This window comes from Microtus pennsylvanicus, chromosome 17 (assembly GCF_037038515.1).
Source record: "Microtus pennsylvanicus isolate mMicPen1 chromosome 17, mMicPen1.hap1, whole genome shotgun sequence".
In the NCBI taxonomy this organism is placed as follows: Eukaryota; Metazoa; Chordata; class Mammalia; order Rodentia; family Cricetidae; genus Microtus; species Microtus pennsylvanicus.
Window position 1 is genome coordinate 19,090,161 of NC_134595.1, and position 576,716 is coordinate 19,666,876.

A 576,716-nucleotide genomic window follows, 5' to 3' on the forward strand; every position below is an offset into this window, starting at 1 on the left:
GAGGCAGCTTCAGATCGGGAAGGTTTTCTGATGTAGTCACCGGGGAGGTGCCACCAGCTCCTGCCGTGCTCCCTCTCTCTTTCTCTTTTTTTTTTTCTCCCGGTTGCAAACTGATTGATGAATCTCTACAAGTTGCTGGGTTTGGGGCCGGACCGGTCGGAGTCACAGGGACACTTTTGAGAGCTCACCCCGGGGCTCTTGGCACGCGGTGTGGGGGGCTCAGGCTCGCTCCCGGAAGGCGATCGGAGACTGACATCAGCTCATCCCGGACTCGGAGGGCTCTGTTGGAAAGTGATTGTTTCCCCTCCCGCTTTCCAGCATAGCAGTTGGGTTGGCGTCGCCCTGCAGGTCTGGGCATCCCAGCCCCGCCTGGCTGGTTCACAACCTCTGCTCTTCATTCACGGCTGCACCCACAGCCGGCCAAGAAAAGCAAGCCGGAGAAATTCCCGACTCAGCCAGCGCCCGGGGGTGCCATCTCTCTTTGCCTCTGCGGTCGGACTCCTCTGGGGACCTGCTGGAAGACGGGGAGAGCCAAACTTTTCTTTGAGGTTTTTCGAGGCAAGCCCGCTCTTCCTCTCTTCGCCTGAGCAGCTGCGGCTTTAGGCTCTTCCAGGACGCCGACGGAGCCGGGCTTGCGGATCCGGATCCCCACCCTTCTCTGCGCACCTCCGGGTACCGCAGTACCTAAGACTCCAGCGAGCCTTGCGGGGGTCGCCGGGCCAAGACAGAGAGGGAAGCTCCGGGCAGCGTCCAGACTCCTGGGGCCACAAGCGTGAAGAACCCCCCCTCCAGCCTGCCCCCCCCCGCGCCGCCCTCGTCCACACAGCGCCCTCCTCCCGCAGTTTCTCTCCGGCCGCCAAAGTAACTTGGAGCAAAGCGGGGCGCACAGCGAGGGCCCAGGGCAGCAGAGGAACCCTGCGTAGACCGCGGCGCCGACGCTGAGCCGGGCCCGGCGGGCCGGTGTATGTCTCCCCGAGGCCGCGGCGCTCAACTCCTGGTGACTGTGCAGCGTGCGCCGCCGCCTGCCCTGACCCGCGCTGCCGCCGCCCGGCCCCGCACGCACCTCCCTCTCCCGGGGTGACCGGCCTGCAGCCGCCGCCCGAGACACAGCTCTGCACCCCTTCCCCCTCCCTCGCCGCCGCCACCGCACACACGCACGCGTCTCTCCGTCTTGTGATTCTTCTCCCCTCCCGAGCCCTTCAGGGGGGGTGCGAGTTTGTCCCCCCCTCCCGCCGCAACCCACTGCCTTCTTTTCTTCTTGCCCTCCTCCTCCTCCCGCGCTCGCCGCGCTTCTCTCGCCCCATCATTTTATTTATTCATATTTATTTGGCGTCCGGTCTGGTCTCTTCTTTCTACCCCTCTTCCTCCCTCCCTCTGGATCCCCGCTCTCTCCCCGGAGTGGCGCGTCGGGGGCTCCGCCGCTGGCCAGGCGTGATGTTGCACGTGGAGATGTTGACGCTGCTGTTTCTGGTGCTCTGGATGTGTGTGTTCAGCCAGGACCCGGGTTCCAAAGTCGTCGCCGACCGCTACGCTGTCTACTGGAACAGCAGCAACCCCAGGTAAGGTGGCCGGGGTAGGGGCGCCGAGCGCTCGGGCTCCGCGGGCCTGGGCCGGGAGCGGGGAGCAGCGGTGGCCGGGAGCGGCGCGCACCAGCCGCAGGCAGCGCGCGCCCTAGGAGCCTGCCTGCGTCGCCTGTCGCTGCTGGCTGCTGGCTGCCGGGCGCCGGCGGGAAGCGCTCGCTCCGCGCCTCTCTTTGTTAAGCTACGGCCGCCCGCAGGACCGGCTGGCTGCTGCTTGGAATCTCCTGGGCTGCGCGGAGCCGCTGCCTCCGAGGGGGTGCGGGGAAAGGCACGAAAATGGGCGGGAGCCGGGGACCAGCGACTTCGCTTGCAAGCCGGGGAGACTGGCTTGCACCTCCGGACCTCGGCTTAGGGCATGGGTCTGGGCAAAGCTCTGGGTGCGTATCGGCGAGAGTTTGCTCCTGGAGCCTGGGGGTACAAGACTGGGCCCGGGGAACCAGCTAAACATCTAAGTGGGTTTTTTTGGTTTGTTTGTTTCTAATTTAAACATAATTCCTTCTTTTCCCCCTGTGCGCGCCCAGAGCGCACGGTTAGGGGAAGCGAAGTGGGGGGGGGGGGTCGTGTGTTGATGGAAAGCGGAAGCTTTAGGTTTTAATGTTCTTTTTAACTGAGAGAAAACTGTTCGGTGACACCCCCCCCCAAACCGAGTCGGTCTAAGGCCCAGCGCGCTTGGCGGTGGAAAGGATTCTCATAGCTCGGGCACCCTCCTTTCCCCCAGTGGGCTTAAGGTGCCAGAAAGTTTGATCGAATGCCGGGTTACGTCACGAGTGCAGAGCGAGCTGCCGGAGTTGGCGAGCCGGAAGGTGGGAGCCCTCGCCCCAGGGCCTGGCGCTGCGCAGCTGGAGGGACGCGCGGTTACCTGGAACTGAGTGTCTGCGACCCCGAAGCCCGCGGGCTACGCGGGAGGCTGGAGGCGGGTTCCGGGGACTGCCCCAGCGCACGTGCTGGGCCCCAGCCAGCCGCAGCCACCCTGCGTTTCTGGACCCTGGAGAGGGGAGGAGGGTCGTCTCCAGCACCAGGCAGACCCTTTCGGGTCCGGAGCATTTCCAGACCGTACTTTCTCCCGAATCTGGACCAGCAATCGGGCCCGCTGGGCCCACTTCGCTCAGCTTCCTCCTGTGGGCTGGTGCTGGTGTTGTCCTGGGAGGGAAGCAGTATCGCTTGTACCTAGGATCATAGGTTTTTCTCTGAGCCGAAGTGGAAGTTGCGAGAAAAGAGGCGGGAGGCCGAGGGCTGAGCCTGTGGTTGTGGCGCATCTACTGCTCTGGACTAGGGGGCCGGCGGACATCTCCAATCCAGTTTCCCACCAGCCCTTTCTAGCGCCTCCAGCTTGCCCTCCGTGTGAATTCGCGAGGATTCGCAGCTTGACTGGGGTCAGCTGGGATGAAGAGCCGATTTCTCCAGGAACGCTCTAAGGGTTGCCCAGCCTAGGGAGAATCTGCCCCGCCCTGTTCCTTCAGCCCAGTCACACCCAGGTAGCCTGAAGTCCTAAGTGCCTGCCTAGCACAAGTGGAGACATCCCTGAAAGTTTGCGTTTTTAATCAAAAGGGTGTTATGGGGGTGGGAGTTAGAATGGGAAACTATTTCCTCTTTGACACGCCACTAACTACTATTAGGAAAAGAGAAAGAGACGACTGTGCTGAAGAATCTGCCTTTTATTAAAGCCGACAAGACAGATAGAGCAAGCTTTCCAGTTACGATGGTGTTAAAAGCAAGTCTAGAGTCTAATTACGTTGCTTGGCGTAGTCCTCTCTGGACTTTATTGGGAAGCGTGTATGGAACAACAGCTTGTATTTTTAAACTTAAGTGCTTTATCCAGTGGGGTCAGTTGTTTGAATTTGAGACAGTTGGCTCTTGTTTGTCACTTAAAAACTCAGTGAGATCTTTTTGCCCTGGTATTCATTCATTACAAAGGTGGGTATTCCAGTTTGCCCCGGATTTTAGCAGAAGGAAGCATCAAAATGTCTGATCTGCCACCCCCACACCTGTCAAGTTAGGCTCAGTAAGTTGCAGGACATTTTATCTCAGTTTTAGTCTTTTGATACCGTTGTTTAGTTTGAGATTAGCAAATTGATTTTTGTCATAGGTCATGTTTTTTTTTTAAATAAATCTGGCCTGCCTAAAGAAAACTCTTTCTCTCAGGATACCACGGTGGCTTTGAACCTGCTCTAAGTAAGAATCTGTAGACTTTTTTTTTTTTAAATACCAGGAGTAGATCTTAAACTAGCCTGCTAATTTGAACACTGCGGAAAATGTCTCCCTATTTGATTATTAGCAATTTGATGACATTCCAAAAAAGAGTAAGGGACCTTTCTCAGATCCAACGGAGGCATTTATTGTGGTATGTGGTTAAAATTAAAACTTACTTTAAGGATAGGTAGTTGTAGGTAGTTTTAATTCAGCTTTATTGAGTGAAATGTACTTTTTATACGTTAGGAAAAGTCAGTTTGCTGTAACCCAAGGGGGCAAATGAAAAACAAGTAATTTCAAAGTAAAAACCAATTCTTTGTCCCAGGGATAGAAAACATGTCATAGAATCTGTATGGATTTATTCAGTATTACAAATTGAATGTTGTGTATTTCCTTTTCATATACATTATGATTTTGTAAAGTAAGCTAGCTCCGACTTTTGGTCTTCTCTAGATGAGTCAAGATTTTGCTGGATCAGTAAAGCAATAAACAGACTTCAGCCTTTGGAAAAATAAGTAGACTATATTACTTGAAATTTAAATTCTATTTTAACTTAAAAGTTCAGTGAGCCCATTAAACTGATAAGAATGAATAGTTTCTGAAGACAAAGTAAATATATTTTAACTTCTGTTAGATTCTGCTTGAAACTGTGTTTATTTAGGTTGAAATAAAATTAAATATATCTTGGTCATAAGCATTAGGCAGCTCACTCTGTAACATTACTTGAAGTAACTTCTGAGGCACATAGAATTCTGTCTACCTTATGGAGTATCTTTCCTGACTTTGCGTTGATTCTAGGAAAATATAAATTCATGTCCTGTCAGCATAGATCTACAGCTAGAGCTCCTCTCCGTGCTGGTCACTCCTGGGAAATGGATGTTCAGCTTTTCAACTTTGCTAACTTTTTAGTTGCCAGTATTTATTAGGCAGTGAACCCAATTGATTTTATGCATTAAATTGGCACAAATCTGTGCAATAGCAACTGAGAAATATCAGTCTGAATAGAAGTACTATATCACGTTTGCCTAACTGCATCCTTCACGTTTCTCAGTTGTGAAGCCTTGCTGGAGTTTTACCTAAGAGTGTAGACAATCCTCTTTACTATGAAACTGCATTCTAGCTGGGCTGTAAGGGAGTGATTTGCCCAATGAAAATCTCACTCAAAGAGGGTATACCTATTTGCTTTAACTTCAAACCGTAGAAAGATTTTAAGGAACTTTTGAAGATCACTTACAATAATAAAACTTTATTTGCATCGCCCCCCTTGGTAGCTATGCTTATACAAATAGACACGACTTAATATTAAGAACACGTCCATTAACCTGAAGATTGCTGTAAACAGGTCAAAGCTCGCAACAACTATTCTTTTAAACGCCGTGGTATAGTGAACGTTGCTCTTTAGTTTCTCTATTTGCCAAAGTGATGCTGGAGTCATTAAATATGTCTTCTGATCTGTATTGTAGGTAAGGGAGTTAAAAAAAAAAAGACAGTTGCAAATATAGCGGATGCAGCTCTCCTCAATCTGTGTTTTGCTTCTGCTAAGGTATGAACATTATTAGTTTTAAGAGTTTATTAAGCGTGTTAGGTTTCACTAAGCACAATCTAGTTTTCTTTTCTTTTTCCTTTGCATTCTTTCATTTCTGTAGGAACTAGAAGCTTGTCACCTACGAGCAGTAGCTCACTTGCGTTGTTTGGTTGTGTTTTCATCTGGAGTTCTGAAAGTGATCGGAGTTGTGGGCTAGCAGCCCTGATTGTTTCTGAAGGTGAGGGACCCATGCACACAGCGAAGGAGGGAGAAGTGCTAATATTTTTCTAAGAGTATTCCCTTGGGTATTTGTCTTTCCAAATTCAATGGTTCATTTTAAAAACATCCGAGCCATCGTCAGCTTGGTCATGTATGCCAGAACCCTGGCACTGTGCTTTTTTTCATTGACAAGGAAATGAAATCATCACCGTTTAAATCTAGGCACGAGAAGGGAAGGGAGAGGGCAGAGTCATCTTTGTTTCCAGTGGGGTCTGTGATTGAATCTGTAAAGGATTTCTTTATTTCTGGAAGTTTCACATGTTTAAAGTGATGTCTTTATATGTTCAAAACACATTAAAAAATGGCATCATACGAAATCAAACTCTGAGTTCCAGTGCCATGTAATGTTATCATTTTTATTAACTGTATTGGGATAAGTTTATCATTTTGATATTTATATCAGAGTTACGTAAGTACTCTACATTAGATGGGTATCTCATGTCCTTATGTATGTCCATTTATAGATCTGCGGTCTACACCACCCTCCCTTCCTCTCTCCTTCAGAGACAGACATTTGCAGAAGTCCTCGTCTTAGTTTTTGGCCTGCCTTTCCTGGAGTTTAACAGAGCAAGATTAGCCGCTGAGTTTATTATTCCCCAGCCATGATGCGCATTATTTTACAGTCATAGGAAAGCATATCCTGTCTGCTTCTAAGGTGACTGACATACCAGTGCTGCGTGAGGCTGCTATCCGGGCTCATTCAGCCTTTTCAGTATGAAACCAGTATCAAGAAACTGAGTAGTCCAAGCTCTCATAGCCAGCTGTTAGGAGTTCCCTTCTTCCGTGGTGTGACCAGAGAGGTATTAGCCAGGTTTATTCTGTGCCTGATACACAATAGCGTTGGAGCTCTCTGCCTGTGACAACAGGGGCAGGTTTAGATGGAACACTTCGCTTTTGGGAGCAGATTCTCTTCCTGAGTTTTCTGCTGTTTAATCTTGCAAAGTGCCTCTCTGAACAGGCATTTCATGACCTGGCTTCCTGTTGGACAGGGACAGATAAAAATGGTACTTCCCTTCTCTCCTGTTGCTGTGAGAGGAGCATCCTACCAGCCTCACCCTGGGCCAAGAAAGTGAATGCATACAATTAGTCCTTCAGGAGTCCTGGGCTTTGCTAGTGTAGGAAAAGAAGATGCCAAAATAATTTATCCGAGAGAGAGAGGGAGGGAGGTTGGAGGGAGAGAGGAACAAAATGTAAGAATATGTTTTAAAAAACAATTTTATGTATATAGTAGTATTTGGTGCATTGTATTGTCTATTTTTCAAAGTAAGCCATTTGCTTAATTTTTGAAAAAGACTCCATTCCTTGTCTGACTGCTTTGAAAAAGCTCCTTCGTTAGAAGGGTTTTAAAAGGTATGGTCTCTTCAGGAATGAGCCACTCTGTTGGGTCAGTCCATGGTATTGATTTTTTCCTCACAAGTAGAATATAAACTATTAAAATAATAGCATAACTACAATATCCATAGTGAAAAGGAAGCTTGTGTTCCCCTAAGCACATGAGGAAGGCAGTCCTTGCCCCTTGCCTGGGACAACTCACTCAGACGAGCCTTCTACACAGAGGGGAAAAATTGTATTTTGATCAGTTGTGACAAATAACACCTTCATATTCAGGCATAAAAACTTCAAAGAGGAGTATGAGGAATGAGTTATTAATGCTCACTTTTAATAATTTGTCTTACCATAGTGGTCTTGGCCAAGCGTCAATAAATTATTGTCTCTTTGAAGGGGCTGATTTATACTCTTCCATTTATATGTTGGTCTGCTTTTCAACCCATGTCCTGAGATGTTTTGTAGCAAAGTTTCTTGTGATTAATGTGAACTTCCAGTGTTTCTGAATAGGAGATCACTCACCACTAGGAAGTCCGCTTTTTTTCCCCCCTCTTAAATTTGTTTGCATTTTTACGTTTTCAAAATGTAGTCAGTCACGAGCAAGTCGGCACCATGACACTGAACCACTTGGTTTAAAAGTAAACATTAGTAACGTAAACTCTCTGTGCAAAAATGACTATACATACTTCTTGGTGAAGAGAAATCCATGTATTTTGGTCTTCTTGATGGTCCGTAGTCCTTACTGCATTCCCTAAAGGAGTATTGCTGAGCTTCTGAAGTCCATGCAGCATTTGCCCATAGACGATTTACATGGATACAAACTCCTGATTTTTGAGCTTTCTGAATCTAGTTTTCCAACAGTGACCCATATGTTTCAACAAACATTGCTCTAAGATATTGAAAACTCCTCCTGAAGTACCTAGCTGCTGAGCAACTGCAGCACACTCGTGAGGGCTCACTCAGCCTTCATTCAGGTGAATTCTATCATTTTCAATAAGGAAAACTAACCCTTTGTCATCTTTAGAAACATCCTTCACGCAACTGACAGTTGACAGGTTGAAGAAAATGTTACTGTCAGGTCTTATTTTCCACCCAAGGGAGGAATAAAAATAGGTTTATAGGATTTTTTTTTTAAAAAAATCTACTTAAAAGTTATTTCAAGATGGAGGGAAATATTTTTAATTTTTATATGGAAGTCATCAAATTAATCTGCCCTTACTTCAGGGAAGGTCGGCGAATGCATCTCTAGGAGAGATTCTGAACAGTTGGGTTCCTATGCTTTAACTCTACGAGGACAAATGCAGTTGAACCGCTTGTGTGTTTTTTATATAGGATTCTTAGAGATGCGAGCTGATACTATTCCTATTGTGGTTTAGCCAATGGCCTGATTTTCATGACTGGGGATCATGATTTGGTGTGAAACGGAAGTGAGAACTTACCCATCCGTGATGCCCCAGGATCGCCACGCACATGCGTGTAGGCCTTGGACAGTCGTGCTAAGTGCACACAAAGATTGGGCCGTTTTGAGAAGTGGCTTTGTTATTAATACCTTCAAAGATCTGTACCGTGTAACCATTGTGTTCCCAGGTAGAAGTGTTTATGAATAAGACGAAAGTCCTGTTTCTGCATTTAGAAAAGCTGGGTTTGGCTTCCAGCATTTTTCTTTTCTTCCCCCCTCTCAAAGCAGCCATCTTGTTTTAAGTCCGATTTCATTTTTCTCATGAAGATCGTCTGGAAATGAATATGGATGCAGAAGCGGGCTAAACCACCAAGTAAGCATTTTGGTGGGACTCTGTGTTAAAGCACTAGCTTCATTTACAAAATCACGAAAATGCTGTCTTCCTGTGTTGAGTTGACAAAAGGGTGTTTTAAGTAGTGTTGATGTGCTTAGCCGAGGTGTGTCGTATTTTAATGTTAAATGCTAGGCTATACCATATTTCCATATGTGCTTTTCTCTCGAAGCTTACGATTCACTGCTAATTTCAAGACAATATGTCGGCACCCCCACCCTCTCTACTGATTTTTTTTTTGCTGACCCAATTAAGTAGTTCTTCCTATTGTCTGACATCAGTGCCCCCCGCCCCCCAAGCAGGAACATATATAATTGATGATCATTACCAGGTATCTTTATGCAGTAAGAGGCAGGGGTAGAAATGAGGATGCTTCCTAAATTAAAGCATTTGTATGCTTTAAGAAGCATTAGGTGATGTCAGAGCCCAGGTGCCCATGAAATACAGCCTCTCTCTCTCTCTCTCTCTCTCTCTCTCTCTCTCTCTCTCTCTCTCTCTCTTAAAACACACTCTTTTGAGGGTATTAAAAGAGAATTATTTTAGAGGCAAGCACATTTGTTACTGAAACTTGTGAGATCATATGGGCTGAGTCTGTTCTGCTTTCTACCACGTTCTGTATTTCTGGGTACAGTTGGAAGAACATGTGGCCTAGTAAACTTTACCAAAAGTTTACCCTACACTTCTTGCTGCTGCATCTGTTTGATGATGTCTGGGAACATCATTATCTTGTATTTTGGTAAAAGCAAGGCTTCCTGAAGATTAATTTCTAAAGTAGCCCATCTCTGTCTGTCTCGTTTAAACTGGGCCCTCTGTCTGCTTCAGATCACTAGAGTTCAGAAGAGGCGCTTGCGTGGTTCTAGACGCAGGGTGAAGTGGGCAAATAAGCCTCATGCTTAAAGAACAGATAAACATCTATGGTTAAAGTCAAGATCTGAGTTGGCAGAGATTTTTTTTTTAAACCAGAAAGCTTCTCTCTGCTCCATCATCTCCTTTCCTTTGACAGGCTGGTGGAGAAGATTAAAATAGCTGAGCGTTCAAAGTGACCTTTTAGCTTTAAATGAACTAACAAATACCTTTGTTTTTAATGCTGTTTCCGAGCTGTCAGAGTTTCCATTTTAAGTTCTACTAGTGACTTATTTATATAGGTTAAAAACTGTAATTAACAATTAGCTCTTGCCTCTTACTATGAGAACACGCACGATGAAAGCGTTTTCCTGTAGGAAATGTGGTCTTGTGGTTTGAGTAAAATTAAGTTATGGTTTTAGTGAAGTCATTAATTGTTACCCAGGTTTTGATGATGGGGGAAAGACATGATAGATGTTGTTTCTGAGATGTCAGTGGGATAACTGTTTTGTTGCATTTTTTTATTTTATATTTTTTTTGGAGCTTAATATATAGGAGACTTAACCTACTGAAGAACGTTTTTATAGTGTTTAAGTTAACGGGGACAAGTGAGACTGGAAAGAAAGGTTAAGGCAACTCTCAATATGGGGAAATTGTCTTTTGTATTTAACAATTAGGTTAAACAAAGTGTGAGCAAATGGACCCCGGCCCCCTTCTATTGTTTCAGGGCAAGAAGATTCAGACAGATGTGGGAATGTGGAAGCAGTGACCTCTGACTCCCACAGCATGGCCACTGTCTTGGCACATAAGTGTCCTGAGCCACCATCGTAGCAGGGGACCGGTTTGAAGTGACTGACACTTTGAGATGGAGCCCCCACGGCCGATGCTGTGGTTCTTTGCAGCCTTGCAGGGCTTCACCAGGCTTCCCAGCTTCGGAAGAGCCTCGCCTGCACCCTTTAGGAGAAACGCTTCTCGGGCTCACAGCTCTGCTGTCTTCTGGATGTGGTCTCTGTCAGTGCGGTTGCTACAAATCTTTGCTTCCAGATAAGTTTACTCCTCCAGTTGGAATAAGGCAGGATAAGGCTCAGAGGTACCTTTTTGCTGGGACAAAGCACTTGCCTGCTTTATTTAGCAAATACTTTTTTTTAAGATAGCTGAAAGAAACGCTTTGTTAAAGGCCTTTTCTTTTCGTTCCAGGTCTGCAATCTTGCCAGTAACCTTTGGGTTCAGGCAGACCATTACTGTTTTAGATACTGTGGCATTCCGTGTTTTCTTCATATATTTGTTTACTGTTACTGCCTCAATAAACTTTTATGCCTATTTCTGTAGTTTTTTTGGCAGGGGCTCCATTTATTAGCATTTAGTGACCCAGCACTAAAAAGGGGTGCAGTTCAAATAGTCGTGCTTCTGACAGGGTTTTGTGTCAAACGAGGGAAAATAATAGGGAAATGAAAGCTGCCAAAACGTGTCTCCCAGTTACTAATTAATCAGACGAGAAAGGACCTCGGTGGCAGATCTCATGTCCACCCTGGCAGCAACTTGGGGACGCTTCCTTTTAAATACTGTATAAAAGAAATTGAAGTAAGTGTTAGGAAATGTAGCACCCAGATAGAAGATGCAAATGTATATATATATATTTTAATTCTGTGAAAAACGAGACAAAAACCATAACTTAATACTGAACCTCTGTATTCTTCCCAGCTGTTATCGAAAACATAAAGCTATTCTAAAGAGTATTTCCCTTATTAATAAGCAATGCCTTTATTCTTATTAATATTTTAGTGTAAGCGTTATACTATTCTTGGTTTTAGTTCTGGTGTAACACTTATACATGTTTTATTGTCCAGAGACTTGGGTGTTAATTTTGGAGCTTTCCCCCTCATTTTATGCCCGTCATCAATATTTGGAGATTCTTCTACTTGGGGAAAGAAACTCCCTTCCCTCACAAATTCAAATGTGTTTGTAGGCAGACTTTACTTTTTTTCTAGCCGTGGTTCCTCTATGGTTGCTGGGCCCACAATTAAATGTCTGTTATTAATGTATTTTTTTCCATAGCATTTACAACACAAAAAGGACAAGGTCTTCTGTTGAACTATAGCTGTCAGGGGAACAATGAGAACTAATTACACACTCAGCTATCACCACTGTTGACTGTCCTCTTGGGAAGACAACAACATGGGGTGTGTTGTGTGTGTGTGTGTGTGTGTGTGTGTGTGTGTGAGAGAGAGAGAGAGAGAGAGAGAGAGAGAGAGAGAGAGAGAGAGAGAGAGAGAGAGAGAGAGAGAGAAGTTCATATGTCTACACATAGGGTCAGACATACCTTCTGGTTCATTTGTAATCTATATGTTTTCTGAATCTAAATGAACCATTGGCAACAAAATGTACATCAGCTATCCAGCTCAGCTAATTAGGTTTAAGAACAACAGTTCTTTGATGGAGAACCCCCACACTTTAGTGCCTCTTCTTCATAATATAGATGGAATCAGTCAATTTATGCCTCTGAGTATCTCATTAATTTAGATATTATTTGGGCATGGTCTTGTAATCAATGCACACATGTTGTTAATTATCTAATTCTTCCTTACAATTATTTCTTGAAAATTGATAGTTCCTTACCTAAATGTTTGTGTCGCTTTCAGGACGGTCAGTTTATTCTACAGAGTTCTTTGGTGCTGTGTCACTGTCCTGGTCACTGTTTTGATGTATTTAAGAAAGGAAACAAAACAAGAAATAGTGCTTTTTTTTTTTTCAACCGTCAACAGCTTCGGTATGTTTGCTCACAAGCCCTTGAGTTATTAAGTAGCAGGGTGTTTCTGAACCAGTTCTGGGTTGCGGTCACTTCACACTCCGCTTGTGTGGAGGATCCTGCCTAGAGTCACTGTGTCTTCTAGAAATGCTTTACACGAACACTTTTCATTCTTTGGATGAATTGTCTGTGTTTGAAGAGAATGCGTTTCTTGTGTCTCATACCAGATCCAAATGGGGGAATTCAGGAATTTTGTATTGATTCAAACATATTTCAAAAAAAAAGAGTTCACATTAAAGGAACGTTGTCGGTATTAGTAATAATATCTTCTATTAGTAATAATATATTCATGTGTTAGATACTTAGAAGTTATGATTGATAAAATATTTATTGAGTGAGACCATGTGGAAAACACCGAGAGGCATAGCGAAGACTCAGAGAGAAGGCAGGCGGTGTCTGTGCCCGTAAGGAATTCAAGAGTTTGGTTCAGAGTTAAGAATTTTGTGGCTCTAAATGACAGGACAGAGTAGGAAATAAGAAGAAAAAAGAAGAAATCTTCGCATCATTTCACTTGGTAGGAGCCTGTAAAGTGTCTCCTGTGGACCAGTTTTGGTTCTCAGAGCTGGCAATAGAGTATTGTAGACAACAAGCCAGCCTCCAGGAAACATATATTCAGTGCTTTCTAGGTCCCTTTATCTTACCCCTAGGGTGCACTTGGAGGCCTTGGGGAATCTTGCTGAAAGGTAGATTTTAATTTAGTAGACTTAGGTAGAGACCCAGTCTCTCACATTTCTGACAAGGTACCAGGGGAGAGTGTCATGTCCAGTGATGCAGAGACCTTGGACTGGGAACTAATTGGGCTTGGGTGTCCCCTGAATATTCAGTGGGAGAAGTTGATTCTCTCTGGCTAAGGACTCCGGGTGGTGTTTGCCTGGGCCTCCTATGGAACCGTCTCTGTGGTTTCTAAAATGGCTTCCTATTTGCATGAGTGAAATTATTCGCCATTTAAAAGGCCTGAAAGGCCCAGCAGTCTTCATTTCTAGCCGTTTCCGCCAAATTGCAGACATATAAAATAAAATCGTACATTGAGGTTTATGCTTCATTGAAAATGTACCATTAACAAGGTGAAGGCTGGGGATTTGGTTGTAAGTCCGCTCTGGAGACAAATCCTGCTGCCGTGGAAATGTTGTCTTGGCCCAAGAAGTTTGACGAGAACCTTGCTATGAATTTTTAGGGAATTTACATGCAAACCTTCCCCGAAGGCACTGTAAATTGAAGTTTCGGGATGACACCTCAAAACCAGACTTTTAACACTTTCTAATTTAACTCCATGCGGTCAAATGAGCCCAGAATGTTTATTTTATATTTGCACAGAAGATGCATATTAACAGTTTTTCTGTTCCCACTGGCTGAGTGTCCTGTGTGTGGCTTTCGGGAACCTACACTTCCGGCAGAGCTTTACCTACTGGGGGAAGATCCTTCCTGTTCTAAATTTCTATGATGCCAGTGTCCTTAGCGCGAAGCTGTTCCTACAGAGTCTATAGATAGGTTTCTGTGTCCTGTCGTGCCGAAGGCCTCAGTTTCTTCTGTCGCCAAGAGTGTGTGATGATTTCATCAACAGAGAGCCACAGGGCTGGCTAGACTTTGGACACTCCGCCTTCCTTTGTTTATCGTTTCTGTCCTTATTCTGTCACGGTGAATCCAGTACCACTGACCTAAGTGAATCCTACATCTCTGAAAGCATCATTCAGTAGACTTGATGCTGATGTGGAGAGAAAGATAAAACCTGCTGACTCTCAGGTCCTTAGGAAGGAAAACCAAGACAATGGTGAGCATTCTACTTAGCTGTCCCTTTATTTTCAAAAATTATTATAATTATAATAACTATTTTTATTGTTGTTGTTGTTGTAGAGATGGTCTTGCTTTGCAGCTCTGCCTAGCCTAGAATTCGCTGTGTAGATCAGGCTGGTCTCGAACTCACAGAGACCAGCCTGCCTCTGCCTCCCGAGTGCTGGGATAAAGGAGCGCATCTCCTGGCTTGCTCTTATTTTATAACAGTGTTTGCCAACACTTTTTGTGGTTAATTATAAAGCAGAAGCAAACATCCCCCTTGTTAAATTCTTGATATAATGAATTTAATTAAAATTCTGGGCAGCAGTTGGTAAGAACAATGAACATTATTAAGAATAGTAATTCAGTATAGGGTTGTTTGTTCATTTGTACGCGTGGGTGTGTGCTTCCCCTGACATAAAGGAGGATGCTTCTCAATAGGAACGTTGAGGGGCCCTCTCCCTGTTTCTACAGTTTACAATTCACTTAGATTAAAGAATTTTTCAGGCGCTTCTTCCACTGTGTGTGAGCAGAAGGGGCTCTTAGAAGGGAAGCGTGCTATGTACTTAGAAGACTTTAAATTTAGGAATCGGCTGTATTGACTGATTAAAGTGAACTTATTTGAATATCTCCAAGGGAATGTCTTCATTCAACATAGGATCATGGACCTATGACGTATGGTCAAGGGTGGGCTTAGAGTAAAGTAGACGATGGTCAGTAATTCTAACTAGTGTTTGGTCATCCCCCCCTTTACATTTTTTCTTTTTAAATTTTTGGGGGCAGGGTTTCTCTACTTAACGCCCCTGCCTATCCTCGAACTTGCTCTGTAGACCAGGCTGGCCTCAAACTCACAGAGATCCGTCCTCCCCTGCCTTCCGAGGGCTGGGATTAAAGGCGTGCGCCACTAAGACCTGACTTTGCACCCCCATTTTTACAAAACAGTAGATAAATATAGTGAATATTGAAAAATGTATCTTACGGTTATTAAAGGTACTTTTTTTGTCAGATTAATAGATTGTAATTGAGTTTTTAGGCAACCCCTGATATATATGTCAACTGTTTTGGTAACATTAAGGGGGGAAAAAAAGCATTAAATTCAACTATTTTTTAAATTTGAGTTTTGTAATCACAAATGTTTAGGGTAAAACTTTTTTTTGGAGCATTATGGAGGCACAAGGCTTAGCGCACAAGGTATTTGAAAACATAGTGAGGGGCTGGAGAGATGGCTCAGTGGTTAAGAGCATTTTCTGCTCTTACAGTGGACCGGGCTCAGTTCCCAGCACTCACATGGCAGCTCACAGCCATCCTAAGTCCAGGTCCAGAGATCTGATGCCCTCTTCTGACCTCTGTGGGTGCCGAGCACTCACGTGGTTCACATACCACATGCAAGAAACAACTCTCACACATCAAATAAATAAGAAAGAAAGCCAAAATCATATCAAACTGAATTTGCCAATCATCTTTTAGCTTTTTTTTTTTTGTTAAATTTTAGATCTAGTTAAATTTTATTGCTGGTTGAATTAGAAGGTCCCTTCATTAGTGTCACGTGTGAACCTGAGTTTTTCCCATCCTAATAAATAAATAAATAAGTGCAATAAAAATAATGTCTTCCTTCTGTGAAAATTTAAAGGGAAATGTATAGAGGAGACCCTAAAGTTGCTATAGAACTGTTTGATAAGGTGCGTAGAAGACATTAGCACTGGTGCACAGCTTCCATGACCTTAACCAGGCAGGAGCCCAGGCTCTCCTGAACCTGCGTTCCTCTTTTTCGCACTTAGACTGGAGCGTAGACTCACTCAGACGCCTGCTTCCCAGGCCAGGGAACGGAAGGGTCAGAGTTCAAGGGGGCACGTTTACGTCATACAGGTGACTCTCACTCTATAAAACCCAACATGTCCTTATAGATTGCAGATGAACATGTTCTTCAAGTGGGGAGGGTGGCTCAGGCCTGTCGACCCAGCACTTGGGAGTTCAAAACCAGCCTGTGCTCTATAGTAACACTCTGTCTCAACACAGGCAAGCATTACAAAACAAAAACTGCAAAGGAGAAACTCGGTTCTCAGAAATAAAATCTTCCTTTCAAAGCATCTTGGGAGAGTTAACGTTTTAAAAGACGAATTTATCAGTGTGTGCTGTGGTATCTGGGAGCTATGAATTTTGCACTTGCATTGCGTTTTTTTTTTTTATCTAGTTTTTGTTTGGAAGAAGGTCTCATTACAATTTATCGTTTGATTCCCACTAAAGGAGAAATGTGAGGAAGTGGTACTTAGGGCATGTCTGCAAGACCTTTCTCGGAGATGAGTTCTGGATCTCTTTTTTCAATTTGGTCATTTATTTTGATGTCCTGTTTTCTCTTGGTTTGTTTGTCTATATTGTGTTCACTGCTTTGGTCTTCATAGGTGTAATGAGATATCTCTTTCTCAAAGGAGAAATTAATGAATACCGACACCCTCCTGGAGAATGCTTGTATTTCCAATGAGGAGCTTGCTGAAACAAATCAATTTCTGTCTAAGGCTGTTCTTGCAGGCAAGCAGGCTGGCCCTGATATCTTGGAGTTTTCTGAATCTATGCCCCACTGCTCTGGGCTCTGGCAGTGAGTCTCTTGATGCCTGTCTGCTTCAGAAGTCTTGCTCCTGATGGCCTTAGAGCTTACTCCGTATTAATTATGCAGTCATTAATGGGAGGAGCACAGACAGATCATAGCATCCAGCTGAATTTGTCAAGGAGCACATACTTCTTTCAGTGAAACCCGAGTTACATCACTGCCAAAGGACGGCTTCCTTGGAGAGCTGTCTGGGAATTATTCGAAGCAGATTTTACTTTGTATGTTTATAGTTAGGTGAATAGCAAATGAGCTCACCATTTGTTCTGAAATAGCATTCCTGTCCTTACGTCATTATTTGAGAACATCCTTTTACTCTTAATTATCCCCCCCCCAAAAGAGAGAAACATACTACAGAAGGGAAATGGCCAGTGATTCATATGTGCAACACCCAGACACTTAGTGCTGCTTGGCCAGCGCTAATAGGCCCATTGAGCTCTTCGTTGGGAGCACGGAGGTTGTGTGAGTGAGCCATGCTAACATGGCGGAACAGACTTCCCTTAGAAGCACAGCGCTTTAATATTTAAAATTGTATGTCCAGGGGACCATTGGGCTTACTTATATTTGCTCTTTTAGCATCACATACCAAAGCTTTAGCTTCTTAAACTGGAAGTTAAAGTTTGCCATGAAAACCGGCTTTCCACAACTTTCAGTTTTGTGTAATTTTCCTTATTCTGTGGCGTGACTGCAGTGGCCTCCATCCGAAGCTTCTCCCCTCCCCCCAAAAGATTTATTTATTTTTATTCATGTGTATGTGTGCATGTCTGTGTGTTTATATGCACACATAAGTGTGAATCACCACAAAGGCCAGAAGAGGGTGTCAGAACCCCTGAAGCTGGAGGTACAGGTGGGTTTTAGCTGTCTAAGGTAGATGCTGGGAACTGGAGTTTGGACCCCATTCCTCTTATCTGCTGAGCCATCTCTCTACCCCTCCCCACCCAAGCTTATGTTCTTTGTAAAAGAATAGTAAAGAAGTTTGACTGATTGACAGGCATTGGGTTACTAAAAAATAATTTCTTAAATTCTGGCGTATCGGTTTTATAAAGTACCAGCCTGAAAAGTACTTGAACTTCCTCAGCAGTTCCTTTCCCTGAGAGTGTGTTATCGATCCAATCGAGTGTAACAATTGCTTTCCATGTTGAAACAGTTGGGTTGGATTACATTTTCATTGTTTGCTTGCATTTTACTAATACAGGAAATGGTGTAAAGACTGGAGCCAGGGCAGCTCATGACTTGAGTGAACTGTAACAGGATAGGCAATTCTGTTGCATGCTCTGTTCACACATTTTGGAGGGAAGAAAGGTTTGAATGACTTGCTTTGTATTTGCCAAAGCTAAATTGTGTCACAGTGTTTACATGTTTAGCATTTGGAAGATGATGACGTGCCCCTTTAATAAAAAAAAATGTCATAAATGATAACATTGGCCAGTTGCAGGTCCTCTTGTTTTTATCATTGAACTGTTTGGACTCGTCTCTGTCTTTATAGAAGTTTTATGAACTGAGGGCAGGATATGTGATTCGGTTATAAAAATAACACAGTTTGCTTACTGATTTGGGTAGAATGGTAAGCATTGCAATTAGCTAGACCAGACAATTCTGAAAATTTTTAATCGAAATCTGTAATAATCTCATAGTTTTTAGTAAGACTTCCCAACCTCTTATGGGTTAATACTGTGAGAATTGACTCTGTTTCAAAATTTAAAAAGCATGAAATCAGCTGAGCAATTGACTGTATTTTCAGTTAGATAGTTTTGCTTTTACTAAGTAGAGTTTCCTCACATTGTCTCAACGCCGTTGGCGACAGAAGAGTATGGTGACATTAGTGTCCTGTGTGCTGTTCCTCAGCAAGCCCCCTCAAACTGTGGGAAGGGAGCACACACTCCAGCTACTCCCGTTAGCATCCCGATCAACCTGCTCAATCTGTTGCCAAGACAGACGGCACAGTCATGTCCCACGGCATACTCTTCATCCATGGGGTGTGGTAATCACGACTTCGCTTCAGGACACACTGGAATTGACAGCATGTAGGAGACCTGGATCAAAAGCAAGTTACGGAGGGTAGATTAAGGGCACCAGGGTCCTGCAGTGCCATTCTGGGCAGCAGGGGCAAACATTGGCAAACACCGGCAAGCTCCAGGTCTCTAGGATCAGAGATAGATATACAGAGGTTGCATTAAGTGGATTTGCTGTGCAGCCTGATTTGGAGTTTTAAGACGGCAGTAATCAGTGTTTGGAAGACGATTGGTTTTTCTTGTTATAAATTGCTAATTAGTATTGATAGTCTAACCTGTTGTGTAGAAAATCCTCCCTTATTTTCTGAGAAAAGTGGCTTGGACAGTAATCTATTTACTCATCTCTACTCCTCTCTTGCCTCTTGTTAAAATAAAAATCTCGAAACCTCTAGGGACTCCCCACTGTTGAGTTCTGCTTGGAAGGAGCTTTAGAACAGTGGCTTCACAGTGAAGTAAATATTGACTGGGGCCTGGCCTGAGCCCTGTTCAAAGCCTCCCATTGTTCCGGCTTACTCAGCACTCCAGCGCAGCCTGGAGTATGCATGTGTCAGGGAGAGAAGAAAGGCCGTGGAGGGTAATGAACAGACCCACAACTGAACTCGCAAATGCACCACACAGCGGAAAGAGGAGCTGGCCACAAAGCCGGCCGGGGCTTGTGCGGGGTTGCAGAGAATTGAGGGGCCTGAAGTGCAGAAACACTGGTCATCTTGTCTGCGGCAGAGAAGTTCAGCAGACACGAAGCTGCTTGTTTGGGTGGGTCCAGCTGGTCTCTAGCGCAGCCTCCTTGGGGGTGATGCTGCCTTTTCCGGGACAGTACGGGTAGCTTTTGGGGGAACTCGAAAGAGAAATGGATAACTCTGAATTCCAGAGGCACAGTTCTCCCTTCCTGATGCCTGGGCCGAGGCCCTGTCAATCTTCCTGCCTTCAGCTGTCATGTTGGATTACACACCCTCCTGGGCCTCCTAAGGGCCACAGCATCCCTAAGGTATCAGATGGGTGGGGGAGAGCCATATGCTCAGAAATGGAAGTTCTGAAGTTATGGAGAGTTGTTCTTACGAGAAATTTGAACTTTTTCTCCAGACATCCTTTAGCTAGAGTGCAGATTCTCTTGGAAAGTGTATTCCTGTGAGTAAATGCTGACTAAGATTTTTTTTAATCTTTTATTCAAGAACTCAAACCAACAGCTGGCTGACTTATATTTTAGTGAAAACCATCCCAATTCTTTTACTAACCGGAAAAGTAAACATGATTAGAAAAAGGATCCTCATGTGTCTTAACTATGAAATAATTTTTAATAAATACACAGGGAAAACCAACGACATGTTTGGAGGTTTTTATCACCACTGATATTTAGGGTCACTGTAAAAGCCCAGTCTTCTGGGATGTTCGATGTGAACACACCCGTGCTGAAGGCCACATGCAGGCAAATACCAGGATGATTAGAATATTCATTAATTGCTAAGACAATCACCAAACTGTTCTGCTCCGCTCGCATGTTAGGACAAATAATGTCACACCAGAGCATGGAATGCCGTGCACACTAGGAGAGACCACATCTGTCCCGGGGCGCTGGGAAGCCCTTCCTGGAAGGGAAATCATTTAGTCTAGATTCTGAATAGACGGGCATGGTTTTCATAGTCACGACGGAAACACTAGAGGAATAGCCCAAGGACCATCAGCAATGGGAACAAAGTTTGTAGACTGGCCTTGTAGGTGGAGGTGGAGGTAGAAGGAGAGCCTTGTATTCTGGGAAGTTACCTGAGACGTGTGTGGAAGAGGTGCGTTAGCTGGGTTGTGGGCTATGAATGTGAGGCTTTGCTTTTGCTTAGGTTGGAGAAAAGAGGTGTTTTGATGTTTGGTTTTGTTTGTAGACCAGTTTTAGGTTCACAGCACAACTGAACAGATTGAAATACCTCATAGACCCTGTCTCCTCATGAGTGAGCATTTGTAGTGTGAAGGGGGCAGGCTACTGCAGTTTATTTTCTTTCAGCATAAGCAGGCACTGGTAAACATTGAAGATCTTCAAGCTAGACTTGACTTGTAAGTGGTCAGGTGGGAATGGTAAGAACCAGCAGCTTCTGTGTTTCCGTGTGAAACCTGGGATGGGTTTCATGTATTAGAATACGATTTATTCCTGGCATGGCTTAAGCTGCTGTTTTCACACTCATTTTCTGTTATAATAATAACAACAACAACAAAAACTTCATTGTTGCCCCCAAATCACCAGTGGGAAGTTCATGTATAAAACAGATCAAACATTACCAAACAGACCCCAGGCTGTACTTCAGGGCTTTAGGGTCTGTGATCTGTACACCCCTGTTTCCAGGCTGAGAACATTTTTGGATTTCAATTTAGATCCTCTGAGTTACAGGACAGGCTTGGTGTTCCCTCTGGGTAACGAGGAGTATGGGGTGGAAGAGATCACTTCTGCTTGTATGGCCAAGGCAGTGCTGGGGTCTCCTATAGGAACGAGGGAGCCGCACCCGCCCATTGCTGCTTACTGTATACCGTGCCCAGTGCCTCGGGACCTCACACTTGTTAGCATGTATTTGGTCCTGATGAGAGGTCTGGTGAGAGTGCCATTAGAATGATTTTTGCTTTACAGATGAGCAAACTGGGTTTTGCATATTTTCAACTAGCCCCAAGGCCTCTCAGCTGTAAGTGGCCCTTAACCACTCAGCTGGGCTGTGTAGAGCGACATACTTAGTTTAATAGAACTTAGTGAAATGTTGAAGCATGACCTTGGGGCAAGATTTCTGAGGACTGACGGTGTCAAATGATAGGGAATCTATGCTAATATGAAGGGAGGATTAGCAACGCACACTTTCAGTCCCGCTTATTGAGTGTTTAATGGACTGAAGTAGCAAGCAAAACTGTCGCACCGGTCGGCACATAATTAGTTCACAGCGCTGCTGTTTTGTGGACTTGATCTTTGGAGCGGTAAGGTTGTTTTATATGTGCAGAGATAGCCCCTGTGCATAGTCTGGAAGGAGCCGGCCCACCTCTGGTTCGTGAATAAATGTTCTGAAGTCAAGCATCATGCAATCAGGGCATTTTCCTAAATATTTAATCTAAGGTCCTGCACTCAGGGCCAGTTTGGGTAAACACGATCATCTAGAGTGATTTCATTTTATTTTCTTGGCAAAACAGGGTTCTCTGTGTATCCTAGGCTGTTCTGAAACTAACTTTGTAAACCAGGCTGGCCTCGAACCCACAGAGATTCTCCTGCCTCTGCCTCCCTAGTGGATTTAAACTTTTAATATATTTTACTTACCCTGTAGTACACAAATGTCAAGCATGAAATACTAGTTTGGGGGAGGAGTCGGAAGGAGAAAACACAAGAGGGAAATGATATAATCATATTATAAATTTTTCAGAGAAACAAATAGGGAGTAGACTGTGTTTGCTTGAATTGACTTTATTCCTGTGGCCTAGATTCTTTCTCCATCCACCTCTTTCATTCCCTTCATGTCTTTCCTTCAGTGTTTCTGCCCTGTAGCCTTGAAGCCAGTGAATTATTCCTGACTAGTCATCAGGATACGTCCCTGCTAGGCTGGGCATGACTCAGGCTCCCCCCTAGCCTCCGGAAGTACCTGGCAGCGGAGTAAAGGGGTTGCTATTTCTTTATCCCCTCTACATCTTCTTTGCCAGCTCTGTTAGCCTAATGTCTGGAGACATCAGGGGCTGGCTTGAAGCTGCAGTCACACCCTCTCCTGCCTTAGTTGCTGATATGAATAATTTAAAAGTATTTGTCATGCAATAGTTAATGTACACTTTGGGTGCCGTCGTGGGTTCTGTTCTAGGTTATGGGATTCTTGAGGTCAGAGATTGCGGTTTGCATACAAAACCACTGTACACCGGGCTGGCGTGTGATGCCAAGAGTTTATGGTGGGTTCTGGTGGAGTTCTGTGCTTCTTCACTGGGTGTTTTCTGAGACCCGGAAAAAATTAACCTTTCCATGTTTCAGTTTCCTGTCTACAAAGAGAAATAATCATATTCTCACCCAGTGGAATTATTTCCACAATTAAATGATGTGTTTTTACATGTAAGGCCTATAATGTTCTTTTATATACTATGTAGGCCATCCATATTGGCTATTCATAAGTAGAGTTAAATAAATTTTTATATTTTAATTTTTTTCTTGTACAGAATACCTAGCAGTGATAGAACCCCACTATACAGCTCCATGTCGGTTAGCAGCTGGTTTTGACCGGCTCTCAGCTTTCATGGATGTACAGTGGGGAGGAGATGTCGTTTGAAACATCAGCATGACTCACTGAGAAAGCGAATGAGTGTGATATGTCTTCAGTGAAATCCAGGGACTGTCACTATTATGATTCAGTCACTTAGAGAGCTAATCACCGGCTTGTCACATACAACTTCCATTGCCTGCACATCGCTTTATCCTGGTTGCTAACATAGCTGCGTGTTCTGAGACCCTAACTGAGGTCAGGTGCCAGTTATAAGGAGGTGCTGATTTGGACCCTTTGAAAGAGGAGGTGGTGTCTTTTCCAAAACTGGCAAGGCTTGGAGTCAGGCTGGGTGCTTTTTTTCTTTTTATTTGCTCTTCTTTCCCTCCCTCCTTTTCTCCCTCCCTCCCTCCCTCTTTCCCTTTCTCTCTTTCTTTCCCCAGCTAGGTGTTTAACCTCATGCAAATCCCCACATACCCTGGAACTCGCCTTTTCATTTTTTGCAAGATGATTGAATCGGTTGGTGTTTCAGGTGACAACATCTGATTCATTAGATCTGGAATGTGTCAGAGCCCTGACACTGTTAATTGCTTGACTTTGGGTAAGTCATTTAACCCAGGTCAAGTTGAGGCTCCTCATCTGTGAAGAGAGGAGATTGTCCTCTGCCTGGTCGCGTTTGACTTGCTGAATCTATTCGCCATTGAGATCGACTTGGTTGAAACCTATAATTCACACCGCCCCCCTTTTGTCAGTGCAAGGAGATTCATTCATATATACCCACAACAAGTGTGAACTTTTGAAGTGGGCAAACATATTTTTGTTTAATTTTCAAATATGACACTAAATAGATCATCAAAGTATTTTTTTCCCGTTTTCTTTCCAGACATGTCTTTTAAAGGATTTGCACATGGGAAAGCTAAGCTAAAATTGCAGTCAGCGAGTAGTGACAGTAATGGATCACACGTATCCAACCACAAAAGACACTAGCTGCCCACTCCCGGGTTGATGAGTCAAATCTGCAAATCCTCCCACATGGGGGAATCTCAACCGAGCTGTGTCTGAGTAAACTCCAAGTTTAGATGATAAAAATTAAGGATCGTTAAAAAAAAAAAAGACCTTATGTGCTTCAAGAGAAGAAAATAAGAACCTAGAATAAGATAAAATGTTCACTTACAGGTCCATGCAGTGAGGCACAAGAACTGGCTTTCGCTTGTTTCCTCCCCACTTGCCTTTGGGAGGTGGTAAGAGGCAAAGCAAGGAAGCCCTCTATAAACAATCGCCTAAATATGTCAAATGCCGGAATTCCGTACAAGAGCGCCTGGTGGCGGCCCCTCTCGGAGGTGTCTAGACACAATTCCACAGCCTTATTTCTAATCCCAATTTCCTGTGAGCTCTCTCTCCTCATTATGCACATTTCTTTTCCAAATGCCGTTACCAAAGAGCACAGACAGCACCATGGTCAACAATATGAAGTGGACCTTTCAAAAAAATTGTTTTAATAGCCCACGGGAACTTGAGCAGACGAGATGCTCTGAATCTCTTAAGTTCCAAGAGGTCAGTGCGCTATGCAAGAATGAACGAACGGCTTCAGTCCTAAAATGAGTTACGTTTTAAAGTGAGTTGTTTAGTGTTCTTGCGTCAGTGTGCCAGGAAATGTAGAGGAGATGTATAAATAGCATCGGCTAATCACTACCCGGTTCACCTGTTCTGTGTTCTTCCTTGCATTGGATTGTCCTGTTTACCAAGTCATTTACTTGGAGATTCCTGGCCCACTTTAGGGTCTATTTTCTCTGCAATTTCTAGTCAAATTACTCCTAATCCCCTGCATGGGTAGGCTGCACTGGATTCACATCATCTCCTGTGTCACCGTGGGTTTGGTCACAGAGCTGGAAGACGTGTCCTTGTAGAGGTCCTGTCCTCATGCAAGTAGATTGATTTGTGAGTAGCAGCCATTACCGCCAGTAAAACGTGTGCTTTCCTGTGTTTCTGCAATCTGTTGTCTGTGAGCTTGGTGGTTCTTTTTCCTGGCTACTCAAGTCAAAAGAAGGGACAGTATTGAATTTAAGCATCTAAGCTTAGCTTATAGAGAATTGTTTTCCTCAGAAACCTATAAATCTGTAATGTTGGTTATTTTGGTTAGCAGAGTGAGTATTAATATAGATTTCACTAATATTTATTCTCAGTTACCAGGTAATTATTTTCACTGGAGACATTTTAAGAACAAGAGCTTTTAATAACAGTGCTAATTATGGGAGTATGATTTTAAGATACATTTTATAAATATTTAATTAATCTTGATCTGTTACAGATGGTTATACCCATGATGCATTTAAGAGGAGGATGAAAATGGATGTAATGTGTTTCCTTCCACCAAAAAAAAAAAAAGAAAGAAAGAAAAGGAAAGGAAATAAATTTGTGTCTGGTTTCTAAGTTTAAGAGAAATGTGTTGATGATATTAGGCAAGATGTAAAAGAAATTATTATATTTGAAGACATGTAAGCACATGCCATTTTACATTGCATTAGTATCTGTGGGTACCAAGAAAAATACCATAAAGATGATACAGTTGAAAAAGCAAGGCAGATAATTTGTAATATAGGAGTCTTATGGACATCACAACTATTTTTTATATTTTACTTAAGCAATATTATTAGTTGCTTACAATGTGTTAATCAGTCAAAAAGTTCAGATTCTAATGGAGTTTAAAATCTGAATAGAATAATTATTATGTTATACTATTTCTAGAGGACCTGGGAGAATGGGTCATGAGAGTTTATACATTACACAGAAACCTACTTAATGATTAAAGATTTTTCAATAGTATATATATTATACACACACACACACGCATATATGTTTCTTATTTCTTTGGAATCAGTGTACACCATTTTAAGAATTACTATCCCCGACAGTGCCAGTACCTAGGTGGCAGTGCCCTCCACCGCCAGCTTCAATTTTGGGAGCACTTTAACATTCTTTGGATCTACGCACAGTATGATTGGATGTGTGTGCTACTTCCTGTCTGTGTCGGACAAGGAGAGCCCTGAGCTCAGGCAGATCGGTGCAGTGAAGAGCTAGTAATTACTGAATCGGTGTCCTTCCCTTGCTCCATCCACATCTCCTCTCCCCTCATGAAAGGTGTCACCTGAGGATGCCTCCGCTTCCCTCAGGCTCAAGGTCAAGACCCTTCACTCTTTGTGTCCATGGTAGTTAGCTGGTGGGCACTGTAGAGTTTTCAGATTCTGAAAAGGATTATGCTTTTACACCTACGGTGTGTTTTAGAATTCGTTTCAAATTTGTTTATGTTTTATATTCAAGATATACATCCGGGCTGGGAACCACACACATGGTGAGATGGTTGTGACCGTGGAGGAAATTCATGTCCACGCTCTCTTGAGTATACAGTGAAATAGTCTTAACTGTGTTCTCATGATGTCCATTAGACCTTCAGGCTTACTTCATCTTGTACCACTCCCTCCTGCATCCTACGACCTACCTGGTAATATCACATATGAAGTCCTGGGATTTGTTTAGATTCTGCTTACTCCTCCCGTTGAAAAGGAGCTGTACGTTAGTGAGCCCAATTTTATAATTTGCTCATGAAGAAGATAACTAGCTAGGATTAGTTCCCTCAGGATTGTAAATAGACCTGTTTCTTTTGTTTTTTTTCTCTGCTGCTTGGGCTGGGCAGAGCTCTTCCATATTTGAAAAGATGGATTGATAATGGCAAAATGGGCCACCCAAGGAATGTGAAGTCAGTGCATTTGATTTCCTGATGGTGCTGAATTCTCCATATTTGTGTGGAACAAAGAGTAATATATTGGTCAGGGTTGAGACTGAGATTTTGCGGTGGTGTTTTTTTTTTTTTTTTTTTTTTTTTTTAGTAAATCCAGATTGTCTGTATAAAATGCCTTCTACTGAAGAGGGCAGGTGATCTTCTCTAAGACTATAAGTCTTAGAATATCTATGAGATTTAAATTTTACCTCCCAAATTCTTTGAATCAGATATTTGATCTGGTATCGTAGGGTAAATTTGGTCATGGAATCAGACTTCCTATAAAACCCAATTCAATACAGTGTGGGCAGATTGGTTAAAACGGCACGAAAGCCACTGCTGTATACAAATAAAGACTTGACAGATACAAATTCGGAAGGGTTATTAACATACCCACAGTGAATGCCACTTAGAGGACTTTTCAGCAAAACATCATGAAGTACAAATTTAATTCAGTCATCTGGGAGAAAAGACTTTCGGTAGAATTCAGATGAACTGTTCAGTGTCCTGCATGTTTAACCGTGCTGGGAAATGTTCTACACCCTCAATAGATATGTTCATCTTTAGTTCACGTTTTTCACATGCTAGATATCATATGCATTTTCTTTCATAAGTGAATTCAGCTTATGCCTGAACTCCTGAAAACCCTTGCTTATCACGGCATTCTGTAATTGACACTGGTTTTTTTTTTCATCTTCGGGAGAAAACCACAATCATTTAAAGTTTGTCAAGGAAATTATTAACTCTTATTTAGTCTTCTGACGTGTGCCAGGTACTTATTGGGCGATTCACGGCAGTGTTTCTGGATGGCACAGTGAAGAGTTGTTCAGGAAAGGAAGAAGCCTAGTGTTTTGTTTATGTGTGAGATTTCTTTGAATAAAATTGCCTTTTCTCCAATGACTCTTTTATTCCTGTAGTCTGTGCATTGTTACTAATTGGAGCGATTTGAGCAAATAACTTTTTTTTTTTTTGAAGTGAAGTAAAATGTTCTCACTGTCTTGTCTCTGGATGTTTTTCTTTCTCCCCTTTTAATTTTTAAGTGAGCAGTGCTCCCCCCCCCCGGCCCCCCAGCCCGGAAGGTTACTAGAAAGAAGCAAGTAGCAGTGTGGTGTTGTGAGGCCAGCAGAGCAAGGTGACTGTCTCTAATGGAGGATGACAGCAATGGGCTTAAGAAGTGACCCCCCTATTGTCTCCAGGACAAAACCCTTCCGCTTGCATCTTCCAGCCTGGAACCCTGCTTCTAAAGGATCCATCAGCAAACTGCCACATTTTTATTAATCAGCTTAACTTAATGGGATGAAAAGACCTTTGGAAAGGGTATAGAAGGGGGGGAGAGGGAGAGACAGAGAAGGAGAGAGAGGGAGAGGAAGAGAGAGAGAGAGAGAGAAAAAGAGAGCAGAGTTGCTTTAATTCTTTTCCAGGAATAACACAGTTTTTCTTCGCTGATTTTCCAGGGAAGATATTTGGTTGCTCGCAGGTAGCCCGGCTGACTAATCTTCCTAATTTTTATACACTTGGAGCCTTCCCCTAACCTTGTGTTGCCTTCAGCTATAAAGAAGAATTAATGGGAGTTGAAGGGAGAAATACTTCTTGAAAGGAGGCAGGAAAGCTTAAGCTGATAAAACACAACTCTGTCTGTCTTGATGGGGGCTCTGTTTGGATAACTTGCCCTTGTCCAAATTCTTCTCTCCACGGCCCTTCCTGCCCCACTGCACCCCCCCCCCCCACATCCCTCCTTCTTCATAAACGGTAGCAGCTGGAGATCTTTTAGTAGCATTCAGGGATTACTTCCCTTTGGGGTTTTAATAAGCCCTGATGCCTCCGACACTGCAAAGGCGTTTCTGGAGACAATCGCACTGGGGGAGGGGTGTGGGGGGAAGAACCATGGCCCTTTGAGGGCCCAGATGAATGGGCTCAGGCAGCACCCCGGGATACCTTCTGGAAGGCAGAACCCTGAAACAGGAGTCCATGGGCTCAAAGATGAGTCAGAAAAGAAAAGACCTCAGTTTTGAGGTGAATTTCTGTTGCAGTCCGGAGGGAGTGCTCCCTGCAGTCTGGAGAGGGTGCTCCCTGCTGCTTCTTAAGCACACGTGGTTCATCCTCACTTAAATGACACTGGGAATTGCCACTAATCCTGTGCCTATCTGTGCCTCACTGCAATGAGAGCTCTTACACAGTGGTTACCCCTGCATTGCAGGGTGTCGGATGACCTCTTGTTGGAGCTAGTGAGTTTTCTATAAGAGTCTAATCCTGTTGGCTATGGGTCATATGGGTTTTATATAAGTTTTATATAAGGGTCTGATCCTATGTGCTGAGGGTCCTATGGGTTAAAAGAACTATGGCATTGTTTCCTCACTTTTTAAAAGTTTATTTCTGTTGGACATTTATTTAAAATGACAAAAATGCCACTTAGGTAGAGAAAAATTATAACGCTATGAAATCATGTATAAAATAATTATCCTACATGAGGAGAAAAATAGGAAATGGAAACAGACAAACTCCATTATGTTGAAGCATTCAGTTCACCTGGGTCGGTGTCTTGTTAGCCAGTGTGGAGTGCACAGGGTGGCAGTTCCTCTCATCCCGGGCAGAAGCGATAGTCATGTTGTGGTTTTTGTTTGTTTCATCATTGCTTACAGATGGTTAATGTTATTTTTGAAATCACTAAATATGTAAATACTACAACATTCCTGTAAAGGGCACAGATGTTTTAAAAGACGGCAATTATGTATATATACCTCAGAAGATAAACTTGGCAATGAAATTTTGAAAGAATCTCCTAGGAGCACTTTTATATTACTTGGTACTTTGTCCCAATGTGTAACTTCCAAAGTTTAGTTTAAGGAGTCAGGAAAACTATATGAAGACAGCAGCACCATATTGTTTGTGTGTGTGTGTGTGTTTACAATCTTTTAGGTAAGATTTTATTTGTTTATTTTTTTCTCAGATGGAAATATAAAAGATGACATTTTAGCAGAGAAAGCGCATGTGTGTGTCTCTCATGAAATTCTTGGTTTAAAATGTTTCTGGAAGGCATCCTAGGAAACCCCAGTGTTCACAGTAGCTTCCCTGTACGGCCATGGCCGCTGCTCATATACTTTCCATTTTGCAAATGTGTTTTTCTTTCCTTATCTTTCCATAAGATCTGCTTCCTGCCCTTCAGGAGAGCCAAAGTGCCTATATTTCAGAGAATCTTTGAACTGTCTAGTTCGATGGCATTTCTCCTGGCTGTGGAAGTCTGTGGATATCACGTGGAGTTCACAGAGGGAATCCTTGAGTTCAAGGCCGTCAGAACGCTCCACCTCTTGTCAAGGGAAAAAAGCACGTTATGATGTGTCACCTGATGATTTGATGCATGTATGAAACATGAAGGGGTTACATCAAACTAGATGAAACTCTACACACACACGTGTGCGTGTACTAAGACCCTTAAGATTTATACCCAGCAATATCTGATTGCTGCTGTACAATGCGGCGTTAAAATGTCAAGTGCAGGCCCAGTGATGTCCAGCACATCCTTGAAACATGTTCCTCCTATTTAGTTCAAGTTTTATGTTCTTAACAAATGGGTAAATTATTTCATTAGCAGATTTCTGAACACGTGATCCAAAATGGGTTATGATTTTCTTAATTGCTGAGTGATGGTTGTCAAAGGTGCTTTTTGCAGTACCATCTGCCCGGTCTCTGCTTGATACAGCTTGTGGTTTCTAGATAGTGTCCTTCCCTGACAGGGTTTTGCTAGAAGACAATAGTGAGGGCCATCGGATGGCGCAGAGGCCCAGTGTGGAGCTGGAGTATCAGGAACAGCTGCTCTTCGTCTGGGTGGACAGTCATTGATTTTTAAGTACTTGGGCCTCCTGATGGCATAAAAACCCATTTGTGCCTCTTTAGATTAAGGTTAATTTTTGTGGTAGTGAGTGCAGATGCATTGAACAGATGCTGCCCACGTACTGCGGCCTTTCTACACACTTATACTAAAAAAATGAAATTTCGTTAAAATTCAGATGCGTTATTAGGTCACACAAAAAAGGGGGGATCCTTAGAATGCATGGCATCAAATAAAACCTCGTCTTGGTAAACCTGGGGAGCTGAGGCATTTAAAGTGGACTGCCAGTCACTGAGGGTCCTCACATTCTGCCACGCCGTTAGGTAATACATTTCTGATGCCACAATAATGTGAGCACAGTGTTCATTCATTTCCTCAACAGAGTGAGGATGTGTTTCCAAAGCATCTAGAGTTTTAGCACTCACATATGCATACACACATGGATACATAGATACTCTGTATCAGCAAGTTGCTTAATTCAAACTTGTAAGAGAACAGAGAGGTGTGGCTTGCTACCAGAGTGCCCACTAGTCCCCAAATCTTCTGTGGGGAAAGAGACACCCAGGATGCGCAGAGGGTGTGACTGGCCCAGTGTATGGCCGCCTTCTCCTCCGTGTGGCGGTTTCCTGTGTGGCTGGGAAATCATTTGTCTTGCAAAGCTGGGATGTTGGGAGATAGTCTGCTCACCCCCAGGTAATGTTTCATTATCCTTTTCCCAGTCGACAGGGCTGGCTGCCTCCATGTCTTCCTCTGGTGAAGCCGAGTGATGGCTCTGTGTGTTCTCTCCTTTCTTGTCACAGGCCACTTTCGGTCAAGAGTCTCCCCTCAGGCCTTATTAAAGTAACTATCACATAAACTGTACTTCCAAATCAGGAAGACTGAAGACAGCCCTCCGTATCACTAAGCCACGTCGCCGTACCGTTGCTGCGAACTTGTTTGGGCTGTAGAAGTACTGCCACACTGTAGGAACGTATGCACGTAATTCCACAGCTCATGTTGGGACGTTTCCCCCTTGAGCTTCTTTTATGCTTGGCTATTAATTAATTAGCCAAATCTAGCAATTCTCTCTTCTCACTTAATGTACTCTGTTTCATACTGTTGGAAGCAGACTGCGTTACTGGAAATTCCTCGTTGATGACATCATACATGTGCATCAGGATTAGCCTCTGCCCACTGAACTAACCTATACTTTCCATCCAGATGCATGGTGCTGATTACAGGGAATTACAGCTGGATAGCGTCTGTTAGCAAATGTGTCTGGGAAGTGGAGGGTCAGGGAAAGGATGTCTCTGAGCCTCTCAGTATTTTTACTGTAGAAGTAAGAACTGAGAAGCCTGGATGGAGAAATCTAGTTGTATGTGGGGGCATATCGTAACCTCTTATTTTAAGATTCTAGCCTGCGATTCCTCATTGCTATTTCGTTTTTGATAACCTTCGTGACATATAAGCAACTTCAGTATTTCTTTGTAAAGCTTTTCTCATTCTGGTTCTCACTTAAGGCATAGTATGGAGTTGAACAGTTTAGTCTTAACTAGTTTTTGTTACACTGTCGAATTGCTTTATAAGTTTCATTACACTGTTGGTAGTGGATATTCCAGTTAATTAATTAATTTTGGTTTTTTCTTTTTTTCAAGGCAGGTTTCTTTGTGTAGCCTTGACTGTCCTGGAATTCTCTCTGTAGACCGGGCTGCCCTCAAACTCAGAGATCCGCCTGCCTCTGCCTGCAGAGTGCCGGGATTAAAGGCATGCGCCACCAACCACCAAACAGGCAGAGGAAATTCTTTTCAAGATCTCACTTAGATATTATTTTGATATACACTTCTTTGATTTTAAGTGCAATGAGGAGCTTCTTGTTTGTTCGCTGACTGTGAAGGTACTAATAATGGATAAATCTCACTCTTAAGATCCTCTGCCATTGAAGTGAAACTGTTCGTGGCTCCCATACTGCCGAGTGAAGATTGTACAGAGCAGTTAGCCAGGTGACCCGTGCGCACAAGCAGATCTAAGAGGAGACAAAATGGTGTCGCTCTTGCTAGAAGCCCCATGTGCTTGTGAAGTCACTATTTGTGTAATGCCCTAGAGTGTAGGCTCTGTTACTGACTTCATTTTGCTGATGAGGAAGCAAGGCATTGAGTTTAGGTGTGTCTCTGCATCATTAGAAGGCGGCAGGATTGGGATTTAAAAACTCCTGGCAGCCGGCTTCACAATCTATACCATTGGCTGTCACGCCTCGCTGCCCCTGCCACCAAGGCTATCAAAGCAGACTTATTAATAAGGATTACATTATTAAGTTTACCACGTGAACATTGTTTTTCATTGGCTCTCCTCTACCATCTTCAAAGTAATAGTATAGTCAGGAAAATATGAATTCTGACACCATTTTAATCAATACCACAAGGGTCGTTTTCTGTGTTTGTGACGCTTGGGACAGAGCAAATTGGCAAAAGCTCAGATTAATGTTGTTGGTTAGATGAAAGACCCTTGAGTGGGTGGCGAGGGAGGAAATGGAAAGGGGAAACAATTATATTTTAATTTAAAAAAAACAGAGAAATATTGTGTAGTAATAAGTGCATTCAGGATGCTTCTTTACTATCCGCTGCACGCATCTCTTCCCCTTCTTTTGCTGACTTTTCAGCCTTTATTTTTAATAATGCACATACATATATTGCGTGTGCTTGTATTACCCAGCATCACGCAAGTGTGCAGTTTGTGGCCAGACCGTGCCATTTGCCATGAACATCGCTTCACATCTTTTGCGTGGTTGTCGTACTTAGAATCTCTTTGCAGTTTTCTGTATATTGACTAGTTGCCTTGAGCATTTTCCCCTGAGTTAAGATTTCGTGTCTTTCTACTGAAGCCTTGGGGTCACCCCCACCTCTGAGGTCTGCCCATTCTTACTCTTCGTCCCCCTGAGACCCGCAGTCCTACACCCCACGCGTGGGTGAGCTTGTGAGATAGAGTACTGTGTTTGATAAAAATCTCTTTTGTGAACTGAAAAGCAGAGACCATTAAAAGTGGTTTCACAGCCTGGAGAGATGCCTCAATGGTTAAGAGCACTGGCTGCTCTTCCAGAGGACCTGGGTTCAAGTCCCAGCACCCACCTGGCAGTTCACAACTGTCTGTCTGTCAGTCCAGTTCCAGGGAATCTGATGCCCTCACACAGACCTACATGCAGGCAAAGCATCAATGCACATAACATTTATTAATCTTTTGTTTTTAAAGGTGGTTTTCCATTTAAAGGTATTGACTAGAAACCTAAAAATTATAACTTATTAGTTTAAGTTTTAAAACTGAGGTTTCCCCCAGTTTAAACTGATTCCATGCATGCATACAATGTGTGAACGACATATGTGTGAGTACATAAATAATTGCATTTAATTTGTTTTTGCTGTTTTTCTTTTTTTAATGAGCAACGAAGCTTCTATATGTAATTTTGGTTCGGGAGCTTACGTTTGGACCGTGCGCAGTGAGAGAGCACCTCAGGCACGGCCCTCTGCTTTTGGTAATGTGCCTTTTTTTTTCATCTTCTGTTAGCATTCTCCTGCAAATTAAGAGTGAGGATTGTGGTTTTCTTGACAGATGCTGGAGGCAGGCTGGAGGCCTAGGTCCGCTTATCATAGTATATTTTATAGATGGGAAGAATTTATTTTAGCCAAAGCCCTTTTGGGGGGGCAGATTAAATATTGGAGTGCATATGGCCATAATCTTATTTTTTCCTCAGACTTTTGATTCTCCTTAAAATTCTTTAGAGATTGTAGTTTTTGGTTACAGTTTATCAAAAGGAAAGTGACCAATAATGAACCTATTTACTGCCATTGGCTTGGCAGATGAAATTCAAGCTTCTCACACACAATTTAGGGGAAGAATCTTTGCTTAGTTCAGCATTTAGACATTTGTCCTGGTCATTATTGGCTTGAGTAAAATAAAATAAACGAAAAGCAGGCAAATTTTAGAAAGATTTATAGCAGGATGTTCTTATAAAACCAGAAAGTTTAAAATCTGCTTGATTTAAACCAGAAATGCTTGCTTTGCTCTCAAATATTTATAAAGCGCTAAATACTTTTTGTGCCCTTTTCTGATGGCTCACGGATTATTGCTCTGGCTCCCCCTGCCACTCCCCTGACACAACCCCCCCCCATCCTTCACAGCTGGTTACTGTGGGGCTAAGTTGCTGGTTTTATGCTTCCTGAGATTTAGCTCCATGGAGGAAGTGCTGTTGTTTGAGATGCAGGACTGTTACCATCCACTCTCACCAGCCTGATCTCCTCTTTCTGAGAAAAATTGAGTAGGATACTCTAAGTCACTTTGGATGTAATAAATAACATAATAGGATATGTCAACCCTTCGGTAACAAATATTTTAAAGTAAGGAGATTAATCAAATCAACCCTTTATTTAAATGTGATTTTCTATTTTGCTTATAGCTTGAGGGTGTCTAGAAGGAACTTTATATGTCATTTGGTTAAAACTTGGCGTAGTTTTCTGACATTTTCCACTGTTTTCGATTATTAATCTGTAAGCAACGAGAAAAAGCATTTTCTTGTATCAAATTTGAACAGGTTTTGTGCTTTCGGCTTCCATAAAATATTAAGTTCTATTTGCCATCTTTGCAGACAAGCTAGGCAAAAAACCTTTTGTATGCACCTGTTTGGATAGGGAGAATTTTGGGGTTATGTCATTTTGGTGCAAGTAATTTCTTATTTTCTTTGATTTAACAGTAGCGCTGAACTGCAATGTCTTGAGGGAGTCTGAGGAGTCATAGGTGTGTGGAAAATATACATACATACACATGCATGCCTTCATACCCCCACACACGTGAAACATGTTTTCATGGTAGTATTACTGCCAGCATTAGTCAAGAATTGTAGGTTGCTTTTGCCAAACTATGATACAGCATCATTTATAGCATGCAGAATATCCAACATGATAGCTTCAGTGACTCATTTAAACCAAAAAAAAAATCATAAAAAGTGTTAGACGAGAATAGTATTTTAAACATTGATTCTTTTAATATTTCCAACCAGTGTCCCTTAGGTTTAATTTTCCCAAGAAGTTTCATTTGCTCAAATTTGGGCGCACTAGCATGACCTTGCTGCACGTGGACTCTCTCTTAAGACCATCCATCGTGTGGGTGGACGCTTTTCCTAACCTGGAGTTTGCTGTCAAGTGTGTCTGCACAGGGCTCGATTGATACATCTCCATTTCTTAATGAGGACTTTGGTCTTAAATGTAGTGAACCTTCTCACTGTGCGGCTGTTACCTAAGGCTCAGAATCTATCATAATTACCATGTCTCTTAAACACCCATCATTAAGGAGCGCACAGAACGCTTGCCTTAAAAGGATAGTTTCATGGAGATTGCTTCTTGGGTATGTGTCAGCACAAAATGAAATCCCTGGGGTTAAGGAAGAAGGAGCACTCACACGCTGAGGAGTGCTGAAAAATCTCCACATTCAAATACAGCCAACCGAAAGGCAGTTAAATGGGTTGCATGTTGGTACAACCACAGAGGCAGCCGGCTCGGTGCCCTGCTGAACTTTGGGGGGTGATTTCTTTCTTTGGTGGTATGTTCCCACTGAGAAGCAGGAACCCATTACGAGAGAAGTAGCTCATCTTGCCCAGACATGGATACGCATCTAACTCTGGGCTAAAAAGTTTAAGGGAGTTGGCTGAAAGCAAATATATATACAACAAAATGAAAGCAGTCATACATTAAAATAAAAACCCTACATCATGATTTATTGACTTTGGCTATATCAATTTGCTAAATCGCATGGATGTGATTTAGGAAGACTCCTGTTTTAAGAAGCTCCGCTCCCCTTTAATTTGACATGACTAAACCTGAAGCCTTCTGGAAACCACAGTTCCAAAATGGTTTTTCCCCTGGAGTTTTCATCCATTTGCAGTTAGAAAAGTAATATTAGCTCTCACTGAGACTAAAGATTAATTTAGGAGTATTTCTAGGTAATGAGAGCCTCATTGCAGAAGGAAAGTGAGTATCATTTGGCAGGGTTTAAGCGCGGTCCTTCTGGATTTCATGGTTGGAGGTCCATGTTGATGTTCCTGCAAGCTTCTGCTGCCTCCATTTCCGTGGCTCCCTTGTTCGCTCCTTTGTAAACTACAACTCTTCTGTTGCATTACAGCTTCACAAGAAATAGAATTGAGGACATTTTCTAGATTTTTTTTCTTCATCTGGAATGCTTTTTTGTTTCAGGCTTGGGTGTGGGCTGCTAGAGACCCGATTTAAAATTTACTTCCCTGGTGTAGGGAAGCAATGTCCCAAAGGCCTCCATGTTGGGCTGTTTTCGAGCCTCGTTGGATCCTTACATGGAGGATCTCTGTTGTCTTTGCAATCCTTGCAAGGCCATTTTCTCTCCATTGTAAATTTTCAAGCCACGATTTAAAAATTGGGACGCTCAAGAGACCTGAAGAGTTTCCCAATTGCAGTTGCCTGGTAGTGTGTGCGGCCCTGTTTAAGTGGGAACTGACCTGTGTCCCCTGTGTGTAATCCCCTCACGGTTTCTGTTTATATTTTATTCTTAGATGAATGTGTATACGGTGTAGCAAAGGGCTCCTGAACTGGTCATTTCTTAAAACTTTAATAACCTTGCATGGAAACGGTCTTCCTCTATCAGTTTTTACTGGAAGTTATAAAATGGTACCCAGGGCTAACATTCTTGGGCTGAATTTAGAACGAGTGCATGAGCTGTTTGGATGAGAGGCCTTTCTGAACCACACAGTTTGGGAACAACTCAGTTCACGTGACTTGTGCCCTTTTACACTGGGTGGATGAGTGGGGGAGTTTCAGGGTGACTGCTGTCTACACCCCCCAGGCTCCGCGTTCTGGGACATTTGGACCTTCTGGGTGCATCACTTTCTCCTGGCCTCCTATCACGGGTTAAAAGAATATGGCACGCAGGTGTTTAAATTATTCATCCTCATAATCGGCCTTTATGTTCCAGTGCCTGGCCAGACCTCTGTTATTCTAGTGCATAATTGATGGTGTTCAGAAGTGGAAAAGTTAGAAAAGCAGAAGTAATGTGCCACAGCGGGGCAGCGAGGTGGTGGGGCTCTCCCGGCAGGGCCTGGGGACCCGGACCACAGCTAGCGGGGCTGTCAGGACCTGGACCACAGCTAGCAAGCAGGGCTGTGGGAACCCGGATCACAGCTAGGGGGACTCTCAGGACCTGGACCACAGAACCCGGATCACAGCTAGCGGGGATGTCAGGACCTGGACCACAGCTAGCGGGGTTGTAGGGGTCCTGATCACAGCTAGCAGGGCTGTGGGGGACCCAGACCACAGCTTGAGGGCTGTGGGGACCCGGACCACATCTAGTGGGCAGAGGACACCTCATTCCAGGTCTACAGCTTTTTTTTTTTTGTCTATTGTCAGGATTTTTCTCCCTATTGCTTACGTGTCCATGCATAAAGGACAGGAAAATCGGACAGGAGGGTCAGTACATCAGATCTCTTGCAGCCAGAGTTCTTGTCTTATCCCGACTCCCAGTAGAACTGGTTTTTTGTAGTTTTTGGAGGAGCAGTTCATTCCAGAAAAGGACCCTGAATCTTGGTTTGAGGATAATGAAAGCAAGAAGAAAAATTGAAAAGCCAGAGCACATTTTACAAAATAAACTTAATGTAAACCACGGAAGGACTTTGTTTTTATACCTCCGTGTGCCATTTCTTGGAGAGCAAGACACGAAAAATATTCGGCTATGCACATAAAAGTAGACGTGTATCGACAATGAGTTTAGAGAAGATTAAATGCATAGAAAGAAGAATTACTGAATTATGAAGTGATTTCTAAAATGTAATCTTGGCCAAGTTATTTTGAAAGAATAATTTTAACCTAATTTAAATAAAATATTCTGGGCACATGAGAAGATTAGGAAAATATTTTTCAAAGACTAGCTCCCACAACCATAACAGACATCTGCGATGGGTAAAAAGTTATTATTTCCATCCGTGGAGGGTGTTTATTTAGAAAACACCCTATCGGTTTGCTGTTGCAGGCTTGCTAAGGAAAGGGCAAAGGATGGGAGAGAGCCGTCCATCTTGGCATGACAGTTAGTGAGGCTTGGGGTTTGTTGTGGTTTTAAACGTTGAAGGGAAAGCTGGTGGAAGACTTGGTTGAATCATCTTCTTGAACTTGAGTAATAAAGACGATGGGAGGACAAGGAGGGAGAAAGGGATGCTGGAGTGGAGGATAAACAAGCAGGGAGGTGGAGAGAGGGTGTCAAAAGGAGAGAGAGAAGGAGAGTTGACGGGGCAGGGGTTGGAAGTTTAGTGTCGAGAATGCTGAAGGAGCTGGTATTTGCCAGCTTGTTCAAGTTTTCCCTGCTGGGATTTTGCCCAACTGTTATAGTTCTTTTTGTATTATGCCTTTTTAAAAAAACAATCTTTCCTTACACAGAAGGATATAATATACGAAGAAGTGAAGTGAGCCCGTAAAGGGAAGTGGTAGAGGCTGGAAAAATGGTGGAGAAAAAGTGAGAGAAGGAAGAGATGGGAAAGGCAGGGAAACAGGGAGGTGGAAGTAAAGATGGAGAAATGAGAGCTGGGTGGTTCTTCCTCACTGCTGTGGGCATGGCTCTGTCCCTGCTGCTGCAAGGCTCTGCGGTGTGGCTGACCGCACGCCTCTGTCCAAGGAGTTACCAGAGAGATGTAGGGGTCCACTGTTCCTTTTCCCTTGGTCGGACTGTCTGCTTTGCTGAAGAGCCAGTGCTCGTCCTGGTAAGCACCAGAGAACAGAAGCAGAGAGACCCTAAAGAAACTTCAACAAGACTCAACTGTTCAAGTCCACAGTTTGTGTCGTGAAAACAGATCGCAACTAAAACCTTAATAAACTTTTGGTGACTTGGCCCATCTCCATTTTCTTGCTATAAGGAAATTAAGATGCAATGCTGATTATAATGTTTTTTAAAAAGTGGCCAAATATTTTGGCTGTACAGATAATTGAAGAGAGTTTAAACAAACTCTCTTATATTTTATTAGGAATTTCTCTGTGTGTAGCTCTCCATATTTATGTCTTCACACATGAAATGTTTTGATAGCAATTATTTATGTTACATCCATCTGTAATCTAAAAGAAGAATTATTATTGTTTGGTGTCTAGAAAAGTCAGTTGCCATGTGGGTATCCATAAATTTAAATGCATTCAGTTTGCTTTGGGAGATTTTAACATGTGTATTAAAGATAGTTCTGAGACTACATACATGAACTAAAATGTGTGAGCATACATATTATTATACATCCTATATACATGTATGTGAAAAAAAGATAAGGCAAAGTATATTTAATAGAATTTATTTTTCAGGACAGATTTAAGTTCAAGTGAAATTGAACCAACATGGAGATTACCCATATGCCTCTTATCCCAAAGAAAACAAAATATAATTGTTGCATATGATAAACCTGCAGTGAGAACAATATTATCACCCAAAGTTCATAGTTCTTCTTAGGGTTTACTCTCTGTGTTCTGCCAGCTATGGACTTGGAAAGCTATGCATTAGTATGTATCGGCAATTATTACATCCTGCAAATTAATTATCTTCTCTAAGTCACCATGCATATTAATTCCACATATATATACACAGATAATGTACCACATGACTTTTTAGTCAGTGACAGACGTCACCTACCACAGTAGTCATGTAGCATATTATTTAGTGAGGTTCCATCTGTCTTATTCCAGGAAAATACACCCTTATGTTCTCCCAGTGACAAGACCATCTAATGATTAATTTGTCAAACATATTCTTGTTGTTGAATGAGTCATAATTGTATATAAAAATGACATAGCTGAATGCATTTAAAATATACTTTTCTTCATGACTTATTACTTTAGATAAAGAATATTCAGAGTTATTAGTCACTTGTTAGTATTTAAGGTAACATTAAGTAGAATACTAGCTGTGATTTTGGTGGAATATTGATAGACACAAAAATCTTGGTTTTATTAAAATGACAGCGTGTACACATGGAAAATTTCAGACCATACACAACCTCCAAAAATTCCAAAACTTTTATAAACATACCCTTCCTATCATATTTCCTTAGGGTGCGTAGAAACTATGTGTTTTATTTATATGCAAACACTGAAATAGTTATACAAAACAGTTTACCCATTTTTTTAAGTCTTTTTTTCTTAAGTTAACATTTTTCCTTTATTTTACATACCGACCACAGTTTCCACTCCCTCCTATCCACCGGTTCCCTCCCCTGACTCCCATCTACTGCCTTTCCAAGTACCCACTCCTCTTCTGTCTCCATTCAGAAAGAGCAGGTCTCCCTTGGGCTGGGATGTAGCATGGCACATCGAGTTGACATAGGACCAAGCTCTTCCCCCCCCGTAAAAAGTCTGGGCAAGGTAATGCAGCATAAGAAACAGATTTCCAAACGCCAGCTAAAGGCCAAGGATAGGTCCTAATCCCACTGCTTGGAGCCTTACAAAGAGACTAAGCTACACAACCATCACACACGTGCAGAGGGTCTCGGTAGATCCCATTCAACCTCCTTAGCTCAGGTCCACTGTTTCTGTGGGTTCCTCATCTTGACTGTGACAAGTGCCCTGGCTTCCAGCCCCTCCTGCCTTTCTTCAAGAGGACTCACAGAGCCTGGCCCAGTGCTTGACTATGGATCTCTGCATATACTTCCATCCGTTACTGGATAAAGGCTCTGTGATGAGTTTGTTCATTTTTTAAAATATTTATTTATTTATTATGTATACAGTGTTCTACCTGTAGGCTTGCCAGGATCCCTGATCACATTATAGATGGTTGCTGGGAATTGAACTCAGGACCTCTGGAGGAGCAACCAGTGCTCTTAACCTCTGAGCCATCTCTCCAGACTGAGTTTGTTCATTCTTTATATGCATCGTTGGTGCATGATTTTTGTCTTAGCATTGTAATACTAGTAAGTGATGTCATTATCTTTACTTAATCTTAAAAATGCTGCCTTCCTTGGTCTGAAAGGTGACATTCTCTTTTCGCAGGACTCAAATGACTGAGTGAGCGGCTGTTTGAATGGGACTCACATGTGACTTATTTTAGTATAATATTTTCTCATTGTGCTTTTGTTATCAGGGGTCATTACTCATTGCCTATATAGTATTTAGTGTTTATCAGAGGTTCTCTGGGTAAAATGTGGTGTGCTGTTTTAGTCCCAAATTGTAACATGAACAGGGCCTGCGTGTTGTAGTGGGTTTCTGTCCCACCCGGTACCCCACAACTATTTAGCCGCAAGGAAAATCACACATAGGTCTCTATAAGTTATAAAGCTGATTGGCCCATTCGCTCTAGCCTCTCACTGGCTAACTTTCACATCTTGATTAACCCATTTTTCTGATCTATGTTAGCCATGTGGCTCAGTATCTTTTTTCAGTGGGGCAGATCACATCCTGCTGCTTCGGTGATCTGGGCAGGATTGGGAGGAATCTACTTCCTCCTTCCCAGAATTCTCCTGTTCTCATTACATCATTTCTATTTCCTGTCTGGTTTTCCCACCTATATGTCCTGCCTGGCCAATCAGCATTTATTTATAACATGATTGACAGATTACAGACAATTCTCCCACAACAAATAGCTGAGTTGCCTTCCTGTACCGTGAATAGCTTGTAGTCTTAAGAAAGAAACAAGAAATGCTTATATGTTCCATATGCTCAGTGACAAATTTTCATAATGAATGGACTGGGGAAAATGAAGGAAGAGGGAGATGTTCAGTTCATGCAAAACATTTACTCTAGGTGTCTTGTGTTTTGGGTTTCATTTTATATGCTAATAACATTTTTGAGTATGTCTAACGTGAACTTTCTAAAGTGCTACAATGTGCATAACTTAATGGGCCTATTACTTCATTTTTTTTTAAAGTTAAAATTTCTCTAGGCGCTGACAATACACTGCATTCGGTTCCAGTGAGACTTAGGCATCGCGACTGAACTGGCTTACTTTAGAATTTAGAACCTACGTTCCAGAATCAATTATCTGCCGATCACTGGCTTTATACTTGTGCCCTCATGCTTCAGCTTCTTATATCATCACATCCGCCTGGGAACTAGGAATGCTGAATACCAACTGCCCCCCCCCCGCGCCCCCTGTCATTCACAGGTAGCGTTAGTAAGTGCGTGTTCTATGCATAGAGTAATTAGTTCCATGCATGGCATATGTAAGCCTTCACTCTTGTTTGAGTGATGGGTTATGAAAGTAATGTCTGGATCATGCCAGGGCTTTCTAAAAATGAATTCTCATGGAGCTCTTACCTATCTTAAAACTAAATATTGTACCTCGCTGATGCTGAAAGCAAATGCGTTTCCTACTTGACAGTGAGGAGTGCAAAAGAGAAGGACTTACTTTCCTGGAGTGTAAACAAACCTTTGGAAGTGTGTAAACACCACCTCACATTTCCATTGGAGATTTGTCACCTTGTAAAACACCTGGCTCAGAAAAGAAACATCACAATTAAAGGTATATCCATGTGTTCCCAGTTGAGAATTGAGGCCTCATGACGCGAAAGCAGTGGCTGAATGCTCTTTCCCTGCTAATGGATCCTTATCCTTAGTAGGACCCCCCCCCCCCCATTGGTCTGGAGTCTTAGAAATGGCCGGGCGCTACTGAGTGAGGCTTGGATAGCATTTTGCTCAATGACAATGTAAGCCCAGACAAAGGCTAAACACTCCCTCAGTGACAGTCCAACATTTATTATTCCGCTTGTGTGAAGAAAATGAAAGTCGTACCACTGCTGTTGTAAAGTGTGGCAAGCTCATCACCTCACTCGGGTCCTCTAGTATTGCTCGGTGGTAATAGTTTTATATTAACCTCACCAAAGTTAACAGAAAAAAAAAACATAAAACCCAGAAAACAACTCACTAATGCTATGTCAAGAAGACTGGACATTTAAAAAATGTTTTTTTTCTTAGATTATAATATAACTACCTCATCTCTCCCTTCCCTTTCCTCCCTCCAAACCCCCCTATGTACCCTGTGTTGCTCTTGTGCAAATTCATGGCCTCATTTCTTTAACTGTTGTTCTATGTATGAGCATATATATATATATATATATATATATATATATATATATATATTCCTAAATATATAAGAGAAACAAGGGTTATACTGATAGATTGTACATTTTTTAAAGACAGAAAAAAAGCAGCAGTTAATGAAGTTACAGTGTTTATTGCAGCATATAAAATCTGTTATTAGCCATGAGAATGTTCTTATCACCACATATTGCAAATAAGGACAGCTTGGGAGTTAGTGCCCTAGCTTTGAATGGGGGTGGGGGGGTAGGAGAATGTCTCTGGATACTTTCTTATTTCTTTCTCTCTTACCCCCATCCCCACCCCTAGTCTCTGCCAACTATATTTGTGAAGAAAAAGCTACGTGTTTTTCTTCCAACTTAAAAATTCAGAACCCAATCCAAATCTCACTAAATTGAAAATGCTGCTGAGGCATAGGCTGAGCTTCGCAAATGTGTTTCTGAAGTTGGCCTTTCTGAAGTCACAGGAGAGAAGTTTCACGAGCACAGAGTAGCCGCTAGTCTGTGTTCCTCAGTGTGTCTGCATTAGCAGATTCATGGTATGTTTACGTGTGCTCTTCGATTTCCAGGATAAGGACCTGGGAGTTTTAACTTCTGGTTCTCCTTTCACCAAAGCTATTCGTTTACCTATGGTGACATATTTAACTGGATGGGGGCTTCTGTTTCATTCCATAACTTAGCTGGCATCAATATCGAGTTAAATAGCCCTGCTAACGAGTTACTAAGCTCCTACTTTAGCCAAAGACCATTCTCAGTGGGCCTGAAAAGACATTTGGGTCGTGTGACTTACCAGCTGTCTTAAAGCAGCAGAGAACTTCGCTGTCTGTACCGTGCCTGAAACCGCATCAGGGGCTTTTTACTGAACCTGTTTCTGACCTCCTATATTGTAATTTAAGAAAACTAACTTGGTTGCATACAACTGAATTGTGCACTTCATTAAAACTTGAAAATCATGGTACGACGATGAATATGTCGGAGTTATAATCAATAAGACTAATTTAATTTAGGGGTAGCTGAGGAGAGAGACAAAAATGAAGTGCTGTAGTTTGAATTATGGAAAGTGTCACATTTAATTTCACAATTGGTTCTGGTGTGTTTGGGGATTTAGAATAATTTTATACCTTAACATTCAATCTTTATTTTACAATGAAAAAGCTAATTTCAGATGACTGTCCAACCTGCCTCTTCTGGCTATGATAGAATATTAGCTTCAGAATAATCTACTAATTCTTACTTAACACCAATTAATAAGGAATTAGAATTATCATTTTAAAGTGAATAAATCGCTTCATATTATAATATGTTATGAAGTGTATATCAGTTGTCATTAGTGATAGGAAAAAATAATAAAGACACTCATGCTGGTGATAGGTTTATTTCTTTTTTTTTTTTTGCTTCTGCTTTGCACATATGTTGAAAGAGAGTGATTAATTGTGGATTTAATAATCTTTCCAACTTTTTGGTGGTTGCTGAAAACAGACTTGCCCATGAGAGAATTGGATTTCACCTGTTCAGAAGTACAGAAAGGCCAGCTACCTAAACTAATTTCAGACAATTGATCCCCACAGTGGACTGCTCAGGGACAACGATAAGAAACCATCCTACTTGGGGTTTCTGCTGCAGTGAAGAGACACCATGTCCACGGCATCACTTATAAAGGAAAACATTAAACTGGAGCTGACTTGCAGTTCAGAGGTTTATTCTGTTATCATCATGATGGGAAGCATGGTGACATGCAGGCAGACATAGTGCTGGACAGAGGAAGAGAGAGTGCTATCTATGTCTTGATATGCAGACAACAGGAAGTGGTCTGTCTCACTGGGCATGGCTTGAGCATATAGGAGACCTCAAAGCCCGCCTCCATAGTGACCCACTTCCTTTAGCAAGACCACCCCTAATTCAACAAGGCCACACCTCATAATAGTGCCATACCCCTTGGGGGCCATTTTCTTTCAAACCATCACAGAACGCTTCCATGTTTAATGGAGCTGAGTAGGATTTTTATTTTATCTCATTTTTTATAATTGAAAATATTGTTTTATGCATATGGATGTTTTACCTGCACGTGTGTTTGTTCATCATATGCCTGCAGTGACCTTGGAGGCCAGAAGAGGGCATTGGATTCCCCTGAAGCTGAGAGTTACAGACAGTTGTGAGCTGCTGTGTGGGTGCTGGGAATTAAATAGGGGTCCTTTCAAAGAGCAGTCAGTGCTCTTAACCACTGAGTCATCTCTCTAACCCCTGAATGGGATTTAAAAATATTAGTTGGTACAGCAGATTAGGAGGTTTTTATGTTTCTGTTTTGTTTTGTTTTTTTGCTGACTTTTTCTTCTCTTATCCAATAAATCAGCCATAGTAGATGTAGATGAACATACGTAGATGCTCCCTTTTGACTCGTGTAGGAATTAGTGTTATATATTCCAGATTTTTGAAAAAAGAAAAACAAGTAGGGCAAATAATATGGCTCAGTGTATAAAGGAGCTCGTTGCGAAGCACTGTGACCTGAGTTCCATCCATGTAATCTACACGATGGAAGGAGAGAACCAATTCTCATCATGTTGTACGCAGGCTTCCCTATACATGCCGTGGCATTCGTACACCCATATGCATAACACACATACACACACACACAAATAAATAAATGTAATTTTAAAAAGTCACACAAATTTGTGGACATAAATTGACATCACTGAGATTAATTTTGGACTCTTTGGTTGGAGCTATACCAAACAGTTAGCCAGTTGCATGCTTACTTGCAAAAGATAATCTTTCTGAAAAATCATGCTTGACGTTAAATAACCCTCAAAAAAATTTAAAGTCAGCACCACCTTGCGCCCAGCAGACACCTGCTTTGCAGGAGTTGTTGCACATGTTCTTCCTGAGTAAGAACACTGCAGTGGATTAGCTGAAGGCCCTGGGACTTGGCCTTCATTTCCAACATGGCTGCCCTCTTGAGGTCATGTTAATCCCATGACTTCACTTTTATTTCTGAGAACCTATGGCTGCTGCAGACACCCACTACCAAGTTGCTGAAGTTTATGGAGAGGATATTTTTAGTTGCAGAACCAGTAAAAGTGAAGTGCAGAATTTGGCAAAGGAATGTAGACACACCTGTGTTGGTCCAGAGGGAGAGAGCGGAGGGGGGACAAAAAACCAAACCAAAACAATGTTTAAAGCAAGTCCTAAGCCAAATAAGTGATCTGCTTCATGTGAAAGTTACGTTGTCAGCATAATTGCTATGTGTAGTATATTGAGAGTTAAAAGTTTTATATTCTGTTAAGCTTCAGTTACAGTGGAAGAATGGAAACCACGGATGTCACGGGCTGTTTCTGGCCAAGCTACTGGGTTGTTTGGGGGAATGGACATGAAGGCTGTCTCCTATGTGGAGAAAGTCCAACTTTGACCACTCGCTTTTGTCGCTGGAACTCGGTCACGCGTGCTTTGCGGGAACTTGAGCATCCCCTCTTCTACTCTACCATTTATTGGCTTCCTGATTTGACTGGTTAAAGTGGCATGTATACCAAACAGCCAGTTGCATGCTTACTTGCAAAAGACTGTAAAGACTAGTCCTGTGGAAGGAAGTCTTGCTTCTGACCCTTGCATATCGGGAACAAAAGGCATTCCATCTGAGGATGTGAGCTGGCTGAAGTCTTAGGCCCCACCTGGGTGTTGAGAGGAAAATTCCACAAATTTTGGGTTTATTTTCCTGAGTGATTCTTGGAATTTTATATATATATAAAACAAGCTCTCCCCTCTCTTTAAGAATGTTTTTAGATGTAATAAGACAAAATTACTAACAATAAATTATGTAACCGTGGCTGTTCACAGGCTGCCCACCGCTGCCGCTTCGCCGTGCCTCATGGAGAGTTATGCTTAATGTCACCTAATGAGTCCTTAGAACTGGTGTGCTCTCAGACACTTTGATGGGCTGTTAAATTCACGAATGTTCTACGGCTATAAATCATCACTAAACAGTGGGAAAGAAAGAGGAGTTTTTCTGTGCTCCCCCGTTGATTTATTTCAGCTTCGGAACTAGGGAGCTGGAGCTAGGTGAGGCACTGGCACCCTGCACACGCTTTTTTCCTGTGTCCATCTGAGCTTGCTCCCTTTCTTGATCCAGAGCAGAGAAAACGTCGCACGAAAGCGGGTGCACACTCTATAAAGTTAGCTCCTCAAGATGGCCAAGACAAAGTGACTCATTTTTTCTTAGGCCCGTTGTTGGGAGAGCAGACCCTAGGACCTAAAAGGTTAAGCTGACTGGAGGCTACCCAGAGCAGCCAACCTTAGGCGTTAGCAGTGAGCTCTTCTGTTTCGCTGCTTTTCTGCTCATTAGCGCCTTCAGGGTGGTGCCTACCTAAATGAAAGCCTTAAGACCCAGCAGTCGCCAGCAGAGCTACTTTGGTTCCCTGTAATTCTGGGTTTGAAAACAAACTGGGATATTTCAGCTCCATTAATGGAGTTCAGTCTACCTCAGTTTTCCAAGACGTAACAGCAGAACCATAACATGGACATAACACTTGGTTAGAAGGACTGGATTAGAGAATGAAGGCAGTGATTTGCGAAGATCTCACCCACCAGGGTGGTATAGTGGGAACAGTCAACTAGTGGTAAGGCTTATTATTGTTTTAACATAGTTGTATCATCCTAAGGAGATTCTTGATAGACAAAGACCCTTAGTAAGAGTTGGGAATCTGTGACTTATCCTTCCACCATATTACTTTTGTCACTTAGATCTATCTTACAGTTAATTACTTAATAACACACAGCACACACGTATTGGAGGGCACGTGGAGGCCACAGACAACTTGCACGGGGGTCCGTTTTCTCCATTCTAAGATGTGAACTTTAGGGGTTGAACTCAGATTGTGAGTCTTGGTGGTCGGCACCTTTACCCACCGAGCCATCCCGCTGGCCTCCTTATGGGCCTCCTTATATAAGTAATTATTATTTTGATGAGAGAGGGTATCACCAAAGAGTTCAGGCTCATTTTCGAACTTGCATTCGAACCTGGAGTACTTGGGAAGTTAAGGCATGAGGTTGCAAGATCGAGACCAGCCTTGAACATGTGATGAGTCCCCTCCCCCCAATAAAGGTACTAAAGAATATAGTGGAACGATAGTTGTGAGTTTAAGTTAATGACTTTTCTAGCTTCATACTTTTATTTATCTGGGAAGATTCTAATGCTTCCACCCAGAGACAAATATGTTGACCCCAGCAGTGGAGGATAGTTGAGGAAGAGGCATGAATGTGTTTTAAAAAGCTTCCCACGTGGTTCTCTGCAGGCAAAGGCCTCAGCAAGGCTACCCTGCCATTCCTGAGATGTGACCTTTGTCCTCATGGGTCATGATGCATGCCAAGGCTCCGGGCATACTTACCTTCTCACAGCAAAATGGAAAAGGGAAGGGAAGGATTATGTTCTTCCATAGTCGGTCCGTGTACTGATTTCTGCTTCTGTCATGTTGGTTAACACTCAATTTCCTGGCTGTAAGGGGTGGTAGGGTATAAAAGTGGAACTTTCTCCACCCCTCCCCCTACTTGTTTTTTTTTTATCTTACCACATATTCAGTGGAAAAATGGGGAGAATTAGGAGCTAGAGAGATGGCGCAGTTGGTAAAAGTGTTTGCTCATCTTTCGGGGGGGAGCACAGTTTTGGTTCTGACGAAGCAGTATACTGGGTGGTGCACAACTACCTACAATTTCAGCTTGGGAATCTAATGTCCTCTTCTGGCCTCCGTGGGTACCCCCACACGTCTGACATACACTAACACTCACACCCCAACGCGTACACAGGGTTGTTTTTAATTAGGGAAGACATATAAAGATGCATGAGTGATTGTGAAATTCAAATGTCACATCAAGAAAAGGTATAGGAGGGAGCATTGGCTTTTAGCTAAATGCCTTTGTCTCCAAGCATTTCTCTTCATAAAACCCAAACTCATCGAAAGCCAAACTCAAGTCAACTTGTCTTTTTTTCCATGTTGACATCAACTCAAAACAACTGCGGTCTTATTTGCAGTGACCTCCTCACGCTTCCTTTTTATTCTGTGTTATTTTATCGGTTATAATTTAATGATGCTCAATGCTCATTCAATTCCTATAACAAACCAATAAATAATATTATCCCCTTCTTATGCAGAGCGGAAAGCAGCTCCTTCGAGGTCAGCAAGGTCAGAAAGGCACAGCTTGGAGGTGACTCAGCATTGCTCAGCCAACACATTCCGGATGTGTCTCTGCCCTGTGCCCTCCCACGCATAATCGCTTACTGCGTTTTGCTGTGTTGGTCTTCGTGGCCGCCATAGTTTTGGTTGAGGAAAATCTCTTAAGAAAGTCCGAACCCTCATCTTCCTTTTGCCCTGGAATGAGTGTGCTTCCTTAGGGTGAGTGAACCCTGTGAGTGTTGGTCTACACTGCTTCTAGGCCAGGAACCTCTGTTGCTCCTGCAGAGGTGGCAAGCAGCCCCTGGTGGCCAGCCCTAAACCATCTGACATCTGCTGCTTGTCTCTGCCCTCAGTCCTCATCGGATCCATCTTGATTTCTTTTTAAGTTGCCTTCTGCCCGACCTTCTGACCCCGTTACCTTTGAATCCCAAGAATCTGACCGCATCTTCTGCTTGCTTCAAATTCTCCGACGGCTCCTTATTTTATAGAAGACATGTTACCGGCTCACATTCCTTTTCCTATTAATTGCCCCAACCCTTCATTCCTTATGAGGCATATCAAATTGTGTTTGTTTCCCTGGGGAGGTTCTGTGCGTCCTCAAACTCTTTAAACAAGGGGATCCACATATGGAATGCTCTCACCCCTTGTCAGTTAAATAGCTCCTGGCCATTCCTTGGTTCTCAGGCTACGTGGTTACTCCTTCTTCCACATGGCTAAAATTACGCCCAGGAAACTATTCAACTGAGCATTAGAAATTATAACTATTTGCCTTTCTTTCTCCTTCAGTTAATATTAGGGACATTCTAGTGCCATCTTTCTCTACTGTGTTTCCTTAACCAAGCATGATACGGGCACAAGTTCATGCCCAGTAAATAGTCACTGAAGAGTACATATCCGGAAGTGATTATCTCTTGGAATAAGGGTCTCTTGTAGGGTTGCCTTATATTATGTTATATTTGCCCAATATAGTGGAAAAATGGCTTTTCTCCTTTGTGAAAGAAAAAGAATAGGAAGCCATGCCGAAATAGAGAGCCAATGTTAAGTCACAACAATTATTTTTTAAAATGAAACCTCTTAATTGATTTAGTACTTGTACCATCTGGGAGACTGGATGTATACACTTAGGCAGTAAAAAAAAAAGCATGTTTTTTTAACTTTTAGTGTATAATATTCATAAATATGCAAATGCATAATTAATTTGCAGTAAGTAATTTAGAGTATTTGGTAATTTACGGCACCAATATTGACTGATTACTCCTGAATCAGTGGTGAAAGTAAACAAAGCGTGGCCAGTACAATTAGGAGTTGCCCGAATGGGGCTCTGGCTTTTGCTTTTGTAGAAAATGAGAGATGCCAAGTGCTAACAAAGATTTTATCACTATTCTTTATCATCGCGGATTTGTGCAACTTCACTTATAAATGTGACCGAGATGAAGGTTGACGGCGCCGGTGGTGGGAGAGCACTTGGGGGCCCTGTGTCTGAACTGGGCAGGCTGCGGGCTCTCTGAGGAGGCTCTGCTTGTCAGTCTGCAGGGCCCATGCCGAGACCCCACCGCCATTTGGTGCCCTCGGGCTGATTTCTTTTGGAGATCTATTTACGAAGGGAGAATTGGAGGAGTCAGAGTTTTCTAGCCAGAGGTAGAAATGGAGATCTTGGCTCTCTGGGTGCTTCCTGGAGAACTGATTGAGCTGTTACTTCTGTGGGATAGCACTGCCTGAGTGTACTGGGAAGGGGAAGGACGGGCGGTGGGGGGGGGGGGGTAAGGGAAGGAAATGGAGGGGGAGTTTGTGTTGCATAAAATCTGGAAAGGAGCCTAATATAGATTCTATAGATTAGGGTTTGTCTTCTTGTGTTTTCATTTGCCTCGTGTTACAGAGAAAATCATTTAGAAGGGCTGACAGGGACACACAAGTCCCATCTTCACCTACGTTTTAAGTTTCTCAGCAATGCTATATGATGCTGTCCGTCCAGTCACTCATTTGACACACACTTATTAGAGTATCTGCGGGCTCTATGCTCATCGGAAATGTGAAAGGCTTGAGACCCAAGACATCTTTGGAGCACAGGTAGCGTGGTTTTCATAAGCGGAGATGCACCACCCTCTTGGACCTTTTCCTAGTTGTGTTTTACTGCTGAAGCCGCCAGGCATTTCGAACGTCTTTGTCAGAGGCCTGGTGGCTCCTCATACGTTTCCTCTTGGTTGCGTGTAGTTTCCCTCCAAAATTGAAGACAAAAGCGGATACCTGTCCCCCTCCCTCCCTCCCTCCCTCCACTTTCCCAGCTCGGTCTAACTTGTCTTCTGAAACTTCAGTCGGCTGAACCTGTCAGGGAAACTGCCTACCCCGATGTCGCCAAACCTGGCGCTTCTGAAGGCGGTGCCAAGTGTACTTCTGACACATTCCACCTGATGTAAGCGGGAGCCTCTTTCCTTGTGATCTGTCAGTGTCCTGGCCTGGGGAATATAGCTGTCTACCCCGGGGACAGAAGTGCCATCACCCTGCCAAGGGCTGTCACTTAGTGTTGGGGTCGATGGAAAGAACCAGCACGCGAGAGTCACAAGTCCATTTAATGAATTTTGTTTAAAAGGAATCGCGCGCGCGCGCACATGCGCGCACGCGTTCCCTTCCCAGCCTGAAGTCTCCCGGATGCCTGAAGAATTTATGATTGAATTAGCGCCAGAAGCCTCATGTTTTCTTGCTGTGGCTTCACGTGTTCACAAGAAGTAGAAGAGGGTGACTGATCAGGACAGAGTATGGCTTCTTTGAGTTGCATATTTATATATTGCATATTATGCACATAAAGATGGCAGCCCGGGGACGGGTTTGTCACATAATAGCAAGGCTGCAGAGCTTTAAACAAGAGACTGAAATATCGGAGAGAGTGTGCTGGAGGAAGATATGTTTTTTTTTCCCTTTTCTTCTTGAAACCCACAGCTTTTCGTCTAAATATTTCATAGGTTGACCTACTTTAGATGGATACTTTTCTGTAAGGCAAAATAAAAGATAAATAAATACAAATTAAGCTATATTTTCCTTTCCTATCTGCTGGATGGTTTGGGCCTCTCAGATGGGCTCTGTTTAGAGGCTGCGTGACATGTCTCGGTCTACCACAGAAGGGAAGGAACACTGGGGAATGGCTCTTGATGCTTCCTCTTCACCTGGAATAAACACGTGCAGTCTTGGGGTAGACGTCCCAACAGTCTGTCTTTTTGGTCTCTCCCAACTCTTAATGCCAGGTCTAAAGCTGTTGTAACAGCCAAGCCAGCTACAAGCATTGGGGGGCCCTGCTCCTTCCGTGGGAAGTCAACTGTCCCATAGCCACTGGCAAGAGACAAACCTGGTGTGGCTTTTTTCCGTATCTGCCAGCTTCTAGTGCAGTTATTCCTTTATGATAATAGTTCTCAGAATTGACGGTTGAAGGGGTAGTGAGTGTCATTCGGCTCCATTTCCTCCTAGGTCCCGGGAAAGCATGCTACAGTGAGTGTGTGTGCGCCTGTGTCCCTATGTCCTATGTGTCCCTATGTGAATCACGGTGAATGTTCTCTGGGTCAAAGTCAAAGAGACCCAGCATAAAAGAGCCTTTGACCTGGGTTCTTGGTGCTCCTTCCATGGATGTAGTAGAGGTGCGCCAGGGTTTCTGATGCAGGATTCCCCAGTGTGTCCTGTGTAGTTAGGTCGTGTCATCACGTTAGGTGGATGGAATCTGATTCTCTAATTGGCAGTTGAAGGAAAATGAAAATGTTAAGTATGATTATTTTCAAATGTGGTGAAAGGTGTCCGAAGTAATATTTAGATATATTTTTTTAAATGTCACGTTTTGTTGAATAAATGTCCTTAGTGGCATTTTCTTAGCATATAGCTTGTAGTGAATATAATTGAAGTCTTTATTGATGTAACTTAACTTTCAAAGTGAGACTACAGGTCAGATATTCTTTAATTGGCAAGATATCTTCCATTACCAGTTGAGATAGTCTTTGATTCCTTTAAAGAACACATACACACATACATGGATGTATGTGTGCACATACACACACATGCACACACATGTGCATGCTTGCACACACGCGAATGTGTGCACTCTCACACACATACACAGAAGCATTTTAGAAACATATATGAAAATCTATATGGCCTTAGCTGTTTCTCACATGCAGTTTATTCAACCTTGGAATTTATCTGCAGAAAAAATTCACTTCCCAGGCTGCTCTCTGCTACCTGCTTTGTATGAACTATGCCAGTGTTGTCAGTGTGTGCTGCCATAGTGGAGTGTAAACTGAGTTTACCTGGGAAGGCAAGCCAGCTCACCCCAATCACATTAGACTCTAAAACAAAAATATTTAGCATTTTTTGCCAATCTTCTTTTCTTTGGAATAACCTTATCCATTTCTCTATACTGTTGACCCTGAATGACATATATGCTATGATATTATTTGTATTCTGGTTAACAATAAAGCCCCCACACCACATAATACAGTTCATTCACGTTCTCCATATTTTATTAGTGACATTAAATCCTTTTGGCTTGGTTGAAATGTTACACTGGAGAGGTTGATTGAAGTCGGGTTTCAATATAATACTTTATGAAATCTACACATAGTTTTTTTTTTCCTAATTACTTCTTACCCTAAGCTTAATTGAAAACCTAGACCATGGGGCGAAGTGTAATTTGAAGACCCGAAGAAGAAACTCATTCTTTGCTGTTTGGAAACTCACCTGATTTGTGCTTTCCCCCATGTTCTTCTGCCTTTTGTATTTTATGTAAATAAGATAAAATCTATCCAGCTCTCGCCCCATTTCGTGCAAAAACACCACTTTTGCCACAGGGAAGACAAGGTGGACGAGACCCTGCCCCCTCTGTTGATTAACTCTCTGATGGTATCTCCGGTGGACTGAGCTTCTGATCCCAGAGAAGAGGGTGATTAGTCAGATTTCCAGAGAAGGCAGGTTTACAGCGGGCAGGAGGGGTTTTGTTTTTTTTTTTTCTGTTTGTTTTTTGGGTCTGCTCTCTGGAAACCCGAGAGGAAAGGATGTATATAATGGGATGAGATGCTGCTGTACTTGTGCGTGTCGTCAGAGATCTAATCTTTTTGAATTCATTGCTTGTGAGTTATTATTTCTAATCATACGCTTGATTGACTCCCGCTAAATGACTGTCTGACTGCAGAGGCAGGGGTGGTAAATCCAAAACTCTAAGTGCGCATTTTAACTGAAAATAGGGATCATCACGGAATGCCTTCTCAATCAGTGGTACCTGACAACCCCCCCCCCATGTATTTTTAAATAGAAATTCTCTCATCCTCAGGTAAGAACAGAGCATCACAGAGCATGATTGAGCTCCAAGAGAGAAGATTGAAACCCTGGAGGGGATATCAAAATGATAAAACCCGAGGCTCCCACGGTGCCACAATGAGTGTAGTTAATATGCTCGTTTAGTCTGACAAGCCAGTCAGGTACCCCTTAAAACTCCAATTTAAGAATACCTTGTCACTTTGAAGATTTTGCACAGAAAAGGGTGGAGGAAATAAGAGGGCAGCAGCAATATTTTTTTAGAAGCAGGACATGGCAATTCTCTCTATGCTTTTTGCATGAAAATCTATTCAGTACCTGTTGTCTCTCGGGCAGGCACTTTCCAGGAAAAACATGATGGTTCCTAAGTAGTCTGAAATAAGGTAGAGGAAAATCCCTTGTCAAAAGGGCTGAGCTGATATGTGATTTTTATGGCATCATTTTTAAAAGAAAGTTGTTAAGGAGTTTGAACATTTAGATATATTGTTATGTTATAACTTCCTAATAAAATCTGCTTGTTATTTTTTTTTTTGGATTTTTGTTTTTCCTGCTTTAATACCACATAAATATTCAAAAGTTCCTTTTGGAATTTTTGGGAGAGATGAGTGTTTTTACACAGCCCTGAGCCTTACAAGGAAATTTATGTGACTATGTCTGTGTTAGGGAAACAACCATTGACTTAGAGAGAACCTTATCTAGAGGCAGCGTCAGGTACTCAAAGATGGCGCGCGCGCCCGTGTGTGTGTGTGTGTGTGTGTGTGTGTGTGTGTGTGTGTGCGTGCACGTGTATTTATTGCTTTTCAAATAGGCAGAATTTTAAGTGGACACATGATACTTATCTGATTATCTCCACTTGGGAGAAATCCATAGGCAAGCAAGTGTTTTTTCTCACTCACCTAGGCTTTTTTTTTTTCAATTGAAACGTTTAAGTGTTAATTTAAAAATATTGCTAGTTTTGCATTTAGTAATACTACTGTATATACAATTTGAGATCTTTTCAAGTCCTGTTTAACTTTGTCAGGCCACTGGAAATTTAAACACTGTCAAAAGTATTAAGTATTTGGTGTGCTGCGGTTTGAAAATAGAATATTAATTTTTATCTCACCAAGTGTCTTTCTTGAAGACCCATTTCATTCTGCCTCATGCCTGCAGAAGAGAATGATGTTGCTGGGAACCAGTTGTAGCAAGAAGCATTATCGACAGAATTAGTGCAGCCGTGTTATTGTAGGGGGCGTGGACTATGCGTATAAACTCTGCAGGGTTTGAGAGTTGGGCATTAATCTTTTTATGAAGGTCACCGGATGGTGCTTAGGGACAGGTGCTATGACAACCCCGAGTTCTCCCAAGACCACGAGGTTGATAAACGGCTGTTAGGATTGCTGCAGGGTAGTGATTTTCATGTCAGTTTAATTATCCTTATGTTTTACAAGCCTGCCAATCAGGATGCCCAGAAATCTCATGGAATTGCAGCCTCTGAAAACTTCTGAGTCTTCTCTGATTTGGGTTTATTTGATAATCATTTTTACGATGACCTTAGCTGAGATGAAGAGCGTTAGGACTACAAGGCCTGCCTTAGTGTCAGGAAATTTAATCAGGAGTCTATCATCCAGTGAGAAAAATGCCTCCCATTCTCCTTCCATTTATTTCAAATTGCTTAGTGATTCAGGCATCTCTTACTGGAGCCATTACTTTGATTTTTTTTTTTAACTTAGCAATGTAACTCTTGAAATACGTTATGTAAATGATCTCCTTCAAGGTGCGCTGTGTTTAAAAAGGTATCAATCGGTGGAAAATTGTTTTTAATTTACTCCATTCCAGACACGTGACCTATCAGAAAGAAATGGATGGAGAACAGAACTCCACACAGCCAGGGCCATCCATGTCCTCACACACGTCAGCAGATGTCTGGCGCTGTTGTCTCCCCCTCTCCACACACTTGCAACATCTTGAAGGTTATGTTCGCTGTAATCTGGCGGTAGTCATTACATTGGCCACATTACAATTAATAACTTGCACGCCATTTCTTTATCCCCAGAGGCATGAAAATAAAAAGAGACTTATATATGATATTAAAAATACTTCCAGCAATTTTCCAGGCTCGTTACTTTTATAAAACACTTGAGATTTTATTTTTATTAGTGTAAGACACTTGGAAATGACTAACTAGCAAATGAACCTAGTGACATAATTCAAGTTTATGCTGCTTGGTTAATAAAACGAATAAACTCACAGTGTTTTCCAAGGTTTTTTGTCATCATTTTTATTATTATTATTATTTATTATTATTATTTTTATCATGAAAGGAAATTGTCAAAGTCATCCTTCAAGATGTCCAGGGGATTATCTTTTGTTTGGGTAGCATTATTACTGTTTGTAGATGACTAAGCAAATTTTGCAGGCTTTTCCAAATTACAAAGTCTTCAAGAAAACTTCTTTTTGAAACTGTTTTATTTTTTATTTTGCTTCCAAGCTTTTGTGTCTGGAAAGTTATTTCCTTTACGTTCCACTCATCGAAGAGGATTCTGGGATCTTGGTGCAGATTCTGTTGTCTGGTAAACACGAAATGTTTTCTCATCGTGGCTCTGCTCTGTTCTTGGCAGTTCATTAAGTCAAGGTTCGTGTGATAACCCAGGGACTGACTGGAACAAAACTCTGCAGCCCAGACTTTGTGAAAGGCTGCTACCTGCCTTCTTCTCCTTGCCCATGTACAGTGCTAAGGTTCTCTAGTCTTGTCGTCCTCCATAAGCAAGCAGCATGCTCTCCCCTGAACCTTTTGTGGACTAATTCTGTATGGGCTTGGACAATCACCAGTTAGACATGGGGTCCAATCAAGGGAGGTATTTTGGAATCACGTTTTAATCTTTTTGATGATATTCTAATTTATATTTTTTATAAAAGAGTATGTTTGCTCACCACTATTTTTCTTGTACAGGTTATTGGTGATTGCCCATTTTAATAACAACTAGGCTTTTCTGGTTGCAAGAGTTCAAGGTCCATGGACAGATGACCTTGACTGACATTCTTCAATGTCATGCACTTTTCTGATTCTGTAGACTTGTATTATGCCACCCTAATATGAGTCATTATAAAAGACATAGAATAATATAATCAACCATGCATATATGTGATATGGAAAGTTTACCACCAAAGAAACATCAAAACGAATAAGGTAAATTTAAGCATAGTATAAAACGTCACAACGGTTTTCGTACACATGCTTGTGTCTAATGTCCAGAAGCAAATGCGTAGACATTGCCTTTCAGTTGTTAATACTGGAGAATTATGGAGTGCATCTTACAATTCATTGTTGATTTTTGAGTAGAGCGGATCCATTTGAAGGGTATGCATTAATCGCTGGCAAACTCCCACGGTTTAGTACGTCACCGTTAATGTCAGAATTGCTGCGTAGCTGGGGACAGAAGCAGTTACTCATTTGGTTTCTTAATACGAAATCCAGTAAAGACGATGATTCGAAGTCACTGCTCTATGTACGTTTATTCCTTCATCGCCACAAAAGTGCTCTTTGGTACTAATCAACTCAAGGACTTGGGGTTGGGCTCCATTAGACTAGCTAATTAGATTCCCATCCGATGCTGGAAACGCTGTCAGAGCCCTGGTCTGCTCTCCCACCAACACTTATGGTTGATACTAATCCGAAGGTCAGTGTGCATACAGCAGTTCACACATGTGTTTATCCTCCCTCCTTCCCCCTAAACAAGCAAACTCAGATTCTATGCCCTGCCAAAAAATATGTGCAATTAGAAACTAGAATTCTTAAAGGTTAAAAAAAAAAGTCTAAGGAAGAATGAACCTTCTAGAAATTTCTGTTCATGAAATAGACTAAAGAAAGCTCGATGGTACCTCTCACCAGTGGTTTTCAACCTTCCTAACGCTGCAACCCTTTAAAACAGTTTCTCTGTTGTGGTAACGCCTGACCATAAGATTATTTTAATTGCTACTTCATAACTGTGATTTTGTTACTGTTAGGAACCATATTGTAACTCTGTGTTTTCTGATGGTCTTAGGTGATCACTGGGAAGGTCGTTTGAATCCAAAGGGTTACCCGCAGGTTGGGAATCACTGACCCTGACATCCCAGACATAACCAGTTTCCTTTTATTATAACAAAGACCAAACTAAGTCAAGGCCTGAACATACTGTTTTATTTCCTCGCGTGTTGTAATAAGATTGGCGGGCTGGGCTGTGTCCTGCCACCCGGCTAGCTTTACCCGAAATAATTGCATGGAAACTGTATTCTTTTAAACACTGCCTGGCCCATTAATTCCAGCCTCTTATTGGCTAGCTCTTACATATTGATGTAACCCATTTCTAATAATCTGTGTAGGGCACAAGGTGGCTTACCAGGGAAGATTTTAACCTGCGTCTGCCTCAGGTGGGAGAATCATGGCGACTCCCTGACTCAGCTTTTTTTTCTCCCAGCTTTCTGTTCTGTTTACTCCACCCACCTAAGGGTTGGCCTATCAAATGGGCCTAGGCAGTTTCTTTATTAATTAACCAATGAAAGCAACAGATTAGAAAGAAATCACTCCCACATCATTCACGCATGTACTTTTTATGAGCATGGGTCTTTATAAGTCATACATTATTTTCCATAAAGAGAGCACACACTGATACTGCATTTGGTTCAGTGTGCATCAAACAGCTAGTAATTTTCATTTGTACTTACCTCTTGCATTTAAGCTATTTTAATCATTCACTTCTGTGGTATGTTTTGCTGTTTGTTTGTTGTTTGTTTTCTGTAGTCTTTCTTAAGCTGTAGTGTTTTCAGTAGGGTCTTTATGTCATGATTTTCTTCCCCTGGACTCTGGCCTCATCTGCCTGGCGGAGCGATAGAGCTGTGTTGCTAGGCAGAGTTCCTCCAGGCAGCTCATGCTGGGCTTCATATCTGTCATTGCCCCACTTTTCTGTTTCTGTGAGGATGGAAATGATTTGAGACAGAATATCATTGGGAATAGGCTCCCAGCTAAGTACCCAGGTCTCGCGATTCTCCATTGAGCCATCAGGAGCGTCTCCGAACAGCGCCCGTGGTATTCTTGGCACGCTAGGCTCAGCGGGAATAACACTGAAATAGCAAGGATCGAAACCTACATTGCTAGGAAATTCTCTGCTTGCTGTATGACCTGTTTTGTCTTCCAGTTTTGAATGTGTACAGTGCCACTATGGGAGGCTTGGGGCTGCCATGGCGATGCCAGGGAGAAGCTAGGAGATGCGAATGAGATTAGCCGGTGACACAACTGGATCGTTAAAATCATGGAATTGTATCAGAAACTAGGGACGTTGACACTTGAAGCATCAACAAAGAAATCAGAAGTAATTCTAGTTTTTTTTTTTTTTAGTTACAAAATTAAAGGCAAACATTTTTAAAATGCGACAGTTTCTGTGACAATTCAATGGCAGCCGGCCGATGCCAGGAAAGGGATGGAGTGGCCCCAAGGAGTCTGTTCGCACAAAGATGAGGCGTCCTGTGGGGTCTTCGTAATGGACAGAAACGACAGATCCTTTTCATTTTTACGTAACGTGTTCGGCTACATACAAGAATTAGCAGGATCTCGCAAGTGGGATGCTATGTGTTCATTAGGCTTTTCAAAATGTCTGCCGGGCTGTGGACCTCATAAAGAGAGGCGGGCGCAGAGCGGGAGCCTGGCCTGCCCAGCGTGTCTGTAAATGCCCCTCTCATGATATGCCTGAAAACCCTCGATATTACAATAACGCTAATAAAAATGGAAAACTCTGAATTCTCTATAGATGCATAAAGACGTGTAATTTCTCTGTGGCCTGAATAACTCTTTGAATTGCTGCCCTGGCCCTTTGAAAAGAGGCGGATCTACTACACTGCTTTGTATGCCTTTGAACATATTGCTATCTGACTATTTTAAGAACAGAAATAATAGACGAGAATTGAACTCAGGGTGCCACTTTAAAGGGCAGGTGGGATTCCCTTCCACACCTTTCCCCGGTTTCCCCCCCTTCCCATCCTACTGAACACTGCTATCTAACCGTGCTTCTTCAGTGAGAGGTGATCTTGTTGATGAATAAAATTAAACGATAATACACTTTTTCACCTCTTCAGGCGCCTCTACCTTTTGGTTTTGTCCCTTTGAGAATGGTAAATTGGATTTGTTATCGCGACCTTTCAAGAGGCCACCATTCAGTCGTCTTATTTGAGTTGGCGGCAGGCGAGGCCAAGGGTGGTTTGAAGAGTTTGTAGGCAAGGCTGAAGGACTGTGTGTTTGGAATATTTCGGCCTTGGACAGCAGGGGAAGTGAGTACATCACGGGTACATTTGGAGAGAGATAATTCCAACAGTGACCTCTCTGGCAAATGCGCTTGACGGAGTGGCTACCAGGCGAGGCGCCTGAGCCGCAGCCCCCACTCCCAGACGGGATTGGGGATGATTTAGCGTCCCGTCTCTGTGTGAACCAGCTTCGGGGGCGCTTGCTGTGTTTAAGCCCTCTTGTGCTTAGGAATTATTTATTTCTTTTGATGTGGATCTTCTGCTACTCCTGGCACTAATGTCAAGAACCAGAGGAGGAGGATGAATGAAGGCCAAGTCCCGGGAAGACAGGAAGGTGGCCAGGGCTGGTGTGACAGACAGCTAGTCTCTACGACCCAGTTCGGAGATAATTTTAACCATGGCAGAGTTTGTTTCTTGCTGAAGCGGATGGAAATGACTGATAGTAAATTTTCATCGCTGTTGCTTCTTTGGGGTTGGATGCTGGTGTAAATCCTATACCCAGTCTGCAGGAGAGCAGCCGAGAGTGCGTTTTATCGGAGCTGTGGAGAGGATAGCCCTTTAATTACATTGCCTGCGTTCAGTTTCTGTACTTATCTGCTGCTTGATTGTTTAATACTTTTTATGGAAGGTATTGTAGCTACAGATAGATACGCACGGGGTATAAAAATGCATGTTTCACGGGGAGAAATGCGACCCTCAGAAATGGACGCCTGAAGAGAGGGCGCAGCAGATTTGTGGTGCATCCATTTAATATACATATTACAATCAGGAGTTAAAATTAGAAGCTACCCGTTCTGAATAAATTGTTCCACTGACTGAGAATTTATGAAGTTGTAGAAACAGATCATTGTGAATAAGCTGACTCCGGGAGCCAGCTTGGGGACATCGTTTCACCAGGGTGGATGAAGGCTATGGGCACAGCATCAAGGTGCTACTGCTCAGTGGGGGTGAGCCCAGCTGTGGCATTGATCCAGTATCTTGTGCAGCGGTGAGTCACAACAATCATGGCGTATACAGCCATGTGCGCCAATTCCCTGCTCCGAGGTGTCTTTGCCCTGGGAAGCTGTGAATCTTCTGCTCATGGCCTCCCCACATTGTGACGTGAAGGGAGCAAAAGGAACGTTTTGCAAAGAGCATATTCAGCTGAAGTAGGCCTTCAGAAGTGTCCTGCCTGCACCAAACATAACGTTCGAAAGCATGCCCGCGTGATCCAGGGGGAAGCCTAGGGGTTTTAGTCTCTTCCTATGATAGATAAGGCTTAACCCTTTGAACGGTGTATGATTCAGGTCTCAGAACCAGAATCGGGCCTCTGTGTCTTGATCAAGTCTCTTTATATAGTTGCCTATGACAATATGACATGAATTGCCAAGTGGCTTTCGAAAATGCAGAGCTGTCTGGGGACCAAGAAGCAAAAATTCTCAGAGGCAAGCAAGGCACCTAGCAGCTAAATCCATCGTTGAATTTTTGAAACCCTCGCCGCAGGGGAAGTTGCATGATTATTTAAATACTGCTTCTGCTTCAAAATGAACCGTGGAAGCAGCGATATAGCATCGCCAGACCTCCTTAGAGAGCACGTTGGGCTCTATTTGTCTTGACGTTGCTGAACGTCGCTTTCCTTCTCGGTGATGAATTTTAAAAATTCTCTGAAATTTCCGAGCAGATGGAGAGAGTAGACGGCTTGGACGACCAGGCGCTGGCAGCGTCTCTGCATTTTGTTGTGAAGGTTGCAGCTTTGAGAAGGAAGAGGGTAGGAGGGAACTTGGAGCCATATGAGGAGCGTCGTTGGTCTAGGTCTTTTTGTAGGCATGGGCAACACGAAATAGCCCTTTGACATTTAGGATTTATGGTTTTTTATTTCATGAAATCGAAGCCCCCTCAAACACACCCACACATGCCTCTTCCCACCCCATGTCACCTGCAGAATAGACTTTTTTTTGAGAGCTGGAGGAAGAAGAAGCTGAGGCACAGGAGGAAGAGGAGTGGAATGAACTTGTAGGGGAAAAATTCAAGTTCAGCTACCAGATGTCATCAGTGTCATGGTGATTTAAAATGGAGCAACAGATTGTTTCTATTGTCTGTAACACAGGTTAGTAAAATTGAAACAGTTGGGAAAAAATGATTAGTTTTGAAAGTTTGTACATTCAGTAGTTGGAAAGTAAACTAGGCAGCGTTGTCCTAAATGATGTTTGTAAGGTATGGATTAGCTGGGCTTAGGCTCAACCGAAGATGTTTGGGGATGGAGAAGAAACGAACAGAACTCTCTGCAGAAGGCAGAGGAACCACTCTCTGGCTGCTTTCTCGAAGTGTGTGTGATGAGCTTCCTGCTGGAGAAGGGGAGAAAGCTCACACACCCCTCTCAGCTTTTAACCCGATAGGTTATTAGTCATATTGGTGTGGTTAGAAGGGCTTTTCTTTTGTATTTTAGGATATAAATTTCATATTGGCTTTCATGGAATTGGGAAACTTAAAACATTGCTCATGTGATGATGGTACTAACTCTTATCATTATATTAGACCTTTCATTTAAAAAAAAAACTTGGAGAAAGACTGGAAAGAAAAACAACCTATGTAAGATAGAAAGTGTACTCATGAAAGAAGGGATAAAAAAATTCCTGATTAAGAAACTGACAATGGAGAAGAAAGCACTGCTATTTATAGCATCGACAGACTTTGGAAAAAGCCTCCCATCTATGACATATATATTTAGAGGGGGTGAGATAGATGGTGTGCTCCAGGAGGGTCAGAGAATGTCATCTGCTGTGCAGAGTGTACTTGGTGGCTGTGGCATTACTCAGTAGGCTCAAGAGACAATGGTTATCATCTTGATTTTTACGGAAGAGTATTTGGAGATGTTGTGTAACTTGCCAAAAGTATCTACCAAGGATGTGGTTCGGGTGGGAATTCTACCACACCGAATTAGTATCCCTGTGCATGCGCGCACGTGTATCTGTGCATGCATGCGTGTTAGTTGGCATGTGCATCTGATTGGGCAGCAGAGTAGGAGCCTGGACTTCACAGCAGCAGAAAGCCGAGCAAGTGGATGGATAGATGGTTGAGTGACAGGGAAGGAGGAAGGCGTTGTTTCTGAATTAAGTGGATTCATTGACTTGTGACCTGGGAAGGAAAGAGCCGTTCCAAGAGTGAAGGCCAGTGCTACCCTGTGCTTTACTCCGCTTTAGAAACTCGGGTGCAAGCAGCTCACGAGTGAGGGAGAGTTCTGATGTTCCTCGTGTGATGGGTTGATTATACCTGAGTTTGAGAAGGAATTTCTTAAAATTCAAGCGAAGATGTGCTGTATTAGAGACCTGCAGCCGCTGTTCTCCTGAGCATGTGGAGTTGCTTGGTTCCTGGTGTATGGGTCGTGGCAGGGCTGGTGCAGTCTGGCGCTGCATGGACTTGCAGCACGTCGCCTGTGTTGAGTTCAACCTGCAAGTCCCGTCTTCTCTCGTCTGTTTCTGATCACCGTCTCACCTTGAAGGGCCCTGAGTGATACTGTATAGGAAGCTGGAGTTTTATTAAAATGGGAGTGCTCTTCTGTCCTTTAGAGAGCTGTTTTATTCTGTGCCAAGAGCAATAGAAACACTTCCCTTCCCCCTGCTTCCTCTCAGTGCCCCATACTGGCTTTACAAGGAGGGAAGAAAGCCCCTTATTGAGGACAATATTGAAGGGAAGAGAGGTCAGGGCAGGCAGGCAAAGGGAAACCCTTGTCAGAACAATACATTCTCTGTGTTATTTAAAATAGTGTGTGACTTTAATTCTCAGCTGAAGCCCAAAGCCCAGCCTCCTGAAATATGTATAGAACAGCAGAACCACATTTGAACCCAAGAAAGGACGAAGGTGCTGGCAGTGAGCCACACTGAAGCCTTGGGATGAGAGTTTGAAGGTGGAGTTCGGGGGGGCGGTGGAGGGCAGAGGTCGCCGAGGCAACAGGATGTACCATTTGCAGCTGGTAGGTCGGCTTTACACCCCCCCCCCCCCCCCCAGTTAGCTTGAGTTTACTGCTGCTGTAGGCTTCTCTCGGTTATCATGACTACTATCTGCTAACAGTGCAATTTTCTGTTGTTATTAGTGTATGTAGATGAAAAAGGCTTAAGAAAACTATCAAATAAAGGTTTACAGCCATTTACCTCATTCTGCTGACTGGTAACTGTCTCCAGCATGCTGAGTTATGGTCTCTGCCTGACGTCCATTCAGAGCTCATGCACGGTGTCTTACGTGTGCTTTGCTTCCTAACACCCCTAAGAGGCCTTGGGGGGGAAGGGGAGGATAGGAATACCGAAATCACATCCCAGCAGCTGCCTCTCGTTAGCTCTGCGCCCCCCCCTCCCCAGCTTTCAAACCGTACAGGGGCGCCTAATGTGTCCCACATGCTCTCGTCCCAGTGCCTCTGCGGTTCCTTCCCTTGTTGCCCTATGGGATGGACAGCAAATAGGAAGACTTAACTGGCTTGACTCGTTGAGGGCACTATCGTTAGGGTGCCGGTGTGCAACAGGTTATGGGCGGGAAAGAGTCAGATGGTTGCTTGTAGCCTGAGCGGGACTAATAGCCACATCTTAGATTACCATTAGACTTGTCAAGGTATCCTCCATTTAAGTCATGAAAATGGCGCACCAACGAGACTATAAGCCCCTGATGGACCACCATGCTTTGGTGGGTGAATGGTTTTTCCTGAGGGTTCATATCCCACAGTCTAGGGGGTTACACCAGCTCTTTTCACTTACGTTCTGCCTCTGCTTTAACCATCCGGGGCATGGCAAACGTAACAGTCCCGAGACGGGTCCCACCATGGATTCAGCAGATGGGAGTGGTAACAGCTACTGTTACTTTCATTTTTTTAAGCTCAGATGTTTTCTTGCTCCCCATGTCATCATCTTCCTCCCTGTGTTATTTATTAATTTGTTTGTTCATTTTGATAACATCAAGGCCAAAGAGGGCTCATAGGGCAGACACGAGACTAAATTACATTAGTTTCTTTTGCAGAAAGCGGAGCACTGTTTCGCCAAACTCTTTGTTTCTTAGGGTTGCTGAGAAGTAGGATGTGAAATCCACAGACATCTTCATTTTGTGACTTTTAAAATATGGAACTGGTCCAATTTAAGCAAAAAAAAAATCGGGACTGGGATTAGTGAGAAGGAACAGCTCTACGGATATGTAGCTCTCAATTTATCACTCAAGAGCTAAGATTGTCTGAATTTCATTGCATATACGTGCAGTATCATTGGTCCGCATCCCCTAAGATTCGAGAAGTGTCTGCCCTTCACCTTGAGAAAGGAATAGCTGAATGAGTCCCCATGAAATCACCTTGCCCTGCCGAGCCCGCTTTAGAAGTGATAGTCTTTGTGAAGTGACGATTCAGCCTCTCGCAGCAACCTGCTTTGAAAGGTCACTGTCTCTCACAAAGTAGATTAGCTAGCTCTGTTCTATGGGCAGGAACCGCTCCTCAGCTCCGTAAAACCCAGCACAGCAAGGAAATTTCTGCTGTCGTCTTGGCTTGCTCTTGTAAAAGAAATTTCATGCCTACCAGTTTTTGCTTCCTAACATAAGTCACAGTTCCTCATGGGTAGGGAGGGTTAGAGCAATGCATCCTGCATTTCTCTGCTCTTAATAATCGCGGTTTACCAAACAGGAGAAACCTGCATGGAAAGACTGCTGATGAAGTTGGTGATGTAATCCCTTTCATGTTTTGGGGTACTAGGAAGTAGGTGAGCCACAATGGCGCCTGAGCTGAACTGCTGTTTGGTGGAGTGAATGAGTAACCTTTCATTTGGCGCATGTGTGTTTTGGAAACAGGGTCTGCTCTCCTAAAGTACGGCCCATTAATTTTGGTTATGTGTTAATCTTGCTGTATCAGAATGATTCCCTATTGTTACTTAGAAGGGCCTTGAAATTTGTAGGAAAATGAGAAATATGTTTTATGACATATTCTTGAAGACCTATGATTCATTCTGTGTATTTTATCCGGTCTAAGTAGAGAGAAAGAATAACCTTCCTTCCAGGTGTCAAGGAAGGGGAAATTCTGGTTCGGTCTGCTTAGTCCTTTAAACGACGGAGCAGTTATAAATGCCTTCATTACAAATGGTTCTGAAATGCCACAGTCCTTACAAGACCAGGGCCGCTAGAGTAGGGTGAGTTTTCTCAATGAACCAGGACCCTCATTAAGAACACCAGCGACACAGCTCTTTGGCAAGGCTGGGATGCACTCTGGAGCCTACGAGTCTGTAGGTTTAACTGACTTCTTTTTTATGACTTTCCCCAGATGGCTGGTTCTCCTGCCTCTTGCCAATATTGAGGGTATTTTTTTTTTTAATCCCAAAGCCCAGAGCCTCTAGGCATTGTGTTATTATAATTAGTTCTCCTTCCTTCCTTCCTTCCTTCCTTCCTTCCTTCCTTCCTTCCTTCCTTCCTTCCTTCCTTCCTTCCTTTTTTCCTCCCTCCCTCCCTCCCTCCCTCCCTCCCTCCCTCCCTCCCTCCCTCCCTCCCTTTCTTTCTGTTTCCTTGTGACCATTCCTGTTCTCTGCCAATCTGTGATCTCTGGGAGCTTGCTCTAGGATTACTGGAGCATCTCCCCTTTTTTCTGTGTAGCCTAGAACCTGCCTGAGATTTCTTGTTATTTCTAGATTAGTAACCTGACTTAATCACAAAGTAATGCCTCTTTTATCCTGACCAGCTGGGTTTGGTGAGGACACTTGACTCCACTGCTATACCTTTAAGAAAAGTGCATATACTAACTGATGTTTTCATTTTACCTAAATGTTCTTTTGTTTGGTTCCTGTTATTTGAGGTTTCTAAATGTTGACCAGAAAAAAAAAAAAAGACTACCAATCCTACTTCGTCTTCTCCAGGCAAATAACAGACTCTTATTTCCAGGTTTGATCCACAGTCCAGCGAGATTAATTTCTCTTTCGACACGACTGTTTTGTTGCCAGTGTGTATGCATTGCCAGGCCTCTTTAGGGCCAGTATCATTCCAAACCTTGCCTACGCCCCTTAATAACACTCAGAATTGGGACCACTTAGTAAAAAGCAACGGTTGAGATAACAAAGTGACGTGACTGTCAGTTTTCCACATTTAACTCCTGTTAGGATATGGTGGAGGGCTCCTTATTGAATGTGTTTTTGCTCTGCGTTCTGTAAGTAATGCACGCATTTCCTGAGCAATCATAAATTCCTTTGCCTCCTCTGTGAACTCACATCTCTTTCTCAAGATTAACGAGGGGTTAAATCCGATGTAATGCTCATTACTGGTGTTCAGTAACTTCAGAAAAATTTAAATATGTGCATTAGGGCTAGACGGGGAAAATAGTTGATTCCTGGAAAGCTACAGCTTGCTCTGTGCAAAAGCACAGGATTTGAGAAGACATCTAGTGTTTAGTGACCAGGCTGCCATACACTTTGCTGTCTCGGCCAATCATCCTGCGTAGTCAGGCTCACAGGAGAGTAGGATAGACCCCAGATTATCTCATTCCTACATCAGCGTCACCCAAAACACAAAGAGAAAGCACAATTAACGCATAGCACCCAGGACAGTGTCTGGTGACTACCAAGTGTCACTCCGTTAAGGCGCTTCTCTGACATTGTGTTTTAAATGCCTTTAGTTTGCTTTGCTTTTTAAGTTTTTATGTGGTTTTGAAACTAAGTCGTGCTGTGTGACCCAGGCTGGCCTGGGACATATGATTCTCTTGCCTCAGCCTCTCAAGCGCTGGTGTTATATTAATTAATGTACTAAGTTTGGTTTTTAATTGTTCTGTTTTGTTTTGTTTTTGTTAAGAAGATCATTGTCTTATCCCTAAATTGACTGAATATTTAATATTAGTTTGCTGTCCTACGTCCTAACCTGTTTGCCCTTGTACACTGGTTTATTTACGTTGCTTTTCCACCATAGCTTTCATTTTTTCAGCCTTGAAATTATTGTGCATTTTAAAGCAATTATCAATGAAGACTGAGGAATGAATTACCTTGCCCTTCTTGATGCTCTGCTTTGTGGCTGACACAAATTCTCCAGGCATCTCCACAGTAGCTGCAAGGGCCAAGGTGAAGGGGGAATTTATGAGGAGGTATATGCTCTCTAACTGGTTGGGCCAAAAAATTGTGCAAAGCCAAGTATCCCCTCTTCTCCTTTCTGGGAATATAGTACAAAGGGATCTTTTAAAATATTATCATGTAATATGAATGTACTTACTACGAAACAATCTAAACCTTTTTAGAAGTTACTTTGGAATTCTGTCTGCATCTCTCTAGGGCAAAGAGTTTTCCAAGTTTGTTACATACTAAATATAAAGCCTCCTAGCTCTAATACTTTGCATCTACTTGTTTGAAGGCATTGCTGGCTTGAACTCACTTTTATCGGCTCTCATTAGTCTAGACAAAAGGAGTCTCATTTTTGCTTTTTATTTTTTGCTTTTTATCTTTTTTGAGATTATAATACAATCACATCATTTCCCCCTTTCCTCCCTTCCACTTCTCCCATGTACCCCCTTGCTCTCTCTCAAACTCAAGAGTTTTTGTTACATTTGTAGGTATGTATGTATACTCCTAAATATATAAATATAGCCTCTTCAGTCTGTATGATTTACTTGTATGTTTACGTTTTGGAGACTAAGCATCTGGCATTGGATAACCGATTGGTATGCTCTTCCTTGGGAAGACGATTCTTCTTCCTCAGCCCTTCAGTTGCCTGTGGTTCTTGGTGTATGGTTGTGGCCTCCTGGGCTTTCCCCATCCACTCTAGAATGCTTATTAGTGTCATCTTAACTTAGGTCTTGTGTAAGCAGCCATGTTGTTGAGGCTTCATGCGTGTACCTTCTCTGGCTTTGCTCAGAGACACAGTCTCATGCCATGCTCCTCGACTCTATCTCTTGCAATCTTTCTGCCCCTTCTTCTACAGTGTTCTCTGAGCCATGTGGGGGCATGTTGTAGAGATATCCTTTTTGACTGAGTTGTAGATGTACCCATTCCGCAGCTTTTTATTCTGACTGGCTGTGGTTTTCTGCAATGGTCTCCATCTCCTCCTAGTGAGAACTACACTTCTCTCCAGGCCTAAAGGTGCATCTTTAGAATTAGTTTCTGTAGTTTTTGGAGCCTTTCCCTGTCTTGATCAGAGTAGTCTCTCTTCTCTGGACTCTCGTTGGCTCTTCAAAGGTGGGGGTTAGCATTTCAGAAGGAATACCAGGTGCAAGCATACTTTGTATTTGAGAATTAAAAGGAAAACATTTCTAAATAACCTCACTAATTACCTTCAACTTATGGCTGGCATTGGGACCACAGCAATATATGGTTGTCATCTTCCGTGAATAGTCATCAGTGGCCAGAAGTTCCTCTTCTGGGGTTGTAACTGTCATCGTGAAGCTCATTGATCATCCTCCAAGTGTAATTTATATTCATTTCCCCTAAATGTGTGCCATTCCAGTTGCCCACACTGCAGCTTCGATGCCTCTGTTCTGTCTGTTCACACAGCCCTGTGAGGTCTTACTGTAATTCATCTCTTGTCAACTTGCCATTCGTTTCTCTTTTGTCACCTTCAAACCTTGGCTTACGTCGACTTCCTCTGGGAAGCAGCCTGGGATTAACCCGGGCTGAGCACTGAGCCTTCGTGTTTGACATCAAGACGGCATAAGAGAAACTTTATCCTCCACAATCTTCCGGGCTGCAATGATCATTCTCGAGTCTGGTTTATTCCTGTTCACTGGACTTGGAAGGTCTCACACTAGTTGGGGAAGTCCTCCAAAGGACCTAGTGCCGCGGGCTGTTGCTGCCATGTTCACTTTTGTCCAGGTACCTTCCTAGAGGTCACCTCCCCCTGAGTGTGTGCCAGGCACTTGCTCAAAGGTGTTTCTAGAGACAAGGCTGTCGCTGGTATTTCTATTAGTGTCCTGATAGTAGTGTCCCTGGGATTAAGATTTTACAGAAACATAGCTTAGCAATTATGTTTCCTTCCTCATTAAATCTCTGAAGTTTTGTCACTCACTTCATAAGTATTTTTTTAAGTAAAATATTTAATAAATCTTTCTAGAGTGCAATGGTAGTCATTGCTACGTGCTACCAAAGATTTTATATGGGGTTCTGGTTATCTCCAGTGTATTTCACTTTAGTTGATTAATAGTTAGAGGCTCCAAAAGTCAACATAATATAAAAGGAAACATATCAAGAAGCCTTGTTTCCATCCTGCCTTTATTATTATTACTGCACCATACCCCGAGGGGAACCAACTCTGCCTGCTTCTTGAGTAGTCTACATTTGTGCAAACACATACGTGTAATCGTATTACAGTCCTGGCTCCCTTTCCAAGAGATTATCCATATTCAGAGCATATTACCTCCTATTGTGTCTTGCTTTTTAAAATTGGAGGTCTGCCAGGTGGTGCTGGCCCACACATTTAATCCCAACCCTTGGGAGGCAGAGGCAGGCGGATCTCTGTGAGTTTGAGGTCAACCTGGTCTAAAGAGTGAGTTCTAGGACAGCCAGAGAAAACTTGTCTCAGGGAAAAATGAATGAATGAATGAATGAATGAATAATAAATGAATGGAGATCTTTCCCCATTAGCAGTTGGAGGGCTCTGTCTTTATGCATCCTACTGTGTGGGTGTCTTACAGTTTGTTTAAGTAGTCCTCAGTGGCGGACTCCTGCAGCCTTTGTTGTGTAATGATGTTGTAGTTGGTGACCCTGTGCAGAGATCATTTCAGCTTCATGGCCTCTGGTCTTTATATTCTGTTCCCCCACCCTTCTCTGTGTAGTCCTCTTAGGCCACAAGAAAACCATGTATGCATATTATTATATCCTTAAGATATTCACAGTGACCTTCCGATTAGAGAAACGGTGCCTTGAAGATGCCCCGAGTCTGAACTATCTGTGTTCCCTCGGAGTCACAATCATGAGCTCCTCCTTGGGCAACTTATCTAAGGGACTGAGGTAAAGAAGAGACTGCATAGATTTTAGAGGAAGCACTCCACTGTCAAATATAAATAGTCAAGCTATGTGGAGTTTTACTAGTGAAATATTTTTTAAAATGGACTTATGTTATTGGTTAATTTAAAGAAAAAAATGAAAGTATTATACTGATATTTAAAAGTAGAAAATTTAAGTAAAAATAGTTGAGCATGAAATTCATGTCATAGAATATCGGTTTGGGCCCATAACTATTCTGAACTCTGACCCGAGAGAACCAGGTATATGTTGGCCTACGTGTATTTGTGGGTGCAGGAGTTGCTTTGTGGGGACAGTTGCAACACACAACATTCCAAAGGAAAGCTTGTAAATATTTTTAATAAAAATTTTATTGGCATAGATTTATTATATAGAGAAATGAGTTTAATAAGGGATTTTTGTAAAGTGTGTCATGTCCTTTAATGGTATTCAACCCTATCATCCCCCTCCCTTGTTGTTTTCATTATCTCCCCTAGACAACACTGTTTCTAATTTCATTTCTTATAAAAAGTGTAAAATTTTCAAGTGAATGATTCTATTTTATTTTTGCCTTTCTTTTCTTTTGTAGTTCCTATTGCATCTCATTTTATATAGTGTACTGGCCACTTTGAACCCTGAACCAGCCTACCTTCCTATTTTCCTACCTTCCTTCTTCCTTTCTTGACATGGGGTTTCATGTAATGTAGACTGGCCTTGAACTTCCTATGTGAGGATGCAAATGACCTTAAACAATGACTCTTCCTGCCTCTACCTCCCTAGTGCTAGGATTACAGGCATGCATCGTTATGCCTAGCAAACTGTGGTTTTCCAGAGATTAATGGAGAACTAGTCTTTTCATAGAATTTCATTTATTCTATTCATAGATAAATACAGCTTATTTTTTTTACCCCTCCTTTTTGTGTTTACTTTACATTGTACACACAAATTATTCTGGATAGGTTGCTCAAAATAGTGCCAAACCCAGTAGAGTGATTCGGTGGGGAAAATACATGGCTCATCTGGTTCCTGATTGGTAAAATGAAGATAATATAACATCTTCCCCTGGATGTTACAGAGAGAAGCTTTACGGATGTGAATTGCCTATCGTGGTATTTAATTGTGGTAAAATGCCCAGACAACAGAAGTACTATATGTTCTTTTCAACATAATCTATTACTCTTTGATTTTCTTCTGCATTTGGGGGATGTTTAAGGGTTATTAGAAATGGGTAAATTATTCAGATGATATCTAATGACCCTCTCATACAAAACTAAAAAGGTGACTCTAGACTGGTAGTCTGTGCCTGGGGTTACTCCTGAGTTTTTATGTCTGCTCACTACCTCCCTCCTTTCCTGGCAGTCTATTAGGAATTCTGTAGAGGATACACTTCTATCAGCACGTTATCGGGAGCTGAAGAATTTTCAGTTTTCTGCTCACTCAGTGCTTGTAAAAATTGAATATATATCGCTTCCCCTTTATCATGTTCAAAATCTCTGGTTCACGGTCCGTTGAAATTCATCTTGTATATTCAGAAGGCGTCTCCGGGAAGCCGTGGCAGGACACAAGGCTCAAGTCCACTCACTTCTCCGGGTTTTTGCTGCAATTCCTGTGCGACACTGTTACTTGGAGATATTTTGTTTTAATCTCCCATTCCTTTACTCTAGCCAAGTTTTTTGTTTGTGAAAAGTAATATTTTTTTTCCAAGCTATATTCTGCGCGATACAATATGGCTGAGTTTCAAGATGTTCCCTCAGCTTTTGTATCCAGCCACTAATTCAGTGCTATGAAGAAAATATATAAAAAAAATCCCTACTGATGTTTGTGGTGATGGGTCAGTGCCAGTAGGAGGAAATAATTTTGAGGAAGATGAATCCATTTCCAAGTAATGCTGGCTATGTCAGAGCTAACATTGGAATTGGTGAAGTTGTCTGATAGGAACCAAATCTGACCGAGTGGGCTGTGTGTGCTGTCTTTGCCTCCTCATATAGATCCTATGGTGTGTGTGTGTGTATGTAGAATAGAGTTTTGTTTTGATAGTTAATTTTAGTTACCCCTTTAGAAGAATTAAAATGTATTTTTTTATTGCCCCGATTGGGAATTATTTTATCCCAGCTGGATCTTTGAGGCAACAATTCTAAACCAGCTTAAAAATAACACGATATTTCCTAGAATATTTTCTATGTGCTTGGCAGGCAGTTTAGCTGTGTTGTCTCATTTAATCATTGTTCCGGCGCTGGAGGAAGTGAGTGTTATTAACCCCAATGTACAGGTAAAGAAATAAGCTCGGGGAAGTCGAGTGGCTTGCTCGTGGCCACACAGTTACTGGTGCCAGAGTTGATGCTGAGTCTTGATTTATATACATTTCAACGTTTTATTGAGTTTCTAGTTGGTGCGGAGGTACCAGTGAGAGTTTGCCTTACGACAGTTACTTCAGGTTTCTTTCTCCTCTACGAGTATGACGCCCTCAGCAGTCACAGACAGCAGTGTGCCGGTTAGGAGTCTCTCCTAGTCTGCTGTGGACAAGGGTGGGCAGGAGAATCTTATCAGAACCCGTCAGTCACACATATCTCCTCTTGCTGGGAGACCAAAATTTCCATTTTACGAGTTAAGTCACTTTTAAACATTGTGAGACCCAAGACAGATTTGGGCTCTTTTCCAAATCATTGTAATTAATATTGATAAATTATTATAATTACTTTTGACAAATGGCTGGGGAAAAAATGGAAGACATCTGTTATCACCTTCTACAAGGGAAATGAGCACTCATGCTGACCGCCCCACTAGCTGCAGTGCTCGAGAGAGGGACCCCGTCCAAGTGCCTAGGCATCTTCCGGAAATATGGCAGAAACCTGTGTGGAATATTACTTAGCCGTTGTGTTTGCCGAGGTAACCCAGCCTAAAAGACAGTTACTGATTCCAGCGAGGGCACTGTAATTGCTGGGCCTCCAGTGCGGCGGTGCTGTCGAGTTTCCGTCTTAAGGGATAACAAATTGACAGGATCTGCCAGAGGGAAGCACTGATTGGCCAGCACCAGAGTCCTGCACGCTTGCCAGTGGCCAAAATGATGAGCTCAGTGTTTTGACACAATAAAAATTACTTTCTTCTTCCAACAACGTGTTTGTAAGTAAAATTTTAGCTTTACGACTTTGCCCTTGACTTTTATTTTTCAATCACATTTTGACGAGGAAGAAAGACACACTGTTTTCCCAGGCAGCTTTAAGAAACTAATCGTGTGGGGGTGTTTGAGGTATCACCTTAGGGTGTCTTCTGCTTGCTTCCGTATGTGAATGCGTGTGCTGTCAATTTCTCTTGCTAGGTGTGCGGGACCGTGTTCTGTTAGGTGACAGACACTTGATGGACATATATCCTTTACCTGTTCTAGAAGTTAGCATCTTGAGAGCTAGACAGTCTCACTTGCTGATGTCACACAGATGGTAGAAGTGAGAGTCTGGGGCTGAGCATGCAGATTCTGAGGTTCCTGTTTCTGGTCCCTGGCTGTGGCACCTGTGGGGTGTGGTTGTGACTTCTGCCTTGTGGGAAGGCTACCCAGATGGGAGCCCTTTTCCACATAAGACGTCTGATTTCTGAGAAATTATAAAGCCGAGTTCCTAGTAAATTAATTTTATCTTTCCATCCCCAGCTTCCCCAAAATGAATTATGGCTTCATTTTCTGTAAAGAATATTTATTAAATAATGAATTTTAGCTGGTACATGATGATATATAACAGCTGAGTTCATGTTAATAGCATATTTAAGCTCTATGTGATAGGATAAAGTGATTTTAATTCTTGGGGCTTGGGACAGGCTTGTATCAAACATATCTGTTTCCTAATGAGCCCCCAGTTGTATGCTGAGTGCCGCCTTTATTAAATTGTACAGAGAAATCCCTTTGTAAAGACCGACTGACTTTTTCCTCCTTGTAGGAAGACAGATTAATAATATTTCACTATTAATTAGGTCCCATCTGCTCATCCTGCTTCCCATTCTAAAGGTTATACTTATTACCATATTCACAAACCAACCCAACTGTGTAATCGAAGTTAAAAAAAAGTTTTTTTTTTTTAAAGGTTTAATCTTGGTTTCTGTAGTGTAGTCTTTTGGCTCCTGGAGAGGGGGGAACCACTGATTCCGCTTCCTTCTTTTTCCTTTTTTTTTTTTGATTCCATGTTGTTTCTTTCTGTCATACAGCCATATGCCACAAATTACCCCCAAATCAAACTATCTGATATGAGATACAGTAACGAAAGAAGCGGCACACCCACTTAGCGGCTGCTTTGGCTCAAAGCTTGCTTCAGGATCCAGGTCACAGAAGCGAACCGTGAAGAAATGCAAGGCTCTGGTCCTCTGCATTTGAGGGTAGTGATCTGCTGTCCTCCTCTTCCCTCCCTCCTTCTCTCCTTTCCTCCCTCCCTCCCTCCCTGCCCCCTTTTTCTCCTTATAATTTTTAAGTGGAGTACCTCAGTGTCCACAGCACGACCAGAGAGGACCCCGCTTGCCTGGCCTTTGGGGCATGCCTGCGGAGTGTTCTACAGGAAGATGAGAAAATGTTTGGAAGAGAGCAGGCCCTGACTTGGTAGCTAAAAATATGAAGAAATGAAGTCCATACCACAAATTGAGTCAAGTTTGATGATAGGGGATTACTGGAACATTTTATTAAGTTGGGTTTTGCTTTTAAAAAAAAATTAACTTTTGAAAAAAAAATTGAATCCCCGAGCTTGTGTGTAAGGGCTTGGCTTGCGGATGGCGGTCATGACAGCAACTGGCGCAGCTCTCCAAACCTCTGCAGCCACACCCTTCAGTGACAGGGCTCATTCTTTCCTCCCCTCACCTCTACCTTCTGGTGGCCCGGGCCCTGTCTGTCCCAGGAGCAGACCACTGCACTCAGCTTCCCAGTCTTCCTTCCAAGCTTTACCATCTCATCCATTCGCATTCCTACTTGGAAAGTGAATATGTCCGAGGACCCGGATAAGTCATCTTTCCCGTCCGTCTTTCTTTCCGGGATGTCCTTTTCAGGCCTGTCAGGGGCACTGGTGTTTTCTGTACTGACGAACTAGGTCACATTGATGAGGGAATTACACTCAGGATTCGGGTGTTGTTTCATACAGGAATCGCTCATTTTTTTAGGTTTAGTACTTTGAAAAGCTTATGGTAAAAGAGAACCAGAAGACATGCGCATACCTCCGCGGGTCCTACCCATTTTCTAACCAAAAGAGGAGAAGCATCTCTTCTCTAGAAGGCAGAGTGCAGTGGGAGATTAAACATGGCAGCCAAGGAGACTTTTCAGGTGGGAAAGAGATGACAGCGGACTTGGGAGAAAAATCCAATCTGCCCCGTCCTGGGCAATGTAGGGTAAGTTTGCGGTGATGTGGTGTTGGCGGGAGTCCTGACAGCGACCGTCCGGCCCTTCGCTTTCCAGTTCACACTTTCTTTCTCTCTTAGATCTGTCAGGACCCAAGCTTCAGCAGCATACACCTTAGAATCACCCTGGGCGTGTCTGATGCTAAGTCGCTTTCCCTAGGGTCAGACTGAATTTGAGTCAGGAGGCAGGATCTTTTAAAACTGCAGGTTAAACGTTTCTTAACTGTGGCTGTTTCAGGACCCTTCTGGTCAGCGGGACTCACAAAGTGACATTCTCCACCGTTGTCTAGGCTTTAGCCGCCACAGCAGAGAACTCAGAGTTTGGCCGGAAGTCTCCTTGCCTTCCAGAAAGAGTGCCTTTGTCCTCTTGGCGCACAGTCCTGAGCGCCTTACTGCTGAAGCTCAGTGACTGCGCTGCCTCCCAGAAACTCTCTGGCCTTCTTTTGAGGGTTTGGAGGGATGATTGGCATTGAGGAGTGCACACAATGGCCGAGGATCTGTGTAGTCTCTCCCAACCGTGGGTTCTCTCAGCTGTTCTCAAAGATGGTTTCGAACAGGTGCTAATGTCCATGCACGGACAGCAAAGAACCACACAGACCCTGTGTAAGTAGGGGTGTCGGTGTGAAACATTGAATCTGAGAGATTCTGTCTAATCGGTCCTTCTTCGAGACTACTCAGGAAAATTAGAAGATGGCGTGTGTTCTGTTTGTGTGTTTCTCCTGTCTCCATTGTAGCTTATGGGCTGGACTGTGCCATCAGGGAATGGCTGTGGGCTCCTGGTTTTGACACTCAGGTAGAGGTATTAGGAAGGGTGATGCCTTGTTCACATCCCAAACCCATTTCACCTCCCCAACATGTCCAGTGTCACCACCAAGCTCTTCTCCTTCCATACTTCGATGCTGCCGAGGTCCCACCCCAGCTCCACATTCTCTCCCCTCGTGGGTCTTTCTCTGTGGCTCCTCTAGAGTATGTCTTCTGTCAAGTTCTGGGTACCCCTTTATCTCGTATGAAGTAACCACCAACTTACTGAAGGAAATTGCATTGTTGGTCTGTCTCATTTCCCTTACACAAAGCCATCTTTAATAATCTTTAAAGCAACTTAGATAAGCCGAGTTAATTTATAAGACAAAAAAAGGGGGTAAGGTTTACAGGTTATTTAAAGCAGATAGATCCATGCTATGAACGATCATGTGGCGTTTGGCTCAGATTTCCTTCGAGGATGAGGACTGTCTGCAGGGTCCCCTAGATCTCTGCTCACCTTTGTGTATCACGTGGGTACTGTGGTTTCGTGGAAGTTGAACGCTGGTGTAAACAAATCTTCTAACACCAACTGTGTGTTTAATGTTAGAAGGCCATTTGAAGGGCCGGAAAGATGGCACGACAGAATGACGGCTTGCCCTGCAAGCCTGCATGTGAGTTGGCTGGAATCCACGTAAAAGGTAGAAGGAGAGACCTCACTTCTCCCAGTGGTCCATTCTTTGGCCTCCACACTCTCACTGTGGCGTGTGAGCCCCCTCACAATACAATAAGAGGAATCTTTGGAAATTCATTTCATGTTTCTATGGAGTTGACAATACACTCCACAAGGAACCCCTTTGGGAAATAGATGGGGATATATTTTGGGCTTGTCCGAGATGATTTTTTAATTTTTTTTGATTCTTCATTGATTCATTCATTCAGTTATCTTTTTAAAGCATGTACCACACGTCTGTCTACTTGATCTGTATGGAACTACATCAGGGTCTCACGAAGGTCAATGTCTTTCAAGCAAATTACATACATAAGTAAAGAGTTAGTATGCTCTAGTAAGAATGAAGAGAGAAGGGGGTATTGTCAGACAGAATGTGGAGATCCTACTTCAAGGGTTTCTGTGGGTCAGCTGGATGCCTGGACATGAATATTAATAACAGTGTTCCCAGGTGTGACCATGTTTTTATGAGAAGCAGGCAATCTAAATATTGAGGTCACCTGCACACTGGCTTTTAGATGCCAGCTCGGTTAAATAACAAAATAAAATCTGCACGAGCCTAGAAAAACGTGCGTAGGCTGAAGACTTCGTGGGACACCGATCCTTGTCACTCCTTCCCGCTTTCCATCCGACACCACTCCCTCTCCAACACATGGAAACCATCTAATCAGGGTCGCTTGCTTTAGAGCCTTACTTCGAAATATATCTCAGCACCGAGGATTTCATGTTAAGTGATTAAAAATTATTGAAAGAACAGATGGTAGTAAAATATGTGCAATGATAGCTTCATTTCACACACACACTCCCCTCTTGACCCACCCACACAACTGTTAAGGTTTTTTTTCTTTTTTTTTTTTTGCATTAAGAGCCAAACTGGTTCCAAGCGTCTATGATTATTGGTGTGGACAGTCCTCATAAAAATACAGGTGCATAAACTATCCGAATGATAAACACGTTGTGGCCACATTATTGCTCAGAATAATTTGCAAAGCAGTTGTGGTTTCAGTGAGTCTGATCCAGCCCCGTGGCTCTGACACACGTAAGATTCTTGCCCATCACTTGCCTTTAAGATAAAATCATGTTCATGACTAGAGGCCCTGGCTTACTGACATTTGACAGAGAATTAGAAACTTGCCTCTCCCCGGGTGGAATTCATTTGGAAGCATTTCAAGAATGTCATTCTTCCTAAGGTTTCTATTTGGAGGGCAGTGTTTAGACTATAGGAACGAGATAAGTTACTCAGTATTCTTTAGCATTTTACAAAGCTCTGGGAATCTGCCTTTCTCTACCTGTGTTTAATTTCTTCACTACTTTGATAAGAGGCATGGGCCTGTTGCCTCTCCTGTTGGACAAGTCAGAAACCAGGGTAGAGACATGGTTTGTCTATCCAAGTCAGTCTCCAGTAAGAACCATGGAGAATGAGTGTCTGCATTCCCTGGTTTTATAGAAGTCTTTTGCGGGATGTGTATTTACACAAGACAGGGAACCATAGCTGGCCATTGTGAACAAACAGTAGGCAGGCACACTGAGGGATTCTTGGTCTGGCAGGATTTCAAGAAAGGAGATACTTTGGGATTAAGAACTATAAACAAAAGAAGCAAAACTTAGGTCATTTACGTTGGCTTAGCTAGGAGTAAATCTCCAACACGCAGATGCTGTAGAAGTGATTACTTTTCGGGGAAACCCCCTTACCAGTTGGGGATCCCATCAGTAATCAAGGTGGAAGCTAAACAAAGGATGTCGAAGGAACTTCTTTCCTGGACTTTTTTCCCCAATGGTCATGATAAAGCCAAGAGATGGGCAGATGACGTCATATCCCTTCAGGTTTCCTTGTTGAGCTATAGACCCCTGCACACATGTGTCTGCTGTGCATATCTACTATCCACACATGTCACATATTCTTCTCTGGATATTTTTTTTCCCCAATGGTCATGATAAAGCCAAGAGATTGGCAAATGACGTCACATCCTTTCAGGTCTCGTTGCACTATAGACCTCTGCACACACGTGTCTGCTGTGCATGTCTACTTCCTTCGTGTCACGTATTCACGGTGTCTAAGAGTGTTTATTCTCTTTATCTGTGTGTGTTTATATGCACACTCTGCTTTTCGGGTGTTGAGGGTTATTTACTTTGTTTGCATCTTTCTGTGGCTCTTGATGTTGTCTTTTTTCTATACCTGTTTTGGGTCTCTTAGTTACTTTGTTTTTATGATACAGTGTTTTGATCTTTTATGATGTAAAGAGGTGTGACAATTCAGCTTGGTTCTTTAAGCCGTTTGGAGCTAGTTAGGTCTGTAAACAAGTCAGCTCTATTGTTAGATTAGAGTTTGTGGTTATCTTAATTCAGCTCTCCTGCTTTTCCCTGACAAGCAAAATTCCCTTGGATTTATGCAACAGAATCCATGTGCATTTGTATAATGTCTGAGTTTCTTCTCTTTGCGCCCCCTTTGCAAGTCTTTAGGCTGGATTCACCCTCATCCAGCTGCATTGTGGGTAGAGGATCTCCTTAGCTGTTGGTGATGGCAGGGCCGGGATGGGCTGCAGTCTTCTGGAGAGCAGGCCGAAGGCCCTTGGTACCTTTCAGAGGAGACGAGTGATGTGTACGCTCTCTGCGTTACACTTCAGCCAGAACACCTGTTCCGTGAGAGGAATCAGCTAAATTACTAGACATAATTGATGTTTGTGCAAAACACAGAGCATTTGTTTTTCTCTCCTTGTGGTTAATGCTCAGCTTGATAATTTAAATGAGACCTTTTCCTTTCTTTTCCCATCTCTCTCTATATTCTATTACCCACATTTTTTCCCCTTAGCCTTTTCCCCCCGGGCGCTAACAGTTGCTAAGTGCTTCTTATGGAGGATAATACATTTAGGAAACAATTTTCATTCAAGATGGTAATGCTTCCTGGTCCCCTTATACAGCCGAGGCAGAGAAATGCAGATATGATACAGTTATCTTTCCCGAGTAGAGCCATTGGAAAGTAGATGCACGTAATATATAGTTTTTAATAATCTTTTTGCTGTGGAGCATAAACTGGTCTGTGAGCAGGATGACCTGATGAAACTTACTTCCCTGTAAACATGGCTCGAGCAGAGTCAGCCAATTTCAAGGCAGATTAGTGTCAGTGCAGGGACCGGGATAAATAGGAGGTGAACATCACTGGAAGAAAAGAACCATGAGAAGACTCTCCTAGGACCCGAGAGTACAACGGGGTGACAAGGGTGAGCCTCTCCCGTCAGAGATCCTGAGTACGGGACACTATGCCAAAAGACCTGGTAGCTGCCTGTTGTTTCCCACCCACCCCCCTAAAACTAGAAATCTAGATACTTAAAAAAAAAAATCAGACCATTTAAGCTATATGTAGGGTTTGAACACTCTTCCCGGGAAGTGGTTTGGTGCGTGTGGCTAGCTTCTCGCCAACCCATATTTTTTTAGTGAGTTAGCATGAGGGAGCGGTTGTGGATTTCCAGCTCCATCCTTGCGCATGTTAAATCATGGAGGTCTCGCAACCTATCTGGCTTTCATTACTCACTCTTGTACATGTGGCTTTGTAGCCCAGTTGCTGGCATCTTGGGGGCTTCGGTCATTAGCATGCTGTCCACCTCTCTCTCCTCAGTGTCTCCTGCTGCTGGCATCGTTTTTATAGTGTTACGGAGTGGCAGCTCCAGGGGAGTGAACGGTCATCCTAGCTTAAAATTCTAGATGGCAAAGAAGACGAGAAGGCGGCCTACTGCCGCCTTAGCACGCATTTATTGTGATGCATACAATTTCACGTTTGGTCTTTATAACCTTAAAAACCCTAAATCTAATTTCTGCCCCTTCTCCTCTTTTTCCCCACCAGCATGTAAGTAGGTTAAGAAGTCTTCTGAGAGTCCCGAAATAACTTCCAGGTTTCTTTGGAGGCCAAGAGGCTTCTGCATTTACTACTTTCCCAGTTTTCCATCAGAAGGGGAGGAGGGAAGACAGGAGTGTGTTTACCGGGCTGGCTGTTTTGTGAGTGTTGTCTAAATGGGGTGCAGATAATATCATTCTCTTAAGACACTTAACCGTGTTACCTTGCTTTATTCATTTTTCTGAGATAGAGGTGTAAATGAATGTGATCTCTAATGTGGTTTATTCTTTTAATCTTCATTGACAGGTTGGGAAGTTCCTATGAGAAACAACCAAGTTGATCCTTCTGTGTTTATTTGAGATTTCCCCTCGTTGTATCTGAGAGACAGGTTTCAATGTTTTGATTTCTTGGTCTATAAATGGAAACTTCATTGTGCTCTTCAGTAAGACATTCATATACTTAAAAGATAGTAGCTGTTGAGGATAAATTATCTCTAATGTTTAATCTACATTTTTTTGTTTCTTTCTAAATAAAGATTTCACTTTATGATTTGGTGCATTGCGAGGCTGGAGAGGTGGCTCAGCAATTTTGAGCACAGGCTATTCATACAGAGGACCGGGGTTCATTCCCTAGGACCCACATGGCAGCTCACAAACATCTGGGATTCCAGTTCTTTGGAATCTGATGCCCTGTTCTAACTGCTTCAGACATCAGACACATGTGGTACACAGACGTAGGTGCAGGCAAAACGCTCCCACATATAAAACAAAACAATCTAGAACAATAAAAAATGTTGGTACATTTTGATAAATATGATATTATCAGAGCTATTTTCCCTTTGGCGTACCATACAATTGGAAAACAATGTTTAAACACGCTTAGATTTTAGATGTATACACTGATAGAAAATAATTATTTGAGTTGAGAGCTAATGAAGACACTCATCAAACAAGACCTCAGCCAGGATGCCTGGAGGATCCTAGAGAAGCAGAGCTCATTCTCTCTGGTCCTACAGGTTTACTTCCTGTTCATGGCTGTGTGTCCGCCGCCAACGTCACTCACTCTTTTCCCGGATTTATATGGGGCCATTTTGAGGCTTACTCAATAGTCCTCCTCTGAGCTGCATTTTGTCATCTCTTGTCGAGTCCCTGGGGAAAAGCCCAGCTTACTTCTGGTTTCTAGAATACGAGGTACCTTTTAAAAACCTTTCCTGTGAAAAAATTACTCTGAGTGGTTATTCTCACAATTGCAGTTCTTTCTGTGGCGAGTTTTATTTAGGCAAGCTCTATTCTTAATTGAGCATGATTGAGCAAAACAGAAATACCCACATTGAAGCCATCCCTTGAGTCAAGCAAAGACTTCAGAAACAAAGGAAAACACTGTAAACATAGTATTTCTCTTTTGCAGACCAGGGGCAAGAGAAGTCACTTTTGAAAGATTGCTGCTGCCCTCGTGTTAGGGTGATGGGGATTTTGATGTCAGTCTGATTTTTCTCCCTGACTGATTGGCTCTGCGTGGCAGGGTTCATGTCAGTGGCTTTTCTCACCGTGCTATCCAAAGCACGAAGCATACCAGTGGACTAAACTGTCCTCCCAATGCAAGTTCTTTTCTACCATATAATACCTTCTGCCCATTTATCAGCACCCAGATGTTCTTAATGTAACTTAACTACTAACCACAGTTCTGAGACACTGAGGGCTAATTTCTGCTATGGCAACATGTCAGTTTCTCTCACGGAAAGAAAATTATCTTTTCCATATTTAGTCATCGACTTGATTTTTAAAGGAGTCATGAATTTAATAATCTTCTCTCCTTTCTCCGTTGTTTTTCTATGGCTGCTTGCAGCCGCCGTAGATAATGGGAATAGTACAGGCCTCACTGCTTGATCCATCCCAGGGTTATTATGAAAACGACTCATTCATGTGTACCGTGAGGTCAGAAGTAGGGCGAGTCCTAAGCTTTCTGTTCCTGTGTATGATGATTTTCTGTTTATCACTACCCCAACTCGGCTCTCTGTTCTCTGTTTGGAAGAACTGATCTGTGCAGATCGCCAAACTGATTCCTGCGGTGCCTTGACCTGGCTGCTGTTGCAAGAAGGAATGGGAAGGAATGGAGGGTCTGTGGGATAGCCCTTTTCCTCTTGATGAGATGCAACAGGAATGAGTCATCTCCGGGGACTCCCCGGAGAAGATTCGTTGGCACTCGCATTTTACGGACGACAACTTAAGAGTTTCCATTCGCTATCTCTGATTATAAGCAAGATGCAGGAAATTGTACACACTCCCAATTACAGTGGATAGTGCATAAAACTTATTTTTCCTCCCAGATACCATCTGGCTTTTATCCACACTTCTCAGAGGGATGGCGTAGATTTTCACACCATTTGCAGCCCAGAGGGATTGCCCGTGCGCCTTCGTGATCCTGAGTAGTGCCGTCGTGTCAGAAAGGTCTTGTTCTCATGACCAAGGAATAGTCCCTTTAAAATATGCATTTCTCCCTGGTACTAAGTCTTGCCGCTTTTACGGCCACTGTGACGTTGCTTCCCATCTCTGCAGGTTCTACCTTTGCTTCAGAACTATGGAGTGGGTAGGTCATAGACACTCTTACACCCCTCTTACACTCTTACATCCCTTATATGAGGTCTGTAACAGTCTTACAGCAACACGTCTTGTCTATCCTTCCATTCATTTTTCATAGACGTTTACTGAGTCTCCTCTCACTACCAGGAATGGCCCCAGAGCTAGCAACAGGGAAACATGATAGCAAGTATCTCGTCAAAAATAATTGTTAGTAAATGTGGCCACTTGGGAAGAAAACTAAATCAGAGAAATTAATGATGTCCATTAAAAATTTTTAATGGTTGAGTTGTGCATAAGTGAGGATTAGAAGGTGATAAGAAATCCAGGTAATATTTTAAACAGAAATGTTCATTATTGCGTCTAATTGTTATTTATGCCGAAATAATACATTTAGGGAATCAAATCTCAGAGAATGCAACATCTGGCCACGTGGACGATGCCTCGGCTGTGTTTTCCTGAACGGACTAAATATTGGATCCTCACTTTTATTATGAGAACTCTGAAGAGTGCAGTATAATTTATCATCGGAGAGTTTGGTTCCCTCGTGTTTAGAAGCAACCAATTTAAGCAAATATGGTCTTTGATAGATTCTAGTCCCAATGAAAGTTTCAAGTTGCTTCAGAGAATAATTCCCTCTGCATTTTTGGCTTCCTGCCTGATTGCTTTGTCTCTTAAGCGCAGAGCTCTCTCTTTGTAGGTCTCCTAAAGGGATCCTGATTGGACCATTTGGGAACTGTTTTTCTACTCCCAGAGCATCCTGGACCTTGTTAGTATTCCCCTGGAGTTAATTGACCCTTCGGGACTGTTAGCATGTGAGGTTTCCCCAGGGCGGTACAAGCCCTCACGGACATTGATGCTACCTTGGTCCACAGTGGATCTTCGGTGAAACTACAAGGTCCTTCATCTTTTTTCTGAAGTGTAAACTAAGTGTACCGATCATGGGGCATCACATAACCGACCTATATCTAAATTGCTGTGTCTTCAGGGCTAGTGGCAGAGAGAATGAAAATACTCGTTATCACATGATCAAGCAATGGCCATGATTTGATTCTGGTTGGATGGGAGCTATCTTCCTCTGGGAACCTTCTTATTAGAAATCCCCGATTTCCATGGCTGTCGGGCTTTGGAATACAAACGGGTCCTACTATCACTAGTCCCCTTTTAGCTCTTTTTCTCCCTGCGGCCTCTTTACCCCTGTTTTCCAGGTGGGGTAGGACCCAAGCAAGTGCTTCTCTAGGCTGAACCCAGTTCCTCAGTGTGCCTGCTCTGTTCTTCTAGGCAAGTCGCATTTCCACCAAAACCATCACTTATCAGTAAGGCTTCTGCAAGAGCAAATTATGCCCGCTGTCGTTCCATCGTCTCGACGAGGCCTGACTTGTGGTGAATAGCTAACATCTTCATATTCAGATCGTCACTGTTCTGTTATGATCTTTTATTTTCATAGTTTCCTTTTAAAAATACTTACATCTGAATCAGAATTTTGCCTGCATATTTTATTTCCACTCTATTTTTTGAGTGGCTTTGGATTGCCCTAGTCTAGGTAGGCATTTTCCGTGAAGGTTCTACTTCCTAGAGAGGGTCACCCTTATGATGTATGATTAATTGATACCTTTCCTATCCTTGAATCCTCAGAAAATACTGTTGTGAGTCTCTTGGGTCTTTGTGTACCTAAGTAGTATTGGATTAAAATTCTATACCCTGGTTCTTTATCCTCACCCATATATGTAATGTTAGGCCCATGACCTATTTTGATCTTTAGAGGACATCCTGGTGTTTTCCTATAGGAGAGAATTAAAGTTTTTGATCAGGGAAATTTAGAACTCTTGTTGTTATAACCTTTTGAGCCAGAAAGGAACCCTACTAATTAGATTATAGTTATTTACAACAGTCTCCCCGAAAAGCTAATCTTGTGTTCTTCTTGTGTTGGGAGGGAATGTGTGATTGTTGCTCTTAGGCTGGCCAGTGAGTGGAAGTAAGACAAAAAACGAGGAGTAAGGAGCTGCTCTCATTTATTTTTATCTTTTCAAACAGCGTTTTCATGAAATCCTTAGAAATCGAGCTTAGTTTCACTCTGAATCATTTACTTTTTAAGGACTGGTTGGTTGGAAATAAAAACAACATTTGAAAATTAGCTCAAAAATATCACCTGAACAAGGATGGCTTGTTGCTTTGCTGCACCAGCATCCTACCCTCTGGGACCTGTGTCAGAACCCGGGAAGACATGTCATTTATAGGCCAGAAGACCAGGCGTTTGCGCTTTAATTATTTGTCGAGCCGTTCACCCTTTGTTGTGTTCTGCTTTATACTTGTTCAAATGGCAATCACATCCCCCAGTGAACTTAAGTTCCTAAGCAGATATGGGGAAGGATCCATGAATCCAAATAGCAACTGAGCCTCTCCCCCTACAAAATATCCAAAATGTGTATTGCTCCAAAATGGAAACCGTTTGTGCAGCAACATGGTATCATACACAATGCCTTTCCGCTGCCGGGTACCCTCAGCACACGATGTTTTCGTGTTAATTCACGATGGAAGAAATAGTTGCTCACTAGTAACATATACATTCCGAATCAGGAGTGGTGGGTGGTGGTGTTCGCCAACAACCACACCGGTCCCTGCAAGAACCACCACTTTGCTTTCTAAGAGACTATCTATACAACGTTGATTCATGCACAACGTTATTAAAAATCTTGTATAAAATTATCTTTAGGGCATGAGTGTCCAAAACCGTAAGTGAATTTCCTGCTGAGAGCTAGAAACGTGCATATGCAAATATTTTAAAAGATGAAAAAAAAAACAACCTCAGTGTGAAACACCTAGTTGCAAGCAATTCCTACAGGGGATACTCAACATGTTGCTTAGATACTTGTTAGGGGCCGAGGAGGATGGGCAGCGGACAAAGTGCTTGTCACCACACAAGTGCTAAGGAGCGCAGTTTGGATCCTCTAGCACCCCATCAAGCTGGACAGTAAACTATACACTTGTAATTCCAGTGCCCCCACCTTGAGATGGGACGTGGAGACAGGAGAATCCGTAGAAGTCCCAGGACCAGCTAGTCTTGGGTACACTGTGATCATAAGCAAGGGACCATGCTTCAAACAAGGTGGAAGGCAAGCACTCAAGGTTGCCTCCACATGGGCACCCTGTCATATGTGTGCTTGTAAACTCACATACACATGGACATTCATACGCATGAGCATGCATAAGCATGTATACTACATATGAATGCCACATATGCATATACCAACGCCTATGAGTTCTGTCAATACCTATTGAGTACCTACTGTAAACAAGGCTGCATACTTGGTAGGTACCCTGACATATCAAAAATAGTTAGCACAGCTACACTGATTAAAAGTGAACATGGGCTGACAAGTAATGTATCACCTTTTTGGAGCCACTACCGATTCATCTTTGTAAGGTGTCAGTCAATTTTAATCCACTTACCTTCATTTGTATGTGGTTAATTTGTACACATGAACTTGGCATGTGACTTTAAGCCGCCGTATGGAGATCTACTGTCCAGGAAACATGTACATCAGTCTTTTGTCTCTGTTTTTCCATGTTCTGATAGGATTTGAGGTATCTCTTCTGATCCTCTCCAAAGTCTATGACTTGGGGTAACCCTATAACATATAGTCAGAATCCTACTCTATATATCTAGAACAGATGTTTTGGCTACCGCAGTGACACAGGACTATGGGATCTCAAGAGCTCCAGAGCGGTGAGTTTGTTGAGATGTTCAGGGCTCTGTTTCCTGAGCCTCTTCTCTGTCCTCACTGACACAGGCACGCAGGCAGCTGGGTAAGTACAACTTGAGCCTAATCTCAGGCTGCTGCAGCACATGAAACTTGAATGTGGCAACTGTTACTGTGTGCCGCAGTGAACTGTCTGGGGAATTCCCATCTTTTCGTAGGTCTGGCCGTGGAGCCTCTAGAAGCCCTTGGCCACCACGTCGATGGCTTCAGAACTGTTTTCAAACCCTTGTTGTTGGCACTGATGTCTGATTCCAGCTGGTAGCTTACTCCAGATATTCAAGGTGCCCTAGACTAGTGGAATTTTTCACTGATTGGGGCCCTTACCATCCCCAAGGGCACAACGTGTCTCTGTTTCTCTTTGTTATTCTTTTGTACGTCTCAGGGGTAAAGGGCCATGCTAATGGGAGCTCTCTCAGGATCCTGGCACAGAGGGAACGAAACTTCAGCAGTTGTGGAAAGAGGCGGCTTAAATGATTTCTGTTGCCCCTTCCAGAACTGCGTGTAGAAAACAGTTTAACCTGTGTGCGTTTGTTCCGGGCTGAAGAACGTGATGTTTCTGGAGGTTATTAATGCGTCTTGGCAACTGAGCGAGCTGGGGAGGAGGGAACTAGATCCGCATCGTACAAGTTGGCTGGCAGTGTTGTTTACAGCCTGGATTGCCCAATTGCAGTGATGTCTTGTTACAACTATATATTCTATGTACACCCGTGCATCATAAAATTTTCCTTTTCTATGTCATCTTCTGGTTTTATCTGAATTACAAATTTATAGTAAAAATTTTTCCTCACTGTACCAGCTCAGTGCAGAGATTAGGAATTCCTGAAGGTTGCGTGCTTGCTTGCTTGCTTGCTTGCTTTCTTTCTTTCTTTCTTTCTTTCTTTATTTATTTATATTTTTAGATCACACTAACTTAAGTTCAGAGGCTCCAGCAGGTTGGAGAAGAGCTCGCTGACCAACACAGCCATTGTATGGGTTCAGCTGATAGAGTGGTCCTGCAGGCTGTGTTTGCCTGCCCTTATTATATGTAGCTATTTTTCTTTCTCCCTGTCCCTCTCCTCCCTACCCGTCTCTCTCCATCTTTCTCTTTCTGCCCCTTCCTTTCTTCCTCTTTCTTTTTGCTTTTATTTCTTCTTCTTTTTTTAATGGCAGAGTGTGGGTATTTTGACCTTGATGGCTTTGTCAGTGGTTCAGAGAATTCTTCAACAGGGCGGTGCATACACAGGAACAACAGGTCTGACGAAACAGAAACTCTCTTCTCATGCTCAGGTCTCCTTAATTTTTAAATTCAGGTTTGGGGTTCAGTACTGTCTCCGAATGGGACATTCTTCCCATTGCTCAGTCTCGTTGGAGATTTAACATCTCATATTAAGTTTCTGAATTTGCGATACAGATTGATATGTAAAAGGAGATTGTTACACTGAAATATGTATGCCACTGTGGGTACTTGTCAAGTGACTTTAAAACCAAACGCCTGTCGGCGCCTTCATATATGCGCATGCGCATTCGCCAGCCGCTTTGAGAGCCCAGGAGGTGCTCCAGGCTAGGGTGAGCTGATAAAAGACTCACAGATAAAAACATCTATCACAAATATTCTGCATTGTAGTCAGCCTTCTGCTGCTCCTTTACATAGTTGAAATATTGTAAACAGCTGGGGAGTTTGTTAGCCGCGAAATCCACAGAGGAAAGGTCACAAGTGCAGCTGTGCGGCCAAGGTAGGGCCAGGGGAGGCTGCCGGAAGTGAACCAAGGGTGCAGCCTCGGGCGAAGGAAGCCTTTGCACCACGCAGTGCAGTGTGAACCGAAATGACCGAGTCACACTGCCAGTTTCCAGGGGTTGGTGGATACACGAAGGTGTCACTCACTATGACTTCTAATGTTTTTCTGCCGCGCAGAATACAGTTTATCAAGGATAACTACCCCCTCACACACTCATTCTTACCTTCTGAGAGATAGGCTTGAATAACTAAGAATCTTGAAGCCTCTCTTCTATACCATGTAGGTCTAAAGAGAAGAAACGCTGTAGCCCAAGGTAGCAAACCTGAGTTTGAATACTGGGTCTTCCTCCAGCTGTTTAACCTTGAACACTAGTAATTACTGTAGTAATAGCCACTGTTTTCTCCTATTAGGTGCCAGCTGTTTGTATGTATTTTACTTAATTCTCATACTTTAATTAATAAAACGTATTAAAAATTAAGTACAAAAATACTTAAACGTCATACTTTGTTCAATGTTGTGTAATTGGCTAAGGGGGAAGTCAGAATTGCAACCCAGAAGTGGTTATGTCTAAAGTATATACTCTGCATTGTGTGTTACGGTTATCTAAGCTCTCTCGCCACAGCACCCACATAAATGAAGTGAGGACAGAATTAGTACGTGACATCCAGTGCTCCTGGAAGGGACAGAGCAGCTTTGTTCCTGCAGGGTGTTCAGCAGGCACATAGATCTATAGGTCTGGTCAGGACCGTGGTGTGGTTTGCTTGTACTTTTGTGTATGAGTCCTTTGCTTAAAATACACACACACGCATAAACACACACTCACACACACACACATACATACATACATACACACACATATCCCACACATATTCCCCCACATACACACATGCACACACACTCTCAGACATACATACACATATACACACTCACATACATACACACACATTCATATATTCATAACCATGCTGGAAAGAAAGACAGGCATAATCCAGCCTGGATTTTACTGATGTCGTGTGTGCCCCCCCCCCCCCTGACTTTAGGTTTTAGAAGAAATTGAAAACATTGTATGGGGCCTGGTGAGTGAGGTTTCAGGGCCCCTCATATAAAGTCAGCTCAAATCATTCAAGGCTCATTTTCAACTTCAGAGAAAAGACTTCCTCCAGTGAATCAAGTTGGGTGTTGAGGCCCTCTCTGTGGGCCTAACCTTGTGTTCATCAGACGTCCACGGTGTGAGGTGGTTGCTGGGGATGAGCGAAAATGTTGTCTCCCTTAGTGCTGGCTGGCTGGATGTGTCTGTAAGGATGGCAGCCTCCGTCGTTCCTCTGACTTACCTTGCTTTATCACGTCTCATGGCATTTGGGGACACATATTGCCACTTTAGCCCTCTCATGTTCACCTTGAAGACACATTCTTCCTCGTCTGCTTCCTTCCGATTGGGACAGACAAGGTTTTGTCAGCTCACGGGTGTCTTAAAGCCATGCTGGTGATAGTAATAAACGTTTCTCAACCTTGAGAGTGAAACTCAGGGCTACCTCAGACTTCATGCATTTTTGGCCGGTCTACTGGCATAGCTCGTTTAATTGACTCATAACTAGTCTAATTAGTTGGTGTTCTACCTGGCTGAGATTGCGTGCTTCTCTGGGAACGGCTCTCTTCTCAACCCCTAAGCATTTCGTAGATTCCTGTCAGCTGAATGATGGAATGACTGCTGGCGGCGGACCAGGAAGTTATGTAAAAGGTGCCAATAGGATTGTGTTTAGACTCTGTCCATTAGCAACTCAGCTGTTTGGGGAGAGAGCGGGACTCCCGCCAGAAGTGGAGAATTTGAGAGAAACCTTTTAGAATCTCATCAGGATCCAGGCTGTGTTCTTTGATCAGTTAAGGAAAAAAAAATAGCAATTGTCAGGCATAACCTGAGAATTTGTGGCAATCCTCCGCTCGGGTGTCTGAGCGCCAGCATTCCGATAAAGGTTTGCTCCTGCCTGTGGCTCAGAGACAATGCACTTGCCGATGCAGCCGGTGATATAATTAAACTTTTGACCACATGCATGATTCCTGAGCAAAAAAGTGGCTAAAGCCCTGTGTCTAACGTGATTGAAGGGTGGAATCCAAGGCCGAGGCTCTTCCAGCTAATCTCCCCTTTCAGAGCTCTCTAGAAGCAGGCCTTCTAGGGGTCCACAGTTTACAATAAAACTCTTTTATACTTAAAATGTCATCAAAATACTAAGGCTAGCTCTTCCTGAAACACGAAGGGGTAAGCCTGTCCATTCTTTCCTCTTGACATTTGGTCTAATTCTATCTCAGATAAGTGGGTCTTGGATGTAATCCAGCCAGAATGGGGCACCCTTAAGTTTCTCCGTTTCCACTAGCTTTCTCTATCGGAAAGGGGGCGTATCATTCTTCTGCCTGGGGCCTGCAGGAGGAATACCTGATATTCAGATTTCTTAGAAACTTTGAAATGTTTGTCAACAGCTCCACCGAGAAACTGACTTCATTTGGGAAGGGTAAATCTCCCACTAACCCCAGCCTGCTTTCCCAAGCCAGGTTTGGGTTTTGCATTCACAATAGACTTATTTCAGCACACCCAGGTGGTGGGGCGCCTCAGAAAGCTCCCTCGGGCCTGGAGGAAATTCGCCCTGGCTTTTAAGGTAGTCATTTTGCAGGTGAAAGGGATTCTGATTCGCTTTTCACAATCTGATCTTGCTGCCAGCCCAGGGCGACCATGTGGGGCCAGTGGTCACTGGAAGTTTCCAAACAGGAGAGTGGAAAAGCAGGTATTAAGTCTTTAGACTAAAGTCTCTGACCTCTGACCGAGGCAGGTCAGAACAGGTGTCTTTGTTTGGACTGGAGATAACCCTGGAATGCGGGGCGTGGTGGTGGTGGGGGGGAGGGACCAGTAGCAGTTTGGCTGAAGGTGGGCTGGACAGGATTTTCTCCCATTTCTGTACTCCCTAGCAACAGCAGCTGTTTTCCTGGGGTTTGGAAGGAAGGAGGCTCAGTATTTGGGGAGTTATCTGGATGTTTGCTCATGCCCCTGAGGGAAGGAATTTGGGAGTTAAATGTTTATTAGTCTTTATAAACTGCAACGATATTTTCCTCTCATGAGCCTGCTCCAGATATGCCAGATAGATAGACAGTATAAATTGGTCAAGTCATGATCTCCAGCCTTTATTTACATTGGTCAGTTTTTGGTCAGGAAAGCCCTCGAATGACAATCGGAAGCAAAGTCAACATGGCTTTCGGTGATGGATTTTTTTAAATGTAATTGTTTTCTATTTAGCATGTTTCAAAATTGATTTTATGAACAGGGTTGCAGATTAACCTTTCTGTAACAGGCTGGAAAAATGATTACTTGGAAGCATGGTGCCCCCCTAACAGCAGTCTTTGTAGTAATCAGAGCTAATCTGCTTGTGGGCAGTCGTGTTATTAGCTCATTTCCTTAAGCTGTTTCCGAAACCCTTATCTGATTGCAGTGATGGTCCCAGCTATTGGTTTGGAGAATACTTCCATAACTGAATGTAACTTTTTTTTTTTTGCTAAAAATGAGTATGATACTAAAAACAAAAGCGACATTTCTGTGAGAACACGGTAGTGAGACCATAAGACAAGAAAATATCCGTTCAGAATAACTCAGTTTTGAACAACGCCAACGTGTTTAGAGACTACATGCTTTGCATCGATGAGTTCTGGGCCGTTACCATTAATGGCATCCTTGGGTGAGTGTTTTATATGACCATTAAGTTACTGTTTGTCTGGCGTTTCCCCCTTTAGGAAATGAGGCGGTGTTCAGAAGAGAAATTAAATAAATTTTTTCCCTTTTTTATGGTCTTTGTGGTTTCCACGAAAATTTTTTTTGGGGACCTCAAAAAAAGCCATGGGAAAATGCTAATGTTCTCCTACTTAAGTGATTTTAGAAGCTGATCGGAGGAGGACCTGCTAAGTAGAGGCAAGCGCTTTATAATTTCTTCCTTCCCAATATCTCGGATCATTTCCAGAACTTTCCATTTCTCTGGTGCAGTGTTTATCAGAAGGGTGCAAATTTCTGGAATGCTATTTGTGTCTTTTATTGTGCATGCTGTTTTCAGAGTAGATTATTTTGTAGGTCAACTTGTCAGCAAAGAAGGATAAAAGCAATGTCACGCAAAACTCCCCCACTTTTCTTTTTCATTTTTGAAGAGTTTGATAGGAATATTAAAAGTATAAAAAGTAAGAAGTGTATCTAACCTGTCTGGTACATTGATCATACAAGATTCCGTATTAAGTAGTTTTTATGTGTTTCAAATGGTTCCCAAGAAAGAGGATCTTCAGAGACAACAACTTCCTCCTTCAGATGGATGGCCTGTGTGCTGGCTGCAGAACCATTCACTTACCTGCCTGGCTTTTAAGTGTAGCTGTGAGCTCTTCATAGTTTTACCCGGGTCAGTCTGTTTATAAAATATGCTGTTCTCCCTAATTATTCCTAGATCCCATCCTGCCTGATATGGGAAGGATTTTTTTTTTCTGTATGAAGAACTAGTTTTCATCTCTCAGATCTCTTTGGTTAGCCAGCTGTTCTGGTTAAGCCTTCAGAAGAAAACTAAAGAAAAGTTCAGTTTTGTTATTCCACATTACCCTTGAAGGTTCCATGATGCCAGGAAGGGTTTCTCCATGTTAGCATCGGCAGAGCCGGGCAATTGCCCTCTGCCAGGGCATTGTACCCCGTGATACAGGGTCCCCTTCGGCAGCTTCAGTTGTGATAGGCATAAAACAAATTGCGAGCCATGGTGTGGAGTGAATTTAGCGCGACTGCATTTTTTAATGTATAAGTAGGCTTAGGGTTTTTATCTCCCTTATCTTAAGCCCCCGTCAAGATCAAACTCCAGCAAGCATTCACATCCACAATTGAATCTTGCCAGCCCTTTTCTTTAAGTTAACATTAGTTCAAACTCTCCCTACTGCTTCTGTCAATAGATCTTTTAAAGGCAGGCATTAGAGTTAAGTTTGCCTTCGTCTTTTTCCCCCACATCGCATAACTTCAAGCCCAAGGACTTCTTTTAATAGGCATTAGTTGAGGCCTAGCATCGGGTAGACGTTTGTGAAGGAGACTTGAAGTTTGGAACAGAATTGGTCTTTATAGTTTTTCCATGGGAGGAAAATCTTCTTAGGAGAATAAAGGCTGCCTACTAATCTGCTACCATCTGGAGAATGAAGAAGGCAGAGGTTGTTGGCACCGGGTCACATCCCTTATGTAAACTGTCAAATTCTTTTCATATTAATGGCATATTGAGTCTAATCAGGGGGTATCAGGCCGAGCTTACTATTGATTCTCTCTCGCTCTCCCTTTCTCTCGGTAGGCAAGGTCTCTGAGTATTGTTGCAGTAGGAGAGAGAGAGAGACACGGTGCAAGTGAAAAAGAGGTTTGGTTGGTGCAGGATGTTCCCTGATGCTCCCACAGTGTTTACTGTTTGGTGATGCTTGAAGCCACAAGCAAACTTCTTCAGGATTCTCCCAAACAGCCTTTGAGGTCTGATTTTATTAAAGACAGTTTGACTACTTCACATCAGTAAGAATGGCACTTATCCCACCTTGGAAGCAGCGTGGTCCTGATTCTGGTGTCCTAGGGAATACACGGTACATGTGGGTGTCAAGATAAATGTGTAAACATTGGAGCAACTAAAGTCACCCCAAGTTTCACGAGTTCTCTACTGTCTTGAAGTGCTAACCAATAAAAATCCTCTGCATTAAAAACGTTATGAAAACTTTTGACCTCCTGTAGACGCAGGGCCAGGCCGACTGCAGATGTCTTGATAAGTCGATTCAGAGCAGAGTTATTCCCCAAACTGGTACACATTGATCTGGTTCATCTTAAAATCGCTCAGCTCTCCCCTTTTATATATAAAAATAGACCCACGTTCTCATTCTCACAGCTTTTGGTAGGTAGAGGTTGTCCTCTCTAAGCCGCAGCATGGAAACCTGATCCCGTCGCTCCCAGGGGCGTTTGTCTGCAGTACAAGGTAAAGGAAGCGGCAAATAAAATTTATTCCTGAGTTAAATATTGTCCACACAGGACATGTTGACAAAAACGTGCCTGGCATTCAGCAAGTGTTCTTTGAACAAAATAAATAAATATATAAGTAAACAGAAGAATGGCTATACACTGTTTTATCCAGATGGTTCTTCAGTGGTAGAAGAAACACCAAGAGATGAAACCCAAATTTTTTTTCAGCAAACTGAATTAAATAAAGAGCAAACACAAACTTCCAGTGTATGGAAATTACTTCAAAATTCTCTGAAATGAGAGAATTTTTCCTTGGGTCCTATATTCCGTGGTTTTTTTTTTCTCAGCCCTTGGTTTCACATGTAAACTAGAAAATGAAAACCAGACCCAGTGACCCAAAGGGGATGAAGCGTGTTTGTTTTGCCCTTTCTATTTCTCTACTCACGTCTAGATGCCTTACTTCTCTGTCCCCTGTGTTTGAAGTTGAGAGCTGGGAACAGACGTGAGATTGAGGTCCCAGGGAGAAGCCAAGTTCAGCCTGAGCTGGTGAACTGCCTGAGACTAAGGGCGTAGGACTTGAGCTAAAGACGCTCAAGGATGACATTCTTGTCAGGAGTGCAGGGACCCACCGTGCCTTTACAAACCGGTTTCTTTTTGGTAGCCCCGGAGCATGGCACCGGCTGAGTGTCGTGGCCAGTTTTCCTTAAGTAACTGGCTCCAGTTGACAATTGTGAGTTTACCCACAAGCCCTCGATGGCGAAGTGTTTTCTGCCCATGGCGTTTGGCAGGAATTTTGAGGGGCTATATCGTGGGAGGCAGTGTGATGATATCGTGAAACCTTTGTCTGGTTCTGGAAGAGGTCAGCAGCAAAGAAAACAGGTGGGAAAGATAGCGTATGCAAAGTGTCTGGGTGCCTAGTAGCTCGCACAGAGGGGAAGAAAAAAAGCCATGGGAATGAATGCAAGGCCGATTCTAGGGCTGAGTTTTGTTGGCAACCTTGTTCCACCCTGATGTTTGGATGTGTTTTAAACCCAGGCTGCAGCGTCATGTGCTAGGGACTAAGTAATTACTATTAAGGATGTCACAATAAACTGGAGCCATTAGGAGGATAGTCAAGATTTACTCCTGCAGTCGGGCACCATAGATATGCGAGTAACCGAGGAATGCTTTCTGTGGCTGGGCCCCATAAAATGGCCTCTTGCCTCCCAAGCTTTCAACTTCTCACCTGCAAAGGGCCAATCAGAGTATTCGCACTTTCCAGCCAGCTCGTAATTTATCTGACGGGCAGAGAACCGTGACCTGACGGCCGAAGATTGTGGTTGGGGCGGCGCCCGCACCTTTTGCTCTTTTTGTGTGCTTTGCAAGGGACTCGCCCGCCTCGCTCTGCCGGGTTCTCAGTGCTGTTTGCTTGCTCTGGAGAGAGACCAAGAGGCGGAGTTCAGAGTGGCGGCCAGCAGGGGGCGCCCTTGCCAGATAAGAACAGGGTTTTCCGATGCCAGCACGGCACCCGTCACATGCTCTGCCATCCTGTCCTTTTAAATTAATTTGGCTCAAGATTCGACCCCAGAAACATTTTATTTTGTGCTCCCAGGTCCCTGGCCACACCTGTCTAATAATTCTGCCCGCATCGCATTCCGTTTCTTTTTTGTTGTTAACGGTATTCTCTGCATTGCCTTAGCTGCCATCTGGTCACCTTTTACTTAGAAACTAGAGAGTGGTTTTCTTTCTCTCTTTCTGTATCACGGGTCAAGCTGAAGGGCACAGTCACCTGCAGGGAACAGAACCCAGTGTGTTCACTGAGCATTTTGCTGTTTTACATGACCTCACCATAAAGGAATGTCTCTACGGGGGAAGGAAAAACCTGTTTCGCAAAGCAGCCCATAGCTTTGTTTTCTCTCCTCAGGGTGACAGCCCTTTGGTTCGTGCCAGTGGGTATATACTGGGAAGGTGGGAAATGATCCTGAAAATTCCACGGGTGGGCGATTGTTCATAGCTGGGAGGACAGTGTCTGGTTCCCAGGGTGGCTCAGTACAGTAATACAGACAGTCCAAACCTATGTGATTAGTATATTGGACTCTCTCTCTCTCTCTCTCTCTCTCTCTCTCTCTCTCTCTCTCTCTCTCTCTCTCTCTGCGTGTGGGGGGGGGACTGGTATTCAGCAGAGGTTGGGGTGACTGGAGGAAGCATTTTATTTCTTAAGGCATGGATTCTGTGGACTCGTTGCCTGGACTTTGTTGGGTAAAGTTCTCCCAGTCAGCCATCTGCACAGGAAGGGTTCTCAGTGCGCACCCAGCCTTGTTACCATAAAGTAATGCTTTGTTAGGCAAGCCTTTTCTTGAATGCCCGAACCACTAGGTTCCTGTGCCCTGTGTGCCCTGCTGGATGACAAGCTGCCCTGGTGCTGAAGCCATTCCTGCGCACTGCTTCAGGACGCTGAGCCTTCCTCTGCCCCTCTGCCCTCTGCCACTGGCCTCCTGGTTTTGGTTAGTCCTCAGCCAGCCGTGGGTATTGACTTGTTGCTTACCGTTACAAATAAAAAAGAAACAGAAAGAAAAGAGGTGAACACAGTTAGTGCCTCGGTAACAACGTGAGACCACTGAGCTAGAATCTCTGATAGATTTCCCAAGTCCTTGGACAGTGAGCTTCCTCGGATGTTTTGGCAGCTGCCAGTCACGCAGGGATGTGCGGTTTCCTTGTTTTTGAATCCCCGACGAGCCACTTGGCCGTCTCGGCTGTCTAAAGACACAGCCACAACTCTTCGGTGGTGTTGGTTCTGTTTTGCTCACCTACACACATGGGCCTGGTTAAGCTAGTCATGTGCAAATAAGGCCCCCAAAAGTAATTTTGAAAAATGACGTTTATTTTCTATTCTTAAATCCTAGTGTTAACAGAGACGTTTTAATTGCTGCCCTTCCAACTCTTTTTCATTTTAGAAGTCATCTGGTGTTGAGGTGTTTCCCTGAGCCTCGTTCATGAATTACATTGTGAGTCCATTTGGACACCGACCAGGAACTTGGTCTAATTGCTCACATGCAAGTAAAAGCTTTCTCTGTGTATTAATTAGCTGATACAAGGGATTAAGATGGTTACAGGAGCGACATTGCTGCTTCCCCCTGAATAGTTAGGCCAAGGTGGGTGCCAGGGCTTCATTTGATCCCATTTGCTCAGCACATCCCCTCGAAAAAGGCCCAGAAGCTGAACAGCAAGGCTTCCTGAGGCAGAAGAACACAAGATCATTTGGATTCATGGTTTCTGTTGATGTGAAATGTGGGATATTAATCAAGGCTTAATTATAAGCACTGAGTTCAGAACAAACTAAAGGCCAGTTTAGGGCATCCCTCTTTCTCTAATTATGGACTTTAAGGTACCAGGGCAATTACTAGAAATTAGAGGGTCCTTCAGTTTTGGGACTTCTCAAAATATGGAAACAGTTTTTCTCCCCATTAGGGGCTAGCCCTCTGCTCTGAACTTTTGTTAAACAGATACAACAAGCTTTTAAATATGCCTCAGACACTCCGTCATAATTTGGGGGTTGTGGAAAGAATCCAGATAGTTCTGCTTTACCCTTTCCTCCATTGGATTCTTCTAGTATTTGCATTTTAAATAAAAGTTGACATATTCTTGGTTAGGGTAGAGTTTAATAGTTCACTGCTCTTTATTCGAAGACTGTTTCTTGGAATTTTACGTTCTTTACAAAGAAAAATCTAGGATCTCCTCTATAAATAAATTTACTGTCACACATTTGCTTGAAAAACACTAGTGTGTGGTTGCTTTACAGTGTGTGTTTCTGGGTATAGCTGCATTTCTGTCGTGACCCTGTGTTTTTAGAGGAGCCCTCTGAAGCCACCTGTAAGATTCCCGAGGGGAGGAGAAGAAAAATACAGGAGGGAAGAAGAAAGAAAGAGGTTTACCTCTAATGTAGAACACCCCAAAGCCAGAGTCTGGTCTCCTGCAATCTCCTGTAGCCAAGGTGCAGGTCTGTGATCTAACCTTACCATGCTAATGTCTTTGCTTAGGGAAGAAGTATACAGATCTTGGCAGTGGCTCCATTTCTGCTCATCAAGGACAGGAACATTGGTTCCAGCAACAGTAGTCTTAAGTTCAGGACAGTTGCTTTCTCATTTGCTAGGAGATTTTATGAGAAGATGGGTTTTTCTTAAAGGAAATATGTGATATGAGATTGCTTGTTTGTTTTTCTGCCACCCAGACCCGGATAATAACACAGAACTATATTTATTAGTTACAACACTCTTTGGCCAATAGTTTAGGCATACTTCTAGCTAACTCTTACATCAATCCATTTTTATTAATCTGTGTATCGTATGAGACTGTGGCCTACCGATAAGATTTTGGCTGGTGGTTGGTGTCTTTCTCCTTTGGCAACTACGTGGCATCTCCTTGACTCTGCCTACTTTCTCTCTCTATTTCTTTTCAAATTTTCTGGCTGGCTTTACTCTACTAAGCCATTGGCCAAAACAGCTTCTTTAATAACCAGTGGTAATAAAACCTATTCATAGCATACAGAGGAGAATCCCGCATCAGAAATGGCGTTTCTGTTAAGTTCAGTAGAGTTGGCTTCTGCTTGAGCAGCCGGAGCTGTTCCGTGAGTTTGTGCCCATCTTGGCATTAGGTCGGTGCCTCCCTCCTGCTTTCATAACTCACAATTGCATGCTTTGTGAATGTGTTGTGCATGGAAGCATGTGTGTGAGCATGAGTATGAATGTGTGTGTGTGTGTATCTATATGAGTGTGTGTCCATGTGTGAACATGTGTGTGTGTGATTGTGTTTGAGTGTGTATCTATGTGTGGATGTGTTTGTGTGTTTTTGTGAGTGTCTACGTGTGTGTTTATCCACGTGTATGGATAAATGTGTGTGAGTATGTGTGTTGCTGTGTGTGTGTCTGTATCTATGTGTGGGTGTGTTTCTGTGTGAGTGTTTGCATGTCTGTGAATATCTGTGTGTATGTGTGTATAGATGTGTAAATATGTGTGAGTGTCTGTGTGTCTATATGTGTATGTGTCTATGTGTGGGTATGTTTCTGTGTGTGAGTGCCCACGTGTGAGTGCCTGTATGTGTGTTTCTGTGTGTGAGTGTGTGTGTGCTTAAGCTTAGAGAAAGGACTTAGGTCAGTAGGCTGCAAGGCATCATGATAGAGCTGGCAATTTTTATGATATACTATACTCTTTTGTCCTGGCATGCCCCTTTTAGGGCTTTTTAACACCAGTTCAGAGTGTAGATCCATTACCACTAAATCTAGAAACAGGTGTGTTTGTAAAAATACAGAGGGCTTATACTAATTTTATAAAACTGAAGCGTTATTTTGCACCTAAGACATTATTTATTTATTTACGTTTGTTTATTATTTGTGGTGCTGCAGATATGCCATCTCTTAGCTAGGCTCCTAGGCTGTATGGTCAAAGTTTAACTGCCTCTGAAGTAGCTGATTTTCTCATCACTTCAGCTTTGATCTCAAATAAATTTTCAAGCTTTAGTCATGTTGTGACTGATTCTTTTGCATCTCACGATTCTCCACACGTCCACCATGGCCCATATCTAGCCGTGCTGAGAGGCGTCTATGCATCTGCGGGCCTGACTTCATGGAGCACAGGCACAGGACGGCAGCTAGCTGGCTCCGTGGCTTCCTTCTGTCCTGATGCTCTTTGACCATTATATCACTTAAGCGCTAATACAGCGCTGTTCTAATTGCTCGCTCCTGCCTTTCTCTTGGATTACTTTTTCACAATCTTTACTCCGCCCCATTGCCTCTGTTAATATATATATACACACATATGCATACATGCACACACACATACTGTATGTTGGAGATGCACTTTTATTCCAAATCACACGCCCCCCCCCCCCCGCAATTTCTTAGTGTACTCTAAAAAATGACACACTAATCTCTGTTTTGGGTTCCTCTTTTGTCCCTGGCTATTGATATATTTAAGTTAGGGGCCACTTTGTTCTTATGAAAGCAGAATGTCTCCAATACCTTGTGGGTGACGTCTGCTTTTTCTTGGGAGCTGCAGGAAGTTTGATTTCAGGCATCACAGCCTAAGATCTGAATCTGTGTGTGTAATTTGTTCCAAACTCCCATTTCCCGGGAACCGTAATTTCTCACTTTTCCAGAGTGCAGAGTCAAGTCCCAGAGCCCCTGGAAATGCATACAACAGTTCATCCTTCCCCTTCCCCCTGCTTCTACCAGGAGGGTGAACCCAAGGTCACTGAAGTAAATCAGAAAACCTGGAAACCAAGTTGTTGATTCTTTCCCTGTTCCTTGCAGGCTCCTCCATATATTCTGGAAGAACTCGTACACATTTTTTCCTCCTCTACATTATAAAGATTTATTTCATCTCTAGCTCCACAAAAGGAAGTAGAACTTGGTCTTTGGGGGCTTTGTAAAATACAGAGGACCAGGGACATCATGGGATGACCATAATTCCACTTTTTATTAAAGGACACATGGAACCCAGTGCGACACACAGGACGAGTCTCTCTTATCCTGTTTCTTGAAAATAATTTGTCTACAGTTTTAAGCTCTTTGAAATGTTTTGTAAAAGTTGAAGGACCATTAAATAGACATTTTTTTCCTGGAGTTTAAAAAGTAAATATTAAGTTTTGAAATTCTAATGATGACATGGGGACAGTAAGGAGGTTACTTGGCACTCTCTCTTCTTGCTGTCATTTCTGAGAAGCTTAGCCAGGGTCAGCTGAAGGGATGATCACGAGTCGTGTTTAGAGGCAAATTTGAAAATATTCATCGAGTAGTAGGAAGAGAGAGCGGTATTCTCTTCCCTGATACTTTCGCACTTCCGCAAACAGGCCTGGAATAGATCCAAAGCTTAAAACCCAAATGATACTGCAGACAGTGTTTATCGCCTTCTGCTTCCCCTGTGGTTGATAAAAGTTGAGTGATGGGATTGGAAAGGAGGCCAGGAGACGTTTTTCCGTGTGTGTGTGTGTGTGTGTGTGTGTGTGTTTGTGCTGTCTCCGGCTGCAGTCATTCCAGACACTCGTTTTTGTGAAGAAGTTGACGAGGGACACAGCGGTTAGATGCTTTCCTCCGTGCTTTAGAATATCATGAGCAAAACCACTGGCAGTGATAGCGGCATTTTGTCCTGTTTCAAGCGAGACTCTTATTGTTTTCCTAAGCTCCTTTCAGCAAGCCGGGACCCATCTCCACCAACAGCTTGATTCCCATTTGAACTCTCCTGGCAGAAATGCCCTGTCGATAGAGTCCGAGCCAGTTCATCCCCTTTGTGCGTAGAGAATTAGACACATGAATGCTGCAAATTAATCAAATATGAGGCCATACTAGAAAGCCCTCACACCTAAACATGACTGCGAAGGCTGCTTTGAATAGCAAGGGAAGAGCCTATCAAATAGACGTGAAAAATAGTAGCTTGTGAAGTCCCTGGAGCTGTTGGGGTTGACCAAACCTGCATGCCACCACTTACGGGGGGGAGGGGGGGCAAGAGCACGGAGTGGGAGTAGGGACCACCAGCCTCAAAGGAGGGGGTCTCTTTTCAATGGCTGTCTCCCATTGAGAGAGACTTCTGGGACTATCAATGAGCCCCCTTGCTGAGGCAGGGTTAGAGGTCAAAGTGCAGAGCCTGCTGCCAGCCTTCCCTGGAGGACAATAGTAAAGCCCCTCTGTACACGTGACAAAGGGATCTCCCGAAGCAGCCTTCTCAGACACGGAGTGAAAGAGCAGCTAACTTAAAATTGTGCCACGTCATGTAAACTTGACTTGTCTCCGCCCCTTTCTTTCCCAGAGTTGAAACTTGATGGACTCGGCTCTTTATTTATTTACTTACTTTTGAATTTCCTCTGCCAGTTTATTGATGGACAGAGCCTTTTAATCATTTAGCTCTTGGTTTTAAAAAATGTTATGTGTAATAAAGGAAAAAGTTATCGGGTGATGAACACACCCAGCCCTCTCTGAATCGGAAAAGAAATACATACACACTTCCAAGTAGGCATAAAACACACAACAGACATAGCCCGTTTTCCTGTGCAAATGATAGAAGCATAATTCAGCAATGTACTAATGTAGTTGAATTAAATTTATACGCTTAGGTGTTATTTCCCAGAGAAACATGGAAAAAAATCTGAAGTTTAAGTCCTATGAAAATATCAACAGGAATCACTCAGATACTTATATTGAGATACTCTAAATCTGGGTTTGATATAATATAATTTATTAAACATAAACAGATGAAATAAGAGAAGCCCTAATGTAAACATCAAGCAAAATGAAAACTTGGCATGACTGGATAGCACAGCCATGCAGATTTTCCTGACTCTGTCTTGATAAAATTGAAAGTTACCCATAAAAATACTATCCTGTGCTCTTTCCGTTTGTATTTTTTTTTCTTCCTGGCATGGTTTAAATTTCCAAATGTGTTTATTTTCCTTCCTTTCCGTTTACAATGGCGGGGTGAGGATTCTCTCAGGCTTTGGTTGGTGCCCATGCGTGCTGGTGTAGACTTTCTTCGTGGCTTTCATTTGGAATGATATCATATTGTTGGCCTTGACATTTGCCAGAAAATGCCCAACGTTCTATTCTCAGTCACCAAATCCCTGCAACAGTGACATAAAGCTTTTGCCTCTTGGCCAAGTACTCATGCCGAGAGGTGTGTGGGTTCTTGGGAGGAAGGCTGTGGGGTGGGAAGGGTACTCAGTGCTTGGAGTCTGGATTTATGAAACACTTCCAACTGTTTACATACTTCTGAGATCAGATAATGATCAGTTGGAGAACTTGGATGTGTGTGACTGTGTACTCTTAGCAAGTTAATAATACGAAATCTTAAAAAAAAAGAGTAAAACAGGAGACAAGCGTAGGTGTGAGGGTCTCTCACAGACTGGGCAGAATGCCCTTGAAGATGCCGTTACAAAATACATATTCTAAGGAAGGTCACCATATCAAAAAGACTAACGCAAACTGAGATTAAAATATCCTAGCTGCGGTTTCTACTTTCTCCATTATCTTAGTATTTGGCAAACCTTCACTGGTGCCTGTGGTAGATTTGGGTGGTTTGGGGAGTTCTATGCTGTTTATATGCTGACACTGGAAACAGGACAAACACACTAGGGTCTGATATCAGCGACAGCGAGACCTATTCGAGCATTAGCATCAAACAGTTATCAGATGTTGGGGTCTAGGGACCGAGGAAGTCACGCATGATGGAGGGCCCTGGGAGGATCTCTTAGGCTCGACGGGTGTGAAACGTTAGAATTTTGAAAATGTGGAAGGGAGGAAGGGTCAGGAGACCAAGAGAGAGACACCGGAGTTCAACTTCTGACAGTAATTTGTCAGGCTATTTTGGCGGCAGCATCTTCCATGAAAATGATTTAATGCTGGACACTTGAGTAAGCAGACCCAGCTGCTTCGACTGGGAAGTATTGGGACCTGCGAAGTGTCCCTCTCCCACCAAGCTCAGCTTCCCCGGTCCCGAACCCCAGCCCTGGGCCTGTTCCTTATCTGAAGGGATAGATCTTTCTCTACAGGTTAGTTAGTCTTTAGCATCACCTTCTCGGAGACCCTCTCTCTGGGTGAAGCCTTTTGGATGTAAACTGGGGTCCCTCTGGGGGGGGTTGTATGTATCAGGACAGTAGAGGGGGCCCACAGTTGACTCTAGAGCGGGATAATTCTGAAGTGAGAACTGGGCTTTAGAGCCGGGAGTCTTACAGTCAGAGAGAGAATGGAGAGAGATAACCTTGGTCTGTCCGTGCTAGAAATCCAAGGGTGCCAGCTGGTTTTAAGTCAGCTTGGTGCAAGCTGTAGTTGTCTGAGATGAGGGAACCTCAACTAAGAAGTCGCCTTCATAGGATTAGGATGTGGTCTAGCCTGTAGAACAGTTTTCTTAATTAGTGATTGATGTGGGAGGGCCTAGTCCATTGTGGGTGGGGCTAGCCCTGGGTTGGTGGTCCTGGGTTCTGTAAGAAAGCAGGCTGGACAAGCTACGAGATCAAACCAAAGAGCAGAGCTTCTCCGTGGCCACTGCATCAGATCCTGCCTCCAGGCTGAGACCCAGTTTGAGTTTTTGCTTTGGTTTTCCTCAGTTGCCTTTAATTGTGAGTTTTCCTCACAGTTATATTAAAACTAACTAAGGCAACAGAGGGCTATGGGTATCAACCATGAAGGCTTCCAGAGAAGGAGGGAAAGTCATGTTGAGGGCTTGGGAGAGAGTATCTGACCATGAGAAGGGACACAGAAACTTCAGGGTGTGACACTCAGGTTCTCAGGCAAGAGACAGAGGAAGCCTGATTCTTGGAAAAGCCAAGCTTGACTTTGGCTGGGATGGGGTGTGGCCTGTTAATCTAGAACTATTCAAAATTAGCAAGGGCAGGGGCAGTGCTTCATTAGAGGTCTGATCAGTAAAGAGAAAGAACTGTTCATTGAACTTTGCTCTTTCAAAAGGAGCTCAAATCTGTTTTCTCAGAGTTGGGTATGGCTTTAAGAAAACATTGGCATCTGCCGCGTGCCGTCATCTGGAGGTTCGCAAAGCCAGCAGCTGATTATGGAGTTAACCCCACTTGCTTTCATGTTGGTTTGTAAACCCACGGAAAACTAGGCTGGTCCCCTCGCGCTTTACAACATAAACAGTCAGCTCCGTAATTTAATGCTGGTTCTTCCAATATAAATATTACATTATGAGTATAATTTCCCATTATTACCACAAGAAATTATCTGGATGCTAAGAATAATTCGGCTTTATAAGGTCATCCACCAATATATTCTTTTTAAGCCCCAATGTAAAAAAAATAGAAAACGCAGCGTTCCTTCCAGCTTTATTCCTTGCCCTAGATGAAGAGTTCTGTGATGGTACAGTGGGTGTTCCAAAAATGTAACCTATGATGGTTAGCTGAGGTCACCATAGTCTGCTAACCTTGTCACAGATTGCGGAAAGGCTGACGTTGACAAGTAACGTAGATGTCCATCGTCTGTCTGATTCCCATCGCCCATCTGGCTCCTCGGAGCTTCAAGTCTAGTTCTTGGGTACCACAAGCATAGGGCCCAGCGACAACACACCTTCACCTGGATCCGAATCTTATTGCACTTGAAAGTTTGCTAGAAGGCCAGGTGATGGTGGCGCACGCCTTTAATCCCAGCACTCGGGAGGCAGAGGTAGGCGGATCTCTGTGAGTTCGAGACCAGCCTGGTCTACAGAGCCAGTTCCAGGACAGGCTCCAAAGCCACAGAGAAACCCTGTCTCGAAAAACCAAAAAAAAAAAAAAAAGAAAGAAAGTTTGCTAGAGGGTCAGGTGTGGTGATGCACGCCTTTAGTCTCAGCACCTATGAGGCAGAAGCAGGAGGGTCTCTGAGTTTGATGCCAGCCTTGCCTACAAAGTGGGTTTCAGGACAGCCATGACTACGCAGAGAAACTGTCTGGAAAGACAAAAACCTAAAAATAATTGTGCTAGAGAAATATTATCTGTGTGAACAATAGCAACTTCCAGATATCACACACATGGGGGAGGGGGCTTTAGAAAATGTAACTTCTAAACTAACTTTGTCTAAAGGCAGGATGCAGGTGGGAAGACAGGAAGAACTAGGTAGAATGATAAATGAAAATATAAAAGGGGGGCTTTCTTTCATTTGGTAAATTATCCATAATTTATTAGAGCTTGTGCACATTGTGGCAATCTTTTTGGCTCTGTCAGTAATGAATTGCTACATCATTAATTTTGTCAAGGGATCAAGAAACATGACTGAGATGAAAGAAAAAAAAATCTGAATGAATATGGCTGGGCCTGAGTTGCTGATGTGGTTAATGTAGATCAGGGGCACGGAAGTTCCTTGATGTGGGAACCCTTTCCTTGTGAGTGGCTTGCCCACAGCTGGCAGGGATATTGAAGATACATTTCCTAAGGCGGGGTAGGCTGTGTAGCTGTCCTTGACTGGGTAGACGAAGTCCTGCTTGGAGTTACGTGGGTTTCCCTGTGACATCTTCCTGCTTGCATGGCCTATGTTTTCATCCTATGAACCCGATAAGGTACTGGTATCTAACCCAGGTATTCACCTACTTATGAGTAAGTGCATCACTTGAAATAGAGATAAAAAAATGCTTAAAAAAACCCTTTAGATGGCAACATTTAAGGCAGCACTTGGTAGACGGCCCAAGAACTTCTGTTTGAGCACTAAATTTAACTTTTAGTTTCCCGGTGGCTGTAGAAAGAGAAACCCGATTATTCAAATAGTTTTTTTTTTCATGAAAGGAACCACCCAGGGTGGAGAATGTGGTCATGAGCTATTTGTCACGTGACTCACGATGTGGTGCCACTCAGGGCTTCAGTCTTTAGTTGAGATTGTAGGTTATATTTTATTGACTTTTTAATAACCCTCTGAAGACCAGATTCGCATCTTTGAACCCTAACTTGAAGAAGGCGGTTGAGCAGGAGCTGTTGGTTGTGTTATGGATATCCAGGGGTGCTTAATTGGATTATCTGCCTTGAACACTGGGATCCTGAAGCACCAACAGGAATCATAGCTCTGATTTGGAGACCGGCTTCCCTGCGGCACATCCACAATTCTCAAAGAGGAAGTTTATTGACAGTTAAGACCCTATAGATTTTTCCCAAGGAAGTTATTCTGTTAGTTAAAAGAAATGTCATATGCTCTTTCTTTAGAACACTGATATAAAGGTAGTGTTCACGTTGTAGAATCACAGACCCAGCTGGGATCCCAGGGAGACTACTGATGGTGTAGTCTAAGCATGTAGCTATCGTGGTGAAGGGTGTGTGTGCATGCAGTATTAGACTGAGAGGCTGGGAGAAAAGCAAGAAGAGTCTGTACCACCCTCTTGACAGCTGAAGAGTCTGCTATTTGGGGAAATTAAGTCACTTGCCCATGTCACCCAACTCAGCAATACCATGTATGAGAGTAGAAAACAAAAGAGAGAATGGATTGACATCTGTCTGTGGCCAGCCAAAAGATGAGCTCCCTCCAACTTAGGTGGGAAATGACCCCAGAAGCTGAAAGAAAGTAGGACAGACAGACAGATGTCACTAAAGGAGTCCATTTCGCTAATCAAACAGGACAACAGAGTATGTCACCAATGCTTCTGCACGCAGCTGGATCTGTCTGTTGTTCATGAGTAAGACTGTGCTCACAACGCATGGAATGGTTAATCTCCTTTAGAATCACCTAGACACATGTCTCTGAGCATGTCTATGAGGGTATTTCTACAGAGGTGTAATTCAGGAGACCCACCCTGAATGTGGATGGCACTGTCCCATGGGTTAGCATCCCAGGCCGAGTAAAATGGGGGAATGGAGGAAGGCGGCTGAGTACCAGCTTCCTGACTGTGGGTGCTCATGACCATCTGCCTCGCTTTCTCCCTGCTGCAGCTGGAGCCATTCTGCCTGCCATAGCTTCCCCACCTTGATGGTCTGCCCCTAGTTATGAGCTCACACGAACTCCTCTTTCCCTCCGTGGCTTCTGTTAGGTATCCTACGCCAGAAAGGAGAAAGGTGGCTAACGTGGTGCTTGAGCAGAGGCAGCCGATTCCTCTGGCCCCTCACCCTCAGTGTTTGAAAAGCTTTAACTGGGCCATTCTGTTTGATAATATAGCCAATATTTTTTTTTATAAAAATTGAAAATCTTCATAGGCTGTGGATATTTACATAAATATATAAAATTGAAGCTGAAAGCAATTCATTCTTCGGTTTGTCATTGTGAAAGCAATCTTAAAAAATAAATTCTCAGCCTAAGAGGCATGAATTGTCAGTGTTCGAGCCTTTGAGAAAACAGAATAAATCTAGTTTTAACGTAACTACTCTAATACTCTTAGAATACCAGAGTGTTTTACAGTAACAGGCTTGAGATAGGATCCGATATGAAGATATTATCTTCTCGGCTGGCTTCTTCCTTCAGTCAATTTCAGAGCCCATATTATGCAAAGCAATATGTATATACCCAGTCCTTTCTTCAAAGGATATTTATGTTCTTAGTTTTGGAGTAGGAAAGCATTCAGCCAGAAGGATTTGTGTGTGTGTGTGTGTGTGTGTGTGTGTGTGTGTGTGTGTGTGTGTGTGTGGTTTTTGTTTGTTTTGTTTGTTTTCAGATAAACCCCTGAGAGGATAATTGGTCTTCTGGGAGTGTCTGTCTGTCTTTGCAGAGGGGGACATTTCTGTTCCCTTTAAGGAACTACACACCTAACTCCAGGTTAACTACGCACCTGACTCCAGGTTAACTACGCACCTGACTCCAGGTTAACTACGCACCTAACTCCAGGTTAACTACGTACCTAACTCCAGGTTACTACACACCTAACTCCAGGTTAACTACGCACATAACTCCAGGTTACTACACACCTGACTCCAGGTTGGGCATGAAAAAAGTCTCCCTTTACAGGCGACTTCCAAAGAGCTCTAAGGTCAAATTTTCCTTCAGTTAGAGTCTAAATATTCTTTGGATTGCACTTCTTACTTTAAGTTTTATATATGAAATGAAATGAACTTAAGTAGGTGTAATCACATTTTTGGTAAAAATGTAAAGTTAGCATTCTGCTGTGAATTATACGGGAGGAGAAGAAAATTAGGAAGGAACTCTTGGGAAGTCATCTGTATAAACATCATTACTATCGAGGAACTCATTTATTCCCACTTCTTGTCAGTAAACACTTAGTACTCATGTGGGTCCTCTACAAACTATCCTATGTCCCAAAAGTGTTACAAATAAGTAAGGTATAAGCAAGAAATACATATTTGGGGTGGGGTGTTTTGGTTGGTTTTCGTTTTTAGTGAGGCAGACATTTGTGAAAGAGGTAAACGGTAGAAGAAGAGTCCCAATGCATGATCAGAAAATACAGTCTCAGGCAGCCAAAAGTACAGTGAAGAACGGCTATGGAGGAAAGGGGACCAGGTTGGGCTGCAGGTGGCCAGTGCAGAAACACCGTGTCACTGGGGTTAAAGGAAGGGGCACTGCGGTTATGGCATTCGGCTCCTGCCAAGGTCATTGAAATCCTCCTGCTTGCCAGACCCTTTCTGTGTGGAGTCCCCCCAACACCAGTGTGTCTCCTACAACGCTTAAGATTCTGCTGTCTAACTGCCCGTCCTAGCTGGGTAAACTCCCTTCATTTCTGGCTCCATTGTTTTCCTTAAACATGAAAGTAGCAAACCACATTTAAGAAAGGAAAAATACAAAGGCAGCCCTAGACAAGGCACTGTGCCTCTGTCCCTTTCAAATTCAGATGGGGTCTTTTTGCAACATAAATATTCCCCTTTTGGAAAGTGAGCGCACGGCAGGAAAAATGATCTGGTTAAACGTATATGGCTTTTATTGTTACATAATTACTAAGTCAGTCTAAATTGGATGGTTCTTATTAATAAAAGGATAAGAAAGTCAGTCAAGACATAATTAGGTCACAGCATTTGACCTTCCCTTTTGCCTTTATCTGCCAAAGCTTTGGCCTTAATATGGACAAAGAGTAATTTAAGTCTCTTTCTATTCCTACCCTTTTTCCTCAGAACTGCTTCAAATCTAAACCTCTAATAAAGAAAGGGATAATAAAATAGCAAGGAAAGTATAATGGAAATTATATTGACTCTCAAGAAGTTTTGGAAGAGAAATATATTCTCCCCCGCCCCCACCCCCCCAGTTTTATAATAACATAATCATAGTGTGATTTCTACTTTGCTAGACTAGGGACTATTTTGGAAATCTTTAATGAATATAATCAGGTAGTAAGCATTTAAAAATTACTATTTCTTGAAAGCCAGGAAATTATTGTTCAGTGTAATGTGAAAAAGGAAAGGGGGTGGGGGAGCTGCCAGCTGCATTCTCAACAGCCTAATCTGTGTGGCACCCTGGAATTGGGGATGGAGCTCCAGACGTGTTCTGGGCTCTGTGGAAAGCCCGAGCGAGTCATTTAAGATCTTTGCGGTTCAGATTTCTGTTTATTTCCAGATAACAATAATAACAAATATTTATGTTGGCTGCGAGCCAGCCACTCTCCCAAGTCCTTTATGTTTAGCCAGCGGATCCTCCCACCACAGTATAGGATAGACTCTACCATAGGATCGAAGGTTGGCTTTTACCTTTGCTTGACTGGTGGGAAAGGTAATTTGAACCTACTGTTTGAATCCAGGACCCATGCCGCTGACCGCCATGCTTGACTCAGTCATTGTGAGAAGTTAAATAAAATTAGATTATCCAGTCGTAAAAGCAATTCTCGATACAGAAGTGACAAAACTTTGTGCGTGTGAACAGTTTGTCTTCAAAGAAACTCTGCAAAAGGTCATTGATCACTGTGGTCGTTGAACAAAATCTCTCTCAGTTTGCTAAAAAGGAAGAAGCTCTTTTTTACATCCCATTGTACAGACAGCTCCACGCTCGGAGGAAAATCCGGCAGAATGTAGGAGAACGCCCCTTAACCGAGACTAAACGCCCTTCTAATGACGTCAGCTGACAAATTTCATTATTTAGACATTACAGAGCAAGAACAGCTTTGATACACAAAGGTAGCACATGATCCTTTATATGCAAAATCCAGGCAGGAAGCGGATGAGGTGAAAGTAGAAGAGAATTTTTTGAGCAAAAGGAAAGAAGAGGAGGGAGAAGAGAGTAAGGGAAGTTAATTGAGAGGTGGATAGAACCAAATGTTATATACATTTGTGAAAATGTCACCATGAAGTTCATTATTTTTAATTAATAATACTAATAAAATAATAGGAAGATACCTTTTATTGTTTTGCCTGAGGTTCTCCCACCTATGATTTTCCATCTACCTGAGCTCAGGCTCTGGGACAGCCTAGTCTTGAGGTTCCCCAGCATGCTGGGATAGATGCCTCCTGCCTGCTGGGATACCTCCTATCTGACCTGTGTCTTTCTCCCTTCAATTCCTTCTCATTGAACTAATAATAACTGAGCTCTTACCATGTGCTGCTAGTCATTGTGCTGGGTGTTATCTGAGCACCTGCCATGTGCCCTTTATTGTGCTGGAGACTGGCGCGAAGATGGGACTCATCACAGACATGGCTGCTCTTGCAGAGCTCACAGCTACGTTGGGACATGGATGTAAGGAAATGAACTTCACAAAAGGACTCAAAATATAGGTGTGCCAAGATTAATACAGAATATTCAGGGGACATATAGAGAGATTTAGGGCCTGAACTTTGAGAGCTTGGCTCAGATGTTATTTAATTCTTACCATGGTCTAACGTTATTGAGCCTAGTTCTCACACGGTGGATACTGTAGGGCCCATGAAGTGTGCTAGGCGTAGCCAGTCATGGTGACACACATTTGTTGTCCCAAGACTTGGGAGTCTAAGGTAGGAGAATCAGGAATTCCCAGTCATCCTCAGCCAGGTAGCAAGTTCAGGGCCATACTAAACTTCGTCTCTAGGAGGGAAACTGTGGATCTGGGGAGATGGCTCAATAGGTAGAGGGCCGAGAAGAGCCCCAAGGAGATAAGGTGCCATGCCTGATAGGGCTAGCCAGCCTTGGTGGAGCTATGGGATTCCTTACAAATGCAAGCCAGGATGCATGTGGACCAGAGAGAGGCAGCTCTCTGACCCGGAAGGCAGCTGTTGGTGTAAGGGATTAGGAAGTAAATATGCTGTGTGGAGAAGGGAGGCGTAGGAGCAGAGAGTAAGGGCAGCTTGCCTTCAGTGCCTGATCCTCTTGCCTTATCCCTGCCTTGATTACCCAGAGGATCATCTTTAAGCCAGATAGAAGGCACCGGGAGGTTTGTGGTATACTCCAGGAGAAGCTTTTTGTACTTGGTCAAGTTCCCAAATGGAGGACGAGAAAGAAGTGGGGGCGAACGCTCCTCTTCCTATATGACTTAAATGGAACTTTGCACTCCGTTTTTCTCATACAAAGTTGTTTTTCATTAAACTTAGCTCGAGACGAAATGAATAGCCACGGCGAAGTCAGATTAGCTGTTTAAACTCCTATTATAGAAGAATGTGTGTATCGTACATTTAACTCGAAGGCTTTATCCATTCTTTGCGTTCCTTTCTTCTGTCACGGGGTAATTAAACTCGGGTTGTGGTCAGCGCTTACGGTGGCATAGCGTGTAATACTCAGTGTTAGCGGACCTGTGAGAAATCAGGAAATAAAGGGGTAGACATCTCTTTAAGTTAATGCCTTTTAAGTCTTATTTGTTGTCCAGTAATATATATAATAAAATTATATGTGATATATATATAATATAATTACATGTGATATATATATAATAAAATTATATGTGATAAATATATATATATATATAGATACATATAATAAAATGACCGTTCTCCTTCAATAATACATAAAGCAACGTATAAAAATGGACCTGGAAATATTAAAAAAATGCTGAACACTGGCGGCTGCACAAATAGGATTACAGAGCTGCACACCGACGACCAAACAGATTAATAGGTGATGTCTATCTGGCTATCTCAAGGTTTTGAAGGTGTACCAGAGCAAGATAATAAAATTGCCTGTCAGGTAATCTGATTTGAGAATTCCAGTCATCTGTGAACTGGTGTGTGGGCTAATAAGCCAGGCGTTTTCCAAGACTTGCTATTTTTAAAGCTCAGCTCTCCACATCCGTCTCCGTGGGATCTGTTAAACAATGTTGCCCCGTGTGGAGCAAGAGGTGAGGGACCCCCGCAAGTGCCCAGGTTCCAGGGCATCGCCAAGCCACCGTTCCTGATGGAGCTAAACATTTCTCAGTTGTTCAGAGAGCAGCTGGAGGTACGCGCAGCTGCCAGGCCAACAGCATGCTGACCTCTAGACCTGGCTCGGAGAAGATGCTGCCGCAGTGTCTGGGAGCATATGCTCCTCCGAAGGCATGCACAGTGGGCATGTGAGGCTTGGCTCTGGCGTTTCTTAGCACTTGAACCGTGACGAAAAGCTGAGATTCAGTTTTCCTATCGGCAAATGTGTAATTAATTATAGTGCCTAACTCGTAGGCCCGTTGATGTGGTTAAGGTTGACCACATAGCATTTGGCACATAGTAATTTGTAGGCATAACCACAGGATTAAATAGAGACCCTCTTCATCTTCTTAATATTTCTCTTTCCCTGTCAATTACTGTCTTCACATTCTTCTGTCCCTGAAATCTCATCATGGGTCCCTTCTTTTTGACTTAATGTTTCTATGAGCATAAGTAGACAATTGTGAATATGTAGATAATTGTTAGCATGTTTTGTTTTATTAGAAACTTTGCATGTATTATGCAAATATTAATTGTTCCTGTATCCGTGGCATAGAAAAAAATGACCATCAGTAACACCTCCTTTATTTTGTGCACAAGACTGGATTGGAACATTGGGATGGGAGGACTTTTAAGAAAAAGATCCTTAAAGCCTTAATCAGTTTTCTTTCTACAGTGAAGTTGTGCGCTTTTAATACACATCTGTTTATACTCTGGAGCAATTAATTCCCCACTCCTTCTAATTTGCTAAACCTGAAATATTTTATGGGAAACAATGTACCTTTAAATGAACTGCTATTATCACTACCATTCTAATTAGAATGATGGCAAATAGTAGGGTAATCAGCCAGCTTTCTGAACATCAATTGCCGTTTCTCTGTTGACGAAAAAAAACCTTGAAAAAAAGTTCTACATAGAGTATTAAGCGCAAAAGTATTTGACTTTTTGAAAGGAATTATTTCATAGCTCTTCATAATTTTCCTTTATAAAGAATAATAGTAGACATATGCACATTCCAGGTCAAAAAGTAGTTTTTTTTTTAAAAAAGTCCTGCGCAGACAGAAAAGAGGATGAACGGTGGGAGGATGGTCGTCGCGGAAACCCTGTCCACTGACTTCGGACAAATGACACCTGGAGATGGTCATCACTCATTCAGACAAAATTTCAATATTCAGTGTGCTTCGGTTATGAAAGGAAATCATAAAGGAAATTATCCTTTTCTCTTCACTTCTTCATTTGAAAAAATGACCACTTTTGACAAATTCCAATGGAAATGGAAAGCAGCCCAAGCGCTGGGTAAGAGAATCTACTGAGAGAACTCATTTCATCTAAAGTATCCTTCTGATCTGATCACAGGGATGGCTTGCAATGTTGTGTCAGCCTACAGAGGCATCAGTTTTATATCTATCCGGTGACTTCTGTCGAACTCCTGTTGGATACACTGTTGCCAATAGCAATGGCCACAGAGAAACGTAGTGTCTTTTTAGAGAGGGCACACCTGTTAGACCGTGTTGGTCTGTTCAAGAGTGAGGTCTCCTGATGCTGACAGAAACAGGAAATGGAGAGATGGGGTCTCCCTTTTAGAGATAGGAATATAGTGGGGAGGCTTATCTTCCTTAGCGTTCCGTGGCTTGACCCGGAGCAGAGCATTCTCTCCAAGCTAGGGAAACAGAACCAGCGAGATGAGACAGTAGCGGAGAGGATGAGGTCTTCTTTCCTGTCTTCTAACGTCACCCTGTATTATATTCCTTCTTCCCGGGTCTGTGCAAGGCTGCTCAGAGCAGGCCTTTAGTACTCGTCCAGTTAGTGTGGCTGCAGCCTGTCTGTGATTTAATAAGGTCCCTCAGGAAACTCAAGCAAATACCTTAAGTTCTGGGGTATTCTGTTGAATTAGAGCACTGGCCTTCTTCTCCTCTCCCCAGTACCCTTTCCCTGTATATTTATGTTACTGTGTGTTAGGATTTAACCTCTGGGAGCAAATTTGTATCTCAATCTAATTCCTTAGAGAAGACTGCCACAGTAAAACAACAACTTGCATTTATTTGTTTTTTTTGGCAATGTGTAAAACTGCTCGCACAAGTAATGCATGTTGTCTCCATATTGTATAGGTTATAGAAATCATTCCGAGTCATTCAGTGACCCAGAGCTGGACCCAGGGATTCCTTTGCAGGGCTTAGCTAGTCTTTACCATGTCACTGTTCCATATGTGGCTGGAGACAGTATCTGGTCCATGTGAGAACAGCAAAACATTCTTGTGTAGATTTAAAAACACAAATAAAACCTTCAGACACTGATAGGGTGTAACCTGTTCCTACAAGCAGGCTGTGTTTGGTAATGTAGAAATTATAGTCACTTAAGTGGCAGCCCCAGTTACATGGGTAATTGTCCCTTACTCTAGGCTGTGTCAACTACTTACTGCTTATGGAGGGGTCATTGAGAAAGAGTAACAGAGACGTGAAGCCTGGAGTCATAGCTGAGTCGGTCTTTCCCAGCCCCCTTCTCTCCTGTCTCGGTTCCTTCCCTGTTAAATGGGATGATGGGCTAGCGCTTCTCTCAAGAATGCAAGGATCAAATGAGTTGACCCACGCAGAGACCAGTGTTGAGCATAAAATCAGCTCTCAGTTAATGCTAGCGGGTGGTGTTCCTCTACGCTGAGTCACGGTATGCTTTGTCACTCGTTGTCCTTACCTTTGCTGTTCTCCTTTCCCATAAAGCGAGTGTCTGGAAGGCTCTTCTACATTCCCTGCTTTCTGCAGAGAGAATAAGAACAGTGTCGTGTTATGCCCCATTGTGGGCTATAGTGGCCAGGATTGCAGAACTCTGTTAAAGCCAGAGCTTTAAGGGGAAAAAAAAATCATTTATACATATATATGAAAACATTTTGAAAGATTCCAGTCTGTATAAAAAATGAATTGAAGGAATAATTGTCATAAAAGTCCCCTTTTAGCTGAAAGTGTGGGCCATTAGCAGTGAGTAGTGGGCTTTTCAACTTCGTAAAATTTAACAGCCTTCTCCCTTTTAAAACCTGTGTGCATCTTGCTTGTTTTATGTAAGTGCAGAGAGATATGGCATGCGTTTTTTTTTTCTTGGCTAATTACCAAGAAGTATTAATATTGGTGGGGCACCTTTATTTCAAAGTCATAACAATTTCGGTCAATTTTGACTGTTACTCAGAAAAGGAAGCAAAGAATTTTGTTATGGCAGTCAAGTGTATTTGGGGTTATTGTTGGGTTCATAGTAATAGTACCCCGAGATATGTCAGGAGTGCTGTTTTAGGAAATGAGATTATTGCTTCCTCAAGCTTGATTGTATATAAAAAAGACATCGTCTTGTAAAAATGTATGTCCAACAATGACAACAGTGAAGTATACGGTACTGTGAATGTTCTGTCCCCTTGTGTGTGAGCTGTGCAGTTGTACATAGACACAGAAGGGCTCGGGGCCATCTCCACATCTGGAGTAAGCTCCAGGACATCTTCCCTTGACTGGGCCGCTGGTCACGGCTAAACTCGGAGGAACACTGGTCCTGCCGCCATCATCCAAAAGACGTCATCACAAGCTTGACTGACGGCTTCCTATAGACGAGGAGGCTGGGTGGGTTCATGCGCTGAACATCTGGGCCTAAACAAAGGACTGATTCAATAGTTACTCAGCCTCAGCCAGTCTCTTCACCTCTACCAGACACGTCTGCTCACAGCTCAGATCAACTGTGCAGCTCTGCTCTGACCTATTCATAGACTATAGACTATCACATAGCAGGAATACAAAGATTCCCCAGGTTTCGACTTTACTGTTGATCCTCTTCGGAAAAGTGATCTGAAGACATACGCACAACACTCCCTTATTTTCATTTGTTGCCGTTTTAAAAATAACTGTCATTTCAACCATTAGACAAAATTCCAGCGGAAAATAGTTTCATTAATAATAGAACCAGGAAGCTGGGTGATGGTGGTGCGTGCCTTTAATCCCAGCACTCAGGAGGCAGAGACAGAAGGATCTCTGAGTTTGAGGCCAGTTTGGTCTACAGAATAAATTCCAGGACAGCAGGGTTACACAGAGAAACCCGTTTTTGACCTCTCTCTCTCTCTCTCTCTCTCTCTCTCTCTCTCTCTCTCTAACTAACCATGGACTCAGTGGCTCAGTGGGTGAGAGGCACTTACCACCAAGCCTGAGTTCAATCCTAGGGGACCTACTTGGTGGAAGCAAAGAACCAACCCCCGTAAGTGGTCCTCAGTCCTCCACAGATGCACCGTGGTGTGCTTACACATACACAAGAATAAAAATAGTGTAATTTAAAATGTTTTAATTAAAATTAGTAGTATTATATTAATGATACCCAGTTTTCCCATAGAGCTGGGTGTGGAAAGAGAACACTATTTCCAGCATATATCATTTCATAAAACTAGCTTGTTTTCTCTTAGTCCATCTCAATTAGATAATTGCCTTAATTTCAGGCGCTCAATTTGGGTGTATTGTCAGCCCTGCAGGCCCTGTGCTCCTGGGGAGCAGGCTATCTCTCTGAAACCCATTTTCTTTGTTGAGAAATCAAAGTTTCTTTGATTTCGGTGGTTTTTCTTCAAAGTCTCTTCTGAACGAAGTTTATTCTTCCCAGTCATCTTTAGCAAAGATAGCCATCACAGGATTCTATATAGAACTTCCTGGGAACGGAGAGCCTACTCTATAGAGAGAAAGTTACCATTTCTGAGATTAAGTTTCCAGTTTAGAGGATGATGTTTGTTGTTTCAAAACTTTAGGTTACATTTAGGCCCAAAGCACGGAGTTTTAGTTGTGAGTTTTCAGATTTGTTTGCTTGCTCGGTTGAGTTTTGTTTTCAACCGATTTTTTTTGTTTGATTAGTTTTTGATGTTTTAGGCCAAATACCTAGTTGAGGTCCTGTCTGTCTATGAAGCCCTGGCTAGCCTGGAATTCTTTCGGTGGATCAGGCTGTCCTGGAATTTCCTGTCTTCCTCCCTCCTGTCCCGGAGAGCTGGGATATACTACCACACCTAGGTCTAAAGTTTCAGTATCATAAAATTTCTGGGGAAAACAGAAGCACAGTCTCACAATGTCTGCCTTTGTAGACATCCTCAGTGAATGCATATCATCAGAGAGGCAGAAATACCCTTTTTAATGCCTGTCACAAAAGAGTTAAGAGAAATGCACCGTCTACTTAATGCCTTTCTTAGTGCGCCAGAGCTGACGCACCAAAACTGTCTTGCTGAGGATTGGTGCTAATCAGGTGTTTGGTTTTTCCCAGCCTGCATCAGTCTGGTGAGGTAGGCCTACATGTCTTTGAACACTGTGGGGTGTTGCTGTGCCTTTAGGACATACCCTAAACCACTATGCAGGAGAGCACTGTTGCCGGAAGGTTTCCATGGTCCCGTGTGACGTCACAACACTCATGCTGTGGCCCTGGAGGGAGGGTTCTTTCGTAGGGATGAGCGTCTAAGGAGAGCCACACACCTACTGTTGGAGGCCGGGTCTCTCCGGCGCTGTGGAGTTTGTCTCTAATTCTGCCGTCTGTGAGAGAATGCCTGGCTTAGAAGACCTTCCTGTGGGGCCTGGGGGGAGTTATATCTCCTGTTTTTCCTATGGCTTTCTAGTGTTCAGCCAGCCCCAAGGTGCAGTATGTCCATGAGTGTGCACAGTAGAGTGATGGAGCTATAGTGGGGAACACAAGCAACCACTGCTTCTGTGGGCTGGTGAAAACAATCTCCTTGTCGCTGCTAGCTTGTCAGCTTGCACCTTTCTCTGCGAGGCCTTTGCTGCCCCTCGCTTCTATCCATCATCGCAGGGCACACAGAAGATGGAATAGACGTAGTGCCCTATGCCTGCTTAGGCCTTAGCAAATACCAATTCATCACTAACTGGGCCCTACAAGGGACCATTCATTGGCGTGTTAAGACATTACAATTTACCCAGTGTTCCCTGTTATGGAAGGAGTCACATGACTGGATCTCAAAACAAAAAGAATCCCACGATATGTTCCTGGAGTTATTAATAAAAATAACTGCTGGTTGACAGGAAAGGCATATGGTAGATTTAAGATGCATGACCACAGTCCCAGCACTGCATTCTTTTTTAAGTCCCACTTCAGAGCAGGAGGAGAAAGACAGGCTTCAGAGAAACCTCCAACCTGAGAAGCCATTTGATGAGGTGTTTCCGCCTTCCGCGGCTTCCTGTTCCATTGCTTGCCTTTGAGCCCCTTGTAATACAACGGTGACTAAATGTAATCAGAGCAATTGGCTGCCTGAGATCTTTCTTTAATGCACTGCTTCGGACACAGTACATATGCTGCGCAAATAAATACAAAATTAGCGTTCCCGTTGGAAGCGTCGGCTGAGCATGAGTGATTTGTCTTGCTTATGAAAGGTGCATACATTTCCACCCAGGGCTGTTCATCAGTCGGCTCCTGGCTGCTTGTGGATTCCGAGATGGAACGCATCATTTGTCAGTGCCCAAGCAGATGTGCTGGAGACGACCGGATTGATCCGCGAGGATGGGCTGAGCAGCCGAGCCGTGCTAAGAGCGCGGCCCCTACAAATTGTATTATCTTTGGAGGCTGTTGTCTACTAGCTTTTTTCTAGACCGCAGGAAAAGGGAAAGCTGCCTTGGCTACTTTTCACTTCTGTATTAGAAAAAAAAAATAAAAAAACAAAGTGACCACTTTTGGTACAGCTAAATGGAAATGGAAAACAACCCAATCTCTCTGGGTAGTGAAATTACTAAAACCACATTTTTTTCCCCTCCAAAGGTCCACTCTACTCTGTCTCTCTCTTGCTTCTGATTGCAAGTTTATTTGATGTTGGATTTCAATTAGAAACAAAACACTAATGTCAGGGTCGCAGGAGTGCCATTTTCTCTGTTGTCAAATTGAGACAGACAAAATTTTCTCCTGGTTCATAGAAATAATTCCCACTAGGGCATTAGAAGGCAAGAGACAGTGTTTCACTGGGGAAACTAATGGCTTTCTGAGTTAGACTTTGCTTTCAGCCTGTGAAAAGGCCTGTTGAAACCGAGTTGATTGCACAGCTATCAAAGCCCTTCTTTCCAACGAAACTCCTTTGCACTTGTGTCCCGTTGAAAATTACTGTCTGATGCGGGGAGATTGAGAAGTCAAACTCCAGCTACCGAGGACCTTCCATGGGGCTTTCCGACCACGGGTTTTTGACCCTGGCCTGAAGTAATTAACCATCTAGGAGTCTCATCGCTCTCTAAGGGCACCGGGAGAAAGGGCCAGATTGCCATCCCTTAGGTAATGACCGGATGCCAGTGTGGGAGCCGAACAGCTTGCCTCAAAGCAGGTCCGAGGCTGTCCACTAGACCCTCAATGCTCCCGTAGCCTCCGTCTTGCGTCCGTAGCCCTCTATGAATGCTTTTCCTCCAGGTGATTTCTTTGTAATCAACTTGGTAGAAAGACAATTTCATACTCAGAATACCTAAAATATAAATCGTCAGAGAGACTGCATCTGTTTTTGAAAATGTGGCCTCTAGCTCTGGTCACAGCTGGCTTACGGCTGATAGCACTGAACCAACACAGGGCTTTGTGCCCAGCCCTGATTATGTCTTACAGCCAGTGGAGGTTCACCGTGTGACTTTAATTTCCTCAGTTAGCCGAGGTCTAGGCAGGGTTTTAGGACACACGTTCAGAGCCACCGTCAGCTGCCTTTTGGACATTGTCAGTTCTGTTTCTCATCAGTGGCTTTTTAAAAAAAAAAAAAAATGAGTCACGTGGCTCCAAAGACAGCATCGCCTGATGGAGATGAGGCCAGTGGGGACCGCACTAATAGAGAAGATGTTTTATGAAATGAACAGTTAGAGACAGCGGTCATCTTTTGTGCCTGCCTTTTCGTATTATCTGAGAACGTCCTTCCGGTTGGGTTTAGACTGAGCTTATGCGGCCACTCAAATGACTCCGCCTCGTGGTACACATTAGGGTAACATTTAAATAAGACCGTGCTTGCTCTGGTAGCACAGGCCTGTAATCCTACCCATCCAGAATCTAAAGCAGTAAGATCCCAAGTTCAAGGCCTGCTATGACTAGGTTGCGAGTTCACGGCAAGCTTGGGGAAACTTAGTAAGACCCCACTGGAAAAATAAAAAAGATTAGATATCTCAGTAAAAAGAGTACTCTGGGTTCGATGTCAGTATGAAGGGGAGAAAAGAAATGTAAGATGTTACATTTGCTGCTTCCTGGGCCTCTGGTGGCATGAAGGAACAATTGCATGGGACATGGTGAGTGTGCAGTTGGGACAATTCAAGATCACTTGGGACAAGCGGCTATTCTAGACCAGCCTGTCCTGCTTATGTCTGTGTATTGTTCAAGTCAAAGAGGCGCTGGAGATAGTTTCCAGGGATTACAAAGCATCCACGTTGGTTTTTTTTCTAAGTAGTGTTCCTGAGTAACGTGACGTTCAGGGTCATAATTTTTCTCCCAGCAGAGAACCTCTTGAGTAGTATTCCTTCTCATCCGTGAGTAACACCCCAGAGGTCACGAGTCCTTGTTCTACCTGGTGCTCAGGTGTTCAGGGACACCACGTATGCTAGATGACAGCTCTGGGTGTTTTGTGCAGGGCTCTTCAAGATTTGAAGGCTCTGTGGGACTGAGTCCCAGCGTTTACCCAGAGTGCTTTAAGTAGCTGGTGCCATCGCTCCGGTCTTGGGGACTGTCTGTCTCCGGCGTCAGCATCCCTCTCCAGGAGGGAACGCCTTATTGCCCATTTTCTCTGTTTCCTAAATTATCTTAATTGCTTGAGTAAGAGGTATCTATTCTAAAGCTCCCTCCCACCATGGGGGATTCACACACGCAATGAGGTTTAGATTACCCCACTATCAGGAACCCCCACAGACATAATGGCCTTTTCTCCAAGGGCCCCCTGACAGACCTCTCTGAATGCCTTGACTGCCCAGATTCCCAACCACTTGGATGAGACTCCAGCTGACCGCCCCAAAAGTTAGCAGAATGGCACGCGGTAGCTCGGAATCCTCTGATTTGACATTTTAAAATTTCAGAGTCTGTTAAGATGTGTGGGTATTCTTAGTCCCATTTTGAAACATTAAATATTAAAATAGATACAGAATAGTGTCACCGAGATTGATATTTAGGATATCACAAGGTAGAATTGTAATTTACATTTTGGCTTAATGGAGTCTGTTAAAAAAGGGGGGGCGGTTATAGTTTGGAATATTTCCCGCTTTGTGACTCTGTTCTACACCTCCTGGATTTCCTTGCCCCCGGATGATTTTAGGAAATTGTATGTGCTCTGCTTAAAGTTTATTTAATCAGAGCCCATCGGTGGCAATAGTAAGGAAATAGAAAACAGCTAGATGAAAAAGAACAGAGAAAAATAAAACATTTAAATTGCTTGCCCTCGCAACGTGTTCTCTCAAGTGAAGAAAATAACTTCCCCCTCATTTCCATCAAGCCGGGAGAAGAAGGTAGGGGTAGAATAGCATTGTCATATTTGAAAAAAGAAATGATTGACAGTGTCACTTAAATTCAAATGCTTCCTTAAAATAAATATAAAAAGTCCTTTGAAGGAGTTGCTTTGAAAATCCTTCCCTTCCCTTTTTTTTTAACTTGGAGTCCTTAACTTCTCTCCCTTTCTACTTTCTTCTTTGACTGCTGGCAGAGTTTAGCTCCTGCCGCAGTGTGGAGGCTCTCAGAGAGGGCAACATCCTACACACTTGTACAGTTGCTCACAGCCTTGCCCAGGTGCGGTCTGAAGCGTGTGGATTTTTCCACCCTGAGCCCCTTCTTCTTTCTGGGGGTACTGGGCTGCGCTGTTGGGGGGTGTGTCGTAATTGGGTGACCGAGACCGTCATTTTTATTTCAGCTTGTGACTGTCTGCATTCCTCCAGGTATTTTAGCCAGGACCAGGCAAACCTGCGCTGCTGGTGGAGGCGAGGCGAGCCTGTTTACTTCCTCCGTGGTGATTACAAATGCTCCCCGCTATCGCACTGATATTACAGCTGAGATTAGATGCACTTTTCCTAGCCAGGCATTGTGAAAGTAGCCAGACTTTCCTGGTACTGGGTGTTCTGGAATGCCAGGAGACCTGCGTCAGGGTAGCTGATAACCAGGGAAATGGTTTCTCCACCTCCTAGCATACATGAGTCACAGATGGCCCCGTGGAGAAGGCATGGCCCTCTTACCTCCCGTGCCCACTCCCACCCTATCCATAGAGTATCCCACACTGCAGCTATGACAAGCCCAGCATGTGCTCTGTGAGCAGCCTCAGCAAAGCCACCGTTCCTTGCTGCACTTGGAGGTCCAAGGTCACTTTTTGCAGAGGACAGACCTTGAATCTGTCCTTTCCTTTTCCTTCGTCTTTTAGTCTACTAATTTGACCACAGCTGTGCTTCCCCTCTCCGCAGGAGTCCCTCACTGTGTCCACAGGGACCACAGCACACGGAGGAGTGCTCATCAGGGTGGACTTCATGCTCCTTTTGATAATTTCCTTCCGGCACAGCATTGGGGAGCCGAAGCCTCTTGTTTGTTGTTCTCTGAAACTTTAACTTTGTAAACAGCGTTATAATGCTAAGCATTTCGAAAACTAGACAAGACATCGGAAAACATGCTATTCATGCCTATTTTCCACCTTAAACTGGAGCGTATGTTAACTCCGACCCATCCAAAATAACAAGGTTGCGAATCACTAGAACTGAACAAAAAAGTCGGTATTTTCCTTTGAAATTAACATTTCTTGAATAATTTCCATGTTAACTTTTTCTATATAGTCTGCTCAATAATTTGTGTTCAGGCAAATATACTTTCTCTACCCAATACTTAAGATATGTATACAATAACTTAGAAGTCTGACCATATTTGTATAACAGAGAAACTAATTAGGATAGGATAACAAGTAGCCTGTTTCCACAGCTTGTCTGTGAACATTCCTATATGTAATTAACTCAGTGAAGTTTTTTTTGTTTTTCTTTCTTTTTGTAAGACAAGGTTTCTTTTGCTGTCTTAGAACTCACTATGTAGACCAGGCTGGCCTCGAACCTGGAGATCCACCTGTCTCTGCCTCCTAAATGCTGGGCTTAGAGTTGTGTGCTGCCATCTGGCCAGGGAAGTTGCTAAAGCAGAACTCTTGTCTTTCTCCAGCCTCCTGCTGAGTGCCATGTCTTTAGCATCTAAGTACTTAGGAAACCCTACCCCCTCCTTCTTCTTTTTGCGGTTGGTCAAATCTAGATGGAAATGTGTCTGTCTTATCCTGGGATTTGTGTGCACACAAGCACAAAACTTGCCCGACAGACACAGAGCCCCTGCTCTCTGGCTGTGAGATACACTCTCATGTAACTAGGAATTGATAGGAGCTGGAATCTGGCTTATTTTGTATTGCTCACAAATATTGCAGAGGTGTTAGGATTTAATTGCTACTTTTAAAGTTATAGATGTTGATTATATTCTCTTATCTTAAAATGTATCACTTGTAACCTATTTCTTATGTATTGGAGTAAAGTAAGGCCTCACGTGATTGCTGTTAACATTATCTTGCCCTAGCTTTCAATATTTTTCGCATCTATACATGAGAGCTTTGATTTGTTGCTTAGCCTTTCTACAAGCTGTAACCGTCCAACATCTACAATGTTTTTCTTTATACATCATTGGCATTCTTATAAAGTTAATGTTTTAAATATATATTCTATGGACATTGATTATACATGCCTGCCATCCTAGCACTGAGGAGGTAGTGGCAGTGACATGAGAAGTTCAAGGTTATTTCAGCTAAATTGTGACCTTGAAGTCAACCTGGGCTACATGAGACCCTGTTGAAAATTTTTAATATCTATTGAATAATTGCTTTGGTAAAGTTCTTATAGATTTTCATTGCTGAACATTTTAGAACACTGAGGGATTTTTTTTCCCCACCAGCTTTAATAAATTGCAGTAACCAGTCTCTGGCCTTCTATAACTCATTGATTAATGAATGTTTTCATGTGCGAATTACACATATTTCCAGTTTGTTCCTATTCTATTTAACACTGTTTTCATGGAATCGTTGTAAACCTTCGATAAATAATCAATAATTTCAATAATATCATCTTCCTTTCCATGAGATTCCCCCCTTCTAAATATGTGAAAGAATAAATAGCATTGTTTTTATGTGACGCTCCTTTTCAGTCTTCCCAAACTTACATAAACAAGTTTTGTCATGCGTTCTTAGTCTTGTTTTAGACTACACTTTTGAATAGCTATTTTGACCATGCAGTTGCTTCTGGCACACTTATATAAGTTTCTGAAACTTGAGAGCTATATACTTTTTCAGTTTTCTCTGTCTGCTCCTAACTCTAACTCCTCTCTCCTCCCCTCCAGGGTAGATCCCTGTCTCCGTAGGGATCATCTGTCAGGGCATCTCTTTGAGGAGTTAGCAATGCCTTCCCTTTCTCAGAATCCTCCAGAGCAAAGAATCCATGGCTGAGGAAAAGCGAATGGTTTATTGCCTTGATTCCTGGGTAGGGCCCGGTATGAAGAGCCATTGGGTGAGATGCAGCTTCAATAAACCCCTCTTTAGCAATTCCTCTCCCTCCCTCTTCCTTCTCACCAGCCAGGTTTCCTCCAGTGGTGTGATGACTGGTTGGAGTTCAGAGCCAAATGACCCCCCCTCTCGTTTTAAACTTCACTTCTATGTCATGCGCGACATTCATGCTGGTAGTCATTGGTCATAGCTTAAAAACAACGTCAGCAGCCATGCTGCAGGTTAGCCCTTCTCCCAGTGGTCAAAGGAGAAGGGAAGCCCTTGTGCGCAGTGAGTTAGGAGAAGTCGTTCATGTTCCAGTCCCTTCGCAGATGGTAGCCATCTTTCTTTTCAGTGCCATAAACCTGAGCAGTAGGTGGTCTTAAACAGTCTAGGCATAGAAGGTGTGGCTTTTATTCTGCGACTGTGGCCAAAACTACAGACAGAGAAACCAGTGTCTCCCAGGGGGTTTCAAGGACGTGGTGGTGTGGTGTGAGCTTTTTCTTTAATTATCGTGTGTGTGCGCGCGCGCGCATGCACGTGCATTCAGGTACACATATGGAGATCAATAGACAACTTTTGGGTCTCAGTTCTCCCCTTCCATGCAATCTAGGTTGTCCTATTTACACAGCAGGTGTTTTTATCTGGGGAGCTATCTCTGTGGTCTGTGGTATGAACCTTCTTAGGGACATAAATGGGAGTTAAAATCCACTCTTTCATGACTGGAACGGTGTGCATCCTTTGTGTTCTGCTTTGTAGACTCCGAATGTTGCGACCGCGGTTTTGTTCTTAACGTGTGCAGTTGTCAATTGTACCCAGCTAGACATACAGGAGCCGTATCAAAGCAGTGTGGCCTCAACAAAAGAGAAAAGCCGAGCACCTCGAGGGAGCCATTCATTCCTAGAGGTGCACCTTCCTCCGGTCCCCTGTACCTAAGATCCAGCTGTTCTTATGATGTCATTACAAAAGGAGTCTGGATCTCACTGGTGGTAGCGTAGAGTAGCTACCGCTTCCCTGAACCCCTTTCTCCTACTGAACACTCCTAGTGAAATTTACACACTTGATGGTGTAGACACTACACACACTATCGGCTCCGTTACCTGCATACATTTTTACTCATTTTGTCCATCGCTATGCTGTGAACTGGCAGGGACAGTCCCTCCCAACTTCCTGCGCATCTCCATCCCACTTCTGGGATATTCATTGCATAAGCTGCTCACACCATCCGTATGTTCCTCAGTTACATAATATTTAATTGGAGTGCCACATTTGTGGATCCACGCTGAGACTGTAGTCTGAGAGCCTGCACACAGTCTCTTGCCAGAATGGGCACCGTATTGCCTTCCTTAGAAGGGGCTCTCAGAAACGCGTGAGTGATTAGCTAACTTTCCTCTAAGAAAACAAATGAGCGGCTCAGGCTGAGAAAGGGATCCGGGTTATTTCCCTTGTTGAATAAGGTTGGCCCAGTGAGGGTGGTGAACTTTTCTTGGCTTCAGATTGTGTTCTAAATGAAAATTAGAGATGTCTCCTTTATTTTATTGGATTATTTTTAATACAAACTACACATTGACCGTAAGGAGACCCCTTATCTATAGAATTTCTGCAGCCAATCTTCTTGTTTATCTAGCTTTACCTGTCTCTCAAGGCACAGCCAAAGGTCTACCATAGTATCAGCCTTTCCCTACTCTCTAAGCTCCATCTGACCTTCTTTTGCAGTCCTAAAGATAGGAACTCTTATCTGCCTATCACATAGTATTTGCAAATACCAGAGTGGATTCCACACAAATTATTTGTATATACCTAGCCTCCTTTCATAACTCTCTTTTAGCCTTCTTTGAGGTCTCATGACCATAGTTTAATCCTTTTGCATACTGCAAGTAATTAGTATGACATTTGTTCCTGGATTTAGGGTTAAATAAGTTTGGAATTTGGTTCACATGGTTGTTACCTAGTAATTCCTGTTACTCTTAACCTTAGTTTTGTGGTCAGTAAAATGCTCATTGTCTTAATTGGGGTTTCTAGTACTGTGATGAAACAACATGTCCAAAACCAACCTGGGGAGGCAATCTGATAGAGGCATCATCTTCATGGAAGTTTTTTTTTCTGGATAACTCCAGGTTGTGTCGAGTTGACAAAAAATACAGTAAGAAAATACCCAAGACTTTTCATAGAGTTATAATGAAGGTGCATTAAATTGTAGATAAATTACAACTCAAAATACCAATGGAATAATTATTATCATTACTCGATGATGAGCTTTTAAGTATGTGTGTGCATGTGTGTATATGTGTGTTCCTAGCTGGGCACATGCCTGTAATCATATCTCCTGGTAGGTAGAGACAGAAAGATCAGACCTTTGACTCCACAGCAAGTTTGAGGTTAACGTGGGCTATGTGAGACACTGTCTCAGGGCAAACATACTGTTTGCCCTATGACAATGACAGACATTGCTAACTCAATGACAGAGCCCTGTCTAATGTGTGAGACCCTGAGTTCCATCTCCAGCCGTTCGGAGGCCCCAGATCTCTCTCTTCTTCATACTTTCCTTGAGTAACAAGTTCCTTTAGGGGAGATCTGTACTATCTGTATTTCCAAATGGAGAACTGTGCCTTTTACATACAGTTAATGCTAAAAACAAAATTATTATGCATGTGTATGCATACACACTGCCATTGCTCTGAACAGAACAGGTGATAGAACCCAGCGCTTTATGAATGTAAGTAAGTATTTTTCATTGAACTATTGCCCCTAGCCATTTGGTTTTTTTGGGGGTGCGGGGGATGGCATATTGAAAGGGCGATTGGAAAAATATCTCTTGCGTTTCTGTTTCATATATTTTTGTGTGTATGTGTATGCACATGCTTGCACAAACACGCGTGCACACACACACACACACACACGCACACACACATGCCTCGCCATTTAGACCATGCTGGCCTGGAACTCACGGAGATCCAACGTGCCTCTGCTTCCCCAGTGTTGGGATTAAAGTCGTTGTGCTATACAACACCCAGCCTTTTTGTTTTGTTTTGTTTTGTTTTGTTTTGTTTTTGAGACACGGTCTTACATTGTAGTGCAACCGGTCCTCAACTTCATGGCATTCCACCTACTTCAGCCTCCGTGATGCTGAGGTCAAAGGCATGGAGCTCCCACACTCAGTAAGAAATGCTTCCCTACTTAAGAATTTGTACCTATTATGTCTGTTTTCTTTTGACAATAAAGACTTAAGGATCCACCAGAAGTAATACCTGACCAGTGTGTGAGGCATGCTAAGCATGGAATTCATACAATAAAAAGTATTGAATAATTTTTAGAACAGTTTACATGACCACAGACAGCATGAAGATGCAATTGAGCGGCTTGCGGTAGGAAATGAAGGAAAGGATTTGAAAGAAGCTATGATTCTTTATGTCAATATTATTCTACCCTCTTTATCTAGTAGAATCAAATAGGTTGTCTAAAAAAAGAATTCGGATGCCTAGATTTGAGCACAATTACATTAGGATTTCTTCTTTATTGCTGTCAGTGAGATGAGAAGATTATTTGGAGATTTCCATGTGTTACTGGTTAATGTCTTACTGTGCTTAGGTTCTTTCCTGGCAGTGAGACTGTTGAGAAGGTATAACGTGGAAGCCTTGACCAGCTTGCTGGATAGTAATAAAACCTGAGTTTTATTAAAGTTCTCGCGTACCCCGTGTAGGTCATGTGTGGACTCGCTCCAACAATCGCTTCTCCTGTTGAGCTTTGGCCCTTGAGAGACTGCCCTGGGATCAGAAAAGAAAGGACTGGGTGCCTTAGAAGAGGAAGAGGACGAAGTAGGCACTTCCCAGATAGACAAGTAGAGAACACGTTTTGGGCGAGGAATTCTGCGTATTTATAAAACCGTGGTAGCATTTCCCCTTCACCTCACATACACTGACTCTTCCATCTACGTTAATTGAGAGTAATGATGGCAATGATCTTCATAACCAAAGTTAATTGCTAGTAATTTGGGCTCTAAGGACCACAGGAGACAACTGTCGCTAACTAAATGAAGTATTAAATCTCTTCCGTATCACTTTTCGAAATCTATTTTTTTTCTTACAGCTAATGAAATCATTCCTGCTACTATGAGAGGATTTTGTGTTGTGTCCTAAATTTAACAATGTTTTTCATAAGTGGTTTATTTTTCATGTAAGTAATATCTATTTTTCTTTTCAAAAATTTCCACATTTTTATTAATTCTGTCGGTTTTATTTTCCGGTCTTTGAAATGTTTTGTTATATTCTTGCCTCCAGTACTAGCTCATATACACAGATACAAACAGCTAGGGACACTGGTAGAATCTTGTCAGCTGAAATGAAATAAGAAGACCCCCCTGCATGGGATGCTCAGTGTATTCACGATGGCATGGTCAAGTCCATAACGAAAGCCACGGAGCTAGTCTCTAGCTCATGTGTTTACATGTTTTTTTTTTTTTCTGGAGCATCCTGTTTTTTAGGGGGCCACTACCTCCCTCCATTGTAGGAAGGAGCCTTTGAAGTTCTTCAGTATTATTTATCATCTGATATTGCTGGTAAATTACTTTCTTTTTAAACGGCACACTGTGTTGTTGGTTAGCTGGGGGGTCATTAGGCATCCAGTTTCTTTCCTCCTGAATCTCCAAAGAGTCATTGTTCCCCTGGTATCTGTGACATTTATTTTCCCTTTCTAAGTCTGCAGTCCTTTATCTACCTACCTACTACCCACTGCTGCTGAATGCCACCGCCATTACCCACCTCTTTTGGACAATAGGGGCTATTATCCTCTATTTATACCCCAGGTGTGAGAGAAAGCCTAATGAAATAGCTCCTAATACTCCCCCCTCCCAGCTCTTCCGCAGAGAAAAACACATGCAGGAGGGGATAGCATCTTTTTTTTTTCTTCTTCTTCTTCACAAAACGCATAGAAAGTCACTTTGAAAAAAAAAAAGAAAATGACATATTTTCCTTAGTGGCAAGCTTCCATTACGCTTTTATTTATTTATTTATTTCTCATGAAAGACGGCCATGCTTTATAGAATCTGGCTCTCTTTGAAGCTGTACCATGTCCCTTTCTGTCAATTCTCTGTTCCTTTGCATGGTCCTTTGGTTGATCAGTTTCCCTGTGTCCCTCATAGTCATCGGGTTTTGATAAGCTTTCGAGGGAGCTCACACACACTATCCATTTCCCCCCCAATCTACGGCTCCCTTCCTTATCTCTGGTCTTCCAGAAGGAACTTGGGGTTAAGGTTTGGCACTTCTGCTTGGTGTTTTGGCTTAGGCTCTGCAAACCTATCACAAAGCAGGCATAGCACAGATACAAACAGCTAGGGACACTGGTAGAATCTTGTCAGCTGAAATGAAATAAGAAGACCCCCCTGCATGGGATGCTCAGTGTATTCACGATGGCATGGTCAAGTCCATAACGAAAGCCACGGCTAGTATTTAAAAACCAACTCCATTTACATTCCTTATCGTTGCTGGCTCTCCAGCACTAGATAAAGGAGTAATTAATAGCTTTTGCAGTTTGCGTGTGTGGCTTTCTCTAGCTCATGTGTTTACATGGAAACACCCACATACACAGAAGGAGAAGAGGCCTGCAGTAATGCTCCTTCCGTAAGGGAGATAGTATCAGTCCTCTTGTAGCTTATCCATCCTCAAATTCTGTTTACTGTGGAAGTCAAGATCCTGAAGTGTTTGCCGCTCCCAGGTTTAATTGCTTTTATCTGGTGTTATTCATCATAACAGCCTTATCTCTGCAGACAGTTGCGTGGATAATATTTGGAGGTTGGAATTCAAGCCCAGACACACAGTGTCATCCAGCAATTAAATGTTACTCGATAGTTCTGTGTGTAGCTCAGGTGCTGGGGAGCTCCTGCCTCTGGCCGGCAGCCTTTATAGCATCATGAACTAGTTCTCAGGGGAAATCCTGATATGGGAAGCTTTCTGAATAGAGGCAACTAGAAAAAGCCAAGGTAAAGTGCGGTTCAGGCTCGAGTGGCGGTTCCAGCCATTGACCGTTGCCTAATGACTATGCAGTTCGGGTCTGAGAGATGTTTAATTATTTCTGTTATTGCATTTTGGTGAAAGGATGGAGAAGCCGTCTAGCTCCGTGACATGGGTGCTGATGTATGTTGTGGGGAAGTCCATTAAATGCATCAACATTGCTTTCCACATGCCCAATTTAATCCCTCTATGAGAACTACATAAACCATACCCTTTGTAGGAGAATTCTTGATGGGTGTTTAACTGCACGGATCTAATTAGATGCAAAGTAAGACTTTTCCCCCAATGATTAACTGGCAAGATTAGGTAGACCTTCTTTTGTTTTGTTGGGATTGGAACTTTCTTCCTATAATATTCCTTTTTATTGTCTAAAATGAGTTTCTGAAAGCAGAAACGGAGGCAACGTAAGCACTTGATATGGCCAGGGTTATTCTTCTGGGCTTTTTCAGGAGTAGATTAGCTCTTAACTTCCTCTGGTCTGTATGGTAGAGATAGAGAGATGACCCATTCAGCCTTCTATGGAGGGGAGCACTAGAGGCGTCTGCTCATTGCCTGCTTTAATTGCTCAGTTGTGCCTGAAACGTAGATTAACCACCCAACACCTGAAAAAAAGATGCCCCCCCCAGCTTCATATCGAGAGCAGTAAAGACAAGAGACAATAGGGATGACAAATGAGATCTCTAAGTGAGGCCCTGATCAATACAGAGTGCTGTCCATTTGGGTAATGGACATCCCTGTCAGCTCAGCTGTTAAAGAATTCAGCAGAGATGAGTCCCCAAAGGTCTACAGAGTATAGGCATCCGATACAGGAAACATTACCACCTCCCTCCCCAACCCCAATAAATAAAAAGGTGCATCTCAGGAGCCCCGTCTTTAGCTGCAGTAAGCTGTCACGCGTGGAATTTATTGTCCTCTATTTTCAAAATTCTGTTCACAAAGCAGAAAGACAACCCAGAGAGTGGGGGAAAGGCAGCCGTTGGAGCGGGGGGGGGGGGGGCGTCTTTGGTTTTTTAGGTCTTTATGATGATTGGGACACATTAGTAGGTAAGCCTGTATGTGTCCAAGAGGGAAGTCTTGAGATTTAGAACTATGATGTGGTCTTCATTGCTCTTTGAAAAATGTCCTCCCTTCCATCTGGTGATCTTGAGCCAGCAAGTTTGGTGACTAGAAGGGTTGATGAATGGCTTTTGTCCGGCAGCTGTGTGGCATCTGGGGTGGAGGTCACTTGGGGGGGGGCCCACCCTCCTTAGATCAGGGCCATTCCTGCTGCTCATCAATGTCTCGCTCATGGTCTTCCCACTAAATACTTTCAACATGGCCAAGCTCTGCTTCGGCGAAACTTCCGGCTGCTTCTGACCCTTGTTGCACCGTGCAGGTCAGACGGAGTCTTCGTCGTCGTCTGTGGAACCGCTTGCTGCCCATTTAACCCGGCTGATTTCCACAGAGATGGCTGTAACCACTGACAGCCAGACTCCCTGTTGGAATGCGCTCATGTGGGTTTCCGGACAGTTGTGGCGAGGACTGCCGTTCCACTGGGCAGTCAGGTGTGGGCCATTAATTTTCAGTGCTGTTGTTTAACTATTAATGAGGTCGTGGCCCCAGGGCCAGCCTGACTTTACCTATCAGATGTCTCCCATCTCCCAGCAGGCCATTCACCTTTAGTCAGAGCTCCTCACTAATAAGTGTCCCATGCGGCGTTCACACACCGTTGCCTCATCTCTTACCCTCAACCTCGTCCAGATAAGAGATAATTCCTCCTGCCCATCTCCTCCGCCATCCATCTTCAGTAGGGCCCATAAAACAGAGCCCTTCCCATTTTCCATTAACCTCTATGTCCTGAAACATAGAGCCATATATACGTCCTCTTCTTCCTCGGCAAGGGACCTCTACGCACCGTCGTTCTCGGGTTCTCAGAGGGCCTTAAATTATGTAGAGAGGCAGTCAGCACCCCTGTTGACCCAGCCACCTACTTTACCTTCCATTTCTCTCCTATTTACCATTGCACTTGATAACTTGTCGAACTCAGTGAAGTAATTCACAACTGTCAGCATCTTTATTCTATTGCAGCCAGCAGCAGAAATTGTAACCTGGAGGGATATCTAGTAAATCAAGATTTCTGTAGCATAAGCAGAGTAAATGAATTCTGCACGTTACATTATTATTTTTATAATGTCTTTATTAAAATGGAAAAGGATGCCTATTTAGAACAAGTACAGCACACCCAAAGGCGGAGAGATGGGTAGGATTAGAAGACACAGCCCCAGTTTCCGGCCCTGTGGAATCCCTTCCTCATCCTCAGCAGGGTCAGCGGCTGCACCGGGCTGTGATCTCACCCGCAGCCCAGGGTGGGTCGGGCTGTGATCTCACCCGCAGCCCAGGGTGGGTCTCACTGTGGCATCCCCCTCCTGCTCTCTAGGGCATCATGGAGCCTTTGAGGTACTGGAGAGGAGGGATGGAGGGATGGTATTTTCTGCAACAGTCTCTCTTTCAGTTCAACATCTCTTTCTGTGCATTTCTTTTCCTTTCTTTTTTTTTTCCTGCAGCAACCCATCACCCTGTATGTTTCTTCACTTATCAGTGGGTTTTCCAAGTATGGCAGCAATGTGTGGTCTGGCTGTCCAAAATCAAGTAACAAGTCCTTTGATCTGGACTCCTGGGTTACCTGGAGGGAGAGGATGGAGAATGTTGTATTGTCTCCCTGGTTCGCTGTGAGCTTGCAGTTAGCCAGAAGCGTTCAGACTGAGTTGTGTAAACATTAGGTAAGTTCAGAGAGTCAGCCCCCCTTTTGTCTTTTATGCGGTGACTTTTTGATCCTGTGTGAAAACTTAAAAAAAAAAGAAAGCTTTATAAGGAATATTGCGTTGAATTCTAAGTCCATCATTTTACAAGGTGAGTCCTTGGCAAACTGAATTTAAGAGGCCTCCTTATAAAGTGTCATGCATATGATGGAGAAGCACACACACCAGGCAAAAAGAAATGAGGTGTTCTGGTGTCTCCTAGCAGCACAGGAGACATGCAGGTCCCCAGCTTCCTTAACCAGTGCTGCTGTGTGGGTTCCTAGTGTCAAGCAGAATCTCCAATTGCTGTGTTTCTCATCTTTACAGAAAACCCACAGGGTGAGTATAATTGGCCCCGCCCTTACCCCCTCTGGACCCGGTGTGGAAACCAGACTTTGCCCCCCCAGCAGTTGAGTTATCTAAGGCCGTGACGTCAGCAAGTAGCATGAGCAAGGCTCAATCCCAAGTCTGCTACTCACTCTTTCTGCTCTGTCTTGATAGCCATGCTAAAGTTTACATGCTGATTTTTTGGCTTTTTGGGTGAATTCCCAATATTTCCAATATTTATAACAAAACCTTTTCTTTTTCAAGTCACCCTAAGTCAGTGGATTAAGGCCCAAGAGTAAAACACTCTGTGGTAGGGACAGCTTACCTCATATGCTATTCGTAGAAGCCATTTGAACTTTGAACGAAGGTTTGGGTTCTCTTACCTCCCAGGCATATTGTTAAATTGAAATTTGTTGTGGTTATACGGCTGTCTGCGGCCAACGACTCTGAGCGGAACTGACCGGTGTTCCTTGTAAGGGGAGTTTTATGAAGCAACGTGGGCTGGCCAAGTACTCTATTTCCTCTGGTCTGACCGCATTCATGACAGTAGCTGCTTACCCACCTGGTCACCCCGTGACTGCAGTGACGGTCCCCCTCCTGAATTCTGCAGTAGGCATATGGGTGAGCGCAACACAAATCCTTATTATTTTTAAATCACCAAAAAAATTGCAAGTTGATTGTTATTTCATAGTCCAGTAATTTCTCGTGGCTATCACTATTAGCTTGCCAAAGATGAGATGTGATCGGGTTGTTCGCCATGAAATCTAACTCGGCTTAAGATAGAAAATTGCAGTTACTGGGGCTGGAGAGGTGGCTCAGCACACGGTTAAGAGTTCATTCTGCTCTTGCCGAGGACCTGAGTTTAGTTCCCAGCACCCGCCTGTGGCAGCTCACAGCTGTCTGTAACACTCGCTCCAGAGGATCCAACATCCTCTTCTGGCCTCCACAAGTCCCTCTACTCTTGCTGCACACCCCACCATCATGTATACATGACTAAAAATTAGAAAATTTGCAGTGACTCAACATTCTCTTGAACTTAAAATAAGGAAGGCAATGCCCCATATAGACAGTGCCAGAGACTTCTCCATTCCGCTATCTTTGTCCGTAGCACACAGTGGAGTCTGCACCTGTGTTTAGGACGTCTTAAGATAAACTTCCTTGGGGATGGAGAGGTGGCTCAGTGGTTAAGTGTCACCGACTGCTCTTCCAGAAGGCAGGGGTTTAATTCCCAGCATCTACATGACAGCTTACGACTGTCTGGAACTGCAAGATCTGACAGCCTCACACAGACAGACACGTAGGCAAATACACCGATGCACGTGAAATATAAATAATTATTTATATATATTTAATTTATATATAAATATAAATTAAAAACAAGATGAGCTTCCTCCACAGCGGATGTTGAACCAGTGGGCAGAAGTGGTTCTTGCCCATCCCATCACAGGGAAGGAAGAGTGAGGAGAGAGAGGGATTGGGGTGCTCAAACTAGAGAAGCAATCCAAGGAGGCGTGCGCAGAGCAAAAGTGGTCACTTGGCCTTGCAAGATAGTCCCGGGTGTCCTTGGCCTGCTTGGTTCACAGAGAAAGAAAGTAAGCAATTAACCTCCGAGCTCCGTGGGTTTTCCTGGCTCCCACTGATCAAAATCCTATTCAGCTCCAGCGTGTGTGGTCTGGTCACCCCCAGACGTCTTCTGGGAGACCAGAGCCCTAGAGTGCCCCAGTCTAGACAACTCTAGGGCTGTAGGCTCTGCATGCCTGAAAGGCCCCTTGGATGCAGGGTATTTGGCAGTATATCCAGAAGAGCATTGCCTAGTATACAGGTAGTGTCTAGTACAGGCCTTTACAAACCTTAAGTCAGGGGCTTTCATTACCAGGGTCTCTAATTATCAGTGAGCAGAAGGCTTTGTAACATTAGACTACTTTTTGATTGCCCCAACCGTTTGTCTGGCAATATTGGAATAAACAGCTGGTCTGAGTTTATTGTTGAGAAAATGAAAATAAGTTCAACAGATCACCTTGTTTCTTAAAAATATTTTATTTTGGTGAAAGACAGGTCCTCACTATGTTATCCAGGCTAGTCAGAAATTCCTGGGTTCAAGCGGTTCTGCGTCACACACCCAAGTGCCCCATCCACTGTATGAAAAGTCGTAAAAGAAAATGTAAAATTTGCGTCCTTGGTGTTTCTTAAAGCATGCCTTTTAAAAAAGACAATGGCCCGTTGTAAGAAATTAGTTTAGTAAATGGCCCATCGAACACATTTATTTATAACATATGCATAATTAAAGAAAATTTTCACAAAAGAATATTTTCCTTATAAATGTAATACAAGAACTTACTTAATTCCATGTGATATTTTAAAAGCAGTTGTCCAATAAAGTCATGATCTGCAGTTTGAAAAGCACAGACCACTGTTAATCTGCCTGTCACAATATATCACTTGATATAACCCTCTCTGTGTATGTCTATTAATGATATGATTAAAATATTTAAATTTTATTTGCAATACTGTGCTATGATGACATCACTGAGAGAAATTTAACATTTCATTTTAATTTTTTATGCTAGTTGTGGCTAGCAAAACTATTTTAGCCACAGGGAAAAAAAAAGCAAACCAATGGATCTTAAAACAAGTGAGGACGTGAGCGTGTGGAAGTTAGATAGAAGATTCTTTGAGATCATGCCTGTCAGCCTGAGGGCACATGAGACAGAAGTACTTTACCTGGGTGCCAAGACACATTACATTCTCCCGTTCCTATTAAATTCTGGTTTTTGCCCTTACAGAAACAGTACAGTACTGTGAGCCCTTAAGAGATGTTCTGAGTATTTTCCCTGCTGTTGACTTTGATGGCAGTTAAAAGATAAAACAAGGAACTATGTCCTAATCAGGAAGCCCCAAAGTAAAAAAGGCCAAATAATTTCTCCCACCACAAAGGTGTTTTCTCAATTTTTTTCTCAGCAGAAATAAGTGAGAATATGGCATGTTATGGTTAATATAGTTGCTCATTCTGAATTTTAAAAAAATGTAACTATATGTGATCTCAATGGTGAGTTTATTCAAATAATGCAAATAATGCCTGAGTTCAGGCCTTTTCTTGTCATAACTTGTAAAGTTTTCTAATGGCTTTTCACCGTTTTCGTGACCTTATAATTATCGTTATGATATAAGAAAGAATAATCTTTCTTTAGACTCTCATTTTTAGCATAGCACCTTATTATTTAGGAATTGGCCCTTTCCGGTCTCCTCTGGCTAACCCACCACCCCGTTCAGTTAGTTGTTAGAATAAAATAATGTACTTTCTCTTTCAGAAAGAAATCCTGTTTTATTCTGTCCTGTGCTCTTTTCACTCAGGAAGCTTTTTTAATGAGAGAATCTGTAATCATTGAAGCCTGAATATAAAAACATGTCCAGAAAAGGAGAACGTTCACTTCCCTGATGTCGCGCAGCAATCCAAGCTGGTGTGTTCACACCTGGGCACGGCCAGGTTGTTGCATTTTCCTGTGTGTGCGGACTTCCCACGAAAGGACCCGCCCTGGTTCCGGGAAGGACACATGGTTCTGGATAAATACAACTCTGGCTGTGAAGGGAAGAGCTGAGACTAGGGCCAGGCTTCTCCTCCTCTCGGAGATGGAGTCTACTGCTTTGCAAGAAGCAATGTTGTCCCCGTTTTCAAAGTCTAGCATAATCCATGCCCCGTGGCAAACCAGAAGAAAATGACAACTACATTTCTGGGGAGTGGGGTGGATTTTGGTTTGTTGTTTTTTGTTTTTCTCTTCCATTCTTTGGGAATGATCACGGTCAAAGTGTCATGCCTACTTTTAATTGACCTGTGGGTGCAGTTTCTGGCCCTTCTTCTTATCTATCAACAGATCTCTTTCTTTCTGTCTCTCTCCCTCACTCTCTCTTCATGTGCATTGGTGTTTTGCCCGAATGTATGCCTATGTAAGGATGCCAGATCCCCTGGAACTGCAGTTAGAGACAGTTTTGAGCTGCCATGTGGGTGCTGGGATTTGATCCCAGGCAACTAGTGCTCTTAACCACGGAACCATCTCTCCAGCCCCCTTACAGACACTTTTCACAATAGCATAAAATTCATTGCTGTTGTAAGGAGGCTACTTGTTCCTTTTCCAGCAGCCCAGACTCCTGAAATAATCACACAGAAACTATGTTATTTAAATCACTGCTTGGCTTATTAGCTCTAGCTTCTTATTTGCTAACTCTTACATCTTAATTTAACCCATCTCCATTAATTGGTATATCACCACTAGGTTGCTGCCTACCAGCAAAGTTTCAGCATGTCTGTCTTCAGAGGAGGCTCCATGTCTTCTCCTTGACTCCTCCTTTTTTTCTCCCGCATTCAGTTTAGTTCCCTCTCCCCAGTCTACCTCTGTTTTGTCCTGCTCTGCTATAGGCTCAAAGCAGTTTCTTTATTCACCAATGGTAGTCACAGCATACAGAAGGGAATCCCACACATTGCAAACTTAGTAAGAGCTTTTTTTTTCTTTTCCGAGACAGGGTTTTTCTATGGTTTTGGAGCCTGTCCTGGAACTAGCTCTTGTAGACCAGGCTGGTCTCGAACTCACAGAGGTCCTCCTGCCTCTGCCTCCCGAGTGCTGGGATTAAAGGCGTGTGCCACCACCGCCCGGCTCTTAGTAAGAGCTTTGAAGGAAAATGTGGATATAGATTCTATGACCATCAGAACGCTCTCATGTTGTCTCAGATTTAAAAATGGTATTTTTTTTTTTAAAAAAAAAGCTGGTCAGTGGTGGCATTCACCTTGAATCCCATCACTCTGAAGGAAGAGGCAAGTGAATCTCTGTAGGCCAGCCTGTCCTATGTAGTGAGTTCCAGGACAGCCAGAGCCACACAGAGGAAACCCTACCTTGGATAAAAATAAAACAAAATGAAAAACTAATTACAAATGGTATCTATTGCTTAAAGTTAAAATTGGGATATTATTTTAATATAAACATGAATTAAGGGAAGGGAAAAGAAAGCAACATCTAGTGAGTGTATACCATCTCTACTGTGTGTCTATGTGCTATATATTGACTGTCCACAGTGATGGTGTCTCTGCATTCCTGTATGCTAACACATTAATCCTGCAATATCAGTAACCCCTGCAAGTTATGGTATTGTTATTTTTCTTTTTACATTATAAAAGTTTAAAAGCTATTTTCTAGTTTGCTACTAGTTTTTAACCAATTCAATTGTTTACTATAATAGAAATTTGTAGATGGCTCTTATGACTACAAAGCCACTATTTAGAGGGTTTTGAAGGTGCAAAATGACATCACCTTGGGGAAGGTGTGTGATGGAGACAGCAAAACAGGGACCCTTCTGCTCTTTCGGGATCGTCACAGGTACCAAGGAAAATTACTTGCCCTTGGATTTAATATGAGGTCTCACTATACTAACAGTGTTAAAACCCAGTTTGGCACTCAGTTTAACAAATGCTCTGACAAGTTCCTGATGTCTACTGTCATTGGACCTGTATTTACTGAAGTGTTCTGTTCTTTGTTTGCCTGGAGAAAAAGAATCCCAGTGAAGTGAGCAGAAGGTGACGTGTGAGGAGTACATGAGGCAATGCTGATAGTATCAGGTGCCCAAAGCTGCTGTGCGCTTAGTTTTCATTTCTGAAATAAGGTCCAGGGTAACCTGGAACTCACATTCTTCCTGCCCAAGCTTCCTAAGTGCTGGGACAACAGTGCACCATCACCTCCAGCTACTGTGCACTTTCTGCTGCAGGACAGCTGTGCACCACCACCTCCAGCTGCTTGCACTTTCTGCTGTAGGACAGCTGTGCACCACCACCTCCAGCTGCCGTGCACTTTCCGCTGTATTTAGGCCCTTGCCAATTTCCAAGCTCTCTCAGCCGACTGTGACTCACTCACCTTGTACTTGGGCCCTTTTCCTGTAGCCAGGCAGGCAACCGTATTTCTTCATTCTTTCTATTCTTTCCTACCTGTTGAGTAATCGTTCCTACTGGCACCGCTGGCACCAAGAATAGCTTTATATTACCTAAAGTGAGTTTTTGGTTCGCAAATCTGTTCTGCCAGGAACTGAGGTGAGTAACTTCCCGTTAAAGCCTCATTCACGGACACAGCAAGTTAGAATGTGCATAGCTCGGTGCTGTTCCTGTACAGTAAGGGTTGTCGTGAGTGGAGAGGGGTTAAATACTATTATTTTGGTTGATTAACTACATGAATTACAAAGCAGGAGAACTCAGTAGATTGCTTTTAGCATCTAAACCATTAGCATTAAAAAACAAACAAACAGCAGCAGCAGCAACAACAACAACAACAAAAGCTTTTAATTGCTGCTTTGTATCACCTCAAAGATATTTGGAACCCAAGCCCTGACTTTAAAATGATGTGAAATGTAATGATTTGCTATTACAGGGGTGAAAGCAACGGGCAGTAAGAGGAGAGCTATATTGTTCTTATTAATTGCAGATGGTAACCCACAGTTTGTTTCTGCTGCCTCTTGTCGCTCCTTCCCTCCCTATCAGCCAAATGAAAAGCACCCATGCATTGCTCATCTGCATAAGGAAAAGGAGAAAACCCTCATTTGTTATGACAAAGGGATTTATTTCAATAAGGAAAGTGAAGGGATGACGGATAAGTGCACTTAAACCTTAGGAGCCTTGCAGCGAGCTTGTAGAATTGGGTACCGGCTATAATCTTTGTATTCTCGCTTAATGATACAGCCTCTTGGACAGACTGAAGTTGTGCCTGGGACCATAATCCTCTCTTTATGCATCTGTGTTGCTTCCTAGCGGGCAGGAGACTCGTGGCTGATCCTTTCGTTCTCCACCTGCTGGCCCCTTGCGAACAAGAGCTTTTGAATTTGATGCAGCCTTTTGGGTATTGGCACAAAGGGTTCTGCACAGTTGCGAGTGAGCAGTGGGACAACAGATGTCTCGCACAGACCTGAGACTGTTTCCGCTTAAACCAACGGAAGACAAGCATATTGTATCTGGGGCTACTTTTTCAAAAGAGCACACATACCCATTTCCACAGGTCTTTGTGGTTGTGGCGGCTTTCTGATTTGGCATAATATTAGGATAGCTGGCTCCCAGAAGTGTCTGTCTTATGCAACATCTTTCAAAAACAAGGCTATGAACAATGACAAAAATCAGCTGTTGTTGGTTTCTTTTTGCAACAGTAGTCATGGAGTTTAATAGTCTTAATAGTCTTACCTCAGTGTGTTAAAGATCTGTGGTAGTTTGAATGTCACTGTCCAGGAAGCTTAAAAACAGAAGAAGCATTTCAGAGTTCGAAGGATTTTTTTTTGCAGTGGAGGGGGTGATATTTATATAAACTTTACCTTTGAGCCTTGCTAATTCTAAATATCTAATAAGAATATGTGTTATGTTCCTATTTAGAATATTTCAAATTTTGGACTTTCAGATTCAGGGTCCTAAACTTGGTCAGTGGGAATGGAATGGTAAGGGCCCTGGATAGGTGATGATTCTAACTGTATATGTTAAGAGAGCAAATTGTCTTTCCTTTGATCTTCATTTTGGATAGGAGACACAGATAGCCTACAAATAAATGAACAAGCAAAATAAATGGAGATTCTGAAGATTATTGAGAAGACATAAGGCTCATAAAAAGCAGAGGTATGATAGAGCAGTGTTTTAGGGTTTCCATTGTTGTGATGAAGCCCCATGACCAAAGCAACTGGGGAAGAACAGCATTCGTTTCTTCTTCCAGTTCTACAAGTATAGCCCATTGTTGAGGGAAGTCAGGGCGGGAGCTAATGCAGAGGCCATAGAGGAGTGCTCCTTGCTGGCTTGCTCAGCCTGCTTCCTTACAGTAGTCGAGACCACCAATGCAGGAGTGGCATTGCCCACAATGAACTAAGACATTGCACAGGAATCAGCAGTCAAGAAAATGCACTACAGGCTTGACCACAGGTCAGCCTCGCAGGGGCAGTTGCTCAATTGAGGTTCCCCCTTCCTAAATGATTCCACTTGTGTCAAATGGATGTGTAACTAGCTAGCACAACTGAGTCCTCGTCAGCTTCACAGACAAACACACCCTGGCTAAACCATAGCCTTTCCTTTCTTGCTTAGCCCCAAGAGCATATATCAATCTATTACAGTATAAAACATTCTAGCTTTTAAAAGTCCCACAGTATTTAAAAATGCAAACAGTTTAAAAGTTCAGCCTCTTTAAGACACCCAAAGTCTGTTTTAAAGTTCAAGCCTTTCTAAAATATCCAGTCTCCAAAACCACTCTAAAACTCCAGAGTCTCTCAATTGTGGGCTCCTGTAAAAAAATCAAAATAAATAAATACTCTCTTACTCCAAGAGAGAAGAACCAAGGTGTACACATAGTCAGGTCAAAGCCAAACCAAAGTTCAGCAATGTAATGTCTAGGGTCAGATTTCCGAGACTCACAGTCGGCTCCAAAGGTCTGGCCATAGCATATTTGGCTTGTCTCCTAGACTCAAGCAGGCTCCATTCATTCCCAGGGTACCACTGTCTTGAATCATCATCCCTTGATACTGGCTTCTCCAAAATGATGGTTCCTGTGCGAATGGGTTGCACTTTCACCTGAGCAAATGGCCTGCTCTTTTTAGGGACTTCAGACCTGCTCCCCAGTACTCTGCCTCAGATGCTTTCCACGGCCCCTAACTGCCATCAAAATCGGCACCACCCGAGAAATTTACACATTGCCAAGTTCAGCTACCACCATGAGGTACAACCTTCGGCGCCTTTGGAACCCAGCTTCTGTCTGCTTACTCTGAGGAGACTTTTCCAAAGGTTTTATCACAGTAATGCTGAGCTCTTCTTATCAGTGTTAATTTCTCAGATCCGGATAACCAGCATCAATCGTCACAACAAAGAAAGGTTTCACTAACGTGGTCCTGGTTGCTTGTTAAGCACAGCCAATATTTTTTCAGCTCTGGATTCTGAATCCAAAATATCACAGGAACAACCCCAAGAGCATCTTCGAGGGACTCTTAGATTTCTCCTGGAAGAGCCAGAGCCAGAACCCCATTGCTTTCAGCGTTTTTGTCTTCCAAGCTCCCCGCAAACAGCCAACTGAGCTCTAAGCTGAGGGTTTTTCCAGCCCAAAGTTCACATGCTACTGTAAGCCTCCTTCAGACACATGGTCAGGTTTGTCACAGCAATACCCACAACTTGGTGCCAATTCCTGTCTTATAGGCTTCTATTGTTGTGGCAAAACACTATGCCAAACAAAGCTTGGGTAGGACAGGGTTTTGATTTCACAGAGTAATTGATATACAGATACCGCTAGCACGGGGTAGGTTATAGTCCATCATCCAGAGGAGACAGGGCAGGACCTGGTGCAGAGGCCATGCAGAAATGCTGCTTACTTCTTGCTCAGCTTGCTCTCTTATAAAACCCAGGGCCACCTGCCCGGAGGTGGCATTGCCCACACTGAGCTGAGCCCTCCCACATCAATCATTAAATGACCTACAGATTTGTAGGTCTGATCTTATGGAGGCCATTTTCTCAGTTGAGTTTCCTTCCTCCAGCATGTGTCAAATTGAAAGAAACATGCAAAACAAACAAACAAAAACCCCCAAACAACCAAGATCACTGTCCAGCCACAAGCTCAGCTGAACAGAAGCGAGTTCAGGTGGTCGGTAAGGATGACTGGGAGCTACTCCTGTCTGAACTGAAGCCAGACAAACGAGAAAACACTGAGATACAAGTTTTGGTGGCCTGAGTAGCAGTTTGGAGTGACCTATGGGTATTTGAAAGTAATACTCCCATATTCCTTGTATTTTAGAAGAGTGTATGTCACTCTTTTTCCCAAACTGTGCATATTTTGGCATTGCATTCACAAAATATCGTCTCATATGAAACGTGTTTGTACGTTTTCATGTCCGTGTGAGACTAACACCACAGAGTACATTGTTGCACGTTTACCACCTTGGGCAAGAGTGGGGCACGCTGGGCTGGACGGTCCTGGCCATTTCTGCTGCAGGAGGATGGCATCCGTGTTCTGACCAGACAAGGCATGAAGTTTCATACAAGTCTAATTATAAAGGACACAAAAAATATTTTTCCCTTAAGTTTTAAGTAGTATTGCATTCATCAGCTATAGTCTCTGTGAACTAAATTTAAAAGATAAAAATCCTGGAGACTAAGGAAATCTGGTGTTTTGCTCAGCACCATGCGTCTGGCTGTGGTGCAGGATGCTGTAGCCGGGTAACGAGGGACTCCTGACCACCCTGAGCGATCATGACAAAGATACTTCAGTGAAAGCAACAGCAAACATATTGATCCACACTGGTCCCTGTCAATTTCTTCTGCTTCCAATCAGTCTGAATAGGGCACCAAGTGAACAGAAAGGCCCTGTTCTTAAAAACTTCTCAATTTTTCTTTTAAATTTGTTCTTGTACATTAACAGAAAATACCGCGGTAGGTGTTGTGGACTTTCCCACCGCCTAGCAGGGAAACGCTAGACTGACTGAGATTCAGATGCCAATAGCCAGTCTCTATTTTCCACCTCTTACCTTGAGACTAGGAGGGTCTAGTGAAAAGCAGTCAGATGACGACCATAAAACCTACCATGTATGTATGTTAAAGTATTTTCATTTCATACCTGAATCATTTTTAGCGCCTTTGGTATCTTTTAGTAACTGGTTCCTTGAGTTCCCCATCAAAAGGCTTTCCTGTGTGGGGAAGAAGGCCCCACCCCTGTCATGCTCCTGCTGATTCATTACATTTATAAAGCTCCTGGTGATGGGCCAGATGTGGTGTGCAAACACGCTCTCCCTGTCTAGCCAACTCGAGCCTCGGGTACAGTATGCGAGACCCGTTTTTGTTTGAGCGGAGTGACATGGTGATTTATGAAGTGTCAAACCCCCTTGCCTTTGAAGAATTCCGGCCTTCACATCTGTCTTTCCTGTGTTTAATTCAGTTGCCTGGTGACATACTGTCCCCGTAAGCCCCCGAAATGGTTCTGGGGCCTTGTGGCAAAGAACGGAGGGTCGTGCCACCCTTTGAAAGAAAGGAAACAAAGCTATGAATGATAAATCAAGGCAGAAGGGGAAAGTGAGTCACCGGGCTTTGTCTGTGTGGCACCCACTTCATCAGACCTCGAGGAGGCACTGCCGGGCCTGTTCAGAGGGGAGGGGACACAGCCGCTCCATTCCAGTCCAGTCCTGTTCATCTCAGAGGGAAAGCCAATTATAACAATTCTGGCTTTTCCGAAACGTATTTCCTATTTTTAGAGTCAAAACACGAAAATACACTTAAGCAAGGTGATGTTTATTTCAGACTTGAGTTGTCTTTGCAATACCTGCTTCCTGGTTGATTTGCTTTTTGGATAGACGTCTAATTTTATATTCTCTGCGGCATGTGCTTTCTATGAGGGGGCAATCGCTTCACTGGGGGCCCCAGAGAAATGACACCGGTTTCCTGCGTGTTTTATTTTGGGAGAAAGAACACCGTTTCAAGGGCCTCTGTGTATTTTTTCCCCTTAGAACTTTGACACCCTGCATGTCTGTTTATTGTTTCAGCATCATATAGAAATTCAGGGCAAGGCTTTCTACAGGATGAAATGGATTAAGTGACAACAGGTTTTCCAAAAGGATTAAGCTAGGAAAACCCAGTTTGACCTTGTCAAGACAAGATTATTTTTTTTCTTTTGCCCAAAGAAATGATCTTGTGTTTTCAGATAAAGGAGTCATGTAAGGGTAAATATCCCATTTTAGGAAAACCCGGGCTTCAGCCTGCGGCTTTAATTGATGCCGGGAGAAGCACAGTTCGCAGCTGCGCCGTGACTTTGCTCACCAGGGTTTTAAAAGAGCATTTTATTCGTGGTGAACACTTTCCTCAGACAGCAGCCGATCTCACTAATGAGCAGGACTCCCTCGCAGGGACGGCATAAAAAGCTTCTCGTGGCAGTAACCATTGTGCTTCTTCAAGGACAGCATCTTCAGCTGTAGTTCTATCGTGAATCCAATTTCATGACATACGACCGAAATACACTTATTATCCCTGTCACCATATATCCCAAATATCAGTGCATCCAGTGAAACTGGCTGGATGCTCCTCTCAGCATGAGTCATGGGTTCTTGAAGAACAGGACCTTTGGGAGAAATGAACACGGTCCACCTCCCACCACCATGAGAAATACAGAAAGTACTGTTCAGTGAGCTTCTAGGAATTCAAGTTCAACAAAGACATGAAGACATTAAAATTAAGGGGACTTTGTGACTCACAGCCACAGTCTTATCTGCTGTGGTCCTGTGCTGTTTAGTGGAATTTTTTGTTTGTTTACTTTTGCCTGTCGGACGTGCCTAAGGCAAGTAGCATCATCATGTGTTACAGAAACCCGGGGTGGTTTCCCTCGAGTGTCTTGAACTTCGGCAGTTTATAAAGATGCATTTGGGGAGCTGGGGTTGCTGACATGTCACCAACGGAATTGGCTTACAGGAGTGCCTTGTCTTTGGCAGACGCAAAAGCTTGCCCTGGGAATTTTTAGTTTTCTTTCTTGTCTTCTTTTTCTTGGCATGATATCCATCAGCTTCCCAATGAGGACTAATTGACTGGGAATTCCATTTGCAATCCTCGAGCATCCTTCCGCCCACTGCTCCCCCAGGCTTCCCCCGTCACATTGTTCTTCATAGTGGCTGCTCTTCTATTAAGCATGGTCAGGACCTGGAGCTCTCTTCTCAAGAGATGTGTGCGCATTATCAACCCTCCTACCAACACCAAAATCCTGTCAATCACAGTGACCTCCGGGGGCCTCTAGCAAGCCTGGTAAACAAGGGGCCCGATGTCTGCAATGGCTCTGCATTCTTTTTTTTTTTGAGTGAGCTTTCTAATTACTCGGTTGTGTATGCAAACACTGAAGGAGCATTAGACGCATCGAGTGGGCTCTGCTTTTATTAGGAAGCCCTTTTATTTTCTAAATAGAATATGTCAAACATATTCTTTCCTTTTAGACAGTTAACCTTTCATCTCTCCTGTAACAGAAATTCCAGTCTCTGGGGCTTGCTAATTTTGTATTTGAAATATTCTAAAGCAGAAGGGAAAGGCTGTTTACAGTGCCTTCATTAAAAAGCTTTTAATCGTGTTGTGTTGCCGCGTATAGCGTTTGGATCCCCGCTGGTTACACTTCATTGCGTGAGAAAAAATACAGTACTTTTTTTTTTTTTTAAAGACACACCAGTCAACCCAACCCAGGTCTCCTTTGACGGTGACAGTTGAGTAGGCAAAGTTCTCCTGTCGTGTTCGTATGTACTAGAAGATGATGAAAGTACAAGTTCAAAGGCTCCTCAGGAATGTGTTTTTAGGTGACCCTCAACCTTCGTCTTGATGAAGCAATCATTTTCTGTAGGACACGTATTTCTTGTACTTTTTTGTGCTCTTTAAGTTACAGAACAGTACCACTTATAACATAACTTGTTATAGAACACAGTTTACACCTGATGCAGTCTGATCCACACCCGAGGCAGTTCTTCAACAACCTTTTTTTTCTCACACCGTGCCCTATACACAGGTCTGAAATATTTACAGGCTATACCAGGTGATGCTAAAGGGATTGTAATACTAACAAGCATCTTTTAACACTGTTTGGGTATTGAAGGTACGGCTCTCTCACCAATCCTGTGATGTAAGTGCTGGTATTATTTTTATGACGTGGAGCACAGAGGTTGCCTTAAGCGGACTTCCTTGAATGTTGCAGAGCCAGGAGGAGCCTTGGAAATTTGGCTCATGTGGGCCGGCCCACGGTTCTGTATGTTTTCCAAGGTGCCATGCCTGACATACTTGCAATGCTTTCCCAGATCCTCATGACTGAGCAGGAACAGCCAAAGCACAGAGACCACATTCACGCGATGAGTTCTGTACAGTATCGTTTTCCTCTAGTTTTCTCTCCCTGCCTGATGAACTGGAAGATCCCGAAGACACTGCGCATATTTCTCATTCAGTTTCTCTGAACAGCGCTGTGAAGGTGCGATTTACATGCCATAAAATCCATGAGTTAAAATACATAGCGTAAAGAGTTTTGATCCACGTGCAGAGCTACATACGCTTTTCTGCAATCTAATGTTCTGATGCTTCCGCCATAGGAAGGACTTTATGCTCTTTTTTCAGCCATTGTTTTTTTTTTTCATTCTCAGCCCTGAACAACCTGAAATCTCATCTGTGCCTCTATATACTTGACTTCTTTGTACATTTCATAGTAATAGAATCAAACCGTGTTATTATCTTGAATCTGACTTTTTTTTGATAAACGTAATGTTTTTAAAGTTCTGGATATCTATGTAGGGTTTGGTTATTTTACCTGTCTTTGGAAAGTCTTTTTAGGCCTGCCGCTAGAGGAGGGGAGTCCTGGCTTTGCTCACTGAAGGCTGTGGCTTCCAGCTGTCACGCCAGGCTTATGTAGCTCTCCTGGAGTCCTCAGGAGCTTACACGGAGGCATAACCGTCATCACCCCAAGCTTCCCAGATACACACGAAAATGTTCAGAATTGGGTGCTTTCCTTTGTAAGACATCTTGTCATTTTCTAGCTCTGTATGTGGTGTGTCATACACAGTATGGGAAGAGCAAAGACTCTTAAATTTCTGGGAAAAAAAAACAACATAAAATGGCATTTCTCATAATATAGTTAAAATACTTATTTGATGAAGAGACGAGCTGATCAACCGGTTATTTGGAGCACAGTGTAGGGGCTGAATAACTTCCTTTCATCCAAGCCTTTCCTTTTGGCTCTTTAGGGTTAAACCATCTTAATCCCTATATATTGTAGCTGCTTCAAACACAAAACCCTAAATAATCTCCATTTTAATTGTTAGAATAAACAGCATGAAGATTAATTCAACCAGTGGAAGATGCAGTAAGCTAAATGACGAAGTCACCTTTGTTCTTTTCAAAACCATTTCGGAATAATTTTCAGTTATTCTAGCCTGGATTTTTCTATATTTATTTCATTTCAGATTGATAGACAGACAGAGAGACAGATAGACAGAAAGATATATAGTGTATGTAATACATCATTGGTAGATAGATGCAGTTCATCATTCATAGGTAGGTAGGTAGGTAGGTAGGTAGATAGATAGACAGAGAGACAGACAGAGAGATACATAAATAGAGATGGTCCATCGTAGGTAGGTAAGTAGGTAGGTAGGTAGGTAGGTAGGTAGGTAGGTAGAGTGATAGTGTATGTAGTCCATCATTCATAGGTAGATAGGTAGGTTGATAGATAGATAGATAGATAGATAGATAGATAGATAGATAGATAGATAGAATATAGATAGACAGGTAGATATCTGTGGGAGTGTGAGGATGAGTAGGCAGAGGCAATGAGATTAGCAAAGACACAGAGCTTTTGTTTAAGTTCTACTGATTTGATTGGTGGCATCCAGACCTTAGTGCATTATGGAGAACCTGCTACCATGTGGAAAAGTTACTTGCATGTAAGATCAGAAGCTTCCTCTTCAATAGATAATAAATAAATTTCCATTAAAATCGCTACATAGGTCAGGAGCCATCAAGTTCTGAGATGCATTAGGAGTTAGTGTAATTGCTACAGAAGGCAAGGGGAAAGAGCGGAGATGTCGTGGGGCAGCTTTCTGACTCCAGTGGCTGTGGAATGGTCTCTGGTGAAATGATGTACAAAGGGAGACCAACACTGAGGGGAAGGCCATTTCCAAGCACAAGGAGTGGTAGATTTTAATGCATCAAGGCTGGGATGTGTCCTCAGAATGGAGCAAAGCAGTCTGAGAAGCAGGCTAATAGTTCACAAATCCTGGGCCGAAACAGGCGGGTCTCAGGCATCTGGCCTTCTGCTCTGAAACTATCAGAGGGTCCTGAGCACTTTCCTCTTCTTGGGAAGGACAATGGGATTTTGTTTATTTGCTTGACCACAAAAACATCGGGTTACCATTGCCTTGGTGGTTTTCTTCGCGTGGAAAAATGAATCTGTTCTTGTGTGTGTCAGACTCATGGGGTCTCCTGCACATGACTCTCGGGTTATGGAAAAGTCTGAGTTGAAAACAAACGGTTCACAAATGACTCACGTTCCAGGTGCGATGATGTGTTCTCTGCCCCCAAAGAGAAGGGGGGGATCACGTCCCATGAAATAGACACCTTTGCCTTCTCTCTGTGCTCTCCTAGGGGCAGGAAGGCCTGGCTGCTTGTGTTTGGAGTGTTTCTTAAGCTGGAGCTCTGTTGGAGTCCCAAGAGAGGACTCAGGTCTGTATTTAGTCTCAAATTCGGACTGCAAAGGAAGTCTTCACCTGATGGGCGTCCTCATCTCCTGGCTGTTTTTTTAGGTCTGGGAGATCAGAAGACTGGAGATGCTTCGTGAGTTGGTGCCGCTGGGAGAAAAGGGCAGATTGATCTGGGTTTTATGAGGTTGCAAAATACATAGCTAAACCTGGGGACAGGGATGTCATTCCGCATGGCAGATACCGCAGAAAACAGGGATGTGCTTTATTTGGTTGTTTTTATTAAGGCAATATGAGACCTGCTATTTCTGCCCCCACGCCCTGGCTGTTTTTATGGTAGGCACAGATGTTCAGGGAACAAATTCCAACGCCAGCACCTGTGTGCTGCTGACCCAGGCTTACCTTGCGGTATCCTCCGCTCTAACGGTGTCCTGCAGATCAGTTTACAGATGCCACTTACTCCCCTTCCCCTCTGCCTAGCCAGCCCTAGCCAGCTACTGAGTATTGTCCTGGCTCTCCCTGAATTCTCGAGATTAAAATAAAAGCCAACAAGGAGCCTAGTGTCTCTGTTCTGAGCCTGTTTTTAATGGACACGCTGCTTTCTGCTTAGAAAGGACCTCAGGAGCCCATGGGTGTGAGTGTACAGGTTTGCAAGAAATTGGTGCCCACTGCAGTCACTGCGCAGGATACAGGAATGAACAGTTGATTTCAGTAGGGTGTCAGTGTTCTATTTTTAGAGCACCGTGTTTCCAACCAGGGCCGTTCAGGTAGTTCTCATTTTAAATCTCTAACATCTGCCCGGCATACGGCTCCTGACATCTGGCTTCCACTTGTTCTACAAGGGAGCTATTTTCCGAACTTCTTCATTTTTGCAGTGGGACCAGTACCCATTTCTGGCGTGCTCGGAGGATGATTGGGTTGCAGATTTGTGACAGCGTGCTGGAAACAAAACACGCAGAGTCAACAATGCTCATCATACTTCACTATTAATTAAGATCCCAAGTGAGTGTTTCCTAGTAAGTCTCGGCAGGCGTATCTTGCAGTTGAGTTTAACTCTTTCTAACCACACTGTTAAACACCTTCTTTCTTCTATCCCAGCTTAGTACCTCTGGCTGTAGCAGGACTTGGACTCAGTAACTGGGATGGGCCATGGTCTTCTCACAGCTATTGATACAGAGACATTGGACCAAGATGGGGAGCATAAATGACCCTTAACTCCATGTGGGTGAGAACCAAGGCCTGTTCCCTACTCTGCTGCTCCCTTTGAGTCCTGCTAACAATCTCCATAAGAAGGGCAAAGAGCCTCTTCGTAACAGTAGAACTTGCCAATGCATTGGAAGAGCCAAAGCTAGCTCACCTGGAGACTTCTTCACCTAGGAGCTTCATTTTTCCATATCACAATTTTGTGTTTGTGAAGAACTCCACAATTCTTGACACTTTTTTTTCTAAATAAGCACCCCACATTCAGGTAATGCGGTATGAACAATATGGGGCATTAAAGAGATTAAGCGATCTCTAGTGAGACATTGCAGTCGATAAGATTGCATTTTAATTCTGAATGACCTTCTTGGTAATTATTGCATAATGACGCTGTCACCCCAGGGTGGAAGGTCTTGTATTTACTCCAGGAAAAATATCACTGCCTTGCCTTGCTCTGGCAACACCTTTTGTCGTTGCTCTAGGGTCTTGCCTCTTTGTTGGTATTCTCTGGAAGTCTACGTAGGGTTTTCAACTTCTTGGCGTGAGTGAGAGGGTTCGGTTGTGAGCCTTCTGTGAGTGCCTGGGATGAGGATTTTTGCAAGTACTGTAAACTAGGGGGTCAAAAGACAGGATGGGTGTGCACTTAAGGGTATATGAAGAAGAAACTAGTTTTTCCAATCCCCTCGGTCTTAGCTTGAAAATAAGTTGTTTCTACCTACTCCATTGGAGTAATGTACACCCTTCTGAGGAGTGGACTTGGGGCTCTTTAACTACTGAGTGAGAATTGATTGACAGCTCTGACTTCAATGACAGCAGGGACAGAGGGAGTCTCATACAGACTCAGTGGGGTGGGACTTCCCCCGTTGAATGCTGCTTTATGTCCTTTCAGCCAAATGCCATTTGCATCTGCCCACCATTTGAAATCTGCCTTGCCGATCTGCTTCTTACAAAGGGGAGTAAAACAAGCATTGCCACAGTCACAGATAGCATCTTGGCATTTCCTTCGTAGTGGGCTTGAAATGCACCTTTTGAGTGTTTTGTGAGCAAGGTCTTAGGGGAAGTCTGTCTTCTCCAGTGGAAAAGTTTTGCCTTGTGAAGTTTTGCTATGATGTAAGCTCGTGAAAAGTTTGGAATGCTCTGTCAGTGGGACTGTCTCTAAAGGTTCTTTGCCCTTTGAACAGACTGGGCCTGCGCATATCACGTTTATGTGGTCTCGGTCACGTTAGCTTCTTTTCTCTGTTTTGTTTTTATTTGTTCTTGAGATAGCAATTTAATTACATTTCTTAGATTCCTTTTCTCCCTCCAAACCCTCTTATATACTCCTCTTTGCTCTCTAAGTTCATGATCCCGTTCTTCATTGTTATTGAGTGCATATATGTATTTGTAGACATTTTAATTTTTTTAAAGACAATTAACTGACCGGATTTTTATTTATTTATTTATTTTTAATTTTAGGGAGGCATCTTAATGGTGCTGGTGGATAGATCCAGAGCTATCCACCAGACTCTTCAGGGTACTCAGTGTACAGGTTAGCATCTAAATGAAAGGAATTCTGTCCCATTCTGTGAAAATGGTTGTATAATCATGTCTCTGACTCTCCAGCCCACATGGTTGAATTAGGACCTGACAGCATTGTAAATCAAGGAGAGATGTCTGGTCTCCATCAGATCCCAGGAGGACGGCTCTGTTATCCTAGTCTCTGGAGTTTTGGAAGCACTGATTACAGCTTTTTCAGACAGTGTTCAGGCTTGTATCCCAGAGCTGTGTGAGGAAAGGTTGTTCGGTTCTGATCTTTAACAGTTCATGACTCCTTTTGCAAAACAGTGATGCAGTTTGCTCCTTCCCCCACCCGTTCAGGGAAACTGACTAAACACTGACTCCCATTCTAGTGTAAGGCATTTGGGGCGTCCTGACAGCACAGAAATGGGGGTCCTGTCATGTTAAGAACCAGCGGCCCCACCATTTCCATGAATTAGCCAGTCATTCATTGTTTATATTCTGAGTGCCTCTTATGCACCATTCAGCTCATTCAGAATATTCATTGAGCGTCCACTGTGTGCCGAGACTGTTCTGAGTTCTCAGGATGCAGCAGTCAACACTTCATGGGCAAAAATTTCTGCCCCCGTGAAACCCATATTCCTTTGTTTCTCATTTACATTAAAAATCATTAATAACAATTTTATGCGTATGAGTGTGTTCTTAGTGGACACACACTTGACATCTTTGTTCTTTCGTGTGGATTCTTTGAGATTAAAGGAACAAATAGTTGTTTCAGAATCTGAATATCTAAAGAATCTGCTCTTATATTTAAATGGTTATTCAGACAAAATTTCATTGAAAACTAACATGCCATGGTCTAAAACCTGTCTATTTTTAATTAACTGAGAAGAAAAGTCATCCTGTAAATGAATTTATGAGACTAATACTTTGTCCAAATATCCTTTACAAACCTGAAGTTCATTCGTACATGTTAAAACCAGAATGCCTAAAATATCCTTGTAATCGAGGAGACCTAAACATTGGAACAATTATTGCATATACCAAAGAAATAAACAAATGATAAAAGATTGGATGAAATGTTTGAAGGGACTGATAAGCCTAAATCCTAAATGAGGACACACACACACACACACACACACACACACATATATATATATATATATATATATATATATATATATGAAAATACTTGAAACTTTGCAATTAAATGTGGAAAAAAATTTAAGTCGCATTAGTTTCTAGAATGATTTTTCCCATTGTCGTACAAACAAGATTTACTTAGTGTGTGCATGTGTATCACGCTCTTCCTATTTTTAGTACAATACGTTGTACCTGAGAATAGTGTTAGTTTTTAGATTGACTTAATTGGTTTCCATTTGGAGAAGAATCTGTTTAAGCATACAATTACTCTATCTCAAAGGGCAAAAAATGATAGAAAACGCTAGCATTGACCCCAATATTTTTGGAGTTTTGCCTGTGATTTGTGTATCTGAGGTTGCCATAACACAGGTGAGGTCTGCAATTGTTTGTGCGCATATTAAAGAGACCGCTATAATAATACTTTACAGTGAGGGAGTCAGTGGTGGCTTTGTGTGTCTGTTGTACAGACACACGTGTACTAAGTACACAGAAGTGATGCTTTACAGCAGAGGAGTCCGTGATGGCATTGCGCATCCGTACGCACAGGCACGTGGGTGCTAAGTACACGTGGTTGCTCCAGACAGAACTGGTCACTACAGTAACCTCACCATGAGGACCTGCGATGGTCACATGACAACTGTGGTTATGGAGGGTCGATGCTATTCTAACATAAGTACTGGCATGTGTTCGGTTCTATTCCAAAGAGCCTTCCATCTGTAGGACAGTCAGCTCACAGTTCTACAGAGATCAAAGTGACAAACAGCCAGCTTCCTTCAGTGAGAGAAGAGGGAAGACCTGGTTTGCCCCCGAGGTACCCAAGGATGGTGGGATGCCCTTCTGGTGCAGAACTTCCCACATGATTTCCCTTTGAGATAGCATAGTGCCCCGAAGACTCATCTCTTTTCTCTTCAGATCCTTATCTCTGTAATGACTGGATTCCATCTTGTCTTCCTGGACTTGTTTGGCATGTGGTAGTGCGTAGCCTGGTGCCTCTTTATCTCATTGCTGTACCAAAAGTAGAAAGAGGATGTAAACCACATATTTTGAGTTTTATAATACCCATTTAAAACAAAAAACTAAAGGCTATCTATTGGTGAAATTTGTTTTTATATAACTCATCGTTTCCAAAATATCATTTCAATATGAAAACTTTGAAATCAATATGAAAACATTGAGGTGTTTTACATGTTTTCTATCCAATTTTCAAAATCCCACGTGTAATTTACATTTGTTACAGTGTGATAGACTGTGCGCTTCTAAAAATGTTATCTTTTGTCATTTGTTTCTAAAACTTCCACTCACGCATTGCCCGGACAGGTTCTTAAATTGCTACAGGCTGCCAAGGAATGCTCCATTGTCGTGATCAGTATTGTTTTAACCCTTTAAACTTCATATAGATGCTACTAAAGAATCGAGCTTTGGAAAAAACAAGGCAGAAGTTTTTGGTTGCAGGTAGCCACATTTTTGTCCCAAAGAAGGCACGAGGAGTGCGCTGTGCCCTGGCAGCAGCTTCCTACTCAGCCTATTATTGGTATGTTTGAGGCTGCTTAGATGCTGTGGTCCTCACAGTGTTAGCATCTGTAAGATGCTGTATGATTAGATTGTCTTATTGTTTTCTGATCTTACAATCTGTCTTCTAAAACAAATGCATTGTACTTTATTAATGCATATTAATTGCACGAAGTAAAAGTTTCCTCAGGACCTTTTCATATGTGCATAAACTGTATTTCATCACATTGCATGTTCTCTTAGGGTGCTTGTATTGACAGATCATATTGTGGGAAAAATAATAGCTGTTTTTCTGACTTTCATAAAAAACATACTTTTTTATTTCTTTCTTTTTTTTTTTTTTTTTGGTTTTTCGAGACAGGGTTTCTCTGTAGCTTTGGTGCCTGTCCTGGAACTAGCTCTTGTAGACCAGGCTGGTCTCGAACTCACAGAGATCCGCCTGCCTCTGCCTCCCGAGTGCTGGGATTAAAGGCGTGCGCCATCACCGCCCGGCCCATACTTTTTTTTTTTTTTAAAAAAAAAGATGGGTTTCTTCTGTTTTATGTTTCAGTTTTCATGAACCGAGATTCTCCTTCTGGTGCTGCTTTTGTATTCAGTGTGTGGGAACATGAGGCAGGAATACATGTTAAATAACTTTTTGCTTACACCAAAATCCACTGGCTCTAATCCGCTTATTGGAGAAAGTAAAGCATTTCTTTGGAAGTGAGTTCTTCTGCCATTATTTTTCCCTACTGCAGGAGGATTTGGGGTAGATTTAACACCCCGCCACACACACACCCAAATTATTATGCCCTTTTCTTTATTCATTTTTGTCCTTCTTGTAACCCCAAATACTTCTCCCATATCGTACTTCTGACTATGATCGTATCCCCATTCCCAGCATTCTTCGGGTTCAGACAGTAGATTTTAGGCTCCTTTGCTTGCAGTGAAAGCTATGCCCAGCCTGCCACAGCCCAGTCCCCTTTGGGAGCTCTGCTCCAGATCTAATGCCAGGGACCTAACTGCATTGCTTTGCCCACCAAGAGCATCCTTGCTCTGAGCAGAGTCACACTCAGCTCTTCTTTTCCCGCCCCTTATTTAACACTCTGCACTAATTTGACCCTGGTTCTTATTCATCCTCATCAAAGGCAAGCATTTCAATGAACAGAGTTTCATCCCTTTCCATTTCTTCGCTGTTCCAAGGACAGCTAGTCTTACGTTGAGTAACCCTGTGGGATGCTTCCTGTGTGCTGGGTGCCAGGGTGACTCCAGATGTCAAGAGCACAAGTGTGTAGGCAAATGATTGCAACACTCATCAGATATGTGCAAAACCTGGAATAGGAACAAGGTGTTTCGGTAGACCGGAGGGGAAAGTGGGCAGCTCTCCCTGGAGTGCTTCCTGGGACTCTGGCACCTATGCCCAGCATCACTTCAGGCTTTAGGGCCTGCGCTAGGGACCTTCTGAGTGTCTGGAGCCTACACTGTTTCTCGTGTCCCCTGTGCTTGTTCTGCTTGAGGTCAGTGGAGCACATTGCCTGAACACGCAGATGGCCTGGGTTCCCATCCCAGTTCGCCTGGGAAAATTACTTGGTTAATATTTTGGGTTTCTAACCTGGAAAGGTGTATTTATGCTGACGATGTGTGTTATTGGTGTGAGGCGGATAGAGGCAAAAATGGAGAATTTAAACAATTGAAGAGTTTTGAGCAGCCGCCTCGTAGCTGTCAGTCACGGTCCTGTGTGTGTTCATCGTACCAGTCACCTGGCTGTGTGTTTACACCTACAGTCTCCCATCCCAGGAACACAGTTTCTAATATTTGTCAACGCCATGTTACTCTTTTGTGGCTTTGGGCGGTATGAGGAGCACGTGGGTGTGTGTGCTTATACATGCTTGCGAATGCCCATGTGTGTGAATAATATGTGCTGGGTTTATTTTGGGTCTCCAGGGGACATTTTCCAATTCTGAGATCAATGACCTGAAACTCCTGGTCTGCTGTGATTTCCAGCTGTCGGGGTTTCCCAGTCAGCGTGCCCTAGGTAGCGTTGGCAGTTTTTGCATGGCGAATCTGTACACGGTGTACCCGGCAGCTCCACAGGGCTAATGAAATTAGTCTAAGATTAGTAATGTCGGGATGCCACACAACTCCCCTCCATCCTTCCCGCTAGGTCACTGGGTTGTATTTAAAACTGCTTTTCCTGTAATGAACAGTGGTTTTTTTCCTTACGTTTATGAAATACTTGCCCCTTCACACTTTATAAAGTATGAATATTTATTTAACATGTAGCAGGTCCGTCATCTTAAAATTCATAGCATTTTCGTCTTGAACTGTGATTATTGCCAAGACCTTGTTAGGCACTTTCTCTTCGGAGAGCTTGTCCTTTGTTATTGATGTCATGGTCGTTTTCAGAACAGACTGCATTAAAGATACAGGAAAACAAAGGTTACTGTTTTATACATACTCTGGCTTATTGAAGCAATAATTGAATAATAAATACAATAATATTATAGTGCCATAATTTTACTGTTGTTTCTGTGGTAGGTTTTTTTTCTCTTACAACTTTATTTTCGAAGCGCTTTGAAATAGCGAGGGTTGTTCCCAAGGATTAAAATACAGAAGCTAGCAGAATAGTGATAAAAATCCCGACAAATGCATTTTTTTTTATTTATTTATTAAAGATTTCTGCCTCCTCCCCTCCACTGCCTCCCATATCCCTCCCCCTCCCCCAATCAAGTCCCCCTCCCTCATCAGCCCGAAAGAGCAGTCTGGGTTCCCTGCCTTGTGGGAAGTCCAAGGACCTCCCACCTCCTTCCAGGTCTAGTAAGGTGAGCATCCAATCTGCAAATACCCTCGGAGGCTTGGAGTTCAAACAGGGCTTCTGTTGCCACTTCTCACGGACTCTGACCTTGTATCTGGGGAGGGGCAGGAAGGCTGTTTCAATGACTTTACTGATGGGCAAACTGAGTCCTGGTGCAGTGAAAGGGTTTTCCCAATGTGGTGTTGTAGATACGTTTGTCTGCTCTTGCCGTTAGCTTTATTGTTATTATTGTGGGTGTTTATGTGTGTATGCACGATGTGTGCAGGGGAACATCAGTGCCTTACAGCGTGCCTGTGGAGGTCAGAGGACAATCTGTGGCGCTGATTCTCTCCATCCACTTCATGTGAGTTTTAGGCATTGAACGCTGGCCGCCAGACTCCTTAGCACGGCCTTTCTCTGCCGCCTCATCTCACTGACCCCTGACTTGAGTTCTGTCTCTATGCAAGAGGATAAGAGAACCTAGCAGATAAAGTTCCCAATGGAGAGGTCACATACTTGAGTAGAGTCATCTGGTGTCTAATTTTATGAGGTTGCATCACGATGGCTTTTTCCTGAGAGCAGGGGCACATTTTTGCTTTTTTTTTTATTTGCCAGCATCCATTTTACAAAAGTATGAGTTTCCTTTGAAATTTGGCAATTTTTAAAATGATCGTGTTTTAATATATGTCAGCCTTTGTCAGTTTGTGATCTAAACCGCTCCCTCCCACACACCCTTAGACATGCAGAGAAAACGTCAGAAATGTCCCTCCCTTAATCATTTCAGCTTACTGCAAGAAAGACTTTGCACCTTTCTTTTCTGCACAGCAGGGAGTTCTTTAAAACAAAAACCCTCTAGAAGGAGGCAGAAAGCTCCTCCATGCTTCTTGTGCAATTGATGGGTAGGCAGGAGTGCCTGGGAAGGAATCAGGGAGGAAGATCTGTTAAAGACACCAGTTCGGTGCCTGCCATCCTGTCTCAGAAGTTTACATAGCCGTCACTGAATGCTATAAAACATGTACTCAGCACGTTGTCTGATTTCTGAAGATTTCGAAACAAAATAGTATTAGGAAATTCCTTTCAAAGGATTTTCTAAGTGGGTAAGCAATTTTCTATGGTGATAAATAATAATGGTAATTGTAAAAGTAATTTAGAATTTAAATTAATTAATTGTAAAACTAATTTACAATTTAAGTGGCTGTTGATACTCCGGCACACTGAGTTCTTTTACCGTGTGTGTCCCGATTCTATCCCCCATGTTCCTCCTCCCTTTTTCCCTTACCGTTTGTCCCCTTCCTCCTCTGGTCTCCCTTCTGCTTTTATGCCCTGTGTGTGTGAGTGAGTGCGTGTGTGTGTGTGTGTGTGTGTGTGTGTGTGTGCATGTGTATGTGTCTGTAGAGAATTCCAGAAACCACAAATAGGAGGGCATGTGACGTTTGTCTTTCAGTACTTTTTTCCTTTTGCTTTATAGGACAATCTCCATTTGCATCCATTCCCCATCAAATGGCACAATTTCATTCTTCTTTACGGCTGAGTAAAACTTGTGCGTGTGTATGCCGCTTTTTCTTTACCGACTCATCTCTTTGCAGAAACATGGTTTTGTTCCATATTGGCTGTTGGGAAGAGCTCAGTAAATGTGGGCACGAAGGTATCTCTGTTCTCTGTCTACTTAGCGGACTTGGGTATATACCTAGAAGTGGTATGGTTGGGGAGGGTGGGAAGAAGAGAGAACCCTTAAGGCACTGAGAGTGGGAACCAATTCTGGACTGAGGGAATCAGTATGGAAGGCCACATCTCTTTAGCATTTAAATGCTCTACCTATTTGGTCTGGTTTATTTTTATGTCTTCCTCGTGCTGTGATTTGCGTGGGTGGCATAGTTTTACTCTGTAGGTAGTGAAACCACAGCATAGGTTCAGTGACTTACTTTTTAGTTTTATGCTGACATTTTTTTTTCAGGCAGTTTGTGAAACTTTATGTTGCCATTAGTGAAAGCAAATGCACAGCTCCGACCAGTTCTGGGGATGCTTGTTACATCACTGATGCCTGGAGGACTTCCTGAGGGACAGACAGGTCCTTTAGTGAACTTCACATCGCACCTGTAGGACTAGGGCAGCTTCTAGCAGCAGTAAAGTGCGTATGCTGTAACCTGCAGAACATAACTGCTGTACTGAGTGCTGTCTTGTCCACTGTGCAGTTGACAGAGGCAGACGATTTTGCTAGCTGGTAATGATTTTAAGAATCCCAGAAACTCAGATAGCCACGGGAAGTGGTCCTGAGTGGAAATAGCTGAACCCCCCGGTCCGGTGAGGTTCATGGCAGACTTCTCCCCATCTCTGTTCTTTCCCAACACGCAGAGACACATTCTGAGTGCCTCCGTGTTTTAGTTTCCATTATCTACCACCCAAGTTCTCAATTCAATTTCAGACTCGGGCAAAAGCCTGTAATTCTATTTGTTTTGGGTAAATTTAGCAAGCTGCTCCTGATTACACCTTAGCCAGAGACCATCTGTTGACTGGCGGGCCTCTCCGAGGAGTGGTTTCTGTAGGCGATGAATGGAAGAGGCTGAAGCGCCCGTTGCTGTTAGTAAGCAGATGCACCCCATTGGAGATAGGCCTTCCCGCCTTTCAATCTGCCAGCTCTCTGTATTGATGGAGTGTCGTCTGCCTGCGAGTCATTCCATCCTCGGGCAACGAGAAGTGCTCTCCTAAGGGCCATTTATCAAGTGCTTCTCCTGGCATTTGATGGAAAGGAATTTAGAAGTCATAGTTTGATACACTCAGAGCACAGCCGTATCCTCGACCACACGTCCTGAGTATCTATGTCTGTGCCTGTATATCAACCCTTTGCCTGCTTTCCAGCAGCTGTAGTCGTGTGCTCTCAAAGGGCCCCCAGATGAAACAACAGGATACAGCTGTGCTTCCCAATGCAATGCGTAAACCTCCACCGTGTCAGGCTCACAATTCTAGAAAGCACTGTTTCCTCTCCTGAAATGATTGCTGGTTCATTTGCATCAGGTGGGGACGATGAGCTACATAAATTCAGAGTGTTGAGGGATAGTTTTGGTGCTGACTGGGACATGCTGAGGGTTTTTTTTTTTTTTGGCTAAATGATAATGATATTGTTAGTTCATGGCTAAGATGAGTCTGCCCAAACACTGCACCGACAACCGCTTCCTGTGGCAGTGAAGCAGGAGGGGAAATGGAGAAACTAAGCATAAATTAGCCTCATATTGTTTTCTTAGAGAATGGGAGAGGGGAGGGGAGGTGCCAGTGGGTTGCCAGGATGCTTGCCCACTAGAAATAGATGGTGAACTGAGAGGAGCCCTCAGCTGGGGGAGGCCGGTGTTGGGATGAGGAATACCAAGGTTGGTGTGGTTAGCCGACTTCCAGCGGAAATGCCCAGGCTCTGTACGACAGCCCCATCAGACAGGAGATTCCCAGGGGTTTCCATTTGAGGTCGTTGTTGTTGTTATGGAGAGTAGGGAGTTTTTCAGGATTATATGATAGCTACAGTACTTTTCTTTTAAGCAAAAATTTCTTTACTTTTTTTTGTATAGTTCTCTATATTATTATTTTGACTTTATGGACTGTTTGTTCACAGTACTGGGGATGGAGTTCACGGCTTTATGCATGCAAAGTAAGTACTGTACCATTGAGCTAGAGTCCCAACTCTTTGCCCCCTTTAAAAATGACAACAACAAACAAAATAAGAAATACCACACATACAAATGGTTTCATTGTAGCTCAAATTGTATTTGAACTTGCTATAACTATCCAGGCTGGCTTCAAACTCGAGAACGTCTTGTCTCAGTTTCTGATGAATAGGATTACTAGAGGTATATCAGCATATCCAGCTATGGCCTTTCTACTTCAAGGTATGAATTAACTGGGACATTTTCTTGAATCTCTTCCCTGCACATACAAACCCAATCTTGTTTAATTCATTGAAGATTCAGTAGGGTGATAGTAGTTTGAAATACCTGTAACGAATATAGTATATAGTCTGTATCTGTGTTTTTCTGCTTTGTTTCTGATTTTCAAGAAAGGTTTTCTCTGTGTAGCCCTAGTTGTTGACTCACTCTGTAGACCAGGCTGCCCTCAAACCTGGAGGTCTGTCTGTCTCTGCCTCCCGAGTACTGGGATTATGGGTGTGCACCATCTTTTTCTTCATTATTGTATTAAGGTATTTTTAATTTTCAAATATATAGTGAATGGTGACGCCGAGTCAATTTTTTCTTCAGTGCTAATCATCAAATCCAGGGACTTGCACCTGTGAGACAAGTACCCTAAAGGCAGGAGGGTAGGGGTTCAAATCAGCCCTGGATACATAGCAAGTCAGAGACCAGACTGGCCTGAGCCTGTCTCAACAACAAAAACCACTGGACAAGTGGGTGGTGGCGGCGGTATTTACCCCAGTGTGGTGAATGCCTGTCATCACAGCACTTGGGAAGGAAAAGCCAGGAGGACAAGGAGCTCAGAGCCAATTACTCCACAAGTGAACTGCTTCCCCAGCCTCTGACTTTGATGTGGGTCTTACTGCACAGCCCAGACTAGCCTCATGTGGTCCAGCACACCCTCATATTTGCAGTCTTCCCTGCTCATCCTTCCCGGGTACTCGGGTGGCAGGTCTGTGCCACCACAGCTGGCAGAGACACTTTCCAAAGGATTAGCATCCCGAAGCCTGAGCGAGAAGAGTAGTCTTTGGGAATGTCCTTGCTCAGGGGGGGAGTTCGAGTCATTGGTGCTGATGAATGAGAAGCAGATTTCCTTAGTGTTTGCACTTCCGTGTCATCTGGGATTTCACATCATTTATTTAAAACTTCAGATCACCGCCAAACCACATAGTAATTATAACACAAATAGAATAAGAAGCTTAATGTACAAATAAAAGCTGTATTTTATTGATTCTGTGCTTAATACCGTACAGATGGCTGGAGGTATCCTGAAAGGAAAATAGGCGAAAGGCATTTCAGAAGCCATATAGTTGAGTTACGCTGCAGTTAAGGTTAGCCTATATAAAGCCTGTAGAAAGAGTTTTAAGGCACTAGACGGACCAGTTAAGGAGTTGTCTTTATGTTAGTTTACATTGTGTGCTCACCACAGCCTTCCCTGGTCTGCTGTGCTCTCCAAAACAGAAGCATTAAGATGAGGTTATGGGAGGGAGAAACGGCAAGAGCTGGGAACTGTAGCTGCTTTGACTGTGAATCCCCCTGGCCCACAAACCCCTTCCTTCTCATAGGTTCCAGGAGAGATGGTCCTTGCTGAGGCAGTCACAGGCAATCCCTCTTTATTTTATTTTATTTTGTTTAAAGGAATGGTTTCCAGCATCTTGCTACTTGAAGAAACAGAGTAAAGGTGATTTAGGGCAAAGCAAATGCCCCTTTGTCATCCTTGAGCTTATGTGTCCTTGCCTAAAGTGTCTCCTGCTTGAGTCGGGGTGGCACAGCCTCATTTTTCAAAAACACTTTGATAGCACAAATAGGGAAATGAATAAGGCTAATAAGTGTACATTCAAGTAGAGTTATCGAAGGAAAAGAGGTTGGACGGCTCACGTCTACGCGAAATGTCGGATGGGGACAGGCTCGTGTCAACAGGAAGACACGCCTTCTCTCATCCCACTTGATAGCACACAACAGTGTGGCACGGCAGGAAAGATAGATATGAGTTCTCTAGTGCGTATGAATCCTGCAAGGGGATTTGACTTACGTGAACAAAATTATTGGAGGACAAGAAGGGCATTACCATAAAGAGCTGGGGGTAAGGGCACAAAGCTGCAAACATTTTGTGGAAGATAAAGCTTAAACTGTAGGGAAGATTAAATAGGGGGAAAATCAACCTTCATGCCCTACTGATCAGAGTCATTGTTGATATATTTGTGAGTTTTGCTTTATTTCAGATTATAAACACAGTCCCGGAAAATGAATAATTACCCATGATTAACCTATAGATGGAGATTATAGTGGATTGGGTCTCCCAGCCTGAAGGATTGGCGTTGAGAGGCAATGCCCAAGTGTGACATCTGAGATAATTAAATTAAAGAGGGGTAGGGAAGAAGCCATCATGAAGCCGTCGACTCCTCAGTAAGGACTGGCTGGCACTGTGGATTCCTTCTGGAGGCTGCGGGGTAAATTATCCAGTCTAAACTATGACCACGACCTGGGAGCTTTCCCTCAGTGGCCCTCCGCTCAGATATTCAAGTTGGTCTTGCCAGCTTTCTGTCTCCACGGGCCTATTTACCTTTGTAATTTGCACCTGATGCATTTATATTGATAATTTTTTCCCCTCCCTGGAACCCTGAGATCTCATTTATTCACGAGTGCAATAAAGTGGTGGAGTGAAAATCCCTCCCTAAAGCAAAGAGGGGAAGAATTGTTTAGGGAAAATGGCACCGCGCGCGAGCCCAGGCTCTAATTAAAACATCAGAGAAAGGCTGACTCTTACTTAGACAGTGCTAAGGCCTGCATCCCGGTGCACCTGTATTCTAGTCATGGGCATCCTCACTAATGTCGTCTCTCTCTTTCCAGTCCTGCGTGAGTGCGGACTGGAAACAAAACAATAATAGCCCTAGGGTTGCAACTCAGGAATTCTTCAGCCACAGCTTGCAGAACCATTCTTGGTCATGCGGATGTGGAGGAAATTGCTTTGAGTAACAGAAGCACAAACAAGAACTGATAGAATAATAAGCAATTAAGGTAGATTAACAACAGTTGCTGGATTCCAGCTGTTGGCTGGCGGAGTAGGCTCCTTAATTCAAACTCGTTGAGTGGGACCCACTGTTCTTTGAGAACAAAAGGGATAAAAGTTTGTTCCTGCCAGTTAGGAGAGGTAACTTTATTGTTTTATTCTGAAGGGAATTTAAGCATTTGTGTGTGTGTGTCTCTGTGTGTGTGTGTGTGTGGTGTGTGTGTGTCTCTGTGTGTGTGTGTGTGTGGTGTGTGTGTGTGTGTTGACCTATTAAAAAAAAGCTATGCAGAATGTAAAGCAGGTGACTGTCCCTGCTTCCTAGGGAAAGGAGGGACTTCACATTTTCTTTAGTTGTTCTGTACATGTATCTGGATTGCATCCTGGGTCACCAGCTAGGCCACACTAGTATTATATGAGGACATCATATAATTATGGACCACATAGCCCTGGAAAGTATGAACGGATAATTTGCAGGGTCATTGCAAATAGCCTGCCTCCTGCTGATTTACCACAACTCATTTAACTGCCTTCAAACCTGCATCCTCGAAAGACCCTGGTATTGTTGTTGGGAAGTAGAACCTCCTGCAGCAACGGCAAGGGGTCTGACGGATGGAGCTGCCTGTACGGCTGTGGTACTCGGGAGGTGTCTACTCGACTCCTACAGTCACTGTCTGGTAGCTCGTAGGGGAAGCATCATGGGAGCAGTGGTGATACATACCCCACAGCATCACCCTTATGACAGCATTGCCTACCACCTTCGAGCTGCCCCATCAACGCAAGATGACCGATGACTGAGATGTAAGAATTCAGGCTCCCGGCAAGCACGAAATCGGCATGTGATGGAAACTACCTGTTCCTGTAGAATATTGGTGGGATGTGTGTGGGACCAGGACCTAGAGCTTGTAAGGTGAGTTCATTTCACTTGGGTTAGTTTCATTCAGTGCCCCCTCTATCCCAGCAACAAGGACGTAAATGTCCGCCTACAAACCAGGAAGTGTCACTTTGACGATTTCACATACAAGTCCAGTGCCCTCCTCTTTGCACTTGATTGTTGTTGAACCATATGAAGATGAATGGCAAAAGTCAGGCAATAATGAAATATGTCAGAGTATTCTTTAGAACAATACTAATAAGCAAATATAAGGCCTCATGACAAATTGAGGAGAGAGATACCAGGAAGGAGAGGGAAAGCCCTATAATTTAGTGTCATTAAAGGCATTTTCATATTGTGCTGTGTCTCTAACCTTACATAATGGGTCCTGCCAGGGCCCATTCAGCTGGCGTTGAGTGGCAGAGGTTCCCACCATCTCCTGATGCTTCCTTGGGTGGCCCATGAGACACCAATTGCATGGTTTTTTTTTTTTTTTTTTTTTTGTGACTTTGCTCCCTGCCTAAATCCCCATTTATTCAGATTCCATTGCATTTCAAAGCCTCTACGGTTCAAGGAACCTTTTAAATCCTTTGTCCGAGCAAAGTATCATTTTCAGACTGTTATTTTCTCTAATAATATGTGAGGGTCTTGTTACGTTCTAGACATGGTTAGCAAGAGGAGGAATTTTACACGGGGATCCTAACGTGAAATGCCTGCCCCGTTGGAGGCTCTGCCTCTGCCCATCTTTTGAGTTTCTGCTCTCAGCTCAGTGTGAGCTTGTCCTGCAAATGAGTTAGGAGATGTGGGTGGCTTTATTTGTCCTTGGGAGTGCCAACATTCCTGCCATAAAAGGACATTACTATGTTCACACTGATACTTGGCTTGGGACATCATACGAGACTATAGGCCATTGTCCCCCGAATCTCTAACCTGTTTCTGTGCCCAAACTGTGCCAGTAAATGAAATGAAACCAGCTTTGGGAGCTGGTTTCTGCAACTATAGGTTTATCCCTTGGGTCATTGGGAGAGCTACTCAGTAGGAGATTGGTGAGCGTTGCCAAAGAAGCTCAGAAGAGTGTGTTTCCCCAGCCAAATGGGAAATGACCTGCTCCAGGAAGTCAATCACTTGCAGTGTCTCCTTTGCACTGGCCAAAAAACTACTTTATTTCAGCAAGAGGGATTGTGGCCTTGCTTCAGGAGACCTGGCAGCTTTACTGCATTGACAGTTTGCGGTGGATCTGCTGGCTAGATCGCTCCTTCAGTGCCTTCCTCCCTCAAGGCTGGCAAGCACTTGTGGATGCTACAGCTGTTTGTCTGGTCCACACAGGTGCGTAGCAAGCCCCCAGGATAGTATCAACAGATCTCTGGAGCAAGAGCCAGCCTCCTTTCCCCATTTCATTTCTTCCGGTTGGGTTGCAGATCTGGTTTTGTGGAGTAGTAGGGGGGAAAAAAAGTAGAGGTCCCCCAGGCATTCAGACAGGCTGTAATAAGGTGCTTTGTATTCCTCCAGGAGCCAGGCGCCACCCTGAATTATTGACACACAGAGAACCTAAAGCCGAGCCACTAAAATAGGACCTCTGAGGGTGACCCAAACCCTGTGCTTTTATCTGTGACAAAAATCAGCTGCTTAGAGGTGGTGGTTGGGGGCAGGGCAGGGAATAGGAGGAATTGGATTGAGTTTAAAGAGGAAGGTTGAGAATGTGTACCTGGTCAGTGCTTTGCCAGGGCTCTCCTTCTCTTTGACACAAGCCACCTGCTCCCTGCCGGATGCTCCCGGGGTTCACTCTGGGCTAACTTGGCGCAACAATGCAGTCCACACCAGACCTCCTAAAGCCATTTGATTGCAAGAGCTACGGGTATTAGAAGAGGCTGACTTCAAAGGTGACTGGAAATGTGGTTTTGATCCTTTTGGGGGGAAGCAGAAACCAAGCAGTTTCAAGTACCGGACACAAGATTGCCCATATTTAGAGGAGGTGATATATGCGTTATTAAAAATGACTAATATTAAAAGAATAAGAACTCATGGCTGAGTGCAACCTGCATCAGGAGCATAGGGAAAGTCTGTTACCGAGATGAACAAAGTGATCTTTGGTTATCTTAGGAGTTCATAGACAACTATGGTGGAAGGTAGGCTTTGAGTCACACTACCTGCAGTGCCCAGTCTAGCAATGCAGGCCTGTGTATCCACTGTGGACTTTGTATCTATGTATGTTTGCGGCGTATGCGAAATCATGAAGCGAAGAGGGCTGTTCGAATATTAAGCAGTTTGCAGCATGGGACGTGGCTAGAAAGATGCTCAGAGATGGTGCGTGACCCGTGTATGACCCGTGATAGCTGAAGTTGTGAACAGGGTGAGGAGCGATGGGTTGGAGGGCCTCCTAAAGTCTGCCAAGGTGGTCATGGGATCTAATTTGTCTACGGAGGAGGAGGCTTCTTGAAAGTGGAGGTTAATATCCTCCTGCCATTTACCTTGCAAATTCAAATAGGTATAAACCTGTATCTATGCCTTTGGTTTTCCAAGTGTTATTTCCTTGGTTTTTCTCCTTGGAAAAGTCATGGAGGCTTCTGAGCTGGTTAGGCAGCTTTCTTGGCCTAAACAAGGCTGCAGGGTAAGGATGTAATGACTCTTGATCCAGCCCACAAATAGAGACGGGCATGCGCAACACTCTGCAATTACCTCATGGATTCAGTCTGGGGCTTTAATTTTTCTTATCAGTAATTCACTTCAGATAACAGCACTGGAGATAAAGTGGGCCTTAGGGTGGCTTGGTTGGAGGGAGGGAGAACAAAGGTTTTATTGCTCTTTTATCTCTTGTTTACTGAAAAGTATTTGGTTGTAAAAGATAAAGTCAAAACCATTGTGTGGGCTCTGGAAAAGGAACAAATAAAAGTAATTATTGTAGTGGGGCATTAGGCAACAATAAGATATATTACTTCTCTCCCCAGTTGGTGGCTTCAAATCTGGCATTTTATTTTTTTTCCAAACTTTTTTTTTTGTTCCTCCCCTCTTAAAAAATGTATCTTGTGATATGTGCATATCACGAGAATGCACCCTTAGGGTAATTTTCTTTGCGAGGGAAATTGAGGGCCTACACACCTCAGTCTTATTTTGTTCTGAGAGGATCATAAACTGCTGTCTTTCTGTGAATGATGCAATAAAAGCCCATTCCAGAAGCTTCCGGAGTCCCTTTGGAGAGAGTAAGTTGATCACTATAGACAAATGAGATAATACGTGTTTACTTGAAGTGCTGGAGATTCCTCGTGAATACCTTTGGAGAAATGACGTGTTTTTCTTTGAAAATACATTAGTTTTGAAAAGCCTCTCTACCTTTTATAACGATGACAGTACAGATCATTCTGACTGAATAATAATCACAACAGAAGGGTGACATGTGACTCTTGGCCGTGAAGAAGTTCAGATACACTCTTTGGACTGTTTATAGAGAATCAGCCATAAAGATTGGTTCTTTTTTTTCCTTCTTTCTTTCATGGATTCTTTAAGATGTATATAGTGGGGTGTGTGTGTGTGTGTGTGTGTGTGTGTGTGTGTGTGTGTGCATTGTGTATACCTGGGTATAAACTCAAGTTATGGGCCAGTGAAATGGTTCAGTAGGCAAAGTCACTTGCCACCAAACCTGATGATCTGAGCTTGGTCTTTGGAACCCACGTGGTGGACAGAGAGAACTGACTTCTGAGAGCTGTCCTCTGACCTCCGCACCTGCGCTGGCTGAAGGGATCTGGAAAAGGTGTGCCACTAAGGAAACATGCCACATGCCAACAGAGTTAGTGCAGGGGGTTTATGGGGGGGGGAGGCGTGAAAGAGAGGCAGACAGATAGACAGAGAGAATAGGGAAGAGACAGCAAGATGAAGGCAGGCAAAAGAGGCAAAAGAGCAGTGATCTGCGCCTGGTAGACATTCTTAAGGAGCGCACATGGCCACAGGTGATGATGTAACTGTCGCTGACTGCTGCCACCGAGGGTATACTGGCATGTGTGTTTGTGCGCACGCGTTCACTTGTGCGCACACAGACACACATAAATAAATAGATGCAATTGGCCTGGAGGGGTGGCTCAGCCGTTAAAGGCTAGACTCACAACCAAAAATATAAGAGTTCGATTCCCAGCACCCACGGCTGTCCCGCCAGGTAGGAAAAAAAAATAGATGTATTTTTAAACATTCTTTCAAAACTCCCAGGCTATAAAAGACTACAATTGGAAGCCTTCTATCCCTTCTATCCAGTTATCCTGCTCCACTCCAAAGGTGACTTTCACTTATTGACTTAGTGATTACACATACAAAGCCATAAAATATGCCACCCTTCCCTTAAATATCACAAAGAGAGAACCTAATAGGAACTGAATGTGTTTTCTTGAGAAACTATTGGAACTGAGAGGAGTCCTGCTACTTGGGGCATAAACTGTGCCCTGGTTTACCATTTCCCAGAGGTGTAGCCTTATTTTCTAACCATTGCCCTACGGGGCCATTTGAGTAGACCGTGGAAAAGCCAATGTGTCTCCTGTCACCGGTGATGACAAAGCCAAAAGTCCCTGAATATTTTATAGTGGAAACCCGAGAACGTGCGTGCTCTCTAATTCATAACTTTACTTTGTATCAAGATGTGGAGGAAATGAATAACTGCAAAACATGCTGCCAAGCTTCATGTGACCATGGAGCTGGGAACTCCGTTTCCAAATCATCACGTCAAGGAGTTAATGAACTCTCATCGCTTTTCAGATGTGGGGTCAGTAGCATCTCTGCAGGGGACCACGTATGTCAGGGTAGGCAAGGTAACCTGGGGTTAGGGCTTGTGCAACTAGACTTAGTACTCTATCTCTTTCCCACTGAATGGGAATGTGACTCTCTGCGGAAATGTTTTCACGGTGACTGCACACACACAGAATTTGTCCACTCTGTTTTTTTTTCTGTTTTTCAGACATCTTTCTGGTTACTCTCGATCAGACAGAACTTTTTAGAGCCACAGATTTCAACATGTAGTTGATTTCACATGACCTCCCCACCCCTACATCTGATGTCTACGCTTTGCCCCAGAACATCACCACCCTTTCATATCATTTATTTGTAACAAAAAAAGAGAGAAAAGAAAAAAACCACATGTCCACTATAAGAATTATGTAGTACAATTGTCTAGACATCCATGAAAGATTTTGTGGGAAATGCCTAATTGGGCCATACATGGTAAACAATGCCCTGCATGATAAACACTGTCAAGCTCCTGAAATCCTGCAGTTGTTACTGTAGTATGACTTTCCTGTTCTAACAGATGTGTAGAAAGTGAAGGAGAGCCTAGAAGGAATATCTCTGAACAGGGTCTCATAGTAAGGACCTCTTTGATATATTTAATTGAGTCTCAGTCCCACTTTGCTGAGAATATCCCAGTCTTCCACCACCTTCTTGACCGTGTGATTGGGGGATTTAGTGAAAATGGTCAATGTAAAAGATGAAAATAGATTATTTCAGAATAAACTTCAGAAATAATTGTGTCTCATGTAACGGAGCTGATTTATAAATGTAAAAGTAAGTAAATGAATAATTAATAAACCACAAAAATTAACCCCAAAAAGGTATAAAATTACTAGGCGATCAGCCTACTGTTTCTTTTTTTAAAATTTATTCATTTATTAAAGATTTCTGTCTCTTCCCCGCCACCGCCTTCCATTTCCCTCCCCCTTCCCCAGTCAAGTCACCCTCCCTTATCAGCCCAAAGAGCAATCAGGGTTCCCTGCCCTGTGGGAAGACCAAGGAACCCCCACCTCCATCCAGGAGCCTACTGTTTCTAACTGCTTGTATCCGCGTGTATTTCTGGCTGGCTCAACGCTACTGTGTACACCCCAGCATAAACACACTGTGGGTTTCAACGAGGGATTTGTGTCTTAAACATAGTACCACTTCCCCCCAAGACGCTGGCCCTCAGACTTTATTGCAGAGTCAGAGCGAGAAAGCTTCTAATGGGGCTAACTCCAGAAGCCACCACCCTTTAGGTCCATTCCCCACCCAATGCTGCGTGCGATGCAATGGTCTGCTTAGCCTTGTCTCCAGCCTCACAGCCGAAGGAATAGTTTTTATACAGTTAAATTTATTCCAACATTTGTCAGCGCCTGTTATACAAACTCTATGCTTACTGCTGAAGGGGATACAAATGTTATTAAGACGCAACTCCTGTTTTCAGGGAATTTTACAGTCAAAGAGGGAAGAAGATTGGCACAAAAAATAGCTGTCATTCAGGGCAGAAGGTGCTACGAGGCTGAACAAAATTTCCGTCATTTCCTTGCTTCATAGATTATAATGATTCACTGTCACCTTTCGGATCAAATGAAGACTTCTCGGGCTTTATAATTGGACACCACCCTAGCCACTTAAATTTTTGTTTCATACCATTCAGCCAACTTCGACTCCGCTCCTGTCCTCTGCCGAATGCCGACATGCGCACGTCCATCCATGCCTCCTTCCCTCCCATTGCTCATTCATTATTTCGGCAACTTCTAACTGCCTGTCAGACACTCCGCAGGAAGCAAAAGTAAATCAGTCCCCGGCCTGGAGCAGCTCACCATCCAGTGGGAGAAGACAGACAGGAATCCGTTCTTAAGAAGCAGTGTATTGAAATAGAATGTGCAAAGCGCCGAGGGAGGAGAGGGGATGGGGGCCTTGCAGAGGAAGTGAGTCTTGCCAGAAGTTGATTAGGAGATCACCAGGGAGGAGAGGAAGGGGGCGCACTGCAGTTAGAAGCATTGGGTAGCAATCTGTGGGTGAGAGTAGGAACTGGCTCAGTCTGGGTACCGGTGGCAAGAAAGGTCACAATGGGGCTTAGTTCTATGCTAAGGAGTGTGCTCTTTATCTTCGTGTGTGTGTGTGTGTGTGTTTTCTGCTGTTTCCCATAGAGGTGTGACTGACAGGAATCTTAGAACGCCAACAGTGACGTGGTAAAGAAAGTCATGTTAGTTTCAGGAGGTAGAAGATTCTCAGCAAAGAGGGGAAACAGAGTCAGTTTAAATACACTGAGGAGATCCTTGGGTTGAGACCATGTTCAGATAGATTGCTTTGAGACCCTCCCCTCCTTGATGTACACATATTAGTTATGATATCATAGGTTATACTACAGAAGCAACAGGCCCGGGGTTTCCAGGACTTGGCAATATTATGGTAAGCAATAGTCTGCATATAACTGGTGCTAACAGCCGTTTCAGTATATTTCTCAATCTTTTCACCTTGACACAGTCCTCTCTGTAACAAAATACAGAGGAATCACTTTGCTCCAGTGAGTAATGCATTTATAACTCCTCGCAGCTCCTCCCAAGCAAGGGAATGTAGCCACCTCCTATGCCAGGGGAGGAAGGTGGAATTGGCCGAGTTCTAGAAGTCCCCTACATTTTACAGCCCGTCATAATTTTTCTTTTGTAGCTGCAGATTGTGTCCATATTATTCAAATAACCTTTCAGTGTTCGGCTGTGCATTTGATCGGAATCATCATCTAGTCCTTTCTTACGCATGCGCCTTATTCCTCAGAGGTTCAGACGGTCCCTCTCCAGTCCTAACACTCAGGAAAAGGGGGTGTACTGAATAAGTGGGTTTGGAAACATATTGGGTTGGATTTGGCAGAACTGGGATGTGTGTGTATCTTGGGAGTCTGGCCTTGGTGGTCTTTTTCATATGTAAAAACTCAGGAATCGCATGATTTATTTTCCCCTGTGTTGTTGCACATCTATCAGCTGACTGCAATTTTCTTAGAGCTAAGATGGACCAATAGGGATCATACAATAATTTATTATAAAGCCCTTCATGCCGCTTTGCTCGTGAGACCCCCGTTTCTTGTCTAGTCTGAGTGAAAACGCGCATTTATTCTGAACGTGCCATGGCTGTGGCACATTTTGAAGGTGACCCTAAAAGTGTAAGGGCATCTAAGTATGCCTTGCTCATTTCAGTACCAGCTTGTGGGACCGAGTAGACAGCAAACCATTTGCTATTCCTGGTTAAAAATCAGCACATAAAGATGCAGCTTAAAAGGGAAACCCTGAAGACTGGGTTCTTCTGCAGTGGTAGGTTGAGATCCATTGAGAACTTCATCTGAAACAGGGTTTACTTGCCCACAATTAAATATCATCATCATCATCATCATCATTATCATCATCATCATCATTTTCTTCTCCTCCTCATCCTCTACCTCTTCTTCATCCTCCTCCCTCTCCTCATACTTCTCTTTCTTGTCCTCCTCCTCATCATCTTCCTCCTCTTCCTCCTCCCTCTCCTCATACTCCTTTCTTGTTCCCCTCCTCTTCCTTCTCCTCTCCTCCTTCATTTCTTTGACTTCTTCAGTACTAAGCCTGACTTTTAAAATAAAGGCAAGCCAATGAGCGTGAGCCCTGGTTCCAGCCAGTTCCCTATAGTCTAAAAACAGAGCAAAGTGAGTGCCTACAGCTTTTAAACATAATCCATGCGAAGCGGGGATGACAATAATTAATTCTAGTCCGATAAAAAAAGCTAGCAGATCAATTCACTCCTTCTCCAGGTCCTATTCTACCACAGACATTTTTCCGGCCCTGAAAAAAAAAGGAAAAGAAAAAAGAAAGAAAAAGAAAAAGATTCATTGAGTAGTAATGGGGCTAGCTGTTTGTCATCCGGCAAGCTTGAAACACTTACATTATGCTAGCACACCTCAGGGGGTTACTAGCTGGCTTCCACTTCTGCCTGAGAATTCACCTCGGTGGAGTGTGCGCAGTCTGTCTTGCTTTCTTTTTTACACTGATTTGCATTTTAACGTATTTTGCATTCTTCATAGCTAAGAAGGAACTTTTTCTTTTCTTTATTCCCCCTGCCCGCCATTATTTCTACCCCGGGACTGCTGTAAGTGGAAGCTGATCTAAAATTGGGTCATACGGCGCAGACAGAACTGCAGTGTGGAAAAGGAATTTGAATCAAAGGGGGGGAAGAGAACAGGATTAGAAATTTAAACCTCTCTCTTCGATTTTCCTGTCTTTTCTTTGGGTTCTGGTTTGTTTCTTTGTTTCCTGTTTTTAATTCTGCCTCACGTGGGTTCTCCTGAGTTTCCTTATTTTTCTTTCATCTTTCTCATCACTGTCTCTACGCCTTGACATTTTTATTTTATGGAAATATTTCCTTTTGTGTACACACTGCCTTTGAGCTCACAGTGTACACCTGCTTGGAAACATCCCTGATCTCCCAGAATGAAGAGGCAAAGAGAAGTCACGAGACTGTCACAGCAGCTCAGCCCGTTGCTGGTACCTTACTTTGATGTCCCCTGAGATATGGTGGTTTAGAGGAAAATGACCCCTCAATGGGTGTGTCACTATAGGAAGTATGGCTTTGTTGTAATAGGTAAGGCTTTGTTGGAGGAAGTGGGTCACTGTGGGGGCAGGCTTTGAAGTCTCATCCATGCTTAAGCCACACCCAGTGAGACAGACCACTTCCTTTGGCCTTCAAGCTAAGATGTAGGACAGGTGGCTGTTTCCCCATCACCAAGTCTGCCTGCACATAGTCCCATGTCCATCCACCATAGTCCATGACAATGGACTAAACCTCTGAAAATGTTAGCTACCCCAATTATATGTTTTCCTTTGTAAGAGTTGCCGTGGTCATGGTGTCTCTTCACAGTAAGAGAAGCCTTAATGAAGACACCCAGACAGTAGGTCCATCTCATTTCATTTTTTACCCTCAACTCACCGAATTAATTGGCCTGAACTGAGGTGTGGCCTACCTGGGATGCCCAGTGATCTCATTCCAATGCTCTTAAAGTAGGATCTGAGGGGCAAATATCATTGCTATTGTTGGCTTAAATTGTGTTATTGTGCATCCTAAACTCGGAACTCTCAGGAGCCTGTATGATGGCTTTCCCCTCATCTCAGTAACTGCACGCGAAATGTGGTTGCCATGGATCCATTTAAATCTCCCACCGGAGTTCCGATTGCGATCCACTCTGTGATTTGGAAGCAATGTAGAGACTTTCTTTTCCTTCCTTATTGCTGGAACCTGACAGTTTCTTCTGCTGATTCCATTAGCTGAGGAGCAAAGGTTTGGATAGCCAGGGGTCCTCCCTCACTGTGGGAAACCATTCCATAATTCTCTGAAGACTAGCAACCATTAACCTTGGGATGGCAGCGAGGGCTCCTCAGCTTGATAGAGATGCTAAAGGTGCTGTGGCAGGCGCAGCTGTCTTACCTGTTTTGCACTAATTAGGAGTTACTATGAATCTGTTTGACAACTAAGGACAGAGAGAACTTTAAGGTAGATCGCTACCATGGGACTACCAAGTTTCCAAGCAAGCAGATGAAAATTTGTATGGACTCCTGTGTTTTACCAAGACTATAAAATCCCTTGAATAGTGTGGATCCAAAGAGAAGTGAAGTCTGAGGCAGGGTTTCTGCCAGCTGGAAGACACTATCTCTTGGGGACGATGGCCTCGGATTCTTGGTGGTGCGAGTAGTTTTGTGTGTGGCTAACACCTGCGAGGAGAATATAGTTATTCCAAATCCAGCCTTAAGAGGTCTTGGATCTTAGTTTAGTTGGTCTAAAGTTTTACTATATGAGGCCAACAAGACGACTAAGTGGTTTAGATTACATCTTGTTCTTACAGAGAACCGGAGTCAGTTCCCAGCACACATCAAGTGATGCAGAAAGACCTGTAACTCCAGCTCCAGAGAGGCCTAATTCTACTGGCCTCCATGGGGACCAGCTCCCGTGTGCACATCCCATACACATGTACACTCCAGAAAGACCTGACTCCGCCGGCTTCCATGGGTATCAGAACCCGTGTGCATTTCCCATACACATGCACATAGTTAAATAAATAAACAAATATTAACCTTGGTATTTTTGCTATGTCAAAATCTTGTATCTTAGCATTATGATAGTTTAGCCATTACGTGTCCATCCAGAATATAAAAGCAAGATAAAGGATCGTGATGGAATGTTGTATTGTAATATAAGTGTGTTTTCTTTTTTTCCTCGACTTGCCCTCTAATTTCCACATCCCTGTCTTCATTTCCATTCAGTCGGACTCTGTCCTGGGTTCTCTTCAATTGTGCTCCTAGACTGGAGCGGAGATTTATCAGGGCTCTGTTCTGGGGGAACCTAATGCTGTGTGTCAGGCAAGAGTTTCCTATTATTATCCCGAATCTGCACAGGAGACAGCAGCCAGGGTGTGACTTATAGCTAGGATTCAGGAAGATGCGAACAGTTCAGGAAAAAACCCGCGTGGTGTGTAGGATAGCTGGAAAAAAAAAACACTGTAAATATAATTAAGCCAGGTGGATTCCATGACAACAAAGAGGATTAGGGCCTGGGTGGATCTGGTAGACCATTGAGACCTATGCGAAAAGATGTCAATTTACTTCTATCCTTTCTCCCCGGGGAGTTGGGGGACAACAACAACATAGTTTGATGTCTAAATGAAGTAATCTCTGGGAAGAAAAGGGAGATTATATTTGTTAAACTGTATAAAAAAAAATCAGAAGATAATATGGCTTTGTTCACAGTATTCCATAAAGAAGATTAAAAACGAAGAACAAGCTGCTTAAACACTGTCAACTAATTAGTTCTCCGAATTGTTTTCCCGAGGTTCATGAGATATGAAACATTGGCACTAGTGCGTGAAATGCACTCTGCCTCAGTGCTCTCTTCAATTTGTTCTTTTGCTAGTGGCGTGCGTGTGTGTTTGTGCGCGCGTGTACACACACATATCTGTATGTCCATAAGCATATGTCTATATTATATATTAGCCCAAAAAAGGAGTTACAGAGGGAGACCACAGACTGTCGTAAAACTGTGGCTGACATTTTATCATCGTCAGCCTGGCATGAGATGGCCCTCCTTTAATACCTTGTATAAATATCAGCTTCATTTTTCTGCCACCGCAGGCTCCATGGCCCAAATGTTGTCTTGACAAAGCCCAGAGGAAATCCCACTGCTGGTCAGAGCCTCCGGTAGCTACCCGAGCAGCAAGGCCACATCAAGGGATGTAACCTTTATTTGTTTGCCAAACTCTAGGGCTTTCCTGAAAGTAGGCTACGAAGACCCAGAGTGAGGGTGGAAACGTGTGCAGGAGCCACCGTCTACTTCTCATTCCCTAGCTCTACAAGGGGCTTGTTCCCCTTCCTTTCTCCTAAAATGAATATTTTCTGGACAGAGGACTAGTCAAGGATAAATGTTCATTTTGTAAGTGTGTTTTCTTGAATGAAACAATCATAACAATAATAATGCAAAGGTACATTTGTCTAAAACTTGTGCATCTGTTGTTATAAGAGGAGTGGATTTTCTCCTGCTTCGAGCTCTGTAGTAACGAGACCATTTACATTAGTTACTTTTTGCATAGCTGTGACTGAGGACCTAAGGGAGGAATTATTTATTTAGGCTCACGGTTTCAGAAAGTTCGGTTCATAGTTACTTAGCCTTGTGCTCCTAAGCAAATCATTATGAAAGTAAGGGGGACTGTGAAAATGAGAACAGGCCAACCCCCGCCATAACAAAGTCAAGGTGGTTCCCAGGGTGTAGCGTTCAATGTCCGTCTCAGTTCGGCCCCTGTGATAGGTCTCAGCTCACCTTCCCAGTCCGTCCTGACCCGTCTGTATCCATGCTTCTGCTTAGGTCGTGGCCTCTTCTCAGGTGTCTAAGATGCTCTCTTTAGGGACTCAGGCATTGACAGAACTGATACATGGAAGATCTATATATATACATACATACACACATACATACACACATACATAGGACCTCCCTGCTAGGCTCCTTTGTAGGACCAACCCAACCATGAGCGGTTAGCCTTGATTTCCTGAGAGGACTTTTTTATAAGAGTTTTTTTATACAACATTTGTACAAAACAGAGCTTTTTTTTTTATTACTTTGTACCAATAGCTGATAGTATTTCTTGTCTCTGTCATAATCCATTCATGAAGCAAGATACAGTATTTTACAAAAGGTACCCCTGAATTTGAGTTTAAATAGGAACAGTATATGTTGGGTAGATAAAAAAGTTTGAATGGTTCTAGGAACACATTGGCTTATGAGGGGAGAAAACGCCTTCAATTCAAGGGTTAGTGTACATTTCTTTAAACAGTTATACCAAACTTGTAATGTTTGCCCTCATTCTCAACTAGAACTTTATATATGTTAAAAACAGAACACTTTGGACAAGTGTATTATTTTGTGTTTTCCAGTGGCTTTTAAAACTGATAGGAGCAGGCATTTTTCTCTTAGCTGTCACATCCAAAAAAAGTAAGCCAGTGCTGTTTCTAATGTGGCTTTGAGATTTTGCTTTTTTTTTTTTATATAAAAGGTAGTTCAGAGAGTACAAATATGTTTTCAAGAGTTATTTATTTATATTATGTATTTGAGTGCTTTGTCTTCATGTACATCATAAGAGGGAATTGGATCCCATTACACATGGTTGCCAGACCCCGTGTAGCTGCTGGGAACTGAACTCAGGTCCTCTGGAAGAGCAGCCAGTGCTCTTAACCACTGAACTATCTCTCCAGGCCGAGTATAAGTATTTTATGCTGGAAATTTTGTATCCTTTCCCTTGCTTACAAACTATCTAGATATGCCCTCTCTTCCCCTTCCTCTAATAAAGTGTGATAAAAATAAGACTGTTGACTGTGGAGTTGTAGGCAGTGTCTTTATGTGTGAGGAGAAGCAAATTATTCTTCTGCTGCAGGATCCCGCGAAGACATCATGAACCTGAAATGCTTAGCCACATGCCTGCCTCCCATACATGTAAAAGTCAGGAAATATCTTATTATCTCACGTCAATTAGGGTTAGGATAGACAAGGAACACTTAGTTTGTATTTAGATTTGATGGGAGGAATGAATGCCTCGGAAGGAAAGCCCCGGGGATTTCCCTGTTCCAGAAGTGGCACATACAACTCACGAGGAAACGTTTGTGTCTCATGCAACCCCCAAACCCAGAATGACAGTAAATCACTTGTTGGCCTGGATAAGGATAGTTATAATTTAGATTTTTTTTTAATGTGTTTTCATTTATTGAGGTCAGTGCTTTTGTGTCAAACAATTGAAACCTGACACGGAGAATTAAGGCTAGCCAGGGCACTGCTCAGTTATTGCTCTGATCAGAATTTAATTAGAACCAGATGTAGCAGGAAGTGCACCTTTATCGCGCATCACCATTCACTTGCTTGCATATGTACCCTTGGGCTAGAGGTGGTTTTATTAATTATTTCTATTGACAACCGAGACAACATTTTAGCTTCTGAATTGAAAAGCGCCCACCTGCTTTAAAAAAATTGAATAGTTACCCTAAGTATTAAACAGTGGTGCTTACCAAATATGAACAAATCTAAACAGACTAGAGTGGTTCGTCAAGATTAGGTCTCTAGCTTTAACGTTCATCCGTAATGTCATTCTGGAACCCCCAATCACTTGTAAATTATTCTTTTCATCCAAATTAGAATACTTTCTTGAATTTGAGCCTTTTTAATCAATTCGCAACACTGCCCTGTATTCGCCTCTCTCCGGTTTCCTCTGCTTTCCTGATGGAAAGGTTAGCTCTGTTAATTTTATGTTTTTGTTTTTTGTTTTTGTAATAGCCTTAGAGAAGTCTAAAAACTTTCATAAATAAGACGCAAGTTTCATTTTTGAAAGCTGACTAATGAAGTATGAACAGTCTAATGACAACAGTGAGTGCGAGCCTGAAGAAATCCAATCCTTGTACGAAATAATTAGATACTCGGGGACTTCTGTTGGTTCCAGAAGTAAACTCAGGTGACCCTGTCTTATTTATCAAGAGTGATGAGATCCAGCCCGGGTGTTTCTTCCTCTGCCCCTGCCACTTCCCTGCATTTTTTACACGCTGTCTAGAAGTTTGCAACTTTCATGCTATATATTTTTTTCCTATCTGACTTTTATGACTTCCCCCATAAAATGTATTGGTTGTCTGAGCCTCACAAATCCAAAACCACTTAATGGCTGTGGATGCATCCATTATGCTGTACTGGGTGTGTGTGTGTGTGTGTGTGTGTGTGTGTGTGTGTGTGTGTGTGTGCTGTTTTCCTGACATCTGTGTAGAATATCTTCTGAAATTTACAAAACCTTTGTAACTAATCCCACAGGTTGACTTGATTTGGGGCAGTGTTTGTTGCTGCTAATTACACAGCTCGAACCTTGGGGAAATAGGCCCTTTGTTAGCGATGAATTTGAGCAAGCAACTCCACATTCCTGGATAATGCTGAGTGGGTTTCTGCTGAGGTCTTCCGTCTGCACCTCCCATGCCTGCCTCCTCTGCTCCGTAGATGATGGCCGCTGTGCTCGATGCGCATATTAATCGCTAGAGCAGGAGCAGGAGCTGCGAGCTTCTGTGGTAACAGGCGTGTGACACAAACAGCTGTGCAATGAGCCACATGTGGGTTATCCGGTGTGTCATGGCGAGTGGCGTCTCTGTCACAGCATTATGTATCTGTCAGAGGGTTTTTTTTGGGGGAGGGGGGCTAGCCTTTTTTTCTTCCAAGGGCTTTGAAAAGCTACTCCCGTATTTTAGTGGTTATCCACTAAAAAAAAAAAAAATGACCTGAAATCCCCACTGCTTCTAATCAGTTATGCTACCTCTAAATATTATATTCTGATTGATGGCTTGTTAAAGTGGGCTGTAGCACCGGGGGGACTCTCCTTAGAACAGGTATGTGTTTGATTTAGAAGTATACTAGTTTGCATAATTTAGCAAATAAACTACAGTATACTTCAAGCTCTGGGCTTTTGCCCAACTTAAAATTTATCATTTGTGTAGTGTGCCCTGCATTAGTCATATGCAAACCATGCAATGCAAAGGCCACAGTCCAGGTAGAAAGTCAAGAGAACGCCATGGATACACATAGATACACCTGGACACACCTTACACCCGTAGCTTGGCTAGTACTGTTAGGTCCACCCCCAAAGAAAGTAGGATTACCTAGGGAAAGAAAATATTTGAAAAGTCTGTTCCCCAAAAGGCAGTTGATGAACCAAAGATAGTTGAAATAGAATCAGCGTAATTATTAGAGATTCTTCCACGGTTACATTCAACAGAGAGTGTCTTCTAGAGCCGTTCGTAGTAACGCCGGATAGAGAGCCCTTTGACGTGCGTTTTTCTTTCTGCCCTTCCGTGGTCACACATGCAAATATAATCTAGAAAGATAGAGTTGGTCCAATGAATTTTAAGTTCTTAATCTGTTTTAGAAGGGGGAAAAACCTTAAGAGTGTGTGTGTGTGCATGTGTGCATGCACACGCCTGCGTGCCTGCTTGTCTGTCTGTCTGTGTGTTCAGAGAGGCCAAAGGACAGCCTTGGGTGCTCCCCTCAGAGGTTACATTCACCTCCTTTAAGACAGGAGCACTCATTGACCTAGGGCTTCCCAGTTAGACTGGAATGAGTCCAGCACGCCCCTGTCTCCACCTCCCGCATGACACCTGGCTTCACATTTCTGGGTGGGTTCTGGGGATCAAGCTCCAGTCCTCATGCCTACAAGGCAAGAGCTGTTTGAGCTCTCTTCTGCCCATTGGTGTGTGTGTTTGTTTTTAGACTATAAATTCTAATTACATTGTGTCTTATTCTTATTTGTAAACTAAATCATTTCTTGGAATCAGGATACCAGACAAGAAAATCATACATTTCTGTTGCTCAGTATGGCATAGTGCATGTATATGGATGCGTGTTTGAAAATAAGCGTCTTGTAGGTAGATAAACCATAAAGCGTTTCCATGGGGAATTAGAAGCACAGACTCCTGAATCTGAACTTTCTGGGAATTGTACTTGATTCAATGGCAATGAAGTGTTCCCTCTCAAATTCTACTCAGATGTTCTTGTTGAACTGGTCATTTTGTTTACTTTATAGTTAATGAAGCCAGAACTGGGAAAGAGCGGGGATAGAATGGTCTGTCTTGTCTTGAAAACCCAATGAAGCCAGTTGATAGCTCTGTTTATCAGCAAAACCGCGTTGGGCTTGCGCTTCATGAGGGAGCTATGAGAACACAGACTTCTAACGGCTTACATACGTCCGTTCTAAGAATTAAGTGCGCCGCTTTGCACCCCACCGTGCTTCTTCCAACACACTCAAGCCACCCTGGCATCTTCCATCCCGTGTTTTATTGATTTTCCCAACGGTACCATCTCAGAAGGCACCAGGCTGTGAGAAACAGGAGCACGGTTGGGAATTCACTTTTCTAAAAGATTTTGACATCCAACAGTTTTTTTAAGGGCCTGGAGAGTATTGATATTAATTATAAGCATCACAGTGTTCAGAAACCGTTCAGCCTGCGCATTTAACAACTCTAAGGGTATAGATAGTCTCAAGGAGAGTGATTCTGCAGGGTCTCTTTTTGGGGTGACATTTTTGGGTCAGCTCTCCTGAGAAATAGTTAATCAGATTGCAGATGCCCTAGGCACATCTGTGTTAGGATGCACAAGTCTTTTGCTGATGTTGTCCTCGGTCAGCCCTTAAAATGATACTTCAGATTTCATTCTCCTTTTGGCAAGGCTGCAGATTAAAAATGGCCTTTCACCCGCTTTGAAGATGCTGTGCCCCTGATAGCCTTAGAATCCCTTTCCATTATTCTCCCAGGATCCTCGCCAATCGTTGGTGGACCCGTAGTGGCATCTTGCTCCTCTTGAATTTCCCGGGAAGCTGACATTAGGTCTCCCTCCACTCCCCGTCAACATCCTAATGTGGTCCCCCATTCTCAGTTGTCATAGGACATCGCTGAGTGCTGCAAGCCACCTGCTGTTTCACACTTCTCTCTTCGAGGTCAGCGATACCGATAGCCGGGAAGTGTGAAGCATACGAAACGGTTAGCAGCCTCACCACGGCGGAGCGAGGTTGCGCTCGTGCCGGTTTTGTAAAGACCGTAAGTGCTAGTCCACAAAGGAGAATTAATTATTAACACCGAAGAGCGTGTAACTTACAAAGGGAACGTTTGCTCACGGTCTACTATGACACACCTGTTCCACGGTAAGGGTGTTCCAACTGCCACAGGTCATAGCTGGAGGCTGCGTCCCTTAGCCACTGATTAGGTAATCATTTCCTGGTCTAGTAAATATCTTAACCCAAAAGTTTGTTAAACAAGGCACAGTCCACGTGTAGAGGGAAGAAGTACCGTCCGATTGCGCAAACACTGTCTGCCGGGGCAGGGCTGTTCTATTAGATAGGGGTTTTCTGTACATATACTAGCACTTGAATTGTAGGCGCCTGCATAAATAGGAAGCCTCGTCGTTTGTCCTTTCACGTGACGTAGCGTTGAATAGCCATGCTTCCCCCTGTATTTTCACCTCTGGCAAGTCAGCCAGCATCGTTCTGCAGCCCAGCGGACCAATGCCAGAAGTTCATACTCTAATCGTAGACTCAAGCTGAGGCAGCATTCCTGCTATTTGCCAGGACTCGATACCACCTGGACTGACATCTTCACAGTTGGTGCCATCCAGGATGCTAGAGATGGGTGCCTTGCAATGGAGCTGTGCCTCGCTGCCAATGCAGAGGCGCAATACTGCATCACAGCGCCTCCCTATGCGGTCCCAGTAGTGCTTGGACGAGAGCTCAACCAAGGTTTCCCATCCTCGGGGACATTTTTACATATGAAACTGAAATTCATTCTTGTCTGGAATTCTTGAACACTCTATCTTTTTTCTGTTCTGTGTTGATGACTATTTGTTAAACTGAAGGACAATCGGTGAAATATTATTGATTTCATGGAAAATTCTGAGAAGTGACAAACGCTGAGGTTCTTTGTCGGGGCATGCACAGTCCCATGACTAATACAATGTATGCACTAATCGCTAAGTAAGAAAATCAAGTCTGGGCTACAAACTGGGAGGGTAGACAGTGCAGGAAGGAAGTCATTCTTCCACGTAGCAGAAACCATACAGGGAAACACAGAGCCCATGCTGCCCCGGCTTCTTATTTCTCAAGACAAGGTTGAAAGTTCGACTCTATAGGAAGTATCTCACAGGGATTTATGGGAAATCCCTCAAAATGCCTTGCCAAGCTTTCTATTGTCCCTGTGTGGAGATGCTTCTAGGAGAACGAGATTGGCAAGCCCCCACACCTTTCCATACGAGGTGACAGGCTACCGCGAGTCTTTGCTGTTGTACCTCATCTCTGTCCCCAGAGGCACTGGCTTTGGTTCTGCTCCTGTGCCCAGGAAGCTACTGCTGCTGGCTGGCATTAATGACAGCTACCCATCGGCCAGGAGAGTGCCCTGCCATCCTAGAGAGCTTCACTCAATAACTTAGAGGTGATGCCACCTCTGAGACGTACAGCTACCTGATCCATGGCCCCTGGAAGAGACTGTGGTAACCAAGTCTGGCTATTAGAAATTCATTGCTCACCTTATGACAACCTACAATGAAGTCTCTTTCAAGAGAATGTAGGCTCACTTCATCTATGGTGACCACATTGGGCTGTTATGCCAGAAAAATAAAGTGAATATTATCTGGGGAGAAACACAGACAGACAGACAGACAGACAGACAGACAGACACAGACACACACACACATACACACACACACACACACACACACACACACACACACACACACACATGCACGCACAGAAAAGCATTTAATTCCAGCACTGGTTGAGACAGACTAGTCTCTGTGAATTCCTAGCCATCCAAGGCTACAGATGAAATTTTGTCTCAAACAAACAAATATATTGGTTAAGATGACATTATTTGGATTGAACCTACATACATGGACCTGAAGTTGTCTCAGAGGCTACAGGTTTACAATGTTTAATCTAGATCTAAATCATGATGGCTTATTAACTAAGTAGATGTTAATGTCAAATAAAAACTCCATTTGTTTATAAGTTATAATTTTGGATTAGAAACACATCATGGAGCTTGGAAGATTGTGTCTGCTTTGAGACCCATTTCTTCCCTTTCCCTAATTTGAAAGTGTTAGGTTTCCGTCTTAGTTAGGGTAACCATTGCTGTGATGACATACTATGATCAAAAGCAACTTGGGGAGGAAGACATCCATGGAGAGAAGCCAAGGTAGGAACTCCATGTGGGCTAGACCCCCGAGGCAGGAGCTGATGCAGAAGCTACAGAGGGGTACTGATTACTAGCTGCCTTCCCTTCTCCAACCCCCACCCCAGCCCCCACGCATCCACCCAGGCTTGCTCAGCCTGTGCTCTTATAGAACCCAGGACAACCAGCCCAGAAGTGGCACTGGTCACAATGGTCTAGGCCATCCCTATTCATCACTAACTAAGAAAAAGCTTTAGAGGCCTGCCTACAGTCTGATCTTATGAAGGTCTTTTCTCAGATGAGGTCCCCTCCTCTCACATGACTCTGGCTTGTGTCAGGTTGACATAAACGTAGTCAGCCCACCTAGAGTCTCTTCAGATTCTTGTGTTTGGAGAACTGAGTCTATCATGGTCACAATTCCTTGGACTTAACACTGTGAGTCTTCCTAGTTGCTATAGTTAACATTAAGACAAGACAGGGTCGGTAATAACAATCTAGAGAAAAAACTTGGTTGTAGGTGGTGAAGACACCTAACTTTTCCTGCCTTGTGTCTGCATACAAAGCCAAATCAATAAGGAGCTGGCCTTATTGAAGTTCGTCTTCAGTGAACTTCAGACTGTGACCAACAAGGGAGATCTTTTAAAACAAAAGAACAACAACAACAAAAAAAAACAAACAAAAAAACCCAAAAACTCAACTAAGCTCAGTAGAGGTGGAGCGCTAAAGCCCAGGCCTGGAATGCAAAGCGTGAGAGTAGCCTGGTCTTCAAGAGCCAAGCGCGTTGCCTGGTGTGGAGTCTAGGTTCCCAAGGCAAGATTTCAAGCAACATCAGCAGCACAAAGGCTGCCGATTCCAAGACTAGATCTCCATCCGTGGCAGCGTCTTGGAAAGGGGCAGTTATTTGGAGGAAAACTGCTGAAGGGGATCCTTGGACAAACCTGGGAGGTATGGTGCCGATGACTGACGAGTTCAGGCAGGTGTTTGGGGGAGGGGACGGGGTGGGGGGCTCCATTACCGTGTTGAGATTCCTGCAGGGGCTAAGCGTATCAAAGGTTTGTTCAAATATCCTCCAGCCTTTTCATCAAGTCCACATTTGGACATGTGTGTCCCTGGGCACCACAGCTTCGTTTCAACCTTGAGCATTCTCAGATGACTGAGCCGGCTCACGTTGCTGATTACTATCTACTTGTCATCCTAGCTCTCTGAGGTCCCGTGTGAGTTGTACCTTTTTTGGTGCAAATAAGCTGCCAGAGCCAGAGCCTTGTGCTGCAGATGTCCGTAATTAAGTTGATTGAGACTGGTCCACGGGATCCTGTTGCCGTGTCTGACAAGTCTCGCCGGCTCGAAAAGCACTGTCCTATCACCTGATGCATGCAGCTTACTAATGTCCTCTAGGCACGGTTTATTAAAGACCCGAGTCTTCAGGTTCCCGCGCTCTTCATATGGAAGCTGCAGAGTGACGGTCGCTAACAGACGGTCAGGAATGTAGGAGGTGTTCCAAGTTCTTCCCTAAATTCTGAGAAAGGTCAAGAGGACTTTCCTGGGAATTGGTGGTTTTCGTTGTCTGCAATGTTACCTTTTTTTTAAATATTAACATCAGAGTTTGTATAGATTTAGCTAATTGCAAACACAGACTCTTTAAATTAAAAAAAAAAAAGAAAAGAAAATGACCGTATTTCAGAATAGTGCAAGTTTGCCTAGTGTCTGGTTGTTATCAGTGATACTGGTCTCCAAACATTATGAAAACTGAGATTTTTTTATTTCTTCCTTACCCACATCTAAGCTGAGCCTGATATTTCATGATTGTAATCCTATTAGTTATGAGTTGGGATAGATGAAAGGCAGCCTGGGCTACATGAGATCCTGGCACAACACACACACACACACAAATACACATTTACTCTCCAAATTTCCTGGATTAAAAACTGTCTAATTACACTTGCTATCTTATGTTCCTCATTTTGCGCATAGGTCTATATATTTTCTGTGACTATCTACAGCATTTTGTACAGTTTCCAAAACTTTTATATGGCAGCCCAGATTTAAGGCTATTTTGATTCTCTTCGAGAATATCATATCGTGGTTATTTCTAAAACATGCAGGCACAGATGTCATTTATTAAACGTTGAAAGAAACAATAAAAGAAATGTCCAATTATACATAAGAACTACGGTGCTGTGATATCTGCGGCTTCATTATTCTCTCCGTGTAGAGTGCCAACCAGCAGAGAATACCGAATTCTTTAATATTTAAAATTAACTTCAATACCATCTAGTAGACATGCCTGTTCACAAGAACAGTGATGAAATGAAAACAGGAGAAAGACTTTTTTTCTTCCTCCCTTTCTTCCTTCCTTCTTTCCTTTCTCTCTTGCCTTTAACGGAGATCCATTTGTTAACACATTCTGATATTTTCTTCTTTTGATATGGTCACACATCTGTCAGAGTCGAGGTAGCAGGTTTTTATGGGTTACCAGGTACATGAGAACTGACTACAAAATAGATCCATGAAGCGCTTTCCCATAGAGGATGTGCTGTCATGACTTCTCAGAGTCTACACGAACATCTCTGAACTCTGTGCCCTTACCTCCCCTACCCATAACTTACAAGCGTCTTAATCTGATAGAAGACATTGTTCGTAGCCAGTTGTCCAGGCTCGACTTTCCAGTCAGAGCGTTGATATTTCTGTCCTCAACTGACTAGTGTGAATTTGTGGACCTTGTGTTGCAAAATGAAACATGAAGAGGAGCTGGAAATATGGCTCTTGCCAATTACGGAGACTACATGATATAATGAGGATCCTACCATATTTTAAAAAGATCATTTCTCGAATTACACACGTTTAGGTAATTGTGCTTTAATCCCCTCAGTCATACATGATTCGGTAAATGGTTGTGGGTGGATGTGAAGGTGATAAAAGCTTCTCAGGGAAGGGGACAGATTTAGGGGACTGAGCGCAGAGATCCGCAGGTAGGACTGGACACAGCACGTGAGAAGACAAGGGCAGGGTTCTGGGCTGGGGCACCAAAACCGCGAGTACATGAAGAGTCAGGCATGAGTCAGTGCTGGCCCTACAGAATAGGGAGGCACTCGGTTTGATTTTCCTTTGACCAGGCAAAGCCTGAAGAGTTGGGAGGGAATAGAGAGAGATGGGAGGAGGCCAGCTTTGGGGAGAGGAGGCGAACTCACACTGATGACAACAGCATTGCTTCTGATAAGTGGAATGACATCAGTGCAAAATATCAGTCTCTAAACACCTGGCTAAGAGAGGGGGTGAGAGAGAGGAAAAGAGAGAGGGAGAGACAGAGGGGGAGGGGGGAGGGAGGGAGGGTAACAGAGAGAGAAGAGAGAGAGAGAGAGAGAGAGAGAGAGAGAGAGAGAGAGAGAGAGAGAGATGAAAGGGGAGGGAGGGGGAGAGAGGAAGAAAGAGAGAGAGAGAGAGAGAGAGAGAGAGAGAGAGAGAGAGGAAGAAAGAGAGAGAGAGAGATCTTCCTCTCATTTTTTGCTTTTCCATTCTCCATGTAGACAATTCCATCAGAGACTGTTTGGGAATGTATTATTAAAAAGTTTGTTTCCTCCATTATTTGCGCTGTTCATCCTTAACACACAGAAGAAGGGAATGTATGGATTATTGAAGGACTGCTGAAACTGGGGACTGGTGTGGGATTTAGAGGCCAGAATTCCAGTTATGCACCATTAGGAGAAAACACTTCCAATTGACAGATTCTGTCCGCTCCTCTGTTTAGTCCTGCACTTTTAATCAAATAAAAACTGAGATAGGCACTAATGGTTCATTTGCAATTACCCAGTATTTCTGGTCAAGTCCTGATGCTGACATGCGTATGGTAATTGGAGATTAGTCATTTGCTTGGATTCACTTCATCATCCTCAGTAGCCGCGTGGTGACTGGACATCGGCTGTATTTGCTCTAGGTTGGACGCTTAAAATGGCATCTCTGGCTATTTGAAGGACTGTCTGGCCATCCCAAGAGCCGTGAGCTAGTGGTCGCAGGACCCTCGCTGCAACCATTTTGAGGAGTCAGAACAGACCAAAGGTGCATACCTGCCTTGTCCCTGACAGGCGGCTGTTGTCACAACAGAAACAGCTCTTCCAGCAGGAGGTGTGGGTCTGGCTTTCCAAACCCTTCCTAATGAATTGTAGATGGAGAATCTCATTCTCCTGCAACTCTCACTTGAGGATCGGAGTAATTATTTCCTATTGCCCTTTGTGGAATACAGTTATAATTGCATTACTGTTAACGGGCGTCCGCATTAACACTTAATTGTTAATGTCCTCCTCATTTGGAAGAAATCATCACCTCTTCATATTACCTTGCCAGAAAGAGTTGTTAAGCTCAGAGAGAGAGAGTACAATTTCCAAATAGGTGAAGAGGAAATGATATTAGACCTCAGAGGTAGAACTTGAGCCATGACGTCTCTTTCCGGGGTGTGTGTGTGTGTGTGTGTGTGTGTCTGTGTGTGTCTGTGTGTGTGTCTGTGTGTGTGTGTGATCAAAATCTTGAGTACACACCGGGGCAGGCATGAGTCAGGTTTGGCCTTCCAGAATAGGGAGGCACTTGGTTTGATTTTCTTCTGACCAGGCAAAGCCTGAAAAGTTGGGAGGAAATACAGAGAGATGGGAGGAGGCCAGCTTTGGGGAGAGGAGGCGAACTCACATTGATGACAGCAGCATTCCCTTTGATAGGTGGAATGACATCAAAGAAAAATATCACAAATTGCACAGCCATTTCATTTTGAGGTTAAGCCACAATGCACAGACCCTCTGTGGGAGTAACAGGGATTCCTGTAGTGGGGAAAGGGCTCTGGCGCTTGTGGTAGGAAAAGGGCAGGAACTTTTCCTCTTAGCTGGCATCCTGTTGGAGTGCTGAAAGACGCATTAACAGGAGAAGAAAGACACCGCTGTGGTAAGGCCAGCCAGGCTGTGGTGGGCTCATGTAGGCTTCGACTTCAAGATGGCTATTAATTTCTTCCTTTATAATACACTGAACTGCCTGTTATTAACCGCCAAATAATTGCTTGGTCTAACTTTGCAGCAGGAAACGAAAACATTTGGGGAAGTCTTTGTTTACGATGATCGTAATGATGGGGGTAAATAATAAATAATGGCTGAGCGATAGGGAAAAAGGGAGTCAGAATTACCTGCATGCTTCAGTCTCTTAAGGGGAATGCGGTGGTGGTGGTGGGGGGGAGCATTTGTGGCTCTGTTTTCATTTGCATATAAGATGGACTTCTAGGATACTTGTTTAGTAGGAATTTCTTTGAGGGAAGAAAGGATAGATGGGAGTCAGGAGTTTAGGAGCTGGCTGCTAGGATGCTCAGCCTGCACCTTCTCCCAGGCTGCCCCAGCGCGAGGTTGAGTCTAATGCTGGCTCCATCTGTATTTCTTCTCTGTTGAAATTCTTGTTTGAAAAAGTCTGTATATGGGTGCATGTCTCGGCGTGTGTGTGTCTGATGTCGAGGTGGGGAATAGCTAACTCGATGTAGACTAGAGGACAACCTGATGGAGTTGGCTTCTCGTGTCACTTTTCCTGAATTCCGGGCCATCGGGCTTGTTTGTCAAGGAGCTTACTTGTCCCCATATTGAAATTCTTAACAATGTTTGGCAAGCCCTACTCCCCTTTTTATTTTGTGCTGGATCCCGGATCTTCCAAGCTAAGCGCTTCGTCCTGCTAAACCTTCCTGCTGGTGGTAGCAGAGTGTTTAGCTTTCGGCGAGTGTGCTAGCAGACTGAGTCTCAGCCACCCGGTGTGTAATTAACGTCTACACCCTTATCAACATACAGATTGGTCTGTCAGTGTTTCAGGATTGTTCCTCTTGAGAAAGGTCATTTACTTAAGGAGCCATATGCCAAATAACCTGTTTGACCTTTTTTTTTTTTTAAAAAAACTATTCAGTTGGTTATTTCTACATCAAATATAAGCCATCGACAACCATGAGGCTATGAGAAGACTGAGTAATGGTTTGGTTGTGTATGTGTTAGTGTATAGTTCTAAAGAAAAGAGGTGGTGGACCTGGCAGAGGACCCCGAATGCTAAGGTCTGAACACTTGTGGGGGTTCAGGTGCATTCCTAGACCTCCCTGGGAGACTTCGGACACACTTCCAGAGTAGCCTTAGCCTCCGTGAAGAAGGTCCCCTGTCACCACTGCCACAGCGAAAGGGCCTTTAAATGATTCTATAGCTGGGCTTGGTTATGTACTGGCCAGTGAGAGAGAGAGAGACGGTAGATTCGCTCCATGTTGCTTTGTGGCTAATTCCCTTGGCTTCTTTGAACACTCTTCCCAGCTCTTTCTAAAAAGTCCCGTTGTTAAAAGTGATGTTGTCTTTCCTGCCTCAGGGTGGCCATTTTCAAGAAAATAACTGTCACTCTGACCATGTAAGTCTTGCCTATTCAAAACTACAAGTATAATTTCATTTTTATTGGGTGATAACCTTTCTTTGTGACAAAACAAAGACCATCGTGATTTCTCTTCCTTTTTTTTTTAAACAATTGTGATTTGGCGTTTCTTTACACACGTTAAGCCGTGGTTTATGTAATGCTGCTTTTATACAGAAAGTTGTGAGCTTTGCACGCTGTCAATTCTGCAGAGACATGAGTGGTACAGAGCGCTAGGTGAAGCCTGGTCACGGAAAGAGAAGAATATGTAGTTCATGTGAAAGTTTGGGCTCAAATGCCGTCTTCCTGTTGCTGTAATGGAATTCTGAGTTCCCCGAAAAGTCCTAGTACTGATTTTGTATCTGTATTGCCCTGAATGCATCTTTTTGATCCACCTAGTCAAGGGAAGGGAACTTAGATAGTGGGTCCCTGGTCCCTTTTGCTTCTGCCTAGGAAAGACACCATGCCTTGCCCTGCATCTGGACTTGCTGCCACAGTACACTGCCTAGACTATCCCTGCTGAGACGGACTGAATCTTACATTTGGCTTCTGAGTCCCTGAAGCAGAGGGGTAAATAAGCTGCCTGAGATGTCTGTGTGTGAACTTCAGAGTTTCCCTTTCTTGCACATAGCTCTTGTGTCAGAATTTACCTAATTTAATTATTTCAAATGGATACTATTAATTTTTAATTAATATTTCTTTCAGAGAAACTTAAATTTGTTTACTATTACATTTATTTATTTAGGATGTGCATGTGAGTTTGGACGTGCCATGCTATGTATGTGCAGGTCACTTGGAGACTTCCCCAAATCTGGTGATTTTCCCTTTCTCCCTACGAGTCCTGAGAATCAAATTCGGGATGTCAGGCTTGATCCTAAACATCTTTATTCACTGAGCCGTCTCATCAGCTTTCATGGGAACTTTTAAAAGTTTATTTTATTGTGTGTGTACGTGTGTGTTTGCCTGCATGTATGAATGTACACCATATGTGTGTCTAAGGCCTGCAGATGCCGGAAGAGGGCATTGGGTACCCTGGAACTGGCGTTATATATGCTTGTAAATTTCCATGGGGTGTGGATACTGGAAATTGAACCTGGGTACTCTGGAAGAATATCCAGTGCCTTTAAACACCGAGCTACCTCTCCAGCCCTATTTACCAGCAAGTTTTAACTTTCTCTGAATGTTATATTGCCAAGAATAAAAACTTGACAAAATAACCCGCAAGGTTCTGGTTTGATGCCTTCTATCTATATGTCAAAAATAGAAACTAGACAGTGTTGGGGAGGTATGGGAGACACATTAGCATCATGCTGAGGCTGCCTGAAAAAAGACCCATCAAAAAACTATCGTCTGGTGTGATTTAATGGCCACCAATGTTGTATCTATGGCGGGCCTATACCTCTAGAGGAATAGGCCGTTTTCTTCGCGAGCCCTGCCTTGAGGGATGCGATTTGGTAGGTGCTGAGAAAGCCCCTTCACTTGTTACACGCTCAGACTCCACCATTATAATCATTCCTTTAGATTTATATTTCGATTTTGTTCAGTAATTACCTATTTAAATGTAAATTGCTCTGTAACCTTTTAGGAGTCTCCTAAAGATTGCTTTTCCTTCTTATTGGGACTAACTTTCCACCAAAGATCAGAAACTAGACATCCGACCGTGGAAAGGATCAAAGAGGTCCTTAAAGCAAATGTTACACTCTCCTCAGTTGGCTTAAAGAAGTAGGGTCTTCTTCAGGATTTCTTTAAGCCTAGAGTAGCTCCTTCTATCCTTTCTTCACTACCACACATTCTACCACGCTCACATCAAACCTCAACATGTTTGAGCGCACCCCAAGTGCTGAAGGCTCCATTGCTTACTAAAGTCCCCAGAGCGGCACACTCTTGGCCCTTTTAAAATGAACATACCCCTTCTTCTAGCCGCCTGGGGAATGGTGTGAAGCCAGGAAACCAACACCATAGACTATCGCAGAAAACAGGAAAGCAAGGGCCGCAGTGTAAGTTTCTGTAAGCTGATTGCACAAGAACATTCCTTATGCAACCCAGCTGGGAGAGGTAGCATTCCGACTCCCCAGGCTTGGCCCAGTGACACCCTGCCTTGTTCCCGTACACATGAATCACCGCAACAGTCAGACCGGAAGCTCAGAGAGGTGTGGACCCAGAAAAAAATCGGAAGAGAAATTATTTCTTTCCTTTCTAGCCCTGGTCTCCAGCTCTCCTGGAACTATCTTTCTCCCGCCCTAGCTGGCTGTGGAGAGCATGTGGGCAGGAGGATAAAGCGTTATTTCTGCCGAGCATAGCACTGACTCAGCATTTAATACCGGCACCTCTGGCACAGATTACGGCTTAGCACAATTGATGACCGTCCATTGTTTCTACATCCACAGTGAGGCTTCGGTGGCACCGCAGTGGCAAAGAGACACACTGCCACAATGAGAAGTGTGCTGTGGTGCTGGACTTTGGTCCTCTACCCCGGTGCTAGGTGACATGAGGTGGCCTCCTTGCCTCCTAGTGCACCAGGTTAGAGGTGAGGGGGAGGTAAGGGCAGGTGATGAGTCTTCCTTCCCATTGGGGTTGTTGAGTGTTCTTGGTAAAATCAGATGGTTTAGAACCATGGGGCATTGATGGGCCAGACATCATGAAGCTTTAGTGCCTTTCCCTTGTCTTTTTTGTTCTGTTTTATTTCTGTTGATTGAAACAGTTCTCTCTGTAGCCCTGGCTGTCCTGGAACTCGCTCAGTAGACCAAGCTGACCTTGAACTCAGAGATCCTCCTGAGTTCTGGGATTAGAGGCATGTGCCAACACTGCCTGGCATTTTTTCTTCAGTTTTTTAAAAAATTAAAATATAATTACATTTTTGCCTTTCCTCTTCTTCTAATTTTTTCTATGTCCCCTCTTTCCATACCTGTTTGTCAAATTCATGACCTTTTTCATTTTGTGTTGTATATACATATACACATATATAACATATGCATACATATAATATATATGTATATGTTGTACAGTTACATAGTTAGGCACATGCAGGCTTGTGTGTCTGTGACTTGTATTTGATAACCAACAAGGGGATCTCATCCCTAGACAAGTCTATTTATCCTGATCCCAGCATTCCTTCATTGGCTGTAGCTCTTTCTCTAGGGGTGGGGCCCCATGAGATTCCCGACTTCTATATAAGGATGCCTATGGTATTGCCGTTGTCCATGTCTTGTTTTGGCCACCATACAGGTAAAATATCTTGGCAATTCTAGGGGACAGAATCGCATGGCGGATTTCCTGATCTTCTGGCTCTTCCAACCTTCTTTCTTCTCTTGTTCAGTGTTCCCAAACCTTTGTGCAGGAGTTGTGCTGTACCCTTTCTTCCTTGTACACCAGAGTAATACATTCAAAATGAAGAAGAGTTCTTCAAGCAAACTGAAAGGCCCCGAACTGGAGTGAAGGTCTCCACTATCACTCCTTAATACATTTCTCATGCTGTGATAGGTTTGCTTGGAATCGAAACTTTGGTAATTATTGAATTCCCTATTTACTTGATTTTAATAATGTAGGATTATCTTGGGAATTGTCAGAATGTCACGATCACCATCCTGGCTCCCCTGTCAGATTGGCTCATACTCTGTGAGCAAAGCCAAATATTTGTGTGGCGTCCTGAAGAGAAAAGCAGCGAGACACTGGTGTTCTGCCCTGTGGGAGCTGCCCAACACTGCGCTGTCCAAACGAACTCTTCTAGTGGACTACATGAGTTGTGACAGAACAGGGTCCAGGGGACAGGAAGAAATGACACTGCCTGGTCCTCTTAGGTAACCTCCAACCATATCCGTCAGAGGCTTAAATAATAGACTTCACTCTCTCCCACATGAAAAAGAAAAGATGGCCTGGGGAGGGACTCAGTAGGACGTGAAGGTGAAATCTGGATAGTGGAAGTCATAATTTGGGTCACATTTGAAGCTATAAAGCTTTGCTGTCGCTGTTGGTGACCATTGGCCTAAGGAAACGCACTGGTTCGGAAACATCCTCTGAACTGTTTTGCTTTAGAGAGAAAAAATAATAAAACCCCCACACAGAATGGAAAGTTTGGGTCGCAGGTGTAAACCCTTAGGCTCTGTTTCCTCAGTGAGCTCAGTGCTGGTCTCAAGGACAAAGAGAAAGGGAAGGAGTTTCACATTGAAACCAGAGTCGGGATGGCGGTGACCATGGTCCCTGTGAGCATCTGGTGTCAGTGGGGAGAACAGAGCAGCGGCCTTGGAGTCAAAGTGCCTGTCCTTCTGCTATGATAGATTTGCTTCTCCTTTAGAGTTTTCTCTGTGAGGCATTAAGGGTTAGCTGCATGGGGACTGGTAGTTAATTTGAGCCTATGGGCCACTGTCCCCTTGCCTGGGATTCTGTCTGTAACACTCTACTCTGTGAGTTTAGCTGAACTGGCCCCGGCAGCCAGCGCAGGCCTGAGTTACTGGAGTGCACTGTGGGAAGCTGTGGCTGTTTGCCGCCTCCAGTGAGAGATGCAGCTGGGAAGCTGTGCCCAGAATCCTCTGTGGTGCTTTCCTTCTCTGCAAGACTAAGAGATTTGTCCCCCGAGGGAAGACAGACAAGAGTTTAGAAACTGTACCACTGCCAAGACTTGCCAAAACAGCATTTTTGCTCTTTCTAGTTTGTTCTGGGCTGGGGGCAACATGGTCCCTGTGATCCTACCAGAGGATGTGGCAGGGATCCCCAGTTGTGAGAGGTGATGAAACACGCACTCTTGAAGTGGGTCCCTAAACTTTCTTCATAGCTCCTAGATCGCTGGGGCTGAAGCCAAAGCAGCCAGGGCTTCTGAGATTAGGGTATGAGTAGTAGGCCTGACTTGATTTCTTGCCACTTTTTAAAATCCCCGTAATGTTCCCATGATCCTTCTCTGCAATCACCGCTTCTTGTTTAAAGGTTGATATTAAAGTTTCCTGAAAGCTCTTCTGAGCTTTGAAATGGTTTTCTTAATGCTTCCAGCCTCCTCGCCTTGATGTTGTTAAATAAACCTTGATCTCATGTGAGGCACCTGGTACCTCATGGGACAATACAGTTAGATTCACAGACATCGCTTGCTGGATGTGTTTTATGACGTCATGGCAATGCTGACAACTTTAAATCATCTTCACAAGCCAAGTCCATATGTGTACTCATGTAGACCGTCAGGACTGTCACAGTTTGCCAGGGAGTATTTGGGAAGATTCCCTGAAAATGGTTTCATTTTAAAATTCTATTTTTTCTGATAATATAAGAAATAAGATATCATTGAAGAAATTTAGAATTTTAATGATAAAAATCTTTATTTATAGCCGGGCAGTGGTGGCACATAGCTTTAATCCCAGCACTTGGGGGTCAGAGACAGGCAGATCTCTGTGAGTTCGAGGCCAGCCTGGTCTATAGAGTTAGTTTCAGGACAGGCTCCAAAGCTACAGAGAAACCCTGTCTCAAAAAACCAACCAACCAAACAAACAAACAAAAACTCTATTTGTAAATGGCACTACATAGTGTGTGTGTATATAAAAAAAGAGTTTGTATATGCCTCGAAATATAGATAAGTTGTTTTATATATTATTCTACAACTTTTTTAGTTTAGTAATGTATGACATTTATATGATACTTATTTTGCTAAAGAAATGACCAAACTGAAGTATCTCGAAAGTGTTTGGGGCTAGAGAGATGGCTTAGTAGGAAAGAGCACTGACTAGCTAGATTTGATTCCCAGCACCTACATGATGTCTAACAACCATCCACAATTCCAGTTCAAGAGCATCCACACCCTCTTGCGGCCTCTGTGGGCACCAGCCATGCATCTGGTGTGCAAATGTGCATGCAGACAAAGCACTCAGGACATTCATACACATGAAATCAATGCTTGAGAAATATTTTACAGGATACTTTTAGATATATTTTTGGAGCAAAACTTTTTTAGAATTGCAAGCTGTAAAACCTGGGCTGCCTCTGTCTCTTGGTCTGATTCCAGCACACCTCCTGGAGGAGAAAGCAGAGCTCTGGCAAGTGTGTGGCACATTCAGGGGCACACTGGCAGCTGATGACAGGACAGGGGATAGAACCCAGGTCCCCTGCCAACCTGCCAGCTGTGTCTCCTCTCCAGTACACATCTCTATGAAGTATTTCTCTTCACTCCCGTGAATGAACTCCGGGTTCATGAATGTTTTGAGTCTCAGCACAATAATAGCAGAAGTGTAAGCCACTATAAATCTAAAGAATGGGTCTGCCAGTCTCTGGGAAGAAGAGACTAGGACTTGGTTTAACTGAGGCCCCTGAGGTGCTTATTATAGAACTGTGTGGCTACATAGCAGGGTTACTAGGTAACATGTAACAAGCAGCAGCGTCTTCTCTTCTTCCTCCTCCTCTTCCTCCCCTTCCTCTTCTTCTCCTCCTCTTCTTCCTTCCTCCTCGTCCTCCGTTCATTTTGTCAGTCTCTGAGAGCTTTGGGGAGTGGTATTTCCCCTGAACTTGCGATTAAGTTGGGGAAACCCAAGAACCCTGTTGCTCCAGAAGGGCCATCTCCATACATCTTGTATGTAGCCTGGGAACTTTTTTGCACGGGAATCCTCACTATGGGTTCGGTCTCTATTCAGAATGACAAGAGAATTTAGTAACAGCCCAGGGTTTATCCCATTCATTCGCGTGATTTCTCAATAGAAAATAAAAATGGCAGTCCCAAAACTTTTTTTCTTAAAGGTAGGGCCTCATTGTGTAGGCCAGGCTGGCATGGGACTCACTATGTAGACCAGGCTGACCTTAGACTCAGTCTCTGCCTTCCTGAATATAGGGAGTAAATCTGTTCATCGTTATGGACAGCCTCTCCTAAACCACACAAACAAGAGGGTGCTTGCCTGTTTCTCTTTTTCTCCCCATCTTGTCTAGTTTCCTTTTTATTCTTTTATTTGTTTTGGAGACAGTGTCTTTTCATGTAGCCCTAACTGTCCTTGAACTCACAGAGATCTGCCCAGCTCTGCTTTCCAAGTGCTGGGATTAAAGATGTGCACCATGATGCCCAGGTTCCTTTCTTCCTTTCTGATCCTTTCTTCTGCAGATTTCCTCCTGCAAAACCACTCCTCCACACCTCTTCTGAATGCTGCCAGCTCTTTATTCTCTGCTGGGAAGACAAGGGTGTTAGCATGCCAGATTTAGACCAGAGTTTTTGTAATGTGTTTGTGAGTGTGTGTCTGTCTGTCTCTTTGTGTGTGTATCTTGACATTTTAGTGGCCTCAGGGTCTAACCACATTCTCCACAAAAGAAATATTCTGAAGACTTGCAGGAGAGAATTGGTCAAGAGGTTGCCCCGTGCAGGACACATTGGAATTCTGTGCATGTGTAGCCTGAAGCAGAAAAGTGCTGAGCTGCTTTCAAGGCTCTGAAAATATGCACAAGTATTTGGTGACAACGTCAGAATGCTGCTTAGCTGTCTTTGATTCCAAAGATATCCCAAGGGCCGGTGAATAAATTACAGATGCTTTTTAAAAAATATTATTTAATGCTTATATTAAATAATTGATTCTTGACTGTGTGGGCTAATCAAGTTATTGCTACAGTGGCTTAATTTCCTCTGCTCACATTTATGATACTATTTTGTTTAAATGGGTGATGATAGGATCTTTTGTTATTCTGTATAAAGGAAACACTTTTTGACCCACCGGAGCGAGGCTGCAGCCGTAAACTGTTCCTGGTTTCTTTAGCTGAGTAATGGTTATCCCCTCTCTTGCCTAGATTACAACCTGTAGAGTCCTGTTCTCTGTATTTAGTATCTGACATGTGAGACCTCTCTTCAGGAGTGTATTGACTGCATCCCCAAAGATGCTATTTGGAGCTTGCCCTCAGTGACGTCCTAAGTGGTACCTTGAAATCCTAAAAGAACTCAACAGAATAGCATTCTTTGTATTCTTAGTCCGGTTTTCTCTCCACAGGTGACTGTGTAGTGCTTGCTTCAGATGAGAATTACTTATAACTGTAAATTACAATTATGGCCATTTTTTTAACTAAGACTTTTCATTTCTTTCTCTTATCACCATCCTTTAGATTTTTTTAATATAAAAATCTTTTGTTTTTAAATGTAAGGTTTCCTGGAGCCTGAAAATCCAGGAAGAGCTAGTTTCTACCTCTTTTATTGAAATGCGCAGATGGCCAGACTTTGGAATGTCTCCTGCTCTGGGAACCCAGAGGGCTAGGAGGGCAAGTTCAGTAACGCTGGGCTATTGTGCCTGCGGTTGTTGCTGCTCCCTCCGTTTTCACAGCTGCACCTGCCATACTTGCATGACAGATACGGAATGAACGTGGAGGGCGCACTTGTTTTCCACGCAGCATATCCTAGGCTGTTGTTCAGAAGGGGAGGAGGGTAACAGGCTCATTTCCCCCATTTCAACAAGTACATTTCTCTAACTGTCATAGACGCCCATAGGAGCCACGGCTTTCCTTGGGGTCTTTGAAATTGATTAGCATCTCTGATGAGCCTTTAAGTTTTATGATAATGGTGGTATCATTTGTCCCCCCTCCTCCCCTTTCCTTTTTTATTTGAGGTATTGGAAGTAGGTCAGCTGTGTGCCAGTTTCAGCTGGCACATCTTAAATGACGAAGGGTATTTGTTTGTTCAGATCTGTTGCTTTTCCAGAAAGAAAAGAGAAGGAAAAAAAGCGAGCTAATATCTTCTCTAAGAATGAGGCTCTACTCACTCAAGTTTTCAATAAATCAGTTACACTGATATGCTTGCTGTGTGACAGACTGCAACCAAACCTCATTATTCATACATGTCTGTGTGATGTTACCGAATCAATTGGTGCTGTATCCATTTTGCACTCATGGATAGTTCACGGTCCCTTATGAGCAGCAATAGTCAGCAGGCAATAATGGGAGACACGAAGCAGAAATGGATGCGGCCCATAATCCTTTGCTTCGTGGTGCAAGATTCAATTCTGAAATTCATTTTTAGTACCTTCTTTTTTTTAAAAAAATAATAATAATAATTCTCATCTCGTCACCACGAGGGTGGTGTCAACAAAGCTGCAGAGCAGGCACTTTTCAAAGTTCTAGATTTTATTTGGCTTTTAGCCTTCTGGGGGTTGTCAGACAGTCCATACTTACTGAGTGATAGAGCAGGTCATTCCCACATGTAATTCCTCATCGACGATAGGAGTCTCTCTACAATGCAGTAAACTTTTCTCATTGAAAAAAACGTAGCAGCTAGAAAAATTAAAGGTGCACCCAAATGTGTTCCCTTTGGAATGGCCGGCTAGCTCCTAGGCCTGTAGAACTAGGAAATGGTGGTAGTTACATGTGGCTGAACAGGGTGAGGTTTTAGAGATGACAGACAGTGGTGGCCACGAAATTAGCAAGCGCCAGTGAGGTTCTGTCCCCAGGTCTCCTCAATGGGATTCCAGACAGTGCGGTTCACCTAGGAATCACTCCTAACCCACCCTCTTTCGGCGGAGATTCCCTCAACCCGTGCCACGGCAGGACCACTCCGTTCTGCTCACCCTCCCTGTGCTCACTACAAGGGTGGTTTCTTAAAGAAAGTCCCAGCTCCCCTGTCTTCGGTCATGTCACCCACAGTGATCCTGGAGGTGACATCCTCAACTCTGTCCTGGGATTCAGGAACGCAATCTTCTCTTGTGCTGCCATTTTTAAATCTGGGGATCTTTGATGCCCGAGTCCACCTCTGCAAGATGACAGCTTCTCAGCTCTCTGACATCGGTGTGTTACAAATGATCTCCAAGAACATCTCCATGTCACCCTCTGTTTGTAGTCCTGGTTTATTATTGATCCCTAGAACAGTTCTTTTCTTTTTTTGCTGTTTCCAGAGCAATATTTTTTTTTAAAAAAATGTTCCTACTGATATCTTAAAACCTTCTTAATTTCAAAGTAATTGTGAAAGGAGAAACGCTTCTTAGGTCAGACAACAAAGAGTTGCCAGTGTGCATTTATGAAAAAGCATATCTCGTTGTCAACATAAAAAAATCAAGAATTGTACTTAGAGGCCTTTGTAGAGAATCAAATGTAAGAAGAGAATGATCTTGAATGAATTCATTAAAATATCAGCAAAACTCTGAAGTTTACAAAGAAAGACTAAATTATTCCGTTTTCCCCCAGATAGTATAATGGGTGATTAGAATTTCTATTGCATAAAAGATAAGGCTGTGGGGGAAAAATACCTCCTAAAATGCTCACTCTTCCACTGAGGGGGCTCGATCACTTTAAAAAAAAAGTTTTTAAATTGGTTTGTGAAGGGAATTCTAGGCTTAGCTTCTCCTACAATCTGAGCAAATAATTCATGGTTCTGATCCATAATAAGGTTTTCTAGCATTCCTTTCTGCACAACAAAATCATCGGATCCAGTGTTCCCTTGGAGCTGGGATTGCCAGTCTGCTTAGAGAGGCTTTAGTAGTTCACTCCATAGGCGTCTGGCTTCTCCTCACTCTCTTTGTTGCCTTTGCTGTCCACACCCCTGGAATGTCTCTGCTGACTTTATGTCTAAAATCAGAGAAGGCATACTCCTGTGCAAACTTTGACTCTAGCAAGCTTTTTCTGATCTCCAAGGTTCTATGCAGGGTCCCACTTATATACCGCAAAATTAGAAGTTCATGGCTCTGTCCCTACGATGGGACCGAATTCTCTGAGCACCAGAATTAGACCTTGTCGTTACTTCCTTGCTGTACCACATGACGCCCGGCCCACAAAGCTCAGCAAAAAACTTTTGAATAATCAGTCAGCTTATTTACTATGAAGAGCACATGAGACTGCTGAAAACTATTTTTAAAAAGTGTAAAAGATGAGAGAAACAAACATACTAAGAATACCTTACCCTCATGGAGCCTTGTGTTTCCGTGTTAGCTCCCTGCAGCTAACTCTAATAATAAATACAATACCCAAAGCCATGCCCTTCACACAGAGCAGCACGGGACTTGAAGGTCAGAATTGTTGACCAGAACACGTTTCAGAATGTCTTCCCTTCTCAGTTACTTCATCTGCAAAGCGAGAAGAAACAGCCTCAGCTCCATGTCGTTGCACTGAGGGCTGAGGAGGAAGTACAGTGAGAAATGCAAAGGGGACCCGTTCTGACGACTTACATGTGCTATGTCAGACATGTGCTAAGTCACTGTGGTTTATTCCGTTTATTCATTTATATATGTGTGGGGTGGTATTAAGATGAGCATGTGGAGGTCAGGAATCAATCTGTGTGGGTCAGTTTTCTTTTTTTCACTGTATGAACTTGGGGACCGAACTCAGGTCTTCAGGCTTGGTGTCAGGCTCCTTTACCACTGACTGACCCATCCTCCCCCCCCCCACACACACACCCTTTAAGTTTAATTTGTCTTTTCAGAACAATTCCAAATTTCCTTCCTGCTCAAAACACTCTGTAAAGCTAACTGTTTTATAAAGTTAGCTACATAGCTTTTTCAAACTACATTATAAAGCTATAGCTAATAGGTCAGGGAACAGTTCAAGGAGACTCGGTTTTGGTTTGTTTGTTGTGTCTTTGCTGAAGACTGGCTGGTTCCCGCCTCTTTGGGATGCTGTGTTAACTGGCAAATGATGGTTCTTTTGGAGAGGATAACAGATCTATCGCTGATGAACATTCAAGGAGAAAAGAAAATCATAAAAGTCGCGCTTCTTTCAGCAACATTTGGCACATCAAATTCTCAAATCTGAAGCCTATTACAGATGCCAGCAAAGGGGTTCAGCAGTTGACTGGTTCAGCTGGGGCGGTGGGTGTTAGGCTGATGGCGGGGCCTGGCTGCAAACAGAAAGAAAGGACACACATGGGGTGTGACCTGCAGAAGGGACTTTGCTGCCTGGAAATCCAGGAAGCATGAGGCATGGGGTGTAGAAGAGCTGGGTTACGTGGTTACCTGGGGGTGTCCTGAGAATGTACCAGCAACATGTATCCTTATAAGAAATAGACTTACGTTTCTTCCTCTGAATTCTTCCAAGGCCATCTTGGACAAAGGGTGTTTCCCACCAGAAAACTCACTTAAACAGGTGGGGAAGCAGGAAGTTATAAAGAGCTCCCCTAACTCCCCATTCCCACTCCCCACCAGGCAGCAAAGAGACTGGGTGCATCTGCTGGGACCGGTGTGGTTTGCTCTGCTACCATATACCCCCCCCCCCAAACTATTAGTACAGTTGCAGCAACCCTTGATTTCAAAACATCTTTTCTTAAAATAAGATGCTTCTCGGTTCTCCAGAGGCTCAGCAAGATCGGAAAGGATTTTGCTCTTGTGTGCTGGTGGCTACACTTGCCACTTTTTACACCTCTCTTAGAGTTTCATGTTAGGACAAGCCTTCCTGGATTAAGGACAGTGCATGAACAGCTGGCTTCTTCGAGCGCCCGTGCACACTGCCCTTGCGTTACTAAACAATCATTACTTATAACTTTTCCTTTTCTTCGGTGCTTAGCAAGTTTCTGCATGTTCACAGAGAGGAATTCAGAAATGGCTTGGAGCACACTGGGAAAAAAAATCTGCATGGTACCCTCATTCATTTAGGTTAAATTAACTTTAGCTTGATGTGTACAGTACCTACACGACCCCTCCTTAGCCCTCCCTGTCATGGTGTTTTCAATTAAGGCCACCAAGACAGAGGAGGAGTTAATATCTTTGACATTGTATTATGTCAGTCAAAGCTAAAACTATGCTAATCAGACATCAGATAAACATGAACCATTTCCAAAGAGAGGCTGGTGCTTTCTTTGTGCGAAGCATTCAAAACCTGGTGTAGCTGCACCCAGACAGGAAATCTGAGTATTAAAGTTGTCTGAACATATGCTCATACAGACTGGACCAATGTTAGCTTTCCAGAACGTCACATGCCTTGTGAAAAAAAAGAGTAATTCACACTGAGTAAAGTGAAGAGAATTGTCCGTTACCAGCTTGCAGCAACGAGCCCAAATGCCCAAGAAAGAAATACTGGGTGATTTATTACATATCCATGTGATTTCCTTTAGTGATAGGAGAGACATTGAAGACGGATTGAAGTGTTTCCTCTTCCAATCAAACAAATACTGAGATAATTTTCGATTTAAAAAATAGCATCCTTTTTAAAACTTGTGCATTATATATACAGCCTTCTTCAGTTAAAGGTTTTCAAAGAAAACTCTGGGCACATTTGAATACCAAATATCCGTATTTCTATTCCCCGGTGTGGCTGGTTAGTAATTCTGGATCCCATAAAGAATTTCAAAAATGTGCCAGCTTAAGGAGGTCAGAGGTCAAAACACAGAGGTGTTTCATGTGCCTTCACCCCACCCCCATCTTATTGATAGGCTGTTGACATGGGTCTTCTGTGAATTCCAGAGCCCTATTCCTGTCTGCCTGAGCGGAGAAGTGAGCGCTCAGATTTCAGGATGTAAAGTTTTGTTTAATTTCAGTCAATCATTTGTTGATGTCAAGTGTACCAGATGAAACGCATCCCCTGAATGAGCCTTGCGATCTTTGGGTCTGTGCATATAAATCGTCTGGCTGGCCTTGACACCACATCCAACAAGCCCTGCTGACACTGACGGGGACCAGATGTGTAAGGCCGTGGAAAAGACATTAGGTTTTGACACGAACTGACTGACAGTTACATTTGGAGGCACCAGGCGAAGAAGCCTGGAGACTTTGTCCAGTCTGGCAGGTAGATGGAGATCTGTGTGTAATGTTATCAAATGTTTTAAAACATTTCACTGTGGCTAAAAGCGTCTCCATCCCTGGGCCTGAGTGTGAGCTCCTCAGACTCAGGACTGCAGTCGCTTGCTCTGCTCGCTCTAATTTTTAGAACCACATTAGGAAGAAGGTTTAAGAAGCAAAAATCAAACTTACGAGGCATTTACAAAGTTACTCTCACTCCAGCGTGTTGTTTCTTATTCTAGCCTGGCTGTACTGTGTAATGTACCAAACATGACATATATATAAACAAAGAGGAAAGTCTTTAGTGGCATTTGGGGCAGTAGATGTTACCTTTTGCATTTTGAATTCCCCTCCCCCCAAATTTTCACCTTTAAGAACGTAAATGTTCTTGGGACCATAAATCCCAGGTTTAAACATTTTCACAAAGGAGTAGTAAAGGAAAAGATTCTTGGCACAAACTCCTGAGACACAAAAGTCGTTCTAACCTGAAGGCGAAGGGAGCAGGAAGATCCTAAAGCAGGGCCATGGGAATTGAACTTGGCCGGTTTTAATGTAGCACCTTTGATAACTGGATGTTTATTCTGCATTCCAAAAGTGAAGAGAGGATTTTAACATTCTTTCTCTAGTATTTTGATGAGAAGAAAGTAGAAAATGTTGATTCATAAATTATTAGGCAATTTATTGTTCTTGGTGTAAAGTACCTTAAAGCAACTGCTCTGGAAAGAATTAGTTTTGTTTTGTTTTGCTTTTTGGATTTTGTTTTCCCAGTGACAGTGTATAGACACATCTTTACTCCCAGGGAACCTGGCTATCCATATTTGTTTTGCTTTGCATAAATGCAGCCGGAGTAACAGAAGGAAAATGCCCATGCTAATTATGAGGGTAGTTTGCTTTTGTTTCTACTGGTGACATTAATGCTTTAAGATTAGGTTAATGGGGTACCTTGTATCTGTCTGCTCTTCCCCCACCTCCATTGGCACCTTTGCCTGAGGGCTGCTGAGAGCTCATGATTGTAATCAAACCCATCACAGTCAGGGGAGACAGTGGACTAAGTTAGCTGCTGATCTCCCACATGCCCCTTAGCCTCAGATGGCCTTGAGCACTCTTAAATCATATCAACAAGTGTGTCAAGAATATACCTGCCCGGCTCCATCGTTCTGAAGCCAGCAGGATCTGCCTGTCTCCTCTGGAACTACCTGAGTTTGTGCAATCTGGCTCGTTTTAAATTGCAACCACAAGGTATTGATGTTTCCCAAAGTAGGAACTTGGCAAACTCCATGGCGAGTGCCATTTTAAAATCACCTCGTCAATAACTTTGAGGCTCGTGAAATCAGTTACCTATAAATAGCTTTTTATTTGTTTCTGTATGTATGCTCTTCTGGAATTCACTTCCTAGAAATCTCTTTCCACGTAAAATGACATATGTATGGTTCAGGAGAAAGAGTTCATGTGCAACAGGCTCAGATGTCTTAAGTTATACTTAGAATAATGTAAGATAGTACATGTTCAAGTGATATAAAATTTGTTCTGATATGATATTATATTAGTCAAAGACATTGTCTAAGTTACCAAATACCGGCATATTTTTAATGAAGAGAACAATGGCTTTTCTAACCTTTACACTTTTTTTAAAATTTGCTTTATTTCTGTGAGAGTCTTGCCTGTGTGTACATCTGTGTACCACATGTGTGCCTGGTGCCCGGAGGTCAGAAGAGGATGTCCAATGCCCTGGAACTAGAGTTCCAGATGGTCATGAGTCACCATGTGGGTGCTGGGAACTGCATCCAGGTCTTCTGCAAGAGCGGTGGATGTTCTTAATCACTGAGCTAATTTTTCCATATCCAATATATTTCTTTCTCAATATTTTACACTTCTAAAACTTAATTGAGAATATGACTATGCCCCAGAAGTACTATTAAGTATAGATTGTACATCACAATCTCCAATCTAATAATAGATTATCATTTAAAAGTAAGATAAAAGCCGGGCGGTGGTGGCGCACGCCTTTAATCCCATCACTTGGGAGGCAGAGGCAGGCGGATCTCTGTGAGTTTGAGACCAAGCCTGGTCTACAAGAGCTAGTTCCAGGACAGGCTCCAAAACCACAGAGAAACCCAGTCTCGAAAAAGAAAAAAAAATTAAAATAAAATAAAAATAAAAGTAAGATACCTGTAGGGCTGTGGTTGTGCATGCGTTTAATCTCACCACTTGGGAGGCAGAGGCAGGTGTATCACTGAATTTGATGCCAACCTATTTTACAGAACAAGTTCCAAGACAGCCAGGGTTACACGGAGAAACCCTGTCTCAGAAAAATCAAAAGCAGCTGGCAGTATAGCTCAGCTGGTAGATTGCCTGCTCAGCCCCTACAAGCTCTGCTTAGTTTCCTAGCCCTTCATAAACCAGGTGTGATGCCGCCCTGGAATTCCAGCACTTGAGAGGTAGAGGCAGGAAGCCAGAAGTTCAAAGAAAACAAAATATATACAACGAAGTGTATGTATGTATGTTTGTGTGTAAATATTACTCTAGTAAGTGAAGAAAAATGAATATGGTATCACTAGAAGAAAATTATATCAAATTAAGATTTGTTAAATGCTATACAGATTGGGCCTGGATAAATGGCTTAGTGGTTAAGAGCACTGACTACCTTCCAAAGGAACTAGGTTCAATTCCCAGCACCCATACAGCAGCAGCAACTGCCTCTAACTCTAGACCCCCGGGGATCTGGCACACTCTTCTGGCATCCATGGGCACTGCAAGCACATGGTAAACAATTTAAATAATGCCTGGTGGTGGTGGCACAAGCCTTTAATCCCAGCACTCGGGAGGCAGAGACAGGTGGATCTCTGTGAGTTCGAGGCCAGCCTGGTCTAGAAGAGCTAGTTCCAGGACAGGAACCATAAAACTACGGAGACACCCTGTCTTGAAAATAAAAAAAAAATTTAAATAATATACAGATTATGACTTTTATATGATAATAAAAATTCATACAAAACTTTAAAAGGAAAGAAAAACATAAAGGAGTTCTTTCTACTTTTTTGAAGTATTAAGATCTTTTACTGAGATTCATTTTTTTTAAGTTACCACATTGTGTGCTTGTGTGTGTATTTGTGTTTATGATTTTTTGGGGTGTATGCAATGCAATTCATACATTTGACTAAGAACTAGCAGGAATTTCAATCAAACTCCTTAAGTTTAATATGGAAAGATTTTAATTAGTTTTGTGCAATAATTGCACTTTCATTGTGTATTTGATCATCAAATAAAAACAAACGAGTTTTATCAGTGAATATCATGTTAGTAAATCTGATCTTTCTCAAATACGTCCAGGCTTGGGTAGCTTATGTTTTCTTCTTAATTTTATTATCCATTCATTCTTTATATAGAAATACTGATAAATGTAGATTGAGAATATTTTCTGTCTGCCTCTAAAATGACAAAATAATTGAGATTTCCTTTAAGTATTCAAATTTTATTTTTCCATTTTTCAAATTCCAAAAGTGTCTGCTATTTGATTTGTTAAGAAAATACTGTGTCCTAATCTTCGTAGTTTTACCAGTTTATAAGCTGGACGGTCTTGATTTTTTTCCTCTACACATGTACATAGATCATTAATACAAACCAATACGGCTGATTTATCCAGTTGCTCTATGGTCAATTAAACGGGAGTATTATCTTAGCAGGGGTAAGTGGCCAAATTACACCTGTGGAAGAAACGGGTCTCTGAAGCTTGAGTGCGTAGGTGTTACTGTGTACATAGGCGACATTAAGAGTCCTCTAGTGATCGATGGAGTGTATTGACGAGTATCAATGAATAACAAAGTGATGTCAGAAACTTTTAATAGTCTTTAAAAAAAAACAACTCTATTTAACCTTTCCTGTCTTGTTCAGGTGCAGTTTCTAGGAATTAGTGTGGTATCTACACCATGAGGAGAGCTCTCTGACCACCTAAGGGATTGATGTTCAGGGATTAATATCAAGCCCAAGTAGCCCTGTTCCTTGCAGTTCCGTAGAGAGCAGAAATCCCCTAGAAGCCTTAATCTATTTCACATGAATGAATGGAGTAAAATATTACTTCCGAATCACGACATAGAAACATAAATCCCTTGTTCTCATTGGTTTGAGTGGTTTCTGATTTCCATGATATTCTGTTTATAATTTTAGAATTCTAGGAACCCCCATGTTTCTCACAAAGCAGAGTCTGGTTGACGTGACATTTGGTTTGGACATTCGGATGAGCCACGTCTATCTTGTGTCCAGACTTTCACCCTTCGTCTCCCGCTGCTCGCTATCTCATGGTTTTGGTCAATCACAGACAGATTTGTTTAGCCGCAAATGTAGAAATAGTTCATTTGATTGATTGGGCAGCACTTTGAACAGTTAGGCTCCAACAATTGTTCAGTGTGGATTATCATTTATTATCCGCTCAGACACATGAGGAAGGAGACAGGCAAGGGTGGGTTCCAGGGGCCATTTCTCAATCCCAGGCTGTTGCCGGGCGAAGGTCCTTCTGTCGTAAGTCTCTTCTTCGTGCGGAAGTTGAGGCATATAAAGTGTTTCAACTCATTTGGCCACCGTCATCCCTGTTTATCGGCAGAAATAGCTGCTAGCTTAAAAGGACAAGATTTGTGTCACCTTGGGGATCGACAGGGCTGTGTGCCACACAGAACAACAGAGCAGGCTGTGTCCTCGTATTCAGAAACAGAGGTGGAAGATAAAAGTAACAGCCTCCATCTGTTTGACGTATTAGTTTCGGGTACGAATGGGGTCTTAAATTACCCACTCAGTTAAGACGCTTAGTTATATCTTCTGAAAGATTTCGGGAGAGAAATTTTATTTGTCCAGAGAGGGTGATGCGGAGGTTTTTCTCCTGTCATTTTTAGTAGCGCTGAGCAGGTGTAAAATCATTTTCATGGAGTGCACCTTCCTATTTGTACCATTTTGTTGGGGATTTTGAAAACTAGACAGCTCCTCCGGGGCCTTTGATGGTGCATGAGTCGGAACCAGGTGAGAAGGTACTTGATGGAAATTGCTAGATGATGATGTCGTTGACTTTTCTCCTTGCTTTGCTTCCCATCTTCTCTTGGGTGGCATCACCCCTCAGTCTGGCAGGAGGAGACATACGGGGTGCAATAAACTAACTGCGCAGTCTCTTGTAGCTTCTCGCCTTTTGCCATCACCTAAGATGTCCTTGGTTCTGTCACTTTCTGGGCAGAAAGAGGTGAATCGTTTTTCCTTTGTGTAGTTTGTTGCCATGTTTTTGGTTTTTTTTTTCTTTTTGTTTGTTTGAGACAGGGTCTCTACATAACCCTGACTGTCCAGGAACTCACTATGTAGACCAGGCTGGCCTAGACCTCACAGAGATCCGCCTGCCTCTGCCTCCCACGTGTGGGAATTAAAAGCTTGTATTACCATGCCTGGCTTGCTGCCATGTTTGTTTTGATTTGTTTTGTTTTGTCTTACTTTTCCACAGCAGTCATCGGACAATCGTGGTGCTACCTTTGAGAGTGATTTTTTCAGGTGTAATAATCTAATCCAGGGGTTGGGAATTATTATCTCAGTAGCCAACTAAATGTTACCATTTAGTTGTTGAAATAATTCAGTTACCATTTACATATTGACTAACTGTTCTCTACATACCCCATTTATTTTCTGTTTTATGATGATGGTGGTGGTGATGATGATGGTGAGGAGGAGGAGGAGGATGCATGTATGTATGTCTGTGTACCATGTGGGTTCCTGGTGCTCTCAGAAGTGAGAAAATGGTGTTGGATCCCCAGTACTGGGGTTACAGATGGTCATGGGCTGCCATGTGGGTGCTGGCACTCAAACTTAGGTCCTTTGGGAGAGCAGCTACTGGCCTTAACCTCTGAGCCATCTCCATTCCCCAGGAAATATTTAATTTGTGTTTTGCTTGTTATGCTTGCAGGGTTGGAGATAGAAACCGGGGCCAAGAATATTCTAGACAAGCGCTTTATGGTGGAATCACACCCCCAGCCCATGTGTTCCCCATTGAAACGGAAACTGTGATACCGACTTGTTCACTTTCTTATTTAAAACGTGATAAATTAGGAGATTAAGTCGTGTGCTCAAATTCACAGACGATAAAAGGCAAACGGTCTTAAAGCCAGGCTCTTCGTCTCACACTCACTCTTTCGGCATGTGACACGAGAAAGCTCCCAAGTAACGGACAAACCTGGAGGATTATCTTTAACCCTCCTCTGATGTTGTGGCCTCTCTGTAGCCTTTCTCTTGTTCATCTCCTTTTCTTTAATCCCACACATGCCCTGTTTAAGCCAGCTTCATATCTAGGCAATCACAAGAAGTCAGAGAGTTTGTGTTTAATCTAACTCGTAGCTTTCAACAATGCCACATGTCCTGCATAGAATAGGGCCTCTAAAAATAGCCACCAGATAGATGCAGAAGTGAATAGTTTATTGGCGGATGCCTCGGAACAAAATTCCCCAGCTGACGCCTGTGAGGGGTGTCTGTGTGGGGTGTGTGTCTGCCTGTCTGTGTGTCTGTTTGTCAGTCTGTCTGTTTGTCTGTGTGCACGCGCGCCTAGTCTTTTGCAACAGAATCCTAATGATTCCAGGCTTGCTTTCTGTCTGTCTAGGCTGCCTTCTCCAGGGCTAAGAGAGTGATCACTTTAAAATACAAACCCAACCACGTCTGCACCTTCTTAAAAATCTTCCCTGTGTCTTCAGTGCCTGTCAGATGTTGTTGTTTAAGGTGAAGTTTTGGCTCTTCTTGGTAGTTTCACCTGCTCTCAACAAACTCATCGCTTCAGGCCTTTCTGGGTTTGTAGGTCACAATGCCTGGGAAGTCCACCCCTCTGCTTCTTACACTAAATCTGTCTCTGTTCCAAAACTCAGCTTGTCTGAAGTCTTCACAAAGTCTTTCAAAGTGTGTCGTCCTTATCATCTACAAAAAGGCATAGTATTTGGTAGTAGTATCTCTGTGGATGTTTGTCACTTAATTGTTGTGATGGCTTTGTGTGGCAGTCTGTCCTCTGTCCCCCTGGTTGTCCACTCCTATGTCTTAATTCATTTTAGTTTCTCTGCCTTCAGGTACAGTGCCTGAGCCCCAGAATGCTATCAATATACTTGTCTGTAATGAATTGACTAATTAACAGAGACAAGACATAAATACGGTTTTACTATCAGATATATTGTTCTAGCAAAGTGCATTTTAAAGTTTAAATTCAAGCAGGCTTTTATTTTTGGCAGAAAGCTATGAGCTTTCTTTCTGTAGCCTGCCTTAGTAGCATGTAGAAGTGACCCTGTTCTCCTACTGTCCCATCCTGCATTTCTGTCTTCCTCTTCAGGGCCTCTTTCCTGAAACCCCCTCCTCATCAAAATGTCCCCACATAGTCAGTGACCTGTCGGGTTTTCGTCCTGTGTGTGATAGGAGTTAGTGTGTAGGAGAAATGACCACGTGTTGACGCACTGACCAGCTAGTGTGATTTTCCTCCCAGGCAGACACACTCCTTACATAGGTAAGGATAGGTGTTCCTGGTGGAAGGTGATGCTCTCTATGTCCTGGAAATCCTACCATTTAAGCGATACTTCACGTTTTGTTTGTGTGTTTATGTGTGTGACACTTCATAGGACGACTTTGTTGCCTTTTGCAAATACACGAGGAACCCTTCAAATGAATCAGCGTTTTCCCTTTCGTTTAGACACAAAAACTTCTCTCAGAAGTCTCCCTTTCAGCTAGGCATGCTAGTGGACATTGCTAATCTCACCATCTAGGAGGCTGATGGAGAAAGATTTGCTGGTTTGAGGTCTGCCTGGGCTACATAGGAAGACCTTTTCTAAATAAGCAAAGTTACTTTTACTGGTTACATTAGCAAATGTTTTATAATTATACTCTAATCTTTCAAACTAAGTGGCCGGTCATTTGGATATTTTCATTTGTAAACGCCCTTGAGAATCTCAGCATGCTTGCTCACATTCCGTCCCCCCTTCCTCTGTTTCATCCTTCCTTCCACCTTTCCTTCTCTGTCCTTCCTTCCTGAGAGGCCCTTGTTGCCATGCATCCTGAACTGTCCTTGAATTCAAGTTCTTCCTGCCTCATCTGTCAGAGCAATGGGGTTACAGGTATGTGACATAATGCCCAGAGCAAGACTTTTAAATAAAATAAAATAAAATAATTACCTTGCTTGTGGCTGTCAAGAGTACCTTTTAAATTATCTCAGTATTAGAGTTGGGTCTCCTTCACCATTAATATTTTTCGGCGCCTACTATATACCAACTCCTGTACCAAGTGCTTTTAGTTTTCATCAGCACAAAGAAATGCTTAACCTTAAGGAGTGCTGGAGGAGTGAGGCATCATTGTTATCCCCAGACCGGCAGTGGAGAGGTAGTAGAACATATCCGGGTTAGACAGTAGTAGCGGAGCCCAGAGTGGAAGCTGAGCAGGTGGCTGTGAATCCCTTTCTCTCGACCTTTTCTGCTGTCCTGCCTGCCAGAACCAATAGACAGTTGTTCTTTTCATGTTATCAGCGATGTCTGAAAGTTGAAATATCTTTAATCAACTGTGGCTTCCTTGATAACCTCCAGACACTAAAAAACCTAGCATACCATATGCGCTCCGAAAGCCAGGTGCCGCGAGAGGGATTAAAGAGAAAATTCTCTGTCCATACCGATTTCTACTTTTTATTATTGACACCTCCCAGGTGGTTGCAAGGATGCCTGTTAGTGTTCCTGGACATCTTGAGCTGTGTGGCAACCCTCCTTCGAGAACCCTGGGTGGCTGACCTCTCTGCCTGCCAGGTGTCCCTCTGCCCATGTCAGACATCCCTGGCTGAGCACTTCTAGAATGTTCAATAAGCTGAGAAGCCTCCCTTTAGTGGGCTCACGAGCATCTGTGACTTCCCCACCGTGGGATTCCTGCTTCCAGGGCCACCGGGTGCAGGATGAGAGCAGATGCTGGCTTTTCATATCCCCGTTTCCCTTTCAGGGTCTGGATAAACGGGCAGTCAAACTATGAAGTTAACTGCACACGCTGCAAAGTAGACTAAAAACAAATTGGGGGTTAAAAATATTGCATCTTATGATGGCGACTCCTATGTGTTTTGTTTTGTTTTGTTTCGTTTTTTGTTTTTGTTTTTGTTTTTCGAGACAGGGTTTCTCTGTAGCTTTGGTGCTCGTCCCGTTACTAGATCCTGTAGACCAGGCTGGCCTCGAACTCCCAGATATCCGCCTGCGTCTGCCTCCCGAGTGCTGGGATTAAAGGCGTGTGCCACCAATGGCCGGCTTCCTATGTGCTTTTATCCTATGATCAACAACTTAAACTATTTTATATTTTTGTCGTTGTTTTCAAGACTGAAATTAGATTAGTTTGTTTGAACCCATAAACTGGTAGCATTAAGGCTAATTAACACTGAAAATATGTAGGGCTTTATATTTGATATCTCCCAGTGAAGTAATAGATCAAGCATTATTTGAGATGAGTAGCAAATAAATAGCAAACCTTATCTGAAAAAAAAAATCGTTCCTCTGGGGTTAAGCATTTTTTTTCTCCCTAGTTGTCACGGTAGAGGAAATTTGACTTCTACGTTTGAGTGTGTTGCCGAGTAGATTCGGAAAAGGGTGTTTCTGCCCTGCATATAGCAGCTGTGCTTATTGCTTTCGTAATCTGTAATCTCAAATTGTGCTTCTATTTTAATGTCACTGTGCCCGAAGCACGGGATTCTAGTCAGACGTTCAGACATAACTGTTTAAAATTGAAGAGAGAAGTTCTAGCCGTAAGTAGGCTCAATCTTCTCTGAGATTTTTCTTCCTGATCTGATGAAGTGCGACACTTCTTCCAGCCAACCACGATTTCTCCCTGCACTGCCTTGCTTATGCAAACTTCCCAATAGGCTGTAGAGGCGAGCGCATGTAAATAGAAGATCTGTACCAATTTTGTCTGGCTTTGCATTATTGTTAAGTCAGCGAGGATCCTAATGGAGTACAGAGCATGAGACAACAAGAACGAAATCAATAGACACAAAAGGCAGACCAACTTGCATAAATTAGCACTCGAATAGGGAAAGAGAAATGTGTATTCTCGCTCATCTTTCAAGTCATACCCACTATTGAAAAAGGTCTAAGAGAAAGCAGCTGATTTATTTTTCGGCTTTGTTCAAGGGTGCAGAAATGGGAAAAATGCAAGTAAATTGAGCATTGAGGAGAGAGCTCTGAGCTGCTGGCATTAGATCGATGATGTATCAAATACAGTGCGTAGATCTCAGCATGGTATGTCCACATGGACGAATCTATTGTCGGGGTTCCTTATGGAAATATGAATACCCAACAAAGATCTCCAGAGAGCTTGCTCCATGACCGGAATGCATCTTGGAGAAATGAGGCTCTGGTCTTCACATCCGGCTCCTTGCAGCAAGCCATACGTCCCTGCTATGCCCACTGAGGAAACATCGGAGAGGAGTTTTCTGATGTTGAATGCCGAGATTCTAGAACCGGGGCAGTTACTGCAGACCAGCTACTGCCCAACTAGCCAACAATTTCATCAAGCATCACCAGCTCAAGCCATGATTAGTGTGTCGTAACATTGTGCTCTCTCTTTCCCAGTGTTCCCGTTTTACTGTGTATACCTTTTCAGGGTACAGTGCTTTGGGTATGGATGTTCTATGTGCCGGGCACTACAGCTCCCAGTCATAATGTAGCTCATGAACTAAGAACATCCTCTGTCACTTTTGTCTGTCCCTTCCAGGACCTTGTTTCTACATCTAGCTACCCAAAAGGAGTGGAGTACATAAAAGGCTGCCAAGATATCTTCACTGCCTTGGCTAAAAGGTAGAAATGTCAGCCATGGTTTGGCCATCGTACTCGGGCAGCGTCCAGCCCAGGAGAGCAACCTTGTCTTTTGTGTTGTAGGTTGACTCAGTGTAGGGCGATAAGCAACGCGCTAATGGTTTTATGTTGGCATGTCTCCAGAAACCTCACATGCAGACAGAGAGAGCCCTGCTACCCTGGGGAGGATTTGGATGTCCTCCTTCATGATGCTAGAGCCCTCTAGACTGAGCAGCTCTTTTTAAAGATGTGTCTAAAATTCAGGGGCGGGCTGGCTGTTTTTGCCTTTACGTAGGACACTTTCACTCTTAGGGAAGTCTTCCAGAAAGATCTATCTTAGGGAAAATACTATCTGTGTTATTGTAAGAAAAATAATTAATTTGTCAGTATTGTTTTGGTTCCGCTAAATCCAAAAAAGAATAAAGAGAATCATGTCTGCCAATTATCAGAGTTTCTTCTCTATGTTCCTTTGCATATAAAAATAGATCTTTGCTCAGCTCCCTTCCGTTGTGCCTAACTGTAATCAGTACCTCATGGTCTTGTTATATAGCTTTGTCTCATTAGGGCAATGGAAATGGTATTGAACAATAGCAATATAATGCAGGGAAACAGTTTGTAATTCAGTTGGAAATTGCTAATGCAGTAGACAGTCGATAATACAATCAGCTTGACTTTCTTAGGAAAACATGAGCTCAATTTCCTCTGCTGCCCTCACAGATCTTCTCCGAGGGCAGGGCTGTGGGGATGCCCTGAGGCACACGCTGTGGGATGCCCCTGGAAGGGAAAGTCCTTTATGAGTCAAATTTGGACTGCTCCTTAAATTTCTGGGGAGAAGTGCTATTTAAGCCTGAAGTTCTCTCTGGAGAGTTTCAGCGACGATACTAGGTAATTTCCAGTCCTGAAAGCAAACATCTGTATGCCGTGATCCCTCAAAACCCATCCCTTGTTTATCTCATTATCGTCTTGATGGAGAAGCAAGGTTCTAATGTAATTGCTGCTGACTACGAAGTATCAAGGGAACGAAAGCAGGCTCACCTTTGACAGGCTTACACCATGCATGATGTATACACTTGTAATTCCTGTAGGTTAAGAGTAGTCAGCATGAGTAGTGTCTGGGGCACAATGGAGAACAACCTGGGAGACGAGACCGGTTAGGTAGAGGTGAGGGCAGGGAGGAGGACGATGTAATGACATTTCAATTTCAAGAAATTAATAATACAAAATAAAATGATATTTTAAAAATGTGTTTAGGTAGAGTTTTATTGCTTTTGCTGAGATAGCTTAGTTGTGACTGTTGAGTCAAAACTGAGCGTTGGAGGTTGTTTGAGAGGAGCTCACAGTGAATAATAAACATGTAGCCACAAATACGGTGCTAATTATTCCAGTTCAGCTTATGGTTGAAGACTGTTGCATTGCAGTTGACCAGTAAGAAAGCCAGGAATGATGTGACCAGTTTTGCGTCATCTTATAACGTTTCTTGTCCTTAGAGCAGGCAGGGTCTCTTGCTTGTCAGAGAATGATAGTGTTTCATGTTTTCATTTGCTTCTAAACATCCGTCTTCTTTAGAGATATTAATTATATAGTGAAGCCACAACCCTAATCTGAAAAATAAGCAAAGGCAAGTTTAATGTTCTATCAGAAGTTTGCATTACATGAGTTTATTTTTTTTTAGCTCTGATACCAGACATCTTTATTTACACTAAAATAAAACAAAATCATTATCTCCCCCATGTGCATTTTCAGTTCATTTTTTCTAGGAGGTTAGGATAGTTTGTAGGGGCTGGAGAGATGGCTCAACGGTTAAGAGCCCCGACTTCTCTTTCAGAGGACCCAGGTTCAATTCCCAGCACCCACATAGCAGCTCACAACTCTCTGTAGCTTCAAGATCTGACACCCTCACATAGACATTCACACAGTCAAAACACCAGTTTTCATAGAACTAAAATAAATAAATTATATAAAGGAAGGATAGTTTGTAACTCCTTATAATTCCGAATTCTAAGCTGAAGCCTATGACAGTAAATCATGCAGCCTTTCCTTCAACCTTTGGTGTCACCTTTGGACCAGATTGGCCTTGACAATACCAACAGTGGATGCTGTTCTTCGTCCATCTTGTAGACTGTGGTGCCTACCTGGTCAAAGCATGTAGCATGATACTCTTGCTAGTCATGTTTATTAAACCACAGTCACCTTAGCTTTTAGGGACCCCGACCTCTGCCTTTCTGCTGTTGACTGGACTCCCTGTCTTTGGGTAGGTCTTAGGTCTTTCCCCTTGCAAATCTTCTTTCTCAGCTATAGGGTCAGCAAGTTCCCCAAAGTGCGTCTTCTGTTTACCTATACCCTACTTCGCTGAGATAGAGCTGAAAGGTGTATTTGATATTTAATCTGAAGGACAGAAAAAAAAACCACAAGTTCCTTTTAGCACGTAAAATGGGTTATGATTTTAATTAAATATTTGGCATGTATAAAGTAGGAACCAGATGTTGAATTAAAATTTCAACAAATGAAATTGGCCTTTTCTGTAAATAAGCTGAATGATGAGCTGAAGTCACATTTACTCAACAGTGGACACAGATTCTGTGTTGAAGTTCCAGGCTGATTTGGCAGCTCCCACAGGATTCATAAACCCATTTACTGTTCTTTGACCTAGCTCATCAGTGCTGAGTTTGTGACCAGCCACAGCTCACGTTTTGTTTTGTTTTCTCCCTTTGAGAGGACGGAACCCTTTGAATAGCAATAAAATGTTACTGTGTACATGGCGAAACTTTGGGGTCTGTGGTTACGCTGCGGAATGTTGAGGAGAGCCAGTTGTGACCCTCTTCCCTTCGAGCTCACAGAGCTGGCTTGTCACCCAGCATGGAGGGTCCATTATCACCTTATTTCATCATCCTTGTATCTTGAGTCCTTTGAAACCCAGGGCCTACACACATGGCTCGTTCAAACCCTGTAGCTCGCTGTACCAAAACTTGTGAAAGTTCAAGACGCAGGTTGTGTCCACTTGCTTTGAACTGTAGTTTTGAAAGGAGAGGTTATTAACACGGGACTGATGGAGCAAGACATCAACTATTCTCTGTCACCAAGATAAACAAGATTCAAGTAGGTAGAGCTGTTATTGTACATAAGGCTCCCCGAAGTGCCTGGATTTGTTTCTAAGAAATAAATCGTGAACTGTTTATCTCTTTCCTCCTCTTACGTTTCCTTGGGATCAAGCAATCCATTTCTTATTTTAAACGTTGGGTTATTCTTACATATATCTTCCTGTGGTCCAGGCTATAAAAGTAAACAGAGGAGCCAGCTGTATGAATGAATATCCTTTTAATAACTTCAGGGAAGAAGTCATAATAATAGTAAGCAGTGGAAACCCACGCTTATGGGATGACCTGTAGTACTCAGCTTCCCAGGCTCAATCCACGGGCGTCCTGCCAGCATGTGCATTAATGACAGTTTCCTAGGTTCCGATAGTAGAAGTACCGTGTGGTTTGCTGTGCTCCCGAGACACATTTGCTGTGGTGCTTGAAGGGTGCTAGCATTTTCTGGCTTCATTTCCAGGGTCAAGGAGGAGAAAAACGAAGTAGGGACTGTTCTATACCGCCCTCATTTCTTCTGTCTCTCAGTGAAAGCCTTGCTGAAGCCTCGCGGTAGCACAGTTGCCTCGTGACCATACAGTCACTTTTGTAGCGCCGTAAGTTAATTTCAGAAGTAAAACGATCCCTACTTAGGAAAATAGTGTGTCCTGTCTACTCAGAACAACTCAGAGATATTGAGCATCTCCTCATGCAGGATACTGTGGGAGGTGCCAACAGTAGCTTAACGCTACCCTTGTCTCCTTCCCTCTTGTTCCCTTCTTCCCTGGGTATTTTTAGTTATTCTTCATTGCATTTCATCAATTTATTATTCATTATTTTTTATTATTACTGATGGTATTATAACTGATAGTATATAGTCACTGGTAGTATTCTAATTTGAAACCACTCTACTTTCTTCTATACTATTAATTTCATCTTTAAAAAACCCAGTATTAGTCCCCCAGGCTACTGGTACATACTACAATAGACTTGGTATCTTAAGCAACAGATCGGTTTTCCAGAGAGAGGCATCCAATATCAAGATGCAGCAGGGGTTGGTTAGGCTTAGCTGAATGTGACTATGTGGCTATGAACAGCTCGTTTTCATCGTGTCTTCCCATGGCCAACAGAGGGAGTGATCTGCTGTCTCCTGTTAAGCTGATACTAATCCTTCTGGCTAAGGCCTCCTTTAACCGTAATTACCCTCATAAAGCTCCCGTCTCCAAATACATTCATATAGAGCCTAGGCTTTCAACATAAGTCGTCTGGGGCTAGAGATATGTTAAGTGCGTAACACTGCAAGTATGGAAGAATCAAAACGTGTCTCAAACAGAGATGAGATCACGATGCGCACTCTGTAGGTCACCAAACTTTGACCTGGTGCTTGCTCTGTGCTTCTTTATGTGCACAGTGTGCTCTGGTGACGATAGCTTTAGAGGAAGTCCCAAGGTAAAAACAGTGGGAAGCCGGTCTACCTACCAGGCCTCAAGCAGTGGCCTGCATTGACTGGGAGAGATGTGGAAAATGTCACGCATTCTGGCCCTGTAGAGACTAAGGACAGTGACTTAATTCTAGTCTCTATTCACAAGGGTCTGGGTCACGCATTGGTGGTGACTGGCTGATTGCTGAGAAACTTGATTTCCTCTCCTCGCTCCGGGTTCAGCGACAGAGAGACGTGGATGTCGGGCCGTTTGTATTCTCCACGCCTTCTCACTGCAGCAAAACCCTGCCTGCTTTGGTCCTGACCTGAGCAGACGGGAGCCTCCAGACCCGAGGAGCCTCTGGATTGCCAGCGTCTGGTTGCCGGGGACACAGCACAGAACAGAACAGTGGCTGGCAGAGGCTGAAAGGAGTCTTGGGTGTTCCTGCCAGTGTGAGAGGCGGCTGCAGGGTTTTGTGAAGCAGTCTGCTGAACCCTCTCAAATAGAGGCACCCAGTGCTGTTCAGCTGTGTAATTGGGATGGAAATGGGCCAATGAGAGGCAGCAGTTTGTGCTTAACCTTTTGGGAGTCTTGTTCCAGGAGATTTGGGGGGGGGGCAACATTACAAATAATAAGCTTCTCCGCCTGATTTGTAATGAATTAGTAATAAGCGGCCTGGTGCCGTACGAAAGTCGGCGATTATGGCGCGCGGCTTCAGCTAAGAGCGCGGGACCGCATCTTATTTTGATCAGCTGTAGCATAGCAAAGACATGTAATTATCATAATCTAACAATTAGCTTGGCATCACTTTCCAGTGTTTAATTACCCCGATAAATGGTAATTGAATAGAGGACTTAATGACAAGAGAGAAACTTTAATTCTGCCTTAGGTGCTCAAGTTGTCTACTCGGCTCGGCATAATTTTCTAGCATTGCTTGAACAACAGTCTTGACTGTTATTTTCCGCCTTTGCCGCCCGCCATTATTTTCTTTCATGATCTTGACCTTTGTTTATCATCCCGTGAAACTCTTCGGAAATTTGACACAGCGACCCAGAATCCATAAGGTGATCACTTGTTTCCCACTTCTTGGATACATTATTCAGCGAAAATTTCCCTTCTTTGGGTATTCATCAAAGTGCAGGCACTCAGGTGGTTGTCGGGGTCCTGGAAGCTGCGGCAGCTTCAAGGAGAGGGATAGAGAAGATGCCTACAGACTCGTCCCAGTTTCCCCGCATCTACCCGTTTTCTTTGTGTGAATTCGATATTTTTTATGACAGTAGTGAACATCTAGACTCTTGCTACTCTAGATTTCATCTCCTTTCACTTCTTACCCTTTTTTTAATCCAGCTACTCAGAAGGTCCTCCTAAGTGGCCTGTAAACCTAGCTGCCTCTTCTACGCCATGTTTCCTAGCCACAGCACTGCTCTCTGCCTTACAAATCGGAGCTTCCAGTTAGATGACGTTACTGTGGTTATTCTTTGGCACACTTGCTATTTTTCGGCTGATAAGGGTCACATAAGACGTGCATATTTCCTGTCTCCTGGCTTATTGTGTTTTGCTTGTTTATCAGTAAATTAATATAGACTCATTCCACATGGGTCTTCAAAATCCAGTTATTGAAAAGTCAGAGATAAAACTCCGGGGCTTGGAACATAACTTTCAAAAAGTTACCATCAACTCATACAAATATTTCCCTGTTTATATATCAGGTATGTGAGAAATACCGAGTCATTATTCTCCAAAGTCCTCTTCTTGGTTTGGTGAAGAAAGTAGAGGATTTATTATTACTCTTTGTTATTATTACTTTTGAAACTAAGAATGACCTGGACTTCTGCCATTGTCACCTGGAATAAAGTGGCATACTTAGAAGTGAACGATTGGACAGATGGTTCATTGGTTTGGTAGACTCCCATACCCCCTGATCAGATGAGATACTGGCTGTATAACCTACTTGATGATTCTTTTTCTGGGCCTACTCATGATCAGTCTGCATAGATGCAGTAGGGTCTCGACCCCATACACTCAAGGGGCCCTAAAACTCCAGATGCCTTGGAGCCTGTTGCCTAGCTTTGTTGAAAACTCCTGGCCAGCAGACATGGTGAGAAACAGCCCGTTCTGCGTTGTGGAAGTGACCCATGTGAGGACCACACTGATTGCCAGATGTTAATTCTTTATTTTTCTTTCAAAATCCCCTTTCGAAAACGATTTGACATGATCTGTGGTGTGTCGGTCTTGTTAGGGCTCTGCCTTGTAAACAGGCTGACTTGGCCTGCTGACATTGGCTCACTCACACCCCGTGCCCCGGGCTTCATTGGGGGCTTAAAAGCAATTAGACTGTCACCCAAAATACCCAGTTCCTTCCTAGAGAAAAGTCTTGTTTAGGCTCTGCCAATTTAATGCTTTCTTTCCTTTGGAGCTCCTCTGTCAAGCTAATAAAACGAACTCCAAATGAGTTAAAACGTGGGGAGAGAGCATTCCGTGTGCCCTGTGTGTGTGAGGCAGGTACTGCTCACAGGACATACAGTTTGTAAGAAGCCATTAGGACTGGTACACCTAATACTAGGATAGCAACAAGCGAGAGCTGGTCAAGAGCCTTTTCTACTCATTTGGTAGGGATAATTAACACTAGGTAACTGGACTTTGAAGTGGACACACACAGTAGAGAGAAAGATCAAGCCCACAAGTTAGCCTATTCGTCTACTGATGAATTCTGGGTAGTCAGTCAAGATATTAGGTCTTATCACTGTAACCAAGTTCATGAAAGCTGCTGTGCTGCAGGCCTGCACGCCAGTGAACTCTGTTTGGAATTTTCATGAATGGATCAACAGGGCACTTAGATCTGTGGAGTAAGTAGTTCATCAGTATCTCGCCCTTCATCGGCTGGAGAGGTATATGATGTAGCAGAAGTTATTAGCACACGCATTGCATCTACGTAGCATATACTGGACTATGTTTCATCTGCAAAAGATGAAGGAGGATACATCCCTGAAATACTTATGGAAGCAAGTTTTCCCTCCAATTGGCGAGTCTCGCAACTGCAGGAATAGTAGTTGATACTGTTACGCTGCTGAACCTGGAGGAGGTAGACTGGACATCATCGGCTTCAAGTATTTTGGTTGCACCGAAACTACCCATGCCCTACACTCTGAGAGCCCTCTCAATTTGCCAGTGCATTCCAAAAAGCCTCCTGTTTTAGCCCCGGAGAGAGAGAGGAAAAGTTTAAAATCAGCAAAACAAATATTTGTCCAGCCCTTGGTGATACCGCTACCATTTATCTATGCCAAGTTTCACTTGCTGTTTATATTTCATGCTTGAGCCTCTGCAAGGAAACAAAACACAAAAAAGAACATCTTCGGGTTTAGGGTAGGGACCATAAGGCTTGCATTCTGCGCTGAGCGGAAGAGCAGAAGGAGCTGGGGAGAAGCGTGTTACGTAACTGGACGGCTGTCCTGCCCATTGCACAGAAGCACTTTTATAAAGCGAAGCCCACGTCTCTTCCAGGGCCCATTGGGTCCTTTTGGGACAAGTGAGAAATTCTTCCGGCTAACAGACACATCTTATTCTGTAATTAGACTTTAAATCAAAACTAGTGGAATTGAAAGACCATGCTGCCGAGACATATTCATTCTAGATTTAGTTTAAAATTTGAGAAGAACCCTGAGCTGATAAATTTGCTTAATCTTTGATCATAAATCACATTTTTTTTTGCATTTCACTTCCAGAATGTCGTATATTAGGTTGCCCTGTAATTATGGAGGTGACAGCGGAGTCCTACTCAAATAGGAATGTTAAAACAATCACCTCTTGACATATGAAGATGTATTTAAAACGTAGTCATCAACCGTCCGATTGGGGAGAGATAACATTTTTATTGTTGAGTGCTTTAAGACATTACCCGAAGGGGAGTAAAAGTGCCCCGAAGCTCCCTAACTTCTAATGGCATCGTCTCCTTCCAGTGACACCGTGTCTGTATTTATGGAGTGAAGACACTTCGCTCAGGAGTCACTTGATAAAATACCTCCCCATGTATTTCCCTGGAAGCCAGCTCTCTGCTGTGCCAGCAACATATGCTAAAGGCCAATTTAGAATGTTTTAAATATGCACCGTCCCCTTCCTTTCCCAGCTAGGAAGATGAAATGCATTTCGGCGTTAGCAGAGGGGGAAGGAGCGGGAGGAGGAAGGCTACGGGAGAAAATGGCTGGGGGAGGATTGTGCTCCTACTGCACTGGTTGTATCTTTCTGGCGGTTGCCATCTCTAGCTGTCAGAGCCCACGACGCAGGGGCATATGGTCGAGGAGAAGGAAATGTCAGTGTCACGAAAAGCCGTTGCCCGACAAAGGCACCTGGGCGCTCTCTCTTTGCTTTACTAAAGGACAGGGTTGAGGTAAGAACGCCACTGAAAACGAAACCAAGTACTCATTACTAGATGTCTGATTTTCCAGTGATCCAGGGTGGAAAATACAGGAGTCAGGAGGACAGAGATGTATGGGTCAAGCTAACTAATGCTGTCAAATGATAGTTTAGTTTATGTCTCAGGAAGAATTTGTGGGCATGTCATTGAGAACTAAATGAAAAGACAATTGTCATTTCTTTATTTGATTTGGGTTTTGAGATTCAAGTCATGATTCGCTTCCACTGCCCAGGTTAACTAAGGGAAGAGATATTTACAATGGTTGTAAATTGATGATCAAGACGACATTTAGCAATCTGATCGAAAGTCACCAGCCAAATACTGTACTTAGAGGCAGGCTTCCCAGCTCTCGTCCCTACTTCTGTGGTCACATTGCCACAAGTCGCCTTTGGAAATGTGCCTTTCCTTTAACCTGTCAGGTGGCTTCATCGTCTCCAACTTCCCACCAACTCTATGACACACTCTGGCTGTTGGGGATGATTACAGAGGCTTAATTTTTGTGCTGAATTTTATTCTTAGGCAGGTAACATGGACCTTTGGTAATAGAGATGATATTGACCCTCAACCAATCTATTGACAGATTTTTGATAGGTGGGTAAAATATAATTTTGCTGTAAGAGATATATTTTATTGTATGTTGTGAGGAGCATTGATCTGACCAGACATGGATCCCAGTGAGAAACAGGGGCCATCTTTCTACGCATGTGGGATGTTTCTGGCTCCTGAGAGATTTACATTGTGCAGGCAGAGTGGTAACTGCTTACACAGATGAAACCCCTTTACTAAATATGGTGAGCGTTCATGCTTTTACAGGGTGGACCACAGTGATGATTTAGAGACTGGACGAATGATTGCTTCCTTATCTGGTGGCCTGCCAGATATTATAGTTTCTTATTTAATTTATTTAATTATTATATATTAAAGATTCAGTGATCTCAAAGAGGTCACCACTACGGATGCAGTGGATAAAATCAGAGGAAGTGAGAAAGAGAAGACGTTTGCAGGAAAGGCCCTAAGAAGCATGCTAACCTGTAGGGCAGTGCTCGTGTCGTCGCAGCACCTGTAAATATGGCATGCAGAATCTTTTCTAGACGTGCATTTCTTCTTTAGTGTGAGCCCAGGCTTGTGAAAGCTGTTTTCTGATGGAAACAGTCCCTCTATGCGAATGGCTGCTGAGCCTAACAGCACCTTTATTCTGTGAGAGACTAGAACAGTGTGTGTGAGTCAGGAGCTCACACTGCCGTCGAAGGCTCCTTGTCAATGCTGATGTTCACGTGGGCAAGAAGGGAAGAGAAGCAGGCTAGTCCTGTATGGGTGTCACCCTAAAGGAAACTGGTACCCACCGTTCTAAGAGGGTACCATTTAAGAAGAGGAGTTGCTGCAGTGATGGAACTGCCACACTGCGGGGCCATTGTAGTTTCTAAGACAGGATATGCTTCAGAACCAAGTAAGACTTGGGTTCTGATTTTAACCCCACTACCTATGTATAGTGAAAAATTGAGCTGAGAGAATGATATCTTCTCTGGATGTTGTTCCTGATTGGTAACGTAAAACATTATAACTGCTTGATATAGTAGTTTTGAGCATCAGAGTGTATGTATGTCATATATGCAGAACAGACACAGATTCCCAGGACAGCAAATGCTTGTTGTATTAGTAAATGGGAAAGAGATCCGAAACTCCATTGGGAATGAGACTCGTCCCTCTAGGGAATACGAAGCAGACCTGCGGACTTGATGTTAGCAATTTAATCTCTTAGGAAACACAATATGACGAGCATTAGCTCTGAGGTCAGACGGCTTTAGTTTCAGTTCCCCTCGGCCTTTTACTAGCTGTGAACACTGGGCACATCACTTGGGTTAATCTCAGTGTCTTTGTCTTTGAGTAGATAGCACAGTAGTGAATTGTCTGTGGTTCTGTGATGGATATTAAACTGAAATATGAATGTAACACAGTAAGTATTCAATCTTAGTCATGTTCTGTGTGCTATAAAATTAGAATATCTAATCCTGTTTTTTTCTTTTATACCTAAGCACATTGTATAATGCCTTTCAGGGGTTTCACTCAGTCATTGTTTTATTTAGATATTGCTTATTTTTTGACATATGCATTAGTAAACACATGTGTAAATTAAAGACCCGAAACAAGACAGGCCTACAATCCTGTCACTGAAGAGTAGATACAGGAAGGTTTAGGAGTCCAAGGCCACTCTTGGCAACGAGGCAAGTTCAAGTTTAGCCTCTGCTACATAACACCTGTTTCAAAAAACAGACGAGCAAACAAGGATCCGAAACAGAAGTGTAAATTGGCTATGAAAGATTATCATCTTCAGCAGTTGTTAAGAATATGAGTTGTTAGAACAAGCACATATTTAAAATAGGCAACTCAGTAATTTACTTACCTCACATGGAAATCCAGTATCGCTTGGGGGAGACAACTGGTCAACCCAATGGAGGATGGGTTTTCAGTTCCGTAATTTGCACTGTTAGAATTTTAGTGACATTAACAGAGAAAAAATGGAAGAGGTGAACTAAACCCGAGGTGCCAAAGAAACGTGGCAATGTGGCTTTTAATTATAGAACAACAGAATTATAGAATAAGAGAATATCAGAATAAAACCAGGTAATGACAGTTTTTAATTTTCATTTTCAATTTGAGCACTTTCAAATGCTAGTCAAGCTCGCGTGAGTGACACTAGGGAAAGAACCCCCCCCCCCACGTCTCTAAAATCTATAATAATAATATAATAGTTTAAAGTGCATCTGGGCATCACCTTCTGCTGCAGTTCTTGTCTGGCTCTCATCCAAAGCTGTCAGGCTACTCTTGAGTACTGATGATTCATAGCCCGACACCTTTTATCTGAACATTGCAATGTCTTTTCTTTGTACTTTAGCAGCGACGTTGCCTTGATGTTCAGAAATCTCTTAAAAGCAACAGTCTTTCCGTACATCTTGACAAATCAGTTCCTGCCAGTAATGAAGAAGTGGTAAACTCACGATCATTATAAACACAAAGACATAAACACCCGCGGTTCTCTTTGGAAGAAATGCCCGTGTATTTGGAAGGATCCTAGCTGGAATGGAAATGTTCCGATACCTTCCCTTGGTTTTTTTTTTAATATTTATTTATTATGTATACAATATTCTGTCTATGTGTATGTCTGCAGGCCAGAAGAGGGCACCAGACCTCATTACAGGTGGTTGTGAGCCACCATGTGGTTGCCGGGAATTGAACTCAGGACCTTCGGAAGAGCAGGCAATGCTCTTAACCACTGAGCCATCTCTCCAGCCCCCCTTCCCTTGGTTTTTGATTTGGAACGTTTAAACCTCCAGTTGCTCTTTCTATGCTTCCTCCTCTGAGACTTGAGGAGCCATGAGGCGGGGGGGGGACAACCAAGGTGGATACCCATTGTTCTCCCATCATACATGGAAGGGAACCGAGGCTCTGGGTGACTTATGACTTTGACTTATCAGATACAATCCTTAAAGCCAGGTCGGCTTACTAAATGAGTGCTTCTCCCGCTTTCTTTTTGAACAGTGTTGTGTCTCCAACAGGAATCTTTGCCAGAGAGTGTTTAGCATTGAAAATAAGAGTGGTCTGTTTTTCCTAGGCTAACCTTGAGTCCCACGGTGCTGAGGTTCTCATTTATGCTTGGGTCCTCCATTTTAATAACTCAGTGGGAAACTGGAGGGAATGAGGAGGTGCTTAGAGCGAGAAGGAGCCTGGGAACTGTCCCAGAGATAACCAAAGGAACAAGGATTTTCATGTACGGAGAAAGGAGGTTACAGACGCAGCTGACATCTCTAAATGTTTTATGGACTACCTTGTGGAAGAGGAATTAGATGCGCCCTTTGTACCTCCGGGCGGCAGAAGTAGGATCAGTGAGTAGAAATTACACAGAAGCAGATTTATGCTCAATATAGGAGGAAAGTTTCTAACATTTAGAGATGTCCAAAAATGGAATTGACCAGCTCATCATCACTGGGAAGTGTTCATGTGAGACTGGCTGTCCGGCTTGAAGATTATGGGGCTTTATGAGTGTTGTATTTCAGCAGTAACACAGCTTTATAGTGAACCTTTCCAAGGGCTTAGGGAAGAATTTCCCCACTAGCTAAAAACAAAGGCGTTTTTATAAGCTTTCCTACCATGATTTTAGGATGAGAAAGATGTGCCCATATGATTCTTACTTCCCACATCACTGTGGCCTGTGAAATACTTTTCAGTTCATTGGGAAAGATATTAGTTAAGACAGAGAAGCTGTAGTTTTATAGACTTGAACTGAAGCAGACATGTGGTACTTACGGGCTGGTATCGTGTGTGTGTGTGTGTGTGTGTGTGTGTGTGTGTGTGTGTGTGTGGTGTGTGCAGTTGGATTTGTAACTTTTCACATCAGGCTATAACAGCGGTCAGTAAGAACTTTTCATACTACATGTTTTACCTCCAGGATTATTGGCGGCTTCCGTTGTTGATTCCAAGCAGGAGACTTTCCTTGTCTGAATTATCTTCATCTCCTTCTCTTTCCAACAGATTCCAGAGGGGTGACTACCACATTGACGTCTGCATCAATGACTACCTGGATGTTTTCTGCCCTCACTACGAGGACTCTGTCCCAGAAGACAAGACTGAGCGCTATGTCCTCTACATGGTGAACTTTGATGGTTACAGTGCCTGCGACCATACTTCCAAAGGGTTCAAGAGATGGGAATGTAACCGGCCTCACTCTCCAAATGGACCGCTCAAGTTCTCGGAGAAATTCCAGCTCTTCACTCCCTTTTCTCTAGGATTTGAATTCAGGCCAGGCCGAGAGTATTTCTACATCTGTGAGTACATAGCGATTTATTCTGTTGTGGGGCAGCTGCAAAACTCGGGCTCATTTAAAAAAAGAAAAGAAAAAAAAAAACCAAACCACCAAACCTATGTTGTGGAGAATTGCAGAGCTGGACTCTGCATTATAGATGTCTCCTTGTAAATGCACACATCATGGTCCCTAGATACATTAGCTGGGAATTGAGAACCCAAATTAGATTAAAGATACACCGCTTCTTCCCCTATGAAATTGCGTGTCAGCCCGTTCAGTGAACCACTGCTGACTGGTATTTCTTTAAAATGAAAATTGCCAGGACTTTTTTTTTTTTAAAGCTTGGGGAAAGGAAAAAAAAAGATTCCTGAAAAAAGAATTAAAGGAAATAATTAAATTTACATAACTTGGAGTCATTGCATTTCTTATTCAGGTGTCAGCAATATCCTTTCAATCATCCCCATTTTTCGTGGAGAAAGCCACAACGCCTGCAAATGTCAGCAGGCTCACGATAAAATACTTGCTTTGCACCGAGGAGAAGAGACAATTACTAGGAGCAGCTGTGTCTTTAGACAGGCAAGCGTGAAGCAGGATCTAGGAAGAGCTCCCAGGGAACTGCTTTCTCACCTGTGAGCCCTGTGTGACTCTCCTGAGAGAACTCGGAATGTTCTTGGCAGACCTGCCTTCGTCACAGTGCCACGGGCGGCCCTTCCTCTCCGTCACACACAGCGTTCCAACGTTACATGTTTAGGAATCACACCGTTAGAGATTACTCCTAAGTGCTTCTCAGACTTCCCTATGCATGAGACCCCTGGGGGTCTGGTTGTCATACAGATGTTGGCTTTAGACCTGAGATTCTGCACACATCAAGTGCCCAAGTAGTATTCATATTGCTGGCCTACGGGCCACACGTTGAGTAACAGGGTTCTAGCTGATACCAACCGTAGGCCTCTTGGTAGCTGAGCATTTTTTTTTTAGTATCGAATACTTAGAGTCTAGGTGCTGGACTCTGGCCTTTCCCGTGTTCCCTATTGACAGTAGGTCACAGAAGCTTATTTGTCCGTTCATGGTACTCTGAGGTTCATGGTATGTTTATTGAGGAGCTCACATTGGCTCTGAAGTGTCGGGAGGTGCTAGGCGAAGATATTCCCTATTTTTTGTAAAGGGGGAGACTTGTAAAGAGGAAGTGCAGGTAAGAACAGCTGTTGAATACAGATGCAAGGGCCAGTCTGGACTCAGGAGGACTTGAGGCTTACCTGTGTCAGGAATGAAGAAGCGTGATTGCACTCGCTGTGTAGAAATCCACCTGATACCACTCCGAATGCTTGGCATCCCTTTCCCCCATCAGCCTGCCAGACAAACAAGACAGAGAACATTCCTGTTTTTCTGACTCAGTCCTTCCATCCAGATGTCTCCACCCACATGGTTTAGAGCCCCTGAGTTTCCTAGCTCCTCTCCATCTTCAGAAAACAGAATTTCATCGTAAGTCGGATTTCACCGTCGCCACGGCTCTCTCGCTTGTATTGGAATTGAATTTTAAAAAGGAAATTGAACAGTACCAGTTTTATTATTTCGGCACATACTTCTGTTGTTAGTCATGAGAAAACATGTAAAAAAGCCTTGATACTATCTCACATCCAGTGCATAAAATAAGAAAAGGAAGATTGAGTCTCACAGATGCAGGAAACACTGGCACCCGGTGACCCCTCACGGTCTCAGGCAGTGCACTCAGCTTCACGAGTTCTGATTTTCTGAAAGAATCCCATTCAGCAGAGGGAGGAACAGGAAGGAGGAGGTTTTCAGTGATGGGGCAGCATTAATTTCATTAATTCCCCAACTGTAAACTGCTGTATTATAAGGGGAAATTATTACCAGGACTGATGTCTTCTTATTGGCTTCTCAGATTTAAAAACCAACAAAAGCAGAAACTGAAAATAAGGAGACGGCCTCGAGATGGGAAACACACTCACGAGCCAACTAGTTGATTACGTGATTATTAGAAATTATAGAATCCATTGAGGTTCATAAGCAAGACGTTATTCACATATACTGTAGTGCTTGTGACTAGGTTTTTCCTCATTTGTGGTTAAATTCAATATTTCACTAAAAATCATTATGTGTCTTCTATAACATTCATTTAGCGGAGTCATTTAACTGTCAAGGGCTCCCGTCAAAGTAATTGTTCCAAAATGCTTCAAAATATCAAGAGCTTTTTGCTGTTCAGCTGAGTTTAACTTAAATTACTTTTTTTTAATGAAAGGTAAAATAGCACAAAATTAAGCAGCAAAGCGATGTTCATTTACAAGAGGCACAGTGGCCTGGTGGTTCAATTAAATGGAATTTCCAACCATGTTTTCATCCCTCAGAAGTGTCCCTCCCTGTCTGCTCCATAGTGAAAGGCTCTCCTGTCTTTCTCTGCTGAGAACAGGGGCAGGGCTAACATGGACGCCTTAGCACGTTTAATGTGCTCTGCTCATAATTAAAGCACAGGATTCTTTGGGGAGAATTGGCCCTCGGTTGAATTTCCTTTCTCCTACGATGTGGGGAATGAAAAAAAGTGATTGGGAAATGGCTTTTCTTCACACTTGTTACATCCATCTCAGAAAGGAGTTTAATTTCCCGCCAGTAGAAATCAGAGAGTGTTCTTGTGGGGACAAAGGGACCAAGTCTCTTAACACCTCTCTCCTTGCATCCTCAGAACCAGGAAGAGGAAGAAGCCCATAGCCTATGGTCTGTCCTGCTTTAGGTTTGAGCTCAGCTGTGAGGTAGGGGGGCAGAAAGATAGTAACAGATTAGGCAGAAAGGCAAGGCAAGCATTTCATAGCAGGGGTACCTAGATTCAGACAAGAGACACACCAGAGAATTCTCATCAATATCCCGTTCGTCTTCAGGAGGCTTATCTTCTTTCTTAACTTCTTTGCATTACATAAATTAAGAAAGTGTTTTGGTTGACTGTATCTCATGTAGAGCGCCTTCAGGACAAAGTGCCCTTCAGTGTTCTCGCTCCTTTATTCGTCTCAAATGGGGGCTTGTCACTGCCCCCCTTCCCTCGGGACTGCTCCTGAGTCTGACCAACAGTTTTCAAGCCCTTGATAAGAGATTGGCATCCTAAAGTGGCTACAGAAAGATCAGCGGTGTTTCTATCTGTAGTAATAGATTCTCAGAACTGCCAGTCAGTTGGTTAAGGCAATAGGTCATTAGTATAGACTTTATACTGGGTGTGTTCAAATTGATACCCAGAGCCGGAATACATCCTATGACAGTGATGGCTATTAATGTGGCCCTACACATTAGGAGATCACAGCTTGGTGTCCCACTGTCAATACTTTTTATAAGGAAATTGCAATGTTAGAAATAAAAAAATACTTTAAAATTTTTCTCCCAAATATTAACCTATAGAGAACACGTTTAGAACTTTTTCTGCTCCCATAGCTATACCAGAAGCGATCAGAGAAATCACTAAAATAAGGACGTTAAATTATTTCTGTAAGTCCATAGAAATACTGATTTGAGGGCAGCCTTTTGTTGAGGGGGGGGGAATAAAAACAGTGATTGCCTGGCCCGTCGCTTGCTGTAATGAGCTATTTGAACCTGAGTAAGTCATCTGTTATCTTTGGAATTCTACGTCCACCTCTGTACAATAACGTGACCGAAATGAATGAGTTCAGAAATTACCTGAAACTTTAATATCCTCCTGTTATTAGTTTTTATCTGAGGTCCGCACCTCGATAGCATCTGTACAGTGGCCCCACATGGTGCTGAGTAGATTTCAGTGCTAGCAACCAAGGGAGCTTTGAGAGATTTGTGTCGAACCCTGTGTTCTCTGCCATTGTGACAGGCTCCTCTGTGATTCCCCAGCTCCCGGTGCTGCTGCCCCAGCCCTATCTCATCTTTTCTGAACCAGACCAACAAGGTGCTCCATGGTCGCATTTTTCTCCCCCAACCATCTTCCTCTCAGATCCTTCCCTTCCTCCCTGTTGCTGCGCCCTCCCTCCCATCCTGTTCCCTATAGCTAGGCAGCACTCCCCAGTGGTGGGGCTTTGGCACTGTAATGTCTCCCGGCCTCACTGACCATGCCTTACTCTCACTCTTTTCAGAGGTGTGTTGATAAAAACATCTTTATCACAAAGGCCTGAAAAAAATATAAAAACAACACTTTTTTTTAAAAATCATTCTCTACCCTCTGACTGTCCTGTGCTATTATTTTTCCTCAGGCGCTTATCACTCCTGACATTAAATATTTATGATTTATTGTTCATAGCTGTTTCTGCCCTGTGGCATGTATTATACTGTTTGTCGTGGAGAACATGTTCAGTAACTAGGAGCAAACAGTTTTTCTAGAGCACAGACTCTGTTCTAAGTGCAATTCTGAACACTTGGTCGTTAGGATGATACTGCAAGAGAGTGTTCTTTTTTGACTCTCTCTCTCTCTCTCGTGAATGAAGAAATTGAGGCAAAGGTCAAGTAACTTGGAAAAAGGATTTGGGGCATATGCTACGAGAAGAAAGAAAAAGATAAAAATCGAAGTTCTCCTGTACTTCAGAAGGAAGAGGATACTTTTTTTTAAGGTTAGAAAAGGACACAGTGAAGTCCTTGACAGACAAGCGTGAGGGCGTGCGTTAGGATCTTTAGCCCGTACGAATGTTGAATGCTGGGTGTGCTGCTGGCTTGCCCATCTCCTGAGCACACACAGAGCAGTGTGTATGCATCTGCAGCTCTCTGCGGGATGCTTTCCCATCTCCAGAAGACATTACTAGCTCTGTCACTCCAGGCAACTCCCAAAGCCAGAAAAGTTGCATTTTCTAAAACAGAACCCCTAAATTGCTACTTGTATGGTGAAGTGTCCAAATTAGATTATAACCATCTCCGTACCCCCGAATTAGTGAATCTTTAATGGGTTTTGTTGTTGTTGTTTTGTTTGCTTGTTTTTCCGAGACAGGGTTTTCTGTGTAACAGATCTGGCTGTGCTGGAACTCACTTTGTAGACCAGGCTGGCCTTGAACTCAGAGATCTGCCTGCTTTTGCCTTCCAAGTGCTGGGATTAAAGGTGTGTGCCACCCCTGCCAGGCAAATTAGTGAATCTAAATGAATTATTTACTAGATATAAGTATCATTTTCAGAAAATGACAATAAAAGGGCAAAAGATGGTAGCCTTTGCTTCATCTAATGTACTGCTGGGTACATTCTATGCATGGGCACATTTTTCATAAATCCATTGTATATTGCTCCTTGAATGCATGTTAACTGTCAATCTTCCATGTATTTTAGTAGTGCATAGCTTTGTCGTAGGCTGTGAGACGATCCTAATATGCCCTACTCAGTTTATCAACAAAATAATCTAAATTTTGCTAAGAGATGGATCCATATGATCCAGATCTAGAAACTGATTGCACAGTGTGGTTATTAAACAACCTTTTATAGATACGAAAATATTCAGGACAGCAGAAGATTAATGTGAGGGCAAAGCTCCTTCACTTACCATCTGGCTCCGGAAGTTTTCTGTAGGGGAATTATGTGGGGGCTCTGAGTGGCATTTGCTTGCAGAAGTGTTTATAAAATCAGATGAGGGCTCAACAACACAGAGAATCCGCTTAGTCAATACCAACGGAAACTGTATGACGAGGAGAAATAGTGTCAAGCAGCACGTCCGGGAGATCTGCTCCGCAAACAACACCTGAATGAATATGTGTCATAATAATGCACCACCTACAGGGACACCACTAATTTTAAAGAAGGCGGTATTGTATGGCACGCTCTGCAGTAGCTCAATCGCTTGCTTTTAATTCGGTGGAAATACCGTGGCATTGAAGAAGAGAAATGTCTGGACTCTGGCCACTGCAGCCTTGGGTTTGAATCTACCTGGTCTCTTGAAGACTTATTTAGGTGTTTTGTCTATACGCGTGGTCAGAAGACGGCTCTAGGGTCTCTGGAGCTGGAGTTAAGAGACAGCTGTGAGCTGCCCTGTGGCACTGGAAAGTGAGCCCAGGTCCTCTGGGAAAACAATGTTCTTATAACCGCTGGATCATCTCTCCAGTTCCTGTACTAGTCTCCTAGATACTAGGGTGTTGATGGGATGTTGTCTAACCTTACCAAGCTTTCCCTTTCTTCATCAGTAAAATGGGTTTGACTATAGGAGTTCTTCACCACGGTCTTTCTTCTTCCCAAGTCAGGAAATGTGTTGTCTTTTAAAGAATGAACAGCCTGCTAAACAGGTGCGTTCAACCATCCTTACCCGAAACGACTGGTGTCCTTTGGAAATTTAAGGTACCTTGAATAGCCCAAATTGATATTTTAATTCAAGAAAATGCATAAACCATGTAAAGATTACATTTGAAAACTAGTTCCATGAGAAGAATTTTGCCAGAATTATATTCACCCACGGATGTCTTAAATTCTCTGTAAAGTCTGGATTTGCAATGGCTTCCATTGGTAATCTACATTAGGAATTATTATTTTTTCATAAAAGTTTTCACTTCAAGACCTTTATTCTTAATTTCTGAGAATATTCTTGCCTGTATCATAATGACATTTTTTTCCTCTGACTCAAACTTCATGTGAAATTTAATTTTTTTTCTTTTTATTAAAAATTTCCACCTCCTCCCATTTCTCTCCCCCTTTCCCTCCCTCTCCAGTCCAAAGAGCTGTCAGGGTTCCCTGCCCTGTGGGAAGTCCAAGGTCCTCCCCCCTCCATCCAGGTCTAGGAAGGTGAGCATCCAAACAGACTTGGCTCCCACAAAGCCAGTGCATGCAGCAGAATCAAAACCCAGTGTCAATGTCCTTGGCTTCTCAGTCAACCCTCATTGTCAGCCACATTCAGAGAGTCTGGTTTGATCACATGCTCCATCAGTCCCAGTCCAGCTGGCCTTGGTGACCTCCCATTAGATCAGCCCCACCGTCTCAGTGGGTGGGAGCACCCCTCGCTGTCCTGACTTCCTTGCTCATGTTCTCCATCCTTCTGCTCCTCATTTGGACCTTGGGAGCTCAGTCCAGTGCTCCAATGTGGGTCTCTGTCTCTATCTCCATCCATCGCCAAATGAAGGTTCATAGGAATTATTTTTGCTTTTGGAAGTTTCCACCAATCCACTTTTTTTCATGAATTTTCTTATTGCAATAGAAGAATGTCAAAATAGTACAATTATAAAAGCAGAATGCAAAAATGTTTTAATCATACACACTATTTTACTCTTGCATGGGAGGTAACTTATAAATACGGTATATTTTTTAGAATTAACACCTCAATACTTGTTCCTGTGTGTGTGTGTGTGTGTGTGTGTGTGTCTGTGTTTGCATTCATGTGCAAACACACACTTTTCTGTTATTGGTCTTTATTATTATTATTATTACTGAGCCCTTCTTTTGGCATTATTCCCTCCAGTAGCAACTGTTCTGAGATCCTAGGCATTCATAACAGAAATGTTCAGTAGAACTCTCATCAAGGACTAAGTTACCCTTTCAGCTTTATTTTTAAGGTGGTGTCCCAGAAAGTGGTGTTTTGAGGCCTATTTATGTTAACACAGAAAAAGTCAAAGAGGAACAGATTTTGATTATTTCTAAAGAAGAAATAAAACACTAGCTTTAAAAAAAATTTTTTTTAAATAGAATATAAACATTTTTGTCCAGTAGGGCGTTGACATCTTTCAGGGATAGTATTAACCCCCTTTCCGATAATAGTCATTTTTATTCTCTTTGTGTGTTCTAACAGTCTCTTGTGAGCCTACACGGCTGTGCCTTTCCATTTAAAGAATGAGTTTAGAGAATTGTTTCTGGTTCAAGATGTGCCTGGCCGTCTTAGGAAAGCATGAACGGGTTCGAAAGTCCTTAAGTGGAAGTTAAATAAACAACCTGTATGGTGTACGGGGACCTCAGAATATTTTCCCCTGTGTCAATTGTAATTTTCTCTTATGGAAACAGTTGTTTATTGGCCAGGTGTTGATGTCAACTTTCTGAATGAGAGCGTGTGCTGTGGTCTCAGTGCCGCTGGGTCACGCATGCAGGACCCAGCCTGTGGTGGCGTCCCTGTGCACGTCAGGTGGCCTGTTGTCAACCGTGGGTGCAGCACCGAGGCTGGGGTGGTGTCTCTGTGCACGTCAAGTGGCCTGAGAGAAACTGCTAGGATCACAGGATGTTTGTCAGGACGTCATTGTTTTTTTAACCTATTCACAGTATTGCTCTGCCAAGCATTTATCTTTCTCAAAAGAGATGCACGTGTTGTTAAATGAGTGGACGAAAGGAGAAACCTAGACGTTAAAAAGAGTTCGAAATATTAATAGCAGGCCTGTGAAAATGGAAGTCAGAGTGAACCTCACTGCTTCATGGATGTTGGCGTGGAGAGAATTCCGGAAATTTGAAAAGGGACCTGTGACAAGTCTTGAGTAATTGGGACTTGAGGGGAGCTCGCAGGATCAACCACAAGGAGCCGAGACTCCTAAGCAGCCTCCCCATTGTCTGATTATTTCAAAGGCTCTGACATTCAGATAAGAAGTTCACCAACAAAATCATTTCTTATTCGTACTCCCTTCGAGAATGCAGAATTCTGTTTGAGATGGAGAAAGCATGTAGCACTCGGACTTCCTGAGGGATGAGAGGGCATTATGTCACCTTTGCTTCTTCTCCCCATGCTTTGAAAAAACGCTGAAAGAGAAACAAATTAAAGGATTGCGCCTTTTCTCCCCTAAATGTCAAAAGTGGCCACCTCTCCAGAAATAACCCCTGTGATTAATTGCATAATCTCACGAAGAAACAGCCAAGCTCGGCCTTATAAACATGGGATGCATTAAATTGGGTTCAGAGTTAACAGAAAATAGTTGGATGGGCTTCTGTGTTTCATTGTACATGTGGGGCTACATAGAACAGATGCCGGGAGAGATGGAAATAACGTACCGGCGACACTTGGGATAACGGTGTCTAGACTTCGTTGACTTGGGGTTGTCCGCATACTAGTCTTTGTGTCTCCTTTAGTAACTTATGAAGGCAACCGAACTTCAATGGGGTGATGTCTAAGTGGCATTTGTTATAAATTGCCCAAGCATGCACACTTCAGATGCATAGTCGATCTTCAGGGGAGAAAATGAGTACCTTGTAGTATAGAAAATTCCAATCTTTCCACGGGACACACACACACACACACAGTGAAAGTTGACTGAACAGGGCTCATGTGGGACTAACGGGGTTGTGGTCTTCAATCTGAAGAAATGCTGCTTCTGCAGGGTTTCCCCCTAGTCTGTTCTCGCTCTGTTTTAACAGAATGGTCTTGTAACTCTTGGTTTGAAAGTTGTCATACAGCCTCACAGCAGGCTTATATTATCTACAGGGTTCTTTATGGGGAAATATAAATCACCACAAATGAGACTTTTCACAGCCAGATATATGTAGAGATCTGTGTCAGTGCTTTCCTGGCTGCCTAAAAAATATCTCTAGGCTCTGAAGCTTCCTCACTACTCATCCTGTTCCAGACCCTTTTGGGAAGCAATTCTCAAAACTTGAGATTGATGGTCCAGAGGGCTGATAGTGGCTATAAAGTTTTCTATTTTCTCTTTCCTTTAATATTAATGTAGAGAACAAGGCATTATCATTCATTATTTTAGTTCATGAGTATCCTGTGGGCTTGAAATATGGTTCCTGGGGCTGTGGCTCACCTCTGTTTAATAGGGGAAATATGTGGACTTTGGCAACAGGCTGTTTTTCCATTAAATATTTTTATGCAGATTGTATAAAATCCACATTAGGAACAAAATCTTAATAAAAATGCAATATCCAGGCTTAGTTGAAAATTTTAAAATCTTTGCAAAATATTAATTCCTTCTGAGCCCCAAAAGTAAAATATCGTGAATTGGAGAACAGCCAGCCTGTCTATTATTGTTAGAAATTGCAATGATAATATCTTTTCATTTTACATTATTATTTCCACAGATGTACAATATTTCTGACCAGCTTTATCTCCATCACTGTACGCTGAGTTTCAGTCTGCAGTTAGCATCCCCTTAGCATGCAAATCCTTTAAAAACAAATAACATGCTCTCGATGATTTAAAATAAAGAAGGTGCGTTGCTTGAACTCACCTAGCTTTCTATTACCTGAAGAAGCAGGGCTCTAATCCAGATTTGCCTTTCTTGATTCTCTTAGAAATTTTTAAACATTAATTTTCCACTGAGGGCAAATGCTACCAATTCTTACTGGAGTCAGAATGGGTGGGTTGGACAGTTTCAGTGGGTCCCAACCCTTCAGTTTAGAAAGTCTTGCTCTGTTTCAGGTGGAATTTTAAGAAACAGACCTGCAAGAGATGAAGTCAGAGACCCCAAACATGTAGCTTGTGAGAGAATGCGTAAAGGTCTTGCTGGGGAACGGTCGGTTCAGTGGCATCTGAGCCCATGTGGTGGCTGCTGCACTAAATTGAATTAGCATAGTTCATCCTTTCGCTAAAGGTTTGCTGTGCCCTGATGGGCGATCATCCCCCTCGTTGTAACTATAGTGATCTAGCATTTATTGCATGTACTATGTATATTGGTTTCGAGCACTAGGTTCTTTCCCAGCCATTGAATACTCATCTGTGAAGTAGGTAATGCCATTGTCCCCAGTGTTACGTAGGGATGCTCAGAGAGAGAGAGAGAGTAGTAAACGTTAAGTCCTTGCAGCATGCCTCCAGGTCGAAGTTTTATTGGTGCATTTCGTAATGTATAAAAATAGATCATTTGCTGATCGCAAACACAGGGCCTTCCAGTTGCTATGCATGCATGTTATCCCTGAGCTGTTCCCACAGCCTCATAACAAGTATTTCTAAAGAAGTCAAAGTAAGGCAGAGTTTAAACACTGTACAAGATCCCTTGTACTCCAGAGGGCAGTGCCTGTTCTGAAAACAGCTAGAATAAAATCTTTAGGGATATTTACTTTTGCTTTATTATTGAGAGTCACAAAAGGCCTATGTAACAGATATTATGCATCAGATCATTGTGGAATGATTTGTGGGATCAGAATATGATGGTATATTAAGGTGTGTCATTTGCTATAACAATGGCATTTAATGATGTTCAAGACTATTGAAAGTGTGTGTCTCTTCTATGCTCTCAGTCATTTTTCAGAGGTTCAATTTCATTAACAGAATCAATAGTGCAGTTTGGACATTGGTAGATGCATTGTAAAGCCTTGTGACCAGTTGTCTCAGCATTGCAGCTCTTAATATGACCAGCCAGAAATTGCCTACCCGATCCCTGCGGATCATGGGACCTTAGCATTGTTGTGTTTATTATTACCCTGTCATCTGTAACAACCATCGCTCTTACTATTTAAGTCCCACAGTTTATGGGGGCCGTGGAGATGGTTAAGTGCTTATGTAGGAGGAAAAGGACCTGTGTGCAAATACCCAGCACCCTTGAAAAACATGAGCATGGCTGTAAGTGCCTGTAGTTCCAGCCTTGAAGACGGGCCAATCCCCGGTGATCAGCAGCTGTGCAGTCCCGCCAAAATGATGATATTCCTGTTCAGTAAGAGACCCTGCCTCAAAGAAATGAGATGGGGAGCGTTAGAAGATGACATCCAACATCCTCCATTCACCTCTGCATGCACGAACAAAATACCTACACAGTCATGTGCAATGCACACACACACACACACACACACACACTTCTTTTAATCCTCTGCTTCTCCATAATCTTAGAAGTCTTAAAGGATTCTTTATTTTACAAATTTAGAAACATTACATATACATGTATGTGTGTGCATAGATAGATAGATAGATAGATAGATAGATAGATAGATAGATAGGTAGGTAGGTAGGTAGATAGGTAGATAGGTAGATAGATAGATTTTAGAATTCAGACTATATTGGAGATTTGCTATACTTGAAATCCTTTAGCCTGCAGCTTGGGAGTTATCACATAGAAATGATCTTGGCCCTGGTTCACAAAGATGCTTACCTAGAGTTGGAAAGACATCCCAGCCCAAACCGAACAAGCTTCTCCCAACTTCTGACAAAGACGTTAGAACAGCAAGAACCCAGAATGAATACTTGGCATGGTGGCACACACCTCTAATGCCAGCGCTTGGGAGGCAGAAGCAGCAGGGTCTCTAGGATGATGAAGCCAGTCTGCACTGCCCAGTGAGTTCCAGGTCAGCAAGGACTGCATAGCGAGACCCTGTTTCAAAAGAAAAGAAAGGAAAGGGAAAGAAAAACAGGTATCTAAGAGAAACATGATGCTGGGGAGGAAGCCAGGGTTGTTGTTTTGTTTTGTTTTGTTTTGGAGGGGGGAGGAAGGAATTAGCATATAAATACATTGAAATCATTTGTTATATGATAATAGCTACCATATGAACACTTACCCATTACTCGCAGAGTATGCTGTGCCGTCTTATCTATGTCTTTTGACATCTATTGTTTCCAGTTTTCTGACGAGGAAACTGCAATTCACACAGATCAAGGAACTGGCCTTACTTACACTGTTCACGTGTGCAGGAATCCCAATCTGAGCGAATACAGGCTGACTCCAAAGTCCATGCCCTTAGATCTTGTCTGTGAGGGGAAAGTCATGTTTAAAAGCCAATTCCTTCGACAGCCCTGGTGGTTATTAAGAAATTATTCTCCTCTCAGAGATATTAATACCCTTCACTTGGCTTTTCGCACTTCGCTGTTGCCTTCGGGTTCCCTTCAGCTCTGTTGCCATAGCTATACAGTTTCGATTTTTTTGTGTGTGTCGGCTTTTATGATGTTTATGTTAAACGGAATTGCTAAATCAATAGCGTTTGCTGGATTATTAGTTTAATTAAAAAGCAGAATTTCTGACCTTTAGATATGATATGTTTATTCTTGAAGTCCCTTTAAGAAGATTTATTGAAGCTATTTCCTGAAATATTTATATTCAAATGCTACATATCCATGGATTAAACTCAACTTAGGGCTGTCTTTTACGATGCATCTTATCTGTAAAAAAAATCTACCGGGTTGTAAGAAGGTCACTCTCCTCTTGTTTAAGCGGATCGTCTGTGCTTGGTGAGCTGTGTGCTGGTGTGCTGTGTGAGCTGTATCTGAGGCCTGTGTAGTCTACGCTGTGCCGGTGGGCAGCCCTTGTCCCCAGGAGCGCACAGTAAATGGGAGGAATACGTGTTGATAAAGGCAATTAAAGTATTGAAAGTAAGATGCGTGGCAAGGGAAGTCCTGAGCTGACGGGCAAGGTAGGATTCGGTTGTGAGGCTAGCTGCTCTACCCTAGGTTCACTTGACCTACCTGTGGGAAGGAAGGTGTGAGATTTCAGGGTCCTGGAACTCACTTCCACACCATCGGACTCACTCCTTTTTATGGGGTGATGGAACCGTTTGGACTTCCTTCCCAGCTGCTTTTCTTACGCGGGAGGAAAATGGATGTGGATGTGTCTGAAATGAGCACTGGAAGTGGAAAGGCCACGTCTGTGCTGGCTTCGATCCTGAGAAAAGATGAACTTTCTCTTGTGACTGTTAGCGTAACCCAGGGAGGTCTAGTAACACGAAGCGAAGGCAGGCTGAGGTGGACTGCGGTTCTGAGACCTGTCTCATCCCCACTACCCATCAGCCATCTTTCTGCCTTCCATTCAGGTTGTCTCACTTTGATTGGCTGGTGCAAATGAGAGCCAGGGAGCCCTGTGGGTTGTTTTTTTTTTTTTTTTTTTTTTTTGTCTTTTGAGTATATTTTGGTACTATTTATAAAATATGTTGTTATACAATGAATGCCTTTTAGACAGCAATACGCTTCATAAACAAGGACAAAACCTCCAGAAACATGGAAACAAACAAAAAAAAAAAGCAGGAAGAGAGCGGGTGAGAAACGTTCGTTTCAGGCTCACGCCGTGGAAGGAAGAACTCTTCCTGTGGAGAAAGTAAAGGATCGTGACTCAGCCTGACGTTCGTCATACAAGCCCAGGTTGTTGGAAGTGCAGGCAAGAAGTCAGGGCCTATTGTCTGTGACCTTTTGTGCTTGTCAGTTTGTTCTCCCCTGCCTGATGTCAGTTAGAGGCTGACGAAAAAGCAGTGTCTCTAAGTGGAGCAATGATTCGGTTATGATTAAAGGTCAGCGGGGATGTGTATTTAATCACCATCTACCACTCATAAATGGGGCAGGACAGGAGTCATTTCAAAACCTGCATAATATGCTCTGCTTCCCAGAGAGGAAGTCTGTTATCTCAGATTCATTTACAAAAGATTTCACGTGTAGAAAAAGAATTTTTCCGATGGAGAAGCGTGGGTCTACTGTGGACTAGGTTTGTCTAGCGGGGCAATAGATCTCCACCTAGGCCTGAAGGTACCCGCATATACGTGAGATGAAGTGCTAGTTTAATAAATGATATTCTTAATATTGATATCTGAAAGGCAATTAGTTACTTTCTTGGGTCTATCAAAATTAATGGTCACTTCCATGACAAATCTTTATGGGTACTTTAAATTATACATTTGCATATGTCAGAAATAGTTCCTCTCATCAACGAGTTTGAAATACAGTAGGCGTCAGAAATAGCTCACTGCCATTTACTCACAAGTCCATTTTCCTCACAATTTTTACAGTATCAGATGTGACCAAAATGTATTAATTCACTTCAAAAGGCATTAATTCAGTTCGCTGGATTCATTTTTTTTTCTACAGTGGTGAAGATGTAGAAATATCATCCTGCTTGCTCAGGGAGCCATTGTCTGGTTCACATCCAAGTCTGTAGTGGTCAGATGAATGCGTACAAAAATATTTTCAAGGACTAACTAGAAAATTGCTTTGCCGTTGGCAGGGTTTTGTGCACTTATTCTTCTCTCATGGAGTCTGATACCTGAAAACCATTGGAGAAATATTCGTTTTTCCTAAATTGAGAAACTCAGCTGTAATCTTAAATGAAATGGGATAAATTATCTTTCTCACAATTATCCATTAAAGAGAGAATTAGAATTAATATTAATCACAGATGTTTCATCAAGCTTTATTATCCACCAGATTGACTGCCAACGTGCTTTCTGGAAGACATTTTCTCTCCAGCCCCCACCTGCTACTGAGAACAAACTCTTATTATGGGGCCTTAGACAAAGATTAATGGTTTTGGCAATTCGTTCGAGGAAATCCATATTTTACTGGACACTCCACTTCAGTTCAAGGCATCGCTAAAAAGCACGGTTTGTCACCTCCCTGATAAAATTATGCAGTAGAGACATATGGTGTAATAGTTCTTTCTACCATCATCAGAAACAGGCTAGTCAGGAAATCTCCCAAGGTTGGTATCACGTAACCCAAACCGTTTCAACTTCAGCAAGATTTGTGTGAAGAAAAAAATGCCTGTGTTTAGGAGATGCATAAATGCACGCATATCCTTCCAGGGTCTCTTGTTAGCTTGCCATGGTGTTTGTTTTTGATAGTGTCTATTAATTATATAAAATAATAAGTTTTATTGTGACATACTCATGTGTGCATGCAACATACCTTGATCAACTTCTCCTCAACTTCCCTTGCTTATTTCTACTTCTCCTACCTGAATTCGATACTTTCATGAATACTTTCAGAAGTAATTGTCAACTATTTGACCCTTATGATAATTGTGAACATGTCCTGCCGCTCTTTCAGTTTTGCGAAGGGCACTGCAGATCAGGGCTACGTCCGTTAATGACAGTCCTCTGCGTGTGAAAGGCTTTATCAGTCCCAGCAACTCACACAACCTTCCCCTTCCTCTGTAAAGTGTGCTTGCTTCTGTTAACTGGGTCTTACAGGAGGGAGAGGATTAAAGTCTGTGGATCTAGAGCATAGCGTGTCTCACCCAGACATAGTCACGCGCTCTCCTCAGCTGCAGTGTTTCCTCACTCCCGAGTGATCCCACTCAGGATTCAAACCCACGGGAGAATGGAGTTGATTGGCAACTATGCCAGTCCTTTGACAAGAATAAAGAGCACCAGGATTGACGGCCCTAAAAATTCATGCAATAAGGTAGAAGTTTTCAACATGTTTTTTATGGCTTGTATTTTAGCCAGACAAGATAGGCAATGATGCTGATGGGACCGAAACAACCACGGACCAAAGCAAGTGTGTATTTCCACCCATGAACAGTGCTGCAAACCCCATGGAGCGGTTCAGAACCACGCAGAAGATCTGTATAAGTCATCTGAGTGCCTCTGAAGCAGAGTATCAACTCGCCGTCTGGAGTTTGTGTTTGTCACACAGTAATATATAGTAATCTTCTCTCTTTGTTTAATTTTTGAGATAGGGTTTCTCTGTGTGTAGTCTGGCTTCCTTAAAATTCACTCTGTAGACAAGGCTGGCCTCAAGCTCACAGAGATTCTCCTGTCTCTGGCTCCCAAGTGTTGGGATTAAAATCCCGTGCCACCACTGCCTGACTTTCAGTAATATTCTTTACATAGTACTTTTGTGTTTGCCTGATACTTTTACAGGCTTACCTGAGGTCAACAAATTCATGATATTGGCGTGCATTTTTCAGGTAGGATTTCTTTCCCGTTTGATTGCTTTCCTTTCCAACAAGGCTCTGATGTTGCTAAATACTTTGAAATTCTGTTTTCCGTCCCAGGGAAACTTTCTAACCACATCTGAGTATGAAGAACTTAACATTGGTCTTCTCCCTTTCAGGGAATGTCTAGAGGTCTATATCATTTTTAAACAAATATGGCACAGGGCAATTATGACGTTACAAGAGGACAAATGCCAGAGTGGTTGTTTCATTTACAAAAAATGGATTATTGTTAATAGCCCTAGAGCCTTTTGAAAAATTATTTTATTTCTTAAAAGCTAGTTTCCACATATTTCTCAGAGTCACGGTGCTTATTAGAAGCCAAAGGAGTGGATTTAAGTATAGGTAGGAAGCTGGAGGAACATGTCTTTGAAAGTAAGATAAAACTCTTGATAACCAAGAATTGAGTTTAAAAAAAAATATTATAAACTTCTTCCTTAGTAAGATGGTGGTGGCCGTGATGGGTGTTTTGTTTTTGTGGCAGTGTGTGTTGTATTTAGTTGCAGCGGTGTGGTGGCATTGTGTACATGTGTAGTTTCTGTAGTAGGGTGTGGGAGTCGATACCATGTTTTACAATAGCCTCGTGGTGTGTGTTTTGCGGTGATATGATGGCAGTGTGGATGTGTTGTTTTAGTTTGGTGGCACATGTGTGTCATCTTGTGGTGTGGTGGTAATGATGTAGATGTGTTTTGTGGTAGTGATGATGTATGTCATTTATGGTCTGCAATCGTGGTAATTTATGGATTGTTTGGCGATGGTGGCACGGGTGTGTTGTTTTGTGGTATGTGTGTGTTGTTTTATGATAATGTGTGGTGGTGATGTGTCAATGCGTATGTCTTGTTTGGTGGCAGCAGTTTGCCCATGTTGCTTTGTGTGGTGTGATGGTGATGTGTGTGTTGTTTCAGGATTGTGATGGCGGCTGGGATGTGTTGTTCTGTGGTGTGCTATGCCGATGTATGTGTGTTGTGTTCTCTGGGCGGCCATGTGAATTATTCATTGTTGCAGTGGCTGGAGCAATGTCTGTGTTTTGTGGAGGTTGGTGGTGGGTGATGCCTGTCTTGTTGTGCAGGACAGTGTACTTATGGAAGCACTGTGGTGGCAGATGTGTGTGTGTGTTATTTTCTGTTGGCCTGTCCGGCCTTGGCTACCGTCATACGTGTGGAGATACAGTTTATGCTGTGTAGACAGGAGGAGCTGGTAGCCGCTACGAGAAGTTGCAGTTCTGTGACCTCATTAGTTTGTTCATTGGTGCCGTAGGCAGCTCCCACTTCTCATGCCCGCACTTTCTGGTCATAACGTGGAGAGCTGTAATGCGCCTCCCATTGACCTTCAAGACTCCTATCTTAATTGATCCTGGGACCATGTAATCGAGGAGAAGATAAATCATCACCCTGACCTACCCCGGCATCAGAGACAAAGATGCAGCAGCCACAACTTTCATAACTTTCAGCAGTTATTTAAAATAGTAAAATTATATTCCTTTCTATAAAAGGGACATAAAGGTATCACACGCATTGATTTTACATGCTCTGAGGAATACATTCAGTAGACAAAGAGTTCAGCCGAACTCTTTCACAGGTTTCAGCTGAGTTGTTCTTGACAATTTCATTAAGGACTTAATTCCTCATAAGTTGTTATGGAAAAATACTTGGGGGTGGTCACTGTGCTCCAGTGTGGTCCAAGAGAGTTGGATGAACTTTTATCTTTTCATTGCTAAGTGTGTCCCACTCAGAGCTGCTGTTTGATTTCTTTCTCCAGAGCATGCCACACTTTAAATAAAGGTGCTGAGGCGAGACTCTATTGCTGTTTGTGTCCTCTGTGCATGTGTGTGTTTATGTGTGTGTGTATATGTGTATGTTGCATGTGTGCATGTGTATATGTGTTTGTGTGTGTGTGCTTGTGTATGTGTATGTCTGTATGTGCATGTGTATGTGTATGAGTGTGTATGTGCATGTGTATGTGTGTGTGCTTTTTGTGTGCCCATGTGTGTGTGTGTATGTGTATACGTGTATGTTGCATGTGTGCATGTGTGCATGTGTGTATGTATATGTGTTTGTGTGTGTGTGCTTGTGTATGTGTATGTCTGTATGTGCATGTGTATGTGTATGAGTGTGTATGTGCATGTGTATGTGTGTGTGCTTTTTGTGTGCCCATGTGTGTGTGTGTGTGTATGTGTATACGTGTATGTTGCATGTGTGCATGTGTGCATGTGTGTATGTATATGTGTTTGTGTGTGTGTGTTTGTGTATGTGTATGTCTGTATGTGCATGTGTATGTGTATGAGTGTGTATGTGCATGTGTATGTGTGTGTGCTTTTTGTGTGCCCATGTGCATGTGTGTGTGTGTGTACAGCTACACTCTGTGTTGCATGCATGCAGGTACAGGGTGGGGGTCAGTCTCAGGTATTATCCCTCAGGAGCCATTCATTTTGCTCGTTGACACTGGGTTTTTCATTGGCCGGAAACTTACCTAGTCAGCGTGGCTGGCCAGGGAGCCATAGGGATGTTCATAGCTCCTCAGTTAGCATTCAATGCCTCTGCCTGCTGCACACAGAAACCTCTCTGATTGGCTCTGAGAGCTACGTTAATCTATGGATACAGAAATACTGGTTTAGAGAGCACATTGATAATTGCATCCATTTAGCGGAATAATAGTAAGCTGTGAACCTCTGGAGCCTCTGAGCTCCCAACCATGGGTTCTTGGCCAGATTTACAGCCAGGCATATGTTTCCTCCTGTAGAGTGGGCCCCAAAACATTACCCAGGGGCAGTTCTTAACTTTACTGCTGGTTATTTTATTTCCCAGGGTTCACAGCTGGATAAGATTGATGGTGACCTCTCCCCCAGTAGCCCGTAGTGCCTTCTAGTATTATGACAGCAATCCAGCAGGGAGGGATCTTCTCGCTCACCATCAGCTTTGTTCCCCCATGTCCTGTAGCTAAGTGTGTGATGTCGAAGGCAATGGGGTGTTATAGCTTCTGGTGAGAGATCAAGATCAATAGTAGTAGCCTGCATTGTTCATGGTATCTCTAAGATACCGCCAACCCACAACTTGACGGGGGTATCCCATAGCTGGACTGGGCTTTTATTTGACAATCTGTGGCTTCTTATAGGCACATTATCCTACAAATAGCATAACTGCAATTAAACTCTTTTATGGTGTGTGTGTGTGTGTGTGTGTGTGTGTGTGTGTAGCTTATAAAGGTTGCCATATGGCACTTTCTATCCTTAGTGTTGATTGCCCCCCCCATCCTACATCTCTGTCCTACCCTCCCACGAGGCTGAATAGGTGGGTGTACATAACTGGTGTATATGATGCAGTGATGTAAGCCTTGGTTGGTCTCAGGATTCCAAGTGCTCATTGTTTGGATACTGATGATGAAGAAGAAATTGTCCTCGGTCCGTGTCATTCTGTGGTGTATTTTCAGGCCGGAGTCTGCTGCTCAGCACGACTCCAAAGAAAGGCCACGGAGGAAACAGTAAACCCTTCTCAGGCCCAGTTGATGCTCTGCAATCGCATCTTCCATGGCAACACCTTAAACAACTACCAGGTTAGCTGTAGCTTTTCAAAAGGTACTTTATGTAAATGCATTTTTAGCGCAACTTAATTGAATGTGAGCAGTCCCTGCTTTTGATAAACGAGCCACTTTTATATTTATAGCAGACTTAAGAATGTAATTACATTGCATGAACTTCACGTGCTCATTCGGTGATTTTATAAATACATCTCATATATATATATATATATATATATATATATATATATTACAGGCAATATATATGTAGTTCGTTCCTTCTACTCCAAATGTGACTTAAGTATTTATGATAGATCACTGGACAAATAAGCATTTTTTTCTCTGATCTTTCTTTCATTCACTTATTCTTTTTTTTTTCTTCTCTACTTCATTTCACAGACAGTTGGCCAGGTTGTATTTCAAACTGTTTGAATACTACAAAAGAAATACTAATGGACAAAAGTTTTGCTTTAATAGAACTTCTGAACATAGGAAGTAAGGAAAGGGCTGTAAAAGACGAACAAATAAATTTGAAATTGTGTGTGTGTGTGTGTGTGTGTGTGTGTGTGTGTACAGAATAAGGAGAATGGAGAACAGAAAGATTGATATGTGTGAAATACATTACACTTTGTGGTCAAGGAAGGCCTCTCAGTAAGTTAGCATTTGAAGGTGAAACCCAGCAGAAATTCCCATTTCTGTCTGCCAAGAGAATTTTCCAGGCTGTGGTACCAGGAACACAGCAGAGGTCTTGGGGGTTGTGTGCCTGATTTGTCCATGAGGAGGCTCTCAAGACCGGATGGAGCAGTGTGAACAGAGGAACAGAGGAGAGAGCGCTGTGAGTGTGTCTAGTGTGGAAAATACAGACCAGTGTGTGTGAAGGGGAGTGTGAGTCACTGTGGTGCACAGCGCATATTTGGGACTTGATTCTCTTCTGATAGGAGCCAAGAAGGGTTCTTTTCTTCTGGTGGAGTCTCTCTCAACTTTTGTCCACTTGCTCATCTCAGGGCATAGATGATGATGATGATGATGATGATGATGATGATGATGATGATGATGATTACATGGGAACCATGTACTTAAACAATTAAAACAAAGACTGGGAGATGGTACAGAAAAAAAAAATGTAATTGCCACCGAAAAGACATTCATTGATCAAATACCATCATTACAGGCAAACACAACAGAAAAATTGAAGGTTATTTGTGCTGCAGCGTTTGGGCAATCACAGCCTTACTGGACTTAAAGTGGCTTTGTAGTTCTTCTACGTGTTAATCTTCTAGGACATCCGAAAAGACCCCAACTCTCTGTATGTACATAGGTGGGTGTGAGCTCAACAGACCCCTTCCTCATATGGATCTACACAGGTAGGGTTTGGAGAAGAGACAATCCTCCTCTGCCTGTTCTTTTACATCTTAGGCCACGATGTTAGTTTGTGTCTCTTCCTGTCTAAGGCTCTAGATGGGTACCAGGCAAGAGCTACCCAGTCTCAAGGAGAGTGCCCTGACATCGGCGTTAGCAAGGCTAGCGCAGGAATTTCCCTCAGGGGAATAAATATAATAAAAAACACTGCTGATTTCTTCTGTTTCTTTTTAATAGTTTTACTTTATTTTCACTAAACTGGAGTTTGTGTGCGTGCGCATGTGCGTGTGCACGCATGCACACTCACAAAGATGCATAGGTCAAGGTCAGAGGACAACTTGGAGGAGTCTCCTTCTACCACGTGGGTACTAGGGGTTCATTTTAGGTCATCAGACTTGGCAGTAGCAAGAGCTGTTGCCACATACCGAGTCTTGTCGCCACCTCTCTCCTGATTCTTCTGTAACACTGAATTCCTGGGTATCCCCCTCCCCCTGCTCCCTGCAGCATGATGCCTTTGTATATTTGGGGGTTTATCAGTCATGACCTTGTAATATTTAAAGGCTCTTTCATGACAAGCACTGGATTAGGAAATATGTACAGAGCATGTCTCTGTGGACAAAACTGCTGGGCTTTCCCAGTAGGACCTATTATAGACACTTAGGATTACACGGTTCCGCCATGCTTCTCTGTTCCCTTGCCTTTTAAAGAAAGACTTTTCGGAGCTTCTGGGAAGTTATGGGACAACTATGTGAAGAAAGGCAATCATGAAGGAAAGTATGATTTATACTACAAACTGAGGTTGTATAGTTTTGGCATCAAAAGAACTTGGAACTGAATATCCATTCTTCCATATACTTAGCTATGTGTGACATTGGCTAGCGACTTACCCTAAGCCTCGGTTTCCTTGTTTCTCCAATAAGAATAATACCTGCTTCAAACAGATGTGCTGAGGATTAAATTTAATAAACCTGGCGTGGTGCCTAGTGCATGGAAATAGTAGATAAATGATAACTATTGTAAAAATATTATTGGTATTCTGTGTCCTGCAATGTGGTTCCCTCCCACCAAGCTCCAAGTCAATTAAGAAATAATTTCATGTTTCTAATTTGTATGTGGTCCGGTTAAGTGGGGAAAGAGAAACATTATGAAAAAATAATATTCTAGGGTAATTGGTGCCAAAAGAATCTTAAAATAAAAATATAAGTCTTGTCACTAATTCCTTCAAACAATCATTTGTTGCTGTTCCGAGAGAGATTTATTGACTACAGCATTCATTTAGAAAGGGTAAACTAATAAGACGCCGCCATTGGCTGTGATAATAGCAGATCATTACGAGCTTGAACCATGTGGACTTATTTGGCCTCATTTCAGAGTCGTAAATTATTTCAAACTCATTTCATCTCTTGAAAACCCGTGCGATTTAGGTCACAAGTTAGATTGCACGAGTAGCAGGCCCTAAAATCCATCATCTAAAATAAATTCTCTGATTCTGAGCTATTTTAAAATTGAGACACTTCAAACATCTCTCAAGCAGGAATCCCATAAAGCGGTTGCAAGGTTTCTCTCGCCTTTAATTTGCCCTTTCCATTGCTCCTTGATTGTTGTTCCTGATGGGTTGTGTTCCCCCTCCCACGCACTTTTTTTGTTTTTTTAAATAGCTCTGCTCACAGAGAATATATTGCTAAATACTACTGCAAGGAAATGTTTACAGATGCAAATGATTTCTATTTAGGGAGCTCATGATTAAAATGTGAAAGAATACGGCAGTAGGAAGCAATGAGTAACCTTTGAAAAGTCTCATAATTGATTAGGATACATACATGGGTATGTATATATGGATGTTCTAGAGTTGACTCATGAGGGTGTTAGTAATGTGTGGGTTCTGTGTACTACACGGGACCTCACATTGAAACCTGCTGGTATAATTTTACTTCAGTTTAGATGAATTCACTGTTTTATCATTGGGAAACTGAGGAGCATGGGCTAGAGGGCTAGTATCCTAGAATGAACTAGTCATCCATGCGACAGGTGTGCCAGTCTGTCTGTTCCTGCGCATTCATCCTTCTGGTACACAGGATCTAAAGTATTTCCATCTCGCATGGCTGTTTTGAGGATCAAAATATTTTATATTTTGGTGCTCAGGGAGTAGACTGTTAAGAGAGTCAAGAGGAAAACTGTAATCATTGGCAGCCTTTCTTCTTATCTTTTCTTCCTATTTGCAATGAAGATCTGCCCTTGGTTTCTTGTTTTTAAGATTAACCTCCTGAGGTCATTGAAGAGCTCAGAGTTTGCATCTCCTGTCTGTGGAAATGGTGTCTTTAAGTCTTTTGGGTGTAGTAACCACTGCTTCTGCTTCCCTGTGGATGGCTCTGGAGACCTGCCTGGATCAGGCCCTGGCCATCCAGGGGACTAATGAACATGTCATGCGCGCCTGGGGTTCTCCAGTCTCTGGCACAGCTGTGGTGCTTTCCCCCCCTGCTGGGAGACACAGCATGCTGGCCATTTGTTGGCAAGTTCATATTTCACACTGCAGGGAATTGAAATGATTGAGCAGACAGAAGAAGAGTTTTATTAGCAGTAGCCTACGTATCCCCAGACTCTGATTTGGCATAAAACATCTGCTTCATGATCCTGCTTCAAGGCCAGTTCCTTTCCTCCCACAAAGGTTACAACTTGAGGCAAGCTGTGCTTCCACTGGCGGGAGGAAATTTGCCCGGAGACTTGATTTAGTCAGAATCAAAGCATCCTGCCACAGAATTTCTTTTTTCAATTATCTCCGAAGAGGCAGCCAGACTTTCAATGTATCAGTATAATAAATGTAATCAAACGAGCCAGGCCCTCCCTTCCCTGTTGCTTTCAATGGGGGTTGGGGGTGACCATTTGGTTCTGTGTCTACACCCAGAAGCCTATGACCCATATACCAACAGCAGCTCATGATCAGGGTGGCCTTGGATGTCTTTTGGCTCATCAGCATGATAAATACGTGCATGTGCTGGTTTTACCTGCCATGTTTAGGTTGTTCATTGTATGAAGGCAACCCGGCATGATGCTGAACGCAGTTGTGGCTATTTTTCACAGTGAAGACTCATCACGCCGACCCCATCCTGTGGTATAGTCATAATTACTAATTATGCTTACCCACATGATTTTGTTGTGCCTAATCATATTTCTCTCTCTCTCTCTCTCTCTCTCTCTCTCTCTCTCTCTCTCTGTGTGTGTGTGTGTGTGTGTGTGTGTGTGTGTGTGTGTGTGTGTGTGTGTGTGCAAGACAGCCCCTTCCTAGCCTTGCAGACATAGAAAATTAAATCCTGGCATTTTATTATGCTGGAGCAATTAGATGCCATCCTTGTAATGGGAAACATGACATCTTCATCACTCTCCTCTATATTTCCATGTTTTAATGCAGACATTTACCAGAATTGAATACACTCTTCCACTCACACACACACACACATACATACATGACACACACACACACATACACTCCTAATTGAATATCTCCATATCTCCAAGGAGCCCTGTGGGTGAAACCATGCATTCATCTTCTTTAGTTCTTAGGCCACTTTGGTTTAGAGTAAGAACTGTTGCTTTTATGAAGTGCCTTTTTCTATAAAGTCAAAACCTCACAGCAGTGCACAGAAAGCCAATGGTATAAAGGAGCTAAGTAGAGTCTTTAATAGAGAGCGCTGGGTTGTAAGTGTTTTTGTTCCTATGGAGCAGATAGATTTGGCTCCATCTGTTCCATATTCATAACAAAGGAACGCACTTCCAGGAGGGCCGACTTCCCTGGAGCCACCCGGTAATGATCTTTTCACCAGAAAGACAGAATGTGAACTCGGTGACTTGGCCCCACAAAAAAGCAGCTGGCAGGATGGCCCTTCAGAATCCTGATTTCCTTGTAACTCAGGTTGACATAAAATTTCCCAGTACAGAAAGAGGGGAAAAAAATGTACCGATTTCTCATCTCCCTGCAAGATCGTGGAGCGGGGAAGTTCGGAGTGCACACATTTGACCCTTCCTTCCCAAAGCCACGGATTGCAATTAGATAGTGTGGGGAAGGCTGCGCTTGAAGTGTCTGAAGGTATCACAGGGGAGAAGCCTTTCTTCGGTTTTTAAGTTGTTTCTATTCAGACTTTTTAATCTCTTCTAAAACTGGGGTTAATGAAAAGAAATATGACTTATACCACATAAGGAAAAACCCCTGTTGAGCTTTGTAATTAACAATCTTCAAAGCCAATTTCAACTGAGACCCCTTAGATGAAAAAGATAAGTTGACTCGGGAGTTTTCGTCCACAAAACAAAGGAAAAGGAAAAGTCTCCCCCCCTAAATGTCACGGACTACAAGAAATATCCTCTATGCAACACGTGGGGCCAACTTTGACACAGAAATAATTTCTCAAGACATAAACAGCACATTGTTATTAAACAATTGACTTAAAACTTAATAACGCATCATGGTTAGTAGGTAGGATGCTTGCTTTTTAAATGATTTCTTGAAATCTAAAATATAATTACACGTGTTCTATCCTACCCCTCCCATATCCAGCCCCTTTCCCTCCCCCAAATCAGTGCTTCCTTGTCTTTAACCATATAGACATATAACCATATAGACATATAAATTAGTAAACGTATAACTGCACAGAATACTTGCTTTAGGTTAACCTCACAAATAACGGGAAAAAAAAAAGAAAAACATATTGTGAAAGATGCTGATCTTTTTCTCCATTCTGCAAGCTCCGCATACTAAACTCCCTCAAAAGCACACCGTTGACTTACTTAATGTACTAAGATGGGAAAGTTATAATTCCTCCTTATCGACCCATTATTATCCATCTTGCTACCATCTGTGCACTATCTGCTTTCTGAACCAGGACTTCCTGGCAAAACAAGCAGTGAATAAGTCTCTGAAAGTTGGCCACAAGCGATCAAGTGGGAGAAGTTTTGGCCTTGCTGTTGATGAGGTTGCTCCTTGACTGTGTGAGGATGCTATCAAAGTGATAGTAGTGGAGGGTAGAACGCAGCAGATTCATCCAAAGTGTTCAGAACTTTGAACACACGGGTAACTTATTTTTTCTGATTCATTCAGCTTTTACTTCATTTGTTTGCTCATTCCTGCAGAAATAATTTGGGATGTCTGCCTGATGCCAAGTACTGTGTTAGGTTCCAGAAACTTCCTGGTCTGTCATCAAGTGGGCCCTATGTCAGATAAACAGCATTACCAAATTAGTCTCACCTTTTGGAGCTGCCAACTTGCTGGGGAATGAGACAAAAACTAGACAAAAAGGCCATCATGTTGGGATCTATAGCAAGTTGGAGGTGGTCACATAGGAAAATGGAGACAGCTTTCAATTGGCTGGTCATAGAAGGCTTCTATGGAGGGGACAGTACAACCTCTTCAGTATGAACTCTTGGAACATGGGAAAGTAACTTCTATTATTTAAAAAAAAATATTGCATCTTGAGGAAGAGACAGGGATATGCTATGACACATATGTGGAGGTCAGAGGACAGCTTGTGGGATTGGCTTTCCTCTATCATGTGGGTCTCAGGAATTGAACTGAGGTCATTGAACTTGGTAGCAAGAACCTTTATCCACTAAGCCATCTCTTATTCCCCTTCTCTTTCGGTTTGCTTTGCTTTCGAGACTGAGGCCAAGTAGTCCTGGCTCACGTGACACCTAAAACTTGAAGTGGTCACCTGCCTCAGCTGCCAAGGGCTGGAATTATAGACATGTGTTCGTGCCAAACCAGAAAAGTAGCTTTTGCCCATGTAGAGTATTACTTTGGATTCAACATTTGTTTTTCAAAGTTAATAAATTTTGAAAAATAATTCTTCCTAATCTTATTCCAGAGGCAAAACTAACATATGTCTTTTTAATGATTTTATGTTGGAATATATTTCATATGTTCTGTCACCTTTGAAAATATATTCTTCATCCTCTTAAAATGTTTCACCAGTCAGGCTTCACTGTTTTAAACTTAGGATTTCAGTTGGTGTTGTGAGGAGGATGCTTGTTTGTTTCCCTGCCAACCGGCAGCTCAGACCCGAAATAATCACACAGAAACTATATTATTTAAATCACTGCTTGGCCTATTAGCTCTAGCTCTTATTGGCTAGCTTTTATATCTTAATTTAACACATTTCTATTAATCTGTGTATCAGCACATGGCTGTGGCTTACCGGCAAGATTCTGACCAGGCTTCTGTCTCTGGCGGGGCTCCATAGCTTCTTAATACTCTGCCTTCTTTCTCCCAGCATTCAGTTTAGTTTTCCCCGCCTATGTAAGTTCTGCTCTATCAACAGGCCAAGGCAGTTTCTTTACTCACCAATGGTATTCACAGCATACAGAGGGGAATCCCACACCAAGTTGGTCACAAATCTAAATAATTTCCCTATTGTATATGGGTTTTTTTTTGTTGTTGTTTTTGTTTTTTTTTTTTTTGTTTTTTTTTTTTTTTTAGTTTTGAGGCAGGATCCTATGGCCTCAAACTCCTTGTGTAGCTGATAATTACCTTGAATTTCAGATTCTCTGGCTTTAGCCTCTGAACTACTGAGATGATAGGTGTGTACCTAGCCCTTCCATCATATCTTTTAACTTAGAATTACATCTCTAAATTGTGACTCAAATTGGCTGAAGTTTTCACACATTTTTAAAATTTTTGTATTCACACATAGTATTGATTCTGTGATTTCTTAAAAATTCTTTTAAAAAATGCCTATAGCTTAATTCTGGCTAAAGGGTTGCTAGAACCTTCGGTGGAGTTTCTGGGGTTACAGCCTAACGTGATATCTGAGATCCTGTTGATGCTTCTGAGTGAGTGGAGCAGGCTGACTCCTCACTTGGGTCTGCATCCCCCAGAATCACCTTTGCTTTGAACATTTCCTCAAGAAGCGGGTGGTGACCTGGATTCTAGTTTCACCTTACTTTCTATTCCTCTGCTCACTAGAAGGGTGTGCAGCCTCTTTTTACTCAGTCTGTCCTTTAGATTAGATATATCATTGTCTTTAAAGATACCCATGGTCCCTTCACTTATTTCTTGGGAATACACATTTATGGAGCTTAAAATACTACTTATTTGAATTCTATGTATCTCTGTAGTTCACTGACTGTAAATCATAGTTTCAAAGGTCATTCCATAAGAAAGAGCACATAGCGAAGGGAGAGGAGCTTTCCAGAAGAATTTTTTCTTTCATTATTTATTTGGGGAGTGTTTACTATGACCCCCTTTCCCCCCTATTTACTGTTTTGTTTCACAGTCGACTAGCACATTGCTTTGCTGCAGACTGTTTTTTCCTATCCTCTACCCTTGTCCTCAGATCTTTCATAAATACTCTCTATGGACAAAGGAGTAGACTACCACTTCTGACCACCTAGCATGGCCCCTGTTCTTGTGGAACTGCATCTCGACTGTAATAACAGAGAAGAGGTGCAGTAGCCTGTTCTGAGGTAGCACATGTGGGGAAAGAGACGGAAACAGATGTCCTAAGCACCATGAAGAGCACTTTGAGAAGCAAAGGGAAGGCCCTGTGAGTTAGAAAAGCGATTTCTTTGGAGGTAGCATTGTCAGGACCAGCCTTAGTGCGTATTAAAGGAGAAGAAAGGATGGGAGAGATGGAGAAGAAAATCAGGGTTGGGACCGGATCATGGAAGACCATGGCTGCTATGCTGCGGGTCGCTGGATGGGTGCAGACCATGGCTGCTATGCTGCGGGCCGCTGGATGGGTGCAGACCATGGCTGCTATGCTGCGGGCCGCTGGATGGGTGCAGACCATGGCTGCTATGCTGCGGGCCGCTGGATGGGTGCAGCCATCCTTTCTAGAAATGTCTCCATGAACACACAGTCAGAATAACCTAGAACTGAGACCCAAGCTTTGATTTTTCTTACTGTGTCAACTTAAAAAAAATCCAGTAAAGAGTTTTTTGGGTTTTTTTTTTTCTGGTTTGAAATAAACTGTGCAATCTTGGTACCTAAACAACTCCCTCCTTGGTAAAATTTAGCCTGTAAGAGAGAACACTGTTGTCTTCAGTCTCATTAGTAGCCTCTACCAGGTTTTCTTTTTTTGGCCACCAAATATCTCCCAGATCCTGACACACAGAGACTTGTTATTAGTTATGAATGCTTGGCCTACCGTAGGCTCATTTCTGGCTAGCTGTTTTAACTTAAGTCAACCTGTTTCTCTGTATCTACCTTTTGCCTTGGGGCTTTTAACTTTTTGTTCCCTCGGTATGTCTACTTTCACTGCTTCTTGTGTCTGGTTAGAGGCTTCTTGTGTCTGGTTAGAGGCTTCTTGTATCTGGTTAGAGGCTTCTTGTGTCTGGTTAGAGGCTTCTTGTGTCTGGTTAGAGCCTTCTTGTGTCTGGTTAGAGGCTTCTTGTGTCTGGTTAGAGGCTTCTTGTGTCTGGTTAGAGGCTTCTTGTGTCTGGTTAGAGGCTTCTTGTGTCTGGTTAGAGGCTTCTTGTGTCTGGTTAGAGGCTTCTTGTATCTGGTTAGAGGCTTCTTGTGTCTGGTTAGAGGCTTCTTGTATCTGGTTAGAGGCTTCTTGTGTCTGGTTAGAGGCTTCTTGTGTCTGGTTAGAGCCTTCTTGTGTCTGGTTAGAGGCTTCTTGTGTCTGGTTAGAGGCTTCTTGTGTCTGGTTAGAGGCTTCTTGTGTCTGGTTAGAGCCTTCTTGTTTCTGGTTAGAGGCTTCTTGTGTCTGGTTAGAGGCTTCTTGTGTCTGGTTAGAGGCTTCTTGTGTCTGGTTAGAGCCTTCTTGTGTCTGGTTAGAGGCTTCCTGCCCCAGGCATGTCACCCTTTTTCTCCTCGTTTTCTTTCCTCTCCTTTTTGTTCTCCCAAGCCTAGATTTCTCCTCCTATTTATTCTCTCTGCCCACGAGCCTTACCTATTCCTCTTCTGCCTAGCTATTGGACGTTCAGCTCTTTATTAGACCAATCGGGTGCCTTAAGCGGCCAAGGCAAAACAAATGCAACACATATCTGCATAATTAAACACATACCCTTACATCGTTAAACACATGCAGCCTAAAGAAATGAAACACACCTTTACACGCTTAAAGTAGTATTCTACAGCATAAACAAATCTGACACATTTTTATACAGTTAAAGTAATATTCCACAGCATAAAGAAATAAAACACATCTTTACACAATTAAAATAATATTCCCAACAGTACCCTACTGCCTGAGCCAGTGGGTATTCCTTCTTGTATTACCTTCAGTCCCACCAGAAGCAATAGATATGGAGAACATGGCCTACTGGCTAAAAACAAAATAAGCAAAAAATTCACTGATTTGTGCAAATAGGTAATTGCCTAGAGATTACAAAAGAGCACTTAAGACTGGAGTTACAATAGCCTTGGTGAAATCGTGCCACATCTGGTCAGATAAGGACATGCTAAAGTGTCTGCATCCACATCTGGGCAGCTGAGGACATGCTAAAGTGTCTGCATCCACATCTGGGCAGCTGATTACATGCTAAGGTGTCTGCATCCACATCTGGGCAGCTGAGGACATGCTAAAGTATCTGCGTCCACTTCAGGCTGATTTCTTTGGTGCTATTTCTGGCCACAGCCTTTCAAGTACAAAGGAGTCTAAGTGCCAGCCTGGCTGCTCCTCTGAAGAATCCACAGTTCCATCTTTTGTCTCCCAGGCCTCAAATTTAATAGCATACTCACAACCTTAAAATCGACGGGAAGCAAACAGACAAACTCAATGTTCATTTGCTTTTCAAAAACAAGAGGCGCTTTAATGCTGTTTCTCATTCTCTAAGTATCCCCCTGTGATTAGTGCATGCGACACACACACACAGCACACTCATCAATATCACACTTTTCCTACACAAATAAAGAAATACCAGCTATAACTGCAGTAGAATACAATTAGTTAAAATTTAGGCTCTAGAGACTGATGCAGGTAGTTCCCAAAGTTCATGATGCTGAAGCAGGAGGGTCGCCTAATCTCAGGGGCTCAATAGCGGTGAGAACCTGCCTTGAACATGCAAGCACGCATGCAGCAAGCCATTCAGGCTGCGAAGAGCCACACTCTGTCTCTCTGTTACCTCCCCATCTGCCCCTTCCCCGTATTGGTATTCAGAGCTAGAGACCTAGTTCTGAAGAGATGCCTCCATGGTTAAGGCTGTCGGCTGCTTTCCCAGAAGACATGGCTTTGGTTTTCAGCACTCAATCAGGAAACTAGCTTCGGTTTCCAGGGATCTGGTGTTCTCTTCTGGTTGCTGTGGGTGCTATGCTTAAAGGCATAAAAGCTGCAGTACAGAGAGAGAGAGAGAGAGAGAGAGAGAGAGAGAGAGAGAGAGAGAGAGAGAGAGAGAGAAGCATTGGAGAAGAACAAGCACCACCACTAGAGTCCTTAGAAGGCCCCAGTTAGGACCTCACTTTGGGAATTGTCTTGCTGAAGAAGAAAGAAAAGAAATCGGTAGCTGTGAATCTTAGGTGGGATATTATTCTAGATCTGTAAGGATAGGCCACCTGAACTCCCAAGTGAATTAGGAAACCTATACACGCCCTCTCAATGGGTGATAATTAAATCTCTTGAGAAGGGGAGGGTCTCTGGGAAACTGAGGCCTAGACAGATTAAGCAGCTGCCTCAAAGCCACAAAGAAAGGCCAAAATGCATGAATCTGAGAGAAAGCTGAGCATGATTGTGCCTGCATTGACATCCCTAAACCCCGTTTCTCCCTAGGACCTTTAACACAGGTGTCTGGGGTAAGAGGGATGTTACAAGAGGCTCGAAGAAATAGTGACACTGTTCTGAGAATATCCTTTGTTGTAGGAGTCCACTTGCTTGTTTCTGCCAGCTCAGCCCCGAAATAACCACACAGAAACTGTATTAATTAATCACTGCTTGGCCTATTAGCTCTAGCTTCTTATTGACTAGCTCTTACACCTTAATTTAACCCATTCCTATTAATCTGTGTATGAGCACATGGTTGTAGCTTACCAGGAAGGTTCTGTTCAGTGTCTGTCTCTGGCGGGGCTACATGGCTTCTTTCTAACTCTGCCTTCTCTCTCTCTCTCTCTCTCTCTCTCTCTCTCTCTCTCTCTCTCTCTCTCTATATATATATATATATATATATATATATACACATACATACATACATATACATATATATGTGTGTGTATATACATATATATATATATATTTCCCAGTCTGGCTATGTTCTATTAAGCCATTGGCCAAAAGCTTCTTCTTTATTAACCAATAAAAGCAACACATATACAGGATTGCCCACACCAATCTTTGTATTAACTTGATAACTTAATTAGTAATTAATTTTATACTTTATTAGTGCTTCATACTGGATGGATAGATGGGTGGGGAATGGATGGGTGCGTGGGTGGGTGGGTAGGTGGTTGTGTGGATGAATGAAAGGTGGGTAGGTGAATGAATGGATGGATGGGGGGTGAATGAGTGGATGGATGGATGGATGGATGGGTTTGTGGGTTGGTAGATGGATGGGTGGGTGGGTGGATGATAGGTATGCAAGAAATCTACAGGGAAGAAAAAGTATAAATTACTCTTCTTGTGAGTCACAAGATTCTAGGAACTCTGTCTTTTATTTAGGCTTTTTTTTTAATTTTTGTTGCTATTACCTTTATTATGTGCTTCCAGCTGAAGAAAAATTTTCCAAGGGCTCTGCTGCTCATGTTTTTGCTTGCTTATTTTTGTCAAATGATGCCTATCTAGTATAGCAGCCTCACTGAAGTTACCACAAGTAGGAAGGAGAGGAACATCTGCCCTATGAGGCGTGGATCTTCCTTTAAACTCTGAGGCTTGGGTGGGTGCTTCCTGAGACTTGCTGTGACACCAGCTGTGTTCTAAGTGCCGAAGGATGTTCAGTGGCTTCACATGAACAAAACGATCCAACAGCTAATAGTAAGGCTGACAGCTTTATCATGTCTAGATTTTAAAGGTAATTCTATCTAAACGCTATCTTTTCCTTCTGTGCCTAAGTGGAGTAGATTTTCCCATTCACGGAGAGAGGCTGAAGTCTAGAGTCACAGGCTGGGAGTTAGTTAAACTGTTGTAAAAACAATTTTTTTAAAACAAAAATGCTTCTCTTACGGGCCTTTAAAAATACTACTCCAAACTCCAGGTTGTTTTTACTCAGTAAAGACCAAGGCATAGGGGAGAGCTGAGCCCCTCTGTAGCAGAAACAGATCGTCACTGAACTTTGAAGGTTTTGTAGAAGTTTGCTCACAAGTCACATAGCTGTGTACATAAGCATCATTTTGCCTCATTTGTATCCCGGAAATCAGGGGAACAGACTTTGTCTTTGTCACTTAAGTTTTCTAAGAACAGTAATTGATCTACTGAGATGTAGCTGCTGGAATTTTGCACAGGATTTTAGCTGGTCTGTAGTGAGAAGTTAGCCTGAGGGTTAGGAAGCCAGGTCAAGGCCGGGCGCAAGGTGAGCGCAGCCTTCCTTCCGAGCTCTCTTTCTTCTCAGGCTGCCCAGCTGGAATTTATTTTCTCTTCTTCGCCCCAAACTTTACTCTAATTATTCTTTCCCCTGCAGTCCCCTGGTGTTGAAATCAAGTTTTAACTTAGAGAGTGTGTTTTTTCAATCGTTCTTGTTACATTGTGAGAAACACATCCCTTCCCACCTTCTAGTTTGTATAAAAGAAATATTCCCAGTGCTGTATTAAAGAGTCTGATATGTGCGTGGTATTTTCACTTTCTCTCAGGTCTTTAAACTCAATAACCTTCTTTCCAGTGTTTGCATCGGGGCCTTGACCTTGACTTGTCAGTTAAGACTGAGACGCTGCAAATTCAAGAGGCGAAATATGTACGCAAATTAGGCAGCTCCCGAGGTTGCTCTTCAGGTGGGAGCTCCATAAACCAAGTGACTGCAGCAAGGTGGCCTTTGGGTAGGGTATTGCCCCTTGGTAGAACACTGTCCCAACATGCAGAAGGCCCTGGGTTCAAGCCCAGGTCACACCAGTGTCTCTATTAAGTCTGGTCTATAAGAAGCAAAATATATGTATTCTGTCCTAACTGGTAGTTTTTTGTTTTGTTTTGTTGTTTTAATGTGATAATTGAATATATATATTCAATATATATAATATATATTATATATAATGTCAGGTATATATTATATATATAATGTCAGGTAGCTAAGTTGCAAATTATTGCTTTGTTATTCTGAAACCTAACTTGTTTTTTAATTTTTTTTATTTTTGTCTGTGTCAGTGTGTCTGGTAACCATTTTCTGGGACTCCCATATGGCTCTGGTTAGTCTCCCTCATATTCCCACCACTTCTCCTCCCCACCCTTTCCCCACATATACAAAATGGATTTTATTGATTCATTAAATTCTGGGAAACATTTCCAGTACCACTCTGGATTCAAATGGGATTTTTTTTTTCTTCTTTGCGTCGAAGGAATCGTGTGCTTAATTCCGGCTTTACCTGTCTAATCTACATGTGTCTGTGTTCTATGTTGAGCTGTAAGGAAAACCCACAGAGGAAGAACCGTGTCCTGCTGGCGGCTAATAGCCTGTCTCTTCTTTTGACTTGCTGGAATTGAGAACTGCTGCCCATGGCAAACATAACGGAAAAGTACATTTTTAATGCTCTCACCCACGCGTACTCCCTTCAAGAGGAGAAAGTGGCTAGCTGTCTCTAGAAGTAAAATTTCCCAAAGTATCCAGATTGACGCGGATTCGGAAAGGGGGGGGGGGGAGCTGTGGCCTGTGGATTTAAGATTAGAGACGGAATGAGGTTAGCCAGGGGTGGTAAATGATGACGCAGCACTGGACCTGAATATTTGAAAGAAACTAGATCCAAGAGTCCCACCCTTCTCCTGGCCAACCTTTGGGTCTCAGAGAACATTTGCTTTAATTACTCAGGAACGTCTTAGCAGCTCAACTTTCATAATGTTTATATTTAATGGGACGACGCACATTGAAGATCACTAATAGACGTTTTTAGGTAATCGGAAGACTTTGAAGTTGCTTTTTAAGTTTTTTTCACTTGAGGAGTTTTTCGAACTCACTCCTCTACTCTGTTTCCTCCATCTGATGAGAAACACTCTCTCTTTCTGTTACAATTCATTCAAGTTCACATTTTATTTCGAAACTCACTTAGGTTCACCCAGTAATTTGGCATTGAACTGAGGCATGAGGAGGAAAATGAAAAACATTTTTTTTAAAAAAAAAATGCTAGAGTAGAAGCAACTATTTCTTTAACAGACACTCTAGAATCACCTCTCTCCCAGGTTTGTCTAAGTAGTGAACGATCCAGGTCTCCAGTCAGAGCGCAGAATGAGGAGTGAACGGCTCTGTGGAGCAAGGGCATGGCCATCCTTGAGTGGGGGGGTGCTGCTATGCCTTCGTCAGTCAATCAGAACTCAGTCCTGAGAAGCGTGGGGTCACATGGTTTTGTTTATAAAATACATCAGTAAATGCTTGAATGATAGGTTGGCTCAACCTGTCTTATTTTGTCTAAAGCAGCCAAATTAGATGAAAGTTGGGAATCCAGGTTCAGCTCACAAAACCGCAGTGAGTTCGAGGCTCAGCTAAGAAGGCTAAGAAGGACCCTTTTTCTCACCCACTTATGTGAGTGTTAGCAACACTCAGATCCTGGTGTGTTTTCTAAGGATTATCAATTTCCTGACGGGAAGCATCTGTGCTGCATGGGTCTCTCCACTTGGAATCTTACAGTAGGCTCATTGCTTTACGTGCTTTGAAAGAAGGAAGTCAACAAGTCTTGGAACACAATCATGGAGATGACAAGTCCTAACTTTTGTTGTGTTCCGTTCATTGGGAGCAAGAAACTAAACTCAGCCCACACTCAAGGGGATGGGATTGGGATTTTGGAAAAGAAATGGGAGACTGGGGGATTAACGGAAGCCTGCTGGGAACGTTGAGAACGATTGGCAGAAGCTACCCATGTCAAGCATGGTGCTAGTGCACACTTGCTGTGTCTAGATGGGTAGACTGTTAGTGGCCTGAGGCGTGAATAGCACGTTTTCAATGCTAAATATCACATTTATAAGAACTTACTCGGGGGCTAGCAATATGGCCTCTCATAGGTGCCTCATTGACTAAATGTCGAGCCAAGCTTACTTGAGCACCAAGAGACCAAAGGAATGAGGCTTCAGGAATGCTTACACTTGGGGCTTCTGAGATCGTGAATGAAGTAGGGGCCCTCATTGTCATATTAGTGTTATATTCTGAAGTCAAAAGACCAGAGAATCTCAGCTAGTATTTCATTAGGCGTCTCAGTGTTTTGACTGGTACTTTGCAGAAATAGAGCCTATGGATAGGTTCATGAACTAGTGGCTAAGATGGTAGAACGGAAGGATGTGTTTGTTTTAGTGGGTTCCTCTGTCCCGGCTCCCAACTTCCCAGCTCCAAAAAAATGTACATATGACTGTTTATAATTTGTATCTATAAAGTTATAGAGAGACTTTGACTAAAGTAAGGTTAGTGGTGGTTGTTACAAAATAATATTTTTTTTTTCCTGGAATTTGAGGCCTTGGCCTTAGTTAGTTCCCTTCCCGACAGAGTTCTGGCAGAATGGAGGTTTTTCATCTTTCACGTCTACCAATGGCTCTATCTTTTGCTTATTAATGATCCCGAAAGGATTTGATTTCTGCGTTGACTTGTGGGAATATTATACATTTTAATTAATGTCATTTTGTGGTTTTATTGCTCTGCCCTCTGCCACCTGTTTCCTTATGACAAGTAAAACACTATTTACAAATTGCCTCGTCTCTTCCAAGACTACTAATGGCTAACCATCTATAGTTAAAACAGAATTAATGTCTCTACCCTCTCGAAGCCAAGGAGTACAGGTGGCAGAAATCACAAATTTAACATAGAATAAACTGCAATCTTACTTTTTTTAAAAAAAATTTCAATAAGTAAAGGAAGTTTTGGTAATGTGTGGGATATATTTTTATATTATTTTTTTTGGTTTTGTGTTTCCATGCAAAAACATAGGAAGTCAGGTGACTAGGGCCTAGCAAAGGTCACCTCTTAGGTTGGTGTTGTGAGTCACCTTTTGGAAATAACGTCTGCCACACACAGTCCAGCCTCGGTGGGTTCGTACATTCCAGGGTAGGGGCATGAGGATTAGAAATGTTAGGTAAAAGGAACAGAGATAAGAAAGAAGCACAGAGACATAGGATGGTACCGGGAGGGCAACTCGGCAAATACTCGATGTTGAATTCCACCCACATTTCTTTTCCATACACTTTTATACCCCAATACAAAAGTGGGGGAGAAGGCAACACACCGCTTTAACATGATACAAAGAACAACCAGAAGCAGTTCCTTGCTCCAATACTTGAGACATTGAGCCATTGATTCCTGAGCAAAGCATTTGATATTTGGGGCAGTGAACACATCCTACCAAGTATCCTGCAGGCAGTCACTCCCTAAGTCAAACCTCCTATTTCAAAAGAAGGAGCAGAAGTATGCTTGCATTCTCGGACCACTGATCACGGGGTAGCAGATCTACCTCTATGGACCATCTTAATGTCCAAAACACCAAGTAACCACACCCTAGGTCAGGATATCTTGTTTTGTAGCCATACCTGTTGTCAGTTTTGAAAGAGCAAAACTAAGGTAAAATTCTGTGACTTTCAGACAAGGTGGTATAGGCTCACACTTTTGGGTTCCCACAGGTTAGTCGTTCCAGAGAGTTGTGATTATATTCAATGGACTGGGTAGGCCTAGAGATCATGGGGTTGGGCTACTGTAGTTCACACATGAATTTATAAACTATGTCATGTATGAAGATCATTTGTCCATAAATGTCCCAAAGGATTGGAGGAAAATAGTCAATCAGCATCATAAGGGGTCAGTCCTGTCGCTATTGCAGCTTTCTGGGTAGTAGGTGACCGAGTGACGAGGGGGGCCTGTTGAGAATAAGCCTTTTAGTTCCCATCTTACGGAAGTACACTGAGTATCTTTAATTCACTGAAGAACGCTGTTTATACAATAGCTAAGGCTCACGTCTCATTTGTGAGCGGATAAGTTTTCTTATAGGTCAACATTGGCTTTTATTTAGTTTTTCTTAATGTTGGGGGTTAATTTTCCTCAATAAATATCTGAAAAACCTCCATGAAATAAAAAAAAGACTCTCAGAACAGTTACATTTGATATTATTTTGAGCCTGCTCATCTTGAAGCATCATATTGAAATCAAGCATATGACACCCAAGCTCAGGGAGTTTGAGGGACCTTCATCTCCGCTCAGAAGAGTGCTATGTGCCGGTGGCGCATCTCCCACGACCTCATGGTGACTGAGACCCCGTGGGCTTTGTAATGAGCTGGAGTCACTTGTGTGAAGTGTGTTTGTAGTGTGTTCATTTGCTACATATGAGGTCCACAGGAAGGACACCATTTCCGGGATCAAACCACAGAGTGTAAAATATTATGCCCTAAATAACACACTTGTTACTGCTAATGTCAGTAGGGGGAGTCTTCCCAACTTTGATTTAATGAGAGCCTACAGCAAAGCCAGCTGTTCCCATGTCTTAACTGCTTGTTGGGGAGACCAGGAGAGATGCAGAGGGCCAAAAACATCTTTCCTCTGTAGTCTGTCTTCAAATTAAGAGTTTCAACAGGTGTTGAATAGTGGCAGTGGAGAACCTTTAGTGTCTGACGTCCCTTAGCGCTTGAACGTGGAGGTTCTGCAGGAGACCCGCAGGGATCCGTAACTTTGTAAATAAGGAAGTTCATGCAGAAGAACTTCGGAGCTTGACTCCTCTCACCTCATGTGGAGCACTGTTTTTGAGCTCGCCATGAAGAGGAAGAGGAAGATAGACGAGAGGAGGCATGTGCACTGCCGGATGCCTCTTTCTCACTTTCGGCATGACCCAAACTCATTTTAAGCCATGTGCCTTTTGATTGATGTCAGCTGCTTTTCTGAACAAAGAAACCACTTGAAGCAAGTCCGCAGGGAGGAAAGTATGTGGCCCTCATTGCTGCGATTTTTTTGTCATTTCTCGAGAGCGTTGGTAAACGCATGTGGTCTTGGAGGATCCGGCCCCCCTTCAGAATCCTTCTGACACTGCTTTATGAGCGCTACGAGGAGATAATCTGAAAAAAGTAGGCAAAGTCGGAGATCTTATCTGGAAGAGGGGAAGAAAAGTCTCTTCCTCAGATGATTTATAACTGGAAACATGTTGTCGTGTTTTAGCAAACTCACTTTATTAATTCCATCCTTCTCTGCGGAAAATTAAAAGAAGATAGATGTACCCGCTGCAGCCCTGTCCCCTCTCAATAGCAGATTGTGCTTACAATAGCGTGGTGGAGTCGCGGGGCTGGCTTAGTCAGAGAGAAAGCACAGCCAAATTCTGAGTAAAACCTCTAATTGAATTACCTGCCGAGCACTGACAGACAAGCTTTCAGGACAGACAAAGCTCTGCTTTCCCCAGCAGAAGTGGGTCATGTTGAAGTCCGCCTCGTAACTGTCTGTTACTGGTTTCGACAGTGCTCCTTGCTGTGGAGCTTTATTGGGCTCTCTCTAGCGGGGTTGAGAAGGAGTTGTTCCTGGAGCAAGAGAGTTCAGGCATTATCCTCCCGATTTAGAGAAAATTGATAGCAGACCAAGTTAAAGGGAAGTGCCTTTGAAATAGAAGCCCTGAGCATTTTTCTATAGATTACCACATTCCTGCATGATTCTTCCTTTATTGTACTGGAAAGAGAAGATGGGAGCATGGAAGTCACCTCTCTCTAGCATTTGTCTTAGGCTGAAAAGTATTATTTGTTTTAGCTTCGGGACAAGAATTAGAGCATGTCCTGAAAAGAGTATACGTAGACCATTTATTTGCATGTGAAAAACGAAGAATAATGGGTCCTTGTTCTCTCCCCTTTCTCTTGCCCTGTCTCCTTGTCTTCCCCGCAGCCTCTGCAATCCCAGACAATGGAAGAAGGTCCTGCCTAAAGCTCAAAGTCTTCGTGAGACCAACAAGTAAGTTCCTAGAATGAGTCCAGAGGGCCCCTTCACTGCGCATGCTTTATCCTGTGGTCTGGTTCACAGCGGTAAAATTTTATTTTTATTCTTTTTTTTTTTACTGTTGAATCTTGTGTGGTATCTGTTTTGTATATCCACATCCATGTTTTAGTTTCCATCGTATTTTTTCCTCATCATTCTTCATGATGCTTTATTTTTTATTTTGTTTATAAAAGTACACAGCAGTTGCTAACTTGTTGCTTCTTAGACTGTTGTACATGCACAGCAAATGGGAACGCTGTTGGCATGTGGATACGTGCCATTGATTGTAAAACAATCCCTACATTAATAAAAGGAAACAACAGAGAGAAAGAAAAGAAAAGAAATGGGAGTTTGAGGGTGTCTTCACTAACATATTTGGCTGTTATCTCTATTTTTGTTATAGATAGCTGTATGAAAACTATAGGTGTTCATGATCGTGTTTTCGATGTTAACGACAAAGTAGAAAATTCATTAGAACCAGCAGGTTAGTATGCTTAGAGAATCTCTCCTTAACCAGCGCATCTACCTCTGCACGCTTCCGTACTGTTTTTCCTTTCTTCCTCTCTGCATGTGTGCATGCGCCGGTCGTTTCTGCTTTTGCCCATTGCTAGCAGCTTGCTAATATTACTTATCTCCTACCTCATTCCTCCAGTATCTTTGTGTAGTGCATGCTGGATAGAATACAACTTTTCTTTCTTGGACACGGGACTCACTTGATGCAGTATTCTAATATAGAAGCCCTACCAGACTACTAAAACCTCCCTGCCTTTTGCCGCATCCTCAGGGTGTGTCGGTGGATCACGGTGATGAAGGCCAGTTTCCTAACAAGACAGAAAATATTTCTATTGTACATGTTTATGAAACTTTCTCTCTCTTTTTTTTTTTTAAAAATCATATCCAAATCCGTGGATAAAAGTAGTAAAACCACCGCATAAAAACACTGACTCAACATCTTTAGTTCTCTCTAGAAATGTATGGGCATCGATGAAACATCTAAAACATTGTATTTCATTCCGGTATTATCTATCCTGTTATTAATAGCAGTTGGCCTGGACACATCCAGTTGTGCTGTTGCCCCAAACTCACGTACCCGCTGCCACCACAGATACACACAGCTGCTCCTTGAGCCAGCGGCCGTCCTGGAGTACTCAGACAAAATAAGTTTTAAAGATAGGGTTTTTTTTTCCTTCTACTACTGATGCTCATACTCAAACGTCCCCATCAGTGTGAAAAAAAGTAAAGGCTGCAAGAATATTCATGCAAGCACTTTCAATGCAGCCTACCGTAGGTCGTTTAAACTGGGACAAGCCGTCTCTTTGCTTAGACATTTCACCTGGTCGTTGAACGCAACCAGAGGCCCCACTGTGATGTGTAGCAAGCCTCTAAGCACTCTGTGGAAGCTCCCGTCTCGCTTCAGGTCATCCACCTACGTGGTGGATATTCACAGTGCTCTTTATCCATCGCCCATGAGCACCTTAGAGCTAAAGAGAAATAAAGTCATTTCCCCCTCGCAAAGAAATCTGAGCCCCCTCATGTAAACAACAAGGTTTCTGCTTGATTTTATTTATCTAGCTATATTTATTTATTTGTAGTAGGACTTATCGTTCTTACAGTTCTAGGAACCAAAGGGCTTTACAGTCCGCTTCATCCTTGGAGTGTTGTCATAGGGATAACGGCAATTGAGCCTTAGGGAGCGGTACCCTGCGTAAGTGCTGTGCCTCCAGACCGACAACGGCCTTAGTGCTCTAGCTGCCAGGAAGAGTTAGGGGTTTCCCAAGTTCTCCGGTCTTTTCTAAGGCAGCCATCTCACTCAGAGTACAAATGGGAGGTGTATACTAGGAGCTTTCTGAGGCCTTAGTGGCTCCCCAGGGATCAGTTCGCCGCTTTAGAAAGTAGCAAGACCGTGAGTGCTGACGTGGAGGTATTTTAATTGTCTCGAAAAACTGAACGTATTAGCGTGGCTGTTCAAGGTACCAGACTTCAAGCTTGAGGCTATGACTACCATAGGGACAAGTTAAACAGGAGCTTTTTCAAAACCACAGAACCTACATCTTTCTTCCCATGGCCGAGGATGCCAGCCCAGGCCACTCAGCTTGTCAATCTTCATATCCTTAGCTCCCTTTGTTGGGATCATAGAAGAGACTCTTCCCACTACTAGAGGTATAGACGTTCAGAAAAAAAACGTTACTTCCCCTAGCTTCTCTAGTAAGTCATGCGTAGAACGAACCACAGGTTAGGCCTGTTACAAACTTGCTCAGGATGAGAATTTTGATGTGCATTTCCCATGATCTTGTTTTCCAGGCAAAGTCAATCGCCTCTCTAGCGAGGACTAGCACCTCTAGAGACATAAGAGATTTCATGTTTTTGATTTGTTTTGTTTTGTTTTGTTTCCTGATCATGAAGAAGAACACTGAGGACTATTCTGTTACGAGAAAATCACTTTTGGACTCGAATAATGATAAAATGGAAACGCTAAGCTCTCCTACATAGGCATATGTCAGGGTCTCTAAGGGACAAGCTCTTCCTCATACAGAAATTGGAATTCGTAGTGGCCCCAAATCCATGAACATATTACTGATAGAAGTTTGGAAAGTTTAGCAGAGTGTAGTTTAGTATGAGTGTGTGTGTGTGTGTGTGTGTGTGTGTGTGTGTGTGTGTGTGGTGTGTGTGTGTAGAGATTGCTGGCAGGCATCCTCACTAATGTGATAAGAAGGGGTTGAGCCACAGTGCCTGGCGATATGAATGGGGTAAACAGAGTTGAGTGTTTCTCTTCATTTCATAGAGAATTTAGTCCGTCCCACTTGGCGTTCTTCGCCGCTGTGGCAACTGCTGGATTTAACAAGCGTTCTCCTTTGGCCAGCCCTAGATACAGGCTCTGGAGACGCAGGGAGCCTGAATGCATCCTACCGCATGCTCTCAGCCGCGTGTACTAATTCGCCTGTCTGTGGAATGTAATTCGTCTTCTGTTGTTTGCTTGCGCACTCTGCCTGCCAGTTTCCTATCTGTAGGGACCCAGGATGATCTCAGGGCAGACATATGTCACGTTACATGCTCTGAAGTATCGTTAGTGTTCTCAGTTAACCACCGAACCCCCGGTGTGGTGGGATCCTATAACTAAGAGACAGCACTCCATTTGGCTTCTACAGAGGAGCTTTCGCTTCCACCAAGCCGCACTCCACTATTCCAAGTCTTAGTAATCTCTCACATGTAGGTTTAAGTTCCATTCGGGTAGATTTCACTCAGGAGTTACAACTTAGAATTCTGAAATTTCCCCCCAAATTATCTAAATGGTCTCCAGCTTCTCGGTAACTGCCATGGGTGAGGGATATGGGTGGGGGTGATGGTGCATAGAATTTCCCATCAACGACTATTTTAATCAGAGCACGACATGTAGAACCCTGACTCGTGAACAGTATGGTATAGGAACAAAAGCATGCAGTGGACTTTCTCATTTGAGAGAAACAGGAAAACATGACTCTCCCCTGTAAGATAAAGTACCCTCATTAGCACATCTATGGTAGGTGAATACACGGGAGGTTATTAGGACATGTATAGTAGGTGAATACATGGGAAGTTATTAGGACATGTATAGTAGGTGATTACATGGGAAGTTATTAGGACATGTATGGTAGGTGATTACACAGGAAGTTATTAGGACATGTATAGTAGGTGATTACACAGGAAGTTATTAGGACATGTATAGTAGGTGAATACATGGGAAGTTATTAGGACATGTATAGTAGGTGAATACATGGGAAGTTATTAGGACATGTATGGTAGGTGAATACATGAGAAGTTATTAGGACATGTATAGTAGGTGAATACACGGGAGGTTATTAGGACATGTATAGTAGGTGATTACACGGGAGGTTATTAGGACATGTATAGTAGGTGATTACACGGGAGGTTATTAGGACATGTATAGTAGGTGATTACACGGGAAGTTATTAGGACATGTATAGTAGGTGATTACACGGGAAGTTATTAGGACATGTATAGTAGGTGAATACACGGGAGGTTATTAGGACATGTATAGTAGGTGATTACACGGGAGGTTATTAGGACATGTATAGTAGGTGAATACATGGGAAGTTATTAGGACATGTATGGTAGGTAATTACACAGGAGGTTATTAGGACATGTATGGTAGGTGAATACATGGGAAGTTATTAGGACATGTATGGTAGGTAATTACACAGGAAGTTATTAGGACATGTATGGTAGGTGAATACATGGGAAGTTATTAGGACATGTATGGTAGGTAATTACACAGGAAGTTATTAGGACATGTATGGTAGGTAATTACACAGGAGGTTATTAGGACATGTATGGTAGGTAATTACACAGGAAGTTATTAGGACATGTATGGTAGGTGAATACATGGGAAGTTATTAGGACATGTATGGTAGGTGAATACATGGGAAGTTATTAGGACATGTATGGTAGGTAATTACACAGGAAGTTATTAGGACATGTATGGTAGGTGAATACACAGGAGGTTATTAGGACATGTATGGTAGGTGATTACACAGGAAGTTATTAGGACATGTATAGTAGGTGAATACACGGGAAGTTATTAGGACATGTATAGTAGGTGAATACATGGGAAGTTATTAGGACATGTATGGTAGGTGAATACACAGGAGGTTATTAGGACATGTATGGTAGGTGAATACACGGGAAGTTATTAGGACATGTATAGTAGGTGAATACACGGGAAGTTATTAGGACATGTATAGTAGGTGAATACATGGGAAGTTATTAGGACATGTATGGTAGGTGAATACACAGGAGGTTATTAGGACATGTATGGTAGGTGAATACACGGGAAGTTATTAGGACATGTATAGTAGGTGAATACATGGGAAGTTATTAGGACATGTATAGTAGGTGAATACATGGGAAGTTATTAGGACATGTATAGTAGGTGAATACACAGGAGGTTATTAGGACATGTATGGTAGGTGATTACATGGGAGGTTATTAGGACATGTATGGTAGGTGAATACACGGGAAGTTATTAGGACATGTATGGTAGGTAATTACACGGAGGTTATTAGGACATGTATGGTAGGTGAATACACGGGATATTAAAATAACAGACAACACAGCTCACAGAAGGACTAACACCACAGGTTATCTGTGATGCAGCGTTTGAAAGGTGCATCCAAATTTAGGCTTCTCTTAGAAGAACACCGAAGTCTTCCTTCTTGTTAAAGTCAGGTCTTCTGCAAGTTCGTCCCTTGTGCCTTGTACTGAGTGAGCCTGGGCCGGTGGATGACCTTTGCTGAACCTCTGGCAGGAGAGGGAAGCAGGGAAGCTCTGCTCTGCATACTTGCCCCAAGTTCAGCAATGCAGCTTGGGTATCTTTTAACAATAGGTTGTTTCCAAGCTTCACAAGGTGAAAGACTGAGTAATGTGTTATTGAGAAAAGGGTGGAGAAGAACCCCAGTAGGTGATGTAATTTCAGGTGTATAAATATAAGTGATGTTTCAAAATGAGCTGTGGAATCCTCGGGGTTTATGGTTCTTTTATAATTAAGCCTGAAGTGCTCCATTGTTTTGATTGACACCATATTGGTGCTCTTAAGAATGTGATTTGGATTTTAATTTCAGGGCTATTAAGGGCCTTTACTTCTGCCTCCTGTTAACTACAGATTTAATTAATGCATTAGCAAGGCTGAAAAGAGCAAAGAAAAGATGAGAGCCCACGCATACTTGGCTACACTGTGTGCGATTTGCCTCTTCGTTCTTGCTTCCTAACCTTCTCTAGTCTCCTAAGCTGAAAGCAATCTATCCAGGGTTTGCTAAAGTCCGGGCGAGGAGGACAAATTAAACAAAGGACTTCAGGGGCTCCTAGATGAAGACCTGCCGAAATAAGAGTCCACCAGGGCAGAGGACTTAATTCTGAGAAGGCATGTTTCTTAGTTCACATGGGATGTGAATGAGATGAACAGAAACTTCCAAAAAGTGTGAGCCAAAAAAAAAAAAAAAAAGAGTTCCCGTTAGGACAGATAATAGAATGTGTGACTCTTTCCTGTATGGAGAAAAAAAAAAGTATCCTTAATAATGACATGTGTGGTAGGTGACCTTACATGAGGTTAAAATAATGGACAATTAATCTACTAAGAGACACCATGTAGGTCAGTGAGGGCTGTTTGGGACTGTCTTCTGGGGGTCTACATAATTGAGAACAATTACTGGGGTCTCACTTGTTACACTTCTCTCTGATTAACCAGTCAGCGAATCCCGAGGAGCGATGCTTGCGTTCCCATGGGACGTCCCCGTGATGCTGAAATGAAATCTGCTCAGAGGCCAACTGTCAGCCCCAGAAACATGTCCAGAGGTCATCTGGGCTAAAAGCATAAGCTCGGCCAGATGGGAAGAAGGAGATGGGCCACATTAGAGAATAGCATGGCTCATGGGCAGGCCTCCAATCTATCTTTGGGCACTAATTACTGCAAAGTTCCCATTTCGAAGTTAAGCCTGTTAATCATGCAGATCAGGGAGGCGATCCAAAGTCAGAGGCAGCCTCGTAGAACACTTTATAGCTAAATAAAAGAAGCTTAACTCACTTAATCCATTTTATTTAGAGGAAAATTTGCATCCACACTGATAATTTATGTGCCAAGCTTCAGCCTGATAAAAAATAAGAATAGTCAAGTTCAAGTAATTTAATCTGGGAGATGCAGGGCCTGTAATGGAAATAGCACCGTAATTGATTCCTAATTGTAGGCAGCCCAGTGGGCACAGGATTTCTGATGTTTACTGGGTATTATATATAGTTTATTTAAAAATACTGTTGTTTTGGCACTTCATTTTCCACATTTGAAAGTACACGTAGGCACCGAACAACCATTCACCACTAATCCTGTGAAACGCCTAAAACACAGAAAATGAGCAACCCCGTCTGTGTAACCACTAATATGCCCACATAACTCTTTCCCCCTTCCCTCGCAATCCGTGGCTTTCCTCCCCGCAGGACTGCAGACTTAGAGGTCCCTTTCCTACCTCAAGTTCTGTGCAAAGTGCTTCCGACCGATAGCAGCAAATCAAAGTAGCTTATGTAGCAAATATTACACTGTACGCACAGTTTCCCCCCTCGGTTTTAAGAGAGAGTATAAATATTGTGAAGGAAGTCCAATTCTCCCTGCCTCTCCTTTGTTTGCTGTAAATAATGAGCGATTATGCAGACACGCAAGTCAATGGTGGCACAGGGTTCATTACCCTACTTTGCAGAGGGTGGCGAGGTCTGTTAATGGCGGGCTGCTGCGAGAGAGTTATTAAGGATGTGAAATCTCATTGGAATGTGTGCTTTCTCTTTGAACAGATGACACCGTACATGAGTCAGCCGAGCCATCCCGCGGTGAGAACGCGGCACAGACCCCAAGGATACCCAGCCGCCTTTTGGCGATCCTACTGTTCCTCCTGGCGATGCTTTTGACATTATAGCACAGCCTCCTCTCGTCACCTGTCACAGAAAACATCAGGGTCTTGGGACACCAGAGATCCGCCTAACTGCTCATCCCAAGAAGGGACTTGTTATTGGTTTTTTGGCAGATGTCAGATTTTTTTTTTGTTTTGTTTTTGTTTTCTTTCCTTCAGCCTGATTTCTGAGCAACAACCTGGGGTTGTTGGGGGCTAAACGCGTCGCTGCCCTCCTTCACCCCACCCCATCCCCAGCCCTGGTCCTTGACTTCTCTCACCCCTTCCAAATTCAATGGACTCCAGATGAAAATGCCAAATCGTTGTAGCGACACCAGTGGGTTCTCCTCTCGGACTCACCTCTGTAAGCTCAGGGTGTCAACGGTATGCAGACAAGGAAGGAGCGTGGCCAGGCCGAGAGGGTATCTCTCTCCTATCCAGTACTTAATGCCTTCTCATTCAGGACAGTAAGGTGGTTGTGTGGAACGCGATGTTGGTGTGTCAGGTACGGAGGGGCGGAATAAAGAGTAGACATACGATTACACCATACCCTCTAGGAGTGTAGAAATGAGCAGGCTTCTCCAAGGTTCAGATACTAGTTTTTGTTTTTATCAAATAGGACTGTCTCAAAGCGTTCTTGCCAGCAAAACTTGTGCTGTGCCCAAGAAGCTTTTTCTCCCGGAAGGAGTGTTGGATGCAGGGATGGTAATGCAGAAGATGTGTATGTTGAGAAAACGATCTATTGCTGGCGGTGTGAGTGCCTCTAACTTTTTAGTGACTGGGCAGTGCACACCTGATTTTTTTTTCCCTTTGAATACAGATCACCATGGTGCTACAACTTTTCTTTTTCTTTTTAGGAGCTCAAAGAGGCATTTTTATGAATAAAGTGACCTTCCCCGAGGCTGACAAGCCAGGGTTGATGAGTAGAGAGTAGAATAGCTTTGCCTGCCCCTCTGGGGACAACGTGTACAAGGAAAGGAAGTCTGTGGCCCTAGGAGATGCGGTTTGGCTTTGCTGGAGCTCCAGTGTGCTGTGGCCTTTCCCCAACCCCCACCCCGATGCCCACGTTCTGCTCCAAGCTCCGTGTTCACAGGGGACTCAGACACAAACCCCTGACACCAGGAGAGTCAGTCAGCACTACTTGGGAGGGCTTAAAGGGAAATTTGGAATAAAAATTCCAAAGTTTGGAATAAAAATTCAAGTGTTGATTTTTCTCTTCTTTCCCTTTCTGACACAGCCTAAAAGCGTAGGGGGAACACATGTTTATCTGTGGGAGATAAACAAGATGGAGTCCCAAAGACTTTGACAAAATATTTTTTTAAAAATCCACTAGAATAGAAAATACATTATTTAGATATACTTTATGCTGAGAGTGAGTATATATGCTTGTCCTATTTAAACTTGTGAGAAAAGGTGGTAACCCTTGATACATTTAGAAACATGGGGGTGGGGGCGGGTTATCTTGTTTCATAGTAGGGTTGGGGCAGAAGGAGAATGAACACAGGATGACCCTGTTCAAAGAACCTTAGCATAGCCAAGGGGATGGTCCCAGCTGATTATCAGGAAACACAAGTACGGGGTTTCTCCTGGCGGGGTGTCATGAGCTTTCAACCCCAAAGCCTAGCCAGGGAAGAGTGTCAGCCCAGTGGAAAGGTGGTCTAACCTTGTTCTGCCATTGCACGACATCAACAGAAGCCATGCCTTTGTAAACAAGCAAGTCAGTAAATGCAATGATCATGTCATGTGGAAAATTGAAAGCATTCCAGGAAAAGAAGGAATTTTTATATATTCGTTTTTAAGATGTATATGTAAAAAAAAAAGAGTTCACATTCTAGATGAACTTCATGAAATCGGAAATTGCTTAGAATCGTGAGTAGTTTCAAATTAGAAGAACATGTGAGTGGAAGGCAGCTGGGAACATACTGCACCCTAGAGAGTTCACACACGTTGGAATGTGAGCCGGGCTTACCTGGTCCCTTTGGAGTGGAGTCAACTGGAGTCTGCTCTTGCTTGAACCATGTGCGTGGAGTTGCCGGCCTCAAAGATATTGTCTGTCTTCTTCCTCCTACATCTGAGACTTCTCCGGAGTGGGAGAGTCTCATCATAGAAGGCACCCACCATTTCACTGAAGCCACATTTCAAAGCATTGGATTTACCTTTATTTATAGGCTCGACACTCTCAGTAATATCCAGATATATTCTTTTTATTAATAGTTACAGGTTTATGGGTTAGTGGGATTTCAGTAAGGGGACGACGAAGAAATCCCTCCTAAGATGGATCGATAGAACCAAAATAATTCTGCATGTACTACAGTCAAGGGAACAAAGTGATCCTGTAATAATTCCAGTTAGTCCTAACGACGTTAGCAGTTCTAATGTCATTTTAGAAAAGGTGAATTCTGTGCTTCTTCTAGCATTTGTCTCTAACAAATGATGAAATAATTACTCATGGCCCTCTCTGCCATTGTCTTTCATTTTTCACTGTGCAATTAGACCCTTTTACTTCACAGTCATGCCACCGCAGGTTAAGGTATTTTTTTGGTTTTAAAGCAGAACTCTCCACACCAGTAGACAATATGCTTTTCTACGTGTAAGTGACATAATCGTAGCTAATGCCCTTGTGTGGAGTTCTCGAGACAATTGGTGTCAGGCCGTTTTTATCTTGTCCAAAAGCGCTGGTGGCCTTTTGTGGTGTTGTTACAGTCCTCTATGGGCTTAGGATGTCGGTGCATCTTGGTAGTGGGTTTAATTTTAAAAACAATTCAAAAGCATGAAGGGAAGCCCTGGAGTGCCCCTTCAGCCCCAGTTGGTCAAACCCCAGCGACCTTCGCCCCTGGTTGCCAAGGGCTTTGCAACATGAAGCAGGGAATAAAGATCTGGCTGTTTAGTGGATACTGTGTATCCTTTAATAGTCCAGGTAACAGTCCGTGTTAGTTTTAGACTATTGTTTTGTACTGTACTTTCTTGGGTGGCAGAGGAAAGAAAAGTTAAAATGTTAAAAAAAAATTGCGTTCTTTAATTCTGTATTATTAGCAACCTCTGTTGTATATAGTGTTTGATAATAAAGTATTAATTTGATTCTTATGTCTTTTGTAACTGAGAACAACGGTAGACTTTCAGGATACAAAACATGCATTGAGGCTTTTGAAAACATCCAATGTATACATGGCTGAGAAGTCACATGTGACTGGAACACTGCTCCATGCTGGACTCGCGTGGTCATTGCCCACTCAATCTTACAGCTCCATCGTCTTGGGACCAGAAAAAAATACAGGACTGCTTCGATTGATACTTTGTCCTCAGTGCTTTCAAGGTCTGATGTCGGAGCTCTGTGGTCCTTTCCCCCTACCCCAAGCATGTGGTTTGAAAAGGTTTAGAGAACTTAGAAATGGTTCTGTACTTTGGTTTGGTTTTCCGTTTTTCATCCTCCCCCCCTCCTCCCACCCCCAGGAAGTCTTGTCAGTATCTAGTACGGCTCAGACTCAGGATGGTTGCAGACCAGTCCCTATAGGAAGGCTCAGTGGGGTTGTTTCTCTCAGTGTGTCCTGTGTAAGGAAGAGTCGCAGTACCTGTGGGCTTTCAGGGACTCTGTTCTTCTCCTGTGCCTTAGCAACGGCTGCAGCCATTTTTATTAATTTCACAAAATTAGAAAAAAAAATCGTTTTGAACTCCTCCTTTTCTATTCATTGCTTTCAGAGTTGTGGTCACCAGCTCCTCTTTTAAAAACCACCTCCACTGACACCCCCGTTTGCCTGCCCCCTCCGCTTTTTCCTTTTTTTCTTCTGTTGCCTTCCCACCTTCCGTTTCCCACCCCCAGAGCCGTGAATGGGCAGGTCTGTCTCTGGTTTGGCATCACTGACTTTTTCCCATGCCTTTACCCCAGAGCTGCTCGGATGTGAGACAAATCTCCCTACAATGGCCTCACTCCCATTGTTTGTACAGTTTAATAGATGCTGGCATGTTGGAGGTTACCCATGAGTCAGAATCCGTTTTCCATGCTTACCCTTGACACCCCATTGAAGCCACTCATTGTGTGTGCGTCTGGGTGTGACGTCCAGCTCCGTGTGGCCCTGTGCTTGTGCTCCCTGCTTCGCAGTCCTTAGCACTTCTCATGGAGTGCTGTTTGGAAATGCCGACATTATATAAACATAATAGAAAATGTAAAAAAAAAATTAAAACACACACACGCAAACCCATATGATCTGTATTTGTATATACACATGTCCGTACAAGTATACCTAAATAAAAATTAAAGATTTTCGTCATTTTAATTGGATCCCTCCTTCTCCTTCTTTCTTCCTTGAGTGACGCCTTTATTTTAGGGACTAATTGTACGCTACTGAATTTTTTTTTTAAAAAAAATCTTTATGGACAGAGACATAATATGACGACTATAAGAGAAGGTATGGGAAGATCAAAGAATATAGGGTTTTTTAAAAAAACGCACATTTATCTGATGAGAAAATGGTGCAGTTTCGGCCTTGTCTGCATTTGAGCCTTAAAATAGGCAGTATGGCAAGCCTTGCGTTCTTAGCGACGCAGGTACATCAGAAGTATACACATTATATTTTTATTTTACACAAACTTCTCTATCCTACCATTTAATCCAACAGTCATCTTCCACTTCCGGAGAAGCAGTAGAATTAACCCTTTCAGTACAGCCCAAACCTCAATCCCCATTCTCGAGGAAGAATTAACTTACATGGTGTGACCATGGCGAAACACATGGTATCTTTAGGACCCTGTTTCTTTCTCTGAATGTGGTGACATTTTAGAGGTGACTTGTTGCTGTCCTGAGACTCTTTTTGCCCATTGGGCAGTATGGAGCCCATTTTGTATCTGAGTTACACATATTTTTGTCTTTGAGGAAGACATTGATCAAAGGACAACTGCAGCGTCCATCTGTAGAGAGACAACAAACACATGACATATTAGACATCCCATGTGTGTCCTAACTTGGCTTCGATGACCTGATAGTCACATTGTGCTCACCAAGGCTGTCCTACTATAATTGTTCGGCAGGGCATTACACACTAATAATTTACCATAACTTTTTTTCCTACTAATGAAGAATGACGGTTTTATAAAGTGAAAACCAAGACACATTGCTTTTCACCAGATGTACTGGACCACGTTTGTGACATCCTAACCAGAACGGCATTACGTTGTCATTGCCATCTCCACCATCCTTCCTCCGAAGCATCGAGGCCATCATGGCATTGCTCTCAGCCAGTGCTGGCTGTGTGGAATGGGCTTCACAGTCTCTACTTTCAAAGTTTACAATGGGCGACAGGGTGCACATGGAAACCTAGTAATAACCATCTATAGGTGATGGTGTACAAGTCAGGTCTTTACAATGGGCACAAATAAGTAGATGTCTTTTTGTTTTGTTTTTGTTTGTGTCTTTGAGCGAGTGAGAAAAGTTGGGGATTTGAAGACTAGGAAACTCGAGTTATAGAAAATCATGTAAACAATAGTCAAAATGAGATCAGAAGTGTGTGACAAAATTGAAAACTAGGTAAGTGAAAAGCCACTGTAGACTTTAAGAAAGATGAGGTCATGGGGCGGCCTTTCGTGGTTGCCATAAGGCTGCTTATGAACGTGAGAGGATCCAAGACAATGTGAGTGTTACTAAACTAACTTGGAATATGTTGGCCTACAGAAATTGTCATTTATTCCCCGGAGGATATAAGGGCAGCGAAAAATAATGACAATTTCAGATTCCACTTTAATATAAATGATATAGCTGGAACTGAATCCAAGGCTGGACCTACATGAAACAGTCCAGCGTCTTGGTGACGGTAGAGGGTGCACACACAAGGTATACACACAGCCATGATGCATGAGCACACACACGTGATTAAGGGAACGAAGCACAGTATAAAACCTGCAGACGGATGGGCAGTTTGATCATAGCTGCAAGCTTCAGATGAAGAGACAGGTCTCAACAGAGTACTAACCACACTAATGGCAAAGCAAGCTGGAGCAGAGATGATGGCCCATTGAACAGTGTCACAGGAACCAAATGCATTTGGAATTTGTTGTCATCCAAGGTGCCGAAAATAAGAAGTCACAGGGGACATTTCGCATCTAGGTCGCCATGTGTTTTGTGAATAAAGCACACATATGTATTAGAATTCCATATCTCACAGGAACAAATAGTAAATATAGGTGCTATAAAGATTCAAGCCTTTCTGAGAAATTGTTCATTGATCGCAACAGTTTCATGGGAACTGTTTGCAAAACAGCTTCTTAGAGATTCTTCACAAAGCCTAGTTGCGCGTTCAGCTAATAATATCTCAATCCTTTAAGAAAGCACTGCGGAACTGCTCTGGAAAGCGTTATGTTTTCCCCTTGGAAAAGAGATATTCCAAAAATCATAAATAACTCACCAGACCTGTATTCTCTGTCAGTTTTTAGTGTGATACCTTCCATTTTGTTAGGTTGCTCAGTGGCTAAGCTCACATGTGTGCCTAATTGAAGATGGAGCCGTGAATGCTTGCTTGACTCTGGGTGGGGAAGCTATAGCAGTTCTGCCCTCTTCTTAAAATCCATACAGTAAGTTCCAGGACAGGTTCAAAGTTACACAGAGAAATCCTGTCTCAAACTTAGAAAACAAAACAAAAAAACCAACTCACCAAACAAAACAAAAATCAAACAGACAATAAGGAAATGGCTAGTATAGAAGAGGGAAGAGGAGGAGGAGGAGGCAGGGGATTGCATTGCACAGGAAACAGTCAAGGACTTCACCAAGCATTTAGTTAGCATGTATAAGAAATGATTTGTGAAGCCACTCCTGTGAAGAATTCAGTGCCTACCTAGTTACAAACCGGGGGGCTCACTGTGCAGATAGCGTTCCCAGGGAAGCCTTCAGTCTCCTTCCAGTTTCCAAGCAGGGTGCAGTTTTTAACCCTTTCATGGGGGCATTTCTGGACTCAACTTAGGACCAAGGAGAAGAAATGGGAATAGCCTGCCCCAACAGAAGGAACCGTTTGTTATTTCCACCACAGGTTGCTACAGGCTTTTCAATGACCTCCGCACACACTGAGAGGCAAGCATGATTCTGTTGCTTATATAAAATATCCCCTGTTCATTCTAAGTATGGCATGAACTCTACCATTTTACAACCAATTGCAGCCCCGAAGGCCGATGAATAATAGAGATGGAAAGAAAAGAAAAGAGAAAATAATCCTTGCCAGTTTCTCTTCTTGTCAATTGCTAAGGGGTTTTTGGTTTTATTGTTTGTTTTCCTTCGTTTTGTGTTGTTTTGTTTTATTTGAGCACAGTTTGTCTGTATCCTCAATGAGAGAAACCTTCCTGACTATAACCCACATCTTAAGAGCTCTGGGACAAAGACGCCAGTGTCCGAGCTAAAGCAGGGGCATCCGCAGACCTGACGGTTTGGTATAAAAAACACCACCTCAAGGATGCTGTCAATCAATGTTAATCAGAAGAATTCACTCTAGTGGGTGGTTCTCTGAGTCAATAATGTGCTGTGAAATACCCCGGATTTTCAGCATGATTATTCAAGCAAGAACTTCATGTTACTTGGTAACACACGGATGCTTGTCAATCCTGACAAGGACACAAAGGGAGGGACAGGAAAAAAAAATCTGAGAGAGAGATGACAATGGGAAAACAGAACCAAATATTTTTGCCTGCTGTGTTGTTCATAAGTACCAGGTGCTTCCTTACACTGCACGTATGTGGCTTTGAAATGGGGGGTAGCCAGAGCCATTTTCCTTCCTCTGCATCCATGAAAGAACACCTTAAAACGCACAAAAAAGAGCAAGTTTATCCCCACCCCCGCATCCCTGGAAGTGAATGCTATCATCAGTCTTTTTCCGTATGCAAAGCTTGCTTTTTTCCCCTTTTGACCCCTTCCACACCCCTGCCCTGGGAAAGGCCCCGTGATTTGTGAAGCAGAGTGTGACAAGGACCTCCTCTGAAATATGTGCTCTGCTTTCCTAGATCAAGACACATTTTCTCCAGTAGACAGAACAGGACAATCTGTGTCTTTCTTATTTTTTACTAAGGAGAGTGTGCCAGCCCGAAAGCCTACTCCATTTATTTCTCCTGCAGGGAGCCGGCATGTTCCTTCTGGAAGATGCAGGTACTTAAAATAGTAATAGGCTTTGTGGTTTATAGAGAGTATTTCATCCCAAGATCTCAAAGGCATGGAGAATGAAATATAAACCAATGGCTCTTTCCAACAAGCTTGGAAGAATTAACTGGAAAAGGGCGGGCGCGTGGCGGAGGGGGGATTGTCATCTTCCCTCCCTGGAGGAGCAGAGCCCAGCAAGCTGCTTTACCCAGGTAGCACTGGGAAAGAAGGAGGGGCAAGTTCATCAAGGATTTGGACAGGGGCCCCGGTCTGTTCCTCCCCATTCCTAAGAACTAAAAAGCCGGGGCTGAAGGAAAAACAAATGATACGTTTATCCTGTCTTAAAGGAACTTTCCAAAGCCCTGCAATCGGGAGAAAGGGGCTGGGCAGCTTTCCAAATACTTCTTATTTGTGAGTCACTGGTTTTACCACAGACCTTTACTCTTTGGTGTAACTTTCTTCTCTCATTTCTCAAGTCCTCGCATGCCTTTTGGACATAGGCAAATTTATCTCTAAAACTTGGGAAACGTTTAATGAAATCCTAGGTATCTAGACAGAATTCAGGACTCGTGCAGAAATCAATATCCCTGGATGCACAGGTGCTGCATATGAACACTGTAGTGTTTTTACAAAGCCGCAGGCCTCACCCTGCAAACTGTAAATCACATCTGTGCTTCTTCTACTATCTAACACGACATAAGCACTCTGGAAATAGCTCTTGTGCTGTTTAGGGATAACGACAAGTCGGCATGGTTAGGACAGATGCGTTTCCAACCAGCGGTTGGTTGAATCCAATAGGCGCCAAACCCATGGATAGGGAAAAACTAACTCTGATCTGTATTATCTTTGGGGTGTTTGTCCCCACCACCACCCTACCACGCTCCACATAAACACACTCAGACTTTTTTTGTGTGTGTGCATTCTCTAATTTTATGTATTTACAGCAGCTTTTTCCCCCCAAGGTATTGTCTGTTCCAAGCCATGTGGCATTTGTAAGGACACTAAGAATCATGTTAGACATATTTGAAATCAGTCTGATAACATCTACGGCCATAGGGCAGAAATGTGGCAGTTAAAAGAAGCCATGCTGGGGCCCGGCCAGCCAAGCACGACAGTATCCACATATTCGACCACACTGTAGAGACTTCCCAGAGCTCGGCTGCACAGGGAAACCATCTGCCCTGGCAGAAGCATCACTTGGCATTAGGGACCCTGGGTGTCCTTCCTTCAATTATGCTTATTCCCTACCCAGACAGTGACCCAATGTTCCAAGGCCAAGTACAGCCATTATTACAATTAACCTCTTTTGACTGGTGTCACGGGCTCGGCATGAGAGCGCGTGACAGCAACCGAAGGACTAGAGCCCACACCTTCCAGCCTCTAACCAGTTTGGGCATAAAGATTCTTCAGAGATGACCAAAATCCTTCTTGGTTTTGGAATTCCTTAAATTCACTCTCTGGCGGTTTCATTAGTCTGAACTTGGTGCTGGCACAAAGCGCACACATTTGGCCAACTCCTGGTTCTGGTGTCGAGGTTGCCATGCCTTAGAGTGGCCTCCATTCTGTATGGCTGCTGCCCTTCCTTCGTCCCTGTCAGTATTCAACAAAGCAAGTTAATCTCCCTGATAAGTGACAGGTCTGCCCCTTGTAACTGGCATGAGATCAATTTTTTTTTAAACTTGACTTGAGAGATGAAGAGAGTATCAGGAATACAGTACTAGCAAGTGCGTTCATTAGCAAGCAGAGTCAGTTTGAGCTGGGATCCGTATGGCTGCCCTCATCTTAGCCTAGCCCCCCCCACTTCCCCCCCCACACCCCGCCTCTCTCTTCCTTTTATCATCGATCCTGCCCACAAGACTTATTACCTACTCTGCCTACTGGGAACATCAGCTTCCTTTACTAAGCTATTCAAAGCAGACACACATACCATACTTCCCTGGCCCAATTCTGACAGCACCGTGGAGAGGAAAAAGGACGAAGTGTGTTCTCCAGCTATTGACAAACACCCTGCAGAGTGATGGGGGGAAACGGGAGACAGACAAGAAGATAGCAAAGGGAACTGATACAACCACAACTAGTTATAGACACACAGCGGCTAAACAGAATCTCCTAGAAGCAGTGTCCCAGACATAATAAAAAGTAAGGAAAAGACTTGCAGGAAAGAACTGAAGAACTGATATTTTCTTTTCTTCTTCTTCTTCATTTTTTTTCCTTTTTTTGTTGGTTTGTTTTGTTTTTTTTTTTTTGTTTTGTTTTTCTTTTTGTTGATTTTGGTTTTAGTTTTTTGAGACAGGGTTTCTCTGTGTAACAGCCTTGGCTGTCCTGGAACTTGCTCTGTAGACGGGGCTGGCCTCTAACTCACAGAGATCCACCTGCCTCTGCTTCTTGAGTGCTGTGATAAGAGATGTGCACCACCACTCCTGACTAATACACACCTTTATATGGGAGACTTTTCAAAAGGCAAAAAAAAGAGGTTTCAATTGCTGTCGTGTTTTCTAGGTTTCTGTGTGACCTGCTCTGTCTTCCTATAAGGGCCAGACAAGCAGGGACAGGTAAAAGTGGAGCTTCAGTGACGGGTGACAGTTGATGCAGGAGAAGCCTTTGTACGGCACAAACTTGTAGTTGGTGCTACATGTTTGTGCTTCTAGAAGAATCAAGTGTGTGGTTCCAGAATGTCTTGTAGTTTGTAGACAGTTAATTCCCCTGGAAAGTTACACCCGAGAGACTGAAGCAGAGTCATGCAGGGTGCCCATGATTGCTCTGAGGGGAGCAGGGGGTGCCAATCATGCCTGGTTCTACTTCTCATCTCCCTGGTGTCTGTGAGACCTGTCCCAGACCCAGGGGAGAGGAAGGGGTTAGAAGGGAGGAGTCTAGCTTCCCCAAAGCATGATGCTTTGAAAACCAGAAAACAAATATGGCTCCCCAGCAGCTTGTTCTTGTGGAAGCTGTAGGGTTTTTATTCTTTTCTCCCAAGGAAAGCAACCCTAGGACATGAGAGAGACTTGAAGTTTAGCTTTTATATCATATCATATCATATCATATATCATATCATATCATATCATATCATATACTTGATTTCTGACTTTGCTATGACTCTTTAGTTGTTCTTTTGTTTTCTGCTTTTGTTTGTGGTTGTTTTGTGTGTGTTTGTGTGTCTGTGAAGTCTACCTGACTCTGCCTCCCAAATGCTGGGATTAAAGGTATGTGCCACCACACCCAGACCGTTTGTTTTGTTTTTTAATGCACAGAAAAATCTAGAAAGGGGAAAGGTGAAAAGAAACCTATCATGTATGTCTTAGAAGCCAGAACCCTCAAGAATTCCCCTGTTTACAAGGACAGGATATCAAACCATATGTGAACACCAGTCAGCGTTACTTCACCCAAGACCGCCCTCGGGAAGCAGGACCACAAATAACCCATAAGTGATGGAGCACCTACAACTCCTCGCCACTGATGCTAAGCATGGTGGATATGTTAATAGGAGGCTGGCCCCACCCAGGAAAAGCTGCTAGTTATCTCGAATTTGTTCCCATGAACTGGAGAATTTGCCACCCAGGGAAGTACAATGAAGCCGTGGCAAGCTGTGTAATGTGCTCGTCATTTTAACCACGGCTAGCTGACTGGATAGAGAATGGGCACTTGACACACAAGGCAAGCAACAACAGAGGTCAGTGGCCTCTATTGTGCCCTGACAAGGAGAGCAATGCCCCTCTTCTCATGAATGACTACTCGGGACCCTAATGTGTCCCTTTTAAGAGATGATATGGGTCGAATAAGTCAGAAGAGACAGGAAGGAGCGAAACCCGAATGGGCCTGCCTCGCGATCCCAGGCGCATCTCTTCTGGCAAAGCCTTGCTTCGGCTCTCCAGCTCCTTAGAACCATGTCCTTAAATGCAGAGTCACTTTCTCATTGCAGCGGAGGCATTACCGCCAGACCACTGGCTTCTACTTGGAGGATTTCATGAGATTCTGGCTCCATTAACAGCACAGACACCCTTGAAATAAGCCCTCATTACCTGAGTGACACTGAGCGAGTCATAGTTCCTTGCAAGCAAAACACTTTCTTAAGCGAGGATGATGGGCTAAGGAGGTTGGGAAGAAAGTACGGTGGAGGCACAGTGGGAGTAATTAATGCTACGAGAATTTAAGACCTGGTTTCGAATTTTAACATACAACTCACTGAAGAGATGTGCTGCCTTTCAAAGGTCACATATTCACTGACACAATGAATCCTAGAAAACAGCACACTTAATTTTCTGGACAGTACAGATCTTTTCTGTGGGATTGAATATAAAATAAATAGTGGGAAGAGCCCCTTCTTCCCGATGATAATCCATATCAGTTAGCAGAGGGACAACCTAAGAAAGAAAGACTCTAATTAGCGTCTTTGAGACGGCCCAACAAACAATGCGACGGAGGCCGAACACTACCACAAATGAGGCTCAGGAATCGATAGTCGGAAGAACTCGGTCTAATTCTGCAAGACTGGACCACAGAGGGCTTCCCTTAATTGGTCCTCTGCTTGGGAACCTGGCGCGCTCCCTATTAACATGTGACATTTCCTAACGAAGTGATGCACGCCACCAGCCAGTCTGGTCCTCGCCTTGGTGGTAACTTGTTTCTACACTGCGGAAACCCTCAGGGGAAGGAGAACCTGCCGAGCAGTTTCGAATGCTCCCAAAACGTTTCCCGGCGCCTGTTAGCCGTTATGCTGGAAAAAGCAACTCATTCTCGAGCATAAACGCCGTCAGTGGTGGCGTGGGAAAATCCTAAACACGTGCGGGCAAGGGGCAACGTCTATTGGTGGACGTATTTTCTTCTCCAAGTTCATTCCATTTAAACGCCCCTTTTCGGGAGTAAGAACCTTGAAGTTAAAAGGCAGGAGAGAGATTTTAAGATGAAAATTTATGAAACCCAAGTTCTCCTCGCTGGGAGGGGATGGCAGTGAGGAAGTATATTATTCCAATTCTATCTGTCTACAGTGGAAATTTCCTGGGTTTCCTTTTACTTCCACGCAAAGCTTTCTTATCGATGGGAGAGCGCATAGGGTGAGGTGGATATAAAACCTTCCCAGACACGGAAACTGGGATGGCTGCCTGGTATAATAAGTACAAGACAAGGACTACTCTTATCTCCGCTTCAACTTGACGTCAGTAATGGTACAGACCATGAGAAGAAAGATCCCTGCCTCTGTTGGCTTCTGGATAAATCCATTAGCAGCTCAAACTTGCAACCCCCTCTCTCGGAGTACAGAGTTTACTGTTCTCTTCAGCGAAACACAAGAACACAGTCATGACAAAGCCAGAGGATATACGGTTCTTCTTTGTCGGTGAGCGCCTCCCCTGCTTAGCTCTTTTAATTATTATTTATATTTTGCGTTTGTTTTCAGGTTAAAATAAAATACCACAGAGGAGAAAGGCCACCCTACATTTCCTGGGCTCTCGTCTCATTAGCCAGATTCCCTTAAAACCTGGATACTTCAGAGAAGTTTTGCCAAGTGGCTAAATGAAACACACACAATTGCGGAAGGGTTATGAATATTTATGATGGGTTAATGATGGGATTTTTTTTCTTTGCTTCCATGAATAATAAAGATTTTTAACAAGAACAGATAACGAGATGGGGACAAAACAGTGAAGTGGCTCATACTAGCAGGGCTCTAGAGTAGACCCCTCTGAGAAGAGTCAGGGCTGCTTGCCCCTTCCGATCCAACCACAGCTCCAGTGCAAGCTGGGGCATGGGATCTGGGCTGTTCTCTTCCTCTTTTGATAGATGTTTTGAGACAAAATAGGCATTTTGACCACACTTTGTGCCTGAGCCCTTGGTCCCCCTTGGAAGAGAAGGAAGTAGTGTAGTAAAGAGGGCTTCTACTTCTAGCAGCTAAGCGACCTGGGTCTCTAGCGGGATTCTCTGGTGTGCCTTTCCTGTGCCAGCTACGGAAATCCAAAGCACTCTGCAGAGCCTGAAGTGGCTGAGTGAAGAACACCCACTCACTCTGGAATCTGCTGACCTTCTTGAAGGCCAAAAGGCCTTAATTTGGAAAGGGTCTTTATCACGTGTCTCAAAGGTAAGGGTGGCAGCAGCTATGCCCACTAACATCGCCTGCGATTCCCAATGTGAATGCTGGCACGTAGGGGTGCTCAATGTCCTGGATCCTGCCTTCAGCAGCCTCCTCTGGGGGCATGTCACCTCTTGCACACTAACCGTGATGGCTAAGCAAATAAGAACTATTGCAACAGTGATAGATGACGGAGCTCTGGACTGGCTGCCAGCTGTGATTCCAGTGGTTTTCTCATGTAACTTAAACTCTCCCAGCCTCTCAAGGTCAGTTGTTATTCAGTAAACAAGTTACAGAATATCTAATGGGTACCACAAATGGCTCTAAATATTCAGAATGCTTGTGTGTGTGTGTGTGTGTGTGTGTGTGTGTGTGTGTGTGTGTGGTGTGTATGAGAGCACAAGCACACTTGCATACACGCACGCACACGCATTCACCATACACTGGTGACTAAACTCGAGGCCGTGGGAATATTAGGCAGCTACTCTACCATTGAGCTACACTGTTAGTAACAAGAGTCGCAGGTAGAAACAGAACATAAATAACAAAATAAATAAGAAAGTGGTAGCTCACAGAGAAAATGAGGACTAAGAAAACAGTTCTGTGGCCATCGTGTGATGGTCATGCTCTACATGGTAGACTTCACAAGTCTAAAAGTTGCATGAGAGTCAAACAATATTTATAAATCCCTTAAAGTGTGACTTTTATTTAATTGCATGTTGAGTCTCTTCATTACGTAATGATCCTGCCTCACTTTTATCTCCTCGGGGAGTCTGAATTCCCATATATTCTTTAGCATATACATAGATGAGTGCAAATTCTTCATAGACATCTCTAGTCCCAAAGCATAATATCGCCTGGTATTTGATTTACTTTTTGTATCGGAAGATGTATCCCTAGCTTCTTAAATTTATGATCGCAGATTCATAGGAAAACAGTTCTCGTCTGGGAACTCATTTGGAGAATAAATTAGGTGCAGAGGGAAAAATGTCCAAGATAAGAAAGGCCTTATGATTCCTCCACTTGCTTTCCATCTCTGTATTCCTCTCCAGCCTTCTCACACAGTCCCACTTCCCAGCTTGCCAATTTTATTAAAACCCACTGTGCGGGAATTTCCTTTCTCTGCTTTACGAGCTACCAAGACAACCCAGTCAACGTGAGTTTTCACACATTTTCTCTTCCTGTGTTCTGCGTCTCAGTGAAATTTCATTTCCCTGACTCACTGTTAAATGTTTCTCATCTGAAATCACACTCACTCATAATCTCAAGTAAAGTGCAAAAGGAGGAAGTCACAAAGGGAGAAAGATAAACCAACGTCCTTCTCCCCCCAATTACTCAGACATTAAGCAAAAGCTACACGGGAATTGCCTAGTCAACCAAGACTGAGTACCGGCGTCTCTGAAATAGGAGATTAATCTTGGCATGCAGCACACCGCGTTCCACAGTGCGTCTCCCTTAATAGAGCACATACATCTGTCTAGGTATTAAAATCTGAGGAACCAGTGATAGGGTTTTCATGGAGCAAAAAGACTAATTGGAAACTGAATTCCTATGGGATATACCTTGGATTGCCTCCCTAAGGAACTGGAGATGGAGCTGAAGGATGGAGATCTAAAAAGGATGGAAGCCGAAGAGGAGGAGGAGGAGGAGAAAGAGGAGAAGGAGGAGGTACATTCTAATGCCTCTTGTGTAGGAACTCCAATCGTGTGTGTGTGTGTGTGTGTGTGTGTGTGTGTGTGTGTGTGTGTTCTATATAGTATCAATTGCCAGAATGAACTGCACAATGCTTTGATAAGGAGCAAGAATGGGAGCGTGCGTTCTGTGCGTTCTGTGCCGTGTAGTACATGCTCAGCTGGAATTCCTCACATGGCTTGAAGATGTTTGTGTAATGGTTAGACATACATTCATTTTTGAGGACTTAGTTTCTATGACTGGTGAAAGATAATTCAAATATGCATTTGCCACTCACCTATTGCTGTTGAGACTGCAAATGCATATAAGCCACTATGGAAATGACGTGGTGGTTCCTCGGGAAGATGGAAATTGGTCCACCTCCAGACCCAGCCATACCCTAAGGATGCTTAATTCTATTCAGAGACACTTGCTCAGCCACGGTCATTGGTGTTCTAGTCATAATAGCAAAAAACTAGGGGAAAATGTGAATTCAATGGTGTCTTTGGAGGTTCCTTGTCTCTCAATCCTGTATCAGGATGTTTTTTTAAAAAGTTAAAATTTATTTACCACAGGTTTTTACAAATATATTGTAGCTTCTGGGTTTGTGCTTTTATGGAATTCCGAATGTGTGAATGAGCTTGTCTCTGCATTTTTATCTGTTTTGTTTAGTCTTTTCCTTCGGTTTATTTTTGGTTTTATATCCAATTTTTTGTGTATGTTTAATTTTATTATCATACCTCAGATGCCAGCTTGTTTTCTAATGAGAGTCAGAGAAGGTGTGGACCTGGATGGGAGGTAGGGCAGAACTGGGAAGAGCCGAGAGAGAACTGTGATTAGGATATATTATATTAAAAAATCTATTCCCAATGAAAGAGAAAAAATAAACAAAAAGCCATTTATGTCATTTCTGGTCAGAATCCAGGTAGAAGGAGACAATACTTTCTAGGCATTTGTTTCATCTTTAGTTAAATATGCAAAGGAATAAAAGGAAAAAGCATCAAAGGGGGGATGGAAAGGGATATGTAGAATCAAAGGGGGTGTGAAATCGGCTATATGGAAGGGCTAACTTAAGATAGTCACGGTTGGTAGTTATGGTGATTTGAAAAAAAAAATATCCTCCAAAGGGATATTAGGCAGTGTGGCTTTATTGGTGTAGGTGTGGCCTTGTAGCAGGAAGTGTGTCACTGTTGGGTGGGCCTTGAGGTGTCCTTTGTTCAAGCTACACTCAAAGTGGTAGAGAGTTCATTTCCTGTTGCCTACAGACCAAGATGTAAAATTCTAAGTTCCTTCTCCAGCGCCATGTCTGCCTGCACGCCACCATGTCCCACCGTGGTGATAATGGATTAAACCTCTGCCACCCCAATTACATGATTTCCTTGCCATGTTCATGGTGTCTCTTCACAGCAACAGAAACCTTAACTAAGACAGAAATGTATATGAAAATGCCATAGTGAAACCCATTCTTTTGTACGCTAACTTACAAAAAAAAAAATAAGAACAAATCTCAAACCTGTACTCTGTAGAAAAGTTTCTCAACAGGCAGTTAATTCCCAGTGGTGACCTATTGTGACACAGGCAGCGTTAAGATCCTGGGGGACATAGTCGTGATCCAGAAACTCAAGTAGAAAGTTTTTTCAGTATTAAAAGGGAAGCTAATCAAATAAAATAGCACTCCTGGGCCACTGTGGCTATCTAGTGTCACTCTAATTGAGTTGGCACTGAGCGGATGCTCCCCTTTACCCCAGGCATGTGCTTTGCAAGAGGTAGTCCGATGCCTTAGTAAAACGCTGGATGGAATCAACAGGAAGCATATGATATGGGCTCAAAGCGACAGATCGTCCACATTCTCTGAGAAAGTGTCTTCAATGTGCCCAAACTTGCTGACTCTCTGAAGAGTCTCCTGAGGTGCTGGTTTATGTTTGTTTCATGATGTGAACAATGCATGGCTTCCAAGTCATAGAAACAGGAATCTGAACGCTGTCTAGGCTACTTCAGCTCCCCTGGAAGGCGCTAGTAATGGCATCTCACTTATAGGCATTTACGGTGTATGGGAACTATCACATGTCAGGTGCCATGCATGGTGATTGGGCTGTGGTAAATGCTCAGTGAAATTCGTCACCAACAAGAACACTCAAAGTGATACCTAATTACTACAGAACATAGTCACTGCCCCATCTTATGTTTGGCCTTAGGCAGCACTTACGTTCTGTTTCTCTCTTCTGATCTCCTTTCTTCCTCGTTCGGAGATAGATGTGAATTGCCTTCCCCTACTCTCTGAGCTTCTCCCCTGCTCCGTGTGCCTTGTATCTCTCTGAGGAAGAAATGATGAAAATATTCCTGTCTGACAGAATCAGGAAGGCTCAACAGATGGCATACCTGAGACGGCTGCTTTATAAAAAGAAACCCACCAGGATTCCTCCTCCTGCGAGTCTCTCACTTCCTAACAGTCCTCCAGGAGCCCATAGCCACGCTGTAATAGTACATTCAGTTAAAAATCTTTTTAAAATGCTCCCTTTTGGTAATTGCCTCCAGAGCCTTTCCAACATCCTCTGAGAAGACACATTTTTATGTATAAAGGTGCTCTTCATTTGAGAGAGGAAAATTTCTTGAAACCAAAATTGCTGTAGTGAATGAGCTATCTGGGAGGGCAGGTGTTTTTCAGCAAAATGTAATTTGTCAAATATCAGTGGTTTTTTTTATGGGTTTTGGGTATTTTGAAGGGACAATCCTTTGATATTTTACATAAATTTAAAATTCTAGAATTAATTAAAATTTTAAAGTTCTTTCTTTCATTCTTTTTCCTCTATTTATTTATTTATTTAGATTTTTTCGAGACAGGGTTTCTCTGTGCTACTACCCTGGTATCTCTGTGTTACCACCCTGGCTACCCTAGAACTCACTTTCTAAACCAGACTGACCTTGAACTCAGAGAGATCCACCTGCCTCTGTCTCTGGCATGCTGGGATTAAAGGTGTGTGCCACCACTGCCTGGCCAAGTTGTTTCTTTGAAGAACAAATATATCAGATGTTTATATCAACCCTTGTACTTAGTTAAGATAAACATGTCACACAAATGCACACGTGTGCACATGGATGACCTTATGCTTCTGCTGGCAATCCAGGCATGATGACATTTCTCATTTACATAATATATGAAGTAAGAAAAATCTGTGACAAATCTAGAAAATAGAAATGATGACTATGGAATAAATCTTCTTAATTTCATCAACTTGAGATGCGCAGACCAAGTGTCATACGAAAGGACTTATGACTTAATACAAACCTTCTAATTTAAAACCTAGTTAGTAACACTTACAAGCCACATTTAGACGGAATATAGATAAACTGTTTGGTTGGGTATCTCCCTCACCAAAACACCTTGTTAACCACTACTTTTTGGCTGCACAATGAATATCTCTTATAATCTTGGTGATTGCCAGTCTAAACAAGTTGGTGAAGTAGTTTATGAGCTACCAAAAGAAATTAAAGTGATGCTCATTATTATTGTGGTGTTAAACATATTTTAAGTTTTTCTCTCAAAACTGATACTTTAAGCTGATGATTCATGTATGCTACACCCGAAAATTTTGTCACTTCACATGTATGAGTGACCCACACCTGCCTTCCAATGACCCATAAAAGACTAAGAACATCACTTACTAATGGTTTCTATGCTTCTTTACTTTTGAAATATTTATTTTATGTGTATGAGTGTTTACTGGCATCTGTGTATGTGCAAGATGAGCATGCTTGCTGCCCACAGAAGTCAGAAGAAGATGGCAGATCCCTGGAACTTGAACCACCATGTGAGTTCATGAGAACCTGAGTCTTACACAAAACCAAGTTTTCTTATTGTCTCAGTCAAGGGAAGTGGAAAAATATGTAGTTATAATCTCAAAAATAAAGTAAAAAAAGTCAAGAAATATATAAACTTGAAATGAGAAAGAAATAAAGGGAGAGGTGGGGAGGGAGTCCTGGTGACTTAAACTGGGGTGAGCAAAGACCGTGACTGAACCCTGAAGAAAGGAAAAAGCCATGATATCCCACAAGCTACTCACGGGTTTCATGCTTTTGTTTGTTTGTTTGTTTTGTTGTACTGTGGTTTTTCTGTCGTGCTGGACACTGAGCCCAGGATCCCGTTCATGCTAGGCAAGTATTCTACCCTCAGCCCTGAGTATTGTAAAGTCAGATATTTCATCCTTTTCTTCTGGTGGCACATCCACATGCTTTCTGGAAACTTCTGAGACTTATCTCAGACGTCAGCAATCCGCTCTTTACAAGTCCAGTTCATTAGGGTCCCCGGGGAGGGGAAAGAAAGAAATGGAGAAGTAATTAACATGCTTGTTCGCCTTTAAATGCCACGTTATTCACACCGACACACTAAAATATTAAGACTCTTTTCTTGACAACTTCTTTTCGACAATGACAGGAATCTTCTGCCTTTTTCACTTATATGAACTGTAATTTTCTTCTGTGTGTGGGTTTGTCTACATGCACAGGATTTGGTTTCATTTGTTTTCGTCTGTGTGAAATTCAACTGATAATTTAAGTAGGAATAAAAAAACATCTCCGAACATTGGTGTTGGATATGAGATTTTTTTCAACAGCCCTATCTGTATCTTGTTATCTGTGACAATCCGGTGTCTCACTATCGTGAAAATAAGTAGAGAGCAAAAGTATATAGGATGAGTTGGCCATTCTCAGTATAGCTAAGAACAAAGAGGGATTGGCAGTTTGCTTACGGGATTGAATTTTTATTCCATATGTTATCCATATGGCCCTTGAATTGATAGTGTATTTATCTTTTTAAGTCCTGAGAACAGGCTAACACGAATGGCCGTGCTTGTAAGCACATGGAGTAGGTAGGGAACTGAGAGAAATTTGCATTTTAAGAGGCGCAGCACCTTGACTTTCCCTACCCCTTAACTATCCCCCCGAATAGTTTCCGGTGGTGCTGGACATGGAATCCAGCATCTCAACCATATTAGACAAATGTTTTAGTACAGAACTGCGTCCCTAACCCTCCACCTTTTCTTCTCAATGTCAAATGCTCCAAATTTACTGAGGGCAAAGATAATCCTAAATAAAAACGTATTGTCACTATTATGCAAGCAAAAGTTAGCTGGACAACTTCTCAAGAATTATTATAAAAGGGAGAATATCAAATTACATTCCTTTCTGTCTTCAGTCATCCCTGTCTGGATGTGACCAGTATGGCAACAGCCATCTTTGGCTCGGTGGCCAAGCAGAGGACGAGAGCTATGGTTTAAATACAGACAACGCAGCAGAATGAAGGGAAACACGGAGCGCCCCAAATCCAAGGCCCCCCTCACCAGACTTTCTCCATGGGGGAGAAATCAGCCGCCTCAATCTGCTCTTCTATCTTGTCTCTGTTTCTAGTAAATTCAGCTCCTAATGATACCTGGAATAAAACTATTGGCTACGTTTAGGAAGCGGTGTGTCTTGTTCGTCTGCTGCAAGGCCCAGTCCTCTGGGAGAGGTAAAATGTTACCGGGTTTAAGATCGTTTCCTGCAGGCTTTGTAACAGTGGCTAGAGCTTCAGAGTGAAAATAAAGGCGTTTGAAGAGTTGAAAACGAGGAAGGCTTTGTCTTATTCTTATATAATTGATGATCAAGAGACTTTTTATAGGGATGTTTCAGAAGAACCCCGCTACCCCCTCAAAAACATGTGGCTCACAGAAGGAACAAAATGTTTTAAATCAAGAGAAAAGAGCGAGGTCCTGTTCATCTGACACGTTTCCCCCCTTGAATTAATAATCACTTTCCCAAGTTAGGAACGGAAAATAACTGGGCAAGAGGGCTCCACCAGTGGGCTATCTCGGCGCCAGATACTCCCCCGCCCTCCTGTCACGCCCTAAACTTTTACTGTGTTCTCATATCGATCAGTCCTTGCTGATTTTTAGTCAAAGGTATTTCACAAAAATATTTAGTACCGTTCACTCCTTTTTCTCTTTGAAGTTGCAGGCATTATAATTCAGCTATTTCTTGGCTCATAAACTTGGCAAGGTTTTCTGAGGGAAAAAAAAAATTCATCTCATTGGCAGAGAGGTTTCTCATATGCCGGCAGTTTAGCTTATATGAAATCGCTGAGTAATAGGAAGGATAAAAGTAGGATTGTGGGGGCAACAGGAAGCAGACAGCCTCCATAAATGAATCCAAGCCCTGGTTTTTGCTTATCTAGGAAGAGGGAGGTCCCTCTAACGCAGCGTTCAGAGACCTTTCACCAAAACTGTTTATTCAACGCGATTTCTCCTCTGGATGGAAAGTGGTCTTGTCTTCTCCAAGCCTTTCCTTAAGTACCATTTCAAAGGTAATTCTGCGAGGCCACGTGGCACGCGGCCTTCTCTAACCCTTTTCGGAGAGAAACACAGCTGGAGGCTTAGGCCCACTTAGGATGCCTCACACTCAAGAAGCCCTTCATCTCAAAACAAATCTCTTAAAAATATTCCTTGGAGCAAATCTTTGTCGACTGTTCTGCCCGACATCTCATAAAGACTGGGAGAAAAGGAAGCGTTGTGCGCCTCCGAAGAGGGCGCATCTCCATCTCTGTGCTTGAAGCATATGGAAAATATTAATTAGCTAAGTCCTTGGGTACACAATGAAGGAGACATCTGCCCTCGTTTTCTCCGTGCGTAATCCTTTTCCATGCTTACTATAACTAAAGAAAAAAAATCACAGGAAGTAAAAATGGCTCAAATTAAAAACACACTGTTTCACACAGCATCCTGTCCTGCTTAACAGCGCCGTGATTCCATACACTGTAAATAATTAGATAGGGATATTGGAAAATTAGCTCCAATTTGCATAGTAATGCTTTACTATTATAATTTAGTGACTTCACCGGCAGGAATTTAATAACAATTCAGCTTACATTTTTCTGCCTTAATGTATTTTACACAAATAATGTCAGATGGCAAGGTTTATCAGAGGAAGCCAGAAAAGGAGATTGTGTTTTCAAGGTACAATATTCCATGTGATATGGTTGTTCTCGGTTTCTTAAATCAGAAGTTGCTCACTTTCTTTACCGATTCTGGATTTCCTTCCTGTGCAGTAAGAAAAGAAATGTCTGAGACGTTCGATGATCTGGAGTAAAGAGAATATACCCAGTGTACACCCGGAGACATCTGAAACAGCCTATAATACCTTGCGAGCATTTTCTGACACAGTTTTTCCCCTCAGGAAACTATAGAACTTAACCCTAAAAATTTTTTTTTTAAATCATATATCAAGTTTAAAACCAATCATTTTTTAAATCCTAGGATAGAAGAGCAAATTATATTAAAAGGTGGTTTATGGTATTTATCGTCTCAAATGCTAATTCAATGGATATAACCTTTATCATCTTTCGAATTTATAGCATAAGTTCACCTGATGAAAACTAAATTGTCGTATAAGCTCTGCTTTTATCCAAGGCTTTGTGCTCCCGGGGTTCCTGGGTCAATAATGAAATCATTGCCAGTCCAAATCAATGCTTTCCACGAAGAAAATTTCGATGAAAACCGTTAAAAGAACCTGTCTCTTTTTCACAAATAAAACAAGTAGTTATTTTCCTAAAAAAAAAAAATAAGGATGATTAGTACCTGCATGTAAGCATCCTGGTCTGTCAAAGCAGTCAGTGACTACTGAAAAGACTCTCCTGACAATATTGGTTATTGGACATTCAAAAATTTCAGAGGGCTCGTTCTTGATGCTTCAGACATCCTTGGTTGTGGAATATTAGTTTAAGATGTGTTACGTTCCCTTATACTGTGGAATATTTGTTTAATGATGAAAAGAAGTGTTGCATTCTTTTATGTTGCCTTTGTTTAACTCTGTAAAGCCGCGTTACTTTGCCTGCCTAAAACACCCGATTGGCCTAATAAAGAGGTAAACTGCCAATAGCTAGGCAGGAGAGAGATAGGCAGGGCTGCTAGGCAGAGAGAAGAAATAGTAAGAGAAATCTAGAAAAGACCAGAGCAGTGAGAAAAGGAGAAGAAGATGAGGAAGCCAGGGACCACTCACCCAGCCACACAGCCAGCCATGGAGTAAGAAGGAAAGAAAGAAATAAAAATAAAGAAGGTATAAAGTCCAGAGGCAACATGTAGCTTGCTGGAAGCAAGTCAACTAAGGCCAGGATTTCATAAATAAGAACAAGTTTCCATATATTTATCTAGGAGCTGCCTAGTGGGCCCCCAAAGAGAAAAACAAAACAACAACAAACAAAACCAACCACAAGCCTTGAATCTCATTATGAGTGTTCCTTCCATGTGGGCTACTGGCTAAGGAGGGTCTGAGTGACATCCCACTTGCCAGCATGGAGTTGTGTGATCCCAGAAGATAGCGGCTTTTCCAGATTACTCAGGGGTACTGTCTGAGCTTACTCCCGTTCTCTGATGTTTCAGCTTGGGAGCAATGCACCTGGCCTGGTGAAAACACTGGTTCGTAAGAGTCTCTAACACAGCCCCACACAACTAAGTAAGGCCTGTGGAGCATCATCTGGAATAATTTAATTCAAACTAGTAATCCTGCCGTCATTGTAAAGGGGAGGATTACAGAAATCAGTTGCAGCCAAGTTAACACCGGCTCAAGGTACATCTGTATCTTCCCACATTGAGTTATGGATCCATCTGCTCCTGACAAGAGTTGTCGACCTGTATCCAATGACCTTGCTCAATGTGAATAACTGATCACAATAATTAGGTAAAAATCCAATTTCTACCCACTCCTACCTCTTTTTAAGTGACGATGGGTTTTCTGTTATTTTATCCACTTCTCAGGTAAGTACTTCAATGGCACATTTTGATCCCCCAGATAACTAGCCTTTCCTTCAATGTTACTATCTCTGCATTAAGTTAGTACCACTGACCAAACTACTTCATTCATAGAACTTTCTAGAAGACTTACTAATTGGACACCTGTTTAGCTCGAAGACTTTGGCATTTTTAAGACTCTGTATTGCTACGTAAAAAGCTTTATAGCTTATATATTCTGATTTGTTTAAGATACCTGACACATTAATAGAGAGAAAACAAATGACAAAAGAAACATGATTAATATAGATTTCAAACCATGTGAGGGAAAAAGTGGATGTGGTAATAAAAATGTATATACGGCTTAGTAGACAGAATGGCTTTATGTGTATCTTTTACATAAATCTTTCAATCGAGGCCTGGAAAATGGATTTGAATTAATCTTGTGTCAATGGCACGGTTTTTGCCATGAGCTTTGCAGGATGCAAAACTTTCCCTTGAAAGGTGTTTTGCATTAGTCTCCCTGGTTCTCCATACATAAACTGTCAAAAGGCAACTAAAACATACTGTACAGATAGAAAAATGATAGCGTGGACTTAGGTGTGTGTTTTATGAACACAGCGTTGTAAGAAAGACCATGACTAGACTCCTCCAGCGATATCAGCAGAAAGTGGTTGCAGTCATTTTGCATGGACATTACTTAGAATTGTTTCTTGGTAGCAGCCACATCCTATGAAGACAACTGAAAGATATTCTTGGACTGACTTGAGGAAATCAAAACACGCTTTTAGGTCATGCCAAACCCCTCCCCGCTAAAAACGCAACAAAATGAAACAAAAACCATAGGGTGTATCTTCTACTACTGTTATGTTAGAATTGTAAGGACACTTACAAAGCAGGTAGTAGATTAATGTTAGTCACAAAATGAGATCTCCTATGGTCATTAGACAGCTGGGAATGATTCTAAAGACTCAGTAATGTGGGATGTCCTTCTGTATGTGGGTTGCTTTTATTGATTGATGAATAAAGCTGTTTTGGTCAATGGCTTAAGCAGAGTAAAACCAGGTGAAAAATCTGAACAGAGAGAGAGAGAGAGAGAGAGAGAGAGAGAGAGAGAGAGAGAAAATAGGTGGAGTCAGAGATGTCATGTAGCTGCTGAAGGAGAAGAACGCTAAAACCTTACCTACTGGTAGTCCACAGCCTTGTGGCGATACACAGATTAATAGAAATGAATTAATTTAATATGTAAGAGGTAGCTGGAAATACGCCTAAGCCATTGGCCAAATGGTCTTGTAATTAATATAGTTTCTGTGTGATTCAGGTCTGAGTGACCAAAAAACAAAAAAGCAGTCTCTGTTTACAGTTCAGTCCTGGATTTTTTATTTTAAAACCATTTTTTAATGTTAAAAACATGTATACTATCTGTAACATCTGTAACATTTATCATTTAAAATGGTTTGTTAAAAATAATGTAAATAGGTCCTGGAAACATGGCTCAGTGGTTAAAAGAACACTGGCTGCTCTTCCAGAGGTCCTGAGTTCAAGTCCCAGCGACCACATGGTGGCTCACAGCCATCCATAATAAAATCTGATGCCTTCTTCTGGCATGCTGGTGTACATGAGGAACATTGATACATAAAACATAAATAAATAAAAACTTTAAAAATATAAAATAACATAAATATAATTTCTTAGAATATTTGTCTTTACTATAAAGATTTAGACTTGTTCAATGTCAGGTCTATCTGTTATCTAGATTCATCACTAAGGGTAGTGACCACAAGGTAGTGGTAATAATGAACAGAATTCTCCGCCATTATTGTCTGCCCTCTGCTCGGTTCTGTTCAATACTCTTTCTGTCCTTAGCCACTGGTACTTCCTAAATGTCCTGGATTTTATGTTTAAAGAGCCAACAAGAACCATAGCATAATTACTCATTATCATGTGTTTGTCCAGAAGACACATACTAGATGCACACTAGACCAAGCACCCTGCTAGCTGCTGTGATGGAGAAGATTCTGTTCCGTTCATTTAAGTGCCTGCTCTGGGGGAAGATTGTTCCTTAAGACCCTGGTTTAACAAAAGAAGACAACAAACTTGTATGACCTGGTATGTTTTTCAGCACATATTTCTCCCTTCCTAAAAAGATATATATATATATATATATATATATATATATATATATATATATATATGTGTGTGTGTGTGTGTGTGTGTGTGTGTGTGTGTGTGTGTGTGTATGTATAAACAAGAATAAAAATGTTCATCTGAATTGATCACAAATTTGATTATGGCTATCTTGTTCTCACATAAATTATTTCAAATTATTTTTAGAATCTGTTAATTACTAATATATAGAACCACCTTAAAACTGCAAGGGGAAAAAAAAAAACTATGCTTGGACCATAGCTCGGCAGTAGAGTGCTTTCCTAGAGTGTGTAAGGTCTCCAGTTAGATCCCCAGTGCTGCAAACAAAACAAAACAAACCCCTTTAACAAGAGCCTGAGTTCAATCCCTGGAACCAAAGTGAAGACAGAAGGACAGAACCAACTGGCACAAAGTCGTCCTCACTTTCCCACAAGCACCAGGGCACCCACGTCCACGTATCTCCATAAAATTCCATGATATAGATAAAAGAACATAGGGTATTCCATAAACACAGATGTAGGAGTAAGGCTTAAATTCGAGTCACCTAGCACCGAGAGCGTGACTTCATACTCTCTCGGCTAGCCTCCGTGCGAGTAAGTGCTGCGATAAGATGCTAATATTAACCTTGCTTTGAAGAGCTGTCAGATTCTCTTGACTTCACTTGGAATCCAACAGAAAACATCTGAAAAGACTTCCGGCCTTCATGCCACCTCGGAGACCGTGTGCTGGCTGGATCGGGGTGCAGCCTGAACTTCAGAATTCTTCAACGTGTCCGTGGGATTCCACTGTGTAAGGAGTTGCAGCCCCTCATCCCAGATGGTCATCTATGTAGGCTCAGAGGGCTTAGGGCACCTCCTTCAGCAGGACAGAGACCACCAGAACCACCCAGCAATTTGCTAAGCCTTCTGATGCCCAGTTCCATAACCATGATATAATCTCAGCCTCAGGGGGAACACAGGGATCTGTATATTTAACCAGTGTTTGGAGACACTCAGGTATGCACCAGTGGACTCTGACCCTGAGAAATACTGAGAATCTCTAGAGGGCAAATACAGAAGAGGAAAGATTTCAGATGAGAGCGCAAAGGTTATTCGAGGACTGGAAAGAAAAAGAATATGAGGAAATATTAAGATTATTTATTCCCAGGGAGAAGCCAAGGAGGGTTGAAAATATAGTTTTTTAAGAGGCTCCTGCTGGTGTCTCCTAGAGAGGAAGTGTGCTGTATGGTGGCCAGCTGTTCTCTATCTCCTCCAGGACAGCTGCTGAGACATGGGCCTTTAAACTGTAGCACATGGGCTTCGGGTTATGTACAAGGAAGGAATTCCTGGCACCGAGAGTTATTAAGCACTGATTTGGGTTATTAAGGAAGGCTGTGAAATGTTTTTTCTCTGGAGGTTTTCAAAACCAGTATAGATTTTCATCTATCTGGGCTGGCTAAGGTATTATCCCGCCCAAAGGCAGAGGGAATAGACCAAATAACTCTTTAAGCTCTTGAATGGCCCGCGACTCTAGGATTTGTAACCCCCGGCACTGGAGTTTAAGTGTGAGTGTGGAGTAAAACTCCGAGTAAGGCAGCCATTTGGGCTTAAAAAGTATTTCTACAATCCTGTTTCACATCTATGGAAAGTATCATACGTTACACACGGAAGTCACCCTAGAAAACCGATTGAGCATTACAGCCCAGCCTCTATGGCATTTGAATCATAGCCCAGAGCTCCAAGTAATGTGTTGGGAATCTCTTTCCTGGTGTTCGTACTCTGGGCATGTGTAGCCAAGAGAAGAGAGATAGAAATGAGAGCCCCCCCCCCCCCCCCCCCCCCCCCCCGCCCAAGCTCCCTGTACCGTGCCATGTTTTGGCAACGAAGCTGGCAGGTAATGGTTGTTTTCCACCCCTCCAGCCCCTGAAAGCAAAAGCTCTGTGGAGGAAAGTGTGGTTGAAAGGACCAAGGACCTATCTTTCCCCAGCCTCCTACTCCGAGGACAAAGGGCCCACCCCAGATACGGCAGGAGGTGAAGACTAGGGTCCCTGTTGTGTGTGTCTCAATTGTGTGGAGGTTGCCTATGGGGAGGGGAGGGGCGAGTGTAGACAGAGGGTTGGCACCTTTTATACAATCCGTCCATCACCCACTCATGGAGCCAAGATGTCACTTTAAGAGAGACAGCTCACTGTCCTTTTCCCAAGAGGCTGTTCTCAGGTCTGAGAGCAGCTCTCCTGGAGGGGGCTGATTCTGTAGAACAGAGCTGGGAGAATTCTGGTTCTGAGAGATTTGAAGACAATGGGGATTCAGTGGAGGATAATTAAGAGGGCGTTAGTAGCTCCATTGTACGAGTAGCAACAGGTAAAACACAACGCAGCAGCCAGAAGTTTAAGAGAGAGAACTATAGTCGGAGATAGCCAAGTATAACTCTCTTGGAAACACAGCCAAGTCTTGCTCAGAAAGACTTGCTGGGACGCTATGCAGAAGCCGTCAGAACAGGACTTGTGGGAGACTTCAAATCACTCATACTGCACACAGGTCAGTCCACCACAGGAAGCTGCCTGGAACAAGCACTGGATGCTACCTGACTAGTAAGATGCTCTGGTCCAAGGGCCACACCCACGAAACAGTTCTGGTGCTACATGTCTCCTGCCAGTTACAGAGACTCTGCATGTCCTAGGTGTTGCCGTCTCCAGAGCAATTAGGGTGTTTTACAATTACTCATTCCTGCCTGATCATGGATGTCCTGGAACGCAATAGTACTTTAAGCCCCCTCCTTACCCAGTGGGAAAGGGTACAAATCTGACAGACAATAGGAGCTAAACATAAACTCTGTTTTATAATACCTACAAGTGGCCTATGTTGAAGAAGAGACAAGCCCTGGGAAAGTAGACTAAAAAATAAAAATGAGTCACTGTGGCATGAGCAGAAGCATTGAGCTGTGTAGTGCAAGGGAAATAAGCCTCAGCAAATTAATCACTAGCCAAAGAAATGGTTAAACAAACAAACAAGCCAAAAAAAAAATCTAGCATTGACTCCCAAAGGGACATGGATATTCATAATTACATAAATATAATATTTACTGTATGTTTAAAATTTAAAAAAGGATATTCAAAGAAGCAAAAAAGGGCACATATGTGTTATAAAAATAGTAGATGATAGAAACTGATTTTGGAGGAAGTACAATGATGGGATTAACAGACATGGCCTTCACAGAATCTATTAAAAGTTTGTTCAGAGAATGACAGAAAACCATGTCTAATGAAGTTAAAAAGACACAATGACAATATTTAGTTAAAGCAAGACTTATCAAAGAGCAAACATTAAAAAAAAACAAATGGAAATTCTGAAGTTAAAAATAGAGGTTATCAAGATGGCTCAGCGGTTGAGAGACTGTACTGCTGTCGAAGAGGACCTGAGTTCTAGCTGTAACTCCAGATGGGGGTTCCGACAACTTCTTCTGGCCATCTTCAGCTTTGCCCTCAACTCACTCTCTCTCTCTCTCTCTCTCTCTCTCTCTCTCTCTCTCTCTCTGTCTGTCTCTCTCTCACACACACACTTAAATTTAAAAAAATCAATAGAAATAATCATACGATCATAATGAAAAATTCATGAGAAAGGCTCAAAATTCACAGGGGAAAGAAGAACCATCAGACAAAGTTATATCAATTAAGGAGTGTAAACCACTGAGATACAGAAAAATGGTAAAAAGCTAAAGCAGTCTCAGAGAAATCTGGGTACCACTTTCTCTTCAAAATAAGCTGATATCAACATAGAGGAGAAAGATGGAGAGATGAAAGGGTAGGGCTAAAACTTTCCAAAGTTGATTGTAAATGTTAGTATTCACATTCAAACCATCCAAACAATTCCAGATAGGAGAAATGAAAGGCTACCAGTACCTACACACACCACAACCAAAATGCTGAAGTTCAGAATAAACAAATGGAGGAGTAGAAGAAAAGAAAACGAAAATCTAGAACATAGTACCAGTCCAGAAAACCAGGCATCTTTTTATCAGATAAAAAATGAGAAAAGAAGGCAGGTGACCAGCAAATTCAAATGTGAGGACTTGAACTAATGGGTGCTTTGTCCCAGTGGCTACATTCTGGGTATTCATCCTTTCTTCATTGGGTATTATTTCCTTATTTTTCCTCTTCCTGACATCTCCTGACAATATCTAAATCTTAGATGAGGAAATATTAAACTCTTTCAACTAGTACAAACAACAAAATGTGTGAAAAAGAAAAAAAACTTTCAATCCTTCCATTTCTTCTAATGTGAAATCTGTATCCCTGGTCATTATCTAAATAAAAATGAAACATTTTAAAGAATATTAATTTTTGTGTGCGATGACATAGGTTTTTGTGGTGAGTATCTATTTTTTCATACTCTGAATGTTTTCCTCTCAACATCAGTAATCTCTGATGGGACATGTTTCCTTTATTCTACCCATGAGGCTTGTTCAGGACAGATATAAATTTCTTGCTACATTAGTAAGCCTATAGCAAAATTAAGTACAAGGAACCAGACATTTCCTTTTCTCTGGCCATACTGTAAGTTCAGGGCTGGGCATCTACATCAAACCCTTATAAAGACTCAGTCTGGGGACTCTAGGTGCAATGTTGAGATGAAGGAGATGCCTTTGTTAGGGTTCCTGGGCTGATACGATTGTTATTTTGAGACTGTTGAGGGACCCCAGGGAAGAGAGAACCTTTCTGACTTGGTGGCTTGAACAGGGAGGAAGAGTTCCGAGCTTTCAGGACATGGTGTTTTAAGTAAAACAAAAGCCACTTGAACACAAAAACTGATACCCCAAGTTGTTACTAGGTTACCAATGAGTGGGCAGGAGATGCGAATGGGATGGATGGACAAAGAAATGACTTCACGACTGTGGGCATGGGAGAGGAGTTTGGAAATAGATTTTATCAAGCTTCTCGAAACATGGAAGGACTTAAGCTCTATGAATTGTTTACTTCTGGAATTTGTTGTGTAACATTTTTATAGAACTGAGGCTGAGAAAAATCAAACCAGATAGGGAGAGAACACTGTGTATCTCCATCACTTACTGGGTTGAGGAAAACGAAACCAGATAGGGAGAGAACACTGTGTGTCTCCAGCACATACTGGGTTAGAGGAAAACGAAACCAGATAGGGAGAGAACACTGTGTGTCTCCATCACATACTGGGGTTGAGGAAAACGAAACCAGATAGGGAGAGAACACTGTGTCTCCATTACTTACTGGGGTTGAGTTCGTTTGTTAGTCATGAACCGAAGAGTAGCTTTTAATGCTATGCTTTTCTTTAAACGTCATGCATCTAAGGGTCTGTGTTCACTTCACAACTACAAGAAGTATGTTATACAAGAGACCAAACAGAAGTGTTTTCTGGAGTTCAAAATGGCTTATGATGGTATCTTAGTGTACTGGTAACTCCTGGTCATCAGCTTAATATTATACGGAACCAACCAAGACCCGCATCTCTAGGCAGTTCTGAACAGGATGTTTTTGGTAAGCATTAACTGAGGGTAAGAATCCTGCCCCCTCTGCCCCGCTCCCTCTGCCTCCCCCTCCCCAGGAGTGGATGGCATCTCCCAGCAGCATCCCAGATAGGAGGAGATATGAGGGAAAATCTGTTGCTTTTTTGCCTGTCTCCCTTTGCTGGAGAGTGCGTCCACCCCTCTTCTGTGGCTCCTCCTACCATCCTTCGCTGATGTTATAACCCAGTTTCCTCGTTCCGACATGAACTCTCCAAAAAACCTGCAGGCTTTCATCACTTGATTGGGGTGGCTGGGGTATCCGGTTCCAGGGACCGAGCAGCATGCAGACAGTCACTGTAGGGCTGCCCAGCACCAATTACATAAACCAGCCCAGTAAATTGCCTTCTGCAATGAACATTCATTCAATAGGTACGCCTCCTCTAGAGAACCCCGACTAAAACACCCAGAAAGCTATTCTCTCTCTCTCTCTTTTTTTGTGCTACCCCCGGCCTTTCTTTTAGAAAGCTGGAGCAACTTTAATAATGAATTCAGGAAACTGACTCCCATTAGATACACCACCGGCTCGTGTGTTGCATGACGTTCAGTAGGTGACGCTCATCTGAGTGTGACCAGACCCGTCATTACTGTGCCTATTTCGTGTAACCATATAGGCCTGCAGAGGAGACCGAGGGCAGGGTGGGCAGAGGTGATTAGCAAGAAAGCCCCGCACGTTAACTGGAGGCCCTGTTGAGCTATGTAGGACACACTTAAAGATCCAAGGAGGCCACGTTTAAAAATAGCATAATGAAATTAGTCCACTGCAGGCTGCCCTAAGGAACAGACATGACCTGACTTGATGAAGCTTCACATACAAAATGGATTTTATTTTTAGGGCATTCTATCTGGGATAACAATGGCTGTGCTGATAGGAAAGTGGTGGTATAGTTTGTCTTCGTGGCTGGCACGGAGGCTTGAAAAGAACAAAATAGCATATTTAAACTGTCAAGCCCTAATTGTTTCATTAGATGGTGGGTAGCCTTTGACAAAAGGCGCCAGCTCGCTGCAGAAAGCAAGACTGATGAGCAGTAATTCTGGCAGGGCACTGGGGTGCTGCACTAGTTACCTCTCCTCCTTTGTTTCTTCCCAGTTCATCTCTGCTACAAGGGGAAGTTTCATTTTCTCATGTAATGACTGCTATTAAAATCAGTTAAGAGCCTTTCACGAGCGCGGTGGTATATCTCCTACATAGTTTTAGATATGAATGAACTCCAAGGCAAGTTCTTGCATTTGGATGCATCTATGGGGTCTCCAGCAGCCAGTTCAATATCAATTACACTAATGAAGGGTGTTTATTTAGGATTTCTGAACCCAGCAGGATCCTAACGGGATTTACACATTTTATATATCATAGATGAAATGTTTTGTTTACCGCTAAGTTGTAGCCCCCTTACTTCTGATACAAATGCCAAGCCACTAACAACCGCCTCTCTCGTATGGGAGGGTGGGGACCCTCTTGTCCCATAGAAATAGAGGAAGACATTTTGGTAGGCAGAAGGGAAGACATCCGCTTACTATCTTGACAGGCCACTGTAGAGAAAGCCCCGGGCTAGGCATTTATGGTAAATAAGCAGCTTCCACATATTAATTTCGTATTTTCTGCTCTTCCCTCTAACGCTGCACATCTGTGAGGTATCAGGGGAGAGACAGAGAGGGGGTAGCAAGAAAGGGGGAGTTCTGATTTATTCCTTGCTGCTCAGTCGAATAAAGACCCTCAGCATGCTTTCCATTTACACACATTTGAGGATTTAGGGGCTCTTAGAATGAGAGGGTGGTTATATTTCATCAAGAGACATCATAAAAGCTTTCTCCAATTTGAAGCACACACACACACACACACACACACACACACACACACACACACACACACACTAATACTGTATCCCATAGATATTTTTTTCTCTTCTCAGGGGCCACGTCTGTCTTCACCCAGCCAGAGCAGGTTCACGGAAGAGTCCTCAGGGTTCCCCAGGGCTTCTGTTCCTGGCCCGAGGGGAGGTGGTTCCTCCTCCACTGGAAGTGGGTTGCGTGGACCTAGGGTTTGGATGTTGTTTCTCTACGTTCAGAGACATGATTTATTTTCTATTCAGGTTTTTAAATTAGCCTTGTTTAAAACCGTCTATCTTTTTTTTCCCCCAAGGGCAGCTTTACTTTTTGGGCAAACATCACATTGCACTCTGTAAAGACACTTCAGCTGAGTCGTTCCCCAGATTCAAGAGTCTGAAAGAGTGAAGCGGAAGTTTATCATAATCGTCCAGGCTGGGCTTATGAAGGCAAGCCTGTCTGTCCACTTCAGACGTAGTTTCGAGCCGAAATGTGCTTTCTCCTTTATCGGTGCTTCCTCAGTATGAAATGGTAATGTTGACGGAGGACCGTTCAGCATTCAAAGCCACTCTACCCAACTCAGACGGGGATGGATGAGAAATCATGGAATTTGAAAGGCTCCTCTGAGGGGGTAGAAATCAGCAATGTGCGTAAGTAAATACTGTGCAAAGCGAAGTGTGTGGCGCGGGAGAAAGAGCCTACGTGTGAGTCTTGCTCCTGGACTCTCTGTCCGCCCTGGTGAGGAAGCAGTGCCAGCATGCGAAAGAGAGGTAGCTAGCAAGAAACTGCAACCCAGGGCAGTGCGCCCAGGCACTCCGGAGAAGAGCCTGCGAAACGGACCACGCCAGGTGCTAGCAGGGCGACTCTCAGGGCGTGGCAAAGCGCCTTCCCGGGGGAGTTTGCCTGGTTAGCCTCAGGTGTTGCCCTTTCTGGTTTTGCTGCCACAAACTTCCCTCCTCTTCTGACTCACCGCCATTTCTGCTGGGTGGCAGTTCAGTGGACAGTAGATGATCAGAGCTCCACACCAGGCCTTCGCTCTCAGGGACTCCGAGTCCCAGGGAAATATAGTCCGTTTCCGGTGTTTATTAGCTATGACACAGGTAAGAATACATTTCAATGATTTAATCTGCAATCCAATTTCCCAGGGATTAAGGCCAAGCAACCAACTCCTCTAGAAATCCTTACCACCCTTCATTCCTATAATAAACATTAAATAGAAGAGAGGAAAAGGAATTTACTCAATGTTTACAAAATGTTTTTAGCTCTTAAAAATCTTTCAGATGGTGACACACCACATCTATTTCCCTGTGTATTCTTTCCTTGTGCAAGCAAAGAAAATGAGAACCTCTGGCAGCTACAGTTACAGATCTGATCACAGATATTGACCTAAGATAAAACAGACATCCATAGAAATAAGTTTCACACAGGTTTACACAGCGTCATTAACCAAACTTCCCTTTGTAGGTTGTTAAGTACAGTTCTATCTTTATTTTTTTTGTTTCATTGTGAAGAATTAGTGTTCGCTTGATTTTCATCAGTTGTACTATGCATATGAATTGATCAAATGTTAACAAACACCCTGGAAAGTAACTTCCAAGTTTAAGGAGCTACCATCAAGCCATATAGTCCCATGAAATTCCAAAATTGTGATCTGGCTAGAAATTGAATCATATGTCTGCCACCACGGCTATCATGAACCTGTTTGACACAAGACATTCTGAGAATTTGTGTGGAATCGTTGGGCGATAGGACCAGACACAGGGTTAAGAACACAGAGGTCAACAGGAGGAGAAAAGGCCTGGTGAGGTTAAAAAAGCGGGTAGTTACAGATGAGATTGGTTGAATTTATCCATTGGTAATGAGAGAATCAGCCCTATCTGGTAAAAATGATCTTAAGAGTCCATTGCCATTTTTTGTGGCCTTTTCTTTTCAACAACCTTTCAGATTTTCTTAGGCAAAAGAGAAGTCAGTCTCAGTCTCCGGAGTCTTCTGTTAGGGTTTGAAGGTTATCTTTTTAAAAAGTACTCAAACACAAAGCCTGAATCCCTGTCTCAACTGGGAGCAGAATACAGCAAGAAACACTTTTTACCAAGAGAGCCTCCACTCCCCACCCCCTGTGTCTGTCCCAGACTCAAGTCTTCCTAAGAAATCTATTAGGAGTTGGAATGGAGCTCTGCTGATAGAGTGTTTGTGGGACATATGCAAACCCCTTGTTCATTCTCTGACAGTATAGAAACCAGGTGTGGTGGCTCGTGCCTGAAATCCCAGTACCATGGTGGAGGCAAGGAAGACCAGAAGAGCAATGTCTTCTTCAGTCCCATAGCAAGTTTGAGGTGGGCCAGCCTGAGATGCATTAGATCTTGTCAAAAAGAGAAAGGAAGAGAGGGAGGGAGGGAGGGAGGGAGGGAGGGAGGGAAGGAAGAAGGAAGGGAGGGAGAGAGGGAGGGAAAGAGATATAGAGAGGGAGAGAGAGAAGGAAGGAAGCAAAGAAGGAAGGAAGGAAAGAAGGAAGGAAGGAAGGAAGGAAGGAAGGAAGGAAGGGAGGAATGAAAGAACCTTTAAGGTATCCTTCGCAAATCTAAGTGTCTGTGACAACATGGGGAAATGGCACTTGCTAAAATGTTTCACCTGTTGTTCACATATGTGAACTTCCTCTCATGCCTTGTTGATGGAGGAAGGTCATTGGTTAATTAATAAAGAAACTGCTTGGCCCTGATAAGTTAGAACATAGGCAGGTGGAGTAAACAGAACAGAATGCTGGGAGGAAGAGGAAGTGAAGTAAGACGCCTCAGACAGATGCCAGGTCGTCTGCTCTCCAGGGCAGACGCAATGAAGCAAGCTGCCAGGTCAGACATGCTGAATCTTTCCCGGTAAGACTGGTGCTACACAGATCACTAAATATGGCTTAGGCAAGATGTGAGAATTAGCCAGAAGAGGCTAGATAATGGGCCAGGCAGTGTTTATATGAATACAGTTTGTGTGTTGTTATTTTGGGGCATAAGCTAGCCAGGCGGCCGGAAGCTGGGTGGCAGGAACGCTACCCGCAGCTCCCACTACACCTTGTTATTTACCTAATAAACCTCCTGCTTCTACTACTCTGGGACTTCCACCTTTTATTCTTATGAACACATAATAAAGGTTCAAATAATGTGACCAAGGTTGAAAAATACAAAATAATCTTAAAGGCTACTCTGATCATTATTTATGGCATGTAATTTTAGATTTTGATAATAGAGGTATTTGAGGTGGCCTCAACATAACTGTTGAGGCTTAGATAATGACTTAAAGAAAATAAAAAAACAATGGACTTTTTATGTTACAATGCACTTACAGGGAACAATACTGTATACAATATGCAATGTTTCACTTAGGAAAACCTAAAATCTAGCATATCTAGTGCATGATTGGACTGTGTAGGTATTGGAAGAGGAAGACAATTGGAAAATATGGCTGGATTCATCATGACCCCATCAGCATTGAACAATGTTGTTTGTTCATCAAACAATGAACCTGGATAAAAGATTCAGAGGCTTAAGACACAGCTCAAAGCTCCTCTGTTTTGTGCTGGTAGGGGGAGATCGATGGGCAACTTGGACACTATTGAGCAAGCTGCTAAGGGACAACTAAGGTGATGTTATAATGGCCATGCTGTATTCTCTCTCTCTCTCTCTCTCTCTCTCTCTCTCTCTCTCTCTCTCTCTCTCTCTCTCTCACACACACACACACACACACACACACACACTTCAACGGTAGGACCTTCTAAACCAAACCTTGATTTTTTTTTCTTCTTTTTCCCCTCTCTTTCCCTCTGGCCCTTCCTTTTTTTGTTCTTTTGAGTCAGGATTTCATCATGTTTTCTTAGTTGACTTCATATTCACTATGTGGCCCAGGCTAGCTTGGAACTCAAAATCCCTCTACATCCTCTTGAGTACTGGGATTACAGGCATGTGGCCATCATGCCCAGTTTAGCAAAACTTCCCTTGTGTGTGAACATTTTTTTAAATCTGTATCTTTAAAAAGGAATTTTTTTCCCCAGGTTGCCCAAGTTTGAAATCCAAAAATGATCATTGGTGTTTTTACTTATATCAAAGGAACCCGGCTATTTTTCTAAGAGTTGATGTCTTGTTTTTGTGCTGATCTTTTCATGATTTTACTGTTGTTTAGGTCAATCTGAGTCACTGGCTCTCTGTTGGAGACTTCATTTTTGATGTCCTGTCCTTCTGTCTCTCCAGGCCATTGAAGTTCATTCAGTTCAACTTTGTTTTAATTTTAATTTATTTAAAAAAACTATCTTTTTCTCATTTTACATGCCAAATCCATTTCCCACTCCCTCCCCTCCTCCTGCTACCTCTACCTTCCCCACTCCTACCCCCTTCCCACTCCCCCATCCACTCCTCAGAGAGGCTAAGGCTTCCCATGGGAGTCAACAAAGTCTAGCACATTGCTTTGAGGCAGGACCAAAGCCCTTCCCACTATATCTAGGCTATTTTGCTGAATTTTGCCAGATTTGTCCTTGCTCCTCGTCTCTGATCCTGGATAATAGTGGTTTCTATTAAAAAGCTAAATTGTCTGCCATACAATATTTGTTGTTATTTGCTCATGAGCTAACTTCCCCCATGGAATGCAAGCTCCCAGGGGACAGAGACTGCCTTTTGTGCTTGCTCTGAATTTCCAAGCTGGTGCTGAAAATTAATAAATATACTAAAATCAGAACAAAAACCTAATTTATGTATTTGGTGAAAATTATTTTTATGCTGACCGTTGGCCTATGCCTGTAATCCCAGCCCTCAGAAAGCTGAGGCAGGAAGATCATGAGGTTGACAACAGCCAGGGCAATGAAGTGGGACCCTTACTGACTTAAATATAAAAGAAAGAGAGAGAAAGAAAGAGAAAAAGGAAAGGGGAAAAGAAGACAAGAAAGAAGATAAGAGAATGGAAAGGAAAGAAAAGTTCTAGTTTAAAAAAAAATTAGGGTGGCGTGCTTGAGGCAAGAGGATAATAAATTCAAAGCCTGCTTGGGCTATAACATGAGTTTAAGAACAGCCTAGTGAGATCCTGTCTCAAAATAAGAAGTAAAAAGTTATATCTCAGTGGGAGAATGCTGGTTTAGCATACAGGAGACATTAGGTTCAATCCCAAGTTATGATAATAAGACTAATAAAACAATTTAGACTATTCCAGCCATGTAAAAATGTGTATGACTCCAACTCTGCATATTTTTGTTTCTTCTTGACCTCGTTTGAGATTTCTGCCACTCGAAGTCTTTGTCTTATTTAGAAGTCATGTTAGATTATATCCCAATGGCTTTTGAGCTGACGTGCATCTGGAAGATTGTGGATGGTCAAAGGAAAATCAGAAAACAGGAAAACGTAGATGTTTTAACATCTTTTCATTTTCCATGCTCTGTGGGGGCTGTCATCTATAACCAGTCATGGATAGCAACAAAAATGGCTTATCAACATTTTAAAAAATAAATTTAGTTGTGTGCTACACTGTCCAAAAGATGAGAAATGATGCATATGATTCTCAATAAATCCGTGGGAGACTTTGAATCTTAGGAGATAGCTCTATTTATTTTTATTGTGTATTTTATGAGGAGCCTTTGGAAAAGCTTATGTTCCATGATCTGATGTTTATGGTCAGTTCAATCTTTCTTTGAAGATGAGCTACACCCATAAAACAGGCTGTGACTCACCCGGATGCTTACATGATGCCCATTTGTAAGGATTCCCATCTTTACAGCCCCGTGGACACACCTCTCTTTGACAAGCCTGAGGTGCCCAGACTCGGTAGGGATGTAAGTATGTGTCACCACAGGCTCAGGATGAGCCTGGCCTCCCATTATCCAGGCTGACCTCAGTGTTTCTGACTATATACACTACTCTGTCTGCTCTGAATATTAATCATGTTGGCTTTAAACTTGGGAGTCTTTTGAAAGAGAAGCTTCCCACTCCTCAACAATAACAAACAATTTAACATTGTGTTTAGCAGCTTGTCAGCTACTCCGTCTCTGTCAAAGGCATCTCTTTGGTGATTATATCTCGGTCATGGCTGGGCCAATTTGCAATATGCATTATGGAGAAATGAGGTGCTGTAAAGCAATTTAATAGCATTTCTTAATGCAGAGGGGGGGAAAGAGGAGGGGTTGAGAGAGAGGGAGAGAGAGAGGGAAGGAGAAGGACTGAAGAAGGACTAAAGGTAGAGAGAGAGAAAGGGAATAGTAGTAATAGTAGTAACAATTCTTGGATTCTTTTTTCCCAAATCTTTAAGAACTTCATGTGGATTAACTCATTTAGCCTCCAGAATGTCCCCAGCAGAGAGTTACTATTAGTATCTTTTTTTTTTCTGGTGCTAAAATGGGCATATAAGGAATAAGTACAATTTTGGGACTTGATTCTAAGCAGTCTAGCATGAGAATTCACAGAGGTTTTAAACCTCGATGATGTATTTTCTCTCTCTCTATTAATTGCTGTCTGTTCTCTGAAAACGGAGATTGTATTATAGAAATAGATACAACACAATGTAAACCGGAGTTTGAGGCTTAAAGCCCAGGTCCACAAGATGCCCCAACAGTCTGTCTTACCGTGACTTATTTCACTGGTCATATGATCTTCAGCCCGTGAATGGGAGCTGTATGGGGGATGGCAGGTGAACTCTGAGTTTTCACAGAACACAGACTGTGAGTGTGATGGGAAGTCTTAGCATGGTTGACAAAGGCTTCTTGGATCCAGCCGATTCCTTTGTCGTCAAGTCTTCTTGATTACTTTCCTCTCTTTATCTTAGACTTTCACAGAGATGCATACCAGCCTTTGAAAATGTCAAAGCATTGGCCAGCAAATATTAATTCATTAGATGTTCATGTCACCTAATGTACATGTCTAGTGAGTAGGGTTTTTGAGGCTTCATTAAGAATTGATTGGTCAATAAGTTAATTCAGCCAAAAGCAAAGGATATAGTAGTAATATTAACTTTATGATACTTTATCTACAGACCAGTGAAAAAGTACTTTGTTTTGGTGGTCAGTATCTATTTTATTAAAGCCAGCAGAGCAACATTCAGAGGTCAAGATGCTTTATGGATGCGTGAGGAATCATTTCCAGCCACCGCTACTTGAGGAAGATGCCAAGTATAATGGAAACCTGTCAATTTTCTGCCTAGCAGCTTCATTTCATGTTAGTAGATGCTCTTCTCTCATAGTCTCAGCTCCTAGCAACCTACGATAGTTAACTGTATTCCTCATTCTAGGGGCAGAACTTGTGGCGGAAGCTTAAGCCAACCATCACACCGCAATTCTTTATCAGGTATAATTAACTCAATGTAAGCTGAGTTCATTCATAAGCACTTTTGCAAGGTAGCTTGAATGCTTGGGAATACAGACACCAGAGCTCTTGGCAGCCATTTCCAATGGTGAGAACACTGAGGGTATCAAATTGAGAAAGATAAAGACTAAGCAAAGACAAAAAAAAAAAAAAACAGAACAAACAAAACAAAAACACAAACAACAACAAAAAACCGAAGGTCAAGATCAATCCTTGTTTGGATCTAGAACGCATCTGTCCTGTTCAGTTCTGTGAGCTAGTGTATTTCAAATGTTTGTTTCTGTTTGTTTTGTTTTAGCAAATTTGAAGTTTTGGTAAATTACAATGGAATGAATCCCAGTTAGAAAATGCAACCAGAAGTGGAAAAAAAGAAATACAATATAGTCTATGTTATCAAAGTGTTAATATTAGAAGGGGACGATCTGAAATGGCCTTCCTTAGCGTTTTTACTTTTGCTGTACTCTGTTGGTGGCTAGAAGTCCTGCTACATTGCCATCAGCTATGCCTGTTGACGTGGTGATTCTAAAAAAAAAAAATAGCGGAATACGTGCGATATCAATCCTACATGACTTCTTTTGAGAATCTGAACTTAGGGACAGAGGCTAGAAGAAGACTCATGAGCCATGCTGAGCCTGCTGGGAGTTTTGAGTGTTGTGAACACACGTCTGGAGAAAGGAACAGGAGGTGCAAATCGAGGAGGCGGGGAGAACAATAGATTCTCAAAGCTAAGTTCTTCAGTTCCCTCTTTCTCTCCTCACACTGGGTTGAACATCCTCCTCACTATTTATATACTCCTCCAGTCATTTATTTATTTGTTTAGAATCAATCCTATAATGATTCTGTGTCAGCACTAGGAGCTGCCATTAAGGTTGTGATTTGGAAGACAAAAAATGCTAAAAGAAAAACAAGAGACAGGCATGGTGGTGCACATCTGTAATCGCCATCTGGGAGGCAGAAGATTCTGGAGCTTGGGTTACATAATAAGACCATGTCTCAATAAAAGAACCAAACAATAAAAGGAAGGAAGGAAAAGAGGAAGGAGGGGTGGAAGAAATACATATCGAGAGAGAGAAAGAGAGAGAGAGAGAAAGGAAAGGAGGAGAGGAGAGGACTAAGGAGGCGCTGATCATAGGAAGGTGTCTCCTGGCACAGTTGGAGAAACAGTTTAAAGTGGAAATATCAGAAAAATGTCAGACAATGAGAAGGTAAGCAAGAGGCACCAAGGTGGTCAGCGTGGCAGGTGCACCGTAAGCCTGGAAGATCGTTGTAAGACTTGTGACCACAGTAAGCCTGGAAGATGGTGGTAGGACTTGAGACCAGAGCTGTGCACAGGACGGAAGTGATGTCAGGCCTTCAAGACCATGCTCAGGACAGTTTGAGCAGACATATTGGAATTGCTTATATCCAGTAATGACAGCCTAAACTCGTGAATATTTACAGTAAGTTTCTGCTTCTTGAAAGGAAGCCTTCCCCAGGACTGTAAAAGTTGCTTTCTTAAAAAAGCATTTTCTAAGCCAATATCATGTAAAACTGTCCATGTAAAGAAGAGATAAGAGCAGTGTTACCTTTGAAAGACCATTTTAAAGGTTTATATTTGTAGTATTTACTTACCGTGAAAACAGAATGAGACACACACTATATTAATGAACTCATGTATACCCTGTGCTATATAGATTACAGACCCAGACTCAAAGTTCAGTTTTATTTTTTGCATTTCGCATCACTTACATAATATGGAAAATAATCCCAATTCACACCAATAAGTAGGTGCAAATGGTCCATGGTTTTAGCAACTTGTCTTGTAACCTCAGGGTTTTTTTTCAAATAAATTGACCTAGAAACTTGAAAGCCAAGCAATAATTATTTTTCTTTAAAATGTTTGGTTCTTACCAATAGCTAATATACCTGTATCCTTCATCACAAATTTAAAATTAATACGTTTACAAAGCGTAGAATGTACCAAAATTAGTTATTCTATCCCAAGTTACGTGTTGGCTCCCAATTAGTGTGCAGATTTGAATGACAGCTCAGGGGGCGGGGTTAACACCAAATGCATCCCCTGAGTGGAAGCTGCTGAGAACAGCCGAGCAGAGGATGCTTGGGCCGAAGCCCTCGTCGCCACACTGCATCCTGCATATGATCTGGGGACTAACTCGTTTTGTTACTCTGTTTCGTGTGTAAGACAGGGTCTTGCTATGTGGCCTCTGCTACCCTGAACCTTGCAATGCAGACCAGGACGGCTTTGAGCTTTCAGGAGGCGGCCTATCTCTACCTTCCTGAGTGCTGGGATTATAAACACGCATTATCATATCCTGCCAGGAACACCTTTATGGAGATCAATATACCAGATCACAGATATAGCCTTCTTTATGATAATCCAGTTTCAAGAACATCAAACATGTGCTTCGAGATCAAGAGGAGCACAGAAATTTTATTCTGGTTGTTTTCTATTGGCCAATTTTTATGTAAAACATTATTTGATTATAGATTTGCTTTGTATTTAAAAACTATTTTAAGATTATTTGAAAGTTAGGTTTTTTTTTCTTTTGGTGGTGGTGGTGGTAGGGTTTTACAAGAAAGATCTCATGTAGCCCAGGCTAGTTTTGAGCTTTCTTAGTAGAGGAGGATGACCTTGAATTTCTGCTACTACCACCTTCGCCTGCCCAGTGCTAGTATCATAGATACACATCACCGTATCTAGTCTGTGCGGCCTTGGGAATTGAACCTAGTGTTTCCTTCATGCTAGGCAAGCCCTCTACCAACTGAGCCCCATCTCCAGCTCCTAGAGTCCGTCCTCTGTATAACCAGTGCTCTTAACCACTGAGCCATCTCTCCATCCCTGTAAGTCTGTTTTATGGTTGTGTGGTGTGTCTTGTTTTCCCTTTTTCTGTCCATGGTTGTATGACTTTTTTCAAGCTTTTGCATTTGTTTTTGTTAGAATCAAATAGTAAAAATATGTTTTGAAATTTTTGACCTTGTGCTAATCAACCTTTTTTTTATCTTCTCATATAATTTACCAATCACATTATCATGTCTCTGTATTTATTTCTCTAGTGTTTATAAAAGGCCATCAAGATTGAGAAGAAACTTCTGCCCTGTAAGGTAGTTTTTGGGGCCAGGGATGTAGCTCCGTTGGCAGAGGGCTTGCCAGCATTCTCTAAGCACTGGATTTGATGCCCTAAACCTAGGGTGGTAATGCACATGTGCACTCTTGTAATCCCAATATTTGGAAGCATCGAAAGTTCAAGGCTACCCTCTGCTATGTTAGTGATTTGGAGGCCAGCCTGGGCTATCTGAACCCTCTCTGAGAAAGGAAGCTCTCATTTTAAGATACACATATAGTAGCGGGAAAAGCCAACTTCCTCCAAGGCTGTCTTGCACCCTATTCCAAGCTTCAGCCTGACTGTCTTATTTCGCTAACATGCTATTTGCATAGGTAAGGACTTTGCCTTACTTTTAAAGTACTGCATAGCAAGTAGTAGGTATTCAGGATTTCTGCTTGTTTTTTGACAATGCAGGCTGAGCGAGCAGCATAAAATTTAATTCTCAATGGCCTTAGTTAGATGAGTCTGTAGATTAAAAGTAATATAGGTTGGCTGAATGCAGAGGTGGGTGGTTAACCTGTGTTCCTATAGCGTTACTATTCAGCACGTGGTTTCATCTTTTTTCTTTTTAAATCTGACTTTCAAGAGGTGTGAGATTGCCACCTCCTTCCCCCCCAAACCTCTAAAGCTTTTCAGGTTCTCTAATTTGTGTAATGGAACTGCTCCGCCAGTGGCCAATTTTGATGTCAATTGCATCTCTATTTTGTTCGCACACCTTCTGAAGCTTCCGCTCTCAGGGGCTGACGTCTTAAGCGCTGACGGCAGTGGACAGATTCACTATGATTTGCAGGGATGCGTAGGTTTATTAACGTTGGCCCATTTTCAGTGGATGCCATGGATAACTTGAGTTTCATTTATTCAATGACTGATCTGTTAATTAGTTTCTTTGCATACATGGAATTTGGGTGTGGATGTAGTTGTAAAAAAAAACCAAGATGAGAAAATTGTGGAATGAAGACGACATTTACATGTTAAACAGATCTAGTTACTATCCAGGGTGCAATTCTGTTCAGAACCTCACTAAAACTAACCATGTAGACACAAAGACTCCATTAGCCTGTCTTTTTAAGACTCTCTTTGATTGGATGGGCAGCTTCCTTTGTCCCCACGATTAGCTCATCTCTTCCTTCTATGCTTCTGAGGTGCCACTCCCAACCCTAACAGTGAACCTTTGTGTTTCTTGGCCAAAGCCTTACTGCTGTGCCCGAGTGCTGGCTCACTACCAAGGGAGAAACTCTGAAAACTTTATGGAGATGCGGATGCTGGAGAAGCTCCAGATGGAAGAACGTAATAGGGATATGGTCTGCACATAATACGAATGCGGTCTTAAATATCAAGGAGCTATTTGGTTTCATAATCACAGCTGTTGTGTTTTCCTAAATCACCTGCTTCAGCTGAATGGCTACTTTGGTGAGTGATCCGGTCTACACTGTGGGAAGGCCCTGGGAACAGTGATTGCTAAGGGTAAATTAAGCTCCTCGCCAGTCAGATAGAGACCTATGGTGCGTTTTCTCCTTGCACATGGTTTGCTGACATCCTGCCACTGACTGCCTGTGGATGGGACCCTATGTGTAAATAGGATGTGTGAAGATGGGCTACGTTAAGATGATGCCTCCAATGATTATCCAATGCAAACTTGTCATCCCTGAAGTCATATACATGTCGACATATAAAACAGACTGAGCAGCCTATATTTATGTATTTGTACATATATAACATATGCATATATGTAACAACAATAATTTTAAAAAAGGAACCACCAATTTGAGAGGAGATATGGGAGAAGTGGGGGGGGGAGAAGGGATAAAGAGGCGATCCTGGAGAAGGTAGAAGAGGGGGATGGTGTACTTATATTTTAATTACAAATATACGTTTTATAAAAGTTGAGATGATCCCAGACTTGATTGGGAGTAGTCCCTAATCCAAGGCCTGATAAAAAGACAATATAGAGATAGACCCACAGCAGAGGAAACACTGGCCTTGTGTATTTGAAAGCCAATAAACGCCTAGAGTCACTGGTATCACTGGCATGGGAAAGCGTTGAGCCAACCAGTTCTCCCTAATGCTCCTGAGATGCCGTCCATCCACTGATTTCTCAACTTGGGACTTTCAGCCCCCAAGATTGTGAGAAAAACCATTTCTGTTGTCTTATCTACTAACGTCATAGTAATTAGGCACTGCAGCCCCAAGACTAATATTTGAAAAGGAAAATGGAGGATGATTCAATCATAAGGAATTTTGACCTTCTTAGCCATTGTATTCAGAGCCCCACCCCCAACCACCCCATCTAGAGACTGTTGAATTTCGCAAACAGGATACCTTTTCATGATTTCTCCATTCTTCCTTTATCATCTGGCAGATAGATAGGAGCAATATGGGTCACTTCATGCCTTACGCTAGCTGAGTTACTGGGCACCTTTCCATTGTCCTTTTTGGGAAACTGTTTTCCAGATCCATAAATGTCTCTTTCCTTAGAAGTGCTCACCCTTGACCCTGCCTCCTCAGACGGTGCCTCCACTTCCTCTCTCTTCTCCCCAGTGTCTCTATCAGAATGGAACTGACTAGTAGTGTGTCTGCTAGATTCTTGATATCTGCCAGCCAACATTGGGTCCTTGTGTAAATGACCTTTACTGAGTAAGGATATACGGTTATGTAAGCAGCACATCTATTTTTTTCGCGGAGCCTCATTGTCGGACATGACTTTAGAACAATAGACAAAAACATGAAGTGGAAATTTCATGCTGGAAAGGACAGATAGTCTAGGCAAACACACCTGTCAGATCCTTAGGAGTTATTACATAGTCACATAGCCAACTGCCCACTGTCTCCTGTTCCTGAACCCTACTAGTGGAAGGACGCGCAGCATCCCAAGAGCAAGATACAGGAAGATACACCCAGAAGCCTAACTACAGGATGCTCTCACAATTACCTCCCAAAGAGAGCAATAAGCTATTAAAGTAAGAGCTTAAATCCACATCCCAGTCTGAGCATGTTTTGATTTTGCTTTCTCTGTGTAATTGGCCACTTTAATACAATATCCTTCTGCTCCACGGCTATTCCCTCTGTCATCCAATGATGTGAATGGAAGAACTCATGCATGTAACAAGACGCATGAGGCTCCCTGTTGCCATTGCATTCTGCATTTCTTTAATGTATCAATGGCTCAAGCAGATGGCTGGTAAAGGTTTGTTTTTGTTTATTTTTTTAAGCATGGCTATATACACTAAATCTATATATACTATATATACTAAATATATTTTTATTGCCTATGCAATCCCTGACCTGAGATGGAGTTAATTTTTTAACTATAAGATCAAACAAAAGCAATGGATAGTCAGTAGAGATCACACTGTAAATTGTGAATTTTGATCTTTCTTCCACTCAGCAACGTTTTGATACCCTCCTCTGATACTAGAAGGTGGTAGCCAGTCAGTACTCCCACCTGATGACATGATCACCGGGGCAAACAACAGTTACTCTCCGGATTAACATTGTTGTCAAGATCCAGTGTTTGACAAATGGGATACATTAGTTGTTTTGGGTTTTCCAATTGATGATATTTTCAACTTAGAGTCTGCTTCTTGGGAAATAACTCCATCACATTTCAGGAGCGTCTCTATGCAAATATTATACTTGCAGGTTACTAAGTAAATTGCTTGCTTGTAATTATTTTATTCTTTGAAGAAATGGTTGGCTTATTTGAATAAATAAATTGATGGGCTCTTTCTGGCGTGGAGCAGACAGCACTCAATTCAAGGGGGAGATGCTCAGGACTAACTGCATATCCATCATGACTCCCTCTTCCACAAGTCTGCGTTTTTCAGTTACATTTTCTGGGGTCTGGGTGATTGAATAGCTGTCTCTTCTCATTGAGTCCCCACTCAGGAAATAGCTCCTGCGCGCGTAGTGCTCTAGCAGCGGGACGTAAACAACGGCGGCTCTTACTGATTTCCTGCCAGAGTAAAGAGCTGTAAGTAATTTTTGAAATAATAATGCTGGACTAAGTGATCATCCCCAGTTAATCAATGAGAAAACATCCTAGGACGGAGGTCTCAGAATCATGACAGTATCAACCCTGAAAGGAAGGTTTGTTTCTCCTTAAAAATTAGGCATAGTCTCCAGACAGAGAAAGCAGGAATTTTTCTAAGGGCCAAAGTGTGTTGGAGCTCAGGCTCTGGCGACAGAATATGTGGGTACAATCATATTTCCCTCACTATAGGTATTGTGCCTTTGGGAAAAATACTTTCTTTCATGTCCTCATTCATAAAACGAAGAACATAAAAATATCTCATATGGTTGTTAAGTGAGTCACTACTCATGAAGGTCAGCCGAGTGACTGCTAGATAGTAAGCACTCAAAAACTGGCATTGACCGGGCCAGCAAGAGGGCTCATCAGGTAAGCAGGTAAAAGCGTCTGTTGCCAGTCTTGGCAACATAAATCCATTCCTCAAGACTTACCTGGTGGGAGGAGGAGAAAACGAATTCCTTCACATTATGCTCTGGCCTTCATACTTGTATATATCCCCCCAAATATATATAAATAAGTAAGTAAGTAAAAAAGATGTAAAAAAAATGAAAGTAGGTAAGATACCAATGTAAAAAATAATAGTGTCTATTGTGATCAGCATTGTATTTCTTGGGGGGGGGGGTAACAGCCTCTTGGAACTTGTGGATGAGGTGGCCCTAGAATTGAAACTCTCTGCTCAAGCAGAAGCTTGATGAGAACAGACTGGGGGAGGCTTGTGAGTGCAGACAAGTATAGCAGGGAGCCAAGAGGCGTGGCACTGAGTGACTGGAGACAGACAGCTGTAGAAACAGAGGATGTGTTCTCTTCCTTCAGTCATGCTCAGAGCTGATGGCCGAAGATTTGAGTTTATGTCCCACGCACACACCAAGATGTCGGCTTCTAAAGAGGTCTTCCTATTCCATACGAAGCGACTGTCTTTAGAAAACATTGGACAGGGTTCAAATCTTTGCTACTGTGTTTTTTAGTTATAGAAAGTCAGACTCACCCCCCCCCCCTTACCTTTGACTCCTGCAGTGGCTGAGGGAGCAGACTCCTCCCCTTTACTAACTGCAGAACTTGGGAAAGTGGACCCTGCCCCTCGCCTGGGCGGGCGGGAGAGATGCCCCTCGCCACCTATGGCAGGTGGCAGAACTGGCCCCGAGGTCACAAGAGCGGAGAGCTGTTCCCACAACACTTGGGAGAGTGGCTCCCACACCTCCCCTGAGCAACACAGCAGAGCTGGCCCTAAAGGTGGAGTTTAGAGGTGTAGGTGTGGGAGAGCAGCCCCTGAGGATGCGAAAGCAGGAGAGCTGGCCCCGCCCCTTGGTCACTGCAGCAAGGGGTGAACTGGGGAGCTCACCCTGGTGGTGAAGACAGGGGAGAGCTGGCGGGATGACCAACCTGCAACTGCTCAGGCCCAGAACCAGAGCTATGAGTTGGTTCCCCCACCAACATCCTCTCCATCTACGATCTGCTGGAGCACGTGAAGGGGCCGATGCTGCAAAGCCAAAGCTGCAGGATCGCCACAAAACAGGATATCTAAGAGAGGGCCCAGTGAGGGCCCGGCATTGCTAATGTAGCAGAAGCCAGAGGCCGCAAACCAAACCAGTGACGCTTTGCAATGAACACTTGCACATAAAGATTTATGGGTAAAGGGTTTACTGCAGGACTCACTGTGTCACACTGCAGCTTCGCATGACAAGATCTACTCCCCCCCCCTTAGGTTTTATTTTATTTGGGAGGGGGAAGGACACAAGGGTAGAGAGCGGAGATGTAGGGACAGGACATGAACGGAATGGAGATGGATGATGTGAAAGACACAAAGAATAAATTAAAAGAAAGTCAGATTCTGGCTATCAAAGCAAAAGGTTATTCAAAAACGAATGTTTGTTGCTGGGTTAGAGCTGTACACAAAGACCTGGCAGAGGCGGAACCAGAAGAGAGAGATGATGCCCTGATTCAGGGATGGTGAGTCGGATGGTGGGGTCATGTACAGAAATGAGACAACTAAGGAATTAACTTGTCTCCTAGGAGTGAATTAGAAGAAAAATATCAGTACTTAATTGCACGGTCCATTATTTTGGACATACCTTTTATGCTTACTGTGTATAATGGCAATGGTTTTGGTTGTGTAATAGATTCAGGGAAAACCGAGGAGTGTGGGAAGCAGTACATGCATAAAAATGCAATTTCTCCTCATTTTGTAGCATTTGAAAATTGAATCCCGAATGTGAGCAGTTGATTTGTCTTAAGTTAAATGCATCCACCACGAGATTCTTAAAACCCTGTTTGAATCCTCATCTTTTCTTAGCTAGGGCAAATGTCAGCCTTTTTTTTTCTCTTAGTTTCTGTACATTTTCATGTGTGTTGACACCTTTTGCTTTAGTGTTGAGGATTGAACTTTAGGCCTCACGCATGCCAGAGAAGCTTTTCGCCACTGATCATGTCCCTAGCCTGGCTAATGAAGTTTTTGTTTTTGGTTTTTATAGATGATGTAACACGCACATACTTTGTTTTTTACAAGGCTTTCAATAGTTTTCGCTAGGATGCGTCTAGGGAAGTAAAAGCAGGTTCTCTTATATTTGTGTCTGTGTCTAAGGCAACTGGCCGTGTTTTCTTCTTGGAAAACTCTTGGGGAAAATAGCCACATGTGCCACCAGCCAAGGGAGTTAGCTTCTTGACAGCTTCCTCTCTAATGATGATGAGAATTGTCAATGTAGGGACAGTCTCCACTCACATGTGACTGTGGTGTAATCTACAGGATAATAGGGAACACCTGGCCTTCTCTATCTAGGTGACATAGTGATTATGGAATTTTATTGCAGTAGGTTAATTTGTTTCAAGATAAGTTCTCTCTTGGAGTTACAGCTATAACTCCATGTACTACTAGGGGTAATCTGGTTGTCAGTCATAAAGCTAGGTAATTCCATTTCTTCTTTCTGTGTTTGTAAAAAATACCGCCGTTTCCAATACCCTTGCAGTTGAGGTGAGGTTAAAGCAGTATTAGTGAAGAGAAACCCTTCAGACTTGCAGGCTGAACTTCTAAACAGCTTCATCTTCTCTTTTCCCTCCTTAGCGAGCGTTATAACTTATATATGATCCCAAGAAATCATGCATTGAGGGTTGGTTTTGCAGCAGGGTTCACAGATGATTGGATCCTAAAGTGTCCTCGTCAATGAAAAAAATTCATGGATGGATTCAGAGCTGACTGGACTATTAAGAGTTGCGACTCAGGCTGGGGAAGTAGGTTCCTGAGGGACATGAATTTAAAGGAAATATGTCTTGTCCTCTTCTGTCCTTCTCTTTCTCTGGTTGCTTTTGGATCTTCATGAGGAGGTCAGCCTTCTTCCAGGACACCTTCCGCTACAAAGCTTCTGCACAGATTCCAGCCGAGAAGCAATGGAATAAGCCGACTCTCATTGCTTAAACCCCCAGCCAAGAAAACCTTTCCCCCTCTAGTTACTTTTCTTAGGTATTTTGTCAAGGAACTAAAGGTGGACAAGCAATGACCAGCAAAGCTATCTCAGAGATCATACCACTATAAAATCTTTTAAGTCTGACTGTGTGTATAGCTTCCTAGGAAAGCTGCCAACTTACTTCAGAAGAGGTCTAAATGAGAAACATGGTTTTTGGTGTAAAGCATCTGGAATTTTGTAGATGTTTGTTACAGCAACTACAGAGAGATTTTTATCAAAAGTGAAGTACTGCCATTTAACAATCTAAATTGTGTGAGGCTTTCTTGTCATGTTAGAGGCAAGGACAAATCCCTACTTAGCCTGCATTTCTTGGAGAGAACGGTTGAAATGAAGTAGAATGTTACTACAGGCTTTCTATTTATTACCTGTTATATTTTTCGGGGTATTACAAAAAGCAGTGGACTCAGGAATAAACTAGCTGATTCACAAGCAAAAATTAAAGGGAAGACATGGTGTCTAGGGATGTTTGTTTGGAAAGTGTCTTGAGAACTGAAACAAGAATAGCTGAGTTTTTTTTTAAAAAAAAAAACTTGTTAGTAGAATCAAATAACCAAGGGAAATCAGATTAAAGGTATATCACTCACTTAGATGATTATCAGCTAATTCTTGCTGGCTATTTACTGATAAGGAAGATTGCCTCATCCTCTAAGGGAAATTGTCAAGAGAGACATGCCTATGAAAAAGGCAGAGTTGACTTAGGAATTATATCTAAGATGTAAAATTGAAGAACGCATGAGCTCATGGCAAATGCGTTGGAAGCCTATTAAGTTGCCGAGGGTATTGTATTGCCAAAGAACTGGTGAGTCCAGACTAAAGATACTGTCATAGTCACCTTTCTATTGCTCTGATAAGGCCCAATGACCACGACAACTTATACTAGAAATGGTTCATTTGGGACTTAGAGTCTCAGAGGATGGATGAGTTTATAACAATCGTGGTGGGGAGTGCGGCAGCAGGCAGATAGGCATGGCACTAGAACAGGAGCTGACAGCTCATATCTTGAGGTAAAACCATGAGGCAAAGATAACTGGGTATGGCTTTTGAATTCTCAAAGCTAACCTCCAATGACACACTTTCTCCAAGGCAAAACCTCCTAATTCTTCCCAAACTCTTCTATCAACTGGGACCAGGTATTCAAAAATATGAGCCTATGGGGGTCATTCTCATTCAAACCACCAAAGATACATGTGACTGCTCAAGTTTCAAGTAACCTTTGAGCCTTATATGCAGATGCCATCATTGCAATATTTTTTGATGTCACCCCCAGTCCTATGTCATTTAAATCCTGGTCCATTCCCTTGATGTTAAGGGAACATATAGTAAGGAATCTGAAATCCATGCGTTGACATGTTTTAAAGTTTCCAAGGGAATCATGCTCTGAAACATGTCCCTAAGGCACAAATAGGGATGGTGATGTGTAAACAAGGTCACTCAGGAGATGAAGTCAGATGCCAAAAAGAAAAGTTGACAGGGAGATTCTTTTTTTTTATTTTAGTATTTTTTATTGGAAAAAAAAGTTCATACAGTATATTTTGATAATTTTTCCCTTCCCCAAACTCTTCCCAGATCCCTCCCACCTCCCTACCCACCCAACTATATATTCTTTCTCTCTCTTTCTTTCAAAAAAAAAAAAAACAACCAAGAAACACAAAAATGTAAATCAAAACAATCAAGCGAGAGACCAATAAGACAAAAAAATGCCAAAATTAAGTAAAATGAAATTCTTCCAAGGAGAAGAATCAAGCCCAACAAGAGCTGCACAACTTAGGAAACTGCCTCCATCTGACTCGTGGAACTGAAGAACGATCATGGACCATTGTTGCAGCAGTTTGAATGTAACTGGCCCCCACAATCTCATAGGGAGTGGTGCTATTAGATGTGGCTTTGTTAGAATGGGTGTGGCCTTGTTGGAGGAACTGTGTCACTGTGGGGCTGGGCTTTTGGGTTTTCTATGCTCAAGACACTGCCCAATGTCTCAGTTGACTTCCTGTTGTCGGCAAGATGTAGGACTCTCAGCTTCTACTCCAGCATCATATCTGCCTACACACTGCCGTGCTCCCTGTCATAAAGATAATGGACTGAACCTCTAAAACTGTAAACGAGCCACCCAATTAAATGCTTTCTTTATAAGAGTGGCCGTGGTCATGGCATCTCTTCACATTAATAGGAACCCTAAGATAACGGCCTATTGTGTGACTCAGATTCTTAGGTACATGTAGGAGTGTTGGTTGCAGTGTTACAGGGAAAGTGTCTTTTGGGCCCACTGTGCCTAACTTTTCTGTTCATATACAGGAAGAACTAGATTAGGTATATCCAGTCTGAAGGAAAGGACTGCATTTTGCTCATAGATACAGGACTTTGAATTTGATACAGTGGCCTAGAAAGACTGCAGGAGGACTTCTGAAGGGGGGACTGTGGAAACTGATTATGTGTTAATTTATCTTGTTTATCTCTCCTGCAACAAAGTAAAACCATATTTGTAGCGATCCTTGTATTTGTTTAGGGGCCATAGATGTGAGCATAAAGGATGTCTCCAACCATGTCTGCCTGCCTTTTCTTCCTTTTCCTCGGCAGTGGTGGAAGCCATTTGTGAAAGCTGGCGTGACAAAGATGGAAGGAACTCTTAGTCCCAAGTTGGTACTTGGAGGAAAACCTGCTCAGAGAAGCCCTGAAAACTTTTAGGACTGTGATATGAACAAAAAATAGACTTTTATTTTGTTAAGCCATTGGGATTTGGGGTTGTTTGTGGTAGCGGCTAGTATAACTCAAGAAGACTCATAGTCCACATATTTCTGCCCAAGAGTAATTCTCAATTGGATTTTGCTGTATTACAAAACCCACCCGTGTGTGTTTGGGGGGAGGGCGGTCGATCTCAGGACATCTTTTTTCATCAATCAGACACAGGAGGAGCCAGCTTCTTTCTCTACTTCCTTCTTCTTCATTACCGATCTTTTCTTGTTCCAACTTCAAACTTGAGCTATTTATGGTATTGGTCTTCTTTCTGCACTTGTAGGGATATCTGGAGATGATATGAATGAGGTTGGACAGGCATGTTGGATGGAGATTCATAAGTAAAGTTAATTTGGGGTCAAGGGTTCCTCACATTCACAGCTGGCTATCAACAACTTCTTGCAAATATAAAACTTTTTTTTTTTTAAAAAAAGGAAGTCCTTATATGTCATTTACTTTTCAACTGAAACTTCTGTAGAGCATCAAAAGTTTCAAGAAGATATATTTTAAACCACTTCAGAATGGTTGGATGGGGGCTCACTCACTATATAGGCCAACCTGGTCTCAAACTTGTGATTCTCTTTCTTTAATTTCCTAAGGGCCAGGGCTCTAGCTGGACGCCACCATGGTTCAGTTTTTAAGTGACTATGCTAGAATTCCTGAGGTTGAGTAATTTGTAGTAAGGAGGAGCAGTGGGTTGGGTCCAGCCACCCGGCTAACTTAACCCCCGAAATAATCACACAGAAAACTCTATTCATTTAAACACTGCCTGGTCCATTATATCTAGCTTCTTATTGGCCAACTCACATCGTGATCTAACCCATTTCTATGAATCTGTGTTTACCACGAGGTCATGGCTTACCAGGAAAGATTCGACATGTCTGACCTGGCAGCTTCATGGCAGGTGGCTCCATGGTATCTCTCTCCACCTGCCTTCTTCCTCCCAGCATCCAGTTCTGTCTACTCCACCCACGTAAGGGCTGCCCTATCAAAAGGCCAAGGCAGCTTCTTTATTCAACTAATGAAAACAACACATAGAAAGAAGATCCTCCTACACCAGTAATTGATAAAGTAAAGAATTACCTGGCCAGTGGTTCTCAAGACTGGAAGCTCGAAGTTCAAAGGTATCTTACTATATGCTATGGTGAAAAAAAGAAGGGTAAGAAAGCCAAGGAAAAGAGATTGAATTCACAGCTTCCACCCTTTCTTAAATTGACATTAGTTGGTTTGTAAGCAGTAAGCTTTTATCAACTATGAACCACCATTAGTTGTACCGTCTTCCAGTGTTGTTGTATCATCAGATAATATTCCAACACATGATTTCTGGGGTGATGGACACATTCAAAACATAGAGTTAACCTTTGGCTATATATTCATACAAATCAAAATAAAAAGAAAACTTACTGAGCAAAATTTGCTTACATTATGAAAGTCACCTTTTGACTCCTATAAGTAGCCACTTTTACTAGGGTCTTATGGAAAAATCAACCTTTAGTGATGAAATCTCAGTTGTCACTTGTTAGTAGATAACCGAAGTGTTTAGACTCAGTGTACTTTCCTCAAATGACCAGCTATCAATCATGATAGTGTACACTCCACAAATGTCCACACTACAAATGACCACCTATCCAAGCGATTTACAAAATGGTCCTGAAATTGAGAATAAACAGCAAGAAACTCTTTTGGCTCTGCGCTCCCTAAGCAACACAAACTACCTGATCTTCGGGCCACCAGATGAAAATGGGTTAATGTTAAACGCTTCTGTTATCGAGGTAAACCTGCAAGCGTTAACTCACAGCAAATCTTAATTCGGGGAAATTTGAATCTTTGTAACAAAGGCCTCCATATTTATCTCTTCCCTTCTCCTCAGACACATTTCCTAGGCTTCTGCTGGTATCCAAGAACAGACATGCTGTAGCGATCATATAGGTAATAATATCACGACCCCACGGCGTCTCCCCAGTGGGAATGCAATCAGCCACACCAGACACCCTCCGCTTCTCTCCTATAGCTTTTCCTATTACTTCTCACTATGGCAACAGCCCAGAAATGTAACCTTCCCTTTATTTAAACCAAACAACCAACCAACAAACCCCAATTTGATTTAAATTATAAAATCCAGACTAAATTTATTCTGAGGATGTATTTGATATCATCTCATCTTTAATTTTTCTTCTTGTGCCCGTTTCTCTCCAAATCAGGAGTTCGAAGCTGTGAGGCCGAAGTGCTGGGTGTTAAATAGTAAACATGTGTTTGGAACTGTTGGAGGGAGTAGGGATATGGGCAGGGGGTGGGGGGTTTGAGTCTATACAACAGCAGATGGAAAGATCAAAAAATGAAAATCATGGGTCTGAATACAGGGGAAATACTTTGAAGTTTAAGTGTTTTCTTACCAGAGGAAACCGATTTCTCCAACGTTATTAACATAAACTTGGGATGAATCAGCCCCGCGTGTGGATGAGCCCAGGGTGAACTGCTGGGAAACAGCCAAACAAATCTAAGACCGGGCTGTTCCTGTTCCACAGTTTCAGTCCCTTTTCTTCTACGTGGAGAGCATGAACCCAAAATAAACCCAAAAATCTGAGCTGGGAACATTACTCAAGACTAGGATTTCTGAGTTAAAAGACAAATGGACCAATTTGAACCGTGGAGGATAACTCTGAAGATATAGAATCTCTCAGTCAGCTGCTCTGGCATTTAATGTCCTGTGGTAGTCTGTGAAACCAGAGAGTGGGACACAAGAGGGGGGGAAGGGTATGAGGAAGTGGGGAAAGAGGGGGTTCAAGTGATACGGAAGTGGAAAGGAGGCTACAGGGTCAAGGGAATTAAGGAGGCAGTGGGGGAACACCTAGCAAAAGTTGTTTGAAAGGAAGTTCTATAATGAAACCTAATACCTTGTATGCTAATAAGAATTTAAAATCCCTGTGATTCTGTATGGTGTTAAGTATCTTGTGAAAATAGATTCATGAGATAGTGCCTTTTTCGCCAAGTGAAAAATTCAAATAAATTCATGGTTTGCAATTATAACTACTGTCTGAAATTTTAATAACTTTGCTAGGCCCCCTTTTAAGGAGTGTTTCATATTAGTGGGGATTTTTAAAAGATTTTCTGACCAAATGCTGGCTGTCCATAGAGTTTTAAAGCCACAGTAGCTTGTAGTTTTCAGAACCTTTTGCCTTTTTTTTTTAAAAAGGGGGTTCACCACCATCTGTCTCCTCTGGCCTCTAGTGAATGACTTTGGGGATGGCTTTCCCTCTTCCTTTGCTATATATGTTATGATGATCTCATTGCACAACACGTTGGATGCTGTAAATTTGCTTCCATATGGAATGAGTTAGCAGCTATTTAATTTCCAAAAATGTTTACGAAGTCTACAGCCCATTGTTATTTTTAGGGAGGTCTGTTCAGATCTTCTCCAGACGGTTGTTTCAGGACCTCTGAGAGCTCTTCTTCTCCTTTTCAACGTCCTCCAGAAGACGCAACACTGCAGAGCTGTGCTGAGCTTTGCAAAGATTAATCTAAAGACCCATAGCTTTTTCTATTAATCTAAAGACCCACAGCTTTTTCTATTAATCTAAAGACCCATAGCTTTTTCTATTAATCTAAAGACCCACAGCTTTTTCTCGACATGCAGTAGTTTACAGTAGAAGTTAGTTTGCACTTGGTCACGTAACCAGTGGATTTTTTTAAATTCAAAGATTGATATGTAACCCTTAGTTTTAGAATCAATGAGCCAATATATTCATAACTGACAACGATACACATAACATTTTAAGAATCATAAAAGCCCTTCATATATTATTTTAAAGCTGATTTGAATTGATCTGTTCTTTGTATGGAGCCAAGCCTTGGAGACAATGCTACAGCTATGTTTCCAATCTCATGACCGCTAGGTGGTTTACATTTTTTTTTTTGGCCTGTTAACTCCGAGTTCCCCATGTGTCAAGGGTATTTTCACTTTTAGTAATCAGCCTTCCTCACACCTTCTGAAAGCTCCTGGGGGTGAATGTTGAACACGCCCAAAAGCTGAGAGGTATTTCAAAGGTAAAAAACGAATCCTCGTAGTTACACTTACTTTTTAAAACAAGGACGCAAAAATGCAGTTTCTCATTCTCCATGAAATCTAAGCAAGGAAGTCGAGAAAATAAAGAAGTTCACACATCTGTTTCTGCCTATTTAGAAATCCGCGTCTCTCCTGAGTTGCTCTCGTTCGATAATGTTCTGCTCGTTACATGATTGCTTAGTCTTAGCTGTAAGAGAATATTGGAATGGCAAGCATGCCAGTCTGCTGGCACTGGCGAAGCATATTGTGGGTGAAACTTATCTCAGGGTGGCCATTTCAAGTGAGACAATTATGGAAAAAGGGAGCGTCATGAGAAAGGAAGTGGAAAAGGAAAATGATTCACGCAAGCCGGCACCATTCGGTTCCTGATAAGCTGCGTTGTGGGGATCTTAATAACATCACACACAGTACCTGCTTGGAAAACATCGCAGGCAAAAGAGTCATCTGTAAGAACTTTCTTTCTTCCTAAAGTAGTGGGGATTCACTGGAGCCTTTCCCTCCCCTGTTAAAACATTAATTTTAAAATAAAAAGAATTTGTCAGGCTCAGGAACCGGTCCCTTTCTCTGGATGAAAAATAATTTTGTTTTGATTTATGCATTTAATATTTCACACTGGAAATGTAAAACTACAGCAGTTATTTTATAGTGACTGAGATCAGGAAATATGGGGGTAATTCATTATATTTATTATTTTTCTTTATAAAACTATAAATCAATGTTATTGAAAATTAAATGTATGGTCTACTGTGAGGGCATTTTTTGAGGTATAACAGTGCTTTCCATAAGACTTTGTAGGAGCTGACAGAAACCTGAATTATTCATGAGCTTCGGATTTTTCCTTCAACCTAATCAAATTAATAAAACAATTTCAATTCTAAAAGCTATTAATACTCTGTGGATGTGAGCAACAAGCATGAATTTGTCTGCGCTTTCTTTTTGGATTTTGTATACATTGGGGAGTCACCAAACTCAAAATAAATTGATTAAAAAAAAGCATATCACCATATAGAGTCCCCGCTGCCCTTGTTTGTGAGACACAACAGGGCCAAGATTTTTGTTCTTCCTTTGTCACTGCTCTTCAAATGAAAATGATTACTCGTGTCTTCTGAAGGACCTTTCAAACTCCTTTTTAAAGAAAAACAGTTTAGAGTAGCATTTTAGTTCTTAGGATTAATTACCATCCCATGTCCTGGATGCTTGACGTAGCTTGTAAAATGGAATTGTAACATGTGATTAGACAAACATAAACAACCATATAAAACAATTATAAATTACATCATGGGGATGGTTGATGATAAGAAAATTCCTTAGTTGTTGCTGAACTGAATTGACTTGAAATTTTTGGCTTCTAAAGCAAAACAGAAATAAATTGGTTACATAACCCTCATTGTTTAACCCAAACACAAGCACAAACTTTTGTATGTGGGAAAAATTATTTCAGGATGTAAATTAAAAGAGAACTTTTTATGTGGATTCTTGCATTAGGGATTTTCCCCCCTAATAAACAGCATCTTTTTACTTCTGCCATATCTAAAGAGTGTTCGGACTGACCCCCTGAGTCTGTCCTCTTTGCTAACTGATGATTTAATATTAAAACATAATTCAATGAAGACATTCCTAAGGGGCCGCACGTAAGAAAGTGTAAGTATTCCGCTTGTCAAAGATCTCACTTAATACAGGGATAGAGTTGGGCGAGTCCGGGAGAAGGAAGTGCTTTCACCTCCCCTGGGCATCTCTGTCCAATTCCAGATGTTCTAAATAGGCTTTTAGCGAGTGCTGGATCGCTGTCAGCTTCAGGGCACAGCCCTGAACCCAAACCCACAGAAGAAAGTGAGGCACAATTGGTTTGTTGAGCCACTGAAGGCTTCTCACCCAACCAGAAGGCACGTTGCTCTCCTCCAATCACAGGAAGCTGCAATGAGGCAGGACTCCGAATCTTCCTTTTGGCCTGGCCCTTGAAACTGTAGCACGTTAGGGATTGGAGTCAACCAGAACGATGTTTATGCTGCCTGTGAAAGCAGGGCCTGCATTCTGATACTCCTGCCAAGAAAAGTTAGCTGCAGAACACATGTAACATACCTAAATATATGGACGAGCATTATTTCTAAAATGTCCATTTAAATGTCGGAGGAGGCCTCCCAGATGTTACCAATTTTGATGGAAATGAGATCAAGTAAACCTTTGTGAATTTATGAACTGATGAGCCGGTGCTTAAGACATTTATTTGTTTTATTGTCAGAGAAAATTCAACTGTTTAGTCGAAATAAGTAGGATGTTTGGCATTTCTGTTTGCATAGGGGGAGAGACCACAGCTTGTTAATTGAACAGCCTCCTCCCCAGACTGCGTTGCTGAAACCGTTTTAAAGTAGGATTAAGAAAAGCACTTTGTGGAGGCCAATTTAAATTTGACCATTGCCTGCCATGATTTCCCTTATGTCCACTCCTCCGCCTCAGCCCGTAGTGATTATATTATTTGAATTGTTTGTTCTACAGACCCAAGGGGGATGTGTGAAAAAGGAAATAGGATGAATGCACAAGCCACCTGTTAGGTCACACGGGGTCACACTGCAGCAGGGCGCGCCCTTCCTCTTCCGCAACTGGTGTCTGTGAAAAAGGGACGGCAGGCGCAAAGAAGGCAGGTGACTGTGGAGGAGGAAATAGCACTGTGGCATCCTAGAAAGGAGGCAAGGATAAGATAGTTGAGGAACAGTGCTAGGTAGCATTCGAATCTTGGAGTTTAAAGGGCGTGTGCTGGAGCGCGCGCACCAGGACCGTGCATTTTGAGAGCGGGTTGCTCACTACAGGTCTCTGGTCTCCCATTCTAACCTAGAAGGAAATAAACAGAGAATAAATAGATTGGAGATAGTTTGGGAGGCAGTAAGTAAGAGCGGGCCCCTTCAAAATCCTAAGTGATTTATGAAGTACTTTTTCTTGACTGCTGTCTTTGGATCCCACACTGGGAGGCCTTCACTTTCGTAGGATGTGCGAATTTCAGTGGGGGTTTGTGCTCCTATTATTGTTTCCTAAGTCCAATGGTATCCACGTCTTACATCTTTGTTGTGTTCTTCAAGTCCAGCCTCAGAGTTTCTCAGAGACCTTTTATGTTGTCACAAAATAAATGATATGCCCATATATTACATGCTATATAATGTTTATTGTATGTGCATAAATGTTTTGAATATGGAAATGAGATGAGGAGAGAGAAGAAGAAGAGAAATGTGTTAGTCTCCTACACTGGCTGTAATCACATTATCATAAAGAAATGGCCTTATAAAGAGAAATTTCTTCTTCCGGTGTTCTGGAGACAAGTCAGTGATAGAGGTATTGGCAGAGCCACACTCTCTCCAAACACTCCAGGGGAAGAGCCTTCCTTGCCTATTATAGCTTCTCATTGCCCTGAGAGAATATACCTTGTTTCATGGGGATTTAACACCAACCCCTGCTTCTGTCTGCACATGATCACCTTTTCCTTCTTCCCCTCCCCTTTTGTAATAAGGACAGTAATCCTGGACAAAAGGCGGGTCCTAATCTATTGTGTGCTCATTCACTTTTTTTTTCTAATTTTTGATTAGTTCTTTGAGAACGTTGCACGATGTGTTTGGAAAGTATTCACCTCTCACCTCCGGCTTGTCTCAGCTTCACCTCCTTTCCATGCTCACCCAACTTCATTTTGTCCATTTGGTTAACCCAGCAAGTCCAGTTTCGGCCACTGAGAACCTATCTTCTAGGTCTGCGACCATCCCACTTCAAAGTCAGATTCTGATGCATTGGGGTTTAAGGCATGTATACTTCTTTTAAGTGTGTATAAGTCAACCCACAATGGAGACCTATTTCATTTCTCTTGTTTGCTTACTTTGGAGGTGTATCAGGCTTTGTAAAACCAAGATATGTAATACCATGTTTTTGTTTTTGCAAAGAGCAACCAGGACTCGCTTGGCAGCACTGTAGCTCTTCCTAGTTACAGTGATATTGATACTGAGAACCAAAGAACGTTAGGGGAGAAGGAAGGAAGCAATTTGGGGGAGAGACTGTGGCATCATTTTGAAATCTGGAAATAAAATAAATTATAATACTAATTGATCATTAATGCCAATGTCCCCCAGATAGCCCAGAGGCTGTCATTTACTGCTATGAAGTTACAGAGAATGAGTTGGGCTAGCTATTTTGTCGAAGTTTCAAACATTTATCTCTAGACAAAGAGCCCGTGGGAAAGCAATCTTCTGATCTAAATTTCCTTTGCTTGGATGGAGATGTGGATTCACCATTCATTAGTTTAATGACCTTGAGTAAATAAAACCATCAATCTTTGCATTTTTTTGGTGCATTTGTAAAATAGGAATAAGAGTAAATTAACCATTAATTTAATAGGGCATTTTCATATAAAAGCTTTTTGCATCCTGTAATGTTATATACACCAATGTAAGAGTTTAATTCTGGACAATGTTGTCCTGGAGCCTACATTTAACAACCATGGCAGTTATGTGACTCCTGAAACTCAAACTGATTCTGTTGAGTTTCAGCTCATCTGCATACTCAGTGACCTTGACCTCCCTGTGCTTCTGTTTCCTTATATGTAAAGTGAGGATATTAGTATTTACTTTCTAGGTTGTTAAGAGGATTAGACAGCCAATAAACCCATAGCAATTAGGATAAAACCTGGCACGTAGTAAACACTCAATAAATATGAACCAAGGTTGTTATTATGATTACTATAAAATCCGGCATCCAGGTCACCCCCAATGAATTCTCAGGGTGTACGATATTTAGAAGGTGGTGAGATTGGTTCCAGACATACAGATGTAAATTTATTTATGTAACATAACTATAGTCACCCATGCACAGACACAAAATACATCCACACAAACGCATAGATTTTGTGCACACATAGATACTGGCAGGGATAAAAGTTGGGGTGTTTGTGCTAACAGGAAGCGGGACAAGGTACCTAACAAAGTTCACACTGAGTTTAATTGGCCATGGTGAGTGAGGGCCTGCGGAAAGCAAAGGCTATTTAAAATACTCATGGCCATAAGTAACTAAAAGAGATTAAAAGACCAAAACAATTAGAAGGCTGTTTTTTGCCTAGCTTAGATGACAAGCTTCCAGTTCGTAGCTGAACCCGTCACTGTCATGTTGAAACCCCCAAGCTGTCAGCAGGGGACTCTTCAGGCCTTTTCACAATTAGGATGGGGAGGAATAAGTTACTGAAGAGCACAATGGGAGAAAGAATAGAGATGATCACGTGGTGTTGTGTTCCCAAGGCTTTTGACTTTAGAGATACTTATTTACTCTTAATTTGTGAGTCTAATTGAATTTAAGAGTTAATAGTTTCATTACTCAGAAGTACAATATATTTATTTACTTAAAAAAAATTTTTTTTTGAGATAGAGTCTTGCTATGTAATCAAAACTGGGCCCAAACTATCTTTCCTCCTTTCTATACCTCGAGTTTGCTTTAAGGTAGGTGCCACCATGCCTGCACCAGAAATTCTAGTGACTCAAGAAGACTTGTGTAAGTAGGACGTTCTTCTCTATTCATGGGATAAAACCCACCGAAGCCAGTATAGGTGAGGAGAAACGAAGCAATTGAGAACTTACTTGGGCCACTGGTTTTTCTTGTCTTCCATGCGTACCTGTTTTCTGGTTCATCCTTTCTCAGTCCTGGTAGAGCAAAAGAGCTGCCACGGCTCCAGCCTCTTCATCTTCTCAGAATAAAATGAGCATCCCCTACAGACCCATATTGTACTGAGTTAGCAGTTTTGCTCACATCCACCCCTCAAAGCACCTCTAGGGTCTCAGGAAAGACTTACCCTGAATCCGTAGGATACTAGTTGAGAGTACTGTAGAGCCTGAGATTCAGGAAAGCGTAGAAGATCAAATAGGTCTGAGGACTGTTCCTTGCAAAAGCAAGTCTTAGACAAGCACTACAAACCTGCACAGGGCCGGTGTATCTCTAATAATTGCCTGAACTATCTGCGGTATGACTCTGTGCCGGGCTAATCATGTGGGTTCCAGGAGCTGGTGATTTGAGCAAGAGCAGATCTGTTCTGATGATTGTCAGGTGACTGGAGATCACGTTGTGCATGTTTGGATGTAGCTGAGAGGGGATATGGCCACCTTTGATCTTTTCCATATCACGACCTGTATTCCAGCTAGCTAGGTTGGGGACTATAGATGAGCAAGATGAGCTTCTCTCTTTCGTATCTAGAAAGCAGCTGAAGTCTGTTAGTTCTTCCTTTCATATTAGTATGATAAATTCATATGCTAAAAACTAATTTTTAATCAGTTCAAATTTTTAAATGGCTTTGACCTTTAACAAACTCTTATTAGATTTTTTTTTGTTATAGTGCTAAAGGAATATGAGGCAGATACTTAAGCTGAGTTAATGTCCTGTCTTTATCAGTTGAAAATTCTAGCTTGGAGGAGCAGGGAGCTCCTGTGGCCCTACTCACTCCCAGCGGAGAAGCTATTAGACAGTCAATGGCTGATTGGGGAGGAAGAGTCAATTTCTTGTGTGAAGTTGCCACTGGTGGATGGCCCATGGCCAATAGATGAGAGTCCATACCATTGTGTATATCTGAGCAGCACTAGATTCAGTGGTTATAAAACACAGTTCCCAGGAACTGCAGACCACCCAGGCTAGCTAAGAAGGTAGGCTAACAGCACATCTTCTCTTCTTCCTCCGTTCCTCCAGGTCCAATGCCCCATTCTCTTCCCCAGCTCCTCAGCAGATTGCCTGTTTCCACCTCTCACTCTCTGCTTCCTTTCCCAGTGGACGAGGCAGATTTTGGTGGAACACCCTACTTTCCTCCTTCCCGTGGCGGTCTGGGGCACCCTTCCAAATCATCCTAATTCCTAAGTGTCAGCTCCCAAAACACAGAAACACATTGTACCTAGAACACCCAGTGACCACAGCTGGAAGTACACCAGAAAAAAAGAAACCCTACCAGAAAAAAAGAAATCCCTACCAGTCAACACACCCACCTAAGAATCAGAGAAGACAACAGAAAATAAGGGAAAGAAAACACCTAGCCAACAAATACAAGACCAGATATCAGTACTTAGAACTACAGTCTTTTAAAATCCAAATGCCTAGAAACCAGCGTAAAAGCACAATAAATACCAGCTAGAACAATATGTCTCCACGAGAGCCCAGCAACCCTACCACACAGTCTTTGAGTGTTGCAGCATAACTGAAGCACAAGAAAAAGACCTTGAAACAGCCGTTATGATATGATAGAGGATTTTAAGCAGAAAATGAATAATGCCTTAAAGAGATCTGTGAAAACACAAGGAAACAGGGAGAAGAAATGATTAAGACAGTTCAAGACATGAAAGTGGAAATAGAGTTGATCAAGTAAAGCCAGACTAAGGGAAATCTGGAAATGAGAGTTTAGGAATGAGAACAGGAGCCTCAGAGCCAAGTCTCACCAATAGAAGACAAGAGACAGAAGGGAGAATTTTGGGCATAGACGACATGAAATAAATGGGTACGTCAGTCAAAAAAATGTTAAATCTTAACATCTCTTGTTCAAAAAATTCAAGAAGTCTGGAACACCATGAAAACACCAAATAATAGAATAAAAAGAATAGATAAAAGAGAAGAAACCCAGGTTAAAGGCATAGAAATTATTTTTTAACAAAATCATAGAAGAAATTTCCCTAGCCTAAAGAAGGAAAGGCCTATCAAAGTACAAGAAGCATATGGAATGCCAAATAGATTGGGACAGAAAAGAAAGTCCACTCAGTACATAATAACCAAAATGCTAAATGTACACAACAACAAAAGAATACTAAAAGGCACAAGGGAAAAAGATCAAGTCTTATAAAGACAGACCTATTAGACTAACACCTGACTTCTCCTCAATGGAGGCTTTAAAAGCCAGAAAGGCCTGCACAGATGTTGTACAGATGCTAAGAGATCACAGATGCCAGCCCAAATTACTATACCCAGCATAGCTTTTAGTTACAATAAATGGAGAAAATAAGACATTTCATGATTAAAAACAAACAAACAAAAACATAGTCATAGTTAAGTGATACCTACCTATAAATACAGGTCTACAGAAGGCTCTAGAAGGAAAATTCCAACTTAAAGATGTTAACCACACTGAAGAAAATACAAGGACTAAATAATCCTAGACCAACAAAAACAGGACACACATGCACACACAGACACAAAATAACAGGAATTAACAAACACTGCTTGTTGATATCACTCAATGTTAATGGTCTCTATTCTTTAATAAAAAGACACAGAATAACAGAAAATATACAGAAACAGTATCCATACTTGTGCTGCATCCAAAAACCACTCTTAGCACCAAGTATTTACCTCAGGGTAAAAGGGCTGGAAAAAGAAATTCCCAACAAATGGACCTAAGATCCAAGCTGGTATAAGTGTTAAAACATAAATATAAAATAAAAAAAAACAAAATAGAATCCAAACCAAAGCTAATCTCTTTTGATGGGAAGCCAATACATACTCATCAGAGGAAAAATCCATCAAGATGATTTCAATTCTTAACACCTACGCCCCAAACATAAGGGTGGCCACTTTTATAAAAGAAACACGATTACAGCTTAAGTCACATATTGTCTCTCACACGGTGATAGTGGGAGACTTCAATGCCTCACTTTTACCAAAGAACAGGTCACTCAGACAAAAACTAAATAGAAAAATATAGGAGCTAATAGATATCTATAACAGATATATTATACACCCAAAGAACCTAACAGTTACTTATAGAACATTTCACTCAAACACAAAATAGGTCTTCTTCTCAGCACCTCATGGAACTTTCTCCAAAATCGACCACATACTTTGACACAAAGCAAGTCTCATCAGATACAAGAAATTTGAAATAATCCTTCCATACCATCAGATCACAAGGAATTATAGCTGGATATCAACAGCAACAGAAATAACAGGAAGTTTACAAACTCATTGGACAACTCATGGAAATTAGACAACTCTCTACTAAATGAAAAGTGGGTTGAGACAGAAAAAAGAAAGAAAGAAAAGACTTTCTAGAATGAAAATGAATGCACAGCATATCCAAACCTATGGGAAACAATGCAAGACATGCTAAAGGGAAAGTTCATAGACAAAGTGCCTGAATCTTTGAGGTCTAAGAGGAAAGTTTGTAGTTATGAATGCTTATGTTAAAAAACCAGAGAGATTTCAAATAACCTAATGATACATCTCAAGTTCCCAGACAATTGAAAAAAAAATAGCCCAAACCTAAAATCAGTAGATGTTAATAAATAAAGATCAGGGAAGAAATTAATGAAATAGTAACTGGAGGAATATATAGTCAATCAAATGAACAATTGACTTAAAAATAAAATAAACAAGGTTGACAAATCCATATCCAAACTAATTGGTAGAAGGAGAGGAGACCCAAATTAATAAAATTAGAGATGAAAAAGGTTACTAGAAATTCCAGTAGAATACAGATATCAGTAGGTAGTAATTTGAAATCTTATGTTAGAAAATACTAGAAGGTCTAGAATAAATGGATAAATTCTTAGATATCAAAATTATATTTACGTGATATAAACAACTTAAACAGATTTACAGAAAAGTTTAGGACTGGATGGAGTCAATGTTTAATTGTATTAACGCCTTTTCAAAAAGCCAACACAAATGTTCCTTAAATTACTCCATACATTAAAAAGTGAAATAATATCACAAAATTCATTCTACACAGCCAGCCTTACCTTGATACCAAATGGCATAAGAACACAACAAAAAAAGGCTCCAGACTGAAAGGGTCATGCCATTAAGTTGAGGCTTGGCACCATGAAGAGAGTCTATGAGAGGCTATTGGTGAAATATCAGCCCAGTTGTAGCAAAGAACCCCAGCATTTTGGAGATGCCATTACTATGGGAACATTGCCAAGAACAGCAGCAGCAGTGGAGAGGAGCCAATTGGTGCCCAGATAATAAACTGTGTGTGCTGTAGAGGGCAGAGCTGGGGAAGTGACCCAAGCCCTTTGGAGGAGTCCAGAAGATGGTGAGTGAATCCCAGACAATTGGACACTGAGTTATTTATACTCTTGGGGTTTGGTTTTGCTTGGTTCAGATTGTGACGGTGCCTTGGTTCTTTCCTCTTGAAGAAGGTGTTTTATTTAATTTTGATTTTTAAAGGATCCTACAGATGAAAGACTTGAACTTTTAAAAGACACTGGATATTTTAGAGACTGAAATTTTAATGTGTGTGAATTTGTAAAGACTGTGGAATCTTTAAAATTATTTTTGATTTTAATGTGAGATCTTGGGTAAGAATATGAAAGGAAGGGGCTGTGACTTGAGAGTGGTATAATTGTGTGTCAGTTTGACCGAGGGCCAGTCGTACTGGTTGGTTTTGAGGGTTCACTTGACACAAGCTAGAGTCATTAGAGAGGAAGAAGCCTCACTTGAGGAAATGCCTCCATGAGAGCATTAAGCTGTAAGGCATTTTCTCAATTAGTGATCAATGCAGAAGGGCCCAGTGTATGGTGAGTTGTATCATTCCTGGGCTGATAGTCCTTGTTTCTATAACAAAGCAGGCTGAGCAAGCCAGGAGAAGTAAGCCAGTAAGCACTCTCTTCTACAGGCCCTGCATCTGCTCCTGCCTGCATGATCCTATCCCGATGAGTTCCTGTTCTGACTTCCTCCAGTGATGGACTATGATCTGGAAGTATAAGCCAAATAAAATCTTCCCTCCTCAACTACCTTTTTGGTCATAGTGTTTTGTCACAGCAATAAAAATCCCAGCTAACACACTGAGTGAGGTAACTCAGATCCAGAAAGACAAATATGGAATGTATTTGCTTATATGGAATTTGGTTACATCTAATTGAGTTGTTGGCCAGAGGGGTAAAATGTGAATTCCTAAACAACCCAGGCTGTTGCCAAGGCTATATGTTGCTCTCCATAAACTCACAGCAAAGCCCTATTGCTTAAGACAACACCCACACAGCTCATTGAACATGGGGGAAGGCGAGCTGGTATCTCCAAAGAACCATTACCCTTCCATTCTAGTCTTTGGTACAGGAAGGTACTCTGCATGTTACCAAAGGAGAAATGTAAACATCAACCCAGCCACAAAACCTTTGATCTCCCATGGTATCCTGCCTGAAAGATTTGCTAATTCAGTGGTGAGACAAAACTTGTGGGAATATTCAACCAACACCTGATTTGACTCAAGGTCCATTTCATGAGATGGAACCCATATCCCACACTGCTTGGGTGACCAAGAACCTGAGAATCGATAGCTCAGGAACCTACGGGGAACCAAATACTACTGCTCTAAAAAATAAAAGCAGCAAAAAAGTAGTAACGACATGACTTCTAATGACATTCTGCTATACTCATAGATCAGTGCCCTGTGCAGCCATCATCAGAAATGCTTCTTCCTGAAACAGACTGGAACAAACACAGAGACCACAGTCTGAGTGAGCGACCTCGGACCACTCAGACCAAAACAGGATGTCTTCATCAAATTCTTCCCCTCAAGGCTCAGTAAACCCTGTGTAAGACGAGACAGAAGGAGTGTAAGAGCCCAAGAAAATGGAGGACACCAAGAAAACAAGGCCCTCTATGTCACCATTATGACGTCCATATGAGTGCACAGAACACAGGGCTTTTACAAGTGTGTATCAGCTAGGAACCTAGAACTGAAAGGAGAAGTGGACAGGTCCCCATCCCTGACCCAGAAGCAATCTCCCGTCGATGGCCACTTGCAGATGAAAATTCAGGTGATTTGGAGGGAAAGGAGAAGGGGTAGATATGATTAAGATACATGGCAAGAAATTTTTGAGGAATAAATAAATTTGACTTGATTCCTAAAAGAATATATACAATGACTTAAACAAAAACAATATTATGTATAAGTATATGCATGAAAACTCACTTTAGTGACAATGGGATTCTTGAAAAGTAATTTGATTCTTTTCATTTAGTCTTTATTTATGTGCACGAGTGTGACTGTGTGTGTTTATACATGTACATGAGTGTTGTGACTGTGTGTGTTTATACATGTACATGAGTGTTGTGACTGTGTGTGTTTATACATGAACATGAGTGTTGTGACTGTGTGTGTTTATACATGAACATGAGTGTTGTGACTGTGTGTGTTTATATATGTACATGAGTGTTGTGACTGTGTGTGCTTATACATGAACATGAGTGTTGTGACTGTGTGTGTTTATACATGAACATGAGTGTTGTGACTGTGTGTGTTTATTTATGTGCACAAGTGTGTGACTGTGTGTGTTTATTTATGTGCACAAATGTTGTGACTGTGTGTGTTTATACATGAACATGAGTGTTGTGACTGTGTGTGTTTATTTATGTGCACAAGTGTGTGACTGTGTGTTTATTTATGTGCACAAATGTTGTGACTGTGTGTGTTTACCTATGTGCACGAATGTTGTGACTTGTGTGTTTATTTATGTGCACAAATGTTGTGACTGTATGTATCTGTGCACCATATGTATTCAGTGCCTACAGAGGCCAGAAGAAGATATCAGACCACCTGTGACTGCCTTACAGATGGTTATGAGCTGCCATGTAGGTGCTTGGAATTGTATCTGGGTCCTCTGGAGGAGCAGCCAATGTTCTCAGCTTCTCCAGCCCGTTTAATCATAAAGAACTGTAACTATAAATGAATTTATGCCAAATCTGACACACCGTTCTACAAACAAACTGGATTTTACTTCATTGTTTTTTATTTAAGTAAAGAGATTTTTTTTCCTAACGTGAAAATTAGGCTAATATAAAAGTTTTTTTCTCAGCTTAAGATCTTTCACTACACTTTATTCATTTTGTATCTCTGTATCTGTATGTTCACATGTCTCTGTAGTCTTGTGTGTATGTGTGTGTGCTTGCACATGCACACACACATACTCATGTGTGCTTGTGCCATAGCATGTGTGTAGGGGTCAGGAGACAAGTGTCTGGAGTACAGTCTCTCTTTCTAGTGTGTATCTCTTCAGTATTAACAGTCAGTGTTTTTACCCACTAAAGTCATTTTGCTGGTTGACCAGTTCTTACAAGAAAAGAATCGCCCTCAACATGAAGGGAAGCCCCCCTCCATTAAAAAAAAATACTTAAGAAATCAGAAGTAGATACTACAATGATGTTACTAGGTACCTTTAACAAAAATGTGCTCAAAGTATCATAGGAATTGTTTAAAAACATCACAGTTTATTATTATTTTATAGAGCTGAATGTTTTATTGTATTTCATATATTTGTTCGTGGACAATATAATGAGTTAAGACCGATTGAAAAGCTACATGGTTAAAAGATTTCAGAAACCCAGAAATCCTATTACGTTTACTAGAAATTGTGCTACTAATTATTTCAGATGGGGGTATGGTATTCATCATTCCTCCTGGAGATAAACGTGTGGTTCTTCTGTGCTCTCCAAGGCTGATGCTGTATTGCTCTGCGTTAAAGAACAATACCCACGAGTGTATGCAATACAATGCCCTTATTACTAGGCTGTTGGCCAAGCATCCAGCATTCACTGGCAAGCTCCCCTCTATTGTGCTATAACTTGGTGTCTGCATTAGGACGACAGCCTGGTTCATAGCTGACCAGATGAGGTGGGTGGTGTTTTGCTAACAGAGCTGGGCTGACCTAACCAACTACTCCACCAAAAAAAAAAGTCCTATGAGAATCAGTGTGATCTCTCACAGAGAGGGGCCTGTTCCAGCCATACTGTTGACTGTTCTTGTGTAAACGGTCCAAGTATTAGGGGAACCGACAGAACACCGTGTGAAATCAACTTGGGCCTGTTTCTCTTAGACACTCCCAGTTAGAATCCCGATTGTCGGATTAGAGAGGGTCCAAGAGAGAGGGCAACCCAGACAGTAAAATATCTTCTATAGCCAGCCGAGATGTTTTAGTATCTACTTCTGCAGCAGCCGATCTTTTGAGGAGTCTTCTGTGTCAACACAGCTTGGCCACTGTGATCTCTGCCTAGACCCCGGGAGCTCCTCATGGTACATCCTAGGAACAGAGAGCTCAGGACTTTGGCCCAGTACCGTATCTGTTCTGATTGGCCAGTCCTGGCGCTGAGCGTTCTGACCCTACAGAATATCCTCTGGACAGACAAACAGTGAAACTTCATGAGATCAAGACCAAAAATCAAAAAGAAAAACCAAAAAAAACAAAAAACAAAAAAAAAAAAACCCAAAAAAAACCCCAACAACAAAAACTCAGTAAATGAAAGCAATTAAAAACGAGGATTCTGTCCCCAGTGCGAAGTCAAATGACCTTCAAGTGAAGTCAGGTCCCCGTGCATCCGGAAGGAACATCTCGTTACTGCCTGGGAAGCCGCTCGTCCTTATTCTTCCCTCCTCCACTCTTGGAATCGGTTCTGTTTACAATTCTTGGTGGGGCTCAGAGCAGTTGCTCGGCAGTTCCATGGTGGAGCCTTTCTGCTAATGAGCGTATGCCGGAAACGCGTGGGCAGAATGATAACAACCCACCCACTTCGGAGCTTATTTTAGATGAGGCAAACATGAGAAAATTAAAATTAATTAATGAGCAAATTAAGAAAAGTGCCAAGTAGCCTAAACTAGGGACTTCTATTTATTTATTTTTCCCTTTTCACCTCGAGTCTTTTGTAAGCTGAAATTGTGTCTTTATTAATTCCACGTAGCTTCCCCATTGCTCTGGAAATAACATCCTCACCTGCTGTTATGGCCTACATTGTTCTCCATGACGTGGCCAGGGATCAGATCATGGAACAGGCCAGTGTTGTCTCTATTCTGACCTCAAGATGCTCTTGACCTTGAGGTGCTCAGCAGGTCCTTGCTTCACCGGCTTTTATACATGCTGATCCCACTGTGTGTGCAAACACACCCCCATTCCCTCCATCACCCGGTTCTTGCTCCATTGTTCATGTCTCTAGAGATGTTCTTGGTGGTCCCACATGTATGGTTCTTACAGGCATTGTTTCATCTATGGACCCGTGGTTCTCGTCACTATTTGAAACTGAAATTTTTGACTGTCTTATTCACGCAGAGTGCATGTTATCGAAGACGAGGACTTCTGCTGGCTGTCAGCATTATAACCCAGCAGGCAAAAGTAGTACTCTGTATAAAAGACTTTGTAAAGCCAAAGATCTCAGCAGCCAAAGAGTTCAGCCTTGACCTAAGGAAGTAACTGCCCACACGTGGTTGTGGTAGGTTTTAAAAGAACTAAAACATTTAAAATTAGCTTAGAATGGAGCTCGCTGCATACGACATATTTATGTGTTTACTATTTGCATTTTTAATTATGGAAATTACAGTACAAGATACCAGGCTTTTCTGCTTTGCTGATCTATGGATCTTTATTATGTAGAGTAATATCCTGCTTGATGTTGGCACTCAGAAATAGATATTGAATTAGTCTGCTTTGCTCATTTGTGATACTGTTCTTTCTTCTTACATCTGACCAGGCTTTAGAAATCTGTCTCGAACTAGGATTGAATGATGGTGACCCCAAACAAGGAGGCATGCAGGGAAGTCACATGACTACCCTAAGATTGAGACTGTATTGGTTCTGGGATGAATGGATAGAGTTCCTTGACATGTCTGCTAACTCACCCGCCCCTGCTTTCTACTGGCCGCTTAGAGGAGCCAGGAGGGTGGAAACGAGGAGAGCTATTTCTGATTCTTTCTGCTACCCTGGGACTCAGTTTTATCTCTAGGCCTGAGGTGTGTTCAGATCACAGATAAGAGGGACTGAGAAATTATTAAATCTCACTGCTTTAATTAAACGCTCCTCAGCTGACTAATAGCAACGGAAGAGGTGCGAACTTGAATTCGCTCTGCGCTTCTTAGGTGTTAACATCCCCTGAATACGAAAATTAAGCACTAGCGGTTTTTCTCACTTAAAAAAACATAGACTAGAACAAAGTAAAGGATGTATAGACGGGGGTTTTCAGCGGCACCGCCGAGGCTATTAAAGATACTCAAAGAGAGAGCTGTAATTATGTGAAAAATATTAATTTATAATTTAGAGGTTTGTTTCATTTACAGTGTTGAAGTCTGAGTTGCATTGATTTTTCTTTCTAACCCGGATATCATTTAAATTGGTTGTCATAGCTTGGTATTAATGAGATCATAGTCAGGGGATGGGTTTCTTTTCTTGCTCGCTGAGTGAGGTAGCACATTACAGAGACCCTCCTCTGAGACCCCACCTCTGCTTGCCTCACAGGCCCACACTTCTCTGTTCACAACGAAGGGCGCTCACTCAGCAATTACTTAATATTGAGTCTGATGTGCAGAATATAAGAAACATTAAATAACTACATGGATTATAGCATACAAGGACACTTAAAGTGTGAGAAAATGCATTTCTACTAAAAAATATTGAGAGAGTATAGTTTGTAATATAGCCCCTTATATGAAAAGCAAACAACCAAGAAGGTTAAAATCTGTACTTTTCATAGAGACTTCATCATAAATCTATACTGAGACATAATTCACAAATAAATGTTGAAAATGGGTAGAGAGTGTGAAACTTTAATATATGTATGTTGTAAAAAGTCTCAGTCTAACTAATTTACATACCTTATATTATTATATTTTTATGTGATGAGAAAACTTAAATTCTATTCCTGGCAAATTTCAAATGCACAGCAATATTATCAACCAGAGTCATCAGGCTGTGCACAAGGTCTTCAGCGTTCATGTGCTCCTCATATCTAAATCTTTAGACCCTTAGTCAACATGCTATCTTTGCCACCCCCCCTGTTACTTGGAAATCACCATTGTGCTTTATGTTTCTACGGCTGCAACATTTTTCTTACAAGTGAGAGCAGGCAGTGTTTGTTTGGCTTGATTTACACAGTTCAGTGTCCAGGTTCCTTCATGATGCTGCAATTGGCAGTATTTCCTTCCTTTGGAAAACTCGTCACCATACTACTAATGCATCATTGAGTTCTCTTTTTTTTCTATTAAAAGACCAAATAGCATTCCAGTGTGTGTGTGTGTGTGTGTGTGTGTGTGTGTGTGTGTGTGTGTGTGCAGGCATGAGCATGCATAGGTGTGGGTATACATGTATTTCCATCTCACGTTTTCTTATCTATACCAATAGACATATCTAATATATAAGCCACTGCATGATGCTGCAATGAACAATGGGCTGAAGATAACTCTTTGAGACACTCATTTCATTTCTTTGAATGTATCTCAAGAAATAGAGTCAAAAATGTCACAAGTTGAAGGTCATCACTGGCTACATAGAAAATTTGAGTCTAACCTGGAATACATGAGTCCCTATCTCAAAAACAAAAAATGGAGCATTGCAGAATGATAAGGTGGTTCTTTCAATTTTTGAGAAATTTTCATACAGTCTCCCATAACATCTCTATAGATACATTCTCACCAACTTTGGGCAAAGTTCCTTTTGCCCTGTTCTTACCGATGGCTGTAGTCTTTTGTCTACTGGGTAATATTCATTCTCTCAGGTATGAATTGATTTCCCTGTTGTAATAGGAGCGGCGGGGCTGTGTCCCTGGCACCTGGCCGCCCACATGGCTAGTTTATGCCCTGAAATAATTACACGGACACTGTATTCTTTTAAACACTGCCTGGCCCATTATTTCCAGTTTCTTATTGGCTAGCTCTTACATATCGATCTAACCCATTTCTAATAATCTGTGTAGCTCCACGAGCTGGCGTACCAGGAAAGATCTTAACCTGTGTCTATCTGGAGTGGAAGAATCATGGCAACTCCTTGACTCAGCTTCTTTCTCCCAGCATTCTGTTCTGTTTACTCTGCCTACCTAATTTTATGTCCTATTAAAGGGCCAAGGCAGTCTCTTTATTTAACCAATGAAACTAACACAAAACAGAAGACTCTCCCCTATCATTTCCCATTGTAGTACTTTGGATGTGTATTTGCCTAATAACTAGTTCCGCAGGGTTTTACACACAAACACACACACACACAAACACATACAAGTTCACCTTTAATATACATTTTGTTAGCTATAAATCCCATCCCCTGTATATTATAGTGTTTGCACTAAGCACTCAAACTATAAATTCATCCATATATTTATATTATGCTTACATATTGTATTTGGTATACCATAAATATATTCATTTCACATTTCATATTTATTTTATTTATATTTCTGGTGTATTTATTTAATAGATATCTACTGAGTATGATGATAAAATATTAATATGTCAACTGCAAGAAGTCAGGTCAGGTCCCTATTTTCACGTACCATGAAGAGAGAATAGTCAAGGATTTAGAATAAATAACAGTAAGCAGTTTATAAAAATTAGATAGGCTAATCAATTAATGTATTCCTGGGAAGAGGAGTAGTGTAGTCTATTTTGAAGCTGATTGGGGAACCCGTTGGACATGAGAGTTGAGCTAAGACTTATTGATTGCATTAGCAAGTGACAGGAAGCAGTGGGCCAGAACCTTTCAAACCGAAGGAACGGAGCAGGTGTTTCGAGACAGAAAGGAAACTGGCACATTTGATCAAAAACTACAATAGCAACTGAAGACAAAATGTCTGAGGTTGGAGCGTAAAGAGGATGTGATATGAAGTGACATGGGCCTACGAGGAGAAAGGGAAGAGAAAATAGCCTGTGAGCTACGAGACTGCGTGATCAATAGGAAGCATTAGGGACTAAGTGGAATCATAATGTGTTTTGCTTTACATTAAAACATTTTTGTTCTCAGATGGTAATGTGTCCCGAAAGAGGCTGGGATGAGGTGGGAAGAGCATCAAGAGGGTTACTGTGGGACACAATAGACGGGGCTTGTCAAGGAGTTTGACTGGGATAATAAAGACTGATTGTAGTTTTGGGGTACGTTTTGAAGACCGGTGACAGACCTTGGTGATGGATGGCTTCTGGAGTGGAGAAATAATGAATCAAGTATAGGTTTGACTTGATCAATAAAGGAAATAGTGGCATTCATTTCTAAGATTGGATAAGAATCACTGTTGGCAGAGGGGATGAAAAGCCAAGACCCACATTTTGAACGCTGACTGCTTTGAGAAAGCTTATGGCGCACTGAAACAGAAACCCCTGGTAGGAATTAAAACAAGATCAAGGGGACGGATGATGTAAAAATGTCGGTCTATGTCACTTTTGAAAATGCGAGAAACTAATGACACTCAGGTTAGAGCGACTTAGAATTATCTCTCGTGTTGATTCTAAGACAAAACATGTCTTGTCTCTTAATTATTGTGTTTAGGCAGAGACATCATCCCTGTAGTTTTCTTTGAACATCATTCTGTAGAGACAGCAGGATGTATCAAAACACATTTTAAAGTTGTATTTTAAGACACATACCGTCGAAAGCACGAAATCACAGAGCACACTTCTTCCTTGCAATTGGAGCTGGTGAGTGCAGACCAAACAAGATAGATACAGAATGATGAACCAAAATTAAATGAATCCTATCCTGGAAAACATTCAGAAGAGTATGGCATGCACGAAATAAGTTATTTCTAAAACATTTTACGTTGTAATCTAGACAGAACGTATTTTATTATTTGACGTTCTTGTGTGTGCATTATGTTTTGTTGGCATAAAACTAGCTTGAAACTTACCTAGGAATAATAACCACAAGGCTCAGAACTTGGTCTTGTTTATAATACCAAGAGTATGAAGTATTCCAGCTTATGCAATTGGGACTTTTATTTATACAGCGCTATAAATGCACAGAAAGCTTTATAATAGACTGAATCATGCCAAAACTGAGAAAGAAGCCAAGTATAATTTGGATTCCATGGGAAGCAAACCCTGGAACGAGATTTGTGTGAAGCCTGTTTATTGGGAGTGAGCTTAGGAATGACACTTTTAATGGGAAGAGGGAACTCGGGCTTTACGCGGGGAGAAAATAAACTATAGCATGGTTGCAATAGAGCCTTCAGCCAGACCCTGTGGTGCCCTCCAATGGGGCTGGTTCTTCTGAGACGTCTTGAACTGAGGCAAGGAGCTCATGTGTGATTCATTTTTAACCCCCCAGTGACTGGTGATTTAATATGGGTGTAACCTTGGGCAAACTGGCTTCTTGTAACTGAGACTCTGCTGTGGGCTGCAAACAGCCAACATACCCAGCAGTTCCTTTTATGTATTAAATTTAGGTCTTTGGGAAGGACTCCCCTAAAATTCCAATGGCTAAAGTGCTATCTGTAGGGTGAGATGCAGGTCTGCTCACAGTCCTTGGTCTCGAAGAAGCAACTGGCATTCATCACCTCCCTCCTTTCCCTTCATTCTGTACCCAGCTCCCAGGCCTACCTCACTTGTTCTAGGTGTTTATCTGATGGGAGATGTTACCCTCACGTCTTTATCCTAAGAGTTTTCATGCTCACCTCAGGTCGTAGCCACTGCCTTTGTCTTTTGCCTTGGCTGTTAAAGAAATGGGTTTTTCTTAAGAAAACAACTCCTTCATTAGTTAGCTACTTGGATCAGAAAACCCACAAGGACTGGGCGGTAACTTAAAGTGAAGAGAGACACCTGTTGTCTGTGCGCACTATGTCTTCATTCAATTCCAGGCGAGAAGAATCTTCATTAGCAACAGAAACTAACACTGAGCTTTTGGTCCGGCCCTCTCTCTTGAGAAGAAACATTCACGGACACAAGTCTATTGTATTGAACCTCTTCTATCAACTCTACGGTGCCGCCTCTGTGGAAGAGGTATGCAGAACGTGGCTGGCCAGAATGCAGGGTTGCACCTCTGCAGGGGGTGAGACCACAGGGCGGCTGCATTGTAGTCTTTGTTGCCACAGCGTTAATTTAGGGGCATGTTAACTAGCTGAGCGTTGGATCATGGGGAACTCATGATGGTCTGGCCATCACCGTTTCCATTCCTATTAACGTGGCTGTGTTCATACCAATATTGCTCCACCACTGGGAATGATTGACGACATAGGCTAAACAACAGTCCTGTCCAAGACAGTCAGTCTACTGTGCCAATTAGTGTCTCTTTCAGAGTGTACTGACAGACAGTACTTTGCGCCTGCTACTGGGTCTACCTTCACCCCTTCAGTTGGTCCTTATCTTTTCTCTTTTTATTTCTAGACTAACCACCCAAGCCCTTTGCCACTACCAGGGCAATTTTCCTTTTTATAGAGACTGGATGGGTGGCCTGACCACCACTCTTCCATTGGAAGAATTTCTTTACTGGGACTTGGAAAGTGGTTATGAAGGGGCAGAATGTTGGGGGTAAAATGAAATTTACTATCACACCATGCCTGCTTGAAACCTGATTCCCAGCTCCCTGTATTCCCACCCTTGGTGAAAGGCGTCAGGCGGGAACATCACTGGGCATGCTGTCACCCGAAGGGAGCCAGGTTGTCCGCTTTGACGCTTCCCTCTTGTTGATTCTACACTAACTTTAGCCATTGCATCTTATAAACAGGCGCTCTGCTGTTTCTTGTGCCCGTTCACGCTTCCTCTATCTGTGGTCCAGGTTCAGGTTCTAGTCACTTTCCCCCTGGGTTGTGACAACACACTTCTTTGTTTCCTTCTTTTTAAACCTCTCACTACTTTCTGGGACTTTGGGGTATACTGTGGTATACATTAGCCAGAATGCTTCTTCTAGAAGGCAGTCTGATGATGTTAGGCCCCTACTTACAATCCATGCATGGCAATTTATGGTTTTCCTATAAAATCCAGTTCCTTGAAGTGAAATAAAAATGTTTTTCCTGACCCCTTCCTACTCCTCTTCCTGAATCCTCTGACACTAGTCATGTTGTATTAGAGTTCCTTAAAGGGAGGGAAGAGAGAGAGAGAGACAGAGAGACAGAGAGACAGACAGAGAGAGAGAGAGAGAGAGAGAGAGAGAGAGAGAGAGAGAGAGAGAGAGAGAATGTATTAGACTGGTTTATAAGCTGTGGTCCAACAATGGCCGTCTCTTGACAGAAAGACTTAGCATCCAGTAGTTGTTCCATCCACAAGACTGGATGTCTCAGCAGTCCTAATCTGGTGCTGGAGTCCAGGGAGATTCCCAGAGAGCTGTTAATCTCCCGTTCATGTTAGATTCTGGCTGCGGCAGCAGGGGAAACAAACTTTCCATTGAGAGCGAGGGCAAGCACCCAAAAAGCAAAGTCTTCTATCTTCCATGTTCTTTTATGTAGGCTGCCACAAGAAGATGCAAACCAGACTTAGGGTGGATCCTCCCACATTACATAACCCAATTATGAAAATTCTTCAATGGCTTGCATAGCAATTTGGGTTTTAGTGGACTCCAGATGTGGTCGAGTTGACCACCAAGATTAGCCGTCACACCTGCTATGGTGTCTTTGGGTTTAGTCGTTTCAGCTTATATTTTTATTCATGGCCATTGTTTTGTGACATTTGGGGCTTTGCTCTAACCATGGCCCCATCTCAGCTCTTCTGGAAAGGCATGATAGTGCACATTCCTGTCTCATCCCTGAGTCTATGAATGAGCTACTAAAATAGCGAAGAGACCACTGGTTTCTGTCTACACCCTACTGTTGCCTGAATACTGTGACCTAGAGATTCTGGGATTGTCACTGTAGTCACAGTCGTCCTTTTGTGATGCAGGACTTGAGTCCGTGAAGGTGATACTACAATGAACACAGTAGTCCAAGTGATGTCATTGCCAGGAGAGAGCCATGGGCTAATACTCCGGATTCTATAAACAAAGATTTGACTTTCTTTTGTAGTTTGTATAAAGAGTGCAGCTTTGCCTACACCTTTATCTCAGTGAAACCATTTCAGCTTTTTCACTTCGGTGACTATAAAGTTGCTGTTGTTGGGTTTGTTTCTGTGTGTTCAAATGCACGTGCAGAAGTGTTCATGTGTGCATGTGTACATGTGCATATGAAGGCCAGAGGTTGGTTGTTATCCTAAATTGCACTACTGCTTAGTTTTTGAGACGGTCTCTCACTGAACCTGGAGTCTACAACTTCAGCTAGGCTGGCTGGCCAGTGAGCTTCAAAGACCTGCCCGTCTCTACCTGCCCAATGCTGCAACTGCAGACATGCTCTGGGCATATAACTTTTTCTGTGGGTGCTAGGGATCTGAACTCAGATCCTGGTGCTTATGCATCAGGCCCTTTACGGATAGATGTTGCGGGAGGTCCTTCCGCTCTTCCAACCTATAGCTGCTGAGATACCAGCCCATTGGGGCGTGGTCTCTCTCCCTTTAAAAAAGCGGCCACTTCCCTCTCCTCTCTCTCTTCACTTCCTGCTCCTCTGGCGACTAGACTCCCTTCCTGGTTGCGTAAGAGGGCTGTTGCCTGGGACAGTGATCTGTAAGTTTTTTCCCCCTTTTAATAAATACCACCCTATTAATCATAATTCCAAACTGGTGTGGCATTGTTTGTGACTTACGCCTTCAGATAGAGTCATCCCCCTAGAGGCTCCACATTTTGCTGTTTACATCATAAAACTTGTGGTAGTTTCAGACAGCTGTGTTAGGAGGTTAATGCATCCCACCCTACAGCTAAATGCTGTGAATACTTTCATAATCAATTGGGGGTTAGTTCTGCTTTGGGAAATCGTCCTTTATGTTTCATTCCTGATATAATACCTTGTGCTCTTCATGGTGACCCCCACTTTTCTCTCTTTCTGTCTACCCTCTGCTTCCCTTTGCCTACAAGGTGCTGCATTGTCTTGAGTCCTTAGGGTGCACAAAGACAATGCTGACATGCTTGCCTGACATTTCCCACCATATCCCTGCTGCATGGGTGTGGACAGCCCTGTATGGTATCTTGAGGACTTACCCTTGTTTGGGGACTGTGCAAAGAGGGAGGGGAGGAGTTCCTGCATGTCAGCTCAAGTGTAGAAAGGGACAGAGGGACAGAAAGATCAGAGGAGTAGCAAGATGGCATCTAGAAGAGCCTCTCATTCCTCAACTTCGCGAAGAGCATAGCAACAGTTCACCTTCACTGTGCTGCGTGTCTGGGGTCCTGGAGGGGACTTTGGCTTTGCCTGAAGCTGTCTACAGTCCACTGGGGCCCCCATCCTGCCTCAGCTTTTCCCCTGCACCTTTCTCCTCTGTTCTTACCTATTCTATTTTTATAGCCTGGAATTGATCACTGACTCCCCTCAGGCCCTTCCTTTTGATTCTCTGGAGGCTGTTTTAGAAATTAAAAACAAATATCCAAAATTGACTTTTCCTCAAGGCTATGTACTTGCCTCCGGCTAACTGGGGGGAAAGTCGCGAGAAACTCAGAAAGAAAAATAAAAATGTTGGAAATAAACAGCCTTGCTGCATTCCTGTGTTCTGATAAATGTTTGTTAAGTGAATGAGTCATGAGTGGAAATGGAAGAGAATAACCACACTTTGGCAGATGAAATATTTTTCCGCTCTAAGGTTTATTGTTTGCTTGTTTTTGATTTTGATAGCCATTAGGGGAAGGTGACACCCGTACTACTGTCTGATAATTAACATTTTAGAAAATGTCCACGGCTTTGCATTTTGGCTGGAAAGAGAAGTGCTTGAAGGGAGCTTCCAGAAGGCTCTAGTGACGACAGCCTTGAGTGGTAGGTAATCAAATAAGAAAATTCACAGTCCAGGAAACCAAGTGGTTTGCTCATCCACATTTACTCTCCCCTGTCCCCTGTCTGTAGCCAGTGGGGAAGATGGTGGCTTTCTCTTCCATCTCTGCCTTCCTCAGCTCCATGAGCCCTTTCTCTCACTCCCCTCCTCACTGGGTCAATTTTTGCTGCAGGTGTCTTCTTGAATTCTTCTACTTAGGCCCAGGGATGACAGAAATATGCCCCATTTGCTACCAATAAAGCCCGATTGTGGGATGTCTTGTGTGTGTCCCTTTCTACCCCAGTTTGTTCATTCTCCACACAACTGCCCTGCAAGCGGTAACTGTTCTTGACTGATCCTGGATGAGTCCAGGTCGTCGGTGGCAGTGGTGACCCAGTAGTACCGTCATTTAGTGTCACCCATGGTCCGTCACTGAGATCATCTTCCCCGTTCATCCCGTTTAAAAATCTCACTTGACAAAATGGCATCCTGTGTACATCCACCCTGCACTCACAGGAGCTATCAAGGAGCCTTGCCTTCCGTCCATAAGGTTGGGTGGGATTTCAGACTCCACCTCCCTCTGTGTTCTGACCCCCCTCTTTCTGTCATGCTAAAGCCTTTTCTTGTAGCCCTGAAATGATGACCCGTCAAGATTTCATTGTGTTCTTAATGGGGAGTCCTCAGCACCACAGCCCACCTCTGGGAAAGGGACGGGGAAATTCAGGCCTCCAGACTTATTTGTCTTATTTGTTGGTGGTAGAAAAATCTGCATTTATTGCCAAGCCTCTGCTAGAGCTTTTAATGGGTGGAAGTTGACATTTTTAAGGGATTTGTAAAGAGAGAAGGTAAAGCCGTGAAATCCTCATGGGCAGGGGCTTTTCCTTCCTTTCTGTTAAGAAGGATGCTGACATGCTGAGGATTGCCTGACTTTGTTCCCGCAGAGAATTTCTCTTATTTTCTTTAAAGATGGTAGGATTCGATATACAGCGACCCCCTTCATTTCCCCTGTCTCTCCTCACACTGCCCAGAGTTTTAAAGGCATGCTCAGGTGTTTCTCCAAGTGATGGATCTCCGGTGGGGAAAAACATAGCTTTATTGATTGCGATCTTGGTATAACATCCGTAATTGGAATGTTCCTGTAATTTGGTGCCGGGTTGCCTCACCCGGCACCAAATTCTCTAGGGGCCATATATCAACTGCTATTTTTCATGCTCCTGTTTTCTGATAAGGGCCCGAGAAACCGCAAAGTTGACTCGCTTTTAGATTTCTGGGGATGAAAGCAACTCCCACAGACAGCTTGGTGTCCTCAAACGCACTGACCATCCATACCAATAACTTAAAAGAAATGTATGACTCAGGAAAAATGTCTTTAGGTTTAGGTGTGGGGTTTATGTTTCCATGCTCTGCCCTCCGTGTGTATTTTTATCCATCGCCAACAATTTTCAATCGATAGTTAAAATCGGTAAACGGAATCATAGAGGGGAAGCTTGCTTCAGCTCTCATTTAAGAGATCGCCTCTCAGAGTCATTCCCTGACACAGCAAGTTGTTGAGGGAATACTCGCTTGTAAATAGGATAGAATGGAGTTGATTAAAAAGCAAAACAACACAAAACATGGCATCCTGTTGCGAGATTAAAAATAAAACAAAAAGGCTATTAGAAACCGTTGCCGGTGTCAGTCAGAACGTCTTTATCCATGTAGCAAGGACAAGGAGGAATAACAACAGGCTTTCTAGTAAAACTGACATGGGCCTTTCTGGGGAATCTATAATTTTTTTTTAATCCTCAAACTTCTGTCTCTTTTGTTTTCTTAGGTTGTTTCTCTTCCAGCAGAGACTCGTGGGGCACCTATTAGTCATTCTGCAGCCTCCAGGTATCCGAGTCGCTGCAGGAGGAGAAATGGGCCGCCTTTCAGCTTTTCTTTCTTGTACATTTGTTGCATGTTTACCAAGGTGAAAGGATGGGTGCCCTGGAGATCATTTGCCTGTACCCGTTTTACACTCGACAGGCAAAAGTTGCACGTCTTGCTTCTCTTCCAAGAGCTCTTTCTCTCAGCAAGGCATAGAGGAGCAAGCCGAGACCTACAGATTGTCAGCAGGCCCCTTCCAACAAAATTGCCCTGTCTCAGTCAGTTAAACTGGGTGCGAAAGGATGGCCCCCGCCAGTTTGCTCCCATTTCTTCCACCATGTGCTGGGGATGCCCGGAACATTCCACAAGCTTTAGCATTATGATGAAATACTCCAGACTTCTAAGTCAATGATACACGGACCCCAGACCCTATGCACAAATAATTCGCATGACCTTTGTATTTTACATATAACCTCCCCATCAAATACTAGTTTCCTGGGGCTTCATACAGAATAAAAACGTTGAGAAGAAAACGGAACAAAAGTTTTGTTGTCTGCTAAGCATTATTTCCATTTAATGCAAAAAACGTCGCGACTAAAATTCTGCTCTCCAGCAGTTTGTAACAGGTTCATTCCCATATGACTGCCATCTCAAAGATAATGACTTAAAACGCTGGTTTTGAAATAAAATGAAATAGAAGGTTCGGTGACAGCTGCAAAATAACAATAATACAAATTCAAAACCAGGTCCTTGCTCCCAAATTACTTAAGAAATAAACTTAAGAAAAGCAAAAGGGAAGAAGTTGAATTTAGAAGCTTCCTATTGATCTTCCCTTCCCATGCCCCCCCCCCACTTGAAGCGAGGGTGCGGTCATGGCGTGACCACGCCCTTTTGCTGAGGTGTTTCTGCAGTAATTGAAATCACCCTCCCTCTTGCAGAGCAGTGACGCAATCCCCCAGTGAACGGATTAAACGACCTTCTCCATTCTCCAATCGGAGCACTGGAAATAATGGAACTGAAGGAAAAGGCAAAATAAATTTCCGCTGAGAGTTCACAGATCTGCCTTTTGCATTTTGTAGTCCCGTGCAATCATGGTTTTGATGTCTCCAGAATAACAGACCCCACAAACTCTCAACGATAAACCTGAGCTCCATTGATCACACTGTTTTAGAACAATTTAGAACTGTGAATTATTTACCTCTTTATTTATTCTCAAAGAAGGATTTTACCTCGTGGAGGTAGGATTTCCGTTAAGTTCCTGTTGTAAGATCCCGAGAGTCACTACCCAGTGTTCCCCATTCTTCCCTCCCTTATGTTTCTAAGGCTTCTCTGCCACTGATTTATACACCAGCATCACCCTTTCCTTCACTCGTTCTTGGTTTTAAACTGTTTATTCTCTCTCCCTTCTCTTCCACGTAGATCAAGAGAAATGAACAATAACGAGAAAACTGTTTCTTAATTCATATTCACCCCCTGACTTTTTCCTTCGTTTCCTTCCCCCAAAATTGCTAGCAGACTCCAGAAAAATCCATAGTCTAACAATGATCAGTGATTTTGGTAAACACGGGAACTCATAACTAATGTATCATATATGCATGTGTGAAAACATCAGCATGAATCTCCTAAGTTAGACAATTAATATGTATTATTATTATTGCTATTTATTATTGTTGTTGTTAAAACATGGCCATTTCTGATCCATACAGACTGATGAGCCTTTAGGCTCTTTTTTATGACCTCATGTCCACGTGGTGATATATGGAATGGAAATCTTAGTTTGAAGTTTCCTCCATTTACGAACATTAAGAAACAGAGGTACAACTCACAAAGCCGGTCCTGTGAAATCTGTTGGCTCCCTAATCGCTGTCTTTGCCACTGACCTGAGGAACTGCTCTGAAGAACCCCTGATAATTCGCTGGACTTGTACTTGATCCAGGTGGAAAGGACTAGATTCCTTGGATTCTTCGCTGTCTTTCAAGTGGGAATTGCAACCTCTATCCAATCACTTCTGTTCTTCCAACACCATGAACCCTGCTCATCATGCAAAAGGAAATTTATTTCCAATGTTTATCAGACTAATTAGCCGACTCTCTAGGGGTGGACTGAGAATATGTGAAGCCCTTCCTGTAGCTCCACACTGAAATTTGGGTTCCTAGTTAGATTCCTCTATGTGCTAACTATTTTCCCACTGGGGTTTGGTTAGAGTTGGCTTCCATACACATATGAGTCATATTACATACGCTGGAGAATTTTAAAGCAAACTGCTCTTTAGCATGTTGTCAGCCATCTTTTTTCCCTCTGCTTCTGTTCCTTCACTTCCAGCTAGGTCCTCTCTCAGATACCTTTCTCTCTCCATCATGACAGTCCATAGATTCTAAGGGTATTGACGACCTCCATGTTTAAAGGAAAGTTCAATGGATATATTTCAATTTTGATTATACTTAGCAGTGTAAGAGTCTGTCTGTCTGTCTGTCTGTCTCTTTCTCTGTCTCTCTCCCTTGCTTCCTCCTTCTCTTTCTGAAGCAGAGTCTTAGGTATCCCAGACTGGCAGTAAACTCACCGAATAGCCAAAGATAGCCATGAGCCTCTGATCCCCCTGCCTAGGGCAGGGGTGATGGTGTACCGAATCCTGAACAGCTTGCCCCTGGAAATCTGACTGGGGCAAGAGGGAGCGAAGTAGGGCAGACACACAGAAATGTTATGCACAATTAAAGTAGGTTGAGCCCCAATTTTTGTCTCTGAGTTTTTATTAATTGTGCTTCCGAAACACATACAGAAAAGCTGGAGTCTGGTCAGTTGTGTGCTCGCTGATGCAGATGCAGCAGAAGCAGCAACCTGGAATCTCAGCACGTTTATTTCATAAATGTGAAAGGAGGGGACAGGTAATGAAGAGGTGGCTTGTGGTGTATGGTTGAACAAGGAGGAAAGTTTAGGTCATCTTGCTAGGAGGTCTCTAAAGGGGAGCTGTTTCGGGCTACAGTCATCCTGGTAGTGGAAGTTGTGGGTGCTGGTTTCTGAACACGCTGGGCAAATTGTTTTGAAACACTTGCACTTGGACCAGAGAAAGACTCCGTCTGTTCCCTGAGTCTGATTGGGGAGGGGGGGGGACGACAGCTTTGCTGTTCCCATGGGTCTGAGGCACTGGGATCCTTGACATGGCTGTACTCATGTAAACAACACACCTCCACTCAGGCCTTCTCTCACTGCCCACAATGGTCCTTCCCTTTGATCCCAACCCATGGGACGTCTAGGCAGAAGGGTCTAAACACTAAAGTCTATGGTTTTCTTCTCACTCGCTAAAGCCACCTTGGCCTCCAGGTCTAGAGAATTAGCAAGACGAATTATTTCTTAACTTGCTTGCTTCCTTTTAAAATTATTATTTGTGGCTCCCACTAGGAGAGGGGAAAAAAAGAAGGCCAGAAGCAGCTTTGGAGCAGACTAAAATCCAAAGCTATGTGGGTGCCGAGGGACTGCCAACAAGCTCAGCAGCACCTTCAGAGGTGGCATGGAAACCTCCAGAGTGTGCACGGGGGCTGTGTGCCAGAGACAGGAAACAAACATCATTTTAAATACTGCGGCGAGTCCGGCTACGATGAGGTCAGAGAAGTACTTGGAGAAACAATGATATGGAGTCTGGTGGTAGGTGTGACAGCCATATCAGTTCGGCGGTGGGAACAGAGAAGAAATGAGGCAGTGGGAAAAATGAGTGGGCGACAAGGCGGTGAGAATTTCTCTTGAGAATATTTCCTGTGAACGGGATCTGAGAAGTAAAGTGACATTTGGAGGAAGACATAGGATCTATCTCAATTAAGGCTCCAGAACAAAATGCCGCAGATTAGGTGGTTTCAACAACCGACTTTATTTCTCAGTTTTAAAGGTCAGGATCTGGTGTCTGGGACAGACACGCTGCCTGGGTTGTCACTGTGTACTCACGGAGTTGAGAGAAAGTTCATCATTTCTTTCTTCTCACAAGGACATTAATCCATCGTGATCTTTCCACTTCCATGAACTAATTGCCTCCTGAGCGTCCAGCTCCTAGTGCCGTTCCACTGGGACTCAGGGTTTGGGGTTACACAGATACGCAGCTCCTAACAGGATCAATGGGCAATTTCATTAACGTAAGAAAAACTGAATCATGCTTGTGTACTGATGGGAAAATTCAATAAACCAAAAGCAACCGATGCACAGTGCAAGGTATTTGTCTTTATCAGCCTAGTGGAAGACCCGGACCTTGCTACTAATAGTCAGCTATTCAAATACAGCAGGGATGGGCAGGAGAACATGGTTAGTTTGGTAACTTTAGAGATGAAACAAAAACAAATCTAATAATTTTTATTTTATATTTTAGAATTTTAATTTTATATTATTTACGATTGCCCCTTAGCAAAATCTCTTCCTATATGGCAAGAAAAGGTCTTCTCTTTCTCTCTCTCTCTCTCTCTCTCTCTCTCTCTCTCTCTCTCTCTCTCTCTCTGTCTCTCTCTCTCTGTCTCTCTCTCTCTCTCTCTCTTCTCTCTCCCCCTCTCTCTATCCTCTCTCTCTCCTCTTTCTCTTCTCTCTCCCCCTCTCTCTATCCTCTCTCTCTCCTCTTTCTCTTCTCTCTCCTCTCTCTTCTCTCTCTCTCCTCTCTCTTCTCTCTCTCCCCCTCCCTCTCTCTCTTTTCTTTCTCTCCCTCCCTCTCTCTCTCCCCCTTCTCTCCTGCCCCCCTCTCTCATCTCTCCCTCTTCCTTTCCCTCTCCACCAGCTCTGTCCCCTGAAAGACCTGAGACAATGTGCTTTACCTTAGCCCCTTCGGATAATGTATGTTTTAAGATTCTTACATTTTTTCCACATGGCTTGGAAGATACCCATTTCAATCGAAGACAACAATTTAGAGACAATGGTGGCGAATATCTATTGTTTCAACAAATTTTTACTAGGAAGTTAAGGTGGAAACTTCATGGCACCTGAGAATTGTCTGGAAGTTTTCTGTTGACATGACCATCATGGCCGCTAAACTCCCATCTTTAAAGAAAGCGTGTTCTGCTGCCTCCCGGTGAAGCCTTCAGATTGAAAAGTGAGGCACCTTGCCCCAGAATTCTGTGAATAGGTCATCTGTTACAAATCCACCAATGTCCCCTGGGCACGATGCTCTTGAAGGAATGCTGTTTTTTTTTCTTCTTCTTTTCTTAGAAACTGAAAATATCAAGTACCGATGACAGTTCTGGTGGTTAAACAGAATCTCGGGGGGCATCCTGCTCCAAATGTCAGGCTGTTCATTTTCTCTTTAAATAGAAATAATGAAGTCTTCCTTGAATTTTCCAGATACTCGAGGTTCCCACTGCCCCTTGGGGAAATAGACCCAGAGTTTGGTTGTCACACATGGGCTTACACTGAAGTCTGCTCCCTCATAGGTAACCAGATATTCATATTACTATTGCTGTTCCTTAGAAATGCCAGCCTTCTGATCATAATTACAGGCGTCCAGCAAAGGAAAAAGGAAAAAAGAAGAAGGAGAAGAAGGAGGAGGGGAAGAGGAAGAGGAAGAAGAAAAGGAAGAAGAGGAAGAGGAGGGGGAAGAAGAAGAAGAAGAAGAAGAAGAAGAAGAAGAAGAAGAAGAAGAAGAAGAAGAAGAAGAAGAAGAAGAAGAAGAAGAAGAAGAAGCAGCAGCCAAAGCTTTGTCAATATTCCTGAGAACCATGCCAAATAAATGTCCAGGGGTATGGGCAACTTTGGGTTTAGCATCCTTAAGATGATATTTGAAGAGTGTCTCCAAGAATAAGGTTTTTATAAGGGATTTAAAAATGCTCTTTGTTTTAAAGGAAGTTTCAGCCAGTCTGTCTGTGCAGATAACCTTCCCTCCCTAAATCACTGCCTTGCTGTTTTGTTAAGCCCACAGCCCAACAGACTGAAACAAAAGTTGAGAAGTAATTCCCATCCATCTTAATGGGGTGTTAATGAGCGCAGGGGCTGACTGCAACCATTTAAATGTGAACACTATCAATCAACTAGAGAAAACAGGAACACCAGGCTTGAGCCACTGAAACAGAATTGCAAGGGACAGTTGGGTCCCATGCTGTATTTGGATGAAGACTTGTTAAGAAGAAGCTGCCTCACGTCAGCCTGGCAGATTTAAAACAAGTCCTAGAGCAACTACCTTCTGACCTTCTACTGAGATGTTAGGAGCTGGTCCTCTGATGAACTTAACAGCTAATCAGCTCTGCGGTCAGCAAATAACTCTGACCACTTTCTAGTAGGCAGCTGCTTACCAAATTGTATATCCTTAAAAGGACTTTGGATGGATCCTGTGATTTGGAACTTCTCTCTCTCCCTCCCTTTGTCACTCTCTTTTCCCTCTGTCCCTCTCTTTCCTGCTTCTCCCACCCGTTTATGTTACTGTTTCTCTTTTCTCTGAAAGTGCTTTAAGGATCTGTAATTCAAGGTCTAAAGTGATGAGCACAGTACAGCTTCACCGCTCTGAATCTCCTGGTAGCCTGCTCTGTCTGCTTTCCAACCGTCTCTTTCAGCATTTTGGGGAAGGCGTTTGGTAGGAGATTCGTGGCTCTCTTTTGACCGTGTTGGCAATATTTCCAGAGCACTAACTGAAAGCTCTAAAGGATCCCATCCTTCCGTTCCGGTCGACAGGTTAACAGGAAGGGTGGAAACACCAGTCATTGTGCAGCAAAGCCGAGGCTGACACTTCTTCCATTCCTGGAGTAACTGCTAGAAACAGGAGCAGCCCCGACTGGGCTTCCAGAGAGGACTGCGCAGGTCAGCACACCCTGCCAGCTGTCTCGTTCACACATTGCCTGCAGTTTGAGATTAGCAGTCAAGGGGCGGTGCCTTTCTGTGGCTTCAGACTATGCCAAAGTGCACGGTCTGTCTTTGGGGTGCAGAGCTACCAGAGGCAAAGGGCTCTCCTTAGTGCTGTGTCTGTCTGTGACGTTACGCCTTTCCGACAATAGCAGCCGGTGGGGACAACGACCCAGCCTGGCCTGATCTGACCCTGCCTCATTTCCAAACTACGAGTTTGGAGGCGATTTCTCCCTACTGCAGGACATGTTGATTTTTGCTTCTTGACAGGCGCAGCCAAGCCGCATTTGCTTTTCTCCACTTCTTAAATTCACTCCTTGCGTGTTGCCTGGGGCAGAAGGCTCTTGGAAAGTTCACAAAGGAAATACAATACTTCAGTGGCTTCTGAATTTAAATAAAATACTTGTCTAAGGGTTAGGTCTTTTCCTTCCCCCACCTTCCCAGTGGGGAGAGGCAGAAAAGCTGTGGATTTTAATAAGGCTAACATTCTGGGTTTAGAAAAGGTCAAGTGACCACAGATGCCTGATAAAGTATTTACCTTCTTTCAGCCTAGTATTTGAATTTTAAAATATGGTATTTAAAGCAATTATTCTAAGTTACCTAACGTCAAATGAGTAGGTTTTAAGGTCTCCAATGCCCAACGCTATCCAGTAGTTGTTGATGTTGTCCTGAGTCCTAAGGCAAGGTCTGCAATGTAGTAGAGATAGTGTTGGTCCTTTCTCCAGGGTGGGTGAGGAGCTCAGGAAGAAAGCCCCTCTGAGCTGGATCAGATAACATAAGTACTGTCTGAATGGTGCCATTTATTTTCAGTTGTCCACTGTGAAAATTTGGAATGGCTTTTACATATATATGTTCACGGGCACCCGCCTTTGAGCACTCACACTTACACACACACACACACACACACACACACACACACACACACACACTTGGGTTTCCTAGTGAGCCTTTCCATTGTTATGAGGATTTGAAATACTCAGATTTAGCATTCTTTTTCTTCTGGGTTAATTAAAAACAACAACAACAACAAATCCTCCAACTTCATATTGTGAAGTCAGCTGTTCAGGAAGAATTGGAGAATTGATCAGTTTCGGTTTTCCACCCAAAGCTTCAGTGTCAAGTGTTACTTGGCCTTGATTCTGCCCCTGTGAGTGCCTCACTGTGTGGTCTTGGCTATACGTCATGTTTTTGTCTCAGTTTCCCTAACTGTATAAAGGCAGTGATTATACTACTTTGCTCAGTAGACTGTAGCCTGAATGAGAAATAAATGATTACAAAGCACTTAAAACTATAAGAGAATAGAGGAATTCTGCATGCTATAGGCTTGCTTCTTTATAGGAGGTGATAAAGTAAAAGTGAGTTTTAATAGGCGAGTTGAAATTCCAAGATGAAAGGGCCTGGAGAAGTTCAAAGTCATTTTATTATTATTAATAATAAGTGTTGTTCTCCTCGTTCTCTTCATCTAATCAACTTACATTCCTTGGATTAAAGGGAGTGTTCTCTTTCCAAATAACTTTTATCTGTAGCATTGAGACATTCCTTATCCTGTTTTATGGACATGGATCTCTGAATGACTATAAATACTGCCCTGCTTCATAAGCGCTCTCTCTTTCTGTCACTGTCTCTGTGTGTGTCTCTCTCTGTCTCTCTCTTGTGCTTGCTCCCTGCCTCAGAAATGCTGGAAAGGCTGTTTAACCTCCTGGTTTACTTTCCTAAACTTGTGAAGATGTCACTTCAAGTTCTGCTCTCCTGTGTGACCTCAACTCTTTTTGCTTATGGACCCCCAAAATTTTTTGGGCCCCCATGATGGTGGTTTGAAAGAAAATGGTCCCCAAAGGGGGTGGCACTATTAGGAGGTGTGGCCCTGTTGGAGGAAGTATGTCGCTGTGGGGGTGGGCTTTGATGTCTCTTGTCCACGCTTCCCTCAGTGTGACAGTTGACTGCTGGCTGCCTTTTGTTCAAGATGTAGCCAGCACCGGAGCTGCCTGCATACACCATGCTCCCCGCCAGGATGATACAGGACTGAACCTTTGAAAGTGTAAGCGAGCCACCCCAATTAAATGTTCTCATTTATAAGAGTTGTCGTGGTCATGGAGTCTCTTCACAGCAATAAAAGCCCTAACTAAGACACCCATCATTCAAATCCATTAACATCACAGTGTATGATCATGGACATTGCCTGGGTGTATGTATGCCTACATGGGTATCTATGTGGAAGCCAGAGGTCATCCGTGGGTATAGTTCCTCAGGAACAACCCACCTCATTTTCTCAGAAAGATATCTCATTGCTATGGAACTTGCCGAGTGGGCTAGCCTGGCTGGCCAGCAAGCCCAAGGGATCTGCTAGGCTCTGCCTTCCCGGCTCTGGGATTTTATGGTATATGCACCAGCGCACTGCCACAACTGGGAATTGAGCGCAGGTCCTCTTGCTTGCAAAGCAAGTACTTTACCAAGCCAACCATCTCTCTAAGGCATCACAAAAGCCCTTTGGCATGCTTATTTTGTCCTTACGGACAGATCCTGAATTTATTTACATGCAAAGTCTCAGGTTAGGTCTCTAATTTTCACTGAGCTATCTCATGTCAGAATAAGAAGTAGAAGGAGGAACCATTTTACTTTAAAATGGTTTGCTGAGAATGTCTGAGTGAAGTGCAGACAGTTCTCAGGTGAAAGGAAATTGGTCTGCATGGCAAATCTGATCTGACCTGGCTGAGGGGACTGGAAAATGCAGAGTCAGCATGACTCACAACGAAGCTGGTCTGAGTGAGGAGGCCTAAGTGGAAGTGTTAGGCTTCTGACCACTTCAGTTTTGACGAAAATAATTTTGAAATAATATGGGCTACTTATTTATAGAAAGTTTATAATGTTACTGAATAGTGTCTGCTAAGAAATTCTCTTGTTCTTTTATTCAAAAGCTTGCTAATAATCTTTCTTTTGTTTTTGTGTATTGAGACTGAGTCTGGCTATATTATCAGACTGATTTATACCAGAACATCCTCCTGCCCCTGCCTCCTGAGTGCTGCGGTAGTAACCCCAGGAGATCAGTAGATTTGTTATATACTGTATTGAGCAATGAGGACTTTCATTCATACTGAACTATGCTGGGATTATGAATAAAATATGCCTATAGTTTGTCAGGAGCGAAACAGTGACAATTTAGACAGCTAGATTAAAAAGGATGAGAAGATAACAACCTCACACGAGAGTGGCAGAGCTTCAATGGTGCAAGTATAGCCTGACACAGCCACCTCAGCACTCGTTCATAGGACGTAGATGACACTGAGGGTAGGGACCAACACAAAGTCTCCGGAACAGATGTGCTGGTCATACCCATTCTAGGCAGTTAGTCCAGGGTTGAGACTGATGTGGAGCAAGGATGCCAAGGCCTTCAAACTCAAGCTAGTGGACAGTTATAAGGAGGAATACATGTCAAATAAGCATTTAAATCCCTGATCAGCACCAAGGGTCAATAAATAGATCTGGCAAAGTCGTTGAAATGTATAGATTGCTCATGAAAAACTCTACAGTTCTTCAGTAGTGCGATTTATAATTTCCCATTAGTGGCTCGAAACTCAAAGTTCAGAGAACGGGCTAAAAAATGATTGTCTCCTGGCAAGTACGAACCATGTGTGAATGGTACTGTCAAGGATAACGTACTTTAGGGGAATCTCCTCAAAAAGGTAATAAATAATAATATATGATTGTTAGTGTTTCAGTAGGATTTAAAATCTCACACAGAATATACTCTTTTTCTCTGCTGCATTTTTCAGCATTTGGAAACACAAGCAGACGGGCCAAAGGAAACTGAGTTCAAAAACATCAACTGTGTCTTTGGTATGACTGAGGGAGAGTTTACCTTCTGAAACTTTGGAGGGTGCGGAGTCCTTCTTCACTGCCCTTTTATACTAGTTAATAGAGTCAGGAATCCGGATAGAGAACAGCTTGCCACTGACCGATCAGTCTCTCTGAGCTGAGTTCATTTTTACAAACTGAAGGATATAATCCTGGTAATGACTGCTAAAAATACCACCAGAGGAAGCAGAGGAAGCAACAACTTTATTTTCTTTGATTGTGATGTGTGTAGGTCATCCAATGAATGTGTGTTCCTCTCCAGGCTTTGCCTGCCTGCTTTGGGTCAGTCCAACCCTTCCCAAGAATTCTAAAGTGTCCATGAAAGTTCTTTGTTTATGTGAAGCCAAGTTGGAAAACTGAGCCTCAAAAAGAATCAGCAACTCTTTCATGGTTACCCAGCTAAGGTTCAAAACTGTGAGTCCAAAGCTTGCATTGTTTCCACAGAAAAATCAGCTATAAATGCATGGTCCCTTCTCTGGATATCAGAAAACAGGACTCACCAGGGTATATTGAGAGTATTCACTTACTACTCTTAATTTTACATATTTGTCCTTATGTTTATTAACTTATTTATGTGTGATGGTGTGTGCATGCGAGTGTGTGTGTGTGTGTGTGTGTGTGTGTGTGTGTGTGTGTGAAGATTAGGGACAGTTTCTGGTGAGTTTGTTTTACCATGTGGGTTCTGGAGATGGAAGTCAGGCCAAAAGAGTCTTGTCTTTGCCCACTGAGCCATCTCCCTGACCCTTTCCGTGATACTTGCTGTTTAATTATCCTCACATAAGCCTGGGGGTTATTTTTCCAGATGATTCCGGACACATTTGTACTTTGCACGCTGGATTTGTACATTCTGAAGCTCTTCTGTAGGCGGAGATTCAGACACAAAGCAAAGCGAAAGCCATGTGTGAAGGACCCTTCACCCCTCTCCTTGCTGACTCGGCTTCCCGCAGTCTGTCGTACTGAACAGAGGCTGCCAGAACCCATGTGTGCATGGAGATATCAGTCCTTAAAGCAGAAGTTGGCAGCGCCTAAAGAATAGAAACGGCTGCAGATGTTGAGGGCTGGGGAGTTCAAAAGCAGCCCTGCTATGTGGAATCCCACATTTGAGACTCTTTTTCTTTTGGTGGGGAAACTAATAGCCCTCCAGTTTTGAGTTAAAGCGTGCCTCTTTCAGCGGAAATATAAAGGAGACCTTGCCTTCTCTGTTTAGGCTGGGGCGGCCCTACCCTTTGTGCTCATCAACATTGCGCTTCAGCCTTGGCCCTGGATTCACACCTCCTCAGTGAAACTGGCACCGGTTGAAAGGGAGGATTGCATCCAAGATGTGATCTGGCTGAAGAGAAGAGTGGGGGTACCAGCATGGAGCCCCTCTCTCATCTCCGACTCTCAACACTTCATCAGACGTAAGCCATTTCTGGGGCTCCTAGTTTGCCCCTTATTATTTTTTTTTAAAGGCTTGACCTTAAAAAAAAACAAATCAATTGTACACACATTGTGTACACATTGTTAAGTATAATTTCTCAAATCTGAAACCGTCAATAAAATCTATTTTTCACCTTTGCCCTTATTCTATCTCTTCTTCCCTCCAAGAGGGATTTGTGATCCAAAATCAATTGATTAAACTTTGGCCCTATTATACCTTTCAGAACATTCATTTGTTACACCGAAGAACTTTTCCTGTTAATTAGCTATGGGTCGTGTATGTGTGTTTATTTGTGGAGTCTCATTCTCTCTCTCTGTTTCTGTCTCTCTGTCTCTCTGTCTCTCTCTCTCGTGTGTGTGTGTGTGTGTGTGTTTCAGACTCAGCAACCAGACCTGCCTGCCATCCCCGGGTTAATTAATATGTTACCCACACCTCCCACTCATTGTCTTTTCTTTTGAGCTTCAGGCTTTCGTTTCCCAATTTCTCACTTATGATCCACTGTTCATAGGCCACAATGAATAATTCCTATTGTCTCTCCTCTCAATCACCTTTTGTCCAGCCGTACAACTGGATCGTGTGACTTGGCTTCTGAACCAGCGTTAGAGCTACATATGCCAGGGCAGGATGAGAAGGCTGGGATACGAAGTCTAGAGGCAAGAGTGCCTTTTCTGGCTCAGCAGCTTGAGGCTCGGAGTAGTGTGTTTGACTTTCCTGAGAAAAAAGCCGGACATTAGTCATGGATGTCCGTCAGTCACTGAAAACACTGCTAATGAGGATCTACTGTTTACCTGCCCAGATCCAGATGCTGTGGATAACAATGGGGAGAGCACGATAAAGTCTCTACCTTTGTGGCCTCACCCATCAATAGCTAATTCTACAAAAAACATGTTTATCTATCAATGTAACTGATGGGAGGGGCAAATGCAGAGTCTTTCAGAAACAACACAAGGAATTGGCCTGGTGAGAACAGAGCAGGGGGCTGTGTTAGGAGAGGAATGGATGGGGCTCTTGAGAGGAGGATGGGAGCTAAGCTGGGGAGAGAGGAGAGACAACCACTCTAAGAAGACATGGCAGAGGTAAATCCCAGAGCAAGAAGGATCATGGTACAGGGGAAGTGAGGGATGAAGCCCACCGAGTCAGTGGTTCTCAACCTTCCTGATGCTGCGACCCTTTAATATTGTTCCTCACGTTGTAGTGTTCAATCCCCTCCCACTATAAAATTATTTTTGTTGCTCCTTCCTAACTGGAATTTTGCTATATTATGAATTGTAATATAAATATCTGTGTTTTCGGAAGGTCCCATACGACCTCTGTGGAAGGGTCATTCCACCTCCAAGGGGTCTTGACCCATAGGTGAGAACCTGCTGCGCTAAGGCTAAGAGAGAACACGCTGTGGCAGTGGAAGCCAGGCTGCCGAGGAAGAGACCAGAGTCGGCTAACTCTAATGCCAGTTTCAGGACTTTGAATTATTCTGTAAGCGCAGCCAGTGGCATGTGGTTTCATCCCGAGAGGTCTTTTTGGCCCTGAGTAATGGGTAGAAAGGAATAGAGGCAAAGGTGCTGTGTCTTTAGGATTCCAGGCAAGACAAGTGAGGACAGCTTCAAAGATGATTCTCTCCATCTTTCCCATGGAGAGAAAGAGAGCATCTCCCCCTAGCATGCTTCTGCTGCTGCTTTGTGCCGTTCCACCATGCCAGTTCCAAAGAAATTGATCTTGAACTCTCTGCACTGGGTTTGCCCCAACTTGGGTTATCAATTGCTTCATCATTTCCTCTCTGGATTGATAGGTTTTATTGTTGTTTTGATGTCTTGCTCATATTTTTTAAAAGTTAAAAACGTTAATCTGCTTTTTATACTGACAAGTTCTTACACAGCTCAGGCTAACCTCAAGCTCACTGTATAGCCAAGGATAACCTTGAACTCCTGATCTTCCTCCACCTCCCAAATGCTGGAATTATAGATTTGTACTACCACACTGACATTTTATATTATTATTTTATATTATATTTATATCTTATGTTATTTATATTATATAAATATTTTATATTTATTTTATACTTTACTCCTTCAAAAACCTCTACATTTAATGAGAACCCATGAGTATTCAAGTGGGGTCTATATTTTTTTATTTTATCTAGCCTGTGTTTTAGGCCACATTAGGTAAAACTTTCTGTGTACGCTGAGGAAACAGACTGGGGAAGGCTTGCCCTGGGAGGAACTGAAAAAAAGAAAGTCTTCGAAGATCACAGTTGGAGTTGCACACTTCCCTGTACTGCTATGTTCTCTGCCCGTGGTGTCCTCTCATGCACAGTTGCCTGAATCTTTTGAGTGCTATGGAATGGTAGGGGGATTGTCTGGAACATCAGGCTCGCTGGCTCAGGCAGGCGACCTGGTTAAAGGTTTAATCTTTTGCAAGTGGTCACTACTTCCCTTCCTTAGAGCTCCTCAAGGTTAGAGTTCCTGTCCTTGGCTCACCTCCAGAGACTGAAGGAATCCATTCAGCTTCTCTGGGTTCTTTTCTGGTGTGGGGTGTCTTTCTTGGGGGGTCACAGCCTTTTTTTGTTTGGTTGAAACACTCATTTGAGTGGCCAGTTTTTTAAAAAATTAAGTGCCCTGTGCACAGCTCTATTTCCACACATTTGCTTCTTTAGGTTTATTGATATTTTGTACACCTAGAGACTTTTAGGCATTATCCCCAGGTTCTGGAATTTTAAAATACTTGATTATAGATGCTTTCTCTTTTTCATTTTTTTATTAATTGTTTTTATTAAGCTATATATTTTTCTCTGCTCCCCTCCCTTCTTCTTCCTTCCCCTTCTACCCTCTCCCATGTTCTCCACACTCCCAATTTACTCAGGAGTAAATCTACTTCCCATGTAGATTAGATCCATGTATGTCACTCTTAGGGTTAGGGTCCTCGTTGATGTTGAGATTCTCTGGGATTGTGAATTGTAGGTTGGTTTTTCATTGCTTAATGTCTAAAAGCACTTATGAGTGAGTACATATGATATTTGTTTTTCCAAGTCTGGGTTACCTCACTCAGTATGATGTTTTTTTCCTTTCCTACATATGATTTGTCAAAGAATGGATTGGGGGAAGGGAATCAGAGAGGGAAATAATAAGGAAGAAGGCTACAAGGAGGGAGGGAGAAAGAGAGAAAGAGAGGGAGAACAGGGTATGAAGTTCAGCTTTCTTTAGAGCCTCTTCTGGTGCGGCCTCCGCAGTCCCTTTATGGGGTGCTGTAATAGATGATAATGTGCTAAAAGCAGTCTCTGTTAGGATCTGGGAAGTCCCCATTGTCCTCAATTAGGATCATTAAGATTCTTAACCCCCTAGACACATTTAAAGCTGAAACCTAAGCCTCTGTCGGGATCACTCCACAATCATATTTATTTTCCGGTGAGGGTAATATTTTTCTTTGGCAGATAGTTTTTCAAACTAGAATTACAAAACACTAGCACTGGAAGTCACTTCGGAGATGATTTTAAATTCTTATCCACACTTACTCCATTGTTGAGAAACCCAAGCACCCTGGTGAGTCATGCATATTGGCCTAAGTCATTGGCTTACTTAATACCGATGACCAGAGTCTTTGTGTCAAAGGCCATCATCTTTACTTCATGACCTTCTAATTCTCAGCTGGAAGTCACACACCCGAATGAGGAGACGGTATGCTCACAGGTCGTTGCATCATTTACTCTGTCAATCATCCCCCAAATATTAATTAAACCCCCACGGAAGGAAAGCACTGTGCTGGTGCATGACTAGTTTGCACAAACAGCTTGATTAAGGTGTGAACTAGATGCTAATTTCTGGGAACCCCTAATCATTTTTCTGTCCTTTTGTTGAGAACCGAAAAATCACAAAAACCAAGAAAGTAAAATTCGTTCTGCAATAAAAAAATCAACACTTTTAGAAAGGACACAGTGAGCACTGTTTGTTAATTAAGGTAACTTGAATATATCTTGAGTTTATATAAATGTTTGGCTATGAAAAGGGACAGGTTAAGGTGTGTGTGTGTGTGTGTGTGTGTGTGTGTGTGTAAAGAAATAATTGAAATTAAGGCTATAATTAGAATAACTATGTGTTGAATGCAAAGTTTGAAGAGTTTAGATTTAGAAATAAATTGCCCAGGTGTTAATTTCCTCTGAGCACTCTATCAGCTTGCTCACTTGTTTAACAGTTAGCTTTGTTTTCATAGCTCGCAGAGGCAGGCACTTGGGTACTGCCAGAAACTGATCTGAACCTCACTGGCTTGGAGGCCATCAGAGAGACAGAGCTGATCCCTCAGCCGTCTCTTCATTACCTGCTACCCCTTGGGTTTGGCTTTCAGTGGTCATTTATAAAGAGCAAGCCTCTGAGACAAAAACTGAGTTTGGCAGCCATCACAAAGGTTGGGGAGACTGTGCCAAAACCATAAGCCAGGGTCAAAAGAATCTTCATCCATCTGGAGATAAGAATCATTATGGGATGTTGAAATGGCCCTGTCAGAGAGCTGACTGGCACCAGTACTTTATCATCATTGACCTCCAGGCTGCTGCCTACCCTCTGGATACTCTTCCCTCACCTTTTAAAATACAGATGGAGCTCCTGCACTGCCCACAGCCCAGTGTTCTCAGCATCAAAAGAGATGAATGCAAAAACTTGAGTCATGACGACCCTTGGAAACAAAGGTAGATTTCTTCCAAACACCCAGGGCTTTCTCCAGTAACACATAACACTCAAACCAATAACCATGTCAATTACCAATACCAATTACCCTGTGTATCTTGGGGTTCTGTATTTTTTATTTGTTGAAAGCAGGTTCTTTGTAACCGGCAGGAGATGGGCTCAGTGCTGGTGGGAAGTAACCCAAGTCTCTTTTACCTTCAAGGCACCCGGCACAGAACTGAGGTATATTACAGAATCTCAGTTTGATTGAGCTGAGTTAGAGAAACTGTCCTAGCATCCCTACTGGAGACACCCTGCTCCCATGGAGTCAAGGGAACACTATACAGTCAACCACGGCTTGTTTTCGGAGTCTTGTCTGCAGTGTTGTCAAGTCTGACTAATACCAGCTCTTATTGCATTTTATTTTGCTGGTGTTGAATATTCTATTGTGTCATGGCAGATCAAAGCAAAATACCTTTTGCAGTGCTTGATTCTCTTGATCTATTTGATGGGCATTTCTTGAGTTGGCACCATGCCTGGAACTGGAAGTAGAAGATGGTGTGATTGGGAAGACAAAGGTCAGAGAATATTCATGGCTCACTGTGGTCAAGTTCTACATTTTCACAGTTGAAACTGTCATGCTTCTTTACTATTAATGCCCTGTATATCTGGAAGCATCAGAAATCTGGTATCCTAGAGAGCCCAGCTCAAAGACAGTGGACAGCCTGCTACTGTGACCTCTTCGGGGTATAGTTTTCACATTTTTATTTTTTTATTCATTCTTTGAAGATTTTCTATACTGTATTTTGTTCATATTCGCTCTTCCCATAACTTCTACCATTTCTACCCCTGATCAACTTTGTGTTTTCTTCTTTCTTTTTTCTTTCACCAACTATCAAGCCCAATTTGAGCTGCCCATATATTCTTGGATGGGTGGATAAGTTCTTCTGCTGATGAACTTAACAGGGGAAATGCTCTTCAACAAAGCCTACATCTCTTTCCCAGCAGTTGTCAGTTGCCAAGAGAACCTCAGCTGGAGCGGGACTTCAAGTCTGCTTTCCCGTCTTTGTTCTGATATTGGGTCTGGCTTGAGCTTGCACGGTGCTTGTCCATGCTGTCACAACTGCAGTGAGTTCAGATATGTGGCTGCCTCGCTGTGTTTGCAGGGTGTTCTTTCCCTGTGTTCATCTACCCACTGCTTTTGGCTCCTTCCGCTCTCTCTTCTGCAATGATTCCCGAGCCTTGGTGGGAGGGGCTGTGATAGAGATGTCTCCTTTAAGGGTGATCATTCCACAGTTTCTATTCTTTGTGACTTTCATCAGCATTTTGAATTGTGGGAGTAATAAAGTGAGAAAGGAATTTGGGTTATGCTAATAGAAGGTAGGAGCTATTTATTCTAGTGCATTTATTTGTCAACTATGTGATTGATTGGGCTACATTGAGAAACCCTGTCTAATTAATAACAAGAAAGAGACAGACAGACCAGAACGAAGGAAGGAAGAAAGGAAAGCAGGAAGGAAGAGTTACAAAGACTTAGAGTTAGTATGTCATAGATAATAACTAGCTGTGGTATCATCTTTCATTGTCTTGCTCCATGATGTCTATATTTATAAGACTTCTGGAAAATACCCTTTATGGGAGCTATGTTATAATTCATGAAGTAACGTGGTGAAAAACAGAGAGGAAAGATCCTTTCTGGCTCAATTCCTCAAGACATTGTAACATTGTTGATGCCTTAGAGCACAGAGCTAAAAGCAGGTGAAGAACTCTCTTGTCCTGAAGGTCTTTCTTGTTCTACTCTGAGGAAACTGAATTTCCCCAGAGCAAAGGTTCCTGTTCATGGTTACACTGCTGTACAGTGACAGAGGCAGAACTATGGTTGAAGATCAAGTCTGATGTAGACTCTTTCCACCAAAGCGGTTGGACGCAGTCAGGAGGAGCAGGAATAATAAATGATGAACTAACACAACATGGATTCCTGTTTATGGTTTATGTTGTCATCTTACTGTTTTAATTCCGTCTTTAAAAATAAACATTTCTCCAAACTAGCAACAATCGAAAAGTCAGGCAAAGGTCTAATTATACAACTGTAAATTTGAGGTGACTATTTACCCAATTCTGCAACTTGTATTTATTCTGTAAAATCATTACAAATACACTACTCAGTCTAAGAAAAGTAAGTATCTTTCTTCTTCATTATTTGGCACTCTTTCTAGTCAATAATTCTCTCTTGAAGCCAATATCAATGCTAATTCTGCATTAAGAAAGATAAAGACATAACAGAGTGTTGCAATAAATATCTAGCGAGCCATAGAAACACCATTTTCAAGAAAATTGTCTCAAGACACTTCAATGTTTTCTATTGCTATGGTTGCAGAATTACTGAGGGCACATTGTTAAGAGGACCTCTGCTACATCTATTAATGAGATTTATAAGAACACTAATAGGTAAATCTAAAGCTAACGCCATTAATAGTGAGGCAAATTAATGCAATTCTATTCCACTCAGGGTTATAAATGTTCATGCAAATTGTCCATTTTAGTGAGGACAGACACTGCACATTCTAGCTGCACACCCCCCCCACACATATTGGGGTGAATATCTTGATTGTAGTTAAACATATGAACTCCAGCAATCCATCTGTTCTCTGCTCTTATCAATGGAGAGTAAATGCATACTACCAACTAGAGATTTAAGGGCAAGTAACATAACTATTTTCTAATAACGTTCAGACCCAAGATTAGCCTGTACAGTACTTATAACGTTGCGTGTTTAGAGTACCAGTCATTTGGTGAAGAGCAAAAGAGATTTTAAAATGACTTCGGAAAGCCTCTCAGGAATGGAACAACTGGAAAAATGTACCATGGCAGCATGATGAATTAATGTTCTGTACGTGTCTGAAGGGAAAGAATGAATTTTATGCAGGTGTAAGCGAATGTGAGCCAGGGCTATGAAAATATGTGATCTTTGCCACTCAGTGATTTAGGAAGGAAAGTCATTTAAAAAAAATCTTTACTTCTAAGATAGTTTTGGGGATCCTGATTCTCTTAGTTAGGGTTTCTATTGATATAAAAAAATATTATAACCAAAGCAACCTGGGAAGAAAAGAGCTTATTTCTTGTTATAATTCATAGCTCATTATCCAAGGAAGTCAAGGAAGGAACTCAAGGTAGGATCCCGAATGCAGGAGCTGAAGCAGAAACCACAGAAGGACCGCTGCTTACTGACTTAGGCATCATGGCTTGTTGAGCCTGATTTCTTATGGTACCCAGAACCACCACCCAGGATTGGCCTTCCCCACTGTGAGCTTGAACCTCTGCCATAAATCACCAATCAAGAAAATGTCTGACAGACTTGCCTACAGGGTAATCCTGTGGAGGCTTATTCTCAAATAAGATTGCCTCTTCCCAGAGGACCCTAGCTTGTGTCAAGTTGACACAAAAACTAGCCTGCACACTGGTTGAGACCGCCTCACTCTTAGTTTTCTGTGGTCACTAAATATCAGAACTCATTTCGATAGCAATCCATACAAGCCCGATTTTGTGGAGTTTGGGTTCCATATGTAGGTTTTAAGGTGTTTATTGTAAACACATTTTCTTGCAATGTGACCTGGAAGACTCTACTCTTTTCAACTCAAGGAAAGTAAAAGAAAATGCCATATTTCTAGGGTTAATAACAATTAGCAAGTTACTTTTTGTTTTTTAAGAAGTTATTTTAATAGGTGAAACCTATGAGTAACTTTTTATCCTTCCTTCCTTCCTTCCTTCCTTCCTTCCTTCCTTCCTTCCTTCCTTCCTTCCTTCCTTCCTCCCCTCCTTCCTTTTTTCCTTCCCCCCTCTCTCTCTGTATTGGGGATGGGTGCACAGGAGATCAAAACCAGGGTCTCACACAAGATAAATCTGCATTCTTTCACTGAACTACAACCCCAGAGCCTTGATTTGCTTTTTAATGGATTTAAATGTGATTGACGACCTCTGTATTTACTTCGTTAAGGATTTGACTCATGATCATTTAATGTTCTGGCCCTTTAGAAAGACTTGGGTCTTGCTAAGCTGTACTTTGCTCTGGATTGTACATAATGTACTCAGAAAAAGTTTCATTTGGATTTACAAGTAAACATTCAGCTCTTCTCTTGATCACTTGTTGCTGATAAGTGACCATCTTAGGTATGTTTGCTTTGGCGTGTGTGTCTGTGCAACCATTACTTTCTCTTGATACTTTACATTTGAAAGCTTTTGCCATTATCATTTTCAGTCTGGTCTACTAACTGATCAGTTTTGTTTTGATAAACTATACAGCTAATTGTGGGTTCCAAACCAGAAAGACCATCTTTCTCTACTCCCAGAAGGACAATACTTAGCATTCTATTTCACAAATATCTACCAAGAAACCAATCCTTTATGAGTTCAGTTAAACTACTCACGGACCAGAAAAAGATTTAAAACAATGAAGGAAATCAAAGTAGTGAAGCTTTTCTTGCCCTTAGAATGTTCCATTCCCAATGATCATGACTGTCAGTTTAAATAAATTCAACTGCATAGTATATAAAGAAATAATGTTAATGTCTCCTCCAGAGTTCTTTCAAAGCATGTCCTTTTAGTTTAAAGATATATACATTGTGCAGAAGTAGCAAGAGCGGCATGAAACCAGAAAAAAAATTCATGAAGCAGGAATAATGAGGTATAGTGAAAGAATCTCAAATTAGGACCAGCTGCTGAATAATTAGATTCAACTGCTAACAGGTGTGGGGAAGAGCCCATGAACAATGTTACCTTTTGTCAGCCTGTCTTTTGAAAGGGCTTTCGGTTGTAAAATTCTCAGAGCACTGTGAGTGTTTGCAGGAAGGTTTTTCTCTGTGTGAAGACATACAAACACTTGCACACATACAATCAGTCATTCATGTATGAATCTATCTGTGCAAGATAAAGTTTGTTTTCACTATAGATCTCCTTGTATAGCAGAAATAAGTCAAGTGTCCCAAAGCATTCAGAACAGAGAGCAGTCTAGGGGAAGGATAAGGGTGGTGGTATTTACAATCTGGTGTCTGTGGAGAGAGTGGTTTACATGGTGGAGTGTTAACCTGTGGCTGCTTGATAAAATGCCCAAGAGAAACATCTTGTGGAAGGAAAGGTTTACTCTGGTTTCCTTTAAAGGTTTTCAGTCACGGATGACTTGTCTTCATGTTGATTCCCTGTAGGAGACACAGTGGTTTGAATATGAATGACCCCTTAGGCTCATGTGTTTGGATGCTTGGTCCCCAGCTGGTAGAACTGTTGGGGAAGGATTAGGAGGTGTGGCCTTGTTGGAGGGAGTGTGTCACTGGAGAAGGGCTTTGAGGTTTCAAAAACCTATGCCAGGTCCCGTCTCATCCTCTTTACCCCATGCTTGTGAATCAGATGTGAGCTCTCAGCTACTATCCCAGCACCACGCCTGCCTACTATCATGTGCCCCACTGTAATCGTCATGGACTTTAACCCTCTGCAACTTTAAGTCTCCAAAGTGAATATTTTCTTATCTAAGAGGCATTGGTGATGGTGTTTTGTCCTAGCAATAGAGAAGAAATTAAGACAGGAGGTGAAGCTTCATCGCAGAGAAGTTACAATGAAGAGCTCCTTACTGTTTTATAGTTGGGAAGCAGAGTGAGGAGAAGGGGCCAGGTATATCATTCAAGAGAATTCCGGCAGTGATATGCTTCCTCTGAGTAGGCTGCCAATTCCATCCTAATAGCCTGTTCAGTTAAGAACTCACCAATGAAGAAACTCATTGATAGAATTATCATTCTCATGATACAATCATCTCTGAATAGTGCCATCAGCTACAGACTTGGTCTTTAATATATATGCCTTTAGGAAAACATTTCATACTTGAACCATAGCAGGGGACTTCTGGGACTATAAATCTCCAACAGTGCATTAATAATCTTCATTAGGTATACCAAAGTCTATGAATCTCTTTTGTTTTTCAGTGTTAAAAACAATGTGGCCAAAACAGACATCCCAAAATTACAGTATTTTACTATTACTTAGATTTCTTCAACATGTTTTCCTATAAAATGGAGATAGTTATATTGGCCTGATTTTCTTGTTGGGTTATTTGAAGCAGTAGCTCAAACCTCGGCATGCATATTAATTATTTAGGAGCTCACTAAAATGAATATTGCTGTAGTAGATCTGGTTGGCTGATATAGGTCTTCATGTCTTAGAAGCTTCTAGAGCAGTGGTTCTCAACCTTCATAAAGCTGCCACCCTTTAATACAATTCCTCATGTTGTGGTGACTCCCAACCGTAAAGTTCTTTTCATAGCTACTCTTAATAACTGTAATTTTGTTACTGTTATGAATTGTAATGTAAGTATCTGTGTTTTTCTGTTGATCTTAGGCAATGACCCCTGTGAAAGGGTCATTCGGCCTTCAAAGGGGTCAGGACCAACAGGTTGATAACTACTGTTCTAGATGATATTAATGTTGTTGGTCTGTATGCCAGGTGGAAGATTCTTAAAGCTAGTTCTGAAATCTGGCTGCATTTCAGAATGGCCCACTGAGTTTAAAAAATATTCTTTACCCATTGCTGAAGGGTTCTGATTTGATTTGTATGGGATGAGTCTGAATATAAAGACTTTCCAATACCACTTCATTGCTCTGAACGTGCAGCAGTTTAAGAATCACTTATTTTAACCACAGTGCCTGACACCCCCCGAAGTGTTTGCATCAGTTCTCAGCACCTGCCGAATGCTGGGGAGAACGAATTCAAAAGAGGAAGACTTTTTAGGTTCTTGGATTTGGAGACTCAATCTGTCACAATGGGGAAGATGTGGCAGGACAAAGAAGCTGGCCTTGGGGGACCAGGAAGCAGAGAATGCCTATACAGAGGGTTCATTCTACAGTGACGTAAGCTGAGACCACGAATTTGAAGAAAGAACCATTTCTGTGTCCATATTTAAACAAACATGGAAAAAGTGACAACTAAATTTTTTACATCACATACCTGTTGAAAAAGTGAATGTTAAAAACTACGTTGAGATCCACGGATGGAGGACTGTTGAAGCTACTTGAAATGCACGCAGAATGATGGGGACTAGAAAATATCAGTGATTAGCTTCAAGTGGATAATACAGACGAGATGATGGCGCGAAGGGGATGTTGATGTTTGCATGTTTTCTACAGATGCTTAGAGAAACGACACAAAACTTGCTTATCTTGCTTTATGTGTCTTGGTGATTTTTAAATGCTGTCTTTTTTAGAGGGTTTTTAACATTTAAAGGCAGAGTAAAGATTCTGAAGTCTTTTTATCCAGGTACAGGCTCCGGAGTTACTCCAGACTACGCTGTTATTATCACTGACCCTTGCCAGAAAGAACTCCCAGCTTTTTATGCTCAGTCACTGATCCGTTGGGAGCCCTTGAAATGAACGCTTTGAAATTTATGTTGATCTCATTCATGAGTCTCCAGATTCCTTGAGAGTGAAGTTTTCTTTGCCATTACTATAAAACATCAAATATTTGGAAAAGCCATTTATTGGAGGCGGGGTCCAACATGTGTGTGTAAAAGAGAGTGAACTCTCTGCGTGTTGGACTCAAGAAGACAAAATGTGGTGATAAAGATGCAGGCCAGCTGCTTTGTTTTCTCCCTTTAAAATGGTGCCCCTCCCCCACCTCCATCCAGCTCTGTCTTGGAGACTGAGCTGTGTGCATTGCAGCAATGCGTTTGCCTGTCTTTTGGTGGGATTGGTTAGTGGGTCACCCTGGTGGGAGATATAAGGACAGTGCAGAAGGAGTCAGGTTTTTAATTCCTCTATTTTCCTCCCTAGCAAACTGGACAGACTCCTTTTATTCTCTGAGTAAGTAGTAGATATCATGAAGATTCTCCTCATATGACTGCCCTCTTGATTCCAGTAACATCCCCTTTCCTTACTCCTTCAGTCTTATAATGGAATAAGCTCCTACTTGCTCAACATAGAACAATGCAGTATGCTTCTGTGGTAGTTTGAATGTGCTTGGCCCCCATAATCTAGTAGAGAGTGGTACTATTAAGAGGTGTGACTTCTATGGAATGGGTATGACCTTGTTGGAGGAAGGCCATACTGTGTCACTGTGAAGGCAGGTTTTGAGGTTTCTTAAGCTCTTGATACCATCGAGAATCTCAGCCAACTTCTTCTTGGCTGTTATTACCTAAGCACCATGTGTACTTGTATAGCACCATATTCCCGCCATGATGATAACGGACTGAACCTTGGCTGTTCCAATTAAAGGTTTCCCTTTAGAGGAGTTGCCGGGGTCATGGTGTCCCTTCACAGCAACAGAAACCCTAAGACAACCTCTTAGTGTTCTTTCATTCTGACCATGATTTTATACATGGTTCTTTATTGAAATATCTCTACATTCTTTTTACTGGGCACAGATGGGAAAATTATAAGCTTGTCTTTCTCATTTGCCATTATATTTTCATTAGTATTTGTTGAATGAACAAATAATAAATGCGCAAGCTTCTTCATTAGTGCCATTTGCACACATGACTTGGGGTATTGATTAGTTACTGTGGAAGCAGGTGTGTGAGTGATGGCAGTCCCTGTGTGATTGGATTTATCTGAGAATTAATGCTGTAGATATGATTTTTCCATGTTCTGTTTGCTTCATTTATTTTTAATATCTTATATTATATGGGATTTAAAAATATGACATTGGTTTGTACTAAAACAAATATTGGATTTTAACATTCTGCTCACATATCAGGTTAGCAGGGATCCTTCTGACATAAACAGAAGCTTTGGGGAAAGGTTGTTAACTGTGTTTGATAAGCACAGAGCCATCTCTCTCTCTCTCTCTATCTACTCATCCATCCATTTATCTATATGTCTGTCCATCCATCATCCATCCATCATCCATCCATCCATCCATCCATCCATCCATCCATCCATCCATCCATTTATCTGTAATCTCCCATTAGTTTTGGCACACATATAGGCACTTGACCTGCGTGTATGCTTGTGCACAGCTGATGCCCATGGAGACCAAACAAGGGCCTCAGATTAACCAGAACTGGAGTTACAGAGGTTTGTGAGAACCCCATCTAGGTCCCTTATGACAGCAGTATCTGCCCTTAACTTCTGAGTGTTCTCTCCCGTCCTTCTTAAGCTGTATTCTTGGTTACCCACCCTCTTTGCTTCTTTACTACATACTATTTTTCTCCATTTACAGTAAAGATTATGTGGCTTCTGGTGCAGGACAGTTGTCTATATTCTGTCAAGTATGTTTTAGAAAAAACACTGATTGGCCAGTAGCCAGGCAGGAAGTATAGGCGGTACAACCAGAGAGGAAGTAGAGGCAGATCAATGAGAACAGGAAAATTCTGGGAAGGAGGAAGCCCATTCCTCTCCAGTCCTTTCTGAACCACAGAAGAAGGAAGATGTGATTACCCTGCTGAAAAAGGTACTGAGCCATGTGGCAAACGTAAATAAGAATAATGGGTTAATATTAGTTATAAGAGTTAATAAGAAGCCTGAACTAATGGGTCAATCAGTTTATCATTAATATAGACCTCTGTGTGATTTCTTTGGTGCTAAATGGCTGTGGAACCTGGTGGGAGGACAGAAACCAGGCAGGACAGAAAACCTCAGACAACAGACTTCTCAGATAATGACTGTCTTACGTCATTTTCCATCTTGAGCTAAGAAAAATAATTTTCATTTGGGGTTGATTTTGAGCCTTCATTTGTTCTAATTAACAGGAAGTTCAATCTTTCCATAAGAGTTTTCTTTCCAGGTTTCCTTAGAAATTAGGTTACACCACTCCATGGAGCAGAGTATTTGGGGAGATGCATTGCACACCCTTGCTGCCAGGTCTCTATGGTTGCTGAGTTTCGGTGGCCCTTGCTCCCCTCTTACCTGCCCCTTGGTGTTGTCTTGCTTTGCAGATACCAGAACATTTCTGCAAGCTAGTCCTTGGTGGTTCTGACATTAGAGAAAAGAATCTGGCATTATGGGGGTCGCTGCCAAATGACTATTTGGAACCCCTGTAACTGTTCTCAGCCATAGAGTGTAACTGCATTTGGGGAAAAAAAATCTTTAAAGGTATAATTGACAAAGTCATCATGGAGAATCTTTCAAGTTCCTGACACACAGACTGTACAAAAGAAGAACCTGCGAAAAGAGAGGGCATGCATGGCCACCCGCCAGTCAAAGAGAGAGGCCTCAAAGTGAAGCCAAGTGCTGATGACACCTCTTGTGCGTGAGGAAATTCTGTTCCTTGAGACATTAAGTCTGTGTACTTGTTTATGACTGCCTAGCAACGAAGTCCATTTTGTCTCTTTAGGTCAATCATTAAGGATGCCGGTGTTTGCGCGTTCTTCAAGGCCTCCGTAGCATCTGTGAGAGAAAAGAGGTATTCCAGTCATGCTAGGCCCCGAGCGACACAGTTCTAGTGATAACCATTTTAGTTCACCCAAGTAAGTTTCCTATATACTCTAGAGAGTCCTTAGCAGTAGACATCTGTACCTATTCCTGACCTTTGCTTTGCTGTTAACGGAGATTCACTCCCACCCTAGACCCCAGCAGCACAAGGACTGAGATAACCGCAGATGGCGCCTATCACAATTGGCTGTTTCTTGCTAACATTACTGGGATTGCTGGGGTGCTAACCCTTGAGTCCATGTATAACTTATCATGGACTTATACTTATCCATGTATTTCTTATCACCCCACCTTCCCCCAGGTAGAATCTTGCTCCTTTGCTAGAGCTGACCCAAACAATTCTCCTGCCTCCACCTCCTGTGTACTGGAATTACAGGCACGTGGCAACACCCTGTCTCTCCCAGAGGCTTTTAAAGCTTGTCCCTCGATGCCACAGCTGTTAACTGTTATTTTCTTTCTTTGCCATATTCTTAGGAAATTCCTCAGCACTGCTTTATAATGCTTTGGGGTTTTTTTTTTCTCCATTTCAGAGTATACTTAATTTGTTGAATTTATTTTAATACCTAAAGTTCCTGTCCAACTACATTTCTAGAAAGTTTTATTTTTTATGTCCATTTATTCTAGTCATAATTTTTTTCTTTTATTATCGACTGTGAGAATTCTAAACTACTCTTATCTTAAAATCATTGCCAGCTTACTCTATTATTTCCATTTGATACTGAGTGAATATCAGCTGGCTATTTCTCGGGCTTCATTTTGGGCACACTTTTTTTTTGTCCCGCTTCCCATTGCAGTGCACAGGCTCAGGTGGAGTGGTGATTTTTACCCATTTCTCTGTGGACGTACCTGTCCTTAAGCAGTGATTCTATAGATGGATCTGTCCAGTTTCCTTACGAGGCTCTTTCCCTAAGTTAAGAAAGAAAAAAAAACTCACCATAGATTTTCACCTTGGGTCTCTGGCTCCAGGGTGACTTTAGGGCAAGAACAGGTTTAAGAAAGATGGGTAGCTTCAGGGGAACCCACATTCAAGGATATTTGCATTCTCGTTCTCTCTTCAATTTCCTTTCACAGCAAGGGATCTTCTCACTCCAAGCACAGAGGCAGCTTCAGCCGCCACTCCCATATGGGATCAGTCTCCACCATTGTGTGGGCAGAAAACTCCCACACACACCTGTCTGGTTCTCAGCATAGAACCGGGCACAGAGGTCACCAAGCCTGTCCCACGGATTTCCTTGTTTTTCTAGGCTGTGGGCATGACCACCTCGGTTTGGACTGAACATTAAGTTTTAAATTCTCTCTCTCTTTTTTTAATCTGTCATTTTGTGTGCCTGAATTGGAGATGAAGGTTGTTAACATATGACAGAGCGGGATTTTAATGAAGGCCTGAACGTTATTTCTCAGCGGGAAAAATAATTTTTTTTGTTGCTTTTAATTTGAAACATTGCATAATATAGTCAGTTATCTTTCAATTTGAACAATTTGGGGTGCAAGCTATTTTTGAAGTTTTAAAATATTTATTTTAGCAGAGGTAATTGACAAGGGAATGCAAGGAAATTAAATAGCAAATAATTGTTTTCTTTGTTTTGCTCTATATTTCAGTACTCTAGTTAATCCAGGCGTCTGCTGCATTGGGGAGTTACGCCATTTGAATTCAGATGATGAAGACACACTCTGAGTACCTGATTCGGAATATCCCCCAAGTTCCCATACTGAATTTTGTTGTACTTTCTTGCCTTTCCCCCTAAGTATTCACACTTTTATTTATTCTCTTGTTTATTTTTATAAGGACTAAAATTAGTTTCTTTTAGATGACTGGATATATGCTGGATATATGACTCAATTAAAAATTAGGGCATAGAAGTAAGCAGAAAAGTCTCCAAAGAAGAAATAAATGTACAAAGAAATAATTTCTTTTAAATGTTCAACATCCTTAGCTGCCAGGGAAATGCAGATTAAAAATTTTGAGATTTCCTCTTACTTTAGCCAGAATGGCTAAGAAAAACAAACAAACAAACAAACAAACAAACCTATCCTCCCAACAAAGGCTGCCGTGGCTTTGACTTGTAGGGAAGAATGCATTTACTCACTTTAGGTGGGAGTAAAAACTGGTACAGTCACCATGCAAATTACTGCTGAGTTTCCCCAAAAGCTAGAAATTGATTTAAAGAGAAAATCGCGACTAGACCTAAGGAGAGACAGAGAGGGACTGGATCTGGATCGGAGGGAAGGTAGAGAGGGACTGGGAGGAGTAAAGACAGAGAAAATAGTAATCAGAATATACTGTATGAAAATCTACTTTCAATAAATGAAAAAACTCACAAACCTTCATTTCACATTTGAAATAAAAATATGGTTTAGTTGTAAAAAAAATGTTCAGCTGCATCTCCCTTGGGCATCCTCTCAGAGGATTCTGTCTCCTTCTGCAGAGATACCTGTTCATCCACGTCGATTGCTGCTTTATCCACAACACCCAGAAAAGAGCCTAGCTACCCATCAAAAGATGATGGATAATGAAAACGTGGTACTTATACACAACGGGATGTTTTTCAGCTACGAAGCAAAACCGAATGATGACATTTGCAGGCAAATGAGCATTCTTACTGAGGTAGCCCAGTCCTAGAAGGACAAACACATCATTTAAAACTTTGGAGATGTGTATTTAAATTGGGGCACGCACCGAAGTCAAGAAACTAGGAAGGGCTGAGGGGTGGGGTTGCAAAGGAAGAAGGAAAGAGCACGGGTGGTGTGAGAGGAAAAGGGAAGTAGGAACAGCGATGGTTAAGTCGGGTAAGGAACGGACAAAATGTGAAGGCAGGATACAGGAGAGAGGAAGGAAAAAGACAACTCTCGACAGGGTCTTTGCTCAGGACAGATACTGGTTTGGTTCTGACAGCTTCACAGTATCTGGAGCTTATGTTTTTTCTTTCTGAACTTCCCCACCACCTGACTTGTACTTCCTTTATTGGAAGCTAGTGTTGTCTTTGTGATGTGGGAGTCCCCTCTGTGTGCTGTGATTACCATGAATGGATAGAGAAACTGCTTTGGACTTCCTTCGCTTTAGTCAGTGTCTTACCTGAGAAGAAAGGGGTGGGGTAGTCAAAAATCTTGTAGGCGTTTTGTGTAGGCTAAGTCAGTAAGAAATTGAACTCAGGCGTTTCTGTGAATCAGCCCCTGAGAGCTTACTCTTTTATAGATTTGACTCATGTCTCTGAGAATTTAATGCTATGCTTTTGATTAAGAATTGTTTTGAGCTTGACCCGGGTTGCCTACTTAACAAAAACAGAATGACAAAATGGCTTTGCCCTGAGTTTCTTTGGTGACTAGAAACACTTTATGTCCCACTTTACCATTTATTATTTACCATCGTTTACTCAGGAGCCGCGTTGGCATACCTTTGCACAAAGAAAGGGAAACTGACTTAATTCTCATAAACAGCACATGCTCTTTAACTTTGATGTAGGAGAAAACTAACTTACTAAAAAAAGTATGTGTTGAACCACTGCTTATGGTTGGAATAAAATGACGAAGAAGACCACATTTGGGGCTCTGTATCCAGTTGAGATATGTCCAGACTTCTGGATTTCTGAATTCATTTAAGAAAGGTAGCTTTGTAATTGTTAAAACTTCTAAAATGCATCTATTATCTATCTATCTATCTATCTATCTATCTATCTATCTATCTATCTATCTATCTATCTATCTATCATCTCTATCTATCTCTATCTATCTATCTATCTATCTATCATCTATCTATCTATCTATCTATCTATCTATCTATCTATCTACCTATCTATCTTCTATCTATCTATCTATCTATCTATCTATCTATCTATCTATCTATCTATCTATCTATCATGTATGTATACATGTGCATGCATGTACTATGGTGGGCATCATAAGTGAATTTTCAGAAGTCAGTTCTCTGCTTTCACTGTGTGTGCTTTGGGGATCAAACTCAGGTTTTCAGGCTTGCCAGCTGGTCATCTGCTGAGCTATCTTACCATCCCCAGCAATATAGTCTTACCCTGTAAGTGTAGTTATTAAATGCTTTAAGACCTCAGTATTAAATTCTTTAGAAACAACTTTCATTTTCATCCACATAAATTGTAGCCAAACTTTCAGAAAAACTACGATTCTGGTACTATTTTTTTTAAACACAAAATTTTAGTTAGTGGATAATGGAGACAGTTGTTTCTACTTAGGTTATATAAACTCGAGAATACAGGAAATTACCCAGACATTTTGAACGAAAAAAAAATTGCTATTGTGAGAAATCTGGTTTTCTTTTTCACATGTAAGGGTCAAGTACACAAATCCATAGGATAATTACACGAATTTCCATTTTTCTTTATCCGTATAGGCAAAAGCAGTTTGCAAATGTTAATGAGCCAGAGGAAAACGAGTTTCAACTTTTCTAATGTAAATTGCTACTTTCTCCCCATCAGCTCAGTTTTAATATTCAACACCATGCCAATAATCTACTATAATAAAAATGTGTTATAAAACAGTTCACATGAACACTGGCCTTTGCAGTGAAAAAAAAATTTAAAAAAACCAGCTATTTTTAAGAATGGGCAAGCCAAATTTTGCATAGCAATTTTGTATGCTCTGAAGTTGCGTATGTGAATTTAAGGACTGGTTGGAACTTGCCATTTTTTTGTATATTATGTATATAAAATTACCCCAAATATCACATATAGCCTTGTTTGGATTTTCTGCCCTGTATTCTCCTGCCAGGTAACTGAATCAGTTCTGAATCAGACCTGAGTCAGAATCTTCTTGGGAGTGTGGATCTTGGAATTTGCTTCTGAATAAAAGGCTTAGATGGTAGTCATACTTAGGGGCATTCTGAGGGCCTGCCTTCACCCCAGTGTTGGAAGCCACTCTATTTGTTGCTGTTTGAGATCATTTTATGGCTTATTTATAATGGATGATGCTTTGCTAACTTTTTAAAAACTTAATTTCTACTGAAATAATTGTTTTAAAAAATTGAAGGAAATATATATGGTGGACTTTTTTTTTTTTAAATCAAAGGACAAGTTACATAAATGTGCAAACCAGTCATTTGGCTGTATGGTCAACCATATTGATCCAGTCAGTGTTGGTTGATTTTAGCAATTAATCCAATCCAGAAAATAAGATTTTATAAACTGATATCAGAGTTTGTCTTTTAAATATGGGTTTGTTATTCCTTTAAGTCGTGCAATGAAAAGGAGAGGATGGTTACCTGTGTGCGCATGTGTGCATGGGGGGCACTAGGGGTTAAACTCAGGCCCTCATGAACACCAAGTTACTCAAACACTAAGCTGCATTTCTAGAACTGGGAAGAGAGACTGTGTTTAACTCCTCTGTTCTTCAGTCAATTACACTCCTTTGTAACCCGAAGGGGCCTGCCATGGGCCACAGATAATAATATTCAAGGAAAAGTGTCTAGCCAACAAATACAATGAATTTAGATTTCTGCAATCACTCTCACAGAGTACACCATGGAGTCCCTGGGGTAGTTAGGTTTTCAGAAAGCCATCAGAGAAATCTTCCACTTCTCCAGCTGTGCTGAGCTTGCTGTTGAACCTCCACATCTGGACTCTCCATATCTCCACTTCACGAGGCTTTTCCCTCTTCCTTGTTCTCTCTCTGTTTGGACGCCTGGCCTTTCTCCAGACTTACATGTCACTAGCTAATCTCTTGGTTCTGGTGACTCAAAAGCATAGGAAGCAGATGGGCAGATGTCCTCTGTTACTCACTACTGAGGAGAACAAGTAGGAACGGATCAAAATAGGGCTTTAGACCTTGGGCGCTAATGATGGCTTGAGATTTTAAAATTTAGTCTCTTTCAGTGTGTCCTTACTAGGACCGTAGCCCAGAGAACTTTTTCTTGTGTCTTCAATGAAAACATATACTTTAATATTTTTGTAACTTTGGCACCTAGGAAATAATAATAATAGTATACAATTTCAGTAACTTCTATGAAATATGAAATGTAATTAAAAACTGAATGCTATATCGAATATATTCTCTGTTGATTCCCAGGTCACTAGAACTGCTTTCATGTATATTGGTACTTTCACAGTTAAATATGATCTAAGCACTATGGAACTGTACACAGACCTCAGCTGTTGCCACAGGGACAATTTTATTGCCTGCCTTGCCTTCAGTTTACTTTAATAATACTTAATAATAATGTATCACATTTATGTAGCACCTTTTATCCGATGATCCCAAAGCACAGTAAAAGCATTAATTCTTAAAACTCTCTAGGAGAGCAGTAAGTTATTTTTATACTCATTAAATTTTTTTAATAAAAATATAAACTCAAGCTATAGTTGGAGCTAACATTAAATGGCTTAATTTGCTAGGGAATAGAAGCTTTACCAGTTTTGCTCCTGGATTTTGAAACTCGATGCTTATTAAAAAAAGGACAAAAGTTCCTATTCTGTGTGCAAACTGAAAATAATATATACATGTATATATATGAATATATGAAAATTTGGATAATAGTTATATAAAAATATAGTTATTCCTAATGCTATACCATAGACACAAGCACTGTGAACATCCGGTACGTCTTCTGTAAGTCTTTACACGCACATACGTAAATGTATATTTTTATAGCATGTTTCTAAGTATCTGTATTTTCTCACATATTATATTCAAGTCTGTATCCGATGCTTTAAGTTGTTTCTGATTTTTCACTGCCTACATGAAGATGCAGGGTGAACGTTTAATAATTTAACTATTCAGATACTTTTGGATTTTTACATTCTTCAAAACTTTGAAGATTATGAACAATCTTACAATGACGTTTTCTGTACAGAGCACCTTTTCTTTCCCGTCTGTCCCTGCCCTCCTGCCCCTTAGGGAAGGCTTTAAAAGTAGAATTCCTTTTTGGCATTGAAGTACTTAGGGTGTTTGAGTGTAAAAAATTAGATTCTACCCAAGTTTTGCTTAGTAATTTGTCAAACCTTTTAGTTATAAAATTAAAGATGGGTTTTAAATTCCTGATGAAACTTGATCTGGATGTAAAGGTGAATAAGTAAAACAACAACAACAACAACAAAAGCATTGCCATGTTAGATAACAGCTTTTGCTAAGATGAAGCACAGTGATTAAATGTGTTCCTACCATGTACAAGGCTATGGTTCAATCCCCATCACTCGAAAAGAACGTGGCTGAGTGCGTGGGAAAGAGAGGTTTAGATTCAATCATTCTTAGGTTTCCATTTTACCTGGGTGGCTTCAGGCAAAATCTTTATGAGTCTCACCCTCTCGTCTGTAAGTTGGAGATGATAATGTTTGTTTTATAGAAGTACTGTAATCTTTAAATGAAATGATGCATGCGGCACAATTGTAACTTCTGGAACTTTCTCATTGTCTTGATGTTTTATCCAGTCCCATGGCTTTCACGTACATTTATATGCTGACCGTGCACAACTACCCAGCCCTGGCTCAGACCTGTTTTCAGAGTCCCTGAGTTGCACAACCAGTTCCCTACTTAAATTTCCATGTGTGTATCTCACAGGCATCCCAATCACAAAGCTACTAAAAATTTAAGATATAGAATGTTTTCCATAAGTCTCCTTACATGCTTCTACACAAAAATATTTGATAATATTATATCATTAATAAATATATTTGTCATGATACTCTAGAAAGGCAGAACCAATAGACTAACAGAATAGAAACTACTCATATATACTGTATTCTCTTTCTTTCTCCCTTTCTTCCTCCAATCCCATGGTTGTAAGTCTGAAGTTTACAAGACACTGAGAAGGACAGATGTTTTTTTCAACACCCAGTTTTGAATCTAGGGCAGTTTGGAGGACACAGAGTTCTATCTGTAGCAAGCCCTTAAATTCTCTCATTGGTTAGATGAGGGTAATTTGCCTTATTCAGAGTTTGCTAGTTTATCTCAAACTCATTTTAAAATGCTTATACATGACATTTAGCCTGATATGGTATCCTATCTTGATGCTGCCTTTTGGCCGGCCTCCTTAGCCTTTTTCTTCAGGGAAAGGTGATACACCCTCTGCCCATTCTGCAGCCCTATGATGCAAGACAATCAGGTCCACAGACCTACAAGGCAGGACAATCAGATGCAATAGGGAGTCAAGTCAAAGAAGGAACTCAGTTTATTACTGTGAGCATCAGCTTATATAGGTTAAGTGACATCATGTGATGTGGGGATACCTCCAGCCAATGAGAGACAGCCAAACTTCCCACTTGCTGGAAGTGTATCTACCTAGATTTTGCTGTCTCATCCCCTCAGTAGCTTTAAGACTACCCTTCAAACTCAAGCCAGGCTTTTATCTGTCCTACAGGCCTCAAGGTACAGGCCCTGAGGTAATTTTGGCCTAACAGCCTTCATCCAATCTTACACTGTCCTGGACATGCAAAAGTAGCCATCCTACTAAATGTATGTGTAAAAGTACCAATTGAACAACTCTCCACTACCAATCCTACCTAATGCTGTTTGCCTCTTCTCTCATCTCTTTATGCATTTTGGACATTCTTTTTGCTATTGAAGCTAAACTCCATAGTATTCTTTTCTCCTACCATTAGGGCAAATCCTTCACCAAGATTTGTGTTTCTTTGCAAAGACTTTTCCAATTCACCATTTTCTTAGCTATGGCCAACACTCTTTTCCAACCACACTTCTACCTCTTACCCCTTCTAATCGCCTCTTAGTCTGAATACCAAACCAGTCTAAAATTTACATTTCTATTGTAAAAGTCTTCCAAATTTCCAATGTCCCTATGAATAAAAACTTTTTTTATTGAAAGAAAAAAAAATTCCTGCCTCCTCCCAGCCTCCCATTTCCCTCCCCTCCTCCCACTCTTCTCCTCCTCCCCCCACCCCTCTCCCCCTCCCTCTCCAGTCCGAAAAGCAGACAGGGTTCCCTGCCCTGTGGAAAGTCCAAGGTCCTCCCCCCTCCATCCAGGTCTAGGAAGGTGAACATCCAAACTGGCTAGGCTCCCACGAAGCCAGAACATGAAGTAGGATAAAAACCCAGTGCCATTGTCTTTGGCTTCTCATCAGCCCTCATTGTCCTCCATGTTCAAAGAGTCCGGTTTTATCCCATGCTTTTTCAGTCACAGTCCTGCTGGTCTTAGTGAGCTCCCAATAGATCAGCCCCACTGTCTCAGTGGGTGGGTGCGCCCCTCATGGTCCTCACTTCCTTGCTCATGTTCTCTCTCCTACTGCTCTTCATTGGGACCTTGGGAGCTTAAAGGATATGGAAGCAGAGAGGGAAATCAGAGAAGCATCACCTTTCACGATAGCCACAAACAGCATAAAATATCTTGGGGTAACTCTAATCAAGGAAGTGAAAGATCTATTTGACAAGAACTTTAAGGCATTGAAGGAAGAAATTGAAGAGGATACCAGAAAATGGAAGGATCTCCCTTGCTCTTGGATTGGGAGGATCAACATAGTAAAAATGGCAATTCTACCAAAGGCAATTTATAGATTCAATGCAATCCCCATCAAGGTCCCATCAAAATTCTTCACAGATCTTGAGAGGACAATAATCAACTATATATGGAGAAACAAAAAACCCAGGATAGCCAAAACAATCTTATACAATAAAGGAACTTCTGGAGGCATTACCATCCCTGACTTCAAACTCTATTACAGAGCTACAGTAATGAAAACAGTGTGGTATTGGCATAAAAACAGAGAAGTCGACCAATGGAATCGTATAGAAGATCCGGATTTTAACCCACAAACCTATGAACACCTCATTTTTGATAAAGGAGCTAAAAGCATACAATGGAAGAAAGAAAGCATCTTCAACAAATGGTGCAGGCACAACTGGATGTCAACCTGTAGAAGAATGAAAAAACTTTTTTTTTAATCATAACAAATGACAAGAAATCCCAAGGCTAAGCATGTTTTTGTTCCTATCCACTGTTAAGTGTGTATCTGCCTTTTATTATTTTTTTTCTGAACTCACTCATTTTCCACCAATATTATAGGCCATTTTTAGGCCCTAGAAATGGCCTAGCTCACTACTGCTTCAAAGCCTTTTCATAGTTGTTCTGTTTGCTGTCTTGCAGCCCTTTTCCTTCAAGTGTATGCTCCCTTTGTATTGTATAGATATTCATATACGTTTCCCACTTAGAGCAGTCATTCTGAGTACTGACTAGAGATATCCTTTTCATAATACCTTGCTTTTACTTTTCATGAGTGTCCACAGTACATAGTATGCGAAAATGTATTTGTTTATTGAGAGTTTCTCAGACTGGCCTCTAAATTCCATGGCTGCTTGGGTTGTCATAGCGTATTCATTGACTAACTGAAACATAATTTGCACAAACAGGGTATTTGATCAATATGGAATAGATGAAAGACTGAACATAGATGAACTCCAGTGCTCTTCCTTTATTCATTATTGAAATTATACAATTATATGAACATTTTTAAGTAGTAATGACATCGATAGTGACAGTCTATAAAGAAGATATAGCCGTAACTTAATTCCCAGAACCTGTAAATGTCTTATATTTCCAAAAAGGAGTCTTTGCAGGTATAATGAAGATTTTCAAAGTGAAGTCAACCTAGATTATATCTGAAAAATATCCTTATAAGAGATATAAGAAGATAGACAAAAGACACAGCTGTGTGAAAATGGAGGCAGGGATTGCGGTAACAGCTACCGTGTATGCCTACTATAGCTGGAAGGTAGAAGAAGCAAGGGAAGAATGGCCATCATAGAGCCGATACCTTGATCTTGGAATTCTACCCTCCAGAAATGTGAGAAAAATGAATCTATTTTATTTTAAAACGTAGTTTGTTACATTAACCCTGAGCAATTGATATGTGAAGTATTTATTATTGGTAATAAAAACTTTCTATATTTTGGTTGGTTAGCATTTTGGTGGTAAACTTCCCATTCATCCTGATTTAAGAACTCAGAACATACCCCCAATGTATTATAATACAAAGAGCACACCCCAGTATATAATAATGCGCAGCATTGTCAACAATCAGTGTTACCTATTAGCCAAGATAAAGATGTTTGCATGGTCTCTGTCATTGTATATTAGTGATGTTAATTTTGTGTGTTTATTTTCCCCCTAAAATAAGTGCATCAGTTATCACTAAGAAATGACTACTGGGAGCTCAGTGGCAGAGGCCTATCATGAATACACGAGGCCTGCATTCAATCTCCAACATTAGTAAAAAGAACATCGTTTTGAGAAATGAGTGCTAGGCTGGTGAGCTGGTGCAATGGGTAAAAGCTCCTTCATCCCAAGTTGACGACATGAGTTTAGAACCCAGCACCCAGAAAAACACCAGATATCATGGCTTGTGTCTGTGATCCCTGTACCCTCTTGGCAAGATGGGAGGGAATAACTCACTCAGAAGTTTTTAGGCCAAATTGCTTTGAATATGCAGAGTGGCAGAAACACCAAGGGAGACCCCCATCTCAGCAAAGTTGAAAGGGAGAAATGACTCCCAAAAGTTGTCCTTTTATCTCCACATGTATACTGTGGCATGCCCCAACACACACATACACACACACACACACACACACACACACACACACACACACACACACACAGACATACACACCATATGTGCATACACACACACATAATAATAAAATAAAAACATTGGTTTTCAATGTGGAAAAGTAAATAGGTTTAGCCATAAACTATAGTAAAATTAATGCTATTACTCTTAATCCTTACAGGATTTTGGGTCAATATTTTCACTAATTGTGCAAATGAGTAAGCTGAATAATGGAGATTTAGCACCCTGCAGTTCCCACAGTACTTGTAGGTAGAAGCGAGCAGCGTTTTATTGTAGAACTTTTTAATTACTGCATATCCTTAAGTAACTGCATACTTTAAGGTGAACCAATGTGCTGTAATCTGTAGGTAACTGGGATTGCCTATTAATTCCTATTCATTGGTTAGTAACTTAATATAATTGTTTCTCTCAGGAAATCTTTTGTTTCAAAGGAATAGCTGGGAATGACCCACAGGTAGTGGAGCAAGTCAGAGGCAGTGACTCTCAAGCCTTTCCTTTAATGTTAGAATTCATCTCAAAACAAAATTGCTTACTATCTGTTCATATAAGATTGACCCCAAACCTTTAGCCACGACCCATAAGAAACAGGAAAAAAAATGGAATACTGATATATTATTATTTACTTTTCTTGTCTCAAGTTATCTAGCAGAAGCGAGAAAGGGTCTCCTTTATCTCATGGCTTCAGAGGACTTCTATTGATGTGGGAGTGATTTCTTATTAATAAAGAAACTGCCTAGACCCATTTGATAGGCCAACCCTTAGGAAGGTGGAGAAAACAGAACAGAATGCTGGGAGAAAGAAGCTGAGTCAGGGAGTCGCCATGATTCTCCCACTCCAGACAGACACAGGTTAAGATCTTCTCTGGTAAGCCACCTCGTGGGCTACACACATTACTAGAAATGGGCTAGTCCAGGTGCGAGAGTTAGCCAAGAAAAGGCTAGATATAATGGGCCAAGCGGTGTTTAAAAGAATATAGTTTCTGTGTAATTATTTCGGTGCATAAGCTAGCCATGTGGGCTGCCGGGTGCCGGGGACGCAGCCCGCCGCTCATATTACAACATTCCATCACTGTAGGGAAGGACTAACCAGAGCAGCTCAGTCTGTGGCAGTAGGTCTGCCCCTAGTGACTCATGCCAACAGGTGGTTGTGGAACTCTTGGAGATTCCACTCTCCTGGAAGTGACACACCAGGAAGGGAACAAGAACTGAAAATATGAGCCTGTGGCAGACATTTCCAGCTCAAGGCACACTAGGAATTCAGTGTGCCTAGCTTGTCTGACTGTAGAATTTATTCAGTTCATTGGCTTCACATACATGTATTTATGGGATATCATTTTGGAGGAGGAAAGGAATTTTGAGAAATCGTGCCTATTTTGTAATGTTGACTGCTGAAACAGACTTACTTATGGAATAGGTGGTTACACGGATGAAGGCTTTGTAGCTCCAATACGGCAGTGTGAGTATCATTTGACGCTTCCAACCATTGACACTCTCTCATTCCATGTGATTTGCCAATGGGGTGGGACAACATACTTATTTTGTTAGCGTGGTTATCTTACTCAGAGAAAAGAAAATGACCTGTATTCTACTTCTCATCTATTAGCTATGCGAATTGAAGAGGTTATCCCATTTCTTTGATTTTGAATTTAATCTATAGCATTATGCTGTAAAAATATGCTTTTAAAACAATGATTTATTGGTGGGTGTGGTGGTGGACACTTTTAATTCTAGCACTTGGGAGGCAGAGGCAGGGGATCTCTGTGAGATTGAGGTCAGCCTGGGCTACAAATCAAGTTCCAGAACTGCAAGGGTTGTTACACAGGGAAACTCTGTCTGGAAAAAACTGAAACAAAAAGAGATTTATCTATTTTTTTTGGAAATTAAAATTTAATTATTTCTCTCTTCCCTTTTCTTCCTCCGAACCTTCCCTTATATGCCCTTATATGAATTTGATGTACTTCAAATTCATATCCTAATTTTTCACAAAATAATTAGTGTACATATATATGTACATACACATATGCATACAAAAATAATTAGTATATATACTATATATATATATATATATATTCCTAAATATATATAGTTTGGTCTGTATAATGTTACTTTATGTATATTTTCAGGGCTGACCGTTTGGCACTGGACAGCCAATTGATGTGCTCTTCCCTAGGGGAGACTGACTCTCCTGCTCCCGGTTTTCCTCAGTGGCCTATAGTTCTTTAGCGTTGAGGCTTTGTGGCCTTTCTGTTGTCCCTATTTAGCTCATGATTGGGCAGTGATGTTGCTGAGAATTTATGGTGTAGCTTCTGATGTTAGTAGGAGATACAATCTCACAAGAAACTCTGTAGTTTTCTGGTTCTTACAATCCTTCCACCCTCTCTTCTGCAATGTTTCCTAAGTATTTGGTGTGGAAGTGTTTGATAGATGTATCTACTGGAACTGGGCTTTAGAACTCTGGATTTTGATTGGTTGTGGTTTTCTGTAGTGGTCTCTGTTTGTTTCAGAAAAAAGTTTCCTTGATGGTGGGAGAAGATCACACTCATCTGTGGGCATAAGGACAGATGTTCATAGGTTGTTGTTAGGGATTATGGTGGTTTAGTAAATTAGTGGTTGTCGAGTCTCCTCTAATAACTATGACTTCACTGGCACTGAGTAGTTAGATAGGTTTCCAGCAGCAGACATGTTTTCCCTCTTATTGGGTAGGTCTTATGTATAACCAGAGAGCTGTGGTTCTGAGTTTTAAAGGGACTGAAACACACTATGAGCTACCTAACACAGATTCCTGTGCTCAGTTCATATTTATATAATGCTTTGAAACATTCAGCAAGGATTTTTTTTCAAACTCTTAAGAGCCAATCAGAAAGGAAGGGTAATTAACTGACTCAATGAATGGTGTTATAAAAATCTCACCAAGAACTTTTTGGTCTCTTTTTTATTCCTACTGCTTGCTCCCATCATGAAGCTCAGAGGAAGCCTGAGAACATAAACTGGGGCTCAATGACTCCAGAGGAATACTGTCCTAAGAGACTGCCATCTGACGCTCTGAGCCTTCTCTGCCAGCCAAGCAACTAGTGGGCTTGAATATGCTTGACATTATTTTATAGCTAACACTTTTAGACAGAAGAAGATCGACTGCAGGCCAACTGGTGCAGGCTCAAAGACCTTGACTGGCTAAAATTGCAAATGATACTTGAAAAATCTTAGTTGGCCTTAGGCTCTTGATAGCAGCTTTTCCTTCATATTTCTCTTTGGTCAGTATGTTTGCTAGCTATAATTCTAGCCTTCTATTTGGACAGAATGATATGATTATATCTTCTTCAGTTACATGCATAGCTTGGGCAAAACAGAAATATTTGCATAAATTACTAAAACTGCTCAGTGACTTTAGAAAACTCAAAATTTATAAAACTCTAGCTAGGTATTTGTTACCGATAAATATAGATGGTGCTGACCAAGTATGTCCACTGAATGAATAATATGCATGTTTAATGAGAGGGGAAACATGACGCCTGTGCTCTGGGAATTTACAATGCGCTATCAGGACAAGATTAGCCCTGTGAACACTATGTATACACACATATCACCAATGACAGTGTTTTAAGGGCAAGAAGCATTAGTAAAGTAATAGGACAAAGACAATCTAGAGCTTGGATGGATTTACTGAAAAGTATAAACTTTAAGTAAAATTCTGACGTCTTTAAAAGGCTATCATAAGAACAGAAAGAAGTGTGTATGTCAAGGAAAACTTCCTAGCCGTTTGGTCTTGGTTACTGACCTTTCTAATCTCTAGGTGACATCAACACTTCAACCCTTTAAGATACGCTGAAATTTCCAAATTTGCATATAAAGCATAATATGTTGGTGGCCTCTCTAAAAGATTACAAAATTGGACCTGTTTAACCCCCAAATCATTAATAGATTCCATGTGATCCTCTTCCATTCTGTTGCTCTTAATCAAGAGACTCATCTCCATCAGTCTTCTCAAAGAAGGCATTTATGATCGATATCGATCCTTAATACCACCACTAGTTGGAAGGTGAAGCGTATGAGCTTTACTTACAGACTACTTCTGTTCATTGTCCACCTTTTCCTACCTTCACAGACATGCTTCTGCTCAACATATCTGAAGGAGCCTCCAGATCTTGTCCTTCTGCAACTCACTTTCTACCCCTAACCTAAAGTGATCTCCCACAAAAAGAAAAACAACAAAAAACAAAACAAACAAACAAAAAAACGAAGCAAAGCAAGTTTGATCATTGTATTGGCTAGTGTCAGTTTGACAAAAACTAGAGTCACCTGGGAAGAGGAGACCTCAACTGAGGGATTGCCTCTTTCAGATTGACATGTCGGAGTGTCTAGAGAGTATTTTCTTAATTGCTAAGTAATATAAGAGAGCCCCACCCACTGTGGTCAGTGCTGTCTGTAGGCAGGCAAGCCTAGGCTATAGAAGTAAAGAAGTTGGGAAAAATGTGGGAAGAAAAGTAATTGACCAAGTCAGGGGAAGTGGCCATAGCCATTAAATCTTTCCCGCATGGTGTCTTCTTCAGTTCCTGCCTCTGGAGTCCCACTTTGACATTCTGTTTTAGCTTTCCTCATGATGGACTATAACCAGGAAGAAGCCAAATAAGTTCCTTCTCCCCTGTGCTGCTTTTGGTTAGTGTTTTATGAAAGCAGCAGAAAGCAAAGAAGAATAATCATATTATGTAGGCCATTTCTTAAATTTTCAATACTTTTACATTGTTGGCTTGAAAACGCATATACCCCAGTCCATGGCTTACAATGTTTTTCTACAGTATGTGTCTCAAGTGTCCTTTTATCCCACACAGTCTGTGTCTCTGTTCCAGTCACAGAGTAACTCTTCATTGTTACACATGGGCCACTGTCTTTCTCATCCTTGACTTTTTTTGTGAATGCTATTTCTTTTACTTTAAGGACCAATTTGGAAAATGTAATGAATTTTTATTATATTTTTTTATTTTGTGCTCATGTTCGTGTGTGTGTGTGTGTGTGTGTGTGTGTGTGTGTGTGTATGTGTGTGTGTGTGTGTATGTGTGCATTCACATGTGGCCGTCTAAGTACAACTTGTATGACCTGGTTTTCTTTCCATCATGTGGATTCTGGTGATCACAGTCAGGTCATTTGGTTTGGTGGCAGGCATTTTTACCCATCAGCCTTGAATTTGTGTTTATTCAGAAATAAGTTTTCACTTACAGATCACATTAAACATGAGAAATGACAAGTACAGGGCACAATGACTTAATCTTTAGAGTTCCTAGCAAAGCAAACTGATACTCCACAGAATGGGAGAGAAATATTTACCAGCTATACTTTAGACAAGAGTTGAATATCCAGAATTTCATATACAAAAAAAAATAGCAGAGTTAAACACCAAAGAAATAAAACTCTAAATCAATAAATGGGCAAATGAACTGAATAGACAGTTTTCAAAATAAGAAATAGAAATGGCTAATACTAGGGTGTTGGAAGACTCTGCCGATCAGAGATTGCAGCATACTATAGCCTGCCAACTTTCTCTAAGCTCAGAAACATGGAGGACTCCAACCCCTCGAGCAATAGTTTCCTGTTTTCTACCCAACCTTATCTGGAGGATGTCTCTAGGCCCAGGATATGTGACCTATCTGTAGGATGACCCTGACACAGTTCCCTGCAAACGCTCTTCCCCTGATGACCCACATGGTGATTAGACAAGTGCTCCAGCCATTTTGATAGGACCCTACTGCCACATACAAAGCCTTGTGATAGAAATGTGCCCCTTAATGCAAATAGGACTTGTTCCCAGTCTCCTCAGTCCTATATATTCCTTATACTCTGGAATAAAGTTGAACTGATTCACCTAAGTCTGTCTCCTAGAGGCCTTCTCTGTTTGTGCTCTCTCACACTGATGACAAACAGGCTGAGGGGGAAAGAGGACCCCCTGGGGGTAAAATTCAAGAGTCCTCAACCCTAGATAAAGAACTATAGGCAACTAAGAGATTCTGTGTTGAAATAAGAGCGGCGGGGCTGCATCCCCGGCACCCGGCCGCCCACATGGCTAGCTTTAGCTTATGTCCTGAAATAATTACACGGAAACTGTATTCTTTTAAACACTGCCTGACCCATTAGTTCCAGTTTCTTATTGGCTAGCTCTTACATATCGCTCTAACCCATTTCTATTAATCTGTGTAGCCCGTAAACTGGCTTACCAGGAATGATCTTAACCTGCGTCTGCCTGGAGTGGGAGAATCATGGCGACTCCCTGATTCAGCTTCTTTCTCCCAGCATCTGTTCTGTTTTCTCCGCCTACCTAAGGGTTGGCCTATCAAATGGGTCTAGGCAGTTTCTTTATTAATAAGAAATCACTCCCACATCAATTCTGTGAGCAGGAGAACAACGAAGAGCACACCTTTTGCTTAATCAAGACCATCAAATGGTCATCCCTGAAACTGTACATGCAAGTAACACTGTAAGATGAGTAGGTTATATGTATGTATTTATGATATACGTTTGTGTGTTTGTGTATATTAAAGCATGCACACACATATATGCATGCACACAAATACGTAACAGTATAAAGAAAAAGAGGCTATGAATCTGAAAAAGAAAAAAGGGAACATGGGAGGCTTTGAGGGACGGAAGGAAAGGGGTAAATATTGTAATATTATAATCTCAAATTTTAAAGTGTTCAATACTTGTAGTCATCAGAGAAATGTAGATTAAAAGTACATGGAGATACCACCTTACTCCAATCAGAATGGCTTTCGCCAAGTCTGACAAAGAGTGTTGGAGAGAATGTGAAGAGAAAGGAAGTCGTATTCACTGTTGAAAGGAGAACAAATTAATGCAGACATTGTGGTGATCAGTTTGAAGATTTCTCAAAAACTTAAAGATAAAAATACCACATAACCCAGCTATTTCACTTTTGGGAGAAACCCAGAGAACTTCCTATTACAGAGATGTGTGTACTTCTGTTTATAGCTGCTTTATTCACAATAGCAAGGAACTGGAATCAACCTAGTGGTCCATCAACAGATGAGTGAATAATGAAAATTTGGAATCTATATAAAACAGAATCCAGCTGACAGAAAACTTGAAGATAAATGGATGGACCTACAATTGTTGATAGGTAGTAGGAAGATATGATTTGGAGAATCTGGAATAAGAAGTGAGATCACAAAAATCTCAGAAAGAAACAAAACTGTATGTTATCCCTCCTATAAAAGTTTATCTGTTAGCAAAGGTATAGATGTGAACAAATGTAAATGTGGCTTCAGGACAACAAGAGCAAAAGAGAATAAAAGAGGACAGATATTATGGGACAAGGAAGGACTGAATGTGTGTATGGATATGAGATATTAAGGAAGATAGAAAGTCTATTGTTCTTTCTGCTTATAATGCTGTCATAGATCTTTTGATTTTGGTGTTGGACAGTGTGAAAAAATATATTAAATAGTGAAAGTGTAAAATCCAATGTGAAGAGCCACAGCTTCCTAATGGCTATTTTGACTGTATAGAAGCTGGTACTTCTTGTAGGCTTTTTGGGTATGGTTAATTTTGGTGTGTGATGTTTATTTTATTTACAAGTTTTTTATAACAAGGTTTATTAAAAATGAATATTATTAATGGAGGTTGGAGGAAGCTGCTGAGTTGGTATTGGTCAGTTGGAGTATTATAGAGCTCTCAAGGACAAGAGACAGAGTATTCAAAGCTAGAAGGCAGAAAAATATGTCAAGTTAATGGATATGAAAGGGAAAAAGAAAACACACACACAAACCAGTGCATGGAAAGGCAAGTGGAATGAGGCCTTTTGAAATGGAGGAATTTCCTATGTGTCCCCCCAACTTGACACAAGCTAGAGTTATCAGTAAAAAGAGGTCTCAATTGAGAAAATGCCCCATCCAGACAGGCTCTAGGTAGTACTGTAGGATTTTTCCCTGATTAATGACGGATGTGGGAGGAGCTATGCCTGGGCAGGTGGTTTGAGATATATAAGCAAAGAGACTGAAAAAGCCAAGTAGAGCAAGCCAGTACATAGTGCTCTTCCACGGCCTCTGCTTCAGTTCTTTCCCTCCTTGAGCTCCTGTCCTGACTTCCTCAGTGATGGACTGTTGTGTAAGATGAAGATAAAATAAACCCCTTCCTCCCCAGACTACCTTTGTTCATGCTGCCTTTTTTTTTAACAGCAATAGAAACCCAAGATAGGGACCAATAATGAATCTGTACAGCATGGTGAAGATTTGCAGATGGGGAGGTAATCATTATTTCTATGTGATAGGTATGTGTGGTTAGGAGAATCTGGCAACAGACATTTACGTGTAGGCTTCCTGACACTGAAGCCGGTAGGGGGTGAATATGTGGGTCTCAAGTCAGAAGAGCAAATCTAATCAGTGTTTCCTTTGGGCATAGGTGAGCGAAGAGAGACTAAAGAGGCCTCTACAGCTCAAATACTGAGTTTTCACAGAGGTAATAGTGCCTGTGTAGATAGTAATAAGTTGAAAGTCAGCAAAGATTTAAGGGAGTGGACACAGAACTTAGTTTGTCCTAATTAGTTATAGATGTTTTTAGATCACCAAGTAGACAGATCAAAGTCTATCATTAAACATATCATGAAGGGGTATAGACCTAAAATATGATCTGCAAGCAATTTGTGGTCAGGAAGAAGTAGTAGTCACGTTACTTTGTAGTGGACAGGGTGGTAGCATAGTGTAGGATCTGTTAGACCAGTTGCCTTAGGTTCCTGGCTTTTCACGACCATGGCTTATCTGTGTCAGCACGGAGAGAGTATGTATAGTGGTCTTGAAAGGAGAGCCTGGAGGAAGACAGGGTAAAGAGAATAAAAGGTATATTCCTAGTTCCATTACCAGAATTAGCTTTGGGAAACAATTAACTAGCCCAGAATTCTCTTTAATGGTATAACAGGTCAGTACAAAATGAAGAGGGACTGCATTTATAGAAAAGCAAGGCACTGTGGAGTGAGACTTAGGAATGAGTACTTATCAGAATGTAGCCCTGATAATATAGTGATTTTCGTACGAAGGGAGTGTGTATGCGTGTCTTAGGATGTATAATGAAGTAGAATGAACAGGCTATGGAGGGCATTCTCCTATGGTCCCTAAGTCAGTCACTGCCTCCAGGTTCCTGCCTGGCTTGCCCTCAAGGATGGACTGTGATATGGAGGTAGAGATGAGATCTTCCTCCCCAAGTTAATTTTGGTCATGGTATTTATCACAGCAACAGAAGACAGAGTAGACCAGTTTGGTCAAAGGGTGGATCAAAGATAAGGAGGTGAGGAAATGTGAAATTATCAGGTTGCATTTTGAAAATTTAGGGTTCTAGTGTTGGATGTTTGGGATTCTGGGGTTCTCTCTCTCTCTCTCTCTCTCTCTCTCTCTCTCTCTCTCTCTCTCTCTCTCTCTCTCTCTCTCAGTGTGTGTGTGTGTGTGTGTTTCAAAGATAATCCCCTTTTAGTTCCGTTCCAATAAGAATCCTGTAACATCTCAGTGTGCCTTGTACTATTTGTGTGTGTGTGTGTGTGTGTGTGTGTGTGTGTGTGTGTGTGTGTGTGTGTTTAGGAGCCCTCAACTTTAAATGAGAGTAAAGCAAAGCATTCTGCTAGTGACTTTGAGTTTTCAGTGAGCTGAATTACAGGAGAGTGACTGTCCTATTTCCTCAGAGGGGTGAGGATCTTTGCTTCCACTCCCTGCCCCTGTAGCTGTTGGAGCGTTATAGAATTTTATAAGGCCTCATCATCCAGGCGGAAATCAGGTGGCTTCTGCTGGAAAACCTCATAGATCTATTTCCATGAAAGAGATTATTGCCACAATTTTAGAATTCATGAGGTTTTCATCGATGCAGCAATGAGCATCGGTGTCCTTGATAACTCTTTCATCTCTAGGTTACACAGAATAAGACTGCGCCTGTAAACTCATTGTAATTTGCAGAGCTGTACATACCTTTGAAAAATGATTTGTAATTCTCAGGGCTGGCTCTCAAAGTATTTTTTAAATGACTCTGAGCAGAGCAAGGACAAGCCAACCATGTAAGACTTTAAAGAGGTTCCTGACAGACACAGATATCACACATCTGTTTTGACAGCCACTGGGAGATGCGGAAGAGGTCTGATTCAACTGCACACAGCACATTTCACAAGGACTTACCCTGAGAGTTTTTCATGTTGTTGTATAGTCTGTGGAAATGTTACTTCTGGAATTGTTGCTTTCCTTGATTTAAGAAAAAAATGAAGTACAAAAGAGATCTTAGATGGACCTTTAAATATGAAATGAAAAAGACCAGCCTGGATCCTCAAAGCAATTATAAGTGTAATTACAATACAGACAGAGATGGTGTCCTAAAGGGTGGCTATGAATGGATGCTCAACTTATTTCTTAATACAGCCCAAAGATGCCAAGTACTATCCCCAAACTGCCTTGCCAGAACAAGCTTATTTCTATGATGTGAACATTTATAATTTCTTTATCAGACTGAAGTAAAATACACTTTACGTTTTAGAACTTAAGATCAGTGCATAATTATCTGCAAACGGCAAACCCACATCATCCCATGTGAGGATCCTGTAAGCAGGAGCCACGTCAGAGTTTATTTTGATGGAGAATAAGAAGCGACAGTGTCTGGTGAACTGTGTTGTGTCAGGGCCAGCGATCTGACGTAAAGAGGGTGGATTCAAGAGAAAGTCTCACTTCATCTGCTCATCTGCTCAGCTGACCCAAGGCACTGCTATTTTATTTCCTCACCTCTCCTTCATGGAAACCTAGGTTTCAGGTTTAGGTTCTTCATATTTTCTTTTTAAATGGGTCCCCATCAACACATTACTCAGACTTCTCCACCGTGAAAGTGGATTAAACATAATCGTCACTTTATAAACAAACACAGTTTTATCTCAGAATTTATTCTCGGATTTATTCTCGACAGTAAAAGATAGAAGCCTGACCCCAAAACTTGAGTGTGTCACTTTGTGCCTTATTCTCAAAGCCACAACTTTGTACTTGCTAGTAATTAACAGTGATAACTATGGTAACAAAATCATCAAACAACAGGAGGGTTACCCCCATAGAACATTCTTCATTACTGAGTTATAGGTTTAGTATATTGAAATAAATCTTCCCTTAAAGATCCTGTTGACTAGCTTTATTTTTCCATTGTCTTCTTTTAAAATGCTTTATTGCTGCTAGCTGAGTATCATTATTTAAAATATGTGATACTAACATCATTTTGCACTGAGGGTGTTAACCTAATTCACAAAATTTTAAATTTAGTTTTAATATCTCAGTGGCATTATGCTTTGTTAAAATTGCATTTATAGAAAAACTCACTCATCTGTAACTGTTTAAACACGAGTTCTTTTTCCAATGTACTATATTAGTTGGGTGAAGAAATGAATTTTCTTTTTGCTGATTTTCTTTTTATTACATCTTGTGAAATCATAAGAGAATACTGTAATTTATACAGGGAAATTTGGCTGCTATTTGCTTGGACTGTGACATATGACTATAATTTGTAACTTTCTTTTTAACTCTTGGTTATTTGTTATTCTTTATTGGAGTATTTGAATTTCAAAAGTATGAATTAGTGTACAATATGAGGGGAGGAAGGTATTCTGTAATTCCCAGGGGCATTCCATGCTATTGTCTTTAGAAATATAGGTTAGGAAACATATTTAAATAAAACATTTTACTTTGCTTATGTAAATTGATTTATACGACTCAGTGTGACTTTTTTGTGTATCACTCACTGTTTCATGTTCAAGATTATGCATGTCTTTGACTGTTTCCAATTGTCTTTGAAATTTAATCAACATCATAACCTTTTCCTTTGGGTGGAGTTTGAGAAAAATTATAGTACAGGCATACAATTCTTTGTTGCTTCTGTTTTGTCTTTTTTGAGATATTCTGATACTTAGCCTATGCGTACTTTGAAACTGTGATTCTACTCCTTCATCATCCCCAGTGCTTGGGTAACAGGTGTGTGCTCCCATTCTGGCTTACAAGTGTTCAGTGATGACCTGCTGTAAGTCAGTTCCTGTGCGGGCCCTGGGAAAACAGACTCTAAACAGGTGGGTGTGCTTCTAGTCTCAGACACAGCAAACTGTTTAGGTGGGAATACAGAGGAACAGATAAACCCAAACAGCATGCAGGGAAGGACCAGAATGGGAGGACTGAGGCACATAGCAGAGTTTTCTGTCCTCAGAATTGCTTCCTTGAGGAAGTGACTCTTATCTGAGACTTGAAGAATGTGTAGGAAGAGGACAGAAGGAATTTAGGATTTGGGCAGTTTCAAGAATGTAGTCAGAAGAAATAGTTTTGTCATACAAGGGACTAGAGATATCAAAGAGTCTAGTACGAGACCTATTGTTCATTTCCGGCTACCTAGACTCCAGAAATAACCACACAGAAACTGTATTAATTAAATCACTGCTAGGCCTATTAGTTCTAGCTTCTTATTGGTTAGCTCTTACATCTTAATGTAACCCATTTCTTTTAATCTGTGTATCACAATGTGGCTGTAGCTTACTGGCAAGGTTCCAGCTCATCTGTTCCCTCAGCTACATGGCATCTCTCTGACTCCACCTTCTTTCTCCCAGACTTCAGTTTAGTTTTTTCCACCTAGCTTTATTCTGCTCTGCACAGGCCTAAGACAGTTTCTTTTTTTCTTTTTCTTTTTCTTTTTTTTGAGACAATGTTTCTCTGTAGCTTTGGTGCCTGTTTCAGAACTAGCTCTTGTAGACCAGGTTGGCCTTGAATTCACAGAGATCCGCCTGCCTCCCGAATGCTGGGATTAAAGGCATGTGCCACCACCGCCCAACTGAAGATAGTTTCTTTATTAACCAATAGTATTCACAGTATACAAAGAGGAATCCCACATCAAAAGAGCATTGTCTCCTTGAAAATGAAAAAATTTACCCTAGCAGTAGCAAAGGAAGCAAAGTTACAAGGTCCTTTTGACAGAATATTCAACAGGAATGGCAATGATCAATTGGATATAAACCTAGAAGATGTAAAAGTGAGGAGAGACAGCCAAATTTGTTGTGTGAGCTAGGAGATAATTGAGGAAGAGCCATTTAACTGGTGAGAGGGCAGGTGGAGTTAATTGGGACAAGATAAGCTTTAGTAGCATTGGAGAAGTATGAAATTATTATGGAATATTTATGTGGAAATGGATGACAGAGGGAATTCAGATGAGTGTGTTGGGCAAAGTTGATCCTGCTGAGAATCCTTATCATGGAGATGCCATCTTAAGTCATAGGAATGGTGTGGTTGAAGAAGTTTGGGGGCTGGGATAATTTACTGGAATTTAAGCCTAGATAATAACACATACAAAGAGTTTGTTGCTATAACTCCCAAATAGTTGAGGCCCATGTATATGAGGCATTGTTTTATTGAGTTAGAGCAAATTGTCATCAAAGAGTATGAAAGAACCACAAAGGTCCTCTGAAGTCGCCTTCTGAAAAGCCCACAGCAATAGGAATGTTACAGCAATGTTGTAGCTTTTGTTTCTCTTCCAGATGGAAAGCACCCTCAGAAGTGGAGACACTGTCTAACAAATCTATCAGGCAGGTTCAGTGTGTTGCCTGACACCCCAATAGCTTTCATCTAATGAAAGCTTCTTACCCACAAGTGGGCTGTGACGGCCACCCTGGGTGGCTATGAGTCCCCTTCTTCCAAACACATCTGACTGGTCCAGGGTGGTCCTACCCTTAACCAATCCCTGGGCTGGCCAATGTCCTATGAGATGGTTTGGCATAAAAACTGCCCAAACAGGCAAAATGGTGATTACTTAGGTCAGATGTCCTCACTCAGGAATTTGAACTAGGGCATCTGGGGAGGGAGTCAATTTGTTGGTTTTGGGAGGGAGCATAAGCTAAGAAAGAACCACAAGAAGAGGTCTTGTGGCAGCAAGAAAGACGAAGAAACTGATGGAGCAAGTAAACAGAACGTATGAGTAGGCAGAATGGAAGGAGATGTCAGGGAAAAGATGGTAGGTGGCTAATTAGTACTAGTGAGAGAAATAGCTGCAGCCAGAAGGCCAGAGTCACAGTCAAGAGAACAACACCGTCCCTGGTGGTACTGGGCCAATAAGCATAGTATTGCAGGAACCATATTGGATTTTTTTTTTCTTATTCCCCAACTCACTGGACTCTGCAGCCTATAGAGGTTCCATAATATCCCTATTTCAGCCTTATAATTAACTCTACTTAATTAAAGTAACTATTAGAATCACTATTCTTTACTCAGAGTCCATCAACCAACCACTAAATTTCTCACATACCTGCCTGGCATACTAGATAACAGAATACTATAAATGTATGCCTTTTAGTTAAAATATTGAGGGCTCAAGCGTCTTCAATAAAATGAGGCCTGAGGACATAGATCAGTTGATTAAAACACTTGCTGGGGAAGCACTCAGAATGGAGTTTTGATCCCAAACATCGATTTAAAAAGCTGGGTATGGCAGTGCATCCTTGTAATCCCAACACTTGGGGAGACAAGAGGATCCCTGGGGCTTGCTGGATAGGCAATTTAGCAGAATTGGTGAGCTTCAGGTTTAGTGAGAGTGCTGTCTCAAAAAATAAGACAGGTAAGGCTAGAGAGAAGTCTCACCTAGCAGTTAAGAGTACTTGTTGTTCTTCCAGAGGACCCAAGTTCAGTTTGCAGTGCTCAAACTGGGTGGCTAACAGTTCCTTGTAACTCTGGTTCGAGAACATCTAACACCATCTTCTGGCCTCTGAGGATACCTGTGAAAATGCAGCATACATTCAGACAGATGGAAGTACACATACATAAACATAAGATAAAAATCCTTCACCAGTCAGGCTACTGGGAAAGAAGAGTCAGTTTTCATGAGTGTTGCAGCCCCAAGAGGCTATCCTGTACTCCAATAGACTGTATTACATACATTCACACAGACATAGTAGTAAGCAGTCTAAGTGTATTTTAAATAAAAAGCATGGGAAGTGGGGAAGGAGTATGGTGGGGGATTACAGGAGAAATCTGAGGGGAGGGAGGAGGGATGGATTTAAAAAATACATTATGTACATATATGAAATATATATGAATATGAGTATATATATTCTCAAACAAGCCAAAACATTAAGGTGAGAATTATTGAGGAAGATACTAACATCGACTTATGGCTTCTGCTTGTGCACACCTATGCACATGGATCCAGGCACGTGTATACATACACATAAATGTATATACACACATATACTACGTATACAAACACACAAAAAAGATGAATAAGATGTATTTGTGAGGGGCATATTGCCATTTTCACATCTAAAGAGCACTTACTGACTTATGGAACCTCAGCTATGTAGTGGACATTGATATTGGGTGACCACACATACAGTGACATGACGTGGGAAAAACAGGAATGAATGAAGGCAGGCATCTCTGGTGAACATTGAGTATATAGAAAGGTTTTTAGAGATATACAGTCCAATGTAGAAATACACAGGATTCAAACAAATGTTAAAGATAATCTAGAGATTTTAAATGGAGATATTTGTTGGTGTCAAGGAAGTTTTTGAATGACCAGAGCTGGGTGGTTGCTGTCATGAGTTACTGTGTGAATGGGCCATGTAGGGATTTTGCTACCCAGTTGTAGTGATGAGACAAGCAGGCCTGCTTTTGGTCCTGCCTGGCTCCCACACGGCTAGCTTTACACCCAAAATAACAACACACAAATTGTATTCTATTAAACACTGCCTGGCCTGTTAGTTCTAGCCTCTTATTGGATAACTCTCACATCTTGATTAACCTTTTTCTAATAATCTGTGTAGCACCACGAGGTGGTGGCTTACTGGGAAAAATTTAGCATATCTGACCTGGTGGCTGGCTCCATGGCGTCTGCCTCACTTTCCTTCTTCCCAGCATTCTGTTCTGTCTTTCCCGCCTACCTATGTTCTGACCTATCAGGCCAAGCAGTTTTCTTTATTAATTAACCAATGAAAGCAACAGATAGATAGAAGACCCACCTACACCACCGAGTGGCTGTTAAGGAATGTCTTTCATTTCTCACACACCTAATCTTTCAAAAGGGAATCAATACCTATGCAGAAGATCTCCAATTTTAAACATCAATGTGGAATTTAGATGAAAGCAAAGCAAAACAGAGTTTTGGGATTAAACAATGACTTTCAGGTTGCATTTGGGATGGCTCAGTTTATATCTGTGTTCTAAGATCAATGGATTTCAAGTACTTAAAGATCCAGAGTTATCCTGCAAAAGAAAATTTATGGCTGAATATGACATGCAAAAAGCCTGAAGCAGATGTATTCCAACTGAAGAAGTAGCAGGGAACGAGAGCCTTGTAGCCACCATGGCTTCTATCTGATGTAGGCTCAAACTTGACCATTGAGGGCCAATGCTCCATTGAGAGCCACTGGACAAGATGTTCAGAGAAAAAATGGGATCTATCTATCTATCTATCTATCTATCTATCTATCTATCTATCTATCTATCTCATCTGGTGTGGCATATGAGCTGTTACGTAAAGGGATTGAGTATGTTAGCAGAACTACATTCCCTGGGTTAGAGTCACTCTTTAGGGCAAATGTCAGACAGAGGCTATGGTGTTGGTAGCATTAAGCTGCCCACCTCTTAGTGGCCAGGCAGCAGAGAGAGAAAGCTTGCACCCATGAGCTTTCTTCATCTTTCTCTTAGATCCTCCTTGGTTCCCAGCCGATCGGGTGGAACCACTTGCATTCAGGGTAGGTTCCTCCCCATAGTTAATGCATTCTTGAAATGTCCTCACAGGCTTTCGAGACTGAGCTTTATGAGTGTAGGCAAGTCTCAAACCAACCAAGTTAGTAGTACAGACTCGCCCGCTCAGTAGCAATATCTCTTTGCCTATGTTTCCATACCTGTTCTATGGGAGTGATAAATACCACGAATCTATTAGATTCTTGAGATGATCAAATGCAACAAGAGCCATCACACAGTGAACGCTCAATAAATGTTATCATTTAAAAAAATTATAGGGTTATTTTACACGTCCTTAATAATACAGCAACATGTATTTCCTGTCACAACTAGCTGTCCCTTTTGAAATAATCCTGGGGGAAAGGATGAAAACTTGCATGGTAATATATTATGTCTTCAGTGTGGTAATTACAGGCAGCACAGGGTGGGAGCCTCCAGGTTTTCCTTTGTAGTTCTGGTCTTTGTAACTCCATCTCCTTGAAAGCATCACGTGTTACTTATACCTTCAGTCATAAACGTAGCCTATCTTTGTGAACTATGGCTGCCAAGATACGCAGAATCCGGCTCGATGAGCAAATGAAGTCATTAGAACACGTTAAAATTCATTCTCCACGATAGGAGTGGCGCGTCGATATACTCTGTGGGTCCACCCTTCCTTATGCTGATAATGGCGACCTTTACAGACCTAAACAAACACCTGGAACCGGAAGCAGTCACAGCCTGTGAGGGCGAGGGCGAGGGCAAGTAGGGCAGCTTCCCTCAGTGGAAGCAAGCTTTCTCCATTGTCTCTTTGGAATAAAACCCGGAGTGAACGTTCTGTTTTTCTAAGCACCTGACCCATGCTTATGTCGAAAGAACCTTAAGTAGTTCCCTGTCAGGATGGATTTATTAGCCATTGGTTATTTTCCTCATTGGTGATTTCAGGGCCTCCAGTCTGCACCCTGGACCAGTCTCTCTCTGCGGTGAGTGCTCCCTCACGGGCCATCTGGTCAGAAGAGGATTGGAGGCTTCGGCGGAAGGGAAATTAACAAACAACCATAAAAGGATTTTCTAAATATGTCCGCAATCCAATATAAGCCTCGGTAATTTGATTTGTAGGAAATGGAGAGCAGGACATTCTATCCTGAGTAGTTATCTATAATTCATAGTAATTACCGTAATGGGGAATCTATCATATAGATGGAGGAACACAAATTATGCCCCAGGTTGAAGGATGGACTTCTGGCTGAAATGGCCCTTCACGCCCCCCTTATCTACCTCCTCTTTAGCATATTTCATTTAGGTGCCCAGTAGATGGAAGGGTGTTCAAGCCCCGGAACTCCAAACTGAGGTTTTATCTTTTCAGTGACAGAGAACACTGGCCTACATCTCCGGAGGGGCTCAGAGCAGCTTCTTAGCTTAGGGGGATCCTTAGAAATTTAGGCTTTGTGCGTTCACAAGATACCATTGAAGACAATATTGATTTATCTATGTGTGCAGTTTGTCATCTAGTGTTAAGGTAGAACGATTTTTTCTTTTTGTTTCCGTGGAAAGGAAAGGGGGGGTCTTTAATGGTTGCTGAAGGTTCAAACCCAACTGGGCTGTACGCTGATGTGTGATCAGGACCGGGCATCCTTGAAAGGAGGTGAGATGGACAAATGACCACGTGAAGAACAGTAAAAAGTAGAGATCGCCTTTAACCTTTACAGATCGATGAATTCATTCACGTGTGTGCCCAGGATGAGGAGAAAAGGATTAAAGGCTCTGCACGTTTCCTATTATTTATTGTGCCTTTCATTCATTTATTTTCAGCATCACGTTCATGACTTCCATCCCCTTGTCAGTTCCTACTGTGCCCCCCAACCCCCCTCCCCCCCCAGAGAGGTTGTAGCTGATGCTGGCATTTCTAGTTGTCCTCACAGTTTGTAGTTGTCCAGCATCCTCTACCTTTGGTCTGTCTGGGAGGCATTCGGGACCCAGCCGCTCCTTTATTTTTAGTGGCAGAGTGTGTCTACTCTTCAGCTGCCGGGAATGCTGGTCCTGGCCGTGAATCTTGTTTGCTTTAAATTGCAATGCTTTCGTTCCCATGTGTTTGAGTTTTTGGAAGCAGCTGTATTGGTAAAACTTCTGGCTGCATTACTGGACAAAGCCTACATTATAAAAATCCTCAACTTGTTTGCTCTTCACTTCAAAAAGGCTGTGGGCTGCCAGCTTGTCATACTCATATTACCCACAAGCCTGCTTAAGTTTTCACCAGCAGGCATGAAGACCTTGGTCTCCATGCTTAAAAAAATGTTGGCCTATAACTATTTGGTTTGATAGTGATCTGCCAAAGGCAAACCATGAAGGGCCTGCCACACGAAACTGGCAGACTGTGGCCCTCCCATTAGCAAGGCAAGGGTTTTGAATGGAGGATTTGACATTTTCCCTTGGTCAGCGTCTTCAGAAGAGTGCCGCAACTTGCACAGAGAAGTTGCCCTTGTGGATTGCTCCTTCATTGAACTTAGAAACTGTGTAGGATAAAATCGTGTGTGTGTGGTGGGGGGCAGGGGTCGGGGAGCATCTGAGACATTATAGCAGCAAACCAGGCTATGGCAGGAAACCGAAGCACACTGTGGTTCCTAAGCAGTCAGTCACCCAGACATCAGGAAGAGGAGGAAGTTTCAGTTGGTTGGTGGCCCACGAACGCAAAGAATTCCATCCATGTAGGCAGTTGTTCAGTTGCTTAAGTCACCGCCATGTCAGTGCTTTTTATTGTTCTTACATTAATCTTCTACTCCCCCAATGTTAAAGAGCTTAATGGGCCATTGTGCTGTCTTTCCTGAGTTTTACTCTCTTCCCCATTGGAGCTGTCTTTTGTCTTTCCGTAGGCGTTGTTGCCTCTCTTGAAGGCCTCTGGTAGTTGAAGTAGCCAATGAATGAAGATAAATTCATCTGCAGTTTGCTTGTCTGTGTCTCTGCTGGGTATCAGGATTCAGTTCTCCAGGGTTCCACATGGATGGAAGGTGACAAGGGAATCTGTTTCTTTTGAGTTTGTGTAGTGTTTAGTAAGAAACGATAAGGCACATTCGTGCAACAGAACTGCAGATTTCATTATCTAAATCCTCCCAGGAGCAAAGCCTTACTTTGGGGCCTATAGGATCTGTAAAATGGCTCAGTAGGTAGAGAAGTACTTGCCTATAAGCCTAGTTTTGATCCCTGGATCAATAAGGCGGCAGGAGAAAATGACTTCTGAGGGCTGTCGTTTTGGCCTCCACGCTCCATGGTATGTATGTGTGTGTGTGTGTGTGTGTGTGTGTGTGTGTGTGTGTGTATGTACATGCAAGGGTGTGTGTGTGTGTGTACAACCATATGCATGCACACAGTACCACACACACTAAATAAATACACCAAACCCCAAACTTTAGTTTAAATAATAATGAATCTTGTGCTTCAACTAAAGTTAGAAAAATGAATCCCATGTTTGTTTTTTTTTTTTTTTTAGCCAACAAAAACTATGGATTCAAATTCTCAGCCTTGAGTTTAGATCTGGTTTTCTGATATGATTATCTATTATAAAGCTAAATGGATGGATTTTTCCACTTAATTTAATTGTTATCACTTAAAAAGTTGAGAAATACTACATTAAAAATATTGACTTTCCAGCTCCTCAGGAAACCATTAAGTCTTGAAAATTCTGGGTTTATAGACTTGTCTTTGGCTTAGAAAGTGTTGGCCCTTTTAAATAGAGCAAAGTCACCACAGACTCCATGACATGAAGCCAGTGTCAACTGCCAACCTAAAGCTGTATCAGTATCTTCTTTCTTTCTTTCTTTCTTTCTTTCTTTCTTTCTTTCTTTCTTTCTTTCTTTCTTTCTTTCTTTCCTTCCTTCCTTCCTTCCTTCCTTCCTTTCTTTCTTTCTTTCTTTCTTTCTTTCTTTCTTTCTTTCTTTCTTCTTTCTCCTTCCTTCCTTCCTTCCTTCCTTCCTTCCTTCCTTCCTTCCTTCCTTCCTTCCTTTTTTCTTTCTTTTTTTAATGCGGTGGTCTGCTTGCCTGCCTTCAACTCTAGGGGAGAGAAGGGAATACTGATTCTTCTTATAAAAGGCCATTTGGGTTTACTACATGTGCATGTGTATGTGTGTATATGTGTGTGTGTGTGAGTGTGTCTGTGTGTTTCTCTCTGTGTGTATCTCTCTCTCTCTCTCTCTTTCTCTCTCTGTGTTTTAGTGTGTGTGCATGTGTGTGTCTGTGTCTCTCTTTGTATGTCTGTGTGTGTGTGGTGTCTATATGTGTGTCTGGTTTCTGAACACTGGTGATATCAATAATAATGTTTAAAGAGGAAGAGAGAATTCTTTCCTTTAGATATAAGTGATCCAGGATGGCAATCTTGCCTGAGAAGTATGGAAAATTTGCATGTAATAAACTATGAATTCTTTGCTTATAGGAAAGCAAAGGAAATCCTATGCTTGAACCCTACCTCCTCCCAAAGCAGGGAAATGTAAGAAGCACTGTGTATTGTCTTGGGACTCAATGGAGTACAGACTTCCTAGCCACGTTCTTCATGTGTGAAGACAAGACCATGGATAGAAGAGTGTGTCATGAATTCATTCATTTTCCTATATATACCTTGGATGTGAGGCTTATTTGGAATCTGTGCCTCAAGTCTTATTGTGGGAAGAGATCATCAAGGGGAAATTACATAAGATACCCTCTGGGTACTAGAAAAATGTTTCTAGGTGAATTTTTAGCATTAGCATAGTGTTTGTTTTTAACGAGGAAATTGGGGGCAAAAAGCAATCGGTGCCTGGTTTCTCAAAGATTGGCTCCCTGGGAAGATATTGCCATTTAAATTTACTTAACATTTTTCCCCCAATACAAATGCTTAAGGCAAGAACTAGATTTTATACCCAGCAAATAGCAATGTAAATGTCAAAGAACATATTCTAAAGCATTACACTCCCAACTCTTAAAATGGCATCTCGGAATGGTATTAATCACTGTCAGTTTTGTGTACAACATTTCATCAATTAAGCAGCAAGAGGACCTGTCCTTTCATGGAAAGCAAATAACACATATGGATTTCCTCTTAGCAATTAGCCGAACATTTTGCATTTCCTTCTCGCTTGCAAAACGGGTTTGGACCAAGACCATCAACATATTGTGTTCTTCGCTGGAAAAGCAAAGCAGATGTGTAACGGCTTTCAGTAGAATCCAGATCCATTTACAAAGTGTCTTGTGAAACATCTTGATGGAGAAGCATTTCTGCCCCGTTAGATCTTCAAGTGTCAGGCTGAGAGTAGCGCTCATGAACGCTATGGTGTGCTTTAAACTTCTTCATGTCTTGAGCCTAGAGTTTCACAAAGGTGTCGGGGTGTGTATGTAACAGAGAGCCTAAAGCTTTCAAACTTAATGTGAAAAATTTGTTCCCAGTAAGGATGAGTTTTGACTAGGTTTGCAGATTTATAAAATGATGAGGTAGTTTTAGGCAGCAAAGGCCGACGATAGCAATACAGTATACACAAACGGCAATGGATTAGCACTTAAACCACTCTCCATGTGTGTTTAAACAATCCTCCATGACCCTCAAAAACCTCCTTCTGTAAACTTCATCATTTATCTGGGATTAAAAGGGCACTGTTTTGACAACACTCTTGATTTACATGGAACTCATTATTTGTTTATCATTTATCTGAGATGAGTAGTGTCCAAGCCTCTTCCCCTGGAATGTGTATTAGTTTTGTTTACATTTTTGTTTGATGATGCCTTTTTAAAAATGTACCATTTAGGGCTCAGGACAGCTTGGCGACTTTGATGATCTATCTAGTAATCAGTGCCATCTAAGCCTAAAGGAAGCTGATGATTTATAACTTTCAGCACAGTTCAGTTTCAGTGATAATCCATCAATAGCATTCGTCTCAGGCCCTAGTCTTAGCCCAGTCTGACAAGATGCATTGCTCTTTGAAAGCTGACCCTCAGGGCCATGAAATTCTCTTGAGAGTAGCGATGCAGCACTCAGGATAGACATCCCTAGATACCACGTGTAGGTACTGCTGTCAGGGAACAAGTACCATTGTAAATATCAGCATGGCGAGAGAGGTTCTGTATTGTTTAAGCCCAAACATAGTAAGTGATGTATAATCACCCTGGTCCAATATGGTTTATGGCTCTAAAGTAGTTTCGGAAGTGTTCTCATTTAGACAGCAAATCTGTTGCCAACTGTTTGTTATGGTCCTTCCTTCTTTTTGGATTACTTTAAATTGATGTTGTAGCTTAAAATCAGAAAGAGTTATCGAGAGGAAGTGGCTGAAAACAATTTGTATTTGTGGAACAATTCTGATGATTAGCGAATGATTGAATACTTCATAAAGTGAAAATTTAACAAGGTGTGGACTTTAAGTTGCTAATCAGTAGAATTCTCCTGGTAGTTGAGTGATAGGGGAAAAGAATTGGGGGCCGAAAGACAAAATCTGCACTTTGGGGGCTGCAGAGGGTGGAGAACCACATGTTGAGAGCTGTCGCTCTCCTTGCTGTGTCAAAGGGAATAGGGAAGCAGGAGAGGAGTGGGGGATGATCAGGAATCCTCACTTGGAAAACCTGGGATAAATAGAGATGCCCAAGAATCCCTTCAGGATAACATCTTTAGAGCTTGTGCAAATATGTAATTCTTAATCAAGATCTGTATAATGCACTGGTGGTCCCATGCATGGTCAACCTGCTTTTTCCTACATATGGTATAATATAGAAAAGCCTGAATGAGTTTCAGCTATGTTTTAGCTGATTTTTTTTTATGTTTTTAGCAAGGATATCTGGGGTTCTGTGTTCCAATACCTTAAATAAAGCTAAACGTTGTCATCAGTAGTATCTATGCTTTTCAATCATGCAGAAATGAATAATATGAAAATTGCATTCTATCACTACTTCAATGTAAGAAGCAGACATTTTCATGGTATAATTTTACAAAATAGGAGCATATAAGGGAGCTCCTTGTGATGTCATACAGTACATCTGTGCATTCCATAAACTACTGTGGGAGAATGTTGTACACTGTAAAGATTTGTCACTCATATTGGTTTAATAAATGCTGATTGGCCCATAGCCAGGCTGGACATATAGGCAGGGCAACCAGATCAAAAAAATTCTGGAAAGAGGAAAAGCAGAGAACAGTTGCCACACAGACACAGATGAAGGAAGATGAGAAATGTCTTACTGAGAAAGTACAAAGCCACATGGCTAAACATAGATAAGAATTGTGTATAAATTTAAGTTGTAAGAGGTAGTTAGTAAAAAGACTCAGTTTATAATAAATATAAGTCTCTGTGTGTTTATTTGATACTGAATGACTATGGGACCAGGTGGAATAGAAACTTCTGTCTACAAATGGTGCCTAAATGTTTGGCAACAATTTCCATATGAAGCCTGAGAAAGCTTTTTGGTACAGCTTCTTGGTAACCATCTTTTTAAAAGTGGGCTTTGTTTGCTAGATGCCAGTTCCTTTAAGAGAGGCTTCCTGACTCAGCATTAGTGGCAAAAACCTCACAGCTCTTTTAAGAGGTTCTGCCACCAAACACTTAAATTGTGTTTATGAGCAGCCAGTATCAGGTTTCTTGGTGTTGGCATGGACCTAGAAACTCCACACAGTTGTGACAATAAATGTGTCTCTCGCCAGTACCTCTGCCATGAAGCTAGACTCTAAAAATTTAAGGAATGGGGTAGAGCTAGTCACCATAGCTGCAGATTTAATGCTAGCTATATTGCTTAGCAGATTAAAAGCTCTCCTGGTCAGAAAATGATACACATTACAGATATACAATAAAGACTGATACAGTGGAAGAAAAACAAAACAAAGCAAAACCTATATATGGTTTGCAGTGTGTTTAAAAATGTACATAGGCTTGGGAGAGATGAGAAAAAGGATAGAGAAAATCCTTTAGAAAAGAGAAATAGAATAGTTGAGTATGGTGGCACATGCCTGTAATACCAGCACTTGGGAGGTAGAGTCTGGAAGATCTCTGTGTGTTCGAGGCCAGCATGGTCTCCAGAGTGAGGTCTAGGACAGACAAAGATACACAGAGAAAGCCTGTCTAAAAATATAAAAAAATTAAATAAAATAAATAAAGGATAGAGTAAAAAAAGCCATGTAAAGAGGGAAAATAAACAGCGAATATGGATACTGTAAGTTATTGTGTTGTCTTTGAATTGTTTGACTGCAGAGGAAGGAGCAACAGCTGCTAAAAGACATTTGGTCACAAATGCTGATGGATTAATCCAACACATATATTTTGAAAATGCCTTGACTTCAAAATTTAAGTCAAGAGATATGTTAATTTGGAGAATAGGTTTTGCTTTTGTTTCTACAGAAAATGAGAGGCTGTAGATTTATTCTGGGTTAAGAAAAACAAGGTTTGATTGAAGAAAACCTCCTGAAAAATTTCCAATGGAAACAAATGGCCCAGGTGATCCAATGTTTCAAAGCACCTCTGTTGCAGTTTCTTCTGAGTTCTACGTCAGCCTCAACACTGTTGGCTGAGATGATCCAGCCTCACAGAATACTCCAGTCAGGACTTGACCATAATCCCAAATTTTCTTTGGGTCCCCATAAGATTATCAGCAACCCCAATCAGCAGGAAGTAGCCTAGAAAAAATGTGCCCACATTCACCTAAAAAATGGATTATCAATGTTTGTCTTTGTTTAAAGTGTTGTTCACAAATTGTTATGAATAATGCTAAAAAAAGATGAACAAAAGAGATTAGATTCAGAGTTCTTGTTTTGAAAAAAAAGGGGAAATGTTGTGGGGTAATGCTCTGGTACAGTATAAAGATTTGTCACTTATATTGGTTTAATAAAACACTGATTAGCCAGTAGCCAGGCAGAAAGCATAGGCAAGGCAACCAGATAAAGAGAATTCTGGAAAGAGGAAAGGCAGAGAGCAGTTGTCACCCAGACATAGATGAAGCAAGATGAAAATGCCTTACTGAGAAAAGGTACCAAGCCAGTGGCTAACATAGATTAGAATTATAGGTCAATTTAAATTGTAAGAGGTAGTTAATAACAAATCTTAAAAATAGGCCACACAGTTTATAATTAGTATAAGCCTCTGTGTGTTTATTTGGGAATGAATGGTTGTAGGAAATGTAGCAGAAGATAGTTGCAGATGTTTGAATGAAATTCAGAAGGAAGTCACAGAGCTTTAGAGCTGCACGGAAGCAGGAGGAACTGATCTGTATTAATAGTCACATAAAATATCCAAGCAGAACTTGGAGTCCACAGTACATTTTTAGATTATAAATGGATCAAAAGTGTCCAGACAAGGCTGACTAAATGGACTCAATCTCATATCACTCAAGAGATCACATCTTTAGGTGATCCTACCTCTTACAGTAAGGAGGCCACGAGCTATCAATAAGAAAGCAGTAAAGGAGAGAGTATACAAGAACCAGAAGTTGAGGTCAACAGGCTAGAGAGATATTGGCTGACAAAGAAACTGCACGTTAAAAGGTGAAAGAAGAGGGAAGAACACTTTCTTTGTATTGTGTAAAAGTCAGATTCTTTTCCGTGTCTCTGATTTTTGGCTAGATTATAATGAACTAAATGTGACTTTTAAATCAAAGGCTGTAGATGGCTTGTTGCTCCCAAGATGGTGCAGTTTTTCTCACTGAAAAGATGGTTGCTGCTTCTGGCTTCTGTGGGAGAAGTTCCTCGTGGGTTGGATCTCGGGCTAACAGGTTGTGTTTTGTAGTATTCCGTTGTTTGGTTGGAGATTCATGGCTGAGGGTCAACTGAGGAAGCCTTAAAAATTAACTTGGGAACAACAGGCTGAACATTTTTTTTTAAAAAAAAAAAACAAAGTCAGTAGACATCCATGAGCAGAGGAAATTGGAGTTGTTCCTGGAAAAGTAGAGGAGCTCAGTGACAGCCTTGCTTGGGTTAGTCTGTTGCCGTTGCCTTACTTCACTAGACGAGAACAAATCTCTAGGGTCTTGGCTGCAAGTCTGGGATGAGAATTAAGCCAGCTTTGAGCCCATAGGTAGAAGCCAGCCCTTCTAGAAACTTGAGATATTAGTAGGAGGTATTATGCCAGGGACTGGACTAAAGGTCTGTAAAAGTGGTTAGAAATGCCACAGAAATGGAACAAAGATAAATAGCCTCAGAACAGAGAAATGCTACCAGTTAAGCGAGCGTCTACAGACATTCCGGCCATTTACAGATCCAAGCTCAACAGGGAATGGCAGGTAGCGTAACAGATTCAGGGCTTGAATTGACAACTATGCACCAACGAACGGAAATACTTAGTCCTGAATGCTCAGAATTAAACTAACTGCAGCACTGATCCACCCACCAGGGGGCAGTAGGTTAAAACATGGTCTGCCAGAACTTGCAGAAGGAGCTACACCATTTCTAGGCAGTGGCTGGGATTTAATTGCTAAGCCAAGGAGTCAAATACTTCTGCTTGGAGGACAAGGAGGGAAATCTGTCAAGTCTCAGGACACACAGACCAAACTTTGTACTTGAGACAAGGCCTATCTTGGGAAGCTGACCTGGTGTGTGTGTGTGTGTGTGTGTGTGTGTTTCCTTTTTATGAAATCTTATCTTCTAGAAAATGAAGTCTTCAGACTGCAAACGCTGAACGGATTGGTATAAACATGTTGGACACTTGGCTTCCTAGTTTGTCTCAGGAGAAATCATATGCACAGTGCTTTGCTTCTGTTTCAATTGGCTCCTTACTGCTTTGAAGGCCTCCTGTCACCATGTTGTAGATAAATTTAAGAGGAAGAGACTATCCTGTTAGGGCCTTAGTTGTTTTAGCAAGGGGCTTCTCTCAACTGCCATCCTCTATGAGGATAATCAGTAAGTGTAGATGTCTTTTCTGATCTTTCAAATCAAAATCGCAGAAGTAGTTTACAGAGCCGTAGATCAATAACAGAACATGAGGGGAATGAAGTGTTCCAGGGACGTGGAAAAATTCCAAAGAAACATACCCTAGGTTAGAGATCTACAGTCAAATATGTTTGCACACCGGGAAATGTTTGTTCCTGCATTTTCTCCTGAGTGCTTAATCGAACTGATGTTAATATTACTACGGACTGGAGAAGGTTGACATCCCATCAGAAATATGACAAGTGCTGCCCTGGACTTGCTAAAAGCAGCTTTGAGGGACACCATGCTTGCTGTAAGAGCCAGGAAAGCAAAAGGAATAAACCTTGGAATGAGGTATCATCGGATGAATAAGAGGAGTCCTTGGGATGCATACATGGAGGTCATTTTAGTCTTTAAAAATCTGTCAAACTATGATCAAAGAGATACTGTCAGAATTGTCAATAGCCAACTACTCAATTGAACAGCAAATATGTGAAAATGGGAAGATGATCATAATGCTCAGGCAATGATTATATATATATATATATATATATATATATATATATATATATATATTTGTAGAAAGTGTTTAGTATTTTAAAAAGTATAGTAGTGAACATTTATATTACATTCCTTATATACATAACACTGTCCAAAATGCTTGTATATTTAAACTTTTAACATATCTAACCCATGTAAAAATTAGAGTAATCTATTAATGTTATTTCATTTTTTTTGTTGAAAATGAAGTTTTCCGTACAATATATTCTGATTAAAGTTTACCCATTGCCCCCTTATTCCTCTCTGTTCAGGAAAAAAACTGGCAATAAAACAAACCAAGGAACCAGAATTAAAAATAACAATAAAGAAAAAGCACAAAAACCAGAAACTAACACACCAAGAACTCATAAAAACACAAAATCAGAAACCATAACGTACAAACAAGCAAAAAGATCAGTGAGTTAAACAAATGCCCAAACAAAATAATTATAGGGCATCCATATCCACACCCAACAAGAACACTGACTTGTGGATATAGTAGAAAGTCATAAGGCCTCATTGTGCTATAGAGTTTTATGTCAACTTGACCCAAGTTGCAGTTATCTTAAAGGAACAAGCTTCTTTTGAGAAACTGCCTCCGTAAGATCCAGGTATTCTTTAATGATTGATGGAGGAGGACCCAGCCCATGGTGGGCGGTGCCATTCCTGGGCTGGTGGTTCTAGGTTCTATAAGAAAGCAGGCTGAGCAAGCTCTGGGGAGCAAGACAATAAATCAGCACCCCTCCTGGGCCTCTGCTTCAGCTCCGCCTCCAGGATCCTGCCTTATTTGAGTTCCGGTCCCGACTTCCTTAATGACGTAGAGTGGTATGGAAATATAAGCCGTTCTTCCAGGACTTGCTTTGGGTCATGATGTTTCATCTCAGCAATAGCAACCACAAGGAAGGCACATTTTAAGGATATCTTGCTAGGCTGACCATTGTGGTGGTTTATGTGTCTCACAGCGGGGTAGAATCATTTTTTGTTTTTTTTTTGACCAAAAACTTAATTAGATGTAACCTACTCTGGGCACTGGAGTTGTCACTTGGTAGTGATATATGACTAGATGGGACTTTCCCCCCTCATTATTTGGAGATTCCTTTTAGATTTCCTCCATACATGTATTTCAGGAAGCTTTGGCAATTGTGGGCTTCTGTCTGATCTCTCAAATGACCCTTACTATTAGCAGTCCTTGGGCAATTCCCCCAACTCTTCCCTGCCCTTCCCTATTTATGCTTCCTATTCCATTCTCCCCCATTTCACTTTAACTATATATTCTATTTATCCTTCCTTGTCAGATTCTTCCCCCCATCTGCTCCAAGGTTTCTTACTACCCACCTAATTTCTGTAGTGATTCAGAGACTAGTATGCCTACTAAAGACTTAAAAGTTAACTTCCATATGTAAAAGGATGCATACAGTATTGTCTTTTTGGGGATGAATTACCTCTTTCAGGATGATTTGGGATGTTAATTTTGTATCCTGCTACTTTGGTGAAAGTGTTTACAAGCTGTAAAAGTTTTCTGGTAGAGTTTTTAAGGTCTGTCGCACATACTATTATATCATCTACAAATAAAGATACTTTGATTTCTCCATTTCTTATTTGTACTTCCTTGTTCAGTTTTCTTATTTCTCTAGCTAAGACTTTCAGGTACTATATTGAATAGTTATGGAGAGAGGGTCTTGTTCCTGGTTTTAGTGAAAATGCTTTTGAATTTCTCTCTATTTACATAGATGTTGTCTTTGGGCTTGTTGTATATTGTCTTATTATGTTGAGGTGTGTCCCTTGTATTCCTAGACTCTTCTGGACTCTTATCATGAAGGGATGTTGGATTTTGTCAAAGGTCTTATGTATATCTAATGAGAATATCTTGTAGTTTTTGTCTTTTAACCACTTTATTTAGTAGATTATGATTATTAATTTCTGTTTGCTGGACCATCCCTGCGTCTCTGGGATGAAGCTTCTTCATCATGGCAGATAATCTTTTTGATATATTCTTGGCTTTGATTTGTGAATTTTTGCATATATGATTATAAGGAAAATTAATATATGGTTCTCTTTCTTTGTTGGGCCTTTACGTATTTTAGGTATCAGGGTAATTCTGGCTTCATAAAAAGAAGTAGAAAATATTTATTCTGATTCTATTTTGTTGAATAATTTGAGGAGTAATGGTATTAATTCTTTGTTGAAGGTATGGTTGAATTCTGCACTGAAATCATCTGGCCTTGGGATTTTGCTTTTTGTTTTGTTTTGTTTTTTGTTTTCTTTGGTTTTTAGACTCTTAAGTACTGCTTTTACTTCACTAGGGTTTATGGATATGTTTAAGTTATTAATCTTATTTTGATTTAACTTTGGTAGGCTGTATAGATCAAGAAACTCATCTATTGCTTTTAGGTTTTCCAGTTTGATGGAGTACAGGTTTTGTAAAGTATATCCTTCTGAGTCACTGGATGTCCCTGGAGTCTGTTGTGATGCTCCCATTGTTTGTATTCAATGCTAATAATTTGTATCTTCTCTCTCCATCTTTTAGCTAGTTTAGCTAAAGGTTTATCCTTACTGATTCTCTCAAAGAACTAATTTCATTTCATTGATATTTTGGGGTTTTTTTGTATTTTTTGGTGTGTTTCTATGTTATTGATTCTAGTGTTGGGTTTGATTATTCTTGTTCTCTACTCATTTAGGGCATAACTTCTTTTTGTTCTAGAGCTTACAGATACGTCTTTAGTTTGCTAATATAAGCTCTCTCTCTCTCTCTCTCTCTCTCTCTCTCTCTCTCTCTCTCTCTCTCTCTCTCTCTCTTCTATGGAAACTGGTATGAACTTGACTCTTTGACACCCCCTTCCTTGTGCCCCATAGATATAAGTATTATGTGCTTTCATTTTTATTCATTTAAAAAATTTTAAACTTCTTTTTAAATTTCTGCCTTTTTAAATTTTCATTTAGTAGTATGTTGCTCATTTTCCACAAGTGTGTATACTTTATGTTGTTAATATATAGCTTTAACCCATGGCAGTCAAATAGGATGCAGGGTGTTATTTAAATTTTCTCCTATCTGCTGAGCCTTGTTTTGAGTCCAAGTATGTGGTTAGTTTTGGAGAAAGTTCCATGAACTACTGAGAAGAAGGTTATTCCTTTATGATTGGATGACATGTTCTGTAAACATCTGCTGTATCCATTTGATTTATGACATTATTTAACTTCACTATTTCTTGTTTTAGTTTTTGTCTGGATGACTTACACATTTTCAAGAGTGTGGTGTTTTTGTCACCCACTATCAGTGTGTGAGGGTCAATATGTGATTTTAGCTGTTGTAGTATTTTTTTTTTATGAACTTGGTGCATAAATGTTTAGGGTTGTGATATCCTCCTGGTGGATTTTTCCTTTGATGAGCATGTAGTAATCTTTGCTTCTGATTAGTTTTGGTTTGAAGTCTATTATAGTCAGATACTATAATAACTATACCTGCTTGCCTCTTAGGTCTATTTTCTTGAAATTTTCCCCATGTTTTTATCCTGATGTGATATTTATCCTTGATGGTAAGATGTATTTTTTGGATGTAGCAGAAATATGGATTGTGTTTTCTAATCTATTTGTTAGTATGTGTCTTCATTGTAGAATTGAGGCCATTAATATTGAGAATTATCAATTGGCAGTGTTTATTGATTTCCTGTTACTTCGTTGTTATGATGTGGGTTTTTCCTTCTCTTTTTAATTACTGATCTTGGATTATTTACTTCTTATGTTTTCGTTAGAATGATTAACCTCTATAGATGGGTTTTCTATTAGGACTTTCTGCAGAGTTATATTATTAGATATATACTGTTTAAATTTGGTATTATCATGTAGCGTTTTTCTACCTCTGTCTATTCTGATTGATAGTTTTTCTTGGTATAATAGTCTATGATCTGTTGAAGTCTGTAGAATATCCTTCCAGGTCCTTCTGGATTTTAGAATCTCCATTGAAAAATCGGTTGTTATTCTAACGGGGCTGCCTTTATATGTTACTTGGTCCTCCTCTTGTAGCTTTTAATATTCTTTCATTGTCTTGTATGTTTAGTGTTTTGATTATGTGTTATGGGAAATGTCCTTCTGGTTTTGTCTATTTGGAGTTCTGTATACTTCTTGTACCTTGATAGTCACCTTATTTAGGTTTGGGAAATTTTCTTCTATGATTTTGTTGAAAATATTTTCTGTGCGTTTGGCCTGCATTTCTTTTCATTCTTCTATTCCTGTTATTTGTAGATTTTGTCTTTTTCACAGTATTCCATATTTTCTGGATGTTCTGCATTTGGACCTTTTTATATTTAATTTTTTGAGGGGGTTTGAGGTGTCAAGTTCTTTTAAATCTTCAATGCCTGGGACTCTTTCTTCCATTGCTTTTATCCTATTGGTGAGGTTTACAATAAACACAAGCTTTCCTCCCCTGTGTGGACTCTCTCAGTCCTCTATTGCCACTACTTTGTATTAGTCATCTGTTCCTAGGAACACTCTACTTGGGACACCCAGTGGCAATGGACAATGTGGGTAGAGTGGGAAAGAGAAGCCTGCAAGCAGTCTGCTAGGGGTCTGGAGAGGAAGCTGGAGAGTTTGTTTGGAGGACAGGAAGTAGAGTGAATACTGCCTGCCTAAGTCCCAGCCTGTGCTGAGTGTCTCAAGTAGAGTGTGTTTCTATGTACAGGTACTAATACAGATGAGTGAAAGTAGGGGGCTTGGAGGTATACACAAAGGAGGGAAACTGAATTTATAGCAAAATTCTACGGAATCCCCAGAGCATGGAGATATGGTAGGAGAAGAGACACCTGCAAGCGGTCTACTATAGGGCTGGAGATAAGCAATTGCCCTGGAGGATAGGAAGGAGAGTAAAAATTGCCTAGCCAAGCCCCAGTTGGGCGTGGTCCCTGGGAGTCTCAGTCTGAAAGCAATCTGAGCATGACATAAAGCAATGCCCATGGGCCAGAGTGGAGGGATGCGAAGGTCCACAGGCAAAAGGAAAACTGGGTCCACTTCAGGGTTCTGTGGAGTCCCCAGAAAAGGAAGGAAGGATGGGAAGAGGTGCACCCGCAAGCAGTCTTGTACAGGTCTGGGCACGACACTCTGTCATTATATTTTGTAAGTGGGGAAAGCCAGGGCAAAAAGTAGCTAATATACCTCAGTAGGACTGGGCAACCCCAGCTGGTGCAGGGACTTAACTTTTAACCGTTATTCTGTTTCACAAATGAGACAGTACATATATTCATCAAAGTTTTAACTGACTGCAAAAGTGGCTAATTAAGAGAAAGGCAGTTATACTGGGGGAAAGGGAAATATATCAAATAAGATATTTAGAGAGTATTTAGTAGCAAATGGTACATGCACTCTATCCTGACACCCTCATATTTTATTCCTAAGAAAGAATAAGTAAATATCTATGCTGTTCATCAAAATGTCAAGACTTAGACTTTTTCTTCTTGGAATGTAGCATCATGTAGAAAATGGTCCGTGAGGCTTACCTTCCATAATACGGAAAGAAATTTAATTTTAAGAGTATTTGGGTGTGGTTAATTTTAGTGCATAGTTTGTAAAAACATTGCATTGCTTTTTATAATAAAGTTCTCCCCCCCCAGAGGCTTCATTACCATTTAGGCATGTATTATTTTCTTTGTCTTTTACATATGATCTTTGCCCAAATTAATAAAACACTTGAAAAATTGGAAATTCAGACCAGTAAAGACTTCAATCTGGTGAGATGTCACTACAATTGAATACTGAATAGTGACTGTAACCATAGAGTGTGACCTTAAAGAGTTGCCTGAGCTCAGGAAAACCGCAGGAGTTCTCAGAGCCAGAGGACTTTTCTGTACTAGTAGAGTTTCCAGAGTAGCCCATGTGATTATGATGACAGCGTGTCCAATGCAGACTACACATATGTCATATGTTGGTTTGAATAGGTATGGCCCCCATAGACTCATGTTTGAATTCTTGGCCCATAGGGAGTGGCACTATTAGGAGATGTGGCCTTGTTGGATTAGGAATGGCCTTGTTGGAAAAGTGTGTCATTGTGGGGGAGGGCTGTAGGGTCTTATATGCTTAAGCTATGCCCAGTGTTGCACATGGTCTCTCCTGCTGCCTAAGGATCAAGATGTAGAACTCTCAGCTCCTTCTCCAGCAACATGTCTGCCTTCAGGCTGCCAGGCTTCTCTCACCATGGTGATAATGGACCAAACCTCTGAAACTGAAAACCAGCCCCAGTTAAATATTTTCCTTTATAAAAGTTGCCGTGGTCATGCTGTCTCTTCACAGCGATAGAAATGCTAGTTAAGATTTAATGCAACATATTATTATTGTTAGTATTAACATTTCTTTTTCTGATTGTTAGTTAGTTTTAATTAACTGGGTTGTATTGCATAGTAAGCTCTTTATTGATAACACGCTGTATCAGGCAATAGTTACCAACAGTACCAGGCATAGTGGTAATCCTCCATTTCTGAACCCAGTTTCTCACCTGCTTCTGGTGTCCCCCCTTCTCTACTGGGCACTTCTTTTAATCTTCCACACTAGTTCTTTTCATCCTCTTACAACGGAATTGTGCAGGAATGAATTCTTGGATCTCTGTCTGTACTCACTCTCTTGGGATCTCTTTTATTATCACATTTACTTTGTCTACTCACAAATTTATGTCTCCAAACTGGAACTCAATTATAGATTCATATATTCAATGGCCTATTAACATCTCCACTTAGATACTTTATAGATACATTAAACTAATCATGCTAATAACAGAACACTTGGGTTTTCCCCTAAAATATGCTGTACCGCACTCCTGCCTGTCTTCAAATGCGACAGCGAAAACCTCAGACGAGTAAAACTCACACAACCTCAAATCTTTCTTGGTCTTTTCCTTCATGTTTGACTCCATTCTTTCAGAATTCTCTTTTTTACATGATCTTCAGGTGTTCCCAGAATCTTAATCCTTACTAGTTCCCCTGCTACAATTCAGATTCCAGCTTCATTCATTTAAAACAATTAAATTTGTGTTTGTGTGCTTATGTCGCAGGTGTGAATGTCGCATGTGTGCACTCACCTACAGAGGTCCAGAAGAAGGCACCTGATTCCTAGTGTGATGGTTTGAATAAGAATGGTCCTTATGGACTCATAGGTTTGAATGGTTCGCTCCCAGTTTGTGGAGCAGCTTGGGAAGGCTTAGGAGCTGTGGCCCTGTTGGCGGAGGTATGGCTTTCTTGGAGAAAGTGTATTACTGGGTTGAGTTTTGAGGTTTCAAAAGCCCATGCCAGGCACAGTCTCTCTCTCTCTCTCTCTCTCTCTCTCTCTCTCTCTCTCTCTCTCTCTCTCTCTCTCTTTCTCTCTCTCCTTTCCTCCTGCTTGTGGATCATATGTAAGCTCCCAGTTACTTCTCCAGAGCCATGCCTGCCTGCCTGTTGCTGTCTTTCCCATCACAACGTTCACGGACTCACCCTCTGAAAGTATAAGCAAGTCCTCAGTTTAAGTCGTAATGAAATGTTTTCTTTTATAAGTTGCCTTAGACATGGTGTCCCTGTACAGAAAAGCAAACAAGGCACTCAGAAACTGGAGTTATGGGAAGTTGCCAGCTCCCTGCCTGATGTGCATGGTGAGGATCAAACATGGGTCCTCTGGAAGAGTAGCAAGTATGCTTAGCCATTGAGCAACGCCACCAGCCCTGCAAGCTCCGTTCTTTTGATTGCCCTGTAACTGGTTGTATTGCTCCAGCTTTTGCACAGCCCAATCTTTTGTCAGCATGATGCTTAGAGTGATCAGATTGAAATGCAGCTAAGATCCTGCTCACAACTGGTGGTTCCCACTTTATTCAGATAAAACTAAAAAAAAAAAAAAAAGAAAGAAAGAAAAGAAAAAAAACCCTAAATAAAAAAATCAAAAGAAGTTGCCAATAAAATGTCTTGACCATTTTTCTTCTCCGTTTCTCTGACGTCACACTCTTTAGCTATCCTTGCTTCCCCGCTTTCCCTTGAAGATAGGATGCACAGTCTTCTCAGGGTATCTATGGCAGCTCTTCTCTCTGTCTCCGATATTCTGCTCCCAAAGGTTGGAAACTGTACTCACTTTAAAATCTTTGCCTATTTTTTTTTTACTGATTTATCAAATTTAATGTAGTTTTATTTTATGTGTATAAGTATTTGGTCTGTGTAGACACATATGCACTGTGTATTTCCCCGGTGCCTGTGGAGGTCTGAAGAATAAGCTACCTGGTGTCCGCAAAGGCTGGAGGAGGGAGCCAGATCTCCTAGAACTGGAGTTATGGAGACCTGCCATGTAAATGCTGGGAACTGAGCCTGAGTCCTCTGCAAAAGCAGCAAGTGATTTTAACCACTGAGTGAGCCATCTTTCCAGCCGCTGAGTACCGTGTTTATAATTTCTCATGGCCCTGGTCTTCATAGATCAAGTTTAGGTGGCTCAAGAAATGGCTGCACTTCATTTCTCTAGTGCATTTACCGCATAATCATCCACTCACAATTTTATCTTCTTTTTTTTGTTTATCATCAGCTCTCCCAATTTGAACGCCTATGCTCTCTCAGGAAGCGATTTTGCAGTTACAGCTACTACTGACTTCCTGGTGCTAGAATGGTGCATAGCATCCATGGGTGGGAAAAATACTCCAGAGTGACATGGCAGACATTCAATAACCACTTGTTGAATAAACAGAAGATTTATCATTCTTTATGAATTAAACTTGGTGCTTTTGGTATTTTACCACTAACTAGTTGCAGCGTTGGGAGCCTTAGTAACATGTATTACTTTATCCTAGCTGTATTTTCAGAGTGAATTTCAGTTCGCTTGCAAGAACAATTTTAAATATATGATACACACACACGAGCAAGGAAGATTTCAGTTATATGACACACATGTGTGTATATATCTTGGATTATGATATACTTATTTTTTTAAAGTGTGTGTGTGTGTGGTATTGTGTGTGGTGTGTATGATGAATGCATAGGTGTCTCTGTGTGTATGGTGTGTATGTATGGTGTGTGTGTGGTGTATATGTATGGTATGTGGTGTGTGTGTGTTTGTATAGGTGTGTGGTGTGTATGTGTGGCATGTGTGTGTGGTGTACATGTATGACGTGTGGTGTGTGTATATGTATGTGTTTGTGTGGTGTGTACATGTTTTCCCCTATATGTGCATGTGGGAATCAGAGGTTGACTTTATCTTCCTCAATCATTTTCCAGCTTGCCTTTTTGAGACACGATCTCTTACTTAACCGGGAGCTTGCCAATTTGGCTAGGCTGGCTTTGCAGTGAGACGGTGATCTACTGTCTTTGTTTCCCAGAGTTCTGGGGTCTCAGGTGGGTGCTGCCACACTAGGCTTTTCCTTGGGTTCCAGCTTGGATCAGAACTCAGGTCCTCACACTTACACAGCAACCCCTTCACTTCCTGGGGCCTCTGCATAGCATCCCTTCTAGTTTTGTTAGAGCAAAGACATGAACATTTTCATCTATGTTGTGTAGTTATGGAAACTACATTGGAACGCTTCCTTCCTTCCTTCCTTCCTTCCTTCCTTCCTTCCTTCCTTCCTTCCTTCCTTCCTTCCTTTGAATTCTGCTATGCAGTTCAGAGTGACCTCTGACCACTCACATGCTTCTGATTCCCACTTTCTGGGATTCTATGTGTAACACCCTGCCCGGCTTCACCTCATGTGTAACACCTGCCCAGCATCACCATGTGTATAACTCCCTGCCCAGCATCACCATGTGTATAACTCCCTGCCCAGCCTCACCTCAGTTAACTCACAGTTTTCACCAAACAACAATGGAGACCATCACAGCCATGTAAGAAGTTAAGAGGCTTTTATCTCTCAACTCTTTAGCCTTTAATTGTCTTTCCATTCAGCTTTCACTACATAATGCAATACTGATTTTTCTCACCACTTGGGAAGCATGCAATAGCTACCTTTACTGCCTGCTCTTTTCTTCCTGACAATTGCTGGAGCTATTATATTATATGTATGACTGTCCAATGAGTAAAAGGCCAGCTGTCACTCTGAGTGACACATAGACCCATGTCTCTGTTCATTTAATTGAGTGGCCGTGTGGATGGCCGAGCGTCACTTTACCTTCAGAAAACTTCTGTTCAACTTCCATTGCATTGAATACATTCTGGGTTTGAGGCTTCAAGGAGGAGGTGGTGAAGGCAGAAAGCATTGACAGTTTGACAGATTTGTAAGTCTGAACACAAGTCTGAACATATTTCCTATGTCAATGTGTATATCTTCCGCCAACAGTTGCGTCATTCCTCTCTACAAGTGACAGCTAGTAGGGATTTAATCTTTCATTTCATAAAGGGAAAACATATTCTTGAAACATCTAAGAGTTGAGCTAATCTATTTTTAAGATTTGGACATAGTTCCTTAACAAGGTTCCTCTATAGTTGAATGGGAATAATAAAGTCATGGCTGCGTCGACCCAATTGTACCTGTCCTCTTGCTCCAAGTTAAGGCAAAAATGTGTGTCTGCAGTTGGTCCCCTTGATGTTACTGAGTCACAAAGATGAGCCTAAAAATGAAGTGGTCTTTTTAATTGGCTACAGGTGATGGCCAGTGAACTGGTGCTTTTCTTAGCAGCATCTAACATATAGGTTTTGTCTTAAGTGTCCTGTAATGTTAAGCGACAATTCTAAATTGTCATAGACCTGGTGAAATAGTCCTCTGCTTGTTTTAATAATCCATTATAAAAGTTAAGAATTACACTCATCAGGCTTGGATTTGGGAGTAGGTGGAGGAGAGTCCTTATTTGCACTCTAAAAGTTGGAGGAGTCCAGGCAATCCTTCATCCAAACACCCGTGCCATCAAATTTGTGAGGAGCCTGACACTCAGGTTGGGTCTGGAGATTAATTCTTCTAAAACTGTGCTTTTGGGCACCAGCTTTAGTAAGATGAACCCAGCAGAGATGGCTAATGCATTCACAAAAATTCATTTTCTGGTCAGATCACCAGATTAATTTTCCTATCTTCTTCGGGTTATTTAAGATGTTGAGTCTGAGTTTTGTGCTGAGGAAACGAATGAATTGATAGGTATCAACTTGGTGCTAATGTGCTTAGTGCTTAAGAAACAGGCATCTTCTCTCTGGTTGAGTGCAGGCCTTGTGAGATGGAACCTCAGGATGAAAAGATCTGGAATTCCTGATTAGAAATTGCTCAGCTAGGAGCATTTGTATTAGTATATACATGATTCTCCCTCTCTCCCTCCTTTTTTTCTTCTTTTCCCTCCCCCTCTCTCTTTATGTTCTCTCCCCCTCTTTCTGTCCCCCACCCTCCGTGTGTGTGTGTGTGTGTGTGTGTGTGTGTGTGTGTGTGTATTGGATGACATTACAGTCTTTTAGCCACAGCTAGGGTGAATAGGAAGAAGGTACCTGGGGTGAATAGGGTCATTTGAAATTCCTTTGCAGACATAAAGTAGGGGAGATTGATGTTAGAGCCAAGGAAATAAAGATCACCAACAGAATGCCATATTTCAAACTGATGCAGCCATTGTAAGTCACAAACTTATAGCAACTGCAGATGTGTATGGTGAGTCTTCCCAGAATAGGCCTACCAACAGCCAGTCTTGGATGGAGAAGGGCCTTGGCAGCCCTATCTCCTGTTACTGAACTCTTTGCCACTGATGAACTCAAGAAGAGGACAGTCACTGGCTTTGGTTATATATCCACTTGGTACCCTGTCAGGTTTCAATGGAAAGTTTCAATCCAACGATTATACATTTGATCCTGGGTCAAAAAATGGATCCTAAAACCACCCCAAATTCATGAATCTGGGGAAGGGACTGGTAGGGATCTTTGGGTGTCACAAGGATAAGAAGGAGATAAGACATGGTAACAGGAGAGACTAATATAAATCTATTTTATCTATACAATGAAAATATATTTATATAATGAAATTGTCAAGGAAATAAGTTAATAAAAATGAGAATATTCTCTTTATTACTTATGGTATAAAATATGGATCTAGAAGAAAGAAAACAGTTAACCTAGATATTTTATGCAGATCAAATAGAATAGTAGTTTGATCAGATCAGTAGTTTAGAGAGAGCTGAAGCAAGTGGTATTTGTGAAATTTGTGACCTTTGCGTAGGGGACATTGTTTGGTATCTGAGTGACAAGGAGATTTGAAGAAATTGGATGTGAAGTGAGACTAGAAGTCAGGGTGTAGGTCAGTTTCAGCATCATCAACAGGGGCAGTAAAACTGATTGCAATGGTAGTTAACAGTGTGATGATAGCACATGGATAAATGACTGAAGAGGCTCAGGGGGAGAGAGGGGTTCGTACACAAATAGGAGGAAAAGGGAACATGGGGGTTGTTTATAGGGGAGGCTTTGTTAAGTAATATGCTTGCTGATGAGTGCTTAATGAAGAATAAGAAAAGGCTATTTGTATTTTCCCTCAGCATCTCTTACTGGGATCATTTCTCTGCATGGTAGTTTTGAATTAAACTCTACTACAATATAACAATAAAGGAGTGGTCACTGACTGGCCAAGTGTGAGCCTAAGCAGTGGGTGTGGCACATCTCTCTATAACACGGGTGTGAGCCTTTTGAGTGTCTTTCATGGTAACCGGATAGAGCGGTAGATAGTCACGCGGGATGCTGCAGCAGAGTCCTGAGTGTCTTGAAGTGCTTATGAAGAAGTTGTAGGTACACGGTATTGCGGTAGCTGAGTATGTTCAAGCCTGTGAGCATGGGATAGAGAGATCATATGAAATTTTGGGTGATGAAGTTGGAGACGTATGGACTTTGGGGCTTGTTGGAGAGAGGAGAGATATAAGCATATGCTTTGAAAACACTGTTCTGCTAGGGAAGATGAATTGGATGAATTGAGAAAACCTGGGAAAGTTGAAGCACATAAAAGGTTACGGCCATTTCCAGGTAAGAATAGTGGGGGACGTTAAGTAGAATGGTCAACACACTGATAATGGTGAGAAGTTGATGTTTGGAGTTGGAAATGAAAGAACATTGTAACAATCTGTTTTTACAGAGATAAGTAGACACTCTAAAAAAGGATTCTGTAATGCTGTGCAGATTTGAAGATGCCATTAAAGATGCTGAGGGAAGGAACTTGGTATTAAAGTATTGTATTTTACATCCAATCCATAGAACAAAGTTATGCTCATCCCCAGAGAACATTCAGAATGCAGTGGCCTCTCATGCCTTTCTCCTCTGCTGCTCTACACCAAGCTCCCATCTACTCTTGCCTGGTTTGTTATACAGCACTTTAGATTTCATATTTCCACTTCGGCATTCTGTAAACTATTCTCAATCAATGCTATAGCCAACAATTTCCTTTGAAAATATAAGAACATGCTTCTTAGTATCTTTCATTTCCTTCTGTTCTTTGAGTGGAGTAAAATTCTATCACCTACAAAAAGCTCCACAGCCTGTCATCTCTGTTTCTCCTCTCCCATCCACATACCCGTACAAACCCACCATCTGACCCCCATATCACACCACTGGCTTCTATAATGCAAGCATGCTTTCTCTCTTTCTTTCCAACCCAATGAATAGCATTACTTGTTGTTTAACTTACTTATTATTTTACTATATTATTTTTATATTTTATTTATTTTTCTATATTCCTCAGTATTATGTTATATTGAAAATATATATAGTATGTGGTACACACACACACACACACACACACACACACACACATACTTACACACTCCTGCTGTTTATAGCCACTTCTTCTCAATATTTGTTGAATGAATAAATTTCCCGGGAAATAAAACTAAAACTGAAAAATAAAAATTGGGATTCTTTTTCTTAAGGAGGTGGAACATTGACAGATAATCTCAGATGAATTTATCTATTTACCAAAAGTTTTTAAACACTTTAAAATTCATTACATAAGTAATCAAGGCACAAAGAAACTACTCAATTGTAAATTCCTAAATGCTAAAACTGGGCTTGCAAAAAGACATTTGATGGCACACACAGTTAAAAGAGATATCGTAGACACCTATGTTCCAGATGAAGTGAGAAGGAGGTTAAAGGGAAGGAGGATAAATGGTTCCTGCCATTGCTGTCAATTTTACCTCTTCATTGGGAAGATGAGTGCCAGGGAGAAGGTACAGCTTGTTGGAAAGACTCAGAGGCCTTTGTGTTGTGTACCTCTGAGATAGTTAGAAATAATAACTGAGAAACATATGACATCATGTATCATCACTTTGCTCAAGTCCTGAAATTCAGTAATGCTGTAACTTGAGCCATAAGCTTTTCCTTTGGAGATGTGTTTTATAACACAACACATGAAGGGTAAGTGGAAAACATTGTAATTGTGTATAATCTGTTCTAAATATGTCACATTGAAAAAGGTGAAGTTAATAAAGTCAGCCTTTGAATTGCTTGGTTAATGTATCCATTTGTAAATACTGACTGGATTTTTCACTTGTGCCAGGCACAGTTCCGGATAGTGATACAAGATTTAAAAAAATGATCGCTGTTTCTTTTTACAGCCGGGATACACAGGTAGGTGAAATAGTAGTTATTTACTGTGCAAAAATATTATGATAGAGTCACATAAAAAGTACCATGGGAGGTAATAAGAAAGAAATATCTAACCAATCACAGGATGATATTGTTTGTAGTATCTAGGATTTAAATATGAAGAGGCAGCATTTCAAGAGAAAAGGCAGTGTTCATGGTTTCCTGTGCACGTGAGTGTGTGCGCACAGACAAACATGCACACACACATACACACACACACACAGACACACACACACAGACACACACACACATATTCACGTACACACATCCCCCTCTCTCTCTCCATGTGTGTATAATCTCATATCAACAAACATAGCCATCCTCGCATAAAAATAAGTTTGTAACATTTTAAATTAACCGGGTTTGATAGTTGAATTCATAAAAGATACAGCATCTTTATAGGAGATGTTTCAATAGTTAAAATTTGAGAGTGAGATTCAGGGCGAAGGCTGGATTATAAAGTGCTATTTCACTATTAGGAGTTGTGTGTAGACAACGGCGAAAGCTGCCAGCATGAATGAGATCACTCAGAGAGTCAAAACAAAGAGAGGGCTAAGACTAATCTCTTCTGATTTGGTGTCAGGAGAGAAACCTGGGAAAGAAACGTTGGAAAAATATCCAGAGAATCTAAATCAGAACCTAGGGACCAATTAGAATGTCAAACAGGGGAAATTAATAAAAAACAAACAACCCAAAAACACACAAAAATAACCTTGTCAAATGACTCAGTCAGAGTGATGGCATTGAAGTACAACAGGCAAGAGGGACCAAGCTGTAGATAGTTTGTTGAAGTGATGAGCAGGCTCAAAGTTCTAAAATGATTTTTTTTTAGTCCTTAATGTATCCTGCCAATAATAATTTAGGAAACAGAAATAAATCAGGTAATATGTTCTGGGTGTGGCCTTTCCACCCTGGTGACAAAGGTTATCACCTGGTTTCCGTTAGTCTCATAAAGGTACAAGGTCCCTTTCCCCCAATTCAGGTTTGAATGGAGAACACATAATTTATGGAGTTTTACAAATCAGGTCTATCATGCCGAGAGGAAGGTAGAGCATGGATCCGATTACGCAGGCTCTGTTTTTCTCCAGCTATGTTTTCTTGTCCTCTTCGTTCCTCTAAAGTTTCTCTGTGGCTTTTAAATCCCACCCTTTTGACCCACACAATATTCATCTTGTTGTGGGCCATGGTATTTCTGAAGGGTCAAATCACAGAAACTAATAAAATGCAGATAATGACACTTTGTTGACCATATGGCCCATCTATTTCTTACGGAGTTTGGATGTCGTGTAGGGCAAGTGGGAAGTGGGCACGGAGATGCTTAAGGATGCTGGTGGGAAGCGCTGTGATTACTGACTGGACAAAATGCGGATGAGCTGGTCTGTGTCTAATCCTCTGTGGCTTCCTGTATGACACACTGTAATGAAAACACCACCGCAAATTACAAGAGTTGTCAAAATAGGCTACTAGGAAACTTCTTTACTCTGGAGTTTGTTAACCAAAGACGAATAGCATGTTGCAGGGTACACATAGCCGCCTTGTTTTCTATGGACGTGCACAGAAGTGGACCAATTGAGTTATAAGAAAGGTGTAAAGTGTTGGGGACTGAGAGAATATTGTTTTATAAATGGGAGCATAGAAATCAGTCGAAAGTGAAATTTCATCCATGGGGCTAAAAATCATACTTACTTTGTTGTTGTTTTGAGACAGGATTTCACTAGGTAGCCTTGGCTGGACGCAAACTCACAAAGATCCACACACCTTAGCCTCTCAAGTGCTGAGATTAAAGGCGTGCTCTACCATGCCATGCCGACATCTACTTTTGAATGACAGGAATTTAGTTTGAGTGTTGAATGTCGTCTGCCTTTTTAATTTTTTTCTGTACCTCACATTGCTTAAGAGCGTTGCAGTGTGTGATGCAATAGTTAAATGCAAACTCCTTTCCATAAAATTTTCTAAGTATTTCAATCCTTCCAGGAGATTTATATATAAAAACCATGTGCTGGTGTCATGCCATGCAGCTTCAAGGTATCGGAGAAACTAAAAGTTCTGAACAAAATTCTTATTGGAGCCACAATGTTGCAACGGTAATAGACACAGTGCCAAGCGCTTTCCCAGATTTTCTCATTTACTCCTCTGGAAATCTCTAGTCCTGTTCCTTTGTCTCCTCTTGTTACATAGAAGGTGTCAGAGAAGGGTATTCACAGGGGGTGCAGGGCGGAGTGATGCTCCAACCCGGAGTCTGAGGCCAGAGCCATATCCCATTGCTTAAGGCTGACCTGTTTTATGCTCCATTCTGCACACAGTCTAGTGTGCTGCCTTCGCAAGCTGCATAACGGAATAAAGTAGACAAAACATAGAAAAACTGATAATTTGAATATGAGGTCTGTAGACAATTAAGTGACTTACTTATGATCTCTCACACACAAAAGGCACACTGGACTGCATTTTAGGTTCCTTGCTTCCGTTTTAGACTTGTTGACAGCTCACCCATTTATTTTGGAGTCTAGAATTCTTCCTTGGGGGGAGAGGGAATCAGTGAAATATTTCTTTTTGTGGATCTCATTGTGTATTGCTCTACTTATATGCAGATGTTTTAATATCAATAACATGTCTCTTAAAGATAAAGAAACAGGAAAGCAATGAACTTCTCTGTGATTCATAATTCTAGGGATGATCACAAGGTAATCTTTAGGGGTTAGAGAAGGATTTGAAAAATCAAAGTGTTGTGTATAGATTAGGTCGTCACAGAAGGACCAGCTCTGCAGAAATAAGCATTATGACACCCCTCTGAGTTGCTGTAGAGAAAATGAAACAAAGATTTCAGTGCTTTTGATTGAGTCTGAAGCTTCCAGTTTGCTGTCTTTCTGCTCTTCCATCCAAAACCACGACAGACAGGTAAGGGCAACAGATCCATGCCTAATTCAGCCATCACCCCTGAACCATCCTCCTGCAGTAGATGGGAACAAATACAAAGACCTACAGTCAATGCGCAGAGTAGGAGACCTTGGAATACTCAGTACTCGGTCTTAAAAGGGACAATTAGGGCTATGTAGAAAGTCCTTGTCTCGAAACAAAACCAACGATCAGAAAGCAAAAATAAAAACTAAAAACCAAAACCAACCAAACAAAAATCCCCCCCCCAAAAAAACCCTTAACTAATTAAAACTAAGCAATTCAACAAATTAACCATCTTCTGCCCCAAACCTTAGAGGCCAGTTAGTTAGAAAAATACAGCATAAACATGCACCTATTGCTCTATTAAACAGTAGGTGAGGAGCAACAGGCAAAGAAGGTGAAAGATATCCGAAACACTGGCCATCTTTCAAGGAAGGGGCTTTCCTGAGTAAAAGGCAACATGTCAAGAATATTAACACGAGACCCAAAGTGAGAATCACTGTAAGGAAAGTACGAAGTACTGTGTGGTTCAACAGGGGTGGGAACACATCTGGTTGTGGGTAATCCAGAAAGTTTCCTAGGGTGGGTAAGGTTTCAACAGGGGAGAGACGTATGTGAGGTGAGAACAGGGGAAATTCTAGCAGAGTGGTTTTCAGAGAGAAGGATTAGGGTGAAGTTTGTATACTATACCCTGGTTTATTAAAACTACAAGACTTTTAATGCTTATCTGAAAAGAGGAGAAACATGAAATATACTAAAATTATACCTGAATTATATGTTGATGGTTATTTTCTTGTAAGGAAGTGGAAGAGAGCTATGCAATCAAAATAATTGGAATAACTGTGTGTCTTTGTAGTAGTTGGGGACTGAAAAGGAATCTAGTGTCTAAGTAACCAGCTCTAATGGGAAAGTCACTGTAGAGTCAAAAACAGAGTTGGTAGGATCTTTCGAGTTTCTTCTGCTCCTCCATAATACAAAGTTGCATTTAAAGATGGGCAATATTAATAAAATGAGAAGAAATATGTCTCAGATCCTTTTTGCAATCTACAATTTTAATAACAATTTCTTCCTAAATATGTTAAGTTTACAAAGGTCTTTACCTCCCACACACCCCAAAACTATTTTACACCTGATAAAAATCTCACAGTTCATCATGGTAGAATGCTTGAGACTCATTAAAACATACCACATACATTCACTTTTAGTTATCAAGTAAATGAAAGTTCCAGAAGGTTTCTCTGTTGAGCATTGCCTCTATGACATATGTGTGGCTACTCCCAAGGGCTCTCTTGTGGTGGTTACAGACATGAACTCAGTTCTTAGCTCATGGAGACCCTTAATGTTTCAGGGTAGAAAGTAAAGTTTCTCAGGAATTCTTACCCAAAGTGTTTAGGTTGCTGGCACTCAATCATGTTTCAAGGAATAAAGGCACCATGGAAGGTTAGAATGAGAGAAGCCAGGGGTTGGCCAGTTTTTAGATGCGATTGTGAGGGGTCCTGTAAGAGAAGTATAAGCTCAGACAAAAGGAATTTCCTTCAGAGTAAACATGATGTTCTAATCACTTGATTTAGAGCTTTCCTAATCTGGTTCCTCTTAATTCGGTAACAAGAATCTTGTATAAACTGACAAATGACTAAACAGTTAATCCATGTTAATCAAATATCAGGAAATCCTAAATTTAAATGACTCAAGTGATTCACCTTTAAGAGTTTCAAAGTTTAAGGAAATCTTTTTTTTCCTTCCTTCTCATTTTAACCTTTCATTTCCTTTTTAGTTTTTATAACTTCTTAGACAATCGACACACACAAACACACACGTATTACTTCCTAATAATTCTTTGAGAATTTTGTAAATTCTATCTTGATCATGTTCATCCCTTCTCCCATCTCCTCCGAGATTCACCATCCATTCCATACCCAGCTAATACTGTGACCTAATTTTTAAAACCCACCGAGTCCCTCTAGTGCACCTATATACCCTTAGGTGGGTGGCCATGAACTAGAGTGTGCCGGACCTACCAGGAACCAGGCTGGGAGAGAAAGCCATCCCCATCAGGTAGCAATCGATTGCTCAGATAGCTAGGAATGGGATTCCATGTCTAATTTCCCCCTTTGTGCTAGGATAGTTTTGTGGTTTGGGCTTGTGCACTTCCTTGTCCCCTATTCTCTACACTTGGAGCAGCTGTGACTTTCTGTGTAAATCATCATCTATGGTCAAAAGAAGTTTCTCAGCTAGGGAATGCTTGTTGAGACTTGTTTTGTGTCCTAAGAAAAGGTTGATTATGGAGTATAAATGGAGTTGGTTGTGGGAGTCTAAGGTCTCTACTTGGAAACAGAAGGCAGAAAGCAAGATGCAGTGATGGGCAGAGTTGTCAACAAGGGTGGGTTCCCTACCTGGATATAAGGGCTGAAGCACAGGCCATAGTGTGGGCAGAGTTGATGGTAGAGTCTAGGGTTCTTACCTGGAGAGAGGGTGGAAAGTGGGCTTTTAGGATGGATGGGGTTAGTGTTTTAAGTCTGGAGCCCCTGCCTAAATACAAGGCCTGGAGGACAGGCCATGGGTTTCTAGCTCCTTTTAAACATAAACACTTTACACTTTAGATCAATTTTACATTCATTCAAAAGTAAGCTATAAACACATTATATCTCTTTCTGACTCTACACATGTCCAGCAATCATACAGACAGCAGGTACAGCCTCTCACTGTTCACAGCCCAGCCACAGGATCGGTTGGTACCATTTGTACCTCATTTGTCCCTCACTGTCATCCAAAGTTTGCATAAAACTTCAGTCTTGGTGTATGTCTATGTCTTAGTCAAAAGTGTCTGAAATAAATCAAAAAGAGAAGGTCCACCGTCCTTTCTCCTGTTTCTCTCCTCTTCACCTTCCCTTCCTTCCCCTGGGAAATGCCCTTTTGCAGTCTTTGCAGGCTTCCATTCACAGGATGGTATACAGTTAGATTGGCACCACAAAGTGTTCTCAGTTTCCAATTAGTCAAGCATATTTAAGTTCCCCTTTGACTTTTCATTGGCAGATTCTCTATCTTTATCTCTAATTCCATCTCTTTCTGTTTCTCCAGTGACTGATATAATTACATATTTATGTAATTATATATATGTACACACACACACACACACACATATATATATATATAGAGAGAGAGAGAGAGAGAGAGAGAGAGCGAGGTACACATAGTTGCTTCTAAGTTTTAGAAATTGTAAGCAAACGTACTTAACACCAATCTTCAAGTTTTTGTGTGAAGATAAAATTTCATCGCCATTGGGTAATAACTGAGTAACACCAACACTGTGTTTTATAGCAAAGGTCTGTGTAGGTGTGTAGGAAGCTACCAGACTTTTCAAAACCAGCGGTCGCATTTTCGATTCCTATCAGCAACAGCTGGGAGTTCCTGTCTGGAATCTTTGTCAAGCTTTTTCCAGCCCTGAATGTTGTTCGTGTTTCGTTTTGACTGAATTAGTGGGTGTATCCTAGTGCTTGCTTCCAGTCGCTAATTAAATGTATATGGTGTGTATTTTCATATGCCTGCCAGCTTCTTGCATGTCTCTTTGATGCGTTGTCTAGTACCTCCAGACCCTCCTACTTTTCTTCCTGTGATTATGCTGAGGTTGGAACTGGGATCAGAGAATGGGAGGCAAGTGTTCTACCATTGAGTTACACCTCGAGTTTAGGAGTCATGAACAGAATTTGGATAACTCTCTTTAATCCGTTTTTTTTTTTTTAAGAATTACTTCAATTACAGGTACTCAGACCTCAACACATATTCATATGAACAACATGGAATGAACTCAGCGAGATCTAGTTGTGTGTGTGTGTGTGTGTGTGTGTGTGTGTGTGTAGCAATAATAATTACAGAAGAGGCCATGAATTGGAGAGGGAGTAGAGATGACAAGGGAAGACTTAGAGAAGAAAGAAAGAGGACTGGAGAGGATATAAATATGGTACTCATGTATGCAAGTCTCAATAAATGATAAAAAGCATTTTGAACACCAAAAAAGGCGAGTTTTTTGGGGGGGAGATTCTTTTCTACTATTCTATGACTCTCCTTGATAATGATTTCCATATTGTCTTTCTCAGAGTAGACCTTTTCCAGTACAATGCTCTTTGCTCTAAGGATGCACATGTATTTTTGGTAGGTCTAAAATAGACCTTTGAATTCCAGGTTATTTGTTTTCAGCTGTTATTTCTTTTCTGGAAGGGCTTTGGTCAATGTCAGGGCTGGTAGAACCTGATATTGGCATCTCATGTGTTTTGTTCAGCTCACCAAGGAAAGGAAGACATTTCCTGCTGCCAACTTCAGGACTCCTCTTGCTGCTTTGGTGACTGCTAAATCTTCCTATGATTTCATTTTTATCTTGGGTACAATACTGCTAATATTTCTTAAATCTGCCTCTCTTTTTGTGATCATCATGGATTTAATCAGCTTATATTTCCAACCTGACATAAGACCCAGCTCATCACAGAGACGGTAATTTTAGAATTCCCTTTTATTTAATGGCAAACTATCTTCTCTCTGAAATTTATATGAAAGACATTAATAAAAGAAAGTGGCACATTCAAAAACTTGGGTGTTCCAAGCTAAATAAGATTGTGGAGTCTCCATTTTAAAACCATTTGGGCTTTTGTGTTTTTCTAAAGGAAAAAAATCCTCCACCAAAATTAAATATATAATTAAAACTATTTTTGTAATAGCTAATTTAATTTTATTATTAGCTTTTCAAGAACAATACGAACAAAGTCTTTTTATAATGCGTCCCTGGAAAGCAAATGTCAGCTGTCAGTTCTATCACAACTGAGATCTCTTTGTGGTGAAATCAAACAACACGAACTCTTTCCTTGTCTCATGTACCAACAGTTTCTGAATGCAATGACTTGATTTATTCATTTAACAATTGTTTACTGAGCGCCTACCTTGGGCAGAGCATTGTTCTAGGCACCAACTATAAATGAAGCCATCCCAGATTCATCCTTCAGCTCTGACAATGCGCTCTATTAAAACCATTTACAAGCGTGAATCATTCACACGGTTACAAAGATTATACAATGTATCATTTAGAAAGAGAAAATAAAGCTCTCCTCCTTTTAACCTTTCTTTGTATTAGATTTCCCGGGGGTTAACTACTTTTCAGATACTCAAAAGTATAATTTTAGGTTGTTCGTTATGCATACCTCAAATATAAACATTAATTTGCATAAACTAAAACAAACTGGGACAATATTAGAGAGTTGTTTGCCAATTTGCTAATGAGTTATGTAGAATAAGTAAGGCAAAACCATAGTTTTTGTTACTCTGTTGTTTTAAGGACAGACAAATCTGTATTGTTATGTTCTGTATTTAAAACCTAATTTAGAGTTCTTTATTTTAATTTCAAATCCACCTGAATAAACAGTGTATATAATACCTACAGAGAATGTTGTATACCTAGGCCTTAAATCATCAATAATTCAAAAGTCACAAATACAGCCTTGTGGCGATCTTTGGTATTTCAAAATCATTACATTTAATATTTACATACTGAGAAAACTTTGACTATTTTCATGTGACTTTTTGTTTCGTATGTAGTTTATGCTCATTGTAACTGGTAAGTTTCAGATGAATACTATCAAACCTTGCTCTTGCCTTAGAAGTGCCTTTTATGAGGCCATTTTATTTGATCAATAGAAAACATGAACAATAAATAATTCACATTTCTTGACAAGCTGAGATGTGATTGTTCTTTTTTTCATTCTGAGCATTAATGAATGCTACATGGATGAAGTAGCATACCAGTTGCTATCTATTGAGCTTTAAATAATGAGAACAGTTGTATGCATTATCACAATACAATGCAGTGATATCTGTAGAATACTTTTGAGCACTTGATTATATAAACTTGGGGACCATTAAACACATCAAGAAACCAACCTCTAAATTTCAATGGCCTAAGTCAGTAGCTGTTGACTACTAGCCTAACAGCACTGTAGTGGGTGCTTCTGTTTACTCCATGGAGTGATACAGGGATCCAAGCTTCTGTTACCTGGTAGATCCACGGTACCACAGGTTGTGAGAGACCTCTGCACCCAGCCTGTGATAGAGACACATACCTAGTAAGACTTTCACCTAACTCAGGGCATTTGAGGGGTATTAGGTTAGATACATGGCCTGCAGTCTTAAGGAATGGTTCTTACGTTAAAATAAAAATATGGTGTGTGTGTGTGTGTGTGTGTGTGTGTGTGGTGTGCACTAAAGGGGAAGGCTAGTCATGGCGGTGTTGCTAAAAAAGAATAGAAACCAACTTTACCTTAAACACTTGGAATTTTATTGAGAAAACTATCAATTTTTGAAATAGTATTTTTATTGATTCTCTGAAAATTCCATATATTGTATTTTGATCATAACCAGTCCTCCTCCAATATACTCTTTGTCCACCCTCCCCTCCATACCCATCTGTTGGAATTTCTTCTCCCCCTCTGTTGAGTCTCTCCGAGTTGCCTGCCCTGTGACGTGGTCCTTCTACCAGGAGTCAAATCATTAAAGAGCACTGACTCTCCAGCTATCAGCAGCTGTCAAGTGCTGTTAGATCTTCAACTAGTTGTGGGATTTTGTCCCCTTTATGGTGGGATTCTTTTTTTTTTTCTGGTTCGAGCTTGAGCCAATCTTGCATGTGCTGTCAGTTTTCCTGAGAATTCATATGTGCCCTACTGAGTCCAGATAAAGACAATTTCCTTTATATGCCCTACCACCCCTGACTCCTCTTTGAAGTGCCCTGTGCCGCCTGGGGAGGGTGTGAAATGCCCATCTCACTTAGGGATGAGTTCTCAGCAGTCCATTGTTCTCTGCATATTGACCAGTGGATGGTCTCTGTGTCAATTAGCTGCTGCGAGAAGAAGCTCCTTTGATATTTATCAATTTTCGAAAATGAAAATTCACTCCGCAATGAGATTCGTGAGCTTCGGTTTAGGTTTGTTTGTTCAAGACTCAAAACACTTTTTTGTTTTGGAACTTCATTCTTTTTATGTGGAGGTGACAGTGAGGTCTGAGAAGCCTCTCTGGGGCTGTAATCAAGTAGATACTGAAAAGGCAAAGAACTTCCATAGAGGTTGCGGCCAGGGAGACCTTCCCATGTGTGGAACGTGGGTCTCTCAGAGGACTGTCCCCTGTGTCTACCAGCCCTCAGACTCTCTGCACACTTCAGACTTGCTCCAGACCCGTGGGTTCTGCATAGCTCTCACACATCTCACTTCCAGTAGGACTTGCACCCTGGTTACTGTGCCGTTACAGAGCACGGGATGAGTGTGGGACAGATGGGTTCACATTTGAAAGTGATTTGGAGATGACTCTGAATCTGTCATGTGATGGACTTTGATGCGGATGCCAAGAGGATGGGCCGCGGACTCCTCCTTTAGGATCCTGAATGGAACCCAGATGTGGGAACTAGGGAGCCAATGGAGAAGGGAGAATTCTAGGGACCCAGAAGAATAGACAGTGACATATTGATGCCTCTTCTGTGTTTCATCTGATTCTCTAAAGTTTCCACTCTATGTCCCTATTACGTGTGACACCATCCCTTGACAAATCTGGTACAGCACAAAAAGCAAGGCTTGTGATTAGAAAAAGAGACTGAAATAGACAAGCTGGGCACGTTCTTTATCACAGTAGATGTAGAAATGGCAGACGGTGTCATCTATGGGCATGTGCCTGTGCCAAGTGTGGGGTCACAGTTCATACTCACTGGAGACCCGAGATGGTGCTATTACCACACTTAACTTCACAAATATGGGAACCAGTGGCGAGAAGTCTGAGAAGGTTTTCAGTAGCAGAGCCGGTGGAAGTGACCTTAAGCAAATTCATAAACAGGACAGGAGGCCAAGTCTGGGAGTGTTTAAGAGCTAAGGTCAGAGCATCAGAGAGTCCTGCTTCGTGACAGTTGATGTGTTTACCTGAAGACAAGTGGAGGGAAGGAGGCAGCAGCGACCGGTTGACTCCAAACCTCCTAACCAGGTGACAGCTATGGAGGGAAGAAATTTGTGATTAATTTTTATTTCAAGCTGTTTTGCTTTACTTTCCTCCTTTTCTTGTATTCTGATCAGAATCTCTATGGAATACATTCAGCTAAAGTATATGATAGTTGCTTAATAAGTCAAATTAAAAATTCTAAATACTCATTTAATATTGTATACAATTATTATAAGAAAGAAAATTATACTTTGAAATTGTATAAGGGAATGATTATTCTTTGTAACATATTTTTACGGGAATAGAGAAAACAAAAGTTGATGTGTTGGCATTTGACAATTGTTTTTCTTTAAAACAAGTTTAATGTATTCTTCTTGAAATTGATTTGCTCTTAGTGTCACTAAACCATGAATCCCATAAAATAATGAGGTGTCATTTACTATATTTTGTGATAAGATGCACTTAGTTTTATTGTGTAATAGAGGAAATGTTTCTTTCTATTAAACATTAAATTGGAGGTCAGTACTCTTACTTTTTTAATATTAGAGTTCTAGTTACCCATTAGCTTATTATTCTGAAGTCTTGCCTATATTTCTTAATTTCAAATTCTAATAATTATCACTAGAAACTCAAGAAGGAAAAGTATAATTCTGTCAACTATAGTATCATTGGTTAGGTTAGATATGTTTTCTCATTCTTTCCATTTTAAAATAATATTAAGGGCTTATATTATGACAATATTGTTAGCTTTTAAAATTTTTTTTTCATAAAAAGAGAATGCATGCATAGAAAATGGGATCAAATGTATGGTGGCTTATGCATTCTGGCTTGTTAAGATTTTCTGAAATAGTCATTCTCTCTAGCAAAAAATATTTCTTTAATGAGAGGTGAGAGCTACAGTTATCTGGGTATAAAGGCAAGCGTTTAGAATGCAGTTAGGAATTAAACTGTTGTAATAGGAGCAGCGGGGCTGCGTCCCCAGCACCCCGGCAGCCTGGCTATCTTATGCCCTGAAATAACAACACACAAACTGTATTCTTTTAAACACTGCTTTGCCCATTTCTATCTAGCCTCTTCTAGGCTAACTCTCACACCTGGACTAGCCCATTTCTAATAATCTGCTGTAGCCCACGAGCTGGTTTACCAGGGAGATTCTAGCCTACGTCCATCCTGGGTCAGAGCTTCATCGTGTGTGTCTGCTCAGGAGCGGGGAGCATGGCGTCTCTCTGAGGCATCTGCTCCCGAGAGGAGAGCTGTCGAATCTGAGCTCACTTCCTCTTCCTCCCAGCACTCTGTTCTGTTTACTCCTCCCACCTATGTTTTAACCTATGAGGGCCAAGCAGTTTCTTTATTGCTTAACCAATGAAATCAACAGATTGATATATGACACTCCCACATGATTAAACGTGTCAAAGAAAGAGACAGTCATGGGTCCTCCACTGAGAAATGTGACTTCATAAGCCATTGGTGATTGGCTTGGTTAGGATTTCAGTACCAGGCATGATTTCGTCCTGTTCAGTAGATCTTTGATGCTATCAGATAGCTATGGGTACCACCAAGATATCAGTGCCACTCTTGCAATCCTAGGATATCTTGACCTGCTTGTCATTGTTGCGGTTCTGAAGCATCATGGCCAGCTAGGAATATTGGTTGCTTTCCTCCCTTGCTAGCTTGCATAGCACTTCTAGTAAAGCTAGAACTCAGACAGGAGGCTTTCAGGCCAGATCTAGCTCTCCCCTTCTAAATCCTGTGTCTGAAGTGCTAGGATCTCTTGGACTTCTCCTGCTCAGTAATTCAAATGGAGGTTCCTTATGTCTGGTACTGGGGCTTTGTTACATAGCTATGGTTCTTGGGGAAAGCATTACCCTAAGGTGAATAAATTTATTTAAACTATATCCATTAGTTACTTTTTATTATTCTGATAAAACACCATGAGCAAAGTAACTTTTAAAGTAAAACATTTAATTGGGCTTAGAGTTCCAGAAAGTCAGAGTATGATGACAGAGCTGTTTCTGCATTGAAGCAGTAATGACTGATAGTCCACATCTTGAACTGTAAATAGGAGGCCATAGAGCACACCGGGAATGTCATTAGTCTTTTTAAACCTCAAAGCCCACTCCTAATGACATCTTTCATCCAGAAAGGTTTGTACCCAATCGTCCACTAATAGTCACCCACTTGAGACCCAGTATTCAAGTGCTCAAGACTTATGGGGGCATCTCATTCAAACCACTGCATTCTATTTCTTTGCCCCCAGCCTTGACCTGTATCATAATACAAAAAGGATTTTCCCCAATTTCAAATGTCCCCATTTTCTTTCAGACTCCAAACTGTTTAAAAGTACAAAATTCAAAATCTTTTCTGAGACTCAAGGCAACCTCTTAACTGCAATATCCTGTAAAATAAAAAAAAGCAAATTATATGCTTCCAACACATAATGGAACATGATATCTATTACCATACAAAAAGGCAAGAATCTGGGTAACAGTATGAAAATACTGAACTAGAATAAGACTGGAATCCATCAGGTCAAAGCTCAAATCCGTGTCTGATGTCAGAGAGGGTAGAACACTCCACTCTTCTGTCTTTGGTTCCTGTAACATACTTGTGTCTTTGGGGGCTAGTTCTCTATTCTCTGTGCTGTGCTCCTTGGCAGGTATCCCACATCTCTGGCATGTTGAACATCTTAAGATCGCTAGCCTACATGATAGGCTTTACTTTCATAGCTTCAATCAATGACCTCTCAGACTGCTGGGGGAAAAGGAAGTTATCAACACTCTTACCCAAGTGATGAACACTGAGTAGCATGGCAAGACATGCCCAAGGGTGCAATAGTGGCATCAATGGTATAGGGATAAACAATTACTCTCTGATTACATGTAAGGTCCATTTAATTGGTAGAAACATGTCTAGCACTCTAAATGACTCGGGGCTCAAAGGTCCCAAGGGTGCCCCATCTATCATTATTTTCAAATATGGACATGGAATCAAACTTCCTCTAAATTTGTATTTCTGTTCACATAGGTTAATGTAGTTCTCAGATCTCATCCAAGGAGTTTCTTTGTGTATTGAAGGGCAGTTAATACAGAAATTCACAACTGGTTGTAGTGTAGAGAAGTGATAGACACAACTTAGACATATATATATATATATACACACATATATATGTATATATATATACATATATATATATGTATATATATATATACATATATATATATATCACATTCTCCCCCAAAGCTCAAGGTTTTCTATACTCATGAATTCAAAACTGCTGTGGAAACCTGCACACAATCAAGTCAGTCAATGTTCTAGCATGGACTAGGAATGCATTCTAACTGAGGAGCTATGGAGAGCTGCAAGTTATTGGCAGAGAGTCAGTTTTCTCTAAGAATGTGACTCTGTTAGGTCGACTGTGGTGACTTGAGTAGGTATGGCCCTCATAGATTCGTATTTTTGAGGCTTGGCCCATGGGGTGTGGTACTATTAGGAGGTGTGTCCTTGTTGGAGTAGATATGGCCTTGTTGGAGGAAGTGTGTCACTGTGGGAGTAGGCTTTGAGGTCTCGTACGTTCAAGCTACACCAGGTATGGTACACAATCTCCTTCTGTTGCCTGCAGACCAAGATGTAGAACTCTCAGCTCCTTCTCCATGTCTGCTTGCATGCCACCTTAATTCTTACCCTGATAATAATGAATAAACCTTTGAGACAGTCCCAGTTAATTGTTTTCCTTTATAAAAATTGTTATGGTCATGGTCTTTCTTCACAGTAACAGGAAGCCTAACTAAGACATTCAACCAAATTTCAGCAAATGGCACCACGCTCAGAATATTTGGACATCACATTTTAGAGTTGGTGGCTTATTATTATTACTACATGAAGTTGTAGGGGGTGGAAAGGTGGGGTGAATCTGAGATGAGTTAAGAGAAAAGATGTATATGATTGATACATCAGATGAAATTCTCAAAGAATTAATAATAAAAATAATTGTTTTTAAAGAGACATGATGTTAGAGAGCTGACTCAGTAGTTAAGAGCACTGGCTACTCTTTCAGAGAACCCAGTTCAACTCTCAGTACCCACATGGTGGTTCATAACTGTTTGTCACTTCAGTTCCAGGGGACCCTAATGCAGACGGTGTATCACAGAAGCACATGCAGGCAAAATATCCAGAAGCCACCTAAAATAAAGGTAAAAATTGGCAGAAGATAACTAATAAAATACAAACCTTCCTGAGATGGCCCTTGAAAATTTGACAAAATGAATATGTTATTTGGCCTCCCCCAGTTGCTAGATTTCATGAAACATCTTAGACGAGAAGCCAAGATCCCTTTGTATGGGTGAAAAGGATTTTGTCTTTTTAGCTATCAAAAGAAATTGCTCACTTTGAGCCTCATGTTCAGAACACACAGTGCCAGTTAAGAATAACAACTATTTGACTTCAAGAAAATTCTTGTTTTAAAAATGACTTAATTGACATGACATAATAGGCATGCAATGCGCAGTGGCGCAATCGAACGCTAGCATGCACTTTTTCCTGTTCTCTTCATCACTGTTGCGCAAGGCTAGACTTGTGCAATTTTAAGAGTGTTCTCAGAACCTGTGCAACCGTGTAATGAACTCCGAGAAGGCAATACCGTCATAAAATGCTGAACAAGCAGACTCCAATTAACGTGGAGATACTTTGTGAGTCACACCAGGACTCCAGAAGCAAATGATATGGGTCTTTATTTTGCATTTTATTCCTTGGAATAAATCTAATATAATGGCATGTTAGGAATGTCCTGAAATTCTAAAGGATAAATAAAATGATATCTTACTTTGCGGATGAAAATTTTATTGCATCTACCCATTGTAACTGTAATGAGTGAAGGATTTTTTATTTTACAAAGAATTCTGGTCCTACAGTTTAAACCTGAAATTATGACTCTGGTAAGCCTCATGTAAATATGTGAATTCAAACGTTATCTGCCTGACTTAAGTTTAAAACACAAAGAGATGCATGTTTAAGTTTTTTAGCTTTATAACAATAATTTTAGGCATACAGACATTAAAGACAGAAATACCTTGACTCTTTTACTTTTTAAAATGCTAATTGAAAATAGATTAATTTTTCTTATCATTGAGTGTAAAATAATTTTAAGTTTCTCTTACTATTTTGACTGATTCAACAGGACACTGTACAAGTGGCCAAGATTTTAAAAAAACCACACTGCATTTCATTTATTGAATAAAATGAAGACAAAAGCAGAAATCATTATTCTACCCAAGTAAACATGCCAGGTAGTCGGTAAATTTAAGCTGTCAATAGATATCTAAAAAATGAATTAAAGAAAAAGCTGAAGGGAACAAAATGTTACAATAGAGATAGTTTGGGGCCATTAGCTGCTTGAGTGATCAGTACCAGAAATAATAGAGGAGACAGGGAAAATTTATTCATAGTGTCTCGAGTATTGAAAAGAAATTTGATGTCACAGAAAAGTTAACTCTTAAGCTGGTGAGGAGGTGTCTGCTTATTAATTTTATATGCAGTTTAAAAAATAAATGCTTTTTGGGTCACCCAAAGGCATACATTTAGAAGGCGGCCATTTCTTTTCAGTGATTGCTTCCGCTTTACTTACGTGAGCTCTCCCTGTGAAGCCAGGAAGCTGACCCTCCCTTGTTTTCAAGGTGTGGCAGCAGCGTCTTGCCCTCTGCCGCACACGCTGTCAAGAGAATGATTACCTAGAATGGTGCCTTGGCTGTGCACTTAGGTGGACTTCGTTATAGAAAACACTATTTCTATTGGCATGAGATGGGCACTATTAACACGTGAAGTGCAAGAGGTATACAAGTAGAAGTTGAATATCCCAGACTGGGAGGAACATGTTTGACCACGCAACAGTCTCTGCAGAGGAGAGAAACAGCGGCTCTCACACCATCTAGGGCTTAATGTCTTTGTTCTGGAAGGGGCGGGGGCTTCCAAGCGGAGACACCTGCTCAGCCTCCTTCCTCCTCAGGAAGCCCTCTGGCAGCAGTGCAAGTTCCGAGATTCCTGGGCGACATTCGAATGGAGACTTTGGCTGCACTTTCCAGCACATATTGCTCTCCGCAGAAGTCTATGCAGTCGTATGGTTGTCTCCGGGTGGCCATCTGTGGCCGTTCTGCACGGTGTCAGTACTCACGGGGAGCCTGGAGTGTTCTAGAGAGCTGGTGCTGCCGTTCCTGTTCGTGCACTTTCAGAAGTTAATGTGGAGACTTGCCTAATAAAGACAGTGCTGCCAAGTCTCCTCAGCTACGGAGGGGCGGGGGAGACTGCATCAAGCATTGCTGTTCTTAAAGTCCCAGTTAGGAGACTTTCTAGACGCTTTCTTTTGTTTGCATGGCCTCTACTAGCAGCACCATGCCTTTCCTCTTGAGAAGCATCCCCTGTTAAATTCCTTCCAGTTAGGCACTTTGGGCCCGGAACTCTTTCCACAAGGGCCTATTTTCTAGCCGTAACACACAGATTGCTACATGCTGGCTCCTTGACTGGGCTCATGAGACCCAAGCCTGGAATTTTGATGAAAACATCCGAAAATGAGTCCCATTTTTCATTTGCACCCACAAATACGTTTAGAGATGGTGGTTTTAGCTTCTGGAAAAGGTTTTCGCATCCTCTTATAGCGCTGGAAGAATGGCTGAGCATATATGATGAAAGACTGCAGAAAACAGGGATGCTACGTGAGTTCTGTACAGTCTTTGTGTTTTCCCTAGTCTAAACATTTCCCTAGTCTAAATCCTGTATAATTTCAGTTGTTGAGTCAAAAATAATTGTTTTTGTGAAAGCCAAGTATACGGGCTTTTTCCTTTGACAACTCTATTTCTGACAGAGTGAACTCAGGCCTCTCTGAGTGTGGGATCTGAGCCTGTTAGATGCTATTAGAAATAAAGGAACTGGAATTGCTAAAATTCATAGAGCTTTGCAAGGACTGAGAGACTGATATAGTCAATATATTTTACTAAACTGTTAGAAACAGACACTACACTTTATCTCAGTCAAAGGACCCTTGGAAGCAATAAGAATTGGGCTGTTTCTATTATAAACGGTCGACCACGGGGAAAATGGGGTCATCTCAGATCATTAGCTTTTGGTCATGGGAAATAGTGCCATAGTATAGACTGGTATAGCCCAACACTTACCCTCCAGGGCAAAAGCCACAGGTTTGTTTTATTTATCATTGTATTCCTATTGCCAAGCCATGTATGGAAAAGCATGAGCGTATAAACATTGTTGAAGAGGGAACACTGGTGACACCATCCCGAAAGAGTCACTGAGAGGACCATTTGGCAAGACCTGGTAGTGAGGAGAAAGAGGCTAGGTCGCCTTCCACGATGGTGCAGCTTGTAGGTGGACCCAGTGATTCACACCAAGGGGTACGGAACACAGAGACTGGGGCTCACTCTTTAATAACAGGCAGAATGTACTTGTTTCTAGGTGTAGTACTTGTTTGCTTTCTGTTCTGAGGAATCTAAATGTCTCATGACTTCATTCTGTGGACGGTAAAACTGTAAGTATAATGTCTTATGTGTTGTTATGGAGATTAAATATATTAATGAGTGTAAAATTTTAGCAGGATGTTTGGCCCATCTGAAGAGCTGCTGTCACTTTTATTCTTCTTAGTGTTCCCCATGTCATCACAATTACTGCAAACGTGAAGGAAAGCAGCGGAATGAACAGTGCTCTAGACAGATATGTGCCACGCCTTCTTGTTCTTAATAATTTTTTTCACATCTTGAGCAAGTGATTAGGTTTCCATCCAATCTTGTGCTGAAATAATGGTGCATATAAAACACCTGGCAGATTATTATGAACCAAAACAAAAGAAAATGCAGTTTTCTCCTACTTTAACTTGCTTTGTGCTTTCTTTGTGTATGTGTGTGTATTTGTGTATGTGTGTTTGTGTGTGTATGTGTGTTTGTGTGTGTGTGTGTATGTGTGTTTAAATTGGTTTGCTTGGCCCTTAGCTTTCAAATCTATGCACTTAAGAAATGACAGGATAGAATGGTCTTTTGAGAATGCAGATTCCCAGGCATTGTCCTCAAGAATTTTGATTCAGTACGGCTGTGGTAAGGATGAAGGCTCGGTTTGGCCTGCTTTTCTGGAGATGCTAACACAGGCGAGTCCTGGGTACCATGGAGTGGCACAGCTCTGCGGCGTGTCACTGATTTGAAGTCTGCCACGAGCCCTTCAGAATTTCAGACTTTCCTCAGTCCTGGGGCAGTGGTTGGTGAAGTAGACGACAAGAGTTGTGGCCCAGTGGGCATCGCCATTTCTATTTGTAGCTGAGTGGAGTTGGCAGCGGGCACGGGCTGGCAGTTGCTTCCGACACACTCCTTGTCAAAGCCCACACTGTTTCTGCAGCTGGCACCTATTCCCTGTACATCCCAATTATAACAGTATTACTGAGTCTTGTGACAGTCACACATTTCATCACCTTGGGGGACTGGTCAGAACAGGTTTGCCATGGCATAGATGCCCTATTCCCTCCTTTCTTCACATTCATCATTGCTTAGGAATCTGGTTGGTCTTGCTTGGCAGTGAGAGTTTGCAGTCCTAACTGGGGATGTTTGGAGCCCAGAACAGATCAGAGGTTATGTATGAACTGCAGGCTGTGAGCTACAGGGTGTGCCTGCTGTAAAACACTCATTTTTTTTTTAGGTATTTCTACTATTAAGATTATCAGTGTGATGGTGATCACGTGCTCTGCGCTGCTCTTCTGGGCTTGTGTGTCTCAGCACAGTATACCCACTCCTGAATGCACACGGCTGACTCTCTGCAATGTGAAGGAGCTGCTGCGTGCATTTCACACTCCTTGTGTAATGGAGGGTTCTGACTCCTGCGTTGCCTTTTCCACTTAAGGGAACTTCCACAAAAAAAAAAAATATCCAAATAAAATAGATGTTCTATTAGAGCTACGAAGTATTTTGGTGTGTGATACAAACTCAAAGGGCCTTTGCTTCATAACCTGGTTTTAAAAACGGAGCAGCAAATCAATATACTGGGAACCATATATTGAGAACATCTACCTTTGTGGGTAATTATTGACAGTGTGTTTTGTTAGCTATATTGAATTGAGATATTCAAATGCACAACCATTTTTATTTTAAAAATCTTGTCATGTTTATGAGGTTAATAAATGCATTCTAATTTATTCTTCTGTATTTAGTCTTCTTTCATATCAGAATATTTAGTTGGTATTAGCCAGAAGGAAAGATGGTTCGTGGTGGTAAAATCTGGACTAATAGACTAAGATCAGTATAAATAAGAAAAATGACTGACGAAGGTAAATCGACAACAAATGAAGTACAAGCGACTCTGAAGCCAATGAATCCCTGTGTGTAAACTCAGAGTATAAATTTTCCCTTTAACCTGATAATGATAATATGAGAACTATGACAACATGGTCCATGACGTAACAAATTAATAAATAATCTGAGTGTTCTCTTCTTTGCTAAGTTTCAGGAGAAGCGTAAGGTCTCTGGAAGAAAAATTTTAAATTATATCAATTTTATGTAAAGAAGGGAAATTCATCCTTGTGAGGGGAAGTTCTGAGAATAGGAATTATTTTGCTCTGAAAGAGATGGGAAAAGATCTGATTTTATGATTAGCCATGTCCTTTAGAAACTAATTTTCTGTCTTCTGTCAGGATTGTGTCCTCTTGTGGCGATCTATGCTCCAGTGAACAGTCTGAATAGCCTTGTGCACACCAGCAGCCATAACAGACTCAGTGGGTTATTCGAGGGGGAATATGAACTCGAGAGGGAGAGATGGGGAGTGTTGTGGAGAAGCTGGATGAGGGGTGAGGGAGTAGATATGATCAGAACCCAACATACAAATGTATGAAATCCTCGAAGAATAGATAATACATAAAATATTGTAAGGAAATAAGCACAGACAACAAACTCCTCTCTGTCCTATTTTACTTCAACAAAGGCCAGGGAGAACAAAACTGACTTAAAGAAAGTTGTTCCGTTTAGACTCTAGCTGGTGTTATTTAGGATAACTCTTCCCAAGGGATGGGATTTGGAGAGAGATTTAAAGGGCCATACCACCTACAGCATTTGTGAGTATGTCTTGTGAGCAGCTGTGCCGGTGTTGGGGGGTCACAGTGCTTTTCGAAGTTTCTCAGCCTGGAATCCCCTGATCCATCCTAGTTATAGAGTGAGCCCCAGAGGATCAAACGACTGCGGTGAGAGAAATTCCCACGATGGCCTCCAATGAGGAGGCTAAAAGAAGTGACAGGGCAGCTTCAGCTGCCTGGGCAGGAGGTGAGAGCTTTGCAAAGGCTGGTGCTATGTCCTGATGGCAGGTGGATTTCCCCTTGGAGGGCTGCCATGTGGGCAATGAAAAAGTGGCATGACTGAAAGTATCAGTTGGGTAGCCACAAACCAGGAACCTGTAAGACAAGGCCTTGTCTTGAGTCGCAGCCGTGACCATGAAGTCATTCTTGGCATACAACAGACACCACTTAGTTCCTTCTTTGACACGGATGAAGTTATTCGGCATGTAAGGTTTAACATTTCTATTGTGACACAACAGGCATGGTGTAAACGTGGGCATTTCCACGTGTTTTTAAGCACACAATTTAGTAATATTAAATTCATTCACACTGTTTTGCTACCGTCTCCAAAACTGTTTTATTTACTCTAAACTAGAATTCTGTATCCACTGAACAAAGACTCCTTATTCCCAACCCAACAGCGTGTTTCCTGGTTAATCATAGTATGGAACAGTGCGTTAGAAGACACGTAGTGCAGGTTTTGCAAGAGGAGGAATTTAATTATGATCATTCTACCTTCGAGAAAATTTCTGGCAATCCATCAGCTGCAGAAAAGGGTTAATTATGACTACAGTTCTGGAGTGGAAGAGAAAGATGTATTCTAATTTGCAAAAAAAACCTAATATTTTAAACAGGAAGCATTTGAATATAAAGAGGAGATTTTGCCCTTCCCCAAATTTATACCCACCTGAATAGACAAGCTTTGGATGCCAATACTTTCTTTTAAAAGCTTTTGTTTCTTTGATTTTATGTGTATGGGATTTTGCATAAATATGTCTGTGCACTACCAGTTACACTGGCAGTATCAAAGGGTCCAGAAGAGTGTGTCAGATCCCCTAGAGTTGTAGTTGTGAGCCAGCATGTGGGTTCTAGGAATTGTACCTGGGTGAGCAACCAGTGCTCTTAACTGCTGAGTTATATCTCCAAACCCAGCCATATTTTCTCATTCATAACTACGTGGTTAATAGGCTGAACCTCAAATACAGTTTACAGTTTGGCTTACATTAGTGAATAATTGACCTGCAGACAAAAACATGCCCAGTTTAATTTTCTACCACAGCACCTCTTTTGCACGCCACCTCCTACTTGCAAATGTAAGCTCTCAGCCTATTTTTCCAGCACTATGCCTGCCCGCCATAATGGTCATGGAAACACCCGCTGAAATTGTATGTTCTCAATTAAATGCTTTCTTAAGTAAGTTGCCTTAGTCTTGGTGTCTTATCAACAGCAATAGGACAGTCACTAGGACCATGCAGGAGTTGTATAAATGCCTACTGAGTCTGGGCTTCCTAAGATCCATTGATCTCGGCACTGTCCAGTTGTATTTTATTGTGATAGTCCCCATCTGGTATAAAGGGAAGTGTCCTTAATGAGGGGTGAGAGTTACACTTATGTGTAGGTATGAGGATATGATTAAGAATGTAGTTAGAAATTATACCAGTATAGTAAAGTGGCAGAGTTAGGCTTTTTTTTTTTTTTAAAAAAAAAAAAGATCCATGACCTCACTAATCTAGGGTAGGAGGCTAGCCATGACTTCCCTCCTAATGAGCCAGATGTATGTCTGATTAGATAGCCATTGGTTACCAGCCACATATGAATGCCACTATTGCACCTTTAGGCATGCTTTGCCATGATGGCCACTGTGGTTCATAGGCATCATAGCTGGTTAGGACTTATGGGTGGCTCCCTTCCCTTGACAGCTTGCATAGCACTTTCTGGTACCTTGGAAACTAGACAATAGAAAGGGGACTTTCAGATTAGATCCAGCTGAAATCATCTGAGTTCTGTGTCCTGCATGTGCAACATTTCCAGCAATAGGGACTTACTTTCAGCCTCTGAGCGGCAACTAAGCTGCAGCAGCAAGAGTCTATGGTGTGTTGAAAGTCACTTGGGCTACCCTGACTAAGGGCTCAAATGGAGGGTACTTATGTTTGGTACCAGGGATTCTGTTAAATAGACTACAACTTTTGTTAGAATCATTGTCATCCCAAGTGAAATAACTTAATGAATATATATATATATATATATATATATGTTTATATATATGCAATACATGTATATATATACACACACATACATATATACATGTATTACATATAATTTTAGGTAAATATAAAATAGTATGGTTCCTTGAGGCTTTTTCAAACAAGCTTGGTGTTATTTGTCCCTCCTCCTTCCTTCCTTCTCCTTCTGTATTGACTCTCCTTTTCATCCCCATTTAAAGTCCACTCCCCATTTTTCCCCATTTCCTCTTCAAAATACTTTTATTCTGATATTCCCCTCTCATTTTCCCCCAACCCCTGGGACCCTTTATACATTTTTTATGCTTACTCCATATTTTATACTCACTTCTGAGTATTTCGATCTAGGAATCACATACATTCATTTACTTGAAAATTTCATGATTTCAGTTTTCTTTAAAGCTGTATTGTATTCATAGTGTGTACGTATGATGTTTTCATTGCCCATTTCTCAGCTGAAGGATGTTTAGTTTGTTTCCTTACCTACATATTGTGAAAAGGGCAGCAATGAATGTGGATGGGCAAGTTATCTGTGGAGTAGGATATAGAGCCTTTTCGGAATATGCCTAGGAGTGGTATAACTGAGTCATAAGGTAGTAGATTTACTTCCAGGTTTTTGAGGATTCTCTATACTGGTTTCCAGAGTGGCTGTACTATTTGCAGTCACATCAACTATGAATGAGGGTTCCTATTTTCCCTCATCCTTAACTGCATCCTTAACTGTTGTTTTGTTGAAGTTAGTCATTCTAACTGGGATAAAAGGAAATCTCAAAGTTGTTTAATTTGCATTTCCCTGATTGCTAAAGACAACATTGAGAAATTTGATTTTATCCTGATATGTTATTCCTTTTATATGAGATTTTTTCTTTTTCAGCTTTAAATATTTTTATTTGTTCTACATATTTGATATTTTATCAGTTGTATACTCTGGTGGAGTTTCTTTTATGGACCTTTCTACTTGGTGTTGTGTGTTATTCTTGCATTTACAAGGTCTTCTTTACTCAGTTTAAGAATCTTGTACAATATTGTTGAAAAGCTGGTCAATGCCAGTGACCTAGGACTCTTCTCCTTTATTTAAGCTTATAATTTAAAGGTTTTTTTCTGTATGTTTCTTTTCTTTTTTAATTAATTAATTTATTAAAGATTTCTGTCTCTTCCCCGCCATGGCCTCCCATTTCTCTCCCCCTCCCCCAATCAAGTCCCCCTTCCTCGTCAGCCCAAAGAGCAATCAGGGTTTTCTGCCCTGTGGGAAGTCCAAGGACCACCCACCTCCATCCAGGTCTAATGTGGGAGTGTCATATATCAATCTGTTGATTTCATTGGTTAAGCAATAAAGAAACTGCTTGGCCCTGATAGGTTAACACATAGGTAGGAGGAGTAAACAGAACAGAATGCTGGGAGGAAGAGGAAGTAAGCTCAGAGACACCATGCTCCCCTCTCCAGGGCTGACACGAGAGCTCTGCTCTCTGAGGCACACGAGATGAAGCTCTGACCCAGGATGGACATAGGCTAGAATCCTTCCCGGTAAGTGCACCTTGGGGTGCTACATACATGGTTGGAAATGGGCTAGTCCAGGTACGAGAGTTGGCCGAGAAGAGGCTAGATATAATGGGCCAAGCAGTGTTTAAATGAATACAGTTTGTGTGTTGTTATTTGGGGCATAAGCTAGCAGGTGGCCGGAGTGCTGGGGACGCAGCCCCGCCACTCCTATTACTACACAGGTCTAGTAAGGTGAGCATCTAAACTGCCTAGGCTCCCACAAAGCCTTCAAACCTTTGCTATTAACATAATGATTTTTATGAAATTCAGAGGCTTGTAGCACACTACCAATCAATAATTGATCAATTTCTGCATTACCTTGTGCTAGAGGATCTGGCAGACCCGTATGGGATCGGATGTGTGTTATGTACATAGGGCAAAGCCTGTTCCTGATCAAATCTTCAACCTGGGGAAACAATGAGGTTAGTTCTTTATCATCAGGTATAAATTCAGCAGTTTCAATATGTAAAATAACTCTTTCTGCATATTGTGAATCAGTAACTATATTAATAGGTTCTTTAAAATCCCTTAGCACCATAAAAATGGCATATAATTCCTCCTTTTGGATAGAATCATAAGGACTTTGTTCCACCTTACCCAAGTCTTCTGATTTGTAACCTGCCTTCCCTGATTTATTGGCATCAGTATAGAATGTACGGGCACCAGTTATTGGAGCATCACAGACGATTCGAGGAAGGATCCAAGAAGTTCTCTTTATGAAGTTAAGCCTTTTGCTTTTTGGATAGTTGTTATTAATGTCTCCCAAAAAATTAGCACAAGCTCTTTGCCATGGTTCGTTATCTTCCCATAATTTCTTTAGTTCATCAGCAGTGAAAGGCACTATAATTTCTGCTGGGTCTATGCCTGTTAGTTGACAAAGTCTCAGCTTGCCTTTTATAATTAACTCAGAGACTTTTTCCACATAAGTTTTCAGTTTCTTACTTGGTTTATGTGGTAAAAATATCCATTCCAAGATAATATCATCTCTCTGCATTAAAATTCCTGTAGGAGAAATTTTTGATGGTAATAAGACGAGAATACAATCGAGCTCTGGATTCACCCTGTCCACATGTGCCTGTTGTAATTTTTCCTCAATCATTGTCAGTTCCTTTTCTGCTTCAGCTGTTAATTCTCTGGGACTGTTTAAATCTTTATCACCATCCAAGGTTTTGTTCAAATGAATTATTAGATCAGGTGTTATTCCAATAGCTTGTCATAGACTGGAAATGTCTCCTAACAGTCTTTGAAAGTCATTAAGAGTCTGTAGGCGATCTCTCCTAATTTGTGCCTTTTGTGTCTTAATTTTTTGCAAACCTATTTTATAACATAAATAATTAACAGAATCTCCCTTCTGAATTTTTTCAGGAGCAATTTGCAAACCCCATTTAGGTAAAAGTATCTTTATTTCTTCAAACAGTCTGTTCAGGGTATCCATGTTTGAATTGGATAACAAAATGTCGTCCATATAATGGTATACTATAGATTTGGGAAATTTCTTGCGTATTATTTGCAATGGTTGGTTCACAAAATATTGGCACAGGGAGGGGCTATTTAACATACCCTGGGGGAGGACGGCCCAGTGGTACCTCCTCGAAGGTTGAGAATTGTTATAAGTAGGCACTGTGAAGGCAAATTTTTCTCTATCTTCTTTTTGTAAAGGTATAGTGAAAAAACAATCCTTTAAATCAATAACTATGAGAGGCCATCCTTTTGGTAATAAGGAGGGCAAAGGAATTCCAGATTACAGAGGGCCCATAGGTTGAATAACCTTGTTGATGTCCTTGAGATCTGTCACCATTCTCCATTTACCTTATTTTTTCTTAACCACAAATACAAGAGAATTCCCAGGGCTGGTAGATTCTTCTATGTGTCCAGCATCTAATTGCTCTTGTACCAGTTGTTCTAAAGCCTATAACTTTTCCTCAGCTAAAGGCCATTGCTTTGTCCATATTGGTTTCTCAGTCAACCATTTTAAAGGCAAGGCTTTTGGTATCTCTGAAGGGACATCAATTGCTTGTTCTTGTAAAGCCCGAATGGCCGGTTTTCTCTGTTTGTAATACCTTTTAATATTATTCTCAGAAATATAGGGTCTAGAAGTGGCAGGTAAGTTAATTTGTGTATTCCATTGTTGTAATAGGTCACGACCCCATAGATTCATTGCAATATTGGCTACATATGGCCTTAATTTTCCTATTTGTCCCTCTGGCCCTATACATTCAACCCATCTTGTGCTCTGCCTTACTCGAGATAGGGTTCCAATTCCCAGGAGCTGAACATTTACATTCTGAAGAGGCCACTACGGATGCCAAGATTCTGGGCATAATGATACTTACATCAGCACCTGTGTCCAGCAGGCCAGTAATAAAAATTTACACACACTCTCAGCTTAGGTCTTTGATCATTTATAGAAGTTTGCCAAAACACACGTAACTCATCTTTCTGATCATTATTGCTTGTAAACAACAGTAGGCATGGGGCTTCCTAATTGTCCTGACGAGGCACGTTCTCTGCAGAAACTGGAAATGACTGAACCATGTTTGCCATGGGGGCCTGTGAGGTTTCCCCTCTCACGTTTCCCGACTGTATCAGGTTGCCTTGTCTATCTCTTGTAGACCTGCATTCATTTGTCCAATGTCTGCCTTTTCCACATCTTCTACATAAACCTGAAGGCTGAGTCCTCCTATTTTTGTTATTTCTAGAAGATGCATTATTATTATTTCTGAAAATCCGTTGTCTACAATTCCTTTTCATATGACCCATTTTGCCACAATTAAAACATTTGGTATTCTGGTGTCTCCTTTTACCATTGGAAATTGCTTCTTCTACCCATGCTTCAGTGTCATAATCAAATGTATCAACATTCAGTGTATGCAAGACCCATTCTTCCAAGGGTGCTGATCTGAGCTTTAAAGGCCCCCAAATCCTTTTGCATTCCACATTTGCATTTTCATAAGCCAAAGACTCAATCATTATACATCTTGCTTCTGGGTCAGATATCCCTATTTGTACAGCCTTAGTTAGTCTTTGTAAAAAGTCACTAAAGGGTTCTCTCTGACCCTGTTTAACTGTGACAAATGATTCCATTCTCTGTCCTGGGTCTTGTACCCTGTCCCAAGGCATTAAGGCTGCTGTGGTACACATGGAGAGTGTGTTTTCATCCAAATTAGCCTGTTCCTGAGGGTAGGAAAGGAGCCCTTCACCTAAAATTTTATCTAGGGAAATGTCAATTCCCTTTGCTTTTTCCTGCTGTTCCAAAAGTCTAGCCTCTTGCCTGAATAAGCATTTCCATTTCAATTGCGGTCCACTCTCATGTACCGCAGAGCTCAGCTGGAGCCAGTCTGAGGGGGTTGCTCTGCTTGTCGTGGCCCAAGATTTTAGCATTTCTTTAACAAAAGAGGCGTGCATCCCAAAAGTCATGACAGCCTGTTTAATTTCTTTGAGATCATTCATACGGATAGGCTCCCATGTATCTTCCTTGATGACCCCAGGGTTTCTGGAGCCAATCACCTTCTCTGTTGTTATTACTGGAAAGTCAGGTAGAGCTGTAGATAGAGCTTTGTGGAAATTGTCCCAGAGAGATTTACCTACAGATGTAGTTAAAATTTGCCTTTCTACCCTTTGCTCTTCTTCATCAGAATTTAGAAATTCCTCAATCTTTTCAATTCTACTCACCATTGCTTTCTGCAATGTCTGTATCTCCTGTCCAGAATTATGTTCCAAAGCCTTCATTGAGGATTCTAAAGTATGAAGTTTGTCCATTAGAGATAACATCTCATCTTTGGACATAATTTTTATGGCATAAACCGTGCCTTCTTGTATTGACAATCTTTCCGTCAATCTGTCATAAACTTTAGACAAAATCCAATTGTCACATCAGCAGTTTTAATTCTCTCAGTTAATGTTTCAGTTCCTACAGAGAGGGACTGAAGCTTACAATCCAAATCAGCTGTTCCCTCTTCCATAGTAATGAATTTCTCCTTAACATCAGCCTGTACCTTTTTTAAATTTTGCTCAGTTGATCGAGTCATGTTAAACAAAGATCTGTTCTCTTCCTGGAGAACTTCAAACTGATTCTTGAGAAGATTGTTGTCATTCTCAATTGTTTTTAAGCATTCAACCTCTGCCTTTAGAATCCTGGATTTATCTTGTAAAGACTTTATCATATTTCTATTATCAAACCATATAGTGCCAAGGAAAACTACGAATACCAGAAGGACCAATAGATGTGGGGTGATAGACACCTCTTGTAAAATCTCCCACATGGTACAATAAAAAAAAACTCTTAAAGTCTTGAATGGTAACGTGTTCAGACATTTTATTTATAAAAGAAAAATTTTTTACCTGCAATGACTGGTTCCTGCCAGTGGTGGTGAAAGAAATGCACTTGAGTCCATGTGGCCGAGGCCAGAGCTGGTCTGAAACAACTCAAAACCGAAAGTTATTGTTCTGCCTGAGGAGTTAGAGTGGTTGCGAAAGGGGTCACTTTTTTTTTTTTTTTGGTTTCTTGAGACAGGGTTTCTCTGTGGCTTTGGAGCCTGTCCTGGAACTAGCTCTTGTAGACCAGGTTAGCCTCAAACTCACAAAGATCCGCCTGCCTCTGCCTCCCAAGTGCTGGGATTAAAGGCGTGCATCACCACCGCACTGGGAAGTCACTTTGTATCAGACCAGATCTGCTGCATTGGAGGCTTTTGTTGCAAAACCACAGGTACTTGAGCTTCCGCTAATTCAGGCAGCGTGATTCCGCTGCAAACTTAGCCAAGGCAGTCAGGGAGGGGTTAATTGCTCTGGTGAGCAGGCGGGTCGGAATGGTCATGTGTGGCCGAGTGTATCTTGGACTCAGCACTGGGGCCCGAGTCACGAACCTAAAAACGGCACCCGGGAGCTTGCTGTATTAGCTAGCGGGCTATGTGCTTGAGTCCAATTGTACTTCCTGAGCTCCGGTAGCTAATCTTGCTTACAAAGGCTGGGAAAGATCGAGCTTGTGCTCCCCGTGCCGGGGCGGGGGCAAAATAGCCCGACGTTGGACACCAAAATGTAACGGCGTAAATGAATGCAAACAGATTGTAAAATTATAAACAGCTTTAATGGGGAAATAGACTTACAGAACCACCGTTCCCATGGAGACAAGGAAAGCAGAAGAGGCGGCTGGGAGTACGCTTGCCAGATTTATAGGTAAATGTTAGCCCAAGTCGAACACGCCCCCTAAGGGGCTGGACTTATCCCTACAACTGGTCTCGAGTTCTCAGTAGTCCTCATTTGTCCTCTATGTTCAGCGAGTCCGGTTTTATCCCAGGCTTTTTCAGACCCAGGCCAGCTGGCCTTGGTGAGTTCCCAGTAGAACATCCCCATTGTCTCAGTGTGTGGATGCACCCCTAGTGGTCCTGAGTTCCTTGCTCGAGCTCTCTCTCCTTCTGCTCCTGATTTGGACCTTGAGATTTCTGTCCGGTGCTCCAGTGTGGGTCTCTGTCTCTGTCTCCTTTCATCGCCTAATGAAAGTTAATATTCAGGAAGATGCCTATATGTTTTTCTTTGGATTTCAAATCAAATCAAGACAACTTTAAGATACCATCTTACACCTGTCAGAATGGCTAAAATCAAAAACACCAATGATAGCCTTTGCTGGAGAGGTTGTGGCGAAAGGTGTAAACTCATCCATTTCTGGTGGGAATGCAAACTCGTGCAACCACTTTGGAAAGCAATGTGGTGGTTTCTCAGGAAATTCGGGATCAACCTACCGCTAGACCCAGCAATACCACTCTTGGGAATATACCCAAGAGATGCCCTATCATACAACAAAAGTATATGCTCAACTATGTTCTTTTCTTTTTCAAAAACTTATTTGCTTGTGTTGTCTAATTTTTCTACTTTATCTTCCAGTCCTGATATTCTATCTTTAACTTGATTCATTCTACTTGAAGGGCTTTCATTTTGCATACTTTGATTTTTTTTTCCTATTTATGGTGGTGGTGGTGATGGTGTGTGTGTGTTTTCCTTCTATTCTATTGATTTCAACCTTTAGTTTATTTCTTGCTATCTATTTATCTTGGGTGTGCTTACTTCTCTTTGTTCAAAACCCTTTAGATGTGCTGTTAAATTGCTAAGATGAGATCTCTCCAAGTTTTTTATGAGGCACTTAGTGCTATAAAATTTCCTTGCAGTGCCTCTTTCATTGTGTATCATACATTTGGGTATGCTGTGTATTCAGATCTTATGAAGTCTAGAAAGTCTTTAATTTCTTTCTATTTCGGTCTTGACCCATTTTTCATTTAGTAGAGAGTTGTTCAGTTTCCATGAGTTTATAAGCTTTCTGTATTTCAATTGTTGTTAACATCCAGCTTTAATGCTGATGGTCTGATGGAATACAGTGAATTATTTCAATTTTCTTACAGCTTTTGAGGCTTGCTTTGTGTCTGAGTAAGTGATCAGTTTTAGAGAAAGTTCCATGAGATACTGAGAAAAAGGTATATTCTTTTGTGTTTTGGGTGAAATATTTTATAAATATCTGTTAGGTTCTTTCAGGTTTATAACATTTGTTAGTTCCAGTATTTCTCTGTTTAGTTTTTGTCTAGATGACCTGTCTGTTACTGTGAGTATTGATGTCTCCCATGATTACTATGTGAGGGTCAATACATGATTTAAACTGTAGAGTGTTGGTTTCTTTTACAAAGTGGGTAACCTTGTCTTAGGGGCATACATGTTAAAAATTGAAATGTCATTGTGGTAGATTTTTCTTTTGGTGGGTATGTAATATTTTCACCATCTCTTTTATAAATTTTGGTTTGCAATCTATTTTCTAACATTAAAATGTTTACACCAGGGCCTTGCGGTGGTGGCGCATGCCTTTAATCCCTGGTGGTGATGGCACACACCTTTATTCCCAGCACTTGGGAGGCAGAGGCAGGTGGATCTCTGGGAGCTCAAGGTCAGCCTGGTCTACAAGAGCTAGTTTCGGGACAGGCACCAAAGCTACAAAGAAACCCTGTCTCGAAGAAAAAAATGCTTACACCAGCTTCCTTCTTAGTCTATTTGCTTAGAATATCTTTTTCCAATATTTTTACCTTGAAGTAATATCTATCTTTGATGTATTGGCTGGTTTTGTGTGTCAGTTTGACACAAGTAGTTTCATCAGTGAGGAAGGAGCCTCAACTGAGGAAATGACTCCATGAGATCCAGCTGTAAGGCATTATTATCTCATTAATGATCACTTGGGGAGGGCCCCACTCATGGTAGGTGAAGCCATTTCTGGGCTGGTGCTCCTGGATTCTAAAAGAAAGCAGACTGAACAAGCCAGGCGAAGCAAACCATTAAGCAGCACCCCTCCATGGCCTCTGCATCATCTTTTGCCCCCAGGCTCATGCCCTGTTTGACTTCCTGTCCTGACTTCCTTCACTGATGAACAGCAATGTGGAAGTGTAAGCCAAATAAACCCTTACCTTCTCAACTTGCTTTTTGGTCATGGTGTTTTGTTGAAGAAATAGATACCCTAAGACAAGTTGATACCGGTGTAGAGGGGTATTGATGTGACATGCCTGACCATGTTTTGGGAAGGATTGTGAAAAGACCTCGGAACTTTGGGCTAGAAAAGCCATTAAGTGTTGAGACTCCACGTTCTGTAGGAACTTGAACGATAATGTCGAGAGTACGGCAGAAGACAGGCAGCTCGTGAAGTTTCAGAGGGAAGTTTAAAGACCCTGGCAGAACCATTTGCTAATTTGAATTAAGATCCTGTGGTTCTGGTTAGCTGGGGGTGAAGAATCAGCTGTGATTAACATGATACCAGAACTGCAAAACTGAAACTTTTACTTTACTGGGGCAATTGATGCTGATCAGCTGGAGCTAAGAAATTAGCAATGATTAAGACTTACCCTCTTTGAGGATTAGAGGGGATGGATTGGGAGGGTGTGTAGAGGGGAGGGGAGGAAGAAGGAAGGGGAGGAGGAGGCGAGTGGAGGGGACGAGGGGACGAGGAGGGGAAGAGAGGAGGAGGGGAGGGAATGGGAACTTGGATTGGTATTTTTTTTAAAAAAATCTAATAAATAAAAAATCAATTAGTAAAAAAAGAAAAGAAAAAGAGAAAAAAAGAAGTTGATAAAGGAGGAGGAGGAGGAGGAGGAGGAGGAGGAGGAGGAGGAGGAGGAGGAGGAGGAGGAGGAGGAGGAGGAGACCAGTGTCACTGTGGTGAAATCTTCTGGGAAGTGTTTTGTGAGAGCACAGAGAAGCTGTGTGTTCCAGAGCTGGTCAAGATTATACCTTGTGCCGGCAGCCTGACTTGAAGGGGTCATGGAGAGCAGCTGAGGCTGCGCACTGTGAGAGACCAGAAGAGGTCATCAGTGAAGGTGCAGCCTCAGTGGAAGGTGCAGCCTCAGTGGCAGTTGGAGGCTCCGGACTGATGTAAGACTAGAACTTTTAAAAGAGATTGTATATTTCAAAGGGACTGAAACTTTAATGTGTTTGAATATGTAAAGACTGTGGGACTTTCAAAATTATTTATGATTTTAACACTAAATCTCAGGGTTAAATAAAAAATTAGGTTGTGACTTAATAGTGATGCATTTGTGTGTCAAGTTGACAAGAGGTCAGGTGTACTGGCTGTGTTTGTGTGCCAACTTGACACAAGCTAAATTTATCAGAGAGGAAGGAGCCTCAGTTGAGGAAATGCTTCCATGAGATCCAGCCGTAAGGCATTTTCTCCATTAGATATCGGTGGGGGAGGGCCTAGCCCATGGTGGGTGATACCACCTCTGGTCTGGTGGTCCTGGGTTTTATAAGAAAGCAGGGTTAGAAAACCAGGAGAAACAAGTCAGTGATGAACAGCAATGTGGAAGTGTAAGTCAAATTATCCTTTACCTTCCCAATTGCTTTTGGTCATGGTGTTTTGTTGAAGTGATAGAAACCCTTAGACACTTATGTTGGCATGTGGTTCTTAAATGCAGTAGAAGGGCAGATCCTGTTTTTGTACTTATTCTATTAGTTTATGTCTCTTTGTTGGGGAATGAAGACCATCGATAATGAGAAACATCAATGACTAACAGTTGAGTCCTAATATCTTGTTGTTTCTATTGTTGTTGCTGCTGTTGTTGCCGTTGTGTGTGTGCTTCCCTTTTGATGGCAGGAGATTGTTTTCCTGGGTGTAGTCAACCTCCTTGGATTAGAGTTTTCTTTCTAGCACCTACTCTAGGGCTGAATCTATAGATATCATTTAAATTAAACTTTATAATGAAATATCTTATTTTTTCCACCTATAGTGGTTGACGGTTTTGCTGGGTATAGTAGTCTGATCTGGCATCTGTTCTCCAGAGTCCAGAGCACTTCTGTCTAGGGGCTTCTGGCTTTTAGAGTCTCTATTGAGAAGTCAGGTGTAATTCTAATAAGTCTACTTTTATATGTTACTTGGCTTTTCCCTCATAGCTTTTAATATTTTTTCTTTACTCTGTATGCTTAGTGTTTTGAATATTATGTTGCAGGGGAAAATTTCTTTCCTCTTTTGTATGTACAGTATGTTTTACTTTTTCCTTCCTTTTTATTTTTATTTAAAGAAAGAAAAAAATCTATCCAGTTTATTTTACATACCAATCCCAGTTCGTACTCCCTCCTGTCTTTTTTCCCCTTAGGAAGGATCTTTCTCTTTTGGGCCAACTTATTTGGTGTTTGGAATACTTCTTGTCCTTTATAGGCATCTCCTTCTTTAGGTTAGGAAAATTTTCTTTTGTGGTTTTATTGAAAACACTTCCCGAGCCTCTGAGCTGGGATTCTTTTCTATCCTCTATAAATATTATTCTTAGATTTTGCCTTTTCATACTGTCTCAGATCTCCTAGAGGTTTTGGTGTCAGGAATTTTTCAGATTAAATATTTTCTTTACCCGATGTATCCATTTCTTCTATCATATCTTTGTTGCCTGAGATTCTTTCTTCTATTTCTTGTTATTCTGTTAGTGAAGCTTGCCTCTGTAGTTCCTGTTCAAATTCCTAAATTTTTTAATTTCAGAATTTCCTCAGTTTATGTTTTCTTTATTGATTCTATTTCCATTCCCAGGTGTTGAACAGTTTTATTCAACTGTTGTGTAATTTCTTTAACGGATTTATTCATTTCCTCTGATTGTTTATATTTTCATATATTTCTATGAAGGATTTATTTATTTCCTCATAAACACCTCTACCATATTCATATAGTTGATTTTCAAGTCATTTTTGTGCTTCAACTATGTTGTAATATTCAGGGCCTTCTGTGGTAGGATACCTGGGCTCTAGTGCAGACACAGTACCCTAGCTGTTAGTGATTATGTTCTTATGCTGGTGTCTAGGCATCTCGTTTGGGGATGATTACAGGCCTAGGTGCTGATTTCTGAGTATGTCTTTGTTGGGTAGGTGTTTTGTTCCTTGGCTTCTGTTTCCCTTCTGGATTTTTGGAGAGTGGGATGGTCGTCGAGTGGAATGGAGAATGTGAAAGCCTGTTTCATTGGCTTGCTCAGCTAGTGTGTTCATAGGGAATCTCTTCTGGTATTGGAGGCTGGAATACAGTGAGAAGTGGGGGGGGGGGGCATTAGGAGGAAAATGTTCTGTGGGATTCACAGAAGATGTGGGTAGGGTGGGAGGGAGGCTGCTGCTGGCGTCCTGTTGCAGCCCTAGGGACGAGACTGAGGAATTTTGTCTGGGGAAGCAGAGAGAGCAGAGAAGCTCTGTGGGCAGCCTCCTTGGTTTTCTGGCAGGTGTGGCCTGTGGTTGAGCAGGGAGTGCTAGCTTCTTAAGTTTCTAATTGGTTCATTTTCATTCTTGTTGTTTATTTATTTGAATTGTTTCTTTGTTTGTACCTTATGCTTATATGTACTTTATAAGATGCTTAAAGATTTCCACTATAATGATTTTGAATTTAAAAGAATTTTGTTAGAAGGAATAAATGTTAAAATTGATTCTAAGGCTCTCTGTCTTAGCACTAATCCCTATATGCTTTAGAATGATCCTGGATTTATCTTCAGCAATTCTCTTTCCTCTTTGCCTGTTTTTCTATACTCTGACCTCATCACTCCATGGGCTGTCACTCTGCGTGGCTCTTCCTGCCCAGGGATGCTGACCCAGATGCCAACCCTGAGATGGCAAGCAGTATAGCTTCAGTACCAACTGGGAGAAGGTCTTTGGTCTTTCGACCTCTGAGAGCTAGAGGTAGCATGGCCTCAGGTGATGGAGAGTTGTGTCAGCATGCTTTCAGTGCATAGCTTTGCAGTTTAATGGTGACTTTCATTTCTCCTATTTCTTTCCTTTCCTGCTTTCTTTTCCCTTCCTTCCTTCTTTCCTTTCTCTCTTTCCTTCTTTCTTTCTTTTTTTGAGAGTAAAGGAGATCTAGAGAGAGAGAGAGAGAGAGAGAACAAATGAGTGGAGTGGGGAAAGGGAGAGAAAGGGAGAGAAAGGGAGAGAAAGAAAGCATGACTAGAATCTAGCAGGGATAAGAGGAGGGAAAAATGATCAAAATATGTAAAAATTTTAAGTCAAAACTATAAAACTAAAATGAATCAGCCCCTAAGATTTAGCTTCTATTTCCAAATTGTTTCTTGTGGAGGAGTCTGTCAACATTTTGTGTGTGGTTTTGTCTTTCAATTCTTTCAGTTTTGTAGATTAGTACTTTTCTTGAGGAAAAGAAAATTCAAAGCATGATCTTATGATGTAAGTGTCATTTGCCTACAGATGTTCAGGTCCCTATGTGTAGGCAATCAGAATAATCAATACTAAAATTTGTTCATCAACTACTCTTTGACCTCATTATTTAATATTATTTTTTGCTATGTATGCTCTAGGTTGAAATGTGGGACAGGGATCAATTGATTAAGAACAAAGCTCCTGCAGTTATTAAAAGATTATTTCAGTGAAAAAGGCAATAGAAACATGACCAGTGCAAGGCAGCTGGTCCTCTAATAGCCAGAGAATTCATAATTGTAGATATCGAGTTCATTATTTTGATTTTTGTGTATACTTATGCGAAAGCAATTTTTGGCTTGAATGATTTGGATAATTATCTCAGTTTGGCACTTTAATTTGTTTATGGAAAAAAGTGAAGTTGGGGAAAATGCTTGGTGACACACATTATGATAAGCATCAAATATGGAAATGGCACCAGCAATCTATGATTTTAATACTTCCAGAAGACTTAAAATGAGTGACTCTGAAATTTTATTTGGATCAGTGCTCTCAGAGATGACTTGCATCCTTCTCTTGGGTATATTTCTTTCTGTAATGACTTGTTAGAGGTGCATACTGCCAACATCCAAAACAACAAACAAGGTGGTACTTTGTGAGATCAAAAAGTATTTATGTTGTTTGCAATATTAAACATATAAGTTGTTCACAAAAGCTTCATAATGATTAAATTACAGTAAGAATAATGAGGTATAAAGATCAAGCTCCCTTGCTGTATTGAAAAGTGATAATTTATTGAGCAACCAAGGAAATTAAAGTATTCGTATATACCTTCATGAATGGCAATGAGACTCTCAACAGCAGGGTGAGATGCTTGCTCTATTTTGAACAGGAGAAATGGCTCAGTAGTTGAGTGCTTATTGATCTTTTAGATAGAGTTTTGTTTTCAACATCCACATAGGGCTGCTCAAAAACTTCCCATAGCTTCAGTTCCAGGCAATCCAGTCTCTTCCATAATCACTTTCACACACATGTACATAGACATACACACACACACAGAGAGATACACATACATCAATAACAAAAAAAACCTAACAAATAGTATTGAAGTTTTGGGTAGTATGTCATTCAATTTTTAGTCACTTGACACAAACTAGAGTCATCTGGTAGAGATGATCTGGTAGGCATTTCATTTGGAGAAGTGTCTGTGGGACATTTTGTAGACTAATGATTGATGTGGGAGAACCTAGCCCACTGTGGACAGAGCGACCCCTGGAGAGGTGATCCTGGGTGGTATAAGAAAGCAAGCTGAGCAAGCCAGCAGCAGCAAGCCAGTCAACAGCATTCTCCCAGGGTCTCTGCCGCCAGGTTCCTGTCTTGAGTTCCCGCCATTTCTTGAAGATGGACTATGATCTGAATGTGCAAGCCAAACAAACTCTTTCTTCCACAACCTGGTTTTGCTCAGGATCTTCTTACACTGTCAGAAAGTAAGGAGGACAGGTCCACATTTGCGAATTTGATAAAGCAGAACTAGAGAAGCCCATGCCTTAAGCTATCGCTCCTTTTCATAATTTTCTCTTAAGAGCTTTATTTTTCAGGAAATCTAAGTGTGTGAATGGAAGAAAGGAAGCAAGGCATGCTTTGATATCTCAGTTGTATTGCACACAAAGACTGTTTAGTGAGGACACAGGAAGTAGGGGTTACGCACACTTCTCCTTTCTTGAAGTGGCCGGGCCTTTGGAAAGATATGGATACTGCTGATGAGCAATTTCTAACAGCATGTTAAGCCCGCTTTGGCACACCATGTAATTCTTCCAGCACAAAGCAGCGCTTCCCAAATCAGTTTAAATTTAAATATTCCCTGCCATTGTTCTCCCATTCAGCTGATCCCAAGTGTGACTTCGGAAGATGTTTTGCTACACTTTATGCAATGTGTGTGTGTGTGTGTGTAAAAATGGAAGCGGATTATTGATTCACAAAGGGACTAGAGGCACAATTTCTGGAAGCAATGTTCCATTCTTTATGTTTGCAAATGAAACATTACAAACAATTGTTATATATGTTTCTCTGCTGATTTCCATTATCACAGTGGCTCATGTCATGAAACCATTATAGTCCCTTCTTTAGAAAACCCAGGGGCCATGCTCAGATATGTATACTGCTTCTCTGGTAACAGGTAGTTAGAGCACATCTGGTTTCCCTGGAAATAATATCTTGTGTTTCATTGTTACCATGACTAATTTTGTTCATGTTCACAAGGTTTTGGTTTTTGACACCTCAAGTTTGATAATTGTGTTCTTTAAAAAGTAATATAACATTTTAATTAATTCTTTGAACATTTCGTACAGTGTATTTTGATCATAGTAGTGGTGTGAATATTTTATCATTTTTACTAAATCAGGCACAAGAAATATACCTAAAGGGCAAATAAAATATCAACCATTTAAAATATTTTAGTGGAGAAATTAAATGCTCCAACACTCACCTATCTTTCTTTCAGTCTTTATAGCGAAAAGGTCTCATGCGGTCTTTATTCTGCTCCCAATTCCCAAGTGCCAGAATTATAGACATTTACCGCCATCTGTCAAGTTCTAACCCTTGTATTTCTAAGGACATGTGGAATCTTCATAAGTAGGAATGATGAATGGAATGTGGGGGTATAGATTGACTTAATTAATTAATTAAAGATTTCTGTCTCTTCCCCGCCACTGCCTCCCATTTCCCTCCCCCTCCCCCGATCAAGTCCCCCTCCCTCATCAGCCCAAAGAACAATCAGGGTTCCCTGCCCTGTGGGAAGTCCAAGGACCACCCACCTCCATCCAGGTCTAGTAAGGTGAGCATCTAAACTGCCTAGGCTCCCACAAAAGCCAGTACGTGCAGTAGGATCAAAAACCCATTGCCATTGTTCTTGAGTTCTCAGTAGTCCTCATTGTCCACTATGTTCAGCGAGTCCGGTTTTATTCCAGGCTTTTTCAGACCCAGGCCAGCTGGCCTTGGTGAGTTCCCGATAGAACATCCCCATTGTCTCAGTGTGTGGGTGCACCCCTCGCGGTCCCAAGTTCCTTGCTCATGCTCTCTCTCCTTTTGCTCCTGATTTGGAACTTGAGATTTCTGTCCTGTGCTCCAATGTGGGTCTCTGTCTCTGTCTCCTTTCATCGCCTGATGAAGGTTAATATTCAGGAGGATGCCTATATGTTTTGCTTTGAGTTCTCCTTATTTAGCTTCTCTAGGATCACTAATTTATAGGCTCAATGTCCTTTATTTATGGCTAGAAAACAATTATGAGTGAGTACATCCCATGTTCCTCTTTTTGGGTCTGGCTTACCTCACTCAGGATAGTGTTTTCTATTTCCATCCACTTGCATGCAAAATTCAAGAAGTCTTTGTTTTTTACTGCTGAGTAGTACTCTAATATGTATATATTTCATACTTTCTTCATCCATTCTTCCATTGCAGGGCATCTAGGTTGTTTCCAGGTTCTGGCTATTACAAACAATGCTGCTATGAACATAGTTGAGCATATACTTTTGTTGTATGATAGGGCATCTCTTGGGTATATTCCCAAGAGTGGTATTGCTGGGTCAGGGGTAGGTTGATCCGGAATTTCCCGAGAAACCGCCACACTGCTTGGAGTTTTGACTAAGTTATTGGGTAGTGTTAGTTTTGCTTGATTTTTTTCATAGTGAAAAATGGGACTTACATGATACTTACTGTGCTAATCTCCCATTTTGTGAAATTTGTTCACAGTTTAGTCTGTGAATTTTAAGACTTTCCCGCTTTGACCTTTTTGGATCCTGCGGACAGTGCTTCTCAGCTGCCCTCTCCTTTGTGCTAGAAGATTGCTTATAAACAGTCAGCTCCTGTCTTTGTCTGGGGCAGAGATGCCTTAGAATGGTCGATGTTTTGGGCTGTGGCACCTGATGATTCAAGTCCCGTCCATAGTCACTTGTTCCTTGAAGCATGACTGTCAGCAGCGCTGCAGTGAACCCTAGACAGCTTCTGAAACACTTTTGACTCTAAGAGACAGCACAGATCTTCTTAGCGGGCAAATAAATGGTCAAATGTCCCCTCATTCTGAATGAATTAGAGTTGAAAGGCTTGGATGTCTTGAGCTGACTTACAGTCCTTGATGCTAAAATGTAGCTCCTTGTAGGAGTTACAATAAATTAAGGCTTCTGCCGGAGGCTGAGGTTCTAAAAGTGAAGGGAGAAGAATATACTGTCACCCTTTATATTTTGGGCTTAGAGAAGAAATTTGGTCTTGAGCAGGTTGGCAGGACAAAATAGACAAACCTTATATTTTGGAAATTGTGCCAAGTTTCGTGGACAGCAGCTGGTGGACATTTAGCGTTGTTCTGTGAGTTATGGCAGCCAAGGGCTTGGAAGTGAGAAACGGTGTCTAGCTCGAGGGCTGTGGGGCATCCATGTCCCATGCTTCTCACCTTTGAGAGAAAACACCGTCCAGCTTCCTATTGTGAAGCACACTGGTGCGTTTTCCTTCCTGCACTCTTTTCTAAAAACATGAAGGTATTGTTAATTTAAAAACTGTCACTCACAGGGCATGGAAATATTTTCTCACTTGTAAGTCCAGTGACAGGCAGCAGAGGACAACAGCAACGGCCCTTTGAGACAGGTGATGATTTTCTTCAGTTAATTGTATTATTATTACTTAAAAAAAACTTGGCACAATGCAATATTTAAAATACTGGATGTTTTGATAAAGTAGCATTGCACATTATCCTCAGCCAATTAAAATAGGTCTTGACAAGTATCATTCACAGCTGAAATACTTTGAAAAGGTTTCATTTTCATTCATTTATGTTACTGTAATGAAATTTCAGAAATAGGGGCAACCAAAGGGCACACAGTAAGCAGTTTCAAGGCATCAGTGTCCTGAGATGGAAACGATTTGACCTCCACAGCTTGTTTCCTGGTTGAGTTCATCCTCACTTAGGACTTGCTGCTACAGCCCCACCCAGCAATGGGACCCCCCTTCCCCCCCGCCATCTTTCCAGTGTCCCTAGCGGTCCCTTTGTCAGTGTCCCCAAATAATGATGCCATGACGCACTCATCTTTCCAGTTATTATTTTTAACATTGTGACAAATTAAACAAATATGGTGCGGGACAATTTTATATTCTGTCAATTATGTTTTAAATAATGCTAATTGGCCAGTAGCCAGGCAGGAAGTATAGGCGGAACAACCAGACAGGAAGTAGAGGTGAGTTAATGAGAACAGAAGAATTCTGGGAAGGAGGAAGCCCATTCTTCCCCAGTCCTGCTCAGACACAGAAGGAAGATGTCACCTGCCCCGCTGAAAAAGGTACTGAGTCATGTGACTAACACAGATAAGAATAATGGGCTAATGTAAGTTATAAGAGTTAATACGAAGCCTGAGCTAATGGGCCAATCAGTTTATCATTAATATAGACCTCTGTGTGATTTCTTTGGGGATTTACTGCCTGTGGGAACTGGGCAGGGCAGAAACCCAACAAGCAGGTCCTCATGTTATACAGATAGTTCCTGGCTTTAGGAGAGCTTGAAAAATTAGTAGTGGCAACAGTCTGTCAAAAATCTGAGAATGGCTCAGGTTACTGGAAGTAACAATTATCAGGGAAGCAATGAAGGACAGGAAGAGTTCATTCAGCTTCTGGAGCTGGGTTTAAAGTACGTGAAGGTAGAGATTAATCTCTGGATCCCTGGACAGGGCCCAAGCACAGTGGATGCACGCACAAACCAATATGGAAAGAAAGGGGGAAAAAAAGCAGATCAATGGCAAATATGGTCTAAATTTAATTATATTTAGAATGGTCACTGAGACTTCCCCAAACCTTCAGCTTTTCTCTGGGAGTGAAAAGGCTTTTAACAGCGTGTTTGTCTATACTGCACCGGTGTCGTTCACTAACAAATGACTGCAGCTGCACCCCAGCGGCCTGGCAGAGTTTTAATGTTACTTCCAGATGTGCTTAATTTATTTCCAGGGCGTAAACGTTTGCCGTGGGAGGCTTGGATGATTTTCTCACTTATCGGTGCCAATTTCTCGGATTTAAGCAAGGCTTGTCTTCTTCTGGATGGCGACGGAGAACGAGAAGACATTATGGCATCATTAATATCAAATGAGAAGCCTTGAGTGGTCCTGGGTACAACTTTGGAATTGGTCTGTGCTTCATGAGCAGATGCACCTGGAATGATGTTACTTCATGATTCCGTTTCGTATGAGCAGTGGTTCCTCAGGAAGTTGGAACATTTAAAAATTTGAGAATGGTCCTTCATGGTTTGCTTTCAGAAACTCCACTGGTTGATTTGTTCTAAAATCCTAAGTGGATGAAATGAATCTAATTTTCAGCTGCCTGAAGGACGACTGCATTGCAGCTGTGAATGGTCTTAGAATATTGGACATGAATAATAATATAAGGTATTTATTGCAGAGCGACTATATAACTTTTATTTGGGAACATATTAAAATGGAAACCCATTTAAATGTAAAATTCATAATGTATCTAGAGCAATTGTGGGTAGGTATAAAACTCCTGTGTTGTACAAACAGCAATAGGGTTTAAGAGACATTTCTCGTGGGTATCAATCACATTGTTGAAGATATTTGAGTGAGCTCAATTGAGCTTAAATAGTCAGTAAATAGATCATCTAGATGACATGTATCATAGAAATCACTGTCCTGAGAATGATCTCCATGCCAATGCCTGAACTGAGACCATGGGACTGAATCTTCAGCCCTCAGTACTCTTTGTAGAAGAGCACATTTATCCCTGATAACAATGACAGCAGTCTTCTTGGTACCCAAGTAAGTTTATAAACTCAACTCCTTGTTTCTAGTACCAGAGGCACAGGAGCATGTAATCTACCCCAAAGGGCTAAGCACTTACACCAACAGCTAAAGGGAGAGTTGCTAAAATTACCCTTGAACAATCTTATCATCCATGGGGAAGGAAACCCTTGCCCTTTTTTAGCTGGTCAGAAAAACCTTTGTAGTGACTCATACATTAGCATGTTAGTCAAGCATATGGTTTGCTGTATCCGATAAGGGACTAGAGCAAATAACATGATGTTTAGCAGCTCATTTTTGGTAGAGTGTAAAATGATGAAGGCCAAGTATTTTATAGGTACTTCAGTTACTTCTTAGAATGCTGGCTCTTAAACACTGTATGGTCAATCTGTGTGAATCAATAGGTTTTGCAGATTATTAAAATGTGAGTTAGATATGCTAAGTGAATGACTATGTCCTTCAAACTTCTCTCATAGAGGTTTTTAGGTTAGCATTGACATATCTAACTAAAGGCGCTGGAGAGATGACTTGGTTATTAAGAGCACCAACTGCTCTTCCAGAGTACCTGACACTGATTGCCAATACCCACATGGTGGCTTTCAACTTTCAGTGACTCCAGTTCCAGGACATCTGAAGCCTTCTCCTGGTCTCCAAGGGAACCAGGCTTACACATGGTGTGTACAGATATACATACAGAAAATTATAATAATTAAATATATATCTATATAGAACTAAAATATTAATTTTACAAAGTTATGTTAAAGAAACTCCCATGGTGTCTTACATTTACAATATTTTTCGGCTTAGTAACAATCTTGTGATATTTGCACAAAGTAATCGACTATAAAAGCATTTTTATTACTAGAAATAGTTTACAGTCAAGTCAATCACAAAATAACCAGATAATTTGGCATTGAAAATTCATTTTGAAGCTTTCAGCTTAAGAAATTTGTAAGAGGGGTTCTAGGATCACATCCTCAGCATTATACATCATTAATGAGTTTGAAGGTAATTATTGTTTAGCCAGTGCTCTGTTGTAACAAAGTACACGAAGCTGAGTCGTTTATAAAGAGAAATTTATGTAGCTCCTTTTCCAGCAGCGTGGCATGCATATGAGAAGGTGATAGAAGCTTCTGCTTGAAAGCATCCCACTCTCTCAGTGATGAATATAGCCCCACCAGAATCAGTGACCCTAAGACCCTGTGATCTCTTGTGGACTCACGACTTCTCAAATATGTAACTTTGGAAACAGAAGTTCACATGAGCTTGGGTAGAGAATACATGTTAATCTACAGCACATATTTTAACTGCAACTGAGGTTTATAAGTTTTATTTTCTGGTTTGTGTGGGGGAAGGTGTATAGTATTTGTACCTGTTCATAAGGATGGGTGTAGGTGTGTTTGCACATAGAGGACAGAGATCCATGCCAGGGGCTTTCTTGATGACTCTTCATTTTGCTTTTTGAGACAGGGTTTCTTGTTGAACCTAGAGATCATTGGTTGAGCAAGCTTAGCTTGGCAGCAAGTCCCAGGAGGCTGCCTGTATCCACCTGTGTCCGTGTTACCGAACCCATTGCTGCATCCAGATTTCTCAGGGCTAATGCAGATCTGAACTCATTTTTATGATTGCATGACAGGCATTTTAGCAACTGAGCCTTCACTTCAGTCCCTTAACTACAATTGATTAATGTTCATATCCTTTCCTTCAGTCAGGTGGTCATGGGGATGCAAGCATTGTGTCTTGAGGCAAGACATGGGGATGCTGGGTTGTAGATAGACAGTACCTGTGTTTTCTGTATATAATTACATGGTTCCAGTCTCTGTTAGCTACTTGCCTTCCAGGTTGTCCAGATTGCCTACTGGGCTGAGTTGTCCATGTGTGTAGGCCAAGGGTCTTACCATAATGTGAATCTGATTTATAATGTTTAATACCAGGAATGATGGCAATGTTTGAAAAACGTAATTTCAGAAGACAGCTCATAGAAAATATTTCAAATTAGGTGTCTTAAGTTTTAAGTGGAAAACTCAGTCAGCTTTGCCATTAAGGTTTGGAAGTTTTATCGTGAACACACCAAGTTATATATTTCTATGAACTCAACTCTGTCCTTCATTTTTTTTCCCAATGGGTACTTAAAAAAGAAATTACCAGAATTTTTGTGTTAGCATTCATAAACTCATAGCAGTTATATAAACAATGATTATGCCTCTTTCAGAGTTTTATGTTACACATTTCAATGACTGAATTAAAATAAACTCTAACCACTCTTAGAAAGAATAGACTGTTTTCCCATTCATTTTTATAGGAAAAGATAATCATAAGAAGCAGTAAAAGAAAGTGCAATTAGAAGGGAAAGGATGATATTAAAGAAGTCTAAAATCTTATTAAATAAAAATCTTCCTTAACATTTTTCTTGACTTTTGTAATATTTGTTTTATTTTCAGTTTCTTTAAGGATCTGATTTCCCCTGCTCTTACCCTCACATTAAATTTGTTTTCAGACTCAGTTTTGCTTTTATGATGTAAACAGCTTCTGAAAGAGAACTACCAACATTGTATACAGGGACATAAATTTTTGTCATTGAATCAAGAAAAACTGTATTCTGTCTAGGTCCAGAATGGGAACATACAGGTAAAGATAAAGATCAGAGTAGTGGAGTTACGAAGAAGAAAAATCCATGTCTTTGACAGTACACTTTGCTGTCTTATTCATTCTTCTTAAGTAAATAGAATAGAAATAATAGGTCAATGTACAATTTCTAGATAAGAGATGATATTCCAGGATGCTCTGAAAGGAAGTAACATACCATACACCCATAGGTCCCAACTAGAACTTTTATCTTTGACTTATCCTAACTATTTTCTTCCATTTTCCATGAAACATTTTCACGGTTAGAAACTTCCGTAAATTTCCACCCCTTTCTCTGGAGTAGATTTGTGTCCCTTGCCATCTACCTTTGGTATAAAGCCTTGATTCTTTACAGAATCACAGAACATCCTGACTTTGAGAAGCTCAGTCTTGCTGCTCACAGTGGTGAGGGTGCTGTCTGTCTGTCCTGGGTCCTGCCCTTTTGGTTAGTCCTGATTTGTAGCAGTAATCTACTACAGTTGCAAAAACCAGGCCCTTGACCCCATAGGATTTTTCCCCTAGAGCTTGGGAAACTCTTTAAATGTCTGCTAGAAGCCGTTGCAAACATTTCATCTGCTTTTGGTTTGTGGGTTCTGAGCGGATGCTTTCCAAATGTCACATTTGGAATGTGAAACTCAGGAATTTTCAAGCATTTTGATCAAGTCATTGATTTTCTTCATTGTCTTCTGTGAACGAGCAGTTCATGATGTCGAGCTTCTTTGTAAGAGTTCCTCTACTTTCTCTGTATATATTAGGTTACATAATCTCGTTGAGCTGACATGTTCTTTGAAAGGCTAAGAGCGTTTGAGTATGTGTGTTTTGAGAAGAAAGGTGAACTCATTAGCTTCACTTTCTAAATATTTTAATAACATTCCTGAAGCCTGGGATGCCATTTTTATTCAGCTACCTCTTTTGTTTTTCTGCCACAACTTAGCACTTATAGTGAATGGCAATACATATTAATAAGTAGGCTGCCTAATAAGACTCAGGTTAATGATGATAATTATTCCTACATGGTGTATGCTGACAATGTGTGCAAAGATATTCACTCTTCAAAAACAAAACAAAACAAGACAAAACCTAAAAACCAAAGTAACCTAAGGCTTTTGCAGGGAATTTTCATGCCCATTGTGTTATCTGTAGAGGTTAACAATGCTGTGATACTTGGCTCCTCTTTCTTTTTAAGAAGTGAACATTTTACTTACCTGAAGATAATATCTGTGGTTAAATCCAGCGAGTGGACGTTGCACCAGGAGCTTTTCAGGATATGTCTGAAAGTTTACAGGCTTGCAAATATGAGCACCATAAGTAAATAAGCAAAAACATGCACTAGGGAAAGACCAACAATTTAGCTCACTGTTGGACCGAAGTAGCTTTCAGTTCGCTTGATTGATCATGCCCAAGGTATGACTTCATAAAGTACTGCTCTGTTTCCCAGCTCGCTATCCAACTGCTTGGCCTCTTCTACTGTGTTAATGGCAAATTACTGAATCATAGTTCAGAGCTTACATTTCACCCTTTACTCTCTAAGGTGCGTTGCCATTGCAGAAGTCTTAAACACCTAGCTCAGTCATTTCAAGGCGAACAATAACCTGAGCCTGCCAGGGAAGAGTAAGAACTGACGGTGGCCAAGAGAGGATGGCAGTGAGCTGGTACACAGCCCTCTGTAGTGTTCTTCGTCTCCAGATTATTCTGGCCCAGATTTGCCAAAAATTTACTTTTTCAAATGAACCTTGATAATTCACTTGCAGGGGCGGGGGCGAGAGTTAGTAGATTTACATAGACAGGGAGATCCTATCCCCAAAGAGGGGGGCCTTTAAACTTGAGAATATGTGAATTTTTTTTGCAAATTATCCATAAATTAAAACACTGAAAGGTCAAGTACAACACGTCCAGGGGTTCTTAAAGAAAAGGTCAAAGTGTGCAACTTTGTAATTTCTGCTCACACTCTGAAATTTTTCTTTTCTTTTTATTTTTTTTTAAACTCTGGAGTATTTTCAGGAATGGAGAAAGTTGTGGTGAACGTAATTCATGCCCCCTGTCCCTCAGGTTTGAGAAACAGCAAGTCCTACGTTCAAGCAATTTCTAGCCTGTTGCCCCCCTTTCCACTATTTAATTTGATCTCTGTGCCTTCAGCGACTGGCCCAGCTTTGGATCCTCTGCCTATTAATTGCCTTTCAACAATGTCATCCTCCTTGTAGGGCTTTCTAAGATGGTCCTTCCCCTCCTTTTCTTATTGGGTGAACCTATGTCCCCATTGCTCGGTCATCTAATACAGACTGCAGTTAGCATTAGTAATATGTGCTAACAAATGCATGGATATACTGGTGTCATCCTTTACATTGTAGAGTCCAGATATGGAGTTTTCCTTTGATTTATCTACTTACAACTGCCCATCGTAAGTAAAATGTTCCCTGAATAAATGCATAGAGTAGTGAATATTAGAAAACTACTTGCAGTTTAACTGACTTCCTAAAACTCTTTGCCCCTAGAAATCTCTAAATATGGATAGATATTCAGTACATATTTGTTAGTGGGAAATGAATGCCAACAGATCAGTAGGCTATTCTTCGAAAAGGTGGGGAGTGACTGACAACTATTCCTATTGCTCAAGCTCCTTAATTTCCCACTAGGATAAAATAGATTTTTTAAGAATAGTCTATGGTTCTTAAATTTAGTGAAAATTGACAGTTCTTAATAATTTGCATACATCGATAAAGTGTATTGAGTTATCAAAACTACATTATGTCATGAGTATGTGTGGAAGAAGTATATTGATTGTCTTCAATATTTCTGTAAGTTCTACTTGAGGAAATTTTGTCGATCTCCTTGTCACCATTGAGCAGAGAATGAGGAGACAATGCCCGATATCAGCTCCTTTTTCCAGAAGAAAGTCAAGATGAATCTAAATTAAAAAGCCATCTGTTAGTGCTGCATCCCGTTGGTATTTATTATATATGCACAGTTAATTTTTACAAATACGTTGTGTATATGAAAGCTGTCTAACCCATTCATCATAGGAGGACAATCTTTTGCTTCATTCAGTGTTTCTTCTGCCCTAGTCTTTGGTGTGACTCTTGGAGAAAATGGTCTTCCTGGAGCATGCCTTTAACTAGGGCATTTCAGGATATTTGGAAGCACATTAATTGATAAGTTGATGTAAAAGTGGCCCAAGAACTCTGCTTTGCATGTGGACCAAGGAAAGAGGGTTCTAGACACCTACTTTTCTTGTGATGAATTAGCTCTTTTATTTTTACAATAATACTCAGTCAAAGACTGAGAAATCAATACAAAGATAAGGCTGGGATTTTCTATTGCTGTTATAAGCTTCTCTGATCAGGTAACTCATAGAATAGTTTAATTGGGCTCACCGCTCTAGAGACTTGGAATCAAGATGTTGATATGAAGGCCTGGTCACATACGGCTGGAGCAGCCACTGAGAACTTGTATCTTGATCTGTAAGTAAGAGGCAAAGAGGGAGCTAACTGGGTGTAGCCTGGGCTTTTGAAACCTCAAAGCCAGTGACACCCCTCCTCCAAGACCATAGCTCTTACTCCTTTCCAAACAGTTCTACCAACTGGGGATCGGCATTCAAAAATTTGAGTTCATGTAAGTCATTCTCATTCCAACCACACAGCTAGCTAGCAGAATAGTTTGGAGACAAAAAAACAAACAAACAACAACAACAACAACAACAAAAAAAAAAAACCCCAAAACTATTATGTAAACCCCCCCCAACCAATAAAAATATTGTAACAAAAAAAATAATTAAGACAGTCACTTGTGGGCGAATCAGCCAAGGAATTAGGGATCTAGAATTGCAAAAGGCTGTGGTCACTGCTGTTTCTGTAAGTAGCAAACTTATTTGCTAAGTTTCTGCTAGCTTGCTGTGTATGTGGCTTTCTACATGATTGGAGCTGGTGCATTTTGCTCATACCGACTTTACAACAAGGAATAGTTATGTTCATGCACATTTTTTCCTTTTGAAGCAAGACATACAACTCAATTAACTTCAAATGAATGATTTTTCAGAGTGCGTTTGAATCTCTTCCTGGGGCTAAGAGTGACCTCCCCCACCCCCGTCTCTCCATGTCCTTTGATAAGCTTTTATAATATTAAACAGTAGAAAATAAAACAACAAACGTTACTCAGCAGATAGATAAAAGTCCAATCTGTGTAAACTGAGACTGAAGAGGTAGAAACATTGCCTGTGGATTTTCCATGCTGAGCTTCATAAAACACAAGCATGAATATCCTCTCACAGTGAGTGTGGTCCAACATTCAATGAGGCATGGGGCAGGCTCACCACCGATACGATCAGTGCTTGGAGAGCGTACAGCAAACTGTTTTACCCACACTGACTATAATTCCCCTCTTCTGATCTATTAGACCCTCTCGGTGCACATCTTTGTAGATTTTTGCTGGTTCTCAGAAATGCATTAAAAAGCCCTATAGGCTATAGCAAAAATTACTGAATATTTTTTAATGTCTCACATGTTGAAAGTCCTAATTTTCGTTATATAAGAAATAACTGCCAATCGTGCCATTAAATCCCGACTCTTTAGACTTGTGAATGCTAATGGCTAGGCTGCAGAACTTCAGCTTTTCCTGTAATCGTTTTTCCTGGTTTCCTGTGGTGGATATGTATCGAACATAAGAAATTAGCTGCAGAGAGAATTAGAGGGTGTAAGGCTGAGGCATGTAAATGCCAAAAGCTTTTTGTGACATTTTTCAGGCTTTAAAAATGGAAATATGTTATTTGCACAGTTGCTCCTGATGGAATATGACATACTGCAGCGGTGTGGTGAGTCGAAGGCGTGGCTGCAGGCCATTAGGAGCCCTCTGTGTGGGAGCCTGTGGCCTCAGCAGAGGCATGGGAGCTAGCTGCTAAGTAGAAGCAGGGTTTTGGCTGAGGAGCCAAAGACTCCTCGTTCTACCAAGAACTGCTAATGAGAATAAAGGGCTTGCTCAAACCTGTTTCCATAAACATGGCTCAGCGATGTAACTTTCAAGCTTGATGTAACTTTTGTTTTTCTTCCAGGTGCTTTTCAACAGCATCCACATCACCAAAATCAGCATGTGAAAAAGCGTCCAGGGTTAAGTTCACACCTCAGCTCCAGCAGGTAATTCTCCTAGGCAGATCCGCATCACTCTGTTGAAATAAGGCTTCTCCAAGTTGTCACAGAATGCTTGCTCAAGGAGACTGAGTATGGGGTGCATAAGAACAGGCTCAGTAGGAAAGCAAGGGACTCCCAGGTGTCATACTGTCTCCATCTCTGTTCCCAAACCTTTCCTGAGTTAGAGGGAGCCTTTTGCAGAAGCGGGAACTCATGCTGGTTTCACTGGAGGTCACATGAGGTTCCTGAGTAGGATATCCTCAGAGGACAGTTTTGCAACCCACTGAGCCCTTACCTCCTGTAAACACATGAGCATAGGAACGTGTTCTGAGTTTTCCTTCATGAGCGTAATGTAATTGATAACCTCATACTAATTTTTATGTTTTGCTCACACTACAACCTACCATGTGAGAAACAAACTTAACCTCCTCTCCTGTTTTCCATGAAAGAAAACCCAGCGTGTAGTTATTGAAACATAACTAGATTGTGGATTCCTAGAAGAGAGGTGAATTATATTTGGAAAAAGAAAAGATGAATGACCAATAAAATTTCTGAAGGAATTCTGTAACTGTAAACTGTGAGTAAATGATTATTAACCAAACAAAACAGTGCAGAGGGTTAGAAAAAACAAATCTGGTTTTGGTTCAGGACTGCTTTCTGAAAACCTTAGCCCAGACTTTGAACGTCATCAATGGGGATAACGATCCTGTTTTTCTTCTTATGTTCTCAATGATACCTATAATAATGCCACCAAGCATTCTGTCCCAGCTGACTATTTTTCAATAATCTCTTCATCATCTCCCTTTATCTCAAAGAAACGATGTGTTGGTTCAACTCCAGATCTTTCCTCACTTCTCTTCACCCAGTTTTTATGGCCTCTGTGTGGGCTTGGCTCTTATTTTATCTCAGCTATCTCGGGGCACTCTTAACTATTAACGCAGCCTCTTGTCTCACCCCACTACTTTATCTTCACTGTTTACACAACAAATAAAGTGTGTGATTATGACATCTTAATGCATCTTTTTCTTTGACTACTCATGTTCAGACATCTTTCAAGTGTGTTTGAGTTAGACAAAAAGAATTTTAACTGTCGCCTGGGAAACATGTTTTAATGTTTCCGGTAATCTATGCTCAGCTGAGGATCATCTTGTTTGCCATAAAAGAGTCTACTCAACATCAGGGTGTTTCACAGTTTGGTCCTTCTCTGATGGATTTGTTTTTTTTTCCCCCATGGTCTGTTGCGCAAAGGACAATATGGCAGCTGTATGTCTTCTTTATCTTACAAATGTGTAGTCATAATTTGAGCCTTCTCCTGTCCCCCTCTCCAACTCATGCTCCTAAACGCCATCGCTTTCATTCTTTTATATTCATGGTCCTCACGTGCTGAGTTAGGCGCAGCCTTCTTGTAAGCCTTAGCAGTTTGATATGTATTTATCTCTTTATATATCTTATACAGTTTCAAACCCTTTTATGATAGTGGATTTATTTTATTTTATTTTGGATTCCTAGCCCTGAGCACTATATCCATAAATGAAAGGTCCTAACACCCCTGCATAAATTATGAAAAGCAGTAGACACCCAACAGAGTGAGTATGGCAGACACTGCCAGCCAGAACGTGACCTGGGAGCAGCCAGTTTACGGTATGCCCGAGCACAGTCATGTTGCCTTGAGCAGAATCTCTGTTCACTTTGAGGTTTGCCCATCGGTGTCATGAGAAGAAACATCACTCTGCTAACAACGTGCCACTTCCTGCTTCCTGTTAGAGGGTTTCACAGCGGGTTTAATTATTGCTCACCTTGGTGTCAGTCTGCTTTCGCTTTATTAACTAACCATGCACTAGTCCAGTGGGGTTCCTGCAGCCTCCAGGCTTCTCAGGACATGTCAAATCAGATTATCTTTCCTTATTTTGCATAGACTAAAATGTCAGGGGTCTTCTAAACCCAGCGAAGAATCCATTGCCACTGATTCATCTTTGCCAAGAAGTGCATATACACCACCTAGTCTTGCATTTGTCATTTCTGTTTAGCTAGTTATGAAAAAGAAACTTAGCCTAGCAGGGGTAATAAATAACCCCAATAAAAACAATGCAGAATGGTTCTACGCTGTTACCGTTACTTCTAAATACCAGGTGTGGGATAAACACCACAGGATTCCCTCTGCACCTGTTCCCACCTAAGTGTCGGAGCTCGGAATTTAGTTTTGCTTCAGCGGCTCTCAGAAGGATTCTGAGACTTGGGTTGGCCTTCAAGTAACAGTTATTGGGAAACAGGTTTTTTTTTTTTTCAGTTTCAAATTGACAAACTGAGAACATAAAAGAGAGCAGAGCTGAGTTTTCTAGTGGGCCGTTCTCTTGTAATCCTCTGACAAATAAAGGTGATGCATTCGGAAATACCTTGATGTTCTGGGTGGCATAAACTGTGTCAAAAGTGCCTTGACTTTTTAACCACTTTGAAAACCAGAGTTCGGTGTTCTGTGCTGCTTTAGAATACTGTTGAATCTGTGTCTGTTTATACTCCATAAAGCATCATGGTTCATGTGTCACTTGACGATTACGGTTATTATCAATTTTAAAATAGCCGAGATACAAGTTTTTATATGAAGGCCTAATAATGTGACGAATAAAATGTTAAGAATTGTTTTCCATGTTTTCCTCCCATAAACTAGGTCAAGACGACTATATGCCATGTAATTTATCCATATCAAAATAGATTAATGCAAAAATGAGTGGAATCGGTGACTTCTCTTTATTTTGAGGCTATTTCACAATCACAATGAGCAGATAATCAAAGAACAGCCACCCTTTCTAACTGGCAGCGCTCAGCCACCCCACTCCTGAGAGCATCCTTATGATGACTTTCAATTTTAAGATGATATAGTAAATTTGATACATATATTCATACAACTTTAGAGCCATAGCAAACTTACAAACTAAAACAGAAAATACCTCTGACTCACTAAGCTTCCAGATCTTTCGGGATGCTGCTTAACCTGTCTATATTTTGAGCCAATCCTGTTTGGAAGAGTGAAAGATTTGAAGGCGGTGTTTCTGTTGTCGTTTTTTCTTCTGTTCAATGTTGGTATCTGTAACTCAAATATTTTCGACATCTCGCGGATTAGTGAACTCTCTGTTTTGGTGCTCTCTACATATTAATATAATCATTTGTTGCTGTCTGTTTGCATTCGTACCTCAAAATCATTTTCATGGAAATTTAGATCTACCTTTGTTCTTATGTTATTGAACTAATAATTATTTCTTATAAATGACTCGAGTTCATACTGGGAGCTCATGGACTGTGGACTGACAGCTGGGGAGCCTGCATGGGACCAAACTAGGCCCTCTGCGTGCTGGTGACAGTAGTATGGCTTGGTTTGTTTGAGGGGGCCCTTGGCAGTTAGACCAGGATTTATCCCTGGTGAATGAGCTGGCTTTTTGCACCCCATTCCCTATGGTGGGATGCCTTGCTCAGCCTTGATGTGGGGAGGAAGGGCTTGGTTCTGCCTCAGAGGGATATACCAGGCCTTGTTGACTCTCCAGGAGAGTACTTGCCCTCTCTCAGGAGTGAATAGGGGTTGGGGGGAAGGTGGGGAGAGGGAGGGGGGAGAGAGGGAAGGTGGGAGAGAGAGAACTGTGGTTGGTATGTAAAATAAATAAAAAATATGAAATAAAAAAATTAAAAGAAAGTTAATTGTAGTGACATATACTTTTAACCAATACATTGTTATAAGAGGAAAAATTTTAAAATGTTTATAACATTAATTGTGCTGTTTATGACCCATGCAAGTTTTAATTACTTGCTTCTAGTAGTTATGTGTTTTGTTTCTTTTCCTTGCCTGTTTCCTTTTTCAGAACCTCCATATAAAATTTTTAATATGAAAAAAGAGCAGAATTCTTGCTTGTTTTCAAAATTAGTAGAAAAAGCATCTTATATAACACTAAGTAATGATTTAGCCTTATATATTAGAATCGTAACATTATTCTGTTAAGCATAAGATTTGCCAAATATATGAGCATTTTGTATATTCCTAATTTACTGCATAATTTACTGACTAAATGCTGAAATTTTCAAATAATTTTTTGTGTCTATTGAAGTTATTCTATGACTTCCATTTTGTCCTGTTAATGTAAAAAATTAACTCTGATTAATTTTCAAGTATTGAAAATTAACTATTAGTTCTTTAATAAACTTCCCTTGACTATTATTCTTCATGTTTTACATATTTTGAAATTCTACTAGGTATCATTTTATTATTTTTCAAACCATTTTACGAAGACACTGTCATGTAATTTTATTTTACCATTTTTAAAAAAAATTTAACTGAGACCTTTATTGAATTTTGTGTTATGTTCTCTGGATATCAATTATGTGTCTTTTAAAAAATCTAGTAGCCTTAGTTTTTCAATCTGTCTATATATAGATCTACTTAAGTCCACCACAGATTACCATGAGGATGCCTCCCAGGCAGAGTAGTTACATTTTAATACTGTATCCAGTCCTTTGTCCTGCTCTCTGTAACGTTGCAGTCATTCATTTCCTTTGCTGTATGCTTCACCACATACTGTATTATCTCTTTTTATTTAAATAACATTTTCCCAGTTACTTTCCATAAGGACTGCAGTTCTCCCTCTTTCTCTCCTGTACCCCCACATCCCCCACTGTTTCCCTTCTACCCCCTTCCCATCCACGCCGCCCTTCTGAATGGAGAGGGTATTGTATTATCTTTAACAAAATGTAAACCAAATAGAATAAGGGAAAATGAAGCAATGAAGCATTTTATGAACTCCTAATTTTCTCTTTGTCAGAGTTTTCTGTGTGTGGGGGTCATGTCTCTCATGCTAGGTTTTTACCTTTTGGAAGAATATTTTATCATTTATGTCAAAGCATGTTTGCTGATGATAGTCTCTTTTGGATTCTGTTCTCAAGAGAAGCCTCTTTTCTCTGCAGTTTTCAACCTTAACTTTTGGAGGACAATGGCTATTGTTTTACCTCTTTCTCCAGCCTCTGTGCTGCATGCTTTGCCCTGTTGCTGCCTTCTTCTGTAATGCTCATCCTTGTTTCTGTATTCGAAACTTGATCCCTCTTGGCGGCAGCTACTGTAAGATTGTATCTCATGTTTCCTATAATTTGAATACAATATGTTCCAACATAATTTTTTTTAAATGCTCATATGATTTGGTTATCTGAGCTTCTTAGATTTTTATGATTTGTCATATTTCACTAATTTAGAAAATTTTATTATTGAAAAGACCTCCTCTGTTTTCTTCTTCCTTCTGGCATTCCCAGTGCATGTAGGTTACACATTTGAAACTCTTTCATGTTCTTGAATGGAAGTTCTGGTTCTCACTGTTCAGGCTTTGTCCTTTTTATCTCTCTAACTATTCTTTTTTTTGTTTGTTTATTTTATTTTAGTTTTTTAGTTGTTTCAAAAAAAAATTCCTCCTCCTCCCTGTTTCCCATTTCCCTCCCCCTCCTCGCACACATCGCCCCTTCCCCCACTCCCCTCCTCCTCCCCCCTCCCCCCACTCCATTCCCCCTCCCTCTCGAGAATGAAGAGCAGTCTAGATTCCCTGCCCGCTGGAAGTCCAAGGTCCTCCCACTTCTATCCAGGTCCAGGAGGGTGAGCATTCAAACAGGCTAGGCTCCCACAAAGCCAGTTCATGTATTAGGATCAAAACCTAGTGCCATTGTCCTTGGCTTCTCATCAGCCCTCATTGTCCTCCATGTTCAGAGAGTCCGGTCTCATCCCATGCTTATTCAGTCCCAGTCCTGCTAGCCTTGGTGAGCTCCCAATAGATCAGTTCCACTGTCACAGTAGGTGGGCACACCCCTCGTGGTCCTGACTTCCTTGCTCATGTTCTCCCTCCTTCTGCTCCTCATTTGGATCTTAAGAGCTCAGTCCAGTGCTCCAATTTGGGTCTCTGTCTCTATCTTGATCCATCGCCAGATGAAGGTTCTAAGGTGATATGCAAGATATTCATCAGTATGGCTATAGAATAGGGTCATTTCAGGTTCCCTCTCCTCAGGTGCTCAAGGTACAAGCTGTGGACATCTCCTTGGACACCTGTGAGCCCCTCTAGAGTCAAGTCTCTTGCCAACCCCAAGGTGGCTCCCTTAATTAGGATATATATTTCTCTGCTCCTATGTCCACCCTTCCTTTATCCCAACCATCCCATTCCCCCAAGCTCCCCCCATTCTCCCCTTCTCACATTTCTCACCCCATTTCCCCTTAGCCCCATGCCACCTCATCCCCAAGTTCCCAGGTTTTGCCCTGCAATCTTGTCTACTTCCCATATCCAGGCAGATGACTATATGTTTTTCTTTGGGTTCACCTTCTTATTTAGCTTCTCTAGGATCACAAATTATATGCTCAATGTCCTTTATTTATGGCTAGAAAACAATTATGAGTGAATACATCCCATGTTCATCTTTTTGGGTCTGGGATACCTCACTTAGGATAGTGTTTTCTATTTCCATCCACTTGCATGCAAAATTCACGAAGTCATTGTTTTTTTACCGCTGAGTAGTACTCTAATATGTATATATTCCACACTTTCTTCATCCATTCTTCCATTGAAGGACATCTAGGTTGTCTCCAGGTTCTGGCTATTACAAATAATGCTGCTATGAACATAGTTGAACAAATGCTTTTGTCATATGATAGGGCATCACTTGGGTATATTCCCAAGAGTGGTATTACTGGATCTTGGGGTATGTTGATCACGAATTTCCTGAGAAATCGACACACTGATTTCCAAAGTGGTTGCACAAGTTTGCATTCCCACCAGCAATAGATGAGTGTGCCCCTTACTCCACAATCTCTCCAGCAAAGGCTATCATTGGTGTTTTTGATTTTAGCCATTCTGACAGGTGTAAGATGGCATCTCAAAGTTGTTTTAATTTGCATTTCCCTGATCACCAAGGAGGATGAGCATGACCTTAAGTGTCTTTTGGCCATTTGGATTTCTTCTGTTGAGAATTCTCTGTTCAGTTCAGTGCCCCATTTTTTTAATTGGGTTAATTAGCATTTTAAAGTCTAGTTTCTTGAGTTCTTTATATATTTTGGAGATCAGGCCTTTGTCTGATGCAGGGTTGGTGAAGATCTTCTCCCAGTCAGTGAGTTGCCTTTTTGTCTCTTAGTGACAGTGTCCTTTGCTTTACAGAAGCTTCTCAGTTTCAGGAGGTCCCATTTATTCAATGTTGTCCTTAATTTCTGTGCTTCTGGGGATATGCGTAGGAAGTGATCTCCTGTGCCCATGTGCTGTAGAGTACTTCCCACTTTCTCTTCTATCAGGTTCAGTGTGTTCAGACTGATATTGAGGTCTTTAATCCATTTGGGCTTGAGTTTTGTGCATTTTCATTCTTCTACAGATTGACATCCAGTTTTGCCAGCACAATTTGTTGAAGATGCTCTCTTTCTTCCATTGTATACTTTTAGCTCCTTTATCGAAAATCAGGTGTTCATAGGTTTGTGTGTTAAAGTCAGGGTCTTCTATTCTATTCCATTGGTCGACTTCTCTGTTTTTATGTGAATACCAAGCTGTTTTCAATACTGTAGTTCTGTAATAGAGTTTGAAGTCAGGGATGGTAATGCCTCCAGAAGATCCTTTATTGTATAAGATTGTTTTGGCTATCCTGGGTCTTTTGTATAACTATTCTTGACAAGTTTACTGTATCTTCACCAGTCTTGCCTTGGCTTTGGCTATGCCCAGTCCACTAATGAGCCCTCCCAGTGCATTTATTTTTATTTCTGTTGAAGTGTGTTTTGATTGCTAGTATTAAAACCAACCAACCAACCAACCAACCAACCAACCAACCAACCAACCAAAGACCTGTTTCTGGAGTTTCCATTTATTTACATGAGGCAAGGAATGCCCTTTCCCAGGGAGGAAGCGTGCCCTTTCCCACTAGAGAGCAGGTGTGTATCACAGAGGGAGCACTGCACAAATTTCACAGTTCTTCATGTAATCGAACACCCAAAGTACATTCTCCTAGTGGAGTTACTGGAGTGGAAGTGTGCAGCCTCTTCCCCCTCAGTGGTCCTAAAACACCTGCCAAATGTGGAGGCTCTAGTTGCTTCTCCATTGGGTAAGGACGTCTCAGCATGACCACATTTGCCTGTTACTTGATTTTTTGTTATTAGTTGTTCTGTTATTTCAAGTACCTGAGGGATCCAGGAAAAGTCAATGGAGTTTAGTTTGCTCAACTTTTTGCAATGCTCTTTCCTCTCAGGAATAAGGCAGGGTGGAAGTTTGGATTTTCAATCTTCATGGTATCCTTAAACGTTTTTAGTTACACTGTCTTGAAACTGGAGGCACTTATTGGATAAAATGACTTGAAAAGTGAGTCTCACTCTGAACTCTGAACTATTTGGTGCAAGAGTGATACTTTGATTTTTTTTTAAATACTTGGTATAAATCAGAGTCGTTTCGAATGTCACTGTGTAGAGAGTATTGCTGTTATTACTAGTCTAGTTTCTTTAGCAGATAGGGAGCCTCTCAGGTATTTCTATTTCTTCTTTTGTCAGTTTTAAAAGATATTTATCTAATTTCTTGGATAAAGTTGTTAATATTTCTACATTATCTGAATGTTCTACAGTAACTCTTCGTTTTCCCATTGGACTTTGTCAGGGAATTATCAACCTAGTATATATGTATATTTTAAAGAACCACTTTGTTAAACTTTGGGTTTATTTTTCAAAGAAAACTCAGTACTCTCTTTTTTCCTTTAGCAATTGGTTTCAAGATTGTACACTGATATATATCACTATAATATATTATATAACATATACATATCAGAACTATTTTAGATACATCCATAAATTTTTATATATTTGGTATCATTATTACTCAGTCCAAATTTTCTTTGTCTTTTTATCTAGCCATTGTTTATTTAAAAGTATGCTATTTAGTTTTCAAATATCAAAACTATTTTAGACATCTTAATTTCTAATTAAATTATTTATAGTTAGAGACTATGTAAATATCTTTTATTAATGATAATTAGGCAAAAAGTACAGATTTTTTATGTGTTTATTTTTGTGTATGTTCACACAGTATCAGTAACTAGGAGAAAGTTGTTCTATGCTCCAATCATGACTATTGGTTCCTGTATTTTCCTTTTTACTTCAATTTTGTCCCCAATACATTAATATTTCTATGTCATTATATGCATATTTAATCATATGTATTATATAACACACACACATACACATTGCATACATATATATGGGCATGTAAACATGAGTATGTCTCTGTGTGGAAGCCAGATACTAACATCTGGTGTCTTCTTCAGTTAATCCCACCTTGATCGTTGATACAGAGTTTCTCACTGATCCTGGAAATTACAAATTCTGTCATACTGGTTGGCTGGCAAGCCCCAGGCATCCTCTTGTCTTCTTGTGCTGGGATCACAGGTATTACCACCATCCTTGGCCTCGTAGATGGGAGTTGGAGATTTGAACTCAGTACGAATATCATACTTGAACATGTAGAACTTTACCCACAGAGCCATCTCAGAGCCCGTTTCATGATTTTTAAGATTTCTTATTTAAATGCATATATAAAATTGTTACATTTTTCCCTGAATTTTTTATTATTATTTAACCTTTTTATTTCATGTAGTACTCTTCATATTGAATAATAGATTTTTATGAATACTAGGGATATGAAGTTTTAATGTTTCTACTTATTTAACATGTGTTTGCCATTTATTTCACTTTTCAAATCATTTATGTCTACTTGGACATTCAAACATTTAAAAAGACATGTTATAATAAATAAAAAGGACAAAATCCATCTATATGTTCTCACCAAGATATGGGCATTTAAATGAATGTCTATACAAAGAATATTACTTATTTAACCAATTACTAAAGAAGGGAAAAAAGTCCCGAATTTTCTCTGTGAAAAACAGCCTAAAGAAGTCAAAAGTTGGTTCTTTAAAAGAAAATAAACAAAACAGCAACAATATACTTAGAATTGATAATTTTCTGACAAAGTCCAATGGGAAAGATAGTTACTATAGAGCATTCAGATAATGTGAAAATATTACCAACCTTATCAATGAAATTAGATAAAAATCTTAAAATTGACAAAAGAAGGAAAATATAAATATCTGATAGACTCCCTGTTTGTTAAATAAATTAGTTTATGATAATAACAATATTCTCTACAAAGAGATGTTCAGTTCCACTCTGATTTCTACCAAGTATTCAAAAAAAAAATCAAAATATCATTCTTTCACCAACTAGTTCAGAGCACAGAGAAAGACCCCCTTAGTTTACCTTCTTCCTCTTTGTATCATTTACCTCTAGTTTATTGTCTATTCAATGGCTACTTCTGGTTTAATTGAATGTTTTTTGTGCTTTGTTAATTTGTTTTCTCATGAGATTTTAGGTCTTTTTTTTTTGTAATGCGGATTTGGTACTGAATGTATCTTGAATTAACTCCCTCTTGATGTTTAGAGTTAGTGTTACCAATCATCAATTTGCCTTTTATAGACCACTGTAAGAAACTAACAACAATATACTTACCCTCTATAGTTTCTTTTGTGATTTCTTAAATATTTTTTGTTTATTTGCTTCTGCTCATGTATGTGGCTTGTGAGTGTCAATGCACTTGCAGGTGTGTGCATGCGTATTTGAAAGTTGGAGGATAGTCCTGGGCACCTTCCTTAGATGCCTTGTTTTTTGAGAGAGGGTCTTTCACTAGCCTGGAGTTCAGACGGTAGACTAGATGGCTGACCAACATGTCTTTTCTCCCCAGAGCTGTAATCACAGGCACACTTTGCTAGGTGAATTTTTTTCAAATGGGTCCTGAGGGTTGAAGTCAAGTCCTTATGTTTGTGCTGTGAAACCTTTGTTAACAGGAACCCTAATCCTCAAATATTTTCATTTCACATAGATGATAAAATAAATTCTGGTTATACTATCTTTGCTTTAATGATGCACTTGTTCTTAAGAGAAATCAAGAGAAAAAAAAGGTTAAGTAATCATTTTTATTTACTCATAACTTGGCATATTTTTTTCCATTTTCTGGTGAAAAGTCAGCTGTTTGTTTTTGTGGTTCTCTAAGGCTGGACTCAGCAGTTTAGAGCACTGCCTGCTCTTTCAAAGGTCCTGAGTTTTATTCCCAGCAACCACATGGTGGCTCACAACATGTAATGAGATCTGGTGGTCTTTTGAGGAAGAGACCTGGTCAGTTGTCCTCATAAACTTAGCCCGTGAAACCCTATATGGACAAGTTCAGCAGAACCACCATATACTAGCTGCCCATACATGTTTCAGCATTGTTAGGGTATACATTTCAAAACATTTCTGATTTCCATGCTGATTTCTTTGCGTATTTCTTCTTTCCTCTGCCTGTCTTCTTAACTTTTGGGTTAAATAATTTTGCTATGATGTGTTTACGTGTGGTTTTCTTCATTTTAGATTTAATAAGTGTATCTATAATTTGACTCTTTTTCATAAATTGGACAAATTCCACTATTAAATTTCCAAATAGCTATTTCCTGTCTTTCATAACTTTGCATGTTCCTGAGATCCTGACTGCAGATATTTTGTTGTTTGCTATTTTCCCACAGGTTATTGCAGAATAACTAATATCTGCTCCATTTTTGTCTGTCTGCTTTTCAGGTGATTTCAGCTCAAATGATTAAGTTTGCTGCCCCCTTCCCCTGCCTTCTCCAAAGATTTGTCAAGCTCATTAAAGTGAACTTTTCATTTCAGATTCTGTACTTCTGAATTCCTGACTTTCTCTTGTCCCATTTGCTCCTTCTGCCTCCCCACCCCACCTTTCCTCTTCTTGCCTCTGAATTTTCTAATATTTCTTATCTCTTCACTCATTAAGACCATATTTTCTTTTAAACCTCCACGTATCTCACTGTTAGCTGTTTAAAATTGGCTTCTGTTCATTGTAATGTTTGTATTATCTTGGAGTGTTTGCACTATTTTTCTATTCATTGCTGTATTTACTTAGAGAGAGCCATATTTTTCTATGTTTTATGCGTGTTTCAATTTTTTGGATTGTTTTCATCCTTGTGTGGGTGATATATCGTGAATAATGGATTGTGTAGGTTTTCTCAAATAGTGTTGAGAGTTGTGACAGTGAGTCCTGAGAAGATTTTTTTTTTATCTTCTATCTCTTAGTTTTTGTTGGTTTAGTGTGCTAGGTGAAGGTTTAAGGTCTTCCTGATTTCTCTCTAATAAACCTTTTCGTCCTCAGATTTCATTGTGTTCCATCACAGCAATATTACCCATAACTATGACACCTCATGCATGGGGAATGTGGGTGAAAGTCAATCTTCCATATTGGAAAGTGGAATTCCACACTATTATTTTTCATGAATAAATTAAAAGCTTGAATGTAAGCATTCCAACAATGTGAGTGTGGTAGTCCATGAGGCATGAGGATATGAGCCACCACTTAACATAAACGTGTGGAGAGAGAAGTACAGTATCTGTATCTTGGCGTTGTTGAGTCTGCTTGAAAGTAGGTCCTGATTTTGCGATGTTCTCTAGCTCTGTGTCTTTTTCTTGCTCTGCAATAGTGTGTAAATCAAGATGAAACCCTGAGGAACTAAAAGCAATATACAAACCTGACCGTTGGTCTATATTAATTAGTATTTTTCCCTCACATACTCTACTATTAATGAGCATGGAAACATTTAAATTTGTTGTATAATATTAGAAATTTTTGGAATTTAAGGTTCATCACATTGCACAAAATAAATAATAATGAACAAAAGGCACATGTTAAATATAGACGTGGCAAGGAATTTGTCATGGTAAAGATATGGTGTCTCTTTATGTACACAATAAAAGCCTCTTTTCCTCATTTGACCTCAAGCACTGAAGTGACTGGGTTCCATCCTTTTTGGTCCTCTCATGCTCTCAAGATTCCTGTTTGCAAATCTACAAGGATGACCCTAGCTAAGACCCTAAGCAATAGAGGAGAGGGTGCCTGAACTGGCCTTGCCCTGTAGTCAGACTGATGATTATCTTAAATATCACCATAGAACCTTCGTCCGACAACAGATGGAAACAGAGGCAGAGACCCACATTGGAGCACTGGACTGAGCTCCCAAGGTCCAGTTGAAGAGTAGAAGGAATGAGAATATGAGCAAAGAGGTCAAGATCATGAAGGGTTCATCCACTGAAACAGTTTACCTGAGCTAATGGGAGCTCACCAACTCCAGCCGGACTGGGAAGGTACAAGCATAGGACCAAACTAGTCCCTCTGAATGTGGTTGACAGTTGCATGGCTGGGGCAAACAGAGGGGCCACTGGCAGTGGCACTGAGATTTTTCTCTACACATGTACTTGCTTTTTGGGATCCTATTCTCATTGGATGTATACCTTGCTTAGCCTAGATGTAGTAGGGAGGGCCTTGGACCTTCCACAAAAAAAAGTGCCTTACCCTCTCTTAGGATTAGAGGAGTGTGGGGTTAGAGGGTATGAGGAGAAAATGGGAAGAGTGGAAGGAGTGGGAATTTGGATTGATATATTTTTTAAAAGTCAGAAATGAAAAGGGTGCCATAACAATAGACACTGAAGAAATTCAGAGAATCATTAGGTCCTAATAAAAAAAATCTGTACTCCACAAAACTGGAAAATGTAAAAGAAATGGACAATTTTCTTAGATAGATACCACCTACTAAAATTAAATTAAGACCGGGTGAGCAATTTAAATAGACCTATAAGCCGCAAGGAGATAGAAGCTGCCATCAAAAACCTCCCAACCAAAAAAAGCCCAGGACTGGATGGTTTTAGTGCTGAATTCAACCAGAACTTTCAAGAAGAGCTAATACCTATACTCCTCAAAGTGTTCCACATAATAGAAACAGAAGGCTCACTGTCAAACTCTTTTTATGAAGCTACAGTTACCTTGATACCAAAACCACACAAAGACTCAACCAAGAAAGAGAATTACAGACCAATCTCACTCATGAACATGGACACAAAAATTCTCAGTAAAATCTGGCAAACCAAATCCAAGAGCACATAAAAACAATCATCTATCATGACCAGGTAGACTTCATCCCAGAGATGCAGGGCTGGTTCAACATACGAAAATATATGTAATCCACCATATAAATAAACTGAAAGAAAAAAAACATATGATCATTTCATTGGATGCAGTAAAAGCATTGGAGAAAAATTCAACACCCCTTCATGATAAAGGTTTTGGAAAGATTAAGGATACAAAGATCATATCTAAATATAATAAGAGTAATATACAGAAAGCCGACAGCTAACATCAAATTAAATGGAGAGAAACTCAAAGCGATTCCACTAAAATCAGGAACAAGACAAGGCTGTCCGCTCTCTTCATATCTCTTCAACATAGTGCTTGAAGTTTTGGCAATAGCAATAAGGCAACATAAGGAGATCAAGGGGATTAAAATTGGAAAGGAAGAAGTCAAACTTTCGTTATTTGCAGATGATATGATAGTGTATATTAGTGTATATAAGTGACCCCAAAAACTCTACCAGAGAACTCCTACAGCTGATAAACACCTTCAGTGATGTGGCAGGACACAAGATTATCTCCAAAATGTCAATTTTTTTCTCACATATTTCTTTTGTTACTTACTTTTATAAGTGATGGACTGAAAACTAGTATTTTTGCCTGGTATCACACATTAAATTTTGTCTTCCAATAAAAATTTTTCCTTGGCATCTAGCTTTCGGGGGTCAATCCCTATTTCTGTGACCTACAGAATTATCTGGTGAAGCAACTCTTCTTCATACTCGAGAATTTCCAAGAATCTGTGACTGTGGTCCTTCTCTGAGCTTTAGGTGACAGTGAAGCCTTTCAGTGTTGTTCAGGCTGTTGGTGGCTTTCTGAACACTCATAGTTTCTACTTTCACTAAAGTGGGGCAGGAAAGATGCCCAACCCCACTGAATTTTCCTACTAATAGAGTGCTGTATACTATTAATATGTACAGTTTGCATGTTTATGAAAAGCAATGTATGCTTCTCTGCTTGAATGAGATCGTTAGAATAGTGCATTCACTTGTCTCTGTTCACATGTATATTACTGTATGTTTTAGGTTTTTTTGGTTCTGTTCTTTTTTGTTTGTTCATTTTGTTTCATCTTGTTTTGTTTTTCACTCTATGCCAATGGCTGAGGCTTTCTTAGTAGGCTCCTGGTCAAGTCAGCTATCATTCCAAGGGGCTAGAATAATTCATGACTCATTGTTACCATAAATGCAATACAAAGCTTTTCAATATATTCAACACCCCATTTTCTCTTCCCTTTTAAGTTCGGAAGGGAAGCTTTCATGGTCTATCCAGAAAGAATGACTGGCTCATGATTCACATATACCCGCTAGATTTTTCAAAACAGAGAATTTGATTTTACAAATCCATTTCTTGCTATTTTTTTAGAAGAGGATTTAGACCTCACATGTTAGAGAGTCTTGTGATTTGGTGTTTCAGTGAGTATATCATAGGTGATAGATGAGTTCATTCTCTTAGTAAGCAGTCTTAAACGTTTTGTGACTGTTCATGTTATTCACGGACTTCCAATTCAGTATTTAGTTTCTTTCTGGCCCTATTGTACAGTTACAATTAACTTATTTATAGTTCATACCTAATAGCTGGTCATTCCAGACAATTCTTGTAATTGACTTATTTGTTCTATAGAGTTAAAAATCTAGTAGGTGCTAAAATTTGGATAAAAATGTAAATAGTTAAGTAATGTGATAAAATTTGAAGAAAATTATTGAAGAGATTTATGTGAATTATTTTTTTCAGAACAGATTATTATCAATCATTTGAAATAAAAATTATTAGAGGAAATATGTAAGAGCTGGAGGATTTCCCAGAATCTACACATAAATCAAATCATTTGTTTTATACTTTAATCTGAACAAATCTTTAAGAACAAAATCAATTATTAGTGCGATTTTCATCAGAGTTAACCCACATATGTATAAAACACAGGAGGACTCTATTACCAGAATATATATTGAGTCTTTGAAATTAAGGACCAGCTTATGGTTTGCCAAATTCTAGCCACTTTATAAAGCTAGCTTAGCATAGCCTGGAAGCTTTGAAAACTATTTTAAAATCTTTTTAAAGATTTTTATTTTTATGATTTTAAATGATGTGCAAGTGCACATGTCTGTGGGCATGTGCACTCGAGCTTCCCACGAGTGCCCTCTTGCTCAGACCCGCACCTCCCACAGTCTCCTCTGTTCCTTTCTCTCAAGCATTAACATTATTTACAGACATCCTTTTTTTCTTTCCATTTTTAAATTTCGTTTCTTTAGTCTTCTCTCATACAATACATCCACACTGCAATCTTCTTTCCCTCCACTCCTCCCATCAACCTCCGCCCCCTCTCCCTTCTCCCCTAGATCCAATGCATATCTGTTTCACTTCAGAGAAGAGTAGGCCTCCCAGGGATATTCTCCATTCTGCTGTCTGGAATCCGACCTCTCCGCTGCCACGCCCGTTATTTAAAGACATCAGTCCTTTGCTGAAATGATTTCTTTAAGGGTGCTTATGCTTTTATTCTTCTCACTCTACACGACATCCAGGACAATCTAGATGAAACATGTATCACTCCCTATCCCTCCTCATCCCAAAGCCTTTGTAGCTATCCAGGTGACCGACAACAAAACTTCCCGCTTTTTCTGTGGACTGAAAAGCCAGAATGATGAGTTCCCTTTCTCTCTTTATCATCATTGCCTTTTGTCTCGTCGTTGCTGATTGTGTTGCCCAATATATAAGGTGGTCGTCATCCACATTGACCTTTGTTTCCGAAATCCTTTTCCCCTCACTTCATGTCTCTTAATCTTGGTTCTCTTTGGTTTTGACTCAGAATTTGCCACTCCTGGGTAACCAACCACCCATGAGTCACTCTTTTTGCCAATGAGGTTGACCAATTGCTAGGTAGATTTGCTCTTACTCTTTTGGGAAAATATTTTGCCCAAAGTATAATTGCAAACCACCTTTAGGATGTAAGTGCTGAAATACTAAGGATTCAGTATATGTATCTTGAGCATGGAGATTCCATTTGATGGAAGGACACTAAGTCTAGGTGCTTACCGTAGGATGCCATAGTCTAGTTTGCTCATAAATAGCAGTTATTTCTCACCGTTTTAGAGAGGGAAAATCCTAGATCAGATGCCCCTTGGTCTTCGTCTCATTAGGGCCCTCTTTCAGGACCCTCTTCCTCGGATAGGTGATGTCTTGCTGAGTGGTCGTCACATGGTGTAAAGAGGTTCAGACAACTCTGGGGTAGATTTATGAAGAGTCTCCATCAATGACTTAATTATCTTCCAGAGGCCATACCTCCTAATGGTTACATCAGGTGCTAGGATATCAGCCTATGATTTTGGGAATGACTCAAACACTCTGTTGTGATAAACTCCATGGAAGCGGAGCATTCCGCCAGGATCATCTCGTTTCTTTCTCAGACGTTTCCTATGGACACTACTAGTTTGCATGTATTGAATCTATCATAGTTTTTTTTTTAAAGTATTGCAATTTAGTTGTTTACTTTCTTTCTTCTTTTTTATTTTTATTGAGCTCTACATTTTTCTCTGCTCCCCTCCCTGCCTCTCCCCTCCCCTCCCCTTCAACCCTCTCCCAAGGTCCCCATGCTCCCAGTTTACTCAGGAGATCTTGTCTTTTTCAACTTCCCATGTAGATAGATTTGACTGCATGTTTTAATTAGTTATATAATTTGACTGTCTAAGACATCAGACAAATGATGAAAAGTTTTTCCACAGATGATTTATTCTGGAATGCTCTACCACATGTGATACTACATTCTTGAAAGAATGTGATTTGTTAAGTCCTAAGCAATTTTATCCTAAAACTAATTTTACAGGCTTAGATTCTAAACTTAATAAGGAAAATAGATCGCTCTGGAATAAATATCTATCATGTCCAGTGAGTGATTTTCATGAAATTTGCAGCAATTCTTTTTTCTCTTGCATGATTAATCTCTTTTTAAAAGTATATACTCCTAGATGAATTTTAGATTTTTTGAAATATTATATTAAATAAAGTCAAATATTTAATGTGTGTCTTGTATGCAGGTGAATTTGAAATATTTATTTTATACTGAATAACTACTGTAGTCATCCTTCAAAACTGTTCTGTAATTCTTTTTCTGACCTCTAAGACTATTCAATGAGATATCAATCATTTCTACTGTTCGACAGGCTTTTATTCTTGCCAACCGCTTTTTCAACTGTAGAAGCGAAAACTAACTTTCCTGCTTAAATTCATCTTTATAATGTTTTATCTTTTGTGGCTTTTACCTCCCTCCTTTGTTTTTGGTCTTTTTGGCATAATTGTAATACACAACTTATAAACCTACCTGCCATATTACCAGATGTGTGTGTGTGTGTGTGTGTGTGTGTATGTGTGTGTGTGTCCAGGTGAATTATAATTTTATCCTTTATTCATCAGAAATATATGTTTAATTTTGTGACAGTATGTATCTTTGGAAAAACCTTTACAATTTTTGTTTTAAAATATATTCATCCAATGAAAATTTGTAATGATTTCATGAAGCGTTCTTAAAATTTTTCAATAAGGCTCATGAGTGGGTTACATTAAGCTTATACTTTAATCAGCAGTTTTATTTATTTATTTATTTATTTTGATCTTTGGGACAGGGTTTCTCTGTAGCTTTGGAGACTTTTCTGGAACTCTCCCCATAGACCAGACTAGCCTCACACTCTCAAGAGATCAGCCTCTCTCTGCCTCCTGAGTGCTAGGATTAAAGGCGTGTGTCATTACCACCCAGTTTAATTGGTTACTATAATGCTACCTTAAATTTTGAGATTTTACAAGACAATAGTGCTTAATAAAGGAGATCTTATAAATTAATGTGTAGCTATTACAACTAATTTGAGGAAATTTAGAATTTCTTTCTTTTTTTTTTTTAAAGAAAAATTACTTAGCAGTAGAGATAAACTTTGATGGTTACCCCAGGCAATCACGGATGGCAGGAGAATTAAATATTTAAGTAATCAAAATGACTTGTCAGAAAAACCTTGAGTATGACAGAAGTGAATTTTGTAAATCCTCTAACGCGATAACGTGCAAGGGAAGTTCTAATCAAATCAGTGATAGATCCAGTGAAGAAAACTGTTAGTTGTTCTGTGCTGCATAAACAACAATGGAAAAAAGAAAATGAAAAACAAAGCCACACTGGAAGAAAAAAATAAATGTAACAAATGCAAGAAATCTAAAATGTAGTATTGTTATCATATATAACAGTTTCTCGTGTTGCTAAGCAGTATAAATATAGGAAATAAATGAACCAGTAAGCAGGAACAGATAATCACAGTTAAATTGATATCATTGAGAATTATTTCATACTTTAGCCTGGTCAGTATCTCATGTATGCTTCAAAGACATGTGCTGTGTGCCATTGGAATGCTCGATAGCACTAGTCATGCTTTCCACAGTTTTTCATTGTTATTAAAATTGCACATGGGTTTTGATTTTAAATTTAGTACTTTTAACATTATGGAGATTTTAGTACTGAAATCTCCATGTAATTATTAAATTGTCTTCTTCTTGTAAATCTATTGGTGTTTGTTTACCACACTTTTTGTATATATACATTAAGACTGATTCTTTCTCTGATTAATTCACTGGTCATTATGAAGTACCTCCTTTCATTTTTATTTTTTTTCTTAAACTATTTGTCTAATATTAATATAGCCATAGAAGAATTCCTGTGGCTTCTATTTTCATATAGTGCAACCTCTTTTATCCAATTTGGATCTTTGAAATTGAACAGTCTTTTGCATGTCAGACATCATTTTATTTTCAACCTAGAAACTTTAGCCTTTTGATTGCGATATCTAGCCTTTGCATACTTAATGTAATTCTTGAAAACAAAAGTTCATGTAATTTTAGGTTTTATCAATGAAACTATAGTATGCAGAAGTATGGATCTTCTTATATTTATGCTAGCTGAAGCTTTTGAGCATGTGGATTTGTTTCTATACGTTATTTGTTAACCTAGAGATGGTGAGGCCATTATTCTTTTACTATTCTTTCTACCTCTTTCTTCTAATACTCAGTCTTTTGCATACATTTCTATATTTGGGCTTAACCCCCAATTAGATAAAGAGCTCTTTATGTCTTGAATATTTTTCCTCTGTTTTTTTTTTTTTCCCCACACTGAACATGACATCTTTCTTTTGACATCCTCAGCTCTGCTTCGCAGAGCATTCAGTGGGAATATTGCAGCAAATCTGAGTGGGTTAGTCTCAGACTTCTGCCATTCTTATCAGAAATTTCAGCAATTCTCCCAAGGAAATGTCTCTGAGGACGTTGTTTGGGTTCATTTTGGAATAGTGGAAGACTTTATTTAAAGTTTCTCCAATTGTATAATGTTTTGGTGTGCATAAGGAAGACTTCATGACCACTTCATTACTGTTGGCAGAAGTCCCTCTCTCCCAAAGCATTGAATAGAATACCTTAAAATATATTTTAAAATACAGTCTAAATCTGCTATCTAAAAACAGTTAAATAAAATGAAAGGGTGCTACTGTTCTGCCTACAATATTAGCAAAAATTGAAAACAATTAAATGTCGAGTAATGGACAGAATTCAAAGATGTGTTTGTATCTATGTGTCTAGCTGCATCGTATTATCAAGAACATTTGATTTCTGTTTGGTTAGTTATAATTATTCCATTAAACCAACAGTGAACAATTTTCAAAGAATGGCATGCCTTTTCAAGCACGTTGATTTGACGCCATCATGCCATCCCAAACCAACCTATCCAATTATAAAGTAAAGAACCTTCTAGCTCAAGCCATTATATCCATGGGAGCTATTTGTGGCCTTGAGCATATTTTTGGAAATTTTCTATGCAGATTCATTCTTAAATTGGAATGATGTCACCTCTTTAAAAAGGTAGACATTAGAATATTTACTGCACAGTGTTCTCCAGTTTGTTTTCATTTTAACAAGCCATCCTGGCAATCATCTCATGTTGCTGTGTAGAAGGATTCCTCAACTAAATCTTTTACAATATGCCATCACCCTTTGTTTAGCAAAGCACACTCATGTTCAAGATGCTCATGGAAAATAGCATGTAGTGTTTGTTTATATCCTAGCATATACTTCTGTATATTGTAAACTCTTTCGGGAACTTCCCTTCCCTTCCATCTCTCTCTACCTGCCCCCTTTCCTCCTCATACCCTCTCTCTATCCCCACTCCACTTTTTTGGCAAAGTTTCATGTAGCCTTGAATGTTTTCAATTTGCCTTGTTGGTGTGGGTCTATGCTCTAATGCCAGGAAAGAAGACACGCTAAGGAGTCTGGGAGGTTTAAGAGATTTTAAGGAACTTTAGTCTTGCATAATCTGCAACTATAAGGACATACTTTATTTGCTGGGTGGCAGAGACCGCCAAGACATATGCTAGCACATATAGGCTACACATAGGCACACAGGCCAGTAGACATACAGACCTACAACCAGATAACATATAAGTAAGCAGATAACACATAGGTAGGTTGGTAAAGATGATTACTAAGGACTCAGCTTCTGACTTCTAGGCCATGTTTACACATCATCCCACAAAAGCCATACTCTGGGGGCAGAAGAGATGACTCAGCATTTCAGATAGCTAATGCTCTTACAGAGGACCAAGGTGCAGTTCCCAGTACCCACATGGTGGATTAAAACCGTTTGTAACTGGAGCTCTAGAGCATTTGACACCCTTTCCTGACCTCCACAGGCTCCTAGCACACAAGTGGTGAACATACACAGATGCATGCAAAAACTTCATACATGTTAATATAAAACAACAAAATCTAATGCAGGCATTATGGCGAAAAGTTACACAACAGATTATATCACTGTTTAATTTGGATTTCCCAGATATCCAGTGTTTTGTGTAGAAAAATGTAGAAATGATTAATATGGGCATGGCTTTTCCTCTTTAGTTAGCATTATCTTGGATCTACAGAAGTATATTCATTGTAAGTGTATAGAAAATTATAAAATTTTGAGTTTTTCTTTTGCCACTTTTTTATTTTTTTGTCCTTTAAAAATCTGTAATGGACATTTTATTGATTTGTTTTTAATTATATAGAAGACATTACTATTAAATATGTATAATGTTTATCCTACTAATTTTATTTCTGTAAATGTCTTCTAGGAAATGATTTCAAATGTGAAAAATGGTTACAGTATTGTTATACGCGAATACTTATTTAAGCAAGAATTTCAGCAAAACATCTAGCTGTGTTGACTAAGGCCTATATGACTGAATCATTTGCAAGATATTTTAAGGAATTGTTGCGATGATAATAGTCCCTAAAATTTGAGTGCCATTATGGATGTATGCTACACACTATTCTAAAACCTTTAAATGTGTTCTTAGTTTCCATTAGAAGAATAACTCAATGAAGGAGGCATGTCTGTTTAATTTTATAGGTCTGAAAATTAAAGTATTAAAAAAATAAGAGAAAGTGCACATGGAATGTTCCCAGTGACAGACAAAACATACTTCCTTTGTCCACATTCATATATTCTAGCAGAACGATTGTGGAGATATTCAGAAAAGAGGCCTGGGGGTCAACAAATGGAGGAAAAGCAGAAAAGGACTGAAGTTGAGAAAGTAACACATGATAAAAGGGTGGAATTATTACATGTGTATAATAACCATTGGCAGAAGGGCGCAATAGGAGGGAAGGTACTGTGATGTCATTGACATAGCTCTCTCTTAGACTTAGCACTGTTCTCTGAGAGCACCATTGATGCATTGATACATTTCCTATGGTCAACCCTCTTAACATTTGGGAAAACGAGTGCTTCTGTCCTGAAAGTAGATCTGTGTAAGGCACAGACCATACACTACTATTGCCAACACTGCTATTACTGTTCATCCATATTAGGTAGAGTACAGGTGTTGATAATTGTACATATGTGTAAATACCTATATATGTTTATAGTCTAACCTATAAGGTCATGTGAGATACATAGATATGTGTGTGTACGCACTGACGTGGTTAACTATACACGTCAGTGCGTACACACACATGTAAAATGAAAAGAATGAATCCTTTCATAGTAGAAACCGATCTACTTTTTCTAAATTAGATTGCCTCTTCTGTGAATGCTATTCTGTGAGAACTTCCATCTGTCATGAGGGTTGAACACAATTTCAAAGAAGGTTTTTGTCCTAATGATACATATCAGGGCTTATAAGACAGAAGTCATGCCACTGCACAAAAGCCTCCAATTTGAGAAGACTCTTCACTTTATATTTGAAGAAGAGGGATAAGTACAATCATGCCAAGTACTTCTAATGAATGTACAATGGAAATCTCACATAATAAAATATGTTTCTATTATTATGGAGACATTGTGTGGTTAGAGGACCCTCTTTCTGAGACAAACTTCAAAGATATAATGCATACATACAGTTGGCTCATGGGAAGGACTAAAGCGTATGCAATTGGCTTTCATCTAACAGAGCGTAGAATTCAGCTTCCATTTTCCTGTCTTTGCATTCAGTTTCCTGTTGAAAAAGTAGAGAGAGTCAAGAGAAGAGAATAGAAGGAGTAAGAAGAACCTGTAGCCAGGGAGGAGGATAAACTCATGGAGATTGATGATGAACCTGCCTGCTTCTGGGTGTGTCGAGAGTACAATTTAGCTGAGCCTCTGGGCAGCTCTCAATATTCCTGACTGACTCTGAGATGCCAGTTTCAGATTGCCTCTGGCGATTGCAGAGATCATTTCCACAAATATAAACTGGTCTTTTACAATTTTCTCCTCTTTGCTCTGAGCTCTCTCTTGTGTGCTCTGCTCCGTAGAGACCCGGTATTAATTTGACACCGTCACTTTAGGCACATTTCCCCTGGATTCTTCTTGGTGTTTTCAAAGCTAATATTTCTTTCTAATGCAATTTATTTCTCTGAATTGTCGCTACGCTGTGCACATCTGATGGGGAATTCAAGAAAGTAGGCTAGGACTTATTGATTTGACCTATCATGACAATTCTTAAGTAGTAACTTAGAGGGACATGCGTGCTGAGAACACAAATGACTTAAATTCGTATTCTTGGAGAGAAACTTATACTTTCAAATAATCAGCTTCTAATTATTTTAAAGAATTTTTATGTTTAGGGATTATTTTTATTATTTTAGAAGTTGTGAAGAAATTAGCTTTAATTTATGGCAACTGAAAATTGTGCAGCAGACATTTGACCTGAGATCTGTCAAGCAAGTCCACCTCTGCTAGATAAGCACTCACTATGGTAGACCAAGCATTAGTGCCACAAACGCAAAGCGGCTGAGAGCCTGATCTCTGTTCTGTGGTCACAGGTGGTCTATGAAGTCAATGGGCTCCCAGGGTAGACTGGTTTTCAAAGTAATGAGAAGTCGCTGCTGTCCTCGCTAGGGCTCTGTCTTTGGTGCACATAGGAAGGTTGTACTTTCCTCCTTGTTTCCCATGGAGTCAGGTCCCTTCTGGCCTTGGCTGATGATTTCTGAGTAGGAGCAATGGTATTATTTATGGCTCAGAGTACTTAGTAGCTGGTGTGGGATTTCTAGTTCTTTCCTTCTGCCATAGTGGGCAGCAGAATTCTAGATAGTGAGCCAAGGACCCCAGATGGAGAAAATGCAGGGCTAGTAACATCTATGAGAAGCGCTCTAGTGCACCATTGCCCATCACAGGGTGGTGGCCGCTGTGGCAGCGTGTGACAAAGGTCACAGCACAGCTGACTGGTGTCTGCCTAGCATCTGGGTACATTCAGACTTGTAGCATGGTTTGGGTCTACATCTTTAACCTGGGGTTCCTACTTTTTCAGAATTTCTGTGAATTACCTGGAATCTTTTTAGTGAACTCCTTCATGGCTAAGACAATGAAAGCCTGCACAAGTCTGTCCAATTCAATAACCCAAATGCTCAGATTCGTTGTGTGTCCTGTTATGAGTTTCTCTCTGTAAATGTATTTTTAAAACCTAAGCCTCTTCTTGAATGTAATGGAATTTTATAACTGTGCTAAATGTATGGAAGATGTGGAGGCTACTTCCCTCTACATTTATGACTTTCAAGTTCCAAGGCTTTATCACAGTTCTAATGTAATAATATTTGATGAACAAACATATATTCAGCCCCGTTTTCCTTAATTATGCTATTAACCTCATCATGTCTCTCCTTAACCTATGCTGTACGATTGAACCATCCTGATCTCTTTAAAGCAACCACTACAGAGAAACATCCAGAATGGTTCTCTGAGAATCCTAGAGTAGTTTTAGGAACTGAAAATCAAATCTGTCCATTGTCTGTCCTCACCTCATGCAGGTCCGGAATTTGCAAACTGGATTTCTAAACTCCTAAATTGCTGAACTATCTGGCTCTCGGGGGCGGGGCTGGGGAAGCAAAATTTAGACTGCATGATTTACCATGACCTTTCTGAATGTGAAGTTCTCTATTAGTAACTCCGAAGCCATTTGTCAGTAAATGCTTTCTTATTTTGTTCCTCTTTTATGTCTAAGTGACAGCACCTCCTTGGTCCTGGGTACATGATGGACATTTGGCATTTGAGACTCTTTCTTCTTAAGACTTGGGACTGTGTTTTTCATGGTAGGGTACCTAGCAGCATCCTTGGCCTCTCCCCACTAGATGCCAGTACTCTCCTCCAAGTTGTGATGGCCACACATGTCCTAAGGCACAGTTGAAAACCCCGAGGGCACAGGAACATTAGCGAATCTCCATTTGCACAGTGGCATACTTTCTGAAAGAGCTGTTGTTCTTCCGTACTTGAGAATTTTGCTCTGAGATGCATTTTTTGAATTATTTTTGGATAATAAAAAATATGTGAATGTTAATTCCACATAAGAAAATAGCAGCAATCTTTCTTTTTAATCACCACTAAGCCTTTTTCATTACAGGGATGTAGTCATGGGCTCCGTATAAACATTTACAGTTTCAGGGCAGGAACATCACATCATCTGTCTCCATTTCAAACGTTGGCAGTCAACTCACTTTTTATAGATTCTTAACACTTTCAAAGTACTTGCAATCCCAAGTAATAGGGTGAGTTAAATCTCTTTTTAATTTTTCTTCTTTCAGAAAAGAATTGAAAACACTGTATTCTGCCCAAGAAACTTAAAATGACTCTATGTGTTCTTGCTGTGGACAGCAAAAGGAATTAGCTCTTATTATTTCGTGTATTTAGCTATCATATGCTGTTGGTGATAAATATCTCTGTTGTCAGAAGAATTTATTTATTACCTTTTCCTGTTCTTACTCCTGTACCTTTGACCTGGAAGCCACTGGTAATCAAAGTGAAATAGCTAGCGAGGGCTCAGACTGACAGCTGACAGATGTGTATAGTGTGGCGTGTGTGTGTGTGTGTGTGTGTGTGTGTTGTGTGTCTGCATACATCTTGTCATCTCATTTCTTCTTGAATTTTGCTCATTTATTTTTTTGATGTGGGAGACAGACATCCACCCTGATAATCTTTCCAGATAACCCTGTGCCTGGAAATTGACTTGTTCCACATGATAAACTGAAGAGGAGGCTGAGTCCGATTGAGAAGAAACGAAATAGAGTCCATAGAGAAGAAAATGAGCCCGGAGTCAAGAGGTGAGAGAGAGGCTGCTGCTCAGTGGCTCAGGATTATTTGATCACTGCCTGGGAAAATGCAGAGGGAAACAGTAGGCAGCCCAGTTGTTTAGTACTCTAGCCACAAACCAGTCAGACGGCGGCTGTCTGTGAAATGATTAGCCATCTCAGTGTTGAGTGGGTAAGGGTGGAGTGTGAGATGTGAATGAACCCAAACAACTCAGGTCACAAGACAGTTGTGTGCAAAGATGCTATTCGACTTGCCATCTGCTCGTCCCAAACGACGGGGGAGACTGGGATTTTAAGATCCTCGGCTTCTCCATCACCCTTGCCAACGCTGGGCATTATTTTTAGAACAATGTAGTATTTTTAGACGGAAGGAAACGTAGACAAAACACGTTAGTTTTCCCAAGGAGTGGGAATGGAAAGGCTGAAGAAGAAAGAGGAAGAGAGGAGAAGGCAAAGCTTGCTGAGAGGAGAGCTCGGAGCCAGCAGAACCTTGAATCGACCAGCATCTGGCCCTAGGTATGCTGCGGATTAGTGCACCATTACCATTTAAAAGTACTATTTGCTTTGACTTAGGGCAGGCTCGGAAACATGCTGTAGCTAAATTTACTATTTTCCTCTGTCGAACTTAAAAAGAGCGGCTTTGTTTTGGTTTCTTCTGAGTTTTGAAATGTTTTTCGCATCCGTCTGAGGACCGGCTTTACACAGCAGGTGTTAAGGCTCCAGCGAGGTCTGTTGGACAAATGATTCATAAATATGTGCTCCCATGCTGTACAATGGTTGACTAGAAGCACACAGATGGAGCCGCCCTATTCTATTGAGGAAGTGGTATGTGTTTTTGTAAAAACTGTGATACACATGGTTTTTAGCCAAGGAGCCAGACTCTGAGAAAGTTTTTTTTTTTTTTGGAATAATTTACTTACATTGTACTGATTTGTAGAGGGGAAGTGGGATGTAAATATAGCCTTACTGCGTATCACAGAAGGGCCTGGGAGGGTCTTAATACAGGAAAATTGAGACGTATCTGGAAAATTTCGATGAGAATATAGATAAGCTGGTTTTGCTGATGTGTGAGCTATTTCTTGTTTTATAGTGATGTTCAGAATTAAGCTTGATTAAGTAAGTAGCAGAGAAGGCTATGGTTTAAACCTAACAGAAGGTGAATGAAGACTGACTTTGGATTCCGACACATTGCCTATGGTTCCAATGTAGTACTGTGAGCCGGAAGCATCATTATCTCCTGCCCCAGGATGCATCTGTTTCCCATTCACTGGACCAGTTCGACAGGATGTGACCCTGCTCCACAGCTCACCTGGAGGCACCCCCGCCCCCCCCCCCACTCCTCGGTCCATACACTTTGTCCTGTATTTGATCCTCGTGTAAGCATTCACCAGGATGGACCTTGGTGAAGAGACCCAGTGGGTTAATTGGAGAAAGGCTTTGACTTGGAGAAGGGGCGTTTCAGACCTCCTTCACAACACCTAGGATCATACTGAATTCTGGACTAGAATCTTATTTGCACTGTGTTAGCAAAAGACAGCCATCAGCAGAGAAATTCACGGCGGGTTCAAAGAGGCAGGAGGAGAGGCAGGTGTGGAGGGAAGGCAAGCAAAGTGTGTTTATCCTCATTCTTCTTAATGAAAAGGCTGTGAAATCATCTGCTCTAGAGGGGGCCAAGAATGAAAGACACTGGCATGGTATTTGCCTGAGTAACATATTGTTTGATTGCTTTTCTTTTCTTTTTTTTCCTTTTTCTTTTTGGTTAATTGTACTGCTTCTTAGTTAATTGTGTTCTGTTAGCCTGAAAGGAAAGGCCAACAGAGGAAGAAAGCATGTTTCCCACCGAGCACAGGTGAAGGCAAGCCTTTGATTAGCGACTATGGCTGTAACCTAAGTGTTTGTCACTATTTTTGACTGGCTTACTGGATTCATAATTTCCATGAAAATGGCTAGTAGGTGTACAGCTGCTGAGTTCCTCAGCTAGCCACTCGGAGCTTTGAAAGCTCTAGTTCAGTGAATTCTGGAAATGTCTCTTATATCCTCCTTGCTTCTGACTTCCTAGTTCCACTACCACTATGATTACCTACTTAGAACAACATGGCTTCTTGTGATTTACATGGTTCAAAGTAGTGGGACCTTATTTTGATTGGCATTGGTAGGAGTTAACATATTTGTGTTAATTATTTCCTTTTAGTTGGCCTTTATATGAAGGTGATAGAACCCCTTAAGATGTTTTGTATGTGAAACAAATACTTACATGCCAGTATGTACCTGGGAGGGAAAGAAGGAAAAATAGGAGAGAGGAAGGGAAGGGGAGAGAAAGAAGGGGGAGGGAGGAGAAAGGATGGGAGGGAGACAGAGAGGATGGGAGGAAGGGAGGATGGGAGTGAGAAAAAGAGGATGGGAGGGAGGAAGGGAGGGTGAGGGAGGAGAAAAAATGGAAGGGAAGGAAAGGATAGGAGGGAGGGAGGAGGAAGTGGGAGAGAGGACAGGTATAAGAGAAAAAGGATGGGAGGGAGATGTGAGAGAGGGAGGAAGGAGGAAGAATGAGAGCAGGCAAGAAAGGGAGGGGGAGAGAGAGACAGAGAGAGAGAGAGAGAGAGAGAGAGAGAGAGAGAGAGACAGAGAGAGAGAGAGACAGAGAGAGAGAGAGAAGAGGCAAGAAGGGACAGGAAGAATTCTAATTTTGGGGGGGAGGGCGATGGAACATTTATCCATAACTCCTGGTTTAGTAAAGATAATACTTTATTTTAGAAGTGTCTGATTTCAAAAACTGATACACATTATACAGAATAGAAAATAGATACTTCTTTACTATATTTCTTCTGAATATGAGAATAAGAAGATATATATTCACAATCTCTTCTTGCCAAATAAGGATTAGTTACCACCTTCATTTGTCAAAAATAGCTCCTTAGGTTTAAATGACATACAGTGTTGAATTTGGACCCGCGTTTTAGTGTTTGAAGTTCCAAAAGATTTGAATGAATTTTTTAATCTCTAAAACCTTACATTATTCAGATATATTTTCTTCCACGATAACTGATCATGTTAAATGCATATAACTAAGATTTAAAATGGAATATAGTACAAATGAATTTAACATATCCACTATTACATTGCTTTTTTATAGGATGGGATCTGGAGTATAAGATAGTCAGTTATGAAAGACAGAGACTGCGTGAAAACAGGAAGAATAGCGTTCACCCGAATGAAATGAGGAAATGTTAGGGACAGAAAACCTCCTGTAAGTTAATTGTTGAACTCTAATTTGTAATACGGATTAAGTAGGTATGTGAAACAGAGAGTGAGTTGTATGAAGCTCATGCCAGACCTAGATGGTTTGATTTACCTGCTAAGGAATATTAATTACTTACAATTTTTGAGATAAAAAGAATGAATGAACGATATTTCAGAGTTACAGCGAATCATGCATTTTGCTGATGTTAGCACGCAGGATTACTCAGGGTTAAGCTCTACTTGAGACCAGTAAGAGTGACAATGATGAGAAAGTCAAGTGTGGGCGCTGGCTCCTGCTGATCTTCAGAATTCTAGCAGACGAGGATGATCTCTCCATCTCTCCTTCTGCAACAATCTGCTTCTGTGTTGGTGTCTATGCTTATGTCTGTCTTGATCACAACGTCTATGTTTTTATCCACGGCTCTATTTCCACATGCACTTTTATATCACTACCACATCCATGTTTATATTCACTTCAATATCAATTTCTAAATTCATAGAGACACAAGCATATACATATGCACTGCAATGCCCACAAAAACATACTATACTCACAGTTATAGGCTACTTATTTTAATTTAATAATCTTCTCCTGAGAGATTTTCATGTCTCATTTTAAAGTCCACCTCGTTATTTCTCCATGGCTCTAGGTTGTATTGTTTTGAGTGAATGGATTTCCAGCAATACTGCAGTTGTTTAAATTATGTATCCTTACTAACAGTAATACTCAGGAATCTCCTCATCTGTATCACTGCTACTTATGTGAATGGAAATACATATAGCAACAGATAAATTTATTTTTTTAGAAAACATTTTTTTTCTCCTTTTGATTTTATCTACTGTTTTAAATCATTTGGCGTACATGCACTGGGCTTCACTAGAAGTTGACTATGTACTTGCTTCGTGTTGATGAAATCTCCTCTTCCCTTTACCCCACTAGAAGCTTTCTCCCCCAAGTAGCCCCATTTCCATTCGCACGGCACATACAATAGAAATCAGAATTCTGGTTTGAAGCTATATACATGCTTAAACTTGACAGAGATTATCAAAATGCTTCACCAAGGGAGCACTCCCAATAGAATATGTACCTGTAGGGAAAGCTGGTGAATTTAAGTAAAATTGAATATTGTTGCTAAAAGATCGTCAAGTTAAAGATGACATCACAGAGAAACATTTGATAAAATGCAAGAAACAAGACCAATATTGGGTACAAACAAATAAAGTCAAATAAATTTATTTGCTAAAATGATATTATTTACACTATATATAGACTAACACTATAATTTAGGAAAATTGGCCAAAGGGTGAAAAAAAATGTATGTTAAAAGAAGTCAAAACTTAAAATGACAGTTGAAATGATAATGCTTATTTTTTCCTAGAAACAAAACAAACATACATTAAACAATGTACCACATTTATTTTAAAAAAAAAAAAACCAAAACCAAAAAAAGAGACTGAGAACTCACTAAGTGTGGTTTGTGAAAAAGAATGAAAATTGAGAGTTCATAGATTGTTGGTGACAATTTTAGAAACTGCTGCATTAATAATACCCCACAAAATTTTATTATTTTGATTTGTTTGCAAGTTATATTTTCTTCCCTAAGAAATCAACATATGATAAAACAAAATAATCATTAAAACTATTTTTTTTTTTGATTTTTGAAACAGGGTTTCTCCGTAGCTCTTTTGGTTCCTGTCCTGGAACTAGCTCTTCTAGATCAGGCTGGCCTTGAACTCACAGAGATCCGCCTGCTTCTGCCTCCCGAGTGCTGGGATTAAAGGCGTGCACCACCACCGCCTGGCTTCATTAAAACTATTAACAAACAGTGTTTATAGAAGTGAAACACTTTTATTCTACTTAGTTAGGAAGCAAGAGATCTGTGCATAGAGCTATGCAGAGTTTAGCAGTCCTTAGAAGCAATGATAAAAATGTTTACTATACAGTAAGAGAAACAAATGACTACTTGAGTGTAACTTATACATCATATATTTTAGAAGAAATGTCAACTGATTAAAAAAGGAAATGCAATGAAGTATCACTGGCGCTGGTTATGTGTGGTTGGTGGATTTCATGGTAATTATTTTGTAAATATATACTTTGGCATGTCTGCTATCTTCTCTGGCAGAATGTATTTAAAACTGTAAGTCTGTGTAGTGGAAATATCTAAGTCTTGTACAAATAACATGTAAGCTCTAGATAGTGAGGCATTTCTTTCAGTTCTGTGTGGTGAGTGGCCATTAGCACTGCCTCTTGGAGGATGCTGAGTCGTCTGGTCGACAAGGCACTTCCTCTGGGACACACCCATCCTGCTGTGTGTCGGTCTTGTGTACATTCCAGTTTTGAGAGCCGGCACTGTCAGCCCCTCCTGTACTGGATTCTATATGCATATAACATATGTAATACATATAATATATATACATATATATGTACATGTATATATATATAATCTGTTTTCAACTTATAAACCATGTTCAGTACTTTTAAACCTGTCAAGACACTGTGACAAAGCTGGCAAACCATCACGGACAATGGATCGTGGCGGGGAACAGAAAAAGAGAACATTGGTGTTAAATACGTTGCCCACCTTAGAGTGGTGGCAAAGAAAACCGACACTCAAAATTCCTGTTAAGTGATCACTAGGCCTTTTGTATGTTTCTACCTGTTGGGCTAAACTGAATCTTATGACCCCTTAATTAGTGAGATTAATATTTGGAAATGTGGATGGCAGTGTGGCTGGCGATAAAGTTCCCTGTGAAGACAACTTGAGGTAGGAGTAGATTTACACCGTAACATTAGTGACCTTTCCACACACATTTTCTTACCTAGAGGCCCCCCCAAATCACAATTTTAGGCTTTTTTTAATCAAACAATTTCAGATGTGAATCGTTGGAACAAAGCTTAATCAATCAATATATAAATGTTTGTGAGCGTTCCTCTGTAGGTACCTAGGACAGAAACAAATACTGGTACATACACTCGTGTAATGTTTGATATATGCTTTCTCGAATGTATATTTTATGGTGCTTGTTAAGCCACAGAATGCAGTGACTTGTTGCCTGCCAAAATATCAAATCTCTAGTGAGCTACCTAGTCAAGACCTCCAGGAAAACAGTACTTTTTCACATAGAAAATACAAAGTTTATTTTTAATCTTTTCTTTCAATTCATCTTTACTTTTATGTGTGTGGATGTTTTGCCTACGTGTGGGTCCATACACCACATGTCTGCAGTGCCCACAGAGTCCAGAAGCAGGGGGTTGGTTCTCCTGAAATTACAGTCACAAATGGTTGTGAGCTACCAAGTGGGTACTGGGACAGGAATCCAAGTCCTCCGGAAGAGCCGCCAGTGTACTTAATCATTACACCATCTTTCTGGTTCCCACTCTTTTTGTATACAGCAACATCTTTCCTATTGGTATTCTAACCTCTGATGGGATTTCTGTATGTCTTGTTATGAGGAATAAAATCACGTCCTAACCAGGTAATACGAGTTGTATGTCATTCGACACGGACTCTTCACTGTCTTCACAGCAGAGTCTTACACAATGCACTGGCTTGCCAGCATCTGGAATATTGAGCGGCTTATAAATACAGTTCCCCAGAGACCTCATCAGATTATCCAATTGCTTTTTTGAGATACCTAGCGTCGCCAATACATTACCGGCAACTTCCAGTGTTGCAGCTTTTCCATCTGGCCTGAGTTTTGTTGACTCAGTTTGCACATCTCCACAGGAGGAACACTCCAGGAACTAAAAACTGTTCTCTCTTTCATTATGCATGTGGCGTGCAATGCAATTCACCACCTAACAGATGTCATAGCTAAGTACTCAGGATCGTGTCATGATTCATTCATTTGAGGAGAATCTGCTTCAGAAATGCAAGGCTTTTTATAAATTGGTAGGATTTGGCTTCTAAGTAATTCTATAAAATGCTGTCTGTTTATAATTTTAATTTTTTGCCTTGAAACATATTGCAGACTTCAGATTGTTTTTTTTTTCAGGTTATTTCCTTTTCTTCCTGGTTTGGACACCTCTGTCATTGAACAAATAATTTAAAAATCAATACTTTTAAATGAGAATGGATATTGAGGCAACTCTTGATGTTTTAAACTTTAGGTTTTGATGTCTAGGCAAATCTGGTGAACACTGCATGGCCGTCTTTCTACTGCAGGCAAGAAATTCCTGCTGCCTTGTGTTTTACATAATATTGTCATTAAACATGGTCTATCTTTAGCGGAACAAGTGGACTATAATAAGTCAAAGAGGAATTATTTGAATCTGAGGAAGAACATTTGCAAATGAGTAACTGAAATTATTATTAAAAGTAGACATACGACATTCAGATTAACACAGCCAAAGGTGGAAGGAAATGTTTAATTTTGGGGAGTAATTATCAGAGGCCTTTTCATAAAAAAGCATGTTCCATACTTTCCTATTTTTGGAGACTTATTTTTCTATGCTAGGATAAAGAACCCATAGATTCTTTGCTACAGCTGTTTCTGGCTTGATTAATCTGAGGACTGTAACCATAAAAGGAAAAGTAGCTTAATTAAAAAATGTTAGAGCAGAATAGAATACATTTACAATAATTTCCCTTCTCTTTTTGGCTAAATGCAAGAGAGAACATCACCCTTCTTTTAAAGGAAGCAAATCAATATTTGTGGCTTTGCAATTACCCTTGAGGTCCAACGCTCTACGGGTGGGTGCACAAACAGAACCCATGAGTTAAAAATCACATCCCTGGGTATTCGACAAAGAAGAGGACTCCTTAAGACTCACACTTTTCTTTCTTTCCCCTCCCATAATCAAACACTGTCATTGTAACTTTCAGGCGTAAATACGTCACATTTTCACCATTTTGTCTCAAAGGGATCCACATTAGATTCCAAATTATCTTGAGGTCACTATGTCATATCACACTGATGCGTGGATTGTTTATGGAATGAATGAATCCCTTTAGTCTTTGTAAAATGCTTGGGAAGCTGGGGGTAAACCCAGGAGGGCTCTTTCCTTAGTCATCTCTTCTGTGCTTTGCTCTCCTGTGACTTTGGCAATTGATTTCTCAAGCGCATTTCTTGGAACCCTATGGGAGATAGTTTTCTTATGATTGTGCTATCAATTGCTTTCAGTAAGTACCTGTAATGACAGGCTATAATAGAGGAGAATACATAGTCTCAGCTAGAATAGGTAGATACTTCAAATTTGATCCTCTGTTGGTAAAAGTTCTCTTTCGGCACATTTAGGAACGCATCGGGTTCTTTTCAATAGTCACACCGGCAGAACAACTGTATTAGATAGTGTGTTTTGTAGCATTAATCATAAAGATCTATATTTCCACCATGATTTTGTTACCTTCCCTAGCAATTATCTCAATTGATTTAGCATATAACCAGCCTGGTTCCATTGTGGTTACTCTTCATAATGTCTGAGATGGATTGTGATCCAAATGTAATTTATATCAGCAGGAATTTCCCACAAAAAAATGAATTGTTATCTTCTGCTCTGCCCTATCTTTGGTTAAACTTCAAAGGATCCTTTCTTTACTACTCCATGTGAAAATAATGAAACATTTAATAATGTCTAATAATACCACGCACAGAATAAAAGCAAGGACTACCCACTGTGAAGATCCCCAGAGGACAAATTAAAGGCGAAAACAAAACACACCACAAAAAAATTAAATGAGGGAATGAGACCAAACTGGACTAAGCAACAGAAGAACATTTTATTCATTTGAGCTAATTTATATTGTAGGAAAATAAAGCCATCCGTGCTTATTATATAAAATCAAAAATACTTTGGTTTTCCAGTCTCTCATGAGTCGATAGGAGAAGCCATTTGTTTTCTGTGCTTTTTAAGTCTTTTCTTTTGGGGCGTTAAATTCAAACCTGAAAACTGAATATGATTTAAGGGGAATTCCTTTTTTGTTTTTAGAAACATATGAGGGAAATCTCAATACTTTTTTGTGTTGTGGGAACAGTTTATTGATTTCCTTTCTTCCATAGAGAAAAATACGCCTGTTATCCTGTGAGCAACTCTGTAAGGAGCTTCCAGATGTAGACACAAGTGTCCAAGAAGACATCAAGTTGTTTGAAATTTCCTTTGAATTAACTCAGAAAGTCAGACACTAAAGCTACACCATCTTACCAATACCCTAAGCTGTTTTATGGAACATGCTTTTCACAGCATTTGTAGTATAGAAGAGCCTTAACTATTTGCTAATAGAAAATCAGCGCTAAAGGATGTTGTACCCAAAATACTCCCCTGGGGAGAAGCAATGCATGACATTTGCTCTGGGCATCCTTTTTATTCGGTCAGTGTCTCTGATCTCATGTTTTCATAGAGCACAGTGAAGAAGGATTCACGTGAATCATAATAATACAACATGTGAATCATAATATTACCCATTTCACAGGGTCGCTGTGTGACTCACTGAGTTAGGCTGTCTGACACCCGAGGCCGTATGATCACTTATTGATACATATCCTTGTTCTGTTGCTTCTTTACCAAATTTTCTCCCTATGTCTATATACACATAGCACACACATCTTCTCATACTTACGAACAGACTAGTTAATAAAGATACTACAAAAATAGATTATAAGTGTTGGTATAATAGTTCAAAAGACTGGAGAGTTCATGATTGCCAACCATTTTATCTCCACCCCTTTTATTTTATTATACTCTAGGCGATGACTAATACAAATGACAAAAACAGCTCCCTTGGTCAGATTTGCCACAGGGAAGTCACCATGTGGACATCGGAAGGATGAAAGAGGATGAGGTTACAACTGCTACTGCTCCGCCTCCTCTCTTTTTGGATTTTGCTAGTGAGCTGAGTTCCATGGAAGCCATTCCTCTTTCCCTGGCTCCCTCAGCACTAACTCCTCTCACCCTTTCTCCTTTGGGTCTAGTTTTGACAAGGCCCACTCCTAGTGGCCCCCTGTGTAACTCGTGATGTCTTCTTATGCATGCTTATGAGTTTTTGTAAATAACCTTCCTTAGAGATCCTGTTAGGATGTATCATTCTTTTTTAACGTTGGTTATGACTGAGAGAAAGTCTATTATTTAAAACAATACCTTACCCCTTATAATATCCTAAAAACGTATAGAAGCCCATGTAAAGTAATAATGAATCCATATAAATCCCAGCATAGAAAATTACCATCAATACATTCCATACTGTTATGAAAATCAGAGGAACTGTGGAGCATGTACAAGTGACCTGCAAAGCAATTAGTTTTCCCTACTTTCAAACAAATGTTAACAATAATCTATACACAGTGATCCCTTGTCAACTTCACGCAAACATATCACTGCTAAGCCATAACCTTTTCTTTCTTGTTCATCCCCAAGATCACACAGGAACATCAACATTACAATATAAACATTGCAAGTTTAAAAGTCCCACAGTCTAAAAATTCAAAGACTTAAACACAAGTCCTATAAGATATTCTTAAAATAAAATCCAAAGTCTTTGTAAAGTTCCAAAAAATCTCTCTAAAAGTTCAAAGTCTCTCAACTGTGGGATCCTGTGAAAATGAGTCAGAACATTCTTGTTTGGGGATGGGGGAGAACCAGGGCATAGTCACAATCAGAACAAAGCAAAACTAGACTCCAAGAGAGTATATAACCCATTGCGTGGAATTCACTTATCATCTTCTGGACTCCACAAAAGGTCTTGAATCACTGCTCTTACTTCTTCTGCAGCACACAGTTGTCTTCTAGGCTACGTCTGGCTCCACTCCACTGTGGCTGCTGTTCTGGCTGGTCATCCCATGGTACTCTCATCTTCAAAATGTTGGGTTCTCTGCTGCACTTTCCCCGTTAACTTCTCCTGGGTTTCAAAGGAGACTCCAGCCTTGCCACACAGTGCCAAAACCCCAACTGCTCTCCCTGACCCCTTCATGCCTTCAAAACCAGTATCATCTGGGTGATTCTTAGACTGCCAAGTTTGACTCCCAGCATGAGGACAGTCTTGGCCACATCTAGAACACAACTTTTGTGTATTGACCCTGAGGAAATAGCTCCCAGAAGTTTTCGTCTCCATGATGCTGGTCTCTTAATCACAGCTGGTTCTTCAGCCTCAGCTGGACGGCATCCATGGTCCCAGCAGAGCGAAGGTTTCTCTTAAGCAGTTCTGGTCTCTTGTTAAACCCAGCTGTTGCTTCATTCCAAGCTAACCAGAACCATAGATTCTGAACTCAAAATAGAGAATGGCTATGCTAGTCATTAGCAGGTTCTCAACCTTCTCTCTTGAATGTCACAAGTCAGGCCCCCATCATTGCTCTCAACATTACTGTCTTCTAAATCCCCACAGAATGGCTCTCCATGCTTTGATTACTTAATGGGTTTTCCAGCTCAAAGTTCCAAGGCTGTCTACAATCCTTTCATAAGTTATATGGCCAGGTATGTCACAGAAATACCCACTTCCGCTGCAATTTTCATTTCTAATTAGGCTTCCTACAGCTGTGACGAAACACCATGACCAAAGCAACTTGGAAGGAAAAAGTTTACTTGGCTTGCACTTTCAAATCATTGTTCACCATGAAAGAAAGTCAGGATAGGAACTCAAACAAGTCAGGAACCTGGAGGCAGGAGCTGAAGTAGAGACCAAGAATTGGTGCAGCTGACTGGCTTGCTTACCATGATGTGGGAGTGTCATATCAATCTGTTGATTTCATTGGTTAATCAATAAAGAAACTGCTTGGTCTGATAGGTTAGAATATAGGTGGGTAGAGTAAACAGAAAAGAATGCTGGGAGGAAGAGGAAGTGAGCTCAGACACCAGGGCAGATGCAATGAAACAAGCCACCAGGTCAGACATGCTGAATCTTTCCAGGTAAGACTGGTGCTACACAGATTACTAAAAATGGGTTAGTCAAAATATGAGAATTAGCCTGTAAGAGGCTAGAGCTATGGGCCAAGCAGTGTTTATATGAATACAGTTTGTGTGTCATTATTTTGGGGCATAAGCTAGCCAGGCGGCCGGGAGCTGGGTGACAGGAAGGCAGCCCTCTGCTCCTTCAACATTACCATGTCTTGCTCAGCCTGCTTTATTACAAAACCTTGAACCACCAGGGTTAGCACCACCCACAGTGAGTTTGGCTGTCCCCATAAATCACTATTTAAGAAAATGTCCTATAGCTGGATCTTAAGAAGGGATATTTCTCTACTGAGGTCCCCACCTTTCAGGTGACTCTGGCTTGTGTTGTGTTGAATGAAAACTATCTAGCACACACAGAGAATAAAGGGGCGATTGAAGGGATTTCCATGATCTAGTGATTAATACATTAATGTAGCTGTGTGAAGAAGGTGTTTTCTCCAAGAGATACCTAGAATGGCTTTTGCAGTCTAAGAATGAGTATGTTTCCCCCAGAGTACCAGTGTATTAAAGAGACATCTGTCCGAGATGTCTCTGATGACCTTGTGCCTATGTGAGGATTTGTAGGATAGATAACCTTTGGAAATACTGCTTCCTCATTCCTGGTTAGCAGGAATTAATTTGGACAGTAACACAGAGTGAAAATATCAGAAGCAAATTTCAAAATAAATCATTCAGCCAAACATAAAATGATCTGATTCTTTGGTTTAATTGTAACTAGATTTTGACATAATCTGAATATATATGTCCACATGAAAACAAAATTCTGAGGAAAAAAAAAGCAGACTTTCCAAATCAATTGAAAATTCATAATTCTTCCAGATTTCAAGAATGAATTTTTAATATAAATGTATAACACTTGAAGTAAGTGTGTGTGTGTGTGTGTGTGTGTGTGTGTGTGTGTGTGTCTATACACCAGTTCTACTCATGGCTACACTCCCAAGGAACAATGAGGTACTGGCCACATGTTTATTGTCCTTTAATTTATGAGTCTAGGTTTACATTTTATTTTTTTGGAACTAGTGTATAACTGAAAATATAACATTTCTGGTTTATAGTTGTTTGCATTTTACAGAGATGATACAAACAAAACTAAAAATTCTCTTTGCATATTTTATATAGTGAATGTAAAGATTAGTTGGCAGTAGTGAAAATTAGTTTCTTTTAGTAACAGCAGCAGTCTAGAACCATTGCCAACATAATAACAGAACACCCTGGGACATGCGGTCATTTTAAAATAGCATACACACTTCTGAATATTTAAACTAAACATGGTTTAAATATGTTTTGAAGTGGCATAATTTATTATGAAATTATTTTTAAACCAACTTAATATTATTGTGTTTTAACAAACCAAACCAAAGCAAGAATACAAACAAACCCTGGGCATAAAATGGGGGTTAGTGGTGGAGAGAAGAATCCAAAGTGGTTAAGAGATGTAAATAAAGGAGACCCAGTGTTTTGTTGTCTGAGTTCTGTGGTTAGTACCAGTCACACAGATGCTTTTAGGAAATGTAGGTTACGTACACACAAGAGAACTATTTATAAGCCAGCATCTTTTAGGGGTATATGTGCAAAGGCTGCTCATAACTTAGCGACTTTAGGGAAGAGGGTTGCCTCTCTGAGTAGTGGCACATTTAGTCTTTCTCTGAATTCCTATAATGTGACCCCTCCAGACACCAATGATACCCCTTAGTTTTCTGCAGGCATGAAGATCGGCATATTTATTTACCCTCGGTGGAGATAATTCTAGACTCAAAAGTGGGTTTGGTGTTAGGTTTCCTGAGCTGTCTTCAGAGAGATTGAGTCAATAGGAGGCTTCGAAAATTGTTTCTCCAGCAAAGGAATTGGATAGGGTTTGGGTTTTTATTAGGTCCAAACTATCCACGCATGCTTTTAGACTCTGAGGAGACTATTGGGATTTTGTTAAATCCTAAATCAGGAAGCGAATGCATTGACTGGGCTAAATGGACAAAAGGACTTCAGAACGAGGTGATCAGACATTTTAAAAACACAGTCTGTATTGAGAATGTGTGCATTTTTCAAAACAAAAGAATCCTATTGTGGTAGAATATTCATAACAACCCTTTACCACTTTAACCATTTCTAAGAACACTATTCAGGGACACCTAGTATATTACATGGTCGTGCAGCTTGCCCCTCTCAGATGTTTATGTGCTCGAAAATAGAAGCAAGAGTCATTAAACAGTTCTCCTTCTACCTCCTCCTCTCCACCACAGCGACCACACACTGCTGTCTGTCCCCACAAAGCTGATTCCTCTCTGGACCTCATGGAAATAGAATTATACAGATTTTGTTCACTGGTGCCCATCTGGAGCCACTTAAAATGGTGTCATCAAATTTCATACCTGGTGTAGTATGTATTAGAAATTCATGGCTTTTTTTAAGGCTGAAAAATAGTATTTATATATACATACCCTGTTTTGTTTATTTACTAATTGGTATCTTAGGGTTTCGATTGCTGCAATGAAACACCATGACCACAAGTAAGTTAGGGTGGAAAGGGCTTATTTGACTTATCCTTCCACATTACATCCATCGCTGAAGGAAGTCAGGACAGGAACTCACGCATGGCAGGAACCTGGAGGCAGGGGCTGATGTAGAGGCTGTGGCTTACTTCTCATTGGTTGCTCAGTCTGCTTTCTTAAAGAGCCCAGGACTACCAGCCCAGGGATAACACCACCCACAATGGGCTGGGGCCTCTTCGTCAATCACTAATTAAGCAAATGCCTTACAGCTGGATCTTCTGGAAGCATTTCCACAACTGGGTTCCTTCCTTTCAGATAATCTAGCTGGTGTTAAGTTGACAGAAGACTCTCCAGCACAGTTGGTTTGTTTCCATTTTGGGGAACGTTGCTGCTATGGATATCAGTCAGTGTAAACTCTCCGTCCAAGCCTCAGCTTCCACCTCATCTGTCTATGTATCCAGAAATAGAATTACTAGTATTTTTGTATTCATGCTACTGGGAAAGAGGCATTCAATGAATTACTATTTTACATTACCACCAGAGATGCCCCCAGGCTCAATTCTCCACATTCTGCTAGTTCTCTTTATTTACCATCTCCTTCCTTTTCTTACTTCTTATGACAGACGTGACATCTCACCGTCATTTTGATCTGTATGTTCCTAATGGCCATACTGAGCATCTGAAGAAAAAAAAGAATTTTAAAGTTTGTTATAGTTTCAAATAATGCTAGACAAAGATGAAAATTCTACTGAAAGTCCCATGTGTAAGTAACTGTTGTTATATGTTTACAGGGAAGACTTAAGAGCACTGCATTTAAAGCAAATAATTAACTCATCTCTTTACAGATGGTAAAAGAGCATCCTAACTGCTCTTTAAATATAACAGTGAAAAATTATTTTCTATTCCTTATAAATTGTTAGCTTTCCATCTTATCATCAAATCATGCGAGCATCAGATTTTGATCAGAAAAAATTATACAAAATTGTGAAGAAAATATGAATATCAAAAGCAATCAAGCTATCAAATATTTTGGTATTGATTTGAATATCTAGATATACCAAAGAAATGAAGTCTACATTTTTAGGTGTAATTTTTTTTTTTTTAAGGAAGAAGAGATAATGACAATTCTAAGAGGCTGCGGAGTGAGCTAGAGTTCTTGTTCCAGGGGTCTTTATGAATCTCGTAGATAAGTAATGGGGGCAGTGGCTGGCGAGAACATGGAGAGCCGTGTTTAGAGCAAGAATGTAGTCTGTTTGGAAACAGATGGTCTGTAAGAGTTAGGCCTTGTGGAGGGCGTTTGGAGGAATTTTGCTGGTTGGATGCAAGAGGGTTATTCTTTCCTTCTGAATATTTCCATTTGATCAGAGAAAGCTTTGTGCCGATACTGCTGGGGCCTATGATCCCGACGGCGAGGAGTTTCCGCGCTTTTCTCTGCAAAGTAGTTTCATACTTCCCTTTCCAAGACAGTAAATTATCCAAACAAAAGTAACATGTGTCGTTTGCTGGAGGCCACATAAAGAAAGAGAGAAATGTGTTTGCGCAGCAACAAAAGACTGTGGCTTTATTGGCAACGCCATCAAAGCTAATCCCTTTGCTTGCCAAGCCAGTGTGAATCCATCGCAAGATGTGTCAAATCTGGTAGAGAAATGATTTTTCTGAAGCACCCACTTGGAGACTGTAGCTCTTTCTCCAAGCCTGGGGTTGAGGGAGGAGGCTTTTAACGACAAAGCAGGGCCGATTCGTCTTCCAGGTTCCCCTCTTTTCGAAATCCCTTGTGTAACTAACGACTTCCATTCTTGTTGGCCGGTGTTTTCCTATCAAATGGCTGAAAAGATTCTCTCCGGAAGCCCTTTCTTAGCGCGCTTATTAACAGCCGCTCCGGAGCCTAATGAGATGGTAACTGAAGGGATGCTTCTCAGTTACTTGGGACTGTGTTAATCTACCTACCAGAAGTGTTCGGAGGCTGATGAAAAGGCATTTTGGAGAATTAATAGGATATATTCCAAATTAGAGAAATTCTGCCTCTGTCTTCTGATAATGCATGCTAAGTCTATGTAGACCAGGCACTACAAATCCACAACAATCTTATTTAGCGTCCATTCAAAGAGTTTGCTGTGTTTCTTAAACTCTCATTTAAAGACAATGAGGGGCTTAAGCTAAAGCTCCTTTGCTTACGAAGATAAACTTTTACACTGCAGCCAACCTTGTTATCTGGTTCAGTCTGCAGCCAGCTGCAATGACATAAACACGCAGGAGAAATAGAGCCCATGAAGGTCTTGACTTTGAGGCACAATGTAAGGGTTTAGACACTTGGTAGTTTATTGTGTTGCAATTTGATATGACCATTCAGGATCTTCTACTACCATTTGGTTCTTAAATTTATTAGTTTCCTTAAGAGATGGAGAATTGAACAGAGTTCCAGAGAATCCACACGACGGTCCGCCACTTAGCTCAGGGAACTGCCAACAGGATTCAGTTTATACAATATATTTAAAATATTTCTTACATAAATATTTTTGAAGATGTGCCCAAATCATTTGTGTGTTTTAGATATCCTCATATTTCTGTTACTTAATAAAATACCTCTTTTCCCAGCATATAACAATTCTGCGTTTATGTGACATTTGACTACAAAATTCAGAATAAAGCATTGTTCTTTTCCTCATGTTGGGGAAATACTATTGCTTTCCATTTCTGAAGGTTGGTATCTAAAAGAAAGGGAGAGAGTAAATGTTCATTTACATATTTTTTCTTTGTGTAAGACTCTGGCCTTCAAAGCCAGGAATCACCCAGGCAAAAGGAAAAATGTTAAGTATTAATTTTGTTTCACTCATAAGAATAAGACATGGATTTTGTTATGTACTTAAATATATATACAATACAGAATTACATTTCTATCTCGAATGAACTTAGTAGAATATGTATATCTTACACATACACTGTATAAAGAAGTCTAAAGACCATTTTCTTAAGCAGTACTGAAATGATGCCATCCTGGAGAAATACGGAGAAGAGCATGTAAAATTTTGTTTTTTTTTCCCCCAAAGTCATATTTCATTGCCTTATAGGAAGTGGGTACTTAATAATAACTGAATAGTTTTCCAGGGCTGAAATTTTTCTCCTTGATTATCTATGTTACAAGTGAGTTGAACAAGTATAAATATTCCCTTCATATTTTCAATTATTTGTGTTTAAAAACATTCAATTTATGAATATGCAGACATATTTATTTTGAAAGGAAGCTATTAAAAAGAGAGAAAGTGTGCATGAGCACAGAAAAATATTTAGCACATTAAAAATGTCTTGTCCTGTGTGTATGTGTGTGTGCAATCTTTAATCAAGTCTCAGTAAGATTTTCGCGTTTAAACACGGTCACGGAAAGGAAGGAATTCCCGTGACATGAGAGCAGAAGCTGCAGCTGTTGGGCAGAGTGACATGTGACAGTGGTGGAAGGAGCCGGATGGGCGGTGATGGAGGGAGACGAATAAGACCAACGCGTGTAAGAAAACATCAGTGAAACAGCACTTCGTTTATTAAAACTAAGAAAGAGATTAGACATTATAAATAACCTATTATTCTCGACCATCCCATTTCCTTCAACTTGTGTGCCTAAATTAATTTTTTCCTGATGTTTGTCTTCAAAATAAGCACATTTAGGGTGTTTTTGTAATTGAAATTCAGCCTAATAGGTCAGCGCTGTGCTAAGTTCTCTGGCTCTGTAATTCACTTTGTTTTTCACACAGTCTATGAATTACTCCCAGAATCGTCACTGGCTCCACATGTCAATTTTTAGACCATATAGAAGATTAGTTAAATAACGCAGTAGTATAAGTAGTTACAGTAAAGGCAATAGGAACCCAGTAATAATCCGAGTTAGATAATTCTATTCATCACCAAATTTGAGCATTTGCTAATTCCTAGAAGGTAAATAATATAAATTTAACCTGTTATGTGAGGAAACTGAATTTAGTGAAGTTTCTCCAATCCTCATAGCTTGCAAAGGGAAGTACAGATACAAACACCATTGTGCATGACATCAGAGTCCATCTGCACAGGATCTTTCCCTTGGAGAGAGAAAACAATGGATTATTAGAATAGGAAGAACACACCAGGTACGGAAGAATTCCTAGCATGCAGTGGATGTTCCGATTAAGAGACAATGAAGGACTGTGGAGGAAGTGAGAAGGATAAGCAAATGAATTTGTCATTAAAAACCTTTACCAAATGGAGGAAACCATGAAGCAAGACTTTATTTCCCTTGCTCTAGTTTTATAAAATGGAAGAGTCACACAATCAGCTTATTACTGCTTTGACCACCAGGGAGGATGTGGGAATGCCGCTGCCTCAAGGCGCCTCACTCCTTATTCTTGAATATGACACAAAAGAGGCTCAAGGTGAGGAGGAAGCAAATGGTTTCTCACTTACTGGCTCAGGCGACAGGCTTGAGATTAGAACCCGAACACCCCCCAGCAAGGACTGATGTCCAGGAACACTGAGAACTTAATCTTTTGAGAAGCTAAAGAACACAAAGAGTAAATAACAGAATGCCAGATTCAGACAAGATGCTGAGGCATCGTTGGGTGGCGAGGCTATTATCATCTACTTCCTGAGGCAATGAATGTATGAGGAGACATGAGATTGGAGGGACTTCATCCCAGAATGTCAGTGGGACCAGGCACCCTGCCTGTGGCTCCCCTCCCTGTACATATGGTACAGAAAACTTCACCTTCTATGTGGGGAGAGGGAAGTGTAATTTGACTGAGGATAGTTAGCCAGACTCAACTCACATTGACCTGGAAAGACTACTAGGAATCACAGAGAAGAAAATGAAGAGGTGCTAGAGAAAAAAAAAGACTTGTTAGACACGAAAAGTAATGTGAATTGTTACGGAAACATGCATACCGTGATAAAATCTCTTTATGGATCAATGTCTTCATTTCAAATTGATGTAGATGTGAGCCATTAGATAGAAAATGGAGCTACTCACCGTTCACAGAAGCACAAAGAAATATAAGGTTAAAACAATAAGCAAACTAGACAGTATATTTAGAGGTCACGTACTACACATGTAAAATGTTATCTTTAGAAAAATATTAGTATTACAATGAAGTTAATGGATAAAACATAGACAACAGCAAAACTAAGCAGGCAGCACAAAGCATCTCTTAAGACTATCAGTAAGAGGTTATGATGAAAGACCAGTTTGGTACCCACAATGCTACAATAAAAAAAATACTGCACTAATACAACTTTCTAAAATCCCCTGAAAGGAAAAATAATATTTAGGTTATTTCAAATAAAAAAAAGTTTATCTAGAAAGAAAAGAGAGAGAAAGAGAACAAAACGTATGTTTTAGAGATATCACTATGACAGCAAAGAACTATAATCCTAAAATAACATTTTATTTTTTGGAATAAAAGGCAATATTTGTATTTATGGAAGAATAAATTCAGTACATTTCATGTTTTTGGCATTTGTGGGTAATGATAACATGGAGAAACAGTGTTTGTAGGAACAATTCATAACTTCCTTTTCTAGTAACAGTAATTATACTGGAGCATATTGCCTGAAAATCCATGACTAAGGTTGTCTGATGTGTATGTATGCACACTTATGATGATTGTATGATATATGATTGTATGATATAAGAAAACTATTAAGACCTGCATGTGAATATGCCAAATTGTTGGTATTTGTTTATCTTAGTGGAAAGCAACAGAAAGAGAAGGAGAATCTGAAAAAATTTACATTAAGAAAGCCCCGCCATTCATGATTACATATAACTATGAATTAAAGTATAACCATATGTATGTGTGTAAAGAAATTAAAAAAAAATTATAAGAAAAATACTTACGATAGGTAAATATGTTATAGTGGTAATGGTAAAAATAAAATTGCACTGTTCCTCAAGTGGCTGCAGTGGGCAGCAGGTCCACATCACAGGTCCCTGAGTGGCATCAATGAGTAGTGGGCCATGAAGGCAGCCTGGTCTGAGGCAGGGAATCACATGCTGGATGAGAGACCTTGGCATGGCAGCCAGTCCCATGAGGAGCTGCAGCCCCGGCGGGTGAGAGACAGATGGATAGGCATGCCATGCAGAGTGAGGTTGGATATTTATTTAGTGGGCTAGGGGGTAGGGAGGAAGGGAGAAGAGCAGAGAGAGGGAGAGAGAGAGAGAGAGAGAACCAGAGGGGGGAAAGGGGAGAAGTGGGGAGAAGGAAAAGAGGCAGAAGCTGCCTTTTTGGGAGAGAGACAGATTGGAAGCTGAAGATTTGCCTGCCTCAGCAATGGACCAGAAAGGGAATGGGTGGGGCTTGTCTCTTAAAGGGACAGGACAGACTATTACATTCCCATCTCTCTTTTTTTTATAATAAAAATGTAGGAGGTTAGGTACAATAGGTTAAAGGAATTGGGTGGCAGATTCTCAAAACAGCTTCCTGCTTATTTGTGGGTACCATCTTGCAGGGGAAACCTGAGAAAGTTGGGTGCTTGTCACATCCTGGTGTAGCTGGTTTCTTTGCTCTTGTCCCATGTTTGGTGTTTGTGGTAGGGAAATGTCTGGTGTCTCTTACACCTGTTTAAGGTATTGGAAGAAGAGAGGACAAAGTTAAGTTTAGGAAAACTATTTTTAGGACCAGGGAATTGAGAGGGGTGTATCTGACCTGTTTAAGGTAGATCCTTCAATTCAGCTCCATGGAACTCACAAGGATTCTTTGGGTTTGTGAAAGCATAAAAAGAAGTTTATTTATATCAGAATGACTGTGACAGATATTTTTGCATAATGAAAAGTATCTTTAAAACTATGAAAGGCAGTATGAGAGAAAATTTTGATAGCATGCACTTATCCTTATACCTTTATAACTTGCAGGTACATACCTTAATAACTTGTATTTGTATTTTGCTGAAATTTGTTTGGTGAAGTTGTCCTTTTAAACGACAAAACCTCTCAGCTGTCAAACTGCATCAGAGATCTTTGAGAAGAATAAAATTTTATTTGAGTTATTGATTTAAAAATGACAGAGAATTTACTTGGTTGGCACCCAGAGCTACTCCTCAGGGTCCTCAATGGTCACTGAGGGTCACCTTTTCCTTTTTCTGTATAACACAGGGCCTGCCAGGCTCCAGAAGATCCTATGGGCTAAGAAATCTATAGGAAGACAAGCCTATCTTGACCTGAGCAGTTAAACTGTCAATTCCAGTGATTCTGCCCACTGTCTGGAGATCTTCAGTTTAGATGAAAGGTAGTTTTTCCCAGTGGTCAGCACTTGGCAGTTGAAGCAAATTGCAGATGGACGTTGTTCTGTGCCCATTTGTCTTCTGTCTTCTTTGGAGGAAGTAGAGTGCTGCTGCTAGGAGCCAACCTGTCTCTTTTTGTTATGAAAAAGTCTTTTAATAATTAAATATTTAAATACTATATTCTCCAGATCTGAGCAGTTGAGGACTGTTTATCTGGTACAACTATAGTATAAAATCTGCCTGGAGATCTGGGTCCAAACTTGACTGTACTGGCTCTCAATTTAACAGGTAAGATTTATACTCGTAAAAAGACAAAAAGAAGAAAAAAAACTGCTAGAAATAGAAGGTTAATGGAAGAACTGACAATAGTAGAGAACAGTCAACATCACAGAACCAGGCAGGAAATACCTCAGAAAAGATGGAAGCACTTGGTTACCTGACCTGGCTCTCAGTTAAGATGGCAATGAAGTCACCTGACCTTAGTTAAGATGATGGTAAGGTCACCTGTCCTCAGTCAAAATGGTGGCAGTCACATTTTTTATGGAAGAGAGACCTAGATGTGTGATCTGCCCTGTTGCTGAGATGCCATACCACAAGCCACAGCCGTAGTGGTGGGAGAAACAGTTTGAGGAAAAGTGGGACACTGGTGGAGTGAGGGTTTATACCATAGCTGAAAATGTAAAAACCCACTAAAATGGTGATAAACACCACAGGGCATGCAGAAGAGTGTCATCTCTCTACAGGCAGGGTGCTAAACCCTGACTGGCTTCAGTCCAGGTGACTTGGATGCCAAAGAGGCTTGAGGTCTCTCCGAGTGGTCTATCATGGCAGGGACCACTGATGAGTGGTCCAAAAGAAAAGAAAATAAAAAACAAAAGGAGAATGAAAAACCAGTTCTAGGTCCTGGCTCCAGGAGGGTGCCAGGAGGGTCTACTGAGTCTGACGGCACCAATGTTATGGTTTAAAAATAAAATAGCACTGTTCCCTGAGTGGCTGCAGCAGACAGCAGGTCCATGCCACAGGTCCCCAAGTGGTGGCAGTGGGTAGCAGGCCATGAAGGCAGCTGGGTCCCAGGCAGGGAGCTGTGTGGCAGGTGAGCGACCTGTCCCATGAGGAGCTACAGTTCTGGCAGGTGAGAGATAGATGGATAGGCACACCATGCAGAGTGAGTTTGGATATTTATTTAGTGGGTTAGGGGGAAGTGGAGAAGGGAGAAGAGCAGAGAGGGAGAGAGAGACAGAGACAGAGAACCAGGGAAGGGGAGGAGAGAAGTGGAGAGAAGGAAGAGAGGCAGAAGCTGTCTCTTTGGGAGAGAGATGGAAAGGAAAAGGGCTCAGACTGAAGATCTGCTTGCCTTGGTGGTGGGAGAGGCTTGTCTCTTAAAGGGACAGGACAGACCCATTACAATAATGAATGTTCTAAAAAGAATAGAACATATTCTATGCATCTTAATTTCATCATTGCAGTTGGTGGCAACTGTTTTACCCTTCCCTTTTGGTCATTGGTTTGGCAAAGGTACATGGTTACTTGCCTAGTGATTTAGACGGAATTAAGCACTTTGCCAGTGCTTCTTCTTTGGAACTCTTACTGCAGGACAGTCTTCAGGAAAACAAAAGTTCAATGACAAGAGATACAAACAAAGGCTTTTGTGGCAATCTTTCATTGAGGACAATTTCAGGAATGTCCCATGCTCATTACTAGTCAGGGAGGACATCTATAAACTTAGTCTCCTCTGTCAGAGTTGAACTGGGAAGTTTCAAATGGCATTGGAAAGGAACAGGATTTCCAGAAGAGCCTGGATGCAATCCTTCTCTGAGACCTTATCTTCAGGTAGGCTTTCAAAGATTAGGGAATTGCGTTTCCAACTTGAAATACACCGAGTATCCAGCTCTAACTATTTATATTCAAATCGAATGTCTTTTCTTTTTCTATTTGACTGTAACCCACCTTCCCTTATCTGCACCTCTTACTCTTATGAAATCGCTGCATATATGAGAAACCTGCCTTCCTTTCGTGTATTTACACATTGTGTGGCACATGCTTACCACAAGCCAGCTATTCGCTAAATGCTCATTCTGTGTAGGCTTGCAAAAAGGCAACTGCTTTTTGTTGTTTTGTTTTCAAAAGAAATTACAGCTACTCTCTGGAAAAGCTTCAAGACATTCCTGCCTGTCTTTATAATATTGATAGTTTTCTAGAAAGTGTTCTATGATGGGCATGTTTGAAAATGGTGTGGTGGAGTGCTTCTGCCTCATTCTACAGAAGTATAAGCACTGTAGAAAGGTTCTGGTGCATTTGGTGATATCTACCCAGCTTGCCCATAATAACTCTGACTTCAGTGCAGAAGAAGGGTTCCTATGCAAGGCATAAAATCCAATTGATTTTTATGAAATAAGATGCTATGAAGAAGAAACGCATTAAGTGTACCGTATCACAATAATTCCACTTTGTAAGCTAAATGGCTTTTGGAACATTGTTGAAAATGCTGTCACTATTCTGAGCATACATAAAAGAGCAAGATAAGGCCAATAATTTAAAAGTCAATGCTATTCCTATTCAAAGACTTTTTCCCCTCAATTAATATAACATTTTCCTCTGTGTCAGTTAAAAACAAAATCTAAAATAGCTTTATATAATATCATCAGACATAGAGCAATGTATAAGTTATGTCACACATTTTCCTTACTGAATTTTATTGAATTTTAGAAGTATTACTGTTCTTAATTTTTATTAAAAGTACCTCATAAATTCTATTACATATTTTGATGCATTATTGTTGAGGCTTTATTTCTTGGTAGTTTTAATCTTTTACAACTAATAGTTTTAGTGTATACACTTCTGTAAATATTAATAGACATTGTGTATATGCTTCTGTAAATGCTAGTAGACATTGTGAATTTGCAGGGTACAGAAAATGGAAAAGCAGCTAGTCATCCACTGTATCACTTACCATTCACTCACCCACCCACCCAACTAGCCAACCACTTTAACCCACCAGTTCTCCCGTGGTAAGCAATAACCATCAACTAGCCAATCACCTTAACTTACCAGTTCTCCTGTAGTAAGCAATGACCCTCAAATGCTCCCTAAGTTAATACTTTTCTATTTATTTTATATATTGACTGCAGTTTACCCTCCCTTCTTTTCCCAAGCTACTGAAAAATATTTAAAACAACGGGAAAAATTCTTGTACTTAGAAATGTCAGTGTTATTTCTGGCTACCTTAGTAAAGTGACAGATTGGTTTTGTATTTGTCACGTAGACACTAAGTATTTGGAAATTGTGTGAAAGAAGGAATGGGGGATGCATATATATATATATATATATATATATATATATATATATATATATACATACATACATATGTATATATATATAATTGGTTTTTTGAGGTTATAATTAGATAATTTCTTGTTTCCCTTTCCTGCATCCAAAGCCTCCAATATGCTCCCTTGCTCTTTTTCAAACTCATGGCCTCTCATTTCATTAATTATTGTTGCATAGATACATGCATGTGTATACCTACAACCTGTTCAGTCTATCAATGTCACTTATTTTCCATAATATCTCACCACACAACTATCAACATTAGCTGAACAAGGGCAGCAACAGTAGATGTGCTAATGTGGATGGTATAAGTTGTGGTCAGGGAAAAGTCAATAGGGCCTCAGCCCTACACAAAGAACTACAGGCAGCTAATGAATGCTGAGAATGGGGAGAAATAGTCTTCCCCAAGGAAAAGCACACTGATGGTTATTCAGTACCCAGTGGTCAGTCCTGTAAACATACATACATAAAAGATTATACAGGCTGAACAGGAGATGCTTTTAGAACATCTTTTACCTTCTTCACACTGAAGCGGTATATATTTCCTTGTTGTTTATATATCCATGTAAAATAGAGCTTCTGGACACAGGGAAAGCTTTCTGATAAGATCTTAAACTACACACCCATGCACATACACACCCATGCACATTTATATGCACACATACATTCATATACATGCACATTAATACATATACATGCATGTATAAACAGGCATAAACACATGTATCTGCATATACATATTTTGACAGCTTCTGAAAATATATCCATTAAAGTAATGACATGTCTAACACATGGAGCCCAAAGATTCCTTTTCATAGTAAAAAATAGAGGCAAGGCCAGGTTTTCTCTCCTTCTTCTAAGCAGCTCCTTACAGCTTTCCCTTCTAGCCCACCTCCATTTCTTTGTGACCCCTTGCTGACCCACAGAACACCTCTCTCTATCATGGACCCTACAGCCATCTCACTTGGTTAGAGATCAGAGTAGGCTACAGCAGCAAAAGAACAGAGCACCCACCTGACAAGAACAAGACTAGATATCTACAGCAAGAAACATTTTAAACATCATAACTGGTCACCTAGACCTTATCACAAAAACAAAACCACAATTGACCAAGACAGTAGGCCTCCTCCAGAATCCAGCAACCCTACTGTGCTAGGCTCTCCAAAAAGCAATTTGGCTGAAGCACAAGACAAGGACTTCAAAATGTCAATTATGAGTATGATCAAGGACCTTAAAAAGGAAATTAATAATACCTTAATGAAGACTGTGACAACATAAATGAATGAAATAATAAAAAGCTTTCAAGACACAAATGCAGAATTTAACAAAGAAAAAGACTAAAGAAAACCCAAACTAGAATAAAACTAGAAATGAAAACTTCAGGCTATCAAACAAAAAGCACAGGGGCAAGCCTCATCAACTGACTGCAAGATGTGAAACAGGATCTCGGGTCTTTATTTTTAAATTAATAAAATTTATTTATTTTATGTATTTGTCACATCATGTATCTTGATCTCATAAGTTCCCAATCCTTTTGCGTCCACTCTTTGCCCCAGCAGTGCCCTCCATCAAGTAAAACAAAATTTACGAGAAAAAAAATGAAGAAAATAAAATGAGAAAAAATTAAAAAGTGTGTGGGTATGGGGGGGGGATTAAAAATCTTGTCATGGAAGTTTTTGTGCGACCCAACAAATCACACCATATACCTCTTGGTTTGTACATCTCTACTACAAGTGTTCATTGCAAGGAGTCATTGGTCGGGTTTGAGGCCCCTGGTCTCCATTATATGTTTGATGCTGGGCCCCCACTAGGACTTCCTGTACATCCTGCTAGTACCATGTGCTGTTGGGATCCTGCAGCTTTGGGTCTGTAGATCAGGTCCCTGCCCATCATAGATGTTGGGGCAGATCAAGTCATCACCCTGAGTCGGAGCCTCAGCAGCTATAGGGTTGGTCTGCCAGTTGGGAAATGGGAATAGCCGTCCCATGCCTACGATTTTGGGGGTGGTGGCTCACTCAGAACTCTGCTAACACAGTTAAATTAGTTGTGCTTCTCTGCAGTGCACAGGATCTGCTCTCCCAACTCTTGCTGTTAGTGGGGATTAGGGATAGCTCTCCTAGTCTTAGGACCACAGGGCCAGTTCTCCCACCTGCTGCAGGCATTGGTGGGCAGGGGCAAAAGATTCTTCCCTGTAGTGATATTTCATTTCTATTTTAATAAACAAAGCTTGCCTGCAGTTCAGAGAGTAAAACAGCTGCACTGATCAGTTTTGCAAACTACGCAGTGGTGACACACACTATAAATCCTAGTAGCTACACTAGTTTGACATAGAATCTGGGAGGTAGTGATGCATCTCTTTAATCCCAACACCACAAAGGAATATAAGATGCGAAGAGACAGCTCTCACATACAGTCTCATTCTAAGATTCCTGGGGACAGGATCACCTATTTGGACTGAGGTAAAGGTAAGAGCCAGTTGCTGGCTCTTTTGTTTTCTGCCTTTCGGGTTGAACCCCGATTTATGTCTCTGGGTTTTTTTGTTAATCATGCTTCACTTTCCCTTGTTCTTTTTTGCCATAAGACAGATGAGAAATGGGGCAGCTCTCTTGTGCTCATATCTTCAGGCCTGGCTCAGCCACACCTGCACTAACAGGGTTGACGCCATTGTTCTCTTCTGTTGAGGTGCAGGGCCTGCTCTCCTGAGTGTTACAGCTGGTAGGGGTTAGGATATCGCTTTCACTCTCATGACCCCAGGGCCAACTTTTCCACCTGTCCCAGGTGTTGATGAGGGGGCTTCTTTCCCCTGCCCATGTTTACAGATGGAATCTCAGGTCTTGAAGACAAAGTAGAAGAAACAGATAGCTCAATCAAAGATAATCTTTAATAATTAAAAAAAAGAATTCAGGCATGAAACATTCCAGATATATGGAACATTATGAGAAGACCAAACTTACAAATGATAGGTTTAGAGGAAGGAAAAAAACTCAGGTTAAAGGCGGAGGAAAAAAAATATGTGTGTGTATATGTGTGTGTGTATATATAATATGTGTGTGTATAAATGTGTGTGTGTGTGTGTGTGTGTGTGTGTGTGTGTGTGTGTGTGTGGCTTTTTGAGACAGGGTTTCTCTATATGACAGTCTTGGCTGTCCCAAACTATCTGTGTAGATCAGGTTGGCCTTGAACTCCCAGAGATCCTCCTGCTTCTGCCTACTGGGTGCTGGGATTAAAGGTGTGTACCACTATTGCCTGACAAGAGAAAATATTTTTAACAATCATAGAAGATCTAAAGAAAGAGATGTCTATAAAGGTACAATAGGTGCATAGAACATCAAAGGGATAGGACCAGAAAAGAAACTCCCTATGGCACATAATAATAAAAGCACTAAAATGTACAGTACAATAACAACAAAAAAGATATTAAAAGCCGTAGGTGGGAAAAAACAAACCACATACAAAAGCAGGCTCATTTTGGTAAAACCTGACTTATCAATGGAGACTCTGAAAGTCCAAGAACCTGGCTTGATGTTCTTCAAGCTCTAAGAGACAAAATATACCCTCCCAACCACCACACCTCACGAAACTATCAGCCACAATTGAAGTCAAAAGAAAAGCATTTCATAATAATAACAAATTGAAGAAGTATCTATCTATAGCTACATCTCTACAGAAGGCATTGGAAGGAAAACTTGAATCTGAAGAGGTTAGTTACCTCTTCTTACCTTTAAGAGGACATAAGCAATACATAATCCCAGAACATTTAATCAAGAGAGGCGACCCAAACCAACACATGCAAATGACAGGAATTGAATGCTGCTCTTTAAAAACTCTCAACATTAATAATATCAATTCCCCCTTAAAAATACCTAGACAAATATATTAGATTAGAAAACAGGACCCATCTTTGTGTTTCATGTAAGAAACACACATAAATAAAATGGACCTAATGGGCAACTACAGAACATTCCACCCATACATTGAAGCATATGCTTTTTCCTTAGCAGCCTACGGAACTTTCTCCAAAGGTTACAACATATTAGGGCACAAAGCAAGCCTCAAGTGATACAAAAAAAATTGAAATAACACCTTTCATCCCATCTGACTACTATGTTTTGTGATTTTTATCTTTTTTTTTAGATTTCCTTTTCTTCTTCTGAGAAAGAGATAAAGAGCTGGAGAAAGAGAGAAATAGAGAGAAAACATGAAGTTGGATGAGTAGAGAGGAAGAGAGGAGTTGGAAGAAGCTGGTCTGGCATGGGTGAAAGAAGATGATTAAAATATCAGATCATTTTAAAAAATAAATAGAAATTAATTTTTAAAATTAGAAACATGTACCATTATTATCACATGGGGAAAAAGTATGGGACATCTACATTATGACACACTATCCAGCTATACTGAAAATAAAAACACAGATTACATTTAAACCTACTCAGAGATATAGCAGCAAGATTCTTTTGAAGGAAATATAACAGGTAATTTTTGTGAAGCAAATGGTTGAAAGTTCTTTAATGTGTTTTGTAAATGGTTACATATGGAGAGTACAGGGAAACAGATGAATTGCATTATTAGTTGATCCGACGAGACCATTGGAAACAAGTGAGCAGTTATACATGAGATGCTACCAGCATAATTACACGTGACCAATGAAAGCAAAACATACTTCATAAATTCATTTCTTTAAATTTTGTTTGTCTATGGTTATCTGTAAAAGCAACTTAGTGTTGTCGTTGGAATGTTAATTATTAGATAGTGGTCAAATTCTAGTATATATTTTACTATTTTTCAAGTTCATTCATTGTGTTTTTACCATATTTATAACCTTCAAAAGTTTAAACTGTTAAGGAAAATTGGCAGAACTGCATTAACAGTAAAAACTCAGTGTGTAGGTTGAGTCCCCTGGCTTTAATGAATAATAAAAATCTCCAGTCTACTGGGTAAACAGTAATCGTACAACTAAGCCAATCTATGTATTAACTCACCATTTAGAAATACACTTATGTATTTGTGAGAGAGAAGTCCTTGACAAAGCCTAACTCCCCCTTCAGTGCTCTACTGTTTCTTTGGAGGTAACTTTCTAGAATTGCACAGTGTAAATTAGTGAAGGTGGTTTCTTCTCAGGCTCAAGATTGACCTCAGCCCAAGATTGACCTCAGCCCAGTAGGATGGCCCGGGTTGTTTTCAGTGTCGTCCTCCTGTGGAAAGGAGGCCTTCCTGAGGCAAGGTGGATGATCTTCTCAGGGACTGAGCCTACGGCAATTCAAAGCCAAACAACTAAAGTTGCTCTTTCCCAACAAATATTCCTAGGAGCAAAATACTGCAGCTCATCCCACACCTCCCTATTGACAGGATCTTATGTTAGTTAGGAAGATGTTTTCTCTGTGTTTTGTAAGACAAAGGAAGATCTCAGTTAGGATGATATGATGATTTGCAGACTCCAACACAGGCTTGTTACTCAGGAGGACCAGCACTGCCACAAGCAACAATATGAGGGTAGCACTGTGCACATCGTGGATCTGAAGTCAGGACAGTTCCCAAGGTCTTGAGCTGAGAAACCTAGTTCTATAGTCTCAGTTCACTTGTGAATAGACTCAGTGAGCTAGCATGTAGATGTCATCCAGCCTCAGGGACTGTTTGTCCGCGCTCCAGCTCTTCCAGGTGTTTAACGCCTGCTTGATCAATGATGGCCATTATTGTTGTCATTTTATATGTTTACATGTTCTCTCATGCGTTCAGACTCTAAGAAAATGCCTCAGAGAAATAATTATTGTTTCTGTGAGAGGGTATGCATACGAGCAGTGTTTACATCAAGAAAGGGCTCTTGTATTTTACACTTAATGGATTCTATGTATGAGAATGTGTCAATGTAATATTCTACTTCCTGTGAACTGGGACGAATAGGAGAAGAGTCCGGTCAAGATGACCAGATGCCACCGATGAAGGCATTATCTATCTATGGCTTGCAATCATTGCTGAATCTCACATATATGAATGTTCAGGAGGAAAGAGTTGTATATTTATATTGAAACCAGAAAGCCGGCGATAATAGCCATGACGCTGTTGGGTACTTAACCACCAGTCATCGTTGCCTACAGAGCTGAGAAAATGTTCCTGTTTTTGCCAAATGCACTCTTTATGGGAGAGAGGCCAAGATTTACCACTGAACGTAGCATACTTGGGAAGGTGAAGGGAAACAGAATTAATCTTGAGCCTATAAATTAAGTTTCTGGAAGGCATTTAATTTGTGATTTGAACCTGAGATGTCCTAAGTAAGACAATGTGCCTAGGAATTCTCTTTCTAACTAAGCAATGGTAGTTAAACAGTTACATCTTTTTCTTTACAAAAACAATCTCCCAAATGTCAACTGTGTGTTTTCTGTGTCCTAAACGCATTAATAAAATCTAAAAGTATTTGTTTGGTAAGAAAAAATTTCTTAAATATCCTATTGAGCTGGGAATTGAATGTTGATGCGGTTACCTTGCCCATTTCCCCTAGCATTCGTACGGTGAAATAGTCCCAATGCTACAGGATCAAAAACGGGGCCTGATAGAATATGTGAGAATAAGCAGGCTTGCAGGAAATTAAGTGAACTTCCTCTGCATTTTTCTACCTTTAGTCAGATGAGCTGTGATCAACCAGGGCCTGTGAGCATCATCTGCTCTTCAGAAGTTAGATGGATGACTGAATAATGGGGGACCATAGTTACTTTGAAAATACAGCAGACCACGCGATGCTTACTTCTCCGGGGGAAAACGCATTTATTATAATAAAGTACTTGTTCTTAAAAGTAGTTCCTTTCCCTTGGATACTGAGAATTAGTGCAGAAGAGCAGTCTAGTCACACCCACAGGGTCATGGTTTCAGCCTCTTATTTATGCTGAAGTCGATTTTCTCTTCTACCTAATTGCATGCGTCTTGCTTGCGTGCATGCTAAATGTAAGGGATTTTTTTTCGTAGATAATTAAAATAGACAAAGCATTAGCACAATGGCCTTGCGTTTCCTCTTCCCAGACATAATAATCCGAGGCAACACTCTGCTTTCTGTTAGGCTCCCCAATCAGTATCTCTGGGCTCCCCAATCATTATCTCTGGGCTCCCCAGTTAGTATCTCTGTCTAAACATTCATATAGTCAGATGGGCAAATCATTTACTATGTAAACTAACTTGATCCTTTCTCTGTAAATTTGACAACGTCTCACAGTTCCTAAATTGGATATTGAAAGTGATTCACAACCGTGTTCAAAATCTAATATTTTGTGTTAAGGAACTTCCCTTAATAATCATCCTTCAGGGAAGGTTAAAGAATTGCTTTGTGGAGTCTGTTTATTCTGTGGCAGTGTGAGAGCTTATGGGTGTGTATGTGCTCGATATTTCTCTTAAGTTTCCCTTCTGTGATTTCTTTATAGACCTCTAATGAAGCATTTCTTCACAGTCACTGGTTGGCATTAATTGCCAGGAAATGCATATTTAAATAGCTCGTATTTGAGAGCACTTTAGTGATCAGAGGATTTTAAGCAGTATCTACTTTAGATTACGATGTCAAAAGTATCGGAGCTTGTGAAGTGTGATTTGAAATAGTCCATATGCCAGACAAGAATAATCTCCACGGTAGGCTATTACATCATCACTGTTTTCCTTGCTATTCAGTGACGGTTCTTAATATTCAATTAAGCATAGTTACAGGACTCAGATGTTGATCCAAATCTTGAAGAAAGACTAACATTTTTGACCCTTGCCAGGAGCCAACTTTGATTTTATTTGCCTGCTTTATCCGCTTGCTTCAGCCAGGGAACCTGACTATTTTTGTTATTATTACTTATTGAGAGACAGTTCCTATAAAGAGTGAGTTACATTTCCTAGGGATATTGATTTTTGTTAAAAGGGAAATACGCTCTGAGAACCTTTGACCAACATTAAATCTTTTTTATTTGCTAACATAAACAGGAACTAATCGTAGGTGGAAAGGATTAACAGACACAGGAGACTAGATTATACATCTTAAACTTTACTTTGGAGAGCTAGGGGAATGCTTTAGTGTAGAATTGGATTAACCTTTTGACACTTTCTTTAAAAAAATGCGTCAAAGTTATATGGCTTTGCTTCCTAACACTGTGGGTATGTGTTTAATGGTATAGATCATATAGCTATAAATGAAAGACTTGAGTTTTCTTGAGAATATGAAATAAAATTATTTCCATCATTTGCCAGGCTCTAAGCTACCTCCATGCTGTTCTTTTCATTGAAGGGTAGTTCATCTTCAAAAGGACGAACCAAGGTCTTGAAGATATTCCCCTTGTCAAGCATTTCCTGAGAGCTGACCATTTCTAATAATGGATGAATTTGGCTTTAAAACATAAATCCTATTTAAAATATTTTGCAAATCTTTATATACACTGCAAGCAGTTTTCTGTTTCCTTCATTTATGTAGATTAGATAAAGAGAGATTGATGTCTGATATTACTCTGGTAGTCTTCGTATTTTTGCCTCCCCAGTTCATCTCATCATTTAAGCACAAATAAGAGATTTTTCTTTGTGTTTATATTGGCTACCCTATGCTCTTTGATGAAATGTTAGATAAATGTGTGGTCAGTTATAAGAATTTCAAAGCGAAAAACTCAAACTTCAATTATAAAAGAATTTCTCTTTGAACTGTTTTCCTTTGTAAATTACATAGAATCTAATTCTTCTCTTACTTTACCTTTCTCTACTATCTTCATATTTCGTATATCATACATGTAGCATATTGGATGCATTGTTTTGAATCAGTGAATATTTCATTACAAAAATTTCCATTCAGTTTTCATATGCTCTTTTAGAGTTTTCATGCCATTTTTAAATATTCAGATGTGTTGGAGAGCATGTACTGGTCTTTCAGAAAACCCAAGTCTGGTTCCCAGCATCCTTGTCTATGTTGGGTCCAGAGGGGTCACACAAAGATGGGGACACACCACCAAAGTCTAATAAACCAGAAGCAAAGTTTTTTTTTCCCCAGAATCTAGAAAAAAATATAAAAAAATTTCCATGTGCCTCAAAAAGCTTATCAGCTAGCTGAGACCACAGCTAGAGATGGATTTTGTTAGGCTGTAGCAAAGGCGGGTTTCTGAACCCTTCTTTTTATACTAGGCACACCAAGCATTAGGCCTGAACAAAGGAATTTTTTACAATCTCAAGGTAAAACTCAGATACAGATTGCCTTATTTTGCAATCTCCATTAACAGAGTTTTTCAGTTAAACTAGTATTTCTACTTAATCTATTGTCTTTTTTTTTTTTTTGGTACTTCCAGGTAGTGCTTACTGAAGCCCTGTGCTTTCCCCTTTGATGCTTTGATGCTGCCAGTTCCACATAGCAGGGATAAGGAGTAACCCAGATGTCATATATCTATTTTCTAAAAAGTTGACTTAACTCCTATCCGTAGGCTAGTTCTCAGTTTGCAGAGAGATGCTTTGGCCTTGTAAGTAGAGCTATGGGTTGTAAAGCAGAGTAGCCCACTATTAATAGTTAATCCTTTAGCTACTGAGAAAGCTGCTGACAGTCTGTTCTCATTCTGCTAGGCTTACAACTTTATATATATTTTTTATTTCTACATTCCTATTTCTGGGATCTACATTTTTATAGTCTTATCCTTGGACCCTTCAGTCTGGTGGCTAATACTTGCCTGTATTCAGATCCAAGGTTTCTGCTGCCATCTTCTGGCCTCTGTGTGTACCTGCACTCACGTGCAGAGACATATATACACTTAATAACTTTTTTTTCAAATTTAAATGTCATACACTTGCTGAATCTGTATCATTTCCTCCCTTCCCCCTTTCCCTCCCAACTCCCACTGTTTTCCCACTGCCTCTCAAGTTCATGATCTTTTCTATAATTAGTAGACACACACACACACACAATACTTTATTATCTAAGCACAACTTAGTCTGTTCAGTGTTATTAGTATGCATATGATTGCAGGCTTAACCACTTAGTGTTGGATAAACCAATTAGGGGACTCTCCCACTCTCGGCATTTATTAGTTGTCTATCATTCTTTGTTTATGGATGACACCCCATAACACAATCCAATTTGTGTTAACACTGTACTTTCACTTGAGAGAAATTTTCAGCATTCAAGTACATCATATGCTTTGAAATTCTTACCTTGGCCCTGATAGCATTGTTAAATATTCAGAATCACTCTGTTTTTTTTTTAATCTTTCTGAAAAGAATGACAACATAAATGCAATCCTAACACAGAAAAGCTCAACAAATATGAAAAGTTAGTGTTAACGACCTCATCTCTATATGCATTTAATTTTGACACTTAAAGCCAGCTCTGTGTTTGATTTCAAAGCGATTTAAGACGAATTCTGGGGTGACTATTGGAAACTACCGATATGCATTACAACAATCCTCTGTCTTTGCCAGTGAGCTCGTGCACCAGGCCATTCACAGATGTTCTGATTTGGTGCACAGAGTTCGAAGCTGGAGCTCAGAATTTCCCAGCAGGGTAATTTAGGCACGGTTTGGCAATTTACCAAGCACAGAGTATCTCTTGCCTAAACAAAGACTACTGCTGTAGTCTTAACATATTTTAAGTATTATATGTATGTATATATTTTAGCACTCTTTTAATTTAATCTGAATGACCGTCAAATGATAAAATTTCATTATACTGGATTTAAGAAATTGTGTATGTGCATAAGATCAATATTATATATATTTTTAATCTGTATGCAAAAGAACCATAATATTGTATATGCATACACACACATATATTCAAGTTGTATCTATATTCAAATGTATGAATTCATATTTAATTTGTTACATTCAACACAGTGGGATAAGCATTGTATTTTCCATAGTTCTGGCTTTGACATGTACAATAAATTCAGAGACTACTGAAATTATATTATTATTACTGGTTATAAGAGAGAGATGGGGAGAGAGAGAGAGAGAGAGAGAGAGAGAGAGAGAGAGAGAGAGAGAGAGAGAGAGAGAGGACATAGACCACATTCATCATCTAAAGGCAGACATGACAAATGGTGTTTAAGAGTATTTTCTGTAATGGTGAGAAAAGTAGTGAATGTCCTCTTTGTGCTATCTAGCCTGTTTTTGAGCCATCATCTTTATTAACAAATTCTCTTTTAGTAAGTACTTACAGAAGGAGGGCTGGCTTTACTCAGAGGAAAGGTAGAAATGACCCTAGTTTGACATTTTTCTATATAGGTTTTTTTCCTTTTTTTTCAGCTTGCAGCTGTTCTTGCTTTTCGGTAGAAATGGAGACACTCCCACCCTCACTTCCCACAGGAAATTATTCCCTGCAGAGACTGCATTTTAGATGAGGAGAATATGCGAAACTCCTCAGTTAAAGTTCATGCAACTTCTTAAAGCAAGATGTGAGATGTGAGAACCGAGGAAAAAGTTAAAACTTATTCCTAAAATCTGTTTAAAAATGGGAATGGCATGATGAATTGTTTATAAAGAAAATATAGTGGCTTGGACCTTGTATAGAGTGGGAGAAGTAATATTTCTGGGTGGTATAAGTTTGTGATTTTCTTATAAAATCTACTCAGCCAAATTTATAGGCATTTGCAAATTTGAAACCTGTGCTTTTTTTTGAGGGGTGATTAGGTTTATTCTCTGAAATGCAAATGATCAGGAAATAATCTTATACTCAAAAGGAGCTAGTTTAGAAGCTTACACATTTCAGAGTGGCATATCTTCAAACTGGCGTATGACTGACGGCTGTTTCTGTATTGTAAGACATCTGTACACCTTTCATGATTAAAAGCCGTCATCAGCATCCTACTGCACGCACTGGCTTTGTGGGAGCCTAGGCAGTTTGGATGCTCACCTTACTAGACCTGGATGGAGGTGGGTGGTCCTTGGACTTCCCACAGGGCATGGAACCCTGATTGCTCTTTGGGCTGACGAGGGAGGAGGACTTGATAGGGGGAGGCGGTAGCAGGGAAGAGACAGAAATCTTTAATAAATAAATTAAAAAAAAAGCTGTCATCAGCATTAGTCCGGTGTTTGGTGACTCTCCTCCAGAATGAGCTGGCTGAGGAAGTGACTCAGGCAAAGCACTTCAGTCTGTGGAGACCTGCACATCACAGGAAGTGGTCCAAGACTCAGGAAAAGCCCCTCATTTCCCCATTGTCTTCCTCTTCCCAGGAAACATGTTGGCAAAGAGTTATGAATGGAGTTATGAATCGGCAAAGTGTTAGAATATGGAGGTTTTTTGAGCAACAAGCGCCAAGGCAGAGAAGTTCCTCAGTAACAGAATGGGTATGATTTTACCTTTCCTGGAAGCAGCAGGTGTTAACATGTTCATTTGCATACACGTGGAATGAAAATGGACCTTGGTTTTTAGTAGTGTTAACACGTATTTCTTCACAAGTGTTAGATAGCAAGTATCAGCTGAAGAATGGGTACCCAAGCCTGCTACTAACCTTCACTGCCCAGTGCTGCTGCTGCTGCTGCAAAGCTTTGGACAAATCTCAGGCAAATCTATCTGCTGTAACTCACACTGTTAACTCAGCTGCGTCAGTTCAAGAGTTTAGAGGAATAGACCTTGCCTTGCCTCAGGCCACGCTTCTATTCTCTGTGCTTAATGTGGAAATGAGAGACAGGATGGAAATCTCAAGTGAAGCCTCCAGGAGAAAATGCCCTTGTGTATTACAACTTATTTTTTTTTTCTGGTCTTAGGGAATCTACTGCAGATTAGTTTTGGTGTCCTCCTGATTTCAGCTCGGTTGGCCCACTCCTCATGAGCACAGGGTTTGTGGTGTCTCCTGAATTGAAGCATTTGCGCTCCGATGCACAGTTTTCTCTAGAAACGATTTGCTAAACTGTTTCAAGATCACAAAAGAAGAAAGGGAGGAAAATATGTACCATTAAGTCATTCCCTGAGATCTGCAAAGGCTTTAATGAGTTAGAGAGGAGTGGAAACGGCTTCTTTGATTCTCTGAAGAGATTCATCTGATTAGAAGAGATTTTCATCACCTTATCGACTAAGCCAATAAATTCACTATCCATTTCAGAATGACTTCAACTGGATTCATGTCCGTCAGCAGGATTTTCTCAAAACTCTAGAGTATTGTATAAAATTGGAAATTATTATCAAATTGCCACTGGGAAAAAAAACTTTGCTAGATCCTGATAAATCTAGAGAATTAAGTGGGAAAATACCCTGAACTTAAAGGTTGCCACAATTCAAAGTTTATCCGACCCATTCTCTTTGAGATTATTTGTGAAATATCACTGGGAAAAAAAATATTTTTCTTGTTATGTGAAATTTTTTTTCTTTCTATTTTTTTTTAAAGCTAACTCTATACAGACAGGGAGAAAGAAACCAATATGGCTTTGTATATCTGGAAAATATTTTAAAATGCCATACCCATGAGATAGCTTACGCATGGGACCAGCTAATCAAATTTCCAGCTTTGGCGGGTGTATGCCCCAGTCACAAAGTAAGATGGATGGGGTGCTAAAAGTCTACGCGGGCTTTTCAGGTTTATTTTCGTCCCCCCCCCCTTTTTTTCCTGCCAATAGGGTTCATTCCATCCAAATGCAGAAAAATTGAGAATTAATGTGAATGAAAGAGAACTATATATTTGCCTTTGCTTTTAAGGAACCTCATTTGCTGGCCTTACCCTACCCATGCTTGCCTGACTACTGGAGATGCTGTGGGAGGAAGGAATGCGTTTCTGGGAGTAGAGCAGCATGACATCAGCTCCAGTGGAGAGATGCCAGATGCTGCGATTTTACCTTTCAGACTAGCCAAGAGCACTTATTTTGGTTCAGTATCTGATATTACCCAGGAAGACAGGCTCCCTTTATCTTTTCTCAAAATCACTTTTTCCACAGTCTCCCCATGAAAACTGGGATGACGATCTTCCCCGTATGGAGGACTTGGTCATGAGAAGGCGTCTTCCTAAACCGTCTCCCGTATTTTAGAGATCTGGCTGCCATCCATGCGTTTGTCTACATAACACCAAACACTTGGATACTTGGCAACATCCACATATCCGACTATTTTTCAGCTTGTCATTTCGATGGTATAGACCTTGCCTATGTCTCTGTATGGTTTGAATTGGGTAGTAGTGGAGTGTACAAGGGGTGGAGAGAATTTCAACAACACCTTCTCTTATTGATTCGTACATTTTGTTTCTTCCAAGAAGCTTTTCAATCATGGACAATGGGTTGTATTTTTAATATTCCCCAAAGATGTAAAAGGCTTACAGTGAAACAAGTCTATATATAATGCTAGCAATTTGATGTTGACAGGGGATGATGTAGAGACTGATCTGAATGTTCCTGCTGGTGACTTGACTTGGCACTATTTAGAATGCTGTGGTTTGAATATGGAATGGCCACACCTTGGTGCTCAGCTGGTGGTATGATTTTTGAGGGTGCTATAAATTTTAGGAGTTGTGGTCTAGCTGGGGAAGCAGGTCACTGTGGGCTCATATTGGGAGGGGGGGTCATTTCTTATCCTGTCCCCATTTCTGCTTCCTAGATGCCGTGAGCTAAGTAATTCTGTCTGATGACCTGTTCTCATGACGTTTTATCTCACTTCATAGCAATAGGCTAACCATGAAATATATATATATATATATATATATATATATATATATATATATATATATCATAGTTTTAATGAACTTTTCTTAACTGAGCTGATATGTTCCCTCCAACAGTTAAAGACCATCTAACAAAAATCCCAATGCCAGATGTGCGGAACCCTTTTTAAGTTGTTGGTCATGGGTATCCAAGAGATAACAAAACAAATAACCTATTTCTATTTGTTTGGTTGCCCCCAATAGGTAGGCGGTAATCCCCTATTGCTCAAGACTCCAAGTCCTTCAGATATGGGGCCCAGAAAGTCTTGAACTAGAACTGACCTGAAAACCTATTTCCTGATGATTAGCATGAAAGCTTCCAAAGGTGCTATGCAATCAACAGTCTACATGGCGATGGCACATATGAATCTGAATAATGATCAGCATGGCACCCTAAGGGTATGGTAGTGGTGTGCATACCTTAATGGTACCTAACAGCTCCCTACTTGGGATTAAGATCCACTCAGCTAAATGGAAACCATGCCTGGTACTGGAAACCTAGCCAGCTCCTAAGTTATAGTTAAGTTATGGATTGTAAACAGAAGTTTCTGTCCTGCTGTAAAAAAGGATAGAGAAAGTCCTTAAAAAATAGAGTAGCAGTACATGTTGGCACACGCCTTTAATCCCAGCACTCGGGAGGCAGAGGCAGGTGGAGCTCTGTGAGTTCAAGAAATACCTGGTCAAGAGGACAGCCAAAGATATACAGAGAAACCCTGTCTCAGAAAACCAAAAATTAAAAAAATAAAAATAAAAGAAACAAAGTTTAGAAGCCACATAAATATGAAAAACACACAGAGAATCTGGATACTGTATGTTATTGTGTCGTCTTCACATTGTTTGACTATTAAGGAAGGAGCAACAATTGCTAAAAGACATTTGATTATAAATACTTCTAGATTAATTCAACCTATATATTTTGAAAATGCCTTGACTTCAGAATTTAAGTCCAAAGATATATTACTTTGAAGAAGAAGTTTTGTTTTTGTTTCCACAGGAAATGAGAGGCTGAGGATCCATTCTGGCTTAAGAAAAATAAGGTTTGATTTTAGGAAGAACCCCTGAAAAATCTCTAATGGGAACAGAGGCCCTAGAGGATCCACCATTTCTAAGCACCTCTGTTGTAGTTTCCTCTGAGTTATAATCTAGAACATCCTTACAAATCCTGGCTGAGATGATCCAGCCTCAAAGAAACTTGAATCTACCATGGCGCTTGGAAAAGAATCTATAACTACTACTTTAATAAAACAGAATAATCCCAAACATTCTAAACATTTAGCCTTACACCCACAATAAGTGTAGTTCTCATTCTTCATTATGGAAACTTGTCTTTGCAACAGATAGAGACCATTAAAGAAAACTACAACCAATTGAAAATGCAGAGTTGTGGAGTCCAGTTTCAATGGATACATCTATAAAAGACTCCTGTACTCCAAGGCTCACAGAACAGGGAAGAAAAGGGGTGGTAAAACTGTAATGAACAGAGGATTATGGGGTTGGCTGTGAGATTGTGTCTTCTAGTAATGTCAGAGGGTACACTCATAATGTCTCACCACCATGACTACCTAAACATGAGATGAATAAGGACAACAACAGAAAGACCATGAAACTGCCATCGTACACAAAGTGTTATAGACAACTAAGGAATAGTCAGAGTGAGATAAACAGTCTTCCCCTGGGAGGAGCACACCAACTGGTTATCTAGTACCAAGTTTCCATCCCTTAAAACATATATAAAAATAACATTAACAGACTAAGTGGATTATATTTAGGTATATTATATATCTATACACACATACATATAATGTACCTAATATATAATATGATATATATTTAAGTATATAATATATATTATATGCATATAGCATTAATAAATGAAGAAGGATATGAATTTGAAAGTGAGCAAGGAGCAGTATATAAAGGGCTTGTAGGGACGGAAAAGAGGGAAGAAATGGTGTGATTCTATTATAATCATAAAAATAATACAAATTCCTCTGAAAGTTTGAACCTACCTAAATAGATCCTCCTTTAAGTGGTTTCTCTCAAATATTTGTCACAGGAGAAGAATCCGAGAGTGATAAAAAGGAGTGGTAGAGAAGGCCATGTAAGGAAAGTTCATATACTGGTGACTCAGGAGTGCCAAGAGTTACATCCCTGATCAACTCTCTACCACGCTGGAGCTAAATGTCTTCACTTTATGTTCTTCATCAGAATGGAATCATTAATTTGTATCAACACACATCATTTCAAGTATATTCCTGTTTCATTCATTAGGATGGTTCTAAATTAAATATTTGTTGAGAGTAAATTTAAGGGGGCTGGAATCATGGTTCATTGATTAAGATTTTTTACTGCTTTCATAGAGGACTACAGATCAGTTTCTAGCACCCACACCAGACACGATAGCCTGTAACTCGAGCTCAGGGAGATCTGACCTCTTTGGCTTCTTTGGGCTCCGATATTCATGTGCACAAACTAAGCACACACATCCACCACATATAATTTAAACACTGAATCTTAAACTAACACATTTAGTAAGACTACATGTTGTATGGAGGAGCGGGCTGCATTCTGCCACCTGGCTAGCTTATACTCAAAATAGTTACACAGAAATTGTATTCGTTTAAATACTGTCTGGTCCATTAGCTCTAGCTTCTTATTGGCTAACTCTCACATCTTGATTAACTTATTTCTATTAATCTGTGTATCTCCACGTGATTGTGGCTTACCAGCAAGAGTCTAACCTACATCCATCTTGGGCAGGAGAAGCATGGCATCTGCCACACTTCCCTTCTTCCCAGCATTCTGTTCTGTCTGCTCCGCCCACCTAAGGGCTGCCCTATCAAAAGGCCAAGCAGTTTTCTTTATTTGACCAATGAAAGCAACACATAGAAAGAAGACCCTCTTACACCACCTACATGTCCTCTTATTGTAGGCTTGAATAGTAAGGAAGAACGGTGAAAAACCATGGACCACTGGAGCATAGAATCCTGGAATACAAGGAGTGGGTATATAGGACATGGCAGAAGGGAAGGGGTGAGCGAGCTGCAGAACAAACTAGTGAAGTCTCAGCGGGGATCATGTCCAGCTCATTGTCCATGTTCCCTCCTCCCTTAAGCAGCCCCATTCTCTTCCAGGGACTTTAACATGGTCATTTAAACATGCGTTTTTCACAGAACCTAGCCCACAGTAGACACACTTCAAATGTATTTTTTTTTCACATGAATCAATAAAGGAAGAAAAGAACGATGTGGTTTGAAAGCTTTCAGGTTGAATTTTAAAGACTCCGTGCTCTGAGAGAGTTCAGGAAGTTATGTCGTTAACGTGCCTTGTGCTAGCACTTAACCCACACCAAGAAATAACTTTCAGTAATTTTCTTCTTAGAAATCCCCACATCCTTACCTTAAAGCGTATTTCAGTAACATATATATCTTCTGATTCAGGATCAATTTTTCTTAATAGAAGCATTTTTTTGCACATCAATACATCTTTGGGCATATTGTTTATATTGAACCCAGGGCCCAGGGCCTGCACTGTACTTTCTATAACCCTGTGCTACAGCCTAGGCTCCAAATGTTTAAAACTTCAGTATACATTTCTTTTCCAAACAGGCTTCTCAGGAAATGCCACAGGGTTAACTGGAGAGTATTCAATTTCTTTATCTTTTTAAAAATGGCAAGGGCCTTAAAGTCACTCTAAACAAAGTATAGGGAAGTAGAAATGTCCCAGCTCTACTTTCTTACAATTTAGCAAAACTCAGTTTAAGATACTGAGCCAATCACGAAGAGAGAGGCCAGGTCAATATCCCAGGCCCCTCAGGCTGGTGTCCCTATTAGCCCTGAGATATATGCAGGCTTGCTTAGGTCAGAGTTATGAACAGCAGCCGTTGTCTCTCAATGTGATCTAAGTGCCGTCCGTTGAGAGAGCTTCTCTTTGATCAGTCTGAGTTTCTCTTCTGAGCCTCCCTCCTTTCTAAACAGCTTTTCAGGTCATCCAAATTCTAAGGTAAGATCTCAAGCCAAGGGCAGCCTGAGAAAGCAGGAAATGTATAGGCTAAATTAGATGATGTTTCAATATTAAGATAACTTTAACTTATGCTCTTGAATATTAGGAGTTCAGGAAGACTGAGAAGGGAGTGTGAGAACAGACATTTGACTATAGTGCCCTCTGTTCTGTGTTTCCAATAAAAAAGTATATTTGTAAGGTTAATTCAAAATCTGAGGCTGGAAATAATATCGGCATTGACCTCCAAGATGGCACAAGGCAAAACAACCCTCTGAATTGTGGAAAGACGTAGTTTATATATAAGGTGGATGCGATTGAGGCAAGGAAAGCTATATTATTCAGGAAACTCAAGTTCTAAGAAGTGACAACCAGCTCAGTGAATGATTTGCTGAGAGAGCTCAAGGGCTGCAGGTGTGCATGGGAATTGATCAAAACGCTGGTGAGAAATAAATCAGCCAGAACCACCTAAAGAACCCAGTTACTGCACGGCTAATATTCAGCAAAAGCTGACGGGTCAAACTCCCAAATTTTCTTTTGTCTTTAGTTACACAAGAAGACGGGAGGAAGCTGGCTAGCATGACATTGTCTTCTAGTGTGGCAGTCCCTCTTCTTCTTAAGCCCTTTCTCCCCTTCTTCCTGAGTGAGCTCCAGCAGAGGACACCTTGGCATCTGAGGACCTTTCTGATCTCTCAGTCCTTAGCTACACAATCACGGCAGCTTCCGGAAGAACAGCCATTCCCGTTAATTTGTCCCCGCTCCATTTGTCTCCCACCATGACTGAGATGCTTTTCCTGTGTGTTCTAAACTACAATGGCCCTGTAAGGTTGCACTCATTTTCTTTGCTTTATGATGAGGATGTTGAAGTGTGGACATGTTAAACAGTATCTTCCCAGATGAACCAATGCAAAACGACAGGGCTAGGAATTTAACCTAGATCATGTAGCATCCCCGGGACTCTTCAAGGAACCACAAGGCTGTCTCTGCTTTTCTGAGGTATGTGCTAATACCAGGGGCTCAGGGTCAATTCAGCAGAAGTAACTGTTACCCAGGCTGCTCTCTTCATATAAAGGGTGTCATCTGTCTGCTTGGAATTGCTTATCTTTAGAGTCCGATAAACTGTAAGATAATTCTTCTTGTGTCGTCTTCCTTTCTTGTTTTATGAGCTAGATAGTTTAGTCGAACCCCAAATGCAATCTTATCTTTACTTGTCTAGTGCCTGAGAGAAAAAGCCCAAGCTTTCTCTGAAGGCTGAGCAGGATTTATGACTGTCCCCTGACTGCATCGCCATAGTCTAGTTACTCTAAGTTTTTAATCCCTCACCCCCATGTAGAACTGCTTCGTGCAGAGTGGGTTTGAGCAGGGAGAACTTAGCAGGCAAAGATATAGGTAATATGGCAAAAATGACAAAGAAATCAGCCATTTTTTATTATTAAGCATATTAATAATTTGGATTAATGATAGCAATAATAACTTATATTAGTATAATACCTAAAAATAATAATGTGTGTAGGGCCAAGTATTTTAAAAGCACCTTTACCCTTTGATCTTAGTTCTTGTTTTAAAAACTTTTGATGTTGCCGCACATGACTTTTCTGGTGGGTTTTGTATTACTCTTGCAATCCTATTGTCCAGAATTTAAATTTCATAAACAGGCTACATTTATTTATTGAACATACTGCTTATTCTTTTCATGAAGACAACATGAATTCACTTGCAAAATAACAGCAGTGTAGGTTGGTAAGGAGAAATTTTCCACCATTTTCAATTAAGAATTTTATTAATACTAGAACAATGTAGGAGGGTCTTGCAGGAATTGTCGCCTGCTCCCAGGAACATTAAACTATTAAACATCAGCCCCTTGAAGTCATAGATGCAATGACGCAACAGGAAATGGAGCTGACTTACTTGACCTGACATCTTGCTGTTTGGATTTTCGCTTCTAAGGTGAGTACTAATGAAACACCGTCTCTTTTCCCTTCTCTCTCTTAACTTGTCTGAGTTCCCTCTCAGGTCGCCCAGTACATAATGACCCCATGCTGCTTCGGCAATAGGGGTTTAGACAGGAAGCTCTGTCATGCACAGGAGGTAGAAAAGTCATATGTATCTGCTCTTAAGCTCTTGATACGGAGAGGTATTCTAGTGTTTGTTTCTTAGAGTGCTTGCCAAATGGTTTGCTGTTTCAGCAACTTGTATGCCAGTCAGACGGTGGTATAGCCACCCCCACCCCGCCCCAGTTACCCACATGGTGATGTTCTTGTTTTAACTACTGAAATATATCAAGACATTGTGGGACTACTGGCAATACCAGATGCTATTATTGGCTTACTGGTTAATATATTTGCACTCTTGTACTTAGCTCTTTCAGCATGCTTACTATCCCTTTTGTGGAAAGCATTTTTAAATGGGCAGGAGCATCCTAAGTTTTCAGCATCTATTACACGTATATTTATGGGCACTTAGCTGCTTTCTGAGCTTACTGCAGAGTGGCGCTTCCATAAAGTGCTGGCACTCTCTACGTTCAGAAGATTTGACTTGCAAGCATTCTGAACTGTCTTGCTATTCAGCCCTTTTCTCCTGCCCTCTGCATATAAACGCCTCATATCCAGCCACCTTCTGAATTCCAAAAGAATGTGTGTGTGTTTCTTATAGGTGCTAAATTGCTTAGTTTGAACCATTTTCTGCTAGTTCACAAACATCTTAATATTTTATTTTGCTTTTGTGTAGATCACAGTAAACACGATCTAGACATCTTTATTTCATCACATTGACTTATTTCATTCATGCTAACTCCCCTCTCCATTCTCTCTGTGTTCTTACACAGGTCTTAATGCAAAGTCTCTCTTCACTGCATTCTCTTTTATCTATTCTTCTGTGTATGTCCCCGTGGTGAACCTCCAAGTGACTATACTGATAACTGAGTGTGTTAGTTAGTTCTGATAAAGTTGACACAAACTAGAGTAACCTTAGAAGAAGGAAGTTCAGCTGAGGATTGCCTGTCCTTTGGAAGCATTTTTTAAATTTATGATTTATTTTGGGAGGGCCCAGCCCACCATTTATGTTGCCATACCTGGATGGATGGTCCTGGGTTGTAGAGAATGGCAAGCTGAGCAAACCAAGGAGAGTAAGCCAGTAAGCAGCTCCATGGTCTCTGCTTCGCTCCTGCCTCTAGATTTCTGCCTGAAATGCCTTCTCTGACTTCCTTCAATGTCACATTATTTCATAAAAGTGTAAGAAAAATTAATCTTGTACCACCTAAGTTGCTCTTGGTAGGTCCTAGTTTTATGCCAACAGCAGAAACTACCTAGGATCCTAAAGGAGAATATTACATCACTACCAAAAGATATTTAGTCCTCATCTGAAAAGATAATAATTAATACACACAAAATTTTGAAAGTTTTGAAAATTCTTCTGTTTTGGTTTTCTAAAACCTCTAAAACCCACAATCAATTTTGTCTAAATATACTTCAGTTTCATCAAGATCCAGGGTACAATCATCTTTTCCCATCTCATTTTGTGGTATTAAATCGTCCCTAACCTTGCTCTAATTTACTTCATAGCATAGTATTTCAGAGAAACGTGGACTTATTAAGCTTGCATGGAGCCTTAAACCTTTCCTGTTCTCTTTTGCTCTGGAAATAATTTTTAAGTTATATACAAACTCTTGAATGTAAGTCGATGATCACATTTTGTTGGTTGGTGGGGACAAACAATTATGTCAAAGAGCTTTTTTTCCTGGGCAGTGTGCTGGGAGTTCCTGGAATAGTCCTTCAAACCTAAGCCACCCTTCAGCATTCAGTGATGACTAAGAAGGGAGTAGGTGACCTAGTTTCCCTAACTTACACCTGAGGTGATGTGTACACAATCTAGCACTGTTTGGTAGTAGGGGGTTCCACACAGACTGGCAGCTCTTGAACATAACCCAACCATTTCTACACTGCAGAAATGTCTACAGATACTTTGTTAAAAACCCAATTAAGTGCAGAAAAGAGTTTTCATTTAACCTGAAACATGAGAGCAGAAAGGATATAGGTCTCAAAGTTTGACCCATTAGAATATAATGGGTTTAGAAATTGAGAGGGTGGGTTTCTTTTCTTGAAAAGAAAGGAAGCATTGAAACAAATATGATTCAGGGCATTTTATAACTGGAAACTTACTCCTCATATGTTCTTATGTTATTTATCAAATTATTATGGGATATCTAAGACAAGAGTTTTATCCTTACTGTTTTAGAATTAAAAAAAACAGTCATTTTTGTTTCTTTGCTTTCTTGTAATAGGGAATTTCAGTAGAGGTTAGAAACAGGAAATATTTTTAGGTTAGACATGTGGGGAAAATAGTGGCAAATTCAACTATTTATAACTTAGGCAGTTATTTTGTAAAATATGGTATGAACTTTGCCAATGACCAAGAAGCCTTCAAGACATTCTCAATGATGATGAGTTTATAGGATTCCCACAAAAGCATCACATGATAGATTTTTTAGAACTCTTTAAGTATGCATAGAAATGAGATTAAACTAAATGTTTATTTGTTAAATTAATTATCCACTGGACAAAATAAATAAACTCTTCTATTAAGAAAAAAAATCATTTGATATTGATACTGAGAATTTCCTTACCCTGGCAGCAGAGAGATAGCTTGCCAGAGTTTAGAACTTTTAAATGTAGAATCCATGAGCTCTGGTGTCTTTTTAGAACCTTAGAGATTGGGACAGCCTTACAAAATTGTATTTTTAATGCCTGGCAAAGAGCAGCTATTTTGGGGATATAAATGGTTAGAAATCAAACATGATGGAGAATCCTCTTTGCTCCACGTTAAATATTCAGGTCCTCTTGATGACCCAGTATGATTCACTTAGATCAAAATGCCTAATGCCTTTCTAGTGAGCTGTGCAATCTACTCAAAGCATGCTCCCAGGTAATTTGAAAAGTATACATTTATAAAGACTAAGTTTCTTTGGGTAATCAAAAAAACTTGGAGTATGGGGAAAAGGACATCCTTTGTGACTCTTCCTCGGTTTTTTCTCCATCCCTGTGATGGATCCCATTATCACCGAAACGACCTTTCCAGTTCATATCTCTTTGAGACTAATGCAATTTCTTGCCATTCTGTTATAATGAAAGTATTACATGGAAAACTATCCAGCATGATCTTCTAAATGCAGCACTAATTTGGGAAGGAAAAATACATTATATAACATTAAGTCCCTCTCATCTTTTTTTTTAAATCCTTGTATAAAACTGCTGACTAGAAAAAAACAAGTTCATATATGTGAGCTCCTCACTCACTACAGAAGCAATTTTTCATTTTTTTTCTACTTTTTTTTTACTTTTTTTATTGAAAAAAATAATTTCCGCCTCCTCCCAGCCTCCCATTTCCCTCCCCTCCTCCCACTCTTCTCCTCCTCCCCCCACTCCTCTCCCCCTGTCTCTCCAGTGTAAAGAGCAGTCAGGGTTCCCTGCCCTGTGGAAAGTCCAAGGTCCTCCCCCCTCCATCCAGGTCTAGGAAGGTGAGCATCCAAACTGGCTAGGCTCCCACAAAGCCCGAACATGAAGTAGGATCAAAACCCAGTGCCATTGTCCTTGGCTTCTCAGCAGCCCTCATTGTCCGCCATGTTCAGAGAGTCCGGTTTTATAGAAGCAATTTTTATTATCACATGCATGGACAGCTGTATGAATGCTTCCCTTAAAGAGTGCAGCCACAGACAAATTCAAAGGCATGTCACTAATGTGAGACAGTTGAATTTTCTCTTTGGAGACTTGAAGGTCAGCCGTACCAAGGTCTGTGGCAGTTTTCCTAGTCTCAACATAACATGTGAGCATGTATTGCCTGCCTCCATCCGCAAGAAGCATCATTAATTTGTGTTCACCATAGAACACTAATTATATGCTCTTGTTAACTGTATAGTGGCTTCAAGTGGTAGCAAAATGCAGCCCTGTGCACTGTGGAAAGAGCTGCGGATAATGATGGGAAGCTTCCTTGGACAGGCTTGAGCCTGCAAAGAGGTGATGCCTGTGATGCTCTGCAGTGTCTTCATCTGAGAAGTTCACACACCGTTGTTTGCTCCTTTATGAAGAAATCCAATGCAAGCAAGAAGGATGATATGACGACCAGTTAACACAGAGATCCAAATGATGGACTCTGACTACACGGTTCAAGGCCAAGGCCTGACACTGTCTTTACCGGGGGCCAATTAAATCTATGAACCTGTGCTTGTTACACATCTAAGTGTTACTCCTTAGAAGAAGCAAATGGCTTTGTAAAAATGCCTTTAGGATTATGCACCCATGACACGATTGTCTGGCAGAGACTGTAATTGCTGTGGTGTGGATGTCGTAATTGTGCTGCAGAGATTTTTAGGAAGTTTACCAGGGTCAGCTATCTGAGCTAGAGCAGTACAAGCTGAGTTAAAAATTTGGAAAGTGGGAGACAACTAAATAAAACAGGAAACTAATTTAGTTGTTCAGGCCTACACTGGGATATTAATGAGTATGACTATAAATATGTTTTCCATTTTTAACTTAGCTATTGATTAACTCCATGGAGTTATTTCAGGATAAATCTTTCAGTAGTCTAAAAAAACAAAGACAAAACAAAAGAAAGAAAAACAGTGGATTTTTAAGAAGGTGGAAGTGAAAACCTAATTTTTCTGTTTTATGTAATTATCAGCAAGGATGTCTCAAAGGATTCATTCAGAACCCGATATGGTCATGTTAATATTTGAGATCTCTACTATTATGACCAGACAGGAAAGAGCTTGCCTAAGCAATCAATGCTTCTCAGTTTATTCGTTCCTTCTTTTATACTATCCTGGTTAGAACTTTGCTTTCTGACCGCACTTTTTATGCACTTCCTCTTTCTTTCTTTCTTTCTTTCTTTCTTTCTTTCTTTCTTTCTTTCTTTCTTTCTTTCTTTCTTCTCTCTCTCTCTCTCTCTCTCTCTCTCTCTCTCTCTCTCTCTCTCTCTCTCTCTCTCCTCTCTCTCATACCCTGTACTTTGGATCCAATAGTATCATTGAGCTAACCACCCTGTGGCACTGTGTGCCCGAGTAACTTCCACATCCCTCTCGACTGTATGGCATGTTTCCTTTGGCTGGGAGGCTACGGGTTTGGCATTTGGAGCCTCTTAACTCAGCTCTACAGCTCTTAATTTGTACTTTTCATCTACACTGTCCTTGACACCACACAGACATCCCATGCTGAAACCTTTTTTTTTTCTGAGTCTCGACCTGTCTGCTAGACTAAACAGAGACAAGGAAACAGGTAATGACAGGATTGAAACATAGTTTGGGGATCTTGGGAGAAAAAAATGAAAGTAAGAAAAAAATTGATGAAGAACATAGTCACCCAAGCTTGTGGTGCCTCATCAGAGCCTCTCAATGTTTGGAAATTTTCCCAAGACTTGCCCTAGCGAGACAGAAAAGCCTTATTAGATCATTGTGTCTGCTTCCCCACCTGGGCAGGAAGGAGTCTCCCATACGGGGAACATATGGCCTGGGTTTAGATTAGCAACAAAGAATGTCAGTTGGCAGACAGATGGAGGAGAAGCAGAGGGTTGTATGAGTCTTGCTAGCCTGGACCTCACAAACGCATTTGCAAAATTATACTCTGTAAGTTTAATGATGAAAATACACTGACTGCTTGGGCAGAGGAAGAGGAACTGACCTGTAGTGAACATATATGGCCATCTAGGCACAGAATTGCCTTAACGTCAGTCTTATTTTAATTTACTGAGGAAGAAAGAAAGTTCGGAAGTATGGAGCCACTGCCCAGGTCAGGGAACCAGCCAAATGGCAAAGCCCCAAGTATCTCATCACATCTATTTGAAAGCCCCCCCCCCCCGTTTTATAACGACAACAATGATGTCATAGGGTAACATTTTAGTTACTTTTTTTAAAAAAGGATTTTTGGTAAAGAGATGAAGGGGATCTTGTTGCCCTTTTGTGAAAATCATTCAATATAATGAACTTGTTATAGATTTTTCCTTGTGTTTTGAATGTAAAGGTCTTGGCAACACACAAATATGCTTTGGGTAACAAGAATGGAAAATCAGGTAAGTAATCAGGGTGGGAACCATGACTAGATGCCGTCTATCCCTGTCTGCCTCCTTACTCCTCTT

At 41.6% G+C, this 576,716-nt stretch overlaps 1 protein-coding gene across 2 annotated transcripts; it reads left to right on the forward strand.

Annotated features, from left to right (window-relative positions):
• The first annotated feature begins 952 nt into the window (after nucleotides 1-952).
• Nucleotides 953-285,354, forward strand: Efna5 (ephrin A5). Of its 2 annotated transcripts, XM_075951317.1 has the most exons (5): nucleotides 953-1,559; nucleotides 233,101-233,393; nucleotides 273,565-273,630; nucleotides 274,058-274,138; nucleotides 280,984-285,354. In XM_075951317.1, exons 1-5 carry the CDS (start codon nucleotides 1,435-1,437, stop codon nucleotides 281,103-281,105), a joined length of 687 nt encoding a protein of 228 aa, XP_075807432.1. In that variant the 5' UTR covers nucleotides 953-1,434; the 3' UTR covers nucleotides 281,106-285,354. The 2 variants fall into 2 exon arrangements, with proteins under 2 accessions (XP_075807432.1, XP_075807431.1); XM_075951316.1 differs by lacking the exon at nucleotides 274,058-274,138 and having other exon boundaries at nucleotides 1,150-1,559.
• Nucleotides 285,355-576,716: the final 291,362 nt, after the last annotated feature.

What these genes read in the sequence shown, in the direction of transcription:
- Efna5 (XM_075951317.1), top strand. Translation starts at nt 1,435, where the DNA reads ATGTTGCACGTGGAGATGTTGACGCTGCTGTTTCTGGTGCTCTGGATG. An exon ending in CCGAGAGTATTTCTACATCT is followed by an intron (nt 233,394 to 273,564) that starts GTGAGTACATAG and finishes TCTTCCCCGCAG; the next exon opens with CCTCTGCAATCCCAGACAAT. An exon ending in AAATTCATTAGAACCAGCAG is followed by an intron (nt 274,139 to 280,983) that starts GTTAGTATGCTT and finishes CTCTTTGAACAG; the next exon opens with ATGACACCGTACATGAGTCA.